At 44.2% G+C, this 576,716-nt stretch overlaps 1 protein-coding gene and 1 long non-coding RNA gene across 2 annotated transcripts; one reads left to right on the top strand and one right to left on the bottom strand.

Annotated features, from left to right (window-relative positions):
- Window positions 1–174,953: 174,953 nt before the first annotated feature.
- adamts18 (ADAM metallopeptidase with thrombospondin type 1 motif, 18) lies at window positions 174,954–458,384 on the top strand. The gene is made up of 21 exons (XM_068049080.1): window positions 174,954–175,150; window positions 262,245–262,509; window positions 265,889–266,088; window positions 270,583–270,666; window positions 274,697–274,856; window positions 277,863–277,968; window positions 287,539–287,676; window positions 303,725–303,878; window positions 318,239–318,334; window positions 319,818–319,966; window positions 333,402–333,574; window positions 342,149–342,279; window positions 343,800–343,923; window positions 346,512–346,756; window positions 368,900–369,041; window positions 375,937–376,063; window positions 433,241–433,445; window positions 447,843–448,037; window positions 450,277–450,501; window positions 451,475–451,619; window positions 455,022–458,384. Exons 1-21 carry the CDS (start codon window positions 175,037–175,039, stop codon window positions 455,135–455,137), a joined length of 3,294 nt encoding a protein of 1,097 aa, XP_067905181.1. The 5' UTR covers window positions 174,954–175,036; the 3' UTR covers window positions 455,138–458,384.
- Window positions 323,790–327,089, bottom strand: LOC137378722 (uncharacterized). The gene is made up of 3 exons (XR_010976642.1): window positions 327,014–327,089; window positions 325,746–325,920; window positions 323,790–323,853 (listed from the first exon to the last, which is right to left on the bottom strand). It is a non-coding gene; the product is annotated as an uncharacterized lncRNA (long non-coding RNA).
- Window positions 458,385–576,716: the final 118,332 nt, after the last annotated feature.

Raw genomic sequence — 576,716 nt, 5'->3', positions numbered from 1 at the left:
CTCCCCCACAAGTGGAAACATATTCTCTACATCTACATCTACCCTTCATACTTTTAAAAACTTTGATTAGGGGTCATTCCCAGCCTTCTCTTTTCTTAACTGAAAACTTTAACAAAATCTGCCACATGATAAAATAGAAAAGTGGGAGGAAATCGCTTTCTATCATAATTAAACATCATTTTTAGATCCGGTTGATATTTTTGGGACTTATAAACAGCCCTGTTGAGAATTGCAGGGTCTGGCTTGGGACCACGCAGGTGAGGACCAGAATAGTCAAGCTAGTTATCTTAATCACAGCAGCAAATTCATCAAGTTCAAACAAATAACACACTCCACCCCACTCTCCATCTCACAACACAGCCCATCCTTGTGCTTGACAACTTGCTAACCTCAAACACGTTTAACTCTTTCATGTGGGACTTAAATGACTGGTACAGTTCAGCCGTACAATACATCTATCAGCTTGGCTTTTGAAGGTTTCACAAGAGAGCAATTAATACTGGAGTAATAGCATCTCACCGCCAAGTTTTTTTTTTGTTTTTATTCCTGTTGACTGAAAGCCAATGATAATATTCCGTTTAATATTTCTTTTGAAATTAAAACTCTGTAGCATAGCAGGTGAGAAAAAGCCACAATGTGGAGTAGGAACTGTCACATTGTTTAGGGCTCTTGCTAGCATTCTCTGTGCTACTATTGCTCAAGTTGATGTTGCAGAGGAAATGTGGGCAGTTGGATTTGTCTTCCATCGTGACTGATTATAACTCCATCACCCCTGTCCTCACTGACCTACGTTGGAATTGCCTCGATTTTAAAATTCTCATTCTGATGTTCAAATCCTACTGCAGCCTTTCCCCTTCAGATCTCTCCTCTAGCCCTACAACCCTACCAGATCTCTCCACTCTTCCAAATCTGGCCTCTTGCACATTCCCTGATTTTTCATTGCCCCACCATTGGCAGCCGTGCCTTCAGTCGTCCAGGTGCTAAGCTATGGAATTCCCTCCCTAACCTCCCTAACTCTGTATTTCTCTCTCCCCCTTCAAGATGCTGCTTAAAACCTGCCTGTCTGACCAGTTCTAATATCGCCAAATGAAATTTGGTGTCAAATTTTGTCTGATATTGCTTCCATGAAGCGCCTTGGGACATTTTTACTACATTAAAGGTGCTATATAAATGCAAGTTGTTATTGGTGGTGTAGTGGTGATGTTTTTACAGATGGATTTTTATCATGAGGCCACTTGATCCATGTAGGCTCTTAGCTGCTTTTAAATGTTGAGTTACACATCTGGTTGACTAGCTTCGCGTTCTCATTAGTATTCAAACACTGCTGAATTGCCTTCATCTGATGCTCAATCAGAATTTAGACACGAAAGTCATTACCAGGGTGACCATGCATGCCAGTAAGGGACTAAATCACAATGATGTTTGCACAGTGACCAGGCATATAATACCACTTTTCAATTTACCCTTTTCTCATTAAACTATTTCTTGCTCTGGGGAGAGATACAATGGATGACATTTACATTCCAGCTGCCTAGGACGCAAGTGTTTAATGAACTACGAGGTATTAAAGTGATGAATTTACATGAACAAAGACAGGATGAGTGTAATATTCACAAAGGTGAGGACAGTGGTCGTTTTTCAAAGATTGCAAGGGAATTAACTACTGCATGACTTCCCCTTCTACGAGACCCCATCCATTTATGTGATACGTAAGACTGCTCCAGTTGTCATATCCGATGCAAGGGGGGAAACTAACTGAAATGTCTGGCCTTGGTTAAGCAACTCAAATGTTTACATCAATAAAAATAAGTCTGATAGGTTCATGCCAACATATAGCATGGCTCCAGCAGGTGAGCTGTAAAGTTTGAGACACTGTGCTGTTTCCTTTAAAGACAGCTCTGATTTTTTGGCTGTGATGTAAATACACTGGCCCCTGTTGTGTCTTTAATGTATCCAAGTGTGCTGACAATAAAATGTTAGGTGGGAATGTAAGCTGTGAGGACACACAGAGGATGCAAAGAGATATTCACAGGTTAAGTGAGTGGGCAACTCGGTGGCAGATGGAGTATAATGTGGGGAAGTGTGAGGTTATTCAGTTTAGTAATAAGAATTGAAAAGCAGAATATTTTTTTAAAAGCGTGAATCGTTTAATGTTCAGAGAGACATTGCTGTACTCGTACAAAAGACACAGAAAGTTAGCATGCAGGTACAGCAAGCAATTAGGAAGACATAAGGCATTTTGGCCTTTATTGCAAGGGGACTGGAGTACAAGAACAAGGACATCTTGCTACAATTGTATTGAGCTTTGGCTGGAGTACTGTGCATACTTTTGGTCTCCATAGCAAAGGACAGATATACTTGCCTTGGAGGTGATACAGATGATTGGTTCCTGGGATGAGAGGGCTGTCCTATGATGAGAGGCTGAGTAAATTGGGCCTATATTCTCTGGAGTTTAGAAGAATGAGAGGTGATCTCATTAAAACACAAAATTCTGAAGGGGTTTGAAAGGGTAGATGCTGAGAGGTGGTTTCCCTGGCTGGGGAATCTAATTCATCTGGGCACAACCTCAGGATAAGGGGTCGATCATTTAGGACTGATTTGAGGAGAAATTTCTACACTCACAGGGTTTGGAATTCTCTATCTCAGCAAGCTGATGCAGTGTTAGCTGTGGCTCAGTGGGTAGCACTCTTGTCTCTGTGCGTGTATGGTTCTGGGTTCAAGTCCCTCTTCAGGACTTGAGCACAGATCAAAGCTGACCTAGAGTACTGCACTCTTGGAGATGCTGTGTTTTGAATGAGATGTTAAACTGAGATCCCATCTGCCAGCGTTGGTGGATGTAAAAGATCCCATAGCAATATTTTGACGAGGAGGAGGGAAGTTATCCCCAGTAATAAAAACAAGAAATGCTGGAAATACTGAGCAGGTCTGGCAGCATCTGTGGAGAGAGAAGCAGAGTTAACATTTCAGGTCAGTGAAACTAGGTAGTTCCGAAGAAAATTCACTGACCTGAAACGTTAACTCTGCTTCTCTATCCACAGATGCTGCCAGACCTGCTGAGTATTTCCAGCATTTCTTGTTTTTATTTCAGATTTCCAGCATCCGCAGTATTTTGCTTTTATTTTAGTGTTTAATTCACTGCCACTTCTCTTCCAGGAATGCCTACCTTGAAGAAGTTCTGCTCTTCTCTCCGATGGGATTTTCGTTTGTCTCTTTCACCTTGTTCACCTTCATTGCTTTCTATTTCCCTCCTGGTGTTTGATAAAGTGCCTACCAAAACTCGTTTTCACAGCCACATCTCCTTCCTCAGGGACTGTCTCCGGCTCCGACTTATTCCACGTGGATTTCAACTGCAGTTTCACCCATCATGTTTGAATCCACCCAGGATTACAGGTATCTCCGGGAAATACAACGTTCCTCGGACTGCTACTCTCGCCGCATCCTGAGATCCACACTCAGTGCTATGCGTCGCCACATGCACACACTGAACCTCTTTCTCCAGTAGCACTGCCTCGCCTTATCTCAGAGCTGTTCTCCTCTGCAGTTTCATTTCATCCTTTGTCTCATCCGACGCATTAACAAAAAACCTTTTTTCTTCCTTTCAGGTGTTAAGGAACACAAGCTCGAGCAGCTGATGGGGACTAATGCCCCTCGAGATCCTTCTTCCCCTTCACTTCCCTCTGACCCCATCCCTTCTGATCTGACCCTTTGCCGTGTATTCACTATACCCTCTGACCTCCACCTCTCTGACCTCCACCTCTCTGACGCTGAATGTTCTGTACTCAGCAAAGGTCTCAGTTTTATCCCCTTACGCCCCCATCTCAATGAATTTCGCGCTCGGCATGACGTTTCTTCCGTCGCCTCCACCTCCGGGCTCACTTCTTTGACCAGGAGTCCTTCCCCCGATCAGTAGACCCATTCATCTGCCTCCAGCATTCTCCCTCTCCCTGGCCTCGTACCTGCTCTTGATCTTTTCATTGAAAACTGTCGGCGTGACATTGGTCATCTCAATTTCTCTGCCCCCCTCACTCACTCTAACCTGTCCCCCTCTGAACTTGAGGCACCTAGTTCTGAAGAAGGGTCACTTACCTGAAACGTTAACTCTGCTTCTCTCTCCACAGATGCTGCCAGACCTGCTGAGTATTTCCAGCATTTCTTGTTTTTATTTCAGATTTCCAGCATCCGCAGTATTTCGCTTTTATTTTCGAGTTATCCCCAGTATCTGGCCAAAATTTATCCCTCAATCAACATCACATAAACAGATTATCTTGTTATTATCACATTGCTGTTTCTGAGAGTTTGCTGTGTACAAATTGACTGCTGCACTTCTTACATTACAAAGGCTTCAAAAGTACTTCATTGGCTGTAGAGCAATTTGAGACGTCCAGTGATTGTGAAAAGTGCTTTACAAATGTGAGTCTTTTTTTTCTCCATCTCTAATGGGATCTTATTTAAACATTGAAGATCCTGAGGGGACTTGACAGGGTGGATGTTTAAAGGATATTTCCCCTTGTGGGAGAGACTAATACTAGGGGGGGGAACCGTTTAAAAATAAGGGGTCTGCCATTTGAGACAGAGATGAGGAGAAAATTTTTTTCTCAGAGGGTCATGAGTCTGTGGAACTCTCTTCCCCAGAGAGTGGTGGAGGCAGGGTCATTGAATGTTTTTAAGGCAGTGGTAGACAGATTCTTGACAGACAAGGGAGTCAAGGGTATCGGGGTTAGGCAGCAAAGTGGACTTGAGTCCACAAACAGAAAAATCATGATCTTATAGAATGGCAGAGCAGGCTCGAGGGGCCGAATAGCCTAGTCCTGCTCCTAGTTCGTACGTATGTATGGGGAGTGGGCGAGAAAGTGGAGTTGAGGCAGAAGATCAACCATGATCGCATTGAATGGCGGAGCAGGCTCGAAGGGCCAAATAATCTACTCCTGCTCCTATTTCTTATGTTCTTATGTTTAAGTCGGGATGTAAGGTGTCGGTGTTAGAATATGCAGGAGTCAGCAGATGGCTGCTTGTCTTGGGAGACAGCGAATTTTATTGATGGGGTTTGGAGGTCCAATAAGAACTAATGGGTGATTGCAACGTGTATATAAGTCATGATGTAAAGTGTGGATGTTAGAACATTCCTGGAGCAAGATTGGGCACATTCAAGTGGTAGCAAGGATCTTTGACAATGCACATTGGATAACACTTTGATCGGGTAACACTTTTCCAGGTTGTATCTCAACATTTTGTTTCCTATATTTTAATTGTATTCTTGTATTTTAACATGTAGAATCATAGAATCTTACAACAACAAGCCCATTCTGCCTGTGTTGGCTCTTTGAAAGAGTTAGCCAATTTAGTCCCACACCCCAGTTTTTCTCCCCAGACAACATCTTTACTACTTATCACCTAATGTCTTACTAAAAACATCTATACTTTGGAACATAGTACTCTCTGATCTCTTCATGCAAGGGACCAAACCTCACATAAATTACTCACAGGTGCTGCACTTCAGAGGAGTGAGGAACAAGCTCAGGAGGAGATCCAGCAGAATCAGGATTGTGGCTGTCACCAGATATAACATGAACACCAGTGGTATTGCTCCTAGTTTCTCTGGCTGCAAGCGACTGAGCACTCACTCAGTTTTATGGGTTTCTCAAGATGAGGAATGTTAGCGCCAGGCAACGGATCTCTTCCCATTTCCGTTGCCCGGTGTCAATTTCAAGCTGCGTTGTCCTGCTAGCTGTTGAGCTTCTTGAGTGTTGCAAGAGCTGCACTTACCCAGGCAAGTGGGAAGTAGTTCATCATGTTTGGACCAAGGCTGTAATAAGGTGTGGAGCCAAGTGATGTTGGCGAAACCCAAACCGAGCATTGGTGAGCAGGTTATTGCTGAGTAAGTGCTGCTTGATAGCACTGTTAATGACACCTTCCATCATATCCCTGATACTTGAAAGTAGATTGATGGGGCGGTACTTGACCAGGTTGGATTTGTCCTGCTTTTTGTGGACAGGACATACGTGGGCAATTCTTCATATTGTCGGGTAGATGCCAATGTTGCAGCGATACTGGAATAGCTTGGCTCGGGGCACGGCTAGTTCTGGAGCACAAGTCTTCAGTACAGTAGCCTGAACGTTGTCAAGACCCAAAGCCTTTTCCCTATCCAGTACCTTCAGCCGTTTCTTGATATCACTTGGAGTGAATTGAATTGGCTGAAGACTGGCACCTGTTTTACTGGGGACCTCAGGAGGAGGCTGAGATGAATCTTCCACTCGGCACTTCTGGCTGAAGATGGTGGCAAGTGTTTCAGCCATAATTTTTGCACTGACATGCTGTGTTGCCCCATCAGTGAGAGGTTGTCCTGTTGCCTATAAGGCCCTTATACTCAGCAGATAATGGAGAGTCTCATCTCATTGTTTTGGGCTGGATTTGAACCCAAAGCCCAGAGTGTTTAGTTCAGTTATGGAATGATTGCAGCAGTTCATGGTGTCCAAACAATTGCACAGGTGTCGTATAAATTGGACAGATTCTACAAATTACAGAAATACTTCTACTTGAACGTAAGATCAAGGATATATGGCTTGCTGCTTGATGGTTCTTGTTGATTGTAAATAGTTTGTCTTGGATTAGGTACTGAGTCTGGGAGAAATTTTGGGCTAGGCCCATCTTCATGACCAGCAAGTGACCAAACCGAGAGGCTTGAGAACTGATGGAAATCGCTCCTCGGGCCTCATCAATATTCTCAGCATGAGTTGCCGAAGCTAGTTAGGAACGGCCCTGGTCAGGATTAGCCCTGGTCAGGATTAGCCCTGGTCAGGAACAGCCCTGGTCAGTAACGGCCCTGGTCAGTGACGGCCCTGGTCAGGAACAGCCCTGGTCAGGATTAGCCCTGGTCAGGATTAGCCCTGGTCATGATTCTATAGGCACTGCACCCGAGCAAAGATATCAATGTTGGGCCACCTGCCTTGTTGGCAGTGGCCCTTAGATAAGTTCCAGGAGTGATGAATGGAGTGGTAAGGGGAAAGGGGAAAGTGGCGGGGGTGAGGGTTTGCGGGGAGGGTTAGGCAGAAAATGACAATCTTGCAGACCAAACCTTCTCTTTGCTCATGCGAGACAGGAACCTTAGTGCATCTGGGAGTCCTGATTAGTCTGATCTGAAACACCCTGGACTGTTTCTGCTGTCTGGTATCCTTACAATGTTGCACTTGCCACTCAGCACGTCCATTTGTCCCAGCTGCCAACTCTGGTGATGGTACTGCAGGTGAACAATGTGAGGCTATTTTCTCCGGAGAACTTGCATCTATGTCAAGGCATGATCCCACCATCATCCCTCTCCCCACCAGAATTCTCTGGAGGTGACAGAAAGCAACCCAAATGACCAACACTGTGTGTTAATCCTGCCAGTGTCGTGAGGATTATTGACTTTTCCACTTGTATCTTTAGGCGCAACAAGTACAGTAGCTTGAAATAAAACATAAAAATTACAAGTTCACATGCGTTTGCTTGTCATTTATCTTTAGCTGGAGGTCCTTTTTCATGAAAGGCAACATCTAAAACTAGAGCTAACGGTACTAAAGAAAGTAATGAGGAACACAGAAAGGACAACAGGGAGATGAAAAGATTAGAAGGGACTATGAAGAACAGCTTGCAGATAATATAAAAGGAGTCAGTAAGGGCTATCATAAGCCATATCAAAACACGAATAATTACAGAGAAGATAGGAATGCGCAGGGATGAAGGAGGAACTCTATCTGTGGAGTTTGAAGGTATGGCAGGGATATTAAATAAATGTGTCATTCTACTGCCATATGGCGAACAGATCCCTTCACTTGATCCACCCTCTAAAGCAAACTGTCTGACATGATTCCAGTGCCTTCACATACACGCGATGCTCTGCAAACATCCTTATTTTAAAGGCAAGTCCTCTAGGCTCAGAATTCTTAGGCTATTTAGTCAAGGATGGAGGGGGAAGCATCTTGATCCGAATGGTCTGCCGGCAGCTCTGCATGTCACTCAGTTCTCTTCCCTCTGCCTCACTCCACAGCTCCCCCAGGAAGGCTGACACAGAGTTACACAATTATTGATTACTGTAAGAAATCTTAGACTCATCCAGCACAGAAGGAGGCCATTCAGCTCATTACGCCTGTGACGGCTCTTTGAAGGAGCGATCCAATTAGTTACACAACCCTGCTCTTTGCCTGTAGATCTGAAAATGTTTCCTTTTCAAGTAGACATCCAATTATCTTTTGGAAGTTACTATAGAATATGCAACCTCACTTTTTCAGGCAGTGGGTTGCAGATTATAACAGCTCACTGTGTAAAACAAGATTCTTCTTGTTTCCCACTGGATATTTTTTGCCATTTATCTTAAATCTGCCAATTACCAACCCTGTTGCTGGTGAAAACAGTTTCTCCCGATCTACTTTATGAAAACTGGTCATCATTTTAAACGTCTCTATTGAATCTCTCTTTAACCTTTAGCATGAAAATTCGGTTGAGGGTGTTAAACTCCTTATTCTGCCCTTGTCCTTCTAGGTGGTAAAGGTCGTGGGTCTGGAAGGTGCTATCAAAGGAGCCTTGGTGAGTTGCTGCAGTGCATCTTGTATATGGTACACACTACTGCCACTGTGCGCTGCTGTTAGACGAGTGAAAGTTTAAGGTTGTGGATGGGGTGCCAATCAAGTGGACTGCTTTGTCCTGAATAGTGTTGAGCTTCTTGAGTGTTGTTGGAGCTGCATTCATCCAGGCAAGTGGAGAGTATTCCATCACACTCCTGACTTGTGGGTCTATTCCAAAGTGTCAGAAATAAATAATCACGAATGTAAAAGATCATTTGGGGAAAAAATATTAATGTGAGACAATATTTTCCTTCCCTGACGTTTTAAATTAGTGATGGTCAGAGAGTGTGCAATGATGTCATTAAATTCTATCCTGCCAGTGTGAATGTTTATCGAACTGACTGGCATATTCAGAGACCGATCTGGTTCAGCCTTGCTTTAACTGCTTGCTTCTTGTCTGCAGATGATGTAATTGGACAAGATTATAGATTTTTTAAATTCAGAATTTTCTTTCCAAAAAGTACTTCAATAAGATTGCTTTGAGCCAATGTGGAGCAAAGCTAAACAGTCATGAAAGGAGTTTTCCGAGAAGGTTCCAGGTTGAATCCTAATTTCTATTGGGTTAACTCATTGCAACCAATTCAACAGCAGCAGGCCCTTACAATTAACCTTAGTGTCCCCCTACTAGGAAGGAGATAAACTGACATGGACCACTGCTCCTGATTAGTATGTGTTTACACCATTCACAGGATCATGTTAGTCATAACAGAGCTATGATGTAACACACAATGTGATTCTGAGTGCTAGTCCGTCTTGAAGGAACACCTGAACAGTTACCACCTCAATGTAATTGCTGCTCTCTCAGAAAGCAATCAAGAACCCACAATATTGCGTTACTGATCCCATCTTGAGTGATCAGTCTATGTGTACAGGCTATACAATAAACAGAGGTTCAAGGAACACGCAACAATCAGTCCATGTGACTCCTCTATATGTGTAGACATCTGTAAGTCTAATCAACGATATGCATTCAAGTAACTAAAAGTTGGGCAGAGAGATTTGCCTTGCTCCCTTTGTGTCTGGGTAAACATCAGAAAGAGCATTCAGTGTTAATGGCCCTTAGAATAGATTATTCACATAGTTAAACTCATGTGTTGCTTCTGGTTGGCATCTATCGCCTTGAGGTTCAATTAAGGTTTTGGCGGAAGAGATTTGGGAAGCAAACTCCATCCAATTGTCAGTTGCTTACGTCTAGGAAAATTCCAGAACAGCATTCCAGCCAGTTATTTCAGCAATCAGCTGTTGGTTGAACCTTGGAAATCACTGGAGAAACCAAACATTGTGATTGATTGTCCTGCGATTTTGGTGGCCCCATGCATGAATCAGGGCCTGTGTTCGGGTGTTATTCATGTCGAAGACGATGGCAATTAGGACAGATCATTACAATTTTCCACGCAACATGAATTGATCCTGTGTTGTGTGTAAAGAAAATAACTTGGCAACTCAGCACAGACATCTCAATAAGCACTCAAAGCAACAAACAGCCTGGCATAAAGGTCAGTTCCCATTTTGTCACTGAGTTAATCGGGCAGCGTTTGGGAGAAGCACAATCACAATAGATAATTCACAGAACACTCAAGCGTCTTTTTAATACCTTGGAATGCTAAAGCATTTCATCTGATCCCAGATGAAGGAGCATGTATTTAGTTGATTTATTGTGTAATAAATTTTTGTTTTTTTAAACAAAGGGACCATCAGGGTTGACAGGAAAACCTTGTCTTGCTGTTTACAGAAACTTGATATGACTTTAGTGTAGAGTGCTGTCACATTCAGTAAACACTTGGCTTTAAGAATGTAAAGAAGGGTTTATGTTAGTTGGTACAGAGAAAGTGATTTTTCTGCAGTCCATTAGGCACATTCAGTCACTCCATACAAGGTAGCAGCACAGTCAGTTCGAAGACTCTGTCATCTTGTTCATTTTCTTGCTTGTAAGTGAGAAAATAAATAAAATTGAGCAGTGTTTTGCAATGAGTGCCTGCACCACACTAGGTTTTCAGTTTCAATGTACCATTCAATACCAAAATTCAATGTACCATGCATTTCCCCCAGTCAGCCAGAAAGGAGGTATCAAAGGATCATACAGTACAGAAGGAGGGCATTTGGTGCTTCATGCTTATTATTTGTTGCTATTGAATCTGCTTCCACCAACCTTCCAAGCTGTCCAATCCAGATCATTATAACTCACTTTGTTAAAAAAAATCTCATCCCTCTGATTCTTTTGCCAATTACCTTAAGTCTGTGTCCTCTGTTTATCTGCCACTGGAAACAATATCTCCTTATTTACTCTATCAAAATCCCTCAAAATTTTGAACACCGCTATTGAATTTTCCCTTCATCTTCTCTATGAAGAACAAACCCATCTTCTCCAGTTTCCTCACACAACTGAAGACCCGCATCCCTTGTACCATCCCCATAAATCCCCTCTGCAACCTCTCCAAGTCCTTGACATCTTTCCTAAAGAATGATGCTGAGAATACTCCAGATGAGGCTGATCGAATGATTTGTAAAGATTTAGCATTATTTGCATTTGTTAAGGTAAAAGGAGCAAAAAAGACTAGGAGTCATACAGTATCAGGACCTCTCAAAGCTTTACAGACAATTGAGTACTTTCTGAAGTGTAATCACTGTTCCAATGTCCCACTTTAGGGACTTGAGTGGAAAATCTCTTCTGACACTTCAGTGCAGCACTGAAGGAGTGCGGCAGTGCCAGAGGTGCGACCTTTTGGATGAGACATTAAACTGGGTCCCCATTTGCCCTTGTAAAAGATCCCAAAGCCAAACCTAGAAGAAAAATAGGGGAGCTCTCCCCCGTGCCCTGGGCCAGTACTTGGCTCCTTCAAACAATGTCACTATAAACAGATTATCTGGTCATTTATGTCATCAGTGTTTGTGGAAGCTTGCTGTCTATAAATTGACTGCTAGATTTCCCCTCATTGCAACAGTACCAACCCTTCAAAAGTATTTCATTGGCTGTGAAGCACTTCGGGACATCCTGAGTTTGTGAAAGTTCTAAAAATGCAAGTTCTTTCTGTCTGATTATTGTGGAGTAAGAACAACCAGTCTTTTAGCAGTAACTGTGGCAGAGTTTCTGAGCTGTGCGGTGAAGAGAAAATAATTGTTAAAAAATTGAGGAAGTTTGTCATTGAAGGTTATTCACACAGGTGAATGTAACAGGAGCTGCTCTTGGCCTGAGGCAGAACTAGCTGCTATAAAGGCCTGGAAACTGGGGGGCAGTGGAGTTTCACAGAACAGAGTAGGGAAACCAGTGAATATGCTTCTCATAAGCATGGGCTGGAATTTGGTCAAATCTGATCCTAAAGCAAGATTTTGTGAATAGCTGACAAGGACAGCCTTGTAAACTGGGCAGTCTCTTCTGCTGATGACATTGAATAAAGGTTTGTTATCCTTGCAAGTGTCCTCAATCAACATCACTAAAAAAAATCAGATTATCTGGTCATTATCGCATTGCTGTTTCTGGGAGCTTGTTGTGAGCAAATTGGCTGCCACGTTTTTGACATTACCACAGTGACTACACACCAAAAAAGTACTTAATTGGCTGTAAAGCGCTTTGGGATATCCTGAGGTTGTGAAGGGGGCAATATAAATGTAAGTCAGCCTTTCTTTCCCCCTTTCTTAAAGCAACTGTGTAGACTCAGTTTTGTAAAGCTAAGGCCACACTTCTGGTGAATGAAAGCTAGAGAAATGATCACCGGTAAACAAGGAATAGGAACAGGGGAAAGCAAGAGTTGCAGGGGAACAAGGTGATAAAGAGGTAAAACTGGCACTGACTGTGTGAAAAATGTTTGTCAAACTTTCTGAATAAAAGAAAGTATTTGCTGAACTATTGTGAGACTCTGCAAGCCCCCTTGAGCACTGATATCTGCAGCCATGATGGTAGCAGTCTGAGCCTGCATGGCACCAAGCTGACATCTCATGGCCTCAGTCTGAGCTTTCACTGCAGCACCCAGATGTTAGGTGGCTCTGCCTGTGCTGCAATGGAAGATGAGACATCCGCCACCAGACATTGCAAGCACTGTCAGGGAACCAATTCCACGCTAGAAACGATGGGCTGCAAGCTGTGTGTGAAGCCCTGTGATAAGTTGGAGCCAGACTCCTCCATGCTCACAGCGGGCTTTCTGGCAGGCCTGCCAATGCACCGAGCATTTTTTGCGTATACTATCAGCCTTTTTCTGTAGGCCCCATCAATATCCTCATCTGAATCACCTGCAGCAGAACCCGTGCACAACTCTGCCTGAGTGAGCTGGTGCACTTGCAGCCCTTTTCCCTGGCCTTGCTGCAGCCCACTCATGCCTGGAGGCTCAGCACATGGAGATCTCACCTCTATGCTATCCTCTAAAGTTCACGCAGTTCCTGTATCTCAGCTGGAGGCTGTGCCGTGCCAGAGCAAGCGACAGTGGTTTGTTCTTTATTACTTTCTTTTTCTTCGAGGACTTCAACCTCCTGAACTACTGTCCGGCCATGCAGAAATTCTTAGGTATCTGAAGGAATAAAGGCAGGGTTGGGATGACAGGAGGGGAGGAATGCAAGAGGTGGATGGTTACACTATCTGCAGCTTGTAAATCATAACAGGTTGCTGGATGAGGGACAAGTGGGATGTGAGGCAGGAACAAGCTGTCATTCTTCATGGATTCAGCCTTGTCACTGGTCGTGGCGACAGTCGTAGCCACACCAATGATTTCCACTGGGATGCGGAAAAGCATCCCTGTCTGCCCCCTGCTGGTGAGGTGCTGCTGCTGCCTCGGATTATGGGCCATCTTGTCCTGCAATACAAAGGAAAGTGTGCCAGTGGGTGTGATGCCATGCATTTGGATGATGTGCCTGCCACAGTTGAATAGCTGGCAGTGTGTGCAAGCTATGCGATGTGAGTATGTGGCCTGCTCACTGCTAAAGCGTGAGGGTTGTTGCTAGGTGAGTGAAGAGGGTGTGGTAAATGGAGCAGTATGTGAGGCTAGTGATTTCTTTGCAAGGAAATGGCATGTGAAGATACATTCACTGACCTGACTGATCATCTGAAGTCTTTAAACTTCTTCCTGCACTGCATCCAGGTTCTCAGGGCTAGACTGCTGGCAGTGATCATGGGGAGTGTACCCGCTCCTACTGCCTTCTTAGCATAAGCCTGGAGGGCCTCCTGGCCCCGTGAGGGAAGAGGACTTTTCTCCTCCTGTGTACTTGCTATGCCAAGGTCTTCAATAATGCATCAGAGAACCTTGGGGCACACTCTGAAGTCTGTTGTGTCATTTTTGTAGATTCTTCCTGCTCTCTAACTCCTTTTTCACCACTTCAAGCTCAGCTGCAGCCAGAATATACTTCCCCTTTAAGAGGTGCAGGCTGACTTTAAGTACCTCAGGGTAGCTTTAAGTGTTGCTAGCTTCTCATTAACTTAGGCCCACTGCTGAAGCGTGGAGCCACTCAGCAGCGTGTTCAGGGCTGGGCTGCATGCCACGATCATACTTAGCAGGCAGCACAAGTTAGCGTGTTGTCTGCATTACACTGAACGGATGCGGGTTAGTGGTGCATCACAATCCCTCAGCCTGATTTTGGGGACTATCCAATTTTGCACCCAAGGAGTTGAACTAAAGGTACAGTGGGACAGAGGCTTGTCATAAGTTAAACTGTAAGTATTTGATGTTAAAGGCCAGATTTTATCACCTTATTTCTTGTACATAATTTCTTAGGGGCCAAAATTGAATAAACACAAGTGTGGCTCTCAGAAGCCATCAGCTCATTTTAAAGATTTGGTTGTTTTGCCTGAAAATTGATCTCCATTCGGAGAAAGTAACATCTTATTGGTTCTGACAGTCTTTGGTTTCACCCTCCAACTGTTCTGATTGGTTTTGACAGGTTACGGCCCTGACATCCAACCAGTCTTATTGGTTATGATAGACTCCAGGTTTTCACCCTCCAATTGACCTGACTGTTCTGACAGTCTGCAGAAACCAGCTGCTAACTGATCTGATTTGTTGACAATGGCAACCTCTAGTCCCAATGGAAAAGGTTCACATTCAGCCCATGTGTCAGCAAACCAGCCTCTATGGGCCTATTGTACCAAGCAAATGGGGAGATGATGCAAGAAACAGGTTAAAAGAAGCTGATGTTTAGCTGTAAGGCTGTGACGCAACGGTGTTCTCTCCTTTTAGAAAGAACTCCAAGCAATATAATACCACCAATATAAAGCCACTCCCCTCCCTTCCCCTGTCAGCATTCCGAAGGAATCATTCCCTCCGCGACACCCTGGTCTACTCCTCAATTACCCCCACCACCTCGTCCCCTTCCCATGGCACCTTCCCCTGCAATCGCAGGAGGTGTAATACCTGCCCATTTACCTCCTCTCTTCTCACTATCCAAGGCCCCAAACACCCCTTTCAGGTGAAGCAGCGATTTACTTGTACTTCTTTCAATGTAGTATACTGTATTCGCTGCTCACGATGTGGTCTCCTCTACACTGGGGAGACCAAACGCAGACTGGGTGACCGCTTTGCGGAACACCTCAGCTCAGTCTGGAAGCATGACCCTGAGCTTCCGGTTGCTTGCCATTTCAACACTCCCCCTGCTCTCATGCTGACATCTCTGTCCTGGGATTGCTGCAGTGTTCCAGTGAACATCAACACAAGCTCGATGAACAGCATCTCATTTACCAATTAGGCACACTACAGCTTGCCGGACTGAACATTGAGTTCAATAATTTCAGAGCATGATGGGCCCCCATTTTACTTTTATTTTTAGTTATTTTTTCATTTAGAATTAGAATTAGAACATTACAGCGCAGTACAGGCCCTTCAGCCCTCGATGTTGCGCCAACCTGTGAAACCATCTGACCTACACGATTCCATTTTCATCCATATGTCTATCCAATGACCACTTAAATGCCCTTAAAGTTGGCGAGTCTACTACTGCTGCAGGCAGGGCGTTCCACGCCCCTACTACTCTCTGAGTAAAGAAACTACCTCTGACATCTGTCCTATATCTTTCACCCCTCAACTTAAAGCTATGTCCCCTCGTGTTTGCCATCATCATCCGAGGAAAAAGACTCTCACTATCCACCCTATCTAACCCTCTGATTATCTTATATGTCTCTATTAAGTCACCTCTCCTCCTCCTTCTCTCCAACGAAAACAACCTCAAGTCCCTCAGCCTTTCCTCGTAAGACCTTCCCTCCATACCAAGCAACATCCTAGTAAATCTCCTCTGCACCCTTTCCAAAGCTTCCACATCCTTCCTATAATGCAGTGACCAGAACTGCACGCAATACTCCAGGTGCGGTCTCACCAAAGTTTTGTACAGCTGCAGCATGACCTCGTGGCTCCGAAACTCGATCCCCCTACTAATAAAAGCTAACACACCATATGCCTTCTTAACAGCCCTATTAACCTGGGTAGCAACTTTCAGGGATTTATGTACCTGGACACCAAGATCTCTCTGTTCATCTACACTACCAAGAATCTTCCCATTAGCCCAGTACTCTGCATTCCTGTTACTCCTTCCAAAGTGAATCACCTCACACTTTTCCGCATTAAACTCCATTTGCCATCTCTCAGACCAGCTCTGCAGCCTATCTATGTCCCCCTGTACCCTACAACATCCTTCAGCACTATCCACAACTCCACCAACCTTAGTGTCATCCGCAAGTTTACTAACCCTCCCTCTACACCCTCTTCCAGGTCATTTATAAAAATGACAAACAGCAGTGGCCCCAAAACAGATCCTTGCGGTACACCACTAGTAACTAAACTCCAGGATGAACATTTGCCATCAACCACCACCCTCTGTCTTCTTTCAGCTAGCCAATTTCTGATCCAAAGCTCTAAATCACCTTCAACCCCATACTTCCGTATTTTCTGCAATAGCCTACCGTGGGGAACCTTATCAAAGGCCTTACTGAAATCCATATACACCACATCCACTGCTTTACCCTCATCCACCTGTTTGGTCACCTTCTCGAAAAACTCAATAAGGTTTGTGAGGCACGACCTACCCTTCACAAAACCGTGCTGACTATCGCTAATGAACTTATTCTTTTCAAGATGATTATAAATCCTGTCTCTTATACCCTTTTCCAACATTTTACCCACAACCGAAGTAAGGCTCACAGGTCTATAATTACCAGGGCTGTCTCTACTCCCCTTCTTGAACAAGGGGACAACATTTGCTATCCTCCAGTCTTCCGGCACTATTCCTGTCGACAATGATGACATAAAGATCAAGGACAAAGGCTCTGCAATTTCCTCCCTACCTTCCCAGAGAATCCTAGGATAAATTCCATCTGGCCCAGGGGACTTATCTATTTTCACACTTTCCAAAATTGCTAACACCTCCTCCTTGTGAACCTCAATCCCATCTAGCCTAGTAGCCTGAATCTCAGTATTCTCCTCGACAACATTTTCTTTCTCTACTGTAAATACTGACGAAAAATATTCATTTAACGCTTCCCCTATCTCCTCTGATTCCACACACAACTTCCCACTACTATCCTTGATTGGCCCTAATCTAACTCTAGTCATTCTTTTATTCCTGATATACCTATAGAAAGCCTTAGGGTTTTCCTTGATCCTATCCGCCAATGACTTCTCGTGTCCTCTCCTTGCTCTTCTTAGCTCTCCCTTTAGATCCTTCCTGGCTAGCTTGTAACTCTCAAGCGCCCTAACTGAGCAGTCACGTCTCATCCTAACAGAAGCCTTCTTCTTCCTTTTGACAAGTGCTTCAACTTCTTTAGTAAACCACAGCTCCCTCGCTCGACAACTTCCTCCCTGCCTGACAGGTACATACTTATCAAGGACACGCAGTAGCTGCTCCTTGAATAAGCTCCACATTTCGATTGTGCCCATCCCCTGCAGTTTCCTTCCCCATCCTACGCATCCTAAATCTTGCCTAATCGCATCATAATTTCCTTTCCCCCAGCTATAATTTTTGCCCTGCAGTATATACCTGTCCCTGCCCATCGCTAAGGTAAACCTAACCGAATTGTGATCACTATCACCAAAGTGCTCACCTACATCTAAATCTAACACCTGGCCGGGTTCATGACCCAGTACCAAATCCAATGTGGCATCGCCCCTGGTTGGCCTGTCTACATACTGTGTCAGAAAACCCTCCTGCACACACTGGACAAAAACTGACCCATCTAAAAGTACTCGAACTATAGTATTTCCAGTCAATATTTGGAAAGTTAAAGTCCCCCATAACAACTACCCTGTTACTCTCGCCCCTGTCGAGAATCATCTTCGCTATCCTTTCCTCTACATCTCTGGAACTATTCGGAGGTCTATAGAAGACTCCCAACAGGGTGACCTCTCCTCTCCTGTTTCTAACCTCGGCCCATACTACCTCAGTAGACGAGTCCTCAAACGTCCTTTCTGCCGCTGTAATACTCTCCTTGATTAACAATGCCACACCCCCTCCTCTTTTACCATCTTCTCTGTTCTTACTGAAACATCTAAATCCCGGAACCTGCAACATCCATTCCTGCCCCTGCTCTACCCATGTCTCCGAAATGGCCACTACATCGAGATCCCAGGTACCAACCCATGCTGCAAGCTCACCCACCTTATTCCGGATGCTCCTGGCGTTGAAGTGGACACACTTTAAACCAAGTTCTTGCTTCCCAGTTCCCTCTTGCGTCCTTGTAACCTTATCCCTGACCTCACTACTCTCAACATCCTGTACACGGGAACTACAATTTAGGTTCCCATTCACCTGCTGAATTAGTTTAAACCCTCCCGAAGAGCACTAGCAAATCTCCCCCCCAGGATATTGGTACCCCTCTGGTTCAGGTGAAGACCATCCTGTTTGTCGAGGTCCCACCTACCCCAGAAAGAGTCCCAGTTATCCAGGAAACCAAAACCCTCCCTCCTGCACCATCCCTGCAGCCACGTGTTCAACTCCTCTCTCTCCCTATTCCTCGCTTCGCTATCACGTGGCACGGGCAACAACCCAGAGATAACAACTCTGTTTGTTCTCGCTCTAAGCTTCCACCCTAGCTCCCTGAATTTCTGACTTAAATCCCCATCTCTCTTCCTACCTATGTCGTTGGTGCCAATGTGGACCACGACTTGGGGCTGCTCCCCCTCCCCCTTAAGGATCCCAAAAACACGATCCGAGACATCACGAACCCTGGCACCTGGGAGGCAACACACCAACCGTGAGTCTCTCTCGTTCCCACAGAACCTCCTATCTGTTCCCCTAACTATGGAGTCCCCAATGACTAATGCTCTGCTCCTCTTCCCCCTTCCCTTCTGAGCAACAGGGACAGACTCTGTGCCAGATACCTGTACCCCATTGCTTACCCCTGGTAAGTCATTCCCCGCAACAGTATCCAAGACGGTATACCTGTTGTTGAGGGAAACGGCCACAGTGGATCCCTGCACTGTCTGCTGGTTCCCTCTCCTTCCCCTGACGGTAACCCATCTACCTACTTCTTTTACCTGAGGTGTGACTACCTCCCCATAACTCCTCTCAATAACCCCTTCCGCCTCCCGAATGATCCGAAGTTCATCCAGCTCCAGCTCCAGTTCCCTAACGTGGTTCTCGAGGAGCTGGAGTTGGGTGCACTTCCCGCAGATGCAGTCAGCAGGGACACTCTTGGCGACCCTTACCTCCCACATTCTGCAGGAGGAACATTCAAGTGCCTTAACCTCCATTCCCTCTATTCTAAATTCCCAACAAATCTACTGAAAAACCAAAAAAAAAAAGTCAAAACTTGTTAGGTTAGCAATCCAACGGTCAGAACTTCTTAAATAAAAAGCTTAACTTATCAACACACCAGAGTCCTTTTTTTTTGGTTAGAGGAGGAGGGTGGGTGCGAGACAATACACGTGTAGTGTCTCGGGTACAGCCACCCCCCAAATATATAGTTTTTACTTACCCAGCAGTCCCCTGGTCCTCCGAAAACAAAAGGGAATTAACTTTTAACTTACACTGAAATTGACTTCCCAGCTGCAAGTTCGCTCCGCACCTCAGCTACTGTCAAAGCTGCTGCCACCAAAACTAAAAGAAAGAGATTTTAGACCCCCCAAATATATAATTTTTACTTACCCAGCAGTCCCTATCTTTTTCCTTTTTATATATTTTTTTGTGTTTATTTTATTTCATCTTAGTTTGTTCAGTTTCCATACCCACGGTTTTTTTTCATGTTTGTACTTGTGGCTGTTCAATTTTCAGTCCGTTAACACCCTATCTGCACTAATGCTTTGTCTTTCAACACGCCAGAAACATATTGTTTGCCTTTGCTCCACGACCTTCTGGTCAGCTATTCTGTAACATTGTCCTATCTACGCCTTCTCCTTTGTTATCTCTTGCCCCACCCCTGCTTTACTTGCTTATAACCTTTTACATTTCTAATATTTGCCTGTTCTGAAGAAGGGTCACTGACCTGAAACGTTAACTCTGCTCCTCTCTCCACAGATGCTGCCAGACCTGCTGAGTATTTCCAGCATTTCTTGGTTTTATTTCAGATTTCCAGCATCCGCAGTATTTTGCTTTTATAATACCACCAGTGTTTGTTAAAGCCACCATTGCACTCAATTTTTATTTGTCCATCTTTTTACAGATACCACTCTACTGTCGGCCAGTTTTCTGACCACAAAGTGATGCAAACATACGAAGAATGACAAACTGTTAAGGACCTTTTTTTTCCATCCAGCCTGCCTCACACTATTGTTTTACCTTGTGCATCACCATCCAAAACCATGCGGTCTCCTGGAGACAGGCGAGAAAAATTTGGGGGAAAAAGTCCAGGAAATTCCTCTCCATTCTATCTAGGTGGCCAAAACTATTCCAGGAGATTACAGTGGCTCTGAATTCCCTGCAGTAAGCACCAGAATCTGAAACAAAAACAAGAAATGCTGGATTCACTCAGCACCAGCACCAGAATCTGGTCTGGCTTGAAGGAATTCCATGAATTGGTGTCCACCAAACAAGCCAGCAGGCAGTTCCACAGGTCCACTATTGTCCAGGAAAAGAACAACGTAGCTCTGGCCTTAACCAACTGAAAATTGTGACTCCTGCTCCTCCCTAACCTATTTAATCAGAACAAGCAGAACACCGGCACAGTGGCACAGTGGTTAGCATTGCAGCCTCACAGCTCCAGCGACCCGGGTTCAATTCTGGGTACTGCCTGTGTGGAGTTTGCAAGTTCTCCCTGTGTCTGCGTGGGTTTCCTCCGGGTGCTCCAGTTTCCTCCCACAAGCCAAAAGACTTGCAGGTTGGTAGGTAAATTGGCCATTATAAATTGCCCCTAGTATCGGTAGGTGGTCGGGAAATATAGGGATAAGTGAGGACGTGGCAGGAATATGGGATTAGTGTAGGATTAGTATAAATGGGTGGTTGATGGTCGGCACAGACTCGGTGGGCCGAAGGGCCTGTTTCAGTGCTGTATCTCTAAACTAAACCGGTTTGGTATTTAGCAGTGCGAACATCTTCATCACTTTTGCCATAGACCTTATTTGAATCAAATAAGTCTGGCTGATGTTCTGCTCACTTTTCCAGTATCTCTACTGTTACTTGAGCCGGGCAGCTTACTGACCAATCATGTCGGCTTTGACTCAGTAATAACTGCCTGGTATCTGAGTCATGGGGTCAAGACCCACTTCAGAGACTTAAGCAGATAACCTAGGCTGATGCTCCAGTGCAATACTGAGGGAGTGTTGTACTGCCAGAGGTGCCATTTTTTGGATGTGATGCTAAACTGAGACCCTATTTGCACTCTCAGGTGGATAGAAAAGATCCCGTGGTGCTTGTGTGATGTCCTGGCCGATATTTATCCCTCAACCACCATTACTGAAATAGATTAACCAATCAATCATCTCATCGCTGTTTGTTGTACTGTTGCAATAGCAACATTTTCTTCCCCTCTTGGGGAGGTGGAAGGGAACAAAAATGTCGAAAGACTGACTCAAATAATCACCCCTTTAAAGCTGAGATTCATTGCATGAGACTTTGTGTAAATGAAAAGCTGTGATCATTAAAAGTGACCATGAAGCTATCAGATTGTTATTAAAAACCCAATTGATTCACCAAAGTCTTCCAGGCCATTCTTACCCAGTCTGGCCTAAATGTGTCTCCAGTCTCACACCAATGTGCTTGACTCTTAAATCCCTCTGAAGTGGTCTAGCAATCCACACAGTTATATGGAAACTGCTATTCAAGAAGAAGGCTTATCATCATCATCCTCGCAACTAGAGATGGGCAATAAATACCGGCCTTGTCAACGACGCCAACATTCTGAGAATGAATAAGAAAAAAATGTTGAATGTGTGCCGAATGATATGACATCAGGATGACATCATGTGAGTGTTCAATGTATTTGTTTCACTATTTCCAATCCCTCAATGATCTGACAACTACTAATTTCAAGATGGCCTCTTCGAGAGGACCCATTCAGGGGCTTCAGACCTCCTCTTGTATGGGTCTGTTTTCAGTGATCAATAGACAACTTTTCCTACAAGCAGCAGAATAATATGGAGGTGTTGAAAGCCCCTAGAGCTCTGGCAATGTCATGGATGCCCACTGAGGATTCACATTCCATGAGTGAAGCTACGCTGAAGAATTCTTGCCAAGCTCTCCCCAAGTGCAACTCCAGGACACATCCCATGTTTTAGACAAGCCATCCCTTCCTTGCTTCATTTAGTAGCCTCCCTCCATTTACTCCAAAATCCAGAATGTCAAGAATAATGCAAATCAATTCTTTGGGGGTTTTCCCATCAAGTGACACTCTCTGCCATGCACTGAATCTCACAATATCGGGGCTGATCTCACCTCAAATCCTGATCTATTAGACAGTGCACAGGATATGAAGTGGAATGGTACCATTGATTTGGGACTTCAGATATGGGAAGAGATTGGAGACACTGGGGTTGTTCTCCTTGGAGCAGAGAAGGTTCAGGGGAGATTTAATAGAGGTGTTCAAGATGATGAAGGGTTTTAATAGAGCAAATAATGAGAAACTGGTTCCAATGGTAGGAGGACAAAGGCCAAAGATTTAAGGCCATTGGCAAAAGGACCGGAGGCGAGATGAGGAAAGTTTCTTTTTAACACAGTGAGTTGTTATGGTCTGGAATGTGCTGCCGGAAAGGGTAGTGGAAGCAGATTCAATTGAAACATTTCAAAAGGAAAATAGATAAATACTTAAAGGGAGATAATTTACAGGGAGATTGGGAAAGCGCAGTAGGGAGTAGACTAATTGGATAGCTCTTCAAAGAGGCAGCACAGGCACGATGGGCTGAACAGCCTCCTTATGTGCTGTAGCACTTTTTGATTCTTTGAAGGCAGCTTTGTTGCACAGCTTCAAATATTTGCATTATTTTCGCTTACAAGGAGACACAGAGAACACACAGCAAAATGCAAGATAGGAGATTCTGAAAATTCCTGAACAAGCTCAAATAACAGTAACAAGCTGTTTGCGTGTGTTTCTTTTGCATGTAAAAGATGCCTGTGACACTACCTTCTGATAACCCCTGTATCGAGGTGCTCACAGATGTAGGCTTTTTGGATGAACAGAAGAGCCTGTCTTTAGATCAGTGTACTGAATGGCAGCAGTGCCTTGTCACCTACAACCAGACTCACGTAATTATTTCACAAGATTCTGTACGACTTAAAAGATTTACTGGCGGAGGACCGACAGTCTGCCTTGGAAGTTTTGCAGCTTTCCACTCGTGGTTAGTTTTCTCATTTTCTCTTGCAAGACTATGATTCCGTAGGTTGTGGAATCTCTATGGCATCTCAACCAGGTACCTATTCTTCAGGTGTGTGAGGCCAGACAGTACGGCTATTCAACCATGGGGGTATGCGGGAGAAAAACTGCCCTCTCACCCGATGCCCACATGGAGTCATTACCCACAAAGGAGTTGCTATATATAAAGGTCAGGAGCAAACCCCAGTAAATCCTGAGTCATATCTCCTCGAGTATAGAAGATTAAGGGGTAATCTAATTGAGATGATGAAATGGATTCAATAGGGTAGATAGAGAAAAACTAAGTCCTCTGGCAGGGGAGTACAGACAAGGAGGCGTAATATTAAAGTTAGAGCTGGGATGTCAAAGGGTGATGTCAGGAGGCACCTCTTCACACCAAGGCTAGTGGAAATCTGGAACTTACTGCACTAAAAAAAAGCTGCGAAGGCTGGGGATCAATTGAAAATTCCAAAACTGAGATTGATAGATTTTTATAGGTAAGGGTGTTAAAGGATATGGAACCAAGGTGCGGAGATGGAATGAAGGTACGGATCAGCCATGGCCTAATTGAATGGCAGAACAGGCTCGAGGGGCTGAATGGCATTTTCCTATTCCTATGTTGCCATATCTAAAGTAACCAGGGATACTGAGTCCAATCACTACCAGCCCAGTTAAGGTCAGAGATCAGATTCTGAAGTGAAAAGGACTCTTGCAGCAGAGAAAGGGGGCTATTTGGCCTGTGGTATCTGTGCCATCTCTTAGAAAGAGCTCTCCAATTTAGTCCCATAGCCCAGCTTTTTCCTCATAATGCTTCAAATATTTCTCTGCAAGTACATGTCCAATTGTCTTTTGAATTGTTCTGTGGAATCTGATTCCACCACCCTTTCAGGCAGTCTGTTTCCGATCTTAACAACCCTCTTTATGAAATAATGTCTCCTAATTTCCCCTCTAGTTCTTTTTCCAATTATTTTACATCTGAGACCTCTGGTTACCAACCCACTTACCAGAAGAAGCAGTTTCTCCCTCAGTCAATGGCAATCACCTTTGGCAACAGGAAGTGGGGGGGGTGGGGGGGGGGGGGGGGTTGGTGGGGTGGATGGTGGTCATCAGAAACACATAGAGTTGTAGAATCATAGATTAGTAGAAGACAGAAGGAGGCCATTTGGCCCATCTTGCCTGTACCCACTTTTTTGAAGAGCAATCCAGTTATTCCCATTCCCCAACCTTTCCCATATCTCTGCAATATTTTCTCCTTCCAGCATTGTAAAATAGCAGGTGAGCAGAGTAGGGCACTGGCAGGGTAAAAGTCGGGGGGGTAGGATTGTAGCATTCCCAACAATTGAAAATCTTCCTGAATATTTCAATATGAAAATGTAAGGAAGCCTGAGAACCAAACAGCATTTGGTGTAAACTATGGAGCCTTTCTCAATCCAAGAAAAACAGTACTATTGGCGAAAAGCTAACGCAAAGATTAATATAGCAAAACTAAGGAACTGCTTGTAATTTAGGTTAATTGTTCTTTAAATTGCTTTGTGGTTGTCATTTAAAAAATAATAATAATTAGAATTCCACCAGTCATCCATTAACAACCCAAAAAAATCCCATTAACATTTTCTAAACATCCTGTGGGCGTCTATCCTTTATGGAATCAAATGAATAGTTACATTTCAGACTCTTCTGTTCAGCGGGAGAGGGGAGCTGCATGGCTGCCTCTTTTTTTCTTCCTATCACCTCCCTATGATGCTCCTCTAATTGATCATCCCCTCATCACATGACACAAAAGCTTTGTCAACAAGGGACGATATTAAGAAGCAATCGCTTTCCTTTTTTCTGGCATACTCAGACTAGACCCATTGACTGTTTCACTTTGTCCCTCCTTACTCTACCAAACTGTTTGTGCTAACTACAGTAATGGGGTTGCGTTAAGGAACTGCAGTTACCATGCTGTTTTCCCCTTGCTGCTACAATCTGCATCTCAAGTGTTTTAAGATAATATTCCTTAATTTTGTCGCTCAACGTAAGGGAAGTCATTGCCAGAACATCTCCTCGCAGTGCTCAGGGTTTTTTTGGGTGATCTTTGTCACCCACGTGCTCCATTTCAACCCCTCCCCGAAGTGAATGATAAAATTAATTGTGATTGGGCCTATGCTTATTGGAGTTTAGAAGAATGAGAGGTGATCCTATTGAAAAATATAAGATTCTGAGGGGTCTTGACAGGGTAGATGCTGAGAGGATGTTTCCCCGGGTGGATGAAGCTAGAACTAGGGGGCACACTTTAAAAATAAGGGGTCTCCCATTTAAGACAGAGGTGAGGAGGAATTTCTTCTTTCAGAGGGTCATTAATCTTTGGAATTCTCTTCCCCAGGGCACTGTGGAGGCTGGGTCATTGAACATATTCAAGGCTGAGTTAGACAGATTTTTGATCGATAAGGGAGTCAAGGGCTATGGGGAGGGCAGGCAGGAAAGTGGAGTTGAGGCCACGATTAGATCAGCCATGATCTTATTAAATGGCAGAGCAGGCTCGAGCTGCTCCTATTCCTACTGGCCTACTCCTGCTCCTATTTCTTATGATCTTATGACCTTATGTCCCAGGTCTAGTCATTATTCATTTCACAGGTGGTGGTGCTCCAATGCTGTAGAACACAAAGACAAGAGACTGCAGTTTAAAGTGAAGAGAAACACAGTTTTTGCTGACTTTCCATGAATATAACACTGAAAGTGCGCTGTATAAAGTTGGATAAATTGTGTTATTAAGCAGGATTGACTATGATCTCTACAAATGCCTAGTTAGTATTGCCAACCTTCCAGAATTGCCCAGGAGTCTCCAGGGATTAAAGCCTAAGCTCCAGTACATTGCTGCGAGTAACTCAGGAGAAATATCAAAGAGGCATTCAAAAAATGTTTCTATTCTTTGAACATTTGCATTCATTAGTTATAAAAATTTTGAGGTTTGGGGTTGGGGAGGAGGTGGGGTGGAAGGATGTTGATTGACAGTCAGGAATGGGTACTGCCTGTGTGGAGTTTGCAAGTTCTCCCTGTGTCTGCGTGGGTTTTCGCCGGGTGCTCCGGTTTCCTCCCACCACCAAAGACTTGCAGGTTGATAGGTAAATTGGCCATTATAAATTGCCCCTAGTATAGGTAGGTGGTAGGGGAATATAGGGACACGTGCGGATGTGGTAGGGATATGGGATTAGTGTAGGATTAGTATAAATGGGGGTTGATGGTCGGCACAGACTCGGTGGGCCTGTTTCGGTGCTGTATCTCTAAATAAATAAATAAATACAAATCATCTAAGTGGATAATGAAGAGTCTGTTTACTTTCCAGTTGGTGTGAGGATGGATGTGTTGGTTACCAATGGTGGGAGCCTGGTGGTGGGGCATTTTGAAACTGGGCGCTCATGCAATGAAACTTCCAAGAATACATCGAACCAGAGTTGGCAACCTAGCCCTAGTTGACAGAGTTGGTGCAAAGATGCACATTGACACAAGTTGGGACCGCGAGCGGCCTTGGAATGGCATAATTGGCATATAGGTGCACAGGGCCATTGGCCGAATGAAATGCAGATGCCACAGACCTCGAAGGGGACTAGATGCTTGTTAAAGTCTGAGTTTATAGGTCTTGGGGGCGTGAGTTCCTTTGCACGACTGGTGGAGTTTTGATAATTACTGGAGGCCAATGTCTTTGTAGCTGTTTGTTGAATTGCTGTTTTTATCTGATTTAAGAAAACTGGCCCACCACCTGTCACAGTGCTGCATTGTAAAACCAGGTGTATGTGCCACATCCCTATTTTGTTCGTATGTATAAATTACAGGGGGCATGAACATATACCTGAAGGTGACATTTGCACCCACTTACCATTCTTTTATTTAGGGTCCAGTTTTCTATCTGATGAGAATATTTGGTGCATTTGTCCTGTCATTCCTGTTTTGAGGATGAAAGCAAGGTGGGGGAACTGATTGATCAGGACACCAGATCTAGTGATACCCCACAAGTGTGTTGTAATCACTGTTTTGCAATCCTGTATTATTGTTGTAGCTGGTTGAATTAAAAAAAAAATCTGCAGAAAAGCATTTGTACCAACTCATTGCGGTATTCACTGAAGAGCCAGAGGATTTGTTCTTCTGATTCCTCACATAAGTATCAGAATTAGATCCAGAAAATAGTTCTCTGTGAATAAAGTTTAAAATACCAGGCGACACAAGGTAAAAATTGGGAAGTTGGAGAGAGTTGGATGGCTGGTAGACTTTTTTTACTCATACAGATACATTCACTAATCTGCACTCGCAGCCAAAGTTCACAATCAGAGTGTGGGCTGATTTTCTGACCCAAACTCCCGACATGCACGGCTCCCCTCTAGGAACAAGGGATCAATGATTTTACTCTGTATGATTATAGAATGATGGAATGTTAAGAAGACAAGGCATTGAAGTGGACAACATAGACAGTTCAAGAAGCAGTCTTTCTAGAGGCAAGGATTGAGGGATGTGGTAAAAAGGCCAGTAGATTATTTTCTTGCATATAGAAGATTAAGGGATGATCTAATTGCGATGTTTGCTATCATTAAAGGAGTGGATAGGGTAGATAGGAGAAATTATTTCCTCTGGTGAGGGGGAGTCCAGAACAAGGGACATAAAATTAGAGCGAGGCCATTCAGGATAATGTCAGGAAGCACTTTTTCACAAAAAGGATATAGTAGAAATCTGGAACTCACTCCCCCAAAAAACTTTGAGGCTGGGGATGGTCAGAACTGAAATTGCTGATTTTGTTTTAGATAAGGGTATCAAGGTAGGTAAATGGAGTTAACATAATAATCAGTCAAGGTCTAACTGAATAGCGGAACAGTCTTGAGAAGCTGGCCACTCCAGTTTCTAATGTTTCCAGATAGGTTGGTGTATCAGAAGGGTGTTGACTTACTGGACCTTTCATGTGGAAGGGTAGGAATGCCTCACAATGCATAGATAAGCCGTGCAGAGCTGTGCAGGTGTTCCCCAGGATCTAGTGAGTGTGTGCCACACCATGTCCCAACAGGCCATGCCACAGTTAAGTTCAAGTGGCCAGTCCATGGCAAAGGAAATGCTGACATGGAATAAAAACAATCACTGGATGGTAAAGGTGACTGCAGAGCAAGCATGTGTCAACGTATGTTTATAACAACAGGATCTTCGACAGACCATGAAAGCACAATAAATCATGCTGTGTTAGTACCTCACATTTTACTCAGCATTCTCATGACTTAATTGCACACATACCAAGCTTCCCAGAGTATTGTGAGCAAGTAAGTAAGGTATTGCACCACAGCTAAAAAGAGTTGTTTTATCTGACACGGGCCAGAAGTTAAAAAGACATAGACTCAGAAATCTTGTCATCGGATACTAATCTGTGAACACTTAACGTGTGTGTCGGAAATTCCTTTCTCTGTGATATTGATGGAGACTGTAACCTCTTTAAAATAGAGTAAACTCTGGGCCAATACTTTTTTTTGAAGAGGAATTTTGCTGTGAGTTGGGAGGAGGAGGGGTACAAATGCATCATACCCCAATGCTAAAACCTCAGACAAAGGCTTAGTGCTGATGGGCCAAGCCCACAAGTCAAGACCTTGATGTACGGGTGGCTATCCCCTGATTATAGCAGCAGTGCCTTTGGATTTTCACCAGTTTTGTGAGGCCCGGCAGAGAGGGCAAACGTCAATGTGTTGCATCCTCACTTTGGGTGTCGTCTCACTCAGAGAGTCCACAGTGATGGACAAGGTAAAGGTGGCCCTGAGGTAGTGAAGGATGTAGATGGGAATGGCAAAAAGGATTACTCTGCACCTAATGTGTATAGATTTCCTTAATTTATTCTCAGGATGTTGGCCGTCCTGGCAGAATCAACCATATTAGGATTATGAAAAGAAAGACTTGCCTTTCAAGACTAATTCCCAAAACATCACTTTAAAGCCAAAAAATTACTTTGGAATTGTAGTCACGGCTGTAGTAGAAGGAAATGCAAGAGACAATTTGCACATAGCAAGATCCCACAAACAGCAACGAGATAAATGACCAGGTAGTCTGTTCTTTAGGTAATGATTGTGGGATCAATATCAGCCAGGATGCTGTGGTGAACAGCCCTGGTTTTTTTTCATTCATTCTTGGGAGGTGAATGCCATTGTCAAGGCCAGCATTTATTGCCCATCCCTAATTGCTCTTGAGAAGGTGGTGGGAAGCTGCAGTCCATGTGGTATACATACTCCCACAGTGCTGTGTGGGAGGGCGTACCAAGATTTTGACTCAGCGACAGTGAAGGAGCGGCGATATACTTCCAAGTCAGGATGGTGTGTCACTTGGAGGTGAATTTGCAGTTGGTTGTGTTCCCACGCATTTTCTGTCTTTGTCATTCGAGGTAGTAGAGGTCACAGGTTTGGAAGGTGTTGTCGAAAGGACCTTGGTGGGTTGCTGCAACACATCTTGTAGATGGTACACACTGCTGCCACTGTGTGCTGGTGGTGAAGTGAGTGAATGTTTAAGGTGGTGGATGGGGTGCCCTTCAAGTGGGCTGCTTTGTCCGGGATGGTGTTGAGTTTCTTGAGTGTTGTTGGAGTTTCACTCATCCAAGCAAGGGGAGAGTATTCCATCACACTCCTGACCTGCGCCTGGTAGATGGTGGAAAGGCTTTGGGTAGTTAGGGATGAGTTAATCACTGCAGATTTCCCAGCCTCAGCCTTACTCTTGTAGTCACAGTATTTAGTTGGCTGGTCCAGTTCAGTTTCTGGTCAATGGTAACCCCCAGGATGTTGATAGTGGGGTGGGGGGGTGGGGGTGGGGGCGGAATTGAGCAATGGTAATCTGAGGCCGTTGAAGATCAAAGGGATCTGGTTAGATTCTCTCTGGTTCAAGATGATCATTGCCTAGCATTTGTGTGGCATTAATTTTACTTGCCACTTATCGGCCCAAGCCTGAATGCGGCCCAGGTCTTTCTGCATGCGGACATGGACTGTTTCAGTATCTGAGGAATTGTGAATGGTACTGAACACTGTGCAACCATCAGGCAACATCCCCACTTCTGATCTTATGTTGGAGGGAAGCAGCTGAAGATGGTTGGGCCTAGGACACTACCCTGAGGAACTCCTGCAGTGATATCCTGGGACTGAGATGATTGGCCTCCAGCAACTACAACCATCTTCCTTTGTGCTAGGTATGGCTCCAACCTGTGGAAAGTTTTCCCCCGGATTCCCATTGACTCCAGTTTTGCTTGGGCTCCTTCATGCTACATTTGGTCAAATGCTGCCTTGATGTCAAGGGCAGTCACACTCACCTCACATCTTGAATTCAGCTCATTAGTCCATGTTTGGTCCCAGGTTGTAATAAGGTCCAGAGCTGAGTGGCCCTGGCAGAACCCAGGATCGATGAGCAGTTTATTGGTGAGTAAGCATTGGTTGATAGCACTGTTATTGACATCTTCCATCACTTTCCTAATGATTGACAGTAGACTGACGGGGCAGTAATTGGCCAAATTAGATTCGTCCTGCTTTTTTGTGGACAGGACATACTTGGGCAATTTTCAACAGTGTTGTAGCTGTACTGAATGATAGAATGATAGAATAGTTACAGCGCAGAAGGAGGCCATTAGGCCCGTCATGTCTGTGCTGGCTCTCTGAAAGAGCAACTCACCTCGTCCCACTCATCCACCTTTTCCCTGTAGGCCTACAGATTTTTTTCTCTTCAATTAATTATCTAATTCTCTTTTGAAGGCCTCAATTGAACCTGCTTCCACCGCACTCTCAGGCAGTGCATTCCGGATCCTGACCACTCGCTACATAAAAAAGTTTCTTCCCATGTCATTGTTGCTTCTTTTGCCATTCACCTTAAATCAGTGTCCTCTGGTTCTGGAGTCTTCAGCCAATGGGAACAGTTTCTCCCTTACTATGTCTAGATTCCTCATGAATTTGAACACCTCTATCAAATCTCCTCTGGAACTGGTCTTCTCGGAATAATTCCATGGGATATTTTGCATCCACCTGAGAGTTCATATGGGATCTTGCTTTAATGTTTCGTCCAAATGATAACCCCTCCGACAGTGCAGCACTCCCTCAGTACTACACTGAAGTGCTAGCCTCGATTATGTGTTCAAGTCTCCAGAGTGGGACTTAAACTGATAACCCTCTGACTCAGAGGCAAGAATGCTCCCAAAAAAACTACTGTTGACCCTTGGTGATTTTATGTGATTGGAGTCACATATAAGCCACAGCGAGTAAAACCTAAAGGCTTCCTTCCCTAAACAAAATTTGTGAACCAGTTTTTAGCAATAATCTGACAGCGCATTGTTACTTTATATTTCCTGATTCTTTTTTAGAACTGAGTTCAAATTCTCTCCAGATTACCAGTCTAGTAACAGAACCACGAGACCACTGTACACCTTAACTGATAGCACTTGATGCTGGATGCCAGCATTGCTGCATTCCCCAGCACTGACATTGCTTGCTTTTACAAGCACAAAAATTAGCTACCGCTGTGCGATTTCATGTGTCGCGCCTTGTGTATCAGTGTGTTGGAAAGTATAAAATTACAACCCCAGCAATGTTTGAAGAGGACTATAATTTGATATGCCTTCCATAAGCTGTTAGACACACTAGACCTGAGAAGAATGCGATTGTTATTTTTATACCAGTGTCATGAAGGAAGTGCCAGTGATGGACCTGTGAAAATCAGTTTCCTGGTCATTAGTCTTGTTTAAATGGTAAAAAGAACTCGGCTACACACTGCCAGGCAAATGGTGCTTTAACATTTACACAAAAATATGTTAATGGGTGGGCATTTGCTCAGAAGTGGTCAACTGCAGATTCGAAACCTAGCCCTAACTCGGCTGAATTTTCTATCCCAACCACTGTCCTAAGGAGGAAACAAACAAAACCCCCACTGGGCTCGAATGACTTGTTTGGCTCTTGTGCATTTTTTTGTTTTCTCTTTATTAAGTTTAGTCCTTCCTGCTGAAGATTTTGGGGCTGCTTCCTTCTCTTGCCCCATCACAATTTAAGTCTGAAACTTGCCTGACATGACCATGGCAGAATTAGATTTGCAGGATGGGTGCATTTCTGGAGTTTTCATGACTTGACCTCCTGCTGCCAACCACCCACCCCCACGCTTTTGCCATTGGTTTATCATCCAGGTGCCCATGGCCAATTGGAAAGGGAACAGAGTTTATGTTACCCAATCATATTGGTCTAGACCTAGTGAAACAGATATCTTTTCACCATCTTCAATATTATTGTAACCAATAAATGAAATTGTTCAGAGAAAGTGAAGTCAAGCTCCATTATTTTGTGAAATGCCCCTATAAATTTCCTCCTGGTTGCTTGAAACAGTGCGCTGCAGATTAATCTTCAATTCCTGGAGACTCCAGGACAAGCCTGGAGCCTGCTCAGCGGAGTGGGGGGAGGGGAAGTTGAGTGGAGTCATGGGCCCAACTGGCTTGCATCAGCGTGAATTCCCTCTGGGTTCTGGTTTTTGTTGGAAATAGCATCCAAGTAGTCTCCATTGCGGTAGTGGATGTTCCTTGCACTCGAAACGGAAAGAACAAAATGAAGTACCAGATTAAGGCTCATTTTAGAAATGCTCCAATCTGATAGAATCGGCTGTCAACTGTCACCATAGTGTCAGCTATGCCTCAGTAGGACAATCATGTTGACTCACAGTCTTGTGAGTTTAAGCCCCATTCCAAAAACTTGAGCATATAATCCAGGCTAACACTTGAGTGCAGTATTGATACAGCGCTGCACCTTCGGAGAGTGCTGTCTTTCAAATGAGATGTTAAACTCCAGCCCCTGTTTATCCTCTCAGGCGGGTGTGAGAGATCCCATTTTTAAGGATAACAGGGGAATTCTCTCCAGCGTCCTGGGTTAATATTTATCCCTCAACCAACATCACTAAAATTGCTTATCTGGTCATTATCACATTTCTGTTTGTGGGCTCCTGCTGTGTGAAAATTGGCTGCCGTTTTTTTTTTATTCATTCATGGGAAGTGGGCATCACTGGCTATGCCAGCATTTATTGCCCATCCCTAATTGCCCTTGAGAAGGTGGTGGTGAGCTTCCTTCTTGAACCGCTGCAGTCCATGTGAAGTAGGTCCACCCACAGTGCTGTTAGGAAGGGAGTTCCAGGATTTTGACCCAGCAACAGTGAAGGAACGGCAAAATAGTTCCAAGTCAGGATGTTGTGTGACTTGGATGGGAACTTGCAGGTGGTGATGTTCCCATGAAATCTGCTGCTCTTGTCCTTCGAGGTGGTAGAGGCCACGGGTTTTGAAGGTGCTGTCTAAGGCGCCTTGGTGCATTGCTGCAGTGCATCTTGTAGATGGTACACACTGCTGCCACTGTGCGTCGGTGGTGGAGGGAGTGAATGTTTGTAGATGAGGTGCCAAACAAGCGGGCTGCTTTATCCTGGATGGTGTCGAGCACCAAGTGTTGTTGGAGCTGCACCCATCCAGGCAAGTGGAGAGTATTCCATCACAGTCCTGACTTGTGCCTCGTAGATGGTGGACAGGCTTTGGGGAGTCAGGAGATGAGTTACTCACCGCAGGATTCCTAGCCTCTGACCTGCTCTTGTAGCCACGGTATTTATATGGCTACTCCAGTCCAGTTTCTGGTCAATGGTAGCCCCTAGGATGTTGATAGTGGGGGATTCAGCGATGGTAATGCCATTGAATGTCAAGGGGAGATGGTGAGATTTTCTCTTGTTGGAGATGGTCATTACCTGGCACTTGTGTGGTGCAAATGTTACTTGCCACTTATCAGCCCAAGCCTGGATATTGTCCAGGTCTTGCTGCATTTCTACACTGACTGCTTCAGTATTTGAGGAGTCACAAATAGTGCTGAACATTGTGCAATCATCAGTGAACATCCCCACTTCTGACCTTATGATTGAAGGAAGGTCATTGATGAAGCAGCTGAAGATGGTTGGTCCTAGTACACTACCCTGAGGAACTCCTGCAGTGATGTCCTGGAGCTGAGATAATTGACCTCCGACAACCACAGCCATCTTCCTTTGCACTCTAACCAGCAGAGAGTTTTCCCCCAGATTCTCATTGACTCCAGTTTTGCTAGGGCTCCTTGATACTCCTACATTACAACAGTTACTACATTTCAAAAGTATTTTGTGAGCTGTAAAGTGCTTTGGGACGTCCTGAGTTTGTGAAAGACACTATATAAATGCTAGCTTTTCTTTCTTTACTGTCCACTTTCCTTCTGCAAGATGCCCAGTGGAATTCCCAGAAAGTGATCTAGGTTATGCGATGATTTCTCTCCCATGCAATTTACGTTGAATTGAAAACTAGGGAAGTTGTGCTAAACCTGATCCTTGGTCAGACCACACTTAGAGTATGGCATGCAGTTCTGGTAGCCATATTATAAAAAGGATATTGAGGCACTGGAGAGGATGCAGAGGAGATTTACAATGATGATATGGGTATACATGTCAGAAAAGGATTGACAGGCTGGGTCCTTTTTCTCTTGGAAAAAGAAGGCCGAGGTTAACCTAACAGAAGTCTTAAAAATTATGAAAGGTTTTGAGAGAGTGGACACAGAGAGAATATTTTGTTTTGTGGGGAATAGCGTAACTAGAGGCCACCAATATAAGATAGTCACCAAGAAATCCAATAGGCAATTCAGAAGAAACTTCTTTACCCAAAGAACGGTGAGAATGTGGTACTCACTACCACAGGGAGTGGTTGAATCGAATAGTATCGATACATTTAAGGGGAAGCTAGGCAAGCATACTGTAATACGTTCTTTATGTTGTCTGATGCAACATAAATGAGATGTGTGAAATTCAGTTGGTTAAAGATCTCAAACAAGTTTATTACAGCTACACTATTATGTACAGTACAGAGCAAACTGTTTACAGAAACTTACTCTGGGTGTTACAGTTGCAGAGCGAGTCAGGCTTGTAGTCACATGACTGCATCCTGGTACTTAGCTCATTAGCATGCTAAGATCTTAAAGGGACATCACTCTTAAAGGCAATCATAAAACACATACAAGGGAGAAGGGAATAGAGGATTATGATGATATATTTAGATGAGGAAAGATAGGAGGATGCTTGAATGGAGCATAAACACTGGCAGGGACTGGTTGGGCTGAATGGCCTGTTTCTGTGCCTTATATCCTATGTAATCCTATGAAGTTAAATGTTCTTGCTGATTTAAAACGGGAGTTCCTTGCCCATACTGAGAATGCTCCAGAGCAATGAACATTAAACACAAAAGGGGGCAGAAACCCATTAGTAAAGGGATATTCTGCTTACTACCCCAGAATCAGGGCATCAGTCGGAGGAAAAGTAGCCTGATCCTTGCTGGTGTACAGTTTCACAACAAGACAGCATCTTTAATGCAGGAAAAGGCCCAAGGCACTCCATGAAAGCATAATTGGTCAAAAGCTGACACAATGATTGTCCGGGAAATGGGTGAAGACACAATGCTTACAAAAAGGGCTAATGGATGAAACGGCACATTGTGGAAAGGCTAAACAATCTTCAAAAATCTATTCATAAAAGAAAAGAAAGATATGCATTCATATAGCAACTTTCACAACCTCAAAACATCCTCAAGTGTGTTACAGTGATAGAGCATTTTTGAAATGGAGACAATATTGTAAATATAGGATACACAGGAGCCCATTTGCACACAGCAAGCTCCCACAACTGTTTGGTGGTATTAGGAGGGGTAATTGATAGAGGCTCCAGCTACCCTCTGGTACGCTGTCTGATTAGACGCATGCTTTCTGAATAAGGATCAGGAGTTTGACCCATTTTGGTTTCCTCCTTCCTTTGCCAGTGGTGCCGATTGTACAACTGCTACCACCGATCATTTGAGATTGGCAAACTGCGCAGAAGCCAGGAATCAACCCTGGTCTCTATATCTCAGCTGCTGACTGGAGAAATCTCCTGAGTCATTGCGGAGTTTCCCTGGGCTACTTTCACAGCAGTGTTGATGGTCGGTTAAAAGCTGCGTTCTTGGAGAATCTGGGAACAGCCCATCGACTGACATTGTTATGTGTCTTGAGGTTAGAACAGATGATTCATATTTTGAGTGGGCTGTCTAGAAATTTGTAAAATGTTAACTGGACACCAAAAGTATATATCATTTTTAAAAAACATTAATTTTCTTGCTAACCTTTGTCACTTATGATGTGGAAGCACAGTTATTAAAGTTATTAATATTTTCAGTCTTTGTGTTCACAAATCTTGGAACCTCCTGAGTGCCCTTTCCTTTTTCCAGCCAGATCCCATCTCCTGTTTGGTTTTGTATTCAGCAAAGGATGTCAATCCTTACTATCAGCCCTCAGGATGGACATGGCCAGGGAAAGGAGTGGATACACAATATTAAAAAAAAGAATTGGTAGGGGAAAGGCTAAAAAATCTTCACAAATCTAATCATAAAAGCAAGTCTTGCATTTATATCATGCCTTTTGTAACCTCAGGACAGCCTAAAGTGTTTTACAGCCAATTAAGTGCCTTTGAAATGTAGCCACTGTTGTAATGTAGGAAACACGGCAGCCTATTTGTTCACAGCAAGCTCCCACAAACAGCAGCGAGGTAATGACAAGATAAACTGTTATCGGTGTTGTTTGATAGGCAAATATTGGCCAAGACTCCAGGGAGAACGCATCTACTCTTCTTTGAAGTAGTGCTGTAGGATCTTCTACTGAGAGGCGAGACAAGGCTTTGGTTTAATGTCTCTTCTGCAAGCATTCCCTCAGCACTGCACTGGGATTGCCAGCCTGGATTTTGTGTTCAAGTCTCTGGAGTGGAGATTCACAACTTACTGACTCAAAGGTGAGAGTACCACTAACTGACTCAAAGCTGACACCTACAATGTTGAAATAGTTTTCAATTTCAATTTGTGCAGCATACAAATGTAGGATCTTTAAATGTAACGAGTCCACGTCTGCATTTTTTGGGGGGGATTTGCACATGTCTGCATGAGGTTAGCCTCTCATTTACAGTATATGGCTGTTGTGTTCAAAGTGGCCATAACATTTTGTGGTATATCATGGGCAGAACATGATGAGAAGCCGCATCTATGAATAGCTGAGAATTCTGCTTAGTCATGGTCTTTTTAATGATTGTGACCGGCAGTTGGTTCCAAATAATCTTTCATTACAACCACACATCATTGGTGCTGTTCCAATTGTCTGTGCAGCAGACTTTGTGAAAATTTATTCAATTACAATAAAACTACATATGCTTGAGTACGTGTTATGGACTGTGGTGAATTTAGCCATTAGAATTCAGATCTTTTGCTTGGTAGGGTGAGTTGAAAGCATTTGGAAATAATGTTAATTTGATGCAGTTAAAGGCCAATGATCACAGAAGTCAGGGTCTTTGGGTGCTTGTGTCATTCTTTTCCAATTTATTAGGATTTCTTCAGGCTTTGCAACCAATGGAAGACTGTTAGGTTAGTGAGAAACCTCTGCAGAGGATTCTCATCAATTTCTTTCTTCTTCTTTTGGGCCTCCTTATCTCGAGAGACAATGGATACGCGCCTGGAGGTGGTCAGTGGTTTGTGAAGCAGCGCCTGGAGTGGCTATAAAGGCCAATTCTGGAGTGACTGGCTCTTCCACAGGTGCTGCAGAGAAATTTGTTTGTCGGGGCTGTTGCACAGTTGGCTCTCCCCTTGCGCCTCTGTCTTTTTTCCTGCCAACTACTAAGTCTCTTCGACTCGCCACAATTTAGCCCTGTCTTTATGGCTGCCCGCCAGCTCTGGCGAATGCTGGCAACTGACTCCCACGACTTGTGATCAATGTCACACGATTTCATGTCGCGTTTGCAGACGTCTTTATAGCGGAGACATGGACGGCCGGTGGGTCTGATACCAGTGGCGAGCTCGCTGTACAATGTGTCTCATCAATAAGTTATGGGAATATGAGGCCATTCAGTCCATCAAGCCTGCTCCACCATTCAATTAGATCACAGCTGATTGAGGGTAGACAACATCTCTTTCCCTTTTAAAAACTTTCTGATTCTCATGCTTGCATTGTCTCAATGCACTGTATAGGCAAAGTCCCCAAGTGGATTCAAATAAATGCCTTGATGATAAGACTTTATGCTTCAGATATTAAGCTTGATCAGACTAGATTGACGTGGATTATGAACATGGGCCTGTTGGGCCTTTTCCATGCTGTAAATCCTTTGCAATACTTTGTAATTGATTCAAAGCCAGGAATAAAATATATTGTCCTGTTGAATTTCCTTCTTCCACTCCTACTATTACTTTTCTTCCACGTATATGCAGCACAGCACCTCGGGAGATGACAGAAAGGTAAGAGAATTTGGGAATCAAGAGTTAAAAGTTAATTGGAGGTAGTCAAAATTTAAGAATGCTACACTTGAATCTGCTGTACATTTAACGCTGTCATTTGGCCAGCAAGTCTGTTTGACACATGAGCAACAATCTTATCTTGGTTGAGTGCTGCACTGTCAGAGGTGTCATCTTTCAAATGAGACATTAAAGCAAGGTTCCGTCTGCCCTCTCCGGTCGATGTGAAAGATCCCATTGCACTATTTTGAAGAAGAGAAAGGGGAGTTATCCCTGGTGTTCTGGCCAATATTTATCCCTCAATGAACATCACACAAACAGATTATCTAGTCATTATCACATTGTAATTTGTGGGAGCTTGCTGTGCACACAATTGGCTAACAGTTTTCCTACATTACGACAGTGACAACACTCCAAAAGTACTTCATTGGCTGTAAAGCACTTTGAGATGTTTCCATCCTTTGGTTATCATAAAGAGGCCTTATAATAGCTCTAATCATCATCTTATGATAGTCATGAAAGGTGCTATATAAATGCAAGTCTTATGCCTCCATATTTACAATGTGGTGAGTTTCCTGCTGACTGAACATTTCGGGATTGGTTGATTGCAGAAAGGCAGGCATGATGGAAGATCTGCGGTATTGCAACCAACTTTGAATATATCAGGAAATAACATACTGAAATTCAATGAATTTTGTTTACATGTTGTCCTAACATCTTATATTAAGTTAACTGTGAGCACTGGGTGATTCTTCAAGAGGTCTTTCTACTGTATAAACATGCTTTTAGCACTTTAATGTTACAGACAGCATCACAAGTAAGGTTATTATCCTCTTGTGAAAACACCAAGACTGATAATAAGTTGCTACTCTGTTCCTAGAAATGTAGGATTTAGATGTAAGACTAGCCCTTGATTGATAGGATTAAAATCTGCTCCATCTGATGGCTGTCAAAATCCTCCATGAAACAAGTTTTTCAAAATCTAACCCTAGTTCCGAGTGGGCACAAATCCACTGCTCAATGCTGCCTGCAATTTGGAATGGCACTAATAGAACTAAATTGTTAATGTTTCTCAGAGTGAGCACAAAGTGGTTGATGTGGGACATAGAAAATCCATACTGCTGCAGTGCAGCCAGAGTTGGTCTTCCTAGTTTGGTTTAATGGCACATTGATTTATGTTGGCATAGAGCAGACAAAAGTTCAGCTCCCTGCTGCCTGATCTGGGTGTGCCGCATACTGTGTGCATAATGGTTTCAGCAAGTGGCACTCTTGCTTTGCAGTTAGAAGGTTGTGCTGCATTTCAGATGAGACGTTAAACTGAAGCCTTGCCTGTCCTCGCAAATGGATCTAAAAAAGACCTCATGGCACCATCAGAGGAGTTTTGCCATTGCACTGGCCAATGTTTATCCCTTAACCAACACATAAAAACAGATTATCTGGTCATTTTTTTCATTGGGATCTTACTGTGCATAAACTGGCTGCTGCATCTTCTGCATCGCAACAGTGACTACACTTGAAAAACTACTTTATTGCCTGTCGGAAAAGCAGGACCAGTTTTTGCACGGCAAGATCCCACCAAGGAATTCTCAGGCCGTACAAAATCTGTAAGAATTTTGCACAAGAGGAGTGTGCTTCACCACAGATGCAATAGGAGTTCTGTCAGCTGTTGTCCTGAACCCTGCAGCTAAGGTCATTTGTCTATGGCTGTGAAAATAACAACAGCAGTCAACATTTATGCCATCAGCTCATTTCAAGCATCATGGGTGATTCATGCATTATCACCCAGAGTGCTGTCTGGCATGCATTCCTCAAATAACTGACGTACTTTTCAGGAGAAGCTGATGAATTCACATTTTAGGAAACTGTAAGGCAGCATTAAGATAGAGACATCTATTTTGATCATATTGCTAGCTTCCCCAAAGTGCAAGATGCAATAGATTACTAGATAATCTGTTTTTCTGATGTTGGTTAAGGATAAATATTGGCCAGGACACTGGTGAACTCCCTTGCTTTTCTCCAGATCATACTACGGGATCTTCTATGACAACGAGATGGGACCTCGGTTTAACTTCCCATCAGAAAGACAGCACCTTCAGCAATGTGGTGCTCCCTCAGTATTGCACTGAAGTGCCAGCCGAGATGATATGATCAAATCTGGAAACCACAACCTTCTTTCTCTGAACCACAATGTCATTCTTCTTCTTTGGCCTCCTTGTCTCGAGCGACAATAGGTAAGCGCCTGGAGGTGGTCAGTAGTTTGTGAAGCAGCGCCTGGAGTGGCTATAAAGGCCAATTCTAAAGTGACAGACTCTTCCACAGGCGCTGCAGATAAAATTGGTTGTCGGGGCTGTTACACAGTTGGCTCTCTCCTTGTGCCTCTGTCTTTTTTCCTGCCAACAGCTAAGTCTCTTCGACTCGCCACTCTTTAGCCATGCCTTTAAGGCTGTCCGCCAGCTCTGGCGATCACTGGCAACTGACTCCCACGACTTGTGATCAATGTCACAAGTTACACATGTTGCGTTTGCAGACGTCTTTAAAGCGGAGACATGGACGGCCGGTGGGTCTGATCCCAGTGACAAGCTCGCTGTACAATGTGTCCTTGGGGATCCTGCCATCTTCCATGTGGCTCACATGGCCAAGCCATGAAGAAGAAGGAATTTTCCTCCACACAAGATCAGATGGCAGGTTGTTCAACCTTGCCCGTCTTAGAGCGAAGTCCAAAGTACGGAAGGTCCTCATCAGGGAACTCCTCTTTGCTAATGATGTTGCATTAACATCCCACACAGAAGAGTGTCTGCAGAGACTCATCGACAGGATTGCGGCTGCCTGCAATGAATTTGGCCTAACCATCAGCCTCAAGAAAACGAACATCATGGGACAGGACGTCAGAAATGCTCCATCCATCAATATCGGCGTCCATGCTCTGGAAGTGGTTCAAGAGTTTTTTTTTTAGAGATACAGCACTAAAACAGGCCCTTCGGCCCACCGGGTCTGTGCCGACCAACAACCACACATTTGTACTAACCCTGCAGTAATCCCATATCATCTACCTACACTAGTGACAATTTATAATGGCCAATTTACCTATCAACCTGCAAGTCTTTTGGCTGTGGGAGGAAACCGGAGCACCCGGCGAAAACCCACGCGGTCACAGGGAGAACTTGCAAACTCCGCACAGGCAGTACCCAGAATCGAACCTGGGTTCCTGGAACTGTGAGGCTGCAGTGCTAACCACTGCGCCACCTACCTAGGCTCAACTATCACCAGTAACCTGTCTCTCGATGCAGAAATCAACAAGCGCATGAGAAAGGCATCCGCTGCTATGTCCAGACTGGCCAAGAGAGTGTGGGAAAATGGCGCACTGACACAGAACTCAAAAGTCCGAGTGTATCAAGCTTGTATTCTCAGTACCTTGCTCTACGGCAGCGAGGCCTGGACAATGTATGTCAGCCAAGAGCGACGTCTCAATTCATTCCATCTTCGTTGCCTCCAGAGAATCCTTGGCAACAGGTGGCAGGACCGTATCTCCAACGCAGAAGTCCTCGAGGCGGCCAATATCCCCAGCATATACACCCTACTGAGCCAGCGGCGCTTGAGATGGCTTGGCCATGTGAGCTGCATGGAAGATGGCAGGATCCCCAAAGACAATGTCATTACAGAGACATAATTGCATGATGTCATCACTACCAAAATGCGCTGTTGCCACTGGAGCAGAATGATAAAAGGATTCGATTGGGTAGATGCAGAGAAACTATTTCCTCTGTTGAGGCCATAATCTCAAAATTACAGCTAAGTCATTTCGGAAGAAAGTCAGGAAGCATTTCTGCACACAAAGGGTTAAATAAATCTGGAATTATCAACCCTAAAATGTTATGCTTTGGGCCAATTTCAGCTTTCAAGATGAAGATTAATAGGTTTTTGTTAGGTAAGGATATCAAGGTATATAGAGCTAAGGCGGATAAATGGATTTGAGGTACATATCAGCCATGATCCAATTGAATATTGGAGCAGACACGAGGGGCTAAATGGCCTCCTTCTATTTTTTATTTATTATTTAGAGATACAGCACTGAAACAGGCCCTTTGGCCCACCGAGTCTGTGCCGACCATCAACCACCCATTTATACTAATCCTACACTAATCCCATATTCCTACCACATCCCCACCTGTCCCTATATTCCCCTACCACCTACCTGTACTAGGGGAAATTTATAATGGCCAATTTACCTATCAACCTGCAAGTCTTTGGTGGTGGGAGGAAACCGGAGTACCCGACGAAAACCCACGCAGACACAGAGAGAACTTGCAAACTCCACACAGGCAGTACCCAGAATTGAACCCGGGTCACTGGAGCTGTGAGGCTGCGGTGCTAACCACTGCGCCACTGTGCCACTGTTTCTACTGTTCCAATGTTTACTGACCCCCGGACACCCAGCGGTCATCAGGAAGATCTAAAAAAAAGGATCTCACTGGCCATGTGTCTTAAAATGTCAGGTGCACAATGATTGCTTTAATGTAGTAAAACATCCCAAGGTGTTTTGCAGGAACATAAACAGATGAATGTGACGTTGACACACATAAAGAGATATGAGGTCAGATGACCAAAAGCTTGGTTTTAGACAGAGAAGTTTAGGGACAGAATTAGAGGAGAGATGAGGAAAAACTTTTTCACCCAGAGGGTGGTGGGTGTCTGGAATTCACTGCCTGGATCTGTGGTGGAGGCACTAACCCTCAACTCATTTAATAGGTATCAGGACCTGCACCTGAAGTGCTGTAACCTGCAAGGCTACGGACCAGGCGTTGGAAGGTGCGTTAAGATTGGGTGGCTATTTTTTTCAGCTGGCACAGACATGATGGGCTGAATGGCCTCTTTCTGTGCCATAACTTTTTTATGGTTCTATGGTCCTCATTCCAAAGTCTAAGATCTAGGCAGCTGAAGGCACGGCTGCCAATCATGGAGAAAAAGAAAGCGGGAATGCACCAGAGAATTGGAAGAACATGGGTAGTCTGTTTTGATGTGGTAGATGGCTGTGTGGAATCCAAGATGTGGGCACCAGTGGCTAAATATCACCACACGAGCCACCATAGTGAGGATTCATGGAGATGTGAGAATATGTAGGACAACGTCTCTGGAGCTGAGAAAGATAAAGAGAGGGGCAATGTCATGTTATAATTAAAATTGTTAGAACGCATTTCAAAGCAACATCATAATCCATATGTTCGTATGTATGTTTTGCTCCCTTTAACCAGTTCATACTTCATCTAGCAATAAGGAGATAATCACAGTTCCATGAGGGGATGGAACTAATTATAAGTTAGATTAAGTGGTTGCACAGGGCATGGCTTTCTGTGGACATTTGGTAGATCAATGAGTATTGTTATAAGCCACACCATTAGATATATTTCTAAAGGTACATGTGTGGGTTGAATTGAGGGTTGCAGTTTTTAAATGACATAATTAGTGGGATGTTGTTGCATCATTAAGCCCAAGGTTTGTCAACAGTTAATGGGCATCGTGTTCGTACACGTATCTGTCTTATGAAGCTTGGGTGAGTCATTGATTGCAGGGAATTACTGTAGGCAAATGTTGCATTCTTTGACATTATTTTCTAAGAATTATATAGTTATACATTTGGCAACCACTCCTTAAAACAAGGAGAATCAATCCTTCGAAACTGGAATCCTACCTGTTAAAAGATTGGTTGAATCACTAATACAGAGTCTTTCAAGTTAAGTATGTTTACTTCTTTCAATTCATTCAACAGACATCTTATTATAATCAGGGCAGTGCATGTCTCTCCATTAATGAAACTATTTGTCTGCTGTTGCTTTCATCCGGTGACCAAGCGGTGAAATTCCTTCCCAACAAAAGGAGGAAAAGGATTCTTTTTCTTCACTTGAGAATTAATGATCCACGAACAAAAGTATGGAAGCAAGCAGCTTTGAAAGGTTAAATATTTGGGACGTTACTTTATTAGCAGCTTATTAATTATGGGGAAGGACTGGAATCATTTCATATTTTCTTAAAAGAAGAATGTTTGATCAGCATGCATTTGCTGGCTCTTTGAAGGACTATTCAATTACTCATACTTCTCTTTTCCCATAGCTCTGTAAATGTTTTCCCCTTCAAGTATTTATACAATTCCCTTTTGAAAGTAACTATTAAATCTGCTTCCACCACCTTTTCAGCCAGCCCATTCCAGATCACAGCAACTCATTAGTAAAAAATGTTTCCTCATGTCGCCTTCAGTTCTTTTTTTTATTCATTCATGTGATGTGGGCATCACTGGCAATGTCAGCATTTATCATTTGTTGCCCATCCCTAATTGCCCTTGAGAAGGTGGTGGTGAGCTGCTTTCTTGAACTCCAGTGTTGTTAGGTAGGGAGTTCCAGAAATTTGACCCAGTGGTGATGAAGGGAGGGTGATATATTTCCATGTCAGGATGGTGTGTGATGTGGAGGGGAACTTGCTGTCCTCGTTCTTCTAGGTGGTCAAGGTGCTGTCGAAGGAGGCTTGGTGAGTTGCTGCAGTGCATCTAGTAGATAGTACACACTGCTGCCACTTCGAGTTAACGGTGGAGGGAGTGAATGCTTAAGGTGATGTATTGGATGATGATCAAGCAAGCTGTTTTGTCCTGGATGATGTCGAGCTTCTTGAGTGCTGATGGAGTGCACTCATTCAGGCAAGTGGAGAGTATTCCATCACACTCTGGCTTGCGCCAAGCACTCTAAAACTGTGTCCCCTGGTTACTGACCCTTTTGACACTGGAAACAATTTTTCCTTATTTGATCTATCCAACCCACTCACAATTTTGAACATTTGAAATCAAATCTCCTCTTAACCATTTCTGCTCAGAGGAGAACAGTCCCATCTTCTCCAGTCTCTCCACTAACTGAAGCCCCTCATCCCTGCTACCATTCTGGTAAATATCTTCTACGCTGTCTCCAAGGTTTTGACAACCTTCCGAAAGAATTGTGCCCAGATTCTCCAGCTGAGCTAATGGGCTGAATTTTCCCACAGGTTGTGAGCTTGTTTACTGGAGCAAAGGGCCTTCTGGAGGCGCTTTCACGGAGCAAACCAATGAAGAGCCCACCTCCAGGCTCCCCGACCAATTTTGGAAGGCATGAAGGATGAGGTGGTCAATTTCTCAGAGGAAAGATTTTTATTAAAGGGGCCACGGCATGCTTCAGACAAGCTCAAAAGGCTTGGATTTTTTAGACTGCAGCAACCACAGTAATGGTGAGGGGGCCTCGGAAAGCTGGATCACCCACTCTTACTTGGAGGTTCGGTTGAGGAAGCTGAGGTGCTGCAGCAAAGTGAGCTCTCCTAAGGGCAGGAGGCAGAGGACACCTCCTTCAACCAAGCAGGCAGGCATGGATGCAAGTGCCGAGGAAGTGCACAGCAGCAGTGTGGCCCCTTTATCCAGGAGCCTGTGAAGCATGACAGGTGAGCGGCGTAACACTGTCAGGTGCCAAGCCCCACACTCTGACTTGCTCAGCATTCTCCTGCACAGCACGTCTCACCTTGCAGCTCCATTTATTCCCGTCCCTGCACACAGACAGTGAGGATGATACCAATCGACTGCAATAGGGCATAGATAGGCTAGCAGAATTGACAGACAAGTGGCAGATGGAATTTAATACAGAGTAGGGTGAGGTGATACATTTTGAAGAAGGGATAGGGCGAAGCAATATAAACTCAATGGCACAGTTCTAAAGAGTGTGCAAAAACAGAGGATCTTTAGGGTCCATTTGCACAGATCTTTGAAAGTGCTAGAACATCTTGAGAAAGTAGTTAGCAAAGCATATGAGATCTTGGGCTTCATAAATTGAGGTATTGAGTAGAAAAGCAGGGAAGTTATGCTGAAGCTTTATAAAGTTTTGGTTAGGCCACAACTGGAGCATTGTGTCCAGGTCTGGTCACCACACTTTAGGAAAGTTGTGAGGGTCCGTGAAAGGCTGCAGAGGAGATTTACCAGAATGGTTCTAGGGATGAGGTATTTTCATAAAATCATGAGAAATAGGAGCAGGAGTAGGCCATTCGGCCCCTCGAGCCTGCTCCGCCATTTAATAAGATCATGACTGATCTGATTGTGGCCTTAACTCCACTTTCCTGCCTGCCCCAGCCACCCCAACCACCCCCCCCCCCCCCGCCCCCCCATAACCTTTGACTCGTTTGTAGATCAAAAATCTGTCTAACTCAGCCTTGAATATATTCAATGACCCAGCCTCCACTGCTGTCTGGGGAAGAGAATTCCAAAGTTTCACGACCCTCTGAGAGAAGAAATTCCTCCTCATCTCTGTCTTAAATGGGAGAAACCTTATTTTTGAACTATGCCTCCTAGTTCTAGATTCCCCCACGATGGGAAACATCCTCTCAGCATCTACCCTGTCAAGACCTCTCAGAATCCTATATGTTCCAATAAGATCACCTCTCATTCTTCTAAACTTCAATGAGTATAATCCCAACCTGCTCAACCTTTCCTCGTAAGGCAACCCCTTAATCCCTGGAATGAGTCTAGTGAACCTTCTCTGAACTGCTTCCAATGCAATATCCTTAAGTAATGAGGTCAAAACTGCATGCAGTACTCCAGGTGCGGTCTCATCAATGCGCTGTACAGTTGTAGCAAGACTTCCCTACTTTTAGACTCTATCCCCTTGCAATAAATGCCAACATTCCATTTGCCTTCCTAATTACTTGCTTTTCCTGTGTGATAGCATTTTGTGATTCATGTACAAGGACACCCAGATCCCTCTGTACCGCAGCATTCTGCAGTCTCTCTCCATGTAAATAATATTCTGCTTTTCTATTATTCCTGCCAAAGTGGACAACCTCACATTTTCTCATATTATACTCCATCTGCCAAATTTTTGCCCACTCACTCTATCTGTATCTCTTTGCAGACACTTTATGTCCTCCTCACAACTTGCTTTCCTCCCTATCTTCATATCGTCCACAAATCTGGCTACAACACCCTTCATCCAACTCATTAGTAGAGATCATAACAAGGTTAGGTTGGAGAAGCTGGGGTTGTTTTCCTTGAGGCAAAGGAGATTGAGGGAAGATTTGATAGAGGTGTACAAGATTATGACAGGTTTAGATAAGGTAGACAAAGAAAAGCTGTTCCCATTCAGTGATGGTACAAGGACGAAGGGACAAACATTTAAGGTTTTGGGCAAGAGATGCAGGGGGGATGTGAAGAAGAATGTTTTTTCGCAGTGAGTGGTAAAGACCTGGAACTCGCTGCCCATGAGGGTACTGGAAGTGGAGACGATTTCAAAATGAAATTGGATGGGCCCTTGAGGGAAATAAACTTGCAGAGCAAGAGGATAGAGCAGGGGAATGGTACTGACTGGATTGCTCTGCAGAGAGCTGGCATGGAATAGATGGGCTGAATGGCCTCCTTCTGTGCTGTAATGACTCTATGACTCTATAAAAGCAGGGCAGGGTTAGGTTCAGGAACTTGAGTTCCATAGTTTGATTTGCTGCTGATATTCATTCATTGAAACTCTTAATAACTAATGCCGTCATGTCAAGCGATAAAGAAATAAGAGGCAATACTATATTATTATAAAAGGAAAAGAGAGACTTGCATTTATATAGCGTTTTTTCTTGACCACCATATGTCCCAAAGCACTTTACGGTCAATGAAGTACTTTTGAAGTTGTAGTCACTGTTGCAATATGAGAAACACAGTAGCCAACTTTCACACAGCAAGCTCTCACAAACTGCGATGTGATAATGGTCAGATGATCTGTTTATGTGAAGTTGATTGAAGGATAAATATTAGCTAGGACAGCAGTTCTGATGAAAGGTCACAGACCTGAAACATTAACTCTGCTTCTCTCTCCGTGGATGCTGCCAGACCTGCTGAGTATTTCCAGCGCTTTCTGTTTTTATTTCAGATTTCCAGCATCTGCAGTATTTTGCTTTTATCACCTTGGTTTAACATCTCATTTGAAAGACAGCACCTCTGACAGTGCTGCATTCCCTCAGTACTGCAGTGAAGTGTCACCTTAGATTTTTTGTGCTGAAATTGTGGGATGGGACTACAATTTTCTAACTCAGAGGCAAGAGTGCTACCAACTGAACCATTACCGACACCATTCTTTAAAAAACAAACTTCCTATGGGGTGAGTTCATGATCAGGCATTAGGATTACATCCTGGATTGGGCTCCTGTGTTTCCTAAGACACAGTCCTTATAAATGTCTTGACCTCTTAGGAGTGCCCAATATAACCCTGATAAAAGAATTTCCAATCTGGAATGTCAAGTTCTAAACCAAAATGGTGGCAATCCCCATTCAGCAACATAAGTGTTGCTTCTTTATTTTTGTAGGCTAAGTTTTAAATCTGCCTTTCTGTTAGAATATGCAGGACATATGCATCAGAGCATTAACATCTGGTATCATTATGGAGGGTGGAAAGGAGGAGACACAGGATCAGTTTCCCATTCCATGGGGTGGGGGAGGGGGAGGAAAGCCCGCGCAATGTTAGCCCCGAGCTTATGATCTTAATGTGAAATTGGAGAAAGTTTGGCAGAAGATCAGCCAGTTAAGGCTGCAGTTTGGGTTGCCAAATCTAGTTAGTTATGGTAACAGTGGTTTTATTACATAACCTCTCACCATGCCCCACCTCTGGTCATCTGGCATGTCTACCCTCGCAATGCACCAGCTCCCTGTGCCAATTTTAAAGCGAACTCATTATCCAATTGTATGGTACTTGACTGCCAGTCAAATAGCCATTTTTCCCAACTCCAATATTTTGATAACTAATAAAAGTGTTCAAAGATATCAAAAATAAAACAATGTTTTGAATTTTCCTGTGATTTTTTTTCCCCCTGGGTTGCTCACTACAATGTCCTGAAGATTAGTCTTTCATTCCTGGAGACTTCAGGGCAATCCAGTAAACAATCCTACTGTCACAGAGGAACAGGCATTTAAACGTTCTCTTCAGGTTGCCAACTCTGGTTGACCATATTCCTGGAGGTGTCATATCACGACTTTTTGCTTCCAACTGCCCTGCCCTCACACGCCTACCATTGCTCACATGTTAATCCTTGTGGTGCTCTGCCTTTTTGTGCTAATTGTCTTTGATATATTTTTTTACTGCCCCTATGATTTTTCTCCTGGGTTGTTTGAGTCTGGGAGATTAATCTTTAATTCCTGGAGGCTCCAGGGCAATTCTGAAGTGTTGGCAACCCTGGCTGCAGTATGTTTGTGGTTTAAAGTGGGGTAGGGTGATATACGGATGGAAATTTCAAGATGGTCTATTAACAGAAGGAGCAATTTATTCTTCTTATCCCTTTGATCCTGGTCCTGCTAGATAATTCAACAGTATGTGAGAGAAATTATTTACCGGTGCGAGCAACCCATAGGCTTGTTGGCATGTAGGGCCCATAACATGGCACCTGAGCCTGGGGAAAGTGCAGCAGTGACTTGGCTAGGGCAGGCAAAGTTTTTGATTTACATTCACTAATTGCACAGAATTGGTCAGCTAACCTCATTGACCATATCATCGAACTAGAAATTGTTAAAAATATTCTTTCTCAGAAAGTTGGTATTGCTGGTAAGGCTGATATTTATTGCCCACCCCTAGCTGGCCTGAGAAGGTGGTGCCTTCTTAAACTGAATGGCTTGATCGGCCACTTCAGAGTGCAGTTAAGAGTCAAGCTCATTGATTAGCCCAGCATTTCTTTTATTTGTTCCTGGGATGTGAGCGTCGCTGGCTAGGCCAGCATTTATTGCCCATCCCTAATTGCCCTTGAGAAGGTGGTGGTGAGCCGCCTTCTTGAACCGCTGCATTCTATGTGGTGTAGGTACACCCACAGTGTAATGCTCACTGATTTTTTTTAAATTCAGCTTTCCAGCTTCGAGCAAACCTTCATTAGGAAACCACTAACACCACACTATTTCTCAGTTGGGGGGAGGGGGGTGGGAAGGGGCAAAATGCAGAGAAAATAAGCATTTTCTACATTATAATTACTTTCAAAACCTCACCAGAATTTGAGAGCATTATACGATTTATACATATCCTTTCCCACGCTTTCCTTCATTCGCTCCTCCATTGCCTTCTCAGTGTTATTCTCCTATAATCTGTGATCAGCAGAGAGATTCAGGCCAGTCTTCCTCACTCCATCCCCCTTTCTCTCTCGTTCATGTGCACACTCTCCCCATTTCCTTCACCTCTTTGTCTCTTGTCCGCATAATCTGATTGACGAACTAATCTCGTTTTGCAAACTCCAGCCTAGCAGAACTCTTGGTGATCATTATTAAGCAGTTTAAAGCAAGTATCTGAACTATAAAAATCAGCAAGATAACTGAATCTTTTATTTTTCAGCGGGATGACTGTTGCTACCTGATTTTCCTCTAGAATGTGAAAATGTCCAATAATGTGAGACCATCAAAAGACCATTCCCAATGGATCATCGCTCAAAGGTCTACTGAGTGAAGCTACTGCCCGTTACATAGAACAACAGCACAGAACCAGGTAATTCTGCCAACAGGTCTATGCCGGTGTTTATTGTCCCGATGAGCCTCCTCCCACCTTACTTCATCTCACCCTATCAACATTTTAAAAATTCCTTTCTCGTGCTTATCTAGCCTCTCCTTTAATTCACCAATGCCATTTGCCTCAACTATTCCTTATGATGGCGAGTTCCACATCCTTTTCACTCTTTGGGTCAATAAATTTCTCCTGATTTCCTTATTAGATTTATGGCTCTAAATGTTGACTCCCTCATAGGTGGAAAATCTTCTCTATATCTACCCAGTTGAATGTCTTAATTTTAAAGACTTCTAACAGGTCGATCATCAGTCTTCTGTTTTCTCGAGAAACATGTTCAGTCTTTGCCGTGCACTAAGCTACACGGAAGATCCTAGGTTTGAGTTCCAGTCCGTGTTCAGTAATGTACTCCATGAGGGCACCAATTGTCCTTGGTGCACCTGAGCTAAGGAAGATTTCCCAGCTCCTAATCATTATTCCTGTCATAAAGTGCAAAAGTATGAACATCAAGCGAGAGTGTGATCATGCTAGGCTGCAATGTCCTTCATGGTGAATAGGTGACTAACTTTCACTGTCTGTGCTCACCACATCAAGAAGGCCACTTGGGTAAAGTGCTGATGACTTCTGAAACCCTCATGCATGTCTTTTTCACTTCCTGAATTGATCATTCTAATTCTCACCAAGCCGACTATGCATTTTCCATCTTCCCTAAATGTAAGCTCATCCAAAACTCTGTTTCCCAAATCCTATCCCACACCCACTCACACCCAAGTCCCATTGGCCCATAAGTGCTATCGTTACTGGCCTACATTAGCTCCTGGTAGTTATTATTGCATTGGAAGGTACAGCTCAGAGTTGAATCTGTGAATACTACCATTTTCTTCTTGTATTGTAAACAAGTCCAACATGTTTTTCGACATTATATAAGTGAATCATCATAATTCTTATCCTCATTAGCGATCCTTCAATGTGCCTCAAATTTAACATTCTTATCCTTATACTTAAATTCCTCCATTGACTTGCCCTCTCCCTATCACTGTAAACTTCTCTAGGGTTACAGGTCCTTCCCCAGACTTTCCAGTCCTGTGATACTGGCGTCTTCATCCCACCATTGGCTGTAATGTCTTCAACTAGGCCCCATGTTCTATTATTCCCACATTAAACTGTTCTGAAACTCCCTCCTGAAGCCCTTCTACCTCTCTAACTTCCTTTTTTCCTTTCAGAGGCCCCTTAAAACACACTTTTTGAACAAGTATTTGGCCACTTTTCCAAATATCCCCTTTGCCTGGTGCCATTTTATCCCTTTTGAGAAGCACCTTTAGGATGTTTTTCTGTGTTAAAGGTGCTATGTAAATGCAATTTGCTTGTGTGTATTATCAATAAGGTCACTGCTATATGGTAACTGAATAAGTTAATTCCATTTAATGACACAGAATTCCAGAATTTTCCTGGAATCCTAGGAAAGCTTTCTATAAGTCCATCAGTTTACGCATGAAGCCACAAACTAATGGTTTCATGGTAACCAATAAAAAGAGCAATCCAAGTTCTAAGACATGTAACTAAGTAATTGAAAATCAGAATCTTTAAACTTGACTACTTTGTCTCTCCTTGCCAATGAGCCCCATCTCTGAAGAATTTCATGATGAGAGATTGGTTGAAATGCTTGTCCACAGGCTTCCAGTAAGCAACCCAATTTAATGTCACTGAGTCACCTACTGCAATGTTCAGATGCCAAGCATGGACGCAGCACAATCATTCTGTTGTGAAATAAATAATTAAGTGACATATGGGACTACATGAAGTTGATAAGTTCTAAAATTACCAGATGCTTCTAGTTGTGGTAAATATTTTCTCTGAAGTGAACAGGATGCAATGAAATGAATATTAAAGTAATTATCTTACTTCTGACATCAGCAATCATAGGGGATTCTTCAACAGCACATAGTTTGAGTTGAAATCTAAACTCAGAAATGGTTGTTCCAGGGAGAATAGTGGTTGGTGCTTTACAGTTAATGTATGGTGGGCTAGAATATCAAAGATGTACCATTAAAAGTTGTTTCAAATATTGGACTGCTGGGTATTGTCCAACTAGATCTCTGTCTCTTCAGTCTAATACTGAGCACTTGTGCCTACTCCAATACACAAAGACATTAACAAACTTGCAGAATGGGCAAGTAAATGACACATTAACTTTAATACAAATATGGGCAAGGTGGTGCATTTTGGTAGGAGGAATAAGGAGGCCACCTACTCCTTGGAAATTAGAGTCTGATTGAGGTAGAGGCACCAAAAGGTACAGGTTCACAAATCATTAAAAGTTACAGCACAGGCTAACAAAATAATAAAAAGTGCAGACAAAGCATTAAGATTAATTTCTAGGGGAGTAGATTGCAAGAGCAGAGAAATTATGATAAACTTCCATAGAACCTTGGTTAGATTACACTTAAGAGTGCTGCACACAGTTCTGGATTACATATTACATAAAGGATATAGAGACACTGGAGAAAGTGCACAAAAGATTGATAAGGATAATACCACATTTGTCAGGAAAGACTGAATAGGCTGGGGCTCATTACTCTACAAAAGACAAGATTGAGGGATGACCTAATCGAGGTAATTAAAAGTATGTAGGGGTTTGATAGGGCAGACATGGAGAATGCTTCCATTTATGAGGGAGTCTGAAACTAGGGGCTATAAATATGGGATAGCCACTAATAAATCCAATAAGGAATTCAGTAGAAACTTCTGCATCCAGAGAGTGGTTAGAATGTGGAACTTACTACCACAGGGAGTAGCTGAGGCAATTAGCATATATGCATTTAAAGCTAGATAAGTACAGGAAGGAGAAATAGTATAGCTTGATAGGGTGAAGTGAAGTGGAAGGTAGAAGGAGGCTCGTGTGCAGCATAAACACCACCATAGACTGAATTGCCTGTTCCTATGCTGTAATATTCTGTGTAATTCTCTGTAATTACTGTCGAACCATTCTCAGCTCCTATACATTCACTGTTTGCCTACTTACATGTGGGTTTAAACAGTTTCAATGGTTTAGTGGCACACTCTGCCACAGAGTGGTAGGATTTGGGATCACAGCTACAGTTCTCCAGACTGGTAGTTCCTAATCCTAGCTATGTTGTCACGCCGAGGCATTGAATGAATGCCAGGCCAAGAAGGAGGAAACATTGGATAAGTAGTCATCCTGGACTGCTCTTAAAAACTTCCCATGTGCCAGTCACAAAGCAGCATTGAACATTGAATGGAGTACTGCCAACTGCGGATATGGGGGTCCCTCTCCCTCAGCTACATGGCACAACGTAAAGAGCCTCAGGAACTGAAGACATCAGATTCAGAAAATCATGGATTAACCACCTCTTAAGACTAAAGCTATTCCTACATTACAACAGTGACTACACTTTAAAAGTACTTCCTTTGGGACATCCTGAGGTCATGAAAAGCACTATATAAATAAATGTGAGTCTTTCTTGTTAAAGCAAAAGCCTGTTACACATATTTGTTCCTTAGGTCTACATAATAGCAACAGAGCCCAGTGTCCCTAGAAAATGCAGCTGCCAACACAGAATGTAAAAGCAGTTTCGAGGAGCCGTATGGTTTACTCCTGCTCCTGTTTCTTATGTTTCTTGTGAGAACACTTCACATTATACACCAAGTGAGAAAGAGGAGGAAATCATCAATATTCTTATAGAGCTGCACGAAAGCACAATGATTTGATGTTATGGTTTATCTTGTCATCTGAATCCTAAAATCAGTTTGCTGCCTTGGAATCTCTCCCGCTATTTCTCTATTCTGTATGAAATAGCTAGCTGTGGCATTGGCTGTGGAGCTTATTGCTCTGTATATCTTACATTCTCATGACTCACTCGCAGGCATTGTGGAGGTTTTCAGGGATCAGCACTAGAGAAAATCTCAAGATGTTTTGGACACAAGAGTAAGCAGCTTCACTTAATCATCCTGTTATCTCAATCTTTTTCCCTGCCTTGAGTATGATTCTATTGGCATCACAGCAACTCAGTACCTAGACTAAATGACCAGATGAGGTAAACCTCTGGAAGAAACACAGGGCACTACATTCTGGATTGCTGCTGCAAACCCAAACCTTTATTATCAGCTTGGAGATGCCAAATGACCAACACACTACATATCAAATGAACAATACACTACACCCGCAAATCAAATATAGAGATTAAAAACTTCAAAAATATCAATCCCGATATCAGCATATATAACCACGTTCCCTCGTGTACTATTTTAACAGAGGAATTAACACATTTCAAGCAACAGTTCTGTTAAAACTGTGTTAAAATAAATAAATGTTGTACTAACATGTGAAATAGTTGCCCACTAATATCACAAACAGCGGGATAGATTTTCCTGAGATTGTGTCTGGGACTATTAGACCACCTGGGCATAACGAGTGCAGAGAAATAGTGAGCAGTGAGGGCTCCATTAAGGAGACTGCCTGATTTTTCTGGCCATTTCAATGAATGGAGTGCACTAGTCTGCTCCCGATGTTCCTCTATTCACTGTGTCTAGATGAGAAAAATCTGCACTGATAATTTCTAAGTTTAAAAGAAAACTTACCAAAGACCTGAAATAGATTTTAGATTATTTTAAAAAATGTGGAGTTAAACGTTTAAAAAAAAATTCAGGTGAATATCTAACTGTAAAGTGTAACCATGTCCATGTCATAGCACTGATCATGTGAAATAAATAAACAGCCCTTGTATTAAACTCATCACAAACTCATTTAGTTAAACTGTGCTGTATGGATGTCCATCATTAGTGGTGAAAGAGTGATGCCAAGATTGTACTTCAAACCTTTACAATATTTCAGTGGTAGGGATCTCTATTCCTTTTGTCTAATCAGCATGCTTGTTAAAAATGTCACTGCACAAATCAGCAGCAGCTAATTTATTACCCACTGAGAGGGCTTTAACATGAGGGAAAAAGTTCCCCTAGCGAAGCTGGTTTAATGTGTGGGAATGGAAGAGTTGTGTCTCCAGCCAGCCACACTCTGATAATGGTCCAGACTTTGCAGACTGCCCTGTGCATGCGAACCATCTGCAATCAGTAGAATGTCTGAAACAATTGAGAAGTTGGGAGGGAAAGGGAAACATTGGGAAGCACTCCTCCACTGTCCAACAAAACTGTGTAAATCACTGCTCCAAAAGGCAAAAATGCTGCCCTTCACTCTTTCCAGCAAATCAAGCACCGGTTCAAAACTTGCAAGAAAATGATTCACTAAATGAAGAAGCTCCAGGCCAATATTGCAACATGAATCAGTCTCTATGGGATAAGAATGGAGGAGCTTGGAGGCAACCAGGGATGGGCAAGAGTACAGATGATTTTCCATATTGCTGTAAACTCCTCCTGTAGCCTTACAACCCACCGAGATCTCTGCACTCATCCAATTCCAGCCTCCTGTGTATCTTCCATTTTAATCGCTCCGCTATTGGTGGCTGTACCTTCAGCTGCCTGTGCCCTGAGTGCTGGAATTCCCTCCTGAATTCGCTGCATCTCTCTCCTCCTCCTTTAGATGCTCCTTAAAACCTACATCTTTCACCTATAACTAATATCACCTTATGTGTGTCGCTGTCACATTTTGGCTGATTGCGCCCTTGTGATGTGCCTCGGGATGCTTTACCACATTTAGGTGCTACATAAATACAAGTTTTTGTTCTATGCAATGCCAAACTGTTTCCAAAATCCAAAGCCCAGCAAGAAAGGGTGATGGCTATTACTGCCATAGTTGTTTGATGCGTCTTGGCCGCTATGTGCTTTCATTTCCTGGTTGTCTTTGGCTTTTATGCAGTAAGTATTAGTTAGATAAGAACCTATGTGTCAGGAACCTTTGCCAAAACATAGTGGAAACCTCAAGAACAATCAATAGTTACAGTCCACCAACTATAATTTCCATCATTAGAGTAAAATCTGCTTGACAACCATTCAGTACACTATTTCTATGTTATAATTTTCTAAAAGGCAACACAAAACTATGAGTGGCATTCTGTTAAAATGTACCAAATTGATGCTAGCCATTTAATTTGCAGCAGATGGCTCAACATGTTGTTCCTCTAATATTATTTCAGATCGAAGAGGAAGGTTTAAGAATCATTTACATTTTTGTAACAAAAAACATAAAAGAAGCATTCACGGGTCAATTTTCATTCACAGGCCTATGTCAGCCATGGCTCAGTGGGTAGCAGTCTTGCTTCTGAGTCAGAACGTTGTGTGTTTAAGCTCCACTCCAGAGACTTGAGAACAAAATCCAGGCTGTCTCTCCGGTAGAGTACTGAGGGAGTGTTGAACTGTTGGAGGCAATGACCTTCTCAAAAAAGAGCAAATCTAACCTTCTCCCCTTGATGTTCAATAACATTGCCATCACTGAATTCCCCCACTATCAACATCCTGGGGGTTACCAGAAACTGAACTGAACCAGCCATATAAGTACTGTGATGACAAGAGCAGGTCAGAGGCTGGGAATTCTGCGGTGAGTAACTTACCTTCTGACTCCCCAAAGCCTGTCCACCATGTACAAGGCACAAGTCAGGAGTGTGATGGAATACTCTCCACTTGCCTGGATGGGTGCAGTTCCAACAACACTCAAGAAGCTCGACACCAGACAGGAAAAAGCAACCCTAAAATAAAAGCAAAATACTGCGGATGCTGGAAATCTGAAATAAAAACATGAAATGCTGGAACCACTCAGCAGGTCTGGCAGCATCTGTGGAAAGAGAAGCAGAGTTAACATTTCGGGTCAGTGACCCTTCATCGGAACAAAGCAACCCATTTGATTGGCATCCCATCCACCACCTTCAACATTCACTCCTTCCACCACTGGCGCACAGTGGCAGCAGTGTGTACTATATACAAGATGCACTGCAGCAACTCACCAAGCTTCCTTCAACAGCACCTTCCAAACTCATGACCATCTACCACCGAGAAGGACACGGACAGCAGACGCATGGGAACACCACCACCTGCAAGTTCCCCTCCAAGACACACACCATGCTGACTTGGAAATATATCAACGTTCCTTCACTGCTGCTGGGTCAAAATCCTGGAACTGCCTTCCTAACAGCACTGTGGGTGTACCTACACCCCACATGGACTGCAGCGGTTCAAGAAGGCAGCTCACCACCACCTTCTCAAGGGCAATTAGGGATGGGCAATAAATGCTGGCCTAACCAGCGATGCTCACATCCCATGAACAAATAAAAAAAGGTACCATCTGATACATTAAACCAAGGGTTCACCAGCCCTCTCACATGGACATAAAAGATCCCATGGCACTATTTGTAGAAGAGTAGGGCAGTTCTCCCTGGTATCCTGGTCATTGTTTCAACCTCACCCAACCTAAAGCATATTATCTAGTCATTATCTCATAGCTGTTGCTGGAGCTTGCTGTGCGAAAATTGCCTGCTACATTTCCTACGTTACAACAGTGACTGCTTTTCAAAAGTGCTTAATCAGCTGTAAATCACTTTGGGATACTCTGCAGTCATGAGAAGTACTGTAAAACACAAACCTGTCTTGTTTTCAACTAACTGGTGTTGGGTTCAAGATGTCGTAGATTCCCTTATTGTTGTATTTGCCAAATTCAGTTGCGCTGGCAGCAGCTGCAGTACATTACAGTTGGCCTTAGCACCTTTGAGTTTAGGAGGGGAGGAATCTGGTATGTGTGTGGATGTCAGGTGAGGAGACTGTTGGACATGGCATTGATGCCTCTCATGTCAGAAAAGCCTTTCAACACCCACTGCCCATGAAGAACGGCCACTTTGATGAACTACCAAAGGGCAGCTGATGTCTGCAGAACTGAACTAAATTATAAGCCATCGTTCTCACGAAAGGTAACTAGAGAAGCTGGAATTAATGATGAAGGTGGGGGGGTAGGGAAGGGGAGGCAAGGGGTTGGAGGAGGAAGAAATTTTGACTTTGTGCCAGTAACATTTTCTTTTCCTTCCCAATTGAAATATAGGGCTTTATTTTCCCGGCCCTGTGATGGTGGGCTTGGAGGCTAGTGGACTGGGAAGATAGTGGGGAGCCACATTGGGATGGCTCCCTGATGCATTCCCGTCACCGGGGAAGATTCCCAGGGGCGGCCTGGGAAGCATATTGGCTGCCCGCTACACAGAGTTGGGCAGTCAACCTAAATACTTAATGCCACAATTAGGAACGATTTTGCGGCCTTGCCGGCATTTTACCAGTGGCGGAGTGGTGCCCCCACCATGTGTGGAGGTTGCCAGCTGAATGGAGGCATCGTCCCTGCAGCAGACTGGGGGGCCAGCGTAGCCAGAGGCTCCATCCGACAAAGAGTGGGGTGCCTATAGGAAAGGCAGTACCCACGGTACATGGATCCACCTGGAGAGGTTTCCTCTCTAATCCGAGGGGCCTGCTGTCTTCCCGCCTCTGAAACATTTAATTATTTTTACACCTCCATGGGCACATCCACGTTGAGGTGCCCTCCCGGTCCCCATCCTGCCTCAGCAGTGCCCATCTCTCCCGATGGAGCTGCCCGAGGCTCGAGAGCTGCCGTCCCTCTTATTGGGCCTACAGCATTAGAAGCCCACCTGCCGCCCTTAATAGGATAGTGAGCACGGAGGTAGCCAATTGGGAGGCCGCCCCCGGGAAATTAGCTGTGCCGTTTGGGCTTGGGACCCCCATTTTGGTCCTGACTTTGGGGTCCGGAGGCCCACGGGTAAACCCTGCCCAGGGATTTAAAGGCTGTAAGAGTTTTGAGGAAAGAAATGGTTCTTCCTCTTCATGCAAGTGTAAATTGGCTTCCCTGAGCTTCCCTGAAGCCAATTTGTGGTCTAAGCTTTATTTGATTATGTGATACAGATGCCCATTTGGCTGTACAGGCCCCATGAAGGCTTTGCAATCATTTAGTTGGACAAACAAGGTTATTAGGGGTTACCAGTCATCTTTGCAAAACCCCATCAGAGAAATGTTTGCACCAAAACACCAAAAGTTTTTGTATGGTGTGTGGCGGTGTTACGTACGCACACACGCGCTCAGTAGATGAGGCTCCATGCCAGACCTGTAAAGTGTTGTGTCGAGATGATACAGTAAGGAAGCTGATCAGTAACACATGTGTTAGTTTATGTCGCTTCTAAAGAAACAAAAGGACTTGCATTTATGTAGTGTCTTTCATGTTCCTCATACATCCCAAAATACTTCTGAGCCAATGATGACGTTTTTGAAGTTTAGTCACTGTTGTAGTGTAGAAAATGTGGCAGCCAGTTTTCGGAAGCAAAGTCCCACAGCCACTAATGTGATAATGACCACATAATCTGCTTTTGTAAGTGATGTTGATTGAGGGAGAAATATTGGTGGAGACACTTGGGAGAACTCTCCTGCTCTTCTTCGAAATTGTGCTGTGGCTTCTTTCACATCCTCTTGAAAGGGCAGATGGGGCCTCAATTTAAGGTCTCATCTGAAAAAAGGCAACGTTGACAGTTTATTTAACCTTTTCATTTCGACTGGAAGTTTTGTAATAATACTGCAGTTTAGGACATATTAAATCAGATTCAGTGTATGTTTGGAAGCAAGACCTGCATTTACATAGCGCCTTTCACAACCTCAGGACATCCCAAAGTGACTTACAGCCAATGAAGTATACTTGCATTGTCGTCACGTTTGTAATGTAAGAAACACGGCAGCCAATTTGCGCACAGCAAGCTCCCACAAAACGGCAATGTAATAATGACTAGATAATCTGTTTTGTGATGTTGATTGAGGGATAAATATTGGCCAAGACACCGGGGACTAACTCCCCTCTGATCTTCTTCAATGGGATCTTTTATGCCAACCTGAGAAGAAAGATGTGGCATTGGTTTAACGTCTCATCCAAAAGTTATGTTAGGTATATTAAACTAATACGACAGTGCCAAAGGTGATGATTTTGATATCAATGTAGTTGGTTTACATTAATGACAGCAATTATTTATATATTGTGTCTTTTATGCAGAAAAAAACATCCCAAGACACTTGGCAGAGGCAAGAGAGAAGAAAAAATGGATAGTAAACCCAAGTGGGAAAGATGGGGGGTAGGATGGGGGTGGGGGAGGGGCGGTTGGTGACCAAAAACTTGGTCAAAGAGTTGGGCTTTAAGGAGTGTCTCAAAAGAGTTTCAAAGCTGGAGGAGTTTATGAAGGGAATTTTAGAGCATGGGCAGTTGAAGGCACAGCTGTGTGTGGGATGAAGAAGGGATGCATAGGATATATCAGTGTTAGAGCAGCAAAGAGTTGTAGGGGGGTAAATTAGGGCAGGAAAAGGTTATGGAGATGGGGAAGAGTGAGGCCATGGAAGAGAGCTGAACACAGGGATGAGAAATGTAACTTATGAGGACCAGGAGCCAATGGAGGTCAACATGACAGGTGAGTGAGCAGACCTTGGTATGGGAGAATACGTGGGTAGCAGATAAAGTGACAAAAATCTATATGTTCTTGGAAAGGGGAAATATGCCATCTTTTCTGAAACTGTTGATCACTTTTTGCCAGGTTTTGAGCATAGCATGTACAAAAATGACAACATTTTCCATCAAAGTAATGGGCCCTCCCTCTACAGTAAATGTGGCAAAAAATGTTTTCATCTCTTCATTGTACTGAGAAAGAAAGACTGACTTGCATTTATATAGCAACTTCCATAACCTTAGGAACATTCCTTTACAACCAACTTCTGATTTGTTCTAATGTAGAAACCACAGCAGTCAATGTGCGCACAGCAAGCTCCCACAAGCAGCAATGGAATAAATGATCAGTCAATCTGTTCTGGGTGTTGGTTTAGGAATAAATATTGTCCAGGACGCTGGGGAGAATTTCTCTGTGCAGCACTATATGTGTTGGAGGACTGTAAAATAATGATTGTTTCAGGTAACTTATTAATGAATACTCAGTGCGGGCACACATTCAACTGAGAGCCTGCTGCAAGTTTATGATGTAATGCATTTGAAGATCAGACTAATCATTTCAATAATTTATAGCAAGTTCCATTTCTAAGATAATTGGATAACTCAACCCTAAATTAGCAAGAATCCCCCCCTTATTAAGAAACACTGAACATCCGATACTCAACATGATAGAAAATCATTGTTAATGAAAGACTAGGAAGAGTTTTCATCACAGTAATACATGCCTCCCAGATTTATTATCTAACGCCACATTTGTATACACAAAATATTTGTTACTCGGTGTAGTCTCTAGGTTTAGCCAGTGTATTATAGAAGGTAGCTTTTGCAAGATCAGGGCATCCGGACAGAGTTTTCCGACTGCACAATTGTATAAAACTAACCCTTAAAAGTCACACAGTAGCAATATGCTTTACTGTTGCTCCAATACATTTTCTGCCTGATACTCCTGTACCTTGTCAATGCTGCCTCCCAAAATAAATGGCTTAGCTGCATTCACACAGCTCATGCTCTCAGGAAGTGACTTGCATTCTTGTAATAGAGGCAAAACCGATAGCAAAGGTAAATGCCAGTCCCTGGCACTGTTTGGACCTGGGTCTGCCGCTTATACTCCCTTTGCACATCTAAAATTGTGCGGCTAAATGCTTTTCACAGTTTGCTTGGTGACAGTGCAAATCTGCTACAATTTTACTATTACTTGTGTACTGAACAAGAGACTAATTTTCAAACAACGTGTCAAGCATCACTTTGAGTTTTGGGAAGCTTGTTTTTACGGCAGGCTTCATTAAGAGGAAACATGTCTGGCTGCATTAATGATTAGCTACACTGTATTTCCATGTGCCATTTCGAAGTGTTGAAGTATAATTGAGTCACATTGACCTACCCACAAGCTAAATAAAATGTAATTTTGTTTTCAAGGACTGCAATTTCCATTTTGTTTTATAACTAAAGACCAGATTAACCTTTTGCCCGACTTTGTAGACCACTCATGAGCTGACACTACAGACATGTGTAAAGGGTGACTTTTAACATGCAGATAGAATGTATACTAAAGCTATAATTTATGTCTCCTGTTAGCAAACTTGCTTTTGTTTCTCTATTTGTCCCATCACCACCTCCTTTTGCCTTGCATCAATATACGTCATTTAAATACTTCTGCCTTCCACCCTATCATAGACCGCCCCTTTCATTCTTCCTCCCCTCCCCCTTTCTCTGTCACTGTGCTTGCTCTAAACCTGTTTCATCTTTTTTTTCAGATCTGAGGAAAGATCGTCGAGCTGAAATGTTAACTCTGTTTCTCTCGCCACAGATGCTGCCTGATCTGCTGAATATTTCCAGCATATTCTGTTCTGACTTTGCTTTATTTAAATGAGGTGCTAAGATCATCTCAGACCACCCATGGCAGTGGAATTGGGTCAAAAGGGTGAGCATATTGATAGTTGAGCATGAGCTTAATGTTTGCATGGTAACGGCTGTGCTGGGTAAACTGATAAACATGGGTACAGTAGTAGGCAATTCAGTCCCTCGAACCCACTCCCCCATTAAATGAGACCATGGCTGATCTGCACCTCAACTCCAATGACCCACTTAAGCTGGGGTAAAGTGAAGGTGCTAACCCTAGAACACTAAACTTTAAAGGCAAAACAAATCAGCCACCGTTTCTGCTCCTGATTGCAATCCACTTGATATTGCAATTCTTGTGATATAAATGCCATTGGGCATGTTAGAATCAAATCTTTCATGTCCTCATCTAGCAGCAGTTATTGCACACCCATTAGAAACAGGCTGATTTATCCTTCTAACCTATTCCAGAATCTGTGCATCTAGTTGTATTGTCTCTCCTAATTCATATACAGCACTGAAACAGGCCCTTAAGCCCACTGAGTCTGTGCCAACCAACAACCACCCATTTATACTAATCCTACATTAATCCCATATTCCCACCATTCTCCAACCACCTACCTACACTAGGGGCAATTTACCTATCAACCTGCAAGCCTTTGGCTGTGGGAGGAAACCAGAGCACCCGGTGGAAACCCACACCGTCACAGGGAGAACTTGCAAACTCCACACAGGCAGTACCCAGAATTGCTAGAGCTGTGATGCTGCAGTGCTAACCACTGCGCCACTCCTTAGTTATAAAGAAGAATGAATGATTTGCATTTCTAGGGCACCTTTCATGACTTAGAACTTCCCGAAGCACTACACTTGAAGTGTTGTCACAGTTGTCATCTTCTTCTTCTCAGGCAGTTCCTCGGGAACAAGGATGACTTTCTTCCACTCCAGAGTTGTGGGTCCTTAAATGACTGAATAGTCCAATTCTGGATCCGCACACTCTGCCACAGGTGGGGCAGGTTGTGTTTGGTGAGGTGAGTGAATGGGATGCTCAGAATTCCGAACGCTCCTTCCTCTGTTTGCACTTGGTCGCTGCCTGGGCATGTCGACATTGTTCGAACTGGCTGGCACCTTCGCGGATGCTTCTTTTCCATATTGGGCATTCTTGGGCAAGAGATTCCCATGAATCAGTGGCGATATCACATTTTTTCAGCGAGGCTTTAAGAACATCCTTGTAGAACTGTTCTGATGAAGGGTCACTGGCCTGAAACGTTAACTCTGCTTCTCTCTGCACGGATGCTGCCAGACCTGCTGAGTATTTCCAGCATTTCTTGTTTTTATAACCTACAGCTCTTGTTGGGGTTCTGTTCCATGGGTGTTGGTAGTCTGCCTAGTTACCACTCTTTCTGTGTAGCTTAGACTGATGAAGGGCTCATTGACTGTGGGAGGAATTATCACTCCCTCCATGACATCCACCTCATCCCCCACACTCTTTATTCTGTGTTGTACCAAGGCCAATTCCAAATGCTAATAATGTATTCCAGAATGGGATCAGCCAATCAGTCTAGGTTTTCCCAGGACTCCATGGTTCTGTTTGACAGCAGGCTGTGGCTTTACCAATTGGATCACCAAGGCGTCTGGGGGGAGGTAATTCCTCACATGTTTAGACAAATAAGGAACCAGATTATGTGTCAGCTGTGGCTTAGTGATTATCCTGGCCACCACGGAGTTAAGAGGTTGTGAATTCGAGTCCCACTCCAGAACTTTGGTTTGTGAACAACAATTTAGGCTGTGTTGTTGGAGGTGCTGTCTTTCTTATATGACATTAAATCGAAGCTCCATCTCAAGCGGGCATAAAAAATTCAAGTTATTCCAACAACAGCAGAGGAATCCAGAACAAGGGGGAATAACCTTACAATTAAAGCTTGGCCAGGAAACACTTCTTCACACAAAGGGTAGTGGGAATCCCCAAAAAGCTGTTGAGGCTGGAGTGGGGTGGGGGGGGGGGGGGGGGGGGGGGTGGGTGGGGGGCGGTGGTCAACAGAAAATTTCAAAACTGCTATTACTTTTTGTTTTTGATTTTGGTTTTTATTAGGCAAGGCTATCAAGGGTTAAGCAACGACGGTGGGTAAATGGAGTTAAGATGCAGATCAACCATGAATGGCAGAACAAGTTTGAGGGGTTGAATGGCATACTCCTGTTGCTGTTTTCTTTACCCCTCAGTCAACATCATTCAAAATTAGATTATCTGACCATTATCACATTGCTGTTTGTGGGAGCTTGCTATGCACAAATTGGCTGCCATGTTCCCTACATTACAGCAGTAACTACCTGTTACGACCAGGTGAGAAAGGTGTCTCGGGGTCTTTTACTGTCTTCACCTGCTCTTATTGTAGCAGGGTTTAATTTTTCAAACACACTGTGTTTTGAGCTACCCCTTGGTGAATCCTTGTTCACCACTTTCCAATTTTAAGGCAAAGAAATGAGCACAAACAGTCCTTCTTAGGTTTAAAGAAGAAAAGTGAAATTTATTAAAACTTAAATTTCAACTCTAATTCGGTTAATGCCTATGGATACACGCCGTGCCCCACACTAGCATGCATACACGATACACACATGCAAAACAATGGAGACAGAAAACAGTAGAAAAACTAAGTAAAAAAGTTTGAGGCAATCTCTGTAGAGGGGTTTTTAACTGTGCTTCAAACTCACTGTAGTCCTTGATTGTAGGTAGTCTTGTTTTTCGTTGGGGCCCAATATTATTCTTAAACCTTGTTCACTATAGGAGACTTTTCTTTCTTGGGGTTCATGTGTCTTCAATGGATTCCGAAGCTGGTGAGAAAGAGATGGGAGCAGACAGGAGAGAGATGTTCTCAGTCCAGGAGGAAAGAGCTTTCTGAGTTTCAAAACACTCTGTGGCAAGTTCAAATTCAAACAGCCAGTTAGACATGTGATTAAACTGACCTGACCAGGTCTTCTGCGTATTGGGGAAGCAGGGACTGGGTCCTTTGTTCCAACTCTGTCTGCTAGTATGCAAAAAAAGTCTATCTGGCGAGGGGCCTGGCAATTCCTTGTGATAGGCCCTCTTTTCTTTCCAGCAGCAATTTTAAGTTTTAATGTTCATGTGGTGAAATAATGCATGCCTCATTCTTGGCAGGTGAGAGCCTGTATGACACTACCCTTCAAAAGTACTTCATTGGCTGTAAAGCACTTCAAAAACATTCTGAGGTCATGAAAGGTGCTATACAAATGCAAGATCTTTCTTCCTTCTTACAATTCTCAACACAAAACATGGTCCACAAACATCACTCCATTGCAAATTGTCCGAACCTTGAAATATTTTATATTTTAAAAAGCAGACACCACAGAATGCTTTCAAGACTGTGTCCTAATCTGGTGGTTCAGACGTTGCTCGTGAACGTTCTCACGGTTTGTAAAGTCGGTCATTCCTCCGATATTGGGTTTCAGTCTCCTCAACCGCTCTTAGTATCTGCTCTTGTACATTTAAAGCTCCATTCTTCTGAAACCATGAGGGAGCTCAGTATTTCCTCTGCAGTGAAAGTAAACGCTTCTAATCAAATGATGCTTACTTTGCAAAAAAAAATAATTAAAAACAAATTTCAGAGTGCAATACAAAAAGAAAACAGAGAAAATTAATATCCTTCATGTAGCACAAATGAGCTCTAATGTAGCCCACATGAAAAATAATGACTGGTTTAGTTTAATAAGATCTGTGTCACACTAACCCCTCACGACAATACTGCACTAAACCACTGACTCCAATATAATGTGCATTGCTTATAGCTGCCACATTGATAGGGAAATGAATGGTCAGCCCTTTCAAAAGTACAAGAGGGACACAATAAAGAGTCTGGTCAGTGTGATACTAACTAATATCTACCAATAAGGTACAGGATTTGAGTCCTGGTCGACGGTGAGTTAGCCAATGTCACATCGTTTAGGTGTTAGCCTTAGTTCAGTGGGTAGCACTGTTGCCTCTTATTTCAAAGGTTTTGGGCTCAAATCCTACTCCAAAGACTTGATCACATAATCCAGGGTGACACTCCCAATGCAGTACCAAGGGAGTACTGCATTGTTGGAGGTGCTGTCTTTCAGATGAGATGTTAAACCAAGGCCCCATCTGAACCTCTTAAGTGAATGTAAAAGACACTATGGCGACTATTTGCAGAAGAGTTCTTCTGTATCCTGGCCAAAATTTATCCCTCATTCAACACCACGAAAGCAGATTACTTATTGATACTTGTGGGATCTTGCTGTGTGAAAATTGGCCACCACATTCCCCAACCTTGCAACAGTGACTTTCTTTGGCCTCCTTGTCTCGAGAAACAATGGGTAAGTGCCTGTAGGTGGTCAGTGGATTGTGAAGCAGCGCCTGGAGTGGCTATGAAGGCCAATTCCAGAGTGACAGACTCTTCCACAGGTGCTGCAGATAAAATTGGTTGTCGGGGCTGTTACACAGTTGGCTCTCCCCTTGCGCCTCTGTCTTTTTTCCTGCCAACTGCTAAGTCTCTTCGACTCGCCACTCTTTAGTCCCGCCTTTATGGCTGTCCGCCAGCTCTGGAAATCACTGGCAACTGACTCCCACGACTTGTGATCAATGTCACAGGACTTCATGTCGCGTTTGCAGATGTCTTTAAAGCGGAGACATGGATGGCCGGTGGGTCTGATACCAGTGGCGAGCTCGCTGTACAATGTGTCCTAGGGGATCCTGCCATCTTCCATGCGGCTCACATGGCCAAGCCATCTCTAGCGCCGCTGGCTCAGTAGGGTGTATATGCTGGGGATGTTGGCCGCCTCGAGGACTTCTGCGTTGGAGATGCAGTCCTGCCACCTGATGCCAAGTATTCTCCGGAGGCAGCGAAGATGGAATGAATTGAGATGTCGTTCTTGGCTGACATACGTTGTCCAGGCCTCGCTGCCGTAGAGCAAGGTACTGAGGACACAGGCTTGATACACTCGGGCATTTGTGTTCCATGTCAGTGCGCCATTTTCCCACACTCTCTTGGCTAGTCTGGACATAGCAGCGGATGCCTTTCTCATGCACTTGTTGATTTTTGCAGCGAGAGACAGGTTACTGGTGATAGTTGAGCCGAGGTAGGTGAATTCTTGAACCACTTCCAGAGCGTGGTCGCCAATATTGCTGGATGGAGCATTTCTGACATCCTGTCCCATGATGTTCATTTTCTTGAGGCTAATGGTTAGGCCAAATTCGTTGCAGGCAGCCGCAATCCTGTCGATGAGTCTCTGCAGACACTCTTCTGTGTGGGATGTTAATGCAGCATCGTCAGCAAAGAGGAGTTCCCTGATGAGGACCTTCCGTACTTTGGTCTTCACTCTTAGATGGACAAGGTTTAGCAACCTGCCCCCTGATCTTATGGTGGAGGAAAATTCCTTCTTCTGAAGACTTGAACGCATGTGAGAGCAGCAGGGAGAAGAAGATCCCAAACAGTGTAGGTGCGAGAACACATCCCTGTTTCATGCCAGTCAGGATAGGAAAGGGGTCTGATGAGGCACCGCTAAGCTGAATTGTGCCTTTCATATTCTCATGGAATGAGGTGATGATACTTAGTAGCTTTGGTGGACACCGATCTTTGATAGTAGTTCGAAGAGACCACGTCTGCTGACGAGGTCAAAGGCTTTGGTGAGATCTATGAAAGTGACCTAGAGGGGCATCTGTTGTTCACGACATTTCTCCTGTAGCTGGCGAAGTGAGAACAGCATGTCAATGGTGGATCTCTCTGCTCGAAAGCCACACTGTGCCTCAGGGTAGACATGCTCAGCCAGCTTCTGGAGCCTGTCTAAAATGACTCGAGCAAAGAATTTCCCCACTATGCTGAGCAGGGAGATTCCACAGTAGTTGTTCCACAGCAGTCACCGTGGATGCCCTTGTTCTTATCGAGGGTGATGATATTGGCATTGCGCACGTCCTGTGGTACTGCTCCCTCATCCCAGCACAGGCAAAGCAGTTCATGGAGTGCTGAGAGTATAGCAGGCTTGGCACTCTTGATTATTTCAGGGTAATGCCGTCCTTCCCAGGGGCTTTTCCACTGGCTAGAGAATCAATGGCATCACTGAGTTCCGATTTTGTTGGCTGAGACTGAGCTGCATTGAGAGCGGTCTCAGTGACAACATTTTCCCTGGAGTACAGTTCTAGGTAGTGCTCTACTCAGTGGTCCATTTGCTTGCATTGGTCAATGATTGTGTCCCCTGATTTAGACTTGAGGGGGGCAATCTTCTTGATGGTTGGCCCAAAAGCTCTCTTAATGCCATCATACATTCCTCTGATGTTTCCGGTGTTAGAGGCCAGCTGAATATGACTGCATAGGTGTTGCCAGTCGTCATTTGTGCAGCGCCTGGCTGTTCTTTGTGCAGCGCTTCTGGCTACTTTTTGTGCTACGGATGTTAACTCGCTGGGGGCTTTCTTGTAGTTCAACAGTGCAATGTGCTTGGTGGCTATGACAGGTTCCAGCTCTTCAAAGTTAGATTGAAACCAGTCTGCATTCTGCTTCTCACGTTTGCCAAAGGTGGTCATTGCTGAATCGTTGAAGGCGTCTCTGATGTGGGTCCACTTGATCTCTGCATCCCCTGTAGGAGTGTTTTGAAGGGCTTTTTCAAGTGAATTTAGAAACTTATGTAACAGCTGTGGATAAGAAATTCTGTTAGTGTTGATGCATGGGCTAACAGTGACTACACTTCAAAAAATGTGTCCTTCATTGGCAGTAAAGGCGTTTTGGGTGTCCTGAGGTTGTGAGAGGTACTTTGTAAATGCAAGTTCTCTTTTTTCACAGACGGGGAACTGAAATTAAAATAATCTTGGTATAAATGATTCCGCTCCAAAGTGGGAAGTGTATTATCCAACTGAGCCACAATAGCAAGTCACTACCAAGACCACCCAATGCCTGTCCCTCAGGTGGTCTTTAGGACAGCTTTCAATTCAAATGTCTATGACACATAGAATGCTTTACAGTATCTGTCTCTGATGCCTACATTCTTTCTCATCACAGTTGCATTCAGAGTGGAGTGCCCTGGAGCAAGTCTGTTAAAAGGCAGTTCTATTCTGTTTCAACACAGTTTTTTATCTTGTTCAAATCATGAGCCCTGGGGACTGGGTGGCACATTCCATTCAACCCGACGAGCTGAGTCCTAACGCAGCGCACCATCCCCCAAGAATGATATCGTGGTGGGAATGGGGGTGGGGGTAGGAGTCCATTTCGCTCACTTCCCTTCGACTCACCCATGTGGCTGGGGGATGTGTCCTCACAGAAAGGGATGGAAAATCTTTGGTGTTTTAAAAATGTAACATAGAGAGAAAAGGAAATGAACAGAGAACGCACCAAGGGCCGTGACCATGTTGCTCCATGTAAACATTGTAGGCATATTCCACGGCTTAGTAGTTCGAGTATATCAATATTAATCATTTAATTGGCAAAAAAAAGCTAGGGGGCTAGATAAGGAGTTTTGTTTTTACTGAGTAAGTTATGTTATGATCTGGAATGCACTGCTTGAAAAGGTGGTGAAAGCAGATTCAATAGTAATTTTTGAAAGTGAATTGGATATTTGCTTAAAGAGGGAGGAGTCGAGCTATGGCGAAAGAGCAGGCGGAGTGGGACTAATTGGATTGTTCTTTCAAAGAGCTGGCACAAGCACGATGGGTCGAATGGCTTCCTTTTATGGCATGCGATTCTATCCTAATAGGAGTTAGGACTGTGATTTGGTTATCATGTAGACCCAGAACATAGATTGTATTCTGTTACGAGCAGGTTATTTAGTTCTCTTGCAGCTCTGGGGACCCATTTGACTGGGAAATTGACAAGTCTGTAAAATAATAGCATTGTAGGTCAGATCTGTAATGGAATCTGTTGGAGATGTGCCCTATCAATGAGGTGGATGATGCCCTGCGTGTGTATTTGGTTTCAGACATTGTATGCTGCTATGGTCTCTTTACTGTGTGTGTGAGCAGTGTCCAGGACCAGGTCCTTGCTGGGCTAACATTGGTTGGAAGATCTTGTATCTGCACAATAGCTTGGCTAAATGTATGAAAAGAAGGTTTCTGTTGAGAGAAATTCCTTAGACAGGTTGGTGGTGGATGCTGCTTTACATCCTTTCACTTTACCTTAGTGCCCTGAAGGCCATAAGGCTGACACTGAAACCCTGTAATATACAAACACACCAACTAATCTTTCTCTTTCCTTTTAATTCTTTTTTGCAACGTTCCCAGAGTGTGTACAGACTCTTATCGTCTTTTTTTTTTGATAGTTTCAATTCCCGTGGCAAGCAGGAATGAAAACTCACCGGTGAGGAGTGTTTACAGTTACATGGATAGACTCTGGCAAAGCTGGGGTTATTCTCTTTCGAGCAGAGAAGCAGAAGAGGAGGTTTGAGAGATGTTTAAAATCATGAAGGGTTTACATAGAGTAGATGAACAGAAGTTGTTTCTAATGGCTGAAGGGTTGATAACCAGAGGGTGGAGATTTAAGAGGACGGGCAAAAGAACCATAGAATCAGAAAACAGTACAGGACAGAAGGAGGCCATTCAGCCCATCAAGTCTGCACCAGCTCTTTCAAAGAGCAATCCAGTTCGTCTCACACTTTTGCACTTTCCCCAAATCCCTACAACGTTTCTCCTTCATCCAATTCCCTTTGGATGGCTGCTATTTAATCTGTTTCCACCACCCTACCAGGCAGTGCATTTCAAACCCTAACCACTGTTTACATAAAAACGTTTTCTTCCTGTTGTCTCTTGGTTCTTATGCCAATCACCTTTAACATGTGCCCCCTAGTTATTGATCCTTCAGCCATTGGAAAGTTTCTCTTCATTTACTCATCTAAACCCTTCACCATTTTAAACACTTCCATCAAATCACCGTTTAGCCTTTTCTGCTCTAAGAAGGACAACTCCAGCTTCTCCAGTCTATCCAGGTAACTGTAATCCCTCATTCCTGGAACCACGCTGGAAAATCTCTTCTTTATCCTCTCCAAAGCCTTCATGTCCTTCCTAAAGTGTGGCATCCAGAATTGGACAGAATACTCCAGCTGGGGTCAAACTACCATTTGATATAGGTTTAACATGACTTCCTGTCTTTTGTATTGTATGCAATTTATAAACAACAACAGCTCATATTTATATAGCACTTTTAACATTATAAAATGTCCATGGTGCCTGACAAAGTACTATGAAACAAAGTATGACACCACGCCTCTAAAGGGGATATTAGATAGATGGCCAAAAGCTTGGTCAAAGAGGAAGGTTTTAAGGAGTGTTTTAAAGGAGGAAAGCAAGGTGGAGAGGCAGAAAGGTCGGTATTCCAGAGTGTGGGGCCTAGACAACAGAAGGCACAGACACCAATGGTGGAGTAATTAAAATCAGGGATGCACAAGAGGCCAGAGGAGCGCAGATACCTCGGAGGGTTGTGGGGGGAGAGGATTACAGAGATAGGGATTTTAAAATAAAGCCCAGGAACCCATATGCTTTTTTTTATCCTTTCATGGGATGTGGGAGCAACTGGCTAGACCAGCATTTGTTTCCAATCCCTAATTACCCATGAGAAGGTCATGGTTAGCTGCCTTCTTGACCCTCTGCAGTCCATCTGCTGTAAGTGCACCCGCAGTGCTGTTAGGAAGGGAGTTCCATGTTTGACCCAGCGACAGTGAAGCAATGGCGATATAGGTGTAATCAGGATGGTATGTGAGTTGGACAGGAACTTGCATCTGCTGCCCTTGTCCTTCTAAGTGGTTGAGGTTGCGGGTTTGGAAGGTGCTGTCAAAGGAGACTTGATGAGTTGCTGCAGTGCATCTTGTAGATGGTACACACTGCTGCCACTGTGCGTCCGTGGTGGAGGGAGTGAATGTTTAAGATGGTGGATGGGGTGATAATCTAGCCGACTGCTTTATCCTGGATGGTGTCAAGCTTCTTGAGAGTATTCCATCATGCTTCTGACTTGTGCCTAGTAGATGGTGGACAGGCTTTGGGGAATCAGGAGGTGAGTTACTCGCTGCAGAATTCCCAGCCTCAGACCTGCTCTTGTAGCCACAGTATTGATATGGCAAGTCCAGTTAAGTTTCTTGTCAATGATAACCCGCAGGATTTTGATCGTGGGGGATTCAGCAATGGTACTGCTGTTGAATGTTAGGGGGAGATGGTTAGATTCTTTCTTATTTGAGATGGTCATTACCTGGCACTTGTGTGGCATGAATGCTACTTGTCACTTATCAGCCCAAACTTGAAGGTTGTCCAGGTCTTGCTGCATCTGGACACGGGTTGTTCAGTATCTGAGGAGTTGCGAATGGTATTGAACATTGTGCAATCATCAGTGAACATCCCCGCTTATGACCTTTTCCTTATGATGGAGGGAAAGTCATTGACAAAGCAACTGAAGATGATTGGGCCTAGGACACTACCCTGAGGAATTCCTGCAGTGATGTCCTGGGCTTAGACGTTTGGCCTCCAACAACCACAACCATTTTCCTTTGTGCTGGGTATGACTCCAACCTGTAGAGAGTTTTCCCCTGACTTCCATTGACTTCAATTTTGCAAGGTCTCCTTGATGCCATACTTGGTCAAATGCTGTCTTGAGGTCATGGGCAGTTACTGTCACATCATCTCTTGAATTCAGATCTTCTGTCCATGTTTGGACCAAGGCAGTATTAAGGTCAGGAGCTGAGTGTCCCTGGCTGAACCCAAACTGAGCATTGTGAGCAGGTTATTGCTGTATAAGTGCCACTTGATAGCACTGTCAAAGACACCTTCTATCACTTTGCTGATGATCGAGAGTCGACTGATGGCATGGTAATCAGCTGGATTGGATTTGTCCTGCTTTTTGTGGACGGGAAATACTTGGGCAATTTTCCACATTGGCAGATTGAAGCCAGTGTTGTAGCTGTACTGGAGCAGTTTGGCTAGGGGCGTGGCTAGTTCTGCACCACAGGTCTTCAATACTACTGCTGGGATGTTGTCAGGGCCCATAGCCTTTGCAGTGTCCAGTACCTTCAGCCATTTCGTGATATCACGTGAAGTGAATCAAATTAGCTGAAGACTGCCCTCTGCGATGCTGGGAACCTCAGGAGGAGGCTGAGATGGATCATCTACTCGGTACTTCTGGCTGAAGATTGTTTCAAATGTTTCAGCCTTGTCTTTTGCACTGACGTGCTGGGCTCACTCATCATTGAGGATGGGGTTGTTTGTGGAGCCTCCTCCTTCAGTTAGTTTAATTGTCCACCACCATTCATGACTGGATGTGGCAAAACAGCAGAGTTTTGATCTGATCTGTTGTTTGTGAGATTGCTTAGCTCTGTCTATCACATGCTGGTTCCACTGTTCAGCATGCATGTAGTCCTGTGCTGCAGCTTCACCAGGTTGGCAGCTCATTTTTACATTTGCCTGGTGCTGCTCTTGGCATGCTGTCTTGCACTCCTCATTGAACCAGGGTTAATCCCCTGGCTTGATGGTAATGGTAGAGTGAGGGATCTGCAGGGCCATGAGGTTACAGATTGTGGTTGAATACAGTTTTGTTGCTGCTGATGGCCCACAGCACCTCACGGATGCTCAGTTTTGAGCAGATGGATTTGTTCATAATCTATTCTATTTAGCACGGTGGTAGTGCTACACAACACAATGGATGGTATCCTCAGTGTGAAGTTATGTCTTTATCTTCATAAGGACTGTGCGGTGGTCACTCCTGCCAATACTGTCATCGACAGGTCGATTGGTGATGACAAGGTCAGGTAGGTTTTTCCCTCTTGTTGTTTCCCTCACCACCTGCCGCCGACCCAGTCTCGCAGCTAAAGCCTTTAGGACTCAAATAGCTCAGTCAGTAGTGGTGCTACCGAGCCTCTCTTAGTTATGGACATTGAAGTCCCCCACCCAGAGTACATTCTGTGCCCTTCCTACCGTCAGTGCTTCTTCCAAATGGTGTTCGACATCAAGAAGCACTGATTCATCAGCTGAGGGAGGGCATAGGTGGTAATCAGCATGTTTGAACTGATGCCATGAGACTTCACGGGGTCAGAAGTCAATGTTGAGGACTTCCAAGGCAACTCCCTCCTGACTGTATTCCATTGTGCCACCATCTCTGGTGGGTCTGTCCTGCTGGTGGGACAGGACATACCCAGGGATGGTGATGGAAGAGTCTGGGGCATTGGTTGTAAGGTATGATTCAGTGAATATCACTATGTCAGGCGGTTGCTTGATTAATCTGTGGGACAGCTCTCCCAGTTTTGGCACCAGTCCCCAGATGTTCGTGAGGAGGACTTTGCAGGGTGCGCCATTGTTGTTTCCAGTGCCTAGGTCGATGCAGAGTGGTCCATCTGGTTTTATTCTTATTTGATTTTTCTGTAGTTAACTGAGTGGCTTGCTAGGCCATTTCAGAGGGTAGTTAAGAGTCAACCTTAGTGCTGTGGGACTGGAGTCACATGTAGGGCCCGACCAGGTAAGGATGGCAAATTTCCTTCCTTAAAGGACATTAGTGAACCAGATGTTTACGACAATCCGGTAGTTTCATGGTCACCATTATTGAGACTAGCTTTAAATAATTCCAGATTTATTAATAATTGAGGTTGGCTGGTGGGATTTGAACTCGTGTCGCTAAAGCATTAGTTGGGGCCTCTGAATTACTAGTTCACTAACATTATCACTACACCACCGTCCCCTGCTTTGTTAACCAGTCCTGCCACTTTCAAAGAGATGTGCAAAAATATACTAGACCTCTCTCTTCTTACATCCCTTTAAAATTGTACCATTTAACCAGAGACAACAGGAGGAAATTTTGTTTTGCATGAGTGTGTAGGATTTGGAATGCACTGCTTCACCGGGAAGTAGCTATAGATTCAATAGTAGCCTTTAGAAGGAAAATGGATAAATATTTGAAGAGAAAAAAAATTGCTGGGTCATGGAGAAAGAGTGCGGGGAGTGGAGCTAACTGGATGGATTGTTTTTTGAAAGAGCCAGTACAGATTTGAGGGGCTGAATGGCCTCCTCCTGTACTGTATTATTCTATGCTTCTATGAACAATAAAAACAGTGAAACAGCATGGTAATGCAACAATCACACTTGGTTGACATTTGCTGTATCTTATTAACCAACAAAAGGCACTTTAATAGTAGTCATTGCAGATTGAAAACTACCATTGTGGTACTGTCTTGTTGCATCCCAATCTCTTCTTTTTTCCTCTCAACCTACCCTGCTTTCTTTTTGCTCCTTCAGTATTTCGTCTCTTCTGCTATCTCATCTCTTATTTTCTATCTTTCTTCCCCTCTTCCTCTGGATCTTTTTTTTCTTTGCACTTTTCATCCTTACCTTTCTTTTCCTCTGGGTTCCTCTCTTTCCGTCTGTCCACTCTCCTGTGTTCACTTTCACCTGCCTTCTCTCTTTCTCTTTTCTTCTCTCTCTTTTCCACTTCTCAGAAAGATTACCAGACTTTACCTTATTTATTTCTGTCAACAGATCATTTTTTTCTGAAAGTTCTCACAAATATTGGAGTGCTCACATGAAGTTCAAATCTCCTGTGGAAAAAGAAGACTCCTATTTGCTGGATGTAACTGTAATCTAAGATGTTCTAGCCAGTATCTCCTCGCACAGTAAAAGCAATTGACACCCTAATATGTGTTTGTGTCTTTGCGTATCTGGGAAGACCTCATCTTGCTAAGAGCTGAATGAGGTTTTCCGGTCATATCAAGCACCCGCACTGGAAGTGTACACCAAGATGTGTTATAATCATCCAGTAATTCTGTCAGCGATTAAGTTTCTCAGATCCTCAACTGTAGTAGTCTGTACTTTTTCCTGTGTAGTTAGGTCACAGAACAGCCACAATTTCAGTGAATGTTGGAACAGGCTCGAGGGGCTAGATGACTTCCTCCTTTTCCTATGATCCTATTTTCAGATCATGAAACCTGCCATTACATCTCTCGGCTGGCACCGTGCACTTCTCTTTAGAATCCTATCTCGGCTGCAGTTGACTGCAGACCTGCATGGGCTCCCACCAGTGGCTCAGCTGGTCAATGCCAAGAGAAGCTGGATGATGTAAACCAGTGGGACAGTGTCAGGCTTTGATCGCAGGTCCATGTTGAAGGTGTGAAAGTTTGGTAAGGACAGAATTGTCATGCTCTCATAGCTGACTTTGTGTGAATGTAGAACTCACTGCCACATGGAGTGGTTGAGGTGAATAGCATCAAGGCAGTTAAGACGAATTTAGATTTTTAGCATGAGGGAGGGAAGAGTGGAATGGAATGCTGTTATGGTGAAATGCAGTAGGGTGCGAGGTAGGTTGTGTAGAGTGTAAATACTGGTATAGACAAGTTGGGCCAAATGGCCTTTTTCTGTGCTGTAGCATTCTATATAGTTCTATGTAAGCCTGCTGGGGCTCACTGGCTCATGTATGACAATGGACAGTGGACAATGTGCTGCTGTTTGTGAAACTCATCCTAGAGGAGGGGGGTGGAGGGTACTGGGGCAGGAGTGTAGGGAGGAGGAGGAGGGAAGAAATTTGGTGGAAAAAGGAAGGCAAATGAATACCTTCTCCAAGCACAAGATCTTATTTTCGCTCATTCCCATAATACAAGATTCCCAATCCAGGCACAACATAGTAATTTGATTGACCTAAAAAGCAGACTATTTTTCTCTATTATTTAGTTTCACCCCTCTGTGTAACTCTTTCTTTCTGTTTTCCTTCTTAAGTATTTACTTTTAATGTTTTCCCTGCACTTCCTTTCTGTTTCCTCTTTCTTCTTTTTCCTCTCTGTCTCCTTCTGTTCTTTAATCCCCTTGTCTTCTATCAATCTGTTTCATTTTCTTGTCCCTCTCCTCTCTCTGCTTCCTTTCTATTGCTCTCTGTTTTTGTTTATTCTTTATCTTATCAGTCTCTCCTTTGCATTTCCAACAGATTGCCATGTTCCTTCCTATAGCTGGTTGCCAGTCTTCCCTGAAAAAAATCCAGGAATTCCCATCAATATAATGTTACGATCAGGTGAGGAGGAGTCAAAAGACTCCCCTCTTGTCCCTTTCCTTGTAAGGTGGATGTGTTTACCAATTTAGTGAGTGTTTAACCAGTTTATGGCTGCCCGCCAGCGGGCAGCCATAAAGGCGGGGCTAAAGTGTGGCGAGTCGAAGAGACTTAGCAGTTGGCAGGAAAAAAGACAGAGGCGCAAGGGGAGAGCCAACTGTGTATCAGCCCCGACAAACACATTTTTCTGCAGCACCTGTGGAAGAGCCTGTCACTCTAGGATTGGCCTTTATAGCCACTCCAGGCGCTGCTCCACACACCACTGACCACCTCCAGGCACTTACCCATTGTCTCTCGAGATAAGGAGGCCAAAGAACCAGTTACATGCTATGCTCATTAAAGAACCAATTGGACAGGTATTTTGAGCTTAAACAAGAAAAATGTTAGTTTTATTGTACTTAAAAACAAAACCGATCTAAGTTAAATAATAAACTACACTCCAACTTTCTCACATACACAAACACAGACACACACACATACACACGAGAATCACACACACACAATTGGTTACAGAGTGGAGAAGAATAAATTGGTTGGATTCGAGTCCAGAACAATTTAAAAAAAAGGGTATACTGACTGTGGAGTTTGGTAACTCAGCTGTCTTCTGGCTCGGTGGTCTTGTGGGTTCTGGCTTGTAGATGTGGCCATCTGGTTCAGGGTTCTCTTGGCAACAGTGATGCAGCTGGTTTTCTTCATGGGTCTCTGTCTGCAGTAAAGATAGGCTTGGATGGTTACAGCCATCAGGCAGGGTTCGAACTTGCAAGGCCTGGAGAGAGAGAGAGAGACCCTCACTTGGATCCTTTACTAGTCAATCTCAGGTGCTTGTTTGTCTGCAGCAAGAAAGAGCAGCCGGAGGTGGATCTGTCACATGATGGCTCAGCACATTCTCTCTCTTGCAATCTAATTAGATCATGTCTACGAATTCCAGTCTCTCTTAGGGTCTCGTTGTTTCAGTGATTACCCTTTGAGTGTCCATTTCCACCAGTGTTAATATTCCGAGATTGCCTTTAATATCTTGTTAATGAAGACAGGCCAGGTAGCCCATTCAAAATTCTCAAGTTATTGTTCTGACCAGACCTTCCGTTCCCACCTCGATACATTGGAATACAGAGTATATTGATGCAAATTGTGGTGGCCATTTTAGTTGCTAGCAGTCATCTTTTATCAGTTCCTTTTTCTCCTGGTTTTAAAAATTTAATTCAGGTTTCTAACTGATGGATTAAAACATCATTATTTGGCATAGCACATATTCATGAAAATAAGAACAACATTTTCATATAAAGGACTCCATAACAATAATTCTGTCTGTTGGGTAGAGGGGCGATTGCTTGATACATATGGATGAGGACATCCATTTGACTCATCTTAACATATCCATCCAGAAGAAATCAACAGTGCTCCCGTCCCCATTACAGCATCCAAAGATTTCTTAAATCATTCCAGGTTTTCCCTGCAGTATCCTGTCCTTAGTTTGAATCTATATCTCCCTGTCTTTTTGTTATCTTGGCATATTGGTATTGTCAGCTGTGGCTCAGTTATTAACACTTTTTCTTCTGTGTTATACAGATTGTGAGTTCAAATCCCACTCTGGAATCTTGAGTACAAAATCTAGGCTGACGCTCCCTGTACTATAGGAGTGCTGCACTGTTGGGGATACTGTCTTTCAGATGAGATGTTAAACTGAGGTTCTATATGCCCTCTCAGGTGGATTATAAAAGATCCCAGGGCACTACTTTGAAAAAGAGCTCCAATGTGTTCTTGCCAAAATTTATCCTTTAACTATAACGGATTGTCTGGTCATTTTCTCATTGGAGTTTGTGAGACTTTGCTCTGCGCAAATTGGCTGCAGTATTTCCGACATTACTTCAAAAATACTTCATTGATTGCAAAAGCACTTTGGGACATCTTGAGGTTGTAAAAAATGCTATAGAAATGCAAGTCTGTCCCTCTACCCTGTTCACTTTCTTGTGTGCCTGTTTGTGGTTCTTTTTTCGCCACCTCTTTTCAAGGCTTCAGCAGCTTGAGTTTCTCCAGTCTTTTCTAATAACTGATTACTCTGGCAACGATGTGCCAGACTGTACTTTCCTCTCCCAATAAAAACAGTATAAGCCTGATTGTGTGTTTATGCATTGGCGTGTGTGGGCAATGTACACATTGCCAAGGATCAGATGCGGTTTTCCAGTCCTGTTGTGCACCCATTGTTAGTCAATGGGAGTACATGCCCCAGATGTGCTATAATCATCCTATGATTCTGGCAGTGATTAAATTGCTACCAGCTTCTCAGATCCTGAACCACAATAATCTGTATTTTTCATTTTCATATTATGAAACCCGACATTAAGACCTTCAGTTCTCACCAAGCACTTCTCCCCAAATAGCTGGTTCTACTACAGCTGATTGCAGATAAATGCATATCTGTGTTTGTTCTCCTGATAGCACAGCTGGTTAAAGCATGGAAAAAGCTGAGTGCTACAGATTGATAAAGCCCAAATTTAGCACTGGACCTATGCTGCATGTTCGAACGTTGGGTGAGGAAAGGCTCGGGCTCATCTACAAAGTCCCTTATAGTCAAACAGCTTGTTTGCACACTCTGCAAATGCTCCTGCATAGATATTCCAGCAGGTTTCTGACATTGATAGGAGGATCAGGCAGGAAAGTGGAGTTGAAGTAGAAGACCAGCCATGATATTATTGAATGGCATAGCAGCTTTGAGGGATCAAATGGCCCACTCCAGTTCCTGTTTCTTATTTTTTATATTCTTGTGTTCACCAGCTAACCCGAGGAACCAAACAACAAAAAGGAGTCAATACCTTTAGGAGACGATGGAATATTTAGAAGAAGTAAAATCAGTTTCAAAGCATTCTGGATAGCTTTAACATCCTTCTCAGCTGGACTATTTCTTTTGGATACAATTCTGTGGGAATTGTGAGTGGTCAAATTAAGATCATCAGTGAGACTGAGCTGAGGAGTTTGAGGGTGATGGATTAACACACTGACTAGATCAGTGAAGCTTTCGCAGGTTCTGTGAGTCTTCCTGGGCTGATGTTTAAATGAGCTTTTGCCCTTTCTGGGGAGTAATATCTAGCAACTAGAACTACAGCTTTCCAGACCAAAAATCAGATGGAGGTAGGGATGTGGAAAATAGTTTACAAATGTGATGGCACTGAGGCCCACTCATTGCTCTCTGCTGTACATTATTGCAGTTTCTTTAGAGAGCATGGGCAGAGGTCTTGCATTCAGGTTGAGTGAATTTAAATGCTCCGGTTTGCACGTGCACACAGCGTGTTTGTTAAACATGTTTGAAAGATATAGTTTTGTCATCTGTCTCTCAAGAATCAAAATTACCAGGCAGCTCAAAACCAGACCATCCAGCTCTAATCCAGTTAATGAATATCTTAGCTAATGTAAACTTAGCTTTATGCATTCCTAATGCTGTTAGATTCAGTAACTCCTCCAAGCCATTTCCCCAGATAATGGGACAAATGCTACACCAATATCCCTCAATTTATTTTGCGGTGTGCTCTGTACTTAAAAGGCAGATCCCACCATTTCCCCCTTTTTTCTTAATCCACAGTAGTACAGCAACATACTTTTGGTAGATTCTGTTTCCTTCTGTATAAAGTAAGCACTTGAGAACATTCAGAGAGAAGTGTCTTTAAGATTTGATTTATGTATCATTGGTAAATTTGCGTGGGAATATTGACAAGCCAAAATACAAAATGGCTGCCAACTTCGCTGACATTAAAATGGCTGCTGGCTATTTTGGGATTCGACACACTTGAGCTTAAAAGAGCACTCCACTTCCCACTTTCTCTCACACCACTCCCCCCCACCCCCCCCCCCCAACACCACCTCAGGGAACATGCCGGGAGTTCCCTCAAAGATTGGCTGCTGTAACATTTTTACATGTTTACCTGGAACTTCCACCGAAGTTATGGTTTGACATACAGATTTTGTAGGTTCAGAATTAATTAGTTTTGTGACTTATGGGATCAATTAAAAAAATGAATTTGGAAGGTTGGGTTCATACCATTGATGTCAGGTAGGTGCATTCTCCGCCCTCTGATACTGGTACATCAACCCTCTGCAGTTCATCTGGTGCAGGTGCACCCACAGTGCTGTTAGGGAGCAAGTTCCAGGATGTTGACCCAATGAAAGTGATGGAACGGCGATATCGTTCCAAGTCAGGATGGTGTGTGACTTGAAGAGGAATTTGTAGGTGGTGGTGTTCCCATGCATCTGCTGCCCTTGTCCTTCTAGGTGGTAGAGATCATGGGTTTGGAAGGCGCTGTCGAAGGAGTCTTGGCGAGTTGTTGCAGTGCATCTTGTATATGGTGCACACTGCTGCCACTGTGTGCCAGTGCTGGAGGGAGTGAATATTTGAACATAAAAAAAGAACATATGAAATGGGAGCAGGAGTAGGTCATATGCGGCCTGTCGAGCCTGCTCCACCATTCAATATGATCATGACTGATCTTGGGTTTCAACTCCACTTTCCCACCAGCTCCCCATATCCCTTGATTTCCTGACTGACCAAAAATCTGTCTATAACAGCCTTAAATATATTCAATGATGGCGCTCTGGGGTAGAAAATTCCAAAGATTCGCAATTCTTTGAATGAAGAAATTTCTCCTCATCTCAGTCCTAAATGATCAGCCCACTTATCCTGAAACAGCCAGGGGAAACAACATCTTAGTATCTCCCCTGTCCAGCCCCTTAATTTTGCATGGTTCAATGAGCTTACCTCTAGTTCTTCTAAACTCCAGAGAATAAAGACCAAATTTACTCAGACTCTCATCAGAGGACAACCCTTTCATCCCAGAGACCAATCTAGTGAGCTTTCAAGCTTCTTGAATGTTGTTGGAGCTGCACTCATCTAGTCAAGTGGAGAGTGTTCCATCACACTCCTGACTTGTGCCTTGTGGTAAATTCTGTTTCCTTTTGCATAAAATAGGCACTTGAGAACATTCAGAGAGGAGTGTCTTTAAAGATTTGATTTATGCATCATTGGTAAATTTGCGTGGGAATATTGACAAGCCAAAAGACAGGCGTTGGGGAGTCAGGAGGTGAATTACTCACCACAGAATTCCCAGCCTCTGACCTGCTCTTGTAGCCACAGTGGGAAAAATTTTATCCTGGAGGCAGGGTCTTGACATCCAGAGAAGCCGATGCCGTGATCCCTGCATCACCTCTTTTCAGAAGGCCAGCTGAATTTAGGGCAACACAGTGGCGCAGTGGTTAGCACCGCAGCCTCACAGCTCCAGTGACCTGGGCTCAATTCTGGGTACTGCCTCTGTGGAGTTTGCAAGTTCTCCCTGTGTCTGCGTGGGTTTTCACCTGGTGCTCCGGTTTCCTCCCACAGCCAAAGACTTGCAGGTTGGTATGTATATTGGCCATTATAAATTGCCCCTAGTATAGGTAGGTGGTAGGAAAATATAGGGACAGGTGGGGATGTGGTAGGCGTGTAGGATTAGTATAAATGGGTGGTTGATGGTTGGCACAGATTTGGTGGGCCGAAGGGCCTGTTTCAGTGCTGTATCTCTAAATAAATGGTGTCAATCAAGCACTTAAGTGGACAGCAGCAGGCGTTCCACAAGAACAATGAGCCCATTGCTGGAGGTCCCAGTCTTGCAGAGCTGACAGCCAATCAGAGGCTGGCAGCTACAGCACGACCACAGAGGTGGTGGCTGTTGCTGCAGGTACACCAACCCGAGGCCGAGAAGTGGAGCTGGAACCAGGCCTCGGGTCAGTCAGAGCGGGATGGCGGTGCGAGGGAGGCAGTGGGGAGGAGGGGTGTTGGCAGCAAGGGCGGGGTGGGTGCCTTTTAACAAGAGACACCCCACATCCCCAGAGCTGGGAGGCAGCTCTCATGGTTATCTGTGCCAAGCTTCCTGTGCATCGCACAGCTAATTGTGGCTGCAGCAGGAAGAGGCCCTTAATTGGACATTAATTTCCCAGTTAAAGGCCTCAACCGGTGGCGGGGCGGGAAGGCTATTCACAGGTCTTCCCATCTCGGACTAAATTTTGGCAGAGGCGGGATGGTGACGGGGTCTCCCCCCCGCCACCATCCCACCCGATTCTATGCTCTCCCCGCCTCCAAACCCGCCACCGGGGAGAGCATAAAATTCCCCCCAGTATCTATATGGCTGGTCCAGTTAGGTTTCTGACTGATGTTAACCCCAAGGATGTCAATGGTGGGGAATTCAGCAATAATAATGCTGCTGAACATCGAGGGGAGACGGTTAGATTCTCTCTTGTTGGATAAGGTCATTGCCTGGAACTTTTGTGTGGTGCGACTGTTACTTGCCATTCATCAATCCATAGTTGAATGTTGTCCAGGTCTTGCTGCATATGGGCACGGACTGCTTTGGTATCTGATGAGTTGTGAATGGTACTGAAAACTGTGCAATCATCAGCGTGCATCCCCATTTCTGACCTTATGATGAAGAGTAGGTCATTGCTGAAGTAACTGATGATGGTTGGGCATTGGACACTACACTGAGGAACTCCTGCAGTGATATCCTGGGACTGAGATGATTGCCCTCCAACAGTCGCAACCATATTTCTTTGTGATTCCCATTGACTTCAATTTTGCGAGGACTCCTTGGTACCACACTCGGTCAAATGCTGCCTTGATATCAAGGGCAGTCACTCTCACTTACCTCTGGAGTTCAGTTCTTTTATCCATGTTGGACCAAGGTTGTAATGAGATCTGGAGCCGAGTGACACTGGCAGAACCCAAATTGAGCATTTGTGAGTTGGTTATTGCTGTGTAAGTGCCGCTTGACAGCCCTGTCAATAACCCCTTCCATCACTTTGCTGATGATTGAGAATAGACTGATGGGGGTGGTAATTGGATTTGTCCTGCTTTTTGTGGCAGGACATACCTGGACAATTTTTTAACATTGTCAATTGATGGAGCTGCTACTGAGCCAACTTGATGGTGGTCATTGAAATCTCCCACCAGAGTACATTCTGTGCCCTTGCTACCCTCAGTGCTTCTTCCAAGTGGTGTTCAACATGACGGAGTACTGATTCATCAGCTGAGGCAGGGTGGTAGATGGTAATCCGCTGGAGATTTCCTTGCTCATGGGGTACAGAATCAACGATGAAGACTCCCAGGGCTACTCCCTCCTGCCTACATACCACTGTGCCGCCACCTACAGCAGATCTGTCCTGCCAGTGGGACAGGACATACCCAGGGATACCAATGGAGGAGTCTGGTTCATTGGCTGAAAGGTATGATTCTGTGAGTATTGATTATGTCAGGACATTGCTTGACTAATCTGTGGGACAGCTCTCCCAATTTTTGTTGTTCTTTTCTTTGATTCTCTTATTCTATAATAAATGCCAATCCTTTCCAGCTTTCCCTTTTGGAACAGGGGAGATTTAGTAGAAATGTTGTAAGATTTTGATCAGATGAGCAGAGAAAGGTTTTCCTCAGTTGATAACTGGGGGGAAATCGATCAATTTAAAAGTGTCCCTGAAAGTGAGGAGAGAGGTTGGGAGAAACCTCTTTACATCGAGGGTTGTCAGTGTGTGGAATGTTTTGGAGAATAAAGTGGTTAAGGCAGAGACCATCACATCTTCCAATGAAAAATTGAATAAAAGGTTGAAGCCAGAGGAGGTTGCAGTGCCATTGGGAAAGTGAAGGGCAGTGAGATTAGCTTTAGATGGTTCCACCAAAGAGCTGGCACAGACACGATGGGCTGAATAGCCCTCTTTTGTGCTAGAAACCTGTATATCAAGAGGTCAGCAAAGTGACCTGCTGCCTATAGGCAAATTCTCGGTTAGGACCATTTTCTTCTGTTTGTGAAGCAGTTCTTTAACCAGCCTCTATCTGTCTATGAGGGAGAATATAATAATGGGCCAGCTATGGGGCACTGCTGCATTAAGCAAATACCTGTTCAGCAGGCGAAATGGGCCGCAACCTAAACCTTGCTGAGGACCAAAGGACTTTTTCTTGATAATATCTGAAAACAAACATTTTTTTTTTTCCTTCTTGACTTTCCCGCCCCCCCTCCCCCCCCCTGCCCCCCCTCCTCTGCAATTAGTAAGTCTAGGGAAATAAAACATGCTGAATATCACAAAGTATAATGAGGAGAAATTACATACACATTGCACATGTCTCTGTTTATGGTCCAGTTCGAGAAAAAAAAAGAAAAGAAAATAATTTGATATTGCTTTTGGACCTGGTACAGAAGGGCTACTGCTTGCCTTTCTTGAGCTAATGAGGCTCAGCCTAATTTGACACCAAATCATACCATAATTCCACAAGAATGAACTCACTCAATTGCAACTGCTTCAACTGTTTGATTCCCAACAACAGTCGAACCTGGCCCCAATAATATTCCGTAAGGACACTTTTGTTCCTCTCTTTCACTAGCAAGAAAAGTGGGAGCACCATGAAATGGACATACGAGTTACATCCCCAAATCTTCAATCAGTTCTCCCATCAAGAAAGCAGCATAGGAACAGGAGGACACCGTATAGCCCCTTGTGCCTGTTCTGATGTTCAACAAGATCATGGTTGACTTGTCTCTTAACTCCACCCATCTTCCTTCGTTCCATATCCTTTTATACCCTTGACCAGCAAAAATCTATTGATCTCAGATTTTACATTATGTATTGAGCTAGCTTCTACTGATTTTTGTGGGAGAGTATTCTGCACTTCTCCCATCCCTTGCGTGAAGAGGTGCTGCCTAAATTCTCTCCGGAATGGCCTGGCTCTGATTTTAAGGTTATGTCCCCTTGTCCTGGACTCCCCCACCAGAGGGAAATATCTCCCTCAACCCTTTCAAAACCCTAACATCCTCAATTCTTCCTCATAATCTAATATTTGGAGCCAGGGTAACATTCTGGTGAATCTTCAATGAATTCCTTCCAAGGGCAAGACCTAAGCTCCACACCAGAACAGTTTTCTTGTTTCAGGATAAGGCCCTATACCCGATGCCTGGGGTAGTTGCTTCTCTGAGTGACACCTTTCCCTTAAGCTCCTGATGCATTATGTGATAGCTGCTACAGTCAAACGATGGGGATGAAAGCTTGGCGGTACAATTTACTTGTCAGTATTATGCTCAAAACTTGCTCTTTTCTCGTTAACTATCTCACAGCTCCAACTGTAAATTGAACTTTCTACTTTGCCCTCCCCCTACATTCTACATGGCTTTCTCCACACTGGTCTTGAATAATTTTCACAAATATCTTTTAAGGATGGAAACAAGGTATTAATTATCATCGATCATCGAAGTTCTGATGAAGTGTCACTGACCCGAAACGTTAACTCTGCTTCTCTCTCCAGATGCTGCCAGACCCGCTGAGTATTTCCAGCATTTCTTGTTTTTATTTCAGATTTCCAGCATCTGCAGTATTTTGATTTTAATATTATTATTATTAATAATTATCATTACTTCATTACTACTTCTGCCAAACTTTGAAGTTGGCCAGGCCACCAGGAGAACTAAAATAAAAGCAAAATACAGCGGATGTGGAAATCTGAAATAAAAACAAGAAATACTGGAACCACTCAGCAGGTCTGACAGCATCTGTGGAAAGAGAAGCAGAGTTAACGTTTCGGGTCAGTGACCCTTCTTCGGAACTGACAAATATTAGAAAAGTCAAGTGAGGTGGGGGTGGGGCAAGAGATAACAAAGGAGAAGGTGTAGATTGGACAAGGCCACATAGCTGACCAAAAGGTCATGGAGCAAAGGCAAACAATATGTTAATGGTGTGTTGAAAGACAAAGCATTAGTACAGATTAGGTGTTAACGGACTGAATATTGAACAGCAGCAAGTGCAAACCAAGGAGAACTCCCCTGTTCCTCTTTGAATAGCGCTGTACAACTTGTTACCTCCACATGAAAGGACAGATGGGGTCTCACTTTCACGTCTCATTCAAAAAACATCACACCTGACAGTGCAGCACTCCTCTGTACTGCACTGGGAGTGTCGGCCTAGATTTTGTGCTCAAGACTCTGGGAGGCTTGAATCCACAACCTTCTGACTCAGAGGTGAGGTTCGCGACCCATTGATGTAAGGCTCAGGAAGACACTGACAGTGGTGAGGATGAGGTAGGAGTACAACCAAGGGACTGTTTTGGAGATGGAAGGTGATGGTGTTGGTGAAGGACTGGCTGCAAGGTTTAAAGCTTAGTTCCGTGTTCAGAGTCTCAGTGGACAGCTACTGAGCTAAGGGAACTCGATCCAGAGGCGCGTAGATGCTTGGAAAAGGGAGAACGGTGGTTATGATTATACTGACATTGTCGACTTCTACCCACAGACCTCGCCTTTTATTCTTTCCTCACTGCACCCCCTTCGCCCCCTCCTCTTCCCCCATTACCCAGGTTCTGTACTTGCTTCTGAACTGATAAATCTCTAATACCCAGGTTCATTCTAGTGAAGACCACCACAGCCAGCAGAAAGAAAGGGGGAGACCGTCATCCCATCAGCTAGGCCGAGATTCAATCCCTGGTCAAGAAGTGAAAGTGCTAAGAATCACTGGCTACAGGATCCAGCTCTCTGATATTGCAGAAGTCGCTTTTTTTTTCTGTTGAGAACTTTAGACAAGGAGAAACACATTGAGATTTCAAAGCACATTTTCATGCAGGGCCCTGGGGCCATTACTAGAGAAATACAATACAATTCATTTCCAGACAGACATATTAACGGAAAAAAAAAGACTCGTAGTAGACAGCCAAGTAGCATCAACTTAAGTATCAGAACTGTGAGTCAGTCAATAAAATAAGGTGTAAGGTGTCACATTCCAGCACAAAATTGTGTGCATGTTTCAAAGTATGGATCTTACCTCTGCAAGCAGGTAGCACCATACCTCAATAATATTGTGTAAATGCCGAAGGTCTGAAATAACAAAAAATGTTGGAAACACAAAACTGATACATCAGCGTCTGAAAACTTCTCTCAAAGGGTCGTGAGTCTGTGGAATTCACTACCCCAGAGTACGGTGGATGCCGGGACATTGAGTAAATTTAAGGAGGAGATATAGTCAGATTTTTAATTAGTAACGGGTTGAAGGGTTATGGGGAACGGGCAGGAAAGTGGAGTTGAGGCCGAGATGACATCAGCCATGATCATATTGAATGGCGGAACAGGCTCGAGGGGCTGAATTGCCTACTCCTGCTCCTAATTCTTATGTTATCAAAAGAAGAACCCACTGCTTCTTTTGGCTTTTCAGCTACCGACAGATCTCCGATGCACCTCTTCCAATTTCCATTTTCATTTCAATAATCTTGTTGAGATAAAGTTTCTGCTGTGAGCACAATCAGCAATCCAGCCGCAAATTGCACCCAGAAATTTGTTAGTTTTAAGAAGTGTTTATTTTTCCTCCAAATTTCCACTCAAACTCATTGGCTTTTCACTGAACATAAAATCTGCTGTGAACCAGCACAATTGGGAAATGAATAAAAATTATTATGCTTTATAAATGCTCCTTAATATACTTGGTGCAGTTTTATTCATACAGCTGAAAATGGGTTTATCACAAAAATTAAATATTTTAATCACTGCCAATCCACCAGCTGTGAGTAACCCAATTTTAAATGACTGAAAATGACTTTAAAAAATATATAGAAGAATTGGCCAGTTATACAGTACAGTAATCAGTTCCCTAAGAAGTTTAGAATTTAGTCCAAAGGCCTTTATAACTAGTTTCCTTGTGCCATCAAGAAACATTTAATTTTTGGAGTCGCCTTGAAGGCCCGCAAACGAATGCAATTAGCAGAAATTAATTTATTCTGGGGGCGTGGCCAGTATTATGGGCAGAGACGGCTTCTATATCAATGATTTTTAAACTCACGCAGATCGCGGAAACTCAATTTGCACTGAACGTAATTTAACAAAACAGCGGAAGTGAGTGGAATTTCCAGAGCATCATCTCTGATTTGCTCTCCAGAAGCACTTCATAGTGTATAGTGGAGCTGCTGCTCCAGATTAGCCCTGTTCATACACAGGTCCGGAGCAGGCTTCAGTCTAAACCATGGGCAGTAGATGTAGAACAACATTGCCCACATTTCCACAGTTGCTCAAAAGTTGCAAATACAACTTTAAAGCAGCCGCCCAGCTGTGATCTTACATTCTCTCAAAGAAAGTTGTGCTCACTCCGGACGGGAATGTCACCCGGCATTGGGAGGTTGTCTATACAGGCTGCCCATGGCCAGAACAAAATAGTGACTGCAGTGATGAACAAAAAAAATAAATGGCATCTTGCTTGTCTTAACTGTGTTTTTTTTTTGCCTCTCCCAGGAGATTCAAAGGCTAAGATGACAGTAGGGGATTTTGAGGGGGTGGGGGGAGGACATGGGCGGCTGAATTTTACCAGCACTCTGGGGATGGGCTAGGAGGGGGTCCGGGGGTGGGGGGGGGTTGGTGGTTGGGGGCTGTAAAATGGCAAGGAAAGACATTGTGGAGCAGGGTGTGGGTTGGAGTTCTCATTGTTCTCCTGCAGCCATGCCATTTTACCAGTAGCAGGTAAGGTGGAGGATGGCTCTCCCACTCAGAAGCCAATTGACCTACTTAAGTGGCCAATTAAGGGTCTCTTCCCGCTGCTGCTGGCATTTTACCAGCAGGGGGTGAACCATCTGATGGGTGGGGAGACCGCCTGGTGAACCCTGATGGCCTCACCACAGGCTCGGGAGGGAGGCCCTCCTATTCGGGCACTCTGTGTCCCACGGAGAGGCCCTCTGCCACAGTCCCCACCCCCGCCCTCACCAACCACCCCCACCCCCACCGCTCCTAGTGGTGCTGCTGAGACTGCTGAGTTGCCGGCCCTCCAATTGGCCAGCAGCTCCTGGAGGCAGGTGCCCGTTCTTTAAAGGGACAGGACCCTAACGGCAACTAATTGGTTGCAATAGGGCTGAAAAATGCAGGCGGGGAGGGGGTGTCCCAAAAACAGCTGAGGTGGGGTTGCTGCCAACTTTCAGGCCCAACAAAATTCTGGCCAGGGAGTAGTGTTTAGTCATGATGCACCAGCCATAATGACACAGGACATGGTTGATGGACCAGCTAATTTATTATTTTATTTAGAGATACAGCACTGAAACAGGCCCTTTAGCCCACTGTGTCTGTGCCGACCAACAACCACCCATTTATACTAATCTGACATTAACCCCATATTCTCTGCCACATCCCCACCATTCTCCTACCACCTACCTACACTAGGGGCAATTTACAATGGCCAATTTACCTATCAACCTGCAAGTCTTTGTCTGTGGGAGGAAACCGGAGCATCCGGCGGAAACCCACACGGTCACAGGGAGAACTTGCAAACTCCACACAGGCAGTACCCAGAACTGAACCCAGGTCACTGGAGTTGTGAGGCTGTGGTGCTAACCACTGTGCCACTGTGCCTGTCAATTTTCTGCTGCTTCTTGCCTGTCAATTCTATATGTTCATATGTAACTGTATGAAGCACGTTGCTTCCAGACAGGCCACCTCACGAGGTGATGGTTTTTGTGTCTGGAGACAGGCCCCCTACACTATTTATAACATGGAAGGAACAAACAGCCCTCCAAACCCTCTGCATTCCTCCAATTCTGGCCTATTATGCATACTTGATGTCCTTTGCCCCACCATTGATGTCCATGCCTTCAGTTTTCTCAGCCTCAAGCTCTGTAATTCCCTCCCTAAACCTCTCCACCTCTCTACCCTCCTTTAAGAAGCCCCTTAAAACCTATCTTTTTGACAAACCTTTGGTCACCTGTAACTAAAATCTCCCTAGGTGGCTTGGTGGCAATTTTTATCCTGTCAAGTGCCTTGACATGTTTTATTATTTTAACAGCACAATGTAAATGCAATTTTTTTTGCAAAAATATACTTTATTCATAAAATTTCTATAAGTACATTCCATAACATTTTCAAATTGGTTATTTACAGAAAGTGCAATATGGTTCAAGTTCTTTCCACGCAGCCTGTGTCACTCTGAGGTGCCTCAATACAATTACAATTATGCACGATATCTACCACATACATTTCAGACGAATCATACAGCCCAAGGGGTTTCACACAGTTTCCTGCCCTTTAGTATACTATGGAAGGCAGGCCTTAGAGTGTGACCTTTCCCCATAGAGCCTTTACAGCGCTGCCTCAAGCTTTATTGCGTCCCTCAGCACGTAGTCCTGACCTTGGAATGTGCCAGCCTGCAACACTGGTCATGGACAGCTCTTTGCACTGGAAGACCAACAAGTTTCGGGCAGAACAAAGAGCATCATTCACCGAGTTGATGGGTCCTCCAGCATCAGTTGATGTTTGTCTTGGTACGCGTCCCTGGGAACAGCCCATAGAGCACAGAGTTCTGTGTCTTGGAGCTGCTTGGGAAGAACCTTGACAAAAACCACTGCATCTCTCTACAGGCCTTCTTTGCAAAGGCACATTCCAGAGGGAGATGGGTGACTGTCTCTTCCCCACCGCAGCTGCCTCGAAGGTAGCGTGCAGTAAATGCAAATTGCCATTGTTGAACATGCCTCTGAGATCAGAAGTGGAGTGGTGATCCCACCCGTGCCCTGCTTTTGTCCTGCCCATGCCCTGCCTTGGAAATGGCGATGGTGACAATTTAGCCATGGGATAGATTAAAACTCAAGGGCCCAGAGATGCAAGGCCTTTTTAGAGCCAAATTCAGATGCTGTAGACCCTCAGCTAGCACACATCCCCGAATATCTTGCAAAACTCTGGATACAAGTGCGGTGCATATAATCATTTAATGCTGCTCACCCGTTATGTCCAGGTCCAATTTAATTGACAAAATGCCGGACCTTTTTCACTCTTGGATTTATTCCGCCAGCATTTTATAATTTGATGAAACAATGCAAACAATATAGTTCATGCCAGGACTTTAAAAATGAGTCTGAAATTAAGTCTGGTGTAATTCAGGGCAACCTTAGTAATCGGAGCATATCCCAATAGCATAGAGCCTGCAATCAACATCACACATGGAATGCTCATGTTTTACATCAATTTATCCTTATACAAATATTGACAATACATTTTTTCCATTTATTGGCACCTGCGTTGAACATTATTATGGACAGAGCATGAAGTTAGTAATCTTGCAATGTTTAAAATGGAATAGCAAATTGGTTTGTTAATGGTATTAATGGTACATGCACAGAACTGACTGAAGGCTTTTCTTTGAAAGGGTTTTTAATTTTTACATTCCAGGCCATTATTTAAAACAAGATGTTTCTTTCACCTTCCCCCCTCTTCTAATCCCTGTTCTACATCCAATGCCATTACCTGCCCCCCGCCCCACCCCAATCCCTTTCTAAAGAGCGAGGTCTCAACATTTACAACATGCCCTTAATGCTGGTTCAAAAGCGGCGAAGCAGAACTGGCGGCCACCCAAAACAAAGATGTTGAGCCCATTCCGCAATGTGCACAAAGGGTCACCCACATGGTCAGGGTGGGCACATCACCCCAGTAAGGGTTCGTCCCAGTGCTCCCACTGTCAGACGGAGCAGTACCAAATCTGCTCCACCAGGAAGACCCTGAGATTTTGCTAGACTCCAGTGACAGCCACTAACATACAAAATAATTGCAGCACAGAAACAGGCTATTCATCCAAACTAGTCTGTGCTGGTATTTATACTGCACACGAGCCTCCTCCCTCCTTGAGTTCATAAAACCCTATCAGTGACTTCATAAGGTAGTTCACGAAGTCACCTTAACATGTGCAGCTGATATAATAGAGAGCAGATAGATGGATTCTCTCCAGCTCCTCACCACCTTCCCTCCCCTCCCTATCATCTCTTCTGACACCACCACTCCCCCTCCATGCCACCCCTACCGCCACCCCAAAACCAAAGAAATGCTGGAACAAAAAACATGGAATTGACTATATTCCAATGCTCTCCCCACCAGCCTTCCATCTTCCAATTTCGATAACCTTGAATTCATCCAAAACTCTGCTGCTGATATCCTAACTCACATCAAGTCCTGTTCACGCATCACTCCTATGTTGGCTAGCCTATATTGGCCCCCAGTCCAGCAACGCCTAAATTTTAAAATATTCATCATTGTTTACAAATCCCAACTTTCTGGTCAGAGAATCCATGGCTTAACAGCCCTGCACATAAAAAATATCTCTCCTTTCATTCTTTGGTGCTAATATTATTTTTTCTTATTCTTTCATGAGATGTGAGCATCGCTGGCTAGGCCAGCATTTATTGCACAACCCAAATTGCCCTTGAGAAGGTGGTGGCGAGCCGCCTTCTTGAGCTGCTGTAATCCAACTTGTGCAAGTACAACCACAGTGCTGTTAGGAAGGGAGTTGCAGGATTTTGACCTAGTGACAGTGAAGGAACAGCGATATAGTTCCAAGTCAGGATGGTGTGTGACTTGGAGGGGAACTTGGAGGTGGCAGTGTTCCCATGTTTCTGCTGCCCTTGTCCTTCTAACTGGTAAGGGTCACAGTTTTGGAAGGTGTTGTCGAAGAAGCTTTGGTGAGTTGCTGCACTGCATCTTTTAGACGGTATAAGCTGCTGCCACTGTGCATCGGTGGTGGAGGGAGTGAATGTTTAAGGGGATGGATGGGGTGCCTATCAAGCAGGCTGCTTTGTCCTGGATAGTGACGTACTTCTTGAGTGTTGTTGGAGCTTTCCTTCACACTCCTGACTTGGGCCTTGTTAATAGTGGACAGGCATCGGGGAGTCAGGAGGTGGGTTACTCGGTGCAGAATTCCCAGCCTTTGACCTACTGTTGTAGTCACAGTATTTATATGGCTACTAGTTCTGAAGAGGGGTCACTGACCTGAAATATTAACTCTGCTTCTCTCTCCACAGATGCTGCCAGACCTGCTGAGTATTTCCAGCACTTTCTGTTTTTATTTTATATGGCCACGCCAATTCAGTTTCTGGTCAATGGTGACTTCCAGGATGTTGATGGTGGGGGATTCAGCGATGGTAATACCATTGAATGTCATTGGGCGATGGTGTCCTCTAGTTACTGACTCACTGACCATAGGAAATAATATTTCATAATCGGCTCTTTATTTGTTCATTTGTGCGATGTGAGCATTGCTGGCCAGCCAGCATTTATTGCCCATCCCTAATTTGACTTGAGAAGGTGGTGCTGAGTTGTTTCTTGAACCATTGCAGCCTGTGTGATGTTAGTTTAGGGAGTTTCAGTATTTTGACCCAGCATTGATGTAGGAATAGCAATATATTTCCAAGTCAGGATGGTGTGTGACTTGGAGGGGAACTTGCCGGTGGTGGTGTTCCCATGCACCTGCTGCCCTTGTTCTTTTAGGTGGTAGAGGTTGCAGGTTTGGAAGATTTTATCAAAATCTGCTACAAATTTAAGTATCCCTGTTAACCTCTTAACTTTTGTTCTCCTGAAGAAAGCCTTCGACTTTTGAAAGTTGAGTATTTTCTTCACACGACAGGTGATTTTATAATCTACCTAGCTGTCCTGAAGAATCTGACTTATACTGGAGCAACATTGCACAAGAGCCTAGCCTGGACTGTGTGTTAGCAGGATACTGAAACATGGGGGTGGAGTGGGCGGGGTCATCACAGCCTGAACCCAATCACACCTGCAATCCATGTCCACACGTACATATTTCATAGAATCGTAGAATAGCTACAGCATTGAAGGAGGCCGGTGGCCTGTCGAGTCTGTGCCAGCTCTCTGCTAGAGCAATTTAGCTAGTCCCACGCCACTGCCTTTTCCACGTAGCCCTGCAAATCTTTTCCCTTCAGGTGCTTATTCAATTCCCTTTGGAAAGCCACGATTGAATCAGTCCCCACTGACCTTTCAGGCAGTGCACTCAGATCATAACCATTCACTGTGTTAAAAAAACTTGACTCATCTCACCTGTGATTCTTTTGCCAATCACTTTAAATCTGTCTCCTCTGGTTCTCAGCCCTTCTGCCAATGGGAACAGTTTCTCTCTATCTACTCTGTCTCCACCCCTCATGATTTTGAAAACCTCTATCAGCTCTCCTCTCAGCCTTCTCTTCTCTTAAGGTGAACAGCCCCAGTTCTCCAATCTATCCACGTAACGGAAGTCCCTCATCCCTGGAACCATTCTCGTAAATCTTTTCTTCCTAAAATCTGCTACCCAGAATGAGACACAATACTTCAGTTGAGGTTGAACCACTATTTTGTAAAGGTTCATCGTAACTTCCTTGCTTTTCTACTCTCTGCCCCTGTTTATGAAGTTCAGGATCCCTGTACGCATTTTAACCACTCTTCCAACCTGTTCTGCCACCTTCAATGATTTGTGCACATATACACCAGGTCTCTCTGCAGGTGAGACTGAACAGAGGCCCTGATTTTTTTTTTTGTTCTTTTCCCAGTCCTGGGCACTTTGACCCAGTGTAGCCCCTTTAACACCATCCCAAACGAGATCAGACAGAGAAGCTGAAACCTCAGAGGAGCCGAGAAGATGAAGCGAGAAACTGGAAGGGGGGAAGGAAATTTAAAAAGAGACAATTTCGACTCAATGTCCTGAGGAGAACAACTGGTGACTTGGCAGAACTGTTATCAACCAATCCCAGCCCAGAAATAAATTATCCTTCAATCTAGTGTCACAAAAGTGCTTCCATTTTTGTTAATTTTTTTTGAGGACTTGGGTTTTAAAACTGACAAAAGGATTCTATAGATGCTGAACTTTGTGCTTTTTTTCAAAGAAAAAAGAGGTCATCAGAAGGTCTTTTGGACTTGGTTTGTAAACAAGCCTTACTGGAAGTCACCTGTCTTCAGACAAGTACCCAGTGGCGGGGTTGGGGGTGGTGGGTGGGCTTTTTGCTTTGGGAACGATGCTTACAGAGAACTGTCAAGTCAAGATTTATAGGGGTCAGGAAGCTGGATTTTTGAGATATTGTTTCTGGTTTCACTTTGGACAGTGAGTTGGGTGTGGGAAGTGTTTTGAAAGGAGTTTAAAAATCAACCTGTCAAGGACAAAATCCCCGCTCAGCCTGTTCTGTCTCTTTGAAAAGCCTGTCAGCTTTTCCATCTCTTTGAGAAGCTCTTAGAAGTGAGTGTAAGAAATAAAGAAATTGATGCTGCATTCCTCCTGAAAGGCCTGCCCAGAAACCCCTGTTGACAAAGAAAAAGAAATAGAATCAGAAAAACTTAAGCTTGAATTTCAAAGAGAAAATGAAAGAGAAGGAAAAGAATTTGAATTAAAGAAGATGGAACGAAGACAAAGGGGTGGTCTTGACTCCAATGAAAATTTTTGTGAGGGAATATCTGACTCCAGCCCAGGACCCAGTGGAGAGCTGTTTAAATTTGTACAAGCCCTCCCAAAGTTTGAGGAAAGGGACGTTGAGGCATTTTTCATTTCTTTTGAAAAGATAGCCAAACAGATGAAGTGGCCGAAGGAAAGCTGGATTCTACTTATGCAAAGCAGGTTGATGGGCAGAGCTCATGAAGTTTATGGCATGCTTTCTGATGAGGCTTCTGCAGATTATGAGATGGCAAAAAAGGCTATTCTCGCTGCTTATGAGTTAGACCCTGAAGCGTACAGGCAGAAATTTCGGAACCTCTGGAGACAGCCTCAGCATGGATGCGGGCACTAAAGGTGGAGACCACATATGAGAACCTACAGGAACTAATTCTCCTGGAAGAATTTAAAAATTCACTCCCTCCATTAGTAAGAACCCACGTAGAGAACCCAGAAGATTTAACAGCCAGACAGGCAGTGGAAATTGCTGATGATTACAAGCTTGTTTATAAGCCCAAACCCTTTGTCCGTTACCCCCACAAACCCGAGAAGGATAGAAGGTGGGAGAGTGAAAGAAAGGCAAGTAGCCGGAGACAAGAAGCGACAGCTGGGAATGCCCTGCGATCTCCACTTTAGGCCAGAAAGGAAGATGCTGAGGATGGAAGTGAGGTTCGAAAGCCTAAGTGTTACCATTGCCACAAGGTGGGATATCTTGGAAATTCCGGAGTAAGCCCATGGGACTTATTGGGATACACAAAGCCAATGTAGAGAAAGGGGTCCTGACCGAGGGTACGACTGATCAGGCTGTAGCTCTGACTGCAGCTGTCAGGCCAAGTATAAAAACCACTGTGAGTGCGGGAGACTTGAACAGCATACTTGAGAGTAACAGGGAATTCTTGTCAAAAGGAAAAGTAACTCCTTATCCCTCAAGTGAGGCAGGTAAACCCATAGTTATACTTACGGATACAGGAGCCACCCAAATTCTTTTCCGGGGAAAGGCATGACTTTTCCACCAGAAAGCGCACCAAATGCCAAGCTTCTAGTGAATGGTATCAGCGGGTAGTGTATACTCGTACCTTTGTATCAGGTGTACCTAGAGTGCGACCTAATGTCTGGAAAAGTAACCCTAGGAGTTTTCCATAGTTTGCTGATAGACAGAGTTGACCTACTGCTGGAGAATGATTTGGCCAGAGCGAAGGTAGTGGATTCTCCAGTAGTCATGGAAAAACCAAGTGAAGTTAAAGAGATAGAACAGTTGCAGGAAAAAGTTCCAGGAATTTTTCCTTCATGTGTAGTGATCCAAGCAATAGCTACACAAGTTCCATTGTCGGACGTAAAGTTGGCACCACAGACAGATAGCCAAATATCTGAAACTTTCTTTGGGGATTTGGATAATCTGAAGGAAATGTTTAGTAAGTCTTCTCTGATCAAAGCTCAGCAAGCTGACCCAGTGTTAAATAAAGTGGCACAATCGACTCTAACTGAAACTGAAGCAAAGGGAGTTCCGGAAGGTTATTACATTAAAAGTGGGATTTTGATGAGGAAGTGGAGACCTCTTCACAGACCTGCAGATGAAGAATGAACGGTTGTTCATCAGATAGTAGTACCGCCCAAGTATCGCTGGGAACTATTAAGGATAGCCCATGAATTCCTATAGTGGGACATGTGGGGATCTGGAAAACCAAATCACCAATAAGTCGACATTTTTACTGGCCAGGTCTTTATAAGGACCCGGTGCAGTTTTGTAAAATGTGCCATATGTGCCAGATTGTGGGAAAACCGCAACCTGCCATAAAACCGGCACCTCTAATTCCCATACCCGTTTTTGGGGAACCAATTGGTCGGGTGTTGGTAGAACGTGTAGGACCTTTACCAAAAACAAAAGCAGGACACCGATATATACTCACTATCGTGGATATGGCTACTCGGTTCCCTGAGGCCATTTCCTTGAGAACAATTTCTGCTAAGGTAGACAAGTTAACCCAGTTTTTCAATAGATATGGATTACCGATTGAGAGACAGTTGGATCAGGGTTCCAATTTTATGTCTAAATTTTTTCAGGAAGATATGTGTAATTCGGGTATAACACAGTTAAAATCTTCAGCGTTTCACCCACAGACACAAGGGGCTTTAGAAAGGTACCATCAGACCCTCAAATCGATGATCAGGGCATACTGTCATGAATATCACATTATTAGGATAAAGGGCTAGAAGTGTTTTTGTTTGCCACTAGGGATTCACCTAATGAGTCCTTTTGAATTAGTTTATGGACATTAGATGAGAGGTTCTCTAAAACTGAGAACAGAGGGATGAATCTTCTGTGTTAGATTATGTATCTGTGTTCCAGAAACGGCTCACAAGAGCCTGCAAAGTAGCTCAGGAAAATCTTAAAGCTTCCCAAACAACCATGAATAAATGGGCAGACAAGCATGCCAAAACCTGAATATTTCAACCAGAGAATGAGGTGTTAGTATTACTGCCTTTACAGGTTGAACTGCTGAAATCATGGTTTTGTGGTCCATATAAAGTTGTCAAAGGGATTGGTAAAGTAAATTATTTAATTGACACCCCATTTTGCTGAAAGAAGAATCGGCTGTATCATATCAATATGTTGAAACGATATCACCGCCAGGAGAAGGATAAGGCAGCACAGGTATGTCAGGTAGTAAGGACAATGAAGGATGAAAGGGACGGTGAGGATGAGGCAGAAGGAGGCCGAGACAGTTCTCAAATTGAACGTCCTACTATCCGGTTAGCTCATACTGAATTGTTAGGGAGATTGGACACTATGCTTTCATATTTAGATGCAGAACAACGAGAAGACCTAACAAGGCTACTCACAGCATTTAAAGAAGTCTGTAGGGACAAGCCAGGATGTACAATTTTAGCCACACATGATGTAGATGTAGGGGAATCCTTTTCTATAAAACAGCATCCTTATCACTTAAGTCCAGAGAAACAGGCCCAGGTGAAAGCAGAAATCCAATACATGCTGGAAAACCACCTAATTGAACCCAGTCAAAGCAGCTGAAGTTCACCAGTGGTATTAATGCCTAAATCTGATGGTTCAACTCGATTCTGCATAGACTACAGAAAGGTTGATGCAGTAACAAAGGCAGACTCCTACCCAATTTCTTGCTTGGAAGACTGTATTGACAGAGTGGGCAATGTCACATTTCTTACAAAAATAGATTTGTTAAAGGGATACTGGCAGTTTCCTTTAACACTCCGAGCTAAAGAAATATCGGCCTTTGTCACACCAGATGGTCTTTTCCAATGCTGTGTGATGCCATTCAGGCTTAAAAATGCCCCAACAACTTTTCAGAGACTAATGAACCAAGTGGTAGCCAGTGTTCCTAACTGTATGATTTACCTTGACAATGTGCTGGTATACCGTGATACTTGGGAGCTCCACTTGAAACAACTAGAAGCTCTGTTTAGAAAATTACAATCGGCTGATTTAGTGATAAAACTTGCCAGAAGTGAATATGCAAAAGTGAGAGTAACCTACATATATAGAAGGGAAGGGACAAGTATTGCCAAGAACAGCAAAGGTACAAGCATTGGTGGAGGTCCCTACCCCTAAGACTAAGCAAGAAATCATGAGGTTTTTGGGGATGTGTGGTTTCTAACACAAGTTTGTACCAAATTTTGGTGCTAAAGCTGCTCCACTGATAGATTTACTATAATAAAGTAAACAAAGGTAATGTGGTCAGGGGAATGCCAAGCATCTTTTGAGAGGCTGAAAGCCATTTTGATTACTGAACCAGTGTTGGCTGCTCCAAGTTTCGCTGAGCCCTTCAAGGTAGCAATTGATGCTAGTGACCTGGGGGTTGGTGCAGTTCTGTTACAAGACGATGAATCAGGCATGGAAAGGCCAGTGGGATACTTTTCCAAAAAGCTAAATCGACACCAAAAAAGCTATTCAACAGTGAAAAAGGAAACCCTAGGCTTATTACTAGCTCTTAAGCATTTTGAGGTCTCTGTCTGCTGCAACTACAAAGAGAACCTGGTATATACTGATCATAACTCCCGAGCCTTTGTGGAAAAATTGAAAAACCAGAATGCCAGACTATTTCGATGGAGTTTACTATTGCAACCTTATCACTGAAACATGATCCACACTGCAGGAAAAAATAATGTGATTGTAGATGCTTTGTCTAGGATTTCACTTTGTTTTGATATATCTGCGTGCAAAGATGGTACAAAGCAGAACTGTATTAGCTATGGGTAAAGAGTGAATGAGAATGAATGTGTTAATGTGTTTTAATACTTTTCATCTTCTGGTTTTTCAATACTTTGTTCCATACTTTCATTCCTTCAAGGATGGAAGCATTACAAAAGTGCTTCCATTTTTGTTACATTTCTTTAAGAACTTGGGGTTTAAAACTGAAAAGAATTCCATAGTGCTGGACCTTGTTTTTTTTTAAAAAGAGGTAATCGGAAGGTCTTTGGGACTTGGTTTGCAAATAACCCTTACTGGAAGTCACCTGTCTTCAGATAGGTATCCAGCGGGGACTTTTTATCCTGGGCAGAATATTTACAGAGAAGTGACAGGTCAAAATTTATAGGGGGTCAGGAGGCTTGACTCTTGAGATATTGTTTGTGGTTTCACTTTGGACAGTGTGTTGGGGTGTGGGCAGTGTTCTGAAAGGAATTTAAAAATCAACCTGCCAAGGGCAAAATCCCAGCTCAGCCCGTTCCATCTCTTTGAAAAGCCTGCCAGCTTTTCCATCTCTTTGAGAAGCTCTTAGAAGTGAGTGTAAAAAATAGAGAAATTGATGCTGAATTCCTCCTGAAAGGCCTGCCCAGAAACCCCTGTTACAACATTTCTCCTGGAAAGCATGCCAAACTGATCTTCAGTGTTGCCTGAAAAGAACTGTTCTAGAAAGATCCCAGTGACAGTCAACTATGCGTATTTGGGACGCCAGAATAAAGGGACAACTGACATCTTTCTACATTTTTTTCTTCAAGAATTAGCATGTATTTGGCCAAAGTATTCTTTTTTTGGTTTTTTTTTTGCAATTGAGTTACAAAGAGAAAATCTGTTTATTTTTCTGTTAACCGGTGTGTGTCTTTGTATATGAGGGACTAAGGTAAAAAGGGAACTCTCATATTTCAATCTGTGTTTAATGCTTTGCTTCTTTACTGGTTAAATCTTGGTTTCTAATAAACTGATAATTTTGTTGCTTATTAAAGAAAGCTGGTTGCTGTACTTTATTCTGGAATAAAAATAGAGTCGATGATTGACCTTATCGGTAACTGGGTAAACATTTAAATATATGTTGTGACCTGTGGAGAAGTGGAGTTAGAAAAAACAGTGCACTCCTCCCTCCTTGGTCAAAGCACTAATCCTTAATAATAAATGGCCCAAAGCTATAAATATATATTTAATGAATAGAATTATTTTCTCGTAGCTTCCAATTAGTTAACAACATTGTGGAAAAGATTTGATGCACACATTTTTTAACTAAACATTTTGGCTTTTCTTTAACCCAAGATTTGTCTACATGCCTATCAGATGTGAGATGGTTTCTCCCCAACAATTCCTAACCAATATTTTTTCATTTATTGTGGGATTTTCCAACCAAACCGCAAAGAAATCGCAAGATTAAAAGTTAATTTTTGTCCTTAATTTTTGCGAGCCGAGAGGAGGAAAAGGGAAAAAAATTTAAAATAAACATTCTTTCTTTTCCCACATCTTCCTCTGCAGCTCAGGGAGATGGCTCATTCACATTGTTTGGTTTTTGCACGTGTAATTTAGTGCATGCTAAACATGTTTTTGGTTTACTTGTTCGGCTAAGTTCACACAATAGCGCTGAGTCCCTCTTAAAGCAGACCAATCACATAACTTTCTGCCACTCCACCATCATGGCCCCTGGCTTTACTGCATCAGGTGACACTGGTTGACATCAGCAGAGTGGACGATAGATGAAGAATTTTTCTTTCAGGACCATCTGTTTGAAGACAGACGTGCTCTTCAGTAATAGGTTACTTAACCTGTAAAAGGTTGGAACTTGTTCTTCGCCTTCACAGTGTCTTGTCTTTCTGTTTTATTGTTATTGCAATGATCATTACTGGATGTATACCATAGGCCACCAAATAGTGGGAAAGAGAGGAGCAAAGTTTCAGGCAAATTACAGAAAGGTACAATAACTATAGATTAATGATAATGGGGGACTTTAGTAATCCCAACATAAACTGGGATAGTAACAGTGTCAAGAGTAAGTAGGGGGAAAAATGCTTGAAATATGTACAAGAACTTTTGTGATCAGCATGACGAGGAAGAGAGCAGTGCTGGATCTAAATTCTGGGAATTAAATTGAAGAGATAGAGCACGCTTTGATGGGGAGCATTTTGGGAACAGTGATATAATATCATAAGGTTTACAATTGTTATGGAAAAGGAAAAGGAACGATCAAGTAAAAGTACTTAAATGGAGGAGGACTCATTTTAGTGAGTTAAAGTAGCATCTGGCCCAAGCGGATTGGAATCGAAAATTGGTAGCCAAAACAGTAATTGAATAATTGGAGACCTTAAAAGACGAGATAGTTTGTGTAAAGGTTAGATATATTCTCATGATGCGGGAAAGAAATGAGTGGGCGTGATGATGACCTGGATCAGTCACTTTCAGCATGACTGTTTAAAGGGACTCTGTGAGAATCAAACTTGAAGGATGATAGAGGTGTATTGACAAAGCCAGAATCTGAGCAATGAGGAACACAATGTGACAAGGCAACACCATGCTTCAGCAATACGTTTCTGGACATGATGCTATAGGCTGTAAGGACCCAGAGGGAGATTCTGTTCCCCGGATGGCAGGCCGAAGGCAGCCACTGAAAACAAGCTTGCAAGGCTAGAAGTGGCAGAGGAGGTCAGCAGCTGAAGTGTGGTGCCTTGCTCCTCCAGACAGTGCTGCGAGAGGTTCAATGACCTGATCAAGGTAGGAAAGATGAGTGGCATGGCATATTCAAGTACAAACCCCCTCACTCTGCCATCCTAAGCCTTCTCCTGCACATCACTCCTCAGACCAGCACCAATTCCTCTTTGTAGAGGCACCTCCTCACATCCCCATCTGACCAGCGGCCACTGACTCACTGTCATCTTATTGCAATGTTATACTCGTCCCTCACAGTCACCCTCTACAAATGTTGTCCTTCCATCCTCTTAAACCATTCCACTCCTCACATTCTCTGTCCTTGCAGGAGAAGGAAACACAACACCAGAGAGACTCAGGACTCAGAGCAACATCCCTCAGGAAGTAGTACAGGAGGAGAAAGACGACTCCTCAGAGGTCATAAGACACCTGCAAACTGTCCACCAGCTCAGATACGTACACCTGAGCGGGATCACCAAGACAGGTGGTGATATTTGTGGAATAAAAACAGAAAAAAGGTCACAGACCTGAAACGTGACCTTTGTTTCTCTCTCCATAGATGCTGCCAGACCTGCTTATTTCCTGCACTTTCTGTTTTTATCTCAGATTTCCAGCATCTGCAGTATTTTGCTTTTATTCTAGTGACATTTGTGGAATCTTGCAACCTGCTGCCCACAGTGCATTGCATGGGTGATGGCTGTCATATTTGACAGGGCCGCCACTTAATTACTCTTCGCAGTTGATGAACTGGGTGTTCAGATTTGCTGCTTTGGCTAACTCCCATGGGTCCAGGGAGTCAATACTGCATTAATGTGGCAATCAAGGCGCTCCCAGATCACCCAGAAATCTTCATCAACCAAAAGGGATTCCACTCCATCAATGTTCAGCTGGTCTTCAACCACTCTGCATGATCGGAAGGAGCAGCCACGATGTCTTCACTCTCCCTGAGATAGTCACACCACAAAGCAGAGTTCGCAGATGGCTCCTTGGAGACAAGGCCTACCCTCTGAAGACGTAGCTGATGACACCAGTGAAAAGCCTAAAAGCTAAAACGGGTCATGAAAAGTCATTGGCAAACAGAATTAAGGAAAATCCCAAGGCTTTTTATACATATATAAAGAGCAAGAGGGTAACCAGGGAAAGGGTTGGCCCACTCAAGGACAGAGATAGGAATCTATGCGTGGAGCCAGAGGAAATGGGTGAGGTGCTAAATGAGTACTTTGCATCAGTATTCACCAAGAAGAAGGACTTGGTGGATGATGAGCCTCGGGAAGGGAGTGCAGATAGTCTCAGTCATCTCATTATCAAAAAGGAGGAGGTGTTGGGTGTCTTGCAAAGCATTAAGGTAGATAAGTCCCCAGGGCCTGATGGGATCTACCCTAGAATACTGAGGGAAGCAAGGGAAGAAATTGCTGGGGCCTTGACAGAAATCTTTGCATCCTCATTGGCTACAGGTGAGGTCCCATAGGACTGGAGAATAGCCAATGTTGTTCCTTTGTTTAAGGAGGGTGGTAAGGATAATCCAGGAAATTATAGGCCGGTGAGCCTTACGTCAGTGGTAGGGAAACTATTAGAGAGGATTCTTCGGGACAGGATTTACTCCCATTTGGAAACAAACAAACTTATCAGCTTGAGACAGCAATGGTTTTGTGAAGGGGAGGTCGTGTCTTACTAATTTGATTGAGTTTTTTGAGGAAGTGGCGAAGATGAGTGATGAGGGAAGGGCGGTGGATGTTTTCTATATAGACTTTAGTAAAGCCGTTGACAAGGTCCCGCATGGCAGACTGGTACAAAAGATGAAGTCACACGGGATCAGAGGTGAGCTGGCAAGATGGATACAGAACTAGCTCAGTCACAGAAGACAGAGGGTAACAGTGGATGGGTGTTTTTCTGAATGGAGGGATGTGACTAGTGGTGTTCCACAGGGATCAGTGCTGGGACCTTTGCTGTTTGTAGTATATATCAATGATTTGGAGGAAAATGTAGCTGGTCTGATTAGTAAGTTTGCGGACGACACAAAGGTTGGTGGAGTTGCGGATAATGATGAGGATTGTCAGAGGATACAGCAGGATATAGATCGGTTGGAGACTTGGGCGGAGAAATGGCAGATGGAGTTTAATCCGGACAAATGTGAAGTAATGCATTTTGGAAGGTCTAATGCAGGTGGGAGGTATACAGTAAATGGCAGAACCCTTCGGGGTATTGACAGGCAAAGAAATCTGGGCATACAGGTCCACAGGTCACTGAAAGTGGCAACGCAGGTGGATAAGGTAGTCAAGAAGGCATACGGCATGCTTGCCTTCATCGGTCGGGGCATCGAGTATAAAAATTGGCAAGTCATGTTGCAGCTGTACAGAACCTTAGTTAGGCCACACTTAGAATATTGCGTGCAATTCTGGTCGCCACACTACCAGAAGGACGTGGAGGCTTTGGAGAGGGTACAGAGGAGGTTTACCAGGATGTTGCCTGGTCTGGAGGGCATTAGCTATGAGGAGAGGTTGGAAAAACTCAGATTGTTTTCACTGGAACGACGGAGGTGGAGGGGCGACATGATCGAGGTTTACAAAGTTATGAGCGGCATGGACAGAGTGGATGGTCAGAAGCTTTTTCCCAGGGTGGAAGGGTCAGTTACTAGGGGACATAGGTTTAAGGTGCAAGGGGCAAAGTTTAGAGGGGATGTGCGAGGCAAGTTTTTTACAGAGGGTGGTGAGTGCCTGGAACTTGCTGCCAGGGGAGGTGGTGGAAGCAGATACGATAGCGACGTTTAAGAGACATCTTGACAAATGTATGAATAGGAAGGGAATAGAGGGATATGGGCCCCGGAAGTGCAGAAGATGTTAGTTTCGGCAGGCATCAAGATCGGCGCAGGCTTGGAGGGCTGAATGGCCTGTTCCTGTGCTGTACTGTTCTTTGTTCTTTGTTCTTTGTTCTGATGGGCAGGAAAAATGCAACAGAAGCCATCAGAGCTGTTATACAGCAAGAAACCAGGATGCTGAAGATACGAATCAGGTGCCTGGGGCCACCCTTCAGTATGCACCAGCAAGGGTTTCCAGAATGCTGTGTCTCACACAACATAGCACAGCAGGAGGTATTGGAGTTCCAGGAGGCAGAAGGTGTTGAGTAACACTGCGTGTTTGGAGGAGAAGGAGCAACAAGAGGAGCAGGAGGAGGAGCCTGATGCAGCAAGAGAACCAGTAGCCGCTTGCTAAGCTGCCAGACATGGATATGATGGACCGATTCAGGCGTGGTTCAGCTGATCTGAGGCAGTACAACCTCTGACACCCCAATGCTGAACCCACTGTGCTCACCATCCCACCAGGCTCCAGCACAAAGCAGTCCCACAATCAACAATCCATCCTTTTACTGACACCCATTGCACACCTTTAGCTCTTGCCTTACCATTCGACACAAGGCAGAAGGTTACTTGGCAGGCAGTCGGCAAAAAAGGGAAGGACGGGATAAAGGAGCTGTTAAAAATATTTTATTGTTCACAAACGCAAATCAGAAATCTAACAATGTAACATTGTATTAAACACTCACGTGAATAGTCTTGAGCAACTAGAAATCCTTTACACTACAGCAAAATACTGCTGATGTTGGAAATCCAAAATAAAAACAGAAAATGATGTAATTACTCAGCAGGTTTGGCAGCATCAGTGGAGATAGAACATAAGAAAATAAGAAATAGGAGCAGGAGTAGGCCATTCAGCCCCTCGAGCCTGCCCCGCCTTTCAATAAGATCATGGCTGATCTGTCCCAGGCCTCAACTTCTCTTTCAGACCTGCTCCGCATAACCGTCGACTCCTCCAGATTTCAAAAATCTATCTACCTCCTCCTTAAATACAATTAGTGACCTAGCCTCCACAACTCTCTGGGGTCAAGAATTCCAGAGATTCACCACCCTCTGAGAGAAGAAATTCCTTCGCATCTCAGTTTTAAACGTGTGACCCCTTATTCTGTAACTATGTCCCCTAGTTTGAGATTCCCCCACCAGTGGAAACATACTCTCAACATCTACCCTGTCGAGTCCCCTTAAAATCTTATATGTTATAATATTATAATACGCTTAATAGGATATAAACAGTTAATGTTTCAGGTCGATGAGCTTTCATCAGAACAAATTATTTTTCTTCCTTTTTCAACAAATTCTATGTAGTGCAACCCCTGTGGCTTCAGCAGAGCTCAAGGCAGACTGCTCATACCACTGCTCTGACTGCTTAGGTGCTCTTGGGTGATGTTCTCTGGGTTTTGGAGCCTGTGAGGGCCCTGCCAAAGACTATCTGATTATACCCTGTGAAGCCTTGGTTAGCGGGATAGGAATCAGCAAGCGAAGTTGTGAATGACGGTGGGGAGCGGGCAAAGTGTCAGAAGTGGAAGCACTTTGAGCAAAGTCCCAACTTCCAGGCACCCTTTCTTCATATTCCATCTCATGACCCATCCACACTTCCCTGCTAGCCAAGATCTGGAGAGCACTTTGCTGCACTTCAATGAAGCGCTGAATGGCCAAAGCCAGGTTTTCCTCAAGCGGGATTCTGTGTGCAGGCCATTGGTCAGGGTCAGTGTGCACTTGGTTGACATCCTAATGCTTCATGCAGGTGACTACTTTTTCCATGGACATAGACATCAGCATGAAGGCCTGAGACACCATGGCACTCGTGCTAGTGACAGGCTCCTCCAATCTCTCTCTAATCGTGTGCAATGCGGGTGAAAAAGCTGACAGAATCTCACACATTTTCTGCTGTTGCTCCAGAATAGACCTCTTTGTTGATGCCCTCTGAAGTTCAGCATCTGCATCCAGTTGAGCAGAGCCTTGAGGCTCCTGTGCCCTCCAACAGGGACTTTCCACTGCTGCGCCTGTATCTAACATCTGTTCCTGCTCACCTTTGGTGTGTGATTCACCATGTGAAAGCACATGCTGCCTCCTGTCCCAATGGCTGAGGCTGTCTCTCTACACGTGCAGATGGGAGGGGGTCGGGGAAGGGGTGATTGCAGGTAGGGATGTGATGGAAATTATCGAGTGGGGAATAGGAGGGGCTGGGGAAGCCCATGCAAAGTGAAGTCCAAAAATTCCTCCTTGTGAGGCCCTGTCTGTATAGTTAAAGGACCCCACTTCCTTTCTGCAGGTGTTTTCCACCCGCTTGCTCAAAATAATTCCGGCGAAGATCGGGACATGGCAGGAAGACTGCAAGATCAGAGGGGGTAAGTGACTCTCTCCCCCACTCCCTGTCCTAGTTCCGCCAAGCTGGGAGGGAGGTGGAGGAGTTAAAATCAAGGCCTGTGAGGTTTTCATTTGCTTTGTACAAGGATGCTGTTAGCTCCTTTCGCAGTCTACGTAACTCTTCTTTCAAGCTGTTTTTCACACTTGTGTTGTTTTCGTTTGGATTCAAGGAAGGAGAACATTTGTGAGTTGGTCTCCAGCATTTTGCATTGTAAAATTCACATCCCTCACACCTGGGGTTGCCAATTCTGGGTGGATGTATTCCTGGAAATGTCATCACATGACCTCCCACCTCCAACCACCTGCCCAGTCAAACATCCTTTTACACCCTATCTCCAATAGTTTTATAACTAATAAACGCAAGCAATGAAAGTAAATGAAAAATATCCACTTTTAGAAAAAAAATGCCCCTGTGATTTTTCGCCCAGGTTTTCTCTCAGCAGTGTCCTGGAAGATTAATCCTCACTTCCTGGAGCAATCCTGAGCATTGGCAACCCATATCACACAACAACAACTACAACAACTTATATATATAGTATGTTCAATGGAATAAAAAGCCAAAAGGCACTTCACAGGAGCATTGTGAAGCAAAATTAAACACTGAGCCACATATGATAACATTAGGGCAAATGCCAAAGTCTTGGTCAAAGACGTAGGTTTTAAGGAATGTCTTAAAGGAGGAAAGTGAGGTGGAGAGCCAGAGAGGTATAGGGAGGGAATTCCAGAGCTTGGGGCCTAGGCAACTGAAGGCACAGCCACCAATGGTGGAGTGATTAAAATCGGGGGAGCTCAAGAGGCCAGAATTAGATGAGTGTAAATATCTCAGAGGTTTGTGGGGCTGGAGGAGATTACAGAGACAGGGAGGGGCTGTACCATGGAGGGATTTGAAAACAAGAATGGGAATATTAAAATCAAAGCGTTGTTTAACTAGGAGCCAGTGTAGGTCATTGTGTTCACGGGTGATAGGTGAATGGGATTTGGTGCAAGGTAAGACCTCAAGTTCATGGAGGGTAGGATCTGTGAGGCCAGCCAGGAGTGCATTGGAATAGCCAAGTCTAGGGGCAACAAAGGCAGAACAGCAGACCAGATTCATTTTTTAGGGGGTCTTCGATTCTGCCTCTGGGATAAGGTGGATTTTAATGGGGTAAAGGCTGGTAACCCACTCAACAGCACTGTGTCCTGGAATCCAACCTAAAACAGCACAAGTGCGAAAGAGATTGTGTGCTGGAGAATATGTGAGAAACCTCACTTAATCAAACCTGGCTCTCAAATGTTTCCCTAAGGAAATGAGTATTAGTAGCAGGAATCCCATTAAACAGGTGCTTGTGTGTCCTATGAAGGAGTAAATGACTTCTTTACACTTGGGTTAAATGTGCCTGCTGTGTGGAATTGGCATCAACACACCCACCACCCATGTGAGACAACTGTGTTAATGAACGACAAGTCCTGTTTCTCTTGGACCTATGCTGCAACAGTTTGTATATTATTTTTCCTAACAGCTCTTTTATTTATACCTGGAATTTTCCCCTCCTCCACTTCACCCACTAAATTTTGTTGTACGTGCCATTCTATTTTGGTTGGTAGGGAGGGACCGTAGAGATCGCACAACAAGATGACTTGTAATGCCACCAGTAGCCCTGAGTGCAGTGGTATTGCTGCTGTTGTATCAATAAGGAGGCAGATGGTAGTTCAGGGAACCATCAGCGCAGATGGCTTGTCAGCTACCTTTGAAGCAGCAATTCCACCGCTGGCAGCGGAAAACAACCACCTGTTGCAATCGTACACGCTGTCATCGGTGCATGTCACAATCACTGCATGCCGCATTTGGTGCATGCCATCATCAACATATGTGGCGATCAGTGTATGTCGCAACTGATGAGCATCGCCATCAGTGTACTTCGCAGTCAGTGCATATTGCCATTCATGTGCACCATCATCAGCACATGCCGCAATCGGTGCACACAGCCATCAGTGCATGTCGCAATCACCGTGTGCCATAATTGGTGCATGCCATCATTTTTTTCTGGCTGACTGCTCAGCCGACCCATACGGCTTTCATATCTCTGGCATGTACCAGCTCTTCCCACATCAATGGGGGAATGTGGGCAAGCAGTCAGAAATAAAAGAAGACATATCTACCTGAGAGGGCAGACGGGCCTTAGTTTAACAGCACCTCTGGCGGTGCAGCACTGAAATGCCAGCCCAGATTATGTACTCAGATATCTGGAGTATAGGCCTGCTAGCTGACCCAAACCCAATGGGACCCGATGACATGAGTCAGGTTCAGGTAGTGTCGGGTTGCACTTCCGGGTCCGGCATTCGGGCTCGGGTCGGGCCAGATCAAACGCGCTCTATCACAGGTAAGAGGCTCCAATATTAATTTAATTTTTGGACTAGAAAGGTGGTTTTGTTACAGTTATTTTAAGTTTGTGCAGATCGCAACAAAGTGAAAAATGGAAGCTAAGTTAACTGATTGTCGGATCGGGTCGGGTCGGGTCGGGTTGGGTCGGTCGCAGGACAAAGTGGAAGGACTCGGGCCAGATATGGTTCTGTCGGGTCGGGTCGGGTCGGTTCGGGTTATTTTTTGCAGACCCGAGCAGGCCTTTAATCTGGAGTGGGACTTGAACTCAAAACATTCTGACTCAGCAGCAATAGTGCTTCACACTGAGTCGCCGCTGACACCTAAAAGGCACGATTGTGATCTCCAACAAAAAAATAAGATTTGTATTCACGTAACACTTTTTTCATGTTGCGAGCATCTAAAAGCACATTACACATTGGATTTTTTTTAAGTGTAGTGATTGTGATGCAGTCAAACACAGCTATTGTTTTCTGCAATGTTCCACAAATAGCAAACTGGCAGCCTGGTTGTTCTATGCTTTTTTCTCCATGGTGTTGACTGAAGAAGGAATGTTAGCCAGGACACCAGGAGCACTCCCTGTTGCCTATCCAATAGCTCATGGGATTTTAAACTAAACAGACATAGATGGCTCAGCTTTATTGGTGTGGCACGTGAAGCTGTGCAGTACCTTCTCCACTATTAATGATACAAGACTTGCCATTGTCAACTCCAACACATGACGGAGCTCTTGTATTGCACGACTGTTCCCAAAGTGTGGGTCTTCCAAGCCAGATATCAAACTGTTGGAACTCACCATGGCCAATAACGCAGAAGAAAGACTCGCATTTATTTTGCAGCTTTTACAACATCAGGACATATCAAAGTGCTTGGCAGCCAATGATGTACTTTTGTGAAGTATAGTCACAGTTGTAATGGAGGAAACGGGGGAGCCAATTTGTTCACAGCAAGCTCCCACAAACAGCGATACTGACTAGATACTGATTGAGGAATAAACATTGGCCACCTGGGGGAGCAGACAGGGCCTCAGTTTAAATGCCTTACTCAACATTAAAGACAGGTTTTTTTAGAGTTCATCTTAGCAAATATCAGCCATTGTACGTTTGGCTTGCAGCTTGGCTGCATAGGAAACCTTCCTTCAGGAAGTTAATGAAAATAACATATTTCACACAGTACAAATGTGCCGATTGAAACTGTAGTGCTTACATGTACAGAGTGGTTTCAGTAGCACTCTTGTAAAATTGTCACATTTTGCGGGAAATCACCAGCTTCCCTAACAGGTGAAAAAGGTCCATAAAAAGTTTGTGGGATCGAAACTGTTTTGTGTGGGCCACCAGCGATACAGGTGTATGTTGATAATAGAGGCAGTGTTGACAACACAGGTTCAGGCCAAAACCACTAGTTTTGATGGTGCTGGCAATGGCTTTGCACATTAAGAATTTATCATTAAACAGCAATGTTGCATTTAAGCACCTGGACAGATCCAGACTGCAGAAGCAAACCACTCTGCAAGATAAGTTAGCAACGAGTTGCTCAGTGTAAACTTTTCGCTGTTGTACTGTAGGAAACAGGGCAGCCAATTTGTGCACAGCAAGCTGCCACAAACAGCAATGTGATATTGAGTAGATCATCTGCTTAATTAGTGTTTGTTGAGGGATAAATATTAGCCAGGACACCAGGGAGAACATCCCTGCTCTTGTCCTAAATAGTCGCGTGGGATCTTTTATGTCATCTGAGAGGGCAGACGACACCTTGGTTTAACGTCTCATTCGAAAGATGGCACCTCTGGTAGTGCAGTAATCGCTCAGTACGTAGTAGGGATATTTAACTGCTGTTCAGTACATGGTGAAGCATAGACCTGCCTGTAGGCTGCTTTGACCTGTTTTTAGGTTCTCAGCTATTTGGTATGTTACACCATTAATGGAGCCTCATTAATGTTCAATACCTTTTTTTAATTCCAATTTGCTCATTAACGCAGCATTTTAATGTGGTTGCCCTTACAATTTGAATTCCTAAGTTGGTACCAATCCATGATTTAATTGGCTGTGCATTATTAAAAATCCCACACATACACTGGCAAATGGAAACTCGCCACTCAGTGAACTGTAGCTGCAAACACAGCTCTTAGCAAAGCACAGTGACCAGGCTTTGTGTATGATTTGCATACATAAAATGGGCATCAGCTTCAGAGGAAGAATAAAAGCAAAATACTGCGGATGCTGGAAATCTGAAATAAAAACAAGAAATGCTGGAACCACTCAGCAGGTCTGGCAGCATCTGTGGAAAGAGAAGCAGAGCTAACGTTTCGGGTCAGTGACCCTTCTTCAGAGGAAGAATGGTTGGCACATATTTCTACATTTGAAGTGGAACAAGGCCCAAACAGTAAAATGGTGTAATATCCAATTGTTTCTTCAGTAAATTTTGGCGTGATTGATGCCATCCTGGCCAGATTTTTATCAGCCCCTTTGGGCAGCTTTGGAGGAGGTGGCAGGGGAGGAGATGGGGTGGTGTATGAAAACTAAGAAAGCAACTTGTCGGGTCACGTCCCCGAAGTACTCCCGCCTCCATGAGCTTTTCCCAGAGGTGGGCTACCAGTGGCAATGGTTACCCGCCCAGCAGTGGTGGATAACCAGTTAAGGTATTTTAAAGGGCAATTAGCCCCTATTCTAGCACTGCAGTGGAATTTTACCAAGGGTGCTCGCAGCCTCCCCGCTGTGTCAAAAGCCTGGCAAAGAATTGGCGGCGGATTCATGGCACGAGGTTGGAGAATCAACATACAGACTAGCAGATTAGTTTAAAAATAATCAGAAAGGTTCTAAGCAGCACATCCACATGCATTTGGAGACGATTTCCCTGCAAACGGATCCCAGAGATGGGGTTCTGGCCAATTAATAGGATGCCATTTGGACCTTCAGGTGAGTGCCTCCCACTTGTGGCGCCCTATCGCTCTCTGCCTACACTCACCTTTCCCAGTGGGGCTGCCAGATGTAAGCAAGTGAAGGGTATGGAGGGGGCGGTTTGGTGGGGAAGAGAGCAAAAGGGAAGGTGGGTGTGATAGGGCAGCAGACAGGAGAGATTAAATAACAAAGATGTAATGGGACAAAGGCAAAGAGAGTGTTAATGGTTGTGGTGAAAGACAAAGCATTAGTCCAGAGATACACCTTTCCTTTTATTCTCTTCCCGCACCCCACAACACCATGTACCACCCCACCGCACCCCCCCCCCCCCCCCCCCCCCAACATCCGGCCCACCACTTCACTTTCTTAAAACCTAATTCTTTTCTGACCTTTGTGTTGGATCCCATCAATTACAAAGAGAGATGAAGTCCGACCGTAACTTTTAGAAACTTTATTGCAGTATATGGTTGTTACATTGCAAGGTTACAAAAGAAACAAAAAGCAAAACAAAAGAACATGCAAAAGAACAAAACAAAAGAACAAGACAAAAGAACATGTGCTCACTACAGCAAGCCTTTCTTATAGTTATTCAAACAAAATTAGTAACGCCCCCCCCCCCCCCCACCTTGTTTCTGAGTGGTTTGCAGACTTCTATTATCAGTGCATGATTGGTTCATTTGACTCAGCATTTTATACTTGCATTTTATTTCAGTAGTTTCACATCCCCCCTCCTTGAACTGTTAGGCTGATTATTAAACAATAAGCTACTATTAAGCTATCTGCAGCTGTCCTGTTAGCTTCTGTTTGTTATTTTTTATAAAATAGCTCCACAGCTTCACAGTTAGTCTGTTAGCTGATTAGCTTACTTTTAATCTGTTCCCACAGACCCCCTTTGATTCTTCAAACTTCTTTAAGAAGCATTCCATCAATCCCACCTAGGTGCCTTTAATGGTCTCTACTTGTCTATAAACAGCCTTCAACACCCGGAGGGGTTGCGCTTAATATGTTGCCCACTTGTGCCACAAGAGGGGACGGTGGGAGCTCTGTAAGGGCATAAGCTTGGCAGGGGCTTTAGTTACTTGAGTACAACAGCACTTAATAAGCAAAAACGTAAAATACAAAATTATGAATATAACAAAAAAGATCAAACCCTGTACCATTGAGGTCCCTATTGAGCCCAACCACCCGGTCGCCCAACTCCATAAGGTGGGAGTTGGGGGTTGTTTAAGTTTTTCTATCTCCTTTTGGATGTGCTCCACTAGATTAGAGATCTCTTCGGAGCTGTCTGGAATGTAGGTGCAGCATTCAGGCCCTATCAAGGCGCAAGTACCCCCCTTTTCTGCAAGGATAAAATCTAGGGACATTCGGTTCTGAAGGGCCACTGTTCGAGTGGCTACCATTTCGGCATTTATCTTAACCAGGGCTTCGGCGGTGTAATTGGCCACCTTTTCTAGAACAGAGGCCATGTTAATAGATTCCCTGGCCAGCTTAGCTGTCCCATACCAGTGAAACAAGATCGCAAAGAATCTCTCCGTCTCCGTGAAAGCTCGCCTCATCCTTTGCCAGTGAGGTGGCACAGGCAGGGAGGTCAAGTGACGGATATAAGGTGTAACATAACCCAAATAACATGATCCTGTCCAAAGTTTCGGTAACCAGGGATAGGCCTTATGGCCGCAAATGAAGTGAGTGCCACTATAGGAGGTGAATTTGGATGGATTTAGTGCCTTGGGCAGAAACGTGAGATTCCAATGGCTTTGACCTGTGTGATTAAAAAGGGAAATGGAGACATTGTCGCCTGGGGGGGTCTATGAACACGGTATAGTTGCAAATGCTATTACCAACGGGGTCGCCATCGGTCAAATTAAGGGACATGTACACTATTCCCATTGGCCATCTCACTCCTGAGGTATTGGTCAATGCAAGATAAGGAGCTATACTCGAGCCATTAAAGGAAGGTGTATACGAGCCCCACTTGCTATCGTTATACCCGGACGATATCAGGTTTTGGCGAATCCCGAACCTATACGAAGCGGGGGGTGGGGGGGGTCGCAAACCTGCAAACTCCCTGTCCCAACATATGGGTTGTCAGCCACCATCCCATCTGGGATGTATTACGAGGTATGGGCCGTAACGGAATGCCTCCTCTGGAATGGATGGGCACGTGTGCACATACCCAACAGCTAGCGACGTTAACTGCCTTGGCATAGGTATAAAACATGTAAAGGAAAGTGTTAACGTGCAATTCCCTGGACACTCGATCAGTTCCCCAAAGTGGAAAGGTTTGGTTAGCCAAAAGTAAGCAGATACTTAAAATGCCTGCAAAGAGGATAATACAAATTCGGAACATATTGGCAAATGGTAATTGTCCTGATAGCAGGTTGGTGTTTAGTCACGGGTCGCTCGCTTGACGTGAGAGGCATGTATCCAGGCTTTCTTCCCTTCCACCTTAACTGCTGCCTGGGTGGTCAGTAGCACCTGGAAAGGTCCCTCCCACTTGGCGCCCAATGGTTCTTTATGTATTTTCTTCACGTAGACCCAGACCCCCGAGACGATGTCGTGCCCTCCTTCTGGTGGGTCACCCCAAGCTGCCGATACCTGTGAGGAAGCAGAACTGAGAGCATTTGTTAGGTTCTGACAATATTCTAGTAGAGCGTCACTCATCAGGTGACAATCAGCTTTTCGCAAATCAATTGTTCCCGGCAGAGACATGGGTCTCCCTGTTATTATTTCAAATGGACTCAGGCCCGTAGTTCTGTTCGGAGTTGCCCTAATGCTGCACAGAACTATCGGCAACGCCTGGGGCCATGGTATTCCTTCTTGGTGATACTTGGATAGTCGTTGCTTTAGGGTCTGGTTCATTTGCTCCACTTGGCCTGAGCACTGTGGATGGTGAGGACAGTGTAAATCCCCGGTGATGTTTAGTAGCCGACAGACTTCCTGACAGACTGCGCCTGTAAAATGAGTCCCTTGATCAGAATCAATGCTGACCGGTACTCCCCATCTGGGGATGTAGTCCTTACACAAGACCTTAGCGGTGTGATTGGCCGTGGCTCTTCTGGCTGGGACAGCCTCTACCCATCTGGGAAATCTGTCGACAATGACGAGAATGCCGGTGTATCCCTGGCAAGGTGGGAGAGTGATATAGTCGACTCGCAAGCACTGGAATGGGCTGGCTGGATCAGGAGCTCTTAGTTGAGGCATTATCGTGGTGGGTCCTGGATTGTTTTTCTGACAGATCACACAGCGGTCAGCCACCAGCTGGGCGTGTTTTTTGAACGCCCGACCCCACTAGCTTTTCTGGAACTGAGCCGTCATCTGTTGCGGGGCCAGGTGCCCCCAGGAGTGAATCTGTTGGGCTAAAAAGGGCATCAGCGCCTGTGGCGCGACTGATCTCTCAGTGTCCCTTTGCCTCCAGATGCCGTCTTCACATAGCTTGATCCCTGCCTCTATCCATTTCCATTTTTCGTCTCTGGAGCACTCGCCCTGCATTATTTGTAGATATTGTGCCAGACTGGGTGCATCCAGTTTACATATTTGCATCCGTGCGTCCGGGGAGTCACCCTGCAAGGCGGCTCCCTTGGCTGCCTGGTCGGCTGGGGCATTCCCCTTCGCCTCTGTAGTATTATCCTTCGTATGGGCTTTACATTTCAGAATGGACACCTCTTGTGGTAATTGCACAGCCTCTAGCAAGTCTCGAACCTCTTTCCCATTTCGGATAGGTGTACCAGCGGCAGTGAGAAATCCTCTTTTGCGCCACAGCTGACCAAAGTCGTGAGCAAATCCAAAGGCGTATTGTGAGTCCGTATAGATATTAGCCATCTTTCCTTCCGCGATCTGACATGCCTCCGACAGGGCCTGTAATTCGGCCTGTTGGGCTGACGTCCCCGAGGGCAGACATCCCGTCGCCACAACTTCGTGTAGGGTTGCCACTGCCCATCCTACTTTCCGGATACCGTTGTCAACAAAGGAGGAGCCATCTGTAAAAAGGATTAAATCCGGATTGTGCAATGCTTCCTCCACTGCCAGGATCAATTCCTCTGTCTCTCTCATAGCCTCCACGCAATCATGCTCTTCCCCCTCTTGCTCCCCAGGCAACGGGAGCATAGTTGCTGGGTTTACCGGGCTAGCTCGGACTATATGGAGGTTGGGGCCTCTAGGACCGTTGTCCATCGGGTCCATCTGGCTGCTGTCACTTGGGATACTCTATTCATGGATAGCAATGTGTGCAGACACTTGACTGTTAGCTTTTGATCCAATACCAGACCTGCAGTAGACATCACAGCTTGGCGTGTAGCTTCCATGGCCCTTAGGCAACTGCCCCACCCTAGGGCTACGGTGTCCAGTTTTCTTGAATAGTATCCAATAGGTCTCTATTGGTCCCCATGCTCCTGTGTCAATATGGCAGTCATATATCCCTCTTTTTCATGTACAAACAGGGTAAATGGTTTCCCGTTGTCGGGGATTCCCAGGGCTGGCGCCGAGCACAAGGCCCTCTTTAAGCTTTCGAAGGCCTCTTGTTGTTCTTTGGTTAGAGTAACTGATTCTTTAGAGGCCCACTTTCCCTTCAAGAGATCAGTTAATGGTTGAGCCAGCTGTGTGTAGGAGTCGATCCAATTTCTGTTGAAGTTACACAAACCCAAAAAGGACCTAATCTCCTGGATAGTGGTGGGCTGTTTGGCAGTCCAAATGGCTGTGGTCCTGTCGTGGGTGAGTTCCCTCTTTCCTTTTGAAATCTTTTGTCCCAAGTACACGACCTCTCCTTGGGCTATTTGCGCTTTGTCGATACTGGCCTTGTGTCCTCTCCGATGAAGGTGATCCAGCAGGGTACGCAGATCTTGTCCGTGTTGTCCTTCCGTTTCAGAGGCTAACAGGATGTCATCCACGTACTGGATGACCGTGGAGTGCATGGGAGGTAAGTCCCTCAAATAGTTTTGTAGGGCCATATGAAATACCGTAGGGCTGTTGTGGAAACCCTGTGGCAGCCGGGTCCAGGTGTACTGTTGTTGAACGGTAAAGACGAACCACGGTTGGACCTCGGGTGCCCGTGGCAACGACCAAAATCCATTGGCCATGTCGATAACAGAGAACCATTCATGTTCCGGCCTCAGGGCATTGAATACCATGGAGGGGTCAGCTACCAGAGGAGCCTTTAGATCAATACACTGGTTAGCCCTTCTCTAGTCAACAGTAAGCCGCCAGGTCCCGTTTGGTTTCCGTACTGGCCACACAGGGCTGTTGGAGGTACTGTGTGTCTTAACCAGCACGCCCCGCTCCTCTAGGTGTCTAATTACGGCTAAGATTCCTGCAATAGATGTTGGACTAATGGGGTATTGTTTAATACAGGGCGGAGCAGATCCCGTAAACGTTGCCGGTTCCATTTGAAGTAACCCACAATCGTTCTTATCGCGGGCCCATATTGAGTGCTCCCTCAGCTCCTCCTCCTTTAGACTTCGGATGGACCAGATTACCTGGCCGCCTTCAGAATGCAATGAGGAGTTCAGCTGAGTAAGAACATCCATACCCAGAAGGGCCTGGTCCACCGGACATATCCAGACTGATGTTATCAATTCGTGTGGGCCAAGACCAATGTGTATGGGCTGGGTTTTCCTGATTACCAACCCATGGCCACCGACTCCGTGGGCAGTCTGAACTTTACCGTACATCGGTATGGAGTTCCTGTATCGTTGAGGCAGGCACGTCAATTTGGCTCTGGTATCCAATAGGCAGTCTATGTCTTGGTCGCCCACCCTCGCAGTTATATACAATCCATCTCTTCGTTGTTCTGTTAGCGTCAGAAGGGGCGCCGAAAGGGCGAGGGGGGGGGTGCTCCCCTAGTTTTTTGTCACATCAAGTAACTCCTTCTAATATAAAAGCAAAATACTGCGGATGCTGGAAATCTGAAACAAAAACAAGAAATGCTGGAATCACTCAGCAGGTGTGGCAGCATCTGTGGAAAGAGAAGCAGAGTTAACGTTTCAGGTCAGTGACCCTTCTTCGGAACTGACAAATATTAGAAAAGTCACAGATTATAAACAAGTGAGGTGGGGGTGGGGCAAGAGATAACAAAGGAGAAGGTGCAGATTGGACCAGGCCACATAGCTGACCAAAAGGTCACGGAGCAAAGGCAAACAATATGTTAATGGTGTATTGAAAGACAAAGCATTAGTACAGATTAGGTGTGAATACACTGAATATTGAACAGCAGCAAGTGCAAAGCTGAAGAAAAACAACCTGAAAAAAACCTGAAGTAACTCCTTCTGTTGCTGGGGCGTCAACTGTTTGAACTTCTCTAGGAGGTCATTACCATCAGGGGATGGACCTGGTCTTGGTGCCGGATTGTATCCTTGCTGTCCTCTTCCCCGTCCCTTTACTCTACATATCCTAGCCCAATGGCCTTCCTTTCCGCAGTAGTGGCATGCCCCGGGTCGCTTATCAGGGCCTTTGGGCGTCCAACCCGCCTGCAGGGCTCGGAGCTTTGCTCCCATGTCCCTGTCCAGCTGACTGCATCGGTCAACCACTGTTGCGAAGGATATATCTGTGCCGTCCCAATTCGGTAGGGTTACCTTCAACCTCTTTGATAGTTCTGGTTTTAATCCCATGACAAACGCCGACTTCAGAGGTGGAAAGTGGGAGTCGTCTAGTGCCTCTGGGGCAAGGTCTGTTATCCCCGAGTATTCCACCCAAACAGATCTAAACCTCTCTTCATACTCCCGCACCTCTTCGGTACCGTGTTGGTGACAGGCTATAATTTTATTCCAATCCCTCTTTGCGGGACAGTACGCTCGCAGCCACTGTCTAATCGCAGCCCATCCAGCATCTAGCTGTTGCTCATCCTTGCCCAAAACAGTTTGGACCTCTCTGTTCAGCTTTTGCCCCACTCGCCCGGGCACCATGACGGTCAAAATCTGTACCCCATCCCACGGGTGGAGGTGGTAAATTCCCTTCAGACGTTCCAACATTTCTGGCCTCCCTTTTTAGGGTCAGGCAATTTTTCAGACCATTTGTCAATTTTCTCAGGGTCCGCCGGGACGTGTACCCAGTGTGTCTGGTGTTCAGACGTGATCACCTTGTTACCGTCTGTAGTCTTCTTTTCCTGCTTTCATAAGACAAATCCCTCATCTCTGGAATCAATCTAGTCAACCTCCTCTGAACTACCTCCAATGCAACTACATCCCTCCTCAAATAAGGGGACCAAAATTGTACACAATACTCCAGGTGCAGTCTCACTAATGCCTTGTACAGTTGCAGCAACACTTCCCTACTTTTATACTCTATTCCTTTAGCAATAAATGCCAAAATTCCATTTGCCTTCCTTATTACCTGCTGTACCTGCATACTAGTTTTCTGCGATTCATGTACGAAGACACCCAGATCCCTCAGCACTGAAGCACTCTGATGTTTCTCTCCATTTAGATAATAATTTGCCTTTCTGTTCTTCTGACCAAAATGGATAACCTCACACTTATCCACGTTAAACTCCATCTGCCGAATTTTGGCCCATTCACCTAACCTATCCATATCCATTTGTAAATGTCTTATTTCTTTATTGCAACTTACTATCCCACTTATTTTAGGGTCATCTGCAAATTTGACTACAGTACCTTCTATCCCTGCATCCAAGTCATTAATATAGATTGTAAATAGTTGGGGCCCGAGGACCGAACCCTGTGGCACCCCACTAGTTACATCTTGCCAACCAGAAAAAGACCCATTTATCCCAACTCTCTGTTTTCTGTTGGTTAGCCAATCCTCTTTCCATGCTAATAAATTGCCCCTAACCCCATATGATCTTACCTTGTGTATTAACCTTTTGTGCGACACCTTATCAAATGCCTTCTGGAAGTCCAGATATACAACATCTACAGGATCCCCATTATTCACTTTGCTTGTTACAGCTTTGAAGAATTCTAGCAAATTAGTCAAACACGATTTACCCTTCATAAAACCATGCTGACTCTGATGGATTGTGTTTTGACTTTCTAAATGTCCTGTTATTACTTTCTTAATAATGGATTCTAACAATTTCCCAATGACAGATGTTAAACTAACTGCCTCCCTCCCTTTTTGAGTAAGGGCGTTATATTGGCATTTTCCCAATCCACTGGAACCTTTCCCGCTTTGAGGGAATTTTGGAATATTATAACCAACGGATCCACTATCTCCGCTGCCACTTCCTTTAAGACCCTAGGATGCAGGCCATCAGGCTCTGGGGACTTGTCTGCCTTCAATCCCAATAGTTTGCTCATTACTTTTTCCCTAGTGATGATGATTGTTCTAAGTTCCTCCCTTTCTGTAACCTCTGCATTGCCTGTTACTATTGGGATGGTACTAGCGTCCTCCACTGTGAAAACTGAGGCAAAATACTGATTTAGTGTCTCCGCCATTTCTGTGCTCCCCTCTATTAACTCCCTCGTCACATCCCCCAAGGGACCAATATTCACTTTAGCTACTCTCTTCCATTTTAAATACTTATAGAAGCTTTTGCTATCCGTTTTTATATTTTGCGCAAGTTTTCTTTCATAATTTACCTTTTCTCTTTTTATTACTTTTTAAGTAACCCTTTGTTCATCTTTAAAAGATTCCCAATCTTCCAGCCTGCCACTGACTACAATATGGTATGCCTTAGTTTTTGTCTTTATGTTATCCTCAACTTCCTTGCTTCGCCATCGATGCTTTCTTCCCCTCTTACAATTTTTCTTCCTCTCTGGAATATATTTTAGTTGGGAGGAATTGAATATCTCCTTAAACATTTGTCACTGCTCATCAACTGTCCTACCTTTTAGTCTTCCTGCCCAGTCCACTAGGGCCAAATCTGTCCTCATGTGTATATAATTACCTTTGTTTAACTCCAGAACACTCGTGTGAGACTCTAGTTTCTCACCCTCAAACTGAATTTGAAATTCTAGCATGCTATGATCACTCTTCCTGAGAGGATCCTTAACTATGAGATCAACAATTATCCCACCTCATTCCACAATGCCACATCTTGAATAGCCTGCTCCCTGGTTGGTTCCACAATATATTGCTCCAAAAAACAATCTCTAATACATTCAATTAACTCTCCCTCGAGGCTACCCTTGCTAATTTGATTAATCCAGTCTTTATGCATATTCAAATCACCCATGATTATTGCCGTACCTTTCTTACAAGCCCCCAGTATTTCCTGGTTTATACTGTGCCCCACTGTGGAACTACTGTTTGGGGACCTATAGATTACTCCCACCACGGTCTTCTTTGCCTTGCTATTTCTTATTTCTACCCAGACTGATTCTACGTCTTGATCTCCAGTGCCTATATAATTTCTCACTACAGCTCTGATCTCTTCCTTTACTACCAAAGTTACACCACCTCCTTTTCCTTCCTGCCTATCCTTCCAAAATACTAAGTACCCTTGGATATTCAATTCCCAAACCTGGTTTCCCTGCAACCACGTCTCAGTAATCGCCACTAAGTCATACCGATTCATCTCTATTTGCCCTGTTAACTCATTTATTTTATTCAGAATGCTTCGTGCATTCAGATACAAAGCCTTTAAGTTTGTTCTATTATCAGATTTCCCTACTCTTGTACGATTCCTTGGTGCAGTATGATGTTCACACATTCGGTCCCTTCCTTTTATTTTCTGGTAACAATCAGCCTCATCACTAACCTGCACTCCTACTTTCTCCTTTAACTTTGACTTCCTAATTTTCCATGCAACTGAACCCTCCCCCCAACTATTTAGTTTAAAGCCCAATCTACAGCCCTAGTTATGCGATTCGCCAGGACTCTGGTTCCAGCATGATTCAGGCGGAGCCCATCCCATCGGAACAGCTCCCTCCTTCCCCGGTACTGGTGCCAATGTCCCATGAATTCAATCCCATTTCTCCCACACCAATCTTTGAGCCATGCATTTACCTCTTTAATCTTATTGACCCTGTGCCAATTAGCTTGTGGCTCAGGTAGTAATCTGGATATTATTACCTTTTCGGTTCTGCTTTTTAATTTAGCCCCTAGCTGCTCATGTTCCCTCAGTAGAACCTCTAACCTCGTTCTACCTATATCATTGGTACCTACGTGGACCACGACAACTGGATCTTTCCCCTCCCACTCCAAGTTGCTCTGCAACCCTGATGAGATATCCTGAACCCTGGCACCAGGATCGGGACTCGCGATCCTGGCCACAGAGAACAGTGTCTATGCCCCTAACTATACTGTCCCCAATCACAACTACATTTCTCTTTTCTCCCCCCACTTGAATGGTTCCCTGTACCACGGTGCTATGGTCAGAAGGGCATCAAGCAGGAGATGGGCAGAAATTAAGGGCAACTGAAACCAAGGACAAAGAGGAAAAGTTTTAGTAGAAATCTTCTGCAGGCAGGGAGAGACGTAGCAAGAAAAAATGTTTTTAAGAGAGTTCCACAAAGCAAAAAGGTAGTGACTGAAAGTTTGATCTCTGGTGGAGCCATAATCCAGATAGAGGAACAGAGGACACAGAATTGGGATATATGGCTGGAGGAGATTGCTGATGTTGGAGAACAATTTTGCATGAAGACAGTGTCCCTTTAAGACCCTTGCCTTTGAACACGTGCTCAAATAGGAGTCAACATTTTATTTTCTGACCTTTGAACAAATATTGCAGAGCAATCTTTATCCTATTATTACAGATTATTTGAAGCTGGATGAAAGCTCCATGAAATACATAATTAAGAATATTATTTACACTTTGTAGTATGTTTTACATTATTTTACACCTTTTAATTTGTAGCCATACAAAACCACATAAAATACAACATGTCTCACCTTGAATCAATTGCTTCTTACCCTTGAAACTAAATCTCAAGAGCCATTACAAATAAAATTTGTGTAGAGATGTCTGTCTCCGTCTAACTCTCTATCTCCTTATTTATGTATCATTCTATATCAGACTGTCTGTAGAGGTGAATTTACAACCTAGTACTTCCGACAGGTAATTGTGGGTGTGTAGTTTGTGACTCTCCAAGTATTAATAGAGTCATAGAACCATACAGTCAATGTGGCACAAAAGGAGGACATCCAGCACATCAAGTCCATGCCAGCTCTCTGTAAAGCAATCCAGTCAGTCCCATTCACCCGCTCTATTTTGTAGCCCTGCAAGTTTATTTCTCTTAAGTTCCCATCCAATTTCCTTTCAAAATCATTGATCATCTCTGCTTTCACCACCTTCTTATGTAGCGAGTTCCACGTCATTGCCACTCACTGCATTGAAAAGTTCTTCCTCACATTCCCCTGCCCCATATCTCTTGCCCAAAGCCTTAAAACTGTGTCCCTTAGTTCTTTACCATCACCTAAAGAGAACAGCTTTTCTTTGTCTATCTTATCTAAACATGTCATAATCTTGTACACCTATACCGGGTCTCCCCTCAATCTCCTTTGCTCCAAGGAGAACAATCACAGCTTCTCCAATTTAACCTTGTAGCTAAAATCCTTCATCCCTGGAAGCATCCTGGTAAATCTCCTCTGCACCCTCTCAAGGACCCTCACATCTTTCCTGAAGTGTGGTGACCAGAATTGCATGCAATAATCTAGTTATGGCCGAACCAAAGCTGATTGAAGGTTCAGGCTCACCTCCCTGCTTTTGTACACAATACCTTTATTTATGAAGCCCAATATCCCATATACTTTTTTAACTACTCTCTCAGTCTGGTCTGCCATCTTCAAATATCTAAGCACATCCTTGAAATATCTATGCAAATGAATCCGCAGGTTCCTCTGTTCCTGCACACTCTTTCGAATTGTGCCATTTAGTCTAAATTGCCTCTCCCTATCCCTTCTGCCAAAATTCATCACTTCACACTGCTCTGTATTAAATTCCATCTGTCACTTGACTGCCCATTCTGCTAACCTACCTATGTCCTGTTGCAGTCAATTGGTATCATCTTCACCGTCTGCCACACCTCCAGGTTTGATATCATTGGCAAATTTTGAAATTTTACTCTGTATTCCAATGTCCAAGAAACTATATATAAATATATATCAAAAAAGCAGTGGTCCTAGCACTGACCCCTGCGGACCACCACAGTCTACCATCCTCCAGTTTGAAAAACAACCATTTACCACAAATCGCTGTTTTCTGTCCTTAAGATAATTTTATATCCAAGTTGACACTGACCCTCCTATTCCATGAGCTTCAATTTTATTAACCAGCTTTTTATGTGGTACTTTGTCAAATACTTTCTTAAAATCCATATAGACCACATCCATTGCATTCCCTTCATCAACCTTATCTGTTACTTCATTAAACGTTCAATTAGCATACTCAAACATGATCTATCTTTTACAATTCCGTGCTGGCTCTTAATTAACTCAAAACTCTCCAAGTGCCTGTTAATTATTATTTCTGATTATTGTGTCTAAAACCTTACCTACCACTGATATTAAATTGAACAACCTGTAGTTACGAGGACTCTCCTTCCTCCCTTTCTTGAGTAAGGGTGTCACATTTGCCACTCTCCAATCCTCTAGCACCTCCTCTGTATCTAGGGAACATTAGAAGATTATACTTTCCGATATCCCACTTCCCTCAGCAACCCTGGATGCAAGCCTACCCGACCAGGCAACTTATCCACTCTGAAGCATAGCCAGCCTTTCCATTATGTCCTGCCTATCAATTTTCACCCTATCCATTACCTCCACTATCTCCGCTTGTACTGATATTTTGTCAGCATCCTCTTCCTTAGTAAACACTCATTATGTATTCTAGCTTTGCCCTGCACTTTTAAGCATATATCACCCTTTGTCCCTAATAGACACCACCTGTTTCTTACGCCTCGCTTATTATGTAGAAGATTTTTGGGTTCCCTTTTATGTTATCTGCCATTCTATTCTCATATTCTCTCTTTGCCATTCTTATTTTCCTCTACACTTCCCTCTCAACTTATTGTATTTGGTCTGGTCCTCACTTGAAGAATTCTTCCGAAATGCATCATACACCCTCTTTTTTTCTTTCATCATATTATCTCTCTCCCTCATATTCCAAGGAGCCCTGGATTAGGTTCCCCCTGCCTTTCTCTATTTTTGGAATATACCTAGCCTGTACCTGAAACAGCTCTTCCTTAAAGAACATCCATTGTTCCGTTACAATTTTTCCTGTCAAAATTTGGTACCATTTTACCTTGGCTGGATCCTCTCTCAACAGATTGACGTTTGCCCTCGTCCAATTTAAAAGTTCTACTTTAGATCATGAGCTGTATGTCCACAATTTTTCTTAACGTACTTCCACAAATTGCCATTCCCCATCTGATCTTGGAATTATCCTGATATACTTGTCTACCTGCCCAACTATCTATGAAAATATTTTATTTTTCCGACACCTTTATCCCTATTCTCATCTTGCAGCTTTGACTCCTTGGTGCCATACCATTCCAACAGTTTCCCTCAATATCTTCCCAAGTAGCCATTCATCACGCACAAGCCCTGACAGTGAATGTCAGCAGAATATTATACATAAAGGGTTTTTGCAACCATGCCCATCTTCTCTTCTACCCGATGGCCCCACACACACATGCACTCCAAGCAGGGATGGCACAATGGAGCGGGAAGCTTGCTCCGAAACCAGAGGGTGCTGAGGGCAATTGCAGAACCCTGGACATGGTTTGAACAAAAATCAACTAACGCAACTCAGAATGGGCATCAAACCCGAGACCTTCCAAGCCAATATTGCTCAGATATTCATTGTATTAACTTTCAAGGTGTTATGAAGGTGATTCTGTTCTGTTAAAAATAATTTTTTACAAAAAGGAATTTATAGTTAAGCTAAATAAATGTTGGATCAGTTTTTTTAATCAAGGGGACAGCGAGGGAGCTGGATTGGCAACAGTGTTGCTGTTTGTCACATGGCTTGGGCTAGGCTTAGAGTGGAAGCCCTGGCAACAGGGGCAGAAAAGTGACAAGCATTCCTTTGATTGGACAAACCCAGTAGCAACAGAACACCTGGGATGGGCAGAAAAGCTGACGAGTTTTCTGGTTGTGGGTCAGTCTGTGTTTTAACTTCTGGCGGAAGAGACCAGATTCTTGTTGAATGTTTTTAAAAAGTCAAATGGTGCTGAAGTATCAAAGAAGGGCAGAAGAAGGAGAGAATTCCAAGAAAGAACAGAAGACTACAACCCAGCTCGCTTTCTTGCAATTTCCTAAAAGAACTCTGTGAAGTCCACTGTGTTGAGTTGTCTTATTTCCTGTATTTCAAGAAAGCCTGCTAAATTACTTTTCAGCGCCGCCTGAAGAGAACTAATTCTGGAAGATTCTAAAGTTCCTACCTGCATGTGCTCGAAGGTGGGACTGTGTGCTAGTTTGGTGCAACATGTCTCATCTGCTCTTTTTTCAGGGGTGGGCAAATGATCGGCCCAGGTGTGATTTTTGTCTGTAATAGAGCTCACGTCTAAAAAAAATCCTTTTTTAAATTCTTTCGGTTAACCAGTATATATGCGTGTGTGTGAGTGTGAAGGGACTAAGGTAAAAATTGGTTAAGGTAGAAAAGGGGATTTAAAAAAATTTAATGTTGGATTCTTAAAAACTTGTTCTATGTGATATTGTTTTACTTCAGTACTAGTTAAGATTTGTTTTACAATAAACTGATAATTTTGTTGTTCAGTAAAGAAACCTGGCTAGTGAGTTCTATTCTGGGGAAAGATGGTGTATCTGATTGACTATTTCAACAAGTGGGAAAACTTTAAAGAATATGTGGAGAAGTAGGACTGAATTAACAGTGCATTCCTCCCACCTCAGTCGTAACAAAGTCAAAAACTTGAATTTATTTCACACCTTTCATGATCTCACAAAGTCCCAAACCACTTTGCAACCTATTAAGTACTGTTTTAATGTAGGAAACTTGACAGCCAATTTACTCACAGCAAGGTCCCACGATCAGCAATGTGATGCATGTCCAGATAATCTGTTGTCGTGATATTGATTGAGCAATAAATAATACATAGAATGTACAGCACAGAAACAGGTCATTTGGCCCAACTGGTGCATAGTTTATGCTCTACACAAGCCTCCTCCCACCCCTCTTCATCTAGCCTTATCAGCAGAGCCTTCTGTTCCTTCCTCTCTCATTTGTTTATCTAGTTTCCCCTTAAATGCATCAAATATTGACCAAAACATCAGGGGATCTCCTATGCATGCCATTGAAATTGCGCAGTAGAATCTTTTATGTCCATTATAGAGTTTAGCAGGGCTTTGGTTTAATGTCTCCTATGAAAAACAGCACCTCTGAAAGTGCAGCACCCTCCTCAGTACTGCATTGAAGTGGCAGCCTGGATTATCTGCTCTTGTCTACGGAGCAGGACTTGAATCCACAACCATCTGATGCAGAGGTAAGTATTTCATCACTGAGCCAAGGTTTACAAGTAAGAAAAGAAACTAATAGCTAAGCTATCAGGAGAGCATTGATCCATCTATCTGCCTTTTGATCTATCTATGAATTCAGAAAGAGACAGAGGCAGGAGAGAAAGAGAGAATACTTGATGATTTTAGAATAGAAATAATCCCTTAAATGAGCACTATGCAAGTTAGTTCTGTAGGTCCTGTTCATGACCAAGGTGTGGATCATCATTTAATACCAAGACTGAGTGAAGTCACTGCCTAAAAGCAGGTCAGTCTGTCAGGCAATTGCAAGGTGCCCTGCAGACAGCAGCCATTGGGATTTTCCTGTCTTATTTGCAGAGACATGTGTCCAGGACATGCCAATAAAGGCCATGATATGCATTTAGCAGGCGAGAAGGCTGGAACCCACCTTTGGTGAGTCTTTTGCCTGAGAGGAGGCTTCGAAACCAGGAGCCCAAGAATGAGCTGCTTAGCAGCATGTCCGGGAGGAAGGTCAGTTTTGATGGCATCCCATTACGTCTTCCTTTAACAGCAAGTAAAAAAACACACAGCGATTGCCAAAAAAACACCTTGGGTAAGATCGCAGATGGCAAAAGCCCTTAACTAGATTATCCATTGAGTGGCATTGCATGTCTTCTATACTGTGTGAGATCATAAGACTATTGTAGAGAGGGTGTGCTGCATCAGGAACAGGCACAGAGGCACAGTAGCAGTGGCTACTGACATGTGGGTTATTTTCCTTTTCAGTACCACCAATGATTAAAGTTATTAACTCATGACATACCTGTGGATAATCACATCTATCATCCTTACGTTAATTGTATAATAACAGCAAAAATGTGATGCCCAAAGCCTTTAATACTGCTTTTGATAACATTGACAGGAATTAGAATGCACCATATTGAATTGGAGCTCTTTAGTTAAGCACCATTATCATTCATCTGCTCATACATTTATTTTGCTTATGAAATGCCAGGTATTATTTTTACTTCCATACAACAACAACTTATATTTATACAGCACCTTTAACATAATAAAACGTCCTAACGCACTTCACAGGAAATAGAACAAAATATGATGGAGAAACACAAGGAAATAGTGGGTCAGAGTGCCTTAAAGGAAAAAAGTGAGGTAGAGAGGTGGAGAAGGGAGGAAGGGAATTCCACAGCTTGGGGTCTTATGCAACTGAAGGCCACTAATGTTGGAGCAATTAAAATTGGGATGTTAAGATGCCAGAATTAAAGAAGCACAGACATCTTAGAGAGTTGTGGGGCTGGAGGAGCTTACAGAGATAGGGAAGGGGCGAAGCCATGGAGGGATTTTGAAAACAAGGATGAGAATTTTAAAATCAAGATGTTGATTGACCGGGTGTCAATGTAGGTCAGCGAATACTGGGGTTTGAGGTGAATGGGACTTGGTGCGAGTTAAGACACAGGCAGAAGAGTTTTGGATGATCTCAGGTTTCCGGAGAGCAGAATGTGGGAGACCAGCCAGGAGTACATTCAAATAGTCAAGTCTAGAGGTCATAAGGTATGAATGAGGGTTTCAGCAGCAGATGAGCTGAGACGGGGCAAAGTCGAACAATGTTATGGAGGTGGAATTAGGCGGTCTTAGTGATGGCATAAATATGTGGTCGGAAGCTCATTTCGGGGTGAAATATGGCACTGAGGTTGTGAACAGACTGGTTTAATCTCAGATTGTTGCCGCTATAATAAAGATCCAAAGGAAACAAACTAAGACATTCCAGTTCTGATGAAGGGTCACTGACCTGAAACGTTAACTCTGCTTCTCTCTCCACAGATGCTGCCAGACCTGCTGAGTATTTCCAGCATTTCTTGTTTTAATTTCAGATTTCCAGCATCTGCAGTATTTTGCTTTTATTAAGACATCCAATCTATGGAAACACTCACCGTATAAATGAATAAATAATAAAATTATTATGGGGAGAAATTTGATCAGGCCCGTTAGCAAGTACAGGGATCGCGATGCGCGATTACCCCGCGCCTGATGGAAGTGATGAAACTTTGTGCTGCTTACTCGTCTTCATGACTGGGACATCCAGCCCAGCACTTTTTGTGCTGCTGAGTGGCTGCAGGCTCAGCTGGGGGGTCCAGGTTCATGCAACACTAGAATCAATTAAAGCCTGCCTGCACTCCTTAAAGGCAAAGTGCATTCTGGCTGAAGCAGGTGTTGGAAGTGGCTGGGAAAGATTTTATGATCAGGAAGAAACTGAAGCAATTGAGCAGCAGGCCAGGTTGTCAGATGTCATGCTGGAGTCATTAGATGGATCTAATACACAGGGCCCTGTTTTTTGCAGACAGAAAGAACATGTACACACATTGTGCCTGTTTCAGCTAAGCAAAATAAGTGACAGCCAGTCGCTGGTTCATTCCTCAGGCTAATGCATTGATCAATCAAGAGTCAAGCTGCCTGGTTTAAATTTCAAACAAAGCTTGGCAGTTAACTGTCAGTCACCATTAACTGGTGCATTCTCCATGGCAACGCCTCAACCAATCAGAGTTCACTTGCCAACCAATCAGCACTCTCTTCTCACACGGTATAAGGTTGTTGTTTTCCTTTACATTGGTATTTTTGCGGCTTGTCCTGATGAGTGCAAGATGAAAAGCTTCAACAACCTGTCTCCATTTTCAGCAATACTCAAGTTCTGTACTACCAAACGTCTATCCTTCATCTTTGTTCCTCTGCACAACATGCATTGTGGGAGCACAGTGATTATGCTACTATACTAGTTCCCTAAAGGTTTCAGCTGTGGCTCAGTGGGTACCACTCTCACCTCTGAAACAGAAGGCTGTGTGTTTAAGTTCCCTCTGACATGAGTGCAAAATCCAGTCTGCTGCTCCCAATGCAGTACTGAGGGAGTGCTGCACTGTTGGCGGTGCTGCTTTTCAGCTGAGACATTAAACTGAGGCTCTGTCTACTCTCTCAGATGGATGCAACAGATCCCACCGTACTATTTCAAAAATGAGCTGGGGAGTTCTCTCTGGTGTCCTGGCCAATATTTATCCCTCAGCAAACATCACTTAAAAAACAATATGGTCATTATCACATTTCTGTTCGTCAGAGCTTCCTTTACGCAAAGTGGCTGCTGCGTTTCACAATTACGACAGTGACTACACTTCAAAAATATTTCATTAGCTGTGAAGCACTTTGGGATGTCCTGAAGTCATGAAAGGTGCTATATAAGTGCAAGTTCTTTTTGTGTGTTGTAATAGTGGAATAAAATCTTATAATATATAACCTATTCTACTTTACGTGTGCTATGAGAACAAGGCCTAACAGCACCATCTCAGGACAACTGGGCCCAGAAAATAAATATGTCTTTCCTCCCACAGCTCGAGAGCCAATTAAAAAAAAATGCCTATTACTTTGCTTATTTTTCCTCTGGACTTTGCACTTTCAAACCTCCTAAACCGCCAAGTGTAAAGAGAATGAATGCCTTGTATTTACATAGCTCTCTTCATAAACTCAACGTTCCAAGGCACTTTGCAGCCAATGAAGTACTTTTGAATTGCTGTTGTAATGTTAGGAAATGCGGCCTGCAATTTGTGCACAAGCAGCGGAAAAAAAAATCATCTGCTTCAGTGATCTTTAGTAAATGTTGGCCGGAAGACTAGAGAGAACTCCCCTGCTCTTCTTCAAAATAGTGCCGTGGGATCTTTTATATACACCCAAGACAGCAGACAAGCCTTTGGTTTGAGATCTCATCCAATAGACAGTACTTCCAACAGTGCAGCACTCCCTCAGGACTGCACTGCACACGTCAAACTGGATTTGGCACTCAAGTCTTTGGAGTGGGACTATAAATCTACAACCTCCCAATTCCGTAAATTGTGTGATCAAAAATCCAATAAATAAAACAAGTTTCTATCCACCAAGTGGATAGCAGGAGCCCTGGTCAGGTACATCTTTAAATTCTCTTTTATAATACCACTAAAAGTTCAGAAGAACAGGAGGAGGCCATTCCGCCCCTTGAGCCTGTTCTGCCATTTGATTAGTTCATGGCTGATCTGTATCTCAACTCCATTTACCCAACTTTGATCCATTTTCCTTGATACCTTCAACTAATAGAAATTTGTCAATTTAAGTCTTGAAAATTTCAATTGACTCCTAGCATCCACAGCCATTGGAGGGGAGAGTTCCAGATTTCCACAAACTTGTGTGAAGAATTGCTCCCTGATTTCACTTGCTTGGATGAGTGCAGCTCCAACAACACTCAAGAAGCTTCATGCCATCCAGGACAAAGCAGCCCACTTGCTCAGCACCCCATCCACCATCTTAAACATTCACTTCCTCCACCACTGGCGCACAATGGCAGCAGTGTGTACCATCTACAAGATGCACCACAGCAACTCGCCAAGACTTCTTCAACAGCACCTTCAAAACCCACAACCTCTACCACCTAGAAGAACAAGGGCAGCCAAAGTATGGAAACACCACCACCTGCAAGTTCACCCCCAAGTCACACAATATCCCAAGTTGGAACTATATCGCCGTTCCTTTACATTCACTGGATCAATATTCTGGAACTCCCTCCTAACAGCTCTTTGGTAACAGCACTTTGGGTGTACCTACACCACTTGGACTGCAGAGCTACAAGAAGGCGGCTCACTACCACCTTCTCAAGGGAAATTAGGGAGGATCAACAAATGCTGGCCTTGCCAGTGATGCTCACATCCCATGAACGAATAAAAAAAATGTCCAGCTTTAATTTTCAGATTGCCAGAACTAGATCTCTCTGCACCTAATCTTATCAAATTCTTTCATAATTTTAAACGATTCCCACAAATTTTTTCTGCAGATTTCATATTAATAGAGCAGTAATGCCACACGTATGAAATTGAAATATAATTTTGATGGTCAGTGCCAGGAGCAGGGCTGCCTGTCTAAATCCAAACATGGAAATTACAAATTACCATTGGGAGCAGCAATAAAAGGGGCTTCACTGGAAGGTGTTGAGCATTCTGTTGGTCAAGCTCACTCAGTTTCTACGAGGATTAGACTTGCGTGCTGAACACAGCTCGTTGCACATTGACAGGTCTCTGGAAGCTTAGTCAATCAGGCATTCCTCCAACATATGAGCCTGGATCGTGTCAACAAGCTATTCAATCACAAGGGGATTGCAATATCTAAGCCAAATCTAGCTCATTTCCCATCTGGGGTCCACACTTGCAACAGTGATCACTGGATAATAATCAAGAGTGTGATCTCTGGCTGATTTTTTTCTCACTGCCACTTCAGCGACAGAGTACTGAAACCATTGCACTGTCTGAGATGTGCTGGCTAACACCAATCAGGGATTTACCCTAAGACCTTTATGATCTATATGTGATTTAGTACAACACTACAGGTGCATTTACACCACAGTGCTACTGTGCAGTATATGTCCGTGCCTCACTTTCAGTGAGTTTCATTCCCACCGTGACAAGTTAAGAAACTGAATTCAATATATTTAGTAATTTATGGACTGACATCAAAATATGCCCACGAAAACTGTCGGGTAGAATGAAAACCCAACTGGTTTGCTAATGTCCTTCAGGGAAGGGAACCTGCCACTTTACCTGGTCAGGCCTTTGTGGCTCTCATTTTCATATCCATCCCTATCTCTGTAACCTCCTGCAGCCCTACAACCCATCAAGATATCTACGCTCCTCCAAATCTGGCCTCTTGCACATCCCTGATTTTCGTCGCTCCACCATTGACAGCTGTGTCTTCAGCTGCCTAGGCCCTAAGCTCTGGAATTCTCTCCCTAATCCTTATCACCTCTCTGCCTTTCTGTCCTTCTTTAAGATGGTCCTGAAAACCTGCTTCTTTGACCAAGATTTCGGTCGTCGGTCTTATATGTCCCTATGTGGCTCGGTGTCACATTATGTTTGTGAAGCACCTTGGGACTTTTTACTGTGTTAAAGGTGCTATAAAAATGCAAGTTGTTGTTGTTCATCTTTTTACTCAATACCCTCAGGACAACCAGAGATGGGCGAACAAAGCAACTCTCGGAAACTTACCACGAGAGATGCAATTTCTAAGTAAAATTAAGCCTCGCTTGTGATTTTGCGATAAACCTCTGAAATCTCAGGATTTTTTAACAGGCATCCTTGTAAACCTACTCTTCGTAGGCTATTATGTCCTGCTTCTCTCCCAGATGGATCCTGCTAATGACCACATACAAACTAACAGTCCAGACTGGAGGTCTTCACTGTATCAACATGGTCTGAAACTGTTTAAACTGACAGGCTAACACTTTCCTGCAACAAAAGGCGCCAATCTTACCCACATAATAAGAGATCACTGCTCCCTGTCTCGTAACCAGGCAACAGGCGCGCCTGTTCCTTGTAGCCACCTGACTACCTCGGTGAGGTGCATGCACACCCAATCTGGGCAGCCCTACAGAGTCTTCCCCCATCATGTCTGAGCTGATTGTTTTTCAGTTTGGGGACACGGGTTACCTTAAAATAATTATATAATCTATACCGACATATAGAGCCTTGGTGAGACCGCACCTGGAGTATTGTGTGCAGTTTTGGTCTCCTGACCTAAGGAAAGATATATTTGCCGTAGAGGGAGTGCAACGAAGGTTCACCAAACGAATTCCTGGGATGGAGGGATTGCCCTGTGAGGAAAGATTAAATAGTCTGGGCCTTTATAGTCTGGAGTTTTGAAGAATGAGAGGTGATCTCATTCAAGCATACAAAATTCTTACAGGGCTTGACCCTGGCTGGGGAGTCTAGAACCAGGAGACACAGTCTCAGAATAAGGGGAAGGTCATTTAGGACTGAGATGAGGAGGAATTTCTTCACTCAGAGGGTGATGAAGCTTTGGAATTCTCTGCTCCAGAGGGCAGTGAAGGCTCAGTCGTTGAATATGTTCAAGACTGAGATCGGTAGATTTCTACATATGAAAAACGTCAAGGGTTATGGTTATTGCTCAATGTAGTAACTTTCCTTTATTTAGCAACCAGAATGCTTTACAGGGAGGAGGGAAAGAATAGGGAGCACACAGCATCAGGAAAAAATGGGAGACAAACCCAATTTTAGGAAGTTTTTGGCTACAGAGCTCTCAATCAAAATAGAATAGAAACATAGAAACATAGAAAACAGGAGCAGGAGTAGGCCATTCAGCCCTTCAAGCCTGCTCTGCCTTTCATTATGATCATGGCTGATCATCCAACTCAATAGCCTGTTCCCGCTTTCGCCCCATACCCTTTGATCCCTTTAGACCCAAGAGCTATATCTAACTCCTCCTTAAAAACATACAATGTTTTGGCCTCAACTGTTTTCTGTTACAAGACAGGAAGCAGTGATCTCTCATTATGTGGGTAAGATTGGCGCCTTTTTCTGCAGGAAAGTGTTAGCCTGTCAGTTTAAACTGTTTCAAATTCCACAGGCTCACCACTCTCTGGGTGAAGAAATTTCTCCTCATCTCAGTCCTGAAAGGTTTACCCCGTATCCTTAGACTATGACTCCTGGTTCTGGAGTCCCCCACCATCGGGAACATCCTTCCTGCATCTACTCTGTCAAGTCCTGTTAGAATTTTATAGGTTTCTATGAGATCCCCCCTCACTCTCCTGAACCCCAGCGAATATAATCCTAACCAATTTAATCTCTCCTCATACGTCAGTCCCACCATCCCAGGAATCAGTCTGGTAAACCTTCGCTGCACTCCCTCTATAGCAAGAATATCCTTCCTCGGATAAGGAGACCAAAACTGCACGCAATATTCCAGGTGTGGCCTCACCAAGGCCCTGTATAACTGCAGCAAGACATCCCTGCTCCTGTACTCGAATCCTCTTGCTATGAAGGCCAACATACCATTTGCCTTTTTTACTGCCTGTTGCACCTGCATGCTTACCTTCAGCGACTGGTGTATGAGAACACCCAGGTCTCGCTGCATATTCCCCTCTCTCAGTTTATAGCCATTCAGATAATAATCTGCCTTCCTGTTTTTGCTGCCAAAGTGGATAACCTCACATTTGTCCACATTATACTGATCTGCCATGCATTAGCCCACTCACTCAACTTGTCCAAATCACCCTGACGCCTCTCTGTATCCTCCTCACAACTCACCCTCCCACCCAGTTTTGAGTCATCTGCAAATTTGGAGATATTACATTTAGTTCCCTCATCTAAACCATTTATATATATTGTGAATAGCTAAGATCCTAGCACCGATCCCTGCGGTACCCCACTAGTCACTGCCTGCCATTCGGAAAAAGACCCATTTATCCCTACTCTTTGCTTCCTGTCTGCCAACCAATTTTCTATCCATCGCAATACACTATCCCCAATCCCATACGCTTTAATTTTACACGCTAATCTCTTATGTGGGACTTTGTCGAAAGCCTTCTGAAAATCCAAATAAACCACTGGTTTCCCCTCATCAACTCTACTAGTTACATCCTCAAAGAATTCTAGTAGATTTGTGAAACATGATTTCCCTTTCGTAAATCAATGCTGACTCTGCCCGATTCTACCACTGTTATCCAAGTGCTCTGCTATTAAATCTTTGATAATGGACTCTAGAATTTTCCCCACTACTGACGTCAGGCTGACTGGTCTATAATTCCCTGCTTTCTCTCTACCTCCCTTTTTAAATACTGGGGTTACATTAGCTACCCTCCAATCTGTCGGAACTGTTTCAAGTCTATAGAATCTTGGAAGATGACCACCAATGCATCCACTATTTCTAGGGCCACTTCCTTAAGTACTCTGGGATGCAGACCATCAGGCCCTGGGGATTTTTTGGCCTTCAATCCCATCAATTTCCCAACACCATTTCTCTACTAATACTGATTTCTTTCAGTTCCTCTCTCTCACTAAGCCCTGTGTTCCCCAACATTTCTGGTATGATATTTGTGTCCTCCTTTGTGAAGACAGAACCAAAGTATGTATTTAGTTGGTCAGCCATTTCTTTGTTCCCCATAATAAATTCCCCTGTTTCTGACTGTAAGGGACCTACATTTGTCTTCACCAATCTTTTTCTCTTCACATACCTATAGAAACTTTTACAGTCAGTTTTTATGTTCCCCACAAGCTTGCTCTCGTACTCTATTTACCCCTTCTTAATCAATCCCTTGGTCCTCCTTTGTTGAAGTCTAAACTGCTCCCAATCCTCAGGTCTGTTGTTTATCCTGGCAAATTTATATGCCTCTTCCTTGGATCTAATGCTATCTCTAATTTCCCTTGTAAGCCATGGTTTGGCTACCTTTCCCGTTTTACTTTTGTGCCAGACAGGGATAAACAATTGTTGCAGTTCATCCATACATTCTTTAAATGTTTGCCATTGCCTATCCACCGTCATCCCTTTAAGTAACGTTTCCCAATCTGTCATGGCCAACTCGCGCCTCATACCTTCGTAATTTCCTTTACTCAGATTCAGAACCCTTGTCTCAGAATCAACTATTTCACTCTCCATCTTGATGAAGAATTCTATCATATTATGGTCGCTTGTCCCCAAGGGGTCTTGCACCACTAGATTGTCAGTTATTCCTTTCTTATTACACAATACCCAGTCTAGGATGGCCTGTCCGCTGGTTAGTTCCTCAACGTATTGGTCGAGAAAACTATCCCGCATACACTCCGAGAATTCCTCCTCTCTGGTATTGTGGCTAATTTGATTTGCCCAATTTATATGCAGATTAAATTCTCCCATAATTACAGATGTTTATCGCATGCATCTCTAATTTCCTGTTTAATGCCATTCCCAACATCACCACTACAGTTTGGGGGTCTATATACAACCCCCACTAATGTTTCTTGCCCCTTAGTGTTTCTGAGCTCTACCCATACAGATTCCACATTGTCAGAGCTAATATCTTTCCTCACTATTGCGTTAATTTCCTCTTTAACCAGCATTGCAACTCCACCGCCTTTTGCTTTTTGTCTGTCCTTCCTCAATACTGAATACCCTGGATGTTCATTTCCCATCCCTGGTCACCTTGCAGCCATGTCTCCGTAATCCCAACTATATCATACCCGTTTACATCTATTTGCGCGATTAATTTATCCACTTTATTGCAAATGCTCTGCGCATTAAGGCACAAAGCCTTAAGGCCTGTCTTTTTAACATTACTTGTCCCCTTCCCACTATTTTTCACTGTGTCCCTGTTTGATTCCAGCCCTTGATTTCTCTGTCTATCACTTTTCCTATTCCCCTTACTGTCTTTTGTTCTTGTCTTTGATCCCACCCTCCTCTGACTCCTTGCAAAGGTTACCATCCCCCTGCCATTTTAGTTTAAACCCTCCCCAACCAGTCTAGCAAATACACCCGCTAGGACATCAGTCCCAGTCCTGCCCAGGTGTAACCCGTCCAGTTTGTACTGGTCCCACCTCCTCCAGAACCAGTACCAATGTCCCGGGAATCTAAAACCCTCCCCCTCACACCATCTCTTTAGCCACGTATTCATCCGATGTATCCTGCTATTTCTAGCCTGAAATATCCCCAAATTACCTGCCTCATGCACCAACTCCACAAAACAGGAATACTAAACTGGTAATTCACAACTGATAACAGGTAGAATTTTTAAACAGTTTTTTGTAAAGCATTTTCAGATGTAATAATATAAGACGGAATTTTCTCAGGAAGTAAGTAGTCACCCCACCGGGACAGAAAGCGGGACTCGACCCTGCACGGACTGGCGGCAGCAACCTGGGTGGCATTTTACTGATGCTGGCCAATTAAGAGGTCGTCACCGGGACTGCCATCTGATAGAGGAGGCAGGAGGAAGCAGAATCACCCTCAAAGCCCAGACAAGTTTTTTTTTAACCGTGCCAGGGCCAGGCCGGCAGCCCCTGGCAATCAGGGGTCTGTTTTCTAACAGTGGAGCTGGCCATTGCCGCCGGGTGGGGGGGCCCAATGTGGTAAAATCCAGCCCTAAAGAGCTCTGACCTGTTAAAGATTTAAGCCAACAATGAAGTTTAAAAAACAATTGCCAATCTATAATGGTTTATGTTTGAAAAAAAATAGCAACTCATGATTTTTCTACCAAATCTCTTGGTTTTTAAGAGTTTTTTTTGTCTTGATTTATAAGATGACGGTGTTGGCACATCTGGATGGGAAATTATTATTGACTTGCACCGTGTTCTGCCGAAAGGTCATTGGCCTGAAATATTAAGTCTGTTTTTCTCTCCGCAAATACCTGCGGAGCATTTCCAACATTTTCTGTTTTTATTGCTTTACCCAGTGTCGCTCAGAGTCCAAGAACAAATTTAAAAGTGCAGTTAAATGTACAATGGGGGGCTGATATACTGCACCACAGGATAGTAAGGCATAGGGTTTCTGTTTTGTGAGCTCCTATTCAATGGGAATTGGATTGAGGTTGCAGAGAGATGTAATAGCATTTACGTTGTGCTTTCTTACTCCCACAGAGAATCCCTGACCTCAGCTGAACCAACCTGAAGAGATGTTCAACAGAGACCAGAGAGGAAGCGAAAGTCTTGGGGCTGGATCTTGTTGTCTTCCTGATGTTGGGTTCTGTGGCAGGGGGAAGGGGGGGGAAGCTCCGTGGTGGCACCTTTGCGACGGGATCATGGTTTAAATATTTAAAATACGTCTCTGCACACATTTCAATGTCATCCGCTGCGACCTTCCTATCCATTCCTGACCTTGATCTCGACATGCGGCACTCATGCGCCTTTGCTTTCCCGTCCACGAGAAGCTGGCGCCACCGAGGAGGGTAAAGGGTCACCTCTGCATTTTGTTTGCAGGGCTGGCAGCCTTTTGAAAATGGCGCCACCATCTGCTCCTGCATCAGGTGACGCTATTCATGGCATCATTGGTGCCACCCCCGCCATGTGACTCTGTGTGTCGGAGGTGGGTGCGGTGCATGCAGCCACCATCAGTATGTTAAGTGGTCACCCACCGCAGAATCGTGGCAGCATGGCGGCATGGCTCCCGTGTGCATTGGCTGCTATTTTCTGCACCCTCTGTCACTCCCGGTGGCTGGACAACAAAATCCGGCCCTTAGTGTTGACATGATGCAGAGGGACAGATTTTCTTGACAATATTGCAGTGTCTAAATGACACATGCCATTATTAATTCACAGATTGACCAGCAACTTGTGATGAAGAAGAGATGCACCATGAATTGCAACTCGCCACAAGTCACTAGCTGATTTGTGCCACTCCACGGCAGCTCGTCCTCAACCTCCCTATGAGTTTAATTGTGTTGATGCATTTGCACATTAAACTCGCCACAGGAAGTTAAGTTTAGTAATTAACAGCATAAGAACCCTTTAAACAAGGTGATAATTGTTCGTGATTGACAATTAACCTCTTTTACCTGGAAAGTGAACAGTTCTTAGTTTGGAGTCTCATTCCTTCAGGTTGTGAATTGTGGTTGGAGATTTTTAAAAAGGTTAATTTTAGAGTTTTACTTTTCCTTTCTCTCTCTTTTTCCCTCTCTCTTAACGGAAGCCTTCTTTCCCTGTCCTTATTTCTCTTTCTGTACCTGATCTAAATTGAATTCATGCAGCCTACTTCACCCTGCTTCTCAGTCCTTCCTCTGGTTACTTCTCAATCCTTTAATCTCATTGGTGAAGGAGATACACTGTTTGTCCCGTTGTTCACTGAGGTTCCAAATGCCTCGTTGCCCTCACCATCAGATTGCAGTTCCAGCAACTTTGTGAGCAAAAGATTTTAAATCCTAAACAGGCAGGAGCAAGCTAACTAATGGGGCAAACATATTGAAATATCTGGTCCAAACATATTGAAGTTTCCTCTGCTTGCTGGTTGCAAGGATTCAACGTGATGTGAGTTTGGGCAGTGTTGAGCCAGACACCAGGCTGGATGTTGTGGCACCAGTGGGGCAACCAGCACTGGGCTGAAAAGACTGGAGGAACCCCACCTCGGCCTTTCTGAGCTCTCCCGACACGATCTGACATTGTTCTGGCACCCCACCACCAGAAATGGTGGCCACTGCCAGTACTGCAGGGGCCTTGGACCCAGACCAGCGCTGGAGACCCAGACAAGTGGTTGGTGAGGTGGGGTTGCCAGGGCTAGTCCAGAAGGCCGTGGTGAAGGAGGTGGGTGTTGTGCAGGGGAGGAAGGGTCCATCAATGTTGAATTTTGCTTAGCAGTTATTATTGGGGAGGAACACCCCTTCCCCTCACGCAAGCCTGCAGAGACGGCGCCTCATATTACTAGGCCACCTCCCCACATAACGGAGGCACCCCTTGCAGCTGATTAAATCCCAGTAGCGGGTGGAGGAGGCCCCTTAAGTGGCAGTTAATAGGATGCTTAAGGACCTCAATTGGCCTGTGGGCGGAAAGGCCGTGCCCGAGAAAATCGCTTGACGATGTGGAGATGATGGGCCATTCCTCCCCAACCCACCTCCCGTCACAATTCTATGGCACCCCCCCCCACCCCCACCCCCACCTCCGACCCTGTCTCAGAGGGGCCCATAAAAGCCAGCCCCATGGGTGAATGAAGTGCGAGCCTAGGATGCAAAACCACTCCACAATTTGGCACTAACTTGGCAGTCTCATTCAGAGAGGATGTGGAAAGTGGAAGAATGGCATACTGGAGCACTGGGGATTACTATTTTGAGGTTGGGGCTTTGGCGCATTGTTGGGTGGAGCAGAGAGAGTTCTACTTTGCTTCGGACTGCAATCTACCTGAGCTGAGAGTATCGGTGGGCCCAGAATGGAAAGTATTGCATTTTCTCACATTTGCATCTTGGAAAATTCTGAAAGAGTAGACCCAGACACTATTCTCTATAACTCCTAGTGGCAGGCTGCAGAGCTATATTGGTGGAGGCCAAAGAATAGGCCACCCTCCCTTTGCCTGTTTGTGTCAGGATGGACAGACTAAAGGAGAGAAAAATAATAGAGGAAAGTGAAATACCTTGCTCTCAGAAAATGCTTTTTTACCTAGCTTTCTCAAAAATGGCAGAATTTCACAGAAGCTTCAAAAACATAAAAGACATGTCCGGGATAGGCCGTTACACGAGTTTATACTGGAATATTCCTTTAATTCACAGCAGGTAAGAGCAGTCTCTTCAATGACCCACAGTCTAGGGTGAAGACAATAATATTCACAGTGACAGACTGCAGTAACTATGGGCTTGGCAAGTTTCCAGACTGCAGCCAGGTGGATGGGTTGGATCGAATTCAAATGGCCTGGGGCCACCAACAAGGCTTTAAGGTAGAATTTGAGGTTGGGGGAGCTGGTGATTTCCGCCTTTGCTGCTAACATACGTTACTCCTCTCTCAGGTGTCAATGAAAGTTCCTCAGACAATGCCCAAGTTTTTAAACCAACAGAGTAAAACAAAATATTAAATTGATTGAAGTCAAGAGTTAGGCCCTTGCACATTGGTAGGCAAGCAATGTTAAAATTTGCTCAGCAATCACAGTGCTTTAAAAAGAGACACCACACCAGAAATGTAACTTCATACAACATCAGCATGGAGCTGGGGGGAGGGTAGCACATGGATATTTCAGCGTTGAAATAAGACACATGTGGTGTTTTCTTTTTTTTAAAAATCAGACTTGTTTGACAGATAATTATTTTCCAGCTTTGAAGTAACCTCTCAGATGCAACATGAAAACTGTGAAAGAATGCATTTCTTTAAATTTTAAGCACATAATGATTTTAGCGACATCACCTATCTCAATCTGTTCTTAACTTTTAATTAATCATTTTTGCCTGCCAAAAGACAACACCCAGTTTTTCTAATTTTGCTCTCGCAATTACTATTATAGCAAAAAAAATCATATTTTTCCCAGCATGTTTTTTTGACAGTAATTGGTAATAATTGTACAATTTAACCAATTTACATTGATGCTTGAAAACACTCTTCAATCTTTGAGCTCATAGATTTTGAAAGGAAATAAGGTGAGGGTAAGTATGTTGTGTTAGAGTTTATGTATGAAGATGTTTACCGTTTGCTCTAGTGATAAGCTACGCAGATCAAAAGTCCCTCGCCCTCTGGTTCAATCTCTGGTCTGCATTGAACATTGAGTTCGCTGATCTTGGGTTGAGTGACAGTGGGGATGCTTTAATTTAATTGGGGGTACGATAGCATAGTGGCTATGTTGATAGACTAGTAATCCAGCTGGCCCAGGCCAACTATCTGGAAATATGATTTCAAATCCTCCATGGCAGGTGAGGAATTTAAATTCAATTAATTGAGTAAAAGGCTGGTATGAGTGATAATGACCATGAAACTGCCAGATTGTTATAAAAACCCATCCTGCTCCCTAATATCTTTCAGCGAATGGAATCTGCTGTCCTTTACCCAGTCCGATCTTTTTGTGATGACAGACCCCACAGAAGTGTGGTTGACTCTTAATTGCCCTCTGAAATGGCCCAGCAAGACACTCAGTTATATTTAAGAAGGCAGCTCACCATCACCGCTCAAGGGCAATTAGGGATCGTCAATAAATGCTGGCCTTGCCAGTGACACCCGCATCCTGCGGATGAATGAAAAAGAACTCCTGCTGCCCAGGGCTAGTAAGGAAGAGAAAAAATCAGTCAGACTTCCTGCTACTGTTTGCTATGGAGTCACCACTGCCGGATATGTAGAGAGAACAGTATCGGACTCAGCTGGGACACGCTCTGTGACCAAACGACCAGCCAAAGCGCAACCCGTCAGCCATGGTTTGGTAGGTAGCCTTTTGACCTCTTAATTCGAAAGTTGTGGATTCAAGTACCACTCCAGAGACTCAAGGTTAACATTTTAATGCAATACTGATGGAATGCTGTGCTGTTACAAGTTCTGCCTTTTGGATGAGATGTTAAACTGAGGCCCTCCCTGCCCACTCAGGCAGATGTAAGGGGATCCCATGGCACTATTTTCAGAAGAGCAGTGGAGTTCTCCACAGTGTCCTGGCCAATATTTATCCCTTAACTAACACCAAAAAAACCCCAGATGATCTGGTCATTATCACATTACTGTTGAGGGAACTTGTTGTGCTCAATTTGGCTGTCACATTTCTCTATATTACACTGTCACTCTACTTTAAAAGTACTCCATTGGTTGTAAAGTGATTTTGGACATCCTGATGTCTTGTTTAGTTTAGTTTAGTTTAGAGATACAGCACTGAAACAGGCCCTTCGGCCCACCAAGTCTGTGCCGACCATCAACCACCCATTTATACTAATCCTACACTAATCCCATATTCCTACCACATCCCCACCTGTCCCTATATTTCCCTACCACCTACCTATACTAGGGGCAATTTATAATGGCCAATTAACCTATCAACCTGCAAGTCTTTGGCATGTGGGAGGAAACCGGAGCACCCGGAGGAAACCCACGCAGACACAGGGAGAACTTGCAAACTCCACACAGGCAGTACCCAGAATTGAACCCGGGTCGCTGGAGCTGTGAGGCTGCAGTGCTAACCACTGTGCCACTGTGCCGTCTTGAAATGTGCTTTATAAATGCAAGTCTTTCATTCTTCTATTCTTGGTCTCTTTGCTTCTCTAATTCATTTTGTTTCTTACCTTCCAGGAATGTGACTCTTTATTCCTCCTTCCAAATGAGCCACCTCACACTTTGCTATATTTAAGTTCATTTTTCATGTATTCACCCACTTTGCAAGCTTGATGATGTTTGCCTGTATTTTGGGACAGCCCTCCACATTATTATCAATATGCACTCCCCCCAGTCCCCAACCTCCTCGCGCCCCCACTCTCCAGTGCCTAGCCATAGGCTGTTGGTGTCACTTAGAAAAACATAATGTAATCAAACAGAGTCAACATGGTTTTCTGAAAAGAAAATCATGTTTGACAAATTTGTTAAAGTTCTTTGAGGATATAACAAACAGAGTGGATAAAGGTGAACCGGTAGATGTAGTGTATTTGGATTTTCAGAAGGTGTTCGATAAGGTGCCACATAAAAGGTTATTACACAAAATAGGAGCTCAGGATATTGGGGGTAATGTGTTGGCATGGATTGAGGATTGGCTAACACACAGAAGGCAGAGAATCAGGATCAATGGGTCTTTTTCACGTTGGAAAGCCGTAACTAGTGGGGTGTCACAAGGATCGATCCTAGGGCCTCAACTATTTACTATCTATATTAATGACTTGGAGGAAGGGACAGAGTGTAGTGTATCCAAATTTGCTGATGATACAAAAATAGGTGGGAAGGAATGTTGTGATGAGGACACAAAGAATCTGCAAAGGGATAAAGATAGGTTAAGTGAGTGGGCAAGAACTTGGCAGATGGTGTTCAATGTGGGAAAGTGTGAGGTCATCTACTTTGGTAGGAAGAATAAAAAGGCAGATTATTATTTAGATGGAAAAAGATTACAAAATACTCCAGTGCAGAGGGATCTGGGTGTTCTTGTACATGAAACACAAAAAGTTAGCATGCAGGTGCAGCAGGAAATTAGGAAGGCAAATAGAATTTTGGCCTTTATCACTAGGGGGTTAGAGTTTAAAAATAGGGAAGTCTTATTACAACTGTACAGGGTGTTGGTGAGGCCACACCTGGAGTACTGTGGACAGTTTTGGTCTCTGTATTTAAGGAAGGATATACTAGCATTGGAGGCAGTTCAGAAAAGGTTCACTAGGCTGATTCCTGGGATGAAGGGGTTGTCTTATCAAGAACGGCTGAACAGGTTAGGTCTTTATTCATTGGAGTTTATAAGAATGAGAGGTGATCTTATTGAAACATATAAGATTCTAAAGGGGCTTGACAGGGTAGATGTTGAGAATATGTTTCCACTGGTGGGGGAATCGTGAACTACGGGACACTGTTCCAGAATAAGGGGTCACACATTTAAAACGAGATGCGAATGAATTTCTTCTCTCAGAGGGTGGTGAATTTCTGGAATTCTCTACCCCAGAGAGTTGTGAAGGCTAGGCCACTAAATATATTTAAGTAGGAGGTAGATAGATTTTTGATATCTCGGGGAGCAGGCCCGAAAGAGGAGTTGAGGCCTAGGACAGATCAGCCAGGATCTTATTGAATGGCGGGGCAGGCTCGAGGGGCTGAATGGCCTACTCCTGCTCCTATTTCTTGTGTTCTTGTGTGCCCTTTCAAATTCAAGAAGTTTGACTTAAAGATGGTAATTATGAAGAGAAAGGGAAAGCTTACTCAGAAAATATCCCATGAAGCAAAGAAAGCTACACGGAAAAAAATTCATATTTTGCACAACTTAGAGTTGAGTTGCCAGCAGTATTGGTTTCAGAGTTGCCGCCCAGTAATTTTGGCAACTGGTATTCAGATGGTTAGTCATGTTTCCAGCATTGTTTTGAAAAGAGCACTGTGTCTTTGTACAAACAGGTCCACGCATTCACGAAAATACCCTTTTGACACTTGTGGTACCATGAGTGTTAGCCCTCTCACCCATAGAATCATACAGCACAGAAGGCCATTCAGTTCATCGTGTCTGCGTTGGCTATTTGAAAGAGCTATACAATTAGTCCCACATTCTAGTTCTTTCCCCATAGCCCTGCAATTTATTTTCCTTTTCAAGTATATATCCAATTCCTTTTTTGAAAGTTACGATTGAATCTGCTTCCAGCTCCCTTTCAGACAATGCAGTGCAGATCACAACAACCCGCTGTGTAAAAGACAAATTTCCTCCTGTTCACCCCCAGCTCTTTTGCCAGGTCAGCAGTGCTTTAAATGCCATCCAGTGTTGGACTGGGCAAGAGGCGAGCTGCTCTACTGATAGTGACAATGATATTGAGCTTTGAACCATGGCCAAGAACCACAATGATGATTTTCTGGCAACAAAACGTTTTACTGAACACACCCACAAAGTAATCCCTTAACTACAAACAATGCACACAATAAAATAAACACACTTTATTTCAAACCAATTTCTTGAGTTTAACTATCCCTTTGTTCCAGCTACAATGAGGGTTCTTCCAGTAAGCATTTCTGAAACTTGGCAGATGACATTAACCTTTTGACTACTTATAGGTCTGGGGAAATTCCTGCCTTCTTGGACTCATTGGTTTGAATTGTTTTGAAAGTGTGGGTTCAAGCCCCATTCCAGAGACTTAAGGACACAATCTAGGCTGACAATCCAGTTCAGTGCAGAAGGAGTGCTGTACTCTCAGAGACCCTGTCTTTGAGATGAGATGTTAAACTGAGGGACCGTCTGTCCTCTCAGGTGGGCATAAAAGATCTTGTTGTACTATTTTAAAGACGGGCATGAGAATTATCATCCTCAGTGACCCGGCCAATATTTATAACTCAACAAATGTCTAAAAATAGATTACAAAAGCAAAATACTTTTAATGCTGGAAATCTGAAATAAAAACAGAAAATGCTGGAAATACACAGCACATCTGGCAGGATCTATGGAGAGAAAACCAGAGCTAATTTGTCAGGTCCATGATCTTTCCTCAGACTGGAAAAAGTTAGAAAGGAGGGAGTGTGAGAAGAAGAACGAAAGGGAAGGTCTGTGATAGGGTGGAGGGCAGGAGAGATTAAATGACAAAAGGTTTCATAGTGCAAGGCCAAAAGGAGTGGTAATGTAACAAGAAACAAAAGACGTATCTAGAGAAAGTGTAGAGAAAGGCAGGATAGCTGCCATCCGAAAGCAAAGGAGAGAAATAAAAGAAAAAAAAACCTGCAAAGGAACACGAAACAAAATGGGCGCAGAGGTTATGATCTAAAATTATTAAACTTAATGATGAGTCCAGAAGGCTGTAAAATATCCAATTGAAAGATGTGGTGCTGCTCGACAACAGAAGATGTTGGAGGCTGGGGGAGGGGAGCGGGGTGCTGTGGAGTGGAATTGCATCTGTGAAACTTGGAATTTAACTGAGCAGGAAATTTCTATCTGACCCCTTTCGGCGATCGACACTAGTCCAACAGATCACTCTGGCTCTGATAATTCCTTGCAGCACCTGCCTTTTGTACGAGGTGATCTCTGCCCCAGCCAGTAACAGGTCCAGCTCTCAGTTGAAGGAGTTCCTCAAGGTACTAACCGGCAGCCTGCTCCACTATTCTCTGGGGGAAAGAGCCACCTCCTGACATCTAACCTAAATGATTAAATCAAAACCAGCAACCATTCAGAGAAAATATCATTATCCATCAATTATATTTGACCACTTTAGCTATTGATCCTATCAGTCCACAAACAAGTCAATAGTGGAAACTGAGTAAAATTATTTGTGGAAGAACAGATATCTGTCCTGAGCCAATTGTTAAAAAAAATGCTTGCTCATTTTATCTTTCGATGTGAAATCTAAACTGGCCAAAATTGTCTACTTCATCCTGCTTTCTATTAACTACTATTTCTATTATTGGCTCCTTTCCCTTTGTCCTGCCACCTGCAGCTGCATGAGATGTCCATTTAGGTTCAGAAGAAGTGTGGAAGCTGCTGTTAAGAACTATCAACACTTGGAATACACTAAGTGCGTTTTGTACAAAGTGCAGCACTCAAAGTCCTGATGCTCCAGTGCAGTTCTGAGTGAGTGCTGCGCTGCCAGAGGTGCCGTCTTTCAGGTGGGACATTAAACTGAGGTCCGCATCTGCATTCTCAGGGTGGCATAAAAGATCCCATGGCACTGTTACGAATATGTCCTCCAGTTTATTGTATATCCCCTTGCTTTGTTTGCCCTACCCAAATGCATTACCTCACACTTCTCTGTATTGAATTCCATTTGCCACTTTTCCGCCCACTGAACCAAACCATTGATATCAATCTGGAGTCTACAGCTATCCTCGTCACTATCAACTACACGGCCAATTTTTGTGTTATCTGTAAATTTCCCAATCATGCCTTCCACATTTAAATCCAAATCATTAATATATCCTACAAACATTAATGCACCCAAAACTGAGCCCTGTGGAACACCACTGGAAACCGCTTTCCATTTGCAAAAACATCTGTCAACCATTACCCATTGTTTCCTGTCACTGAACCAATTTTGTATCTAACTTGCCACATTCCCCTGTATAACAAAGAACAAAGAACAGTACAGCACAGGAACAGGCCATTCGGCCCTCCAAGTCTGCGCCGATCTTGATGCCTGCCTAAACTAAAACCTTCTGCACTTCCGGGGACTGTATCCCTCTATTCCCTTCCTATTCATGTATTTGTCAAGATGCCTCTTAAACGTTGCTATCGTACCTGCTTCCACCACCTCCCCTGGCAGCAGGTTCCACCCTCTGTGTAAAGAACTTGCCTCGCACATCCCCTCTAAACTTTGCCCCTCACATCTTAAACCTATGTCCCCTCGTAACTGACTCTTCCACCCTGGGAAAAAGCTTATGACTATCCACTCTGTCCATGCAGCTCATAACTTTGTAAACCTCTATCATGTCGCCCCTCCACCTCCGTCGTTCCAGTGAAAACAACTTGAGTTTTTCCAACTTCTCCTCATAGGTAATGCCCTCCAGACCAGGCAACCTCCTGGTAAACCTCCTCTGTACCCTCTCCAAAGCCTCCACATCCTTCTGGTAGTGTGGCGACCAGAATTGCACGCAATATTCTAAGTGTGGCCTAACTAAGGTTCTGTACAGCTGCAGCATGACTTGCCAATTTTTATACTCTATGCCCCGACCGATGAAGGCAAGCATGCTGTATGCCTTCTTGACTACCTTATCCACCTGCGTTGCCACTTTCAGTGACCTGTGGACCTGTACGCCCAGATCTCTCTGCCTGTCAATACTCCTAAGGGTTCTGCCATTTACTGTATACTTCCCACCTGCATTAGACCTTCCAAAATGCATTACCTCACATTTGTCCGAATTAAACTCCATCTGCTATTTCTCCGCCCAAGTCTCCAACTGATCTATATCCTGCTGTATCCTCTGACAATCCTCATCACTATCCGCAACTCCACCAACCTTTGTGTCGTCCGCAAACTTACTAATCAGACCAACTACATTTTCCTCCAAATCATTTATATATACTACAAACAGCAAAGGTCGCAGCACTGATCCCTGTGGAACACCACTAGTCACTGCCCTCCATTCAGAAAAGCACCCTTCCACTGCTACCCTCTGTCTTCTATGACAGAGCCAGTTCTGTATCCATCTTGCCAACTCACCTCTGATCCCGTGTGACCTCACCTTTTGTATCAGTCTGCCATGAGGGACCTTGTCAAAGGCTTTACTGAAGTCCATATAGACAACATCCACTGCCCTTCCTTCATCAATCATCTTCGTCACATCCTCAAAAAATCAATTAAGTTTGTAAGACACGACCTTCCTTTACAAATCCATGCTGACTATCCCTGATCATTCTGTGCCTTTCTAAATGACAGTTTATCCTCTCCCTCAGAATTGATTCTAATAATTTGCCCACCATGGAGGTCAGACTGACCGGCCTATAATTATTTGGCCTATCCCTCGCACTCTTTTTAAACAATGGTACAAATTTGCCAGAAAAAAAACCAGATGAGGATTGGGAGCAGTTTAGAATTTAACAAAGGAGGACCAAGGGATTGATTAAAAAGGGGAAAATAGAGCACAACAGCAAGCTTGCGGGGAACATAAAACTGACTGTTAAAAGTTTCTATAGGGATGTGAAGAGAAAAAGATTGGTAAAGGCAAATGTAGGTCCCTTACAGTCAGAAACAGGGGAATTTATTATGGGGAACAAAGAAATGGCTGACCAACTAAATGCATACTTTGGTTCTGTCTTCACAAAGGAGGACACAAATATCATACCAGAAATGTTGGGGAACACAGAGAGAGGAACTGAAAGAAATCAGTATTAGTAGAGAAATGGTGTTGGGGAAATTGATGGGATTGAAGGCCGATAAATCCCCAGGGCCTGATGGTCTGCATCCCAGAGTACTTAAGGAAGTGGCCCTAGAAATAATGGATGCATTGGTGGTCATCTTCCAAGATTCTATAGACTCTGGAACAGTTCCTACAGATTGGAGGGTAGCTAATGTAACCCCAGTATTTAAAAAGGGAGGTAGAGAGAAAGCAGGGAATTATAGAACAGTCAGCCTGATGTCAGTAGTGGGGAAATTTCTAGAGTCCATTATCAAAGATTTTATAGCAGAGCACTTAGAGAACAGTGTAGAATCAGGCAGAGTCAGCATGGATTTACGAAAGGGAAATCGTGCTTGACAAATCCACTGGAATTCTTCAAGGATGTAACTAGTAGAGTTGATGAGGGGAGCCAGTGGATGTGATTTATTTGGATTTTCAGAAGGCTTTCGACAAAGTCCCACATAAGAGATTAGCATGAAAAATTAAAGCACATGGGATTGGGGGTAGTGTATTGCAATGGATAGAAAATTGGTTGGCAGACAGGAAACAAAGAGTAGGGATAAATGGGTCTTTTTCCGAATGGCAGGCAGTGACTAGTGGGGTACCAAAGGGATCCCAGGCTAGGATAGCTAGGACCCCAGCTATTCACAATATATATTGATTTAGATGAGGGAACTAAATGTAATATCTCCAAATTTGCAGATGACACAAAACTGGGTGGGAGGGTGAGTTGTGAGAAGGATGCAGAGAGGCGTCAGGGTGATTTGGACAAGTTGAGTGAGTGGACTAATGCATGGCAGATGCAGTATAATGTGGATAAATGTGAGGTTATCCACTTTGGTAGCAAAAACAGGAAGGCAGATTATTATCTGAATGGCTATAAACTGAGAAAGGGGAATATGCAGCGAGACCTGGGTGTTCTCGTACACCAGTCGCTGAAGGTAAGCATGCAGGTGCAACAGGCGGTAAAAAAGGCAAATGGTATGTTGGCCTTCATAGCGAAAGGATTCGAGTACAGGAGCAGGGATGTCTTGCTGCAACAATACAGGCCCTTGGTGAGGCCACACCTGGAATATTGTGTGCAGTTTTTGTCTCCTTATCTGAGGAAGGATGTTCTTGGTATCGAGGGAGTGCAGCAAAGGTTTACCAGACTGATTCCTGGGATGGTGGGGCTGAAGTATGAGGAGAGATTGAGTTGGTTAGGATTATATTCGCTGGAGTTCAGAAGAGTGAGGGGGGATCTCATAGAAACCTATAAAATTCTAACAGGACTTGACAAGGTAGATGCAGGAAGGATGTTCCCGATGGTGGGGGAGTACAGACCCAGGGGTCATAGTCTAAGGATATGGGGTAAACCTTTTAGGACTGAGATGAGGAGAAATTTCTTCACCCAGAGAGTGGTGAGCCTGTGGAATTCACTACCACAGAAAGCAGTTGAGGCCAAAACATTGTATGTTTTCAAGAAGCATTTGGATATAGCTTGTGGGTCTAAAGGGATCAAGGGGTATGGGGCGAAAGCAGGAACAGGTTACTGAGTTGGATGATCAGCCATGATCACAATGAATGGCGGAGCAGGCTCGCAGGGCTGAATAGCCTACTCCTGCTCCTATTTTCTATGTTTCTATGTTTTTGTGAACATAGAAACAAGTGTTTGCAGACCTCCAACCCCCTGGTACCTCGCCTGTATCTATTGAGGATTTGAAAATGATCCTCAAAGCGTCCACTATTTTCTCCCTGGCTTCCTTTAACAGCCTGGGATACAATCCATCCAGCCCTGGTGATTTATTCACTATCAAGGAGGTCAGACCCTCTAGTACTTCCTCTCTGATCATGCTTATCGTATGTAATGTTTCACACTCCTCCTCTTTAACTACAATGTCTGCATCATCCCTCTCCTTTGTGAAGACAGAGACAAAGTACTCATTAAGAACCGGACCCACATCTTCCAAATCCATACATACTTTACCTTGTACATCTCCGATGTGTATGGGAGTGACATGTATTAGTGTAGATTCAATCGGACTGAGTGTATCCCACCAAAGTAACGCTGAAACAAAAATTAATGTAAGTCTTTCCTTTTTTATAAAAAACAATTGGAAGCAATCGCAAGCCAGTAATTCCATGTCAGGGGTAAATGCGATAGATGTAGTTGTTCAAATGTTGTTTTTGTACTCTACAATGTCATGAAAATGCTCCTGAATAAGACTACAGCTGTGCAGGTTATTCTATACATCTATAATTCTCTAGATAAATCATCGGAATTTCTCAATTAGGTTGCAGGCTGTAACTCAGTCCTGAGTATGCATTATATTCTATATATAAAACTTCCGACTCCTTCGATTATTTTCCAGCCTACAACTTGCTCATGAGCTTCTATTACTGTGTAAACCATCTGATCCCCTCAATTAGAATCCAGCCTATAATTCATTCACATGTATTCATTATTATATACAATAAGTCTTTCTTTATGTCTATGTCATCACTTGTTCATTTATGTTGCTGGTAAAAAAACCTGACATTTAAAACAAAAATTATGTTTGACTGTAAATGCAAACACAGTAACTGTTCTCAAAGGTTATTACACTGAAAGAACTTGCATTTTTATATTTCCTTTCACGATCTCAGGATGTCTCGAGGTGCTTTACAGCCAATCAAGTATTTTTGAAGTTTATCACTGTTGTAATGTAGGAAACGTGGCAGCCAATTTACGCACAGCAAGATCCCACAAAGATCAATGAGATAATGGTCAGATCATCTGTTTTAGTGAGGCTGGTTGAGGGATAAATATTGATCAGGGGACCAGGGAGAACTCCCCTGCTCTTCTTCAAAATAGTGTCACTGAAGCTTTTCTGTGAGAAGGCAGATGAGGCCTTGGTTTAATGTCTCATCCAAACTGAGGATGACACGGTGCCACAGGTTATTGCACAGCACGATGGTGCAAGATGACACAGGTCAGGTTTGTCACGCTCGTGATTTATTGATCGTTGCTAGCTCATTTTATTCATAGTCTTATGAAAGTGCAGTACAAATTAACCAGCATGATCCTGAGGCTTAGAGAGTTACATTATGAGGACAGATTGCTTAAACTTGGCTTGTACCCCCTTACTCTGATCGTGGTGTTAAAACATTAAAAGGATTCAACAGAGGATTTTATATTGCCGCCGCCAATCTCGGCCATAAACAATGGCGGCCTGCTCACGCAGGCAGCACTTTGTGGAGCCGCCGCAATATTAGAAGCAGCAGCTCATTTAAATGGCCTGGGTGGACCGCCCCTCCCCCACCCCCCGATGATGTGGATGGGGCAGGTGTTCTGTCCCCGGCAATGGCATCAAGTGCCACTGCGCAGGCGTCAACGCCATTTTTAAAGGGCTTCGAGCCCTTCCATTTATTTTAAATATTTAAAGCAACAGTCATTTAAAAGTTATTAAAAATCATTAAATAAATGTTTCTAGCCCCTCTACCTCCAACCCTCAATAACCATACAATTCATTTCTTGCCCTCTCCACGCACCCCACCCCCCAAAAAGTTACCTTGGGTACCTTCCGCCCCACAAAGTTCATAAACTTTTAACTTCACCCTTCCCTCCATCCCCTACACCAATCAGATTAGTTTGACCCCGCTCCCCGCTCCCCGCACCCCCGCACTGAAACACTTACCTGCTCCCCCGTCCCCACCAGTGTCCCGCATCGGATCTCCAGATGCAGGTCTGAAGGCGTGCGATTGCCGGCCACCTGCACCAATATGGGAAGGGAGCAGATGGCAGGAGCAGTTAAGTCATTTATTCATTCATTTGCAATTTTTTAACGATGCAGATTTAGCTCCCGTCGCCAAGCAGCAGGGGTGGGGGGATCGCCACGAGGCCTCATCGCTGCCGGCAGTATCAGGGCGGGTCTTCCAAGTTCGAGGCCTGTGGCGGGCCTTTGCCAGAGGCATTTTCCAGCACCCCCCCCCCCCCCCCCCACTGCCGGGACACCCAATGTTGGGGGTGGTGGGGGCTGTAAAATCCAACCCGGAGAAACTATTTCCTTTGGTGGGGGCATTCAAAAATGAGCGACATAATTTTAAAATTAGAGCTTAGTCATTTAGGAGGAAAATCAGGAAACACTTTTCCGCACAAAGTTTAATAGAAATCTAGAATTCTCTTTCACAAAAGGCTGTGGATGCCAGGACAGTGGAAATTTCCAAAACTGAGACTGTTCGGTTGTTGTTGGGTAAGGGTATCAGGGTGAATGGAATTAAGATACAGTTCCAGCCATGATCTAATTGAACAGTGGGACAGGCTGGAGGTACCGAACAGCTTCTGTTCCTATGTTTCTACATTAAATTTGATATTTTTTGCTTGATGCTTTGTGTGGATCTGTCTGTGTAAACTCTAAGGGGGAAAAATTCAATTAGCGCCGCATCAGGCACAGGGATCACAAACTTAGTGCTGGGTGCTCACCAAGATGATTGTAGAGTGCAGCCTAGCGTGAAATATTCTGCTGACTGGCAGCACACTCAGCAGGAGGCCCAACAGCGTGAGTGATTCGCATGACATACAGAAACCCTGCACTACTTAAAGGCAGCCTGCCCTTCTTAAAGGGAAGGTGCATTCAGGCTGCAGCAGTTAGTGGAAATATTTTTGAAAGTCTTTGAGGAAAGGAATAAGACTACTAATGTAGCAGCAGGCCAGGGAGCGGGCCTCCAGGTTCTCTGATAAGACGCTGGAGGTCTTAGTCCAGGAGGTCAAGAAGAGGAGAGTGGCCATGTTTCCACAAGGCCAAGGAGACCCTCAAGGCATACCCGGCGAAGGGAATGGGAGCAGGTGGCCGTGGAGGAGAATTCCCTGAGCCTGGCCCTGAGGCCCAGGATGCAGTGCCAGAAAAATGTAAACGATCTCACACAAGTGCTCAAGGTCAGTGAATGCATCTTTAAATGACAACTCCGACCCAATGCACCACCAACTTCCCAATGCACCACAGCCCCATCACTCACCCATCAGCAATCAAGACTCATGCCCAACATTCAGATGCTCCTCACACACTTACCAAAGCAACACACTCACTGACACTCTTTCCTCTTTTGCAGGACAAGGTCACACATAACTGCATGAAGCAGCAGAGAACCAGTAAGCGATAGACATCACCTGAGCCTTTTGGAAGGGAATGCGTTTCGTATCACGGGGTCAGTAATGAGTGAGGCTGTTGCATCGGGCATCGCCAAGAACATTCAGAATGACAGTATGTTCCTGCCTTCTGCACCTTCCCAAATCCCAGTTCACCCTCGTCCTGCTATCTGGCTTAAAGTGCAACCTGCAGATGGTGTGACCATGGACCTCTTGCTTTCCATCCCACTCCCCATCCCTGACCCTAACCCTCCTGTTCTGCATTTTTGTTTTCAGATACCCAAGACCTGCCACCTGGCCAGTCAGTGCAGCCTCATCATGAAGCGGTGTGAGCAACAATAGACCTCTGATGAAGAAGCACCATCACTTGACATGACACTCATAACCACCAGCTCAGATACTGACATTGCACATACTTTAGAGGGTAGGGTAGATTTGGGATCAGCACATGGTGACTTACTGGGTATGAGTGAGCTGCAACCAGGGCAGGGAGAAAGAGTAGCGCATGTGCCAGCTCACTAGAAGGCAAGGTTGCAGATGTGTTCTGTTGCAGAGGACTCCAATGAGGACATTGGTGGGGCAGCATACAGGAGAACACTGAAGAGCACGCACACAGAGATTCTTGGTGCATTGGCAGGCCTGTTGTACTGCCAAGGAGCATGGAGGAGTCTGGCTCCAACTTGGTACATAGTTTCGCACAGAGCTTGGAGCCCATCCTTTTCAATGTGGAAATGGTGGCCAATTCCATGATGCCACTTGTGGACCCAGCCATGATGCAGCGTCTGGTGGCCGATCTCTCAGCTTCCATTTTAGCACAGGTGGAAGTCTCAAAACCATTGAGTGCTGCCGTGGAAGCTCAGACTGAGGTCATGAGATCCATGCTGCTTTCCATGCAAGTTCAGCTTGGTGCCATGCAGGCTCAGCCTACTACAATCATGGCTGCGGATCCCTGTCAATAAGCGGCATGCAGGCTCACAGGATGACAGCATTCATGCTCCCACCCCTGCCACCTCACCAGTATTCTTGCCTTTCACCTAGCCAACACATACTGCCCAGGTGCCAAGCTGGTGCAGTCCAAAGCTGGGTCCTCAAGGCCCAGGGCTGTTCGTGCCACCTGTAGTCTCCCCCACCTAAGATCACCCACCATGCTGTCCCCACCGGGGTAGCACAGTGTAAGAGCACTAGGTCAGGCAGAGGTACCTGCAAACAGGCACTAAGGGAATGCACCAGTTTTGTATGTGTTGTTGGAAGTGTTGTTGGATAAAGTTGGTATGGAATGATTTCTTTAGTAGTGTCTTTTATTTCAGCATTTTCCTCAAGAGGATGGTGTAATGATTTGTAGCAGAGGGTAAATGTGGAGCAATGGTGATGTGGGGATGAGATTTCAGGGGAAATGGAGTCTGTGTAGCCAGTCATGGACGACCCATCTGGAGCGATGGGGGTCCCTTTCTCTTCCTCTTCCTCTTCTTCATCCTCCTTCTACTGAGGTGCCCTTTGAAGGCCTTGTGGTGAGGGCTGTGCCCTCATGAGAACAACGTTGTTGAGGACACTGGTGTACCTCTATTGTATTTTAATATTTACAGTCTCTCTCTGAATTTGCACCAACAAAGCTGCAGAATAATAAGGTCAGGGACAAGCTTCCTAGGTAGAGATGTGCAGTTGGACCCTTTATAGATACCCTACTTGAACCTTTAAGTGGATGGACTTTTTATCATAGCTGTCTTGGGTCAAACAAGAAATTCTCCTAACTCAAGAATAAAGTCAGCAGTACATTGTTTCCGAGGCCGTGTTACTTGTGCAGGACAGGGAATAGGAACATCCATTCACCAGCCTAGGTGTACCACAGGATTGCCCTGACTCCATCCTAACATTCTTGTTTCGAAGTCTAGAACTTGTATGTTCAAGCCCCACTCCAGAAACTTCAGCCTAAAATCGAGGCTAGCATTCCATCATGGTACTGAGGCAGTGCTACACAGTCAGAGATGCTGTCTTTCAGATGAGGTATTAAATCAAAGCACTGTTTGTCCACTCAAGTGCATGCTAAGATCTTGTGGTACTACTTGAAGAGCATGGAAATTCATCCAAAATCTGAGGCAACAATTATCCCTCCACCAATGTCACTAAAAAGTGTCCTATTTGGTTATCTTTGTGGAACCTTGCTGTGCACAAATTGGTTGCTGTGTTGCCTGCATTACAATAGTGACTACTCTTCAAAAGTACTTTATTCACTGCAAAGCACTTTGGGACATTCTGAAGTTGTGAAAGATGCTATTCAAATGCAAGTCTCTCTTTCTTCTTTCTTTATCCATCTCTGCATATCATGAAATGGTTAATATGCTGTGATGGAAAGCAGCACTTTGAGTCACCTTCAAACTAAACCTCTGAGTAAACCTTATACTGACTTCATCAATTTGGATTTTTCTAACAAAGAGCTGGTACAGACATACTGAGTCAGATGGTGTCCCTCTGTGCTGTAACATTCTGTGGTTCTGCGGTCAATCCCTACAAGTCATATAAAACTCTGCTCAGTTTGGTCGGCCAATGCCAGTACTTTCTCCAGGGCCTCAGATGGATAATAATCCAATGCAGTGAGTGGTTAGAATCTGGAATGCACTGCCTGAGAGTGTGGTGGAGGCAGATTTAATCGAGGCATTCAAGAGGAAATTGGATTGTTATCTGAAAAGATAGAATGTGCAGGGATACGGGGCGAAGGCCAAGGAGTGGCTCTAGTTAAATGGCTCTTTTGGAGAGCTGTGCAGACACGATGGGCCGAATGGCCTCCTTCTGTGCTGTAACAATTCTTTGCCTCTGTGATTCTGGCTCTAATCAAGGAAGGTCATAGAAAAATGACAAAACCAAACTTCTATGAATAAAATCTGAAAATGCTGGAAATACTCAACAGATCTGGTAGCATCTGTGGAGAGAGAAACAGAGTTAATGTTTCAGGTTGACGACCTTTCATCAGAACTCCCTGAACTCCAGAAATCCTCGCTCTAATTCCTCTGTAAAATCAGAATTGTGGACCATTCCATCTGAATGACAAAGCTGCCAACTGATTGGTGGACTATCTATTCCTGTGATCCAGTTAGCTTCCATTGTAGCATATCACATTCCATTGCATCCTATGGAATACTCAGCAAGTCACTTAGAAGACTGGTACTTTGGGTGATCTGGTGACTGCTCACTGTCCAAAACAAAGGGCTAATTCATAAGGGGCTTGGAGCTCTTTTTTTTAAGAATAAGGAGCTACAATCTTCTATCTCCTGAGAGAGGTAGATCCAATTCAATTGAAAGACTATCAACACAGCAGTTGGCAAAAAGTCTGAATACTCCATTCCAACAGTCAGCAAGCTACTACAAATTCAAACATCACCATCAACCATTCAATGTGCATAAGTTGTTGAATTCATACAAAAATGCTGCAGATGATATTTAAAGATGCATGGAAGCAACCGAATTGTTTCTGGGAAGAACATTAGTCTTAACATTGCCCAACCCGCAAGTAGGCTAGTCACAAAAGGTTAATGTTTCAATATTTTTAAACAGAGGAAAAAGGATTCACTTCTTAGTTTGTTCACATACATCTGGAGTGTGACAAATATGCTGTAGTTTTTTTTGTCTATACCAGCAGATCTCCCATAATATCGCTCGTAAGGAGTCAGAACGTGCAGTATTCTAGAAAATAGGGCTGTTCTTGCCTCCCATAAACTATAGGATTTGAAACCCACTACTCCTTGATTTATCACATGATGTCTCTTACCCAAGGCTATGACCTGGACTCTAGATCTTCACCTTTGCTTCTCAACTAAAATTGAAAACATTTTTAATGACTTTAATTATGATTGACAACGCATTGCGTTATTGCACTATTGTGTCACTGTGTCACTTCAAATGAAAAGTGGCATGAACATTATCTTTCTCGAACAATGAGGCCCCTTTCAAAAGCAAATCTTTTGAAAGACTTTGGGCAGGACCTTCCCCAGGCTTCGTGGCCTCAACATCGGGACTGAACGGGTTGTCCCGAGCCCTCACTTGCTGTGAACCAGCCCAGCTTGGAAGCAGCCTCCGAAATGGCAGTCTACGTGCTTGCAGTACTATTAAGGACAGCAGGCAGCCTCCTGATGCTGCCGTCGGCTCTAGGGCCTCGGCAACCGCACTGGGAGACGTGGGCATTGCTGAGGCATGTTGGCACCATGAGGGTACTTCAAAATGGAGGAACATTCGAAGGCAGAAGTTCAATGAAGATTTCAGAGAGGCCAAGGTAGTAGGCCCCTCAGAGAGGAAGGGAAAACCCTCCAGCACAAGTGTTTGTCGTCTTTCCTACCGGTGGCCTCCTCCGGTTCCAATGGCCCCCAGACTGCTGCAGGGATGCTGCCTCCATGAGCCTGGCGGCCTCTACAGGCGGAGGGGCTGCTCTGCTGGTGGCAAAATGCCGGTGGTGCTGCATAATCCCCTCTAATTGGGGCCTTAAGTATTTAAATTGCCTGCCTGCCTCCGTGCAGCGAACAGGCAATCTGTTTCTGGGGCCGTCCCTTCCAAACCCGTGACCTCTACCAACTAGAAGGACAAGGGCAGCAAATGCATGGAACACCACCACCTGCAAGTTCCCCTCCACGTCACACACAACATCCTGACTTGGAACTATATCGCCGTTCCTTCACTGTCGCTGGGTCAAAAATCCTGGGCCTCCCTTCCTAACAGCACTGTGGGTGTACCTACCCCACATGGACTGCAGTGGTTCAAGAAGGCAGCTCACCACCACCTTCTCAAGGGCAATTAGGGATGGGCAATAAATGCTGGCATAGCCAGCGACGCCCACATCCTATGAATGAAAAAAAAAATTTCTCTGGTGGTGGAAATATGTCGAGCAGCCATCCCGATGTGGCTCCCTCATATTTCCCAGCCTTCCTGCCTTCAAGCCCACCACCCCAGGGGCTGGATGGTTCAGCCCTTTATTTTCCCACTGATAGGCTTCTTTAGCTCATATCTTTGTATATAAGTCTTTAATTATGGTGTGTTGTAGCTTTAAAGAGTCATGCCAAATCCAGGTTGTTTGACTGATTCCTAGCTAAAACACCTGAGAACCTTTGAGGTCTTCAAAGCTTGTGTTCTTTTTGCAGCATTGTTATATTAACTACCAAAATATACTCATATCCTTTAATTATTTCTATGCTAATTAATGTTCTGATTCGAGACTACAAATCTTTGGAACACTTTTGGTACTTGTGATGAAAGGTAGATTGCGAGTCATGGGTGTTTTTTAATAAATGGAATGCTTTTTCTTTTCAAGGGTATACACAGACTGCATTTATCTCTCAGCTCCTGGACATCACTGCAGGAGTTCCTCAGCATAGTGTCCTAGGCCCAACCATCTTCAGCAACTTCATCAATGTCCTTCCTTCAATCATAAGGTAAGAAGTGGGGATGTTCACTGATAATTGAACAATGTTCAGCACCATTCGCGACTCCTCAGATACTGAAGCAGTCCGTGTAGAATTGCAGCAAGACTTGGACAATATCCAGGCTTGGACTGATATGTGGCAAATAACATTCATGCCACACAAGTGCCAGGCAATGACTATCTCAAACAAGAGAGAATCAAACCATCTCCCCTTGACATTCAATGGCATTACGATCGCTGAATCCCCCACTATCAACATCCTAGGGGCTACCATTGACCAGAAACTGAACTGAAGTAGCCATATAAATACCGTAGCTACAAGAGCAGGTCAGAGGATAGCAGGTCCAAAGAGGAAAAATATAAAATGGCCAGAACAAGCAGCACACCTGAGGATTGGGAGCAGTTTAGAATTCAGCAAAGGAGGACAAAGGAATTGATTAAGAAGGGGAAAATAGAGTATGAGAGTAAGCTTGCAGAGAACATAAAAATTGACTGTAAAAGCTTCTATAGATATGTGAAGAGAAAAAGATTAGTGAAGACAAATGTGGGTCCCTTACAGTCAAAAATGGGGAATTTATAATGGAGAACAAAGAAATGGCAGACCAATTAAATACATACTTTGGTTCTGTCTTCAGAAAGGAGGACACAAATTACCTCCAAGAAATGTTGGGGAACATAGGGTCTCGTGAGAAGGAGGAACTGTATGAAATCAGTATTAGTAGGGAAATGGTGTTAGGGAAATTGATGGGACTGAAGGCCGATAAATCCCCAGGGCCTGATAATCTACATCCCATAGTACTTAGGAAGTGGCCCCAGAAATAGTAGATGCATTGCTGGTCATATTTCAAAAGTCTATAGACTCTGGAACAGTTCCAATGGATTGGAGAGTAGCTATTGTAACCCCACTATTTACAAAAGGAGGTAGAGAGAAAACAGGGAATTATAGACCGGCTAGCCTGATATCAGTCGTGGGGAAAATGATAGAGACCATTATAAAAGATGTGATAGCAGAGCACTTGGAAAACAATGACAAGATCGGACAAAGTCAAAATGGATTTATGGAAGGGAAATCATGCTTGACAAATCTACTGGAATTTTTTGAGGATGTAATTAGTAGAATGGATAAGGGAGAACCAGTGGATGTGGTGTTTTTGGACTTTCAGTAGGCTTTCAATAAGGTCCCACATAAGAGATTAGCATGAAAAATTAAAGCACATGGGATTGGGTGTAAGGTACTGACATGGATAGAGAACTGGTTGTCAGACAGGAAACAAAGAGTAGGAATAAACGGATCTTTTTCCGAGTGGCAGGCAGTGACTAGTGGGGTACCGCAGGGATCAGTGCTAGAACCTCAGCTATTCACAATATATATTAATGATATAGATGAGGGAATTAAATGTAATATATCCAAGTTTGCAGATGACAAAAAGCTGAGTGGGAGCGTGAGCTGTGATTTGGACATGTTGAGTGAGTGGGCAAATACATGGCAGATGCAGTATAATGTGGATAAATGTCAGGTTATCCACTTTGGTGGCAAAAACAGAGAGGCAGTTATTATCTGAACAGCGATAGATTGGGAAAGGGGGAGGTGCAGCGAGACCTGGGTGTCCTTGTGCACCAGTCACTGAAAGTAAGCATGCAGGTGCAGCAGGAAGTTAAGAAGGCAAATGGTATGTTGGCCTTCATAGCGAGAGGATTCGAGTACAGGAGCAAGGATGTCTTGCTACAATTATACAAGGCCTTGGTGAGACCACATCTGGAGTATTATGTGCAGTTTTGGTCTCCTTATCTGAGGAAAGATGTTCTTGCTATGGAGGAAGTGCAGCAAAGGTTCACCAGACTGATTCCTGGGATGGCAGGACTGACGTATGAAGAGAGATTGGGTTGATTGGGCTTGTATTCACTAGAGTTTACAAGAATGAGAGGGGATCTCATAGAAACCTACAAAATTCTAACAGGACTGAACAGACTAGATACAGGAAGGATGTTCCCGATGGCAGGGAGTCCAGGATCAGGGGTCACAGTCTAAGGATAAGGGGTAAGCCATTTAGGACTGAGATGAGGAGAGATTTCTTCACCCAGAGAATGGTGAACCTGCGGAATTCTCTACCACGGAAAGCAGTTGAGGCCAAATCATTAAATATATTCAAGAAAGAGTTAGACATTGTTCTTAGGGCTAATGGGATCAAGGGATACGGGAAGAAAGCAGGAACAAGTTACTGAGTTTGGATGATCAGCCATGATCGTATTGAATGGCGGAGCAGGCTCGATGGGCCAAATGGCCTACTCCTGCTCCTATTTTTCTATATTTCTATGAATTCTGCGGCAAGTAATTCACCTTCTGACTCCCCAAAGCCTGTCGAACATCTACAAGGCACAGCTGCATGGGAACACCACCACCTGCAAGTTCCCCTCCAAGTACTGTGGGAACTACCCCGCAAGGACTGCAGCAGTGTAAGACGGCAGCTCACCACCACCTTCTCAAGGGCAATTGGAGATGGGCAATAAATGCAGTCCTAGCCAGCAACGCCCAGATCCCATGAACAAATTTTTAAAAATTACTACCACTGAAATGCAGTTTCCATCTTACAGCAACACTTAAGGCTCCAGTCAAGCTCCAGAGTTAGATTCCAGCCCAAAATTTTAAACACCTCAATCAGATCACCTCTCAACCCTCACTTTGCCCCAACCGTATCTCTCAGCCGCAGCTTCAGAACAGTGCCCACTACGGCAACAGGATAACATTTTCTCCACTTCCCACACAAGTCCTGCTGTGGCCTCGGAGTCAAATAGCTAATAAGTGCCAAGTTAATAACATGTTTGTGCAGTCACATAGGACCCTTACAGTTACAGAAGACTTTCATTCCAGCACTCCTGGCTGACTCAAACCCATGGCACAGAAGTGAAAGCCTACTTCTAATCTAAGACAGAACAAAAAGGAAGATCTTTCATTTATATAGCACCTGTCATGGCCACATGTCAATGAAGTACTTTTGAACTGCAGTCACTGTTGTAACGTAGGAAATGCAGCAGCTAATTTGCACACAGCAAGCAGCTGTGAGGTTAATAACCAGGTGATCTTTTTTAGTGATACTGTTTAAGGGATAATTGTTGGGCAGGACACCGGGAGAACTCCTCTGATCTTCTTCAACTATTACTATTAATGAATTTACATCCATCTGATCAGGCATTTGAGCTTTGGTTTAATGTTGCATTTAATGTACCACCCAGTTCTCAGTGACTATTTCAAAAGAATTCTTCCTCTCTCCTTCAGTAAGTTACTGCTGCAGGTATGATGAATCGTGCAGGTAACATGATAGCACAATCTACATAGCCACATATGGACTTAACATACTACTAGTTTCCAATGATGTACAACACACAGGGCATGTACAAGGGGAGAAGCTGTCACCAGATAAATCCCTACAGGTACAGCACAGTACGGTAATATGAGGGTTAAGACTTTGTATTTTGAAATGGCCAGCAATGGTAGTTGTTCAGTGCATTAAGTTACAATTCTCTTATAATTATTATGTGCTTGCTGCAGTATGTAACAAGCCAGGGATACTATATTTTGTGGAACTAATGCTTAGTAGTTTTGAGATTGCATTGATGAAAAATGTATACGGTGGATCTGAAGTCACACAATCAAATTTTGGTCAAAATCAGATCAGTGGGACGAGCTAGTCGCACAAACCTTCAGCTGTGTACCGGCTCTGGTATAACTGCTGTTGGTATGAGGGCAGTTTTAAGTTCTCCAGCACTCTGTTTTTAGTGTTGGCTTAGTGCAAACTCAATTCTTCACTATCATTAAAGTGGAACTGGCATTTGGACATCAGTGAGTGGAGCACTCCGAATAGTTAAGTTTTGCCCAGTCAGAAAGTGATAGGGACCCAGCAAAATCAGCTTGGGTCTGGCAGTTTTTATGCTGCCTTAACAGTGCCCAACATTAATTAAGGCTTCCATTTGTTTGGGGCGGTGGGGAGCAGTGTTAAGCCTTGTCAGATTGCCAACCCTCCAGGATTGACCTGGAGGCTACAGAAATTAAATGATAGGTGCATTTGAAAAAAGATGTGCTTTTGTGTTTTCATTTCTCTTTGAACATTTTTGTTTTATGATTTATAACAATATTTGAAATGGTATGACAAACATCCAAGCAGGTAACAAAGAGATTGTTGTCTCTCTCCAATTGGTGTGTGAAAAGATGAGCATGTCAGGTGACCAATGGCAGGAGCATGGGGGTGGGGGGGGTGGGTGGGGCGGGTGGTTTTATGTCAGGCAAGGGAGGTCATGTGATGAAACCTCCTGGAAGATGATCAACCAGAGATGGCAAAACTAATTAAGAGGGCCTTTTTGTGATGTTTTTGTACTGATCAAGTTGAGTATTGGCTGGACCAAAAAGCCAAACACTTCACATTTACTGTAAGTGTCAAACATTCCTAGGTGAGCCAAAAGGCATGAGTGAAATTCCTCTGTTTTTCCCCAACAACTGCAGCAGTTCAAGAAAGTTGTCCATCGCCACGTAGCTGAGCCTCAACTGGATTGCACATCCCATTCCCATAACATACATGTGGCCTCACCAGCTGAAATGGCCAAAAGTGTGCCAATTACTCCCTAGCCATTGGTAACTTTGTACTGTTGACTCAATCCACTAATAACTGGTTCAGACTACAATGAATTCATTTTACCTTGGGTTCTTACAGACTGAGGAGATCTTTATCCTGGAATATTATTGTATCTGTAACTTCACTCAATCTGGGAGCAAGAGGAATTGTCTGAGTTAGGGATGCTGTAGGTCACTTCTTAAAACGGAGAACTCTCCTTAATTTTGTTTATATAGAATGTGGGTATCTCTGGCAAGACTGACATTTATTGCCCAACCCAAGTTGCCCTGAGAACGTGGCGATGGACCACTTTCTTGAACTGCTGCAATTGCAGCAGTTTTTTTGATACAACAGTGTCTTGGGTATTGCTGAAAATAGAGACATTTTGTCGAAGCTTTTCGCCTTGCACTCTTCAGGACAATTCACAAGAATACCAATGTAAGGGAAGCAACAAATTTATACTGTATGAGAAGAGAATGCTGATTGGTTGGCAAGTGGACTCTGATTGGTGGAGGCATTGCCACGAAGAATGCACCAGTTTATGGTGACTGACAGTTCACTTCCAAGCTTTGTTTGAAATTTAAACCAGGCAGCTTGATTCTGATTGATCAAGGCATTACCCTGTGGAATGAACAAGCGAATGGTTGTCACTTATTTTGTTCAGCTGAAACAGGCGCAATGTGTATACGTGCTCTTTCTGTCTGCAAAGAACAGCACCCTGTGTATGAATATATATCGCTTCCACACTGTGAGCTCGACTGACAATCTTAAATTGGTTGTCAGCGTAATTCTTAGCACACTGAGGATTATTTAACAAATGTTGTCCAATTGCGGAATCGCATTGAATGTTGGACACTGTGTTTTGAGTTTTGCAAGCACGGGCTGGTTGGGCACAGCCTGTACCTTGCCCATTGTGAACAATGGAAGGAATATGTTGGTTGATATGATCCGCCAGTCTTTGGGACATACAGCCTGTATACCTAGCATCACACTGGCATTGAAATTCATATATCACATTACTCATTTGTGTGATAGGCAGAACGTCTTTTTGGCTTGAGTGCCTTCCTACATCATGTCAGAAGACAGTGAAGAGTCAACAAAGTTGGTGTCGGACGGGAATCACGTATGCACCCAGACTTCCCCAATGGACTTTAGTGAACCAGTGCATTTTTATTACAACCCGACAGCTTCACGGTCACATTTACCGGTACCAGTTTTTTATTTCTACCTTTTGGTGGAGAGTTTCTGCTCGGTGGTGCTGTTTACTTGGTGCAATTCGCCGAAATCAGCGTAATCCTCACAAAAGATCACAGAATTTTAAACGTAAATCATATTCATCACATCTCGAGTTTTCGGAATCTTTGGGGCTGGTAAAAGAACATTGTGCTAGAAGCAGACCCCGTCCACAAAATTAGCCACACCCTCAGCGTAGATTAATCACTATTGGGAGTTTTCACTAATTGCATTGTTTGCAGGCCTTCAAGGAGGGTTTTTGTTCTTTTGGGCAAAAGGATACCAATAAACATGATTTAAAATCTTTTACTTTTTTCATTTACTCAGAAATTGATGTACCCCAATGTAATTAGCAAATGGTTCTATATAGTTTTTAAAAAGCCATTTTCAGTTATATATCGGTTACTCACAGATGTTGAATTGACCCTGTGATTAAAAATGCTTTTTTTTTTGTGATCAACCCATTTTCAGCAGTATTAATCAAACTGCACCAAAAGGAATATTTTTAAAGCATATTTAATAAAAAATGGTTTCAAACACTGCCCAAATGCGCTGGTTCATGATAGATTTTGCGTTCGGTGATTTGCAAATGAGTTAGTGCAGAAACCAGAGAGAAAAAAACACACTTCTCAAAGCTAGTGCAATTTTGGGTGCAATTTCCATCCGGAGCACTGATTGCACCCAAAGTGGAAACTCAACCCTTGTATCTTTATACTGGACTGAAATTCTGAAGCTGTCGTACAGCAGGTGACACCAAATGTGAGTTTTAAAAGTCTGCAGATTGTTGGAGGAAGGAGAAACTGAGTTAACTAAGGGGTATAGAATTTCAGAGCCCACAGTAATACTTGATGTAAAATCCTGATCCGATCCTTAACAGATAGAAAGGTGAGAGTTCCACTAAATTGCACTGATATAGCACCTTTTATGACCTCAGGATATCCTTGATCATTTTACACCCATTAAGTATTTTTGAAGTGTCATCACTGTTTTAATGTAGGAAACGCGGCAGCCAATTTGCACACAGCAAGTTCCCAGAGACACCAATGTGACATGACCAGATAATCTGTTTTTAAGGTTAGTTGAGGGATAAATATTGACCAAGGCACTGGGAGAACTCACCCGCTCTTCTTCGAAATAGTGCCACAAAATTTTTTGCGGCCACCGGAGAGGGCAGTCAGACTCTTGGATTAGCAACTTATCTGAAATAAGGTACCTTCGACAGTGCAGCACTCTCCCAGTACGGCACTGGAATTTCAGCTTGGATGGTGCACTCAAACCTCTAGATTTGAACCCACAGCCTTCTGACTGAGAGGCGAGATAAAGTCAAAATGCTACCGAGCCATACAGAGAGAGTTAGCTAATCCCAGGTGGCCTGATAACTGCATCGTTACAGTTGCTTGTGATCATGCTTCAATGATCTGCGCTGGAAGTTGAGCATATATGGGTGGCAAGCGAGAATAAATTGTGCTTGGCCACAATGCATTCTATAGTTGAATAGCTTGCTGGAGCTCACTGTGTCGGCTCACATGCAAGGAGCTGCCACTTGAGTGAGGTAACCAAATGAACTACCCACCGGTGAATCCAAAGCCCCAAAGGGTCCACAGCTTTCAGATGAGAGGACAAAAAAATGGCAGAGTGGAAAAAAACCCAGGATCATGCAGTTTCCAACGTGCCTCACCATACGAGACACACAATGAGATTTCACATAGAGGCAACTGGATGGCTGGGCAGTTCACGCACTTGTGCGCTCTGTATGTAGCGTTGTTTAGTTGGATTTGCTGAATGTGCAATCAAATGAGCTGTGGTACCAAGATTATCAGATTTGATGTTTGGAGTCACAGTTTATAGAAATCTCAATCAAGCGTCATCCTGAACCAGGCAGAATTGTTCTTGCCAGGGTTGTTATGTGGTTATCAGGATTCACTGATAATATGGTGATAAGCAAATTCAGCAATTGAGGCGATTGAGTGATTTCTGCATAATGAATAGGGATGGTGGGTGTGCTGTGAGCAGCACTCATTTATCCCTGGAATGGGAACCCCTGCATGGGGAGCCCTATATAAAATGCCTGCGTAATCACTGGCATCATGCATGACCTTTCCCATTATTTCATAGCTGTCAGCCTTGGCTCAGTGGCAGCACTCTTGCCTGTGAGTCAGAAGGTTGTGAGCTCATAGCTCCACTATAGAGACTTGAGTATAAATTCTAGGCTGATACTCCCAGTGTGCTACTGAGGGAGTGATGTACTGTTAGAGGTGCCTTGCCTTGGGTGAGATGTTAAAATGAGGCCCCCATTTGTTGTCTCAGGTGGATATAAAGGATCCCATAGCAGTAGGTTGAAGAAGAGCAGGGAAGCTCTCCCCAGTGTCCTGGGCTAATGTTTATCATTTGACCAACATCACTAAAAACAGATTATCTGGTCATTATCACATTGCTGTTTGGGGGAGCTTGCTATGTGCAAATTGGCTGCTGTGTTTCCCACATTACAATAGTGATTACCCTTCAAAAGTATGTCATTGGCTGTAAATTGCTTTGTGACATTCTGAGAGTGTGTCAGGTGCTATATAAATGCAAGTCCTTTTTGTCATAATTCCAAGCTAGCCAGAATGCCACAACCAGCTCTGAACTTGTGCAAAATGTTGTCCCATACATTAATCACTTAACATATTGGATTGCATATTGAAAACTAACTTCTGGAGAGCAGTTGAGCTCGGGCTGGCCTGACCTCAGCCTGTAGTTATATATGCTGACTTTCTTGACACCTATCAGTATATCAGTTGTAGCTCAATGGGTGTCACTTCTGTTCTCTAAGGTTGAAGGTTTAAGTCCCAGTCCAGAAACTTAAGTGTAAAATATGGGCTGACAATCCAGTCTTCTTCTTAGGCACTCCCTTGGGAACGAGGATGACTTTCTTCTGCTCCAGGATTGTGGGTCCTTAGGTGACTGAATAGTCCAATCCTGATATTCCAGGTCCCGAAGTTCATTTTGAGGGGGTGGAAGATGCCTGGGCGTGGGTCCTTTTAACGTGGGGTGGCCGTTGCACACCGACTACTACACGGCCCGAGCGAAGCAAGGTTTTTGTCCAATGGCAGGGATGGCTGAGATGATTGGAGACCAGGCTCTGTTCCAGGACGTGGACAAATGCACACACATGGCCAGCATGTCCAGCTGGCGAGCCCAGATGCAGGCCGTGTGGATCTGCATCAGGGTGTTCTTGAAGGGGTAGCTGAAAGCCTGCTCCAGGGGCTCCTGTTAAAAGGGCTCCCCGGGACCCCTCATGCAGCTGCAAGGAATAGGCAGCCAATCAACTCACAGGCTTCCTGACTCGGTGGAAATGGGAGAAGAAACCGGGAAGCGTCAGTGGCTAGGATGGGGGAGGCTCTGCACCATCGCTTTAATGGTGCCCACTCCCTCCCCCCCGGGGCCCTCGCTGCACATCCGCCAGGCCCGGCAGCTCTGGTTCGGAGCCTGCAAGCCACTGAGACTTGGTGTCATATATCCAGTATAGTCGGGAGTGTTGGAGGTGCCTCCTCAGCTGACTGCAAAAGATAGTTCTCCCTGGGGACCAATCTTAATCCCTCAATCAACATCAGGAAAACCAATTACCTGGCCATTGTCACATTGCTGTTTGTGGGAGCTTGCTGTGCACAGGTTGACATGTTTCCTATAACAGTGACACTTTAAACGTACTTCATTGGCTGTAAAGCGCTTTGGGACTTCCTGAGGTCGTGAAAGGGACTTTGTGAATCTTCTACTGGACAACGACCAGATGATGGGAGGAACAGTAACCCGGGGGGCGGGGGGAGGGCGGCACTGAGGCCAATTGCAAAGGTATCATATCCACACACCTTCGGTGTAAAAAAGTTTGCAGAAAGGAATATTAGCGAATGCAACGCAGTGAGCAAATTGCAGTTCCGCAGCAGCTTACGCTGTCAATGCCGCCTGGTGATTGGTCCCCGGGCTTTGCAAGTGAGCGCGAGTCCAAATTTTCTCCCCATTCATAGAATTGGGCAAAGACAGAGAAGAGGCGCATCGCATTCACATCCAGCATTGCACCGGCACAGCCCCTTCTCTCCCTCTCTTTTAATCAAGCTCGCACTACCTGTCCGCAACACAAACCAATGCAAAAAAGCACTTCCACCGCTGAACCCAAAGGGACATCGTTTAAAGCAAAAAACAACACGACCCAAAATGTTGAACCAACGGATTCCCAGTTTGCAAAGCTCCCTCGTGCATTCGTGTTCCAGGAGATAACAGGCTGCTGCATTTAAAACAAAAACAATTGTTTTGTGTGAAAGAAGTGCAAAAATGGATGGTCTTTTCCTGGCGATATGGAATGTACCTGCGCCGCTCAGCAACACGGCAGTGCAACTTTCTACAGCGTTCTGGCTTGGCAATGTTATGCAGGCAGGTGCTATGAATTTAACCCTCTTTTTTTTATTAAGTTCAGTGCAAACTTTAAACGTGCTTTATGTTTAACATCTCTTTCAGGAGACACCCTGATCGTAAACACTGCGATCACGTACAACAGTGCTGCTGTGAGATTTATGTGCTAATCTTTAACCTATTTTAATATTTGACTTGCTTTTCCCTCCGTTTCGCAGATTTTGCACTTCTGTTGCGCTACTCCTGAAAGTCAAAGGTCCCCACACCGTCCTGAGAGCACTGCAATAAACGATGGTTTGTAAATCTATACGTTACCCACTTTAAATACAGTTATGTTCAAGAAAGCAAGTGTGGGAATTGCAGTGTAATTCATACGCGTAACTGACACAAAGAGCCCCAGACAGACAGAGACACAGACATAGGAAGATACAGAGAGAGACAGAGACAGACATAAAAATGCACATACAATCTGACAGACACCCACATACATACAGACAATCTGAAAGAGAGAGACATACATGCAGACATAGAGAGAGGCACACACTACAGACATAAAGACACAGAGAAAGACACATACAGACACAACCAGAGACACATACATAAACACAGGCATAGACAAAGACACAGAGACACACGTCCACAGACATAGAAAGAGAGAGACACACAGAGAGCGAGAGGAAAATCCACCCCACAGGGAGAGAGAGAGATACTTGATTACCAACTGCAGGACACCAGCGTCAGCCTAGAGTTGGGGGTTCACTTTTTCAATCAGCTCCTGGTGACTGCCGGAGCTGGGAATTTATAACTATCCCAACTCTGGGGGGAGGGAGGGGGGGAAATGACCTTCTCCCTCGATGAGGGTCCAGCTGAAAAGACAGATCGCGTGGGAATTTTATTTTTAATTCGCAGCAACCGAAAAGACCTGCAATAAGATTGAGGCTGGGGAGGAAGGGGTTAATTAATTCCCTTTTTTTTAAAAAAAAGGCTTTTTTGATTCTGTCCAACTTGCAGATACCTTAGGTCTCGTATATCTCAACCGGCCACTTTAATCATCTCGCCACAAAAATCCATACATAAAAATAATTTTTTGCAGATTTAGTCTCAAACTACACAGCAGAACGTGGCAATCTCGATAATGCATCGAAAATCAAATAAAATGGACTTACAATCTGGTTTTGAGCCATTTTACACTTTTGTGGGGGGGGGGGATTTAAATATATCAACATGTACAGTGAAAGTCTTTTTTCATTGCAGATTATATATTGGTGACACCTGTTGAAGTCGATCCTGGTGGAGTTTATATCCAGGAGAGCCGACGGAAAAGATCATCGCCATTGGATTCCCTGCATTACAAACTCTCCTTTTCCGGCCAAGAATTGCACCTCGACTTAAGACCCACGAATCTGCTGGCGAAAGGCTTCACGGTGCATCTATTGGGAATGGAGGGAGCCACCGAGAAACCTCTCCCCAAGTCCCAGGCAAACTGTTTCTATCAGGGATATGTAAGGAATCACAGTGCTTCTTCAGTTGCGGTGTCCATATGCGAGGGTTTGGTGAGTCTGTTTTTCTGCCTTTTCACTTGTTACAAGTATTAACACGTCCTCCCCGCAATTCCTCTCTATTGTTCATTTCATCAAACTTCCCCTCTACTTCAGTTAAGCTCGAACTGATGTTTCTCCGACCATTTCTTCTGTATGGCGGGTAGCTGCAATTCTTTTTTTTTTAATTGTCCCCTCCAGCTTCCCGACAATAAAGCAGTGAGTGACCCATTGTTTGAGATGCGCAATGTGAACTGAGTTTGAAAAGATTTAAGACTCTCTTTGATCCTACTTTTTTTTTTAGATGATTCGGGCAGGGGTCCAATCATTCTGTTGTCTTTTGACTTGTCAATTGCACAGATATTAGTGAGTTTCTTTTAATGCTTGTCCGGGAGGGGTCCCCTGGCATTTGGCTTAGCCCTCAGCTAGATCCCATGCTGCCGAAATTCAAATCCAGGGCATTTCTCAAAGGTTGTCCAACAAGTGCAGTAGGACAGGTTACAAAGATCCTTCTAAGCCAAATCGACAGTTTATCAGACTTTAAAAAAAAAAATCATTCTTGGGATGTAGGCATTGCTGGCAAGAGGTACTTGAATGAGCAAGGCATAGAGGGATATGGAATTAATGCAGGCAGATAGGATTAGTATAGATAGGCATTATGGTTGGCATGGACGCGGTGGGCCGAAGGGCCTGTTTCTATGCTGTACGACTATGATTCTATGACTGGCAATTATTGCCCATCCTCTAGTTAGTTTGATCTGAGTGATTTCAGAGGGCAGTTATGAGTCAGTCACACAGATGTGGGGCTAGAGTCACATATAGGCCAGACTGGATAAAGACGGCAGATTTCCTTCCCTAAAGGACATTAGTGAACCAGTTGGGTCTTTTTTTTTTAATGACAATCCCATTACTTTGTGGTCACTTTTACTGATCTATCGGCTTTTTTGAACTGAGTTTGAATTCTCAAATTGCCATGGTGAGATTTGAGAACTTCAACTCTTCAACTACCTGCCACCAATAGGAGAGGGCACGATAAAAGAAGAAAAAAGATTGCATTTATATATCACCTTTCATAACCTCAGGATGCCCCAAAATATTTTACAGCCAATGAAGTACTTTTTGAAGTGTGGTCACTGTTGTAACGTAAGAAACATGGCAGCCAATTTGTGCACAGAAGAAGGTGGCGGAACATGTTGACAGAGTGGTTAGTAAAGCATATGGGATCTTGGGCTTTATAAATGGAGGCATTGAGTACAAAAGCAGCGAAGGTATGCTGAACCTTTATAAAGTTCTGGTTAGGCCCTAACTAGAATATTGCGTCCAGTTCTGGCCATTACACTTCAGGAATGATGTGAGGGTCCTTGAGAGGGTGCAGAGGAGATTTGCCAGAATGATTCCAGGGATGGGGGATTTTAGTTATCAGGTTAGGTTGGAAAAGCTGGGTTTGCTCTCCTTGGAGTAAAGGAGATTGAGGGGAGATTTAGTAGAGGTTTGCAAGAATATGAAAGGTTTTGATAATGTTAGACATGGGAAAATTGTTCCCATTAACTGATGGCACAAGGTCTAGGGGACACAGATTGAAGGTTTTGGGCAAGAGATGCAGGGGGAATATGAGGAAATGAGTGTTAATGATCTGGAACTCGCTGTTCATGAGGGCGGTGGAAGTGGAAACAATCAGTGATTTCAAAAGGAAATTGGATGGGCATCTAAAGAAAATAAACATGCAGGGCTACGGGGATCGAGCGAGGGAGTGGGGCTGAGTGGATTCCTCCCTGGAGCGCCGGCATGGACTCTGTGCTATAAATGACTCTATGGCTGGAAGTTTAAGGTGGATCAACGGGAGCCAGACTCCGACGTCAAAATTGGTGGTGAACCCGCTTCCACCTAGCCTGGGGATCAGTCCCGTATTTTAAGGGTCCCCAGGCTTTACTTGTCCTGAAGCGGGACTTCCACCCACTTGAGGGCCAATCAGCGGGCCGGCAGCTCTTAGTCCCAGCAGCGCCACCGGGAATGGTGGCCACTGCTGGGACTGCAGCCCAGCCGGCACCATGGATCGAGGAGGGAGGGTAAGTCGGGACATGCCTCACCAGGGGGATTGGTCCTTCCCTGGTGAGGCTGGAGTGGTCGTGAGGGGGGTGTCTTGGGTCCTGGGGATGGGTTGGGAGGCAGCACCCTGTGCCTGACTGCCATTCCTCTCCCCCCCCGGGGCGCGGAAAGGCTGGCAGCCATCGCTGGGTGGTCTTTCACGTCCCCAGCACATCCGTTTGCCACGGGTAAAATACCCGTGGAGGCGGGCCTTGGTTGGCCTCAGGCGGACGGGCTGTTTCCCACCCCTCGCTCGATGCTGTAAACTTGGCCAGCGGTGGAAACGGGGCGGGTAGGCCTTCCGGAGCCTGCTGCTCGATTTTACGCTGCCCCCACGCCACCATCCAACCCACTGGGGCGGCATAAAATTCCAGCCTATGACACTATCCCACACACAACAATATGATAATGACCAGATAATCTGTTTCAGTGATGTGGGTTGAGGGATAAATATTAGCCAGCACACTGGGTAGAACTTCCATGCTCCTCTTCAGACTTGAATCGTGGGACCTTATACGTCTGCCTGAGAGGACAGATGAGGCATCGATTTAACATTTCCTCTGAAGTAAGGCACCTCTGGCAGTGCAGCACACCTTTACTACATCAGTGGAAGTGCCAGCCTGGACTTTGTGCTCAAGTTTGTGGAGTGGGACTTCTACTCACAGCCTTCGACTCAGAGTCGAGAGTGCCATTGACCGAGGCTTAATATACAGAAACATTAAAAATGGGTGCAATAATTCATTTGCTTTAAACACTAAAATTACTATTTTGGAAAGAAAGGAAAACTTACACCTATATACCACTTTTCACCACTTCAGGACGTCCTAAAGTGCTTTGCTGCTAATGAAGTACTTTACAAGTGCAGACACTGTTGTAGACTAAATACAGGGAGAAGTATCACGACAAGGCTTTCAGTGAGAAGGCCCACCACCATCTTTTTGGGGCAACTTGGGATGGACAATAATCAACACCATGGCAGCACTGTTCACCCCCTGTGAACAAATTCAAAGGACAAGAAGACTTGGTACCACAAATAATTGCCATAAACTAGGAAATCATAACAATATAGAGAAAAGCCAGATGTGGATAACTTAACCAATGGAATGACACTAAATTAGCTTATTGATTTATTTTTTCTTCTTTCTCCTTTTTAGAACATAAGAAATAGGAGCAGGAGTAGACCATACAGCCCCTCGAGTCTGCTGCACCATTCAATATGATCATGGCTGATTTTCTACCTCAGCTTCACTTTCCTGCCTTATCCCCATATCCCATATATCTTCTATCAAAAGTCTCCCCCTTTCTCCCTCTTTCTTCTGAAGATTTTGACTCATTCTTAGTGTATATTGCATATATTTATGCTAACCTCCCTCTGGTGTTGCTGTGAACCAAGAGATGAGTACTGGCTCTTCAACAGGGGATAATCATCAAACCCAATCCTGTTCTCACCCAATGTTCACACACGTGCAATTTCCAGTAGCAGTCACTTGGTAGTGCTCAGGATGCGAACCTGGTAAGTTTATCCCCTCTCTAATCTGGTGGCAGCAATTTCTCTTAATTATTCGCATCCAATGCTGTCAGCGTCACCATCTTGTGATCAATCTATGCGTTGAAGGTAATGTCCTTCTGCTCTGGACAGCCCTCTAGGAGGCGCAAAAGAGCAGCCGAGGAGAATGACAGCAAGAACAATGTGCATTTATGCAGCACCTTTAACATAGTAAAATGTCTCACAGCCCTTCATTATAAAATGTCTCGCACCCTTCACAGGAATGCTATCAAACAACATTTGATACCTAGCCACAGAGGAGATATTAGGGGAAAGGATCAAACGCTCTGTCAAAGAGGTAGGTAAGGAGCATCTTAAAGAAATAGAGAGGTTTTGGGAGCTTAGGGCCTAAGCAGCTGAAGGCATGGCCACCAGGGTCAAGTGATTGAAATCAAGGATGCACAAGAGGCCAGAATTGGACAACACTTTCTCCAATTTTGCTTCCCTCATGAGATTTCTTTGCCCTCAACACCTCTCTGTGGAAGGTGTCAGAAAATCAATGGCTTGTAGGACGTAAACCTTGTGATGCTTCCCATTTGTTCTCCAGCATATTGTGTCACCATGCAGTAAAGAGTGTCTCTGGTGCAATATTTCTCCAGCTGACTGTATAGTCGGATTGGTCCATAGATTTGTCAAAAATTGTAAGCTTCATAATCTTGTAAAGAATTATTAGAGTTGAGTGATTCGAAAAGCTTTCAAATATTCAGGATATGAAATAAGAGTTCAGAAAGCTAGATGACATGATCAAGAGCTCAGGAAACCTCAAGTATAGTGTGACTTAATTTATTTTTAGTTGTGAATCTTGTGAAGGTGGATGATGTTAGTGCTGGGGAATGGAGCACTGACTGTTCCAGGTCTTCTATTAGCACAGTTAGATTCATCCACACTGTCCAGCCTTCGAGGAACACCATGTACTGCATCAATATGATCCCCGCCCGCCCCTCATTCTGCACATAAGTCATCTAGTGGCTTTAGTGAGATCATTAATTTTAGTTCCAAATTAGGGACAGATTTTAGGTGTTAACCTTGGTTTGGTGGTAGCACTGTTGCCTCCCTTGATCTTGTTGTCCACAACTCCCTGTCTGGGAGAGGGAGACTGGGAAGATTTAGTGGGAGGGAGCAAGAGGCAGTTGCGCAGATGGTCTTGATCATGGAGATAAAGTAGTCCATAAGCTTGGTCTGTTTCTGTCTTTCTACAGTTAAATAAACCCCTCAAACCTCCGCTTTCTGAGCAAGGTTTTGGACACTCCTCTTAATCTCCCACATCCCAGCTCAGCATCTGCTCTCCTTAAGCCAGTTTGTGAAGCACCTTAAGAAGTTTCTTTGTTAAAAGCACCATAATTGTCTCCATAACGAGTAACTACTTTGATTGCGGCATCTTTCCAACAGCAGCTTGCATTTATCGAGCACCTTTAACGACAACTTGTATTTATGTAATGACTTTAACATAATAAAACAACCCAAGGCAATTCACAGGAATATTATCAAACTTTCAACAACTGTCAGAATTTGGTGCTGAGCCACATAAGGAGATATTAGGGCAGGTGACCAAAAGCTTGGTCAAGGAGGTAGGTTTTGAGGAATATCTTAAAGCAGGAAAGCGAGGTGGAGAGGTTTAGGGAGGAAATTCCAGAGCTTAGGGCCTTGGCAACTGAAGGCACGGCTTCCAATGGTGAACCAACTAAAATTGGGGATGCTCGAGGTCAGGATTGGATGAGTGCAGATATCTTGGAAGGTTGTACGGCTGAAGGCAATTACAGTGATGGGGAGGGGCGAGGCCATGGAAGGATTTAAAAATGAGGTTGAGAATTTTTAAATTGAGGCATTTCTTAACCAGGTGTCAATGTAGGTCAACGAGGATAGGAGTGATGGGTGAATGAGACTTGATGCAAGTTAGGACATCGTGGGAGGCCAGCCAGGAGTGCATTGGAGTTGTCAAGGCTGGAGGTAACAAAGGCATGGATTTTAGCAACAGACGAGCTGAAGCAGGGGTGGGGTCAGGCGATATTAGGGAGGTGTTGCCATCTTTTGGATGAGGTGTTAAACCCAGGCCCTATTCTGCCCTCTCAGATGGATTTAAAGTTTCCATACCACTATTCTAAAGAAGACTCCCTGATGTCCTGGCCAATATTTATCCCCCAACCAATATCACTAAGAAAGCATATTATCTGATCATCATTGCATTGCTGTATGTTGGAGCTTGATGTGTGTAAATTGGCTGCCACATTTCCTATGTTACAAAAGTGATAAACTTCAAAAGTACTTTGTTGGCTGTAAAATGCTTTGTGATGTTCTTAGGTCACGAAAGCCACTATATCAATGCGGGTTTTTCTTTTTTAAGGGAGCTGTTTTAATGATGAGTGAGTTGCTTTTCAGAGGTCGCTTCCCTTCAGGCCCAGCTCGACAACTGGCAAATGGAACTGCATACCAGCTGTTCACTTGTAGTGTGGAGGAGGTGGTGCAGATGTTATCAATTTTGAAGGCCGCCTAGACTTTTCCAGACATCGTGCATCAACCGATATGAACCAGTGGGTCATACAGGTTTGATAGTGCTCACAGATGTTTTAGGTACATACAAGAATCCTATTTGTATAGCAATGTATTACCATGTCTCCTGAAAAAATACTCCGGACAGTTGAATGAAGAGTTCTTATCGTAAGGTATGCTTGACTGTCTAATGGAAAAATTTCTCCAATGCCCCTTTTATAGCACATCCATCACAACAGCATGCTTAATGCATTTCCTAGAGACTTTCTACGGAAGGGATCCAATATATTTCTTCAAATAGTAAACCTCACGTCTCCTTTTTGAGGTGTGATTCTGAGAGTTTGGGAATCTAGCTAGGTAAAATATTACACGTTTTGCAGTCACAACTGTTAAGTCAGTTCATGGCAAGATTCAAGTTGAGTCAAGATTGAAGTCATCATTGTTGACCTCTGTGAGAGGATGCGATTCTGTTTAAGATCAAACTTGTGTTTACTTGAGTTTACTTGAACTGAGATGAGCCTTGGGCCTGTTTACATCTGGGAAGTTAATTCAGATTCCCACTCAATTAACTGTCTTGGTGGATTAGGTGGGTGGGGGGGTGGGGGGGGGGGTGGGGGAAGGGGGAGGGGATGCCCTCATCAACGTTTTACGGTATAAATTGTTCATTAAACTGGCCGGAACCATGTTTGTTTGTTCAACTTTTTGTGTTGACTGTTTGTTTTGCTTGATAAGAGATTTGGAATGGTGATTGCCAGTGCTTGAAAGGAACCCTGTTTACCTTCAGCCAGTCCTTTCATGTTCTATTCCAATTCGAGCATCAATTCAGATTGCAGAATTAGGTGAACTGACCCTTACAAAAAGAGACGCTGCAACATGGAACATGTGAATTGTTATGCTGTTGAATTCCAACATCAAGTAGTTTAGAGATTTGAATCTTTTTTTTCTTTCTTGAATTTGGGTTTTGAAGCAATTAGAAATTTTGGGTAAGTCAGGTTTTAACGTGGCATGGAGAAGTTGTGGAAGTTTGAGCACAAATGGGCTGAATCGTTTTTGAATTTGAGCGCCTACTCAATCCATTTGGCAGGCAACCCATTAATACTTGGTATTCCAAATAATACTTTTCTATATTTGGAAAAGTAGGTGAAGGTTATCGCCAGGATGAAAGGAATGGGAAAGATGCTTGAGATAGCTTAAGTGGTTAGGTATGCATTGGATCCATTGTCGGTACCTTTCAGGTGAATAAATCTCTATCATTTTGTACAATTTTACACACAACTTTTACTGAAAGATGTGCTTCATTTTATGAATTGGGAAAATAGATACATCTTTGCAGCTCTGAATCCTCTTTAAATGAGTGTTACTGGGCAAAATCTGTAACTGACGAAACTGAATTTTGGTTGTCTGTGTTATTACATCAACAAATGTTAATTATATCAGTTGAAAGGACTATGTCATTAGTGGCTCGGGTCCTCTTGATGTATCACTTTTGAAGGGAGTTTGGGGTTAAAATTCCAAAGAGCTGTTCTTTGACGCACTCCCGCCTTGCGATTTTCCATCTATTTAAAATTAAAGGATAGAAAAGCGTGGGTAGCGAAAGTGTAATTTTGTGATTTGCAGTGTGCCAAGGAATTGTTTTGGCATTTTTTTTACCTCTTTGTTGCTTGTAGTATTGTATACAATGTGGTGAGGCATTAAATCCTAGCCTTAGATAATGACAGACACTAGCTGAAAGTTATAATGCACACCTTAACATCTTCCTCATTAGTTTGAGGAGCTTCAGAATGTAATAGCTTGTTAAAAGAGCACCATGGCACAGGCAAGTTGGAAGTTTTCCTCAGGGACTTACAGTTTAATGTAAATAAATCAACCAACATATTGATGTTAGCCTCTTCTGAGTGAACCGCCATTCTTCATACAGTGCAAAGGGCGACACACCTGAAAATCTTCCAAGCTGCAAAATGCTCCAGAGGCCTTAATTCACCCCTCTCTGCTGAATCACTGGGTGGAAGTTCTTGGCTATTCTGTCATGACTTGCATCAACAGAAATTCCTTGTAAACACAACTGCTGCAAAAATAGTTTAACCCATTTGCTGTGGAATAAACTAGAACTTTGTTTTGGCACCGTATTGCCAACTAATGCCAGAAACACCTTATTCCTCCACTCCCTTCTACCTTCTTACCACCAAGTTAATATGGATCAGCCCAGAGCTGTTGAGATATGATCCCAGCAACAGTAGCAACATGGAGACAAAATTGGCTGAGTGACAGGAAACAGAGAGTAGTGGCTAATGGATGTTCTTCGGGCTGGAGGAAGGTTTGTAGTGGAGGTCCCTATTGGTCACTATTGGGACCCTTGCTTTTCCTGATATATATTAATGACCAAGACCTTGTATAGAGGGCACAATTTCAAAATTTGCGGATGACATGAAGCTTGGAAGCATTGTGAACTGTGAGGAGGATAGTGTAGAACTTCAAAAGGACATAGTCAAGTTGGTGGAATGGGCGGACAAGTGGCAAATGAAGTTCAATGCAGAGAAATGTGAAGTGATTCGTTTTGGGATGAAGACCATGGAGAGAAAATATAACATAAAGGGTGCAATTCTAAAGGGGGTGCAGGAGCAGAGGGACCTGGTATATATCTGCATAAGTCATTGAAGGTGGCAGGACAGGTTGAGAGCACTGTTAATAAAGCATACAGTATCCTGGGCTTAGAGTACAAGAGCAAGGAGGTTATGTTAAACTTGTATAAGACAATAGTTTGGCCTCAGCTGGAATATTGTATCCAGTTCTGGGTGCCACACATTAGGAAAGATGTGGAGAGAGTGCTGTAAAGATTCACGAAAATGGTTCCTGGGATGAGGAACTTCAGGTATGAAGACAGATTGGAGAAGTTGGGACTGTTTTCCTTGGAGAAGAGAAGGCTGAGAGGAGATTTGATAGAGGTATTCAAAATCATGAGGGGTTTGACAGAGTGGATAGGGAAAAACTGTTCCCACTCGTGAAAGGATCGAGAACAAGAGGGCACAGATTTAAAGTTATTGGCAAAAGAAGCAAAAGCAACATGAGGAAAAACTTTTTCAGGCAGCGAGTGGTTAGGATCTGGAATGCACTACCTGTGGTGGAGGCAGGTTCAATCAAGGCATTCAAAAGGAAATTAGACTGTTATCTGAAAAGGAAGAATGTACAGGGTTACGGGGAGAAGACAGGGGAATGGCATTAGGTGAATTGCTCATTCGGCGAGCCGGTGCAGACACAAAGGGCTGAATGGTCTCCTCCTGTGCTGTAGCAATTCTGTGCTTCTGCTGTAGCTCAGTGGGATGCACTCTGGTCCTTACATCTGAAGGTTGTGGGTATAAGTCCCACTCCAGATACTTAAGTACAAATCTATGCTGATATTCCACTGCATTACTGAGGGGCTGCTGCACTGTCGGATAAGATGTTAAGATGAGGCCTCCTCACCTTTCATCTCAGGTGGATGTAAAAGATCCCATGACACTATTTTGAAGAAGAGCAGGGGAGTTCTCCCCAGTGTCCTGGCTAATATTTATCCCTCAATCACACATAGTGTAGTGAGAATGTGGAGCTTGTTACCATAGGATGAGTAGTATAGATGAACTTAAGGGAAGACTAAATAAGCTTCTGAGGGAGAAGTATCATGAGAGGTATAGACAGGGTGGATAGCAAGAAGCTTTTTCGCCGAGTGGGGGATTCAATTACTAGGGGTCACGAGTTCAAAGTGAGAGGGGAAAATTTTCGGGGGGGATATGCGTGGAAAGTTCTTTACGCAGAGGGTGGTGGGTGCCTGGAACGCGTTGCCAGCGGAGGTGGTAGACGCGGGCACGATAGCATCTTTTAAGATGTATCTAGACAGATACATGAATGGGCAGGAAGCAAAGAGATACAGACCCTTAGAAAATAGGCGACATGTTTAGATAGAGGATCTGGATCGGCGCAGGCTTGGAGGGCCGAAGGGCCCGTTCCTGTGCTGTAATTTTATTTGTTCTTTGTTCTTTGTATATGTCGATGGGTTAGATGAGAAAGGATGGGAGCAGGCTCAAGTAGAGCATAAACATAGGCTGGTTGGGACAAATGGCCTGTTTCTGTGCTGTATATTCTATGTAAGCCTCTGTAAGTTTACCTGGTCATTGTCTCATTTCTGTTTGTGGGAGCTTGCTGTATGCAAAATGGCTGCTGCGTTTCCAATATTGCAACAGAAACTACACTTCAAACATACTTCAGTGGTTGTAAAGCAGTTTGAGGAGTTCTGAGGTTGTGAAAGGCACTGTATAAATGAAAGTTCTTTCTCAATGCAATTTCAAGTTTATTCTTGGAGTTTGCTAGACTAATAGCGTCATCCATACAATTCTTTGTCGCCACATTATATGTATTACTCTTCAGCAACTTTGCATTATTTTAAAAAAAGGTCCATCAGCATCCCAATACAGACTGGGTCAGTCCCCATGAGTTTCGATTTTGTTTGATCGATACCGATGTTAACTTAATAATGGTTATGGATATTGCAACAAAGCATGCATTATTCCCATGTTAACCTGCCGGTGAACCCATGGTTTATACACATACAATGGCATAGTGAGGCCCAGTGTAGTCAATGTGCCCAAAGTGACAGGCCTGGCTGGTTTTGGAAGAGGGATAATGCTTGCAGAGTGAATGAAGGGATCCCCAGCGTCTTGTGTTTGTTCACAGCCCAGAGTGCCAAAACCTCTCCAGGAATCTGGTCATTCCCACACCTTTGGTCCTAATTACCAGGCAGTTGATTTGTTTGCATTACGATGTGGATATTATGTCAGAGCAATCCGGATTGTAAGTTTGGACTTGGTGGGATGTATCTGTCTTTGATTACAAGGACTGTTGATGTGAATAGAAACCATTTCAGTGATTAGGGCTCCAATTAAGAGTTATTTTGGAACTGCTAGTTACCTGTTCATTTAAATCTGTGTGAGTGTTTGCTCACAAGAGTGATTGAGGCTTTAGAGGAACCTTTTGATCGGGTAATAACACAACTCTCTTGTATACTAGCTTTAAAATCACTCATCACCAGCATTGAGTGTAAAAAGTATTTGATTTATCTAGCACCTTTCAAAACCTCAGGACATCCCAAAACACTTTGCAGCTAATATGGTACTTTTGAAGTGTAGTTACTGTGTATAAGATTATCATTTTGAACTTGACCAAACTGGAACCAAAAATGCACAGGCTTGGCAATGGTGTGTCTCTACTCTGTGCTCAGAACCCAAGTGCAATTCCTGAAATTCATGCCACAGGTAGCCACAGAAAGAAACATCTTTCATTTAAGATGCTGTCCCCTGAGTAGTTTGCAAAACAAATTCACGTACTAGAGGAGATTGTTTTTTTAAAATTGAGTTCTCAAAAGTACATCCACACACACATTCCATATGCACTCAGAATACATACCTGAGCTCATGCAGTGGTACATCTGCGTTCTTGTACATCCTTCGCACAAGTTTCCCACTACACAATTGTGCACACAGGAGCACTTTGAATGCTCAGCCTGACCGACGAGATGGTAACATCCCAAGTGCTCAGAAAGCACTCAAGTACACTGAAGTACCCTACCTCTCACTTGTCTAAGTGTTCCTGCAGTTTATCTTCTGCTTTCAACCCACATATTGAGTCTGACTATTGCAGCTGTCTCCAAGCATTTTGCCGAATATGCCACCTATAAAAGCACCACAGTGCTGTGCCTGTTTCCCATCACTTTACATCGTTGCAGATTTTTTTTAATGTAATAAATTACTGAACCTTTAGGAAGCCTTTCTGGGTGTTTTGTGGTGATAGTGATTTAAGACGGTGATCATTTTTGAATCCACAACTGAAGCAAAAGCTTAATTCAATTGTGACTCACAAGTAGAACTCAAACAAAAAGCAAAGTTTTAGCATCTCCGTGTTCTGTTTATGATACAGCTGTGTTCTGCTTTGAAATTATTTGGCCTTTTGGATTTTAATTTTCTTTGATGGGGAGGGATTTGTTTTTGTGTAGGCCTCTGGATCAAACCATGATGATTGGACACTAGGGATTCCATGAGGCAGAATTCCTGGTGTCTGTCCCTCCTTGAATTTTGTAATTATCTGTATTTTTTGATGCATGAGCAGCTGTTACCATATACTAATAAAAAACTCTTTTAGGAACATAGAAATTGCTTGACCAAACAGGACCAAGCTCCATATACTTCACCTTCTACAAGCCTGGTAGTTGCATGATGCAATGATAATGGAGTTGTTGAGTAATCTCAGCAATTAATCTCTATCAATTAGCCAACAACAGACCCAGACATGAGACTACAGGGACATATATAGGCTACCAGAATGGGCAGGTAAGTGGCAGATGTAATTTAATACAGAGAATTGTGAGATGATAGATTTTGACATAAGGGGCAGTGAGAGGCAATATAGACTAAATGGCATAGTTTTAAAGAGTGCACAGGGACAGAGGGACCTGGGGGTTCATGTGCATAGATCTTTGAAGGTGGCAGAACATATTGAGAGAGTAGTTAGCAAAGCATATGGGATCTTGGGCTTCATAAATAGAGGTGTTGAGTACAAAAGCAAGGAAGTTATGCTGAATCTATATAAAGCTCTATTAGGTCACAAACAGAGTAATCTAATAGAAACAGAAAATGCTGGAAATACTCAGCAGCTCTGGCAGCATCTGTGGAGAGAGAAACAGAGCTTTCATCAGACCTGAAACATTAACTCTGTTTCTCTCTCCACAGATGCTGCTAGACCTGCTGAGTATTCCTTTTTCTTTCAGATTTCCAGTATGTGCAGTATTTTGCTTTTGCACTCGAGTATTGTGTCCAATTCTGGTCTTCACACTTCAGGAAGGATGTGAGGGTCCTTGAGAGGGTGCGGAGGAGATTTACCAGAATGGTTCCAGGGATGAGGGATTTTAGCTGCAAGTTTAGGTTGGAGAAGTGATGCAATTGAGATGAGCCCATGCAAGAGAAGGCAAAAGATCCCTTGGCACTATTTGAAGAACGAATCCCTGGCTAACATTCTTCCCTAAACTAATGCTACTTAAATTAGATTATCTCGCCTTTGATTTGCTGTTTGTGGGGTCTTGCTCTGAGCAAAATTGGCCTACATAACCACAGTGACTGCACTTTAAAGGAAAGAGTAGTTCATTAGTTGTAGAAAGTTTTTAGGCATCCAGATTTCAATTTCAAGCTTGTTCATTCATTTGACGGTTCTTTCTTTGGCACTATTTGAAGAAGTGCACAGAGATCCCCCATTGTGCTAGCCAATATTTCTTCTTTAAGCAAAAGCATCAAAAACTGATCATTAATCACCTTTTCTAGTTATGCCTGCCATGTCAGCTGATGTAATAACTGTGACTCTATCTCAAAAGTAACTCTCCTGATTAAAAGTTTTTTACTAAGTCTTCAGGTTGTGATAGGTATAACATGAAAAAATAGCATTTCTATAGCTTATTTATGACCTCTGGACAACCCAAAGTGCTTTACAGACAATTAAGTACTTTTGAAGCGTAGTGACCATTTTAAGGTCGGAAGCGCAGCAGCTGAATTGTGCACAGCAAGCTCCCACAAGCAGCAATATAAGAATGACCAGCTAATCTGTGTTTTAGTGATATTGGTTGAGGGATAATTATTGTCCAGGATCAGTTCCCTGATCTCCTTTGAAGTATTGCCAGAGGATCTTTTCCATCCTCTTGAGAGGGCAGACAGGACCTCAGTGTAACACCTCATCTGAAAGATGGCTTGCTGATAGTGCAGCTGTCCCTCAGTACTGCACTGAAATATCCAGCCTGGATTATGTGCACAATTCTCTTGTGTGGGCCCTTCAACGCAAACCCTGCTGCCTCAGAGGCGAGAGTGCTATCAAATGCGCCACAGCTGATAAATACAAGTTCTTTCTCGTTCAGTCTTTTTTAAATGAAGATGAACTACCACATAGATTTTTATTCCTCAGAGTGACTCCCTTCTCTTGATTTCTCATCTCTGGACTCTCTTGAATTTCCCTCATCCTTAAGGTGCTGTCCTGTTCTGCAAAGTTGTGTCATGCGCTTCAGTGGTCATCTGGTGTCTTTTCCAAGTGGCAGTACTTTATATCATTACCTAGCTGGTAAAGGGCAACTTTTGCAGCCAAACCCAAGGCTGTTCTTCCTTGATGTTGACACACTTTGCAGCAAGGGGTCACTAGATGGTGCTCCTAGCGTTGGAACCCTGTTAAGAATCCATAAGTGAAGAGGCCTGTTGTAACACCCCTCCTGAGATAAGTTAACTGTGCAAGGGCCAGGGGCCTGCCAGCTGTGCAGAACAAAGGTATTTTATCCTTGCCTACACTCTCCTCTTGCCATGCACCTCCTCTGTCAAAAACACAGGCAGGAAATCTTTATTATCCTAATCTGGAAAATGTGTTCAACGTAATCTAGAAAACGTATCCAATTTTTGAGCACCCACCCAATATTTAATCATTCGAGTGTTCATGGAGTTATGATGTTTTTGGAGGGGCATGTTCAATTTCAACTTTAATTAAAAATGAAATATATATTTTTTTGGATTATTGCCAGCATCCCTGGAGATCTGAAACACCCAAATTTCAGAAATCATTTATTAGATTGATGTGATTGAAAAGGGTTGATATGAGGAATGTGAGTGTAATGTCGTAACTAGTTCTCCATAAGTCGAAGAAAATGATTTAGGGTTGTCAGTTAAAATGATTTGCATTTGGTTAGGTGAGAGGAGAAACACTCAGCGAAGGAAGGAAGAGTTTTGTTCGGCTGCGAAACTCTTCCCCTGACTCAGGTGGGCAAATGTTTATAATGTAGACGATTCTAATCCTCCTTTCAATTCTTGCCTTCAACATTCATCCTGCACCATTTATGTGTTTTATGTTATTGATACTGCCTTGGTTATTACTGCTTTAAGGGTGCGAATCTTTCTTGTCGCTATGCATAAATGCTGTTGTAAAAAATTCTTTCAGCAAAAGTGTGTTGGATATCAGCTTTACGTATTCCGCATCAACTTGGGTGTCATACAGCGGTTTCACAGATTATTATGTACATTGATTCTTCTGACCTGGAGTCATAGAGTCATTTATGGCATAGAGGGAGGCCATTTGGCGCGTCAAGTCCATGCCAGTTCTCCATGGACAATCCAGTCAGTCTCAGCTCCCCCATTCGATCCCTGTAGCTGTACAAGTTTAATTCCTTCAAGTGCCCATCCAATTTCTTTTTGAAATCATTGATTGTCTCCGTTTCCACCACCCTTGTGGGCAGTGAGTTTCTGGAATCTAAAATGTATAGGAAGTGGCCTCAGGTGTTTGCGGTTGTCAGCCATGGATCAGTTGGTAGCTCTCTTGCTCTGCGTCAGAGGTTGTGGGTTCAAGTCCTACAACGGAGACTTGATTATATAATCTAGGCTGTCGCTTCGGTGCTGTACTGAGGGAGTGCTGCACTGCCAGAGGTCCTGTCTTTGGGTGAGATGGACTACATTTCAAAAGTACTTAATTGGCTGTAAGAAGTTACAGCAGCTGATGGGTGCAAACCCCCAAGGAAATTCTCGACAGATGAGGGTGAGGGACAGGAAATCTTGTCCTTCAAGGCAGCAGGCCTGGCTTGAACAGTGGAAATAGACAAATGTTCTTGATAACCTTTGGGGGATGATGGAACATTTACATAGAACTTTCCCTCATGATTTCATGAGTGGAGTGAGGTCCATGATAGTGTAGATTTCACACAGTACATGAATAAAATGAGTGTGGTGGGCTGATTTGTTTTTTCTCGGTCCATGGTTTAAGTAGTTACCGTTTGACAATTCATAATGCAGGTCATTCTGTTACTGAATGCTGTGCCAAAGTTGACATATATTGACGTATAAGTACAATGTAAATGGTAATTTACTAGCAAACTAGTCAGTTCATATCAATTGCGAGGCTACTTCAGAGGGCAGTTAATATTCAATGACTTTGATGTCGGTGTGGAGTCGCGTATAGGGCAGTCCAGGTAAGAACAGCAGATTTCCTTCCCTAAAGTGACATTAGTGAACCAATTGGCTTTTTGCGACAATCCAACAGATTCGTGGACACTTTTACTGATAACAGATTTTTAGTTTCAGGTTTTTAAAACTGAGTTCAAATTCTCAAACTGAACCTGCGTTCTCTGGATTATTAGTCCAGTAACATTACTAGTATAACTACCCTAAGGATTATGCCATGGGTAAAAGATATTCAGGGCTATGGAGAAAGAGTAGGGGAGTGGGACTAATTGGATAGCTCTTTCAAAGAGTCAACAAAGGTATGATGGATTGAATGTCTCCTTCTGTGATATAAAATGTATTTTAAATAATCATTAATGTAGATTATATATTTTGACCATGTGTAGCTTGTTTCATGGAGATAATTAATGGACCTAAATTCCCTTTGAAAAATCTATTTGAAGACTGTGTTCAATGTGTAAAACTGGATCCCACAATGGTGTAATGATTATCATCCACTGTGCCTCCTACTGTACAGGAAGAAAATTGCAAAGGAGTCTAAAACCATGCTTTTGTACTTTTTTTTTACCCAGATTCATTTTTAATGCATGGTATACAGTACTGTTAGTAAGATTTCAGCAAAGTGCAATTCTGAGCACGTAACATTTTTGCATTTTTCCAATTGTTGGGCTTTCAAAATTGTACACAGACTTGTTTCCCAAGTTGAGTTATTTTGTACCGGGGTAAAATACTGGTGCTTGCTGGTATGTCACGAGTGGGATCAATTCAAGGTAATGAACCAGAAATTATCGAGAAGTTTATTACAAATTTTAACGTATATTAGAATCATAGAATTATAGAATGATGCAATATGGAAGGAGACCATTCGCAATATCGTGCTTGTGTCAACTCTTACAAAGGGATATCCAATTAATCCCTCACCCTGCTTTTTACCAGTAGCACTGCAAAGTTTCCCCTTCAAATATTTGTCCAATTACCTTTCGATGGTTGCTATTGAATCTTGGTCCACCGTCCTTTCAGGCAATAATTCCACATCATAACAACTTGCTGCGTAAACATTTTTTTTCCTTTTGCCAATTATCTTAAATCTGTGTCCTCTAGTTTCCAACCTGGTTGAGGATATGATGGAGCTGTATAAAACGCTAGTTAGGCCACAGCTGGAGTACTGTATACAGTTCTGGGCACCACACTATAGGAAGGATGTGATTGCACTGGAGAGGGTGAAGAGGAGATTCACCAGGATGTTGCCTGGGCTGGAGCATTTCAGCTATGAAGAGAGACTGAAAAGGCTAGGATTGATTGTCTTCCTTAGAACAGAGAAGGCTGAGGGGGGACATTGAGGTATATAAAATTATGATGGGCATTGATAGGTTAGATAGGAAGAAACTTATTCCCTTAGTGGAGGGGTCAATAACCAGGGGGTATAGATTTAAGGTAAGGGGCAGGAGGTTTAGAGGAGATTTGAGGAAAAAAATTTTCACCCAGAGGGTGGTTGGAATCTGGAACACACTGCCTGAAGAGGTGGTAGAGACAGGAACCCTCACAACATTTAAGAAGTATTTAGATGAGCACTTGAAATGCAATAGCATACAAGGCTACGGGCCAAGTGCTGGAAAATGGGATTAGAATAGTTAGCAGCTTGATGGCCGGCAGAGACACGATGGGCCGAAGGGCCTGTTTCTGTGCTGTATGACTCTAACCTTTCTGACATTGGAAAGTTTCTCCTTATTTACTCTACCAGAACCCTTCATGATTTTGAAAACCTCTATCAAATCGCCCGTTAATCTTCTATGAGAGAGGATCTTCTGCAGTGTCTCCACATACCCGAAGTCCCTCACCCCTTGTATCATTCTAACAAGTCTCTTCTGCAATAAAAACAATAAATTCTGGAACCACTCAGCAGGTCTGGCAGCATCTGTGGAAAGAGAAGTCTCTTCTGCACCCTCTCCTAGGCCTTGACACCCTTCCTAAAGTGTGGTGATCAGAATTGGACACTATACTGCAGCTGTCACTTGACCAGTGTTTTGAAAAGATTTAACATAATTTCATTGCTTTTGCCCCTTTATTTATAAAGCCAAGGTTCCCATATAATTTTTTAACAGGCTTCTCAACTTGTGCTGCCACCATCAAAGATTTGTGTACACACATCTCCAGTATGCCAGCTTTGAAATTATACGATGGATACCCAAGTTCAGGCCGCTAATATATATATATATATATATATATATCAAAAAGTATTTATTAGCTTAAATACAGTTCTTTTCATTGCATCTCCTAAAATGCTATCTACTAAGTATGACGTGTGTGTGGATGTAAAATTCCAAGATCTATCCATCTGTCCTCCAGAATTCTGCTTAAAACCAACCTCTTTGACCAAGCATTGGCCACCTGTTCTAATATCTCCTTATGTGGTTGAGTGTCGAATTTTGTCGGATAATGTTCCTGTGAAGTTCCCATAAACATCAGTGAAATAAATGAGCAGATAATATATTTTAATGATGTTAATTGAGGGATAATATTGGCCAGAACACGGAGGAAACCTCCTGTACACTTGTTTGAAATATTGCCGTAAGACCTTTTATATCTGACAGGACTTGATCAAAGAGGTAGGTTTTAAGGAGCATCTGGAGGGCAGACGGGGTCTCCGTTTAACATCTCATCTGAAAGGTGACAATGCAGCACTCCCTCAGTACTGCACTGGGGTGTGTCGACCTGGATTATGACCTCAGATTTCTGGAATGAAACTTGAACCCACAGCCTCCTAACTCTGAGGTATGAGTGTTACCCACAAAGTCACGGCTGATATTTACATTGACAGCTTCAGCGCAGGCCCTGTTATATTAATCAAAGTTATTCATTAATCTTTGTGATTGGACTGGTTGGTTGGACCTAGCTGGTTAATTGGGTGCATGAAGGATGAAGTGCGTGGTCACACACTCTAGATGCATGAGTTATGCAAAGCAAGCAACCCTGTGAATGATGAGAAACCAGTTTGGGAATCAGCAGAGGGCGCCTGAGAACGCTGATATATAAGAGGAAACCTAAAAAAAGAAAATTTGCTGATGGACAAGAGTAGAGTTCAGTCTTTCACTGTCTTTATTTTGGAATATTCTAGTGCTCTTTCCATGTGCAGGGATTATATGCTAGGATGCTGGTTCAAATATGAAGAGGGAGGGAGGGAGACAGCAACTGAAGGTGATACCTTGGCCTAAAAATTCCCAAGCATTAGGCATGTTAGGCCTCCCGGATTGACATGGAGTTTCCAGAAATTGAAAATTAATCTCCGGGACACTGCTGGGAGCAACCCAGGAGGGAAATCATAGGGTCGTCAAACATGGATACGACAGCCTATTGGCCTCCTTCTGAGTGTTACCATTTTATAATTCTATGAAAATAATATTTCAGCATTTTTGTTTATTAGGCTATTTGACCTTGGAGGGAGTCACAGCCAAGCACCATGCTGTGCTCAGCCTCACATGGAAACATATGCAGGAGTCAATGGTTAACTATCAGGTTAAACTCTGCTTCTCTTTCCACAGATGCTGCCAGACCTGCTGAGTGAATCCAGCATTTCTTGTTTTTGTTTCAGATTTCCAGCATCCGCAGTATTTTGCTTTTAGTTAACTATCAGGTGTTGGACCTCAGGTGATTCTGCCCTTCGGTCCAGATACAATGCCAGTTACAGCACACTGTAGTGGTACCATGGTTAAAATGGGGCACATCGGCACAGATTGCTGATCAGATGCAGGACCCTCCACCCCCCACCCCCCCCATCATCAGCATGACACAGTTCCACACTGGGCAATGCAGTTATCTGCTGAGCCCATAAAGGGGAGCCCACACAAAATATTTTGGTGGAGCATGACTGTGTCAGCCATGGTTCAGTGAGTAGTACTCTCACCTCAGAGTCAGAAGGTTTAAATCCCACTCCAGAAACTTGAGCATAAAATCTTGTCTGAAACTCCAATGCAGTACTGAGGGAGTGCTGCACTGTTGGAGGTGTATCCTTTGGATGAAATATTGAACTGGGCCTCATTGGATGGAGATAAAAGATCCTCTGGCAATATTCCAAAGAAGAGCAGGGGAATTCTCCCCGGTGTCCTGGCCAATCTGGTTATCCTTAGCCAGTGTAACTAAAAATAGATTATTTGGTTATTGTAGCCTTACTGTTTGTGGGAGCTTGCTGTGTGCAAATTGGCTGCTGTGTTTCCTACATTATAGCAACTTCAAAAGTACTTCATGGTCTGTAAAATGCTTTGGGACATCCTGAGGTCATGAATGACACTGTGGAAACCCAAGTTCTTTCCCTTTTCTTCTCTAAAATGCAGAGATTACAGTAAGTTTTGTTTCGATCAGGATCTTTACCGTAAGTGAGTGTTCATGATTGTATTTTAGCTCAATACTGTTAGACTGTCGCATGCCATGTCACCACTGGATGCGTGGATCAGTCCTGCATCAAAAAGAGCAAATCAGACTTCAGTAAGCAATCCCATAAAAATAAAAAAAAACCTTAAATACTCGATTGGGAATGGGGAATGCTGGTTGTATGGAAAAGTACAGAGAATAGGGTGGATCAAATATTCCTCGTCACAAATTGATTCCTGTGCAGTTGGGAAGGGGGATTGCTGCCTACAGGGTGGTAGGCTGAAGTTGATTACCTTTGGAAAAGGGAGGATTAATGCAAATCTTTCCCTCACAGTTAAACAGGTGTGGGAGGGTCCATAAATGGGTAGATTGTATATAGGATCTGTATAGGTCAGGTTCAGATCCATTCATTGGTATTGAATTTTTGAAGAAATCATATACTGTGTGGATAAAGAAAATAGGGCTGTAGCTCTCAAACCTTTTTGGTTGAAGGACTCTCTTTTCAAATGAATTAGTAATCACTGAGCCCCATCTAAATAATAATACAATATAATATCCACTGTACACTGCACATGAAATTACACTGCAGAAATCAGTCAGTAAGAAATCTAAGTACAAATAGGACCAACCTCCTGGGCTCCAGAGTGCCAGGGATTAAGGGTCAAAGGTCACCCAGATGCTGGAATTTCAACACCATTGCACAGGAAAGAAAGAAGGACTTGCATTTATATAGCACTTATCACATCCTCAGGATGTCCGAAGGCACTTTGAAAAGAAAGACTTGCATATAGATAGTGCTTTTCATGACTACCGGACATCTCGAAGCGTTTTACAGCCAATGAAGCAATTTTGAAGTGTGAGACGCTGTGGTAGTGTAGGAAATGTGGCAGCCACTTTGCTCAGATCAAACTCCCACAACCAGCAATATGATAATGACCAGATAATTTGTTTTAATGATGTTGATTGAGTGATAAGTATTAGCCAGGACACCAGGATAACACCCCGGCTGTTCTTTAAAATAATGCCATGGGATCTTTTACGTCCAACTGAGAGAGGGCAGTTTTGGCTTTGGTTTAATATATCATTTGAACTTATCGTACTGGAGTCTCTGCCTAGATTTTTGTTCTCCATACTCTGGATTGGGACTGTGAACCCACAGTGTTGTGACTCAGAGGTGAACATGGACTATTTCTGCACAAGCAGCTGTTGAATGGGGCTACAAACACTGAGGTATAGTTTCACCATGATGGGTCCCAGCAAGGAACATTTTGAGCCAGAAGCACAAATGTGGGAATTTTGTTGTTGGCTGCTTGCAGTTTTCCGAGTATTAAAATTGAAAGGATAAGCATTTGAAAAAGAACAAAATTGCAGGATATAAGGAAAATGCAGGGAAATGGGATTGTAGTAGATAGCTCAGGTTGAACAACTTGCACTAGCACAGGTGCAATAGGCTGTAATTTCTATAATTCTAGAATCAGACGTGTTGGTGCATGGTTCTCATTCCATGCTCTGTTGTGTTTCAATCTTTCAACATTGTCGACTCTCCTTCAATTAACATTCTTTCTCATACATTGAGGTGGACCCTCACTTTTTCTCTCTGTCACCAACTGGAATTATTGTAATTGACTTGAAATATACCGCCTTCTCTTGACGTTTGCAAGAGTTTAAGCTGCTGGAATTGAAACAATTAGATGGGGCTAGTCAAAAAGGGACATGTTGATAGAAGCACTGATAACATTAGAGAAATGATCGGATTGTGGTCTGTGATCAACAAGCGTGAAGCTAATTATAAACCCATTTTGCTGTACATTTCTGCCTGTGCTGTTCTTTCAAGAGTGCTTAATACCCTTGGCAATGGCATTAACCCATTTAAAACAATGCTGGTTGGAAAGTCTACCTCCTTTGGGGCTATTTTCTGTTTTTCAGAGATAGTCAGTAAATAGTTCACGTTAATTCAGAGTGAGGGAATACCATTCCAAGTGAATGGCACGTGATAGGTATGCTGTAGTGCAGAGTGTCATTTGTCACCACTGTAGGTGCCGATGAGTTGCAGATGGCACGTCTCATGGCAGGATTCACAGCAGTCTATTTTGCAGCAAACAAAATCTATTTGCTCAGCAGAGTTTGTTCAAACAGCGCATTACAGCAAACAGTCTGCAGAGCCTATTTAAAAAGAGTCTCTATGAACTGCAGCAAACAGAACTCATGACTGAAACGACAGCATTGTCTCCCAATAAAAGCAGGGCGATTTCTCCAGCAAAATGCAGTGAGTGGAGGATAGCTACATAAAACAGACTTTGTGCATAAAACCAATCCAAATCACTTACAGCAGTGCGGTCTCTGGGCGTGATTGATGAGGGAATCATGCAATCATCTCCATTCTGGCTGGGAATAGTGCTATCACTCTGTGCAGCCATTGTAGTTCCAGTTTATCAGAGCTTTGTGAGCTATGTCTCAGATATGGCTGCGCTCTGCTTTACCTGGCATCTTCCTGATCTTGACCATAGAGTCACGTTGAGGTTCTGGATCTGAATATTCCCTCTGGGGGAGTAGAAATCAATGAGAGAATCAGCATAGGGAAGACAGGCACGGCCTACCAGTGGCTGGTGATTGGACACTCCTGGTGATTGCATCACCAACTCATCCTGTTGCTGGGGTACCGGTCTGGGAGACATGAGCAAGATCAAGATGGAAAAGAAGCTTTTATGTTTCCCAAGCTTTCTCTCAGGAACTGCCCACTCATGTAGTCTGCATAAGTCCAGCTGCCCTCCGCTACCTCACTCAAATGGCCAGTCTTCGTAGAGCTGATGCCGGTCAGTGCATTGTGGGAAATTACAGGCCGCAAACCTGAAACCTCCCCACGATGCTCTTCCTGATGAGGCTTGCTTCCCTGCTGGGAGTCCAGAATCTCCTGAGTGATCCCAGCCAGTGAGAGTTAGCAAGTTATTTGTCTGTGGTGATGTCGTCTCACCTGCCATCTGCACATATACTTTGCTATCAGTAGTGGCTCAGTGGGTAGCACTCTGTGTCAGAAGGTTGTGGGTTTAAGCCCCACTCCAGGGACTTGAGCACAGATTCGATGGGGCTGACACTCCAGTCAGAGGAGACATTAAACTCTCTGGTTGATATAAAATATTCCATGGCACTATTGTGAAGAAGAGCAGGGGAGTTCACCCTGGTGTCCTGGCAAATATTTATCCCACAACCAACATCACTAAAATGAATCATCTGGTCATTATCACTCAGCTGTTTGTGGGAGCTTGCTGTGTGCAAGTTTGTTGCTGTGTTTCCTACATTACAACAGTGATTACACTTCTAAAATACTTCATTGGCTGTAAAGTGCTTTGGGATATCCTGTGATCATGAAAGGTGCTATATAAATGCAAGCCTTTTGGGGGTGGGTGGTGGGGGAGGTCTTTGGACTATGTTCAGAGTGAGGAAGTCTGGCTGATTTTTTTTTTTCATATCTCCCTTCATCAGGAGTCCAATTGTACAGTCTCTACTCTTACCTTGAATGGTAATAGCCAGCTCAGCATAGACTAGGCATTGAACTGGATTGCTGAAGGTGTCCTTTCATCCTGTGTGGCTCACTGTCATTTCACAAAGCATTTAAGAAAAAAAGGGAAAAAGAAACTTACTTATTAACCAATGTGAAAGAGGGGATATTGACCGACACATAAATGAGAAAATTAAATTCACTCTTTGGACCCTTTTGAAGTCTGGATGTTTTATACAATCTCTTTTTGAAAGAAAAAATCAAGCAACCTTCAGAAAAGACTTTCACTTTTAGAGTTTTCCCCTTTATATCATAACCAGATGTTCCTTCAAATAGAGCCATCAAACTTATGTGATTTCATTGTTTCTTTAAAACATGCAGCATTTCCTAGAGCTGGTAAGTGTTGTATTGTGGTTTATTTCATATCACAACAACAGTTTAATTGAGCAAAAGATTGTGAGACTGAGTTAATCAAAGCTGAAACGTTGGCCCGTTTTCTTGGAGATCTTTTTGTCCTCTGGCCCACAGTCTGGAGGAGTGACTGCAGTTTATGTCGTGGACAGGTCGTTTAACTTTGCTTTGCATCACTTCTTAAATGATTAATCTTCATCTGTTCTTCATCTGTATTTATTTTTTCCTCCAAATCTTTCTCTCTGCTTTGTGGTTGCCAGCCTTTTTTTTTGTTGCGTTGTAAAATCCTCGGTGTATCTCTCTTGCGTTCTGCTCTTCAAAAAGACAGCGCAAGAAGCATTCCTCTTAGTGTGTTAAGTAGATCGTAAATCTGCCCCCTACACTTGCTTTAGCTATGAAGGAGCACTTCATGCGGTATGCATTGTTGTCACTGAGATTTCAACTGCACACTGGAAATTCTAACTCCATTTCCACTCGAACTGTGAGGAGCTCAGGACTCCATCCTTTCTAACGTGGGTTGCATCTGCAGAAGGCATCTTAAACTGTGTAGCATTGGGATTAAAGTTGTAAGTATAAGATTATGAAAGGGCTTGTGAGCGAGATATAGCGAAGCCATTTGTACTTGTTGGGGGAGACCAAAATTAGGGGCCATAAATATAACCTGATACTAATAAATTCAATAGGGAATTCAGGAGAAGCTTCTTTATCCAGAGAGTGGTTAGAATGTGGAACTCTCTGTCACAAGGAGTACTGGAAGGGAATAGCATAGATATATTTCAGGAAAAGCTAGGTAAGTATATAAAGGAGAAAGGAATAGAGGGATATGTTGATAGAGTGAGATGAAGTAGAGTCGGAGGAGGCGCGTCTGGAGGATGAACACTGGCGTAGACCATTTGGGCTGTATGGCCTGTTTCTGTGCTGTATGTGCTATGTAAGAAATGCATCGCACAATGTTGAAATGTTTTGACGCCAGTACAAGAAGTTTTGTGATCAGACTTGATGCAGGAGAATAAAAGGACTAGGAGCAAATTGGTAGGTGGCAGTTTTGTTTGAGTCATTCTGATGGTAAATCCTTGAGATTGGATCACTGCCTCAAGTGCAGGGCCATATATTTCCTGGCCTTTGGGTGACGTAGCTACTGGTATTATTTTAAAGTAACAAGGTAAGTAAAATAGGTCAACATGCTATAAACTTTGAAATATGATAGAACATGACTCAATTATACCAGCCTTGGTTCTGAATGCTTTATATGCTTAGAGTTTTATAATGAAGATATATGAGCAACTATGGGAAAGTAAAGACCCTCTGGTACAAACACAACTGCAATGCCTTGTGCATCACGATTTATACACTCTGCACCCCACACGAAAGCCATGTGATCTCTCGGGAAAGGCTAATTTGGGCGAATCAAATACAGTATGTATTGATGTTTGGTAAACCGTAAAGGTGTGGTATATTATAAAATATTTCACATACAATGTAGAACCAGATTTGTTCAGTGTGATGATGCACTGGATGAGGTGAAATTATACATGCTCTAAGAGTTATAATTCATGCCCTCAAATGGCTCCCACATTGTCACCACTGTGACCGAATTGTGATGAATAACCATTCACCCTTCAATCACGTAGTCTATAGCTCAAAATGTTCAGTCCAGAAATAGCTCAGGCATGGAAGGACACAATCTGCAGCTGTGCTGTCAGCTGTTCTCAATGGGGTGATGGTGGAATAGTGGTAATGTCATGGGACCAGTAATCTAGAGGTCCAGGCTAATGCCCTGTGGACATTGATTCAAATCTGGAATTTAAATTCAATTAATTAAATAAAAATCTGGAATTAAAATATAGTCTCAGTAATGGTGCCATGAAACTATCATTGATTGTAAAGGCCCAACTCGTTCACTAATGTCCTTTAGGGAAGGAAATCTGCTGGCCTACGGGTGATTCCAGACCCACAGCAATGTGGTTGACTCTTAACTGACCTCTGAAATAGCCTAGCAAGCCACTCAGTTGTCAAGGGCAATTAGGGATAGGCAACAAATGCTGGTCTTCCCATGAAAGAACATAAAGCCCCCCACCATTTTAATCGACTCTAATCTTGGTGATAACCCTGTAATGAAGTGTTAACGATTCAAGTGGAGAGGGCCATAAGAAAGCTAATGGAATACTGGATCTTCTGGGAAGAGTCATGGAAAATAAAACTTTGAGATGTAATGGTGAATCTGTTGCATGGAAAATAAAACTTTGAGATGTAATGGTGAATCTGTTGCATGGAAAATAAAACTTTGAGATGTAATGGTGAATCTGTTGCATGGAAAATAAAACTTTGAGATGTAATGGTGAATCTGTTGCATGGAAAATAAAACTTTGAGATGTAATGGTGAATCTGTTGCATGGAAAATAAAACTTTGAGATGTAATGGTGAATCTGTTGCATACTTTAGTACGAACACGGTTGGAAGTACTGTGTGTAGTTTCGGGCTGCACGTAGGAATCTTTTTGAGGCAATGGACAGGGTGTAGCTCATGATCCTTCGGATGGTGATGTTATAAATTGAGGCAGTTTTTGTTAGACTAGAGGAGAATAAGGGGTAATTTGATAGTTGTGTTTAAAATTATATGGGATTGGAGAGCCCAGGAGAAACCTTGGCTGCAAAATTTGATTCCATAGGGGCTCAGAGACCCAGAAATAGCAGAAGATCCACTTCCAGCCACTTCAGGCGTGGACCTTGTAAGGTGCTAGAGTGAGTATGCTGTGTGTGCTCTAGAAGAATGCAAAGTGGGCAAGTGTGATGCCGCTCAGCATCAAATGCAATATGGCACCCAGCCTGCCATTTTGGACATTCAAGTCGTGTTAATGCTCTCTCTTGAACACTCTCAGCTGAACATGCATGAGGAACTCCTCGCTAGTGCTGTTTAAAGGCATCAACATGGGACTTTCAAGTGACGTGCGTTTGACTTTTGCTGCTGCAGATTGAGTGGAAATACTGTCTTGTTGGAGGAGTTCTGAAAAGTTGTTGGAGTCAGAAGGGGGTGGTGCTGAAGTTTTCCAAGGTGGTCAGAGAAATCACAAAATTTGCTGATGACACCAAACTTGGAGGTGTGGCAAACAGTGAGGATGATATGAACTGCCTGCAACAGGACATAGATAGGCTAGCAGAATCGGCAGAGAGGAAGCAGATGGAATTTACTACTGACAAGTGTGAAGTGATGCATTTTGGCAGAAGGAATAGGAAGAGGCAATATATACTTAATGATGCAGTTCTAAAGAGTGTGCAGGGTCAGAGGGACCTGGGGGTGTATCTGCATCGATCTTTGAAGGTGGCAGGACATATTAAGAGTGGTTGGGAAAGCATATGGGATCTTGGGCTTCATAAATAGAGGCATTGAGCACAAAAGCAGGGAAGCTATGCTGAACCTTTATAAAGCTCTGGTTAGGCCCCAACTGGAGTTTTGCATTCCGTTCTGGTCACCACACTTCAGGAAGGATGTAAGTGTCCTAAAGACGGTGCAGAGGAGATTTACCAGACTGGTTCCAGGATTGGAGGATTTTAGTTACAAGGTTAGGTTGAAAGAGCTGGGTTTGTTGTCCTTAACACAAAGGAGATTGAAGGGAGATTTAATAGAAGTGTGCAAGATTATGACAGGATTAGATATGTTAGGCAAGGAAAAACTCTTCTCACATTACAAATGGTACAAAAACTAGGGGACACAGATTGAGCGTTTTGGGCTAAAGATGCAGGGAGAATATGAGGAAGCACTTTTTTATGCAGCGGGTGGTAATGGCCTGGAACTCGCTGCCCACAAGGGTGATGGAAGTGGTGAAAATCACTGACTTCAAGAGGAAGTTGAATGGCCACCTGAGAGAAATAGACTTGCAGGACTACAGGGGTCGAGCCGGGGAGTGGGACTGACTGCATAGCTCCATGGAGAGCCGGCACATAGACTCGATGGACCGAATGGCCTCCTTCTGTGTTGTAAATTACTCTATGACTTGAGAGAGGGGCACAGTTTGACAGTCATCTAACAGTGCTGCACTCCCATAGTAGTGCAGCACTCCCTCATTATTGTACTGAAGTGTCAGACTGGATTATGTGCTGAACTCTCTGGACTGAAGTCTGTCTGAGTCAGAAGGTCAAGGGTCCAAGAATATCAAGGTGGACATTTAATGTATGAATGATGAGAAATACACCTTAATCCAGTTCAAAGGATATGTATCCCTGTAATAGTTATATTTACCTTTTCTTTAATATTACAAATAGCTACATGTTATAACTTCTTAATTTGTTTGCAAGAATACAGATGAAGCCTTGTGTGTTTCCTCTGTGGACTTCCAAGATAATACTTTCCTCCACTTCCTCCCCAATGTATTTTATAGATGCATACATACGTAAGCTAGTGAAGTTGGAGTTTTATTCTATTTTTTGTAGAGCTGTGAAAATATTGACACTAAGTTCAAATTCCTCAAGCATTGTTAATGATTGATTTATGTTCATCAAAATCAAAACATTCATGTTTGACTATATAAAAAAGAACTTGCGAATGGTGAAAATGTGAAAGTAAAATAGGAAGCAGACGGCAGGCTTGCAGAAACGAGAATGAGAAAAGGCAGGTTAACATTTAAAGCAGAAACTCCAGGGTAATTTTTTGTGAGTATGCAAATTCTCACCTATCATTGAATTGCGGCATGTTGGAAGGAGAGGCACTGTTCACTTGGAAAGTTTCTCAGAACTTGTGCCTGATTCCAGCAAGGTGGTCACTGCAGAGGAAATTGTTCCACAACAGATGGTGTAATTAAAACAAGATGTCAGTTGTGGCTCAGTGGATAGTTCTGTCACATCTGAGTGCAGAGGTTGTGGATTCAAGGTCAACTCCAGAGCATGGGTTCTAGGTTGGCACACTAGTGCAATACTGCAAGAGTGCAGCACCTTTGGAGGTGCTGTCTTTTGGATGAGATGTTATTTGGGATGTTTTTGGATGATCTTGGGTGGATGTAAAACTGGGCCAGTCATGGTTGTAAGAACAGGGGAGAGGCTGGGTACTCTCTGCTAAGTGACTTCTCAAAACCTCACAATTTCCACAAGCTCAAGTCAGGAGTGTGTTAAATTAATTATCACTTGTTTGAACTGGTGCAGCTCTTGAATAGCTCAACCTCATCCCTGACGAAGCAGTCTGCGTGATGCCTTGCCACTAAATCAAGTCGCTAACCACTACACCACTGGTGTATGTACTATCTCAGGATACACTGCAGCAACGCAGCTAGGATACTTTGGGCGGAATCTTGTTCCCCTTAAAAATAATCAAAGGGAGGGACCGTTTCCGGGTCCTGACCCTGCACTTGCTGTCAGTACACCCCCCTGGGAGATCTTCCAGGAGGCAGCCAATTAAGAGGCCACCTCCGTGTCCGCTGTCCAATTAAGGATGGTGGTCGGGTTCCTGAGGCTGCAGGCCCTATCAGATGGCCTTCAACCTTGGAAGGACAGCAGCCCCACCAGTAGAGGTGGGCACTGCCGCTATCGGAGGGGGAACACGAGGGCATCTCCATCTTGAGGTTCCCTCTGCAGAGGTATTTACTTTTATAACATTGAAGGTGGCCACAGTTGCCAGGCCACTCCTGTGGAGGGGAGCGGTAAGAAAAGGAGCCTCACAGGCTCCACCTCCCCCCCCCCCCCCCACCCACCCCTGACCCCAGCTATCTGCCGGCAGGCCGCCTTGAGGCACCTGCTGGACTTGGCCCTCATTGGGAGGACCTGTCCGCCATTTGGTAGGCTCCCAATCAGCTCAGTTAATTATTCAAATTGGCTACCAGCCGCTGCTGGACAGGTAGCCTCTGCCAGTGATGAACCGCCTCCAGGAAGATCTCCAGGAGGTGAGAACGCATCGGATCGCTGAGCCGATGCCAGGATATCTGAATCTCATCCCACTCCTGTCTTTAAGCCATTTGACAGCACTTCCCACCCAGGCCACCTCTACAGAGAATGACTAAAGTGGCATCTCCCAAACTGCATACCATCTGGACTTGGGACGTATACTATTCTTGCTGCTGGGTCATTATCTTGGTAATTTCCTACCTAACACCATTGGGGGTCTACAGCTGTTCCAGGAGAAGGCTCACCACCTTCTCAGGGCATTTGGGTTTGGGTGTTAAACACAACAGTAGGTTTCTGCATGTATTAGGCATCCTGCTGACCCCCTGAAATTTGAAAATGTATGATTTCATATAAAATAGATTACACTGTATACTTCAGGAAAGGATGCTTTTCCTATTCTGTGTTGAGATGTCAGCGTCACTGGCAAGACTGGAATTTATTGCCCATCTTAAGTTGCCCTGAAAAGATGATCTTCTTTGAACCGCTGCAGTCTATGAGGTAAACAAAACATGACCTAATGTATTGACACTTGCTGGCGAGATGAGAACTAGGAGTCATTAATAGAAAATGGTCATTAATAAATCCAATAGGGAATTCAGGAGACAATTATTTACCAAAGGAGTGGTTAGAATGTGGAATTTGATTCCACATGGAGTAGTTGAGGTGAATAGTATAGCTGCATTTAATGGAACTTAGATAAACACATGAGAGAGGAAGGAACAGAAGGATGCTGATATGGTTAGATGAAGAAGAGTGGCCGGATATTGTATGGAGTATAAATACCAGCATAGACCAGTTGCGTCGCATGGCTTATTTCAGTGCTGTAAATGCTTTGTAAGAGTCGTTATTGTAATAATGTAACAAAAAGGGTCATTAAACTGGCCCCTAACTAGCATTTCAAGGGTCTTAATACCTCAAGAAGCCTGCCTGAAATGCCTAAAAAAAATAAAATAATTGGGGACCCATAAATTTATCGGTGAGACTGATACCTGTGCAGATTAGGCGCAGCCTGTCCCACTGCTGAAGTGATATGCTTTACACCCATGCCACACAGACCAGTTGCTACCCCAGTGAGTACATCTCCCGTTTTGTTGTTCACAGTAATTCAGTTGGCTTATATCAACAGGAGTATTACACCACTTTTCTTTCTTTCATGGGATGTGGGCGTCACCGGCGAGGCCAGCATTTGTTGCCCATCCCTAATTGCCCTTGACAACTGAGCTGTTTGCTCGGCCATTTCAGAGGGCAGTTAAAACTCAACCACATTGCTGTGGTTCTGGCGTCACAGGTAGGCCAGACCAGGTAAGGACGGCAGATTTCCTTCCCTAAAGGACATTAGTGAACCAGATGGATTTTTGTGAGGATGATAGTTTCATGGTGCCATTACTGAAACCAGCTTTCAATTCCAGATTTTTTAAAATTAATTTATTGAACTTAAAAATTCTACCATCTGCTGTGGTGGGATTTGAACCAATGTCCCCAGGGCATTAGCCTGGACTTCTGGATTACTATTTTAGTGACATTACCACTATATCACCTTCTCCCCTTGACATCTTCAGTGGATATTCCACTGCTAAAGTGAAACTATGTGTCCCTGTAAGGCCACCAAGTGTAGTTGGAGTTAATTACTGCAGACTAATTATACTTGGACACATCTACAATTCAGTTAGAAGGTGAATCTTTTACTGGTGACCTACTTTGATGTTGCTCACCTTAGGTAAGATAAGGCACTGTTTTTAAAATGTGGTACTGTGCCAGACTCAGTGTATTATTCTGCTGCTAATTCACAGCCATGTAGAACTCGAGCTGTCTTTTTAAGGCCACAAAGACTAATCGTTGTAAGCCTGGATATCCTGAGGTCAGTCAAAGGTTAATTGCAATTGGGGAAGAAGGTTTATCATCCGTGGTTGTCTGTAACTTCGCAGCTCCAGGTCAGGAGAAACCAGTTGGAAATGACTGAGGAGGATAGAGTTTCAAAAAACTCAGCACCCCAGGAAAGGGGTGCGATGCTGGACACGTTGTTCACATAGCTAAATTACCGCAGTATTTCTGGGATCCGAGGAACAGTAACTGCTCCATTTAATGCCAAGCGAAAACAGATGATGAATCAAAGTTAAGCAGACTAATCTGAGGAATTCCATCAAGTTACAAATTTAAGTGCCCATCACTTTGACTGTAGACTCTGATTGAAGTTAATGGTGAATTCAAATGTGTTACTTCAAAGTAAGGACCCCTACTGTGGTTTTTCTTTTTCAAAAAAAATCAGCAATTGTTACATGATTAAATAAAATTATTCTTTATTACCAGCTATTTTGGTCAAATCTTAGATCTCTCTTATCAATGTTTTGGGTCGCCAGGGAATATCGCTGGTGTTTTAGAGACTGTTGCTACATTTATGTAGCTGAGCAGCTTTAGATGATGCTGAAACACATTTAGCTCCCAATGCTTTGAATATGTGTATCTGTATGACTGTGTAAGTGCACTTGTGATTAGTGTTATGAAAGTGCTTCCATTTTTTGCTTTTTTTTAAGGACTTGTGTTTGAAGATTGTGGATATGGATTCATTTAGGATTGAAGAGATTCCATGGATGTTGGACTTTGTCTTTAAAAAAAATAAAGGTCACTGGAAGGACTTGGGGAACTTTGTTTTAAAAAAAACCTTACTGGATGCCACATGCCTTAAGTTAAATAAACAGCAAGTGCCTTGGTGACTAGGAGAGTTGTTTACTGAGAAGTGATGCATCAAGATTTATGGTGGTCAAGAGTTGGTTTCATTTTGGATATTGTTTTGTGTCAGTTGGGTTTGCAGCCTGCTGAGAGAAGCACCCAGCTCATCCTTTCTCCACCTCTCTGTGAAACCCTGCAAATTAACAAGTATTTAGCCAAAGTATTTTTTTGAATTTTTCATAAGAGATCTCTGCAGAGAAAACTTCTTAATGTTTTCTTTAACCGCTGTGTGTGTATGTGCCTGTTGGGCTAATTTAAAAGGGAACTTTGATATTGCAATCTGTGTGTTACTGCTTTGCGTCTTTACTGAATAAGTTTTATTTTATAATAAATTAATAATATTGTTGTTTATTAAAGAAACCTTGTTGGTGGATTTTATTCTGAAATAAAAATAGAGTATATAATTGATTATATCGGTAACTGGGTAAACATTTAAATATATGTGACCCATGGAGAAGTGGAACTGGAGAAAGGCACCTCCTGTCTTGGTTGCAAGATATAATTGGGGTTCGTCCGGGATCACCTAAAGTCGACAATGTGCAATTGTAAGTGGGGTAATAATAATTGAAAAGGGGAAAAAGAAAACACCAGGTTTCTTGTGCATTAAAGTTTACACTACTAGAATGGCTTTGTCAGTTGTTGTGACTTTTCTGGAGAGGGAGGATTTGTCCCTGAGTGGTTTGCAAATCTTAACCAAGACAGGCCTAAAAGCATTGGCGGAAAAGTTGGAGTTAGAGTTAAAACCATGTGCTAAGAACGCAGACATAATTGAGGTAATAGCACAGCATTTGAAATTGGAAGAAGGAAAAGGCAATCCAGATGGTAGTTAAGTTAAATTAGCTTGAATTCAGTTGCAGATGAAGCAGCTTGAACAGGAAAAAGAAAAGAAAAAACTTGAACTTGAAAGAGAAAAAGAAAGGGAAAAGGAAGAAAGAGAGGAAAAGGAAAAAGCGAGAGCATTTCAAAAGGAGAGGAAAGGCAGGAGAGAGAAAGGGACCGAGAAGGAGAATTTGAATTTAAAAAAGCTGGAACTAAACCAAAAGGGTGTCCCTGATTCCAATGAAAGTTCTGAGGAGGAAGAATCTGATTTCAACCCAGGACCCAGTGGAGAGCTGTTTAAATTTGTGCAAGCCCTCCTGAAGTTTGAGGAAAGGGAGGTAGAGGCATTTTTCATTTCTTTTGAAAAGATAGCTAAACAGGTGAGGTAGCCAAAAGAAAATTGGTCCCTGCTTATGCAAAGCAGGTTGATTGGCAGAGTTCATGAAGTTTGTGCTATGCTTTCTGAGGAGGCTTCTGCAGATTATGAGATGGGAAAAAAGGCTATTCTTGCTGCTTATGAGTTATTCCCTAAAGCTGATGGGCAGAAACTTTCAAATCTCCGGAAACAGCCTGGGCAGTCTTATATAAAATTTGAGAGGGTAAAGCAAACTAACTTTGATCGTTGGATGCGGACACTAAAGGTAAAGGCCACATATGAGACCCTTGGGGAAATAATTCTCCTGGAAGAATTTAAAAATTCATTCCCTCCATTTGTAAGAACCCATGTAGGGAACCAGAAAGTTTCAACAGCCAGACAGGCAGCTGAGATTGCTGATGATTATGAGCTTGGTTACAAGCCGAAACCCTTTGACCATCAGCCCCACACACCTGAGAAGGATAGAAGGTGGGAGGGTGAAAGGAAGGCAAGTAGCTGGGAACAAGAAGGGATAGCTGGGAATGCCCGGGCTCTCCTCCTCAGCCCAGAAAGGAAGACGCTGAGGGTGGAAGTGAGGTCTGAAAGCCCAAGTGTTTCGATTTCCACAAGGTGGGACACCTTTGTGCAGAATTCTGAAAGTTGTGCGATAAACCCATGGGACTTATTGTGGTACACAAGGCCAATACAGAGAAAGGGGCCCTGATCGAGTGTACGACAGATCAGGTTGTAGCTCTGACTGCAGCTGTAAGGGCAAGTACAAAAACCACTGTGAATGCGGGGGACATGAACAAGATACCTGAGAGTTGTAGGGAATTCTTGTCAAAAGGAAAAGTAACTCCTTATCCCTCAAGTGAGGCAGGTAAACCTATAGTTATATTTAGGGATACAGGAGCCACCCAAACTCATTTACCAGGAAAAGGCATAACATTTCCACGAGAGAGCGCATTGAATGCCAAAGTTTTAGTGAATGGTATTGTCGGGGCATATATACCCATATCTTTGTATCGGGCGTACCTGGAAAGGTAATTGTAGGAGTTGCCTGTAGTTTGTCTGTAGACGGAGTTGACCTACTCCTGCGGAATGATTTGGCCAGAGCGAGGGTAGTAGCTTCTCCAGTAGCCACAAAAAGACCAAGTGAAGTCAAAGAGACAGAGCAGTTGCAGGAAAAGGTTCCAGGAATTTTTCCTTCATGTGTAGTGGCTCGAACAATGGCTAAACAAGTTCCATTGTCAGAGGTCAAATTGGCACCACAGATAGCTGAACATCTGAAACTTCCTTTGGGGGATTGGGATAATCCGAAGGAAACGTTCAGTAAGTCTTCTCTGATCAAGACTCAGCAAACCGATCCAGAGTTAAATAATGTGGCACAATCAGCTCTAACTGAAGCTGAAGCAAAGGGAGTTCCGGAAGGCTATTGTGTTAAAGATGGGACTCTGGTGAGGATGTGGAGACCTTCTCACAAACCTGTGGATGAGGAATGGACGGTAGTTCACCGGATAGTGGCGCTGCCCAATTATCGCTAGGAGATATTAAGATAGCCCATGAAATTCCTATGGCGGGACATGTGGGGATCTGGAAGACCCAATCATGAAGAAGTTGACACTTCTACTGGCCAGGTCTTTATAAGGACCCAGTGCAGTTTTGTAAAACGTGCCATATGTGTCAGATTGTGGGAAAACCGCAACCTGCCATAAAACCGGCACCTCTAATTCCCATTCCAGTTTTTGGGGAACCATTTAGTCGGGTGTTGGAAGACTGTGTGTGACCTTTACTGAAAACAAAAGCGGGACCTCAATATATATTCACTATTATAGATATGGCTACTGGGTTCCCAGAGGCCATTCCCTTGAGAGCAGTTTTTGCAAAAGTAGTGGTAGAAAAGTTAACTCAGTTCTCCACTAGATATTGTCTAGGAAACCCCATATGCCAAATGAGGAATATTAATTTAATCGGTTGGAAATTTACATTAGACTTTTAATGGAAAAAAATCCTACCGTTACTTTTAAAAAGCTAGCAGCCAAGATGGCCACAGCAATTTGCATCTGAAATACTAGGAGATTGAACTGGAGACAAAAGTGTAACAAGAAGCCCAGCCAGAACAATGCTTTGGCTAACTGAGTAGATTATGCAGATGATCCTCGTTAGCGGGACGATCAAAGCTACCTTGAGGCATTCATAAGTGGAGAGTTCCCTCCAGGGGATAAGCACTGACCATCCCAGCAAAGAGCGGTTTTGGGTTTTAGGTTTTGGACCTGATTAAAAACAAAGGGGCTTGAGAGAACCATGTGACTGTCTGTCCGTCTCTGAAAAAACTAGGAGTTTTGTTACACTCACAGAAGACAAGCAGTAACTGAGTCTGCAGCAGCAGAGAAGGCTGCGTGCTTCCGTTTCTCTCTCTCTAATCAGAAAAGATCAAGTTTGAAAACCGTCTGCGAATGTGGACACTCCCAACCTCCAGACTACTACAGCCAGTGACCAGGGGAAGAGAGCCAACTGCACTTCTGCCTCCAAGAAAGCCTCAAGCCAAGTGGGCTAACCACAAAGTGCACTTTGACCAGCTGGGGACTTCAAGAATACAGCTTCAGCTGGGAGGTGACCGGATCATCCACTTCACAGACTGTGTATTTAAGTTCCATTTATTCTGGACTTTATTCCAACCACCAAATCTATTTTTCCCTCTGAAATCTATTTGTGTGCGTGTGATTCCCGTGTGAATGTGTGCGTGAATGTGTAGCATATTTTTAAATCGGGGGTTAGAGTGTTAAGTATAATAAACTTATCTCTCTCTTGTTTAAACTCAAGAAAACCCATCCGATTGGTTCTCTCACAATCACATTAAAGGAAAAAGGTAATACAATCACTGAGGTGGTAAGCACAACCACTGTTTAAAAAAGGAATAAACTCTGTTGCGGTCAAATAAGAGGAAGGGCGAGAGGGGAATCTGAGACCCCCTCATCACCTGGCTGTAACAATATGGATTACCAATTGAGGTCCAGTCAGATCAAGGTTCCAATTTTATGTCTAAAATTTTTCAAGAAGTTATGAGTAATCTGTGTATAACACAGTTAAAGTCTTCAGCCTACCACCCACAGACACAAGGGCCTTGAGAACAGTACCACTTGATCCTCAAAACGATGATCAGCCCCTCCTGTCATGAATATCCCCATGACTGGGACAAAGGGTGAGAATTTCTTTTGTTTGCCATTAGGGATTCACCTAATGAGTACTGGTTTTAGTTCTGTTAAATTAGTTTCTGAACATGAGGTAAGAAGTCCTTTAAAACTAATCTTTGTAAAGTTTTTAGAACAGAGGGATGAATGTTCCATGTTTCATTATGTATCCATGTTCCGGGAATGACTCACGAGAGCCTGCAAAGTGGTTCAGGAACACCTAACAACTTCCCAAACAACCATGAAGTCATGGGCAGACAAGCATGCCAAGTCCCGAACATTTCAACCAGGGGATGAGGTGTTAGTCTTATTGCCCTTACAGGGTGAGCCGCTGAAAGCACAGTTCAGTGGACCATAAAGAGGAGTCAAAAGGATTGGTAAAATAAATTATTTGATTGCCGGAAAAAGAATCAGCTGTATCACATTAATTTGTTGAAACAATATCACTGCCAGGAGGTGGAAAAGCAAGAGCAGGTATGTCAGGTAGCAGGGACAGTGAAGAATGAAAGGGATAGTGAGGATGATGCAGAAGGAGGCTTAGACAATTCTCAAATTGAACCTCCTACTATCTGGTTAGCTAATACTGAATTCTTAGGACGATTAGACTTTATGCTTTCATATTTAGATGCAGAAGAACAAGAATACCAAACAAGGATACTCACAGCATTTAAAGGAATCTGTAGGGACGGACCAGGATGTACAACTTTAGCCATACATGATGTGGATGGAGGAGAATCCTCTCCAATAAAACAGTATCCTGATGGCTTAAGTCCAGAGAAACAGGCCAGGTGAATGCAGAAATCCAATACACGTTGGAAAACCACCTAATTGAACCCAGTCAAAGCGGCTGGAGTTCCCCAGTGATGTTATTGCCTAACCTTGACTAGATTTTGCATTGCTCCCTGCCCCTAAAACTAAATGAGAATTCATAAGGTTTTTGGGGATATGTGGTTTCTACCACAAGTTTGTACCAGATTTCAGCATTATAGCTGCTTCACTGACAGATTTGCTGCAAAAAAAGAAAGCCAAGGTAGTGTGGTCAGGGGAGTACCAGGCGTTTTCTGAGAGGCTGAAAGCCATTTTGATTAATGAACCAGTGTTGGCTGCTCCAAATTTCACTAAGCCCTTCAAGGTAGCAATTGATGCTCGTGACTTGGGGGTTGGTGCAGTCCTGTAACACGACGATGAATCGGGCATAGAAAGGCCAGTGGGATACAAAGCTAAATTGACACCAAAAGAGATACTTAACCATGGAAAAAGAAACCCTGAGCTTATTACTAGTTCTTAAGCATTTTGAAGTATGTGTCCACCATAACTACAGAAAGACACTGGCATATACTAATCATAAGCCTTTGTGGAAAAATTCAAAAAACAATGCCGGACTATCTCAATGGAGTTACTATTGCAGCCCTATCTCTTAAAGATTATCCACATTGCAGGGAAAAATAATGTAATTGCTGATGCTTTATCTAGCGTTTAACTTTGCGTTATCTGAGTGCAAAAATGACACAAAGCAGAACTGTATTAGTTACAGGTAAAGAGTGAGTGAGAATGAGTGTGTAAATGTGTTTTAATTTTTTATTCCATCTTCTGTTTTTCCACTCTTTGTAATGAAAGGCATTTAAAAATGGCATTTCATTCCTCCAAGGATGGAGGTGTATTGAAAGTGCTTCCATTTTAAAATATTTTTTGAGGACTCATGTTTGAAGATTGTGGATATGGATTCATTTGGGACTGAGGAGATTCCATAGATGCTGGACTTAGTTTTTTTTTAAAAAAAGGCCACTGGAAGGACTTGGGGAACTTTGTTTAAAAACAAACCCTTACCTGATGTTACATGCCTTAAGCTAAATAAACAGCAAGAGCTTTGCTAACTCAGGGAGTTGTTTACAGCGAAGTGACATGTCAAGATTTATGGTGGTTAGGAGTTGGTTTCGTTTTAGATATTGTTTAGAGTCAGCTGGGATTGTAGCCTGCTGAGAGAAGCACCCAGCTCATCCTTTCTCTAGTGCTAACATTTCAGATTTCCAGCATCCACAATATTTTGCTTTTAACATCCTTTCTCCACCTCTCTGTGAAACCCTTCGAATCCAGTGTGATAGCTGAAACCTCGGTGCCGCATTTCTCCTGGAAAGTCTGCCAGACTAGTTCTTGATGTCGCCTGAAGAGAACTGCTCCAAAAAGATCCCAGTGACAGTCGCCTATGCGTTTTATGGATGCCGGAATAAAGAGACAACCGATATCATTCCTTTCCTTTTCCTTCAAGAATTAACAAATATTTGGCGAAAGTATTTTTTGTCTTTTTTGTAAAGAGAGCTATGCCGAGAAAACTTCTTAATGTTTTCTTTAACTGTTGTGTGTGTGTGTCTGTGTGTGTGTGTCTGTCTGTGTGTATTTGTGGCGTGTATGTTTGTGTGTGTGTATATGTTGGGCTAATTTTAAAGGGAACTTTCATATATTAATCTGTGTGTTACTGCTTTGCATCTTAACTGAATAAGTCTTGTTTTATAATAAATTAATAATTTTGTTGTTTATTAAAGAAACCTTGTTGGTGGATTTTATTCTGAAATAAAATAGAGTACATAATTGGCCGTATCTGTAACTGGGTAAACATTTAAATATAAGTTGTGATCTGTGGAGAAGTGGAACTAGATAAAGACGATGCATTCCTCCCACCTCGGTTCGTAACATTTGTTAAAACAGAGTATGACCGTAAAGCCATTTGAGGGAATGATCACCTGTGTTGGGTCTCAACTTCAGAAGCTGAAGGTTAACCTTCCACTTAAAGTGGTAGACCATTGTAGCTGAGATTAAGTCTTACCAACTTAATAGAATTCTTTGAGGAAGTGACAAAGTTGATTGATGAGGGAAGGGCTGTAGATGTCATATACATGGACTTCAGTAAGGCGTTTGATAAGGTTCCCCATGGTAGGCTGATGGAGAAAGCGAAGTCGCATGGGGTCCAGGGTGTACTAGCTAGATGGATAAAGAACTGGCCGGGCAACAGGAGACAGAGAGTAGCAGTGGAAGGGAGTTTCTCAAAATGGAGACGTGTGACCAGTGGTGTTCCACAGGGATCCGTGCTGGGACCACTGTTGTTTGTGATATACATAAATGATTTGGAGGAAAGTATAGGTGGTCTGATTAGCAAGTTTGCAGACGACACTAAGATTGGTGGAGTAGCAGATAGTGAAGGGGACTGTCGGAGAATACAGCAGAATATAAATAGATTGGAGAGTTGGGCAGAGAAATGGCAGATGGAGTTCAATCAGGGCAAATGCGAGGTGATGCATTTTGGAAGATCCAATTCAAGAGTGAACTATACAGTAAATGGAAAAGTCCTGGGGAAAATTGATGTACAGAGAGATTTGGGTGTTCAGGTCCATTGTTACCTGAAGGTGGCAACGCAGGTCAATAGAGTGGTCAAGAAGGCATACGGCATGCTTTCCTTCATCGGACGGGGTATTGAGTACAAGGGTTGGCAGGTCATGTTACAGTTGTATAAGACTTTGGTTCGGCCACATTTGGAATACTGCGTGCAGTTCTGGTCGCCACATTACCAAAAGGATGTAGATGCTTTGGAGAGGGTGCAGAGGAGGTTCACCAGGATGTTGCCTGGTATGGAGGGCGCTAGCTATGAAGAGAGATTGAGTAGATTAGGATTATTTTCATTAGAAAGACGGAGGTTGAGGGGGGACCTGATTGAGGTGTACAAAATCATGAGAGGTATAGACAGGGTGGATAGCAAGAAGCTTTTTCCCAGAGTGGGGGATTCAATTACTAGGGGTCACGAGTTCAAAGTGAGAGGGGAAAAGTTTAGGGGGGATATGCGTGGAAAGTTCTTTACGCAGAGGGTGGTGGGTGCCTGGAATGCGTTGCCAGCAGAGGTGGTAGACGCGGGCACGATAGCGTCTTTTAAGATGTATCTAGACAGATACATGAATGGGCAGGAAGCAAAGAGATACAGACCCTTAGAAAATAGGCAACATGTTTAGATAGAGGATCTGGATCGGCGCAGGCTTGGAGGGCCGAAGGGCCTGTTCCTGTGCTGTCATTTTCTTTGTTTTGTTCTTTGTTCTTTGTTCTAATATAATTCATCTTTGGGATATGGACATTGCTGGCAAGACCGATATTTATTGCCCATTTCTAGTTGCTGTTGAAAAAGTAGTGGTCTGCCACCTTCTTGAACTTCTGCAGGTTAAGTGCCCAGCACTTTAACTGTAGACTCTCTGACTGAAGTTAACAATGAATTCAAATTGTTGAAAATATTGAGGTGCAGGTACTCCCACAGTGCAGTAGGCTAGGGAGTTCCAGGATTCTGATTCATTGATGGAGGAATGATAATTATATGTGCAAGTCAGCATGGTATCTGTGACTTGGAGGGGAACTTGGAGGTGATGGTATTCCCATGTACCTGCTGCCCTTGCACTGTTGTCAGCTGTTAGAACATCTAGGATCCTTTTGCATAGAGTGGGGAAATTGTAAGATAGATACCAGTCATGATTCGGAAACTGGTGTGCAGTCGCAAGCTTCCATGTGTGTAGTTGTTTCCAAGATACATTTGCAACTTTAACTTATTGGCCTTTTCCGATGTCTGTGGAAGGCCAGCAATGTAAATACATTATTGCTGGCTTGTCACAGAAGACTGACTACTCAACCTAACACTACCTTGAAGAACATTGCAGCTTACACCATATATTGACGTTGGTAGCCTCCATTCATGCGAGATACTGTGCAGGACTTCTGCCTCCATAGCAGTCTGGAAGAACCATCTCCTAAAGGAACAGTTCTTGGCTGCTCTACAATAGGGTAATTTAATTTATATTGTAGAGCTGCTGTGGGTTGTGGCACTATCAGAGGCTGGGAATTCTGTAACGAGTAACTTACTTCCTGTCTCCCCGAAGTCTGTCCACCATCTGCAAGGCACAGGTCAGGAGTGCAATGGAATTCTCTCCACTTGCCTGGATGGGTGCAGCTCCAACAATGCTCAAGAAACTCTACACCATCCAGGCCAACGCAACCTGCTTGATTGGCACCCCATCTACCACCTTCGATACTCACTCCCTTCACCACCGACGCACAGTGGCAGCAGTGTATACCATCTACAAGATGCACTGGATCAACTCACCAAGGCTCCTTCGACGACTCCTTCCAAACCCACGACCTCTACCACCTCGGCCGGGAATTTACAGGGCCCCCGACATCGGGCTCCATGGTGGCCGGGGCGGGGTGTGGGGGGGAGCGGAAGATCATTCCGGTAGAGGCCTGCCACGGAGCCCGATGCCGAGAGGGCCGTGCCCGATTTGCCGAGTGGCAGTGAGGCTCCATGGCTGCTGCCCCGCTGGTGGGCGACAGGACCCAGATTAACATATGTAAATGAATTCAGTGAATAAATTAAAATACACTCACCGGCCATCTTACGGACCTGCTGCGATCTTCAGAGCAGCTGGGGAAAGCAGGCGCCACAGTGGTGGGGAAGGTGGGGAACGTGAGATTTTCAGTGCAGGGGTGAGGAACTGGGTTAAGTTCTCTTCATTCGTGTAGGGATGGTGGGAAGGGGTAAACTGTGAACTTTATACAGTCTGCGGTGGGGAGGGGGGGAAGTCATATTGTAAGTTAAGTGTTTTGGGGGAAAGGGCAGATACTTAATTTTATTGATATTGGTGGGTGGGAAAAGGGCGTTCAATTTTGATTTGAACAGTGGCCGGGGGAGTGGGGGGTGGTGGGGGAGGTGGCTTCCTTTAAAAAATTTAATTAACTGGCAGGGCTGGCTGCCCTTTAAAAATGGTGCCAGCGCCTGCGCACAAGCAGCTAACGCACTGCCAGCGTCGGAGAACCTGTTGCGGGCCGTCTGGCCTATTTACATTATCCGCCACGCGGGAGATCGAGGCAGCAGGGCATCCACTTTTGCGGTGGGCACTTAAAATCCAGCCCCTACAAGGACAATGGCAGCAGATGCATGGGAACACCACCGCCTGCAAAGTGCCCTTCAAGCCACCCACCATCCTAACTCGGAACTATATCGCCGATCCTTCACTGTCGCTGGGTCAAAATTCTGGAACTCCCTTCCTAACCGCACTGTTGGTGTACCTACCCCCAAGGACTGTAGCAGTTTAAAAAGGCAGCTCACCACCAGCTTCTCAAGGGCAATTAGGGATGGACAATAAATGCTGGCCTTGCCAGGGATGCCCACATCCCATGAATGAATAAAAAAAAATGATAACGTATTAGAAGCTTTTCATATGAATGGTAATAGCATTGTGTTAACATTACCACTACAGACCACTTAAGTGGACAGTACAAATGGGCTACAGTAATAATTAGATCCACTTCAGGAGAGAGAAAAGGATTGAGGGACATTGAGGCTAACTTGGGAGTATCTTTGGATCTCCTTTAAAACCCATCTCAAAATTCATTTCTGACCATGCACCCCTCCTAATCTCTCCTTTTCTGGATCAGTGTCCATTTTCCTGTCCTGAGATGTATCTGTGAACTGTCTTGAATTTTAAAAAATTTTGTAGGTGCTATAGAAATGCAAATTATTGTTGTTGGACTGAAAGGCCTATATCTGTTCCTAAAAGTTCTTAACGTTACTCTAGCAATTATTAGACTGACTGAGTTTGTGATTTACATCACTGCTCACTACTAGGAGCAATCTTGAGATGTTCCAGAAACTGCAGGAACTAATTGCCAGTGAGGGTATTGTGTGGAAACATATTGGAGAGATTGAAGGGATCTCTCTTTGTTGATCAGCATGTTTTAAAAGTGAGTGAGGAAATGCTAACAGGATCCACCCACGGCTCCTAAATTTCTCTAAGTGTTGTAACATCTGCTATCAATAAATTGAACTATCTCTGCCTAGTAATGTCAACCTGCAACCTTGAATTACCATAAATATCCAATATAAATGATGACCAGGAGATGAGCATGGGAACCCCTAGTAATAGTCCAGTGTATGCCAGAGAGACATAGGCAATCTAATGTAAATCTACACAAGGTGTTTTGATTGTCAGTGAGAGAGATTGCATGAGATAGAACTGAAAATCACACTGAAAGAGGCTGACACAGAATTTTCAATGAGTGAGATGGGTAGAATTGTGTTTCACAACAGAAGACTGAGTGGAATTCAGCAAAAAGAACTATGAAGGGCTGGATTTTGTTCTCCCCCATGGGTTCCGTGGCGGGGGGCATGAAGATGGCTCCGGATGAGGCACGCCATGGACCTCGATGCCAGGAGGGCCCGGCCCGATCCTCCTGGTGGCGGCAAGTCTCTGTGGTGGCCCCCTGCCGCTGGGTGACGGGCCCACAATTAACCTATTCAAATCAGTAAAATGAATACATTTACATAGACGTACCCGTGATCTTGGGGGCCCGCCGTGAACCTCGGCGCGGTGGCCGGCCCTCCCGCACCTTCAGATCCCTGTCCGGGAAAATGCGGTGCCACACTGGTGGGGAAGGGGTAAGAAGGTAAGTTTGTCAGTGCGGAGGTGGGTGGGGGTTTGCGGGAAAAAGGGGTCAAATAAACGTAATGAGCACAGGGAATGGTGGGAAGGGTTGAACCTAAACTTTTGTGCAGTTTTGGGAGGGAAGGTCAGATGTAAAATCTAAATATTTGGAGGGGTGAGGGGAAGGGCCAATATTTAATGTGATTGGGGGTGGGAAAGGGGTGTTAGAAATGTATTTATTTAATTTTGGTGGGGGGTTACATTTTTAAAAATTTAAATGTGCCGGCTGTGCTGGCTGTCCCTTAAAATAACGCCAGACCCTGTGCACAGGCAGCTGACTGCATTGCTGGGGACAGACAGCCCACCCCCATCCACGTGATTGGGGGGCACGATGCGGGTTGCCCGGCTATTTAAATGAGCCACCGCTTGGGAGATTGCGGCGGCTCTTTGGCGTGCCACACGCGCAGATTTTTTGAGCTCGCTGCTGCTCTTAAAATCCAGCCTGAAGTGTACATAATGGCACAAAAAGCTCATCAACGAAGTGAATGACATGGGAATAAAACGTAACCAAACCAAAATGCCATTACAGTGCAGTTGCAAAGAGAAATTAAGTGTTGGGCAATGGACTATGACATTGGACCTTGCTACACATAAAACTTCTCAGCTTGTGCTCATGCCAGTGACAGTACGTGGATTTTACGCTCAAACATTCCTAGATCTTGAATTCTAAATCTTAGTCAAATCCCAAAGAACGCAAACCAAAAACTTGCCCAAGGAGAGGAACTATTGGAAGAAGAGTTGCCTGGAAGACGTCTTTGGGAGCAGTTTCAGTGTCATTGAGAGAACTTTGGGCTTATGTAGCGTGAGTGGAAATGGTGTGTGTTAAGCTGAGTTAAATAAAATATATATGTGAATTATTTTTGTGTTCCATATGGTTGGAATAACTAACAAATGGAACCCAAGGGATAAATCATCTATGTGGTAACTTTATAATGGGAAATGAAAAGCAGATAGAATTTTATAACTGATACATTGCTGTAATATGATCTGTCAAAAGTATCAGAATGACTTTAACAGATGCAGTACCTTGGCATATTTGACTGTCATGATGGCTGGCCTGTCTAATGCTTTACTGATTAATGTTCTCTGGCTGGGTTAAAATACCTGCATGATAGGAGGATGTGATCTAGTCCAGTGCAATTCTGCTTGTCATCTTTCCTTTTCTACCGTACTATATTTTAGTATCACCTCTCTTTGGTATTCATTCAGAGTGATGCTTCTGGCTTGATATCAGTTCCTTAAACATTTTTTTTTGTTGCCATACTCACTAAGGGATGTTGTGCTTGGGAAATGTAACATTTTCCATTTTGGGCATCCAGTTTCAGCATGAGGCTCTTCCCAACTTCTATACAACACATTCAGATGCAGAGTAGGGTTCTCTCTACTTAGCCCAAGCAGTCTGCCTCAGCTCCACAATCAGATAAATGCCTCTTATGACCCTATTGCTTCATTTTCGACACCAGCCAGTGTGAAGCCTCTTTGAGTGCGACTGCAGATTTTCTGTCAGTTTAATGCCAGTTTTGTACCATGGGCACCTTCACACATGTAATTCGTTTCACACAAAACCCAAAACTTGAGCTCTAAGCAAGACGTACCCCTGTCCCAGTGTAGTTCTGCCTTGTCTGGAATGTTGTCACTTGGATGTGTTGTAAAAGCCAGCTTTGTTCCACCTGTTCAGCTGATCATTTAGATGAAAGATCCAGTGGCTATATTCAAAGACGGAGAGGGAGCTTCTCCTGATGTCCCAGCTGACATTTCATCCTTGACCAACACGATCAAAGAACAATTCCTTGGTTATTCATTCCACCGGTATTTGTGGGATCACGTTTTGTGCAAATTGGAGGCTGCCAATGTAGCAGTCACTGTACTTCAAATAGAAATGATTGTGTGACGTGTCATGTGAAATGCACTGTATAAGTCCACTGATTCTTATTTATGTTGTAGCCAGCAGACAGAAAAGACTTTCATCTGATCAAATCTGGACTGAATTGAAACCCAGATCCTAGGGACAAAAGGCCTGTGTTCAATCGATCACACAACCGGTCTTAGTTTTTGGAATTACTTAAACTAGCACTTTACTCCAGTAAGTTGGACATGTGGACCATCATGGTTTGCAGAGAAGAAAAGGAACTTGTTCACTATCGAGCAACTTGCTTCTTTCGTTAACTGCTGACTGCCCCCTTCCAGCCTAGGTTTTATTGGCCCGCATTTTACCGTCGGTGGCAAATAAACAGTGCTCACCATTCATTACGTTTACAACCATTCACAGACTTTTAGTGGGCCAACTCATAGTTAATAGAGATCCGTTTTGGTGCTGTGCCCTCTCCAGGGGATTTGTGATCTGTGGTCCTGGTTATTTATTCAAGTGATAATCAAGCCCAGTGGCTCATGTCCTTCACCTCTGTGCTGTTGAGTATTGACTCAACGCTGGAATGTGGACAGATGAAAGAACAATGTTTGATGGTCTCATTGCATCTAATAGTGAATATTCTTGGTCTCTCTCCCCATTCCTCCCCATCTGCAACCATCAAAAGATGCATTTGATCTCACTACTTTCTTTCATACGCTTTGAGTTGGATCCGACCATTACCAGAGACCTGTAAACTATCTCCAAGAGTCAGAAGGAGATGTCAGTAGAGAGTTCTGTTAAAATCTGTTTCCCTTTAACATGCCACAGTTATGAGTGTCGTGCTGATATTTCCATAATTATGGCCTCCAAGGGAATTAAATTAAACCCATTGTTTATTGCAAGCTATGGTAAATATGGTTTGCAATAAAAGTACATTACACAAAACACGGAAACAATTAGATGTCACATTTATAAAACTTGACAAGAGTGAGAAACACATGCAATGGGAAAAAAGGGACTCCTTCAGATAAATTGAACACACAATAATAACTCCAAACAGAAATGGGCTTGTGTCCCTTTCATGCTGATTGTAGTATTGATTGAATATTCAGTGGGGTTGCGAATGAAATCACTGGTTATTCTGCTCACTTGTACTATGACTGAACACTGGCCTCATCCCTGCCCCCCGCCCACCCATCAGATCTGCTTTCTATGACCTCAGAACATCGCAAAGCACTTTGCAGTCAATGAAATACTTTTGAAGTGTTCCTGTTGTAATGTAGGAAATGCGGCAGCACCAGAGTCCGACAAACAGCAACATGATAATGACCAATTAACCTGTTTTTTTTAGTGCTGTTGTGTTCAACAATAAATGTTGTCAGGCCACTGGGGAGAAGTGCCTGTCGTCTTCGAACAGTGCCATGGGATCCACTGAAGAGGACAGATGGGGCCTCGGTTAAATTCAGAAGATGGCACTGCTGACGGTGCAGTACTCTCCAATACACTACTGGAGTGTCAATTTAAATTTTGAGCTCCAACAACTACTGCAACAACTACCGTGGAATCTCCCTGCTCAGCATAGTGGGGAAAGCCTTCGCCCGAGTCATTATAAACAGACTCCAGAAGCTGGCTGAGCGTGTCTACCCTGAGGTACAGTGCGGCTTTCGAGCAGAGAGATCCACCATTGACATGCTGTTCTCCCTTCGCCAGCTACAGGAGAAATGCCGCAAACAACAGATGCCCCTCTACGTTGCTTTCATTGATCTCACCAAAGCCTTTGACCTCATCAGCCGACGTGGTCTCTTCAGACTACTAGCAAAGATCGGATGTCCATCAAAGCTACGAAATATCACCACATCATTCCATGACAATATGAAAGGCACAATTCAGCATAGCAGTGCCTCATCAAACCCTTTTCCTATCCTGAGTGGTGTGAAACAGGGATGTGTTCTCGCACCTACACTGTTTGGGATTTTCTTCTCACTGCTGCTCTCACATGTGTTCAAGTCCTCAGAAGAAAGAATTTTCCTCCATACAAGATCAGATGGCAGGTTGTTCAACCTTGCCTGTCGAAAAACGAAGACCAAAGTACGAAAAGTCCTCATCAGGGAACTCCTCTTTGCTGACGATGCTGCATTAGCATCCCCCATAGGAGAGTGTCTACAGAGACTCATCGACAGGATTGCGGCTGCCTGCAACAAATTTGGCCGAACCATCAACCTCAAGAAAACAAACAGCATGGGACAGGACGTCAGAAATGCTCCATCCATCAATATCGGCAACCACACTCTGGAAGTGGTTCAAGAGTTCACCTCCCTAGGCTCAACTATCATGAGTAACCTTTCTCTCGATGCAGAAATCAACAAGCGCATGGGAAAGGCGTCCGCTGCTATGTCCAGACTGGCCAAGAGGGTCTGGGAAAATGACGCACTGACACGGAATACAAAAGTCCGACTGTTTCAAGCCTGTGTCCTCAGTACCTTGCTCAACGGCAGCGAGGCCTGGACAACATATGTCAGCTAAGAACGATGTCTCAACTCATTCCATCTTTGCTGCCTCCAGAGAATCCTTGGCATCAGGTGGCAGGACCGTATCTCCAACACAGAAGTCCTCGAGGCGGCCAACGTCCCCAGCATATACACCCTACTGAGCCAGCGGCGCTTGAGATGGCTTGGCCATGTGAGCTGCATGTTAGATGGCAGGATCCCCAAGGACACATTGCACAGCGAGCTCGTCACTGGTATCAGACCCACCGGCCGTCCATGTCTCCGCTTTAAAGACATCTGCAAACGCGACATGAAGTCCTGTGACATTGACTACAAGTCGTGGGAGTCAGTTGCCAGTGATCGCCAGAGCTGGCGGACAGCCATAACGGCGGGGTTAAAGAGTGGCGAGTCGAAGAGACTTAGCAGTTGGCAGGAAAAAAGACAGAAGCGCAAGGGGAGAGCCAACTGTGTAACAGCCCCGACAACCAATTTTATCTGCAGCGCCTGTGGACGAGTCTGTCACTTTAGAATTGGCCTTTATAGCCACTCCAGGCGCAGCTCCACAAAGCACTGACCACCTCCAGGCGCTTACTCATTGTCTCTCGAGACAAGGAGGCCAAAGAAAGAAGAAGAGTCACTGGAGTAGAGTTTGAACCCACAACTTTCTGACCAAAGGCTCTGCTACAAACTGAGCCACGACTGACACCTGAACCCGATTGTAGCACCCTTAATGTAGTGCTGGCTGAGATCAGCGAACATGACCACAGTCAACAAGAACAACATAAATTTATATAGTGCCTTTGAAAGGAATAAAACAACCCGAGGACCCGTACTGAGGCATGAGGAAAATAGATGCCGAGCCAATGATGAAGAAATTGGGAGAGGCCACCAAGATCATATTTAAAGAGGTGGATTCCAAGAGATATCATAGCAAAGGAGAGGGAGAGATAGAGGGAGAGAAGTTTAGGAAGTCTAATTCCAGAGAGCGGGGCCCAGGCTTTTGTAGATACGGCAGCCAAGGGTGGGGTAAAGTGAGGGGGATTTGCACAAGAGGCCAGAGTCAGTGGAATGTGAGTACTGGAGGGACAGTTGTAGGGCTGGACAGTGATACAGAAATAGGAAGGGGTGAGGAAATGAAGGAATTTATACACTTGCATAAGGATTTTTAAATTTGTAACAGTAGGGGTTGGGAGCCAGAGTGGGTTAATGATGATAGATGTGAAGGGCTTGGTTTGGGTTAAGATACGCGATAAGCTGAAATTTATGGAGGAAGGCAGACTGGCTGGAAGAGCAGTGGAGTAACCTCATATGGAGGAGACAACAGCATGAGTGAAGATTTCAGTGGCAGACGAGCTGAGATCGGGGCAGAGATGGATGATGTTACGGAGGAAAGAGGAGGTGATCCAGGTATTCAGTTGATCAGGACATTGAGGTTTCATACAGTCTGATTCAGCGTGAGGAATTTACTCATCAAAACAGTAAATGTTAACTTGGCAAAACTGAATGGTATTAACAGGCAGACACAGAACAGGAAAAGGATTTCGTTCATCGAGCTTGTCCAGTCCCTGCCTGATGCAATGTGCTCATACCCCCAATCCCAAATTGCACCCCTTGGATTTCAATGTACTGATGCACACAAACACTGAGGACGAGTTTAGTTCTGACAACAATTAATTGGTTTTGTTTGTTACTTTGACAGAAGCATGAACCTGTTTGAAATAAATTGGCAAAGGAACTTTGCTGCTGAGAAATACGCTGGGATGTTCTTCTTTGTTAAGGATGTTTTATAGCTGGAAGTGGAAGATTATGCATGATCCATACTTCCTGTGGTTTTACTCACTAAGCCAGAGCAAAGTGAAATTTCCTTGCACTGCACTAGTGATGCTTTTGCCTTGGAGTCAGGTGTTTGTGGATTCAAGTTACTTCAGAGATTTGAGTGTATTCATCTAAACTGACACTTCAGTGCAGTTCTACCCCACCTAATGCACTGACTTTCACATGAGACATTAAACCGAGGCCCTGTCTGCCCCTGAGCTGGATGCAGAAGATCCCTTGGCACTGTTCAGAGATGAGCAGGGAAGAACTTCTAGTGTCCTGACACAAAATTATCTCTCAACCAACACCCTTAAAAACAGATTATCTAGTTAGTTACCTTGTTGCTGTTTGTGGAACGTCGCTGAAAGTAAATTAGCTGCCAGGTTTTGTTCCATTACAACAGTGACTGTACATCAAAAGTATTTCATTGGCTTTGAAGCATTTGGAACATCATGCGGTCATGAAAATTGCCATATATATGTATGTAAGTTCTCCCTTCAGCTTTCTATTGGCAAGGGGATCTGGAACTTGTGAAGCTCCGTCTTCTGGTAGAAAGGTGCAGCTGCAGGTGTGACGGTGTGTCACAGAATGGTGATGGGCCAAATATGTGTGTGACGTATGCACTATAAGTTTAATACATTACAAAGCAGTCCCCTTGATTGGCACCCTATCCACCACCTTAAACATTCACTCCCTCCACCAACGACGCACAGTGCCAGCAGTACCATCAACAAGATGCACAGCAGCAACTCGCAAAGCTTCCTTTGACAGCACCTTTTAAACACACAATCTCTGCTACCTGGAAGAACAAGGCCAACTGTGCATGAAACACCACCTCTAAGCCACACATCATCCTGACGTGGAACTATATCGCCGTTCCTTCACTGTTGCTGGGTCAAAATCCTGGAACTCCCTTCCTAACAGCGCTGTGGTTGTACCTATCCAACATGGACTGCAGTGCTTCAAGAAGGCAGCTCACCACCACCTTCTCGAGGGCAATTAGGGATGGGCAACAAATGCTGGCCTTGCCAGCGACGCTTACATCTCATGAAAGAATTAAAAAAAATTGGAAATAAAAGCCAAGCAACAGCAAGGAAGGGATTCTTTTTATGCATACACAGCAGCGGCTTGCTCTGCCATGGCAGCTTGCCACAGCAACACGTGGCATGGAAACCACCAGAAAAACTGGCAGGAAAATGCCATTGCCATGTTGAAGTGAGTTGGGGGGAAGGCGGAGCCAACCTGCAGCCTTACTTGACATTGTAAAGGTTTCAAAGTGCCACCTTTAGCCAGTTATAGCTCAAATTTCATTCCTGCAGTCAGACAGCTTAATGGCTTGTAGTTTACCTCAAAACTCGATTTGGAATTACTGATCATTTTGAGCACCGCAAAAAAAAAAAGAAATTGCTCGAGGGTTTCTTTCTGTTTTGGAGGGGAATAATTTTTCCTATCAACTGTTGTTGAACGATATTTGAGAGGCAAGTACATCTCATGAGCATCAGCAAGATGGTGAAGATTAGCAGAGATTGCAATGCTGGTGAATCTGATCCTGAGCCATATTTAGTCTTGGTCTCCTTGACGGCTTCAGGTTCGTTCTGTTCACCCGGAGTACGGGTGTAAATCTGAACCTATTTCAGACTTCTTTTCTTAAAAGGGTTAAGTAAATATTCACATCCTTCGGTTTAAATTCACTGCTCTCCCATGGTTTCCATGGCTGGACTTATGGAGGATGAGTGGGAGAAACCCTTGTGGGAATTGGCCCCTAATGCTGCAGGCCTCCAATGTCCCGTTTAATAGTTTTGTGTCAAAGGTTAATGGTGGTTGGTGAGAGAGCTAAAGAATAAAAGAAAGGAAAGACACTGAGGGGCAGATTTTCCTCTCACATCAAGAATGCTCTGGGCTCAGCACACACAGGAAAATCGACTGGAGAGGATTCACCACCCAAGTTGGAGCCCACCCCTCTTCTGCCATCCATTCAACAGAAAATCATAGAACCATAGAACAATTACGGCACAGAAGGAGGCCATTCAGCCCACCGTGTTCGTCCTGCTGAACAAGCTAGCCGCCCAATCTAATCCCTCCTTCCAGCACCTGGTCCGTAGCCTTGCAGTTTACAGCACTTCAGGTGCATGTCCAGGTACCTTTTAAAAGAATTGAGGGTTTCTGCCTCCACCACGTTCCTGGCTGTGAATTCCAGATACCCACCACCCTGTGGGTGAAAAGGTTTTTCCTCATGTTCCCTCTAATCCTTCTACCAATCACCTTTAATTTGTGCCCCTTGGTAATTGGCCTCTCCGCTAGGCAAAACAGGTCCTTCCTGTCTACTCTATCTAGGCTCCTCATAATTTTGTACACCTCTATTAAGTCACCTCTCAGTCTCCTCTGTTCTAGGGAAAACAATCCTAGCCTATCCAATCTTTCCTCATTGCTGCAACTTTCAAGCCCTGGCAACATTTTTGTACATCTCCTCTGTACTCTCTCCAGAGCAATTATGTCCTTCCTGTAATGTGGTGACCAGAACTGTGCACAATACTCCAGCTGTGGCCTAACCAGCATTTTATACAGTTCCAGCATTACATCCCTGTTGTAATCAGGTGGGCTTCTCTATGCATTGTGCTGAACTGATTCTTTACATAGAATTACAGAGCATTTTACAGTGCAGAGTTAGGCCATTTGGCACAACAGCTGTCTGTCGGTGTTTATATTTTATGCAAATGGGGAGGTGGTGGTGTAGTGGTAATGTCACTGGATTAGTAAGCCAGAACCCAGACCAAGGCTCATGGGTTCAAATCTGACCATTGCAGATGGTGAAATTTGAATTCAATTTATAAATCTGGAATTTAAAAAAAAGCTAGACTAATGATGACCATCAAACCATTGTCGATTGCTGACCCTTACCTGGTCGGGCCTACAAGTGACTCCAGACCCACAGCAGTGTGGTTGACTCTTAACGTACCCTCTGAAATGGTCTAGCAAGCCACTCAGTTCCATAGCCCTTAGGGATGGGCAGTAAATGTTGGCCTAGCCAGTGACGCCCATATCTCACAAATGAATAAAAAAAATCTCCTCACGCCCTACTTCGTCTCACTGTCTTTTCTCGTTCATGTGTTTTATCTAGCTTCCACTCAAATGCACCTATTCTACTCACTTCAGCTACTCCTTGTGGTAGCAAGCTCCACATTCTAACTGCTCTCCTAGTAAAGAAGCTTCTCCTGAGTTACGTATTAGATTTATTAGTGACTATCTTGGTCTCTAACTTTGGACTCCCTGCACAAGTGGAAACAAAGGGCTGAATTATCCCATCCGTGTGGAATTGGATTGGAGGTCGGAGTGCGGGTGGTGCTGGGAAAATAGGGGGGAGTTATGTCGGGATGGCTCCCCAATGCATTCCCTCCTTTGGGGGAATTTCCCAGGGGTGGGCTGAGAACAGAGTCGGCTGCCTGCTCCACCGGGTGGGCAGCCAATTAGGGTAATTAAGGCCCCACTTAGGGGCCATTTTGCAATGGCGCTGGTAGCTTCCTCTCCACCCTGATGTCCCTTCTGGCTTGGGGGGTCACTTCTTTGCAGGCAACCAAGAGCACCTCCATATTGAGGTGCCCTTTCTCGATCGTCTTTCTGCCTCAGCAGCGCCTATCTCACCTGGTGGGGCTGCCTGCCAACTGTGCTGCGGGCTCTCTGATTGAGACTGAAACTTTGGGAACCCTTCTGGAAGGTTGTGCCGGTGGGCACGCTGATGACTTGTGCGGGCTGCGGATCCCCACATGGGCCCGACATAGGGACCCTGATTCCCGCTGGAAAGTTCAGCCCATAGTATCTATTGAAGCCCTTCATCATTTTAAAGACCTCTGTCAGGCTGCCCCTCAACCTTTTCTAGAGAAATGAGTCCCAATCTGTTTAGTCTTGCCTGCTACTTGTAACGTTCTCAGTTCTGGTATCAGCCAAGCCCAGTAAGAGGACAATCTTCCCCTGAATGTTGTGTGATAGGCTTCCGATGTGAGGTGCTGGATTTGATTATTCCAATGCACTCCTTGCCTGCCTCCCATGTTCATAAATTTGAGCTCATCCAAAACCCTGCAGCTTTTGTTCTACTTGCATCGTGTCCCATTCACCCATTACCCCCGTGCTCGCTGACCTACATTAGCTCCTATTTAACCAATGCCCCGATTTAAAAATTCTAGTTCTTGTTTTCAGATCCCTCCATGACTTAACCCCTCCTATTTCTGTAATCTCCTCCAGCCCCACAAACCTCCAAGATATCTGCACTTCTCTAATTCTGGTTTCTTGAGCATGCCTGATTTTAATCACTGCATCATTGGCGGCTGTGACTTCAGCTCTGGAATTTCCTCCACAAACCTCTCCAACTTTCCACCTCTCTTTCCTCCTTTAAGATGCTCCTTAGAACATACCCCTTTAAGCTTTTTGTCAAATGTCCTGATATCTCCTTATGTGGTTTGGTGTCATATTTTGTTTTATAACACTCCTGTGAAGAGCCTTGGAACATCTCACCACATTAAAGGTGCTATAAAAATGCAACTTGTTGTTGTTAACTGTTAAAATCTCCTCTTGGATGGTTCCAAGTTACCACCATCCGTGACAGACTCGTAGCCAGCATGACTTCCTCCCCATGTCTTATTGCTTAAAATGTTCCCTCTAGACGCAATCCAAATTTGGGACAACAATCCATGAATTTATGCAGCTGTGTTTTTTTACAGTTCAAGTGGATGTGGTACAAAAATCTCACACAGCCAACCATTGTCCTTTATTGAAATCTTAGTGGCAACATGACTGTTTGTTCCTTTAATTTGAGTGCACAGTCAATCCTGTCTGTAACATGACTTGTCTAATACTCCGGTTGTATCTGGACTTGCAACTTAGCTATGGATTGTGGAGTATGCTTCCAGAATGACATTTAGCACATTAACATAGCTGACAAGGGTACAAAATATTGACTTTTGTGCAGAGTCCAAAAAAAAAATTGCCTGCATTTCTCATCCATTACTAATAACATTATTACATTCAACTGTCTGAATTTAAGTGGGCTTGGATGCACTGCGGGTTTGAATGCTGTTCTTTCACAGTAAGGACCTGGTTTCATGTCAAACTCAATCTGTTGGAATGAGAATCACATTCTTTTGGTGCCTGGAATCGTCCTTTGTGAATTAAGAATCAAGCATATATTTTAACTCCTGGGTGGAGGGGAAGCAGCCGAACCCCCTATGACCCCAGAACCTGGGAGACTACACGAGGGCCTAGGCTGACTTTAACACTCCCTCGGCCACCCACTGTTACTTCATCCACTTGCCCAGCTTCATTACCAAAGATTAAATCTAGAATTGCGTCCCTTGTCATTGGGCTTGTTATGTGCTGGCTAAAAAAGTTCTCTTGAACGCATTTCAAGAATTTTGTCCCCTCTGTGCCCTTCACACTGTTTGTATCCCAGTTGATATTGGGGTAGTTGAAATCCCCAACTATTATTGCCCTACAGATTTTGTACTCAAAAATTTGCCTACGTATTTGTTCTTCTATCTCCCTCTCACTATTTGGGGGTCTATAGTACTCTCCTAGTATTGTGGCTGCCCCTCTTTTATTTCTGAGCTCAGCACATCTGGCCTCATTTGATGATTCATTTAGCATATCATCCCTCCTCAGAGTTGTTATTGATTCCTTAACTAATAATGCTGCACCCCCTCCTTTTTTATCTCCCTCTCTATCCCGCCTGAAAACTCTGTATCCAGGGATGTTGAGCTGCCATTCTTGCCCCTCTTTCAGCCAAGTTTCCGTTATAGCAACAATATTATGTTGCTATGTGTCAATCTGTGCCCTCAACTCATCGGCTTTATTTACTATACTCCTTGCATTTAAATAAATACCCTTTAACACTGCCAAATTCCTGTGCTTCACACTTTTTAACCGTTGCTTCTTCTGTCTTTCAAAGTCACTCGCTAATTTTCTGCCTCCTGTTCTCTGCCCTGAAATTGTCCTATCTGAAACTGCCCTCAGGACTAGTTTAAACCATCCCCAACAGCACCAGCAAACCTTCCTGAAAGGATATTTGTCCCAGTCCTGTTCAGGTGCAGACTGTCCAGTTTGTACAGGTCCCGTCTTTCCCAGAACTGGTCCCAATGCCCCAGAAATCTGAAATATGTTCATATCCTGGAACCACGTCTGCGACCACAGAAATGCCTATCTGTTCCCCTAACTATAGAATCCCCTACCATTATTGCTCTCTTGTCCTTTCTCCTCCCTCCCTGCACAGCTGAGCCACCCATGGTGCTCTGGTCATGACTCTTGCTGCACTCTCCAGAGGAACCCTCTTTCCCATCGGTACTCAGAACTGAATACCGGTTATAAAGCGAGATGCCCCCCTGGGGTCTCCTGCTCTACCTGCCTTGACCTTCTTGTCTGTCTGGCAGCCACCCAGTCACTCTCTGCCTGTGCTCTGTTGAGCTCCAGGGTGACTACCTCCTGAAATGTGCTATCCACGTAGTTCTCTGCCTCACGGATGCACCACAGTGACTCCAGCTGCCGCTCGAGTTCCGAAACCCGGAGCTCAAGCTTCTGCGCCGGTGATACTTCCTGCAGATGCATTTGTCAAGGACACATGGTGCATCCATGACTTCCCACATACCACAGATGGTATTTGATGGGTTAGAGGTCACCTGCTGGGCGCTGAGGCAAGTCGTGGCCTGGGGCCGGTGGTGGTGGGTTTGTCAGGGTTGCTGGGGGGTGCGGAAGGATGAAGGATCCTATGACAGAGGCCCAGAGTTTCCTTGTGGGGCATGTAGGCACAGTCCTAGTTTTTGTATTCGCATCTTGGGGCCTCCACTGGGTGTCCGATCGGTGGGGCTACACTGGTCACTGTGGTCTGTTGGTTGTTCAGATTGCCATGAGTCCTAGCTGAGTGATAGGATCCCTAATTAGCATATACTAAAGAGGCATCTGTCTGGATAGAAGATGCCCAAACTGCCTGGTGTTAGAATCACCTCAAGGTGGTATCGTAGCAGTTCAATTTTAACTCCTGTTTTACCCAGTTCCAGCCAGGTGGAAGGGGTAAATGTCTATTTCCCCTCCCCGGCTTTCAAGCTCTCATATAAACATCTCAACAATTCATGTGTAATACAGAGTAATGACAGTTATGCACTCAGGAAGATTATAGAAACAGCACTGAAATAAACAACTGTTTAACCTGTTTCTGGTGTTGGTTATGCAGGAGTCCGGGAGGAGAGCTCCCTCCTCGTCTTCAAATAATGCAATGGGAACCTTAATGTGCACCTGAGCAGGTAGCTGGGGCCCCTGTTTAATCTGACAATACAGTACTTTGTTAGTATAAATTTCAATCGATCTTAACGTTTCTACACATGTGGGTGTGTATTATATATAGAATGGTTAACACGCAGATTGAAATTTATATTAATAGAAGGCTGTGTGTGCCAAAAGTGAAACCATATTTCCATTCTTCACCTCACCTTGAACATTGTTCCTTGCATTAAAATAGCTAATTCCGTGATGGCACCTATATAATCATTCTTGCTCTGAAAGAACCATTAATAAGGCCAGCTGCTCATACTGCAGGCTCAAGCAGACTGGCAAAGTCTTGTTCATTATCAAAATTTGAGCTCTGCTACTGACTCTTAAGGGAGCTTAAAATGGGAGCAGGGGTATTGTGGAAGGTCAATAATAACAAGACTTCGGTCTAATAAAATTCAATTAGATTGCCAAGGAATTTTGCATAAAACCATTGGGATGTTTTGGTGCCAACTCAAACACATTAACAACAAAAGTTGTGGTTGGGTCTGATGGACTTATGTGATCGTGTATCCATGAAACTAATGTTAGATTAGATGCCTTTTATTTAAGCAGCACTCTGCTTTGTTCACTGGTTATATCCCTGTCAGTTTTAGTGGAGTAATTAATCAACAGGCCAATGAGTTAAAAGGGAAAAGTAGCAAGATTGGAATTCTGAAACAGAAGGAAATAATGCTGCAAAAAATGAGGGGCTGAATGGCCTCCTTCTGTATTTATCATTCTCTAATTCTATGATTCTAGGTCAGTCAGCATTTGGAATTATCAAAACTTAAAGCACAGAAGGAGCCATTCGGCCCATCGTGCTTGTGCTGGCTCTTTGAAAGAGCAGTTATGCTTAGGCCCACATGCCTGATTTTGTTTGTAATCCTGTAGTTTTCTCATCCTTAAGTACCTGTCCAGCTCCCTTTTAAAATTATTTGTGGAATCTGCGTTTCAGATAAAAGGTTTCCAATCCCGACAACTCTGAGTGGACATAAAATGAATCTGAAAGAGAAACAAAAGATAAGTGTTACAAGTGCTTCTATATTTTTAAGTATTTTGTTTTTTGAGGACTCGTGTATTTTAGAGCTGGACATTGGTTTGGGAAAACTGAAAAGACTCCATGGATGGGTTTTTATCAGGGTCATTGAGCAGTCTGACTTTGAAAACCAACAGTTACTGGAAGGCACTTGTTTCCATCTAATTACTCAGCAGAGGTTGTTTTTGACTTGAGGAAGATGTTTACAGAGAAGTGACAGATCAAGATTTATAGGGGTCAGGAGGCGTGTCTCTTGTGACATTGTTTACTGTTTTGCTTTGGACAGTGAGTTGGGATATGGACAATGGTTTGAAAAGAGAGTTGGAGAAAACTTGCCAAGAAGAACAAACCACCCCAATTCAGTCTGTTCCAGCAGTTTGGAAAAAGCCTGCCAGTTTTCCATCATTCGAAGAGCTGAAAAGCAAGTGTAAGAAGCAGACTGAAACTGTTGTTGCATTCCTCCTGTAAGGCCTGTCTGTGAATCTGTTGCTGCATTTCTCCTGGAAAACCTTCCCAAACTGATCTTCAACATCGCCTGAAAAGAACTGTTCTTGGAAGATCCCGGTGACAGCCGTCTATACGCACTTGGGACGCCAAACCAAAACAAAGGACATCTTTCCATATCTTCTCTTTTTTTCTTCAAGAATTAGCAAGTATTTAAACCAAGTGTTTTTTTTTTGTCTGTTTCTTTTGCAATAGAGCTCTAAAACGAAATTCCCTTTATTTTTCCGGTTAACCGGTGTGTGTGTGTGTGTGTGTGTGTGTGTGTGTGTGTGTGTGTGTGTGTGTGTGTGTGTGTGTGTGTGTGTGTGTGTGTGTGTGTGTGTGTGTGTGGCTAAGGTAAAATGGGAACTTTAATATTTCAATCTGTGTGTTTATGTTTTGCTACATTACTGATTAAGATTTGTTTTGTAATAAACTGATAATTTTGTTGTTTATTAAAGAAACCTGGTTGGTGTGTTTTATTCTGGGATTAGAAAATAGAGTCTATGATTGTATCAGTAAGTGGCAAAAAATTTAAATATATGTCCTGACCCACCGAGAAGTGGAGCTAGAATAAACTGTACACCACCCGCCTCGGTCATAGCATAAGTTAATACTTTAGCTGGGCACCTTTGTCATAATTAGTGAAGTGCGTTATATATGAAACATTAACCTCTTTAAATGTAAGATTGTGGACTTTGGTATTTCTTGTCCACCTAGCTGTGAATTTTCATCCTTTATTTAAATCCTTCATGGCTTGTCCTATCTCTGTAGCCTTATTACCACTGGAACCCTCTCTTGCTCTGACTCAGGCCCCTTGGACAATCCACATCTTCACTCAACATTAGTGAACATGCCTTCAACTTCCAAGACTCCATACTCTAGAATTCCATCCCAAAACCTCTTAGCCCCTCCACCCGTCTCTCTTCCATATGCCCATTCTTAAAATTCACTTCTTTTATCAAACCTTTGGCCAGCTCCTAATATCTCCTCTTTTGGCTCAGCATCCATTCCTTTGGAAAGCACCTTGGGACATTTTACCTATGTTAAAGGTGCTATATAAATACTGGTTTTGGGCACAAATATTAATTAGTATTCATAAAAATCCAATGGACAGGGAACTTTGGAATATTGTTCCTGACGAGCAATTTTTGGCCTCATTGCTAAAAGAAGATAGACCATGCATTTATATAGCACCTTTCACAAACTCAGGACTGCCCAAAATGCTTTACAGCCAGCGAAGTACTTTGGAAGTTGTAATGTAGGAAAGTCAGCAGCCAGTTTGTGAACAGCAAGATCCCACAAATGATAACATGATAATGACCAGATAATATGTTTCAGTGATTTTTGGTTCTAAGCATGGACAGAGAATCACTTGCAATGGCTTCTGTTCCTGCTCCTGCACTGTTACCTCTGGTGTCCCCCAAGGATCTATCCTTGGCCCTCTCCTATTTCTCATCTACATGCTGCCCCTCAGTGACATTATCCGAAAGCATGGCATTAGTTTTCACATGTACGCCATCAACACTCAGTTGTACCTCACCACCACTTCTCTTGACTCCTCCATTGTTGCTAAATTATCAGTCTGCTTCTCTGGCATCTAGCACTGGATAAGCAGAAATTTCTTCCAATTAAATATTGGGAAGACTGAAGCCATTCAGCCCCCACTCCATACTCTGTTCCCTAGCTACCAGCTCCACTTCTCTTCCTGGCAACAGTCTGAGATTAAGCCAGTCTGTTTGCAGCCTTGGTGTCACATTTGACCCCGAGATAAGCTTCTAACATCGTATTTGCGCCATCACTAAGACTGTCTATTTCCACCTTCGTAACATCACCCAACCTCACCCCTGTCTCAGCTCATCTGCTGCTGAAACCCTCATTCATGTCTTTGTTACCCCTGGACTTGACTACTCCAATGCACTCCTGGCTCGTCTCCCACATTCTACTCTCCATAAACTTGTGTTTATCGAAAACTCTGCTGCCTGTGTCTTAACTCGCACCACGCCCCGTTCCCCTATCACCCCTGTGCTCGCTGACCTACATTGGCTCCCGGTCAAACAATGTCTTGATTTTAAAATTCTCATCCTTGTTATCAAATCCCTCCATGGCCTTGCCCCTCCCCCTCTCTGTAATCTCCAGCCCCACAATGCACCGGTATCTGTGCTCCTCTAATTGTGCCTCTTGAGCATCCCTGATTTTAATCGCTTTGGCATTGGCAGCTGTGCCCTAAACTTCTCTGCCTCTCTATTCTCTCCTCCTTTAAGATTCTCCTTAAGACCTACCTCTTTAAGTAAGCTTTTGGCCATCTGCCTTAATATTGCCTTACGTGGCTCAGTGTCAAATTTTGCTCGAATGACATCACATTCACTCGCATTATAATGCTCCTGTGAAACACTTTGGGACATATTACTACATTAAAGATGCTATATAAATACAATTTGTTGTAGTGTCAGCCTAACCTTTATGGTCAAGTCTCTGAAGTGGGATTCAAATCCACAACTGTATTACTCAGAGGTGAGAGTGGTATCTCTGAGCTATGGCTGATAATACGTAGGCTTGAGTATATTGCTAACATCTTCCTCACTTCAGCATGGATACACACCATAACCCAGTTGGAGGTACACACCTTCGACAAGTGTTTGCCACTCTGCTACCTAAATGTGATAGGTAAAGCCCTGGATGTAGAACACGTGTTATGCCAGCTACCATCCAGGTAATGTTCCCAGTAGCTGTCATTCCAAACCTGATGACAACTACTCCAAGTGTAGTGGCAGAACGGCTTGTGATCCGCAAGGCCCCTTGATGCTTCAAGGTGTCCATCTCTGCTGCAGCATATCAGGTTTAATGTATCATCATCTGTGTAACTCGGGCCCTTGTGTGAGGGCTTTTGGCAGAGAGTGATGCCTACTGTTAGACTGACTGCTCCTACAAAATACATTGACTAGGCAACTGTTGATCTTTTTACCACAAGTCCACCTCACAGCACGATCCTGGATCTTGCATATGAAGTTCTTGCATTGCATGCTTATGAGTTCTGAACCATGCAAAACACATGTTTTCTACACGACAGGCCTATCTTATTTTGAGACTTTGTGCTTTTGCAGAGAGGCCAAAGAGCCTTTTTGTCTCTTTCTCAGTATGGCTCCAAAGGTCTTATTCCAGGCTAAAGTCACCAGTCCTCAGTCACTTGGACTTAGTCATTCTTGATTTGTGTTAACATAAACCATGTCTGGCATGACAGCTTGAATCTGTGCCTGCTGCATCCTTCAAGCACGTCTTGGAGAATGACCAATCCAATTGTGCCATCTTGTTGTTGAATCCAATCTGACCCCCTGTTGATTTATATCTTAGTAACAGGGCTGTATTCTTCAAACTAATTTGTTCCCAGTACCTCCGTTCTCCAGTACTAGTCGGAGCCTTTGCTGCAGGGCTGGCTTAAGTCTATTGAGTCCAGCTTTAAGCAATGATTACTGGTTTAAAACAGATGCTGGGAACACAAAGTTCCTTTTGTCTCACTTTATTGTAAGTACAGTTGAGTGCTGAAAAAAAGTGCAACTAGCTTGCCAAGAAATTTTCTGCTTATATCAGGATTATGCTGGGATCAGGAGTTTCGTCAAATCTTAAAAAAAATAAATTGCTCTTTTCTTTGCCTTATATTCCATTCAGCTTGACTAAAGCCCACTGAACGTTTTGAGCTGAAAGCATATATTTCATACAAAAGTATTTCATTTCCAAGATGTAATGCTGTGTCAGCAATGGTGGGGAGCAAGTTGTTTATGTATTGCATATCGAAGAGAAGGGATTTGGTATTTAAGTGCTGGGGAATTCTGTAAAATGAGAGTGAATGGGAAGCAGCTTGGACAATTGAAATTCTATATAATGGGAGTAGGTGGGAAATTGTTCAATCCAAGGGAATTCTGCATAATATAGGTGAATGAGAAGTGACTTTGGGCATTGTAAATATATGCAATGAGAGTCAATGAGGAAGGATTTAGTCCTTTGGAATTCTATTCAGTGGAATTGGAAAGAAACGGATTAGTCTATTAGACTTCTCCACAATGGGAGGCAATGGAAAAAGGATTTGCTCCTTTGTAATTATATATAATGCGAGTGATTGTGATGTCATAGAGTCATTAACAGCACAGAATGAGGCCATTTGGCCCATCGAGTCCATGCCGGCTCTCCATGGAGCTATCCAGTCAGTCCCACTCTCCCGTTTGATCCCCCTATCCCTGCTGTTACGACCGAGGCGGGAGGAGTGCACTGTTCTTTTTCTAGTTCCACTTCTCCACAGATCACAACATATATTAAAATGTTTACCCAGTTACTGATACGGTTATATGTAGACTCTGTTTTTATCACAGAATAAAATACACCAACCAGGTTTCTTTAATAAACAACAAAATGTTCAGTTTATTATAAAACAAGACTTAACTGGTAATGAAGCAAAGCATGAACACACAGATTGAAATATGAAAGTTCCCTTTTTACCATAGCCCCTCACACATACACACACATGCGCATGCGCACACACAGTGCGGTTAACCGAAAAATAGAGATTTGCTCCTTAGAGCTCTGTTATGAAAAAAAAGACAATAAAGAATACTTTGGTCAAATACTTGCTAATTCTTGAAGAAAAAAAGAGAAGATATGGAAAGATGACAGTTGTCTCTTTTTGGTTTTGTGTTCCAAATATGCGTAGAGGGCTGTCGCTGGGATCTTTCCAGAACAGTTCTTTTTAGGCAACATTGAAGATCAATTTGGTAGGCTTTCCAGGAGAAATGTAGCATTAGTTTCTCTATTTCTTACACCTGATTCTCAGGAAGTTCTCAAAAAGATGGAAGAAGGTGCTGGTGGTGACTGCTGTCTGGGCTGGTTTTCTCCAACTCCCTGCCCAAAGCAAAACCAAAAACAATATCCCAAGAGTCAAGCCTCCTGACCCCTATAAATCTTGACCTAGAACATAGAACATAGAACATAGAACAGTACAGCACAGTACAGGCCCTTCGGCCCACGATGTTGTGCTGAACCTTTAACCTACTCTAAGATCAAATTAACTACCTACCCTTCATTCTACTATCATCCATGTACCTATCCAAGAGTCGCTTAAATGCCCCTAATGTATCTGCTTCTACTACCACCACTGGCAGCGCATTCCACGCACCCACCACTCTCTGTGTAAAGAACCTACCTCTGACATCTCCCCGAAACCTTCCTCCAATCACCTTAAAATTATGCCCCCTGGTGATAGCTCTTTCCACCCTGGGAAAAAGTCTCTGACTATCCACTCTATCTATGCCTCTCATCATCTTGTACCCCTCTATCAAGTCACCTCTCATCCTTCTTCGCTCCAATGCACTTGTCACTTCTCTGTAAACATCTTCTCCACATCAAAAAGCCCAGTCTGGGTACTTAACTGTAGACAGGTGACTTCCAGTAAGGGTTGCTCACAAACCAAGCCCAAAAGACCTTCCGATGATCTCTTTTAATTACCCCAGTGTAAAAAAACATCCATGGAATCCTTTTCAGTTTTCCCAAATAAAACAATGTCCATATTCTAAAATATATGAGTCTTTAAAAAAAAACTTAACCATGAATATAGAAGTACCATCATAACACTGCAAGTTTATTGCCTTCAAGCAGCCATCCAATTTCCTTTTGAAGTTATTGATCATCTCCGCTCTCATTTGAGCAGTAGTCTCAATACTGATCCATGGGGCACCTCACTTAGTACATCCTGGCCACCTCCCGCTCCCCACACCCCACAATAATGTGATGTTTTTGGTCTGATGGTGTTTTTTGATTGTCTGTGGTTGACTACAAAATAATTAATTGCATGGTATCTTCAGCTTTTATTTATGTTTGTTTTATTTATTCACGTATAAGTTTTGACCGGAAGATTTGTTTTAATGGGACGACCTTGGGTTTGGTATTCTGCAGCAAAGAGATAAAATGGACCAAAAGCCTTTCTTTATTTATATTACTATTTGTATTTGTTTATCTATAATTGTTTGAAGGGGAAGAAATACAGGGCTACAGGAAAAGAGCAGGAGAGTGGAATTAATTGGATAACCCTACCTTAGAGCCACTACAGGCACGATGGGTTGAAAGGCCTCCTTTGGTGTGATATTATTCTAGGATTTTATCTTGCGATATCACAGTCACGCTTACCTTGTATGTTTGTGTTTCCCTCTATCTCTTACTGTGTTTTTTTAAGTAATGGTTTCCCTGTTTCTGATTGCACGGAAAGAAAATGTGAAGAAACACTGGAATTGTTGCTGTACTTTTTTTTTCCTCATCAATTTGCATGGAGGCGAATTTTGATACTCCTGACATCTATATGGTAAGCTAGCTAAGAGCATGAAGAAGAAAAAAAATGGAGCAGTATGCTGATAGAGTTAGATGAAGCAGGATGGGAGGAGGCTCATGTGGATCACAAATGGTGCTGAACCAATTGAGCCGAACGGCCTGTTTTTGTGCTGTAAATTCCTTGTCATGTGTAATTTATACCCTACCTGTAACTTAAAACAACATTTGTACTTATATAGCACCTTTACCATAGTAAAATGTACCAAGGCACTTCAGAGAATGTTTTCAAACAAAATTCGACACTGAACCACATAGGGAGATATTAGGGATGGTGCTTGATCGAACAGGTAGGTTTTAAGGAACGTCTTAATAGGAGAAAGAGAGGTAGAGAGATTTAGGGAGGAAAGTCCAGAGCTTAGTGCCTCAGTAACTGAAGTCGCGGCTGCCAATGGCGGAGCGATTAAAGTCAGCAGTGCTCAGGGCCAGAATTGGAGGAGCGCTGATATCTCAGAGGGTTACGGGTCTAGAGGAGATTACAGAGATAGGGAGGGGGTGATGCCATGGAGGGATTAGAAAACAAGGATGAGAACTTTAAAACTGAGGCATTGCTTACCTGAGAGCCAGTGCAGGTCAGCGAGCAGAGGGGAGCTGGGTGAATGGGACATGGTGAGTGTTAGGACACAAGCAGCAGAATTTTGGATGATCTCAAACTTACAGAGTCAAAAATAGGAGGCCAGCCAGGAATGTGTTGGAATAGTCAAGTCTAGAGGTAACAAAGGCATGTATAAGGCAACAGCAGAGGAGCTGAGGCAGGGTGGAGTCTGGCAATGTTATGGAGGAAGCGATAAGAGGTCCTAGCTTCTTTCTTCAGTTTCCTTTTGCTTCTGTGTTTCCCTTGTCTTCTTGCAAATATTCTTCATTCCTGAATGCATTGTTTGTTTGCAGGTGTTGATCTTAAAGTAGACAGACCTACGTGTAAAGCATGTTCACAGGAATGTGTGCTAGTTGACAGTGCGGGAACCTGACCCCGATTGAAGTTCTACTCTCAGCTGTTTGCCTCTGTGCCATTTTGTTATTTGCATCTCACCTTCTGTTATTCAGTGCAGACGAGTAGCATGCTAATAGTTGGCATGGTCAGGTGCAATGCAGGACAGTACAAAGCCTGGACCTGCAGCTCTGTACCTGTTGGAGGATGATGAAAAAGGAAAGAAAGGAAAATAAGCCACAAAAAGTGCTCAGAAGTTTGATTTTGGAAGGTGTTGTCTGGGCAGGAAAAAAACAGCATTGCAATGCAATCACATCCAGAGAGACCACAAATGTTGCCCTGGGGAGTAGAATGTAAATGCCATATGCAGAGGGGAGTGTGTTCTGAGACTAGGCCTGAAACACATTGTGCGGGAAGGGGCAGTTTAGAAGGAGCTTTACCCTGGGTCAAACTTTGCTCTTTCTTTCTTGGGAATGCTTCGTGCTAACACTGGGGGTGAAGTGGAAAATATTTAATTCCCCAACATTTTTAAGTGGAGTTGTTTAAGGGACATCTTTGACATCTCAATGTTGTCATGCATGGTGCAGCGAAGAAGGAACTCTGCACATGGGGCTGGAATGACATGTGTTTTACCAAATGAGTTTGGCGAACAGACTACAAACTAAAATATAATTTTGCTTGTAACCTGACATTCTGTGCATCATCTGTAGCTTGTAACCTAACTAGCAGCCTTGACTCAGTGGAAGCACTATTGCCTGAGTCAGAAAGTCTCACTTCAGAACTTCACATAATCCAGGCTGACACTTCAGTGTCATACTGAGGGAGTTCTCCCCAGTATCCTGACCAATATTTATCCCTTGATCAACATTACCATAACAAATAATGTCATGAATCTCATTACGCTTTGAGAAATCTCACTATGTGCAACTGTACAAAAATAATTCACTGGCTGTAAAGTGCTTTGGGTCATCCTGACATCAAGAAAGGTGCTACATAAATGCAAGTTCTCTCTTTAGCCTTGAGCTAATGCAGGTGCTGTTGGATCTTGGCTTGCTTTCATGCGTGTGTGTGTGTGTGTGTTATCTTCTACCTGAATTGTAAAACATCAGTGGGGATTGATTTCCTATGTGTTCCTAGTGCAGATTTACAGGTCTACATGAATACCTGTCTGTAGTAGTTTAACAGTTACTAAACCTTAGCCAAGTGTTAAATCTTCTGTATCGCATTGTCCTACCTTGACCAGCTGACACTTGTGATTCTGGCCTTTGAGGGCCTCAGTAACAAAGGAAGTTTGGTACGTTTAAAACTGTTGCATGCTTGGACAGTACTGTGAATGAAGGAGGGAATGAAATGTTTTACGAGGGCTGTTGGCCAAACTGCTCCCAGACCGGTGCCAATGTCGAACTTGAGCCATAGGCTAGGATTTACAGGAGAGAGCACTGAGTGAATTGCTCCCTTGATTTTCTTTAGCCTTTGTTCCATGTAGAGAAGCACCTAGCAGCCCCCACCCACCAACTTCTTAACCCATCCCACTTTCAAAACTTCCCCAACCCCTCCCAAGATTGCAGCATGAATTATACAAGCTATTCTAGATACAGTCTGATCTCTGGTGATCTCAGTTTCTTATCTTGTGTGTCTTTGCACATCTCAAAATTGAACTTTGTGATCAAGATTAGAAGCTGATGATTCAGTTCCCATCAATGACTCCAAGGTATTGCTCTCGATGTAACAGGGCTGCGCTCATCAATCTACTCTTAAACTTTGAGGAATAGAAATGTGAGCTTGAGATAAATTTGATTAAATATTAATTGTAAACTTACAAGGGGTAAGCTTTCTGACTTCGCACTGTCAATGGGAGCCATTCCTGCGAGAGGTGTTTATCAGAAATTTGGCCACACATTTGTGTTCACTATGGAGAAGGACGATGTAGTGTAGAAATCAAGGGGAGGAATTGCGATATACTTGAACAAATTAGCATCGAACGGGAGGAGGTAATAGCAGTTTGAGCAGGCTTAAAAGTGGACAAATCCCCAGGCCAAGATGAGATGTGTCCCAGGCTGCTATGTGAGGCAAGGGAGGAGATTGCAGGGGCTCTGACACAAATTTTCACATCCTCTCTGGCCACAGGAGAAGTGCCAGGGGACTGGAGGACAGTGAATCTGGTACCATTATTCAAGAAGGGTAGCAGGGATAAACCAGGTAATTACAGACCAGTGAGTCTAACATCAATGGTAGGGAAACTATTGGAAAAAATTCTGAGGGGCAGGATTAATCTCCACTTGGAGAGGCAGGGATTAATCAAGGATAGTCAGCATGGCTTTGTCAGGGGGAGATCATGTCTAACTAACTTGATTGAATTTTTCGAGGCGGTGACTAGATGTGTAGATGAGGGTAAAGCAGTTGATGTAGTCTACATGGACTTCAGTAAGGCTTTTGATAAGGGCCCGCATGGGAGATTGGTCAAGAAGGTAAGAGCCCATGGGTTTCAGGGCAATTTGGAAAATTGGATCCAAAATTGGCATAGTGGCAGGAGGCATAGGGTGATGGTTGAGGGTTGTTTTTGCAATTGGAAGCCTGTGACCAGTGGTGTACTACAGGGATTGGTGGTGGGACCCTTGCTGTTTGTAGTGTACATTAATGATTTAAATGTGTAAAAATGAAGTATGATCAGTAAGTTTGCAGATGACACGAAAATTGGTGGTGTCGTAAATAGTGAGGAGGAAAACCTTAGATTACAGGACGATATAGATGGGCTGGTAAGATGGGCGGATCAGTGGCAAATGGAATTTAATCCTGAGAAGTGTAAGGTGATGCATTTTGGGCGGACTAACAAGGCAAGGGAATATACAATGGATGGTAGGACCCTAGGAAGTACAGACGGTCAGAGGGACCTTGGTGTACTTGTCCATAGATCACTGAAGGCAGCAGCAGCACAGGTAGATAAGGTGGTGAGAAAGGCAGATGGGATACTTGCCTTTATTAGCCGAGGCATAGAATATAAGAGCAGGGAGGTTATGATGGAGCTGTATAAAATGCTAGTTAGGCCACAACTGGAATACTGTGTACAGTTCTGGTCACCACACTATAGGAAGGATGTGATTGTACTGGAGAGGGTGCCTGGGCTGGAGCATTTCAGCAATTAAGAGAGATTGGATAGGCTAGGGTTGCTTTCCTTAGAGCAGAGAAGGCTGAGGGGGGACCTAATTGAGGTATACAAAATGATGAGGGGGGTAGATAGGAAGAAACTTTTTTCCTTTGCGTAGGTGTCAATAATCAGTGGGCATAGATTTAAGGTAAGGGGCAGTAGGTTTAGAGCTGATTTGCGTAAAACTTTTTTCACCCAGAGAGTGGTTGGAATCTGGAACACACTGCCTGAAGAGGTGGTAGAGACAGAAACTCTCACAACATTTAAGAAGTATTTAGATGAGCACTTGAAACGCCATAGTATACAAGGCTACGGGCCAGGTGCTGGAAAATGGGATTAGAATAGATAGGCTTGATGGCCGGCATGGACATGATGGGCCGAAGGGCCTGTTTCTGTGCTGTATGTCTCTATGACACAATTTTCTAACTATTAATTTAAATAGCCAGAATGTCGTGCCCGACTTTCAGATACAGGATGTTGCTGAAAAATGACCTCACTTGCCAGATGCAGTTGTTAATACAATGATAACAGACCCTCACTGAGTAATAGGGTTGGAAAGTAACATAGGATCAGGAGATGAACATTTAGCCCCTCGAGCTTGCTCTGCCATTCAATGAGATCATGGCTCATCTGTGACCTAACTCCATATACTCCATAGCCTTTGCCCCATATCCCTTAATACCTTAGGCTAACAAAATTCTATCGACCTCAGTTTTAAAAATTAACAATTGATCGCGTATCAATTGCCATTTGTGGAAGGGGGTTCCAAACTTCGACCACCTTTTCGGCTGGATTATATGTGCCACCCCCGAGGCGGGGTCGGAAGTGGTGGGGGGGTCCCATAGAATTGCGGGCGGGGGGAGGTGTCGGGGGGAGGTGTTGGAGTGCCCATTGCTTCCCCATCACCAAGCAATCTTGCCGGGGGCGGAATCGGCCAATGACGGCCTTCCTGCCCGGAAGCCAATTGAGGCCCTTAAGTGGCCTATTATTAGCAATTTATGGGCCACTTCCCGCTGCCACTGGGATCTAATCAGTGGTGGGGGGTGGGGGGGTGCCTTGTAAAACGCGGCACCCTCGCTGCAGGCTTGGGGGGGGATGCGTGGGTGTCTCTCCTCCATACGCAATCTGTGGCCCCCAGAGGGCCCCAGCCCTGAAACAGTGCACCACCCAGGGGTCCCCTCCCCTTGGGCTTTACGACCACCCCCAACCTCCCTCGCTGGGGTCTTCTGGACTGGTCCCAGTGACTCCACCTCACTTACCTGAGGTCTGGGTCACCCAGCGCTGGGCCTGGGTCTGAGGCCTCTGCAATACCGGCAGTGGCTACCGCTCACAGTGGCGCTGCCGTTACTGCTGAGCTGCTGGCTCTGTGATTAGCCGCAGCTCTTGAAGGCAGGATCCGCGTCATTAAAGGGATGGGGATCCCGGCATGGGACACATAACCTTCAAAACACTGGAAGGTCGCTGCGGTTGTGGGGGGAGGGGCGCAAAAAGGCCAAGGCGGGGGTTCTACCTGCCCTTTCAGCCTGGTGCCAGGAGTCCTGCCTGCTCCACAAAATCCAGCCCATTTGGAAGTGTTTGGAAGTGTTTCCTAATTTCACTCCTGAAAAGTCGGTCTCTAATTTTTTGACTATGCCTCAGTCTTAAATTCCCCAACCAGTGGAAATAGTTTCTCCCAATCTACCCTATCAATTCCCCTTAATGTCTTGATAACAAAATCACCCCTTAATCTTCTATATTCTAGTGAATACAAGTTTGTCATTACACTCACCTGCTTACTAATCCAAAACACTCTTAGAGGACACTTTGCAAAATGATTGACCTCCTCCATCCACCTTAAACACCATAGCATTTGTGTCTTTCAGAAGAATATTTGATGTTTTGGAACTAGGAAGGACAATCAGCTTGCCACTTCCAACTAACAGCCCGATGATTTCCAGCATCTGCAGTATTTTGCTATGATTTGCACTGTTTTGGACTCTCTCCAACTTAACAAACTCCTGTAGGATGTGAATCCAAAGGGAATTCTTCCAATGGAAAACTGTGATACTTCCATCGGACCCTGAAGACAACCAGTTGTGTGGCCCTAAGCTTGGAAGGCAGACGTGTGATGTTGCAATGGACACCTGCAGGGAGGGGGTCCACTGGGAAAGTTACAAGAAACTTCAGAATCATGTTAAAACAGTGATCAGAGGCACAAGGTAGGAGCTGGCAATGAGCATCATTGCAAATGCTAAACACAACAGCAAGAGGCTGCTCAGAGAAGAGGTGAGAATTAAGATTCATGCCAATGGAGATAAGACTGAGGATGAGCAGAACATAGTTAGCACGCTCTATGAAGTACCCACTGCAGAAGTCTATAACAACATTCCTTGCCTTCAGGAAAATAATCCATAAGATTTAAGTGTCTCAGTATAAATAAGATCCAGGTTTTAGAAAGGCTTAAAGACTCAAAATTAACAAATCCCTTGGGATGTATGGTTTGTGCCCCAGGGTGTTGAGAGACTGGGGTGAAATTGGTGAATTGCTAAGAACTTTCATTAGTCAGTGAATGTTGGGGGAATAACACAGGATTGGAAGTAAGATAGCACAGTACTGATATTCAAGAATAAAGTTAAGTCTAAGCAAGATAACAATAGACTTATCAGTAAAATAAATATACCTGGTCAAATAATGGAGCAATTATGAGGAGTAGCCTTGCGAGAATAATGTAACAATTAGTAGTCAGCATGGCTTTAGGTAAGGAAGATTGTGTCCAAAAATCCTCCATGATCCTTTCTCAAGTGATACCCTCAGTTGGCAGAGGAAACTGTTACGACCTGGTGAAACAGGGGTCTAGGGGTTCCCTCTCACCCTCTGCCTGGTTTAACCATAACAGGGTTTAATTTTAAAAACACCGTGTTTTTAGCTCCCCCCTCAGTGAATCCTTGTTCACTGCTTTCCAATTGCAAGGCAAAGAAATCAAGTCAGACAAGTTTTCTTAGATTTAAGCAAGAAAGATGGAAGTTTATTAATCTTAAACTCTAATTCAGTTAACGACTACAAATACGCGACGCGACCATTATGGCATGCATACACGATAACCACACACACGCAGATAGAGACAGAAAAAGTAGAAAGAATAAAGGGGAAAAGTTTGAGGCAATAGCTGGATTTCTATTTACTGTCCTTTGAGTTCAATGTGGAGTCTTTGGTTGCCGCTAGGTCTTGCTGTTCGTTGGGGCCCAGTGCACGTTTTAACTTGTTTTGATGCAGGAGTCTTTTCTCACTTGAGGTTTCAGCAACTTCGGTGGGTCTGGCGGTTTGTGAGAAAGTGAGAGAGAGCTAGATAGGAGAGAGGCTCTCTTGCTCCAGGTTCAGGCTGGTGTGAGCCAAATGTCCTCCAGCCAAATGTCTGGTGATCTCTTTAAATGAGTCATTTCTTCACTCAAGAAACAGTTTAAAATTAATGTTCATGTGACAAAATTAATATGTCTCATTCTTGGCAGGTGGGGGTCTTCATCACAAAACCCATATGGAGTGGTGTACTTGGATGTCCAAAACATCTTTGATAAAGTCCCTTGCTAATGACTGCTGCTGGAACTGAAAATCATGGGAATTTGAGAGATAGGGTGGATGTGTAAGGAATTGGAAGAAGGGAACAAAACAGCAGGCACATGTTATGTTATGTGGTGTTATGTGGTGGTGGGGAATACTTTGTGGAGTGCTCCATGGTCCATTGTTTGGGAGCCCCTTCCTATTTTAAATCCATACTAATTACTTAGAAATCCAACATTTGCACATGATGCTGAACCGGAAGGGAGGGTGTAAAGTTGAACAAGATCAAACAGCTTGGGACCCACAATAGAAACTGAATAAAATCTGCCATTGGACAAGTGAATGGCGGATAAAATCCAATATAGTTAAGTTCAATCTATTTATAGATAAAATGGAGATACTGTGCTCAGTTTTGGTCACCAAGATGTGAAGAAAACATTGATGCAGGCAGTGCTGAGAAGAGCCATGACCTGATCCTTGGCATCAAAGAATGAGTTACAGGGAAAGATGGATTAAATGGTACTATTTAACCTGACTTGTGATCTTATGGAAGTATACAGGATACTAAATGGTTAATCCTGAGCATCACCTAAACATATGCCAGGATTCTAGAACAAACGATGTTGGTAAAAATTGGTGAGAATTTGCCAGTGCAGGATGAATGCCAGAATGTGCTGATCGCTTGGAATGCTCTTGTGGGTGTGGTGGTGATGTTGACACCATTGTTTCACTCAATTGCAAGTTGGATGAAATGACCATTTTTATTCTGAATTGATGATCTAAGATGGGCCGAATGGCTTCCCTCACTTGTATTTATATAATGAAAACCTATGACTGGTGTACAATTAATAGCCATATCTAACTGTGTAGATCAATCTTAGCTATCACAATATTGGAGTTGATGTTCCGATGTTCCAAAGTTTTCATTCTTTATCCCTCAAATCACAGTGAGCTTTAACATAAGTCAAGCCTGACACTAAATTCCTCTCTAAAATTTGATTTTGTTGGATACAACTATCCCCAGGCAAAATTCTTATTTTAGAAGTCTGATGTTAGACGTTCACAGACACATTTTGTTTAATTAAATCAGAAAATACTTTGTTTTAGTTTTTTGACCAGACATGCATTACGAAGCATATGGCGCTAAATAAAACTTTTTTGGTACTGTTTTTGTTGGCCATCAATATAAATGTTTGGAACTTGTAGTCGGCCACCCAAGATTTGGGCAAAGCATTAACTATTTGCTGTTGCAACATAGCAGAACAAGTGTAATCCTGCATCCATTGGCTCCCAATAGAAGCTAATTGCCACGGCAGCATAATTTAGTGGCATAGAAATGATGTGTGGGCAAATGATGCAGCATTGCAATGCTCAGACTCCTTATTTGATGGTGAGTAAAAGGGAGGCGCAACTGCATGAGGTGGTTGCATAGAGGGTTATCCTGTGTGGCACTCCAGTGCAGCATCCTTGGAGAACAGCAGTGAAGAATATAAGAACATGAGAAATAGGAGCAGGAGTAGGCAATTCAGCCCCTTGAGCATGCTCCACCATTGAATAGCATGGCTAATCTGATTGTGCTCTTAACTCCACTTTCCTGCCTGCTCCCCCATAACCCTTGACTCGTTTGTAGATAAAAAATCTGTCTAACTCAGCCTTGAATATATTCAATGACCCAGCATCTACTGCTCGCTGTGGTAGAGAATTCCAAAGATTAACAACCATCTGAAAGAGAAAATTCCTCCACATCTCCATCTTTAAAGGGAGACGCTTTATTCTGAAACTGTTCCCCCTAGTTCTAGATTCCCCCACGAGGGAAAACATCCTCACAGCATCTACCTTGTGAAGTCCCCTTAGAATCTTATACTTTTCAATAAGATCACCTCTCATTCCTCTAAACTCCAATAAATATATGCTCAACCTGCTCGACCTTTCCTCATAAGACAACCTCTTCATCCCAGGAATCAGCCTGGTGAACCTTCTCTGAACTGCGTCCAGTGCAAGAATATCCCTTCTTAAGTAAGGAGGCCAAAACTGAACACAGTACTCCAGGTCCACTCTCACTAATGCTCTGTACAGTTGTAGCAAGACTTCCCTACTTTGATACTCCATCCCCCTTGCAATAAATGCCAACATTCCATTTGCGTTCCTAATTACTTGCAGTACCTGCATGCTAACGTTTTGTGATTCATGTACAAGGACACCCAGATCCCTCTGTACCACAGCATTCTGCAGTCTCTCTCCATGTAAATAATATTCTGCTTTTCTATTCTTCCTTTCAAAGTGGACTACCTCACATTTTCTAGCATTATACTCCATCTACCAAATTTTTTGCCCACTCACAACTCATCTGTATCTCTGCTGATGCTCTGTGTCCTCCTCACAACTATTTTCCTCCCTATCTTTGTATCATCCGTAAATTTGGCTATTAACATTCGGTCCCTTCATCCGAGTCATCAATGTGGATTGTAAATAGTTGAGGCTCCAGCACCGATCCTTGTGGCACCCCACTAGTAACATCTACCAATATGAAAATGACCCAGTTATCATGACACAGTACATTACTGAGAGGTGCTGAATTGTTGAATGAGACCTTAAACAACAACAACAACTTATATTTATCCAGCAAACTTAATATACTAAAATGTCTCAAAGCGCTTCACAGAAACATTATAAAACAAAATATGACATGAGCCACATAAGGCGATATTAGGTCAGATGACCAAAAGTTTGGTCAAAGAGCTAAGCTTTAAGGAGTGTCTTAAAAGAGGAAAGAGAGGTGTCAAGGCAGAGAGGTACAGGGAGGGTATTCCAGAGCTTGGGGTCGAGGCAACTGAAGGCGCAGCCACCAATAGTGGCTATATGAATGCATAAGAGGCCAGAATTAGAGGAGCACAGATATCTTGGAGAGTTATGGGCTGGAGGAAGTCACAGAAATAGGGAGGGGCGAGGCCATGGAGGGGTTTGAAAACAAAGATGAGAATTTTAAAATCAAGACATTGCTTGACCGGGAGCCAATGTAGGTCAGCGAGCACAAGGGTGATGGGGCAAAGGGAATTGGTGCAAGTTAAGACACGGGCAGCAGAGCTTTGGATGACCTCAAGTTTACTGAGAGTAGAATGATGGAGATCAGCCAGGGAGTGCGTTGAAATAGTCAAGTCTAGAGGTAACAAAGGCATGAATGAGGGTTTCAGCAGCAGATGAGCTGAGATGAGGCGAAGTCTGATGTTACGAAGTTGGAAATAGGTGGTCTTAATGATGGCACGAACATGAGATCGGAAGCTTACTTTGGGGTCAAATGTGACACCAAGGTTGCAAACAGCTGGCTTAATCTCAGACTGTTGCCAGGGAAAGGGATGGCATCGGTAGCTAGGGAACGAAGGAAATCAAGGCCCTGACTGCTCTCTCAGGTGGATGTATAAGATCCCATGGCGCTATTTTGAAGAAGAGTAGGGGTATTCTCCCCAGTGTTCAGGTCAATATTTATCCTCCAAACATCACTAAAATACAGGTAGTCTGGCCGTTATCACATTGCTGTTCGTACCAGCTTGTTGTGCGCAAATTGGCTGCTGTGTTGCCTACATTGGAACAGTGACTATACTTTAAAAGTACTTCGTTGGATGTAAATTGCTTTGGAATGTCCTGAGGTTGTGAAAGGTGCTATATAAATGCAAGTCTTTATAAGATAGTCCCTAATAAATCCAATAGGGAATTCAGGAGGAACTTATTTACCTGGAAATTGGCCAGAATGTGGAATGTGCGACCACAAGTAGTTGTTGAGACGAATAACATAGATGCATTTATGGGGAAGCTGGATGAGCATATGGGTGGGGAGAAAGGAATAGAAGGATATGCTGATTGAGCTAGATGAAGAGAAGTTTGTGGAGAAAATAAATGACCAGTCAGGCTAAACATAATTTTGAAGATCTTGGAGAGCTGTAAAACATGTAATAACATAAGAAATAGGAGCATGAGTTGGTCATTCGGCCCCTCGAGCCACCTCTGGCAGTCAGATCATGGCTGATCTGATTGTGACCTTTAACTTCACTTTCTGGCCTGCCCCCAACCCTTTTACCCCCGTGTAGATCAAAAATCTGTCTAACTCAGCCTTGGATATTTTCAATGACCCAACTTCCACTGCTCGCTGTGATAGAGAATTCCAAAGGTTAACGACCCTCTGAGAGAAGAAATTCTTCCTCATCTCCATATTAAATGGGAGACCCCTTATTTTGAAACAGTGCCCCCTAGTTCTATCGTCCTCCATGAGGGGAAACATCCTCTTGGCATCTACCCTGCCAAGCCCCTCAGAATCTTATAGGTTTCAATAATATCACCTCTCATTCTTCTAAACTCCAATGAGTATAGGCCCAACCTGCCCTTCCTCATAATATAACCCTTTCATCCCACGAATCAACAGGTTGGATTTTATGGGTCCCCTTGAGGCGGGGCTGAGGCAGAGGGGCACGAAGAATCGCGACGGGGGGTGGGGTGTGGGAGGCGGGGGGGGTGGGGTGTGGGAGGTGGAGGGCCTGTTGCCTTCCCTTTGCCAAGCGATCTTACTGGGTGTGGGATAGGCCGACCACTTTGCAGTCCTGGCTGCAGTCCTTATGCACATCAAGCCAAATGATTGCTACTGTGAATCACAGCTTTAATGGATACTTATGCTCACATCCCTTTTTATCATGAAATCTGCCTGTAGCCCTTTACTGTCCAGGTGGCGCAGTGAGCTCTTTAATATCTATCATTGAAACAGAAAGAGAAAGGGAGGACAACCAGTTGATCCTTCCCTCAGAAGAGGCGCATTTATGTTGTCCCACAGAAATAGCACTGGCAGCAACCATCAAGAGGCCTGTGGCCTACTGTTTTGGAACCGGAGGTGGAATGTGCATCGTCCAAAATGAACTTTGGCAGGAACTCAAGAAACATGTGGTGTTAGTGAAGGGTAGAAGGTCCTACTTTCACGAGTGAAGCCAGGATAGGTGAGACACTTTATAGCTATATAAAATCTTCTTCTTCTTTGGCCTCCTTATCTCGAGAGACAATGGATAAGCGCCTAGAGGTGGTCAGTGGTTTGTGAAGCAGCTCCTGGAGTGGCTATAAAGGCCAATTCTAGAGTGACATATAAAATCAATGAGTGCGCGTTTATTTCAAGGTACAGCACAATCGTGTTCATTTTGGAATAAGGGCAAATCAAGTGCTACGACGAGCACAAGCACACTGAAAGCTTGATTACCTGCACCTTTTAACTCGTTGGCACTGTCAGGGGAAAGTGTATTTTGGCAGCCAATCTGGGTGTCATTTTCTTGAACAAAGTGGCTGTGATTTTTGGAGCCAATCCACTGTTAGTGTAATTCTCCGACTGTCAGAAAATTAGGAATCTGATGGCCAGCATATTACATCGATTAGAGTCATCAGGCTGAATTATTCCACTTACCTGGAAGTCCTGTCACTCGGGCTGAAAGTGGGAGGCAACTCTGCTCATGGTGGCCATTGCTGAGGCTGCAGCTCCAGGGAGAGGGTGCCTCAGTGGTGGGGCACGCATCAAGACAGATGAGTTGGATTGGGGAACACTAGGACCAGGCAGGCAGGACCTGGAGATTGGTCATGATGCATCGGCAGGCCTGTTAGCACGAGAACAGACGTTGCAACCGGGGCGCCCTCTGGGGTTATGGAGTGCCCATAAAGGAGGGCCCCCCCGCAGCCCCAGAATCCGCTGGTGGTCTCCCCATGCAGTGACGGACCCTCCCGACACAGGAAAAATGTATGTAGAGGCGGGAAGTGGCCCTTAATTTGCCACTTCAGTGGCTCAATTGGCCACCAGGCAGGTGGGCTCCCCTCCCAACACTTTCCCTTGCCATATTGCCAGCCTTCCCACATCCCAGCCTGCCTCCAATGGGCTGGGAAAATTCAGCTGATTTGAGTCATCATGGCACAGAAGAAGGCCATTCGACTCATTGAGTTCATGCCAGCTCTCTGCAGAGCAATCCAGTCAGTCCCATTCCCCAACTCTATCCCTGTAGCCCTGCAAGTTTATTTCTCTCAAGTGCCCAACCAATTTCCTTTTGAAATCATTCATCATCTCCACTTCCTACACCCTCATAGGCAACAACTTCCAGGTCATTATCACTCGCTGTGTAAAAAAGTTCTTCCTTGCAGCCCCTTGTATCTCTTGCCCAAAACTTTCAATCTGTGTCCCCTAGACCTTGTACCATCAGCTAATGGAACAGCTTTTCTTTGTCTACCCTATCTAAACCTGTCATAATCTTGTACACCTCTCTCAAATCTCCCCTCAATTTCCTTTGCTCTAAGGAGAACAATCTCAGCTTCTCCAACCTAACCTTGTGACTAAAATCCCTCATCCTTGGAACCATTCGGTCAATTTCCTCTGCACCCTCTCATCCTTCCTAAAGTGTGGTCACCAGAACTGGATGCAGTACTCTAGTTGTGGCTTAACCATAGCTTTATAAAGGTTCAGCATAACTTCCCTGCTTTCGTACTCAATACCTCTATTTATGAAGCCCAAGATCCCATATGCTTTACTAACCACTCTCTCAATATGTCCTGCCACCTTCAATGATCTATGCACACGATCCTCCAGTGATCTATGCACATGAACCTCTGTTCTTGCACACTCTTTAGAACTGTGCCATTTAGTCTATATTTCTTCTCCCTATCCCTTCTGCCAAAATGCATCACCTTACACTTCTCTGTATTAAATTCCATCTGGTATTTGTCTGCCCTTTCCGATAGTCTATCTATGACCTGTTGCAGTCAATTGATATCCTCCTCACTGTCTGCCACTCTTCCAAGTTTGGTATCATTAGCAAATTTTGAAATTTTACCCTGTATTCTAACATCCAAGACATCTATATATGTCAAAAAGCAGCGGTCCCTTGGGACAGACCACTGTCTACCATCCTCCAGTCTGAATAAAAACATTCACCACAACTTGCTGTTTTCTGTCCTTATACCAATTTTTTATCCAAGCTGATACTCACGCACCTAATTCCATGAGCCTTAATTTTGGCAGCCATCCTTTTCTGTGGTACTTTGTCAAAACGGTTTCTTAAAATCCATATAGACCGCATTCACCACATTCCCTTCATCAACCTTCTTTGTTGCGTCATCAAAAAGTTAATTGAGATTAGTCAAGCACCATCTGCCGTTTACAAATCTGTACTGACTCTCCCTAATTAACTCAAACCTTTCTAAGTGCCTGTTGATTTTTTTTCCCCTGATTATTATTTCTAAAACCTTACCACCACTGATATTAAACTGACCAGCCTGTAGTTACTAGGACTGTCCTTACACCCGTTTTTTGAATAACGGTTTCACATTTACCACTCTCCAATCCTCTGGCACTTCCCCTATATCGAGGGAAGATTGGAAGATTATGGCAAGTCCTTCCACTATCCCCATCCCCACTCTCCTTAGCAACCTGGGATGCAAACCCATCCGGACCAGACAACTTAACCACTCTAAGCATAGTCAGCATTTCCAGTACTTCCTGCCTATCAATTTTCACTACATCCATTCCCTTTACCTTCTCCAGTTCTACTGATACTTTGTCAGCGTCCTCTTAGTAAACACTGATACAAAGTGCTCATTAAATATTCTAGCCTTCCCCTGAGCCTCTGAGCCTCTTTGTCCCTAATAGGCACCACCCCATCTCTTACACTTACTATTTACATGCCGGTAGAAGGTTTGTAGGTTCCCTTTTATGTGAACTGCCATTCTATTCTCATCTTCCCTCTTTGTAGTTAATTGCCTGAGCGCCATTAAACAGAGGCGGGAAGGCTCCAAATGAGCAAGGCAGGATTCCCACCACCTTTTCGGCCCGGTGCTGGGAGCCCCACTGGTTCCACTAAATCCAGCCTGGTGTGCCGTTGGATAATTGTGCCTCTTGCCTCACCAATAATGTCCTGGCGCTAAGTCTGGGAGGTCAGAGTTGGGTGGGTGTGACTGCTGAGTCGGCTGAACACTCCTGCTCATTCTGGCTCCATAGCAACGATTACTCCATTACCAGGGCCACCTACCTTCCTCCTCAGTAATATGGCCAATTGCCAACACTGCCTCAGTTCATCAGCTGCTGAAATCCTCAACCATACCTTTGTTACCTCTAAATTTGACTATTCCAATGCTCTCCAGGCCAACTGTCTATTGTCCCCCCTATATAAATTTAACCTCATCCAAACTTCTGCTTCCCACTCTCACCAAGTCCTGTGATCACCCCTGTGCTCGCTGACCTAGATTGGTTTCCTTTCCAGCAACACCTTGATTTTAAAATTCTCATTCTTGTTTTCAAATCCCACCATGTCCTCTTCCCCCAGCCCCCCCCCCCCCCCCCCACCCCCCAATTGCTGTCCAGCCCTACAATCCTTAGAGGTGCCTGTGCTCCTCCAATTCTGGCCTCATGAGCACCCTAGATTTTAAACACCCCTCCATTGGCAGCCGTGCCTTCAGTGGCCTATGACCTAAACTCTGAAGTTTCCTCCCTAAACTTCTCCACCTTTAAGACGCTCCTTAAAACCTACCTGACTGTGCTTCTGGTCACCTGTCCTAATATTTCCTTATGTGGATAACTGATGTAGTCACAGAGCACTGAAACAGGCTGAGTCTGTGCTGACCAACAACCACCCATTTATACTAATCCTACATCAATCCAATATTCTTTACCACGTCCCCACCATCCTTCTACCACCTACCTACACTAGGGGCAATTTACAATGGGCAATTTACCTATCAACCTGCAAGTCTTTGGTTGTGGGAGGAAACCGGAGCACCCGGCGGAAACCCATGTGGTCACAGGGAGAACTTGCAAACTCCGCACAGGCAGTACCCAGAATTGAATCCGGGTCGCTGGAGCTGTGAGGCTGCGGTGCTAACCACTGCGCCACTGTGCCGCCCTATGTACAATCGTCACACATCTTTAAAAAGGGTCATTGTTACTTTAAGAGTTTGGTAATTTTCTTTCTCTATCCACCGAGTAGGCACATTAATCTTAGGCCATCTATAAGGGACAAGAGTTGATCCAAGCTCATTTACGAAGTTTAACGTCAGGCGTGGCTAGGGATTGATCAACTTCATGGTTTCTTTGTTCAGTTCTCAGAGTCAAAATTGGCTGATCCTGTGAAGTGCCTTGGAGCATGTTACTAGGTTAAAGGTGCTATATAAATACAATTGTTGTTGTTGCAAACAAAAGTGCTTAGATTTCATTGATGGCCGTAGACGCTGCTGAAGAATCCGAGGCAGAGCAGGCCCAGGACCCACTCCGCTGGTTTGCGAGCTGTTTCTTCAAGGGGGCATAAAACGTTCGTTAGGATGCTCATTTACATATATAGGGAGCCAATGCCTATTTTAGGTGACCACATAGAAAGCTTGCAAAGCTGCCTATGCCAACATGATGGTGGCACCTGTAACACAGGCACTAATGAGATGCAGGGGGTTGTCATGCTGAAGTTGTTACATTTTGACCACTTGTGGGAGCTTCTTTCAATCATCTACATGACTGGCTTTTTCAAAACTCAAGATTTCTGGAAGAAATTTTGCACGTGAGCAAGTCAGCTGGAAAATGTTTGCCGAGAATAAATTTGCCTATAATTAAGGTTGATGAAGGTAAGATATATGAAGTGTGATGTGAACACACACAAACATACTGTTTTATTTTTAATTAGATAGACACGAAACCAATAGTTTCTCAAGCAATCACTATAATTTGAAAATAGAAAGTAACAATTTACTTTTCTATCGTTGATTCTCTATCATCAATCAACCTTTTTAGAACTTCTTGATCTTGCTGCGAGTTCAGGCAATTTATTTCCCACCAAGTCTTCTCCTGTGGTGTTCTTGTGAGGTTCTAAGATATAAGATAGCGAATGACTTGGAAATAGAAAATCTGCAAAATGATCTTAAACCACATTGCAAGAGTATAACATAGGGAAGCGAGTGCAAACTAGTAAAAAGGAAATTTAGGACTGATATAAGGAAGAGCTTCACGAATATTGCTCAACATATGGAATGGACTCTTGGATAAAGTAGAGGAGGCAGAAACCTTGGAAGAATATAAGAACCAGTTGGAAGCTACAATAGAAGAAACTTTACTGTTCTTCTGGATGAATCGATGACCTACCTAATCTGTAATTAACTTCTGATCTTGTGACACTTTTGGGAAGGGGAGATTGGCCAGAGTTCATGTTTCTGACTGTTGCCCAGTGACCTCTGTTGGGGAAATAGGAACAATTACAGAGGTTAGATGAGGGCAGGACCAGGCTCAGCTGTGATATGTAACACAGTTGAATTTGTGCTGGCACTCATTGGGCAGTATTTTATGCTGTTCCCCCGTAGTGAGTTTGGAGGCAAGGAGGGCATTTAATTGGCAGGGATGGTGGCAGGTGGAGATGGCCTTCCCACCATGCCGCCAATTGAGGCACATAAGGGGCAATGAATTCCCAATTAACGGCCTCTTCCCACTGTCACTGGTGTTAACCCAGCAGTAGGAGGGCCTGTCGCCACACGGGGAACACAACAAGCAAACTGTGTGGGGTTGCTTGTGGCTTCCCAGCTGGGGGGTGTCTCTTGTTCAAAGGCATTCAGTGCCTGATTACGAGACCCCCTTGGAAAGGTGGGGGAGGCTGTCCATTGAGAGCCACCCCCCATCCTTGCTGCTGACCCCCCCCCCCCCCCCCCCCATAGCCGCCTCTCCCATGACCCCCCACCCCAGAAACCCATCCCACCATCACTTACCTGTGGCCTGGGTTGCTCTGCGATCCTGGGCCTCTGGTGGGTGTCGTTCTGGCAGCAGTCACCGCCTCCCCGGTGGCACTGCCAAGCAAAAGAGCTACCAGCCTCTGATTAGCTGACAGCTCTCGGCGGGTAGGATTCTTCATTACTGGGGTGCTGATCCCGGGAAGGGCCTGCCAGCGGCCTCTCAAGTGCCTGATTGGCTCATGATATGGCAGGCCTTCCTCAAAGGAGGCGATGCCGGTCTCTCGCTGGCTCTCCAGCTGGTGGCCGAGACCCCTCCCCATCACTTCCATAAAATTTCCCCCATTGTTTTGGCTTACTTATTAAGAAAGGTAGTGGAATACTCGTAGCATGCATGGAACATGAGATGGTGGCTTCAGAAGATGGGAGAGAAAAATATAAATATATAGCTGAGTTTTATGCTTAAATTGCACCATGGCCTCACTCTCCCTAACTCTGTAACCTCCTACAGCCCACTGACTGTCTCCAACCTCTCCATTCCTCTGACCTCTTTTGCATTTCCGTTTATTTGCTCACCATTGGATTTAGCTGCCAGGGCACAAGCTCTGAAATTCTTTCTGTAACCATCTCTGCTTCTCCTCTTTGTTCTCCTTTTAGTCAAATCCCAACTCGTGGTCAAACATTTGGTGATGTCTCCTAATTGTATTGGCTTAAACCTGTTGGCCTGGCATCTGTTTTACCATGCATCTCTGTGAAGCACCTTTCATACATGTTGAAATTGCGAGTTCTGTTTTTTAAATGACATCTGCGTCACAGCAACCTCCCCAGTTACTTTTCCACTCATATATTCTCCTCTTTCCTGAAGGCATTGACCAACTCACTTGAGCACTGGGCACCTGCTGATATCTCGCCTGAGTGACCAACCATTCATGATCTCTGGGCCTTGATGGTGGGTGCCAGGGAGGAGGACGCCTAGGCCAAACCTGTTGCTGTCCTCAGCAATTGTCCATGTGCACCCATTTCCACCAGGACCAAGAAAAACAACTTTCAATTATATAGCACCTCTGACATAGTAAACTGTCCCAAAGCACTTCACCCAGAATGTTATCAAACAAAATTTGACGCTGAGCCAGTGCCATAGATTATTAGGATAGGTGACCAAAGGTTTGGTCAAGTCGTTAGCTTTTAAAGAGCATCTTCAAGGAGAAGAGAGAAGTTGAGAGATTTAGGGAGAGAATTTCACCTCTAAGGGCCAGATAGCTGAAGGCATGGCTGCCATTGGTTGGACAAAAGAAATCGGGATACAAAAGGGACCAGAATTGGAGAAACATGAAGTTCTTGGAGGATTGTAGGGCTGAAGGAAGTTAGAGATAGGGAGGGGCAAGACCATGTCAGGATTTGAACACAGGGATGAGACATTGCTGGTCCGGGAGTAAATGTAGACCAGTGAGCACAGTGGGTGATGAGTGAGCGGCATTGGTGTGCATCCTGTCCAAGGGCAGAGAGATAGCCCTAGTGCTCCTATAACTGAGATCTACTAACTGAACGCACATCAGAGAATGAGCCAAGGACCTTTCTGCTCTGTATGGTTCATAACTTGGCAAAGTGGGGCGAAGGCAGGTAGATGGAGTTAGAAAGCAGATCAGCCACGAACTCTTGAATGGCAGAATAGGCTCAAGGGGCATATTGGCCTGCTGCTGCTCCTATTTTCCTAAAAAAAAAAGGTAATTTCACATCTGAGCAGCACTCGTTGAATGAAAAGTTGTCCCACTTTCCAGAATTAAGTGCACACTACCCAGCTTTTCTTTTCACTTTCATTGTGTGCTCTGAACACTATTTTATCCTTTATTTAAAAGGTTGCAGTACAATAGTGATATACTCCGTGTCAGCCATCCACCACCTTAAACATTCACTCCCTCCACCACTGGTGCACAGTGGCCACAGTATGTACCATCTACAGGATACACTGCAGCAACTCACCAAGGCTTCTTTGACAGCACCTTCCAAACCCACAATCTCTATCATCTAGAAGGACAGCTGGTGCATGGGAACGCCACCACCTCCACGTTATACCCCCAAGTCGCCATCCTGACTTGGACTTATATTGTCTGTTCCTTCATCGTCGTAGGGTCAAAATTGTGGGACTCCCTACCTAACAGTTGGGAGCACATTCTCCGTGTGGACTGCAGTAGTTCAGGTAGAAGCCCCACTACCTCCTTCTCAAGAGCAAGTCGCGATGGGAAATAAATGCCAGCCTTGCCAGTGATGCCCACATCCCAAGAATAACTACGTATTTTTTAAAAAAGCGTCACACAGCTCCCAAACTGTGGAAATGTTTATTGGTCTCTGTGGCCACTCACTCCTTTCCCACCACCCACCACAGCCCCTACTGAGCATTTAAACATGAGGGTTGTTTTGTTTTAAATGCCTTGAACACCTGCACTTTAGCGGACTTTATTGAGACTCTTGAGTTGACGCTGCCGACCTGCTCGAACAAGGACCTACATGAAGTCACTCAGCAGCCCCAACTGCTAATGTACGGCCCTCAGCATGTTTGAGATTTAAGGCACCACCTGGCAGCCTTCCGTGTGTTTTAACAAATGAAAAAAAAAACCCCATTTGTCTTCCAGTCAGGTTTAATACGGAGCCAAGAAAATGAATACCTTATAACTCCATTACCTCATCACCTGGCACTGAGACACAACTACACCTCACCTGCTGGCTATCGACCTCATGCACTGTTCAAGCGATCGGTGGAGCACAGAGTGCAGCAGCATCCAGTGAGTAACGGACATCATCATCTCCACCATCACCGCTCTCATCGTCACCAACATCAAACGCAGCAGCACCACAAGAGAGACCAAAAGCAACACTACTGTGGGCGGCGAAAGAAATGTATGTAAGGAACCTTTTTCAGCACTTATTACTATTGTTTAGTCAACAAAAATAAAACCGTTTAAACATAACTTTTGTACATGTGTAGACATGAAGGTCGGCACTGTTCTTGTACAAACACTTGTTCTGTCCATAAAATGGCCCAGATTTAGCTGGAGCTGGAATCTCTCAGCGTCTCCCGTTAATTAAACTTCTTCCCTCACCCTTTAACTCAAAAACACTTTTGCCCTGCAATTTGTTGGCAGTGTGAGCTGCTAATGGCACAGTGAAGCCGATGGAGCATCTGAGGCCTTTGATGAACAATTCCCAGGGTATCACTTCCTCGCCACAAGTTGCTGTCTAATTTACACTTTAATAACACAGTATTGCTAAACTGGCCATTATTTCGGTAGAAAATTCTGGGTCCGTTTTCTTCTGCATACTGTCCTCGTGTTAAAATATAACAGAAGTGAGTTGTTTGGACCTTGTTCAGTTTTGTTACCAGGACAGTGCAGACTGATTGTTATCCAGTAAACTGTCACGGGTGCAATGCCACAGCTTTTTAATCTTAGAAAATTGCTTTTTCTGCCCTTTCCTCATAGGCCTTGTTAAAATTTATCTTTTTACAGATATTTATCCACCTTCCTTTCGAAAGCTGATTATGATTCTGCTTTCCTCACTGTGTCCGGTAGGACATTCCATTGTCCCAATGGCACTCTTTGGCCTAAACATTCAGGCTCAAACTGGGTGCCTTCGCCTCTAAAATGGCAGGTGGGATGGGGAGCATATGCGTTTTCATTGGGCAGCTGGGAAATGTCACGGTGTGCTAAAGCAGCTCCAGGCATGGGGACATGTTGAGTCGAGGACACAGTGAGTCAGGGCTGCAATATCTCAGTGTGCGGCTGCCAATGAGGGAACCACTTCTACTGCCTTCAGCTGCAATGCATTCAGGTGCCTTTGGCTAATTGTCGAAGAACACACTTTGTGTTTAATGGGCATCGAGTTACAGGGGACTGCCTGTCTTTTTAACAGTGCTGTGGCTTCTTGCATGGTGGCCGCATTAGGCCTGTCAATCCCTCCTTTCCTGGATAATCAGTGCGCTGTCTGTCAGATCCTGTATCCCTGTCTCCCACACAGGTTTGCACAGATCTGATATCTCTGCTCTAGATTTTCCTCGCTCTGTTTTGCAGGTTGTAATACCTTTTCGAAGGTTTAGGGTGGGGGGTAGTGGAATGATGGGGGGCGGGTAGGATAGCGTAGGAAATTTGGTCACTGACATCCCTGTGCGTTTTAAACACACCATTCATCTTGCTGGGAAATGTAGCTTGATCTCCTGTTGTTGCTCCTGGGGCTTGATTTGCCTTTCTGTTGCCAAGAAATTTATTCCCATAAGTATTTCCTCAGGCTTTTTTTTTCTGGTGAGGCCTTATTATAGGAAGGTAGAGGTAACTCGGGGAAACCTGTCACTCAGAGAGAAGTATTTAGCACTGGATAAACAGCACTAGTGCTTAGCGTAGTCAGCAAATACCATAATCTCTCTCCTTCAAAAAAAAAATCCAGTTTCATCTCTTTTCCACTGAGCACTTTGATTTTTGCTGAACGATGGTCCCATAGATACTGTCAGTTCTCTCATACCACAAACAAGTTATTTTTCACGTGTGATTGGCAGCTGATTTTTGCCTCTCTATCTCCCTAACTTCCTCCAACCCTATAAACCACACCCCCCCACCTCAGAAACCTTGGTTCTTCTGAATCTGGTATTTTGTATATTCCCCCCACTGTCCCCAACCCCCACCTCCCTTTGCACCATGTCGGGTGGCCATCCCTTGAGCTGCCTAGGCCTCACCCTTGAAATTCCTTCCACCTCCCTCTGCTCCTCAAGATGTAGTGAGTTCTTTATATGTTGTCTGATGCAACATAAATAAGATGGAATCCAGTTGGTTGAAGATCTCAAACAGGTTTATTAACAGCTCACAAGTATATACAAGTACAGAACTAACTATTTACAGAACCTTACTCTTAGTGTTACAGTTGGACAGTGAGTCAGGCTTGTAATCACATGACTACATCCTGGTACATGGGTCATTAACATACTAAGATCTTAAAAGAACATCAATCTTAAAGGCAGTCATACAACACAAGACTCCTGCAAAACTTCCTCAACTGGTCACCTTTCCTAAAAGCTCCCTCTTTGGCTAGGTGCCCATGTTTTTTTTTTGGTCCCGCTTCTGTGAAACACTTTGAGACATTTATCTACACTAATGGTGCAACATAAATACAAGTGTTTGCAAATTTATCTGCCCCCGATAGCCGCATACAGAAGGTGTCATGGTGGGGGAGTATGTCTGGGTGGCAGCCAAAATTGACCTAGCCATTTCTTTTCCCCAAGCTCTATGACACTGAGGTCAGCTATAAATTCCATCACTACCCCAGGTCAGATTGTCTAATTCAGTACTGACCAGATGAGAGCTGGCAGCTGCGCACTTGGTCCTGAAGTTACTAGTCCCTCCTGAGTTAGTATCTGTCAAAATGACTCTGATCATCACTTGGCCATATTGAGCTGATCACTGCTGCACTTTATGGCTCCCTGGTGGGCTTGAAGCCTGGAATTGCTGGGTCACTGTGGAGATTACAAGTGGTAGATAAACTTGTGTTCATCCAAAACTTTGCTGCAAATATCTTAACACACAGCAAGTCTCAATCACCCGTCACCCCTGAACTCGCTGAACTACACTGGTTCCCCTTCTGACAATGCCTCAATTTTAAAATCCCCATCCTTGATTTCAAATCCTTTCATGACCTCTCCCCATCACTATCTCTGTATCTTTCTCCAGCCCTACAAGCCTTAGATCTCTGTGGTGCTCCAATTCTGGCCTCTTGTGCATCCCCAATTTTAATTGTTCCACCATTGGCACTCAGGCTTTCAGCTACCTTCACCCTTAATTCTGAAAGTCCCTCCCTCAACCTCTGTACCTCTCTACCTCTTGCTCATCCTTTAAAATGCTCCCCAAAAGTTACTTGTTTGATCAAGCTTTTGGTCATCTGTCCTGATGTCTTCTGTGGCTTAGTGTCAAAGTTGTTTCTATTGATAACAGGCTTGATAAGCGCTTTGGGGGGGCTTTGCTACATTAAAGGCGCTATATGAATGCAAGTTGTTGTAGATGAATACTCGGGCTTCTAATGCAAGGTGGGAGATTAAAGTTTATTTTATTCTCCTAACAGTTGATCAGTACTGTAGGTCGAAGATTGCCTCAAGGTTTTGTTTTGTTGTCCTCGTTCGTAATGTAGGAATTTTCTGTTTTTCACAAATGTGTGGTGGGGAAAGCAGTAAAATGCACTTTTGGCTTCTCTCTGGAACTGTATGTCCTCTGCTTCTTTCTCTGCCAAAATCCTGCCTTAGACATGCCTCAACCTCCGGTAGACGATATCCACATCTTGTCCGATGAATACAGCCCCAAGGGCAGATTGAAACGCTCCATCCTGGATTCCCGAAAAAGAAAGGGACTGACTGTCGAAACTCTGGTGGTGGCAGACAAGAAGATGCTGGAGAAGCACGGCAGGGAGAACATCACCACCTACATCCTCACCGTTATGAACATGGTAAGCCATGTTCCTTTATGTCTTTTTTCTTTCAGTATCAGAAATTAATGTATGATCACCTACAAGGGAATGTTGCTCCTTAACTTGTTGTCAAGGGTCACAATCCCAGCCAACGACTTTCTTGAGGGTGTTTGCAGCATGCTATGGTTTTAGAGTTTTAATGGGGTGCGGATCTGTTATTCCTCACAGGGTAAGCTCATGGTTTCGATTGTGCCATAGTGGCCAGTTCCCAACTTGAGATCTGGCACTTGGCCACTGGAAGAAATTGGGAAAAACTAGTGGGTCATTCATTCTGAAGAGCTCTATTTTTGGAGGGTCCCTTTCACCTGTGGCGGAAGATTCAATCAAGGTATTCAAAAGAGAACTGGATAATTATCTGAAGAGAAACGACTTGCAAGACTACAGGGAAAAAGTGTGGAAGCGGGACTAGGTGATTTGCTCTTGCGGAGAGCTGGCATAGACACGACAGACCAAATGGCCGCCTTTTGTTCTTTTAACCATTCTATGAAAACAGGAGGCGAGGAGCAACACTCATTTCTAGTTCAGTACAATACATCACAATGAAGCAGGTAATGAATGGAAGCACACTGAGCTGAGGTCGCACATGCAGAGGAACAGGTGAGTCATAAGTAAATTGGATATCACTGGGAAAGAGCCAGATATAGCTTGGCATGCCTTACAAGGCAGTAACACATTGAAGGCTTCAGGTGTTTTATTGCCAAGGCCTGCAGCATCCTTGAAGCAAATTGCGTTGTTCTAGATTACGTAAATGTAGAGTCTGCAGGCCGATACTGCTAGGGCACTGTTAAGGTCACTGCAAATGGCTCCAGTGTCCCTGCAGCAACCAAACACCGAGGAGCGGCACTGGAACCACGGTTTTTTTTTTATTCATTCATGGGATGTGGGCGTCCCTGGCCAGGCCAGCATTTATTGCCCATCCCTAATTGCCCTTGAGAAGGTGGTGGTGAGCTGCCTTCTTGAACCGCTGCAGTCCATTTGGGGTAGGTATACCCACAGTGCTGTTAGAAAGGGAGTTCAGCTGCCACTATGCGTCGGTGGTGGAGGGAGTGAATGCTTGTTGATGGGGCGCCAATCAAGTGGGCTGCTTTGTCCTGAATGGTGTCGAGCTTCTTGAGTGCTGTTGGAGCTGCACCCATCCAGGCAAGTGGAGAGTATCCCATCACACTCCTGACTTGTACCTTGTAGATGGTGGACTGGCTTTGGGGAGTCAGGAGGTGAGTTACTTGCCTCAGGATTCCTAGCCTCTGACCTGCTCTTGTAGCCACGGTATTTATATGGCTACTCCAGTTCAGTTTCTGGTCAATGGTAGCCCCTAGGATGTTGATAGTGGGGGATTCAGCGATGGTAATACCATTGAATGTCAAGGGAGATGGTTATATTCTCTCTTGTTGGAGATGGTCATTGCCTGGCACTTGTGTGGCACGAATGTTACTTACCACTTAAAAGCCCAAGCCTGGATATTGTCCAGGTCTTGCTGCATTTCTGCACGGACGCCTTCAGTATCTGAGTGGTAGTGAATGGTGCTGAACATTGGGCAATCATCAATGAACATCCCCACTTCTGACCTTATGATTGAAGGAAGGTCATTGATGAAGCAGCTGAAGATGGTGGGCCTAGGACATTACCCTGAGGAACTCCTGCAGTGATGTCCTGGAGCTCAGATGATTGACCTCCAACTACCACAACCATCTTCCTTTGCGCTAGGTATGACTCCAGCCATCGGAGGGTTTTCCCCCTGATTACCATTGACCTCGGTTTTGCTAGGGCTCCTTGATGCCATACTCGGTCAAATGCTGCCTTGATGTCAAGGGCAGTCACTCTCAACTCACCTCGAGTTCAGCTCTTTTGTCCATGTTTGAACCAAGGTTGTAATGAGGTCAGGAGCTGTGTGGGCCTGGCGGAACCCAAACTGAGTGTCACTGAGCAGGTTATTGCAAAGCAAGTATCGCTTGATGGCACTGTTGATGACATCTTCCATCACTTTACTGATGATTGAGAGTAGGCTGATGTGGCGGTAATTGGCCGGGTTGGCCTTGTCCTGCTTTATTGTGTACAGGACATACCTGGGCAATTTTCCACATTGCAGGGTAGATGCCAGTGTTGTAGCTGTACTGGAACAGCTTGGCTAGGGGCGCAGCAAGTTCTGGAGCACAGGTCTTCAGTACTATTGCCGGAATATTGTCAGGGCCCATAGCTTTTGCAGTATCCAGTGACTTCAGTCGCTTCTTGATATCACGCGGAGTGAATCGAATTGGCTGAAGTCTGGCATCTGTGATGCTGGGGACTTCAGGAGGAGGCCGAGATGGATCATCAACTCGGCACTTCTGGCTGAAGATTTTTGCAAATGCTTCTGCCTTATCTTTCGCACTGATGTGCTGGGCCCCCCCATTATTGAGGATGGGGATATTTTTGGAGCCACCTCCTCCAGTTAGTTGTTTAATTGTCCACCACCATTCACGGCTGGATGTGGCAGGACTGCAGAGCTTAGATCTGATCCGTTGGTTATGGGATCGCTTAGCTCTGTCTGTCGCATGCTGCTTACGCAGTTTGGCACGCAGATAGTCCTGTGTTGTAGCTTCACCAGGTTGACACCTAATTATGAGGTATGCCTGGTGCTGCTCCTGGCATGCCCTCCTGCACTCTTCATTGAACCAGGGTTGTTCTCCTGGCTTGATGGTAATGGTACAGTGGGGGATATGCTGGGCCATGAGGTTACAGATTGTGGTTGAGTACAATTCTGCTGCTGCTGATGGCCCACAGCGTCTCATGGATGCCCAGTTTTGTATTGCTAGATCTGTTCGAAATCTATCCCATTTAGCCCGGCGATAGTGTCACACAACACGATGGACGGTATCCTCAATGTGAAGGAGGGACTTCATCTCCACAAGGACTATGCGGTGGTCACGCCTACCAATACAGTCATGGACAGAAGCATCTGCGGCAGGCAGATTGGTGAGGACGAGGTCAAGTATGTTTTTCCCTCATGTTGGTTCCCCCACCATCCACCGCAGACACAGTCTAGCAGCTATGTCCTTTAGGACTCGGCCAGCTCGGTCAGTAGTGGTGCTACCGAGCTACTCTTGGTGATGGACATTGAAGTCCCCCACCCAGCGTACATTTTGTGCCCTTGCCACCCTCAGTGCTTCCTCCAAGTGCTGTTCAACATGGAGGAGTACTGACTCATCAGCTGAGGGAGGGCGGTAGGTGGTAATCAGTAGGAGGTTTCCTTGCCCATGTTTGACTTGATGCTGTGAGTCTTCATGGGGTCCAGAGTCGATGTTGAGGACTCCCAGGGCAACTCCCTCCCTACTGTGTATCACTGTGCCACCACCTCTGGTGGGTCTGTCCTGCTGGTGGGACAGCACATACCCGGGGATGGTGAGGCAGTGTCCGGGACATTGTCTGTAAGGTATGATTCCATGAGTATGACTATATCAGGCTGTTGCTTGACTAGTCTGTGGGACAGCTCTCCCAACTTTGGCACAAGCCCCCAGATGTTAGTAAGGAGGACTTTGCAGGGTCGACAGGGCTGGGTTTGCCGTTGTTGTTTCTGTTGCCTCGGTCGATGCCGGGTGGTCCGTCCGGTTTCATTCCTTTTTATTGACTTCGTAGCAGTTAGGTATAACTGAGTGGCTTGCTGGACCATTTCAGAGGGCATGTAAGAGTTAACCACCTTGCTGTGGGTCTGGAGTCACATGTAGGCCAGACCAGGTAAGGACAGCAGATTTCCTTCCCTAAAGGACATTAGTGAACCAGATGGGTTTTTACAACAATCGATAATGGTTTCATGGCCATCATTAGACAAGCTTTTAATTCCAGATTTATTAATTAATTTCAAATTCCACCTTCTGCTGTGGTGGGATTCGAACCCATGTCCCCAGAGAAATACCCTGGGTCTCTGGGTTACTAGTCCAGTGATAACACCACTGTGTTATAACTCTACCTACCCTTTAAGGTCGGTCAGGGTGGGAGGGGTATAGTGGAGTGGGGGTAGCAGGGGAGGGGGAGGTCAGCAGCAAGGACGGTGTGGGGGTAGGGGGCTCTCAGTGGCCCCCCTTCTTCCCGATGCTGGCTGCTTTGTTCAGGCACAAAGTGCCTTTGAACAAGGGACACCCCCAGTCCCAGCCCACAGCTGGGAAGCAGCCCTTAATTGGGGATTAATTACCCAGTTAAGGGCCTCAATTAGCAGCAGGGCGGGAAGGCCCTTCACAGGCCTTTCTGCCCCGGACTACATTTCGGCGCAGCAGGGATGGTGGCGGGGTCCCCCCTCCACCACCCCACCCGATTCTATGCTCTCCCCGCCTCCAAACCCACTGCAGGAGAGAGCATAAAATTCCATCCCATGTTCCTTTGTGCGAGGTATGATTCCAGCCATTGGAGAGTTTTCCCCCAACTCCCAGGCTGAATGGCCGTTTTCTGTGCTGTAATTTCTATGTAATTCTAGGCAGTGATGCACTGACTTTTTCCCAACAGGTTTCAAGCCTTTTCAAAGATGGCACCATTGGAAGTGACATAAAGATCGTGGTTGTGAGCCTGTTACTTCTGGAGCAGGATCCAGTAAGTTGTTTTCATGTTCTTACCATCTGATCTATATTTGAAGGGGTATAACTAAAACAAACTCTATATTTGAGATCATCACCAACTCTATAGGGGAGCATAAATACTGCACCTTAGGAGCGGCAATATTGATCAGCAATTCCGATTTCTCTACTTTAACCAGAAAGTGGTGGATTTATGACAAATGAATGAACTTGCACTTGTGTGGTGCCTTTCATGATCTTAGGAAGTCCCAAAGTGTTTCATAGGCATTGAAATATTTTTGAAGTCTGGTTACTGTTAGTTATGTTAGCTGAAGAATAATTATTGGGCAGGACACTGGGAGAACTCCCCTGCTTTTCTTTCAATAGCGTCGTGGGATCTTTAACACCCACCTGAGAGGGCAGTCAGGGACTCAGTTTATCCTCCCATCCAAAGGACATCACCTTTACCAGTGCAGGTTACATGTTCAAGTCTCCAGAGTGGGGCTTGAACTCACTACCTTCTGACTCAGATGCAAAAGTGCTACCCACCGAGACGCTCCTGGTACTGGAGCAGAATGCGTGGAGTGGCAGTAAGTTTTGGATGACTCAGGAGGAGCTGTGCCTTGCTATTTGATCAAGAACAAAGAACAGCACAGGAACAGGCCATTTGGCCCTCCAAGCCTGCGCCGATCTCGATGCCTGCCTAAACTAAAAGCTTCTGCGCTTCCGGGGACTGTCCCTCTATTCCCATCCTATTCATGTATTTGTCAAGATGCCTCTTAAACGTCGCTATCGTATCTGCTTCCACCGCCTCCCCCGACAACAAGTTCCAGGCACTCACCACCCTCTGTGTAAAGAACTTACCTCGCACATCCCCTCTAAACTTTGCCCCTCTCACCTTAAACCTATGTCCCCTGGTAACTGACTCTTCCACCCTGGGAAAAAGCTTCTGACTATCCACTCTGTCCATGCCGCTCATAACTTTGTAAACCTCTATCATGTCGCCCCTCCACCTCTGTCGTTCCAGTGAAAACAATCTGAGTTTATCCAACCTCTCCTCATGGCTAATGCCCTCCAGACCAGGCAACATCCTGGTAAACCTCTTCTGTACCCTCTCCAAAGCCTCCACGTCCTTCTGGTAGTGTGGCGACCAGAATTGCACGCAATATTCTAAGCGTGGCCTAACTAAAGTTCTGTACAGCTGCAGCATGACTTGCCAATTTTTGTACTCTATGCCCCGACCGATGAAGACAAGCATGCCGTATGCCTTCTTGACTACCTTATCCACCTGCGTTGCCACTTTCAGTGACCTGTGGACCTGTATGCCCAGATCTGTCTGCCTGTCAGTACTCCTAAGGGTTCTGCCATTTACTGTGTACTTCCCACCTGCATTAGACCTTCCAAAATGCATTACCTCACATTTGTCCGGATTAAACTCCATCTGCCATTTCTCCGCCCAAGTCTCCAACTGACCTATATCCTGCTGTATCCTCTGACAATCCTCATCACTATCCGCAACTCCACCAACCTTTGTGTCGTCCGCAAACTTACTAATCAGACCAGCTACATTTTCCTCCAAATCATTTATATATACTACAAAGAGCAAAGGTCCCAGCACTGATCCCTGCGGAACACCACTAGTCACAGCCCTCCATTCAGAAAAGCACCCTTCCACTGCTACCCTCTGTCTTCTATGACTGAGCCAGTTCTGTATCCATCTTGCCAGCTCACCTCTGATCCTGTGTGACTTCACCTTTTGTACCAGTTTGCCATGAGGGACCTTGTCAAAGGCTTTACTGAAGTCCATATAGATAACATCCACTGCCCTTCCTTCATCAATCATCTTTGTCACTTCCTCAGAAAACTCAAATCAACTTAGTGAGACACGACCTCCCCTTCACAATACCATGCTGCCTCTCGCTAATAAGTTTGTTTGTTTCCAAATGGGAGTAAATCCTGTCCCGAAGAATCCTCTCTAATAATTTCCCTACCACTGACGTAAGGCTCACCGGCCTTTAATTTCCTGGATTATCCTTGCTACCCTTCTTAAACAAAGGAACAACATTGGCTATTCTCCAGTCCTCTGGGACCGCACCTGTAGCCAATGAGGATGCAAAGATTTCTGTCAAGGCCCCAGCAATTTCTTCCCTTGCCTCCCTTAGTATTCTGGGGTAGATCCCATCAGGCCCTGGGGACTTCTCTACCTTAATGCTTTGCAAGACAGCCAACACCTCCTCCTTTTTGATAATGAGATGACTGAGACTATCTACACTCCCTTCCCTAGGCTCACCATCCACCAAGTTCTTCTCCTTGGTGAATACTGATGCAAAGTACTCATTTAGTACCTCGCCCATTTCCTCTGGCTCCACACATAGATTCCTTTCTCTGTCCTTGAGTGGGACAACCCTTTCCCTAGTTACCCTCTTGCTCTTTATATACGTATAAAAAGCCTTGGGATTATCCTTAATCCTGTTTGCCAATGACTTTTCATGACCCCTTTTAGCCCTTACGAATGCTTCCTTTTTCTTTTTGACTAGGCTCACAATATCCCGCGTTATCCAAGGTTCCTGAAACTTGCCAAACGTATCCTTCTTCCTCACAGGAACATGCTGGTCCTGGATTCTAATCAACTGACATTTGAAAGACTCCCACATGTCAGATGTTGATTTACCCTCAAAAAGCCGCCCCCAATCTAAATTCTTCAGTTCCTGCCTAATATTGTTATAATTAGCCTTCTCCCAATTTAGCACCTTCACCCGAGGACTACTCTTATCTTTATCCACAAGTACCTTAAAACTTATGGAATTATGGTCACTGTTCCTGAAATGCTCCCCTAATGAAACTTCGACCACCTGGCTGGGCTCATTCCCCAATACCAGGTCCAATATGGCCCCATCCCTAGTTGGACTATCTACATATTGTTTCAAGAAGCCCTCCTGGATGCTCCTTACAAATTCTGGCCCATCCAAGCCCCTAGCACTAAGTGAGTCCCAGTCAATATGGGGGAAGTTAAAATCATCCACCACTACAACCCTGTTACCTTTACATCTTTCCAAAATCTGTCTACATATCTGCTCCTCTACCTCCCGCTGGCTGTTGGGAGGCTGGTAGAAAACCCTCAACACCCTTCCTATTCCTGAGCTCCACCCATATTGCCTCGCTGCACGATCCCTCCGAGGTGTCCTCCCACAGTACAGCTGTGATATTCTCCTTAACAAGTAATGCAACTCCCCCACCCCTTTTACATCCCCCTCTATCCCGCCTGAAGCTTCTAAATCCTGGAACATTTAGCTGCCAATCCTGTCCTTCCCTCAACCAAGTCTCTGTAATAGCAACAACATCACAGTTCCAAGTACTAATCCAAGCTCTAAGTTCATCTGCCTTACCTGTTATACTTCTCGCATTAAAACAAATGCACTTCAGACCACCAGTCCCGCTGTGCTCCGCAACATCTCCCTGCCTGCTCTTCCTCTTAGTCTTACTGGCCTTATTTACTAGTTCCCCCTCATTTATTTCACTTGCTGTCCTATTGCTCTGGTTCCCACCCCCCTGCCACACTAGTTTAAACCCTCCCGAGTGACGCTAGCTAAAGAAGGAGATGGAGGAATATGAGAGATGAAGACAGGGTATTTGACGATGAGACACCGGGGATCAGCTGAGTGGATGCCAGTAAGTCCTATGCAGTCTTCCACATCCCCAAGTACATAAGTTGCATTCCTGTGGGTCGAGAGAGGAAAGAATCACCAGAGATTTGTTTCTGATTATTATTTGTTTGTCAGATTTTGTGTGTGTGTGTGTGTGTGTGAGTGTGTGTGAGATTAACTCAATTGCAATGTCCTCTCTTGGGTCAGATATTCTCCTGCACTCACTGTGTGGGCTGAAGCAGGAGAGGAAGGAGCTAATTGGACGAAGCTGTCAAAATACGTCCATCATACAGTTCTGTTCAGCTAATTACAAAGCAAATTGCCTTTGGTGTAGGGTGGAATTGTGACAATAATTAATGCTTGTCACAGTCGCAGAACTAATTGTGAAACAAAAAATTGGGTTGTGTTGGTTTCGTCTTCCAGCTGGGTTTAGTGATCAACCATCACGCAGACCAATCGTTGAACAGCTTCTGTCAATGGCAGTCTGGGCTGATGGGAAAGAATGGCAAGCGGCACGATCACGCTGTATTACTTACCGGATTGGACATCTGTTCCTGGAAAAATGAGCCCTGTGATACCTTGGGTAAGCAAACTGCATGCAGAGCTGGGTTTCTCACTGTTTGTGATGGTAATTGTGTGGAGACTGCTGAGTTCAAGCTCCCTGAAGGCTCAGAGGGTATTTTTAATTGATTCATTCATGAGATATGGGCGTCGCTGGCAAGGTCATCCTTAATTGCCCTTGAGAAGGTGATGGTGAGCCACCTTCTTGAATACAACTGGCTGGTTTGCTAGGCCATTTCAGAGGGCAGTTCAGAGTCACATACATTGCTGTCACATATAAGCTAAATCAGGTAAGGATGATGGATTTCCTTCCCTAAAGGACGTTAGTAAAAAACAATCTGACAGTTGCATGGTGTTCACTAACTGGTACTAGATTTTTCATTCCAGATTTATTTAATTAATTGAATTTAAGCTCCCAGTTGCCATGATGGGATTTGACCATACCGTCTCGAATCACTGATATGTGTTGAGTTTGTTGACTTCCACCATGATGAGAGCACAGAGTCCCACAATTGGCTTCAGCACTTATGAGCTGGTGAAGGTTGAGCGGGTGAGGAAAGAATGTGACCCTATTATGGAGTAGATTGCCAACAATGTAGAGCTGATGTTATTGGACTACTAATCCAGAGAATGTGAGTTCAGATGTCAGTGTGGCAGTTTGGGAATTTAAATTAAGCTTGAAAAAAAATCTGGAGTAAAGAAAACTGGTATCAGTGAAAAACGAAGTGAGCATAATACTATTGGATTATCATAAAAACCTCACTGGTTGACTGCTGTCCTTCAGGGAAGGAAAGCTGCTACCTTAACCGGTGTGGCTTATATGTGACTTCAGTCCCTCATCAATGTGGTTGACTCTTAGCTGTCCACTGAAGTGGGCTAGCAAGTCACGAGGCTGCAGAACACTGTAGCAGTTCAAGAACAAGGCCCTGCACCACCTTCACAGAGTAACCAGGAATGAATAACACATATTGAAAAAGGCATCCTTCCTTATCAGACCTCTAAGGCTAGATTTTGGCCTCTTTACCTTTCTGTAAATTTGAATATTTCCCTTGAGCTTCGGTGACCAGGACTGAACACAGTACTGAGGTTCTGCACTGGGGCCCTTTTATTTTCTCTGTGGAAATTGGGATGACCTCATCTCTGAATGCTGAATCCCTTTTGTGATAGGCACAGAAGAAGGGAAGGGAAGCCAGATTGCAAATAAAACCGTACAAGTAACTGACTCCTATGTAGCTTATCAGTTTGGATGTATTTGAATTAGAAATAGGAGAGGTAGAATTTAGGAAATAGTTCAGCAGTATGATGTAATTGATAAGTCTAAAGGGTGGATGAGTAATGGCCCAGAAATTGCGCTGCGACTGTTTTTAGGCTCGCAGGTTGTGTGATTTGTGCAACCCCCTGTCCCAGTGGTGAGGCCCAGTGCTCTCCAGATTTTGGACCTTGGGCCTATGTTCCTGGTGAAGTGTGAAGAGCCTGCCTCTCAAGAGGACTCCTGGTTTGGGTCACTGCTCGCATCACAGCTTCAGGGCGGAGGGACTGCTGCACTGTATGTGCTGCACTTTATGTGATGCACTGTAGAGGGGAGGTGTTGTCTCTTGGGTGAAACGTTAAACCTGTCGACGGGCTGTAAAAAAAAAATCCCATGTTACTAGTTGAAGAAGAGCAATCTCCAGCTACCTCGGCCAACATTCCTCTCAAGCAACGCCACAAAAAAAACAGCAGATTCCTTGGACATACATCCTATTTGCTGTTTCTGACATTCAACAGTTGGCTCCTTAGCCTGCTGACATAAAACAGTGATTGCACTTCAAAAACACCTCGCCATTGTGAAGCGCTCAGGGGTCCCTATGATAATTTAAATGCAAGTTTGATTATTCTTTACTTCCTATTTTATATTATGCAATATAAAAAAATACAGAATTAAATTGCCAGCACGATTATCACAGCATGGGAGAAATAGAGTGACTTCCTACTTTCTGGTTACAAATGTTTAGCTAGAAATAAATCTCAGTTCTTTATAGTCTTAATAGAAGTCTTTCAGTAGTGCTACACATCTGACATAACCTGGATTCCCACCTTTACATCTTTTTTGAGGGAGCACTTAAAAATTGCACAAGCTGGAGGGCAGTGAAATATATATAATGCCTTTGATGCCTTTAGGAAGTCCCAAAGTACTTCATGGCCAATGAGGAATGTTACGAACAATAGTTACTGTGTAATGCAGGCAGACCTGGTATACAGTTTGTACACAAGGTCTCACAAAGCACAATAAGATAAATGACCAGTTAATCTGCTTTTAGTGATGTTGGTTGAGAGCTAGATATTGACCAGGACAGCAGGGGAACTACCCTGCTTCCATGCAATCTCTTACATCCACCTGAACAGGTAGACACGGCCTTGGCTTAATGTTTCATCTGAAAGGTGGTACTTCTGACAGTGCAGCACTCTTTCAGCAATGCATTGTTAAGCCTTGATTATTTGCTTAAGTTCACGGTGGGGAGTGACCTACAACCTGGTTACTTCTACGTGAAAGTGCTACCAAATGAGGCAAGTTGACAATTGGAAAGAGCAATGCACAAAAAGAGTATAAAACATGAGTTAATTTAGCAAATGGGAGTGAAAAAGAGTGCATCGATGTTATTTGGTCACAGCCTACAGCTAATGTGATGTACAGTGTCACTTCTGGCCAACTTTATATCTTGATATGACTGAAAAATCTTGCAGATGGTCTGAGCTGAACTTCTAGCCTCAACTGATATTTTAGGTCAGTGGAGGCAGTGATTACGTGCAGTCCTCATTTATGTTGCTGGGTAGATCCTTTTAGAACAGCAGGGTAGTTCACTTCAGGAAGAACGGGCGTGGAGAGGGGACGTAGGAAAAACTGCCGGACAGTTCCCACCCTCCAGATAAAGCGAAGACTGAACTTGTTGGAACTCTATCTGGAATCAGCACTTCAGATTGGAGTACGATGTTTTGCCTGTGCCTGTTCTTTTCTGGGGAGCTGCTGAAACTTTGATTTGTTTTGTAGGTTTTGCTCCTATAAGTGGAATGTGCAGCAAGTACCGCAGCTGTACTATCAATGAAGACACAGGCCTCGGTCTGGCTTTTACCATTGCTCATGAATCTGGACATAAGTAAGTGGTTTTAGTACTCCTTTTGATTCACTTTTCGGACTTCCCACTCTGATTGTTGTTGGCTCTGGTTGCACCAGCTCTTCAGAGCCCCTCATCCAAGTTGGCATTCTTCATGAGTGAGCCCAAACAATGCACATCAGCAGCCTATTCAACCAGGGAAGGCATCATGGCCTCACACAGTGACCGTTCAAAGGTAACCTTCCAGTAAAGGTCACAGGGTAGCCATTGGGGAGGTGAGGGGTGGTGGGACAAGGACCTTGGCTTATTTTCCTCTCCTTGCGCCTGGAGCAAAGGAGATTTGTGCAGAGATCAGCATAGATCTCCTCTATCTAATCTAAATCTGTTCTCATCAATCTAAGACCAGTGTGGTCTGTATGACAACAGCTGGTACATTTGCACACCAAGGCATCATCCAGGCTTCAAAGGATTGTAATTTAACCGAGGATCACGTCACATTGGAACTTTACTGTTTGCAACAAGAGCAGAATTAATCCAAGGTTGTAGAGGTAGGGTTCAGAAAATAAGAAAGCTCAAGATATAGGGCTGGATTTTATATGCCCGCCACTGAGATTGGTAGCAAGCTTGGCGGACTGCATGTTGTAGCGACGCCACGATATTGAGCACGGTGGCTCATTTAAATGGCAGGAGCAGACTGCCCCCCCCTGCCTGATGACGTGGAGGGGGCCTGTCCCCGGCAATGGTGTCAGCAGCCTTTGCGCAGGCGCTGACGCCATTTTAAAGGGGCTTCGAGCCCTTCCATTTAATTTAAATTTTTAAAGATACAGTGTGCTCTCCCCGCCAAAGTTCATCAACTTTAAACTTTACTCCTTCCCACCACCCCCTAGACCAATGAAATTAGTTTTACCCCACTCCCCCTCCCCCCACCCCCCCCCCCACCACACTGAGAAACTTACCTCCCCGCTCCCCACCAGTGTTCCACCTTAGATCACCGGACGGAGATCCAAAGGTGCGGGAGTGCCTGCCACCGGCACCAATGTGGCACCAGAACAGATGGCGGGAGCGGGTAAGGAATTAATTCATTTACTTAAATAAATTTACCTGTGCAAATTTGGCTCACTGCCACAAGCCCTCGCCACCGCCGGCAATATCGAGCCGGGCCTTCCTGGCATTGTAGCTCGTGGCAGGCCTCTGCCGGAGGCATTTTCCGACCTCCCTCCGCCACGACCCCTGACATCGGGGGTGGGGGGGGGGGCTTGCGGGGTGCTGTAAAATCCAACCCATAGTTTATAGATGCCTGCAGGAGTCTAATATGTTGTTTCCAAGCCAAGTAAAGAAGTGCTGGACTGAACAATGCCATCGATCCAACAGGGACCCTGAACATGTTAAATTGATTACAGAGACTGTACTTTCTGGGTTGTTTTAGTTCAGTAGTTTCTGTGCAAAGTGCAGTGCATTGATAATTCCGATTACAAGGGCTCATAGCAATTAGTTACTGTACTACCAACTGATCTCCCAGGAGTAGGTACAGTGCTAATCTAATAAAGGGCATGAAAGCCCATTGGCACTTATCTGGTTCTGCGCTTCAACACGTCAGTCTGCAAATTGCACTCACATGAACTCTTTAATGTAGCAAAATACCCCGAAGAGAATGAAAATTTGAAGGGTTGGGGCAATGAAGAGGAGAAAGAAGGAAGAAGCAGGAACAACAGGAGGTGACTGAAGGGTTGGTTCTGAGAGAGGGATTTTCAGGAGATTTTTGAAGGTGGATTGGGAAGTAGTGAGGCAAAGGAGATGGAAAAGAAAGACTTATTTTGTCGAACACCCCCCCCCCCCGCACCGGGATGTCCCAAAGTGCTTTACAGCCAATGAATGTCGTCACTGTTGTAATGTAGGAAATGCAGCATCCAATTTGCATGGAGCAAGATCCCACACACAGCACAGTGATAATTCGTTATGTTGGTTGATGGATAAATATTGGCCAAGATATTGGGGAAAACTCCCCTGCATTTCTGCAAAAGACACCAAAACCGAAGTTTCAGCCTGAATTACTACTTAAAGGGATAGATGCAGGTGTGATGGTTCCCCTGGTTGGGGAGTCTAGAACCAGGGGACACAATTTCAAAATAAGGGGAAGCCACTAAGGACAGAGATGAGGAGAAATTTCTTTAGATTAGATTAGATTAGAGATACAGCACTCCGAGGGTTGTGAATCTTTGGAATTCCCTACCCCAGAGGGCTGTTCAAGCTCAGTCATTGAGTATGTTTAAAGAGAGAGTGACAGATTTCTAAAAACAAATGACATAAAGGGATATGAGGATAGTGTGGGAAAAAGGCATTGAAGTGGATGATCAGCTATGATCGTATTGAATGGTGGAGCAATCTCAATGAGCTGAATAGCCTACTCCTGCTCCTATTTTCCTAATTAAGTGCTCAAGTCTTTGGCGTGGAACTTGAACACATAACCTGCTGATGCTGGGGTGTGATGCTACCACAGCTGATATGAAGAGTTTAGAGAGAAGGAGTAAGTAGGTGTCTGGAGGAAGAAAGGGTTTCTTTTTAATATGCCCTGAACTATAAAGCGGCTGAAGTAACAATCAATATGTTTTATACCCGAAGGTATTCAACAAACTCATCAGAAGGTGACTAATGGATACCTGAGAATGAGTTACATGCTGGAATCCAGTCAAGGCTTGAGTTGATTATTCGTTAGAGCAAGAGGCATTGGGAGTGAGCCAGAGTAGGGAGGCTAATGGAGTGGCTTGGGTGGTTGAATGTATAATAATGGATGCATAGGAATTCTTGTAAAGCTGTAATCTCACTGAGGGGCTCACATAGTGTGATGAGATTGAGGGATTGAGAACTGTACCGTAAAAAGTGATCACAGCCTTGCAGTCACTCTCAGGAATGAGGGTAGCTTCAACAACACTCAAGAAGATCAGTACCATCCAAGACAAAGCAGTCCGCTTCATCAGCACCCTATCCACCACCTTAAGCATTCACTCCCTCCATCATCAACGCACAGTGGCAGCAGTGTGTGTCATATACAAGATGCATTGCAGCAACTCACCAAAGCTCTTTCGACAGCACCTTCCAAACCTGCGACCTCTGCCACCTAGAAGGGCAAAGGCAACAGACACATGGGAACACCACCACCTGCAAGTTCCCCTCCAAGCCCCACACCATCCTGCCTTGGAACTATATCATCATTTCTTCATGATCACTGGGTCAAAATCCTGGAACTCCCTTCCTAACAGCACCGTGGGTATACCTACACCAGATGGACTGCCGCAGTTCAAGAAGGCAGCTCACCGCCACCTTCTCAAGGGTAAGTACGGATGGGCAATAAATGCTCACCTTGCCAATGATGCCCGCATAATTAAAATAAAAATGAGCATGTGATATATGTTTATTTTACAATATTGTTGATTTTATTGCCATTGAGACTGCATTAATAAGCTTCTCCTGGCATTGTTGTTCCTTGACCCTAGTGAGGCTAGGGGTCAATGACAGCTCCCTCCTGATCATTGTCTGTGAAACATGCAAGGGTGTGGGTATCAACTGAACATGATGCCTCCAATAGTCTGGCAATGTCTGCACCATTACACGTGGACTGGGCACCAGTGAAGGTTCTTGGATGCCTTGGATTAGAACAAGCACCCCCACCCCCCACCCCCCAATCCGAATCACTTTGAAAGGAGGACGGGGTGGAAGGTGGAATTCAAAATTCTGCCTTTTTATTCGTGACTCAGTGGCAGATGAAATTGTGTCTGGGGTGGGTGAAAGGGAGCAGAGGTGAAAGGTTGTTGCGTAAACTAGGAGCGGTACTGGAACAGAAAACCTGTTTTGGCAATGGTTGCAAAAGGAAAGCTGATCAGAAGTCATTTATCTAAAGGGAAAAGGGTTTGGAGTTTGAGAAATAATGATCTGATCCTGGAAGCAATCCGAGGAAGCTGCTGTTTCCTCTTTTCCAGCCATTAGAATTCGCCCTGCGTGGAGAAAATGTTGTCAAGGTTTTTTTTTACTGAATGTGTCTGCTGTCCATAATTGTGCACTGCCTCAGACCAAGTGCTTCATGGATGTACTGTCGGCCACAGGGGAGTAAAGCTCTTCCTGTTTTTTGGAGCGCATATCAATTCTATGAATGCTGACCTTTTATTGGGATTGTTTCCAAAAATCACGCAGTCCTTTGAAGAGTAAAAGAACCTGATGTATTTTGTGCTTGACACCACTGCCGCCCACCTCCCCCACCGAACCCCCTGCAAGGTGGCTCAGCAAGCTTAATTGCACCAGTGAGCCAGGATGATCAGCGGTTCAGTCCCCAGGATGTACTATTAGCTAATCTCAGCCTCCCACAACCAGCCTCAATTTCCCTGCGAAAGAAAGAGCTTGCATTTATAATGATCTCAGGATGTCCCAAGCAGCTTTTCACAGCAGCCAATTTATGCACAGCAAGGTCCCACAAGCCGCAATGAACAGATAATCTGCTTTATTAATGTTTGTTGAAGGAGAAATATTGGCCAGGACACTGGTGAGAGCTCCCCTTCAGAATCATGCCACAGGATTTTTGACATCTGCTTTAAAGGGAAGACGGTGCCTTGGTTTAACGTCTCGTCCGATAGTTGGCAGCTCCAAATGCAGTGCTCCCTCAGTACTGCACTGAAGTGTCAGCTTAAATTATGTGGTCAATTCTTTGTAGTGGGACTTAAACCCACAACCTTCTGCTTTAGAGACAAGTCCGCTACCCACTGAGCCACAGTTGGCACCTAGAATAAAGCTATGTCAAGACAGCGCAGGTTCTTGCTCCTGTTAGCTGACCAGCGACTTTTGCTGGTACGTACGTGGCTATGGTTGCCACACAAAGGGAGGGTTGGGTTGGGCTGTGATCCTTTCCACAGTATGGCACTCGTTGTCTAGGCTCTAGCATTTGGTCAAATTATGAGAACTTGTGAGACAACAATAGCGGCTCTTTTGGGAGAATTAAGGGTGTTTCTGGATGGGATGGGGGAATAGAAATTGCCACCACGTCCTGTCCAGGGTGAGTGATGTTTGAGTAGGGAGTGGGCTTTTATTTGTCTTGAACTATCATCAGACACTTCCAGGACAGATGTAGCACAGGTCAAGATGCCTGTGGAGTGTCATCACTAACTGCCTGTGCCATTGTTTTTTTTTTCAGAATGTAGACCACAATCTTAGCCCTTATTGTCACTCCACGGCTGGTAAAGTAGTGCATGTTGTGGTCATACTGTCCAAGCACACAGAGCTGGCTCAGAGCGTTCCCATTGTGATATAAAGTGCTGATTTCCCTTTCCCGGCCAGGTGAAGAATGGTGCTTGCAGGAGGTGCAGTTGCTGCACTGGAGTGTCAGCCTAGATTTTGAGTTTCAAGTCCCTGGAGTGGGCCTTGACCCCACAGCTTTCGGTCTCCTGAGAATGCTATTGACTGGGTCACAGCTGACACCTCTAGCGCTGTAAACGAGGTGGTTGGTGGGGGGGGGGGGGTAACGGTGGTGGGGAATGTGTGTACGCAGCTGATGCACTGACTCCATTGTCTTGTGATCTGAGTAGCAGTTTACATCGAAGTGTACTGAGTCCTGTGCAATCTAGGACTCACACACACCTCAGACAATTGTAGTTAGCACACCTGCCAGTTTCCACTAGGCTTTGGCTACATATAAGCCACAACAATCCTTTTAAAATTAACACTTGATGGGCTTCTGGCATATGGTGTCTGAACAAGTCAAACTCCATTTTTATTGCATGGGATTTCGGGATTGTTCTTTGGAATTGCACATTCCCGATTCTACCTGTATTTTCTGCAAGAAACAAATGAAAATGATGCAGTTGACTATGTGTCCTGATGAAACAATCAGAGGGAAGATGAGGAGTGATTTTCTTCTACGCAACGAGGTGTTACAATCTGGAGTTCGCTGAACTGAAAGGAGGGTGGAAGCAGATTCAATCCTAACTTTCAAAATGGAAAAAGAAAAAGAAATTGCAGGGCTACAGGGAAAGAACAGGGATGGGTGTGATGGGACTAAGTGGACAGCCCTTTCAAAAGAGCTGGCACAGACCTGATGGGCTGAATGGACTCCTTCGGTGCTGATTGATTCTGTGATTGCTCCAGCAGTCAGCCGACACCAGCTCTGAGAGTACATGGGCTCTGTCTTCAAGTGCTATTTCTAACGTCACGATCCTATTTAATTGCTGCCAGTTGCGTTGTGTGCAAACTGACTTCAACATCAGTCTAAAATGGCAAGGCTCTGCATTCACAGTCACTCTACTGTCAGTGCTTCACGGAGCCCTGAGGTTTGTTTTATTTCCCTCCCAGGATCACATGGAAAGTGTTAACTTCTTTGAAATATAAAACAAAACTTAACTTTCCTCCAGTGGAATCATTCTGTGTGAAGTTATTTAGTAACAGACGGGGCCTTAATTCTGATTGACGGCTCGGGTTTGCTTTGATGATCCATTTCATGAAAAGGTCACAGTCTTTATGAGCTGTTGGCAAGATGGCGTTTGTAGATCCTTGCACTGTGTGGTGTAGCATGCCAGGGGGTTGCAGGGAGTGGCTTCTGCATGAGTCCGGATTTAATTTACTGCAGGAGTGTTAGGGGAACGCCAACTGAGATATCTGCATTGAATTAAAGTGAAATACAGTGTCCCAGGCAGTGATCCTCAGCTGCACAAGTTTTTTGGGGGGATTTTCTTCCAATTTGACCATTTTGAAATGATGCCAGAAATTCCCTGAACAAGCAATTTACTGAAAATAACGCCATCTCTAAAACAGTTTGCAAATCAAAATGCCTCCTGTCTTTTGAAATCAATCTTTCTGGTATTCTAGGAAAGTGTTCTGCTTCCTTGCAAGCTTGAGTGGATAATGGCACTCCCAATGTTTGTGCAAAGGCCTACAACAACAACTTTCATTCATACAGCACCTTTAATGTGGTAAATGGACCCAAGGTGTCTTAGATGAATGACAAATAAGTTGACACTCAGCCAAAGAAGGAAAGAGACTTGAGCATAGACGTCCAAAAGCTTCGTCAATGAGGTAGATTTTAAGGAACATCTTGGAGGAAGAGAGAAAGTCCAAAGTTTAATTCCTGGTGCCACTCCCTTGGACTTGATTTATTTAATAGGAGTGTTCAAACTTATGAACGGATTTGGTGGATTGAATAATGAGAAACTGTTTCAAGTCAGTAGCCAGAGGGTATAGGTTTAAGTGAATGGCAAAAGAATCAGCAGCGAAATGAGCAGAAATTAGTTTTAAGTAGCAATCTGTTATAATCTGAAATGCACCTAAGAGGGTGGTGGATGCAGATTCAATCAGACTCAAAGAGCCAGCAGAGGTTCGATGGTCCAACTGGCCTGTGTTGTATCATATTATGATCTTGGGGCAAGACATGGCCTCGGTGGTTTGCTTACTGTCCGTTGATGCCCTGCTGGAAAGTGAATGTGTGTAGATGTCAAGTGAGAGCAGAATTGCCCCGAATGCCTTTCCATCTACCCATTTCTCGTGATTGAATCTACACGGGGGTTGTTGTCAGGCTATTCACAGTCACACCTGAATCAATTCTGATTCTGTTCCTTCCCTCATCTCCATGCGCACACTTTGCTACAGTAGTCACTGGATGGCAATCAGGAGGAGAAATCTCCATCCCAGCTAAGGATGCTGAACTCAGTTGATGCCAACTCAGCATTGACCCTGCTGTTCTGCATGGCTTTATATGTTGCCTTTAGCATTGGCCATCAGACTATACGAAAAAGGCAAGCAGGAACAGACCAGCTGGTCCATCAAGCTTACCTTACGCTCGCGATGGCTGAAGCATCACAGCTAAGTACTCACTACACTCTTGCAGCCATATATTGTCCTGGGGGAGGTAAAGGAAAACAGGATCAATATAGGAAAGAATACTGTGGAAAAATCCCTTTCAGACTCCCCCCCACCCCCCCGGCGCTCAAAACCAATCTGGGAGATTGCATCGAGCGTGGACTAGAAAGGTCTTCTGTTTTTTGTTTTGTGGGCTTCTGCAAAGCAGCCAGAGTAACCTTTCAGCATGTAGGTGCTGTGCTTTGGGATCTTAACCTGACGTGTTAATGCACTAACGCGTTAACTATCGCCTCACCGGGACCTGCCCTTGAAGCAACGTCAGATGAGCTCTGTCAGCGATGAATGAATGTTGGATGGCAGGTGCAGTCACCGCAAGCAAGTTTATAAAAAAAAACATTGATTTGCAGTCCCCTAAACTACCTGGCAGCTTGGGTCTTTTCAAAGCAGTTCTCTTTGTTTTTTTAGATATATATGTTGAAAATATATAATGATAAAGATTTAAAACAAGCCTGTTCAGGCTCCAGCCAAGAAGATGTCAATGTGTCAAGGCAGCATCACTTCTCAAGTGTGCGCTGGTGTAAGTCTGTCAGCTGTTGAGGAGAAGAGGGTGGGCGTGGGGGATGTGGTGCTGGGGGGGATGGGAAACACTATGTCATGTATTTATTTTGGTCTGGAAATCAAACAAAAGGAGGATCCTCTCATTCAAGCTAAAACTGGTTTCCTGCAGACAATGATGGTTTAATTATGGTGCTTTACTGTTGGACATAACTTCGACGGCAAAGTCAGAGCCAAGCAATTTACTGAAGAGCAAACAACCCGAAGAGGTTATTTTGTTCTTTGTCTCATTGGCTGTGATGTAGGACTTTCCATTTAAAAAATATATAGATTTTTTACTGTTGTTGCTACTGTTTCGTGCAACAGCACCAGAATTTGATAATTTAGAGCGTATCCTGCCTGCCATTGAAGCATGAAAGAGGGATTGACTATGGAATGGAAGTGATATGTACAGTCCAGATGTGCTGTACCCAGCTTTGCACAGCTACAATTAACACTTCAAACTGCAGCAATGCATCAGCAGCTGAGCTTCCTCTTCCCCCTGTGCTGGAATGCCATGAATTTTCCCTCAGGTGGCTGTGAAGGGACCCATGGCACAATTTCGAAGAAGAGTAGCAGAGTTCTCCCCAGTGTCTTGCCCAAAATTTATCCCTCAACTAACATCACTAAAACTGGCCATTATCACATCAGTGTTTGTGGGAGCTTGCTGTGCACAAATTTGCTGCTGCATTTCCACCATGACAACAGTGGCTACACTTTATCAGTACTTCTTTGGCTGTAAAGCATTTTGGGACATCCTCCCGTCATGAATGACTCTGTAGGAATGCAATTTCTTTTTCGTCAGTTCCCTAGTGTCACTGAAACAAAGTGCTGTCAACACAAGAATGCCACTATTTTTGAGCTCTGGCTGAAAAACATAAATCTGCATACCTTTAACCCATTAATTAACAATTTCTGTACTAAACCAGGAACCTAATAAAACATAATTTATTTCTTAAGAAGCACACTGTTGTCACTCATAAGCTGCCAAGCCGCTTGTTTTTTGGCCTCACCATAGAGTTAGCAAATTAATTGCAGTTTCACAGGTAAATAGAACTTTCTGGTCCTAATTTGTAGGAATTCAGAATGACATTTCCAGTTTTCAAATTTCTTTTATCCTGTGTCAAAAATCTGCAATGTGCTGATAGATTTGCGTTAATATTTGTAACCCTACTCTCTTTATCAAAGCTTTGGCATGATTCATGACGGGGAAGGAAACCCCTGTCGGAAGACTGAGGGTAACATCATGTCGCCAACCCTTGCTGGGAGCAATGGAATCTTCTCATGGTCTGCGTGCAGTAGAAGGTATCTCAACAGGTTCCTCAGGTAGATCGAAGCCTTAATAATTCCATATCTGTCTAATCTTTAGTTTTAATTGCTTTCTGATTTGTTCGGCGCTAACCATGTAATATTATTGGTTTTGCAAGAGTCTGATCGTGAAAAGTTAACTGAGTTGTAACAGTAACCATTTCACAATTCAACTGTAAACTGGGAATATGGTTTGGGCCTCTCGACCAGCCTAGTAAGCCCAGTGTGAGGTGTCAATTGGTTAAGAACATTCAGATCCAGACCCATTGGAAGAGTTTTAAATTGAACTTTAACCCAAAATGAACTTGACTGGAACTATTTTGGAACTATGTGGGACTTGGAGTTGGTGTCATCTGTCCTCCAAACAGTTCCCACCTGCACATTGTTGTGTGATTGCCATTAAGAGTGATGTCCCTTTAAGATCTTAGTATGCTACTGAGATGAGTACCAGGACATAGTCATGTGACTACACTCCAGTCTCACTCTGCTACTGCAACACCTGGAGGCAAGACCTGTAAATAGATAGCTCTGCAATGTATATACTTGTTTGCTGTTCATAACCCTGTTTGAGATCTTTAATCAACTGAACTCCACGCATCTCATTTATGTAGCATCAGACAACATAAAAAGCTTCTCATTACATTGTAGCAGCGGTATCAAAGCTGGCATATAACAGCTGATGGTTGGCTCTGTTGCTTCGGGACATGAATAGGCTATTCAGCCCCTCAAGCGTGTTCCGTCATTCTGTTAAATCATGGCTGATCTGTACCTTAACTTTGTCTACCCGCTTTGGTTCTACATCCTTTAATCCCCTGTCTAACAAAAATATATAAATCTCACTTTTGAAATTTTCAATTGATCCCCTGCCTCAACAGCTTTTTTGGAAGAGGAAAGTTCCACATTTCCACTACACACTGTGTGAAGAAGTCCATCATCTTCCTGTGAAGAGATTGAGTAGACTAGGCCTATATTTCGTGGAGCTCAGAGAGGCGATCACATTGAAACTTATAAAATTCTGAAGGGGCTTGACAGGGTAGTTGCAGAAAAAGTATTTCCCCTGGCTGGGGAGTCAAGAACACAGAGTCACTGTCGCAGGATACAAAGTTGGCCATTTAGGACTGAGCGGAGCAGAAATTTCTTCAGTCCAAAGGGGTGTGAATCTTTGGAATTCTCTACCCTAGACAACTTTGAATTCTCAATCATTGGGTATATTCAGAGTCATAAGAGTTTTACAGCACAGAAACAGGTCCTTCAGCCCATCGTGTCCGTGCCGACCATCAAGCCTATCCTAATCCCATTTTCCAGCACTTGGCCCGTGGCCTTGTATGCTATGGCGTTTCAAGTGCTCACCTAAATACTTCTTAAATGTTGTGAGGATTCCTGCCTCTACCACCACTTCAGGCAGTGCATTCCAGATTCCAACCACCCTCTGGGTGAAAATATTTTTCCTCAAATCCCCTCTAAGCCTCCTGCCCCTTACCTTAAATCTGTTCCCCTGGTTATTGACACCTCCGCTAAGGGAAAAAGTTTCTTCCGATCGACCCTATCTAAGCCCCTCATAATTTTGTATACCTCTATCAGGTGTTCCCTCAGCCTTCTCTGCTGTAAGGAAAACAACCCTAGCCTATCCAGTCTCTCTTCATAGCTGAAATGCTCCAGCCCAGGCAACATCCTGGTGAATCTCCTCTGCAACCTATCCAGTGCAATCACATCCTTCCGATAGTGTGGCGACCAGAACTGTACACAGTACTCCAGCAGTGGCCTAACTAGCGTTTTATACAGCTCCAGCATAACCTCCCTGCTCTTATATTCTGTGCCTCGGCTAATAAAAGCAAGTATCCCATATGCCTTCCTAACCACCTGATCTGTCTGTGCTGCTGCCTTCAGTGATCTATGGATAAGTACATCAAGGTCCCTCTGACCATCTGTACTTCCTAGGTCCTACCATCCATTGTATATTCCCTTGCCTTGTTCTTTCTTTTGGGCCTCCTTATCTCGAGAGACAATGGATACGCGCCTGGAGGTGGTCAGTGGTTTGTGAAGCAGCGCCTGGAGTGGCTATAAAGGCCAATTCTGGAGTAACAGGCTCTTCCACAGGTGCTGCAGAGAAATTTGTTTGTTGGGGCTGTTGCACAGTTGGCTCTCCCCTTGCGCCTCTGTCTTTTTTCCTGCCAACTACTAAGTCTCTTCGACTCGCCACAATTTAGCCCTGTCTTTATGGCTGCCCGCCAGCTCTGGCGAATGCTGGCAACTGACTCCCACGACTTGTGATCAATGTCACACGATTACATGTCGCGTTTGCAGACGTCTTTATAACGGAGACATGGACGGCCGGTGGGTCTGATACCAGTGGCGAGCTCGCTGTACAATGTGTCTTTGGGGATCCTGCCATCTTCCATGCGGCTCACATGGCCAAGCCATCTCAAGCGCCGCTGACTCAGTAGTGTGTATAAGCTGGGGATGTTGGCCGCTTCAAGGACTTCTGTGTTGGAGATATAGTCCTGCCACCTGATGCCAAGTATTCTCCGAAGGCAGCGAAGATGGAATGAATTGAGACGTCGCTCTTGGCTGGCATACGTTGTCCAGGCCTCGCTGCCGTAGAGCAAGGTGCTGAGGACACAGGCCTGATACACTCGGACTTTTGTGTTCCGTGTCAGTGCGCCATTTTCCCACACTCTCTTGGCCAGTCTGAACATAGCAGTGGAAGCCTTGCCCATGCGCTTGTTGATTTCTGCATCTAGAGACAGGTTACTGGTGATAGTTGAGCCTAGGTAGGTGAACTCTTGAACCACTTCCAGAGCGTGGTCGCCAATATTGATGGATGGAGCATTTCTGACATCCTGCCCCATGATGTTCGTTTTCTTGAGGCTGATGGTTAGGCCAAATTCATTGCAGGCAGACGCAAACCTGTCGATGAGACTCTGCAGGCATTCTTCAGTGTGAGATGTTAAAGCAGCATCGTCAGCAAAGAGGAGTTCTCTGATGAGGACTTTCCGTACTTTGGACTTCGCTCTTAGACGGGCAAGGTTGAACAACCTGCCCCCTGATCTTGTGTGGAGGAAAATTCCTTCTTCAGAGGATTTGAACGCATGTGAAAGCAGCAGGGAGAAGAAAATCCCAAAAAGTGTGGGTGCGAGAACACAGCCCTGTTTCACACCACTCAGGATAGGAAAGGGCTCTGATGAGGAGCCACCATGTTGAATTGTGCCTTTCATATTGTCATGGAATGAGGTGATGATACTTAGTAGCTTTGGTGGACATCCGATCTTTTCTAGTAGTCTGAAGAGACCACGTCTGCTGACGAGGTCAAAGGCTTTGGTGAGATCAATGAAAGCAATGTAGAGGGGCATCTGTTGTTCACGGCATTTCTCCTGTATCTGACGAAGGGAGAACAGCATGTCAATAGTCGATCTCTCTGCACGAAAGCCACACTGTGCCTCAGGGTAGACGCGCTCGGCCAGCTTCTGGAGCCTGTTCAGAGCGACTCGAGCAAAGACTTTCCCCACTATGCTGAGCAGGGAGATTCCACGGTAGTTGTTGCAGTCACCGCGGTCACCTTTGTTTTTATAGAGGGTGATGATGTTGGCATCGCGCATGTCCTGGGGTACTGCTCCCTCGTCCCAGCACAGGCATAGCAGTTCATGTAGTGCTGAGAGTATAGCAGGCTTGGCACTCTTGATTATTTCAGGGGTAATGCTGTCCTTCCCAGGGGCTTTTCCGCTGGCTAGGGAATCAATGGCATCACTGAGTTCCGATTTGGTTGGCTGTATGTCCAGCTCATCCATGACTGGTAGAGGCTGGGCTGCATTGAGGGCAGTCTCAGTGACAGCATTCTCCCTGGAGTACAGTTCTAGGTAGTGCTCAACCCAGCGGTCCATCTGTTTGCGTTGGTCAGTGATTATGTCCCCCGATTTAGATTTGAGGGGGGTGATCTTCTTGATGGTTGGCCCAAGAGCTCTCTTCATGCCATCATACATTCCTCTGATGTTTCCGGTGTCTGAGGCCAGCTGAATATGACTGCATAGGTGTTGCCAGTAGTCGTTTGCGCAACGCCTAGCTGTTCTTTGTGCAGTACTTCTGGCTGCTTTAAGTGCTGCGGATGTTAAATCGCTGGGGGCTTTCTTGTAGTTCAAAAGTGCAATGCGCTTAGCGGCTATGACAGGTTCCAGCTGTTAGTTCTCCCAAAATGCATCACCTCACACTTCTCAGGATTAAATTCCATTTGCCAGTGCTCTGCCCCCATCTTACCAGCCCATCTATATCATCCTGTAATCTAAGGCTTTCCCCCTCACTATTTACGACACCACCAATTTTCATGTCATCTGAGAACTTACTGATCATTCCTCCTATATTCTCGTTGAAATCATTAATGTACGCAACAAACAGCAAGGGTCCCAGCACTGAACCCTGCAGTACACCACTGGTCACAGGCTTTCAATCACAAAAACAACCCTCGACCATCACCCACTGCCTCCTGTCACTAAGCCAATTTTGGATCCAATTTGCCAAATTGCCTGGATCCCATGGGCTCTTACCTTCTTAACCAATCTCCCATGTGGGACCTTATCAAAAGCCTTACTGAAGTCCATGTAGACGACATCAACTGCTTTACTCTCATCTACACATCTAGTCACCTTCTCGAAAAAGTCAATCTAGTTTGTAGACACGATCTCCCCCTGACAAAATCATGCTGACTATCCTTGATTAATCCCTGCCTCTCCAAATGGAGATTATTCCTGTCCCTCACAACTTTTTCCAATAGTTTCCCTACCACAGATGTTAGATTCATCGGCCTGTAATTACTTGGTTTATCCCTGCCACCCTTCTTGAATAATGGTACCACATTTGTTGTCCTCCAGTCCTTTGGCATCTCTCCTGTGGCCAGAGAGAATTTGAAAATTTGTGTCAGAGCCCCTGCTATCTCCTCCCTTGCCTTACTTAACAGCCTGGGATACATCTCATCTGGGCCTGAGGATTTATCCACTTTTAAGCCCGCTAAAACCGCTAATACATTCTCCCTTTCAATGCTAATTTGTTCAAGTATATCACAATCTCCCTCCCTGATCTCGACACCTGCATAGTCCTTCTCCATAATGGACACAGATGAAAAGTAATCATTTAAAACCTCACCTATGTCCTTCGGCGCCACATACAGATTGCCACTTTGGTCCCTAATGGGCCCTACTCTTTCCTTGGTTATCCCCTAGCTCTTAATATACCTGAAAAACGCCTGGGGGTTTTCTTTTATCTTGCTAGTGTTTTTTCATGCTCCCTCTTTGCTCTCCTAATTACTTTTTTAAGTACCCCCCTACATCTTCTATACTCCCCTCGGGCCTCTGCTGTTTTCAGTCCCTGAATCTGCCGTAAGCCTCCTTTTTTTTCCTTATCCAATCCTCTATATCACTTGACGTCCAGGGTTCCCTGGACTTGTTGGTTCTACCCTTCACCTTTCCGGGAACATACTGGCCCTGAACTCTCATTATTTCCTTTTTGAATGTCTCCCACTGGTCTGATGTACACCTTCCTACAAGTTGCTGCTCCCAGTCCACTTTGGCCAGATCCTGTTTTATCATATTGAAATCGGCCTTCCCCCAATTCCCCCCAACCTTTATTTCCAGTCCATCTTTGTCCATTTCCATAACTACCTTGAATCTTACAGAGTTATGGTCACTATCCCCAAAATGCTCCCCCACTGACATGTCTACCACTTGTCCGGCTTTATTCCCTAAGGTTAGAAACATAGAAAAATAGGAGCAGGAGTAGGCCATTCGGCCCTTCGAGCCTGCTCCGCCATTCAATACGATCATGGCTGATCATCCGAACTCAGTAACCTGTTCCCGCTTTCTCCCCTTATCCCTTGATCCCATTAGCCCTACGAACTATATCTAACTCTTTCTTGAATATGTTTAATAATTTGGCCTCAACTGCTTTCCATGGTAGAGAATTCCACAGGTTCACCAGTCTCTGGGTGAAGAACTCTCTCCTCATCTCAGTCCTAAATGGCTTACCCCTTATCCTTAGACTGTGACCTCTGGTCCTGGAATCCCCCGCCATCGGGAACATCCTTCCTGCATCTAGTCTGTCCAGTCCTGTTAGAATCCTGTTTGGGCGGCACAGTGGTGCAGTGGTTAGCACCGCAGCCTCACAACTCCAGGGACCCGGGTTCAATTCTGGGTCCTGCCTGTGCGGAGTTTGCAAGTTCTCCCTGTGACCACGTGGGTTTTCGACGGGTGCTCCGGTTTCCTCCCACAGCCAAAGACTTGCAGGTGATAGGTAAATTGGCCATTGTAAATTGCCCCTAGTGTAGGTAGGCGGTAGGGAATATGGGATTACTGTAGGGTTATTATAAATGGGTGATTGTTGGTCGGCACAGACTCGGTGGGCCGAAGGGCCTGTTTCAGTGCTGTATCTCTAAATAAATAAAAATAAAATCTTGTAGGTTTCTATGAGATCCCTTCTCATTCTTCTAGACTCTAGCGAATACAAGCCTAATTGTCCAATCTCTCTTCATACGTCAGTCCTGCCATCCCAGGAATCAGTCTGGTGAACCTTTGCTGCACTCCCTCCATAGCAAGAACATCCTTCCTCAGATAAGGAGACCAAAACTGCACGCAATACTCCAGATGTGGTCTCATCAAGGCCTTGTATAATTGCAGCAAGACATCCTTGCTCTTGTAGGCGAATCCTCTCGCTATGAAGGCCAACATATATTTGCCTTCTTAACTGCCTGCTGCACCTGCATGCTTACTTTCAGTAACTGGTGCACAAGGCCACCCAGGTCTCGCTGCACCTCCCCCTTTCCCAATCTATCGCCGTTTGCCATGTATTTGCCCACTCACCCAACCTATCCAAATCAAATTGGAGCTTCTCTGCATCCTCCTCACAGTTCACACTCCCACCTAGCTTTGTGTCATCTGCAAACTTGGATATATTGCATTTAATTCCCTCATCTATATCATTAATATATATTGTGAATAGCTGGGGTCCGAGCACTGCTCCCTGCGGTACCCGACTTGTCACTGCCTGCCACTCGGAAAAAGACCCGTTTATTCCTACTCTTTGTTTCCTGTCTGCCAACCAGTTCTCTATCCATGTCAGTACCTTACCCCCAATCCCATGTGCTTTAATTTTGCACACTAATATCTTCTCTGGGACCTTATCGAAAGCTTTCTGAAAGTCCAAATACACCACATCCACTGGTTCTCCCTTATCTATTCTACTAGTTACATCCTCAAAAAGTTCCAGTAGATTTGTTAAGCATGATTTCCCTTCCGTAAATCCATGTTTGTCCGATCCTGTCATTGTTTTCCAAGTGCTCTGCTATTACATCTTCTATAACGGACTCAGCATTTTCCCCACTACGGATGCCAGGCTAACTGGTCTATAATTCCCTGTTTTTTCTCGACCTCCTTTTTTAAATTGTGGGGTTACATTAGCTACCCTCCAATCCGTTGGAACTGTTCCAGAGTCTATAGAGTTTTGAAAATGACCAGCAATGCATCTACTATTTCTAGGGCCACTTCCTAAGTACTCTGGGATGTGGATTATAAGGCCCTGGGGATTTATTAGCCTTCAATCCCTTCAATTTCCCTAACACCATTTCCCTATTAATACTGATTTCATACAGTTCCTCCTTCTCACTAGACCCTATGTTCCCAACATTTCTGGGAGGTAATTTGTTTCCTCCTTTATGAAGACAGAACCAAAGTATGTATTTAATTGGTCGGTTATTTCTTTGTTCCCCATTATAAATTCCCCCATTTCTGACTGCAAGGGACCCACATTTGTCTTCACTAATCTTTTTCTCTTCACATATCTGTAGAAGGATTTGCAGTCAGTTTTTATGTTCAGTACCACCACTTCACTTGTAAAACTTTCTACATGTTGGCTGAAAAAGCTGTCCTTTATGCACTTTAAGAATTCCGCCCCCTTTAAGCCTTTTGCACTAAGACTATCCCAGTTAATATTGGGGAAGTTGAAATCCCCTCCTTTTATTAAACTATTATTTTTACACCTCTTTGAGATTCGCTTACATATCTTCTCCTCTATCTCTCCCTGCCTATTTGGAGGCCTGTAGTAAAAGGTCATGTGTCACCTTTGGCATGTTTCCGGCAGTTCCTGCAGTCATACCGGTGCCAAACGTCGTGCTCTGCACTCCTTTGGACCCCACCAGATAGGCCAAGAGGGGGGTTTTGATGATTGGGCAACTCTCAACCTCCACACATTTGCCCAGGCATGCGCCATGGAGAGGTCACTCCATAGTTGCCTCACAGCGACTGAAACAACACGGAAGGCAGCAGTTACGGGTTATAAGTCCAGCTAAATTGGCATAGAGATTGGGCACCATGGGTTGCCTTTGTCGGTGGGAGAGGTCATTGCACCTCACTGGACAGCTACCGCCCGCCTCAAACCGGGCAGCCCCCGGTCAATGAGGTTCTGTCCCACCACAGTCCACCTGCTTCAATGGGTGCTTGGAGCTCAGGGTCATTGCCCGAAAGGTGGACTGCAACACCGCACCAAACAACATGAAAAAAGGAAAGAAGGTACCAGCCCTTCGCTGTGCAAGCTGGAATGTCAGAACTATGTGTCCTGGCCTGTCGGAAGACCTTACACAAATCAACGATTCTCGGATAGACCGCAATCATTAACAACGAGCTCAGTAGACTCAATGTAGACATTGGGCGGCACAGTGGCGCAGTGATTAGCACAGCAGCCTCACAGCTCCAGCGACCCGGGTTCAATTCTGGGTACTGCCTGTGTGGAGTTTGCAAGTTCTCCCTGTGTCTGCGTGGGTTTCCTCCGGGTGCTCCGGTTTCCTTCCACATGCCAAAGACTTGCAGGTTGATCGGTAATTTGGCCATTATAAATTGCCCCTAGTATAGGTAGGTGGTCGGGAAATATATAGGGACAGGTGGGGATGTGGTAGGAATATGGAATTAGTGTAGGATTAGTATAAATGGGTGGTTGATGTTCGGCACAGACTTGGTGGGCCGAAGGGCCTGTTTCAGTGCTGGATCTCTAGCAGAGCAAGACTACACCCTCTTCTGGCAGGGCAGGGATCCTGAAGAACCAAGACAGCATGGAGTGGGCTTCAACATCAGAAACTCGTTGCTCAGCATGATAGAGCCTCCCTCAAATGGCTCGGAACGCATACTGTCCATCCGACTGCTCACCACCTCTGGTCCAGTACACCTACTCAGCATCTATGCTCCAACACTCTGCTCCCCACCTGAAGCTAAAGACCAGTTCTACGAGGAACTCCATAACATCATTAGCAGCATCCCCAACACCGAACACCTGCTCCTACTGGGGGACTTTAATGCCAGGGTTGGGGCCGACCATGACTCATGGCCCTCCTGCCTTGGGCGCTATGGCGTTGGAAGGATGAATGAGAATGGGTAGAGACTGCTTGAGTTGTGTACCTATCATAACCTCTGCAATACCAACTCGTTCTTTCACACTAAACCCTGTCACCAGGTTTCATGGAGGCACCCAAGATCGCGTTGTTGGCACCAGCTAGACCTCATCGTCACAAGCCGAGCCTCCTTAAACAGTGTTCAAACCACACGCAGCTTCCACAGTGTGGACTGCGACACCGACCACTCCCTGGTGTGCAGCACGGTTGGACTCAGACCAAAGAAGTTGCATCATTCCAAGCAGAAGGGCCACCCACGCATCAACACGAGCAGAAATTCTCACCCACAGCTATTACAAAAATTTATAAATTCACTTGTAACAGCCCTTCAAAACACTCCCACAGGGGATGCTGAGACCAAGTGGGCCCACATCAGAGACGCCATCTATGAGTCAGCTTTGACCACCTGCGGCAAACGTGCGAAGAGAAATGCAGACTGGTTTCAATCTCATTTTGAAGAGCTGGAACCTGTCATAGCCGCTAAGCGCACTGCACTGCTGAACTACAAGAAAGCCCCCAGCGAGTTTACATCCGTGGCACTTAAGCAGCCAGAAGCACTGCACAAAGAACAGCCAGGCGCTGCACAAATGACTACTGGCAACACCGATGCAGTCATATTCAGCTAGCCTCAGACACTGGAAACACCAGAGGAATGTATGATGGCATTAAGAGAGCTTCTGGGCCAACCATCAATAAGATTGCCCCCCTCAAATCTAAATCAGGGGACATAATCACTGACCAACGCAAACAAATGGACCGCTGGGTTGAGCACTACCTAGAACTGTAATCCAGGGAAAATATTGTCACTGAGACTGCCCTCAATGCAGCCCAGTCTCAGCCAGTCATGGATGAGCTGGGCATACAGCCAACAAAATCGGAACTCAGTGATGCCATTGATTCTCTAGCCAGCGGAAAAGCCCCTGGGAAGGACAGCATTACCCCTGAAATAATCAAGAGTGCCAAGCCTGCTATACTCTCAGCACGACACGAACTCCTTTGCCTGTGCTGGGACGAGGGAGCAGTACCTCATGACATGCGCGATGCCAATATCATCACCCTCTATAAAAACAAAGGTGACCGCGGTGACTGCAACAACTACCGTGGAATCTCCCTGCTCAGCATAGTGGGGAAAGTCTTTGCTCGAGTCGCTCGAAACAGGCTCCAGAAGCTGGCCGAGCGCGTCTACCCTGAGGCACAGTGTGGCTTTCGTGCAGAGAGATCGACCGTTGACATGCTGTTCTCCCTTCGTCAGATACAGGAGAAATGCCGCGAACAACAGATGCCCCTCTACATTGCTTTCATTGATCTCACCAAAGCTTTTGACCTCGTCAGCAGACGTGGTCTCTTCAGACTACTAGAAAAGATTGGATGCCCACCAAATCTACTAAGTATCATCACCTCATTCCATGACAATATGAAAGGCACAATTCAACATGGCGGCACCTCATCAGACCCCTTTCCTATCCTGAGTGGTGTGAAACAGGGATGTGTTCTCGCACCCACACTCTTTGGGATTTTCTTCTCCCTGCTGCTTTCACATGCGTTCAGGTCTTCTGAAGTAGGAATTTTCCTCCACACAAGATCAGGGGGCAGGTTGTTCAACCTTGCCCGTCTTCGAGCGAAGACCAAAGTACGGAAAGTCCTTATCAGGGAACTCCTCTTTGCTGACGATGCTGCTTTAACATCTCACACTGAAGAGTGCCTGCAGAGTCTCATCGACAGGTTTGCGGCTGCCTGCAATGAATTTGGCCTAACCATCAGCCTCAAGAAAATGAACATCATGGGGCAGGACGTCAGAAATGCTCCATCCATCAATATTGGCGACCACGCTCTGGAAGTGGTTCAAGAGTTCACCTACCTAGGCTCAACTATCACCAGTAACCTGTCTCTAGATGCAGAAATCAACAAGCGCATGGGAAAGGCTTCCACTGCTATGTCCAGACTGGCCAAGAGAGTGTGGGAAAATGGCGCACTGACACGGAACACAAAAGTCCGAGTGTATCAAGCCTGCGTCCTCAGTACCTTGCTCTATGGCAGCGAGGCCTGGACAACGTATGTCAGCCAAGAGCGACGTCTCAATTCATTCCATCTTTGCTGCCTCCGGAGAATCCTTGGCATCAGGTGGCAGGACCGTATCTCCAACACAGATGTCTTCGAGGCGGCCAACATCCCCAGCTTATACACACTACTGAGTCAGCGGCGCTTGAGATGGCTTGGCCATGTGAGCTGCTTGGAAGATGGCAGGATCCCCAAAGACACATTGTACAGTGAGCTCGCCACTGGTATCAGACCCATCGGCCGTCCATGTCTCCGCTTTCAAGACGTCTGCAAACACGACATGAAGTCCTGTAACATTGATCACAAGTCGTGGGAGTCAGTTACCAGCGTTCACCAGAGCTGGCGGGCAGTCATAAAGGCGGGGCTAAAGTGTGGCGAGTCGAAGAGACTTAGCAGTTGGCAGGAAAAAAGACAAAAGCTCAAGGGGAGAGCCAACTGTGTAACAGCCCCGACAAACACATTTTTCTGCAGCACCTGTGGAAGAGCCTGTCACTCTGGAATTGGCCTTTATAGCCACTCCAGGCGCTGCTCCACACACCACTGACCACCTCCAGGCGCTTACCCATTGTCTCTCGAGATAAGGAGGCCAAAGAAAGAGTAAACACCCAGCCAAGTGATTGCCCCATTTTTGTTTTTAAGTTCTACCCATATGGCCTCATTTGAGAAACCATCTAAGATATCATCCCTCCTTACTGCAGTAATTGACTCCTTGATCAATAGTGCAATGCCACCTCCTCTTTTCCACCTCCCACACCCCGTCACGCCTGAAGATTCTGTATCCTAGAATATTGAGTGGCCAGTCCTGCCCGTCCCTCAACCATGTCTGTGTGATAGCAATAATATCATAATGCCATGTGCTAAGCAACGTCCTCAATTCATCTGCCTTACTAGTAAGACTCATTGCATTAAAATAGATGTAATTCAGCCTTGCATTCTTCGCTTGTGCCTTAACAGGTCTATCTTTGCTCTGCCTTCCAGACTGACTTAATTTCTCTTCTATATTTGACTGTGCATCACCTCCTACTGTACCTCCACTCTGTATCCCACCCATCTGCCAAATTAGTTTAACCCCCCCCACCGCCCCCCCCCACAACAGCAATAGCAAACCTCCCAGCAAGGATATTGGTGCTGTTCCGGTTCAGGTGCAACCCGTCCAACTTGTACAGGTCCCACCTTCGCCAGAAACAGACCCAGTGATCCAGGAAACTAAAGCCCTCCCTCCTGCACCACCTCCTCAGCCACGCATTCATCTGCACTATCCTCCTATTCCTGTACTCACTAGCACGTGGCACCGGGAGTAATCCAGAGATGACAACCTTTGAGATCCTGCCTTTTAATCTGCTACCTAGCTCCGTAAAGTCTTGTTGCAGGATCTCATTTCTACCTATGTCATTGGTACCAATGTGTACTACGACCTCTGACTGTTCACCTTCCCCCTTCAGAATGTCCTTTTAAGATGGAAGTGGTTACATTTTGGGGTACTAAGGGAATTAAGGGATATGGGGATAGTGTGGGAATGTGGAGTTGAGGTAGAAGGTCAGCAATGATCTTATTGAATGGAGGAGCAGGCTCAAAGGACCATATGGGCTACTCCAGCTCCTATTTCTTCTGTTCTTATGTTATGAATGGCCTGACTCTAATTTTAAGCTCATGGTCCCTTGTTCTGGACTCCCCCACCAGAGGAAATAGTTTCTATGTTATCTACCCTATCAATTCCTTTAATCATCTTAAACACATCAATTAGATGCTTAAAAATTGTCATTAAAAAATAAAACTAAGTGTGTTGATTCCATACAATTGTGGCTAACAGGGAAAGGTGCCCAGTGTGTCATGGGATGGCAGTGATATAGCCTCTGCAACATGAAGAGCATTTTTAGAGAGTCCCAATGAAGTCCAAATGCTTACACACAGCCGACTGTGGGCAGGAGGAATGAAATGAGCATTTTCTACATTTTTCAAACTGCTAAAGCAGAATTAAAATTAAAATTTCTTTTCAAAAAAATATTTTCAGCTGCTCGCAACACTCTGCTGGTTTTATTTCTCAGTCTCGTATCTAGCATAATCCAATCCCAAATGATGTGTGTTTATCGGGTTATTTGTGTGGAGGTCATGAATGACAGACCTTTGGAAAGCCTGAGCTGCATTTGGACCAAGTCAGGGCTGGCTTTGTCTCTTCCAACATAAAACAGAGCCAAGAATACATTGAACGTAATTTGAGGCTGTTTCACGTGGCTGGAGAGTCTAGCACTGGAGGTCATAGTCTCAGGATAAGGGGTTGACCATTTAGGACTGAGATGAGGAGAAATTTCTTCACTCAGAGGGTTGTGAATCTTTGGAATTCTCTACCCGAGGGATCTGTGGATGCTCTGTCATTGAATACATTCAAGTCTGAGATCAGTAGATTTTTGGGCACTAAGGGAATCCTGGGATATGGGGATAGGGAGGGAAAGTGCATTTGAGCTGGAACATCAGCCATGATTTTATTGAATGGCGAAGAAGACTTGAGGGGCCATATGACCTGCTCCTGATCCTATTTCTTATGTTCTTATGAAAATCTCCCTTTCTTTCGAGTTTGAGAGTAATCATACCTTCTAATTCGATACTCAACACGTTCATTCAAGTCAATTTTTTTTTTAAATCCAAGTTTCTCCACTTGTCTTTCTCTGCCATTGTTCTCAGCCTCTCCCTCCCTACCCCCCACCCCAATCTCTCTTGAAGGCTCTGACACTTGCTGGGGCACAGTTCAATAGTGGCTACACTTCCTATCTAAGTCTTGAGAGGGGAGATGGTTGGGGGTGGGCAGCACTACATGGAAGCTATCACTACAGTCTGGTCCTGGCTCATTACAATGAATTCACACACTTGCTGTCCAGTGCAAACCACAAGAACATAGGAAAGTACAAGAGTAACAACTGCCATTGCTGGCAACATGGGCAGACCTAGGACATGGGACACTGCATCTTGTCCCGTGTTTCCCCCAACCCTGCATCTAGCGCCAAGGCCAGTGGGAGCACACCAACCGCCATCCAGTTAGCTAGGATCAACTGACCTAGTACAGACTGGGAACCAAACATGGAATATCCTGTGTAATAAAGTTGAAAAATTAACTGTTCATATTGTAATGAAAAGGGTAATAAATCACCTCCTCCCCCACCCCCCAACATCACGTTCCTACTCCAAGTCTAGTGAAAGAATTTTCCTTGAGCTTCACATACGAAGGCAGATTTAGCAGCTGAGCCAAGGTACTTAAATACGGGCAAACTGGGTAAAGAACCAGGTCTTTCACAACATCAAAGCAGTGTCTGCAAACCTTTCCATGCTTGCCTCTAAGTTCCCAAATGCAGTGACGCATGTCATCGTCAAAATATGTTACAGTGTCGCATACTATTCCACCATCTCTTCTCTATCCCCAAGGGAACACAAAAGTTGACTTGACACTTTTTTCATGAAGGGCTTTCCCACCATTTAAATATTTGAAAGGACAGATCAAAGGATGTGAATTATAACATGTCAGATGAATTGTTTAGCCTTAGATTATAGGATGAGACAATTTTCTGGGCAGTGAGATATCAATAAATATCTTGCCAAAATGTTATCACTCACCAAGAATCCACAGTTCTATGTTTACCAAGTAAAGAAAACCAGTTACAATGTCCTCTTGTTTTGTCTTTTGGCTTTATTATGACCAGGTGAAGAAGGAGTCTGAAGCTCCCCTCTAGCCTCTTTCCTGGTTTGGCCGTAACAGGGTTTAATTTTTAAAAGCACAGAGGAGGAGAAAGAATAAAGGGAGGGGTGGGTTGTTAGAATGGTAAGTGGAATTCAGTTACTGTCTTTGGTTTGGATGTAAAGACCTTAATTGGAGTTAGGTGTTGCAGTTCTCGTTGGGACCTAGTGCACACTTTCAAACTTGTTTTGCTGGTACCAGAAGGCTGAAGAAGTCCATTTAAGCTGCTTCCGTGGGTCCCTGGAACTTTGCTGAAGAGATAGACAGAGAGAGAGGGGTGCTTTCTTCTTAAAGTTCAATTGTAGTTTGCCCCCAAACCTTTCTGTGAGGCACAATTCAGTCAGTTCCCAGGTTGGCCAGCAGGTTAGTCATGTGACCAGCCCTTTGAAACAGCACCGCCTGCGAGGATTCTTAAATCTTCAAAGCTTAATAGGCACACTTTGTGGCGGCGGGGGGGGGGGGGGGGTGCGGGGTGGGGGGGGGGGGTTGTGGAGGCTTTGGTGGAGTGCTGGCTTTTACACAGACAATGGCTCTCAATGTCTTTTGATCATCACTGTTGCCCAGCCCAATCTTGCTAATTGAATCAGGGATCACTTCCATTGTCTCTCTATTCAACTGTCTCTCAGAATACAAATGTACAGCCATGTTTTCAGCCATTCAGCTCTGTGGTCTTTTTAAACAAGTTATGTTCAATGTCCAGTATAAGTTCAAATAGTGTTCCATATGATGAAATTGATATGTCTCCATTTGGCAGGTATGGTTTTGTCGCAGCTTTGTCTCCCTTTTACGTCATCCTTGGCCATTCCAGATTTGTTTATTTCTCGGCATTGCTCTTCTTTATATGTGTCTGAAATGTGTTTTGTTCACAGTACAGCTCAGGCTTCTTGCCTGGTTGATGAACCGAAGCAACTGCATGAGTACCAGTACCCTGATGGGCTGCCGGGACAGCTTTATGATGCTGACACACAGTGCAAGTGGCAGTTTGGACCAAAAGCCAAGTTGTGCTCTCTTGACTTTGTGAAGGTACATTCTTGTCCTCTATATTCTAGTTCAACTGCTTCCATGGTTTAACAGCTCTTTTTTTGGGGGGGTGGGGTCAAGTACATTAAAATGTTGATTGTAGGCAGTTTTGTCACGCAGGAATATCGGAGCAGGTGTAGCCATTGAGCCTGTTCAGCCATTCAATTAGATCATGGCTGATGTGTATCTCAACTCCACCTACACCTGCCTTGGTTCCATAACCTAACAAAAATCTATCAATCTCAATTTTGAAATTTTCAATTGACCCCCCCCCCCCCCTCCTGCCCCGCACCCTCAACAGCTTTGTGAGGAAAAGAGTTCCAGATTTCTACACTCTTCCTGACATCATCCCTGAATGTCCTAGTCCTAATTTTAAGATTATTCTCCCTTGTTCTGCACACACTCCATCAGAGGCAGTAGTTTTGCTCTCATTCATCCTCTCAAATCCTTTAATTATCTTAAACACCTCAATTAGATCACTCCTTAATCTATTATATCCAAGGAATTAAAAAATAATAGTGGGGCTGAGAATTGCGATATCCATTCGAATTGAGCAACATCCATTAAAGATTTTATTTTTCCCTTTAAAATTTCAATTAGCTGAGAACATCTTTTCCTGCAAGCAAATTACCAGCAGTGCCTATAATGGGAGCAATTTGAAGTGATGAATTCCGAGCTTCACTTCAAGCGTATTGTCACACATTAAAACATATGAAATTGATGGGCAGGAAAAGGTCAGCTGCTCCATCAAGCCTCAGTCACACTCATGATAGCCAGAGCATTGTGACTAGACACTTCCTTCACGTCCACAACCTTGTCGCTGCTGGGAGAGGCAGAAAACCCAGAGCAAAACCCAGGGTCAATAAAAGGAAACAAAACTCAGGAAAATTCCTCTCTGACTTGCTCAGGCAATCGAAATCAGTACTGAGGATCACAATAATAATGTGTATTATGTGATCTCTGCCCCAGCCAAGAAGGAGTTCAGATCCCTCTTGAGTCATAGAGGCATTTACGGCATAGAAGGAGGCCATTCGGCCTATCGGGTCCATGCCACAGAGCTACAGTCCCACTCCCCCACTCAATCCCCGTAGCCCTGCCAGTCGATTTCCTTCAGTTGGCCATCCAATTTCCATTTGAAGTCATTGATTGAATACATGCAGGGGATCAACACACACCGGACAAGATGCCAAAGCATTCGCCTTTGGCTTAATTGTGATTATCTGTCCGTTCTGATAACATATTGGTGCCAATATGCTGAATAAGTGTGCTGACTACATAGGTAGGTGTGGTCATTCAAGCAAATGAATGAACGATGCCACGTCAGAAGGATGATGCATTCAGGGTGCCCTACTTTCCTATTCAGTTGTGTTAATTGAGCAGGTTTGGCTATGTTTCGGTTGTGATTCTGCTGCTGGATTGTATGACAGAGCCAATTACTTGATATTCTTGTTAAGTTACATCATCCAGGAAGACACCAGACTCAATCTCTGGTTTTTACTGAGTTGGCTGATCTCATCTGGAGTGTTGGCGGAGGTACTACAGTTAGCTTCAGAGTACCTGGGATAGAGAAATGAAAATAAGCTGTTTGAGGTGTGTACATGTGTGCGTTTATCATACAGATTTCACACCGATGTGGTACCACTCCACATGGTAATAGAACCTGTCGGCACGCACTGTTGAGATTCACCTGTGACAGATGCCCACTCAAGGGAGATACCTGGGAGAAAGTGGCATCCTTGGAACCATACTCTGTTAAGGAGTCAACACTTTTGTGGAAATGGGAGAGGGGTGGGGGGGTGGGTGGAGTAAGAAAGATAGTGAGAAGAAAATATCTATGTTATGGCCATGAATGGAGACTCACATGCAAATAGGCTATTCCATGTTGGGTGACATTAAGTTAATGGACAGTTTCTCTGACTGATTCCAAACTTTAGATTGATCAGACATGAGTTGCCATTGTTTTACTAGTAACCAGCTTGCAATGAGAGGCTGATTTATTTCTCCAGTAACTACATTTGACTTAATGAGGATAAAATATGAACATAATGAAGCACACATCAAGAAAATCTCAATCACCCCATTAAGCTCACTCTGCCCCTGAACCATATACACTTTGTGGCTGGTTTTCCTTCTTCTTTCTTGGGTGTAGTGGATCCCTTAGGTAGGGTATCATAGAGGAAATTGAAAGACATGCATTTATACAACACCTTTTGCAATCTCAGGATGTCCCAAAGTGCTTTACAACCAATGAAGTACTTTTGAAGTGTAGTCGCTGTTGTATTGAAGTAAATCTGTTTTTTCCTCATGTCACTTCTGCAGTCAACATTGGATGGTACACCAGGTGATTTCGCTGTTGATTTTTTGAATGCTGCTTTGCATAAATGGGAGGTAGAGGGCACAGGGTGATCTTTAGGATAAAGTCTCATTTAAAAGACGGCACTGCCTGCAAAGCACCAGTCCCTCAGTACTGCATTGGAGTGTCTGGCAAGGTCCTGGAGTGGAACCCACTGGGCTCAGGAGCCAGAGCTATCCCACTGAGCCAAACTGAAGCTGCTAGAATGTGGGATAGCACCAGTAAACCTAGTGACGGTGCTGGAGATGTCCCTCAGGAAACCTTTGCATTTCCATCAAAGGTGCATACAGTTCGTGGGAACCTTGTGTCACCACGTGGCAAACTGAAAGTGCAAGGTTGGCCTTTTCATTGCTTTAACAGGACTTCAGGCAGCTCACAGATGATTAGGTTCCAGCAATGTCATATGACCACACTAAGTTTAATGAGCAGTGCAAGCATACGGGTTTCACGGTGTGAATTGAATGGATTTTTTTTTATCACTGATTGCTCAGTGAGATAGGCTTTGAAAGAATGACTTTTCAAACTGTGCCATTGTTGCCAGCTTTAATGAGGAATGCTGCCAGGCGTGGCACAGCGCCAGCTTTTAGTTTGGATCCAAACCACGGGGTTTATTAAAGCATCACTTTATCCAAAGGTTGTGAACAGATTGATTTTTTTCTTTAATAAGAGTGTTTGGATTGTAAATATGAAGACAAGGTATTGCCAGTCCCTTTTTGACTGAAAGAAAGAAAATAAAGAATTTGCTTGTACTTATCAAACACATTTCATGACCTCAGGATGTTCCAAAGCCCTTCACAGCCAATGACGTACTTTTTGAAGTGTACTCAAGGAAAGTGTAACTTGGGGAACATGGCAGTCAATTTGCACACAGCAAGATCCCACAAACAGTAATATGGTAATGACCAGATAATCCATTCTGGAGATGTTGATAGATGGATAAATATTGGCTAGACCAGGAAGAAACTCCCCTGCTCTTCTTCATAATAGCACCATGCCGACTTTTATGTCTACCTGAGAGGGCACATGGTGCTATACAAATGGAAGTCTTTTATTGTTCCCATCTTGTGTTTGGAAATGCAGACTGGAACAAATAACCTCATTGGAAACATGCTTTGCTTTAATACAGAATATTGAATGTGTTTGAGATAATTTCAACATGGAATTTTGATGATATTCTCTGAACCCTAGTTGAGATTATTTTCACTGTACTTGTCCCATTCACCCATTCTTTTGCAATATATATATATATATATATAAGTGCAATGTTATTTGGAATATTAACGTTATTGCGATATTAAAGTTTGTGAAAAGTTTCACTAAGTTTATAGGAATTTAATCTGAAAAGGATTACTGAGAAATACCATCCCATAATTCATTAACCTTTAAACAACTGGCAGATGAGGGAGACTTCAGGTTCCCTGTAACATATATTAATATTACAAATGTTATTCATGCTGCCATAAGTAAATTTGCTGCTGAAATATTAAACTGGTATTTTAATTAAGAATTTTAAATTAAAGTTAATTCCTGTTTAACCTGCCTTTCCTTTTATCTCATTTGCTCTGTTCTATTTTTAAGTTGGTCACCTCTACTTTATTTCTAACGTACCGTATTATTAATTTCATACTTACTTTTGAAAAATTTCATTATCAACCTGGACTTTGGTGTACAGGGCATGATTTCAATGTTTGCAGAGCACACATTGCTGTGAAATGCAGTAAACAGGGAAGAGGGTAGTGATAGACTTCAGGAGAACGTTGGTAAAATGTGCAGACACATGGCAGACAAAATTAACTGCAGTGAAGTGGGAAGTATTGCATTTTGGAAAGAAAAGTTACATTGGCAGACTAAACTAAGTGGTACAATTTTAAAGGGATGCAGAAATAGAGAAACCTGGGGGTTTACATACACAAATCTTTAAAGGTGGCAGGACAAGTCAATAAACCTGTTAAAGCTTGTGGGATCCTTGGCTTTATAAGTAGAAGCATAGAGTATATAGGCAAGGGGTAGTTGTGGGGATGAGACTAGTTGGTAGGGTGTGGGGAATCCAGACGTCTGGGTTTCTGGCATGCTGTGAAGTTTTAACATCTTAGCTTCAACTGTTCATTTTTGGAATCGCTAGCTTCAATTTTAACCTAACTCACTTGAGAGAGTGGGGCTGCAACTGGGTCAGGTGCTTGTTCTACACTTAATTTTAACTTTATCCGCCCGGTGTGAACAAGGCAGGGTCTGGGTCAGATGTCTGTTTTACACTCAATTTTAACCTAACCCAGTAGCAAGAGTGGGGCAGGGTCTGGTTTAGCTGCTTGAGTTACACTCAGTTTTAACCTAACATGCCCGGTGAGATTGAGCCAGAGTTTGGGTTGGCTGCCTGTTTTACCTTCGGTTTTACGGTCCACTGACTTCAATGGAAAGTAAAATGAGGCAGGTGTGAAGAGCCTGACCCAAGCATGTCCCATTCTTGGGCAGAGTTGATGGTGGGACAGGTTGAAATCACCCCCGAAATTCCTCTAATTTGCCCACTGAGTTGTGGGAACCCCAGCTGAGTTCCTCTCCCGTCCCCATTGCCACCCCTCCTGCTGCCTCATCCATGATGGAATTGAGGGTTCGAAGTATTTATGGAGATATTCAAATGCTGTGTGGCTACTGAGATGCTGGGACCATGGGAATATCGTACCAAGAAAGGCAACTGGTCAAGGCGGAGTGTTGGATGTGAGATTGGGTTCTGAAGATTTTACTTGATTTCTCCTTGTGTGGCGGGTGGGTAGGACATGGGGAAATCCTCCAGGACCAACTTTAGGACATGAAATGGGTTAGGTAGAGTCAATGATAGAATGAACTGGTAATGTAATATGGAAGCATCTGGCTTGATCGATCCACTGGATTTTTTTTGTTTGTTTTTTTTGTATTCTTAGTAACAAACGCCTTAAAGTGTCCATCTAAAGCTAACAAAAATAAAACTTCAAACTTAAGACACTTATGCTAGAGTATTATGTCCAATTCTGGGTGCCACACTTTAGGGAGAAGAGGATACAGAAGAGATTTATTGGAATGGTTCCAGGGATGAGGGATTACAGTTACTTGGATAGACTGGAGAAGATGGGCTTGTTCTCCTTGGAGCAGAGAAATCTAAGAGGAGATTTGATAGAGGCGTTTTATCTCATAAAGGGCTTACATAGAGTAAATAAAGAGAAACTGTTCCCAATGGCTGCAGGGTCAATAACCAAAGAGCACAGATTTAAGGTGATTGGCAGAAGAACCAGAGGCGACATGAGGAAAAGCTGGAGTGGTTAGGATTTGTGATGCACTGCCAGATAGGTTGATGGATACAAATTCAATTGTAGCCTTCAAAAAGGAATTGGATAAATACTTGTGTAGTCTATTCCCAGTACTGGTCCGGAGGTTTACTCTGGGTATCAACAACTCAAGACTACCAAATTATTGTTCACACATAGCATGTTCATTCAGCGTTTCAAAATATTATCTTCAACAAAGATTATACTCATGGGTCCACGTAAGCTAGGTTACTTAGGTTCATCCGAGAGTCGGAACGGAGCAGATGATCAGTCCTCCCCTTCCAATTCTCCAAGTAGTTGATTGGACTGCTTAGTCCTGAGTTAGCTAGCCAGCATTTCGGAGCACACTTTCTTATACCCTGTTTCGTGCATGCTACCTGCTTGATCAGCTCGGGATGGGCTCGACCTGACTACCCGATGTACATGATTGGTCGGTCAGCTGTTGCTAATGCCGCGGGTGCGCTATGTCAGCCACAGTCAGTCAACCTTTCACCAGTTTTGACATCTGCTTATTTCTGGTAGCCTCATCCCTTAAGTTTCGACCACATTGCATAATTAGTTCTCTGTTCTCCAGCCCTTGTCTGATAACAAGGCATTACCTCACTCCGCCCCCCCCCCCCCCCCCTCCACCCGCACCCCCCCGCCCCCCACTGGTCTCCAAGCAATCAGCCCACATGGCGCATCTGTTACAAACTTAGCAGTAGGTTCGCCATGCCTTCATCAAACCTTGCAGGTTTTAATACATTTACTTTAGTTTGTAGTGGGTAGAACAAGGCCCCTAGTATAATTAGTATTATTTAATTAGGGGAGTAATTAATTAATTTAAGGGTAAGTCATGGCAGGAAAGCTCGCACCCGCGATATGCTCCTCCTGCACTATGTGGGAAATCAGGGACGCTTCCAGTGTCCCTGACGACCATGTGTGCAGGAAGTGCATCCATCTGCAGCTACTGGCTATCGGCATTACGGAGCTGGAGCTGCGGGTGGATTCACTGTGGAGCATCCGCGATGTTGAGAACATCGTAGATAGCACGTTTAGTGAGGTGGTCACACACGGCTAGTAATGACTGCACAGGCAGAAAAGGGATGGGTGACCACCAGGCGGAGTAGTAGGCGCAGGCAGGTAGTGCAGGAGTCCCCTGTGACCACCCCGCCTCAAACAGATATAGCGCTTTGGATACTGTTGTGGTGGGGGGGGGGGGTGATGACCTCCCAGGGGAAAGCAGCAACAGCCAGGTTCATGGCACCACGGTGGGCTCTGCTGCACAGCAAGGGAGGAAAAGGCGTGGAAGAGCTATAGTGAGAGGGGATTCTATCGTAAGGGATGCAGATACACATTTCTGTGGCTGCAAAAGAGACTCCAGGATGGTATGTTGCCTCCCTGGTGCTAAGGTCAAGGATGTCACGGAGCGGCTGCAGGACGTTCTGAAGGGGGAGGGGGAGCAGTCAGAGGTCGTGTTACACATTGGTTCCAACGGCATAGGTAGAAAGAGGGATGAGGTCCTGCAACAAGCATTTAGGGAGCTAGGTAGTAGATTAAAAAGCAGGACCTCAAAGGTTGTAATCTCTGGATTACTCCCTGTGCCACATGCTAGCGAATATAGGAATAGGAGGACAGAGCAGATGAATGGAGAGATGGCTGAGGAGATGGTGCAGGAGGGAAGGCTTGAGGTTCCTGGATCACTGGGTCTGTTTCTGGCAAAGGTGGGACCTGTATAAGTTGGACGGGTTGCATCTGAACCAGAACGGGACCAACATCCTTGTTGGGAAGTTTGCTATTGCTGTTGGGGGGTGGTGGGGGGGGGTGGTTAAACTAATTTGGCAGGGAGATGGGATACAGAGTGGAGGTACAGTAGGGGTTGAGGCAAATATAGAAGAGAAATTGAGTCAGTCTGGAAGACAGAGCACATATAGACTTGCTAAGGCACAAGTGAAAAATGCAAGGCTGCATTGCATTTACTTTACTGCAAGGGGTCTTACTAATAAGGCAGATGAATTGAGGGCATTGATTAGCACATAGGATTATGATATTATTGCTATCACAGAGACATGGCTGAGGGAGGGGCAGGACCCGCAACTCAATATTCCAGGGTATAGAATCTTCTGGTGTGATAGAGGAGGGGATAAAAGAGAAGGTGGCATTGCACAATTGATCAAGGAGTCAATTACTGCAGTAAGGAGGGATGATATCTTAGAAGGTTCCTCAAATGAGGCCATATGGGTAGAACTTAAGAACAAAAGGGGGGCAATCACTTGGCTGGACATGTACTACAGGCCTCCAAACAGTCAGGGAGAGATAGAGGAACAGATATGTAGGCAAATCTCTGAGAGGTGTAAAAATGATAGGGTAATAATAGTAGGGGATTTCAATTTACCTAATATCAACTGGGATAGTCTTAGTGCAAAAGGCTTAAAGGGAGAAGAATTCTTAAAATGCATACAGGAGAAGTTTTGAACCAGTACGTAGAAAGTCCTACAAGAGAAAGGGCAGTACTGGACCTAATCCTAGGGAATGAAGCCAGGCAAGTGGTAGAAGTGTCAGTGGGGGAGCATTTCAGAGATAGTGACCATAACTCTGTAAGATTTAAAATAGTTACGGAAGAGGACAAAGACGGGCCAAAAATAAAGGCACTGAATTGAGGGAAGGCTGATTTCAATTTGATAAAACAGGATCTGGCCAAAATGGACTGGGAGCAGCTACTTGTAGGAAAGTCTACATCAGGCCAGTGGGAGTCATTCAAAGAAGAAATAGTGAGGGTTCAGGGCCAACATATACCCATTAAGGTGAAGGGTAGACCACCAAGTCCAGGGAACCCTGGATGTCAAGGGATATAGAGTATTGGATCAGGAAAACAAAGGAGGCTTATGGCAGATTCGGAGCACTGAAAACAGTGGAGACATTAGAGGAGTATAGAAAGTGTAAGGGGGTACTTAAAAAAGTAATTAGGAGAGCAAAGAGGGGACATGAAAAAACATTGGCGAGCAAGATAACGGAAACTCCCAAGGCCTTTTATAAGTATATTAAGGGCAAGAGGATAACCAGGGAAAGGGTAGGACCCATTAGGGACCAAAGTGGCAATCTGTGTGTGGAGCTGGGGGACATAGGTGAGCTTTTAAATGATTACTTTTCATCTGTTTTCACTGCGGAGAACGACGATGTAGGTGTAGAGATCAGGGAGTGGGATTGCGATATACTTGAACATATTAACATTGAAAGGGAGGAAATAGTAGATGTTTTAGCGGGCTTAAAAGTGGATAAATCCCCAGGCCCAGATGAGATGTATCCTAGGCTGTTATGTGAGGCAAGGGAGGTGATAGCAGGGGCTCTAACACAAATTTTCAGATCCTCTCTGGCCACGGGAGAGTTACCAGAGGACTGGAGGACAGCGAATGTGGTACCATTATTCAAGAAGGGTAGCAGGGATAGACCAGGTAATTACAGGCCGGTGAATCTAACATCAGTGGTTGGGAAACTATTGGAAAAAATTCTGAGGGACAGGATTAATCTCCTGTTGGAGAGGCAGGGAACAATCAGGGATAGTCAGCACGGCTCTGTCAGGGGGAGATCATGTCTAACTAACTTGATTGAATTTTTCGAGGAGGTGACTAGATGTGTAGATGAGGGTAAAGCAGTTGATGTAGACTACATGGACTTCAGTAAGGCTTTTGATAAGGTCCCGCATGGGAGAATGGTTAAGAAGGTAAGAGCCCATGGGATCCAGGGCAATTTGGCAAATTGGATCCAAAATTGGCTTAGTGGCAGGAAGCAGTGGGTGATGGTCGAGGGTTGTTTTTGCAAGTGCAAGCCTGTGACCAGTGGTGTACCGCAGGGATCGGTGCTGGGACCCTTGCTGTTTGTAGTGTACATTAATGATTTAGGTGTGAATATAGAAGGTATGATCAGTAAGTTCGCAGATGACACGAAAATTGGTGGTGTCGTAAATAGTGAGGAGGAAAACCTTAGATTACAGGACGATATAGATGGGTTGGTAAGATGGGTGGAGCTGTGGCAAATGGAATTTAATCCTGAGAAGTGTGAAGTGATGCATTTTGGGAGGACTAACAAGGCAAGGGAATATACAATGGATGGTAGAACCCTAGGAAGTACAGACGGTCAGGGGGACCTTGGTGTACTTGTCCATAGATCACTGAAGGCAGCAGCAAAGGTAGATAAGGTGGTTAGGAAGGCATATGGGGTACTTGCCATTATTAGCCGAGGCATAGAATATAAGAGCAGGGAGGTTATGATGGAGCTGTATAAAACGCTAGTTAGGCCACTGCTGGAGTACTGTGTACAGTTCTGGGCACCACACTATAGGAAGGATGTGATTGCACTCGAGAGGGTGCAGAGGAGATTCACCAGGATGTTGCCTGGGCTGCAGCATTTCAGCTATGAAGAGAGACTGAAAAGGCTAGGGTTGTTTTCCTTAGAACAGAGAAGGCTGAGGGGGGGATATGATTGAGGTTTACAAAATTATGAGGGACATTGATAGGCTAGATAGGAAGAGACTTTTTTCCTTAGCGGAGGTGTCAATATCCAGGGGGCATAGATTTAAGGTAAGGAGCAGGAAGTTTAGAGGGGATTTGAGGAAACATTTTTTCACCCAGAGGTGGTTGGGATCTGGAATACACTGCCTGAAGGGGTGGTAGAGGCAGGAACCCTCACAACATTTAAGATGTATTTAGATGAACACTTGAAATGCCATAGCATACAAGGCTACAGGCCAAGTGCTGGAAAATGGGACTAGAATAGTTGGGTGCTTGATGGCCGGCATAGACACGATGGGCTGAAGGGCCTGTTTCTGTGCTGTATCACTCTATGACTTCCCCTTTACCAGTACCGTTACACCACATTGCTGGTTCAGCACTTCCTGCTTCCCTGCTGTGGACTTTTAGCCACACATGCTACTTCCCCACGTACCAGGTTACGTACAGTTCACGGGTTGGCTGGTGGTCGCCTACACTTGAAGGGGAAAACATTGCAGGAATATGTGAAAAGAATGGTAGAGTGGGACTAACTGGATTGCTCTTTGAAAGAGCTAGTGCGGACTCCATGGGCCAAATGACCTCCTTTTGTGCTGTACTATTCTATGATTATTTTATCTTTGATTATGGAGAGCCTAAACGGAAAATAAAATCTGTCCAATCAGTCCTTTGATGATCCGAAGTAGATGAAAAACTGAACCCAAATTTGTTCAGTGATGCCCTTGGAACAGAGGCTAACTGCATCTTATCTTGTACACAATTTTCAATATAGTTCAAGTCAAAATGCAGAACACTGTACACTCAAAAGCATAATGTCAATAATATTATCACCACATGGATGGCTGTTATTGAAGAACAGATCTCCCATATCTCAGTTACAATAAAAAAGCGATTGTTTAGAATGCACTAAAGTCATTGACTTGTCCTTGTGCCTTCATTTACGGACATGATTGCTGAATCACACACTGGAATAGAAACCAGTGATTACAATTTTTTCTCTTGTCAGTTTTATCCACAGAATTCTTGAGGACATTAAATGATTCTTGAATGTGATTCCTTGGGAGCCAGTAGCCTTCCCTTGTCTCATTAAAGGGGACATTTTTTCATCTCTTTCCTTGCCAATTTTCTCCCCTTCTGTCCTCTCCTGAAGCCATTGATTACCTGCGGGTTCCCTGATACTGGCCACCCTCCAGTACCTTGTGAAATGCCCATTATTTATGCATGAGCTGTACCAGTTAGTGTTAGGATTGCTGGATAATCATCAGAAACAGGAGTCTTGGAGGATTTCCCACCTTGCTAGCCTGGAGGCACTAAGGGCCTTTTTAGTGCTTCTACTGCTGACTCGGTACTGATTCTGACTCTGTCTTCAACAGTTGGTTGTGTTGTGTGCATTCCAGTGGTTGTCAGTGCACAGGATTAGGAGCAAGGTCCCTAATTGATTTTTGACTTCCCTAGCTCAGTACCTTGCTCTATGGCAGCGAGGCCTGGACAACGTATGTCAGCCAAGAGCGACGTCTCAATTCATTCCATCTTCGCTGCCTCCGGAGAATACTTGGCATCAGGTGGCAGGACCGTATCTCCAACACAGAAGTCCTCGAGGCGGTCAACATCCCCAGCTTGTACACACTACTGAGTCAGCGGCGCTTGAGATGGCTTGGCCATGTGAGCCGCATGGAAGATGGCAGGATCCCCAAAGACACATTGTACAGCGAGCTCGCCACTGGTATCAGACCCACCGGCCGTCCATGTCTCCGCTATAAAGACGTCTGCAAACGCGACATGAAATCCTGTGACACTGATCACAAGTCGTGGGAGTCAGTTGCCAGCGTTCGCCAGAGCTGGCGGGCAGCCATAAAGACGGGGCTAAAATGTGGCGAGTCGAAGAGACTTAGTACTTGGCAGGAAAAAAGACAGAGGCGCAAGGGGAAAGCCAACTGTGCAACAGCCCCGACAAACAAATTTCTCTGCAGCACCTGTGGAAGAGCCTGTCACTCTAGAATTGGCCTTTATAGCCACCCCAAGCGCTGCTCCACAAACCACTGACCACCTCCAGGCGCTTACCCATTGTCTCTCGAGATAAGGAGGCCCAAAAGAAAGAAGAAGCCCAGGGGCACCCCTGAGCAAATTGCAGTGCCCTAAGTGTAATGAGTGAAATTGAATTAACACAGGGTGACTTTAGAGGAGGTTTCCTCATGTAGGTTTTTGGAGTGATATAGTGCCACCACCGGTGAGATTTGAGTGATCTTGAACCACTTAAATTGGGCAACTAGGACTTCTGACAATTTCACATTCTTTCAGTAAGGGCATTTTTCTCATTAACTACCCTAATTCCTCTCATTCCAATTTCCTGTCATTCTTTAAAGTAACATTCCAGGTTTACCTTATCTGTGCCTTTCCATGGTTTTCTGTAGTTCAGTGAGTGACCCTCCCTTCCTCAACATCCGTTGTTCTGGATTGTGAAACTGAATTTTCTAAAAGCTCTCTACCAGGTGTGATTGAGTTTCTGCTCTGGCTGTATGGCTCATGTAATTCATTCTGACTCACTTTCAGTTACCCTCAATCCAATGTTGATCACCCTCTTTCTCTCCCTTTCCCATCCCTGGGAGGTCCCAGTACCTGAGCCATTATAGAGAAGAACTTCACCAGGCCAACCATGTGGAAACCCCTTGAGATTGTGTGCAATCAAATCATCGAACAAATTGCACTATGGTCCCTTCACTTTACCTGGCAATGGCGTGAAGGAATTAAAAGACTGACAGAAGCGTTTTTACCCAAAGAGTGCTAGGAATATGGAACATGCTACCACAAGGAGTAGTTGATGCGAACAGCATTGATGCAGTTAAGGGGAATCTAGATAAGCACATGAGGTAGAATATAATAGAAAGATATGCTGAGAGGGTTGGATGAATAAGGTGGGAGGAGGTTCATGTGGAGTGTATGCGTCAGCATAAACCAGTTGGATTGAATGGCTTGTTGTGTACTGTAGACTTGAAATAACTTCTGTAGTACTACAACATATGGGCGGCGCAGTGGTTAGCACCGCAGCCTCACAGCTCCAGGGACCCGGGTTCGATTCTGGGTACTGCCTGTGCGGAGTTTGCAAGTTCTCCCTGTGACTGCGTGGGTTTTCGCCAGGTGCTCCGGTTTCCTCCCACAGCCAAAGACTTGCAGGTTGATCGGTAAATTGGCCATTATAAATTGCCCCTAGTGTAGGTAGGTGGTAGTGAATATGGGATTACTGTCGGGTTAGTATAAATGGGTGGTTGTTGGTCAGCACAGACTCGGTGGGCTGAAGGGCCTGTTTCAGTGTTGTATCTTAAAATTAAAAAAAATAAAAATATAATTGGAGCAGTGGAATACAAGCCATCCCTCCTTTCTCTTGTGCTCTCAACTCAGCCGTTGCCTGGACTTCAGCACCATGCAATTCCTTACCACTCAGTTTTCCTCATCTTCTTCTGTTTTCCCCATCCACCTACAATCTATAGGCTTGTATAATAGAAGTTTGGTGTCACTCAGCGACGCTGTTTGGTATATATCTTATATGCTTTTCAATCTTGATAGTGTCTTAGACTTGGACAGTGGAGTCAAAAGCCCCAGGATAATTTTTAAAGGACAATGGAAAACGTGATGGACTGAGAAAAATAAAGAGCTTGCATCTAATGACTTCCTTATCATCATCCTCAGAAAGCTTTACATCTAAAGAATTACTTTAGAGGTGTAGTAACTATTAAGTTGTTCTTGGTGGTGTTAGTTGAGGGGAAGAAAGTTGGCCAGGATACGGGGGAGTCCGATGCTTCTCTTCTGATAATGGTCTGGTATCTTTTATAGTTGCATGCGCCACAAACAGGCAGAAAGGTGGCATCTCTAACACTGCAGTATTCTGCTGAAATATCAGCCTTGGTTATGTGCTGCAGTGGGGCTTAAATCCACAAACTTCTGCCTCAGAAGGATTTTATCAACTGAACCAAACTGGCATAGTCTTCTGATATAGTTTCTTTATGAATGGTTGAGCTAGGCTAGGCTGGTGTGAATGACCTTCCTCATCCAGATCTGTCCTGTGGATCTCAATTTGGAACAAATGCCATTCCTAAACATTTGACCACTGAAGGCGGGGAGGTCAAGATTGGGGTGGGTGAGGTGGTGTGGCAAGGACATCTCTGCAGTTCTGGTGCGGGAGGGGAACGCATGCAATTTTCTTGAAGCAGTTCTTGTTTTTATGTTTCACTGTAGGACATTTGCAAAGCGCTTTGGTGCCATAAGAGTGGCCACAGATGTGAAACAAAGTTCATGCCAGCTGCAGAGGGTACAGTCTGTGGACCCAACAAGGTGAGTGGCTCATGGGCATCAGATGGTACAGTCTGCACCACCAGCATTTCTGTCTGTAATCAAGTCCAGATTAAATTCTGTTAATGGAGTGTGTTCAGATTTTCAGGTCTGTCATGACACCCTTGGCAGAGGTAAAAGAACAAAAATCAAAATGGAACCATCTCACCCATTCTAAACCATACTTCATTGTTGCTCCCCAGATGGCCCAATGACTTAATTTACCCCCACCTCCATTGTGTTACAGACCTTGAAAGTTCACTTCCTTCTCGATCTTTCATCTCCGTTGATTTGAATGATTTCCAACTGGCTTCAGTTGCCCCAGGGCTCAATCTTGAAGAGCACCAGTTGCATGTGCCAGGCAGTGTGGGCCAAGACCTCACCTGTAAGCTTTGTTTAACAGTTCATTGGCCATATTCCAGTGTGAGTCAATGCCTTCAGGAGAGGAGGGAAGAAAATTGAAGTCTATTTAAATATCTATTTAAAAGAAAAAATGTCCATATTCTTACACAAAAGATCAGATGATGCCCTTGAGACTCATATCAACATCTAAACCCCTCAATGAGATTTATAGCCTAGTGCTCGATATTTTGTGTAGAGTGTATAGATGTAGGTTTGGAGGAAATGTTAAATGATAAATTGCATGGTGCAATACACCTCTCAACTCATGGCACAAGATGATTGTTGGCACCCTGCCAAGCTCTAGCTGCAAATGTTAATTATACCATATCTCTATCTTCTGCAACAATCGGACTTCAAAATTTATCACATGATTATAATTTTGTTGCTACAGGGGGTCTCCACAGTCAGGAATAAACATTGGTCAGTGCCAATGCGATCATCTCAGCTGGTATCAATCGGTTAATGTCCCCTTATTATGTCAAGTGTTAATCCTCTTAGTAAAGGTTAGAAATGGTGGAGCGAAATGTAACTACAAAAGGAATTGTCATTCATGTGTGTTGCCGCCTCCAGCTCAGCTGGACAGTCTAGCTTGTGAACTGAAGTGCTGGCCTTACAAACCAAGGTTTAGGGATACTTAGCAAGGAGAGCTAAATTTCCTTGCTATCTGTTATTTAGAGATATGTTACTTCAATGCTATTGCTGTGAGCTACTTGGTCTTGTTGCATGGCCAAGGTGTTTGCAAACCAGGCTCGTAGCTAAGCGAAACAGAGCTTGAGCTCATGTTGCTTTGCGGTGAGCTGATTTGTTGATTTGAGAGAAGGCACCCTGGTACCCCTCACGTTCTGATCTTCAGTCCCTCCCTGTTGGGAAGTGGTAGACTCCTAGCCTGGAGAACAGATCTGGGACTCTATACAACACAGGCAAGGACAGAATCCACCTGTCCCAGATCCCTAACACAGCACCTGCCTTCTTTCCAGCTTTGCTGCTGGGAACTGTGCGTTTACGGGTATTTGCAAGCGGTTGCAAAAGATTAGCATTAGAAAGTAGTCACAGGCTCAAGCTTATAACTCCTTTATCATCACAGTGGTGTCGGCGAGGTCAGTGCTTGAAATATGGAGACGACGGGCCCAAGCCTATTAACGGTCAGTGGTCCAACTGGTCAGACTGGTCGGAATGCTCCCGGACCTGTGATGGTGGAGTAAACTACAGGGAAAGACACTGCAACAGCCCAAAGTAAGGAAAATTGGCACAATCTTCTTTTAATCCAGCTGTTTCCTCAGAGAGGGAAGTTTATATCCCATCTGTGCTTTATGTCAGGAGTGGGTGTGTCTGTTCATAAACAACAGTTGGTGCCATGATTGCTCCTCACTATTGTTGCTGTGCCTGACATTGTACTCATTCAGTTTGAACCAGCTGACCCCAGGAGCCATATCCAACTGATCGTAGAGGGGACTATTCTACCTCTCTTACAGCATTTACTGAGCGGCAGCCACCCAACATTGCATTTTGTGTTGTTATTTGCTGGCAAGCGTTTGGGAGCACAGGGTATTGGCACCAACACACAGTGCTGTTTGATTCTGTATTCAAATGTTTAGGGTGTGTGTGTGTGTGTGCGCGTGTGTTTTCATATAAACATTAATCAGTGAACATAGAAAAGACAGCTTTGATGCCAAGGTTCAAGAGTATCTGATTTAATTAAAAAGAAACGTAAAGATGTCAAATTGGCAGAAGTATAGTAATCCTTTGGGAATTCATGGGGAGAGGAACCGCACCCTTAGGTACAGTGCAGATATAATTTCTGATGATTTGAAAGCTGTGGTGTTTCCTGCGCAACTACCAGTCTGTGCAAAGCAATTGTGTAATACAAATGTTAAAAATATCATTGGCCTCTGCACCCATGGGCTAAGATAAAGGAGAAATTTGCAACATGGTACTGCAATGCCAGCTATGGTTCAGTGGGTAGCACTCTCACTGCCAGGTCAGAAGGTTGTGGATTGAAGTCTCACTCCAGAGACTTGAGTGTATAAGACAGGCTGACACTTCAGCACAGTACTGAGGGAGTGCTGCACTGTCGGAGGTGCCGTCTTTTGGATGTGATGTTAAATTGAGGCCCTGTCTGCCCTCTTGGGTATATGTAAAAGATCCCACAACCCTCTTCTGAAATAGAATAGGAGAGTTCTACCCAGTGTCCTGACCAATTTTCAACTATTCAATCATTGTCACTAAAACTGAATATCTGGTTATTATCTCATTGCAGTTTGTGGGGACTTGCTGTGCACAGTTTGGCTGCCACGTTTCCTACATGCCAAAAATATTCATTTCAAAAATGTACTTCATTGGCTGCAAGGCACTTTGGAGCCTCCTGAGGTTGTGAAAGACTTTATACAAATGAAAACTCTTTACACGCACATACAGGATTACTGTACCTTGTAACTTGGAGTGTGTTACTTATACTAGTTGATCCCGTCATGGTGTTGTCTACTGGTAATCAAGATCAAGTGTCTTCTTCAGACGACTAGGGTTTAGAAGCTGGGGTATAATTGGACCAGCCTATACAGATGTGATTCAGTCCCTGTTTTTTGCCATACATTCTGTCCTTTTTTTTTAACCTCCATTATAAATTACCAAAAGACAGAGACCATGTGCACAAACTTGTCGCATTGTAATAACACTTTCCTGCCACTCGTGACACTACAGCCCCTCTAAACGGAGGGTGTAATTACACTGTGACAATTGTATATAATCAGTTTCCAATAGAAATGTTGACATAGGAATTTATAGTGGGGAAAGTTGACAAGAAGTGGAGGCAGATGCAAGATTGTTGTTGGCATGTTAACATTAGTATTGTGATTATAGTATAGGATGAATAGTTTAATTCCCTAAACTCTGGCCCTACTAGAATAAGTATGTATTTTTAGATGTCAGGTGAGGACATGTGTAGGCTCTAATACCTTCCATGCTTGAATAGCCTGTGTTACAGGTGTATCTAGACTTGAGCATAAAGAATAGACACTTGTCGGGGGGGGTGGGGGGTGCAGCCAGCAATGGACCCAAGCAACATTCAGATTTTTCAGAAAAGGAGAGGAGAAAGTTGAGAGGAACCAAAGAAAAAACAAGAGAGATACGCATTTCTAAAATATTTATTGTTTCACCTGTTCTTCTTGTCAGTGAGAAAGACACAGGTCCTAACCTACATCAAAGGGTTGGTCTTTCACTTCATGGAGACTGTTTCCTTTAAAGAAATTGTGGTTGCCACTTGCTGCAATGTTGTCATCCTAGAAGTTGCTCTTGGTGATTAGTGAACAGACTCTTAATAAGTGTATCTATCCCTCCTTGTCCGCCATTCCAAATAATTGCGATGGAAACAGCCGTAGAATCATAGAATGGTTACAGCTTAGAAGGCCATTCAGCCCACTGTGTCCTTGCTGGCTCTTTGCAAGAGCAGCTCAACTAGTCCCATTTATCTTGCTTTCCCTTCTACTTTTAAAAGAATATTGTTTGCAAAGCATCGGGCATTGGTAGAGGGATTGGGGTCAATTAAGATCGTGTGCTGCAAATGGTGGATTTAGAAGAGAAGTTTATTAGAACCATACGTAGGAGCAGGAGAAGGCCATTCAGCCCCTCGTGCCTGCTCCACCATTCAACTAGATCATGGCTGATCTTCTACCTCAACGACATTTTCCCGCACTATCCCCATATCCCTTGAGGTCTTTAATATCCAGAAATCTATTGATCTCTGTCGTGTATATATTCAAAGACTAAGCCCATTCTGATGCCTACTTCACCCATCCAGAATAACTGAAAGGTCCTTCCATTGCAGTTGCCAGTTAAATGATTCCAGGCTCCACTCTACCTGCCATTGCAAGTGTTGATTACTCAGTCCGAAATTTGCCTTTTATTAGTTTGAGTCTGTGTCCTCTTTTCCTACTCTGACAATTTAAAGTAATGTTTCAGATTTACTTTTCTCATCCTTGTTTTCAAATCCCCCCATGGCCTTTCCCCTCCCTATCTTTGTTATCTCTTTCAGCTCCACAAACCTCTGAGATATCTGTGCTTATCTAATCCTGGCGTCGAGCATCCCCGATTTTAATTGCTGCACCATTGGTAGCCGTGCCTTCAGCTGCCTAGGCCCTAAGCTCTGGAATTCCATTCCTACATCTTTCTGCTTCTCTACCTCTTTTTCTTCCTTAAAGACACTCCTCAAAACCTCTTTGACCAAGCTTTTGGCCATCTGCCCCAATAACTCTTTATGTGGCTTGGTGTCAAATTTTGTTTTATAATGCTCCTGTGAGGCGCCTTGGGACTTTTATCATGTTAAAAGTGCTATATAAATACAAGTTGTTGTTGTTGTTCACTGTATCATTTACGGTCTTGTTTGGCTGTTCAAGATCATTTCGCAGACACACTTTTCGAGGCAGCAGAGACCACGTTGTCCTGTCTTTTTTAAATAACTTGTGCCATCCGAGTCTGGGGATCAGCATTAATTGTGACCTTTTCTTTTTGTTTGCACTGCCTCCGGTGGCTGAATGTCTCCCTTGTTTCTCAGAGGGTAGAGAGACACATTGCTGAAGCTGTGGTTTTGACTGCAACATGGTACAATTTGGTCATGACTTCTTCTGGTTTGTACCCTACTGCTCTGATTATGGAGTTCAACATTCTATTGGCTTTATTGATTACTGCTCTGCACTGTTTATACATGCTGGGGGCAGTGGGGGGGGGTGGGGGGGGAAATGTTAACCCCGAAGGATGTGGGGCATGTGGGATGGTAAAAATTGTAACATTCTCAAACCCTACCACAACCTGCCCACGCCTGGTTTAGACAGAGACTGATTGGGGGGTGGGGGGGGGGGGGGGGGATGTCTCAGGAGGTGAGATGGTCGCTAAAATCCTTTGAGGATGCTGCATGCCTTCATTTTAACTGAATTTTTATTTTTATCAGAGACCAGAATTCCCAGGCTTTGTGAATTCCAGCAAATGAAAGGAGGCAAGAATGGCTGGATCTATGAGGCAAGCGTGTTTTCAGCACTGCTTGTGGGCCAGGAGGAGTAGGAGAATTTCCCGCAGGTCCAACCAGCTTGCTCCACATGATCCGACCCCCGCAATGTCTGATTTCCCCTTCCCTGTTGAAAAAATAGAGGTTCTGTGGTTAATTTTGGCACATGGGATACAATTGTAGACACCTTGATAAATACTTTGTCTTAAACAAAATAATGCATGCTCTCTCTTGTACTCTACTTTGAGAAAAATGGCAGGATTATTATTGGAGTATCAGTCTTATTTCTGCATAATGTGTGACAGTTTGAAAGTATCCAATACAATGTACCGAGAATGGAAGATTATGGCTGATCTGCTCAAAGTGTTAATATGTTAAAGGTTGATCGGGTAAAGATGGAGAAATTATTTCCTGTGGTGGAGGAACAAAGAACATGGGGAAATCCTTACTTCCATGTTTCCAGCTGAAAGACACCACAGCACCACCCCTCCCCCACCCCACCCTCTTCCAGGCCCCGAATAAATGTCGGAGCCACTGAGTGAAATCCATCAAGACTCCAAGGTTTTTTCCAACTTCATCTTTAGTTATTTCAACACCATATATGGAATGTGTGTTGTCCATGTATCCTTCCTACTGTCATCTGCATTGTTTAATCTGCTATTATTCTGCCTACTTACATATCTTGTCCAGCTCATTCTGTGAACTCTGAGCTGTCTCTTCTAATTCCACTGCAACTCAATGTTTTGTGTTGTCTGCAAATTTGTTCCATCAAAGGCGTCAACCCATTTGAAATAAAAGCCTCTTTTTGAAACAAAAGTTCATTCTCTGGATCTGGGTGTCGCTGGCAAGGCTGGCATTTATTGCACATCCCTAGTTGCCCTAGAGAAGGTGTTGCTGGGCCTTCTTCTTGAACCACTGCTGTCCATGTGGTGGAGGTGCTACCAAAGTGCTGTTAGGTAGGGAGTCCCAGAACTTTAACCCAACACCAATAAACGAACAGCTGATATAGTTCCAAGTCAGGATCAAGTCAGGATGGTGTGTGACTTGAAGGAAATCTTGCAGATGATGGTGTTCCTGTGTGCCTGCTGCCCTTGTCCTTCTAGGTGTTTGAGTCGTGAATCTGGGAGGTGCTCATTTCAATAGCAGACAAAGGAACGTCATACGAACATGTCCACTAATGTTGCTAACAATGATTGCTAAGCTACAGTTACCAAAACTACAAAGTTGATGAACGAGAACGCAATTAGAATTAGTTTGGATGAATGACTGTGTGAGCAGTGGGTTAAAAAATGAAAATGATTATATGCTGTGTTAGGCAAGATTCAGCCAGACCTGGGATACAATTGTAGGTACCTTGATAAATACTTTGTCTTAAGTAAAATAAAGCATGCTCTATCTTGTACTCTACTTTGAGAAGAATGGCAGGATTATTATTGGAGAAGCAGTCTTAATTCTCCATAATGCCTGACAGTTTGAAAGTATTGAATACAATGTACCGAGAATGGAAGATTATGAGTGATCTGCTCAAAGCGTTAATATGTTAAAGGTTGATAGGGTAGATGAGAGGAAATGATGGGGGAATAAAGAACATGGGCACATAATCAAATTAGAGCAAGACCATTCAGGGGTGCAATCAGTAATCTGTTCTCCACACAAAGGGTATGGAAATGTGGAACTTTCTCCCCCAAATGTCTGTGGACGCTGGATCAATTTGTTTTCAAGACTGAGATTAATAGTTACCAAACAAACATCTATCAAAGGACATGGTGCAAAGGGAGGTAAATGGAGTTGAGGTCGAGACCAGCCATGATCTAATTGGATGGCAGTGCAGGCTCAATGAGCCTCCTCCTGTTCCTTATTTTCCCATGTTCCTAATACTTTAAAAACAAATTACCAAATGACACACATTTGTTTCATCAGGTGTTAAACATGCTGTTTAATAAGGAAATAAACTCTCGCCAGTTTTCAGTTCACAGCAGGGCCACTTGATAGGTTATTTACAGAGAAGGAGTGTCTCACCTGGAGGGTAGGAAGAATCTTTTAAAGGTAGTTTATCTTGGCATCCAGTGAACATTCTAGCTGTCGACCAAACTCTATCTCTACCTCTTATCTTGGGTTCTCCAATTCTGCAGATTATCACTCGTCCGATTTATGGAATGGTAGGTGTTACACTTTAAGGCTTCTGCAAATATAGCTTGAAAAGAAAGTGTTCAGAGTGACACAATAATGGCTTAGTGCTGCATTTCTCTCTCTATACATAAATATTATATATAGAAACATCGAAAATAGGAGCAGGAGTAGGCCATTCGGCCCTTCGAGCCTGCTCTGCCCATCATTATGATCATGGCTGATCATCCAACTCAGTAGTCTCTTTTGGCTTTCGCCCCATACCCTTTGATCCCTTTAGACCCAAGAGCTATATCTAACTCCTTTTTGAAAACATGCAATGTTTTGGCCTCAAATGCTTTCTGTGGTAGCGAATTCCACAGGCTCACTACTCTCTGGGTGAAGAAATTTCTCCTCATCTCAGTCCTGAAAGGTTTACCCCGTATCCTTAGATTATGACCCTTGGTTCTGGACTCCCCCACCATCGGGAACATCCTTCCTGCATCTACCCTGTCAAGTCCTGTTAGAATTTTATAGGTTTCTATGAGATTCCCCCTCACTCTTCTGAACTCCAGCAAATATAATCCTAACCGCCTCAATCTCTCCTCATACGTCAGTCCGGCCATCCCAGAAATCAGTCTGGTAAACCTTCGCTGCACTCCCTCTATAGCAAGAACATCCTTCCTCAGATAAGGAGACCAAAACTGCACACAATATTCCAAGTGTAGCCTCACCAAGTCCCTGTATAATTGCAGCAAGACATCCCTGCTCCTGTACTCGAATCCTCTCGCTATGAAGGCCAGCATACAATTTGCCTTTTTTACCGCCTGTTGCACCTGCATGCTTACCTTCAGCGACTGGTGTACGAGAACACCCAGGTCTCGCTGCATATTCCCCTCTCTCAGTTTATAGCCATTCAGATAATAATCTGCCTTCCTGTTTTTGCTCCCAAAGTGGATAACCTCACATTTATCCACATTATACTGCATCTGCCATGCATTAACCCACTCACTCAACCTGTCCAAATCACCCTGAAGCCTCTCTGCATCCACCTCACAACTCACCCTCCCACCCAGTTTTGTGTCATCTGCAAATTTGGAGATATTACATTTAGTTCCCTCATCTAAATCATTATTGTATATTGTGAATAGTTGGTGTCCTAGCACCGATCCCTGCAGTACCTGTGTTTCTTTCTGTATGTTTCTTTCTCTGTATGCAGCCTCCACTCAGCTCCTGCTCATGGCAACAAGGCTGAGATCTGCAGTAAGTCCTGGGTTTGATCCTAAGCGTGTTACAGTGCATTAGGTCACCAGCCTGCTTTGGTACTATGGAGCATTCTGCAAAGCTGGTGTTTTAAAACTTACTAGAATGGAAGTATGAGTCTGAAGAGTTAAGCTGTTTCAAATAATCATTTCACAGCAGGTTTTCTACAGAGCAAAGCATGGACGAACTGATCTGTTGCCAAGCAAAGCAGAGCAGGTTAATAAATGTTGTCAGCTGCAACTCCAGCTAACAGAGTCTTGCTGCTACTGCTTGTTAAGGAATTGTCCATCAGACCTTGTAAAATATATTCACATTTTATGTAAATTGGAGAGACTGGACCATGAAAGAGAAACCGGTTGAAAAAAGGAAATAGAACTAGAAAGACATGTGTTTATATTAGCACCTTTCACACCCTCAGGATGTCCCAAAGTAATTTGCAGCCAATGAAGCATTTTTGAAGTGTAGTTATTGATGTAGGAAATATGGCAACCAATTGGCACACAGCAAGGTCCCACAAAGAGCAATATGATGCATGAGCAGATCATCTGTTTTAGCGATTTTTGTTTTTATACTTTCATGGGATGTGGGCGGCGCTGCCTCGGACAGCATTTATTGCCCATCCCTAATTGCCCTTGAGAAGGTGGTGGTGAGGTGCCTTCTTGAACCGCTGCAATCCATGTGGTGCAGGTACACCCACAGTGCTGTTAAGAAGGGAGTTCCAGGATTTTGACTCAGTGACAGTGAAGGAATGGTGAGATAGTTCCATGTCAGGATGGTGTGTGGCTTGGAGAGGAACTTGCAGGTGGTGGGGTGCCCTTGCATCTGCTATCCTTGTCCTTCTTGGTGGTTGAGGTCCCTGTGCATCGGTGGTGGAGGGAGTGAATGTTTGTGGATGAGGTGCCAATCAAGTGAGCTGCTTTGTCCTGGATGGTGTTGAGCTTCTAGAGTGTTGTTGGAGCTGCACCCATCCAGGCAAGTGGAGAGTATTCCATCACACTCCTGACTTGTGCCTTGTAGATGGTGGACAGGCATTGGGGAGTCAGGAGGTGAGTTATTCCCCGCAGGATTCCTTGCCTCTGACCTGCTCTTGTAGCCATGGTATTTATATGGCTACTGCAGTTCAGTGTCTGGTCAATGGTAACCCCCAGGATGTTGATGTTGGGGATTCAGCGATCATAATGCCATTGAATGTCAAGGGGAGATGGTTGAATTTTCTGTTGTTGGAGATGGTCATTACCTGGCACTTGTGTGGTGCGAATGTTACTTTCCACTTATCAGCCCAAGCCTGGATGTTGTCCAGGTCTGCTTCAGTATCTGATAGTGAATGGTGCTGAACATTGTGCAATCATCACTGCACATACCCACTTCTGACCTTATAACTGAAAGAGCTGAAGATGGTTGGGCCCAGGATACTACCCTGAGGAGCTCCTGCAGTGATGTCCTGGAGTTGAGATGATTGACCTCCAATAACTACAACCATCTTCCTTTGCGCTAGGTATGACCCCAACCAGTGGAAAGTTTTCCCTTTGATTCTGGTTGACTCCAGTTTTGCTAGGGGTTTTCCTCCTGAATCCTATTCTTGGTGGAGAGACAGATATTTACCAGGACTCTGGGGAGAACTCCCCTGTCTTCTTCAATTAGTGACATGGGATCTTTTACATTCACCTAAGAGAGCAAACGGGGCCTCAGTTTAATTTCATCTCTGAAAGGCAGCACCTCCAAAATGCAGCACTCCTACAGTACTGCTCTGGGAGTGTCCAGTTGGATTATGTGCCTCAAGTCTCTGGAGTTGAATATGAACCTGTAACTTCCTGGCTAAACTAAAATGTTGTCACTGAGCCATGGCTAACCAGGAAGTGAGACAGATCAATTGGCTTGGCATTTTCACAAAGCTCATATGTTACTTACTCTGACTCATAAATATTCCATTGTTACTTAATGAATACATCTGTGGGGAAGTGTTGCATCATAGCAAGAGACGAATCTTCCCATAGCTACCAATTGTTCTTTTCAGCATATTGGATAAGTAGGATACTTGGCAGATGTGTGCTCAACTGGCTTGCTATCAATCAAGTACACTCTCCTCAATCACTGTCTTCCCCTCATTCAATCACTCTCTGTCTTTATCTCTTCCCCCAATCAATCATTCTCTCTCTCTCTCCCCCAATTACTCTCGCCACCCCCACAACGTTCTGTCTCCCCCATGCACACTTTTTCCTCTCTCTCAATCTCCTACTCCCACTCTATCACACACTCTCTCTGTCACATTCCACATATATGTTCACAATCACACTGTTTGACCCAGTTCTGCTGCTTTTGATGTTTAATAGTTTCAATCTTTTTACTTTGGTGTTCAGATTGTGGGACACTGGTGTTACTGTACCAGGTCTCTGCATTTAGATGGCAAAAAACAGCTTTGTTTCCCCAACAGCACCATTTCAAAGGGTCTACCATTCTTCCAACAGTATAAGAGGATGTAGTAATGCAAATGCTCTAACTCTGTGGGCAGGCACAGTGCTCATTAACAGTCTGAACTCAGTGAGCACTAATGTAAAACAACATTTTGCCACGTGTGTTCAGAGGAGGCTGTTGATATGCTATCCTGTGTAGCTGGTTATTAACTAGGGAGAGAGGGCCTTTCTTTGACCTCCTAACACTACCCCCTTTTGAATATCTAGCAGTTATGAAAGTTTCAAAAATAACTTCAGCAATGAGGTTTTAAAGTTTAAAAATTTGCTGTCAAACTGTGAAAAACATTTCCAGATAATGATCTCCCTATCTATCGCCCCTCCCTATCTCTGTAATCACCTTCAGCCCTCTGTAAACTCTGCATTCCTTCAATTTTTGCTTTCCTTTGCTTCACTATTAGTGGCCATGCCTTCAGCTGTTAAGACCTGAAGCTCTTGGAATTCCCTCCCTAACCCTCTCCATCTTTCTACTTTTTCTCACTTAAGACACCCCTTAAAACCTATCTCTTTGACTAAGCTTGATTACCTGTCCTAATATCTCACCCCTTGGCTCGGTATTTTTGTTTTGACTGATTACACTCCTGTGAAGTACCGTGGGATGTTTTACTATGTTAAAGATGCTATATCAATGAAAGTTGTTATTGACTCAAGAATGATGCTGATTAGAGTCATAGACTCATTACGGCACAGAAGGAAGCCATTTGGCCCATTGGGTTCATGCCAGCTCTCTGTAGAGCAATCCAGTCAGTCCTCTACCCCCACTCTATCCCTGTAACCTTGCAAGTTCTTTTCCCCTCAAGTCCCCATCCAATTTCCTTTTAAAATCATTGATCATCTCTGCTTTCATCACCCTTGTAGGCAATGAGTTCCAAGTCATTGTACAAAATTTTCACAATCTTTGTGATCAGGAAAGTGCGACTTCATGTAGTGTTCCCACTTACTCCCAAAAAAACTCTGTCTTTGTAAATAGAAAGTTATTGATATCGAAATCCAGAAAGAAAGTACAATTTCAGCTCTTCTTTGTAAAGAGGAGAATTTCTGTTCCAATTCTAACACCTCCAGGAGATGACAGAGAGAGAGAGAAATGGACCACAGCTGATTCAATCTGTCTGTCATCTTGTATTTTCACATCTCTTCTCTCATCTGAAGCCAGTGAGATCCAGCTTCACAAGCCCTATCACGCTCGGGCACCTTGCCAATGTGGCCATTTTTTCTGTGTCACACCCCCCCCTCCCGCCCCCCAACACTACACCCCACTCCCCAGTGTGAGTCTCAGAAGGCTATTAGACAGCTCAGGACCAGTCTTGCCCTTCCTTGACATCTGCATGGTCAACGAGTGCTATCAAATATGAGGTTATTTAAGTGGGTCAGAGAAAGGCTCTTTGCCTACCAGTTAGTAGGTCACACACCAAAGATAGGTAATCAGCAATCTCCTGCCAGATAGCTGTGATTCAGTGGCTCGCACTCTCACCTCAGAGCCACAAGATCTAGGGTTCAACTCTCACCCAGACACTTGAGCACAACAATGTAGGTGGATGGCCAGTGCAGTACTGAGCAAGTGTTGGAGAGTGCTATCTTTTGGGTGAGATGTTCAATTGAGGCCCTTTCTGCCTTTCAGATAGGCTGAAAGATTATATGTTGATATTTCAAAAGAAGAGCAGGGGAGTTCTCATTGGTGTCCTGGCCATTACTTATTTCTCAATCAATATCACTTGAAAGTCAGATTATGACATTATCACAGGAGCTTGCTGTGCACATTTCCGACATCATAACAGCAAGTGCTCTTCAAAAAATACTTCATTGGCTGTAAAGCGCTTTGGGACATCCTGAGGCCGTGAAAAGCGTTATATAAATGGAAGTTCTTTCTTTCTTAATAGTGATCATGAACCCCACCAAATTTTTGTTTCTCTCACGCTCCTGTTTCCCATTCATCCTCTAGTCGTGGAATTTCGAGCCCTGACTAGAGAAGCCCAGTTGCTACCTTGGCTGAGATGAATTAGCACAGGAAGATCAGGGATCAAACCTGGGATCTTGGTGATCCTTTACTGGTTCAGCAATGGAGCAGCACATTTACTTAACAAATTACATTCCTTCTAATGGAGTCTACTCCTGCAGCAACGTGAGTGTAAAGCTATGGATTGTAGTTATCTGAGGTAAAACTGGAGGAGGTGCAGCAGTTCATTACTTTAGAGTGCTTTGCTGGAGAGTGATTTCATGAACAGCACTTGTACATTTTCTCTCTCGAAATATTTATTATAAAGTGATGATGAAAATGGGTGCCTGACCATATCTTTGAATTCATCTTAGAATAGTACAGCATGCCAATATATTTAATCTCTATCTTGAGCTTTCTGAAGGTTAGCCCTTGTGTTTGAGCCCAGGTGGGAGTCTTTGGCTTCCTGCACAGCTGTATTCGGGCAACTGGAAAACTGCCAATATCGTAATAATAAAATCTGTTCAGTCAACCTTAGGGAATGATTTAAGGTTTGCCCCAGGGGTGTGTGGGCGCTGTGTGAGAGAAGCTTTAATAAGTCATGTATTTTGGAAATAGTCCTTTGTAAAGGAGAAAGTCCAAAAGGCTTCTGTAACAAATCGACTATTGTCTGATGCTAACATATTTACTTCGATGTCACATTGGGAAAGCATTTATCTTCTCCCGTGCCCCCTCCCCCACCCCCAAGATATTTCCTATCTTCTTCTTCAGTATACTGCTCCCCTTAACCCCCTCAGAGGAAAACTGTCAACAGTTCCAGCCTTACTTGGACAGTGGCTCCTGTTGGACATGTGTTTGCTGCCATCAGGTGAAAAGAACAAACTTGCATTTATATGGTGAATTAAAAGGTCTTAGGATGTCCCAAAATATTTTATAGCCAATAAAGTACGTTTGAAGAGTAGCTACTGTTGTAATGTTTGGAGGAAATTTGATAGAGGTATTCAAAATCATGAAGTGTTTTGATAGATTAAATAAAAGGCAACTGTCTCCAGTGGCAGAAGAGTTGGTAACCAGAGGACACAGATTTAAGGTGATTGGCAAAAGAACCAGAGGCGACATGGGGAAACAATTTTTTACACAGCGAATTGTTGTGATCTGAATGCACAGCCTGAAAGGATCGTGGAAACAGCTGCAATAGTAACTTTCAAAAGGGAATCCGATAAATACTTGAAAGGAACAACTGACATTGGTATGGGGGAAGAGGGATTAATTGGATAACTCTGCCAAAGTGATGGGCCAAATGGCCTCCTTCTGTGCTGTATGATTTTAGCAGGGTAGCCAGTTTGCATTCGGCAATCTCCTACAAACAGCATGTTGGTTAGGGCACTGGGGAGAAATTCCCCTGTTCTTCATTGATCTCTGCCTGGGTTCCATTCGACTCATCTGAGAGGACAAACAGGCCTTGGCACAACATTTCAACTAAAAGACAACACAGCACTCCTTCAATACAGGACTGGAACTTCAACCTAGATTTTATGCTCAAGTCCCTGGAAAGGAACCGGAACCCACAACCTTCTGATTCAGGAGGCAAGAGTGCTACCGACTGAGCCACAGCTGACAAAAATGAGATGATGAAGCTTTGTTGTGGTGCAGTCAACCATGTATACATTATCTCATTTCACACATGAGTAATGGTCCTTCGGATGAGGTACAGGAGGGTAGCTGGCACTGGGGAAACCAAATCTCCAGCCCACCAGGATAGGGTAGAGAATTGGTAACATTAAAGAAAATGACCAATTAAATATTGATGGCTATGGATGTTCAGCTTTCCTGTGTTTAACAGTTCCATTTAAAACATCGAATTACTTGAGTGTCCCTCAGGCATGTGTTTTTTCTATTCCTCAGGCCTCTGTACGGTGGAAAGTTTTGCTACGGCTCCAGTCGGATCTATCAGATGTGCAACATTCAGGCTTGTCAACTCAACAGCGTTCTGTTTCGAGCCCAGCAATGTGCCGAATACAACAGCAAGCCCTTCAGGGGATGGTACTACAAGTGGAAGCCCTATACTAAGGTCAATGGTAAATATTTGAATGTGGAAACTTAATGAGCTGCCTTGGGAAGGGGAAAGAGAGTGCAAGTGAGTTCCAAGCTTCTCCCCAATTCAAACACTGGCGCATTATGTAGAATTCCAATGCATAGAAACAGGTCATTTTACCTAGTTGATTGTGCTGGAGTGTGTGCTGCACATCAGTTTCCTCCTACTATTCCTAATCCTATCATCATAATCTGTTTTCTCCCTCGTGTACTTATTTAGTTTCCCCTTAAATGCATCTATGCTATTCGCCTCAACTAATTCTTGTGGTAGCGAGTTCCACATTCTCACCCTCTCTGGATGTCTCTCCTTAATTATTTTTGGATTTAAGAGTGACTGTCATATTTATGGCCCCTTAGTTTTGGACTCCCACACAACTGGAAATATCTTCTCTACATCTAACCTACTGAACTCCTCCATAATTTTAAAGACCTCTATCATGCCACCCCTCAGTATTCTAGAGAAAGTGGCCCAGAAAAGTGTTCTGCTAGAATTAGGATCGAGGCTGCCTGTGGTAAAATGTTTCGCCCACTTCGGCTTGTACTCAAATGCATTGTTTTTTTGATTCAATTTTCTGCTTTCAAGCCAGTTGGAGCCATTTATCTTCTAATTACATTTGCTTCCGAATTCAACATTCTCAACGCCCTGAATAATGCGCAGATGACAGGCCATTGAAGATGGACATTAACAATAGGGCATTTTACCCAGTTGGTCATTATTCTGGGTCAGGCTGTTGATATACATCTGCCTTCCTGTACTCTCAAATACTAAAAGTTGGTAAGAAGTGTCGCAGGAAGGTGGTCAGAACAATTGTCTGCAGAGAGGGTACTATGCAAACAAAAATATCCCTTGTCATAAGGTCCATTGAGACATCCTAACTGATACAATTGTTTCCTTAGAGCTTTTTAAGTTGGGGGTGATTTTGGACTTTATGATTTGCTACTTTCACTCCAGAAACCATCTCGCTATGTTTTTTTCTGTCACGCTCTTATTGACTTGCAGTTCCTGTGAACATTCTACATTATTGACTCATGGTGGCCGTTTCTGATTTGATCCTTGGTGCACCGATTCAGGACCACACTTGCTCAATAAATAGATGTAATTAATATTCTGTTGTGAACGAATGCTATCTTGCCTTCAACCCAGCAGGGCTCGAGCCCTTTGTTCCCTCGCAGCATGTAGTAATCTACTAAGTATGCCAGGGCAAGATATATCTTAGAATGGAGTGTTGTTGCAGCTTGCAGATGCTTTGCAACAGGGCGGAGATGGGGAAGAGATCATTACATCTTTTAACCTGAGAGCGAAACAGCGTTTGAGGCACAGGAATATACAGGACTATGGGAGGGAGCAGGGCATGGGGATTGCTGTCACAAAGAGCTGGCACAGATACAATGGGCAGAATGGCCTCTTCCTGTGTTGTAAAGCTCTATTTGACTGCTGAGTTGATTGTCTCATGTCAGCCCTGATTCAAGTTAACAGACTTGACCACCCAGACTGGCTGATTGCTGTGCTAGATGCTCTTGTTTTATTCTGCTATAGACCATCAAATAAGTTAACACCTGTGATGTATAAAATAGCAGGCAGCATAGTTCGAGTGTTCAGACATGGTGCTCTGAGTGAACACTCTCGCCTCTGCCTCAGAAGCTCATGGGTACAAGACCCAATCTACAGACTGGAGCATGAAATCGACGCTAATGCTTCCGTGAGGGAGTGCTGCACTGTCAGAGGTGCTGTCTTTCAGATGAGACATTAAACTGAAGCCCCTTCTTTCCATGGCACTATTTCTAGAGTTCTGCTTGGTGTCCTACCCAATGCTTATCGCTCAACCAACATCTCAAAAACAGATTATATGACCATCAAACTCATTGCTGTTTGTGGGAGCTTGCTGTGCACAACTTGTCTAATACATTTCCTACATTACAACAATGATTACACTTCAAAAATACTTTGCTTTTGGGACAACCTGAGGTTGTGGAAGGCGCTTTGTAAATGCAAGTCTTTCTTATACTGGGAATTTTGATAATGTGGCGATGTTCACACATAATGTTGATGTAGATCTTGCTGACTGATCTGACTGATGCCTCTCACCAATGCCCATTACTTGGCTGAATGCTCATGCTTGAGAAGCAGAAATCAGGAACAGACATTGTGCTGTCGAATTTGATGCCGTCTGCCTGTGTAGTGCAGGGGTAACTGTCAAGCTTGTCGGGGAGGGGTGGATGTTTTGGTGAGGGCTTGTTCAGGTTTGGTCCCTTTGAGTGGAGAGCTGTTTCTCTTTTGTTGTTTTAAGTACTTACACTGCCAACTTCACAGTGAAGTGAGTTGAATGCTCTCCAAAGGGAACTTGGCACCTCACCTTCAACATCTTAGCAATGCACCAGTGGCAACGGGGATATGCCTGCTTCTGGAATTTATTGATTGCTTTCTGACTAGTGCACACTCCCACATACGCAAGACTTCCGTGCAGGGATTGGCACAAGCTGTTCCCAGCAGACATGCAGAACACATGTGCGGTGCAATCCTTTAACTTTCCTATTTAGATAAAACCAGAGGATTAAAATTTTACAGCCATTTGGCCCCTCCTTTCCATGCCAGTTATCCTGAAGGAGCTGCCCAATTAGTCCCACTTGCCTTGCACTTTCCCCATAGCCCTTTTCAAGTACAGAACCAAATACCTTTTGAAAGTTACTATTCAATCTGCTTCCACCAATCTTTCTGACAGTGCATTCCAGATCATAGTAACCTGTTAATAAAAAAAAAAAATCCCCCTGGCTTTTTTGCCAATTATCTTAAATCTGTGTCCTCTGGTTACTGACCCTCCTGCCACGTTTACAACAGCAACTACACTTCAAAATGACGTAATTAGCTGTAAAGTGCTTTGGGACATCCTGAGGTCATGAAAGGCGCTATATAAATATAAATTCTTTCCTCTTTTTTTTCTTTTTCCTGGACTATTATCAAACATGGATCTACTGTCCTTCATTCACACTACTTTCTTAAGAATGCAGTTTGTTTGAACGTTTTTTTTAATGCATGAAGAGATGAATCCTGCAAATGTGTGTTAAATGCTCTAGAAACCTCCTTTATATGCTGCCGAATTGTCTCACTCAAGAGAAACTTCCATTGTTTACTCAGTTCTGTAGCATACACTGAGGGTAATTTTAACTTTGGGCGACAGCTAATGGCCCATTATATAACATTCCGCCCAATTTTCCTTGACTTTAATGGAAAGGAAAATCGGATGGCGTGTATAAATGAAGGGCTAATTTGATAACACCCTTATTTCACCACCACTCAAATTAAAAACGATATCCAATACTCTTCCTCTGAATGAGGCTGTTTCCTACCCCTCCTCATGATGCTCCGCAGCACCTGCTCAATGCACCTTCCTGTATGGTCAATAAGGTTCTCAGTCATGGGAACAGAAGAAGAGTTCGGCCATTGAGCCCCTTGAGCCTGTGCCAAAGAAATCATGGTTGATCTGCATCCTAACTCCATTCACACTGGGTTATTGACCTGAAAAGTTAACTCTATTTCTCTCTCCACAGATGCTGCCCAACCTGCTGAGTATTTCCAGCATTCCCTGTTTTTATTTCTTGACCCAGAAAGTGGTTAGAATGTGGTACTCACGACCACATAGTGTGATTGAGGCAAATAGCATAGATGCATTTAATGGGAAGCTAGATAAACACATGAGGGAGAATGGAATAGAAGGATATGTTGATGGGATTAGATCAGGGTTGTCCAATCTTTTCGGGCAGAGGGCTGCATTACGCGTTTTGCTCATCCCGGGGGGCAGGTGAGCAAATTTTGAAAGATAAAGGCATTAAAAATTTATCTTACCAAGAAAAAGAACAACAAATGTGCATTTTTATGAAGAAGCTTTAAATGAGAAAACTAATTTATTGACTTACTTTCTCATCACTATATTGAAAACTGGTTCAGTGACATTATTTTTGCTTGCATAAGTAGTCAATCTCTGCCCGCGCACTGGATTTTGCAATGCAGAGTATTCTGGATAGATATCCATCTGTCAGGAGTGATCTTGATCTCGCTCTCTGTCTCTCTCTGTCTCCCAGTGTTCACCCCTCTCTGTGTTGTTCCCCCACTCTCTGTATCGTTCTCGCTCTCTGTGTTCCTCACCTCCCTCCCCATGCTCCTCTCTCTCTGTTCCTCCCTCTCTCAGTTTTCCCCGCGCTCTCTGTTCCCCCCTCTTACTCTCTCTGTTCGCTCTCTCTTTGTTTCCCCCTCTCTGTTCTCCCTCTCTCTCTGTTCCCCCTCTCTCTCTGTTCCCCCTCTCTCTCAGTTCCCCCTCTCTCTCTGTTCCCCCTCTCTCTCTGTCCCCCCTCTGTTTTCCCCAGGCGCTCTGCTTTCCTCACGCTCTGTTTTCCCTGCTCTCTCTGTTTCCTCCTCTCTCTGTGGTTCCCCTCTCTCTCACTCTCTTTTTCCCCTCTCTCTGTCCCCTCTCACTCTATTTGTTGCCCCTCTCTCCGTGTTCCCCTGTCTTTGTTTCCCCCTCTCTCTCTGTTCCCCCTTCTCTCTGTTTCCCCTCTCTCTCTTTGTTTCCCTTTGATATATTGGATGATTACGTGGCTGAAGAGATGGTGTGAGGGGGAGGGTTTTAGATTCCTGGGGCATTGGGACTGGTTCTGGGGGAGGTGGGACCAATACAAACTGGACGGGTTACACCTGGGCAGGACCGGAACTGATGTCCTAGGAGGAGTATTTGCTAGAGTGGTTGGGGAGGGTTTAAACTAAAATGGCAGGAGGATGGGAACCTTAACCTTCTAAATTCTAGCGAAAGCACGCCTAATTTGTGTAATCTCTACTCGTAACTTAAACCCTGTAGTGCAGGTATCATTCTTGTAAACCTACGTTGCACTCCCTCCAAGGCCAATACATCCTTCCTAAGGTGTGGTGCCCAGAACTGCTCACAGTACTCCAAGTGGGGTCTAACCAGGGTTTTGTACAGCTACAGCATAATCTCTGTGTCTTTATACTCCAATCCTCTGGATATAAAGGCTAACATTCCATTCGCCTTTTTTGATTATTTTCTGCACTTGCTCGTGGCATTTTAAAGATCTATGCACCTGAACCCCCAAGTCTCTTTGGACATCCACTGTACTTAACCTCTTCCCATTTAGAAAGTACCCTGCTCTATCCTTTTTTGGTCCAAAATGGATAAGCTTACACTTGCCCACATTGAAATCCATCTGCCACAGTTTTGCCCACTCACCTTGTCTGTCAATATCTCTTTGCAATTTTATGCTATCATCTGGACTGTCTACAATGCCGCCTAACTTTGTATCATCAGCAAATTTGGATATATGACTTACTATGCCATCATCCAAGTTGTTAATGAATAATGTGAAAGGATTGATTAAGAAGAGGAAAATCGAGTATGAGAGCAAGCTTGCGGGGAACATAATAACTGACTGTAAAAGATTCTACAGATATGTGAAGAGAAAAAGATTGGTGAAGACAAATATAGGTCCCTTACAGTCAGAAACAGGGGAATTTATTATGGGCAACAAAGAAGTGGCTGACCAACTAAATGCATACTTTGGTTCTGTCTTCACAAAGGAGGACACAAGGGCGGCACAGTGGCGCAGTGGTTAGCACCGCAGCCTCACAGCTCCAGGGACCCGGGTTCGATTCCGGGTACTGCCTGTGTGGAGTTTGCAAGTTCTCCCTGTGTCTGCGTGGGTTTTCTCTGGGTGCTCCGGTTTCCTCCCACAAGGCAAAAGACTTGCAGGTTGATAGGTAAATTGGCCATTATAAATTGTCACTAGTATAGGTAGGTGGTAGGGAAATATAGGGACAGGTGGGGATGTTTGTTGGGAATATGGGATTAGTGTAGGATTAGTATAAAATGGGTGGTTGATGTTCGGCACAGACTCGGTGGGCCGAAGGGCCTGTTTCAGTGCTGTATCTCTAATCTAATAATCTAATCGACACAAATATCATACCAGACATGTTGTGGAACACAGAGCTTAGTGAGAGAGATGAACTGAAAGAGATCTGTATTAGTAGAGAAATGGTGTTGGGGAAATTGATGGGATTAAAGGCCAATAAATCCCCAGGGCCTGATGGTATGCATCCCAGAGTACTTAAGGAAGTGGCCCCAGAGATAGTGGATGCATTGGTGGTCATCTTCCAAGATTCTATGGACTCTGGAACAGTTCCTACAGTTTGGAGGGTAGCTAATGTAATCGGGCAGAGTCAGCATGGATTTACGAAAGGGAAATCGTGCTTGACAAATCTACTAGAATTCTTCGAGGATGTAACTCGTAGGGTTGATGAGGCGGAGCCAGTAGATCTGGTTTATTTGGTCTTTCAGAAGGCTTTCGACAAAGTCCCACATAAGAGATTAGCATGTAAAATTAAAGCGCATGGGATTGGGGGTAATGTATTGCAATGGATAGAAAATTGGTTGGCGGACAGGAAACAAAGAGTAGAGATAAATGAGTCTTTTTCCGAATGGCAGGCAGTGACTAGTGGGATACCGCAGGGATCGGTACTAGGACCCCAGCTATTCACAATATATATTAAAGATTTAGATGAGGGAACTAAATGTAATATCTCCAAATTTGCAGAGGACACAAAACTGGGTGGGAGGGTGAGTTGTGAGGAGGATGCAGAGAGGCTTCAGGGTGATTTGGACAAGTTGAGTAAATGGGCTAATGCATGGCAGATGCGGTATAATGTGGATAAATGTGAGGTTATCCACTTTGGGAGCAAAAACAGTATGGCAGATTATTATCTGAACGGCTATAAACTGAGAGAGGGGAATAAGCAGCGAGACCTAGGTGTTCTCGTACACCAGTCGCTGAAGGTAAGCATGCAGGTGCAACAGGCGGTAAAAAAGGCAAATGATATGTTGGCCTTCATAGCGAGAGGATTCGAGTACAGGAGCAGGGATGTCTTGCTGCAATTATACAGGGCCTTGGTGAGGCTGCACCTGGAATATTGTGTGCAGTTTTGGTCTCCTTATCTGAGGAAGGATGTTCTTGCTATAGAGGGAGTGCAGCGAAGGTTTACCAGACTGATTTCTGGGATGGTGGGACTGACGTATGAGGAGAGATTGAGTCGGTTAGGATTATATTCGCTGGAGTTCAGAAGAGTGAGGGGGGATCTCATAGAAACCTATAAAATTCTAACAGGACTTGACAAGGTAGATGCAGGAAGGATGTTCCCGATGGTGGGGGAGTCCAGAATCAGGGGTCATAGTCTAAGGATAAGGTGTAAACCTTTCAGGACTGAGATGAGGAGAAATTTCTTCACTCAGAGAGTGGTGAACCTCTGGAATTCGCTACCACAGAAAGCAGTTGAGGCCAAAACATTGTATGTTTTCAAGAAGGAGTTAGATATAGCTTTTGGGTCTAAAGGGATCAAAGGGTATGGGGCGAATGCAGGAACAGTCTACTGAGTTGGATGATTAGCCATGATCATAATGAATGGCGGAGCAGGATCGAAGGGCCGAATGACTTACACCTGCTCCGATTTTCTATGTTTCTGTGTTTCCCCCTCTGTTTCTCTATCTCCCTCTCTCCATCTGTTCCCCCCCTTCCCTCTCTCGCTCTGTTCCCCCATCACTTTTTGTTTCCCCCTCTCTCTGTGTTACTCTCTCTCTTTCTCCCTCTCTGTCCACCCCCCACTGTCTGACAGTTGTAGGAAGCGGAAACACAGCAGTTTTGTGGTTGGTTTGTTTGTTTAATAACATTGCACTGAGTTTCACAGTTGACAGCTGCTGAAGCAGGAACGTGCTTCCCAACATCGGACAAATTCAGGTTTTCCGACAGACTTTTCCAAATAGTTGGAAAATCCCAAATCTGTCAAAGTTGGGAAGCGCATTCCTGCATCAGCAGCTATCAGCTGTGAAACTCAGTGCGATGGTTTTATAGAGGCCGCTCTGGAAGAAGAAGACAAAGGGAAATTTCCCATCTCCAGTCACGGAGCCCTGGCGAAGATGATGAACATCCCCGGGTACAGTTTACACCCATAGGCCAGATGGAAACTTTTGACGGGCCAGTTGCTGGCCCGCGGGCCATACGTTAGACAACCTGGATTAGATAAAGAAGGGTGGGTGGAGGATTGTCTGGTCTGCTGGGAAAAATGGCCTGTTTCTGTGTTGTAAATACTATGTAATACTATGGAAATTTCAGGGAATGGAACAGTGCAAGTCCCAGAAGAGGAGTTTTCTGAAGTAGTGTCTTCATGCCTATAAAGCATCTGGTCTTAGTCAGTCCTGGTGCTTTGGATTCCATTGCTAGAGTGCTTGCACTGACGGGTTCTACCCATTGTTTACTACTGTTTAAAAATATCTTATCAGAAGTGCCTGCAGGATAAGCCTGTGGATCAAGCTGACATGGAGTCCAGAGACTAATGTATCTGTTTTGTGTCTCTTCCTGTCACTGCCTGATGAGATATAATCTGCAACGCATAAAAGCTGGTACAAATTGACCTAGCTTTAATAGTTGATGATTATATAAATACAGTCTCTGCAGACCACCCTGTGGCATGTCTTCAAGTGACATGATCCTGTATTTTGTGTTTTCAGATGAAGATGTTTGCAAGTTGTACTGCATAGCTGAAGATTTTGACTTCTTCTTTGCAATGTCCAACAAAGTGAAAGATGGAACTCGCTGTGTGGAAAATAAATTTGATGTCTGCATTGATGGCATTTGTGAGGTAAAGGACATTGCTCTTCCCTTCCTATGTAGTGTGACGTCTTTTATTTTCTCTTTTTCTGTAAGTTAACTCCTCATGATTACGTCATTTGAGTTGTGAGACACAGAACGGAATGTAGATAGATTCGTCCCAGCTTATTTTTTATCTTTCCCCCTACAAGTGACCCTGTTCAAGATCAACAAGTTCACCCCCTCAGGATATCCTGACTGTAAATTCCAGTCAAGTTGGGGGATTTAAATTTAGGATCTTCAAATTTAAGAGTTCAACTCCCTGGATTGGAACTATCAACTGTCACACACAATATATTAGGAAAAAACACAAGTAAGACATGAAATGAAGCATTGCTGCTTCAGTGAACTCTGCTATGCTCTTGTGGAACGTGAGATGCAGCTGATCTTCACTACACAAATGGTCCTCATCTGGTCTCATTATTGAGAGGATGAGCAGACTGGGAGCTACATACTTGCACACAGGGAGAGCAGATCAGCCAAATGGTCTTTCTCAACTGGTATCGTGCCTTTCTCTTCTTGAGAATCATTGCCAGGAGTCAAGAAATCATTTGGCTGCCCATACACACCACCTAACACACACAAGAGAGAATCTAACCATCTCCCCTTGACATTCAATGGCATTACCATTGCTGAATCCTCCACTATCAACATCCTAGGAGCTACCATTGACCAGAAACTGAACTGGAGTAGCCGTATAAATACCGTGGCTACAAGAGCAGGTCAGAGGTTGGGAATCCTGCGGCGAGTAACTCACCACCTGACTCCCCAAAGCCTGTCCACCATCGACAAGGCACAGGTCAGGAGTATGATTAGAATTAGAATTAGAACATTACAGCGCAGAATGATGGAATACTCTCCACTTGCCTGGATGGGTCCAGCTCCAACAAAACTCAAGAAGCTCAACATCATCCAGGACAAATCAGCCCGCTTGATTGGCACACCATCTACAAACATTCACTCCCCCCACCTCCGACGCACAGTGGCAGCAGTGTGTACCATCTACAAGATGCACTGCAGCAACGCACCAAGGCTCCTTAGACAGCACCTTCCAAACCCGCGACCTCTACCACCTCGAAGGACAAGAGCAGCAGGTGCATGGAAACATCACCACCTGCAAGTTCCCCTCCAAGTAACACGCCATCCTGACGTGGAACTCTATCGCTGTTCCTTCACTGTCACTGGGTCAAAATCCTGGAACTCCCTTCCTAACAGCACTGTGGGTGTACCTACTTCATATGGACTGCAGTGGTTCAAGAAGGGAGCTCACCACCACCTTCTCAAGGGCCATTAGGGATGGGCAATAAATGCTGGCCTGGCCAGCGATGCTTACATCCCATGAATGAATAAAAAAAAGCATTGTCATACAGCGTGGGTGTTGAAAGTTATGTGGGCAGGGCTCACTTGATTGCTTGTTAAGGCAATGATTAGCTGAGCCATACGCCTTGGGTATGATTCTCAATGTGTGCTAAGGTAGCTGATTGAAGCTTAATTGATGAAATGTTCCTTCAGGCAGTGGGATGTGACCGTGTTCTGGGGTCAAAGGCTGTCGTGGATGCTTGCGGAGTATGCAATGGAGACAATTCAACTTGCAAGTTCTTCAGAGGACAGTATCATCAGCAGCACCGGGCAAATGGCAAGTATATCAGAAACAAACAGCATTCAAGGAGTTTTCAGTTAATGATGTCTGTTGTGAAGCATAGTTTAAATTCTCCTGGCAAATTTGACTTGGTAGCTGAATTCAGAAGCCCTCTTCTGTCTTGCGGAATGCCATGGGTTTGAACAAAGATTCTGAGAGGACTTTAAGGAACAGTATCCCTTTGAATGGGAATCTGAAGACACCAACTGCTTGGGCCAAATTCTGCTGAATACAACCAGAAATCTGTACTAACAGTTTCAAAGATGCATTGCAATTTCTCCTTAGTCAAGCTCAGAAAACTCTTTTTTGCCTTCCTCGAGATTGGGTAGATAGAGAGAATTTATTTCCGCTGGTGGGGGAATCCAGATCAAGAGGGCATAATCTGATACTCGGAGCTAGGCCATTCAGCGGTAAACTCAGGAAGCAGTTCTTCACACCAAGGGTAAAATTTGGAACTCTTACCCTCCCCCCCCCCCCTCAAAAAAAAAATGGGTGTCAGTTGATGCTTTCAAGACGGAGATTGATCGAATTTTGCTAGGTATGGGTATAAAGGGGTATGGAGCAGGTTTGGGTAAATAGGGTTGTTGTTTCTATGAGAGTGCATGACCGGAGGGGTGAGTAAGTTGGTGCATGTCAGCTGCACTGTGAGACGGGCTTGACAGATGAGCCAATCTTTTCCTGTCCTTTCTCATACGTTTGTAAAAGAGGAATTGAAATCAAGTTAATCTGTTTGGAGCACAGACCTAAACCGTTGAAACTTTTTGATGGGACTGTAGTCATGTTGAGCATGTATCACGAACAGAAACTTAGTTGCTAAATACTTTTAGCTAGCTACTTTTAAACAAATATTTGTTCTTTCCAGTATTTTGTTTTTCAAACAATAAATACAGGAAATATTTTGGTAAATCACTAGGCTGGAACCACAGCAGGTTTCATAGGAAGAGAAGGAGGCCATTCTGCCCCTCAACCATGCTTAACTATTCAATTACATCATCAATTAACTGTATCACAACTCCATTTACTTGCCTTAGCTCCATATCCCTTGATATCCTTGGACCTGATAGAGTCTATTGATCTTGGTCCAGTTATCCCCTAGCTTCCACAACTGTTTGAAACCAAGAGTATTCCTGATTTCCAGTACCCTTTGTGTAAAAAAAAAAGTGCTTCCTTATTTCCCTCCTAAATGGCCGAGCTCTAATTTTAAGATTATATCCCCTAATTCTTGATTCCCTCAGTAGAGGAAATAGTTTCTCTCTATCTAGCCTCTTTAATCATCTTATTCACCTCAATTAGATCACCTCTTAATCTTTTATTATCAAGGGAATATAAGTCAGGTCTATGCAATATGTCCTCATAATTTAACCCCCGGGATCATTCTGGTATCAATCAAAAGATCCGGATTGGGCAACGGTTTTACATACAAATTCCCAGTGTTGCCTGCAACTCAGATCTATCAACCCTGACTTTGATAGGTGAGCAGCATCAAAAATAAAGTCATAAACTACAATACAAAGCACACTTCTGTGAATGGGTTTGACCTGTGCTGTTGGCATGTTGGACAGTATTATTCCTTGTCTCTGAATTACAATACCCGTGCTAGAGATAAAAAGTAAAACTGTGAGGAAAGGTGAAAATCTAAAATAATGATTTAAAAAATCAAAAGAGCAAAGCCACTAAACAGAATCAACAGTCCTAGCTGAATTGGTAACACTTGGTTCTTTCTCAAAGTTGCTGTTTGTTTCCAGCATTTAACTAGCCTGATTGACATGAATCTGGATACAGCTCACCACAATGAGCAAAGGAACAAGACTAGGCCATTCAGCTCTTTGCAGGGAGATAATCCCAGATTTCCACCACCCTTGTGTGAAGAAGTGCCTCCTGACATCACTCCTGGCTGAGATCTAATTTTAAGGTTATGCTCCATTTTTTTAGACTCCTCCACCAGACGAAATAGTTCTATCTATCCTGTCTACTCCTTTAATCATCTTAAATGCCTCAATTAGATCACTCCTATACTCAAGGAAATACGAGACTACTCTATCCAATCTGTCCTCATAATTTAAATCCTTTAGCCCAGGTATCTATCTGCTGAATCTGTGCCCTCCAAGAGCAAGTTGCACTCCACCAAGGCTCCTTCCACAGCACCTTCCAAACCCCTGGCATTTACCACCTAGAAGAACAAGGCAGCAAACACATGGGGACACCACCACCTGCAAATTCCCCTCCAAGTCACACACCATTCTGACTTCCTTCACTGTCACAGGGTCAAAATCCTGGATCTCTGTCCCTAACAGCACTGTGTGTGCACCTACACCACATAGACTGCAGTTGTTCAAGAAATCAGCACGCCATCACCTTCTGAAGGGAAATTAGTGATAGGCATTAACCTTGCCAGTGATACAGACACCCTGAGAATGAATTTAAAAAAAAAAATCTTTGCTGAGCTATGAGGCCCAGAACTGAATGTGGTATTCCAAATGGGGTCTGACCAGAGCTTTGTAAGATAACTTCCACCCTTTTGTATTCCGTGTGACAAATGCTTTTTGTTTTATCCTAATTACATTTTTTCTGATTTGGTTTCATAGAGTACTACCTTGTTGTCACAGTACCAGCTGGGGCTCGTAGCATTTCAGTGCATGAACTGGAGATCTCAACGAGTTACTTGGCAGTGCGCAATCCAAAGGGCAAATACCACCTGACGGGGGACTGGACAGTGGACTGGCCAGGGCAGTTCAACTTTGGAGGAGCTGTGTTCGACTACCGTCGCTCGTTTAACACACCAGAGAGCCTGTACTCGGCAGGACCGACTAATGAGACACTCGCCTTTGAAGTAAGCTTCTTTTCTTCTCTCTCCTTGTTCACTCCCATCACTTGTGTCTGCTGCAAAATTAGCCCTGACAGGTTGGCAGTGTGCTGGAGGGTTCCGTTGTACTGGTGACATCATGGCCTCCTACCCGTGTAGTCGCATTTAATTACAGTCCAGCTCTGAACACTGAGAAAGATTCCTCGACTATAGAATTTTCCAAATGGTAAGGCCTTAATCACTGCAGAGATGTTGGAAAGAAAACGTGATGTCAACACCACATACTACGTTTTCATCATTAGATGCTTGGCTTTGAAAAGGAACTGTTGTGGGGTTTTTTTTTTCGGAATTAAAATTAAAATCCCAGACAGTGTGATGTAATGGCTGGGTCCTCATCTTGATGGGGGAGATGAAAGGGAAGTTTAATTGGATGCAACGGGTTACAAACTATCGATGTGAGTGTTTGAAGCTTTTTTAATTGGGGGAAAAAGTCGAATCAAAATATTGGGATGGAGAACAAATAAGCATTTTTATGGGATTCTGTTAATAACATACTTATTTCTTATTTTGGGAATTGGTTTAGCAGTTTGTTTATCTTGATGCAAAAAATATCATTAGACCAATTATGCCTGTTGTCAAAAAAGTATTGCTGAAATTTCTCAACCTAGGCACAAGCAAGCAAATTATCCAGTATGAAAGAGAGGAGATCTTCATTTTCCACTGCGTTGTGACAACGCACTTGATGCACACACACTCATTCACCTTCCCTCTGTGTTTGGGCTACTTAAAACTTTGATCTGTAGGTGAAAAGAAGGTGTGTTTCTACATTCTACTGTCGGATCCTCTCTTGGAGAAATTTTGACAACTGTATGTCAAATTTGGAACCTATTGCCCATCATGAAAGGGTACCCTTCACCTTTCAATCTTCTGTCAGAGGCAGACCTTTCCTCCATTGGGGAGGTGGTGGTGCAGTGGTAATGTCACTGGGCTAGTAGTCTAGAGACCCAGACTAATGCACTGGGTTGGGGGGGTGGGGGTGCATGGGTTCAAATACTACCATCACAGCTGGTGGAATTAAAATTCTATTAATTAATTTTTAAAAATTTGGAAGTGAGAGTTATTGTCTGTAATGATGCCAACTCAATTGTCAAGGGCAATTGGGGATGAATAACGAATGCTGAAATAAAAGCAAAATACTGCAGCTGCTGGAAATCTGAAATAATTAACAGTAAGTGTTGGAAATACCCAGCAGGTCTGGCAGCATCTGTGGAGAGAGAAACAGATAACGTTTCAGGTCTGTAACCTCTCCACAGATGCTGTCCGCCCTGCTGAGTATTTCCAGCACTTTTTGCTTTTATTATATCAACAAATGCTGGCCTTGCCAGCAACACTCATGTCCCATGATTGAATATTTAAAAAAAGTGTTCTGGGCTGATTTTGGGGTTGAGATTTCAGAGGTGAAAGGATTATTTCTTGACATAATGTTAAGAGGGGGGAGTAATGCACTGTCAATTCAGTCCCATTACTCCACAGGTCACAGCAAATTATTGAAGTTTCCCACCTGCCGCAAATTAGCCAAATTAAACACTTTATTTACCCCTAGAATAAAGCACACCAAACCAGGTATCTTTAAACAACAACAAATTAACTATTAATTAATAAACTAAATCTTAATACTGAGATAAATCTATGTCTGAAAAGAGTTTCTAACTTCTTATTCCTCCTAACCTTCATGCACACACACATACATTCAAAAACCAACAGTTAACTGTTTTAAAAACTGTTTTAAAAAAAATGTTTTAAATTAGAGCTGTTTCTCAGGAGTAGATAAATAGGTGGGTTCTAAGTCCTGGTGAGTTATGTTTCTGGTTCGGTGAGGTGTCCCAGAATCAAAAAGTCAGATGTCAGTCGAAGTCTCCAGGCGAGTTTGATGAACAGTCTGTATTGGATAGGCATTCCGGCACTTCGGCAAATCTTTCAACAAGGAGTATAACAACAGGTCTGTTTAGTTTTTTGAATTAGCAGTCTATCAGTAGAAACTTCACCAAGTTTCCAGAACTCCCAGAAACGCAAAAGACAGCAGAAAGTCACTCCTGAGGAAGAGATTTCTTAGAGACGGGAGGTAAAAGGAATTTGCTACCTCTAATAATGTTGCTTAGGAAGCAGGCTTGCAGTTCACACACTGTTCCAAGAGAATATAAAAAACTGCTCTCAGTCTTAAAGGTACACAAACCCCCTTTAGTTTCTAAACAGAGGAAAGAAAACACTTCCATGACACCTCTGCCCTTAGTGAAATGAAACGCCATTCTTAAAATGCGTTTCATTACAATGCAAAACAGAAACTGAAATAAAACACTCTAAGCATATTTTCACATTCATGCCCCCATTCACTCTACTAGAAATCAACAGAATTTTTCTTTGTACCATCGTTATTTATGTAACTTAACCGGGTCAAATTTGTGACAAAGCATCAGCGATAACATTATTTTTTCGAATTCGTTTTTGCCAGATTTACCACTATGTCCACTGCTTGCAGTTTTTTAAACAGAGTTTTTAGCTGGTTTAATTGTTCTTTCCAGGTGTTACTGTATATTAGTACATCATCGAGTTACACTACACAGTTGAGAACACTGGCTACCACCTGATTCCTGAATCTGTGAAAAGTGGCTGAGGCATTATTTATCCCGGCACTGATAAAGACTGTCTGGTGTAACAAAAGCTGATATTTCTTTAGCTCGAGAAGTCAAAGGAAATTGCCAGTATCACTTTAACAAATTGACCTCTCTTAAAAAACCTAGCACTGCCCACTCTGTCAATACAGTCTTCAAAGCGAGGGATTGGGTAGGAGTCTGCCTCCGTTACTGCATTGACTTATCTGTAGTCTATGCAGTCGGGTTGACCTGTCAGGTTTAGGCACTAAGACTATGGGTGAACTCGAGCTGCTTTGACTAGGTTCAATTAAGTTGTTTTTCAGCATGTATTAGATTTCTGCTTTTACTTGGGCCTGTCTATCTGGACTTAAGTGGTAGGAATGTTGTTTTAAAGGAATGGATTCTCATATATCCACATCACGTGTGGCTAAGGTTGTACATCCTGGCTTATCCCTACAGACTCTTTTAAATGTTGTGAAATGCATGTTTAGGTCTTCACGTTGTTTTGCATCCAAATACAGAAGCATGTTGTCTAATTTTCCTAGCCATTCTGTACTCGCTAACCAGATAGTTGGAGGTTCAATCTGAGAATTGTCTAGGCCTCCTTCTGCCTCACTATCCTTTTCCTTCTCAACAGTCCGCATTTCCTGACATACCTGTACCAGCTTATCCTCTTCCCTGAGATAATATTGCTTTAACTTATTGACATATCAGAACCGATTAATCTTCTGGCGATCAGGGGTGTCAATCAAGTAATCTACCTTACCCACTCTTTTGATCACTTTATATAGGCCACTGAACCATGCTTTTAATGGTTCACCCTGTAACGGTAATAATTCTAATACTTCATCCCCTGGTTGAAAATTGTGGATCTTTGCATTCTTATCTTTGCATTTTTTCATATTGGCTTGGGACGCTTTAAGGTGTTCCTGAGCCACATTGCAAGCTTTCGTGAGCCTTTCCCAGAACACAGATACATAGTCGAGGAGCAAAGATTCATTCCTTTGTTCTAAGAATCTGTCTTTGATGAGTTTTAGAGGATCTCTTACTTCATGCCTGTAAACCAATTTGAAGGGACTGAAACCTGTAGACTCATTCGGTGACTCTCTGGTGGCAACTAAAAGAAAGTCTAGTCCTTTATCCCAGTCATGTAGATATTCGTGACAATATGCTCCAATCATTGTTTTGAAAGTTTGATGGTACCTCTCTAAAGCTCCCTGTGTCTGTGGGTGATATGCTGAAGATTTCAACTGTCTGAATTGCCCACGACTTCTTGAAATATCTTAGACATGAAATTAAAACCTTGATCCGATTGAACTTCAAGTGGTAATCCATATCCATTAAGAATTGGGTGAACTTTTTTGCTACTATTTTAGCAGTAATTGTCCTCAAAGGAATAACCTCTGGAAATCAAGTAGCCATATCCATGATATGTATTGATGTTCCGTTTTTGTTTTTGGCAAGGGTCCTACACAGTCTACCAATACCCTGCTAAATGGTTCCTCAATCACTGGTATGGGAATTAGTGGTGCCGGTTTTATGGTAGTTTGTGGTTTTCCCACCATTTGGCATATATGGCACGTCCAACAAAATTGCCTCATGTCCTTTGTAAGGCCTGGCCAGTAATGTTGATTTATAAGTCTTCCCAATATCCCATATATCCTGCAAAAGGAATATCATGTGCTAACCTTAATAATTCCTGGCGATTTTTAGGTGATACCACTATCTGTTCAACAACTGTCCAGTCTTCGTCCGCAGGTCTATGAGGCGGTCTCTATTTCCTCCTCAAAACTCTGTCTTCAATATAATAGCCTTCTGGAACTCCTTTCACCTCAGCTTCTGTCAGAGCCGACTGTGCTATTCTGTATAGCTCTGGATCAGCTTGCTGTGCTGCAATTATAGAAGATCTGTTAAACATCTCATTTGGATTATCTAAATCCCCAAGTAAAGTTTCAGATACTCGGCTATCTGTTTGTGGTGCCAATTTTGCCATCGACAATGGATCCCGTTTAGCCATTGCTCGGGAAATATTCCCGGAACTTGTTCCTGTAATTGTTCTGCTTCTTTAACTTCACTTGGTTTCTCTGTAATTATAGGAGAAACTGATACTTTAGATCGGGCCAAATCATTTCCTAAGAGTAAATCAATTCTCTCCACTGACAAACTATGGACAACTCTTACAGTTACCATCCCAGATATTAGGGAACTCTCTAGGCACACTTTATATAAAGGTACGGGTATATACGCCCCGACAGTTCCATTAACTAAAACTTTAGTGTTCAGGGTGCTCTCTGGTGGAAACGTTATACCTTTCCCCAGCATAAATATTTGGGTTGCTCCTGTATCCCTGAGGATAATAGGTTTTCCTGCCTCACTTAAAGGATATGGAGTTACTTTTCCCTTTGACAAGAATTCATTATAACTTTTGGGTATCTTATTCTTAACCTCTACACTCACTTTATTTTTTGTATCTGGTTTTACAGCTGCTGTTAAAGCTATAGCCTGGTCTGCTGTACTCCTTTCAGCTCAGTCAGAGCTCCTTTCTCTGCATTAGCTTTGCGTACCCCAACAAGTCCCATGGGTTTATCTCGCAATTCCCAGCATTCTGAATGAAGATGACCCATTATGTGGCAATGATCACTTTGGCTTGCGGACCTCACTTCTACCCTCAGTACCTTCCTTTTTGGCCTGAGGAGGTGATCATAGGGCATTCCCAGCTGTTCCTTCTTGTCCCCAGCTACTTGCCTTCCTTTCACTCCCCACTTTCTATCGTGCTCAGGTTTACGGGAGTGACGGACAAAAGGGTTTGGCTTACTCACAAGCTCAAAATCATTAGCAATTTCCGCTGCATGCCATACTTTTAAACCTTTCAGGTTATCTATATGAGTTCTCACTACTGAAGGAAGTGAACTTTTAAACTCTTCCAAGAGAATCAATTCTCTAAGGTTCTCATATGTGGTTTCCATCTTTAATACCCGTATCCAACGGTCAAAATTAATTTGCTTCACCCTCTCAAGTTCTACATACGCCTGCCTAGCCAATCTCCGTAAGTTCCAAAACTTCTGATGGTAAGCTTTAGGGACTAACTCATATGCAGCGAGAATAACCTTTTTTGCCATCTCATAATCTGCAGAAGCCTCTTCAGGAAGCATGGGTTAAACTTCATGAGCTCTGCCCATCAACCTGCTTTGCGTAAGCAGTGCCGAGCTTTCCTTTGCCCACTTCAATTGTTTGGCTATTTTTTCAAAAGATATGAAAAATGCCTCTGTGTCCCTTTCTTCAAACTTAAGGAGAGTTTGTATTAATTTAAACAGCTTTTCACTGGGTCCTGGGCTGAATTCAGATTATTCCTGACCAGAACTTTCCCTGGATTCAAGAATACTCCTTTGTCTTAGTTCCATCTCTTTTAACCTAAAATCCCTCACTTCTATTTCATTTTCTGTCTGAAATGTTCTCTCTTCCTCCCTTTCCTCGTTTTTCAATTCAAGTTTTCTTATTGCTATTTCTTTCTCCTGTTGAAGCCTAAGTTTTTCCATTTCTAACTGAATCTTAGCCACTTCCATGCATCACCCTCTAACTTGCTATCTTCTAATTTTAAATGTTGGGCTATTTTATCAATTATCTCTGCTTTTCTAGTACTTGATTTCAATTCTAACCCTAACTTTTCTGCCAAATCTTTTAGTTTATTCTTAGTTTAAGTTGTAAAGTCACTGAAGGACACATTCTTCTTTCCCAGAATCTCTGCAGCAACTGCTAATGCCATTCTGATGGTATAGCCTTTGCCGTATCACACAAGAAACCTGGCTCCTTTTTTTTTCTTTCAAATTATTCCTCCCTTTATAATCCATATAATTGGTGTTGGATTTGGATCCTGGACAATCAAGCCCGCCAATTAATATGTTCTGACCAAGGCGGAAGTAATGCACTGTCAGGTCAGTCCCATTACTCCACAGGTCACAGCATATTGTTAAAGTTTCCCACCTACCGGAAATTAGCCAAACTAAACCTTTATTAACCCCCAGAATAAAACAAACCAAACCAGGCATCTTTAGACAACAAGAAGTTAAATATTTATTAATAAACTAAATCTTAAACAATACTAAGATAAATCTATGTCTGAAAAGACTTTATAACTTCTTATTCCTCCTAACCCTCATGCACACGCACATACATTCACAAACCAATGGTTAACTGTTTTAAAAAATGATGTTTTAGCTTAGAGCTGTTTCTTAGGAATAGATAAATAACTGCGTTCTAAGTCCAGGTGGGTTATGTTCCTGGGTCGGTGCGGTGCCCCAGAGTCGAATAGTCAGATGCCACTCAAAGTCTCCAGGTGAGTTTGATGAACAGTCTGTATTGGATAGGTGTTACGGCACTTTGGCTGCAGTAGGCATCACACAAATTATTCAACAAGGAGTATAACGGGTCTGTTTAGTTTTTGAATTAGCAGTCTATCAGTAGAAACTTCACCAAGTTTCCAGAACTCCCAGAAACGCAAAAGACGGCAGGAAGTCACTCCTGAAGAAGAGACTTCTTAGAGATGGGAGATAAAAGGAATTTGCTACCTCCAATAATGCAAAGATTCCTTTCCAGGGGTCTTTTCCTCTTTGGGCGAAACACAGCCTGTAGACCAATGTAGATTTTCTGCTGAGAGAGAGACAAATCCTTCCTTGCTTCAAGGAGAGCATGCTTCGCTGGTCTGCCAGATCAAACCGGTTCTCGTTAGTCTTTACACATAGTTAAATTGATACAATATGGCATGTGACCTCACCTCTCTTGCTGTTGCTTAGGAAACAGACTTGCCGTTCACACACTGTTCCGAGAGAATATAAAAAACTGCTCTCAGTCTTAAAGGCACACAGACCCCTTTAAGTTTTTAAACCGAGAAAAAAAACACTTACATGACAATAGGGTAAATTCAATGTTCCCTCGCTACCAGTGGCATTCTCAGTCAAAAGATGGATAGGTAGGATAATCAGCGATTTGTTGTTGGAACACTCATTTGCCTTTTGAGTGAGGATCATTATTTGGAGTGCAGTAGCATTGAATGTGACATCTAGTCCTCCATTGAAACCTTATTTTTGTCCAATGGAGCAAGATTCAAAGGAGAAAAGACAGTTTTCTTGCATGGGATTTGCTGATCTGGTATGCAATTAAGTGCGCCAAAGATAAAGAGGCAACTTTGTCCCATCTACCTGTAGTGATTTTGAACCAGGTTCTAAATGTTAAAAGAATGTTTCCTAAAAGGCAGAGGGCTCAAAATTCTTGTGCCTTGGTTGAAAATCAGATAGATTGTCTGATGGGAGAGTAGAAAAATGGGGGTGTTGAACAAGGGCTATGAAATTCTGCGAAGGGATTGTGGGGGTGAGGGTAAATCATGCCACTTACACTGTCCTCTTCCTCAGTGTACTCTCAGGGTGAAGAAGGCCAGTTACTTTCTTGGTGTCCTGAGCTCAAACTTAGTTCCCACATCCTACCCATCTCCAAAACCGCTTAATTCCACCTCCACAGCATTGCCTATCTCTTTCCTTGACTCAGGGAAGAATTTTGTTTTGGCTTTGGGATCTTGACAACGGGAGCAAATGTGGCTCCCAAACCCGCACTTGCTGGGAGCCAGAATGGGGGAGCTGTTTTCCTAATTGGCCGCCTCCACGCTCCTATGAACGATGGCAGCTGTACTCCCGATGCTGCTGGCCCAATCAGAGGACTGCCAGCTCTAGAGCTTCTAGAACCGGGAGAGGTGGGGGTAAGTGAGGCAGGTAGAAGACCTCAAGGGTGCCTCAATATGTAGGCGCCTCAGTGGCATAAATTTAAACTAAACATTCAGGGGGACCAAGCCAGCAATCCTGACACAACTCCCTGCTATTTCCACAGCCCACCTGCCTCCAAGCCCACCACACACCACACCTCCCACCCAGCCAGGAAAATTCTCCCAGACCCTCCGTCACTGAAAATATTTATACATGCCTTTGTAACCTCCTGATTGACTATTCTGAATGCTGTCCTCACAAGTCTCCCATTGTTCACAAACTCCAAGTTGTTTAAAAGTGTTCTGCCCATTTCTCGTTTCATAGCAATTCCCAATGGCCCATCACCTTGTCCTCACTGACCTACACTGTTTCCCCATCCCCTAATGCATTCAACCTAAAAGCCATGTCAGTAAATCCCTCAGTGGTCTTGTTCCTTCCAACCTGTGCAATCTCCTCCAGCCCTGCTGGAGGAAATGTGAGGATCGATGATCTTTAGAAGTGTAATAAATTACAAATCCCTGACTGGAGCCAGTCAGTCAGGTCCCCCCTGCGAGTACAAAATTCAAACTCTTTCATTGCTACTACTTTTTTAGTTTGGCAAAGACAACAAACTTGCAGCGTTTATATTGCACCTGCAATGTAGTAAAACATCCAAAGGCACTTCACAGCAACATTATAGACAAAATCTGACACTGAGCCACATAAGGAGCTATTAGGGCCGGTGACAAAAAGCTTGGTCAAAGAGGCAGATTTTCGTAGGAGCATCTGAAAGGAGGAGAGAGAGGCGGAGAGGCTTAGACAAGGCATTCCAAAGCTTAGGGTCTGGACAGTTGAAGACATGGCCACTAATGGTGGACCAAAGGAAATTGGGGATGCTGGAGAGGCCAGAATTGGAATAATGCAGAGATCTCGGAGTGTTGTAGGGCTGGGCGATTTCAAATTTGATGTATTACTGTGCGGGGAGGCAATGTAGGACTGAATGGGACTTGGTGTGAGTTAGGACATGTATATTCCAAACCTTGATCCAAGTTTGATGTAACTTAATGATTGACTTAATGAGTAGTCCACTCTTCTTGACCTTGACAATGTTCTGCAGGCTTCGGCCTAACCCTTAGGATTCTAAACTGAAACACATTTCTGTTTTTGGTAGTCAGTCTGTGAATTGACTGCATGTTATCAGCAGTTTCTTGCTCTGATGGAACTAATGATGAAACAGTTACATCCAAGTTACGCAGCCACAGCAGCACAGGGTAGGGTGCTATCCGTCTTAACAGACATGACAAAAAATAAACAATTCTCTCATTTGGTTTATAGTGTAAAAAGAAAACAGAAACAGGTGGAAGACAAAGGGCTTTAGTCTGACACATCAATTATGAGGCCCGATCACCAAGTGTTCTGAATTGATGTTACAAGTTAACCCCACTGACTGCTCCCAGAATAGTGTTACATTGAGAGCGAGACATAAACATATAAATAACACTTCAGTGTCAGAACCAGATATCATTTGTCATTAATTGTGGGTAATTCAAGGATAGCACCTCCAGTAAGGGGAGTGCAGAGGGGAATATGTTTCCGAGGCAGGGCCTCTGAGCAGATACTTGATGCCAGGGGCGGCTATAACGGTACCTTTGTCAGAGCAACGGATCAGTGTCCCATTAATCTTGCCACTTTCAGCTGGAATGCTCACTCCTCCTTGTGAAAATGGAACCAAATGAAGCTCTCCCCTCAAAGACCTGGTGAGGTCCCAGCTGATGAGTTCTTCTAAAATAGAAGCATCCAGCACTGAAGGAGGCCATTCGGTCCATCATAGAGCTGAATCCTCAGTGAATTTTTAAAAACTTTAAATTGGCAGCAGCTCGTGTCCAAGGCCTGCTTGTGATGCCAACTGCCGTTGACATATGAACCTAGGGCTGTCGATGACTCCCGCACTGTGACCTCCAGGTCATCCACCTCCTCGTCGTGGGAGCTAATAATGGCAATAAAAATGAAGTTTTGCCAGCAGTGCTGCACGACCTGTGACAAATAGCTCTTTATCCTTACACCTAAAAGAAAGAACTTGCATTTATCTCGTGCTTTTCACGACCTCAGGATGCCCCAAAGCACTTTGCAGTCAATGAAGTGTAGTTATTGTCGTAATATAGGAAAATGCAGCAGCCTATTTGCGCACAGCAAGATCCCCCAAACAGTGATGTGATAATGATCAGATCATTAGTTTTAGTGGTATTGGATGAGGGCGAATATGGATTTAGCTCGCAGATCAGTCATAATCTCATTAAATGGCAGAATTGGCTCAAGGAGCTAAATGGCCTTCTCCTGTTCTTATGATAAATAATACCCTCACTCCGTCAGCAAGTTGCTATCAGAAATTGGAATTGATTCTGCCTTTACAGCTTTCAGGAGTAGTTAATTCCACAGTGTCACAGCCCAAGATCAACCATGATCATATTGAATGGCGGAGCAGGCTCGATGGGCTATATGGTCTACTTCTCCTATTTCTTGAGTTATTGTGTTCTTGTGTTTTCCCTTTATTCACTGATTGCATTCAATTGAACTTTACAATAATCTCCCAATAAAGTGTTTTGACAGAACAAGTGTTTTTGTAAACAAGGCATAGGATAGATTCTGCACGAGAAATTCCTAGTTAAAACTGAGACAAACAAGAGCTATCCTTTTGGCCTAGTTAGGAGATTGGCCGGGAGGTAAGAGGTGGAGAGTTGGATTAAAAAGTGCATTCCCAGATTAGCGGTGACAACCGGCTTCCACCAAGAATCAATGCTGCTGTGGGGGGGATTTGCAAATAGAGAAAATTATATCCACCTATATGATACAAAGCTTGGAGATTCAGTGCAGAAAAAAGCAGAGGATTGCAAAGGGACGAAGATGGATTTAGTAGGTGGGCTAAACGATGGGGCTAGAGTTGAACCTAACATGTTGGATGTAGGAAGGGCAGATGAGTGGGGGAAACATTCTAAGTAGTGAAACATGGTTTGTGGGAGGGGAGAAGATTGGTTAGATAAACAAAAGAATTTATGAGCTCTGGCATGTAAATGATTTAAAAGCTAGTTTGCAGGTGCAAAAAATGGTCAAAAAGACTAATAGGATGCTACGATTCATCAGTTGTGGGTGCCCTACCCTTGGAACAATATGCTGGACTTGGAGAATGGCTAGTAAAGGATGTGAGGGAGAATTATGGGAGATTCGGCTTCTGGCATTGAGCTTTTCTGAACTGTGTGTTTCCATGGTTCCCACTAGCCCACTGTTATCTTCATGCATGAGCCCAGAGAGTGAGTTCCAACAAGCCTCTCGCTTTCACAACCAGATCGGGTTCAGCTGTGATGTCTCCCATGGTAATCAAGAAAAGGCTGATTTTGGTCAGGATTTAATGGAACCCAGCGGGAAAGGGAATGCGGAACCAGAAGTGGATGGCGAAGGATCTCCCACACTGACTCCCGTTCCCATAGCGATCTTGCGCCAGTTGGCCAATTAACGGCAGGCAGACAGGGTGGCCAACGACAGCAGCCGGAGGTGGGCATTGAGCTGGCGGCCGCGTCATCACCTCACGTGGAAAGAAGTGCTGGTGCCATGTTTAAAGGGCCACCAGCACCTGAGCCCTGAGACAACCGTCCTTTGCTGCAACGCTCATCCCTGCAGCTATCCTCTAAACAGTCACTCTGAATAGCCCACTTACTAAATCCATCTTTGTCCCTTTGCAATCCTCTGCTTTTTTCTGCACTGAATCTCCAAGCTTTGTATCATATAGGTGGATATAATTTTCTCTATTTGCAAATTCCCCCCCTACAGTGGCATTGATTCTTGGTGGAAGCCATTTGTCACTGCCAATCTGGGAATGCAAGTTTCTCTGCACATTGAACCCTCCAGCATCCTCCGAAGAAATCCATACCTCCCTCCCTCTTTGGATCTCTTCCTCTCTGAGGGACACTCCTCCTGAATGCACAATGCCCATGGCACTTGGGCACTGCCATCTGACTGGGCCACGCTGCCAGTTGCTGTTGCAATACAGCCCACACTCCCGCCCCTTCTCAGGTAATCACTCTGCCAGGATCACAATGGCATCAATGGGGGGGGTTTCAAGCCCAGATCAATGGCTTCCAACTTTTTGCTACCGACGTATAAAAAATGCCTCACTCCACTGCTGCCAAGGGCAGCAACGGCAACTGCTGCTGCTCCATTGCCGCCCTTTAAAACCTGCTAAGGCTCTGACGTCTCCTGTCCTCCATGCACTTACCATTAAATTTGGAGGGTCCGATAAAATTGTGGTCCATTGCCTTGTTAACGATCTTAAATTGTTGTCAGTTGCACATTCTGAAAACGTGAGTGGCGTCCCCACGCAGCTTCCTGTCCGCCACTCGTAAAATTCAGGCCCAGCGTTATGGCATCGGGGGGGGGGGGGGTGGTGGGGGTCCGAGCCGACACCATTCCATGCAATTTAATAGCCCTCCCCCCTGCCACCCCAACACCACCTCCATTACTGTCCCTTTCTGTGGTGTAAAGTCCTGGCCTTTATTTTTAATGCCCTAGTCCAAGGTTGTAGCATCCCAACAAAACTCCATTAGAAATCAGCTAAGTGAGTCACCTTGGTTGAAAGTGGTTAGCTCCAGACAGCTTGGGAATCAGTTTATATGGTTCAATTTCACACGAGGTGTATCATTTAGCAAGAGAACTATTTGGGGGATCGCTTTCTTTCTCATTATGTCAGTAAGTTTGTAGTTAGGTGTTCTCGGGAAGATCATCTTTGAGTGCCACATGCGAGAGGGGTGATAGCAATGGAAGTTCTGTCAGACGCCTTCATTTAATTGGAGAGTTTTATGCGGCCGGCTGATGTTTGTACAAGTGTTCAAGATATAAGCTGCAATCAAGTGCCTTGCCTCTAAAGTACGACGCAGTGTTTGAAGTCGTTTGTCAGGCCATCTGGAGTGCAACATCCAAACACATCCCTTAATGGGTGTGCCCTGCAGGCCTGTCTCAAGTGGTTGTTACAGATTGCTATTACCAGATATAGAGGGCAAGAGTCTCAGAAGCAGCCATTCTAAAAGAGCTTGTCAGGTTCAGTGACTAAAGTGGATTTGAGAGGAAACTTGGCCTCAAAAAAACATAAAATGGAAACCGTTGAACTTTGAATTATCCCATTACATCAGCACTATATCAACAGTCTTCTCTCTCTCAAGTGCGAGGTCCTTTCCACATCCTGGTCCCCTTGGGATCTAATCCATTCTCCATCATTTCGGGAGTTTTTACAGATGAAGACGCTACTGTTGGTAATATTAGTAGAAAAGCACTTTGTGATTCAAGAGGCCATTCCTTTGTTTCTTTCTCTCCTTCTGTCTCACACTGTGTCACGTTAACCCATTTAAAGTTGATGACTTCATCACAATAGCGCACAGAAAAATACATGAAGTCTGCATCTGACAGTAATTCTAATTGGAATTTCTAGCTTAAAATACCCACTAATCAACTGGCCTATTCTGAGCAGGTTCTTGACAGTTCTCCGTTTCCCTTCTATTGTCGACCCTTTGAAACACATTAGTTGAAGCACAACAGATGCACTCTCTTGTGTGAAGAAAGATTAATACATGTTGATCATTAAAACAAATCCACTTGTTTTACTTGGGTGTACAGCGTCTGCAGTCCCCAGTCCTCTAATAGTGTTGAAAATATTCCATATAATGGGGAAAGTTAGAGAGTTTTCTTTTGATTAAACGTCAACAGAAACTAATTTTGAGGGTTGTTTTGGGCTGTGCATTCATACAGGCTCGGTAGCATAATGATAACATTACTGTAGCAGTAATCCAGAGATCTGGACTAATCTAGAGAATATGGTTTGAATCATACTCAGTGTTTGAGAATTAAAATTCAACTGAAATAAAAGAAAACTAGTATCAGCAAAAGTGACCATGAAGCTGTCAGATGGTTGTAAAATCTGAGTTTGGTTCATTAATGTCCTTTAGGGAGAAAACATGTGTCCAAACCCAGTCTGGTCACATGTGACTCCAATCCCACAGCAACATGGTCAACTTTTTAAATTTTCCTCTGAAGTCATAGAGTTGTACAGCACAGAAACAGGCCCTTCAGCCCATCGTGTCTGTGCCGGCCATCAAGCACCTGTCTATTCTAATCTCAGTTTCCAGCACTTGACCCGTAGCCTTGTATGCTATGGCGTTTCAAGTGCTCATCTAAATACTTCTTAAATGTTGTGAAGGTTCCTGCCTCTACCACCATTTCAGGCAGTGTATTCCAGATTCCAACCACCCTCTGGGTGAAAAAATCTTTCCTCAAATCCCCTCTAAACCTCCTGCCCCATACCTTAAATCCATGCCCCCTGGTTGTTGATCTCTCCGCTAAGGGAAAAAGTTTCTTCCTATCTATCCTATCAGTGCCCCTCATGAAGTTGCTTAGCTATATCAAACACATAGAGATTCAAGAAGATGGCCCACCATCAGCTTCTCAAGTCAACTGGGAGTGGTCAATAAATGCCAGCCCTGTCAGTAATGTCCATATCCAAAGAATGATTTTTTTTATGTAGCATTCTAGGTAAAGAGGATGTAAACCATAGAATGAACAGCACAGACACAAGCCATTCGGCCCAACTAGTCAGTACCAGCATGCTGTTTGCACGAGCCTCCTCCCACATGTACATAGTGAGCTTCCCCTTCATGCATCTATGCTATTCGCCTCAACTACTCCAAGTGGTAACATGTTCCATATTCTCACCGGTCTCTGAGTAAAAAAGCTTCTCCTGAATTCCTGTTCCCAAAAGCTAACCATTGGCTGTTCCATGGTTGGCAGTGGCATTACCGAACCCAAACTGCTCAGTCACCCAATGTGTGCATGTACACACTTTGCAGCAAGGATCCCTGGATAGTGCCTGGGAGCAGGAACCCTTTGCTGGCTGCTGACTTTTGGCCCACTCCCTAGCCCAAGGCCAACAGCAGAAACATCCAAATGGTGGGGAACAGAGCAATTCCAGCACAGCTGGTGATAAAGGTAATTATCCACCTTGAAGGGATAATTGAATGTGTGCAACAAATTATTTACTCTGGAGGATGCAGTTGTCTCATTGTCTTCCACTTGTGCCTTAAGCTAAACTCTCAAAGTGTAGCTTCAGCAGGAATGTACACTTGGAAAAAAAATATAGAGAGAGCTGCCTTTTTCTAATACCACAGTGTGCGTTTATCAGGATTTAGGAAGCTGTAAAATTTATTGCACTAAAATCCTGTGGTCAAGAGGGCAGCATTTCGTGTTTAATGTCAGTCATTGGCATGCAAAGTCTGACGTTAAAGACTCTTATGTGGAGATGCTGATAGAAGCTTTTTTAATGTTAACCATTAAGTTTGAAAAGAACTGATAACTGGTCAGAAGACTCTGGAATGTTTGGGCCTAGTGAGCCTGCAGGTCAGAACCTGAAAGACGTCTAGTTCTGTAAATTCTTTCAGTGGAGACTAATAATGAAGAATTTAAGCAGATAGGGAGTTGTAGTTTTCTGTTTCTGTGACATAAAAACGTGGAAGAAAGGTCAAGGAGAAGAAAAGGCTAAGTCGTTCATCAATCATAACCTTGTAGTACTCAGACTCGCTTATTTTAGCATCCAGCTAGATTTTGAAAGTCCAGTTCACAGGTTGTAATGCTATAAAGGCAACACTCCTGGGAATGAGATGTCACAGACCTCTTTTGCCTATTGGCTATAAGTGGAGTTTAGCCCTTCTCTACCCGGTTCCAAGTGGACATTTTTTTTATTCTTTCATGAGATGTGGGTATTGCTGGCAAGGCCAGAATTTGTTGCTCATCTCTAATTGTCCTTGATAACTGAGTGGCAGTTAAGAGTCAACCACATTACTGTGGGTCTGGAGTCACTAGTAGGCCAGACCAGGTAAGGATGACAGATTTCCTTCCCTAAAGGACATTAGTGAACTAAGTGATAATTATAGACCGGTGAGCCTGACGTCAGCGGTAGGGAAGCTGCTGGAGAAGATACTGAGGGATAGGATCTATTCCCATTTGGAAGAAAATGGGCTTATCAGTGATAGGCAACATGGTTTTGTGCAGGGAAGGTCATGTCTTACCAACTTAATAGAATTATTTGAGGAAGTGACAAAGTTGATTGATGAGGGAAGGGCTGTAGATGTCATATACATGGACTTCAGTAAGGCGTTTGATAAGGTTCCCCATGGTAGGCTGATGGAGAAAGTGAAGTCGCATGGGGTCCAGGGTGTACTAGCTAGATGGATAAAGAACTGGCTGGGCAACAGGAGACAGAGAGTAGCAGTGGAAGGGAGTTTCTCAAAATGGAGACGTGTGACCAGTGGTGTTCCACAGGGATCCGTGCTGGGACCACTGTTGTTTGTGATATACATAAATGATTTGGAGGAAAGTATAGGTGGTCTGATTAGCAAGTTTGCAGACGACACTAAGATTGGTGGAGTAGCAGATAGTGAAGGGGACTGTCAGAGAATACAGCAGAATATAAATAGATTGGAGAGTTGGGCAGAAAAATGGCAGATGGAGTTCAATCAGGGCAAATGCGAGGTGATGCATTTTGGAAGATCCAATTCAAGAGTGAACTATACAGTAAATGGAAAAGTCCTGGGGAAAATTGATGTACAGAGAGATTTGGGTGTTCAGGTCCATTGTTCCCTGAAGGTGGCAACGCAGGTCAATAGAGTGGTCAAGAAGGCATATGGCATGCTTTCTTTCATTGGACGGGGTATTGAGTACAAGGGTTGGCAGGTCATGTCACAGTTGTATAAGACTTTGGTTCGGCCACATTTGGAATACTGCGTGCAGTTCTGGTTGCCACATTACCAAAAGGATGTAGATGCTTTGGCGAGGGTGCAGAGGAGGTTCACCAGGATGTTGCCTGGTATGGAGGGCGCTAGCTATGAAGAGAGGTTGAGCAGATTAGGATTATTTTCATTAGAAAGACGGAGGTTGAGGGGGGACCTGATTGAGGTGTACAAAATCATGAGAGGTATAGACAGGGTGGATATCAAGAAGCTTTTTCCCAGAGTGGGGGATTCACTTACTAGGGGTCACGAGTTCAACATGAGAGGGGAAAAGTTTAGGGGGGATATGCGTGGAAAGTTCTTTACGCAGAGGGTGGTGGGTGCCTGGAACGCGTTACCAGCGGAGGTGGTAGACGCGGGCACGATAGCGTCTTTTAAGATGTATCTAGACAGATACATGAATGGCCAGGAAGCAAAGAGATACAGACCCTTAGAAAATAGGCGACATGTTTAGATAGAGGATCTGGATCGGGGCAGGCTTGGAGGGCCGAAGGGCCTGTTCCTGTGCTGTAATTTTCATTGTTCTTTGTTCTTTGATAGTTTCATGGCGCTATTACTGAAATTAGCTTTCAATTCCAGATTTTTAAAATTAATTAATTGAGTATACTAATTAATTGAATTTGCTCTTTTGCAAAGCCAGTACAGATATGACGGGTCAAATGGCCTCCTTCTGTGCTGTAACAATTCTGTGATTCTGTAAATTCCATGGTGGGATTTGAACCCGTGTTCCCAGGGCATTAACATGGGTTCACCCGAGAAAATTCTCACTCTCCCTTAACAATATGCCACAGTCCTCACTTCAGAGGACATTGTATCAACATGACATTTGTTGCACCACTCACTATGAGTGAGATTGCTAATTAGTGCTGAATTTGGGGCTGTAGGCCAGTGAGCACCAGGAGCTGGATTGGGACTGTCCAATCTCATCTCGTGTAGGACATTTGGAGACAGCTGAAACTTTCATCCCATTGATCTGAACTTGGATCCCAAAGGTGAAAAGTCAGCGTCTAATACACTGCATGCCCAAGAAAGGGAAAATAGAATATGAAAGTAAACTAGCGAGAAACATAAAAACAGACTTAAAAGCTTCTATAGGTAAGTAAAAAGGAAAAAATTAGCAAACACAAATGTGGGTCCATTACAAGTGGAGTCAGGAGAATTTATAGTGGGGAATAGGAAAACGGCAGAGAAACTAAACAAATACTTCGTGTCTGTCTTCATGGAGGCACAGTGGTTAGCACCGCAGCCTCACAGCTCCAGCGACCCGGGTTCAATTCTGGGTACTGCCTGTGTGGAGTTTGCAAGTTCTCCCTGTGTCTGCGTGGGTTTCCTCCGGGTGCTCCGGTTTCCTCCCACATGCCAAAGACTTGCAGGTTGATAGGTTAATTGGCCATTATAAATTGCCCCTAGTATAGGTAGGTGGTAGGGGAATATATAGGGACAGGTGGGGATGTGGTAGGAATATGGAATTAGTGTAGGATTAGTATAAATGGGTGGTTGATGGTCGGCACAGACTCGGTGGGCCGAAGGGCCTGTTTCAGTGCTGTATCTCTAAACTAAACTAAACTAAACCTCCCAGAAATAATGGAGAATCAAGAGACTAGTGTAAATGAGGAACTGCAAGATATTACTATTAGTTAAAAAAAGTACTAGAGAAATTAGTGGGACTTAAAGTTGATAAATCCCTTCGAGCTGATGATCTACATCACAGAGTGTGGAAAGAGGTGGATGTAGAGATAGTGGATAGTGGTCATCTTTCAAAATTCTATAGACTCTGGAATGGTTCCTGCAAATTGGATGTTGGAAAATGTAACCCCACTATTTAAGAAAGGAGGGAGAGAGAAAACAGGGGACTACAGACCTGTTAGCCTGACATCAGTTGGAGGGAAAATGCTAGGATCTATAATAAAGGATGTGATAACTGGACACTGAGAAAATAATGGTATGATTGGGCAGAGTCAACATGGATTTAGGAAAGAGAAATCATGTTTGACAAACCTGTTGGAGTTTTTTGAGGGTGTAACCAGCAGAATAGATAAAGGGCAACCGGTGAATGTGCTATAATCTTTTGATTAGGTCCCACACAAGAGGTTAGTAAACAAAGTTAGAGCACATGGGATTGGGGGAGATATACTGGCATAGATTGAGAACTGGTTAACAGGCAGAAAACAGAGTAGGAATAAATGGGTCATTTTCAGATTGGCAGGCTGTGACTAGTGGGATACCGCAAGGATCAGTGCTTAGGCCCCAGCTATTCACAATTTATATCAATGATTTGGAGGCAGGGATTAAATGTAATATTTCCAAGTTTGCAGATGACAACTAGGTGTAAGTGTGAGTTGTGAGGAGGATGCAAAGACGCTTCAAGAGTATTTCGTAAATGGTGAGAGGCTGGGATGTGTTGAATTTCAAAGGGACTTGGGTGCCCTTGTTCATGAGTCACTGGAAGCTAACATGCAGGTACAGCAAGCAATTAAGAAGGCAAATGGTATATTGGCCTTCATTATATGAGGATTTGTGTATAGGAGTAAAGATGTCTTACTGCAATTACATAGAGCCTTGGTGAGACTGCACTGGGAGTATTGTGTACAGTTTTGGTCTCCTTACCTAAAAAAAGATATACTTGTGTTTTTTTTTTATTTTAGAGATACAGCACTGAAACAGGCCCTTCGGCCCACCGAGTCTGTGCCAACCAACAACCACCCATTTATACTAATCCTACATTAATCCCATATTCTCTACCACATCCCCACCATTCTCCTACCACCTACCTACAGTAGGGACAATTTACAATGGCCAATTTACCTATCAACCTGCAAGTCTTTTGGAGGTGGGAGGAAACCGGAGCACCCGGCGAAAACCCACACGGTCACAGGGAGAACTTGCAAACTCCTCACAGGCAGTACCCAGAACCGAACCCGGGTCGCTGGAGTTGTGAGGCTGCGGTGCTAACCACTGCGCCACTGTGCCGCCCGTATTCTTGTGTGTTCAACAATTTTATATCTTCACTCTGGTGTTACAAGCAGTGGTGTTGGTGATCTGCACTGGATTAGTACCAGGATTTGGGTAAATAGTTGAAGGATAACAAATTGCAGGGATTTGGGCGAAGAGCGATGTGAGTACGACTAACTGGATTTCTCTTCAAAAGAGCCAGTGCAGACTTGATGGGCCGATTGACCTCCTCCTGTGTTGTGCTAGTCTATGATTTAACTTTCAGTAACTGTACAGCTTTCACATTGGAAAAAAAAAGCAAAAAGGCCTGCATTTATATAGCGCTTTTCACGATCACCAGCAATCTCAAAGCACTTGACAGCCAATGAAGTACTTTTTAAAGTGTAGTCACTGCTGTAATGTAGCAAATGCAGCAGCCAATCAACATCACACAATCAGCAATATGATAATGACTAGATAATCTGTTTGTGTGATGTTGATTGAGGGATAAATATCAGCCAGGAGACCAGGAATAGCTCCCCTGCTCTTCGTTGAAATAGTGCCAATGGATCTTTTATACCCATTCAAGCAGGCAGACGGGCCCTCAGTTTAACATCTGACCCGAAAGGCAGCACCTCTCAAAGTGTGAACTTGTGCTCACGTGTACCTTGCACCTGGAACTTTGTGACTCAGAGGCAAGAGTGTTACCAACTGAGCCACAGCTGACACTTAACAGTTGAGGGTTTTGAGGCCACACAGTAGAGGAATGGCTATCACCAGATTCTCAGTCCACTGGTGGCTAAAGTACAGATCCCGAGTTGAGTCATTTATCCTTAACATTTCCCTGTTGCAGCACTTTATTAATTTATTATGACCTTGAGTTCACTCGGTTGTTCGAAAGGGTTTGGAGTGTGGTCAAGTTACAGTTACCTGTAAATAGTAGCAGTGCCACAGGGACTACATAATTCCGGTGCCAGGGCGGAAGATACCAGAGCCCGGCCAAGTTGAGTTGGGACACGGTGCCCCAATTTTGACACACCATCTACTGTTCATGAATTCTCAGCACGGACCAGTGAATAAACAACGCGCCTCATCTAAGGGTGAAATTCGATAAACACATGCACAGACGCAGACGATTTTCTTTTTTCCCCATTGGCAGTAGTGCCTTCAGCTGCCTGGACTTTAAGCTCTGGAATTCACTCCCAAAACCTCTCCAGCTTTCTCCTCAAGATGATCCCTAAAACCTACTCCTTTAACCAAGACTTTGGTCAGCTGTCCTAATATTTCCTTTTGTGACTTGGTATCAAATTTTGTTTGGTAATCTCTCCTGTTTACCCCCCTTGGGATGTTAAAGGCACTATATAAATACAAAGTGTTCCAGGGGAAAAAGGAGCCTGCTGTTGCTATGGATAGAAGTACATGACAAAGTGAGGATAATGAGGATCTGTAAACCACTCATTGCCTGACCCATTTCCCACCAAATGCATCACATTTTACCTGGTGAAACTTGCTCCTTCATTGACACAGAGGTGTGATAAGGAAATGGGGATTTCGTACAATGGTACAGCACAGAAGGAGGCCATTTGATCCATTGTGCTTCTGCCAGCTCATTGAAGGAGTTATTTAATTAGTCCTGCTCTTTCCCCATAGCCCTGCAATTTTTTCCTTTCAAGTATTATTCCAACTCTGTTTTGCAACTTACTGTTGAATCTCCTTCAACGACCCTTTCAGGCAGTGCATTCCAGATCACAACAACTCGCTGTGCTTTTTAAAAATAATTCTCCTCATTACGCCTCTTCATTCTTCAGCCAATTAGCTTAAATCTGTCTTCTCTGGTTACTGACCCTACTGCTGCTGGAAACAGCTTCTCCTTATCTACTCTGTCAAAACTGTTCATGATTTTGAACACCTCTAATAAATCTCCCCTTAACTTTGGATGTTTTTTTTTGTGGTGGAGTGCAAGTGACAATAAACCTATTCAATCTCTCTTTCTTCCCAACCTCCCCTTCCCCCCCACCCCCCACAACTCTTAAACTTCAGATCCTTTTACAAGGCAAGAATCCAGGTATCGCCTGGGAGTACACATTACCGAAGGCTGTTAATGAAAGCAAGACCACTGTTCGGAGACACAACTACACCTGGGTGGTCGTGCGATCGGGTTGCTCAGTGTCATGTGCAGGAGGTGAGTAACTCTCCTATTCATCTGAAGAAGAAAGTTCTCCTTTTCTTTCCCCCCGAGAGAGTGAGAGACAACGGACAATTTTCTGTTTAAGGCACAGAGTACGTCTTTGTCCTTTTCCTAGCCCGTGGCCCACTCAGCAAAAGCAGGCCAGCAAGTGTTTCCTTTTTTTGTTGTTGTCTAAAGGCCATAGGCCTGGCTCAGTGCAACCAGACAGCAATGGTGCCGAGAAACACTGTGGTTGTCTTCTTAATTTTTTTTTGTTTTGCATGTGTTTTTTGTTTTCATCAGACAATGTATCATCTTCTACAGTTTCATTGTAAAGCATTGTAAAAAGGTTTAGAGCAAACACTGTTGCATGTCTTGGGTCACCAAATTGCAAGGCTCACAGCAAACTGGACTCAGATTAAGTGTATATATATATATAGAGCACTTCATGTTTTCAGAAAGAACCTGTGCTTCTACACCACCTTTCATAGTCTCAGGATGCTCCAAAGCCAATAAAGTGTTTTTTTGAATTGTAGTTGCTGCTATAATGTAGGAAATATGGCAGCCAATTCACACACAGCAATCTCCCACGAGCAGCAATGTGATAATGCACAGCTACAATAAATAATTTAAAAGGCCTTTAATCGCAAGGACACTGGAATACAAAGGGGTGGAAATTATATTACAGTTTCATAAAGCTCTGGATATTTATTAACATACATACATACATACGAACATAGGAATTAGGAGCAGGAGTAGGCCACATTCAGGAGACACTTATTTACCCAGAGAGTAGTCAGAATGTGGAACTTGTTACCACAAGGAGCAGTTAACCAGTAGTTAATAGCATCGATACATTTAAGAGGATGTTAGATACTTGAAAGCACTGGAAGGTTATGCTGATAGGGTGAGATGTAGCAGTCTGGGAGGAGGAGGTGGCAGAGTGGTATTGTTGCTGGCTTAGTAACCCAGACATCCAGGGTATTGCTCTGGGGACATACATTTGAATCCCACCACAGCAGAAGGTAGAATTTGAATTAACATATCTAATGATAGCCATGAAACCATTGTCGATTGTAACAACCCATGTGGTTCACTAATGCCCTTCAGGGAAGGAAATCTGCTATTCTATGTGGTTGACTCTTACATGCCCTCTGAAATGGCCTAGCAAGCCACTCAGTTGTATCTAACTGCTACGAAGTCAATAAAAAAGAATGAAACCCAACGGACCACCCGGCATTGAACTAGGCACCGGAAATGCCAATGGCAAACCCAGACCTGTGGACCCTGCAAAGTCCTCTTTACGAACATCTGGGGGCTTGTGCCAAAGTTGGGAGAGCTGTCCCACAGACTAGTCAAGCAACAGCCTGATATAGTCATACTCACGGAATCATACCTTACAGACAATGTCCCAGACACTGCCATTGTGTCCTGTTCCACCAGCAGGACAGACTCAGTAGAGGTGGCAGCACAGTGGTAGACAGTCAGGAGGGAGTTGTCCTGGGAGTCCTCAACATCGTCTCCAGACCCCATGAAGTCATACAAAGTGGCCAGAAACAGCATGAAACTAGAAGATTGGGAAAACTTTAAAGGTCAACAGAAAGCCACAAAAAGAGCTATAAAGAAAAGTAAGATAGAACATGAGAAAAAACTAGCACAGAATATAAAGACAGATAGCAAAAGTTTCTATAAATATATAAAACGAAAAAGAATGGCTAAAGTAAACGTTGGTCCTTTAGAGGATGAGAAGGGGAACTTAGTTATGGGATATGATGAAATGGCCGAGGCATTGAACAGGTATTTTGTATCGGTCTTCACAGTGGAGGACATTAATAACATGCCAGTAATTGACAAAGAGACGAACGTAGGTGAGGACCTGGAAACAATCATTATTACGGAAGAGGTAGTGTTGGGAAAGCTAATGGAGCTAAGGATTGATGAGTCTCCTGGCCCTGATGGAATGCATCCCAGGGTACTAAAAGAGATGGCGGGAGAAATAGCAGGTGCACTGGCAGTAATTTTCCAAAATTCGCTGGACTCTGGGGTAGTCCCAGCAGATTGGAAAACAGCAGATGTGACGCCACTGTTTAAAAAGGGAGGTAGACAAAAGATGGGGAGTTATAGACCAGTTAGCTTAACCTCTGTAGTGGGGAAGATGCTTGAGTCTATTATCAAGGAAGAAATAGCAGGGCATCTCGATAGAAATTGTCCCGTTGGGCAGACGCAGCATGGGTTCATGAAGGGCAGGTCATGCTTGACAAATCTTTTGGAATTCTATGATGACATTACGAGCAAGGTGGACAATGGGGACCCAGTGGATGTGGTGTACCTAGATTTCCAAAAGGCCTTCGACAAGGTGCCGCACAAGAGGCTGCTGCATAAGATAAGGATGCATGGCGTTAGGGGTAAAGTATTAGCATGGATAGAGGATTGGTTGACTAACAGGAAGCAGAGAGTGGGGATAAATGAGTGCTATTCTGGTTGGCAATCAGTCACTCGTGGTGTGCCTCAGGGATCGGTGTTGGGACCGCAATTATTTACAACTTATATAGATGATTTGGAGTTGGGGATCACGTGTAGGGTGTCAAAGTTTGCAGATGACACTAAGAGGAGTGGCAGAGCAAAGTGTGCAGATGACTGTGAAACTTTGCAGAGGAACATAGATACATTGAGTGAGTGGGCAAAGGTCTGGCAGATGGAATACAATGTTAATTTAGGCCATTCGGCCCTTCGAACCTGCTCCGCCATTCATTATGATTATGGCTGATCATCCAACTCAGTAGCCTGTTCCTGCTTTCATCCCATACCCTTTGATCCCTTTAGACCCAAGAGCTATATCTAACTCCTTCTTGAAAACATACAATGTTTTGGCCTCAACTGCTTTCTGTGGTAGCGAATTCCACAGGCTCCCCACTCTCTGGGAGAAGACATTTCTCCTCCTCTCAGTCCTGAAAAGTTTACCCCGTATCCTTAGACTATGACCCCTGGTTCTGGACTCCCCCACCATCGGGAACATCCTTCCTGCATCTACCCTGTCAAGTCCTGTTAGAATTTTATTGATTTCTATGAGATCCCCCCTCACTCTTCTGAACTCCAGCGAATGTAATGCTAATCGACTCAATCTCTCCTCATACGTCAGTCCCACCATCCCAGGAGTCAGTCTGGTAAAGCTTCGCTGCACTCCCTGTATAGCAAGAACATCCTTCCTCAGAGCACACAATATTCCAGGTGTGGCCTCACCAAGGCCCTGCATAATTGCAGCAAAACATCTGTGCTCCTGTACTCGAATCCTCTTGCTATGAAGGCCATCATACCATTTGCCTTTTTTTACCACCTGTTGCACCTTCAGCGACTGGTGTACGAGAACGCCCAGGTGTCGCTGCATATTCCCCTCTCTCAGTTTATAGCCGTTCAGATAATAATCTGCCTTCCTGTTTTTGCTACCAAAGTGGATAACTTCACATTTATCCACATTATACTGCATCTGCCATGCATTAGTCCACTCACTCAACTTGTCCAAATCACCCTGAAGCCTCTCTGCATCCTCCTCACAACTCACCCTTCCACCCAGTTTTGTGTCATCTGCAAATTTGGAGATATTACATTTAGTTCTCTCATCTAACTCATTAATGTATATTGTGAATAGCTGGGGTCCTAGCACCGATCCCTGCGGTATCCCACTAGTCACTGCCTGCCATTCGGAAAAAGACCCATTTATCTCTACTCTTTGTTTCCTGTCCGCCAACCAATTTTCTATCCATCGCAAGACACTACCCCCAATTCCATGCGCTTTAATTTTACATGCTAATCTCTTATGTGGGACTTTGTTGAAAGCCTTCTGAAAGTACAAATAAACTACATCCACTGGCTTCCCCTCATCAACTCTACTTGTCACATCCTCGAAGAATTCTCGTAGATTTATCAAGCATGATTTCCCTTTCGTAAATCCATGCTGACTCTGCACAATTCTGCCACTGTTCTATAAGTGCTCTGCTATAAAATCTTTGATAATGGACTCTAGAATTTTCACCACTACCGATGCCAGGCTGACTGGTCTATAATTCCCTGCTTTCTCTCTACCTCCCTTTTTAAATAGTGGGGTTACGTTAGCTACCCTCCAAGCTGTAGGAATTTGTTCCAGAGTCTATAGAATCTTGGAAGATGGCCATCTCCTGACTCCCCAAAGCCTCTCCACCATCTACAAGGTTCAAGTCAGGAGTGTGATGGAATACTCTCCACTTGCCTGGATGGGTGCAGCTCCAACAACCCTCAAGAAGCTCGCTACCATTCAGGACAAAGCAGCCCACTTGATTGGCACCCCATCCACAAACATTCACTCCCTCCACCAACGACGCACACTGGCAGCAGTGTGTACCATCTACAAGATGCACTGCAGCAACACACCAAGGCTCCTTAAAAAGCACCTTCCAAACCTGCGACCTCTATCAACTAGAAGGACAAAGGCAGCAACTGCATGGGAACACCACCACCTGCAAGTTCCCCTCCAAGTCACACACCAACCTGACTTGGAACTATATCGCCATTCCTTCACTGTCGCTGGGTCAAAATCCTGGAACTCCCTTCCTAACAGCACTGTGTGTGTACCTACACCACATGGACTGCAGTGGTTCAAGAAGGGAACTCGCCATCACCTTCTCAAGGGCAATTAGGGATGTGCAATAAATGCTGGCCTAGCCAGCGTTGTCCATATCCCATGATTGAATTAATAAAAAACCTTGTCGGCCAAAAGGCCTGTTTCTGTGCTGTACACTTGATGTAATTCAGTCCTGGCCACTGCATCTCAGAAAAGATATATTAGGCTTGGCGGAAGTGCAGTGCAGTGCAGATTCACTAGAATGATCGCAAGCTTGAAAGGGTTAAGTCTGAGGGTAGGTTGTATAGACTAGACTTGTATTCCCTTGAGTATTGAAGATTAAGGGGTTATCCGCGTGAGGCGTTAAAGATGAGTAAAGAAGTTGATAAAAACTCTTTCCTTTGGTGTGGATGTAGCCTTAAAATCAGAGCTCGGCTGTCAGGAGTCATGTCAGGAAGAACTTTTTAACTAAAAGGGTCTTGAAAATCTGCCAGTGAAGTACTTTTTTTGAAATGTAGTCATTGTTCTAATATCGGAAGCACAGCAAGCTCCCACGAACTGCAATGTGATAATTTTTGTGATGTTGATTGAGGGGGAAATTATTGGCCAAGATACCAAGCATTAAACCATTCTTCTAAATAGTGCCATAGGATCATTTACACCTGAGAAAGCAGACGGGACCTTGGTTTAATGCCTCATTTAGGAGATAACACCCCTGACAATGTAGCACTCCACTCAGTATTGTACTGGAGCATTTGTCTTGATTTTTGTGCTTAAGTCTCTGGAGTGGGAGTTAAACCCACAACCTTCTAATTTAGAGATAAGTGTGCTACCCACCGAGCCACCAATGTGAAAACAATCTTTAGAAACATCTCTGCCACATCTGAGCATTAACCTGGTGACAGTTTTTTTTGTGAAACGTTTCTTTATTCTCGTCTCTGCTATATTGTGGGATGGATGATTTGAACTGGCTGGGGTGGAGAAAGATTTGCGAAGCAGTTTAAAAATCTGTAAAACTACGTGGCTCCAGTCTTGGTGAGCAGTACCTCAGCAGGTTCTTATTGGGACATAGCTGGAATTTCATTCCTCTTCCTGCCCACTACAACTTTTCTGAAGATGTCCATCATGCTGGGTCCTGTTTTCACAAGCATTAACACCCTTCTGCAGTACTTCCAGTCCAGGCAATTGGCCTTCATTTGAAAGACAGTGGGTGTCAGCAAACTATTCGATGGTTGGGTCACAGCAACTGACCCAACAATGTCCTTATTGCACAGCATCACAGCAGAAATTGCTAAATAATAATCTTTGGAAGAGGAAAAGCAACAATCTCTGATCACAAGTGTGTACACTGTGTTGATGCATGTAATGTCCACAGGAATCCTTATTCCCTCTCCCTCATAGAAGCAGAGGAGTATTTTTTTTCATTTGATTAATTTATTCATTCACCGGATGTGGGCATCGCTGGCTAGGCCAGCATTTATTGCCCATCCCTAATTGCCCTTGAGAAGGTGCTGGTGAGCTGCCTTCTTGAACCGCTGCAGTCCATGTGGTGTAGGTACACCCACAGTGCTGTTAAGGAGGGAGTTCCAGGATTTTGATCTGGCGACAGCTAAGTAACAGTGATATATTTCCAAGTCAGGATGGCGTTGGAGGGGAACTTGCAGGTGGCTGTGTTTCAATGCATCTGCTACTCTCATTCGTCAAATTGGTAGTGGTTGCGGATTTGGAAGGTGGTGTCGAAGAATCCTTAGCGTGTTGCTACTGTGCATCCTGTATTCGCTGTAGCCGGGGAGTAAATGTTTAAGATGATGGATAGTAGAGACGTATTGTGTCCAATCCTGGGCAACACCCGATGGGGAGAAGGCCTTTGAGGGGATGCAAAAGAGATTTACAAGAATGGGACCAGGGATGAGAGACTTCAGTTATGTAGAGAGACTAAAGAAACTGGTATTGTTCTGCTTAGAGCAGAGAAGGTTAAGGTCTGTGGAGAAAGAGCAGGGGAGTGGGGCTAATTAGATCGCTCTTGCAAAGAGCTGGCAAAGGCACGATGGGTCAAATGGCCTTCCTTTGTGCCCTATGATTCTAGAATCTTGTGAAAAACAGGAACCTTGGATGCTTTTTTCTGTCCCTATCTATCAGTTATCAAGACAGATTGTTGGACTAAAGCTAATTCAGCATTGCCCAGAGCTGAAAGCTGTGCTGTCTTAGTACAAAGGACTCAATACCACTTTGGTTGTTTTATTAACTCCGAAGCTACCAGTGAAGCCTTTAGGTGGACATAACTCAAACATTAACAAGCATTTGCCTTTCTTGCAGGAAAAATGGTGACCACTGCCTATTGTCTACAGGACCACCTCATTCAAGTCAACTCCACCTTATGTCTCGCACACCTAAGACCTGCAACAGGATCAATTACTTGTAACACTCAGCCCTGCCCAGCAAGGTAAGTATTTCAAATAAATCCATAAGCATGTGGAGAACTCTTTTTTTTAAATTAAGGATATTGATAAGAGCTTTCAAATCGTTACTATTATAATGCAGGAAACACAGCAGCCAATTTGGACACAAGTTCTCACAAACAGCAATGAGATGATGACCAGATAATCTGTTTTAGTGATATTAGTCAAGGGATAAATATTGGTCCTGGAGAGAACTCCCCTACTCTTTCAATAGTGCCATGGGATCTTTTACACCCACCTGAGAGGACAGATGGGGTCTTGATTGAATAGCTCATCCGTAAAGCGGCACCTTTGATAGTGCAGCACTCCCTCAGTTTTGACACTGAGTTTCGGCCTAGATTATGTGCTCAAGGTTCTGGAGTGGGATTTGAATTTATAAGTTTCTGACTTAGGCAGGAGTGCTACCACTGAGCCATAGCTGACACTGTATGGCTGTAAGAATGTGGGAGCCAGGAATAGGCATGGCCGGAATTTCCGATGTGCACTTGCGATGTGTGAAGCTTTTACCTTATGGTCCAGAAAATCATGTGTTTCTGAAAGTTGTTGTATACTAATGCAGGTTCAGTTTGGAATGGCACGTCATAACATTCAAGGCTATGGGCCAAGTGCTGGCAAATGGGATTAGGTAGACAGGTCAGGTGTTTTAATGCATCGGTGCAGACTCGATGGGCCGAAGGGCCTCTTCTGCACTGTATTATTCTGTGATTCTGTGAAGTTTAGTTAAACCTACTAGTCACTGAAGATTGTAGGTGGTTTCTGTGCTATTGACATCAAGGTTGGTGGTTTTTGTATCTGTTGTGACATTGGAAGTCAAATGTATGGGGTTTCTCTCTATTGTTTTAAAATTTAATTAACTAGATTTAGTTGTCTAAATGGAGGAGAGCTGCATCATTGATGTGCTAATGCACTGTGTCAGTGATCTGCAATAAGGTACATAAACAGGAGTGCGAGTAACATTAGGAATAAACTGTCTGAACTGGAGTAGGGAAACTAGGACGAGGTAATAATGTCAGAAACCTGGCCAACCCCCGGGACTGGTAACGAATAAGTCTGCAGGCATGTAGAGTGTTCAGGAAAGGAGGTGGTGTAGCCTGAGATGTCAGGGACACCTGGGGAGGCTGAGAATGTCAATCCTGTGGGAGGTGAAATTTTACACAATGAACCTGCTCTGGTTAGACCTGCTCTGCTTAGACCTGCTCGGTGTGAAAGGACAAAGCTAACACTTAGGGTGTGCCACAGACCACCAGGGTCAAAAGGGAATGGAGTGCAACTCACCTTATAAAGAATGGGAGTATGTGAAAACAGCGAGGTTATTTTAATGGGGAAAAAGAAATGTAAGATAAATGTGAAATGTAATCTTACAGAAAGACTTGCATTAATGTAACGACTTTCACGACCATTGGACATCCCAAAGCACTTTACCGCCAATGAAATACAGTCACTATTGTTGAATACTCGCCAGGTAATTTGTGCTCAGCAAGTTCCCACAAACAGCAGTGTGATAATGATGAGATCTTGACTGAGGGACAAATATTGGCCAGGACGCTGGAGATAACTCTGCCACTCTTGTTCAAAATAGTACCCTAAGATTTTCTTACGTCCACCCGAGAAAGCAGATGGGGCCTCCGTTTAATGTCTCATCCGAAAGACAGCATCTCTGACAGTGCAGTGCACCCTCAGTATGGCACCGGAGTGTCAGCCTTGATTTTTGTGCTCAATGGCGCAGTGGTTAGCACCGCAGCCTCATAACTCCAGCGACCCGGGTTCAGTTCTGGGTACTGCCTGTGCAGAGTTTGCAAGTTCTCCCTGTGTCTGCGTGGGTTTCTGCCGGGTGCTCCGGTTTCCTCACACAGCCAAAGACTTGCAGGTTGATAGGTTAATTGGCCATTATAAATTGCCCCTAGTGTAGGTATATGGTAGGAGAATTGTGGGGATGTGGTAGAGAATATGGGGTTAATGTAGGATTAGTATAAATGGGTGGTTGTTGGTCGGCACAGACTCGGTGGGCCAAAGGGCCTGTTTCGGTGCTGTATCTCTAAATAAAATAAAATCCTGGTGTGAGAATGGAGTTGAGGGGCGAATATCAACCAGTGGTTTGGAGCACAACCTGCTGTAGTAATGTTAAAGTAATGCACAACTGAATTATGAGGAGGGATGCAAATCTTAGAATCATAAGGCTGGAATTTAGTTGCAGGGACAGAAAACTGAATTTGGGATTATTTTGGGTCCCGAATCTGCCCTGAACACCCCCCAACCCCAACACCACCCCCCCGCCCCCCTCCACGGGGGCAAACAGAAATGAGCCCTGAATTTCATAGGGGCATCCAGTTAATTGACATGGAGGCGGGTTTGGCGGACAATTAATGGCTGCTGGGCCAGGAATGGCAGTGAGCCAACTGAAGTGTGGGCCTGATTTAAACTCACCATGGCAGCCATTACTGTGACTGCCATTTCACCGTTGAAAGTGGAATTGAAGACTCACAGAAAACTTCATTGCAACAATGTCTCAGGAGATCTGGAGGCTTGGAACCTGGGGCAAGGCAGCCCCTTGCCCTCCTGGAGGTTCTGTTGGAAGCCATGAGGGAGAGGAGGGAGGTCCTCTTCCCAGAAGGTGGCAGGAGGAGGCTATCTACACAGACCAAGCAGGCACGGATGGACATTGCTGACACTGTCAGTGGCAGATGTGTCTTTATAAGAACCTGGACCCAGTGCAGGAAAGGGTTCAATGACTTTTTCCCTCTGGCAAGGTGAGTGCGACCCCCAAACCTCAGGATAGGTCTCTGGGTGTTCACCCTCCAGCAGACGCACCAGCTGTGGAGCCTGAGGCCACATGCTGCTCCTGAACATGGGAGGAATGTGATCCCGGGCACTTACTGACCCCTCAGAATGACTCAGGGCCATAGTGCTGCTGAGGATCTTCCAGCAATGAACATGCAGCTTCTAATGAATAGGAGCAGCTGACATTGGCCATAGAGGACAGCAGTGCCTTATCACGCTCTCATTTGTCTTTGCAGGAGAAATGGGCACATATGCCCAAGCAAGGGCCCAAACAGGCGAAGGAGTGCCATACTTTCAGATCATTACAGCAATGAAGGATAGAGCAATGGAAGTAGCCAGGATCCCAGACCTTGAGGAAGTCAGCCCTGGTGAAATGGGCATTCATGATGGTGATGGTGATTATAGAGGGCAGTGTGCTCATTAAGTGGGTGCATTGCACTCCACCTGTCTGGCCGCTTGTCGAACACTGAGTTCCATTGGGAAGCCTCAGCACTGCAGAGGCTTCAGCTCTCCATGTCTAGCTCTCATGATCACTTCTTGTGTCTCCCAGAGGCACAGATGTCCATGCAGGGAGAACTTTTCCCTCACCATCTCCGGCCCAGGATGACCAACAAGGATCTGAAGAAACATTGTCACACCTTACAGGCGTACCGTCCACCAGCACAGATACACTCATCTTGGTGGGTCCTCATGCGCATTTAGATCAGGTGGAACTGGGTGAGGAGTATGGCATTAGTATGCAGGAGGAGATGCCAGATGCAGCTGCAACTAGTCAGTTCCCCTTTGAGGAGGGGGGGAAGACACATCCCTGCTCCGCTTGTCAGAGCTACAGGGCCTCAGGAGTCACTGGAAAGGAGGCTCTGCCTAGACCAGCAGCAGCAGATGTGCTCCCACATGTTTGAGTTCCCTGAGGCTGCACAGGGTCATGGGCAAAGAATGGAGGAGTCCATTCAGCTCATGTGGGCCACCATAGTTCAGGGCTTTTAACATAAAAGCTCCTTCATTGAGAGTGTGGTCACCTTAATGGAGAGCCATATGTGGCAGCACTTGGAGTGCATGCAGGAACTGTGCACTGGCATCCTCAGGATGCATTCCACACTCTGTAGCCTTGACTGCTCAGTGGCACAGAGGGGATGTCAGTTGCACTGCAGCTGGTGCTCCCCTCTAGCCAAAGGCTGAGAATGTCATCAAGGAGGATGAGGGTGCCACCTTCATCATCCTGGGCCTCCTTGGCTTCTCTGATAGTGGGAGTATTTGGGCAACAAGGCCAAGTGACAGAGACTGGCCCTGTAATGATGCAGATGCAGCAGCCTCTAGAGAGGTCCCTATGGGCACCTCCACGAGGAGGACGACTACCAGGCACATTTCAACCGCAAGCTGAGACAAGAGAGAAGGCTGCCTCCACCTCTTCTGAGGCCAAAAGGGGAGCACTATGTAGAAGTGGACGAGAGCGGAAGCCATCGCATCATGCGGAATACTGAGTGATTCATTGGGATATCTTCTTGCTGTAATTGTGCACTGTTTTCCTTTTTGAGCACCATATAAATAATGACACTTGAAGCCACCTGTGTGTGACTCCTTTTATTGGTGGTGGGACAAGAAAAGAGGTATGAGGTGGCGGACGAGATCAAGGGTTTTTCAGCGGTGACGGCAAATCCTCTGGGCAGCTGTGCATCTTTCATTAGCAATAAGAGTTTAGATGTTCCAGACTATGTCTTCAATGGATGTGTTAGCACAAGGACCTCAGAGTGAGTTCCAGACCATGCCCTTCATCCTGAGTCAGAATCTCTCAAGTTGAAACGTTCCATAATAAGATGATCCCTGACATTCATGGTATCCCAACAAGACCTTTGCGCTCTGCACAGTGCCCGGCCACCTCCCTGGGCAACCGGAGCATCTCCGTGTTCTGCATCCTCCTCCTCCACTTCCACATCCTGCTCCTTCTCTTACTCCGATGAGCTGTCTCCTTCCAGGGCCTCGACGTGCACACCTTTCTGGAGGGCCATGTTCTGGAGAGGGCAGCAGTCCATGACAATGACAAAGATCCGTACAGGAATGTATTAGTGCGCCACCCGACTAGCCCAGGCATCAAAACCACATCTTCAGAAGCCCGATGGCCTGCTCAATGGTTGTCCTAGTGAGCAGGTGGCTTTGGTTGTATCGCCTGTGTGCCTTTGTCTGGAGATCTAGTAGAAGGAGTAAGTAGTCATCTCTTTGAGGCATTTCCCTTGTCCCCTAGGCTCTTTCCATAGACTTTGGAGGTGGAATTAAGAGCTGCGGCAGCCTGGATTGGTGGAGGATGAAGGAGTCATGGCAGCTTCCAGGAAAGCGAGTGCACAATAGGAGGAAGCTGTTGCTGTTGCTGTGGTCGCAGACCAGTGGGATGTTGAGGGTGGATGCTCTTCCTGTTGATGAATCTGACTGGCTGGTCACTGGGTGCCTTAATGGCCGCATGGGTGCAATTGATGATTTCCTGCACCTAGAGGAATCAAGGATGATGTTGCAGCCCTCTGCCCTCTGTGCCTACGAGGTTGTGTCTGTCATAAACTGAATGTACTGTCCTTCTCGGGCAGACAGGGCATCAGTGACCTGCAAGATGCAGTGGTGAGCTGCCGTTTGCAAGATGGAGGGAAGGTCATTGATGAAGCAGTTGAAGATGGTTGGGCCTAGGACACTAGTCTGAGGAACTCCTGCAGTGATGTCCTGGGACTGAGATAATTGTCCTCCAACAACCATAACCACCTTCCTTTGTGCTAGGTGTGACTCCAACCAGCGGAGAGTTTTCCCCTGATTCCCACTAATTCCAGTTTTGCTGGGGCTCCTTGATGCCATACTTGGTCAAATGCTGCCTTGGTGTCAAGGGCAGTCACTCTCACCTCACCCCTGAAATTCAGCTCTTTAGTCATAATGTGGTCAGCAGCTGAGTGGCCCTGGCAGAAACCAAACTGAGTGTCAGTGAGCAGGTTATTGCTGAGTAAGTGTCGCTTGATAGCACTGTCGACAACCTCTTCCATCACTTTGCTGATGATCAGGAGTAGACTGATAGGGTGGCAATTGGCCGCGTCAGAATTGGCCTGCTTTTTGTGCACAGGACATAGCTGGGCAGTTTTCCACATTGCCTGATAGATGCCAGAGTTGTAGTTATACTGGAACAGCTTGGCTAGAAGCGTGGCTAGTTCTGGAGCACAGGTCTTCAGTACTATTGCCAGAATTTTGTCAGGGCCCATAGCCTTTGCAATATCCAGTGCCTTCAGCCAAGTCTTGATATCATGTGGAGTGAATCGGATTGGCTGAAGACTGGCATCTGTGATGTTTGGAAACTCAGGAGGAGGCTGAGACGGATCATTCACTTGGCACTTCTGGCTGAAGATGGATGCAAATGCTTCAACCTTATCTTTTGCACTGATGTGCTGGGCTCCCCCATCGTTGAGGATGGGGATGTTTGTGGAGCCTGCTCCTCCTGTCAATTGTTTAATTGTCCACCACCATTCATGACTGGATGTGGCAGGACTGCAAAGCTTAGATCTGAATCTGCGGCCCTTAGTTGTACAAGGAGTCTATCTCCATGCCAGTTAAGGGGGTGCCTCCATAAAAATCCCAAAGAGTGACTGTTTCCCCCCGGAAGTGGGTTTGGGAACTGGTAACAGTCCCGACTCCTGTTTCGGCCCCACCCTCACGCCCATCACGCCGGAGGGAAAATCCAGCTAATAATGTTAAAATTAGAGTCAGGCCATTTAGGAGTGAAACCAGGAAACATTTTTTTCACATAAAGGATCCTAAATTAAAAGCAAAATTTTGCAGATGCTGGAAATCTGAAATAAAAACAAAAAGTGCTGGAAATAATCAGCAGGTCTGGCAGCACTGTGGAGAGAGAAATAAAGTTCACGTTTCAGGTCAGTGACCTTTCATCAGAAATCAGAAATTATAATAAAAATTCTGACTTCTGGATGGTGAAGATGGAAACTTTCAAGATTGAGTTGAACAGTTTGTATCTGAAGCAAAGACTGGTGAATGGAGTTGAGGTACTGTTGGAACCGTGGTGGGAGGAATGCACTGTCTTTTCTAGATCCACTTCTCCACAGGTCACAACATATATTTAAATGTTTATCCAGTTACCGATACGGTCAATCATATACTCTACTCTTTATCTAGAATAAATTACACCAACCAGGTTTCTTTAATAAACAACAAAATTAGCAGTTCATTATAAATCAAGACATAACCAGTAACGAATCAAAGCATTAACACACAGATTGAAATATGAAAGTTCCCTCTTACCTTAGCCCCTCACTTACACACACATACACACGCCTCAGTTAACTGAAAAATAAAGAGATTTTCTCTTTAGAGCTCTGTTTAAAAAAAAAAAGACAAAAAAGAAAACTTTGGCCAGCTACTTGCTAATTCTTGAAGAAAAGAGAGAAGATATGGAAAGATGTCAGTTGTCCGTTTTTGGTTTGGTAACCCAAATACACATAGACACAACTGTCACTGGGATCTTTCTAGAACAGTTCTTTTCAGGCGACATTGAAGATCAGTTTGGCAGGCTTTCCAAGAGAAATGCGGCAACAGGGGTTTCTGGCTGGCTTTTCTGGAGAAATACAGCATTAGTTTCTGTATTTCTTACATCTGATTCTCAGGACGTTCTCAAAGAGATGGAAGAGGGTACTGATGATGACTACTCTCTTGGCTGGATTTCTCCAACTGTCTTCAAAACAGTTCATACCCGAACACACTGTCCAAAGCGAAACCAAAAACAATCTCAAGAGTCAAGCCTCCTGACGCCTATAAATCTTGACCTGTCACTTCTCAGTAAACAGCTCCCCAAGTCAAAGAGCCCATGCTGGGTATTTATCTGAAGACAGGTGACTTCCAGTAAATGTTGTTTATTTATCTTAGCAGGTGATCTCCAATAAGGGTTGTTTACAAACCAAGACCTTTCAGTGTCTTTTCAATGACCCCAGTGACACAAAAATCCATGGAATCCTTTTCAGTTTTCCCAAATAAAACAATGCCCATAATTCTAAAATACATGGGTCCTCAAAAAAAATTAACAAAAAATATAGAGGCACCGTCATAACAGTACAGATCAACCAAGATTGAATTGAATGACGGAACAGGCTCGAGGGGCTGATTGTCTCTCGGTGTTTATGGTTCAACCTTTCTTCCCATTGCTCCCATGATGTTAAACCAATGACTTCAGCATACACCTGAAATCTAATCTCATTATTCTGTCACTTGTGACCTACAGATAATTGTTAATTGTAATTACAGTTAATCTGGTGTGGGTCTGTCTTTCTTGTCAATGTACAGCTGAACAAATTGATAATATTTCATTGAAGGATGAACAGAAATGCTCCTGCAGAATTCCACACGGATGTCAGGAGCTTCTTGGCTTCAATTTTTGTCAGGCCTGGACAAATCCATTTGCTGCACCACCCCCTCTCTCCCTCCCCCCCCACCCCCCCACCCCACCCCGAGCAAATTTCTGATTTTGAGCAGTATGAATGTCACTTTGTAGATTAATGTGGCGGACAAGTTGAAACCTATAGCTGACTGTGTAAGTTACACAAAAACTATACTGTACACATTTTCTGTATCTGTAGATTATGCTGTGGTTTAACACACTTCGATTAGTGTTAGAGGAGTATTCTGTTGAGTGTTAGATCAAAAGAGAGATTTGTTTTCACTTTTTCCCTCCCAACTAAATAAGCCACCTTGTGCTTGCCTTCATCCAAGATGCTGATGTTCTCCATCGTGTGGATATTGCACTAGGAGGAATCAGTTTCTGCTCATTATCATTCCACTGAGGCTGGTTTCAGTTAGGATCATGCCCTCCTAATTGGGCTCATTCCAGAAATCTTGCATCGTCCTGCCTCAGGAACTTTGATTGCGAGTGCCTGTCCAGTGTGGTTCCTAAATGCCAATCACCCATTTCATATGCTCCCCTTATCCCTATGTTCTCACAGTTTTATCAGACTGTCCCTGCTGTAACTTACTTCCCTGGATCTCAAAAACTGTGCTATTCCTTATCACACTCAGTGTTCCTTCCTCTGACAGACTGCACTTTTCAAGCTTGCAATCACTTCACATTACCTGACTCTTATAGATTTTGTCCCACTCTTCATTCTTGATTGTCTCTCCTATTGTGGACCTACGTCCTTCAGAATGGATGTTTGAACTCTCGTCTTCTGCTCAGTTCCTAAGCGCAAAGTGCTGCAGAGCAAGAGTGATTGTAGAGGCAGGTACAAAACATAATTTAGAAAGGACTCTGGATTGTTGGTCATTTTCTCAAAGGAGCTGGAATATAACTTCCGACCTTTTGTATTACATTCATATAAAACTCAGATTAGACCCCATATAGAGTTCTAGTTAGTTAGTTAGTTAGAGATACAGCACTGAAACAGGCACTTCGGCCCACCGGGTCTATGCCGACCATCAACCACCCATTTATACTAATACTACACTAATTCCATATTCCTACCACATCCCCACCTGTCCCTATATTTCCCTACCACCTACCTAAACTAGGGGCAATTTATAATGGCCAATTTACCTATCAACCTGCAAGTCTTTTGGCTTGTGGGAGGAAACTGGAGCACCCGGAGAAAACCCACGCAGACACAGGGAGAACTTGCAAACTCCACACAGGCAGTACCCAGAATCGAACCCGGGTCGCTGGAGCTGTGAGGCTGCGGTGCTAACCACTGCGCCACTGTCTAAAAAAAGATATATTGGCTTTGGATGGGTACAGCACAGTTTGACCAGATTTATATCAGGGCTAAAAGAACATGAACAAGGCTCGTGTTCCCTTGAATATCGAAGATTGAAGGGTGATTTAATTGAGGTCTTTAAGGTGATTAAAGGATTTCATAGGGTAGATAGAGGGAGAAACTATTTCCTCTGTTAGGGATATCGTGAACAAGGGGCATAGCCTTAAAGTTAGAACAAGGTGGTTCTGGGGTGATGCCAGGAAGCACTTCTGCACACAAATGGTAGTGGAAATCTGGAACTCTTTCCCCTCAAAAGATATTGAGGCTGGGGGCTCATTTCAAAAACTGAGATTAATAGATTTTTGTTAAGCAAGAGTATTAAAGGCTTTGGTACTAAGACAGGTAGATGGAGTTAAGATACAGATCTAATTGAATGGCGGATACACGTTCGAGGGGGACTGAAAGGCCTACCCATGATCCTGTGTTATACTGAGCCATGCAGATTGAGTGCAAGGATTGTTGTTAACTCACTTGTGTTACAAAAAGGGTAAAACCTATATAGCGCCTTTCATGACCTCAGGACATTCCAAAGCACTTCATAGCCAAATAAGTACTTTCGAAGTGTAGTCAATGTTGCAATGCAAGAAGAAGGGTCACTGACCCGAAACGTTAACTCTGCTTCTCTTTCCACAGATGCTGCCAGACCTGCTGAGTGATTCCAGCATTTCTTGTTTTTGTTTCAGATTTCCAGCATCTGCAGTATTTTGCTTTTATATTATTGCAATGCAGGAAATGTGGCAACCAATTTGCGCACAGCAAGCTCCCACAAACGGCACTGAAATAAAAGACCAGATCTGTTATAGTGATGTTGGTTGAAGGATAAATATTGGCCAGGACACTAGAGACACCTCCCTCGTTCTGCTTCGATTAATGCCATCGGATCTTTTGCATCCAACCGAGAGCTTGGTGTACTTATTGCACAGAAAATTTGTCTCTGAAATCCCGAGTGCATCAAGCTGGGCATTCATGCTGTATCACTCACAGGTGCCTGTACATCTGCAGTGGAGCCCACTGCCGGAAGGCAACCAGAGTAACTGGTGCGTTTAGCTCGTTTCAAGATATTACTTGGTCCATGTGCTCTGGACTGGATTTGATCCCCTGAGTAATTTTTCCCTTATTGGCCTTTGGTTCTTCCCTTTTTTTTTGCTTTGCCCAGGAGAATAAATGGTTGCAGGGAAGGTGGAAAGGGGGAAGGGTGTCTAGTCATGATGCTTCAGACGTCATTGGGGCGGAATCGTCTCCACTTTAACATTTTTCAGGCATTGGGACCATTGCGGCACGATCTTACAGTCGGAGGACAATTAACAGGACGGCTCTATGTTCACTGTCAGATTAAGGACAGTGGGCAGGACACGGATGTGGGAGGCCCAATTGTTAATTGTGGATCAATTGTGTTTAATTATATGCAGGTGGATGGCATTAATTAGGATTTTGCTTGAGCACATATAAAGAGACACTTACTGAAACTATGGTGTGGTTGTATTGGAGGTATATGCTTGTAATGTTTCACTCTGTAAACAAGTGTTAGACTGAGTAAAGATAGGCTCCAGTACTATCCTTCACCAAATGGCTTTCTGAAATATAGCATGGTAGCAGAGGATGGTTGCCTAAAGGTGAAGGCACCAAACCTAGCAGCCATTGTGAGAAATGGAAGAAAGCAAGTGTAAATTGTTGGGGTCATGGGACAACATGTTGCATCTCCGTCCCAATCACACTAAATAGCACCCCACTGGAATTGATTAGCAAATTCTGCTACCTTGGGTCCACGGTGACAGACAATCTGTCCCTTGATGCAGAGCTCGATACACACATAGGGAAAGCAGCTACCGCCTTTGGCTGACTCACAAAACATGAATGGGATAACACCAAGCTGATCCTTAGGTCCAAGCTGGTGGTTTATAAAGCCTGTGTTCTCAGCACCTTGCTGTATCACTGTGAAACATGGATGACTTTCATCTACCAGGAAAAGAAGCTCGTTAATTTCCATCATCGCTGTCTGCAGCGCATTATGGGTATATGCTGGCAGAACTAAATCATAAATGCAACAGTCCTCTCAAAGGCAATGCTCCATAGTGTATGGCGCTGATCAAACAGAGGCAGTTTCGGTGGCTCAGACACATCTGCAGGATGGAAGATGGTCACATACCCAAGGACCTTATGTATGGTGAGGTAGCCGGGGCCAGACAATCAGTGGGGCACCCAAAGCTCCGCTTCAAGGATGCTTGGAAGTGTGAAATAAAAGCCCTAAATGTCGACTATCACTCCTGGGAGTCACTAGCTGGTGAAAGAGGGAAATGGTGACATGTCCTGTGGACTGGTGTGCACTACCATGACGACCAATTTCTACAGCAGCTTGGCAACAGGCGCCAATGCTGAAAACAACAACTCTCAGCACCACTAGGCAGCTTTACGTGTGACACTTATGACAGAACCTACCTCTCAAGGATTGACCTTCACAGACATCAGCAAAGGTGCACCAAGAGAAGACACCCCACCTAAATGGATTGTCTGCTGTGTGTCCAACATCTTTCATAGATGGAAGGATGCCGACAGATTACCCTCCAATGTTCTTGGAGTCTGAACCATATGACCAGTAGAAGAATGAAGTGGATATGTGGACACTGGTTACATCCCTACCAAAGAGGAAACAAGGTATGGCCGTGGCATTGCCAGAAGTACAATCAGAAATAAAGGATATTGTGAACTGGATGACCATCAGTTGCATACTGATAAAGGTTAGAATTCTTGGATGAAATTTACAAGAAAGATGATCAATTAAATGCCAATGAAGCATGGTCAGACTTTGATAGATTTCAGACAAAATGTTATTCAATGAAGGAATATATCATGGCCTTTAACAGACTGTGTAAAAGATTGAGGAGATTCAATTTTCAGAAACCCTGGTTCAGTGCTAGCATTTAAATTGCTGGATTGTGTTCAGGTGTCACATGTGGAAAAGCTCCTGGTTCCAACTGGTGTTCAGTTCTCAGAGGGTGATTACCAGTTGGATCAGATGTCTGCTGCCTTGAAAAAGATCCCTGGGGAAACAGTTATTTCCTACAGTCTCGGTGGAACAACTGGGATATTCCGCAATGACACACAGGATAGAAGACTCTATGATGGCCGAATTTCGAAATGGTCCAGATACTGGATACAGGCTTCAGTACAATGGAATGAGGATGAAAGCACCTTCTGGCTATTACAGCAGAAGATAGAATTGGGACAGCAATAATGGGCAAATGAATCCCAGGAATGCCCAAGGAACAGTTAATAGCTGCTTCAGGGGTGACTCGAAGTATCATTATGCAATGAACTGCCCAAAGCGGAGAGGCAGGATCCTTGAAATGATACCTGAGACAGAGAATTCTGAGGCAGAAGATGAAGATAATGATGATTCTGAACAAATTGTGCTAGGCACGAGGAGTTTTAGTCCTATGATGAATGTGTTGCAGACTCATTCAACTGTGCTCTGCTAGATAGTGCTTGCACTTCTACTGTATGTGGAACAATTTGGTTAAAATGTTATCTCCATTCACCAGTAGTGAGGATCAACACAAAGTGAAGGAATATAAAAATACTGCTTGCTTTAGGTTTTGTGATAACATATTGAGGTCACCTAAAGAGAGTTGTAATTCCATTTGAAATAGTTGAATTAAGCACCTTTATCAGTATTGATGTAGTCTCTAGTGAGATACATTTGCTGCTGAGTAAACCTATGAAAAAGGTACAAATGAAACTTGACATGGAGCATGATAAGGTTTTTGGGATCTGCAGTTGACCCAATCAGGACATTAACAAGACTGCTGTTTCTCATCAGAGTGTTAGACAAGTATTAATGGCATCAAGTGATAAGAAACAGAGAGAGAAAAAAAGAAAATTGTCTTAAAGTTGCATAGACAATTTTCTCACCCTACTTGTCAAAGATTAAAAACCCAGCTATAGGATACAGGTGTGGGTGATGAAGAATATACAAGACTAATAGAAGAGATTAATGAGAAGTGTGAAATCTGTAAAAAGTATCAGAGTACTGCTTATTCTATTGTAAGCCTTCCATTGGCATGTAACTTTAACAGCGTAGTTGCCATGGATTTAAAGGTATGGGACAAAGTCAGAAATATTTTCATTCTACATTTTATAGACCTGGCAATCTGATTTAGTTTTTCTACAATAATGCGTAGTTTGGACAAAAGTGTGATTATAGGCAAAAGTATGGAGAAATGGATAGAGACTAGTCTTGAGGCACCAGCGAAGTTTCAGACTGATAATGGAAGGGAATTTGCCAATGGCGGGTTTAGAGACATGTGTGAAAACATGAGCATTATGGTCATGAATACCGATGCTGAAAGTCCTTTCAGCAATGGACTCTGTGAAAGGAATCATGTGCTGATCGATGAAATGCTGCATAAAATCTTAGTTGATCAACCAGACTGCAAGTTGACAGCTGCCCTAGCATGAGCAGTTCAGGCAAAGAATTCACTCCCAAATTGCCTTATGTGCTGTGCGATAATCCTCCTGCTCTAGAAGATACTCCAATTAGTTCTATTTTTGCTCCATTTTGAATGCTTTACATGCAGGGAGATGGGCTTTCATCAAGTCTGAGCTCTCGGAGAAAATTCTTAAAGCTCTGAGGCATTGTATAAGAATATCCAAGACAGAATTTAATTGAAGAGATTTGGTGTATTATAAAAGAGAGGTTCATAGGGAATGGGGAGGTCCTAGTGAGGTAATAGATTGTGATGGTAAGACAGTAGTTACCAGGCATAGTAATAAAAGTGTGAAGGTTCAGTCCTCATGATTATTTGGGATTGATTACAAAATCTCAGACTCTGAGCAGCTGATAGAAGTAAATAAGACATCTTGCACCTCAAGTGCTCATGCATTTCACGATGAAGGTCCTGAGGATCAGAATACAGTCGATGAAGGGCTGCACAGTGGTAATATGAGTGATCATGACATACAAAACAGAGCTATCACATCCATAGGTCAATTGCCCAGAGTGGGTACTCAGGGGACATATATTCCCGAGGGGTCTAATGAATGGAGGGAATCATCAATTGTGGGACGTGCAGGAAAAACTATTGGCAAGTTTAAATATTAGTTGAATTTTCAGGTTGATAGTTAAGAAGCAAGGAGAATAGGGTGAAAGAGTGGAGAGTAAGAAATCACAGGGAAAGTTCTAATAGTGGGTCCAAAAGTGACTCTTGCATCAGAAAATGATCACGTACTGGAGAGAGTGTCTCCCACAGTGCGAAAGGCAGATCTCACAGCAGTAGTCCTGACAGAGATCAAAGTGCAAGTAGAGGCCATAGCTTGAATAGATTTCACAATGAGAAGAAGGCGACAGAACAGTCTCGGAACAAAACTAGAAGTGTAGGTCCTCATGACTGTGAAGTTTAGGTGGCTGCCAATAAACTTGACGACAAATTAATGAGAAGCAAAACAAAAGCAGTTGGAGAGAGTTTGGAGTTTATTCTGAGATACCAAATAAGGGGCAGCCAGTCTTGTCACAAAGATGGATGTATACTGAAAAAGTCCTTGCAAATGGGACTTATAAAGTTAAAGCAAGGCTAGTTGCGAGAGGTTTTGAAGAGCGACTGGGTGATACAAATGTTAGAGTGGACTCTCGCACAGCAGGAAAAATAATCGAAAATCTTCTTAGCTCTTTTTGCCACATTTTATGGGAGTTTCAATCAATCAACATTAAAGCAGGGTGATAGTTTTCAGAGAGAAGTATTTCTGAAGCCGTCCAAAGAGACAGCAAATGCTGAAGGGAATCTACGGGAATTAAACAAATGCGTCTATGGCCTGAAAGATGCTTCCAGAGTGTGGTATTTTTCAGGAAGATCTGTTTTGCTGAAAATAGATTGTGTTCAACAAAAGCAGATCCCGCAATGCTTTATTGATATCATAAATGGAAACTTCCAGGCATCTTCATGATACATGTTGATGATTTCTTATGGATTGTACTGCAGAATTTGAAAAATGTATTATTAATAAGATTAGAGTAGAATTTAAGATTGAGAGTCAGGCTTCTGGGGCTATTAAATATATTGGTTTACACAATAAGCTGAGTAGAGTCATAGACTTATACAGCACAGAAACAGGCTCAACGCGTCTGCGCCGACCATCAAGCACCCATCCAATCTAGTCCCATTTTCCCGCACTTGGCTCGTAGCCTTGTATGCTATGGGTTTCAAGTGCTCATCTAAATACTTCTTAAATGTTGTGAAGGTTCCTGCCTCTACCACCACTTCAGGCAGTGTGTTCCAGATTCCAACCACCCTCTGGATGAAAAAATATTTCCTCAACTCCCCACTAAACCTCCTGCCCCTGACCTTAAATCTGTGCTCCCTGGTTATTGACCCCTCCGCTAAGGGACAAAATTTCTTCCTATCTCTCCTATCAATACCCCTCATAATTTTGTATACCTCAATCAGGTCCCCCCTCAGCCTTCTCTGCTCTAAGGAAAACAACCCAGCCTATCTAGTCTCTCTTCATAGCTGAAATGCTCCAGCCCAGGCAATATCCTGGTGAATCTCCTCTGCACCCTCTCCAGTGCAATCGCATCTTTCCTATAGTGTGGCGACCAGAACTGTACACAGTACTCCAGCTGTGGCCGAACCAGCATTTTATACAGCTCTAACATAACCTCCATGCTCTATGCCTCGGCTAATAAAGGCAAGTATCCCATCTGCCTTCCTAACCCCTTATCTACCTGTGCTGCTGCCTTCAGTGATCTACGGACAAGCACCCCAAGGTCCCTCTGACCCTCTGTACTCCCTAGGATCCTACCATCCATTGTATATTCCCTTGCCTTATTAGTCCTCCCAAAGTGCATCACGTCACACTTCTCAGGATTAAATTCCATCTGCCACTGCTCCGCCCATCTTACCAGCCTATCTCTATCATCCTGTAATCTAAGGCTTTCCTTCACTATTTACAGCACCATCAATTTTCATGTCATCTGCGAACTTGCTGATCATACCTCCTATATTCATGTCTAAATCATTAATGTACACTATTACACTAATGGGCGGCACAGTGGCGCAGTGGTTAGCACCGCAGCCTCACAGCTCCAGGAACCCGGGTTCAATTCTGGGTACTGCCTGTGCGGAGTTTGCAAGTTCTCCCTGTGTCTGCGTGGGTTTCCGCCCGGTGCTCCGGTTTCCTCCCACCTCCAAATGACTTGCTGGTTGATAGGTAAATTGGCCATTGTAAATTGCCCCCAGTGTAGGTAAGTGGTAGGAGAATGGTGGGGATGTGGTAGAGAATTTGGGATTAATGTAGGATTAGTATAAATGGGTGGTTGATAGTCGGCACAGACTTGGTGGGCCGAAGGGCCTGTTTCAGTGCTGTATCTATAAAAAAAAACTACAAACAGTAAGGGTCCCAGCACCAATCCCTGCAGTATCCCACTGGTCACAGGCCTCCATTCGCAAAAACAACCCCCGACCATCACCCTCTGCCCCCTGCCACTAAGCCAATTTTGGATCCAATTTGTCAAATTACCCTGGATCCCATGGGCTCTTACCTTCTTAACCAATCTCTCATGCAGGACTTTATCAAAAGCCTTACTGAAGTCCATGTAGACTGCATCAACTACTTTACCCTCATCTACACATCTAGTCACCTCCTCGCAAAATTCAATCAAATTTGTTTGACACGATCTCCCCCTGACAAAGCCATGCTGACTATCCCTGATTAATCCCTGCCTCTCCAAGTGGAGATTAAGCCTGTCTCTCAGAATCCTTTCCAATAACTTCTCTACCACTGACGTTAGACTCACAGCCTGTAATTACCTGGTTTAACCCCACTACCTTTCTTGAATAATGGTACCATATTCGCTGTCCTCCAGTCCTCTGGTACCTCTCCTGTGGCCAGCGAGGATTTGAAAATTTATGTCAGAGCCCCTGCTATCACCTCCCTTGCCTCACATAGTAGCCTGGGATACATCTCATTTGGACCTTTAAGCCCGCTAATACAGCTAATACTTCCTCCTTTTCAATGCTAATTTGTTCAAGTATATCACAATCCCCCTCCTTACATTGTCCCTCTCCGTAGTGAACACAGATGAAAAGTAATTCAAAACCTCACCTATGTCCTCTGGCTCTACACACAGATTGCCTCTTTGATCCCTAATGGGCCCTACTCTTTCACTGGTCATCCTCTTGCCCTTAATATACTTATAAAACGCCTTGGGATTTTCCTTTATCTTGCCCGCCAGTGTTTTTCATGTCCCCTCGTTGCTCTCCTAATTACTATTTTAAGTACCGCCCTCCACTTTCTGTACTCCTGAAGGGCCTCCGTTGTTTTCAGCGCTCTGAATCTGCCATAAGCCGCCTCTTTATTCCTTTTCCAATCCTCTATATCCCTTGACATCCAGGGTTCCCTTGACTTGTTGGTCCTACCCTTCACCTTTACGGGAACATGTAGGACCTGAACCTTTATTATTTCCTTTCTGAATGACTCCCACTGGTCTGATGTAGACTTTCCTACAAGAAGCTGCTCCCAGTCCACTTTGGCCAGATCCTGTTTTATCATATTGAAATCTGCCTTCCCCCAATTCAATACATTTATTTCCGGTCCCTCTATGTCCTTTTCCATAACTACCTTAAATCTTTCAGAGTTATGGTCACTATCCCTGAAGTGCTCCCCGACTGCCACTTTTTTTAGATTTAGAATTAGAACATTACAGCGCAGTACAGGCCCTTCGGCCCTCGATGTTGCGCCGACCTGTGAAACCATCTGACCTACACTATTCCATTTTCATCCATATGTCTATCCAATGACCACTGAAATGCCCTTAAAGTCGGCGAGTCTACTACTGCTGCAGGCAGGGCGTTCCACGCCCCTACTACTCTCTGAGTAAAGAAACTACCTCTGACATCTGTCCTATGTCTATCACCCCTCAACTTAAAGCTATGTCCCCTCGTGTTTGCCATCACCATCCGAGGAAAAAGACTCTCACTCTCCACCCTATCTAACCCTCTGATTATCTTATATGTCTCTATTAAGTCACCTCTCCTCCTCCTTCTCTCCAACAAAAACAACCTCAAGTCCCTCAGCCTTTCCTCGTAAGACCTTCCCTCCATACCAGGCAACATCCGAGTAAATCTCCTCTGCACCCTTTCCATAGCTTCCACATCCTTCCTATAATGCGGTGACCAGAACTGCACGCAATACTCCAGGTGCGGTCTCACCAGAGTTTTGGACAGCTGCAGCATGACCTCGTGGCTCCGAAACTCGATCCCCCTACTAATAAAAGCTAACACACCATATGCCTTCTTAACAGCCCTATCAACCTGGGTAGCAACCTTCAGGGATTTATGCACCTGGACACCAAGATCTCTCTGTTCATCTACACTACCAAGAATCTTCCCATTAGCCCAGTACTCTGCATTCCTGTTACTCCTTCCAAAGTGAATCACCTCGCACTTTTCCGCATTAAACTCCATTTGCCATCTCTCAGCCCAGCTCTGCAGCCTATCTATGTCCCTCTGTACCCTACAACATCCTTCGGCACTATCCACAACTCCACCGACCTTAGTGTCATCCGCAAATTTACTAACCCACCCTTCTACACCCTCTTCCAGGTCATTTATAAAAATGACAAACAGCAGTGGCCCCAAAACAGATCCTTGCGGTACACCACTAGTAACTAAACTCCAGGATGAACATTTGCCATCAACCACCACCCTCTGTCTTCTTTCAGCTAGCCAATTTCTGATCCAAAGCTCTAAATCACCTTCAACCCCATACTTCCGTATTTTCTGCAATAGCCTACCGCGGGGAACCTTATCAAACGCCTTACTGAAATCTATATACACCACATCCACTGCTTTACCCTCATCCACCTGTTTGGTCACCTTCTCGAAAAACTCAATAAGGTTTGTGAGGCACGACCAACCAGTCACAAAACCGTGCTGACTATCGCTAATGAACTTATTCTTTTCAAGATGATTATAAATCCTGTCTCTTATAACCTTTTCCAACATTTTACCCACAACCAAAGTAAGGCTCACAGGTCTATAATTACCAGGGCTGTCTCTACTCCCCTTCTTGAACAAGGATACAACATTTGCTATCCTCCAGTCTTCCGGCACTATTCCTGTCGACAATGACGACATAAAGATTAAGGACAAAGGCTCTGCAATCTCCTCCCTAGCTTCCCAGAGAATCCTAGGATAAATCCCATCTGGCCCAGGGGACTTAACAATTTTCACACTTTCCAAAATTAATAACACCTCCTCCTTGCGAACCTCAATCCCATCTAGCCTAGTAGCCTGAATCACAGTATTCTCCTCGACAACATTTTCTTTCTCTACTGTAAATACTGACGCAAAATATTCATTTAACACTTCCCCTATCTCCTCTGATTCCAAGCACAACTTCCCACTATTATCCTTGATTGGCCCTAATCTAACTCTAGTCATTCTTTTATTCCTGATATACCTATAGAAAGCCTTAGGGTTTTCCCTGATCCTATCCGCCAATGACTTCTCGTGTCCTCTCCTTGCTCTTCTTAGCTCTCCCTTTAGTTCCTTCCTGGCTAGCTTGTAACTCTCAAGCGCCCTAACTGAGCCTTCACATCTCATCCTAACATAAGCCTTCTTCTTCCTCTTGACAAGCGCTTCAACTTCTTTAGTAAACCACGGCTCCCTCGCTCGACAACTTCCTCCCTGCCTCACAGGTACATACTTATCAAGGACACGCAGTAGCTGCTCCTTGAATAAGCTCCACATTTCGATTGTTCCCATCCCCTGCAGTTTCCTTCCCCATCCTACGCATCCTAAATCTTGCCTAATCGCATCATAATTTCCTTTCCCCCAGCTATAATTTTTGCCCTGCGGTATATACCTGTCCCTGCCCATCGCTAAGGTAAACCTAACCGAATTGTGATCACTATCACCAAAGTGCTCACCTACATCTAAATCTAACACCTGGCCGGGTTCATTACCCAGTACCAAATCCAATATGGCATCGCCGCTGGTTGGCCTGTCTACATACTGTGTCAGAAAACCCTCCTGCACACACTGGACAAAAACTGACCCATCTAAAGTACTCGAACTATAGTATTTCCAGTCGATATTTGGAAAGTTAAAGTCCCCCATAACAACTACCCTGTTACTCTCGCCCCTGTCGAGAATCATCTTCGCTATCCTTTCCTCTACATCTCTGGAACTATTTGGAGGTCTATAAAAGACTCCCAACAGGGTGACCTCACCTCTCCTGTTTCTAACCTCGGCCCATACTACCTCAGTAGACGAGTCCTCAAACGTCCTTTCTGTCGCTGTAATACTCTCCTTGATTAACAATGCCACACACCCCCCTCTTTTACCATCTTCTCTGTTCTTACTGAAACATCTAAATCCCGGAACCTGCAACATCCATTCCTGCCCCTGCTCTACCCATGTCTCCGAAATGGCCACTACATCGAGATCCCAGGTACCAACCCATGCTGCAAGCTCACCCACCTTATTCCGGATGCTCCTGGCGTTGAAGTAGACACACTTTAAACCAGGTTCTTGCTTGCCAGTGCCCTCTTGCGTCCTTGTAACCTTATCCCTGACCTCACTACTCTCAACATCCTGTACACTGGCACTACAATTTAGGTTCCCATTCCCCTGCTGAATTAGTTTAAACCCCCCCGAAGAGCACTAGCAAATCTCCCCCCCAGGATATTGGTACCCCTCTGGTTCAGGTGAAGACCATCCTGTTTGTAGAGGTCCCACCTACCCAGAAAGAGCCCCAATTATCCAGGAAACCAAAACCCTCCCTCCTGCACCATCCCTGCAGCCACGTGTTCAACTCCTCTCTCTCCCTATTCCTCGCTTCGCTATCACATGGCACGGGCAACAACCCAGAGATAACAACTCTGTTTGTTCTCGCTCTAAGCTTCCACCCTAGCTCCCTGAATTTCTGTCTTAAATCCCCATCTCTCTTCCTACCTATGTCATTGGTGCCTATGTGGACCACGACTTGGGGCTGCTCCCCCTCCCCCTTAAGGAGCCCAAAAACACGATCCGAGACATCACGAACCCTGGCACCTGGGAGGCAACATACCAACCGTGTCTCTCTCGTTCCCACAGAACCTCCTATCTGCTCCCCTAACTATGGAGTCCCCAATGACTAATGCTCTGCTCCTCTTCCCCCTTCCCTTCTGAGCAACAGGGACAGACTCTGTGCCAGAGACCTGTACCCCATTGCTTCCCCCTGGTAAGTCGTCCCCCGCAACAGTATCCAAAACGGTATACCTGTTGTTGAGGGAAACGGCCACAGGGGATCCCTGCACTGCCTGCTGGTTCCCTCTCCTTCCCCTGACGGTAACCCATCTACCTACTTCATTTACCTGAAGTGTGACTACCTCCCCATAACTCCTCTCAATAACCCCCTCCGCCTCCCGAATGATCCGAAGTTCATCCACTTCTACCACTTGTCTGGCTACATTCTTTAGGATTAAATCCAGTACCACCCCTTCTCTTGTAGGACTTTCTACGTGCTGGCTCAAAAACCTCTCCTGGATGTACTTGAAGAATTCCACCCCCTTTAAGCCTTTTGCACTAATACTATCCCCTCTAATATAGGGAAAGTTGAAATCCCCTACTGTTATTACCCTATTATTTTTGCACCTCTCTGAGATTTTCCTACATATCTGCTCCTCTATGTCTCCCTGACTGTTTGGAGGCCTGTAGTACGCTCCCAGCCGAGTGATTGTCCCCTTTTTTGTTTTTAAGTTCTACCGATATGGCCCCATTAGAGGAACCTTCTAAGATATTATCCCTCCTTACTGCAGTAATTGACTCCTTGATCAACAGTGCAGTACCACCTCCTCTTTTACACCCTCCCCTATCATGTCTGAAGATTCTATACCCTGGAATATTGAGCTGCCAGTCCTGCCCTTCCCTCAACCATGTCTCAGTGATAGCAATAATATCATATTCTCATGTGTTAGTCAATGCCCTCAATTCATCTGCCTTACTAGTAAGACTCCTTGCCTGAAAATAGATGCAATCCAGCCTTGCATTATTTGCTTGAGCCTTAACAGGTCTATATTTACTCTGCCTTCCAGAGTGACTCAGTTTCTCTTCTATATTTGATTATACATCACCCCCTACTGTGCTTCCATCCTGTATCCCATCCCCCTGCCAAATTAGTTTAAACCCTGCCCCCAACAGCACTGGCGAACCTCCCAGAAAGGATGTTGGTCCCGTTCTGGTTCAGGTGCAACCCGTTCAACTTGTACAGATCTCACCTACACCAGAAAATAGCCCAGCGATCCAGGAAACTAAAGCCATCCCTCCTGCACCATCTCTTCAGCCATGCATTCATCTGCTCTAACCTTCTATTCCTATACTCACTCGCCCGTGGTACCAGGAGAAACCCAGAGATTGCAATGTTTGAGGTTGCAACCTTTAATCTGCTACCTAGCCCCCTAAATTCTTTTTGCAGGACCGCATCCCTCGTTCTACCTATGTCATTGGTACCAATGTGGACCACGACCTCTGGCTGGGCACTCTCACCCTCCAGAATACTCTGTAGCCGCTTGGTGATATCCATGACCCTTGCACCATCCTGGAATCACGTCTGCGACCACAAAATTACCTATCTGTTCCACTAACCATAGAATCTCTTACCACTATTGCCCTCTTGTCCCTTTTTCTCTCTCCCAGCACAGCTGAGTCACCCATGATGTACCGGTTATGACTCTCAGTGCATTCTCCAGAGGAACCCTCTTTCCCATCGGTACTCAGAGCTGAATACCAGTTAGAAAGTGGGATGTCCTCTGGGAACTCCTGCGCTATCTGCCCTGACCTCTTTGTCCAGCAGCCAACCAGTGACCCCCCCCCACCCCCGACTGTGCTTGCCTCGGCACCGGGTTGACTGCCTCCTCTACGTGCCATCCACGTAGTCCTCCACCTCGCGGATGCGCCACAGTGACTTCCACTGCCGTTCGAGCTCTGAAACCTGAAGCTCAAGCTTCTGCAACCATAGGTCTGGATTAACTTTAAATCAACAATCTTATTTAGAGTATGCTATTCCCATCCCAGTTAATCTTGCTAGGTCATCACAGAAAGGTAGTGTTATATCTAAAGAAGAGACAGAGCAATTGCGAAGTTTCATTGGTCAGTTGAACTGGTTGTGTGCTCAGACTAGACCAGATGCTAGTTTTGATGTGTTGGAGTTAAGTACATGATGAAATACCCCAAAGCCTAAATGTTTTAAGGGCAAATAAAACATTGAAAAAAATTAAATCTGGAAAAATGGGTACTTAAGTTCCCATAATTGGGTGACCCGAAGAGCATGAAACTGGTCATTTTTAGTGATGCTTCACATTCTCGTCTTGCTGATGGATATTTGAGTGCAGCTAGTTCATAATATTTCTGATGGGTGAAAATGGGAAATGTTGTCCTTTAGCTTGGAAAGCTAAGAAAATAAAAAGTTGTTAAAAGTACTTTAGTTGCTGAAACACTGGTTCTCATGGAAGGAGTGAAATCGGATTCTATTTGTCAAATATTTTAAGTTAGATTCTATACAAGGGGAATACTGAAGATAGTATATCCATTATTATGTAGATAATCTTTCGTTGTGGGATAATGTACACTCTATGAAATGTGTGGGTGAGAAAAAGTTACGGATTCACCTTGCTGACTTGAAACAAATGATGGAGGGAAAGGAGGTCTCTCAAATGAAATCGGTGAATGCAAGCCATCAACTGTCTGATTGTTTTACAAAAAGAAATGCTTGCACAATGCAATTTTAGGGGTCCTGGCAGAGGGGTGTTTTGTCACGTAATGCTTTGTACAGAATATAGAATTTTTTTGGTTTGTTTTGTGCATATTAACTCTTAAGTTTTATTGAAAGAGAAAAAATGGAATCTGTTAATTGTATATCAACTGTGTTTAATTACACGAACATACAAGTTAGGAGCAGGAGTAGGCCACTCGGCCCCTTGAGCCTGCTCCGCCATTCAATAAGTTCATAGCTGAACTGATTTCTCCACATTACCACCTACCCCCGATAACCTTTCACCTCCTTTCTTATCAAGAATCTATCTACCTCTGCCTTAAAAATATTCAAAGACTGCCTTTTGAGGAAGTGAGTTCCAAAGACTCATGACCCTCTGAGAGAAAAAATTCTCCTCATCTCTGTCTTAAATGGGCGACCCCTTATCTTTAAACAGTGACCCCTAGTTCTAGATTCTCACACAAGGGGAAACATCCTTTCCACATCCACCCTGTCAAGACCCCTCAGGATCTTATATGTTTCAATCAAGTCACCTCTTTTCTAAATTCCAGCAGATACAAGCCTAGCCTGTCCAGTCTTTCCTCATAAGATAGCGTGCCCATTCCAGGTATAAGTCTGGGAAACCTTCTTTGAACTGCTTCCAACACATTTACATCCTGCCTTCAATGAGGAGACCAATACTGTACACAGTACTCCAGATGTGGTCTCACCAATGCCCCATATAGTTGAAGCATAACCTCCCTACTTTTGTATTCAATTCCCCTTGCGATAAACGATAACATTCTATCAGTTTTCCTGCATACTAACCTTTTGTGATTCATGCACCAGGACACCCAGATCCCTCTGCATCTCCGCAATCTCTCACCATTTAGATAATATGCTTTTTTATTCTTCCTGCCAAAATTATTTGCAGTTAGAGGGCATTAATTAGGGTTTCACTTGAGCACATATAAAGAGACACTGAAACTGTGGTGTGGTTGAGTTAGGAGGTGTATGCTTGTAATGTTTCACTCTGTAAATAAATATTAGACTGAGTAAAAATTGGCTCCAGTACTATCCGTCACCCACTGGCTTTCTGAAGTGACCAATGGGTGGGCCCATAGCACTGGCCAACTGGCAGCCCCACTGGGAGAGGTGGGCACTGCTGAGGCAGATGTAAAGCTCAAGGGTGCCTCAAAATGGAAGCACTGTTCAAAGGCTTCATACCCATCTATGTTTGAAGTCAGTTATGCCATCTGATTCACTCACCCCTCCAAGTCTCTCCTTGGCTGGATTGCCAAGTTGCTATAATGGAATTTTATTTCCTCTTGTTTTACAGCACTGGTTAACATGTTCCTTTGAAATTCCTGTCTGTGCTACTTTCCCCCAGTCATTAACCATTTATTTTGAAGAGATTAATAACTGTGCTAAAATAACACAGACAACAATGGAATGTGAACCTGCTATCTTTTTTTTTTATTCATTCATGGGATGTGGGTGTCACTGGATATGCCAACATTTATTGCCCATCCCTAATTGCCCTTGAGAAGGTGGTAATGAGCTGCCTTCTTGAACCGCTGCAGTCCATGTGGGGTAGGTGCACCCACAGTGCTGTTAGGAAGGGAGTGCCAGGATTTTGACCCAGTGACATTGAAGGAACGGCGATATAGTTCCAAGTCAGTATGGTGTCTGACTTGGAGGGGAACTTGCAGGTGGTGGTGTTCCCATGTATTTGCTGCCCTTGTCCTTCCAGTTGGTAGAGGCCGCGGGTTTGGAAGGTGCTGCCTAAGGAGCCTTGGTGCATTGCTGCAGTGCATCTTGTAGATGGTACACACTGCTGCTACTGTGCGTCGGTGGTGGAGGGAGTGAATGTTTGTAGATGGTGTGCCAATCAAGCGGGCTGCTTTGTCCTGGATGGTGTCGAGCTTCTTGAGTGTTGTTGGAGCTGCACCCATCCAGGCAAGTGGAGAGTATTCCATCACACTCCTGACTTGTGCCTTGTAGATGGTGGACAGGCTTTGGGGAGTCAGAAGGTGAGTTACTCGCCTCAGGATTCCTAGCCTCTGACCTGCTCTTGTAGCCACGGTATTTATATGGCTACTCCAGTTCAGTTTCTGGTCAATGGTAGCCCCTAGGATGTTGATAGTGGGGGATTCAGCAACGATAATGCCGTTGAATGTCAAGGGGAGATGGTTAGATTCTCTCTTGTTGGAGATGGTCATTGCCTGGCACTTGTGTGGCGCGAATGTTACTTGCCACTAATCAGCCCAAGCCTGGATATTGTCCAGGTCTTGCTGCATTTCTACACTGACTGCTTCAGTATCTGAGGAGTCACGAATGGTGACTGTTGCACCAAATGTCCAGACATACCTAAACTTGTCTCCTACAGGAAAAGACCAGCTGGTCATACCAAGCTTTCTCTACACATCATGGGCGGAATCTTCCCAGCCCTGTGCACGTGGCTTTGGAGGAGGGGTGGGGCATGGAAATTCTGTCCGAGACATATCATGCCCCCTCCCCAACATGCCCCAGAGATTTTTCTGGAGGCGGGCTACCTGAGCCCGTGTCAGGCAGCCAATCAAGTTATTTAAAATGGCATTAGCCCCTAATTGTGCACAGCAATGGATTATGGCAGATGTACCTCCCCCCCCCCCCCCCCCCCCACCGCCCCACCACCCACCAGCTCCACACTGTGTCAGGAGCCTGAGCCTGGCAGGGTATCAGAAGCAGCCTCATGGAGGGAGATCATTGGGACATCAGAGGTCACTGTCCATGTCGCTACCATGGTGCCGTAAGGCTTAAACGGACACAGCCACGGCCAAAAGCATTCTTGTGCAGGGGTACCCTTTCCACACTGATTGCCCTAACAATTCTGACCCTTCATCTTTATACAGCACTCTGAATCCTTTCAACAGTGCCTCCATTTTGAGGCATCTTCGCGCTTTCCATCTGCCTCAGCAATGCTCACCTCTCCCAGTGCTGGCCAGCCAGTGCTGCGGGCCCTCCCATTGGGCCTCCAGTGTCCAGGTTGTGCCCGCCCTCCTTAACTGGATGGCAACTGTGGAGGCAGCCTGTTAATTGTCCACCTCCTGTAATATCGTGCCACAGGGCACTCCTCAGACACGGACATAGGAACAGTAGTAGGCCATTCACCCATCAAGTCTGCTCCGTTAGATTGTGGCTGATCATCTGCTTCAACGCCACCTTTCCTGCGTTATCCCCTTATCCCTTGATGTCATTCATATCCAGATATCTATCGATTTCTTTCTTGACTGTGCTCAATAATTGAGCTTCCACAGCCTTCTGGGTAGAGAATTCTAAAGATTCATCACCCTCTGAGTGAAGAAATTCCTCTTCATCTCAGTTTAAAATGGCCTGCCCCTTATTCTGAGACTTTGTCCCCTGGTTCTAGACTCACCAAGGGCAACATCCTATCCACATCTATCCTGTCACACCCTGTAAACATTTTGTAAGTTTCACCTCTCATTCTTCAAAACTTTAGAGAATACAGGCCCAATTTCCTCAGTCTCTCCTCATAACACAATTCCACCATCCCAGGGATTAGTCTGGTGTACCTCCATTGCACTCCCTCTATGGCAAGTATATCCTTCCTTAGATGAGGAGACCAGAACTGTACACAATACTCCAGGTGCGGTCTTACCAAGACTCTATACAATTGCAGCAAGACTTCTTTACTCCTGTACTCAAAACACTTTGCGTTGAAGGCCAACATACCATTTGTCTTCCTAATAGCTTACTGCACCTGCATACTAGCTTTTAGTGATGAATAAGGACATCCCGGTCCCTTTGGACATCAACACTTCCCAACCTCTCACCATTTCAGAAATACTCTGTCTTTCTGTTTTTTCTACCAAAGTGGATCACTTCACACTTGTTCACATTATATTTGATCTGCCATGTTCTTGCCCATTCACTTACCTGTTCCCCTTGAAGCCTCCTTGCATCCTCCTCACAACTTACATTCCCATCTAGTTTTGTGTCATGAGCAAATTTGGAAATATTACATTTGGACCCACATCCAAATTATTAATTTAGATTGTGAACAGCTGTGGCCCAAGCACAGATCCTTGTGGTACCCCACTAGTAACAGCCTGCCATCCTGAGAATGACCTGTTTATTCCTACTCTTCATTTTCTGTCTGGTAACCAAATCTCAATCCATACCAATATATTACCCCCAATCCCAGGTGCTCTAAATTTGCTTACTAACCTCCTGTGTGGGACCTTATCAAAAGCTTCAGTCCAATTAATTGTTTGAGTACTACCTCTTTATTGTTACTCATTTCTTTCAGTTCCTCATTTTCACAAGTCCCTTGTTTCTGTAGCATTTCTGGGAGATTTTCTGTATCTTCCTCCGTGAAGACAGACACAAAGCAATTGTTTAGTTTCTCTGCTATTTCCCTATTCTCCATTATAAATTTTCCTATCTCCGCCTGTAATGGACCCACATTTGTCTTTGCTAATCTCTCCCTTTTCACATACCTAAAGAAGCTTTTACAGTCCGCCTTTATGTTTCTCGCTAGTTTGCATTCATATTCTCTTTTCCCTTTCATTAGCAGTTTCTTGGTCATCCTTTGCTGGATTCTAAATTGCTCCCAATCCTCGGGCTTACCACATTTTCTGGCAACCATATAAGCCACTTCCTTTGATCTAATGCAGTCTTTAACTTCTTTTGTTAGCCACTCTCGGATCAGATGGAGATAAGAGAAGCCAGGGCACTATTTTGAAGACAAGCAGGGGAGTTCTCCCTGGGTTCCTGCCAATACCTAGCCCTCAATTGACAGCATTAAAACAGATTATCTTGTCATTATCACCCTGCTGTTTGTGGAACCATGCTGCGCACAAATTGGTTGCCGCATTTCTTTCATTACAACAATGACTGTGCTTCTAAAGTACTTCATGGGCTGTAAAGCTCTTTTGCGCATCCTGAGGTATGAAAGGCTCTGTATAAAAGCAGCTTTTTCACTCTTATGTTTAAGAAGGTGGCTGTTATGCAAAATCAGTCCTCTTTTTCATTGAGTTGCTCCCACCTTGACATCCAAACAGTCCAAAGAGACTGTACCATTTGTGTAAAAGTTCAAACCCGGACTTCCAATAATGTAAAATTACCCCCCAACGTTGCCCTTCCAAAGCCCAGTGTTCAATTCCATACAGTCACTGCAATCAAGTGCCACTGGTGTATTTCACGTTGTTTTCACTGTGCATGCTTGTCTGTAGTCAGAAATTATGAGCCCCGATATCTTACTAAACTTCCCTCGTTATATTTGATCACAATTTTTATAAGGGTAGTTGGCTGGGTTTCTGTCACACTGTAGATGGGAGGTAGTTATTTAATATTCTAGCTTTAATTAACATGGCTGGCTTTTTGATGTTCTCTGTTTGAATCCAGACGTATCCGTCCATCCTTCCTCCCGAACAACCTGAGGGGGGATGTCGCTTTGTTGGAACGTTGCCCTGTTTTAAATGCATACGTCTTGGAGATAGTTTCAGTTGTATTTGACATGACTGAAGGTGCCATGGAAACCAATGTCAGAGCAAATGATTCTGTGCCAGTTTCTAAAAAATATTCATTCTCAGGACATGGGCATCACTGGCCGATATTTATTGCTCATCCCTAATGCCCTTGAGATGGCGGTGGTGGGTCTTCTTGAACTGCTGCCATCCATGAATTCCAGGATTTTGACCCAGTGACGATGAAGGAACAATGATACATTTTCAAATTGGGATGGTGTGTGTCAGTTGAAAGGGAATTGGATGTGGTAGTGCACCTGTGCACCTGCTGCCCTGACATTCTAAGTGGTAGAGGTTGCAGGTTTGGGAAGGTGCTGTCGAAGTGACCTTAGTGAGCTGCTGCAGTGCAATTGCACACACTGCAATTACAGTGCATCAGTGGTGGAGGGAGTAAATGTTTAAACTAGTAGTCGGGCTGCTGATCCAACAAACTGCCTTGTCCTGGATGGTGTTGAGCTTCTTGAGTGTTGTTGCAGCTGCACTCAGCCAAGCAAGTTGACTTCATTGCTCAGTTGTCAAGGGACTTCTTTTGGAATGTTTTGTCTCTTTTGGTAAGTTCACTAACCGTGTGGTTTCTTCCTCATGGACCAATTTGACACAGCCGATAATGAGGCAAGCTCTAGAGCTTGTGAACTATTGGTACATGTGTAAATCCCTTGGGATCTAGTGTGCGATGCAAAGAGTGGAACATGGACCAAAATTGTCAGGATGGTGTGTGAGAGAGATCGTTGGCAGTCAGACCGGTGACAGTGAGTGGCCCAGTGTCTGGTCTGCTAAGAGGGCCCGTTCATCCAATTCCTAAGCACCTGAATCCCTGATCATCTTGTTTTAGGAAGACTTCATTCTCCTTCAGGGGAATGCTGTTTCTACTCAGCATGAGATAATGTGAAGTTCACAGCTTGCAAAGTTCACAGCTTGCAAACCCAAAGTCCTGAGGTAGTTGGCGAGTTTTTTTTTCAAATTCATGCTCAGCTCTAAACTCCAGTCGCAAAGCCAGCATTTATTGCACATCCCTAGTTGCCATGGATTTAACTGACCAATTGGCTTGCTTGACCAATTTAAAGGACAATTTAAGAGTCAACTACATTGGTGTGGGACTGGAGTCACATATAGGCTTGACGAGGTAAAGACAGCATGTTCCTTTCCCTAAGGAACATGAGTGAAGCAGTTAGGTTTTATGACAATCTGACAATGTTTTGGTCATTTACTGTTACCAGCTTTTGCATTCCAGATTTGTAAAAAAATACTGAATACCTTTTCCAGTCCTACAACCCTCTGCGATCGCCGCACTCCTCCAATTCCAGTCTCTTGCACATCTCCGATTTTAATTGCTCCACCGTTGGCAGCTCGGCCTTCAGCTGCTTGGACTGTAAGCTCTAGAATTCTTCCACTAAACCCACAGGGGGTGGCACATTGGTACAATGGTTAGCACCGCAGCCTCACAGCTCCAGCGACCCAGGTTCGGTTCTGGGTGCTGCCTGTGAGGAGTTTGCAAGTTCTCCCTGTGATCGTGTGGGTTTCTGCTGGGTGCTCCGGTTTCCTCCCACAGCCAAAAAGACTTGCAGGTTGATAGGTAAATTGGCCATTATAAATTGCCCCTCGTGTAGGTAGGTGATGGGAGAATTGAGGGAAGGTGGGGATATGGTAGGGAATATGGGCTTAATGTAGGATTAGTATAAATGGACAGTTGATGGTCAGCACAGACTTGGTGGGCCAAAGGGCCTGCTCAGTGCTGAAAATAAAAAAAAACTGTCTGCATTTCAACCACTCTCTTCTTTAAAACTTACCTCTTTGACCAAGCTTTTTGGTCACCTGTCTAATATCTCCTTATGCAGCTCGGTGTCAAATTTTGTTTGAAAGCAGTCCTGTCAAGCACCTAAGGATGTTTTTCTGCATTGAAGGTACTATATTAATGCAAGATGTTACCCTTAAACTTAGCATTTAATTTAAAACTATGTATCTCAGCTTCACATGGGACATTTTCAACAATGACCCCTAGAGCTTTGATTACCTGGAATCAAGAGAATGCTGAAAACTGTCACATCATTTTTATTAATTTGTTCTTGGGACATTAGCGTCACTGGCAAGGCCAGCATTTATTGCTCATTCCTAATTACCCTTGAGCAGGTGGTTGTGAGCCACTTACAACTGAGTGGCTTGCTCGGCATTTGAGAGGCAGTTAAGATCAGCCACATTGGTGTGAGTCTGGAGACGCAGGTCAGCCAGACCGGGTAAGGACAGCAGGTTTCCTCTCCTGAAAGGCAGTAGTGAACCAGATGGGTTTTTACAAAAATCCGGTAATTTAATGATCATTATTAATGAGACTAAAATTTTATTCCAGATTTAATAATTAATTGAATTTAAATTCCTCCAGCTGCCATGGCGGGATTTGAACTGATGTCTTCAGAGCATTATCCAGGCCTCTGAATTATTAGTTAAGAAACGTTAAAATTTTATGCTACTGTACCCTATGTTCGATATGTCTATGCACCATTTTCTATATTTTTTTTTAAACTGTTCAAAATTGAATGTTTCCTTGAAGGCTGAGGAGCTAATGTCTTGAAGCCTCGTGTTATGAGAATTATGGCCAATTGGAACCTCATCAAAGAATTCAGCCCAGTAAAAGTTGACTGGAATCCAAAACATCATCACAAAACTTTAGCAAAAAGTCATTTGACCATAGTATATTTATGAGATCAGGTACAGGTTTCTGAGTCTGTGCCAAGTAGCTATTATAACTGGCAATATAATGTGATATAGTTCACGTTTTTAAGGGCTTCTATAAATGCTCAACCCAATAGTAATACTATACATAGTTTAATCCATATAAAAGTTAAGCTGATGTTAGAACACTTAACGGCAACTCCCCATATCATTGAAGCTGGTGCGGAATCGCAATTTGTTCCTGACGCAAGTCGATCCTTTCCTGTTACCCGAGGATTTCAGCGAAGATGTAATAGTGGGTCTTCAAGATTTTAATGCAACTGCACTGCTCTATTTTTTACCCATACGAAGTCAGTAAAGTTGAGAACAATGGCTGTATAAGCGTTTCAGACTTTGCCCACTTTGTAGTGGTGATGGTAATGCACTAGTAACCCAGAGCTTAAATGCCACCAAGTTGTGAATTTAATTCAATGCATCTTTTTAAAAAAAAAACAATGGCAGCTGCAGAATTGTCTTTTTAAAACTTAACTTCATCTCACTGACCTGCATTGACTCCTGGTCCAGCACAGTCTCCATTTTAAAGTTCTCATCCTTATTTTCAAGTCCCTCCATGGCTTCACGCCTCACTATTTCTGTAATCTCCTCCAGCACTGCAACCCTCCAAGATCTCTGCACTCCTCCAATTCTGATTTCTTCTTTGTCCCTGATTTTCTTCACTCCTCCATTGGCGGCCACTCCTCCAGCTGCCTCGGCCCAAAGTTCTGGAATTCCCTATCTGAACTTCTCCACCTCTCTCTCTCTTCCATTAAGGCGTTCTTTAAAACCTATCTCTTTGACCATGCCTTTGTCACTTACCCTAATATGTGGCTAGGTGTCAAATTTGGTTTGACAGTAACTCTGTCAAGCAAATCGGTATGTTCTACTACCTACAAGACGCTGAACGTTCTGTACTCAGCAAAGGTCTCAGTTTTATCCCCATATGCCCCCACCTCAATGAATTTCGCGCTCGGCATGACGTTGAGCTCTCCTTCCATCGCCTCCGCCTCCAGGCTCACTTCTTTGACCAGGAGTCCTTCCCGCGATCAGTAGACCCATTCATCCGCCTCCAGCATTCTCCCTCTGCCTGGACCCCTCCCCCTGGCTTCTTACCCGCTCTTGATCTTTTCATTGAAAACTGTCGGCGAGACATTGGTCATCTCAATTTCTCTGCCCCCCTCACTCACTCTAACCTGTCCCCCTCTGAACTTGAGGCACTCCATTCTCTCAGGTCTAACCCCGACATTGTCATCAAACCTGCAGACAAGGGTGGTGCTGTTGTTGTATGGCGTACTGACCTCTGCCTTGCAGAGGCTGAGCGCCAACTCTCAGACACTTCTTCCTACCTCCCTCTGGACCATGACCTCACCACCGAACATCAAGCTACTGTCCATAGAACTGTCACTGACCTCATCTCCTCTGGAGATCTTCCCTCTACAGCTTCCAACCTCATAGTTCCACAACCCCGGACAGCCTGCTTCTACCTACTTCCCAAAATCCACAAACAGGACTGTCCCAGCAGACCCATTGTGCCAGCCTGCTCCTGCCCCACTGAGCTTATTTCTTCCTATCTTGACTCTATCTTTTCTCCGCTGGTCCAGTCTCTTCCCACCTACATCCGTGACTCTTCTGACTCCCTACGTCATTTTGACAATTTCCAGTTTCCTGGCCCCAACTGCCGCCTCTTCACTATGGACGTCCAATCTCTCTACACCTCCATCCCCCACCAGGATGGTTTGATGGCTCTCCGCTTCTTCCTTGAACAGAGGCCCAACCAGTCCCCATCCACCACCACCCTCCTCCGCCTGGCTGAACTTGTTCTCACATTGAACAACTTCTCCTTCAACTCCACTCACTTCCTTCAAGTAAAAGGTGTTGCTATGGGTACCCGCATGGGTCCTAGTTATGCCTGTCTTTTTGTGGGATATGTCGAACATTCCTTGTTCCAGTCCTACTCAGGGCCCCTCCCCCAACTCTTTTTCTGGTACATTGATGACTGTATCGGTGCCGTTTCCTGCTCCTGCTCCAAACTGGAAAACTTTATCAACTTTGTTTCCAGTTTCCACCCTTCTCTCACCTTTACATGGTCCATCTCTAACACTTCCCTTCCCTTCCTCGACTTCTCTACATCTCTGGGGATAGGCTGTTTACTAATATCTATTATAAGCCCACCGACTCCCACAGCTACCTCAACTACACGTCTTCACACCCTGGCTCCTGTAAGGACTCCATTCCATTCTCCCAGTTTCTCTGTCTCCGACGCATCTGCTCTGATGATGTTTAGTTTTTTAGTTTAGTTTAGAGATACAGCACTGAAACAGGCCCTTCGGCCCACCGAGTCTGTGCCGACCATCAACCACCCATTTATACTAATCCTACACTAATTCCATATTCCTACCACATCCCCACCTGTCCCCTATATTTCCCTACCACCTACCTATACTAGGGGCAATTTATAATGGCCAATTTACCTATCAACCTGCAAGTCTTTGGCATGTGGGAGGAAACCGGAGCACCCGGAGGAAACCCACGCAGACACAGGGAGAACTTGCAAACTCCACACAGGCAGTACCCAGAATTGAACCCGGGTCGCTGGAGCTGTGAGGCTGCGGTGCTAACCACTGCGCCACTGTGCCGCTACCTTCCATGACAGCGCTTCTGATATGTCTTCCTTTTTCCTCAACCGAGGATTCCCCCCCACTGTGGTTGACAGGGCTCTCAACCATGTCCAGTCTATCTCCCGCACCTCCACCCTCACCCCTTCCCCTCCTTCCCAGAACTGCAACAGGGTTCCCCTTGTCCTCACTTTCCACCCCATCAGCCTCCATATCCATAGGATCATCCTCCGCCATTTCCACCACCTCCAGCATGATGCCACTACCAAATGCATCTTCCCCTCCACTCCCCTGTCAGCATTCCGAAGGGATCATTCCCTCTGTGACACCCTGGTCCACTCCTCCATTACCCCCACCACCTCGTCCCCTTCCCATGGCACCTTCCCAGGCAATCCCCCTGCCCATTTACCTCCTCTCTCCTCACTATCCCAGGGCCCAAACACTCCTTTCAGGTGAAGCAGCGATTTACTTGCAATTCTTTCAATTTAGTATACTATATTCGCTGCTCACAATGTGGTCTCCTCCACACTGGGGGGACCAAACGCAGATTGGGTGACCGCTTTGCGGAACACCTCCGCTCAGTCCGCAAGCAGGACCCCGAGCTTCCGGTTGCTTGCCATTTCAACACTCCCCCCTGCTCTCATGCTCACATCTCTGTCCTGGGATTGCTGCAGTGTTCCAGTGAACATCAATGCAAGCTCGAGGAACAACATCTCATTTACCGATGAGGCACACTACAGCCTGCCGGACTGAACATTGAGTTCAATCATTTCAGAGCATGACTGGCCCCCCATTTTACTTTTATTTTTAGTTATTTTTTTCTTTTTCCTTTTTTGATATATATATTTTTGTGTTTATTTTCTTTTATTTCATCTTAGATTGTTCAGTTTGCTTACCCACTGTTTTTTCATGTTTGTACTTGCAGCTGTTCAATTTTCAGTCCGTTAACACCCCATCTGTACTAGTGCTTTGTCTTTCAGCACACTATTAACATATTGTTTGCCTTTGCTCCACGACCTTCTGGTCAGCTATTCTGTGACCTTGTCCTATCTCCAGCTCTCCTTTGTTATCTCTTGCCCCACCCCCGCTTTGCTTGCTGATAACCTTTTACATTTCTAATATTTGCCAGTTCTGAAGAAGGGTCACTGACCTGAAATGTTTAACTCTGCTTCTCTCTCCACAGATGCTGCCAGACCTGCTGAGTATTTCCAGCATTTCTTGTTTTTACTACATAACTGCGAGTTGTTGTTGCTGCTACTATCCTTTTAGAGAAGGGGACCTACCACCTCTAATTCATCAGGCTTACGCTTGATTCTAGTCCGCTCTAGGTGGTTGATGCTTGATGCCCTTCAGAAGTCACCTAGCAACCCCCTCATGGTTTATACAAACAACAAGCCCAGCTGACCACCACCAACACACCACATCCGGAAAGCTCAGGATGTGTAATAACCGCAGCTTTACTCGTATCACCCACATCTCAAGAATAAATGGAAGGAACGTGACCCATGTAAACACCCAGCCGTATAATTATCAATCCAGTCCTTCCAAAAGTATTGGATGAAAGCTAAATACTGCTGAAGCTGAAAATCCAAAATAAAAACAGAAAACGCTGTAAAATATTCAGCAGGTCTGGCACCATCTGTGGAGAGAGAAACCGAGTTAACATTTCAGGTAAATGAGCTTGCATCAGAACCTTCCAGAGTTTGTGTGTCTCTGGAGAGAGCAGTTTGAACTTCAACAAACTGGAGTGGATTTACGAAGTGGGTGGGAGCAATCCATCGTCATAGAAGCTTACAGCACAAAGGGGGAGGCCTTTCACCCATCGTGTCAGTGCTGGCTGTTTGAAAGAGCAGTTGTGACCAGTCTCACACCACCGCTTTTTGTCCGTAACCTTGCAAGTTCCTTATCCTCGAGTAACTGTCCAAACACCTTTTCACATTACTACAATCAGCTTCCACCACTTTTATCAGGTAGAACATTCCAGATCCTCACAGCTATCTGAGTGAAACAAATTCTCATCCTCTCCTTTCTCAATCTTGTGCCAGTGATTTTAAATCTCTGACCTCTAGCCATTGACCCACTCACCAGAAGGAATAGTTTTTGTATGGATTAAAGGTGACGAAGGGGATCACACACGAAAGCCGATTGGCTTAAATGAGGTTATTTTGTACTGTAAATCAGTACCAATCTGCTTCTAGCAGCATGGCATCTTTAGGTGTTGTTCCTGCTCTACACAAGGCTGGTATTACCTTTATTCTTCTTCCTTTTTGATATGCTTATATCCCTCAGCAATTCCCCGAGAGACAGCTGCATACCTTTTATTTTGATTCCGTCTTGAGGTTGGACGCGATTCTCAGATGGAGTGTTCCACTTAACTGTTTCTCCCAAGAACTAAGCACAGTCATGGAACATCTGGATGGGGTCAGGGAAAGGTGATGGTGGTGGTGGTGCTGGTGGAGGCAGGGAGGGGTGAATTGGGGTTGTGAGGGAGGGGTGGGGGGAGGTGTGAGAGAAAAGGTGAAGAGAGTGTGATAGCTATTATGCCTTCATTTCACCCATAAGAGACTGTAAAACACTCCACTCCTGGCAGTTTGACAGTGTTCAGTATTTAATCTGATGTAGCGGTGCCTCATCAGACCCCTTTCCTATCCTGAGTGGCGTGAAAAAGGGCTGTGTTCTCGCACCTACACTGTTTGGGATCATCTTCTCCGTGCTGCTCTCACATGCGTTCAGGTCTTCAGAAGAAGGAATTTTCTTCCACACAAGATCAGGTGGCAGGTTGTTCAACCTTGCCCGTCTTAGAGCGAAGACCAAAGTACGCAAGGTCCTCATCAGGGAACTCCTCTTTGCTGACGATGCTGCATTGACATCCCACACTGAAGAGTGTCTGCAGAGAGTCGTCGACAGGATTGCTGCTGCCTGCAACGAATTTGGCCTAACCATCAGCCTCAAGAAAACAAACATCATGGGACAGGACATCAGAAATGCTCCATCCATCAATATTGGCGACCACGCTCTGGAAGTGGTTCAAGTGTTCACCTACCTAGGCTCAACTATCACCAGTAACGTGTCTCTCGGTGCAGAAATCAACAAGCGCATGGATAAGTTGTCCGCTGCTATGTCCAGACTGGCCAAGAGAGTGAAGGAAAATGGCGCACTGACACTGCACACAAAAGTCCGAGTGTATGAAGCCTGTGTCCTCAGTACCTTGCTGTATGGCAGCGAGGCCTGGACAATGTATGTCAGCCAAGAGCGACGTCTCAATTTGTTCCATCTTCACTGCCTCCAGAGAATCCTTGGCATCGGGTGGCAGGACCGTATCTCCAACGCAGAAATCCTCGAGGTGGCCAACATTCCCAGCATATACACCCTACTGAGCCAGCGGCGCTTGAGATGGCTTGGCCATGTGAGCTGCATGGAAGATGGCAGGATCCCCAAAGACACATTGTACAGCAAGCTCGTCACTGGTATCAGACTCACTGGCTGTCCATGTCTCCGCTTTAAAGACGTCTGCAAACGTGACATGACATCCTGTTACATTGACCACAAGTCGTGGGAGTTAGTTGCCAGTGATCGCCAGAGCTGGCGGACAGCCATAAAGGCGGGACTAAAGTGTGGCAAGTCGAAGAGACTTAGCTGTTGGCAGAAAAAAAGACAGAAACGCAAGGAGAGAGCCAACTGTGTAACAGCCCCGACAACCAATTTTATCTGCAGCACCTGTGGAAGAGTCTGTCACTCTAGAATTGGCCTTTATAGCCACTCCAGGCACTGCTTCACAAACCACTGACCACCTCCAGGCGCTTACCCATTGTCTTTCAAGATAAGGAGGCCAAAGAAGTGACCTACATTGAGGAAGACCAGAGGTCATCTCAACCAGCTTGATGTATGGTGTGAAAAAACAGATGTCAAAAAAGTTGGAAATCCAAATTGCAGTCAACCTATTTGGTTTGCAATTGTTCGTTAGTCTAAAGCTTGAAATATCTGAAGAAAAAATAATTGAATATAATTAAGTACTTTGAACCATTGCCCCCATGCCAGCAATAGATGTCAGCCATTTGCTCAGTTGGCAGCACTCTTGCTATTGAGTCAGCAAGTCATCAGTTCGAGTCCCATTCCAGGCACTTGAACACAAAATACAGGCTGACACTCTAGTGCATTATTTGAGGGAGTGCTGCATTGTCAGAGGTGCCATCTTTTGGCTGAGACGTCAAACTAAGGCCCCGCCCGCCCTCTCAGGTGGATGCAGCAGTTTCTATGGCACTATTTCCAAGAAGCGCAGGAACATTCTCCCTGGTGTCCTGCTTTATATTAATTTCTCGACCAACAGCCAAAGCAGATTATCTGGTCGTCATCACCGTGCTGATTGTGGGAGCTTGCTGTTTGCAAATTGACTGCCATATTTCCTACATTACAGCAGTGACTACACTTCTAAAGCACTGATTGGCCGCAAAGTGCTTTGGAACCTCCTGAGGTTGTGTAAGGCACTATATAAATGCCAGTCTTTCTTATTGCTCAGGTCAACAACAGTCAAATTCTAAACCTTATTGTCGGGCTGTATATCAGAAGCCGCGACCTGAATGTTGCAGTGTAATGCACTGATTCTGATATAATAGCTATCAAAGAAATACAGCTTCAAATTGTCGACGCTTTGTGATTTATATGCTGGTTTGTATTTCTTGCAACTGATGCCAGATTGGCTTGTGTTCCTGAAATGGTTAAAACAAGCTGGCTTCTGCAATGCCGTGTGTCTCACTCAATATCTGATTACCGAAAGGCCATAACTATTTGACACTTTCCGATTGAGGTATATGTGAAAAAGGAATTTTTTTTTGTTGTTGTTGGCATCCATTCCAGTTTGCTGTGGATATTGTTTGACTTCTAGGAGTCTGTCAGCCACTGACATGTTAAGCTCTGAACTGTAGAATGATCTGCTTGTTTCAAATGAGATGTTTTATTTCTCTATCTTGATCTCTCGGCACCCATGCCACACACTGGTGTTCATAGAATTGTAGAAGCTTGCAGCACAGAAGGAGGTCATTCATTCTGTCATGCCTGTGCTGGCTGTTTGAAGAGTAGTCGGGCTTAGTCCCAAACCCTGCATTTTGTCCATAATCCTGTAAGTTCCTCAACTTCAAGTATCTGCACAACTTCCTTTGAAAATCATTTATAGAATCACTTTCCACCACCTTTATAGCATAGAGCATTCCAGATCCCAACAAGTGAAAAAAATTCTCTTTTTCTCCCCTCTAGGTCTTTGTCAATAGTTTTAAACCTATGACCTCTCGTGTTTTGTTGAGGCCCATAATCCCGACCAGCCCCATGCTCCAGGATCAGTGGCTCTAGTTCACCACACCAATGATTTCAATGATACCACTGTTGGCAGTTGTCAAGGGGGACTGAGCCCTCCCACACCAAAGAGGGGAGAATATACTCTGTTCAATAGCTCGAGTGTCATCGGGCCCTTTCACCTGCTTCATGGAAGCTGGGCTAGCTTTGCCTTTTTAATGGCATTTCCTCGCTTTTAATGAAGAGAGAAGAAAAAGGAAGGAAAATATTGCATTTATATAGTGCCTTTTGCAACCTCAGGATGTCCCAAAGTGCTTTACAGCCAATGAAATGCTTTTGAAGCGAAGTCGCAGTTGTAATTTTGAAAAGCGGCAACTAATTTAAACACAGAGAATCCTATTTATGACTGAAAACCTATTGTATGTTAACAAAATTATTTAAAAATTATCAGTGATTAAGCACTGGACAGTACACCACAGAACACCACCAAAAGAACAAATTGCATTTCTATAGTGCCTTTAAAATGTTCCAATCTGCTTGACAGGTGCATAATCAGACAAAATTAGGGGCGGCGCAGTGGTTAGCACCGGAGCCTCACAGCTCCAGCGACCTGGGTTCGGTTCTGGGTACTGTCTGTGTGGAGTTTGCAAGTTCTCTCTGTGTCTGCGTGGGTTTTCGCCGGGTGCTCCGGTTTCCTCCCACAGCCAAAGACTTGCAGGTTGATAGGTAAATGGGCCATTGTAAATTGCCCCTAGTGTAGGTAGGTGGTAGGAGAATTGAGGGAAGGTGGGGATGTGGTAGGAATATGGGATTAATGTAGGATTAGTATAAATGGGTGGTTGTTGGTCGGCACAGACTCAGTGGGCTGAAGGGCCTGTTTCTGTGCTGTATAACTCTATGACTCTATGTTCTGGCCAAGATTCCTTCCTCAGCCATCAAAAAAAACCAAGTTAACTGATCACTTGTCTCGTTGATTGTGGTGAATTACTGGCTTAGAATGGTTGCTCTGTTTGCCTACACAACAATATTCACAGCACTCCAAGATAATTTACTGTATGGGTACAAGCCCCACTTCCTTCAGCTCACCATTGGCACTCGTGCCTTCAGCTGTCCAGGCCCAAAGCTCTGGAATTCCTAAACCCTTCTGCCTCTCTCCCCTCCTTTAAGCCATTCCTTAAAACCACCTGTTATGACCAAACTTTGGGCCATCTATCCGAATGTTTCCTTCTTTGGCTCAATGTCAGTTTTAATTCCTGTCTGATTACACTCCCGTGAAGGGCCTTGGGACATTTTTACTGCCATAAAGATGCTATGTAAACCCAAATTGTATTTGATAACATGTTGTATAAATACAAGTATTATGTTTGCTGTTATTAATTGCTGGTTACTTGACTGATTGGTTTAACTACTGTTGACTGATGACAGAAAGCACCAACTTAACTGAAACCTTAGTTCCTAAGGACCTGTTGTGATTGCTCGATAGTAAGACAGTGTGCCCCCCAACTCCGACCGCAGTATCTGTTTCAAATAGAAAGCATGACAGTAATCAGAGAGATAGTCTTACCGTCATCATTCAGAACCGGCTGAGAGAAATCATTGATTCAGAGGATTCAGAATGAACAAGATGCACAATTGAAATAACAGGAGCAGTGAAGCACTACTGAGTCAATTACTGAATCTGTGCTAATGTTAATTCAACTTCTTCAGACCGTTAGACGCAGTAATTGCTTTCCGTTAACTCCCCAAATGATGGTAATCAGTTTTTGTGCTGTGGACTGATGCCCACTTAGAACTGAGACTGCTCAGATATATTTTACATCACAGCGTTACAGCGGCAGAAAGTGAGGTCTGTTATCTCATCAGTCTGGGAAGTTTTTTGAAATTATTTATAAATAATATTGCTTGCATTTATGTGGCACCTTATCACAATGAAATGCCTTGAATTGATCCATACAAGGAATAATGTTTTTGGCAGCAAAGTCAATGAAGTGCTGAATATAATTCAGGGTTGTTCAGCATACGGCCAAAGGTTTCCATCTGGCCTGCTAAGGATGAGAAATTTCAACTGGAACTCTGCCATTGGCTTCTTCCGGCCCGCCAAAACATTCTGTGCCTGACAACAGCTGCAGCTCCTTTACTGATATGGCAGCGATACCTCGCTGCACGTGCCCTCCTTTAGCAAGATGGCAGACACTCTTCAGTTCCTTATATTCTGGCTATTTTAGTAAGATGGTGGCGCCTGGGCTGAGCTGCATGTCTGCCGGTGCCTCCAGCCTGAATTCCATTACCAATGCGGCCTTCCCGGCCTTGAGCTCGGGCTTCAGGCCCAGCACTGGCTCTGCCTGCTTATGGACATGGCCTGGGCCTCGGGCCCTAGGTTCTTCATGTCCACTGCCATCACTGAGGAGGAGCCGCCAGAGGAGGTGGCAAGTCCCAAGCCTGGGCCCTGGGGGAAGGGTGCCAGGGTAACCAAGCCCTGGGAGTGGGGAGAACGGTCACACAGAAGAAGGGGAGAAAGAGAGACACACACACAGACAGAGAGAGAGACCCAGAGACAGAGACAAAGACACACAGAAACCGAGAGAGGCAGACAGAGACACACACACAGATGGAAACAGAGAGAGACAGAAACACTCAGAGACATAGACACAGAGAAAGAGACAGAGGGAGAGAGAGAGGCAGAGAGACAAACAGGGACAGACAGAGAGAGAGAAAGAAAGAGAGACAAAGAGGTGGAAAGAGAGAGAGAGAGATGAAGAAAGAGGGAGAGAGACAGAGTGGCAGGATGGAGGTTAGAGAGAGCGATCAGGATCATTCCTGACAGATGGATATCTGTCCGGAATACTGCGCAGTGCAGCAGGCAGACACTGTCTACTTCTGCAAGCAAAAACAATGCCAGGTATCTCACTGAATCAGTGGTCAACATAGTGACGAGAAAGCAAGTCAATAAATTAGTCTTCTCATTTGAAGCTTGTTCACAGCAATGCACATTTTTTGTGGTTTTGATTCATAGTAAAGTAAATTTCTAATCCCTTTTTCTTTCCAAAATTTGCTGACCAGCCCCCATGTAGGATGAAAATTATAATGCAGCCCCTCACATGAAGAATTTAGCCACCCCTGATAGAGCTGCTACGGTCAAGAAGTTCATGCTTACAATGACCTTGAGTATGACTTCCAGTTCTATTTGATCAGTGGCAGTGCAGAGAACAGCAGTGCAACTGATCATAGAATCATACGGCACGGAAGGAGGCCACTCGGCCCATTGTGCCTATGCCGGCTCTTTGAAAGAGCTATCCGATGAGCCCACCACCCCCTGGCTTTTTCCCTGTAGCCCTGCAAGCTTTTAACCCTCCAGTATTTATCGAATGATTTGATCCTTTTAATACTGCTTCATAGTCTTGAGGTCTGAGTTGTGAAAAAAGACCGGCAAAGCTTTCAGCCTTGCATGGAACTTTCTAAAAGCTGATGTTTAGAATAGTAAATGGCATCGAAAAGGTGAATCTGTAAAATTACTTTAAATTGCAGGAGTAAGTTAAGAGACAAAGGTTCAAACTGGTAAAAAGCACATGAAAGACTGATGTCAGGTAAGAAAGAAACTGAGGGAGTATTGAATTGTCAGAGGTATTCTCTTTTAGATGGAACACTAAACTGAGGCACCTTGTACGTGTTCCAGTAATTCAGGGTTTTTTAAAAATTTATTAGCATCTCTGGCAAGGTCAGTATTAATTGTCCATCCCTAATTGTCCTTGAGGCCATTTCAGAGAACAGTCAAGAGTCACATATAGACCAGAGCAGACCAGGTAAGCACAGCAGATTTCCATCCCTAAAGGATATTAGTGAACCAAATGGGTTTTTATAACACTCAGGTAGTTTTATTGTCATCATTATTAATACTAATTTTTTAATCCAGATTTATTTATTTAATTTAAATTCCCTAGCTGCTGTAGTGGGATTTGAACTCTTGTCTCTGATTATTAATACAGGCCTCCAAATTACTAGTCTAATAACATAACCACTGTCACCACACCCCATGGTAATGAGCTAACATGCTACATACAAAGAACAGTGTGGAATTCTCTTGGCATCTTGCTCAACATTTTTACCATGGCACTTCAAAAGGAAGAAAAATTTGCATTTCTAAAGCACCTTTCACAACCTCAGGATGTCTCAAAGCACTTTACAGCCAATGAAGTACTTTTGAAGTGTAGTCACTGTTGTAATGTAGGAAGCATGGCTGCCAATTTGCACACAGCCAGATCCTACAAACATCAATGAGATAATTATCAGGTAATCTGTTTTATTGTGATGTTGGTTGAGGGATAAATATTGATCGTGACAATGAGGAGAACTCCCCTACTCGTCTCCAAAATAATGCCACAGGACCTTCTGCATCCATCAGAGAGGGAAGACAGGCTATCAGTTTAATGTCTCACCCTAATGTACTGCATTGGAGTATCAGCCTAGGTTTCACGCTAAGGTCTCTGGAGCAGGACTTGACCTCACAACCTCCTGAGTCAGATGCAAGTGTAGTATTGCTGAGCTACAGCTAAGTAATTACAATAGTTTCTCTCAACAAAAACAGTGTTGAACACATGAAATTGACTCCTGGATTGAGTAATGGAAACAAAAACCCTGGAATAACCACAGATGCCACAATGGCGGAAATTTGTGGACTTTTGGGATGTTGAAATAAGATTGGCAAAGTGGCCTTCCTAATCTGTAATCATTTTGTGACCTTGTGTGGCTATGTCGCTAAATGCTGCAACCATTCCACAGCAGGACCCCATCAACCTGCGAGAGGTGAATAGCCATATTGCATAAGGGACAAATATTTGCCAGGACAGTTGGAGAACTCACTACTTCTGAATATTTCCATGGGTCAGGACTTTGGTCTGAGGTTCCGTCCAAAGTTATTTACTGCTCCGTGCATAGCAGTGGAGCAATAATCAGACAAGAGCTAAACGGTGTGACTGTTTGACCCAGCTTGACACTGCGTTTGTTCTGACTGTATCATTGCTGGGGAGGGGAAAACACCTCATATATAAATTCCCCACATCCAAAATTCATTGTAGTTGGGTTATGGTGTGACTTGCGCCAGGCGAAGCGGCTCGCAAGCATTCATCATGTGCAGACTTGGTGAAAGCACAGAGGTACGGTTCCAGGAATGCAGTCGGCACATGTGTCTAATGCTGTCAAAAGTTCACATTTTGTTTTTTAACCCTTCCTCACTCAAGACTATCTCAAGAATTTTCCTTAGTTTTGTGAAAGGAATGAATAACAACTTAGCTTGGAGAGTGGCTTTATACTCATCTTATTCACAGAATCACAGAATTGTTACAGTGCAGAAGGACCTTAACCACTCGCTACGCGAAATTTTTTTTCCTCATGTCACTTTTGCTTCTTTTTACCAATTACTTTAAATCTGTGCCCTCTCTTTTTCGATTCTTTTACGAATGGGAACAGCTTCTCCCTATGTCCAGACGCCTCATGATTTTTGAATGCCTCTATCAAATATTCTGTCAGCCTTCTCTTCAAAAAAAAAACCATGGGATCTTTTGCATCCATCAAAGAGGGAAGACAGGCCCTCGGTTTAATGTTCTCGTTTAATAACTATTTTTAATTTATAACCAGCAGATCATGTGTGGCATGCCAAAACATAAGGACAAAATCATTATTTTTAATTGATTCTCATCAGGGCATCACTGGCAAGGCCAGCATTTATTGCCCATGCCTAGTTGCCCTGAAAAAGGTAGTGTGAGCCGCCTTCTTGAACCACTGCAGTCCACAGTGCTGTTAAGTAAGGAGTTCTACAAACAATCCAATCTCTGCTGTTAAAATGGAGCTCTGGGAACCTGGTTGATCCTTTTAAAACCCTCTCCACTGCCTCCCAGGGGATGCAATTAATGCATGATAACTTTATAGATGTAATTTCTATTATAGATGGGGACATAGGGAATTCTAATAGAAAATGTTAACAGGAATTACACCTAAATATATTACTAATATGCTAGCAGGCCTCGAACACAATGAGTGAGGGAATGCGCTGTTTTATAGTGAGTGATGTGTTATTTCATGTACTGGCCAATATATTAATATCAGGATGAAGGGTCACAGACCTGAAACGTTAACTCTGTTTCTCTCTCCACAGATGCTGCCAGACCTGCTGAGTATTTCCAGCACTTTCTGTTTTTATTTCAGATTTCCAGCATCTACAGTATTTTGCATTTATATTAATATCAGGACTACCAGCTTTCAGCAACTGAATACCAATTTGGATTTTTATTACATGGTTTGCTGGAATTATTTACCAGTGTAGTGGATTTGGGTAATACTGTACAACCCTTTACTGTTATTCTCAAATTTACTTTCTCGTCATTTTAAGAGTACATAATGCACAGGAAAGTTGTAGATTAGATGTGTTAGGTTGAAATTAGGTACTTGACATGGAATATTGGGGTTGGGGAGTGGGGAACATTGGAGTATTTGGTTTCTGATAAAACTGGAGCTGAGGGCCCTGGAGTTTGGTTAGAACTGGATTGGCCACCTTCTGATTTGGCAGGATTATGTTGAAAATACTGAGGTTTAGCAGCACAGAGGATATTCCTGGAGACGAGTGGAATTGGGGTAGGTTGCCGGGGTTTGAGAGCAGTGAGGGGGACATTTCCAAGGTTTGGTCGCATTAATATCAGAGTTCCGGGATTTGGTAGCTATGGGGAGAGGATCCTGGGGTTTGGCAGCCTGTGGAAGTGGGGAATCTGATCATTGGCAGAACAGTAGGTTAGAATGTCGGGTTTGGTTCACTGAGGAATATAGTCATTGAGCGTGGCTGCTTTGTAGAATGGGAGTCCTTGGACAGGATTTTGAGGTCCCGGCGGCAAGACCGGAGGCGGATGGTGATGCAAATATTGCGCCGGCCAGTTTCCTGTTGGCGGCTTTCACCAGGGCGGGGGAAGAGTGGCCTTGAGAACCAGCTCGATCCAATTAAGGTACTTAAAGAGCTCTTTGTGAGCTCATACGAACATATGAATTTGGAGCAGGAGTAGGCCACTCGGCCCTCCGAGCCTGCTCCGCCATTCAATAAGTTCATGGCTGAACTGATTCCTCCACATTTCTGCCTACCCCCGATAACCTTTCACCCCCTTACTTATCAAGAATCTATCTACCTCTGCATTAAAAATATTCAAAGACTCTGCTTCCACTGCCTTTTCAGGAAGAGAATTCCAAAGACCCACGACCCTCTGAGGAAAAAATTCTCCTCATCTCTGTCTTAAATGGGTGACTTCTTATTTTTAAACAGTGACCCCTAGTTCTAGATTCTCCCACAAGGGGAAACATCCTTTCCACATCCGCCCTGTCAAAACCCTCAGCATCTTATATGTTTCAATCTAGTCGCCTCTTACTTTTCTAAATTCCAGCGAATATAAGCCTAGCCTGTCCAATCTTTCCTCATAAGACAGCCCACCCATTCCAGGTATTAGTCTAGTAAACCTTCTCTGTACTGCCTCCAATGCATTTACATCCTTGAGGGCCAAGTTCTGATTTTGGCGGGAGCACAAGGGCTACACACAGTTTCTGGGCAGACCAGGCGCATGGATATAGCAACACAGTGAGAACCAGCCATGGCCGCAGCAACAAATTAAGTGGACCTCATAAAAGGGAGAATGGTACAGAGGGGGATTTGACCATTGGCACAGAGGTGCTATCGGGCAGTGGAGGTTGTGGGGAGAGTGGTCATTGAGCGCACAAGCACTGCAGAGAGTCGTCACTCTCCTGGCATCACGGGAGCATAAAAGAAGGGGGCAAGCCTTCTAAATGCAATTTGGAAGTCACCTGAGTACAAGGAAGGCGGCAGATGGCAATGGGAGCACAACTCTCAGATTTCAGGTCCAGTGGTGAGGAGCAGCAACATCCTCCACAGGAAGGGCTGAGCCCTGGGCATGAGGCCAGAGGGGAGGGATGAGGGGCAGGAAGGCAATGGAGGCCATACTCTGGACATAGAATCTACTGCCAAAGAAGGAGTTACCTTGAGATGACCAAGAACCAATCCCGGAGGAGACTGCGCCTGTCCAGGCAGATGGTCGCAGAGATTTGTGCCCTCATCACAGAAGACCTCACATCTTGCAGCACTGCTCGCTATGCCCTGCCAATAGCCGTGAAAGTCACCGTGGCCTTAAACGTCTTGGCCTCTGGCTCCTTCCAAGGATCAGCTGCAGACCTTGGTGGGATCTTGCAAATGGCTGCACACCACTGCACCTCTCAGATCACTGATGCCGTCTTTGTGAAAGCTCTGGACAGTGCATATAATTCCTGGCAGATGGGGCCTTACAGGCACAGAGGGCAGTGGGTTTCCCTTCCATCAGGATTCCCCCAGGTTCAGGGCATCATTGATTGTATTCATGTGGCCATCAAGGCACCCAGTGACCAGCCAGTGAGATTCATCAACAGAAGAACTTCCACTCCCTCAACATTCAACCGGTCTGGGCCCACAACAAGAGCTTCCACCATGTGTGCGCTCACTATCCTGGCAGCTGCCATGACTCCTGCCAGCAGTCACAGATGTCACAGCTGTTTACTCCACCCCTCAAACTACGTGGATGATTATAGCAGACAAGGGATATCCCTTGAAGAGATGGCTACTCACCCCTGACCCAGAGGGACAGAGGCGTTACAGTCGCAGCCATCTGCTCGCTGGGACAACCACTGAGCAGGCCATTGGGCTTCTGAAGATGTGGTTCCGGTGCCTGCACCGCTCGGGTGGCGCACTGTAATACATTCCTGTAAGGGTCTCGCACGTGATGGTGGGTCTGCAGCGCTTTCTATAACATGGCCCTTCAGAAAGGTGTGGACCTTGTTCATCGGGTGAAGAGGAGGAGGAGGAAGATGCTGAACACAGAGGTGCCCTGGCTGCACAGGGAGGTGGCTGGGCCCGGCATGGGGCTCGAGGGTCACATCAGGATGCCATTAACCTCAAGGATCATCTGATTCAGGCTCTCGGCCACTTCTAGGTGCTGCTGCCCTTCTGGCCTTGGAGGAGAAAGAGGCAGTCTGCTCCCTTATCTCAGCCTGTGGCTGAGGCATGTGACGGCAGCCCTCGTCGTAGAGGTGCCAGTGAGGCACTTATAGTGGCTGCTGCACCAGTGTAATTGCAGGGGCAGCCTTCATCACTGGGCCCTGCTGCATTGATGATCCCTCAATCAGAGGGGCCAAGGAGGCCGATGACGATGATGGCAGTCTTGTCCACCTCGGTGACACCTTCAATCCTTGGCAGATGCTCCAGATGGCTGGAGGGGTATACCAGCTGGGGTGCAACTGGCATGTTCTCCCTGTGCCATCAAGCATTCAAAATGTGGCATGCATCCTGTGGGCATCAGTGCGCAGTTCCTGCATGCATTCTGTGTGCTGCCGCATATGGCTTTCCACGAGGTTGGCCATTATCTCAGTAGAGGAGCTCATGCACTCGAAGCCCTGAGCCATTTTGGCGCACATGGGTTGGATGGGTCCTGCATTCTCAGTTCATGACCCCACACTGCCTCAGGAAACTCCGACATGTGGGAGCACATCTGCTGCTGCTGGTCGAGGTAAAACCTCCTTTCCTGTGCCTCCTGAGGCCCTGCATTTGTGCCCAGCTGAGCAGGGCTGTGCCTATCCACCATCCTTCGAGGGGGTTTGCCCCAGCTGCCTCTGCTTCTGGCACCTCCTCCTGCACACCCGTGATGCGTTCATTGCCCAATGCCACCCTATCTAATCGTGTGCGAGGACCCACTGAGGTGACTATATCTGCACTGGTGGAGGGTGCGCTTGTAAAGTGTGATGGTGTTTGATCTGAGCTCTGCTTTGCCCAGTGATGGTGAGGGAGTTGGTCTTATTGCTTCGACATCTGCACCTGTGAGAGACACAAGAAGAGATCATCAGAATTAGCCTTGGAGAGCCGAAGCCTCTGTCTGTGCTGTGGCTTCCTAAAACAGCTCAGTCTTTGGCATGCTGTTGGACGATGTGGAAGGCAATAAATCCCCTAATGAACACATTGCAGTCTCTAATCACCATCTCCACCACGGATGCCCATCTTGCCTTGTCCGACTTCTTCGTGGTCAGTGGTCTCCCTTTGTAACAGCACTGTTGGTGTACCTACACGCGAAGAAGGCTGCGCACCAGCACCTTCTCAAGGGCAATTAGGGATGTGCAATCAATGGTGGCCTAGCCAGTGACGTCCACATCTCGCAAACGAATAAAAATAACGTACCCTGGCAATGTCCATGGCTCCCTCCCTCACTGTGATGGGGTGCAGGTATGGAACCCCTCTTCCTGTCTGGGCCCTCGCTTTGGCATTATATGCCCGTTTCTCCTGCAAGGACAAAAGACATGTGATAAGGCACTGCTGGCTTCTATGGCCAATGCCAATGCTCCTATTCATTAGAGGCTGCATGTTTCAGGGCTGGCAAGTCCTTAGCAGAACTATGGCTCTGAGGGGTCAGTAAGTGACTTAGGCACACCCCTCCCATGTTCAGGAGCAGCATGTGGCCTGAGGCTCCTCAGCTGGAGTGCCTGCTGGAGGCTGAATACCCAGAGGCCTGTCCTGAAGGTTCAGCATTGGACTCACTTTTCCAGAGCGAATAAGGCCATTGAACCTCTTCCTACATGGGACCCAGTTAATGTGCACCACACTTCATCTACTCACTGTGTCAGCTACCTCATTCCAGGCCAACTTGGCTTGACAGGGTGATCTCCTCCTGCCACCCTCTGGGAAGAGGTCCTCCCTCTTCTCCCTCACTGCCTCGAGGAGGACTTCCAGATCCACTCCATGAAACAAAAGGCTGCCCTGCCCTTTCAGGCCTCTGTCTCTTCTGAGACATCTTTCCAGCAGCAGCTAATGCAATGAAATGGCAGCCATAGTAAAATGGCAGCCACGGTAATGGCTACCGTGATCTGTTTAAATTGGGCCCACTCGCTTTCTGTCCTGCCTCTGTTCTCACCCTGGTGGCCTCTAATTGGCTGCTCAACACACCCTCTAGCCAATTTGCAGTCCGCCCCCAAGAAAATTGAGGGCTGCGACTGCTTCCCCTCCCAGGGGCGGGACCAGTAGCCGGAAACAGTCACAACATCCATTTCCAACTCCGAAAAGGAAAATCCTGCCCCTTGGGTCTGTCAGCATTAGGAAGCGATGCCTGGTGTTACATTTTGGGATGTTAAGATCATAGAATATCAGAGCATAGGAGACCATTCAGCCCTTTGAGTGTGCATCAGCTTTTTTGAAACGCAATCTAGTTAGTCCCACTCCTCTGCTCTTTCTCTATATCTCTGCAATATTTTCTCCTTCATGTATTTAGCCAATTCCCTTTTGAAGGCTACTATTAAATCAGTATCAATCGCCCTATCAGGCAGTGCTTTCTAATCCTAACCACTTGTTGTGGAAATAGTTTTCTCTCATTTCGACTCTGGTTCTTTTGTCAATGACCTTAAATCTCTACCCTCTGGTTGTCATTTTGACCATTTGTCACAGAATGTATTTGGGGATGAACTTTGTTTGTTTTTTGTGTTTGAACAAAAACATTGAATTTACATGGGTTTAAAAAGTATAGACAGAGGTAAGCACACACTGCAGAAATCTGCAGCCATTAAACAATTTGTTATCCTGCCTTTGATGTACAAATATTCTCATGGTCTACAGGGGCCACAGTGTTACCTGCCCTCCTGTATGCCTCGGAAACATGGGCACTGTACAGCAAACATCTCAAAGCCCTGGAGAGATATCACCAGTGGTGCCTCCACAAGATCCTGCAAATTGAGCAGCAGGACAGGTGCTCCAATATCAGTGTCCTCTCTCAGGCCAACATCCCAGCATTGGTCATGGCTAGTCAGTTATGTTGGATGGGCCACATCGTCCACATGCTTGACATAAGACTCCCAAAACAAGCTTTCTGCTCCGAGCTCCATCACAGCAAGAGGCTACCAGGAGGGCAGAGGGAACACTACGAGGATGTCGTTAAAGCTTCCCTGAAAAAATGTGACATCTCCACTGATTCGTGGGAATCTCTTGCCCGAAACCACCCAAGATGGAGAAGAAGCATCCGCGAAGGTGTCAGCCAGTTCAAACAATGTCGACATGCCCAGGCAGCGACCAAGTGCAAACAGCAGAAGAAGCATTTGGAAATTTGAGCATCCCATTCACTCACCTCACCAAACACCACCTGCCCCACCTGTGGCACAGTGCAGATCCAGAATTGGACTATTCAGTCACCTAAGGACCCACAATCCTGGAGTGGAAGAATGTCATCCTCGTTCCCTAGGGACTGCCTAAGAAGTGCAGATGGTTTTATTCATGTGGGCACAAAATGAGAATATACTCCTGGGACGGGGGGTGATCTGTTTGGTTGCCAGGCCTGCTTGCGAATCCCTGAATTGGCACGGAGTTAATACTCGCTCCCTCTGTTTCCTGGAGTCAGAATTAACAAAGAATAAAAGGAAAACCTAGTATTTAGAGTGCAGCAATTTGAAAATAAGAGAGTTTTAAAATCAAGGTGTTGCTGGAGCAGCAGCCAATGTAGATCAGAGAACGCTGGGATAATGGATGAATGGGAATTGGTGAGAGTTTTTTTTAATTTTTTTTTTTCATTTCGAGATACAGCACTGAAACAGGCCCTTCGGCCCACCGAGTCTGTGCCGTCCATCAACCACCCATTTTATACTAATCCTACACTAATTCCGTATTCCTACCACATCCCCACCTGTCCCTATATTTCCCTACCACCTACCTATACCTAGGGGCAATTTATAATGGCCAATTTATCTATCAACCTGCAAGTCTTTGGCATGTGGAAGGAAACCGGAGCACCCGGAGGAAACCCACGCAGACACAGGGAGAACTTGCAAACACCACACAGGCAGTACCCAGAATTGAACCCGGGTCGCTGGAGCTGTGAAGCTGCGGTGCTAACCACTGCGCCACTGTGCCACCCCTGTGCCACTGTGCCGCCCCACATGGTCATGCACAGCAGCATTTTGGATGACTTCAAGTTTACAGGGGGTAGAATGTGGGAGGCTGGCCAGAAGTGTGTTGGAATAGTTAAGGCTAGAGGTAGTAAAGGCATGGATAAGAGTTTGGAATAAAGGACACTAAGTGTTTGGCTTTCACCAACAAAATGCACAATGGGACCCAGGAGGAAAAGAAAATCAGGTGAAGTTTGAAATACATATTTCCAACAGTTAGATTAGATGAAAATGTCATGTAAATAAAAATAAAGGACTGAGTAGGGGAAAAGAGACAAATAGCAACAGGAAAGTGGAGGGATAAGAGTGCAAATAACTCCATCAATAATCTCCTCCCCCTTCAGCTTTTCCCAGCATTGTAATGTGGTCACATATCTGGAGCAGTGGAAATCGAAATGAAAGAAGTAAATAAAATAACTTTCCCTCATACTAATTTATTCATTGCATTTTGCTATTGCAGCAAATGGTCAATTTATAAAAAAGCACCTTAAGAGTCAGCATCCTTGTTCTCTCTAACTGCATCTCCCGCGCTCTCACCCCTCCCCCTCCCCTTCCCCCGCATCCCTCTCTCCCTCTCTCTATCTGTGCTAACTTTGATCTACTGGATCTTCCAATTCCATGTGACATCTCCTTTCAGCCCTTCCTAGTGTCTGCCAGCGGGACCCATTGTGTTGGCCGACTACTAATTCGACATCGTCTTTCTATCCAAGTGAATGTTGTTCCAGCCTCTTCTCCTTTGTGTCCTGCTCAGAGAAAAATGAAATGTCTGTTTGCTCAAGCTAAAGTTGTCATCCGTGCAGAAACATTCACATTGGCACTGGTGATCAGACATATTAGCCGAAGATGTAAACATGATGAATTGCCACTTTGGATGGACGAGACTGCAGATTGTTTCCAGTCCAGGAATTATTTCAGAAGGGAGTCTTGCCTTCAAAAATTAATCTTTAACAGTTAAAGAAGTAACAAAGAAGGATAGTAAATGTTCAGATTTTTTTTGTTCTGCCCTCTTCTGTTGATACATTTTATTTCAAGCTGCGAGTGCCGATGACATTATCTATTAAGATTTGTTTGAGGCTGAACCAGACTTCACAACCTTGGGGTCGTATTTAACTCAAGTACGAGCTTCTGACTACATAGTTGCCCCATTATGAAGATGCCTATTTTCACTTCTGTAACAGTGCCTGACTCCACCCCTGGGGTGACACAGCAGCACAGTGGTTAGCACCGCAGCCTCACAGCTCCAGCGACCTGGGTTCGGTTCTGGGTACTGCCTGTGTGGAGTTTGCAAGTTCTCCCTGTGACCGCATGGGTTTCTGCCGGGTGCTCTGGTTTCCTCCCACAGCCAAAGACTTGCAGGTTGATAAGTAAATTGGCCATTGTAAATTGCCTTAGTGTAGTTAGGTGGTAGGAGAATTGAGGGAAGGTGGGGATGTGGTAGGGAATATGGGGTTAATGTAAGATTAGCATAAATGGGTGGTTGTTGGTCAGCACAGACTCGGTGGGCTGAAGGGCCTGTTTCAGTGCTGTATCTCTCTATGACTCTATGACCCCTGTCTCAGCGCATCTGCTGCTGAAACCCTCATCCATGCCTTTACCACCTCTAGACTTAACTATTCCAACTTCTGGCCAGCCTCACACATTCTACCTCCTGTAAACTTGAAGTCATCCAAAACTCTGCCGTGCATGTCCTAACTAACGCCAATTCCCATTTATCCATTATCCCTGCACTCTTTTACCAACATTGGCTGCTGGTCCAGCAACACCTTGATTTTAAAATTCTCATTCTTATTTTCAAAACCCTCCATGGCCTCACCTCTCCCTATCTCTGTTATGTCCTTCAGCCTTACAAATCTCTGAGATCTCTGCACTCCTCCAATTCTAGCCTCTTGAGCATTCCTGATTTTAATCACTCCACCATTGGTGGCCATGCCTTCAGCTGCCAAGGCCCTAATCTGTAAAATTCCCTCCCTTAACCTCTCCGTCTCTCTATCTCGCTTTCCTCCTTTCAAATGCTCATTAAAACCTACCTCCGACCAAGTTTTTGGTCATCTGTCACATAAGGATGTGATTCAGTGTCAAATTTTGTTTAATAAAGTTCCTGTGAAGCATCTTGGGACACTTTGCTATGTTAAAACACTACATAAATGCATGCTATACCATGTACCAGTCTTAAATTTGTTTTTCATGCTTTTACTTTCGGACAGAGCTGTGCATGATTCTGCCATTAACTCTATCTCTGGACAAATGCTTTATCTTTTACAAAAACTGTTAATACTCCCATTGCCTTCTGTTCCATGACATCTATATCAATTAATCTCTCCTGCCTTCAAACCCATCACAGACCTTCTCTATTGTTCTTCCTCCCCGTCCCCTCTTACAATGGCTTATAATCCATCACGTTTCTACCTTCCTTCAGTTCTGAAGCAGTCATATCTGACTTGAAATGTTAACTCTGTTTCTCTCTGCACAGATGCCACCAGACCTGCTGAGTATTTCCAGCACTTTATATTTTTATTGTTTTTGTCACTGTATTAGCGCTGGCTTTGTGAAAGCTGAATTGTCATTAATCGGAAATGCTGAGCAATTCACCTCCTTTATTTCAAATTCAAATCTTCAGCAAAAAAGAGAGCTTTTCTTTCTTGCAGCTGCTTTCTGATCTGGAAGATTCCCCCACCAAGGAACAATTAAACTCTGATTGACCTTTGCCCGCTGAACAGCTATTGACTTTAAGGCATTAAAGAGACACAGCTCTGATTGACTTTAAAGTGGAATAGTATGTCATGCTTTAATTCTCTAACCTGCCTCTCCTTACGAAACATTGATCCTGAATCATGATTCTTTAAGTTCCTATGGCACTGGTTCAAAGAAGAGTAGGTGAGTTCTCCCCAGTGTCCTAGCCAATATTTATTTCTTAACAAATATCATTAAAAAAGACAATCTGGTCATTACCTCATTGTTGTTTGTGGAAACTTGCTGTGTGCTGTTGTTTTTTTTAAACTTTTTTTTAACATTACAACAGTGACTACACTTCAAGAGTACTTCATTGGCTGCAGAGCACATCCCTTCGACTGCTCACAATAAGCAGAGTACTGACCGTACTCAACTCTTGCGAAACTCAGTACACGATGTCTAACATTAGATGTGATTCTACAATTGGACAGCACTTACTGAACAATCCCGAGTGTGCTAAGAATTACACTAACAACCAATTTAAGAGTATCAGGTGGGCTTGCAATATGGTTCACTTATGTTTGCTAGAAGCTGCAAATATTCATACGCAGGGATCTGTCCTCTGAAGGTAAAAGGAACATGTCCAGGCATTGCACCTTCTTTGAATTAAACAAAAGCGTGGGGGCCAGTAGTTCCCTGGTGCATTCTCCATGGCAACACCTCAAACTATCAGAGTCGACTTGCCAACCAATCAGCACGCTTTTCTCGTGCAGTATAAATTGTTGTTCCCTTTGAGATCTGGCATTCTTGCGTCTGTCGTGATAAGTGCAAGACAAAAGCTTCGAAAGCATGTCTTTTTTCCAGCAATCTCTCTATTTTTAATTTGTCACATCCAAGCCAAACCACAAGTCCTCGTCCTATTAGAGTTGCATCTGATAATCATAGAAAACAGGAAAAAAGGAACCAAGCCTAAAAACAGATATTTGGTTCACATTTCTGGATATGCTGATATTTTGGGATCCACCACATTTGTCTCACTCTTCATCCTCTGCCAATCCTCTTCCCAGTTTTATTTTTTTCATTTTTTGTTTTAATTGCAGCTGGTCTGCTGGCAAGTGGAATGAATGCAGCAGGTCTTGCGGAGGGGGGAAGCAGACCCGACAGATCCAATGCTTCCGCAAGGCAGCTTTCCAGCGAGATGAAGCCGTACCACGCTCCATGTGTCCCCCAGTGGCACCCGCCCAGATGCAGCCCTGCAACATCCACGACTGCCCACCTGAGTGGAGTACTGGAGCATGGACACAGGTAAACGTTACTCATAGCTAGTCCACATCCCGTGGCCTCACCCGCAGGGACAAGCTTAGCCATGATCTGAAGCCGGGTTAGAGGGCGGGGAACAATTGGACTGGAATGCATAGTCTCCAGTTTAAAGTCATAACTACTGTTCTTATTTTTATATTTCCATTATAAATTCCAATCTTCACACTTCTAATGGAAACTACCTATTTGAACATGCCTCACTGTAATAACACCCACCTGCTAGTGGTGGTCCTGTAGCCACTGTGGTAATTTAAGAACTGTGACAGCCAATTTGCAGAAACTCGTACAAGCAGCAATATGATAATAAACAGATAATCTTTTTTTATAATGTTGATTGAGGGATAAATATTGACCAAGACACCAGCGATAACTCTCCTGCTCTTCAAAATAGGGCCGCAGGATCTTTTACATCCAGTTGAAAGGCTGACAGAGCCTCAATTTAACATCTCATCTGAGACATGGCACTTAACAGTGTGGCACTCCCTCAGTACTGCCCTGAGATTTTTGTGCTTTAGTCCTGCAGTGGGACTTTGAACTCATAAATATCTGACTAAGAGGTGAGAGGACTAGCAACTGAAGTAAAGTTGACACCCTCAAACATAGGAGGAATGCTACAGAAAAGTACCTATCAGTAATAATACTGGCGGAACTCTATGGGCTAGTATGAAGTTGAATTTTGTAGGTCAGTGTTTATCATGTATTTACATGTTGAGCTCCCTTATCATTTAAATAAATGCACAATACGTCCGTCTAAAGCAGCTGCAGCATATTACAGTGTTTAATGCATTTCTGGTGAAACCTGAGAGGAATTTGAGAAACTCCAGTAGGACTTGACATGAAAACCCTGGTATGCACAGATATTCTCCTATAGTAGAAGAGTTTATTGAATGTGCTCCAAGATCAATGAACTGCTTTTCATTTCCTATTTGTATTTTTAACGGAGCTGAAGGGGACTCCTGGCACTGTAGTACAAAGGGAGGTCTTCCTGAAAGTGCTTTATTGTTCTATCACATTATTTTGCTGCCCTCCAAAGGTCATGTTCAGGATTTCATTTGTTCTTCTGGTGACATCTGCAAAAGAAACCAACACACCTGCTTTGGCCTGGTGGATTGTCAGTGTGCTCCGATCTGTAACTTACTGCCCTCCAGAGATACACAGGCCCTGACTTGAGAGTGATCATGTTTCAATGACAGTGATTTCACAACCGATGAATCAGGATCTGCTTCATTTGCAAGGAAGTAATATGCCCGGACCAGGATTTATTTTAACTGCAGATAAAAGTGATCCATTTGCACATCTTTTATTCACTTGGACTGTCATGCATAGTTCTGGTCTCTGTATTACAAAAGGGGGGCTGGATTTTACGTCAGGGGTCGTGGCTGGGGTGGGGGAGGTAGGGGCGTGGAAAATGCCTCCGGGAGAGGCCCGCCACGGCCCGATATTGACTTACCCGCTCCCGCCATCCATTCCAGGGCAATATTGCTTCAGGTGGCCGGTACTCCCACGCCTTCAGATACCCGTTTGGAGATCTGATGCGGGACACTGGAGTGGGGTGGAGCAGGTAGGCATTTCAGTGCGGGAGTGGGGGGGCGTGGGGTCAAACTCATCTGATTGGTGTAGGGGATGGTGGGAAGGGGTGAAGTTAAAAGTTTGTGAACTTTGGGGGGGTTGGGGAAGGTCAAGTACACAAGGTTATCTTTTGGGGGGAGAGGGCAAGGAGTGAGTTAATGGTAATTGGGGTGATGGTAGAGGGGCTAGAAACATGTATTTAGTTTTTTAAAATAAATTGTAATGCAATATCACTTTAAAACTTTAAATTGTAATGTAGTGCTTGAAGCCCTTTAAAAAGGGCCTCGGCGCCTGCACTGTGGCACCTGACACTGTTGCTGGGGGCGGACTGCCCAGCCCCTCCACATCATCGAGGGGGGCAGTCCACTCCGGTCATTTAAATGAGCCGCCGCTCCACGACATCCGGTCCGCGCGGGCAGACTGCCAGTCATCTCGGCAGCGAGCTTGTAAAATCCAGCCCAGGATATCAAGGCATCGGAGAGGGTACCAAAATAAAAAGCTTCACAAGAATGATACCAGAACTGAGAGGTTGTAAATATCAGGAAAGGCTAAACTGGCTGGGACTTTTGTCTCTTGAATAGAGAAGACTGAGGGATTACTGAATACAGTTCTTTAACATGATGAAAGGAGTTGATATGATAGGTGTAGAGATGTCACTTGTGAGGCAATCCAAAACCAGGGGCAATTAATATAATTACTAATAAATCCAATAAGGGATTCAGAAGAAACCAGAGGGTGGTTAGAATGTGGAACTTGTTACCACATGGAATAGTTGAGGAAAATAGATATAGATGCATTTAGGAGGAGGCTGGGTAAGTACACGAGGGTGGAAGGAATAGAAGGATGAAGAAGGGTGGGAGTAGGCCCATGTGGAGCATGAACAACAGCACAAACCAGTTGGGCCAAATATCTGTTCCTGTGCTGCAATATCTATGTAAGTACTATGCAAGTCCCACAAACAGCAATGAGATAATTGGTCAAATAATCTGTGTTTTTTGAGTGGTGTTGCTTGAGGGATTGCCTACGTACCAGAAGAACTCCCTACTCTTCTGAAGAAAGATGCTATGGAATCTCTTGTATTGACCTGAACAGGCAAATAGAACCTCAGTTTAGTGTCTCATCCAAAAGATAGCACTTCTGGCAATGCAGCCCTTCCTTACTGCTGCCATGAACTGTCAGCTGCGATTATGTGCTCAAGTTCCCCAACCTTCTGACTCAGGCCAGATGATATACTGATATACTTCTATACTTAGAATTTCTATGGTTCTTTGGTTAACCTATTGTTATGAAGTGTGTTTTTGAGGATTCGTTTTTGAAAGATTGAAGAAATGTTAAACTTTGGGGTTTTCATTGGGGATCATGTGTAAAGGCCACTTGACTTTGAAAAAACAGTGCTTGGAAATGTTTTTTAAAAGGGGCACTGAGAGGTCTTGTGAGGAAAACAAGCCTTTATGGGAAACCACCTGACTTCCAGCAACAACAACAAGCCTTTCCAGGAAACCACCTGACTTCCAGCTCAACAAACAACAGAGAACTTAGGGCACCTGGATAAGTTGTTTACAGAGAAGTGACAGGTCAAGATTGAAGGAGGTCAAAAGGTTGACCTCCTGTTGTCGGTTTCGCTTTTGAATTGTTTTGAGTTAGGGTTGAATTGTATAAAAAAGAAGGGATCTTCCAAGGAGAGAAGAGAATTCCCTAAGGAAGGAGAGAAGACCACAACCCACCTCAGCTGTCCAGCACCTCTCTAAAAGACGCTGTGAAGTCCACTGTGTCAACTCATCTCGTCTCCCATCTTTTAGGAAAAGCCTGCTAAATTAATTCTCAAAGCCGCCTGAAAAGAACTGGTCTAAAAGATCCCAGTGACCTGTCTAAATGAACTCGGAGGCCAGATTGTATGCCAGTTTTGGAACACAACATATCTTTCCTGCTGTTTCTTCAAGAATGAGCAGGTATTCAGCCCAAGTGGTTTTTTTTTTTGGTCTGTAATGGAGCTCTAAAAACAAAAATCCCTTTATTTTTCCAGTTAACCAGTATATTTGTGTGAATGTGAGGGGCTAAGGAGAAAAGGGAACTTTAATATTTTAATCTGTGTGTTTATGCTTTACTTCACTTCATTACTGGTTAAGACTTGTTTTATAAAAACTGATAATTTTGTTGTTTATTGAAGAAACTTGGTGTGTTGTATTCTGGGAGAAAAATAGAGTCCATTATTGACCGTATCGGTAAGTGGGAAAAAATTTAAATATATGTTGTGGCTCGTGGAGAAGTGGAACTAGAATAAGCACTCCTCCCGCGTCAGTTGTAACAATATTCATTTTAAATGGGTTGCCATGGTGTGAAAATAATGTTGATTGGAAAATCTAAGTTCACGTGCCTTAGCCCTACGATACAGTGATGTTAACAGCTCTGCCCACCTTTCCCCCCCATCCATGTGGAGGCCCCCACTGAGATCAGGAAATACTCTATTCATAATTTGGGGCACAAGTATGCATCCTGCATCATGTTGGGTGCTAAAGGGCTGCCAATAGAGAGTATATTTGGTGATTTTTTGGAGAACTTCTGAAAATGCTGCCAGTAAGTTTGATCTCAGGAGGCCGGATCAAGCATCGTGTGGCAAGCTCTTTAAATCTCCACAGAGTTGCTATTGGATCATAGAGTTGCTACATCACAGATGGAGGCCATTCAGCCCATCGAGTTCATGCTGGCTCTCTGTTGAGCAATCCAGTGAGTCCCATTCACCCGCTATCTCCATAGCTCTGCAAGTTTATTTCCCTCAAGTGCCCATCCAGTTTCCTTTTGAAATCATTGATCGTCTCCACTTCCACCACCCTCATAGGCAGCGAGGTCCCGGTCATTACCACTTGCTGCATAAAATGTTCTTCCTCACATCTCCCCTGCATCGCTTCCCTAACCCTTAAATCTGTGTCCCCTAGTCCTTGTACCGTCAGCTAATGGGAACAGCTTTTCTTTGTCTACCCTATCTAAACGTGTCATAATCTTGTGCACCTCGATCAAATCTTCCCTCAATCTCCTTTGCTCTAAGTAGAACAATCCCAGCTTCTCCAGCCTAACCTTGGAGCTAAAATTTGCCCATCCTTGGAACCATTTACCATCCTGGTAAATCTCCTCTGCAGCTTCTCAAGGACCCTCACAACCTTCCTAAAGTGTAGTGACCAGAATTGGACACAGTGCATTAATTGTGGCCTAACCAGAGCTTTAGAAAGGTTCAGCATAACTTCCCTGTTTTTGTATTTTATTCCACTATTTATGACTCCCAAGATCCTATATGCTTTGCTAACCACTCTCTCAATATGCCTGCCTCTTTCAAAGATCAATGAACCCCCAGTCTTTCTGTTCCTGCACTCTCTTTAGAATTGTGCCATTAAGTCTATATTTTCTCTCCCTATCCCTTGCGCCAGAATATATCACCTCACACTTTTCTGTATGAAATTCCATTGACCACTTGTCTGTCCATTATGCTAGCCTGTGTCCTGCTGCAATCGAATGGTATCATCCTCACTGTCTGCCACATCTCCAGGCTTAATGATTTAAATGAGGGAACTAGATGTAATATCTCCTAATTTGCAGATGACACAAAACTGGGTGGGAGGGTGAGTTGTGAGGAGGATGCAGAGAGACGTCAGGGTGATTTAGACAAGTTGAGTGAGTGGGCTAATGCATGGCAGATGCAGTATAATGTGGATAAAAGTGAGGTTATCCACTTTGGTAGCAAAAACAGGAAGGCAGATTATTATCTGAATGGCTATAAACTGAGAGAGGGGAATATGCAGTGAGACCTGGGTATTCTCGTATACCAGTCACTGAAGGTAAGCATGCAGGTGCAACAGGCGGTAAAAAAGGCAAATGGTATGTTGGCCTTCATAGCGAGAGGATTTGAGTACAGGAGCAGGGATGTCTTGCTGCAATTATACAGGTGAGGCCACACCTGGAATATTGTGAGCAGTTTTGGTCTCCTTATCTGAGGAAGGATGTTCTTGCTATAGAGGGAGTGCAGCGAAGGTTTACCAGACTGATTCCTGGGATGGTGGGACTGACGTACGAGGAGAGATTGAGTCGGTTAGGATTATATTTGCTGGAGTTCAGAAGAGTGAGGGGGAATCTCATAGAAACCTATAAACTTCTAACAGGATTTGACAGGGTAGATGCAGGAAGGATGTTCCCGATGGTGGGGGAGTCCAGAACCAGGGGTCATAGTCTAAGGATACAGGGTAAACCTTTCAGGACTGAGATGAGGAGAAATGTCTTCGCCCAGAGAGTGGTGAACCTGTGGAATTCGCTACCACAGAAAGCAGTTGAGGCCTAAACATTGTATGTTTTCAAGAAGGAGTTAGATATAGCTCTTGGGTCTAAAGGGATCAAAGGATATGGGGTGAAAGCAGGAACAGGCTACTGAGTTGGATGATCAGCCATGATCATAATGAATTGCGGAGCAGGGCCGAATGGCCTACTGCTCCTATTTTCCAAGATCCAAGTAATTTATATTTATCAAAAAAAGCAGTGGTCCTAGCACTGCACCACTGTTTTCCATCCTCCAATCTGAAAAACAACAATTTACCACAACTCACTGTTTTCTCACTGAGTTCCGATGAAGGGTCACTGACCTGAAATGTTAACTCTGCTTCTCTCTCCACAGATGCTGCCAGACCTGCTGAGTATTTCCAGCATTTCTTGTTTTTATTTCAGATTTCCAGCATCTGCAATATTTTGCTTTTATTTCACTGCTTTCTCTCCTTAAATCATTTTTTTAATCTAAGCTGACATTCACCCCCCGAATCCATGATCCTCAGTTTTGCTAACCGGTCTTCTATGTGGTACTTTATCAAATGCTTTCTTAAATTCATATCGACAACATCCATTGCATTCCCTTCATCACCCTCCTCTGTTACTTCACCAAAAATTTCAATTCGTCAAGCACGACCTGCCTTTTACAAATCCATGCTGATTCTCCCTAATTAACTCAAGCCTTTTTTAAATTATTCGTTCATGGGATGTGGGCGTCGCTGGCTAGGCCAGCATTCATTGCCTTCCCTAATTGCCCTTGAGAAGCTTGTGTTGATCTGCCTTCATGAATCGCTGCAATTCTTGGGGTGTAGGCACACCAACAGTGCTATTAGGAAAGAAGTTCCAGGATTTTGAACCAGGAACAGTCAAGGAACGGCGATAGAGTTCCAAGTCAGGATTATGTGTGGCTTGGAGAATAACTTGCAGGTGGTGATGTTCCCATGCATCTGCTGCCCTTGACCTTATAGATGGTGGAGGGCGTGGGTTTGGAAGGTGCTGTCAAAGGAGCCTTGGTGATTTGCTGCAGTGCATCTTGTAGATAGTACACATTGCTGCCACTGTACTTCGTTGGTGGAGGGAGTGAATGTTTGTGGATGGGGTGCCAATTAAGCAGGCTGCTTTGTCCTGGATGGTGTCAAGCTTCTTGAGTGTTGTTGGAGCTGCACCCATCCAGGCAAGTGGAGAGTCTTCCATCACACTCCTGACTTGTGCCTTGTAGACAGTGGACAGGCATTGCGGAGACAAGAGGTGAGTTACTCGCCACAGAATTCCCAGGCTCTGACCTACTCTTGCAGCCACAGCATTTATGTGGCTGGTCCAATTCAGTTTCTGGTCAATGGATGTCGATGGTGGAGGATTTAGCGATGGTAATGCCATTGAATGTCAAGGGGAGATGGTTAAATTCTCTCTTTTTTGAGATGGTCATTTCCTGGCACTTGTGTGGTGCGTATGTTACTTGCCACTTATCAGCCCAAGTCTGGATGTTGTCCAGGTCTTGTTGCATCTGGACATGGGCTACTTCTGAGGAGTTGTGAATGGTGCTGAACATTGTGCAATCATCAGTGAACATCCCCACTTCTGACCTTATGATGGAGGGAAGGTCATTGATGAAGCAGCTGAAGATGGTTGGGCCTAGGACACTACCCTGAGGAACTCCTGCAATGATGTCCTGGGACTAAGATGATTGACTTCCAACAACCACAACCATCTTCCTTTGTGCTCGGTATGACTCCAACCAGCAGAGAGTTTTCCTTCTGATTCCCATTGACTCCAATTTTACTAGGGCTCCTTGATGCCATACTCGGTCAAATGTTGCTTTGATGTCAAGGGCAGTCACTATCACCTCACCTCCGGAGTTCAGCTCTTTTGTCCATGTTTGGACCAAGGCTGTGATGAGGTCAGGAGCTGAGTGACCCTGGTGGAACCCAAACTGAGCTTCAGTGAGCTGGTTATTGCTGAGTAAGTGCCGCTTGATAGCACTGTCAGTGATACCTTCCATCACTTTACTGATGATTGAGAGTAGACTGATAGGGCGGTAACTGGCCAGTCTGGATTGTTCTGCTCTTTGTGTACAGGACATACCTGGGAAACTTTCCACATTGCTGGGTAGATGCCGATGTTGTAGCTGTACTTGAACAGCTTGGCTAGGGGCACGGCTAGTTCTGGAGCACGAGTCTTCAGTACTATTGCCTCTCCAAGTGCCTGTTGATTTCTTCCCTGATATTGTTTCAAAAACCTTACTCACCAGAGATGTTAAATTGAATGGCCTGTAGTTACTAGTAAGAGTGTCACATTTGCCACTTTCCAATCCTCTGACACTTCCCCTGTGTCTAGGGAAGATTGGAAGATTATGGCAAGTAAATCCTGGCTTGGGTATAAAATTAAAACCCGACCCAGGCCCAAGTCCTTCAATTTTTTTTCCTGTCCAACCCCACCCGAAAATATCAAACACCGACCCAGGAATATCAAACATGTTATTAGTACAGAAAAAAAAGCGTCAAAATGTAGATCAAAAATAAAACAATACAAACCAAAACCCAAGCACAGCCAACCCGAACCTGAACCCGACCCGGGCCCATATGCTGGACACAGAATATAGACCTGACCCGACCTGAACCCGACATATGTGGTCGGGTTTGGTCGGGTTCGGGTCGGGTAGCCTAGATTTAATTGCAAGCCCTTCTGCAAGCTCAACTTTAACTTCCTTTATCATCCTGGATGCAAGCCATCCAGACAAGGTGACTTAATATACTCTAAGCATAACCAGACTCCAGTACATCTTTCTTATCAATTTTCACCCCATCTATTATCTCTACCATCTCCACTTCCACCAATATTTTGTCAGCGTTCTCTTTTGTAAACACCGATATAAATGAATCGTTAAGTATTCTAGCCTTGCCCTGTGCCACGAAGAATATATTACCCTTTTTGTCCTGAATAGGATCCACCTGCCTCTTACTGCCTGTTTACTATTTACATGCCAGTAGAAGATTTTTGGGTTCACTTTTATGTAAACTGCCATTCTATTCTCATATTCTCTCTTTGCCAGTCATATGACCCAAAAGCTTTTCAAATATAAGTGGAGTAATAGTTAATCCAATTCTGCTGTGTAGAGCTGGAATTCGATCAGTGAGAACCTAATGTAAAGGCATGGTCTTCACACCATAGAAATCATTGAAATTTATGGCATAGAAAGAGGCCTTTTGGCCCTTCATGTCTCTGCCGGCTGAAAAAGTGCTATCCAGTTTAATTCCACCCTCCAGTTCTTGATCTGCAGGCCTGTAGGGAGTTGTCATGTAGTAAAAGTCTCGTTCCTGAAACGTGGGTTTTAGGCAGGGAAGTAAAAATTGGTGTCCTTTGTCTCTTTTGTGCAAAGAATGTCACATAAATGTTTTAAGTGTTTGTCCATCAGTGTCACCAGTAGTCATTTATAGGCCAAGTCAACAATAACATTACATGCAATTTTCCTCCGTGTCCTGAAGAACTGTAGGTCATAGCATCATTTATGGCACAGAAGGAGGCCATGTGGCCCATCAAGTCCATACCAGCTCTCCACAGAGTACTTCTGTCAGTCCCACTCCCCTGCTCAATCTCCAAAGCCCTGCAAGTCTATTTCCTTCAAGTGGCCATCCACTTCCTTTTGAAGTCATTGATTTTGTCTGTTTCCATTGTGGGCAGCGAGTTCCAGGTCATTACCACCCGCTGCATAAAAAACGTGCTTCCTCATATTGTCCCTGCATCTCTTGCCCAAAACCTTTAATCTGTCTCCCCTAGTCCTTGTTCCATTCGTTAATGGGAACAGTTTTCCCTTGTCATAATCTGTTGCACTTTGATTAAATCTCCCCTCAATCTTCTTTGTTCTAAGGAGAACAACCCCAGCTTCTCCAACCTAACCTTGTGACTGAAATGACCCATCCCTGGAACCATCTTCTCTGCATCCTCTCAAGGACCCTCACAGCCTTCCTAAAGTGTGTTGACCAGAACTGGACACAATATTCCAGTTGAGGCCTAACCAGGGCTTTATAAAGGTTCAGCATAATTTCCCTGCTTTTGTACTCTGTGCCTCTATTTATGAAGCCCAAGATCCGATATACTTTACTGACCACTCTCTCAATATGTCCTGCCACCTTCAAAGATAAATGCACGTGCACCCCCGTGTCCCTCTGGTCCTGCACACTCTTTAGAACTGTGCCATTATGTATATGTTGCCTCTCCATATTTCTTCTGCCAAAATACATCATCTCATACTTATCAGTATTAAATTCCATCTGCCACCTCTCTGCTCATTCTGCTAGCCTATCTTTGTCCTTTTACAGGTGGTTCGTATCATCTTCACTGTTTGCCACACCTCCAAGATTGGTGTCATCGGCAAATTCTGAGATCCACTCTGTATTCCAAGATCCAAGTCATTTTTATATAGCAAAAAAAGCAGTGGTCCCAGCACTGACCCTTGGACAACACCGCTGCCCATCGCTCTCCAGTCTGAAAAAAAACATTTACTACAACTGTTTTCTGTCGTTAAGCCAATTGTTTATCCAATTGGACACTGACCTTCCTATTCCATGAGCCTCAATTTTATTAACCAGCTCTTTATGTGGTACCTTATCAAATGCTTTCTTAAAATCCCTATAAACAACATTCACTGCATTCCCTTCATCAATCTTTTCTGTTACTTCATCAAAAAATTCAATCAGATTAGTCAATCATGATCTACCTTTTACGAATCCATGCTTGCTATCCTTAATGAACTCAAACAAGATGTAGACAAGGCTGCCTTTATTGCCCATCCTTAGTGACCCTGTGAACGCAGTGGTGAGCCCCACCTCCTGTTGATGTGTGCCTGGGAAAATGTGGGCTGAGACTACCCAAACAAATTTAATTTAGGTTCCCAACAGTCATAACAACAACAACTTGTATTTATATAGCATCTTTACTGTAGTAAAATGTCCCAAGGCACTTCACAGGAGTGTAATTGGACAAATTTGAGACCGAGGCACATAAAGAGCTATTAGAAAGCCCAGAGTTTCAGGTCTAGGCGGCTGAAGGCATGGCTGCCTGTGGTGGAGCAAAGAAATCCAGGCATGTGGAGGAAGTCAGAATTGGAGGAGCTCAGAGACCTCGGCGGGTTGTAGGAAAATTCCCATCTGAACTGTTTTGAAGCCAATATTCTAGAGGAGAAAGAATAATGTGCTAACCCACTTCATGATGAAACTAGTGCTGAAACCCAGGACCTCTATGTGATACACCAAGTTAGGTGAACGGGTGGTATAAAGTTAATGGAAAATAATATTGAATGCAGTGCAGTTCTTCAATGGAAATAAAATTTGGGAGAGTTGTAAAACAGGCTGCAGACTCATCATCGCACACAATCTATCCTGTGAAGGCAAATTTCAGTTCCCGGTAAACGCAGGCCTACCTATGGAAGCTGACTTTTTCAGGGAACATAAGCTGATGATGTTGGGATGTAGTTTAGGTCAGTAATGTGATGGCAGATGGCATCAGTTGCGTTTGAAAATAATTAAGTTGAACCTTCTCCCTTTTGAAATGAGCATGCAGCCCAACCCAGGCCTTGGAATATGAGCAATGAAAACTGTGGCTGCTGAGATATCCTTAGTCTTAACTTGAGGTCCTTGAGACAAAGCAAACATCTAATTCAACAGACAGTGGAGGGCAGGCGTTTTATCGCTTTCCGTCCACCTGAGGTGATCAAAATGATTGGTATTGATCAGCAGACTCTGAGTTTGCAGTTTCTGTCCCTAGGAAGGCCTGGCCAGGTGCTTTGAGCTGTATGTCAGGCAGGTTCAGAATGTTCTTCCCAAGACTTAATCCAATGTCTTATCAAGACATTAATTGGATTAGAAAGACCTGGATGAGACGTAAACAGGTGCTCAATCAGACTGCTGTGGTCAAGGTTCTCCATTGTGTCTTTGACAGTGGTTTGAGCGACAGCTTTTGTTTGTCTTGGCATCGGGAGGCTTTGATAACTACGAGAATGCAGGAGAGTTGGCCAGGTTTACAGTTTCCATGACATATCCATTTGACTCCAGCTCTCAGCAGTGAGCTGCAACACTGTTGCTTCAACAGAGACTTGGGGGGTAATAAAAGGGGATTTTAAATATTCCCAAATGATTGTTCGGTCAATCTCAGAAAACAGTTAATGCACTGGTAAAAATTAAATACTGCTAATTGTATATCTTGATTTATCTTCCTTTTGTGTATATTCATTTACACTATAAATAACTTGTAGTTTAGTGGGAAATATATAACCAAAAGTTCACTTTCCTTCCAGTGCACTTCGATTGTATGTCTGGTGAGAATGTAGTGGAAGTAGAAGGGTCCAAGTTATCTGGGCCCTGATCAGCCCTGCTAGGTTCTGCAGAGCTGTGTTGGTGATGGAGCCTCTGTCTGCCGAAAACAAGGGGGCATATTTGGCAAGGAGCCTTCCAGACCAGAAGCTTCCTTGATCCTGCACAGTAACATGATCATACTGCAGAGCTCGACTGAACCTGCTTGATGATCATTTTGGTGGATGATGCACTTCATTAGACCTACATTGAGCTGGTGTCCTTGAATACCAGGAGGTGTCATGAGCTGTGGTTGCAGAGGTTGACCCCGATTCCCCTGGAGCTACTCTTGAGTCTTGCGCTTGTGGGTAAAGTATGGTTGAGCTGGGAGGATTGGTGGTGTGGGAAAGGTACTGCCTTAAAATGAAGCCAACTTTGGATAGAATTTATGGTATTTATACTCGACACAAAGATCTTCCCAATCTATTTACATCTTACCTTAATGACATATCCTTCTATTCCTTTCTCCCTGATCTTATCTAACTTTGCCTCACCGACTTCATCGTGACTTGTAAAATGTTTTGTTGATGGTAGTAAATAGATTGATCATACAGGGAAATCCTTTCCTATTCTCTTGATGAGTGACATTGTCTGATGGAGCATGTAGGGGCCATGTGGACGTAACTTATAAGCCTTTTGGGAGTCCTGTCACTTTGAAAAACTGTACAGCCTTCTCACTCTTTCCATCAGTTATCCATTCGGAAGGAGGTGAAATTACTTGCTTGAGCAAAGAAGATATTAGTCAATTGCTTGATACATCTATGAACAGTGGTTTCTTGTGTTGCTGATGCCTGCAATGGCTAGCCCAGAATGATTCCGATTGCATAAATGCAAAGGGAGTAGTGAGCTAGACAGTGCTGTGACCATGGAAGAGGTTGTAGCTTGGAGCATGCAGTGAAAATCTGTCTTCAAGTCCCCTGTAAATCACAGCATCTGCAGGCAGAATGTCTCTGACAAATGGAAGCAGGTACATTGGGAGGATCATTGGAAGAGGAGAAGGCCATTCAGACCCTGGAGCCTGCTCCTCCGTTTCGTTCGATCTTGGCTGATCTGTATCTTAACTCCAATTACCTGTCTTGGTTCCATATCTCTTAATATCCTTAATTAATGTAAATCTATCAATCTCAGTTTTGTGCACCTCTATATTCTTATGTTGGGCTCCCCCCAGAATTGTTCTGTTGACCCGTGTCATCCGCTATTTCCAAAAAAACACAGATGAAGGTAAATGAAATGGCCCCTTTATGAGGAAAACTCAACATGATTTACATCATTGCGTTTTACAGAATATTATTAATAATTTGGAATGAGCATAATCTGTTAATTATATCTCAGCTGCTATGTGTTTTCTCTGCCAATTAATGCTCAGGTTGTTGGGTATCAGCCCAGCTCTTAAAAGGAAGACTGAGTTCAAGCTGTATTCTAGGACATAATCCAGGCTGAACTAAGGGAGTGTTGAATTTTCAGAGGTTCTTTACTGTCCTTTTAACTGGAACACTAAACCGAGGCAACTTGTGCTTATTCCAGTTGTTTAGAGGGATGTTAAAGATCTCATGTTGCTATTCAAAGAAGAGCATGAAATTCTCCTATCCTGCTCAATAGTTTTGCCATGGCACTTCAAAAGAAAGACCTGCATTTATATAGTGCTTTTCATGACCTCAGGGCGTCCTCAAGCGCTTTACAGCCAATGAAGTACCTTTGAAATGTAGTCACTGTTGCAATGCAGGAATTGCTGCAGCCAATCCAGATAATCTGATCCAGTGATGTTGGTTAAAGGATAAATATCAGCCAGTACACTGGGGAGAAATCTCCTGCTCTTCAAAATAATGTCATAGGATCTGTTTACATCCACCTAAGAGGACAGATGGGGCCTAGGTTTAACGTTTCATCTGAAAGACAGGGCCGCCGACTGTGCAGCACTCCCTCAGTACCACATGCCGAGTTGGCCTGAATGATATGCATTTGGTTCTGGGGTGGAGTGTGAACCCAGAGCCTTCTGACTCTGAGGTGAATGTGTTCATCGCTAAACCATAGCTGGCATCAGAAAGTGTCCATTATGTGTATGAACTTCTCTGAGATTTTTCTGAGAGATATAATGAACAATTATTTACATGTAAGCCCTTGTGCTTTCCCTCAAATCAAATTAATACCGGCTTTCTTGTGTCTCCAGTGTTCAAAAACTTGTGGCAGGGGAATGAGGAAACGCGTTGTCTACTGTAGAAGCACAAACCCTACATCAAAGCCTCATGTCATACTGGAGAGTCTGTGCAACCAGGAACTGAAGCCTAAGAGTCAGGAGATTTGTGTGCTCCGGAGGTGCCCAAAGAACGACAGACTGCGGTGGATCACATCAACCTGGTCTGAGGTACTGAAAATAATTCAGAGATAAGGAGATTGCTGCTGCAATTTTGTGGGCCGTAGACTCTCGGGATATGGGAGCATCCCTGAATTAAGCCAGGGATGTTGCTGGAGGGAAGCAAATTGGCCCAGTGTTAGAGTGACATTGGGATGACTTAGCATGACGAGGAATTTACACCCAGCAACAGGCCATTTGGCCCAACCGGTCTGTGCTGGTGTTTATGCTTCGTGTCAGCTGCCACAGTGGAAAGGATGGGCTCCAAGCTCTGCGATGTCCTGTGCCACATTGGAGCCAGACTGCTCCATTCTCCTTGGCAGTGATCAGAGGCTGTCTGGCTGGCCTGCCAATGCACCAAGCATCTTGGTGTGCATGACCATCAGCATTCTCCTGTACGCCAGCCCATTGAAGTCCTCATCTGAATCCCATGTAGCAGAAGTCATGTGCAGCCTCGCCCTCCAGTGAGCTGGCACACTAGTTATCCTTTCTCCTTGACCTGGCTGCAGCCCACTCATGCTCGGTAACTCATCACATGCAGAACCCAACTCTATACTACGCTCTAAAGTATGCGCAGTACCAGTATCTGAGTCTAGTTGCTGTGAGTGTCGGATCAAGTGACAGTACTTGTCCATCAGTGCTATGGTGTTGCTGTTCCCCTTCCTCCTGAGGCTGCTGTGGCCGGGCAGGTGGCAGTTCTTGGGTGTCTGAGAGAAGAAAATCAGAAAGCGATGGTTGGGATGAGTAGAAGGCAAGAGATCTATGTTCACAGCAGTATGAGGATGAGATAGGATTTGGGAAGGGGCATAAGGCAAAAACATACCATCATCCTCAATGTTCTTGGTGACACTGATGCAACGGGCTTTGTCATATTCGGCCCCATGATGCAGAGCACCAACTCCTCCGTGTGGCTTGGATGATGCAGGCATACCTGTCCCCCATCAATTCCTCTCTGCTCCCTTCTATTGTATTCCACCTTGTCCTGCAAGAGAGAGGGCAGAATGCCAGTTATTCTGTTGCACTGCATTTGATTGATGTTCCTGCCATAGCTGAATAGCTGGAGGGGTCTGGATGTTGCAAGAAGTGGGTGTGAGGTTGTGTGAGGGTGAGGTGGAGCATCTGAATGTTCGGCCTGAGTCCCAGGGACTGCTATTGGGCGAGTGATGGGGATCTGGTGATGGAGCAGTGTGAGAGGTTGGTGGTGTGGTGAACATGAGGTGTCCTTTGAGGATGCATTCGCTGACTTGATCACCCGCGTGATATCATTGAACTTCTTGCAGCACTGCTGCCAGATCCTCAGGGTCAAACTCAGGAATTGACCACCCTGACCACCTGCTCCCATTCCCTTTGGAGATTCTTCATAGAGGGCCTTCTGCCCCCCCCCCCCCCCCGAAGAATCATGACCTCATGACCCCTGTTGACCTCCGTCACTAAGGCATCCAGGACTTGCATACATGAACCTGGGAGCCTACTCTCTTCCCTTGTGCTCCTTTATTTGCTTCCACTTGCAACCAATTCTATTTCAGGCAATCAGCAGCCACTTCCTTCTAATGGGTGCAGCTCCCCTTTACAAGGGGAAGGCTGACTTTCAGAGCTGAGGCTGGCTGGAACACATGCTAGCCAGGCACACTGCTGGGTCCCCTGCTGACTGTTCAGCCAGCCAGGTAGCTTGGGTTGCAATTGGCTAAACACTGCAATCGTGGGGAGGTAGTGGTGTCGTGGTAACATCACTGAACTTGTAATCCAGATGCTCTGGGGACATGGCAGATAGTGAAATTTGAATTCTATTAATAAAAATCTGGAATTAAAAAGATAGTCTAATGATGGCTGTGAAACCATTGTCGACTGTTGTAAAAACCCATCTGGTTCTGAGGGAAGGAAATCTGCCATCCTTACCTGATCAGGCCTACATGTGACTTCAGACCCACAGTAATGTGTTTGACTTTTAACTGTCCTCTGAAATGGCCTAACAAGCCACTCAGTGAAGGGCAATTAGGGCAATAAATGCTGGCCGAGCCAGCGATGCCCACACCCCACAAATGAAAAAAAAATGAGGAGGCAGCACACAGTTTCTCTACTGCTTGCCTCAACAGGACTGGGCACAGGCAGATCACAAAATAAGAGCCACACACCTGAAAACAGGAGCAGAGATACATTTAGTCTTACGTAACTTTGTACTTATCTTTAAAAACTCATTGTTGTTATTTTTCTAATATAAGGCATTAATGGTTAATTTTTTGACCTTGTATAGTGCTCAGTATCCTGTGGTTCTGGCATACAAAAAAGGGAGCTGAAGTGCAGTGAGAAAAGTCTGTCTGGAAAATACATTCAGTTTCCTCAGAGAAGATGTCGTCACTTGCCCAAAGCAAACATTGATCTTGAACGTGTATGTAACCTTGGAGATTGCCCCAAACCCTCCATGGATCGAGTACTCAACCATGCTGCGACAGCGTGGTATGCATCCCCGTGGCAACAGGTAAGTAGGCCAAAGCTGAATTATGGATGTGGTTATAATCCCAGTATTGCCATTAAAGTTCTTTTTCTGAATGGGGAGTTTCAGAACTTATTTTTAACTCTCATTTGTAAAATTTACAGTAATGATTTCCCCATTATTTCATAGCCTTCTGATGTGGAGATGTTAACTTTTGAAGGTTATTGATTAATTTTCATCAGCAGAAAAGCACATATCAGAACTCAAGCTCTAATCCATTCTTCCTCCAATTCTTCCCCTGCCCAGTTTTAGACCTGATGAAAGATGGCAACCTTCCTTAGCCAATTGTCAATGTGCCAGCTATGGAATGCTGTCCATTAGTGTTTTCCAGGAGATTTCAGAAGGCAGGCTTGTCCCAGCTTCCATTCAGCAAATGAAGTGGCCTTACTCAAATAGAATTATTTGCTTTGCAGTCTTTATTTTTGTTTTCTGATCCCAGTTAGGGGGAAGTATTTGGTTTAAAATTGGTAACTGATATGATTAAAATTAGGAACCTGCTTGTGTGGGGAATCACAAGCTTTTTGCTGTCATTCCATATTGCAATATTTCCGGGAGTGATAGATTAGTTGGCATTGTGACCGTCAACAAGGTGTTGTAGCAGCGGTTTATGATCGTGTTGGGCTTGTTGCATGAAATGAACTGCATCCACAGAGCTGGCTGCACCTACGTCTGATCCCATCTGAACGCTACTCTTTATCCCTCAACCAACATCAGTAAAATGACTTATCTGGTCATTATCACATTGCAGTTTGTGGGAGCTTGCTGTGTGCGAATGGGTTGCCACATTTCCTACAACAGTGCCTACGCTTCAGAAGTATTCCATTGGCTATAAAGCGCTTTGGGACATTCTATGGTCATGAAAGACGCTATATAAATGCAAGTCTTTCGTTCTTTTCATGATTCCCAGTGTAGTCCTCCTCCTGTTTTAAATAACCTTGCTTCATCTTTTCTTCTGCAGTGTACAGTAACCTGTGGGGGAGGAGTCCAGATGCGTACGGTGCATTGCCTGAGGCAGGGTCGGCCCGCTACTGGATGTCTACCACACCAGAAGCTGGCAGTGTCAAGAGCTTGTAATACCAGTTTCTGTCCGTCACCCAGGAAAGGTAACTGCTTGCAGTTATCAGTCACTCTGATGCCAGTTTCTTTTTCTTTTCTATCATAAGCTTTGACCTTATTTGCTCTGTTTCGTCCTTTCCTCTCCTGTTGCTATGTGTATTGTTTAAACCCTCATCACATAACTTGCGATAAGAACATAAACTATTTTTTAGGAGAATGTAAAGGCTGGTGGTACTAAAGAAAATGTAGCCATATAGATAGAGAGGTGATTAGATGCCTAGAAAGATGACCACAATGGTTGGAGATGTGACGTTAGGGTTCATTCTTGGGATCTGTGGTAGGACCTCATTTGCTCTGCAAGTGATTTTCACATAGGCATAAGTGGAATGATGTTGACGTTTTCTGATGATTGCTTCCTCGAAAAAGTGCCGTGGGATCTTTTACATCTGGGAGGGGAGATGGACCCCAGTTTAACATCTCAACCAAAAGACAGCACCTCTGACAGTGCAGCACTCCCTCAGTAGTGCACTGGAGCGTCAGCTTAGATTATGTGCTCAGGTTGCTGGAGTGGTCCTTGAACCCAAAACCCTCTGACTCAGACGACACTCAGACCAAGGTTGACCCTTTGTGTGAAACACTGTTCCCTTGGCTGCTGTAATATTAATGTAATGGAACACCAGATAACCAATGAAATGCTTAAAAAGCTAATTTCCTTGCAAATAAAAAATACATACTTTTGCCTCCTGCAGAATTCTTTTATCCATCCTTCCATTCTCATGCTCTTTTTAAATTTATCTGCCTAAACCTATCCAGTTTATTTGAAATCTTAATTGTATTGTTACAACCAGGTGCGAAAGGTGTCTAGGGGTCTCTTACTATCTTCACCTGGTCTTATTGTAACAGAGTTTAATTTTAAACACACTATGTTTTGAACTCCCCATTTGGGAATCCTTTTCACAACTTTCCACTTCAAGGCAAAGAAATGAGCACAAACAGGCTTTCTTTGGTTTAAAGAAGAAAGATGAAATTTATTAAACCTTAAACTTAAACTCTAATGCGGTTAATGCCTACGGATATATGGCGCACCCACGCTAGCACGCACACACGATACACACATGCAAATAGGGACAGAAAAGAGCAGAGGAAAAGATAAGGAGAACAGTTTGAGGCAATATCTTGTTACTGTTTCTCGAACTAGCTTGAGTTCTTGATTGAAGATATGGTCTTGCGTTTCGTTGGGGCCCAGTATTCATCTTAAACCTTGTTCACGTAGGAGACTGTTCTCTCTTTGAGTTTACATGTCTTCACAAGATTCAGTTCCGTGGGAAAGAGATGGAGGCAGGCAGACAGGAGAGGAGACGTTCTCAGTCCATGAGCACACGGCGTTCTGATCTCAAGTACTGTTTTCTCCAATTTAAAACTCTCAGTTCAAACCTCTGCAACAACCAGTTAGTCATGTGACTAAACTGGTCTGACCAATTCTGTGTATTGGGGAAGCAACTACTTGGTCCCCATTGTTTCAACACTGTTACTATGCGAAATGTCTTTCCAGTCAGGGGCTGACACTTTTTAAGTTTTAATGTTCATGTGGCGAAATAATGTGTGCCTCAGTCATGTCTGGTGGGGGGCGGGGGGGGGGGGGGGGGGCGTGGTTTGCTTGACAGTATTTTAAACAAAAGTTTAAGCTCTTTTTAGGTTAAATTTCTCCTGTTGATAATTTTAGCACAACTCTCCCTATACTCAAACCAAGGTTGTTGTTGTTACGATTACTAAACAGAGGTCCATTTTGAAAATAATGCCCACGGACAATGCTTTTAACCAATTGAAAGCCAGCAAATCATTTGTTGCCCGTCGATAATTGCCCTTGACAACTGAGTGGCTTGCTAGTCCATTTCAGAGGGCAGTTAAGAGTCACAGAATCGCTACAATGCAGAAGGAGGTCATTCGGCCCATCGTGTCGATGCTGGCTCTCTGAAAGAGCAATTACCTCAGTTCCATTCCCCTGCTTTCTCCCCATAACCCTGCACATTCTTCCTTTTCATATAACTGTCTAATGCCCTTTTGAATGCTTCAGTTGAACCTGCCTCCACCACGTTCCCAGGCAGTGCATTCCAGACCACCAGAGTCAACCACATTGCTGTGAGTCTGGAGTCACATGTAGGCCAGGTCAGGTAAGGACAGCAGATTTCCTTCCCTAAAGGACATTAGTGAACCAGATAGGTTTTTACAACAATCAGTGATTGTTTCATGGCACCATTACTGAGACTAGCTTTCAATTCCAGATTTTTGTTGTTGTTATTAATTAGTTGAATTAGAATTCCACCAGCTGCTGTGGTGGGATTTGGACCCATGTCCCCTGGGCATTAGACTCGGCCTCTGGATTATTAATCTAGTGATATTACCATGATGCCTCCATCCCATACCATTGAAAATGTAATCATTTCCACGTATCTCTGAATTGGATATTAAATTGGCAATGGTGAATGGGGACCCAAGGCAAAAACTAAGTGTCTTTTTTTCAGATTTAAGACCTGTTTAAGTTGTAATTGACCCTTTGAATACAATTTATTTACTTGTTGACCACAAATTCAGAGTACAATTGTATAAAAAATAACAAATTCCCAATACAAATGTTTGTTGCTGAGAGTGCAAGTTCATTTTGTTGTTTTCATCTGCTTCTCCTAATTGCTCATTTGGTCAGTGCACTGTCCAATGTTGTACTGACCTGCAAGATCCTGAGTTCAGTTCCTGAATGTTGAGTTAGCTGATCCCACTGGTAAAATTGAATAAAGTACCCACCAGAGCTCGAATGATGGAAACTATCAGCCAGGGTCTCTGTACCAGATGACGTGAGACTTGACACAGCAGTAGCCATTCCATCTTTGAGTTTCCAGACAGCCCCAGTGGCTGAAAACCAGAGGTTGGGCTCTAAATTCTGGGCTGACATCCAGGGGAATATTCACATCTGGTGGGTGTGGGGGCTCCCACCCCCGTTGTATGGTTTGCAGGAGCCCATAAAACCCTCCCATTGCATAGAACCAACTAACCTTTGGGCTGGTATAAAGACGGTTACAGCCATGGAAGGAATGTTCATGTTGTGACCTGCCAGACTGTGAATCCTTCAAGAGAACAGCTTCGAAGATACAACAATAACAGCCATTGTGATGACGATGTAGTGACAACTGTTGATAACTGCATGCACGTTAGAGGTGAAAGCGGGATCAGGTTTGGTTCTGATGCTCCCACATGAAGTAACCTGCTGGCAGGTGCACACCTGGGTGAGGTACAGATTGCCATGACTGTGAAACCAGGCACCCCACCCCCATCCACCAAGCCAAGAGTTAGCGCCTTTTGGAAATGGATAGGAAATAGGTCAACACTGTTACATGATTTATGTTGCAAGTTTTAGACTTCACAAGTTTATATTTTCTTCTCTCTTCTCTTCAAAGATCTCAACTGCGTTGACTTCTTCAGCTGGTGCCACCTGGTCCCGCAACATGGCGTCTGCGGCCACAAGTTCTATGGGAAGCAGTGCTGCAAATCCTGCGGCAAAACCAATCGATAGCAATCGCCATTTTAGCCACCACACTGATCTTGACCTTCTCCTTTAACACTGTTCCCCTTCCCACTCTCACCCTCCTTCCCCCTCCTCCCTCTAACAAGATTATTTATTGGTCCCAGTCAAGCGATATCGACCACGTCCAGCAAAAGGACAAACTCTTAACTCAGCACCCCTTTCATTCCCTCGAAAGGGTGGTTTTGGTGCTAGTCTGGGCAATGGACTTGATGGGCTGATTTCCGCCACCTCCCAGGATGCCTATATATGACTTGAAGGACTTGTGGTACAGAGGTGGCCAGTTTGTCAGCTTGGTGCTACACAGACAGTGAAATATTGCAGTGTTCACCATCCAATTCAGCTTTACTTGATGGGATTCTTAAATTTCTTTTGAGAGCCCAGTTGGATAAATTGAGTCATCTTCAGAGCTGAAAATCTGGTGATTGCCTGGGAATCTAATATATATATATATATATATATATAAAAAAAAATGTGTATGACCTTTTTTAAAAAAGTATTTAGAATTTCTTTCTGGACTGCAATTGATTGCTGTTGTATGTGTATATAAAACAAATCCTATGGCAAGAGCCTGTGGACTGGAGAACCTTTATGAGAGAGAGCAAAAAGACTATGCACTTACCAATGGAAGGAGAACGACTGTTTTTATTAACATAGCAACAGCGATATTAACTCTTCATGGTGCTAACTTCCGGCCGGAATTTCATCTGGCCAGTCAAGCTGTCACAAGCAGTATTACAAACCTCAACTGCCTTTAACGTTGGAACAGCTTCATACTGCAAATGGTGTGTATTTTTTAAAAGATGGACAGAGATACAGTTGTAGCTTAAAGAAAAGATTTTCGGGTGGGAGAGGGTGCGGGAGAGGATATGATGGGAGCACGTGGGGGAAAGGAGAAGAAATAAAACAACCCAGGTGTGCACATGGAAGTCGACCCATTTTTCAACCTGTTTTGATAGCTGGTGGATGGTCGAGACTCTGGAAAGCACAGCATTGTTGTGCTTATTTATAGAACTGAACAGCACAGAACGAGTCCATTCAGTCCATCATGTCTATGCTGGATTGCTGAAAGAGGGTTATTTCACACCTTGCTGCTGTGCCAATCCATATATTGTGGGGAAATGCGTGGTAGTAGGAATTTAATCCAGGCCCCCGAGTGAGGAGAAATGCGCACTTAACATCCCCCTGACCCGCAACTTTAAATGGAAATAAACAGAACCAATCTATTAAAGTGCTAGAGAGCTGGGTATAACATTGTCTGAAACACACGCAGGTGTTGTCATGTGATTTCGGACTTCTTGCCCATTCTGTCCCAAGAGTTGGACTGCTGTGGGACTTCCTCTGTTAAAGTGACCTGGGGCACAGGCATGGGTTCTGGTGGTGTGACAACTAACAGCTGTGCTACTGAGATGGACCTGGCAAAGACTCTGAGTGCTGGACACCCAGTCAAAATATTTTTTGAGAAACTTTTCTACTTGCCATTTTCCGTACATAGGGAGACTCCAAACACACACCCACACACACAATCATTCAGCAAAATGTCATCAGATGACTTCACTGTGCCCATTTTATCACTCATAATGGGCTCTGGAGGGTTTTCAACTCTGCTTGAATGTAGTCCTGGAGGTATCATCACATGATCATCTCCTGCCTACCCCACACCCGCCCACACCCCACCCCCACACTCCACCCCCACACTCCTGCCATTGGTCGCTCAGAATATTCACGCTTGTGAAACACCGTGCTATCACAGCCAATTGGCAAGCAAAAACACTCTTCATTATCTGATTTGTGGTCGACCTATTTTCCCCATCTATATTTTTATAAATAATAAACAGAAGTATTCAAAGAAAATAAAACTACTTTTTTAAAATCTCCTATAAATTTTCTCCGAGGTTTGTTCACAGTAGTGCCCTGGAGATTAACCTTCAATTCCTGGAGATTCTAGGCCAGTAGTGGAGGGCTGACAACTCCAGACCTCTGTCATTAGATTAACTAATCCAGTGAGCTTGCCACTAAAGGATAAGGGGATGACTTTCCCCTTGTGGAATAGGTCAGTGGATGTGTAGGATTTCCTGTTTTCACTCGAGCCAATTCTTTTTCAGTATAATTACCCACAGCGGGTGTGTCATCTTGGTCAGTCAGTCAGTAGCAGACTTTGACATTAGCTTGCAGAGCATTTTGGAATGATCTCAGGGCATGAAAGGCAGTATGTAAATACAATTTTCTTCTGAGCTAGATATCACCCTTTATATTAGAATTTCCAGCAAGCAAAAGGCCATTCAACCCAACTGGCCTTTGCCAGTGTTTCTGCTCCACATGAGCTTCCTCCAACCCCTCTTGATCTAACCCTATAAACGTAACCTTTAATTATTGATTTCTCTCTCATATACTTATGTAGCTTCTTTTTAAATGCATCTATGCTATTTTCCTCAACTGCTGAATGGGGTAATAAGTTTCACATTCTCACCACTCTTTGAGTATAGAAATCATTCCTGCATTCCTGATTTATTGGTTTATCTTATATTTATATTAGATTTATATTTCAGATCCCTAGTTTTGGTCTCCCTTCACAAATGGAAACATCTATCAATTGAATCCTTTCTCTCAGCCTTCTCTTTTCTAGAGAAAAGAGTTCCAGCCAGTTCAGTATGTTTTAGTACGACAGTGATTGCTGTTACACTTAGGCCTAACCGAACCACACATCCAGTGGTCAAATGCAGTGCAGAATCACAATTATATCCCCCCCCAAAAAATTTAGAACAGAAACAAAACCTATTTAGGGTAGAGAGACTGCCGAACTAAATACAGCTCAACCCATTCCCTTATCATGAACTTTGCAATAGGGGATGGCCTTTCTTCGTGCGTGGGGAGTGCATGGGAGGGGAGGAGAGTAAGAGTGACCCTTTCCCTCGATTTGGCCTCTGGATTCAAGTACGTTTTCTCAGCAGGAATGGCTGTGTGAGTCATGAGCGGTTTAATTCCATTGCATTCCTGGTTAACCCACTCTGAAGCTTGGAATGAATTGAAAATGCTGGTTCTTTGGAGACTGAGCAGAATCAATACTTTGGGGGAGAGGGGCTGTTTTTACACTCATCCTGGACATAAAGAGGGTTGGGGTGAAAGCCAGTTCAGTTTAGCTCTACCTGTCATATCCCTGACAATAATTTATATATTTTGTATTTGATTAGAAGGCAAAAAAAGGCTTTTTTAAACAAAATAATTTTTTTATTATTACCTGTTGTACATTTTTAATTTATTAATAAATTCATGTAGTGGGTTTCTCCATGTTTGAGTAAAACAGGAGCAAAAAATTATTGTAATGATTGCAATATGTTACTAAAAGAACGTTTTTAGTTTGCTTATGTGCATTAATACTGTAAGTAATATTTAATTTTTGTAAATTTTCTTTTGTAATAAAATGCATTCATGGATTAACTTGTTTGCAAGATTGTTTTTATATGAAGAGGATCATTTTAGAGTAGCCATGAGACCCAATAAGCCTGTTGGAGCAGAGTGGAGGGAGCTTAACTCTGCATCCTACTGTACCTTGCCTGACCTGAGAAGTGTTCAGTCGACACTGAGGGAAATGAGTAATTGGGGGACTGGGTGATGCAGTGGCTTCACAAGGTGTTTACAAATGAGGGGTGCCCATCTTAATTAATCTGCCCAAAATGGCCCAATGCTTCCCCCTCCCTCTTCCCCTCTATTGCAGGTGTCTAATTTTTTCTTAAATGATTCTAAGATTTTTGTTCCCACCAAGTTAGTGCTGTTGGGGTGGGGGGAGGGTGGTTTAAACTAATATGGCAGGGGGATGGGATACAGAGTGGAGGTACAGTAGGGGGGTGATGCATAGTCAAATATAGAAGAGAAACTGAGTCAGTCTGGAAGGCAGAGCAAATATAGACCTGTTAAAGCACAAGTGAATAATGTAAGGCTGGATTGCATCTATTTTAATGCAAGTAGTCTTACTAAAGGCAAATGAATTGAGGGCGTTGATTAACATATGATATTATTGCTATCACAGAGACATGGTTGAGGGAGGGGCAGGACTGGCAGCTCAATATTCCAGGGTATAGAATCTTCAGGCGTAACAGGGGAGGGAGTAAAAGAGGAGGTGGCATTGCACTGTTGATCAAGGAGTCAATTACTGCAGTAAGGAGGGACGATATCTTAGAAGGTTCCTCATATGGGTAGAACTTAAAAACAAAAAGGGGGCAGCCACTTGGCTGGGAGTGTACTACAGGCCTCCAAACAGTCAGGGAGAGATAGAGGAGCAGATATGTAGGCAAATCTCAGAGAGGTGGAAAAATAATAGGGTAATAATAGTAGCAGATTTCAACTTCCCCAATATCAACTTGGATAGTCTTAGTGCAAAAGGCTGAAAGGGGGTGGAATTCTTAAAGTGCATACAGGAGAGCTTTTTGAGCCAGCACTTAGAAAGTCCTACAAGAGGTAGGTACTGGACCTAATCCTCGGGAATGAAGCCAGACAAGTGGTAGAAGTGTCAGTGGGGGAGCATTTCAGAGATAGTGACCATAACTCTGTAAGATTTAAGGTAGTTATGAAAAAGGACAAAGACGGACCGGAAATAAAGGCACTGAATTGGGGGAAGGCCGATTTCAATATGATAAAACAGGATCTGGCCAAAGTGGACTGGGAGCAGCTACTTGTAGGAAAGCCTACACCTGACCAGTGGGAGTCATTCAAAATGGTAATAGAGTTCAGGGCCAACATGTTCCCATTAAGGTGAAGGGTTGGACCAACAAGTCCAGGGAACCCTGAATGTAAATGGATATAGAGGCTCGGATAAGGAAAAAAAAAGAGGCTTATGGTAGATTCAGAGTGCTGAAAACAGCGGAGGCCCTCGAGGAGTATAGAAAGTGTAAGGAGGTACTTAAAAAAGTAATTAGGAGAGCAAAGAGGGGACATGAAAAAACATTGGTAGGCAAGATAAAGGAAAATCCCAAGTCGTTTTATAAGTATATTAAGGGCAAGATGATAACCAGTCAAAGAGTAGGACCCATTAGGGACCAAAGTGGCAATCTGTGTGTGGAGCTGGAGGATATAGGTGAGGTTTTAAATGATTACTTTTCATCTGTGTTCACTATGGAGAAGGACGATGTAGGTGTAGAGATCAAGGAGGGGGATTGTGATATACTTGAACAAATTAGCATTGAAAGGGAGGAAGTATTAGCTGTTTTAGCAGGCTTAAAAGTGGATAAATCCCCAGGCCCAGATGAGGTCTATTCCAGGCTGTTATGTGAGGCAAGGGAGGAGATAACAGGGGCTCTGACACAAATTTTCAACTACTCTCTGGCCACAGGAGAGGTACCAGAGGACTGGAGGACAGAGAATGTGGTACCATTATTCAAGAAGGGTAGCAGGGATAAACCAGGTAATTACAGTGAGTCTAACATCAGTGGTGGGGAAACTATTGGAAAAAATTCTGAGGGACAGGATTAATCTCCACTTGGAGAGGCAGGGATTAATCGGGGATAGTCAGCATGGCTATCTCTCCCAGTGTCCTGGCCAACATTTATTCCTCAACCAACATCACTAAAATGCTTATCTGATTCATTTATCTCATTTCTGTTTATGGGAGCTTGCTGTGCACAAATTGCCACATTTCTCTAATACAGTGACTACACTTCAAAAGAGCTATTTGCTATGAAGCACTTTGGGACATCCTGATTTTGTGAAAGGTTCTATATAAATCCAAGTTCCAGGGCACTGGCAGTGCAGACAAAATAGAAAGGTTTAGTCCATGTCTCCCTTGACATTCCAGCTCAGGGAATCTATTGCAATTACTTTCTTGTCCCTTTAAGTTCAACCTTGTGCCTGGCAATTTTTGTGCTTGCATGCCAGTAATTCCTGTTACTGGAGGTAACTTATCCAATCTCTTTGTTTTACCTTATGGCAATTAAATGGTTAACACTGACCTCTTTTTTTTTCAGAAAGCATCATCAATAAGATAATGATTCACTATTTTTTAAGCTTTTGATTAAGTTTGTGCTGGGGGCCGACTTTACTGCACGTGTGAACTGATGCTGTGTAAGAAAAGTCTTATGTGTGCTTTCTTTTCAACAAATTAAGTGCGTTAAAATGCATTCCAATGTCTGTGGCTCCAGACAATACCTGCCTGGGCAGAATAAATCTGTCAGTCTTTTTTTGATTTAGGTGAGTTTTTACTCATGCTGTGTATGGAATATAAATTTGTGAACATTTCAAATACACTTAGACATCCGGCAATCAGCAAAAGGTATTTCTTGATGCCATAAGATTTGGCTTGAAGAGGCCAGAGCTGCAACCAGTTAGTTTTAATGAGGGGGTTTATAATAACAAGATTGCGTTGTATTTATCGAAGTATAGAGCTCATGAGTTGTTGTGCAGAGAATTGTGTTACTCAGCTTCTTTACTGAACCTTCAATCACACCTCTGCCGTTACAACAGTGACTACCCCTCAAAAGTACTTTGTAAAAGGCTTTGGGATGTCCTGAGGTGATGAAAGAGGTTATAGAAATGCAAATCTTTCCTTTATATGGATTTAGCAAAGTTACCTGGAGTAGTGAGGAGCCTAAACCACCAGCACAAGAACAACAAAGAAGTCAAGAAATGGGAGTAGAAGTAAACTATCTGGCCCATCGAACCTGCACCGCCATTCAATATGATCAAGGCTGATCTTGGGCTTCAATCCCACTTTCCTGCCCACTCCCCATATCCCTTGATTCCCTGCCAACCCAAATATCCATCTATTCCAGCCTTAAATGTATTCAATGATGGAGCATCCACAACCCTCTGGGGTAGAGAATTCCAAAGATTCACAACCCTTTGAGTGAAGTAATTTCTCTTCATTTCATGCCTGAATGATCAGCCCCTTATCCTGAGATTTAGATTCCCCGATCAGCGGAAACAATCTTTCAGCCTCTCATCATAGGACAACCCCCTTATCCTAGGGACCAATTTAGTAAATCTTTGCTGCACCGCCTCCAATGGAAGTATATGCTTTCTTAAATGTGGAGACCAAGACTGCACACAGTACTCCAGGTGCTGTCTCACCAAAGCCCTATACAATTTTAGTAAGATTTTTTTATTCCTGTACTCCTGTGATAAAGGCTAACATGCCATTTGCCTTCCTAATAGCCTGCTGCACCTGCATGTTAACTTTGTGTGCTCCTTGTATGAGTAGCCCCAAGTTTCTCTGAACATCAACACTTACTAGTTTCACACCTTTTAAAATATATTCTGCTTCTCTATTTTTACGACCAAAGTGATCAACTTCACACTTCCCTGCATTATACTCCATTTGCCATATTGTTGCCCACTCACTTAACCTGTCTATATCTCTTTGCAGCCTCTCTATGTCCTCCCCACAGCTTACCTTTCCACTGAGCTTTGTATCATCAGCAAACTTAGATACATTACCCTCTGTCTCTTCACTTAAGTCATTAATATAGAGTGCAAATAGCTGAGGCCCCAGCACTGATCCTTGCAGCATCCCACTATTCCTTGCCTGCCAATTGAAAATGCCCCATTTATGCCCGGTCTCTGCTTTCTGTCTGCTAACCAATCCTCTATCCATGCTAATATATTACCCCCAACACCATGAGCCCTTATCTTGCCTATTAATCTTTTACGTGGCACCTTATCGAATGTCTTTTGGAAATCCAGGTATACTACATCTACTAGTTCCCCTTTATCTACCCTACTAGTTACATCGTCAAAAAATTATAATAAATTTGTCAACAGGACTTCCCTTAAGTAAAACCATACTGACTTGTTTTAATAATGCTATGCTTTTCCAAGTGCATTGTTAATAATGGTTTCCAGCATCTTCCCAATGACTGATGTTAGGCTAACAGGTCTGTAGTTCCCTGTTTTCTCTCTATCTCCTTTCTTGAAAAGCAGTGTAACATTTGCCAACTTCCAATCTGATGGAACCATTCCTGAATCTAAGGAATTTTGGAAAATCAGAGCTAGCGCATCCACTACCTCTGCAGCTATCTCTTTTAGAACCCTAGGGTGTAGGCCATCTGGTCCCAGGGACTTGTCAGATTTTAGTCCCTCACATTTCTCCAACAAGGTAGGGAAACTATTGGAGAAAATTCTGAAGGAGAGAATCTATCTCCACTTGGGGAGGCAAAATTTGATTAGGAATCGTCAGCCTGGCTTTGTCAGAGGGAGGTCATGCCTAACAAATTTGATTGAATTTTTTGAGCATGTGACCAGGTTGTGTAGATGAGGGTAGTGCAGTTGATGTAGTTTACATGGATTTCAGCAAAGCCTTTGACAAGGTCCCACATGGGAGACTTATCAAGAAAGCAAATGCACATGGGATATAAGGTAACTTGATAAGGTGGATTCAAAATTGGCTTAGCTGTAGGAGACAGAGAATGATGACAGACGGCTGTTTTAGTGACTGGAAGCCAGTGTCCAGTAGCGTACCACATGGATCTATGCTGGGTCCCTATTGTTTGTCATTTATATAAACGACATAGGTCACTATGTGGGGGGTAGGATCAGTAGGTTCGTGGATGACACAACACTGGCCGAGTGATTAACAGTGAGGTGGAGTGTCTTAGGTTACAGGAAGATATAGACGGGATAATCAAATGGGCAGAAAAGTGGCAGATGGAAGTTAATGCTGAAAAGTGTGAGGTGATACACTTTGGAAGGAGTAATGTGACACGGAAGTATTCAATGAATGGCCTGACACTGGGAAGTTCCGAGGAACAAAGGGACCTTGGCGTGTTTGTCCATAGATCTCTGAAGGCAGAAGGGCAGGTTAATAGGGTGGTGAAAAAGGCATATGGGACACTTGCCTTTATCAATCGAGGCAAGATTACAAAAGCAGGGAGGTCATGTTGGAGTTGTATAGAACTTTGGTAAGGCCACAGCTGGAGTACTGTATGCAATTCTGGTTGCCACATTATAGGAAGGATGTGGTTGCATTGGAGGGGGTGCAGAGACGATTCACCAGGATGTTGCCTGGGATGGAACATTTAAGCTATGAAGAGAGGTTGGATAGGCTTGGGTTGTTTTCGCTGGAGCAGAGAAGACTGAGGGGTGACCTGATCGAGGTGTACAAGATTATGAGGGGCATGGACAGGGTAGATAGGGAGCAGCTGTTCCCCTTAGTTGAAGGGTCAGTTGCGAGGGGTCACAAGTTTAAGGTGAGGGGCGGGAGGTTTAAGGAGGATTTGAGGAAGAACTTTTTTACCCAGAGGGTGGTGACGGTCTGGAATGCCCTGCCTGGGAGGGTGGTAGAGGCAGGTTGCCTCACATCCTTTAAAAAGTACCTGGATCAGCACTTGGCACGTCATAACATTCAAGGCTATGGGCCAAGTGCTGGCAAATGGGATTAGGTAGACAGGTCAGGTGTTTTAATACATCGGTGCAGACTTGATGGGCCGAAGGGCCTCTTCTGCACTGTGTGATTCCGTGAAGACAAAGATGCAGGACCCAAACGTTAGTGACACCTTTCCCATTCAGCATCCAAAGCTGAAGCGTTTATATAGCACCTTTCACAACCTCAAGACGTCCCAAAGTGCTTTACAGCCAATAAAATAGGGTAGATGAGGAGAATTTTTTTTTTACACGGCAAGTAGTTATGATCTGGAATGCACTGCCTGAAAGGTGTTTGGATGTGGATTCTATTGACAGTTTCAAAAGGGACATGGATAAATACTTGTTAAGGAAATATTTGCAGGGCTATGGAGAACCAGGCAGGGGAGTGGGACTAATTGGATAGCATTTTCAAGAGCCACGATGGGCTGAATAGACTCCTTCTGTGTTGTGTGATTCTCAGTGGTAGTCATTGTTGTAATGTAGGAAATATTGGATCCAAATTGCATGCAGCAAGATCCCACAAACAACAACGACCAGATTCTCTGTTGTTGAGATGTTGGTTGAGGGATAAATATTGGCCAGGACACCTGGGAGAACGTTCACACCCATCTAGATCTTTATGAAACACATTGACAAATAAGTTTATCAATACCTCTTCATTGTCATTTTTATATTATACCTCATCTCCTATGCCACTGCTAGCTGTTATGATTCGCATGGAAATCAACAAACCAAAAGAACCAAATTTACCAAACAACCCCAACAAAAACCAAGTGGAAGATTTCACTTTTATAACTTTTACTTCAATAATCAAACTAAAATCAATGTAATTTAAACAAGAAATAACAGACCAATCATTGCCAATATATCTATTTTACAGATTATTTGTTAACTACTGGCAACACCCATGCAGTCATATTCAGCCAGCCTCCAACACCAGAAACATCAGAGGAATGTATGATGGCATTAAGAGAGCTTTTGGACCAACCATCAAGAAGATCACCCCCCTCAAGTCTAAATTAGGGGAAACAATCACTGACCAACGCAAACAAATGGACTGCTGGGAGGAGCACTACCTAGAACTGTACTCCAGGGAAAATGATGTCATCGATACCGCCCTCAATGCAGCCCAGTCTCTGCCAGTCATGGATGAGCTGGACGAACATGCCATCGATTCTCTAGCCAGTGGAAAAGCCCCTGGAAAGGACAGCATTACCCCTGAAATAATCATGAGTGCCAAGCCTGCTATACTCTCAGCACTCCATGAATTGCTTTGCCTGTGCTGGGATGAGGGAGCAATACCACAGGACATGGGCGATGCCAATATCATCACCCTCTATAAGAACAAGGGTGACCGCGGTGACTGCAACAACTACTGTAAAATCTCCCTGCTCAGCATACCTGGGAAAGCCTTCGCTCGAGTCGTTTTAAACACACTCCAGAAGCTGGCTGAATGTGTCTACCCTGAGGCACAGTGCGGTTTTGAGCAGAGAGATTGACCATTGACATGTTGTTCTCCCTTTGCCAGCTACAGGAGAAATGCCGCGAACAATAGATGCCCCTCTACGTTGCTTTCATAAATCTCACCAAAGCCTTTGAGGTCTCTTCAGACTACTAGCAAAGATTGGATGTCCATCAAAGCTACTAAGTATCATCACCTCATTCCATGACAATATGAAAGGCACAATTCAGCATTGCGGTGCCTCATCAGACCCCTTTCCTATCCTGAGTGTTTTGAAACAGGGCTGTGTTCTCGCACCTACACTGTTTGAGATCGTCTTCTCACTGCTGCTCTCACATGCGTTTAAGTCTTCAGAAGAAGGAATTGTCCTCCACACAAGATCAGGGGGCAGGATGTTCAACTTTACCCGTCTTAGAGCGAAGACCAAAGTACGGAAATCCATCATCAGGGAACTCCTCTTTGCTGACAATGCTGCATTAACATCTCACACAGAACAGTGTCTGCAGAGAGTCATCGACAGGATTGCGGCTGCCTGCAACAATTTTGGCCTAACCATCAGCGTCAAGAAAATGAACGTCATTGGACAGGACATCAGAAATGCTCCATCCATCAATATTGGCGACCACGTTCTGGAAGTGGTTCAAGAGTTCACCTACCTAGGCTCAACTATCACCAGTAACCTGTCTCTCGATGCAGAAATCAACAAGCGCATGGAAAAGGAGTCCACTGCTCTGTCCAGACTGGCCAAGAGGATGTGGGAAAATGGCGCACTGACACAGAACACAAAAGTCCGCGTGTTTCGAGCCTGTGTCCTCAGTACCTTGCTCTACGGCAGCGAGGCCTGGACAACGTATGTCAGCCAAGAGCGATGTCTCAACACATTCCATCTTCGCTGTCTCTGGAGAATCCTTGGCATCAAGTGACAGGACCGTGTCTCCAACGCAGAAGTCTGCAAGGCGGCCAACATCCCCAGCATATATGCCCTATTGAGCCAGCGGCGCTTGAGATGGTTTGGCCATGTGAGTCGCATGGAAGATGGCAGGATCCCCAAGGACACATTGTACAGTGAGCTTGTCACTGGCATCAGACCCACTGGCCTTCCATGTCTCTGCTTTAAAGACGTCTGCAAATGCGACATGAAGTCCTGCGACATTGATCACAAGTCGTGGGAGTCAGTTGCCAGCAATTGCCAGAGCTGGTGGACAACTATAAAAGTGGGGCTAAAGAGAGGCGAGTCGAAGAGACTTAGCAGTTGGCAGGAAAAGAGACAGAAGTGTAAGGACAGAACCAACTGTGTAACAGCCCCGCAACCAATTTTATCTGCAGCGCCTGTGGAAGAGTCTGTCACTCTAGAATTAGCCTTTATAGCCACTCCAGGCACTGTTCCACGAATCACTGACCACCTCTCAGTGCTTACCTATTGTCTCTCGAGACAAGGAGGCCAAAGAAGAAAGAGGATACGTTAACTATCAGATACAACAAAGATAGATCTCACAGATTTACTGAGCAGTCCACTTACCAGATATGGCACCAATTACAACCACAAAGTCCTTCAAAGTTCTGAAGTTCCTCAGGGAGCTCACCAAATCCTGTCTTCCAAGATGCAGTCACCAGTTCTCATCTGACAGTAGTTCCCTTTCAATCCCAAAATCCACAGGTATGGTCTTCACCAAAAGCGATACACTTCTCCGGAACCTCCCCAGCTTTGCTCACAACAGTTTTGATGGTGTGAATCCACCAGTATTTCTTTAAGTAACTGAAAACAGTTGCAGTAACTCGTATTTTCCAATGGCCAGCTCCCGGATTCAGCTCCCACAATCTGCAACCTGCCTGCACACACTGCCTGCAGCCTGCTTGAACTCTGCAATCTTGTGATTGGGGGATGACTCTGGTCATATGACTGTCTCTTACTTTGGTTCCAACCAGTTCTGTCGCCCCAGAATCCTGAAGCTTTTAGTTTCACTTTTAATTAGGGACTGTCTCAAAAAACAAGCAAGCTTTGAAACCAGAGTCAGTGCAACTTACAGAACTTTCAACAAGTCATCTGTTCAGACAACTGTCTGCACACATTCCTCCACTGAACTTGAAATGCATATTCCATCACATAGGTCACAGGCTGTGATATGAAGCTACTAAAATTGAGCTAGGTGTAACTCAGGGTATGTCCCTTTAAGACTGCAAGGTCCAATTGCTGTAATTAGATACACATAAAATGTTCTGCTTGAGGTGTGTTGAATGCATATCAAACTTTTTTACATATATACTGTGGTAAATCAGATAATACATTGTTTTATTAGGACCATATAGTTACACCATCTAAAGCATGATTTAATGTTCTGCTGTTAAACTTGACCTGCGTACCTCTAAGATTGCGTAATTGGAATGGGTCTTTGGCTCAGTTGGGAGTATGTTGGCCTTTAAGTTGGAAGGTTGTGGGTTTGAGCCAAGATTTGATTTGTAGTTTAGGCTGATCCTTCAGTACTGAGGGAGTGCTGCATTATTAAAGCCTTTGTGCTTTGGCTGAGATGTTAAAACGATGCCAAAATTAGCCTGGTAGATGTTAAAACCCCCCTGTTATTATTTGCATTATTATTTCTGGGGTGTCCTGTCTAGCTTTGCCAAAACCACCAAAGATAGACTAACTAATCATCCACTTCATTGTTGTTCTTGAGTCACTGTTGTTTGTAGAATAGTTACCTACACAACAGTAGTGACTGGACTGCAAAATAATCAATTGAGTATATGAAGTATTTATGGAATTTCTGAGCAATGTGATTGAATGCTATATTAATGCAAATCCTTAATTGTCAAGTCAGCACAGGCTCTAAGGTCACTAATGGTTAGGTGCAATGTTCTCTGTAATCTGCACATGTACATATGGTTGCTCAGCAACCTGGAAGGTACCACACAAGCCGTTCACAATTTGTCCTCTTTAAGATGCGAGTGTAGCTGTGCAAGAAAATTTAAAGGTACCACACATGCTAATGAACAGACCACACACAGCCAAAACAATTGCAGGGCCAGTGGTTAGGTGGATGTGAGATTACACAGTACTTTTTGAAGAGCAGGTGAGGTCTTCCAGTGTCCTGGATGACATTAACACTTAACCAACACCTAAATCATGATTTGCCCATTTTTTTAATTCGCTCATGGAATACGGACATCGCTGGCTAGACCAGCATTTATTGCCCATCCCTAATTGCCCTTGAGAAGGTGATGGTGAGCTGCCTTCTTGAACCACTGCAGTCCTTGGGGTGTAGGTCCACCAGGTTTCATTCCTTATTGACTTTGTAGCAGTTTGATACAACTGAGTGGCTTGCTAGGCCATTTCAGAGGGCATTTAAGTGTCAACCACATTGCTGTGGGTCTGGAGTCACATGTAGGCCAGCAGATGTAAGGACAACAGATTTCCTTCCCTAAAGGACATTAGTGACCAGATGGGTTTTTACGACAATTGACAATGGTTTCATGGCCATCATTAGAACAGCTCTTTAATTCCATATTTATTAATTGTGAACTCAAATTCCACCTTCTGATGTGGTGGGATCCGAACCCCTGTCCCCAGAGCAATACCCCGGGTCTCTGGGTTACTAAAAATAAAAAGTGCTGGAAATACTCAGCAGGTCTGGCATCACTGTTCTGATGAAAGGTCACTGACCTGAAATGTTAACTCTGCTTCTCTCTCCACAGATCTGCCAGACCTGCTGAGCATTTCCAGCACTTTTTGTTTTTGTTTCAGATTTCCAGCATCTGCAGTATTTTGCTTTTATCTCTGGGTTACTGGTTGGGTAACAATACCACTATGCCACCACCTCCCTCCAATTATCTCATTGCTGTTTGTGGGACCTTGCTGTGTACAAATTTGCTGCAGATTTTCCTACATTACAACAGTGAGTACACTTCAGGAGTGCTCCATTGACTGTGAAGCACTTTGTGAGGTCATAAAAGGAACTATACATCACAGAAACAAGCCATTCGGTCCAACCAATCCATCCCTGCATTTACACTCCACTCAAGCCTTCCTCATCTAACTATCAGCATGATACTCCATTCCTTTCTCCTTCACATGTTTATCTAGCTTCCCCTTAGATGCATTTTTGCTATTCACCTTAACCATTGCCTGTGGGAATGTGCTCCACATTCTCACAATTCTCTGGGTAAGAAAGTTGCTCCTGAACTCCCTATTTGACTCCTTAGTAACAGTATTATATTGATGACCTCTAGTTTTGCTCTTCGCCACAAGTGGAAACAAGGGACAGATTGTGCAGATTACAAAAAATAGTCAGCCAATAGATGCTTTTATACTTGTTTAGTCGCGATGATGGGAAAGCAGCATCTGAATACCAACTCTCAAGTTAACATGTCTGAAATTAGTTCCCTTATGCCAGCTGCACAAACATAGACCATCGTGATGAAATTTTACACTGATTAATGTAACGTCCTGTACACTAGTTGCCCTGGTTGTGAACTCCTATTGAAGTTGTTTTTGTTATCTCCCTGTCTATTAGCCTTACAAAAGCAATTATGACATCACCAACCAATAATGCTGCCACTCTGACAAGCTCAAAGTCTTCCTTCACAGCAAGAATTGTAATATTCTCCAACACCTGTTTTTGAACAAGATTTCACAGCATCTGTATTAGACCATGTTTGTAACTGATTTTTACTCACTGCTACATGGATATCATTTTAAGAGAATGTGTAATGTGATAGACTGTGCCAAATCCTCCAAGCATATAGAGGCTTAAATTAGCAGTGTTGTTAACTTTCTCATGTGCAAAACTGTACAAATCTGCAAACTGGTCAACCAGGTGCCAAAGTATGAAATGAATAAATGCATTGGAAAACTATTGATCCACCAGTAATAAGCAGATCCAAATGGGAGAAAGAGGAATGAATACACATGAAGGGTTTAGACGGAGTAAATATAGAGGAACTGTTTCCACTGGCTGAAGGACTGATAACCAGAATGCACAGATTAAAGGTGATTGGCAAAAAATTCAGTGGCATCATGAGGAAAAACTATTATGTAACAAGTGGTTACATTTGGAATGCACTGCCTGATAGGGTGGTGGAAATAGATTCAATAGTAGCCTTCAAAAGGGAATTAGATAAATACTTGAAGGAGTTAAAAATTGCAGAGATATAGTGAAAGAGCGAAGGAATTGAGACTAATTGGTTTTCTCTTCGAAGAACCAGCAGTGACTTAATGGGCAGAATGGCCTCCTTCTGTGCTATGCTGTTCTATGATTGTACAATTCTATGATTGCTTTGTAGCATATTTACTAGCTGTCTCTGTTTCAGACAGTGTAATATAAATCCCATAATGTTCATCTAGAGTTAACATATAACTACACACTCTGTGCTCAGAGAGGGATATCTGTCAGTGTGATTTGATTCAAGACCAATAACATTTATCTCTCCAATCAACCATTAGTAAGCTTCCTGTCCTCATTCTCTTCATGTGATGATTAATTTAAATTGGAAACATGCTACATATTTGACCATCTAGTGAAATCTTGGTGCTGACAGTTTAACGGGAGATTTTAGTGAACTAGAGTTACTGACAGGTTCTACGATGACCTGCTATCAGATCATGAACTTTAAAAGAAACATCCAGCCAGTGAGATATGAGAAAAGCAGATACACCAAAAAGGCCTACCCTAAAACCTCGGTACGATGCAAGGTGTGATAAAAGACATGGCCAGTTAGAACCTCCAGTTGTAAGTAAACTTCATGGCTCAGGAGTATGGCTTTGGTGCTGAGCTCTTGACTTTTTAAGAGGAAGGATCACACGAAACAGTTGATGTTGAGCTGGGTATAAATGTGCAGTATACCAGGTGGAATTTATAATGCAGAACATAATGGCTGAATCAAAAATTCATCCTCAGGCTTGATCATTACCTTAGTGTCCCTTACACCTTACATTCCGTTAACACCAGGCTACTCCGTCTTCCCTGCTCCTTGTACTGATTGCCACTCGATGAGTCACTGCACCCCTGACCTCTGGAACTCCCTCCCTCACACCCTACACCTTGGCAGCTCCTTCCCTCCTCTCAGAAGTCTCCTCCTAACCTTTTTTACCCAACCTTCAACACCCACCCAACCCCGCTGGTTTCCCCTTTATCCAACATCCTGTGGCTCCTCCTGCAAAAACACTTTTTTTTCTGTATGGGTGGAAAGCTGTAGAAATGCAAGACATTGCATTATGTACGACCAATATTATCCAGTAAAATGGATGCCCTCCCCATTGCTGAGTCGTTTTTGTCCATGCAATAATGATGCCTCCTGAGTTTAAAAAAAACATGTCTCCATGGTAATTACATTTTGAAAAGATGCAGCTCATTGTCTTGCCCAGGAAGTTGACATCATTTGTCCAGCCTGTAGCATGGATGACATGAATAGTATAGATGCATTTAAGAGGAGGCTAGATAAGAGTATAAGGGAGAAAGCAATAGAGGGTTATGCTCATTGAATTAGATGAGAAAGCATGAGAGGAGTCTCAAGTGGAGCATGAACAGACTAGTTGGGCAAAATGCCAGTTTTTGTGGTATATATTCTATGTAATTCTGTGATATCACCATGACTATTTTGTCCTGTTGGAACTTTCCACATCATCATGGCTCCTTCCGAAAATAGAAAAAGGTTTATTCACCAGCTGAACTCATGAGAAAGTTTACCTGGCCCTGTCACAAAGCATGAGCGGGACCTACAATAATCCTTGTTTCTTGAGATCATAGCAAGTATTTTCACAATTTCAATGAGTTTATAAACACAATGGTAGAAGAGATTTAATCAGTACTTGTTGACCAGATTGAGAAATTTGTCAAACATTTTTTTTTACGTAAGAGACTCTATTTTTGTTCAAGTTGTCCCTTCACCCTCCTCCTTCCCCAATGTCTGGTTGTCTATCTCGACTTTTCTACATTTTACCATTTGTTGGCATACCATTGCCAGATCCAATATCTAGTTACGTCAACTACTCTCTCCAAAAAAATAGATGGACTGATAAATCTACCGCCTTGAGTTCCAAACTCATCCTGTAATCCGTGAGCTCCACTTCATAAATTTAATTATAGTTATCACAGGACCTTTTGGTATGTAGTTAATATATAATGTGGGTTAATTGGAGGGCTACAGAATGATTTACTGTTCCGATCTCTGATCTCTGAAAATCCAGTAAAGGTGAGAGGAGATAACTAATAACGGCAGACAGTTCTCAAAGTGTCTGGATCGGTGACAGTGCAACACGTACCCAAGTAAAAACCATAAAATTAACTTTGTTATAAATTTACTGCTATAGGTGTTCAAGCTTTCATAGTAATAGGACATAGGTTTTCACAGAACATTAGGAACTAGATGAAGCCATTCAGCCCTTCTAGTGTGTTCCAGCATTCAATCAGATCATGGCTGATCTGTACCTCAACTACATTTACTGCCTTTGCTCCATATCGTTTGATACCCTTACCTAACAGAAATTTATGATTCTTGAAAGTTCCATTTGACCCTCATCATCCACAGCTTTTTTGGTGGGGCGAGTTCCAAATGATTACTACCCTTTGAGTGAAAACAAAGTTTGCTGATTTTGATTTTGAATGGCCTAGCTCTAATTTTAAGATTATCTCTCCTTGTTCTTGATTCCCCCATCAAAGGAAATAGTTCTCTGTCCAGAATTTTACCAGCTCCTGGAGGAGGCGGCTTTGGAGGGGAGGTGGTGGAAATTTGGAATGCAGTGTGTCTGGTTGGCTCCCTGATTTGTTCCTCCCTCCGTGTGCTTTTCCCGTAGGCAGGCTCCCAGCAGCAATGGCCACTTGCCTGGCAATGGCAGGTAGCCAATTAAGGTCATTAAAAGGGGAGGGCAATTAGCCCCTATTCTGGCATTGCAATGAAACATTCTGAATGGCATTCGGGCTCCCCACAGTATCAGGAGCCCGGCAACACATCGGAGGTGGCTTCACACATGAGGTCAGAGCACAATCATATGATCTTGCAGATTCATTTAAAAATAATCAGAAAGGTAATAAGCAGCACATTCTCAGGCATGCAGAGTTGTTTTCTCGCCAAACTGATCCCCGAGATGGGTTTCTGGCCAATTCATAGGATGCCACTTGGACCTTCAGGTGAGGTCTTCCATCTTGTGGCACCCTCTTGCTCTCTGCCTGCACTCACCTTACCCACTGGTGTTGCTGGCTGGCCCTCCCTTCGGCCCCTCCGATTGGTCCTCCCTCGTTCGTGTGCGGCCCGCCATCTCTTATTAGATGGCAAATGCAGAGGCAGCCTAGTAATTGGCTGCCTCCCGCTTTTGGGATCAGACTATTTGTATTATGCTGGTGGGCATCCAAGCCAATGCAAATGCATCTCTTTGGTCAAGTGGTTTAAAACAAGAGATGTTATTACAGGTGAAGAGTACAGTTATTAATTCACTTTTAAAATATTTAACCTCCAAATTAATGAATTAAATAGAATAGAGATGGCTGGGCAGGTGATGTGTTACAGCTGTAGTATGTGGGAGCTGGTGGACGCCGGTGCGATCCACGGTGACAACATCTGCAGCAAGTGTTGGCTGCCCGAGGAACTTCGGCTCAGAGTTGATGAGCTGGAGTCCGAGCTGCGGACACTGCGACACATCAGGGAGGGGGAGAGTTACCTGGACACTGTTTCAGGAGACAGTCACACCCCTTAGATTAATTACATCCAATTTGGACCGTGGTCAGGGACAGGAAGGTGTGACTGCAAGTGCCCTTATTCAATAGGTACGAGGTTCTTGCTCCCAGTGTGGACAAGGGCAAAAGCTGCAGGGAGGATGAGTGAACTGACCACAGCACCATGGTTCAGAGCGCCATTCAAGTGGGGGGAGAAATGAGAAATGTAGTAGTAACTGGGGATAGCATTGTTAGGGGAATAGATACTGTGCTCTGCAACAAAGACAGGGAGTCCCGAAGGCTGTGTTGCCTACCTGGTGCCAAGGTTAAGGACATCTCTTCTGGGCTGGAGAGGAACTTGGAGTGGGAGGGGAAGGTTCCAGTTGTCATGGTCCATGACATAGGTTGGACTAGGAAAGAGATTCTGCTGAGGGACTCTGAGCAGCACGGGGCTAAATCAAAAAGCAGAACCACAAAGGTAATAATCTCAGGATTACTATATGAGTCACGTGCAAATTGGCATAGGGTAAATAAGATTAGGGAGGTAAATGCGTGGCTCAAAGATTGGGGTGGGAGAATTGGGTTCCGATTGGCACCAGTACTGGGGAAGGAGAGACCTGTTCCGTGGAGACAGGCTTCATTTGAACCATGCAGGGACCAATGTCCTGGTGAATCATATAACTAGGGTTACATAGAAACATTGAAAATAGGAGCAGGAGTAGGCCATTTGGCCCTTTGAGCATGCTCTGCCATTCATTATGATCATGGCTGATTATCCAACTCAATAACCTGTTCCCGCTTTCGCCCCATATCCTTTGATCCCTTTAAACCCAAGAGCTATATCTAGATAAGAATTGTAGATAGGACTTTAAACTAATTAGTGGGAGGGAGGAGGGTTCAATTGAAGGGATGTTTAAAGAATCAAAAAGAAACAAGAGAGCAAAGGTGCAGGGTAGTGAAGAGGCAAATGGTAATCAAAGTGTGACAGGAAGGAGCAGAAAATATAAGCAGAAAAGTGCAGCAGAAATTAGAACCAGAATGAGTAAAAATGGTAAAAAGTCAAAGCTTAAGGATCTTTATCTGAATGCATGCAGCATTTATAACAAGATAGATGAGTTGACGGCACAAATAGAAATGAATGAGTATGACTTGATAGCTATTACAGAGATGTGGTTGCAGGGTGACCAAGACTGGGAACTCAATATTCAAGGGTGTTTAACGTTCCAGAAAAATAGGCAAAAAGGAAAAGGAGGTGGGATAGCTTTGTTAATAAAGAAAGGTATCAGTCCGGTGGTGAGTAGTGACATAGGTGCAATAGATCATAATGTGGAATCAGTTTGGGTGGAAATAAGGAATAGCAAGGGGAAGAAGTCATGGGTGGGAGTTGTCTATAGGATCCCGAAGAGTTGCCTCACTGTAGGACAAAGTATAAATCGGGAAATAACGGAGGCGTGTAAGAAGGGAGCTACAATTCTCATGGGTGACTTTAATCTACATATTGACTGGACAAATCAGGTTGGCAGAGGTAACATGGAAGATGAATTTGTAGAGTGCATCAGGGATTGTTACTTCGAGCAATACATTTCAGAACCTACCCAGGAACAGGCTATTTTAGATCTAGTAATGTGTAATGAGATAGGATTAATAAGAGATATCGTAGTTAAGGATTCTCTAGGGAGTAGCGATCACAACATGGTAGAATTTCAAATTCAGTTTGAGGGCGAGCAAACTTGGGTCTCAAAGCAGTGTCCTCAACTTAAGCAAGGCAATTACAGAGGTATGAAGAAAGAGTTGGCTAGAGCGGGCTTGGAAAATAGACTAAGGGGAAGGTCAGTGGATGAGCAGTGGTAGACATTTAAGCAGATATTTCATAACACTCAGCAAAAATTTATACTGGTCAAAAAGAAGGACTCGATGAGAAGGATGAACCACCCATGGTTAACAAAGGCGGTCAAGGAGAGCATCCAATCAAAAGCAGTGAAAACTGGTGGTAGGCCAGAGGATTGGGAATTTTTTAGGAACCAGCAGCAGATGATTAAAAAGTTAATAAAGAGGAAGAAAATTGATTATGAAAGTAAATTGGCAAGAAATATAAAAACAAACAGCAAGAGCTTCTACGGGATATAAAAAGAGAGTAGCTAAAGTGAGCATGGGACTCTTAGAGGATGTGACTGGAGAATTGATAATGGCAAATAGGGAAATGGCAGGTAATTTAAACCAATATTTTGCATCAGTCTTCACGGTGGAGGACACTATAAACATCCCATAGATATCAGATAAGCAAGGAGCTAATGGGAGGAAAGATCTTGCAACAGTCTCTATCATGAGGGATAAAGTATTTGACAATCTAATGGGACTAAAGGCAGACAAATCGCCAGGACCTGATGGCTTGCATCCAAGGGTTTTAAAGGAAGTGGCTGCAAAGATAGTGGAGGCATTGGTCGAAATATTCCAAAAACTCTCTGGATTCCGGGAGGGTCCCAGTGAATTGGAAAACTGCTAATGTGACGCCCCCATTCAAGAAGGTAGGGAGACAAAAAGCAGGAAATTTTAGACCAGTCAGCCTAACATCAGTTGTTGGGAAAATGCTACAGTCCATTATTAAGGAAGAAATAGCAAGGCATTTAGAAAAGCTTAATGCAATCAAACAGATTCAACATGGTTTTGTGAAAGGGAAATCATGTTTGGCAAATTTGCTAGAGTTCTTTGAGGATATAACAAGCAGAGTTGATAAAGGGGAACCGCTAGATGTAGTGTATTTGGATTTCCAAAAGGCATTCGATAAAGTGCCACATAAAAAATTATTGCACAAGATTAGATTTTTTTTTTTTAGATTAGAGATACAGCACTGAAGGAGCTTATGGTATTGGGGGTAATGTATTAGCATGGATTGAGGATTTGATAACTCACAGAAGACAGAGAGTCAGGATTGATGGGTCTTTTTCAGGTTGGAAAGACGTAACTAGTGAGGTGCCACAAGGATCAGTCCTAGGGCCTCAATTATTTACTATCTATTTTAGTGACTTGGAGGAGGGGGCAGAGTGTAATATATCCAGATTTGCTGATGACACAGAAATAGGTTGAAGGGCATGTTGTGATGAGGACATAAAGAATCTGCAAGGTGTCATAGATAGATTGAGTGAGTGAGTGGGCAAAAACTTGGCATTTGGAGTTTAATGTAGGAAAGTGTGAGGTCATGCACTTTGGTAGGAAGAATCAAAAGGCAAATTATTATTTAAACGGAGAGAGACTTCAAAAAAGTGCAGCACAGAGGGATCTGGGTGTTCTTGTGCATGAAACACAAAAAGTTAGCATGCAGGTGCAGCAAGTAATTAAGAAGGCAAATGGAATTTTGGCCTTTATTGCTACGGGGTTAGAGTTTAAAAATAGGGAAGTCTTGTTACAATTGTACAGGGTGTTGGTGAGGCCACACCTGGAGTACTGTGAAAAGTTTTGGTCCCCATATTTGAGAAAGGATATACTGGCATTGGAGGCAGTTCAAAAGAGATTCCCCAGGCTGAGTCCTGGGATGAAGGAGTTGACTTATCAAGAACGGCTAAACAGGTGAGGCCTTTAATCATCAGAGTTTAGAAGAAAGAGGGTGATCTTATTGAAACGTACACGATTCTGAGGGGGCTTAACAGGGTAGATGCTGAGAAGATGTTTCCACTAGTTGGGGAATCTCGAACTAGGGGAGATAGTTACAGAATAAGGGGACACTCATTTTAAACTGAGATGTGAAGGAATTTCTTCTCTCAAAGGATAGTGCATATATGGAATTGTTTACCCCACAGAGTTGTGGAGGCTAGATCACTGAAAGTATTTAAAGAGGTTTTTGAAATATCAGGGAGTTGAGGGCTATGAGGAGCTGGCACGAAAGAGGAGTTTGAGGGCTGGGCCAGATCAGGCATGATCTTATTGAATGGCGGGGCAGACTTGAGGGGACGAATGGCCTACTTCTGCTCCTATTTCTTATGTTCTTATAGGCACCCACCCAAATAGCAACATTTGGCACTGGCCAGATGTTTATGGTGCCAAAAGTTCGGTCTTGAAAGGGCGGTCGAAACAGATTCAATAGTAACTTTCAAAAGGGAATTGGAAAAATATTTGAAAAGGAGAAATTTGCAGGATTTTGTGGCAAGAGTAGGGGGAATTGGGATTAAATTGACAGCTCTTTCAAAGAGCCAGCACAGGTATGATGGGCTGAATGACATACTTTCTGTCATATGATACTATGCTCCTTGCCATCAATCTAGCCTGGAAATCTCTTATGAGCCCCAACTTCTGTGTTTTGCCAGCATAGAGTATATCGGAAATACATGGGGCATGGGATCTTTTATAACTGGCTGACAGGATAGACGGGGCCTTAGTTATTTTTTATTCATTCATGGGATGTGAGCATTGCTGGCCAGGCCAGCATTTATTGCCCATCCCTAATTGCCTTGGAGAAGGTGGTAGTGAGCTGCCTTCTTGAACCGCTGCAGTCCATGTGGGGTAGGTACACCCACAGTGCTGTTAGGAAGGGAGTTCCAGGATTTTGACCCAGCGACAGTGAAGGAACAGTGATATAGTTCCAAGTCAGGATGGTGTGTGACCTGGAGAGAACTTGCAGGTGGTGATGCTCCCATGCATTTGCTGCCCTTGTCCTTCTAGTTGGTAGAGGTTGCGGGTTTGGAAGGTGCTGTCTAAGGAACCTTGGTACGTTGCTGCCATGCATCTTGTAGATGGTATGGAGCAAAGGTGGGTAAATTGAGTTGAGCAACAGATCAGCCATGAACTGATGGAATGCTGGAATAGGCTGGAAGGGCTGAATGGCCAACTCCTATTCCCAAATAGCATTTCACCATGGGTTATGTTGAGAAACACAATGATGGTGGACAGGCTTTGGGGAGTCAGGAGGTGAGTTACTTGCCTCAGGATTCCTAGCCTCTGACCTGCTCTTGTAGCCACGGTATTTATATGGCTACTCCAGTTCAGTTTCTGGTCAATGGTAGCCCCTAGAATGTTGATAATGGGGGATTCAGCGATGGTAATGCCGTTGAATGTCAAGGGGAGATGGTTAGATTCTCTCTTGTTGGAGATGGTCATTGCCTGGCACTTGTGTGGCGTGAATGTTACTTGCCACTTATCAGCCCAAGCCTGGATATTGTCCAAGTCTTGCTGCATTTCTACATGGACTGCTTCAGTATCTGAGGAGTCACGAATGATGCTGAACATGGTGCAATCATTAGCGAACATCCCCACTTCTGACCTTATGATTGAAAGAAGGTCATTGATGAAGCAGCTGAAGATGGTTGGGCCTAGGACACTACCGTGAGGAACTCCTGCAGTGATGTCCTGGAGCTCAGATGATTGACCTTCAACAACCACACCCATCTTCCTTTGCGCTAGGTATGACTCCAACCAGCGGAGGGTTTTCCCCCTGATTCCATTTGACCTCAGTTTTGCGAGGGCTCCTTGATGCCATACTCGGTCAAATGCTGCCTTGATGTCAAGGGCAGTCACTCTCACCTCACCTCTTGAGTTCAGCTCTTTTGTCCATGTTTGAACCAAGGCTGTAATGAGGTCTCGAGCTGAGTGGCCCTGGCGGAACCCAAACTGAGCGTCACTGAGCAGGTTATTGCTGAGCAAGTGCCGCTTGATGGCATTGTTGATGACACCTTCCATCACTTTACTGATGATGAGAGTAGGCTGATGGGGCGGTTATTGGCCGGGTTAGACTTGTCCTGCTTTTTGTGTACAGGACATACCTGGGCAATTTTCCACATTTCCGGGTAGATGCCAGTGTTGTAGCTGTACTGGAACAGCTTGGCTAGGGGCGCGGCAAGTTTTGGAGCACAGGTCTTCAGTACTATTGCCAGAATATTGTCAGGGCCCATAGCCTTTGCAGTATCTAGTGCCTTCAGTAGTTTTTTGATATTACGTGGAGTGAATCAAATTGGCTGAAGTCTGGCATCTGTGATGCTGAGGACTTCAGGAGGTGGCTGAGATGAATCATCAACTCGGCACTTCTGCCTGAAGATTGTTGTAAGTGCTTCAGCCTTATCTTTCGCACTGATGTGCTGGGCTCCCCCATCATTGAGGATGCGGATATTTGTGGAGCTACCTCCTCCAGTTAGTTGTTTAATTGTCCACCAGCATTCATGGCTGGATGTGGCAGGACTGCAGAGCTTAGATCTGATCCGTTGGTTATGGGATCGCTTAGCTCTGTCTATCGCATGCTGCTTATGCAGTTTGGCATGCAGATAGTCCTGTGTTGTAGCTTCACCAGATTGACACCTCATTTTGAGGTATGCCTGGTGCTGCTCCTGGCATGCCCTCCTGCACTCTTCATTGAACCAGGGTTGGTCTCCTGGCTTGATGGTAATGATAGAGTGGGGGATATGACGGGCCATGAGGTTACAGATTGTGGTTGCGTACAGTTCTGCTGCTGCTGATGGCCCACAGCGCCTCATGGATGCCCAGTTTTGCATTGCGAGATTTGTTCGAAATGTATCCCATTTAGCACAGTGGTAGTGCCACACAACACGAAGCAGGGTATCCTCAATGTGAAGGCGGGACTTCGTCTCCACAATGACTGTGCGGTGGTCACTCCTACCAATACTGTCATGGACAGCTGAATCTATGGCAGGCAGATTGGTGAGGACGAGGTCAAGTATGTTTTCTCCTCTTGTTGGTTCCCTCACCACCTGCCGCATACCCAGTCTAGCAGATATGTCCTTTCGGACTCGGCCAGCTTGGTCAGTAGTGGTGCAACCAAGCCACTCTTGGCGATGGACATTGAAGTCCCCCACCCAGAGTACAGTCTGTGCCCTTGCCACCCTCAGTGCTTCCTCCAACTGCTGTTCAACATGGAAGAGTACTGACTCATCAGCTGAGGGAGTACGGTAGGTGGTAATCAGCAGGAGGTTTCCTTGTTCATGTTTGACCTGATGCCATGAGACTTCATGGGATCCAGAGTCGATGTTGAGGACTCCCAGGGCAACTCCCTCTCTACTGTATACCACTGTGCCACCACCTCTGGTGGGTCTGTCCTGCCGATGGGACAGGACATACCCGGGGATGGTGATGGCAGTGTCTGGGACATTGTTTGTCAGGTATGATTCCGTGAGTATGAATATGTCAGGCTGTTGCTTGACTAGTCTGTGGGACAGCTCTCCTAACTTTGGCACAAGCCCCCAGATATTAGTCAGGATGACTTTGAGGGTCGACAGGGCTGGGTTTGCCGTTGTCGTTTCCGGTGCCTAGGTCGATGCCGGTGCCTAGGTCGATGCCGGGTGGTCCGTCCGGTTTAATTCCTATTTGTTGACTTTGTAGCAGTTAGATACAACTGAGTGGCTGACTAGGCCATTTCAGAGGGCATGTAAGAGTCAACCACATTGTTTAAACCACAGTTTAATCTCTCCTCTAAAAGACAGCACCTCTGACACTGTCACCTTCCCTCAGTACTGCACTGGAGCATCAGCCTAGGTTTTACTGTCAAGTCTTTGGACTGGGAATTAAACTCATAACCTTCTGACTCAGAGGCGCGTGTGCTGCCCACTGAATCATGGCTGACAACTTACTGTGGAAACTTCATATCCAACTTACGTCTGTGACCTCAATGTTAACCTAACCAGACCAACAGGAGTGGGATAATAAAGAAAAATACTGCACATTCTGGAAATCTGAAATAAAAACAAAAAGTGCTGGAAATATTCAGCAGGTCTGGCAGAATCTGTGGAGAGAGAAGCAAAGTTAATGTTTCAGGTCTTTCATCAGAACTGGCAAAAGTTAGAAATGTGATAGGTTTTAAGCAAATAAAGCGAGGGTGGGGCAAAAGAAAACAAAAAGGAAGGTGTTGATAGGACAGAGGGTCACAGAGAATAACTGACAAGGAGGTCATAGGGCAAAGGCAAAGAGTGTGTTCATAGTGCAGTGAAATACAAAGTATTAGTGAAGAGAGGATGTTAAATGACAGAATGATGAACAGCCCTAGCCAAAAGCACAAACATGAAAAAAACTGTGGGCAGGCACATGGTAAAAAAAAAGTGAATGATGAAGCAAATAAAAATAAAAATAAAAAAGGGGAGCCAGCCATGCACTGAAATTATTGAAGTCAATGTTCAGTCCGGTAGGCTGTAGCATGCCTAATCGGTAAATAAGGTGCTGTTCCTCGAACTTGCGTTGATGTTCACTGGAACACTGCAGCATGGCCAGGACAGAGATGTGGGCATGAAAGCAGGGGTGTGTGTTGAAATCACAAGCGACAGGAAGCTCGGGGTCATGTTTTCGGACTGAGCGGAGGTGTCCTGCAAAGCGGTCACCCAATCTGTGTTTGGTCTTCCCAAATGTAGTGGCGATCACATTGTGAGCAACGAACACAGTATACTAAATTGAAAGAAGTACAAGTAAATCGCTGCTTCACCTGAAAGGAGTGTTTGGTGCATTGGATAGTGATGAGAGAGGAAGCATAGGTGCAGGTATTACACCTCCTGCGATTGCATGGGTAGGTGCCGTGGGAAGGGGACGAGGCTTCGGGGGTAATGGAGGAGTAGACCAGGGTGTCATGGAGGGAACAATCCCTTCAGAATGCTGACAGGGGAGGGGAAGGGAGGGGAAGATACGTTTGGTAGTGGCATCACGCTGGTGGTGGCAGAAATGGAGGAGGATGATCCTTTGGATATGGAGGCTGATGGGGTGGAAAGTGAGGACAAGGGGAACCCTATCGCAGTTCTGGGAGAAAGGGGAAGGGGTGAGGGCAGAGGTGCAGGAAATGGGCTGGACACAGTTGAGGGCCCTGTCAACCACAGTGGGTGAGAATCTTCGGTTGAGGAAAAAGGAAGACATATCAGAAGCGTTGTTGTGGAAAGTTGCATCATCAGAGCAGATGCATTGGAGATGGAGAAACTGGGAGAATGGAATGGAGTCCTTACAGGAGGCAGGGTGTGAAGAAGTGTAGCTGAGGTAGCTGTGGGAGTTGGTGGGCTTATAATGAATATTGGTAGACAGCCTACCCCCAGAGATGGAGACAGTTGAGGAAGGGAAGAGGAGTGTTGGAGCTGGACCATGTAAAGGTGAGAGAAGGGTGGAAATTAGAAGCAAAGTTGATAAAGTTTTCCAATTCGGGGTGGGAGCAGGAAACGGCACCAATACAGTCATCAATCTACTGGAAATAGAGTTGGGGGAGGGGGCCTGAGTAGACTGGAACAATGAATGTTCGACATATCCCACAAAAAGAAAGGCATGACTAGGACCCATGCGGGTACCCATAGCAACACCTTTTACTTGAAGGAAGTGAGTGGAGTTGAAGGAGAAGTTGTTCAATGTAAGAACAAGTTCATCCAGGTGGAGGGGGGCGGCGGTGGATGGGGACTGGTTGGGCCTTTGTTCAAGGAAGAAGCGGAGAGCTCTCAAACCATCCAGGTGGGGGATGGAGGTGTAGAGAGATTGGACGTCCACAGGAGTGGATGTGTTTGGATTGGAGGTCTGGTTTATAACGTACCCAATCTTACCATTGAACGCAAATTGGGCATCTGACCCAAACCCCCACCAACTACCACCCCCACCAATGCCCACCACATGTGTTCAGTTAAAATTAGTGCCAAAAGCCACCTTACGTTAAGCAGAGACATGAGATATCTAACGTGGAAAATATCAGTCTGGTGCAGCTTCATTAACTGCTGTGTGGAACTATCTAAAATTAATGCTTTAATACACTTAACAGGTTGGTTTTTTACAAATGTTCCCGTCCCACTCCCAACAAGCAGTTTGGGCTTGCCCACTGGATGCACTTATCAGCTAACCACGGGCACATTGTCTGCAAATTTGCTTCCATGTATTTTAATGGGTGTGCCCTCAATTGCTCAAAATATGCAGCTGTTGGTTGGGTCTGCCTGCCAGTCGCATGCATTAATTATGCTGGCCCTTTAATATCAGCTGGTTCAGCTGTGTTTACCATCTCTGACGTGAGGAGAATTTCTAATGAGCTATTGCCTCTCTTGAGTTGTTAGCTCTCCAGCTTGAACTGCCCTTGATGTAGCCACTGTATTTGTAAAAGATTGGATTTAATCCATGAACTGCAGCACGCTCACATTTGTATCTATCTTTGATCAATATTCATAAAGTTGTTCTTTCATACCTTTTTGCCCGATTACATGTCGTACTACTACTGTAAGCTTCACGGCAAAAATAAACTGGGCTGTCTGGTTCGGGAGACTCCTCATCACTGACCATCTCAAACCTTGATTCTTACAAGGACTGTATTATGCTCAAGCATTGCTTGAAAGGGTGGAGGAAGTAGGTTCAAAAGGTAATTAGATATCTACTTGAAAAGGAAAAATTTGCAGACTTGCAGGGAAAGAACAGGAGGGCAAAGGGACTAATTAGATAGCTCTTTCAAAGAACACAGCACAGGCACAATGGGATAAATGGCCTCCTTCTGTGCTGCAAGAGTCTATAATTGTAGTATTCCACACACCCCATCACTGGTAGAGGTGTATGAACCAATGCACAAACGCCCAGGAATGGAAGGCTCCGTGGGTTATGCAAAATTGTTCCCTATTCCAACTCAGTTGTATGATTGCCTTTAAGAGTGATGTCCCTTTAAGATCTTAGTATGCTAATGAGCCAAGTACCAGGATGCAGTCATGTGACTTGGAGCCAGAGTCACTTTGCAACTGTAACACCCAGAGTAAGGTAAGGTTCTATAAATAGTTAGCTCTGTACTGTGTATAATACTCTAGTTGTAAATAAACCTGTTTGAGATCTTCAACCAAGTGGACTCCACACATCTCATTTATGTTGCATCAGATAGCATAAAAGAGCTCATTAAAACTCTGTCTGCTGAGGAATTTTGCTGACAGCACAGTGCTGTGTGGAATTTTAAAATGCACAGATATCAGTCAAAGGACTCTGGAGTATTTCAGCAGCTGGAGTCATTTAATAGTCAATGGCATTTAAAGGAGTGCCCAGAAAATGCCAAAACCTTTACTGATTTTACATGCAAACTGTGCATGAGCAATCTGAGTGAAGAAAACAGTATTTCTTAACAATTATTTTTAGTTTAGACATAGGAACATAAATATGGGAATTGGTCATTCAGCCCCTCGAGCCTGTTTCACCATTTAATTGGATCATGGCTGATCTGTACCTCAACTCCATTAAGCCACCTTTCCTCCCTTGATACCCTTACCCAATAAAGGGCTTTCAATCATAGTCTTGAAACTTCCAATTGGCGCAGAATCCACAGATTCTGGGGGGGCGGGGGGCAGAGGGTTCTAGATTTCTATGACTGTTTGTGTGAAAAAGTGTTTTCTGATTTCACTCTAAATAACCTCGATCAAATATTAAGATTGTTCCTTGTTCTAGATTCCCGTCACCAGAGGAAATAGTTTCTCTTTATCTAGCCTATTAAATCTAGCCTATTAAACACCTCAGTTCGATCACCATGTTTTTTTAGGAGTGTCCTGGAGATTAATCTTTAATGCCAGGGGATTCCAGGGCAATCCTGGAGGATTGACAACACTCAGGAAGGTCTCAGGCTCCATTCCTCTGGACAACTACTTCATCATTCCTCTAACTTTGTCAATTTTATTTGATGCTTATGTGTCTGTATTTTCTTTTTACAATTGGTTAAGTATCTGTCTTTTTGATGCTCTCTAATTAAGAATTCTCTACTTTTCAATTCTCATCAATCACATTCCACAAAATGTACATCATACTCCCAAAGGAAAATACTTTCTCTTTTCAGTTTTCTGATTTGCCAATCAGATTTTTAAAAATGCTATAATAAAAACAAGAAATGCTGGAACCACTCAGCAGGTCTGGCAGCATCTGTGGAAAGAGAAGCAGAGTTAACGCTTCGGGTCAGTGACCCTTCACCGGAACTGACAAATATTAGAAAAGTCACAGGTTATAAGCAAGTGAGGTGGGGGTGGGGCAAGAGGTAACAAAGGAGGTCTAGATTGGACCAGGCCGCATAGCTGACCAAAAGGTCACGGAGCAAAGGCAAACAATATGTTAATGGTGTGTTGAAAGACAAAGCATTAGTACAGATTAGGTGTAAATACACTGAATATTGAACAGCAGCAAGTGCAAACCTGAAAAAAACAGTGAGTAAGCAAACTGAACAAACTAAGATCTCAGCAGGCCTGGCAGCATCTGTGGATTTGCTTTTATTAAAAAAAATGCTAAGCAGCCAATCACAATCTACAAAAAAATGAGATGTGGTGGCCATGACATCTACCCATCCTACTAAACCAAGGCCCATCCTCCTGGTCAAAAAGCCACCACATCACACTGGCTGAGCATCAGTCACCAGGGTAATGGAGCAGAAATGGGAATCCAATCCATGCAAATCTACAAGTAATGCTACAGAAGATGTACTGGAATTTTAGGAAAATGCCCAATGGTGCATGAAGTTGTGTGACTTACAAATCCTATTCCCCAGATAGCTCAGGTGGTGAAGTCAGAAAGTGTCAGAGCCTCAGGAAGGCTAGGCTTGCCAACTGTAGCTGAACATATTCCTGGAGGTTTTATCATATGACACCACCCCCCTTCCAACCTCCAATGACATTTTTTCCCATCTCCAATATTTTTAGAATTAAGAAGTGAAAGTATTGAAAGAAAATGAAGAAAAGAATATATTTTAATGTCCCTATGACTTTTCTCCCATGTTTCTTTCAGGTCTCAGGCTCAATTCCTGATCAATGCTGAATTAGCTGACCTCAATGAGGTAGGCCGTAATGCTGAAACAGCTGCCTGAAATTAGGGTGGGAAAAATGGGCTAATAATAAGAAAAACAAGCCTTTACTTTCATTTGTCTAATTCAGTTGGTAACAACTTTGGCCAGAATTTTACGGTGGATGGACGGGAGCTGGACTCCGATGTGAAAGTTGGTGGTGAACCCGCTTCCGCCTAGCCCGGGGATCCGCCCGGATTTTATGGGTCCCCGGGCTTTAATTGTCCTGAGGCGGGACTTCCACCCACTTGAGGGAGGAGGTCCTGCCTCAGTGAGCTGCCGGCCAATCTGCGGGCTGGCAGCTCTTAGTCCCAGCAGCACTGGGAGCGGTGGCCACTGCTGGGACCACAGCCCAGCCGACACCATGGATTGAGGAGGGAAGGTAAGTAGGGGCATGCCTCACCAGAGGGATCAGGCCTCCCGGAGCCTGCTGCTCAATTTTACGCTACCCCCACGCCACCATCTGACCCACTGGGGTGGCGTAAAATTCCGGCCCTTGTCTCTGTCAGAAGATTGAGAGTTCAAATCCCACCCCAGGGACTAGGTTGACATTCGAGTGCAGTAATAAGGGAGTTGTGCACTAGCAAAGGTGCTGTCTTTCAGATGAGAGGTTAAACAGAGATCCTGTCTACCCTCACAGATGGATGCAAAAGATCCCATCGCATTATTTGAGTAAGAGCAGTGGAATTCTCCCAGGTCTTCTACCCAATATTTATCCCTCAACCAACATCACAAAAAAAAATTATCCAGTCATTATCACATTTTTTAATTCATTCTTGGGATGTGGGCATTGCTGGCAAAGGAGCATTTATTGCGCATTTCTAATTGCCCTTGAGAAGGTGGTGAGCCAACTTCTTGACCGCTGCAATCCATGTGGTGTAGTGTGCTGTTAGGAAGGCAGTTCCAGGATTTGGATGCAGCGAAAGTGAAGGAACAACGATATCGTTCCAAGTTGGAATGGTGTGTGGCTTGGAGGGGATCTTGCGGGTGGTGCTGTTCACATGTGTCTGTTGAACTTGTCCTTCTAGATGGTAGAGGTCGCAGGTTTGGGAGGTGCTGTCTAAGGAGCCTTGGTGACTTGCTGCAGTGCATCTTGTAGATGGTACACACTGCTGCCACTGTGCGTTGGTGGTGCAGGGAGTGAATGTTTAAGGTGGTAGATGGGGTGCCAATCAAGTGGGCTGCTGTGTCTTGGATGTTGTCACGCTTCCTGAGTGTTGTTGCAGCCGCACTCATCCAGACAATTGGAGAATATTCCATCATGCTACTGACTTGTGCTTTGCAGATAATGGACAGGCTTTGGGGAGTCAGCAGGTGGGCTACTTGCCACAACCTTGTTGTTTATGGGTGCTTGATGTGAGCAATTAGGCTGCCATGTTTCCTACATTACTACAGTGATGATATTTCATGAGTACTTCATTGGCTCTGAAGCTGTTTGGGATGTTCTGAGGTCATAAAAGCTGCTATGTAAATGCACGTCTTAATTTTTCTTTTTTTCCTATATATTGCAACACAGTGGATGTACTTACACTTGTCCAAAACAACTTATTTAACAGATAATTTACTCAGAGAATTACTGTGTTTTTAAAAATTCATTTACAGGCTGTGGGCACCACTGGTAAGTCCAGAATTTATTACCCATCTCTAATTGCCCTTAAGAATGTGGTGGTGAGGTGTCTTTGTTATGACCAAGGTGGGAGTAATGCACTGTTAATTCTGTCCCACTACTCCACAGATCATAGCATATCCAATAAAGTTTCCCACCTACCAGAAAATAGCCAAATTAAGCACTTTTTTTAATCTCCCAGAATAAAGCATGCCAAACCAGGTTTCTTTAACTATTTATTAATAAACTAAATCTTAAACAATAATGGGATAAATCTATGTATGAAAAGATTTTATAACTTCTTATTCTTCCTAACCCTCATGCACACATACAAACATTGAAAAACCGGTTAACCGGGGAAAAAGGCTTTTCTCTTTACAACTGTTACTTAGGAAAAATAAAATAACTGGGTTTTAATGTTCTAGTAGGATATTTTTGGGTCAGTGAGGTGTCCCAGAGTTGAATAGTCAGATGCCACTTGAAGTCTCTCCAGGTGAGGTTAATGAACTGTCTGTGATGGGTAGGCATTCACAGCACTTGGTCTGCAGCAGGCATCACACAGGTCTTTCAGCAAAGGGTGTAACAACAGGTTTACTTGGGTTTTGAAATAGCAGTCTAGCAATAGAAGCTGTCAGGCATTCTCAAAACATAAGAGGCAACAGGAATCACTCCTGAGGCAGAGAGTTTTCAGAGACTGGAGGCAATAGGAATTTGCTACCTTTAAAAATGCAGGGCTTCCTCTCAGCAAAGCAGCCTTCCTCCACAGAGAGCAGTAACTTTTCTTTTTCTGGATCCTTTCCTCTCCAGGGGTCTTTTTCTCTCTTTAGACAGACCACAGCTTTCTTTTCCAGGGAAAAGTCTTTTTCTCTGGTCTGCAAAAAACAGGTTCCAGACAGTTTTTTTCTGCCTCCTGCCAATCCAGTTCACCGGTCTTCACAAAGCAAAAGTGAAACCAAAACTCTTAACAATAAGGCATGTGACCTGTCATTCCCCTTGCTGCTGTTTGGAACAGGTGTCTTGCAATCTTTCCCACTCAGTTTAAACACCAAGTTTCAGCATTCAGTGTTCACAGAAAATCCTTTTTCTCAGTTTTTGAAAACACACAGAATTCTAAGCTTTCAAACAAAAAAAAACAAAATTCTTGTAACACCTTCTTGAATACAACAAATGGCATGCTTGTCCACTTCAAAGGGCAGTTAAGAGTCAACCACATTACTGGAGTCGCAAATAGACATGACTCAGTAAGGACAGCAGATTTTCTTTCCTAAAGGGCATTAGTGAACCAGATGGGTGGTTTCATGATCACCATTTAAATTTCTCAGCTGCTATGATGGGATCTGAACTTTGCCATGAGATCATTAGTAGAGGCCTCTGGGATTATTGGTCTAGTAACATAACCACTACTATAACCTGGATCTGAAATGCATTGTCTGAAAGGGTGGTGGAAGTAGAATAAGTAGTAACATTCAAAAGGGAATTGGATATATACCTGGAAAGGAAAGATTTGAAAGGCGATGGGGATAGAACAGGGGTGGGGGCGGGGGGGGGGGGGGGGGTGGCGAGACTAATTGGATAGCTCATGCAGAGAGCTGGCTTAGGCACGATGGACTGAATGGTCTCCTTCAGTGCTCAATGATTCGATGCATTATGAAAGCCTTTGCCACATCCCTTGCCCTCCCTCAGCATGTTGCTTGAGGATGTTTTAAAGCCTGCCTATCTTCTGTTGTAAGGGAAGCAGTGTGAGATCATCACCTCCTGTAGTTTGAACAGTGTGCTGAGCACTGTACTGCGGAATAGTCTCTTGGGACAGAGAAAATGGGCTGTCAATCAATACAGATGCAGCCATATGCTGGAAGCAAGCTTGACAAAGCTCATGATTAGGCCTGTTTCAGCAGGCTCCACTCAGTGAGCAGCTGAGCGAAGCAATTTGAGTCACATAAATAGTACAATTTCATACAAGTAGCATCTTAACTTACTTGTGAGGCTTTTAACTTGTTAACAGAAGCTAGACCTCAATCAAAGCACAGCTTCCAGCCAGAAACTGCAGGATAAATGCTACAAAAGATCCTGTGCCACCAGCAAAGCCTTGCACATCACTTCAGAGAACAGTTGGCAAGTTGTCCAAAGATTTTGGCTCTGTTGAAGAATGAATGACTTTCTGCTGCCCATATCCTAAATCACACGAAGTCCCGTTCACCTATCAGCACTGTGCTCGTTGACCTACATTGACTCTCAGTCCAGTAAAACCTCAGATTTAATATTTACATTCTTGTGTTCAAATCTCAAATATCCTTAGTGTCCTGGACAATATTTATCCCAAAACCAACGCCACCAAATCAAATCATTTAAAATCCATTTGATGAGCCTTGTAAGAAAGAACTTGCATTTATTGAGTGCCTTTCACTATCTCAGGATGTCTCAAAAAGCTTTACAAACAATGAAGTACATTCACTCTAGCAATGCGGGAAACACAGCAGCCAATTTTTGTTTTTACTTGTTGGTTGAGGGGTAAATATTGTCCAGGACTCCACGGAGAACTCTCCTGCTCTTCTTTGAATAGTGCCATGAAATCTTTTATGTCCATCTGAGAGGGCATACAGGACCATGGTTTAATGTCTCATATGAAAGACAATACCTCTGACAGTGCTGCACTCCCTCAGTACAACACTGGAATGTCAACCTAGAATTTGTGCTCAAGTCTCTGAAGTTGGATTGAACTGACAAACTTGGAACTCAGAGATGAGAGTATTATGGCTGAGCCACAGTTAACACCCATTATGTTTTAGTCAACATACCTCTCAAGGGATAAAGGTGGATTATGTCACATCCAGAGAGCAATAAATAGAAAGCTTATTCCCTGATGCATCTGCATAATAAGGAAAGAAGCAAATTGTGGCCAAATGATTAAAGGGGATGGAGACTGTGGGTGGAAGTATTTTCACTCTTCTGTCCATGAAATTGTTTTTTCATAGAATCGTACAGCACGGAAGGTGGCTATTCGGCTCATCGCGCCTGTGGCGGCTCTTTGCTGGAGCTATCCAATTCGTGGCACCCCCTCTGTTCTTTCCCCAAAGCCCTGCAAATATTTCCTTTTCAAGTATTTATCCAATTCCCTTTTGAAAGTTACTATTGAATTTGCTTCCACCGCCCTTTCAAGAAGAAGTGGATTGCAAATCATAACAACTTGCTACGTAAAAGAATTCTTATCTTTTAAAACCACCAAAAATTGAATTTATGTAAAGTCTGCACATACCAAAACATTCAAAGGTGCTTTGCAAGGAATGCTGAGCAGGAAGTAGCAGAAAATTAGGGAAGATGTCTAAAGACATGATCAAAGAGTTTTTGAGGAGTCTTTTGAAGATCAGAGAGGTAGCAAGTCAAAGGAAATTTGGAATGATAATTCCAGAATGCAGGAGTGTGCAGTCTTTGCCATCAATGGTTGAGTAGAGGGAGAGAGATCCGCAGTAGACTGGAGTTGGAAGAAAGGAGGGGCTGTAGTAAGTTGCAGAGGTTGGGGAGAATAAGGCCTTAAAGAGATTTGAAGAGAATTCCAACACAGTGGAGAGAGTAGTAGATTCAAACATAGAGAGGGTACAGAGGAGAATTATGAGAATATTGCCAGGACTGGAGAATTTTAGCGATGAGGAAAGATTGGATAGGCTGGGGTCATTTTCTTTGGTACAAGCGAGGCTGAGGGGAGATTTAATTGAGGTGTATAAAATTATGAGGGACCTGGATAGAGTGGATAGGAAGAACCTATTTCTGTTAGCAGAGAAGTCAATAACCAAGGAGCATGGATTTTAAGTAATTGACAGTGGGATTAGAGAGGATTTGAGGAGTAGTTTTTTCACCCATAGTGTGGTGTGGGGTCTGGAACTCACTGCCTGAAAAGGTGGTAGAGCCAAAAACCCTCATCACATTTAAAAACACTTGGATATGCATTTGAGGTGCCGGAACCACAGGGCTACAGACCAAGAGCAGGAAGGTGGGATTAAGCTGGATAGCTCTTTTATGGTTGGCAAGGACATGATGGGCTGAATGGCCTCCTTCTGTCCTCTAAATCTCTTTATGTTTCTATGCTTCTAGCTTTAAAATGTAATCCTTTCTGTTCAATCTAACTTGACATTATTTATGGGACAGTATTCTGCTGCCATTAGATACCAGGAGGTCTACAGGGTATATTCAAAACCTAAACAATCTTGAGCAGTTACAACAGTGCATTATATTGGAATAACTTGGCAGGGACCTTCTTTAAAAAATTAAATGAAACCAAGTCGACACATGCTCTATAAACGTGTAGTTTCACAACATCCAGACTTACTTTAGCAGAAACTCGCCTACAATTGTCTTACCCTTAGTTTGAACCTTAAATGAACAGAGATGAAACGTTTGCCATTTTCTGTTTGAACCACCAGATGGCACACTGGTGAGAGTAAACTATTGTGGTACAATTAAACTACACAATGTTAGCTGACAAAGTCCTCATTCAATATTGCGAACAGCACAACTTTTAAAATGAGTGATTGCCTTTGGTTATTATTTAAATCATAATCTAGATAAAGTAGCGAGTGTGTTGCTAAAACTATTTCAATGATGAGAAAGTGGATTGGACCCAATGGGTTTGAAGATAACTGACTTGCTGATGGACATATGCTGGTATGGTCTCCCTAAGCTGCAGTTAAAAGAAGTATTTTGTAACACATCTATTTGAGATGCCTGTTTTGGATGACCTTAACAGCTGGAGTACAAGTTGTGTGTTATTATAAGAAATGTGAGAAGGATGAAGGATGTGCAGCGGCTGTTGTACTGTTGTTGATTATAATTGTTGAGAGGGTTCATTACACACTTGAGCACCTTGCTCGTACTGAGCCTGGAGTGGCAGGTTTGCATGGACATAGAGACTGTGGAGCTGGATTTTAAGAGCCCGCGGCCGATCTCAGCGGCGAGCTCAAAAAATGGCGGGCCACACGCCAAAGAGCCGCTGCAATCTGCCATGCGACTCATTTAAATAGCCGGGGCGGCCCGCCCCACTCTGTGACATGGACGGGGTGGGCCGTCTGTCGCTAGCAACAGCGTCAGCTGCCTGTGCGCAGGCGCTGGTGCCATTTTTAAAGGGCAGCCAGCCCTGCCAGCATATTTACATTTTTAAAGAAATAACCCCTTCCAAAAATTAATTCAATATATTTATAACGCCCCTTTCCCACCCACCCCCCCGCCCAATAACAATTACATTAACTATTTTCCCTTTCCCCCCTCCAAAAATACTTACCTTTTAGATCTGACCTTCCTCCCCTGACCACAAACCGCACAAAGTTTAAGGTTCCACCCTTCCCACCATCCCCAAGACCCATTATGTTTATTTGACCCCGTTCCCCCATCACCCTGCACTGGCAAACTTACCTCCTCCCCCCTCCCCACCAGTGTTGTGCTATGTTTCCCCGAATGGGAATTTGAAGGTGCGGGAGTGCCGCCCACCTTGCCAAAGATCGCCGTGGGCCCTCAAGAGTGCTGGTAAGTCTACTTAAATGCATTAATTCGCCCAGCAGCAGGGGGTCCGCCATGGAGCTTTGCTGCTGTGGGAGGTTCGGGCCGGGCCCTCCCGGCATTGAGGTCCATGGCGGGCCTCATCTGGAGCCACCTTCAGGCCCAACTGCCACGGAACCTGATGGCTGGGGGAGAAGAAATTCCAGCTCTGTAAGTCACTGGAACACACATCCTTGGGCAAGTATTTACCTCTCAACCAACATCATTAGAACAGATTATTATATGACCTGACAACATTCCGGCAATAGTACTGAAGACCTGTGCTCCAGAACTTGCCGTGCCCCGAGCCAAGCTGCTCCAGTACAGCTACAGTGCTGGCATCTACCCGGCAATGTGGAAAATTGCCTAGGTATGTCCAATATGCAAAAAGCAAGACAAGTCCAACGTGGCCAATTACCACCCCATCAGTCTACTCTCAATCATCAGTAAAGTGATAGAAGGTGTCATCGACAGTACTATCAAGCGGCACTTGCTTAGCAATAACCTGCTGAGTGACGCTCAGCTTGGGTTCCGCCAGGGCCACTCAGCTCCAGACCTCATTACAGCCTTGATTCAAACATGGACAAAAGAACTGAACTCGAGGTGAGATGAGAGTGACTGCCCTTGACAGTTCCCCATGGCAGCATTTGACTGAGTATGGCATCAAGGAGCCCTAGGAAAACTGGAGTCAATGGGAATCAGGGGGAAAACTGTCTGCTGGTTGGAGTCATACCTAGAACAAAGGCAGATGGTTGTGGTTGTTGGAAGTCAATCATCTGAGCTCCAGGACATCACTGCAGGAGTTCCTCAGGGTAGTGTCCTAGGCCCAACCATCTTCAGCTGCTTCATCAATGGCCTTCCTTCAATCATAAGGTCAGAAGTGGGGATGTTCGCTGATGATTGCACAATCTTCAGCACCATTCACGACTCGTCAGATGCAACCCATGTCCCGATGCAACAAGACCTGGACAACATCCAGGCTTGGGCTGATAACTGGCAAGTAACATATGTGCCACACAAGTGCCAGGCAATAACCATCTCAAACAAGAGAGAATCTAACCATCCCCCCATGACATTCAATGGCATTACCATCACTGAATCCCCCACTATCAACAGCCATTGACCAGAAACTGAACTGGACCAGCCACATAAATGCTGTGGCAACAAGAGCAGGTCAGAGGCTGGGAATTCTGTGGAGAGTAACTCACCACCTGTCTCCTCAATGCCTGTCCACTGTCTACAAGGCACAAGTGAGGAGTGTGATGGAATACTGTTCACTTGCCTGGCTGGGTGCTGCTCCAACAACACTCAAGAAGCTTGACACCATCCAGGACAAAGCAGCCCATTTGATTGGCACCCCATCAACAAACATCCACTCCCTCCAACATTGATGCACAGTGGCAGCAATGTGTACCATCTACAAGATGCACTGCAGCAACGCACCAAGGCTCCTTAGACAACACCTTCCAAACCTACGACCTCGACCACCTAGAAGGACAAGGGCAGCAGTTGCATGGGAACACCACCACCTGCAAGTTCCCCTCCTAACTACACACCATCCTGAATTGGAACTCTATCGCCGTTCCTTCACTGTCGCTGTGTCAAAATCCTGAAACCCTTCCCAACAGCACTGTGGATGTACCTACCCTACATGGACTGCAGCAGTTCAAGAAGGCAACTCACCACCAACATGCCAAGGGCAATTAGGGATGGGCAATAAATGCTGGCCTAGCCAAGGATGCCCACATCCCAGGAACAAATGAAAAATATTTACAGCACAGAAACAGGCCCTTCAGCCCACCTGGTCTAGGACAGTGGTTATGATCCACATGACCCTCTTCCCACTCTACTTCATCTAATCCTATCAGCACTTTGTATTCCTTTCTCACTCATGTACCTATTTAGCTTTCCTTTAAATGCATCTGGTCATTCTCACATTGCTATTTGTGGGTGCTTGCTGTGTGCAAATTGGCTTTGTGTTTCTCTCCATTACAACTGTGACTATACTTATAAAATACCTCATTGGCTGCAAAACACTTTGGGACATCCTGTGGCCATTATGATCCTAAATCAATATATGTCTTATTTTCTCCTTTAACTTATGATTTATAGATGCCATTGATTCTGGGGTATTAACATTAACTGTTCTTCTGTCTCTGCTGTATTTTCCATGCTACCTTCAATTGGAATTAAAAAGAATGACAACTCTACTTTATCCCTAGGGCTCCCAAATTTAACAACACAGCTTTGTGGTAATCAGCTCTAGTCTGGACCTCAGTGACGGTGAAGACTTGTGTAACAAATCTATCAATGGCTCAAACCTGCTTTTCAGTTGTCTAATGGCCAACCAATCTCTGGGTGAGAGAGAGGGGTCAGGTGGGCGATAAGTGGGTTGCTTTGCGATTGAGTTAGGTAGTATTTTGTTTAAACATTAATTCTCGGGATGTGGGTGTCGTTGGCAAGGCCAGCTTTTATTGACCATGCTTAGTTGTTCTGATAATGTGGCCATCTTCATGCAGTGCTCCACAGCCACTTCAGAGGGCAGTTAGGAGTCAAGCACATCGATTTGGGACTGACTCACATATAGGCCCCACTCGGTAAATATGGCACATTTCCTGTAACATGACCACAACACCACTTACTCTGTAATGCAATTCTGTGTTGCAGAATTCAGTGATGCATCATGCTAACAATGAAACAAGCTGCTCCACAACCTACCCAGTTCAAAAAGCTCATTCAAAGTGAAATAAATCATCTGCAGTTCTTTTTAAATACGTTTCTACAAATAAAAACAGAAAATTGTTGAAAGAAAACAGCAGGTGAATCAGCATCTGAAAGAGCAAGCAAGGTTTACAGTCTAAAAATTGCACAAAGCCACCAGGAGTAAGCTTTCTATTGCCTTCTGGATGTTAGGGAGCATCCTTGTCCCCTTAGAGGTATGATGAGTCAAACTGTGTGTCATCTGTGGCTCAGTGAGTAGACCTGTTGTGTCTGAGTCAGAAAGTTGCGGGCTCAAGTTTCACTCCAGAGACTTTGGCTGGAATTTTACACCCCTCCCCCCGCTTCCCCCCCGCACCACCCCCACAGGAGTGGGCTGGTGGCGGGGGGTTGGGGTCATAAAATCGAGTGGAAAGGTTAGGGTGCCTTTCCCAATAACTTCCTGCCCCCCGCTGCAATTTTACTAGGGGTGGCAGCGGCGAGAAACGACCTGCCCGCGTCAGGCCAATCAAGGCCCTTAAGTGGGCAATTAACTGCAATTTTACCAGTGGCTGGAGGGCGCCTTAGGCCCCACAGAAGGCCGCCAGGTTTCCTTGCGGGCTGAGGGGGGTGCCAACCTGATCGGGCACCCTGGTCGCCTTGGAGGGCCCGCCTTCCGAAGCCCCAACCACGTCCTCAGAAATAAAGATCCCACCCCAGCGAGGCCCCAAAACTTACCTCTCTTCAGGGACCGACGTCCATGATCCTGCTGATGGCTGGGTGCAGTCCCAGCAGTGGCCATCGTTCCTGGTGGCGCTGCTGGGACTTGGCAGCTCTTGGAGGCGGGACTTCCTGTCTCAGAGAGGTGGAAGTCCTGCCCGAGTCCAATTAAGGGCCTGGGGAGTGTAAAATCCTGGCGTGGTTCCTCAGACCCGGCGGAGGCGGGCTCGCCCCCAACATTTTGGCTGGTGGGAGAGGCCTTCTGCCCAACATAAAATTCTGAGCTTTGAGTGCAACATTCAGGCTGACAGTCTAGTGTAGTAGTGAGGGCATGCTACATTGCCAGAGGTGTTGTGTTTTGGATGAGATTAGAACAATATTCATTTTGAGTCCTTGTGAAACATTAAGTTTACTTTTTTCTCGATGTGGACTTCCCTGCTCTGTATCTCCAATACTTTGTTTTCATTTAGTATTGGCTGACTATTTAATCTCGTTATTGATGACTTGATCTGGTGCTTTTCTGCTTCTGCCTTGTTGTCATTGTTCTCTCAGAGTGGTTTAGTATTCTAACAGCTAGCAGACAGTTTAAATACCATGACATTTAAGTCATTTGTTCTCACATGGGTTCAGTTTTTTGTCTGTATCCAGAAGGAGGACAAAATGCTTTTGTTTTATTTTTGACTTCTTATTTCCAGGGCACTTACCCCACCAAAGTCCTGGAGCGTTGCAAGTGGGTGGGAGGGTTTGCAGACAACACAATCGATGCATTGACTTGATGTTTTTATTTTTGTTGGCTGCTAACAGCAGGTGGAGAAACACTAGCTTACCTGTATAAAGGAACAGCGGTGGCTGATGCAGGTGTCCTTTGTAAATGCTTTCCATTCTCTTTGGCAAATCAACTGTTGGAAACTTTGACACTTTTTACATTTGTCAAGCATGACTTCAAGAAACCTCACCACAGGGGCCTTTTAAGAAAAAAATGAAACCACCTTATCTGGGCTACTTTAGCTCCTCAGATGTTAGCACATCCTGGTCATTGAGCTTTTTGGACCAATTCCCTAGCACAGAGGCAGCGACTAGTGCAATGTTTTGACTACCAAGAGTCTCAGATGTCAGGCAGTATGATTCGGTTTTCATCTCTCCTCAGATACAAGCACATTATTTCCTCCTTCAGGGATCTTTCACCATCTCATATTTATTTCTCCTTTATTTCCTTTAATCAATTTTAGCCCCCATTCCCACTTTTCTTGACCCCCCCCCCTCTCCTGGAAGGAACAGTATTGACGGGAATTGGGGACAGGATGGCGGGAAGGGCTTCACAACTACATACAGCTGTTTTCCTTTTGGAGCTGTCCTTTAAAATATGCAATCTTATATCTACAGTTACTGTACATCTCCTTTCCCTCTTCCCAAGTTAACTGCTTCCTCCAATGTCTTGAAGTCTCAACTCCCTTTTACTGGGCAAACGCTCCCAAAGGGAACTCTTGTTCCTGCACTTGGCCCCATCTGGCCACCCTTGCCTCCAAATCCTGACCGTTAAGTTTACTGGGACATTTGCCCGCAGGATGTCACACCCTAGTTCAGCCCTGTCCCCACCTGCCCTCTATCCAGGTCCCATGCTAGGAGAGGGCCATTGTTGAATGGAGATCAGGAATAGGAACTCGGTCACTGAAGCCAACGGCAATTCAGGCGTGGGGGAAGGCCACCCGCCCCAGAGGAGCTTGGGGGCCTAATTGACATGGCAGCGCCATGTCCCGATGAAGCCATTTTAACCTTGACTATAGTCCTCATGGCATCCGACCCTTTAGCGATTGCCGACAGCAGGAACAAGGATCCAAACAATGGATAAATAATTTAAAAATTAAATTTATAAGGTTCCTTGCGGGCCAGAAAGAGTAGGAGTACTGACCACAATCACAACTTGGATGTCCCCTTCACCAGACATTCCCCCCCCCGCCCCACAGCACCCGTCTCCCCCACTACCAATCTTTTCATTTTCCTGCTCCCCCCACTCCACACCAATAAGTGTTACCGACCCTCCAGGACTGGCCTGGAGTCTCCAGGAATTGAAGATTAAACTCCAGAACACTGCTGCGTGCAAGCTCTGAAGAATAAAATCATAGGGCCATTAAAAACTAAAAATGTCTTCTTTAATTTTCTGTTTATTAGTTTAAACAATATTGAGGGTGGAGGAAGAAAGACTGACTGGCAGTCAGGAATTATCCAATCGGATAATGAGGAGACTTTTAGTTACCAATTGACTGTGGGTAGGCAGTGCACCATGAGGATTGTCATGTTGGGCAACCAATGGGAGGCAGATCATGTGATAAAACCACCTGGAATATACTCAACCAGAGCTCGTAACCCGACATTGTGGTTTGGTTCCTGACTCCCCACCACCTCACCAGTGCTGTTAGGAAGGGAGTTGCAGGAAGTTCTAGGATTTTGACCTAGCGACAGTGAAGGAATGGCAATATAGTTCCAAGTCAGAATGACGTGTGGCTTGGAGGGGAACTTGCAGGTGATGTCCTTCTAGGTGGTAGAGGTCACAGGTTTAGAAGGTGCTGTTGAGGAACACCAATTAAGAAGGAGCAAGTTAACAGTGAGAAGGGTGGAGCTTTATTCACTTTTCTTGGCCGGGTTAGTATCTAACATCTGTAGAAATTTATTGTTTAAGAGTCATTACAACCAAACTACTGAGAAATCTGCTCCAGTGGAGAACTGTGTGCCTGATTATGGAATTCATTCTCTCTTCCTATATTACCTGATCCTAGCCAACTTTGATACAGGTGTAAGATCCCATTGCCAGAACATGTTATCTTGGAGTCAACTTAACCCCAGAGACACTTGGCCTACTTTCCTCCATCCTATTTGAAAGAAAGAAATACTTGCATTTATATAGCACCGTTCATAACCTCAGGATGTCCCAAACTGCTTTACAGCCAATGAAGTATTCTTGATATTGTAATGTAGGAAATGCAGCAGCCAATTTGCACACAGCAAGCTCCCACAAGCAGCAATGTGATAAATGATTGGGTAATCTGTTTTAGTGATGTTGGTTAAGGGATAAATATTGGAAAACCACTGGCACAAGGCCTTAGCTGAGGAACCTTGGGGGCAGTGCCCTGCAATCGGGAGAGGGTTAGGCTGGAGGTCAGAGATTGGGGTGGGTGGACATGTGGGAAAGCTGGGGGGGGTGTGGCTGGAGGGAGAAAGACCAGGATCAGGGCTAGGGGAGGACAAAGACTTCCTTGAGGGGACAGGTGGGGGGTAGCTCTCCTGCTTCTCCTGATCCACAAGGAGTGCTGTAAAAGGCACTTAACTTCATGAGTCAACAGCTCCAAACTCCCTGTTACTGCCGGGTTTGCCTTGAGCCCTAGGAAATCTGTGCAGTAACTGTTAAATTTAAATCATGTTCCTAATAACACTGTGGGAGCCCAATTTAAATCAGTTCATGAAATCAGTGTGACACTAAACCGGTCATTGTGAACACGGATACGTATGGGGGTGGTTGGGTGTTGCAGACATGTTGCCCTATTTTTTCTTTTTAACAACCCCTCCTCCCCCTCCCTTGAAGCTTCTCGCACTATGAAAAGGAAAGACTTGCATTTATATAGCGCCATTCACAACTACTGCACATCCTCAAGCATTTTATAGCCAATGAGTTACTATTTGAAGTGTAGCCACTGTTGGAATGTAGGAAACATGCCAGCCAATTTATGCACAGCAAGCTCCCACAAACAGCCATGTGATCATAGCCAGATGATCTGCTTTTTGTGATGCTGATTGATGGCTAAAGATTGGCCAGGACACTGGGGAGAACTCCCCTGCACTTCTTCAAAATAGTGCCATGGGATCTTTTATATCCAACTGAAAAAGTACATGGGGTCTCAGTTTTACACCTCATCCGAGAGATGACACCTCCAACAGCGCAGCACTCCCTCAGTACCGCACTGGAGTGTCAGCTTTGATTTTTGTGTGAACGTCCTGGAGTAGGGCCACAAACCCACGACTTTCTGACTCAGAGGCAAGAGTGCTACCAACTGAACCAAGGCTGACAGACCACGTGGGTGTTGGAGGGTTAATATCACAGTGTAGAATAGCTGCAGCTCAAACAGTTATCGAATAAAGAAATGCACAGTGTACAGAGCAGGGCTCATTCACTCTGTTCTAGCACCACCTGCTGAGTTTCAGTAGATTTGTGCAAAATTGCCAAATGATGAATGACATGTGTCCCCTTCTCCTGCCTCATTTCTAAGCCTATAAGGGGAACTTGCACAAATACTCAGCTGAGCACCAAATATGTCAAAGGTCAATTGTCAGATTGCTCAACTGATTTAAGAGGAAGGATTAATTGCATTCCTTGTGCCAAATTAAATAGAAATTATTCATTTCATTAGCAGCTTGCTGCCGAAAGCATAGGCTTCATTAAATTACCAAGAATTGAAACCGGCAATTAATCTGCTTCCTTGTAGATGTCATTATGGTTTATTGCTTTACAATTAGTAATAATGGCCCTATGTTGTCATACAGCAGCGGTGAAATTGCAGGGTATTAAATGGTTTCCATTTATATTTTTCCCAAAGAACATGACTCTGAGCTCAAATTTACAGCGGCTTTAATGTGTTGGTGTCTTTGGGAGTCAAATGCAAAGTCATGTATGAATTCCTACGCTCCCTCTCAATTTCTCTTCTCTGGAATCCCTTCCTTCAACCTCTCCCTCCCTCATCCTTTTTTTCAGCTGTGGCTCAGTGGGTCGCACTTTTGCCTGTGGATTGCAACATTGAATGTTCACATCCCACTCCAGAAACTTTAGAGCTCAAAATCCAGACTGAGGCTTCCAATGTAAATCTGAGAGAGTGCTGCACTGTTTGAGGTGCCATTTTATCTTACAAAACAACAAACCAGTGCCCTGCCTGCTCTCTGGAGTGAATATGAAAGATCCAACAGCTACTATTTGGAGACAAAGCAGCGGAGTTCTCTCTGATGTTCTGGCCAATATTTATCCCACAAGTAACATCACCAAAACAGATTATCTGGGCTTTGCCACATTGCTGCTTGTGGGATCTTGCTATGTGTAAGTTGGTTGCTGTGTTTTCTACATTATTACAGTGATGACACTTCAAAAAAAAAAATCAATGGCTGTAAAATGGTTTAGGATGTGGCAGGTATTGTATAAATGCAAGCATTAGTTTCTTTTCAAATATAACAAACTTTGTACACCAGACTTGCATTAAATCAGAATGAGTGACCTGAGAATTGACACATGATGGCTCTGAGAGGATGGTGCCAGGCAGGACACAGTGGAAATATGCATTAGAGCCAAAAGGCTGTTCTTTAAAATAGTTTTGTATAGATTCAAGACAGTGGAGAACAGCAAATGTTATGCCCCCTCCCACCTGCAGAGTTACAGGTTATATACCTGAGGTCCACGGTGACGCACAGTCTGTTCCTTGATGCAGAGCTCGATACACACATAGGGAAAGCAGCTACCACCTTTGGCTCACCAAACAAGTATGGACTAATACCAAGCTGACCCTTATGACCAAGCTGATAGTTTATAAGGCCTGTGTTCTCAGCACCTTGCTGTATGGCTGTAAAACATGGACGACTTACAGCTACCAGGAAAAGAAGCTCAATAATTTCCATCTTCACTATCTGCGGCACATTATGGGTAGATCCTGGCAAAATCAGAAATGTGGCAGTCCTCTCAAAGGCAGAGCTCCCAAGTGTGTTGGCACTAATCAAACAGAGGAGGCTTTGGTGGATCAGATATATCCACAGGATGGAAGACAGTCATATACCCAAGGACCTTCTGTATGGTAAGGTAGATGGGACCAGAGGACCAGTGGGGTGCCCATCCTTTAAGGATGCCTGCAAGCATGACATGAAGGCCCTAAAACATCAACTATCCCACTTGGGAGTCACTAGTCGGCAAAAGAGTGAAATGGTGACACATCTTGTGGACTGGTGTGCACTACCACGATGACAGCAGCTTGGCAACAGGTGCCAATGCCGAAAGCAACAACCCAAAACACCACTTGGCAACTTCATGTGCAGCACTTGTGGCAGAACCTGCCTATCAAAGATTGGCCTCCACAGCCATCAACAAAGATGCAACATATGAAGACACCCCATATAAATGTATTGTTTGCTTCATTTCCATCATCTCTTGTAGATGGAAGGATGCCAACATATAGGTTATAATTCTACAGTTCATACAATATCAATATTTTAATAGTTGAAGTGGGTGATTTCATGATCACAAGGCATCCGAAAGTCTTTACTGCCAATGAAGCACATTTTTAGAACATAAGAAAGAAATAGGAGCAGGAGTAAGCTATTCGGCCCCTCAAGTCTGCTCCATCAGTCAATAAGATCATGACTGATCTGATCTTGGCCCCAACTCCACTTTCCTGCCTGTTCCCCATTACCCTTGACTCCGCTATGTTCAAGAATCTGTCTATCTCAGCCTTGAATATCTTCAATGATTCAACTTCCACAGCTCTCTGTGCTACAGAATTCCAATGATTAATGACCCTCTGAGAGAAGAAATTCCTCTTCATCTCTATCTTAAATGGGCGACCATTTATTCTGAAACTATGCCCCCTCTTATGAGGGAAAACATCCTCTCAGCTAGAGGCCTGCTACCCGACCTGAACCCGGCGGGACCCGACAACATGTGTCAGGTTCAGGTTGGGTTGGGCCCATCTTCAGGGTACAGCTTTTGGGCTTGGGTCGGGTCAGACCGAGTCCAGGTCGAGTTGGGTCGGGCGGGCCAGATACACACAGTAAGTGCTCTGCTGGTAAGTTACTGAAATTTAAAAAAACTTACCTGAGCTGGGAGTCCGGGACGAAACTGAATCTGCACAGTCAGTGAGTGGCGTAACTATGATGTCATCACGCATGCGCTGCAGCTTCTTGCAGGTTCGGTGTCAGGAAGATAAGTAAAGGGATGGTTGGGTCGGGTTCAGGTCTGGTCGGGCTCAGGGCAAAATCGGAGGGACTCGGGCCGGGTCAGGCTAGGGTCCGCGGTGGTTCGGTTGGGTTCGGGTTGGGTTCTTTTTTTTCCCGACCTGAGCAGGCCCCTACTTTCAGCATCTACTGTGACAAGCACCTCATATGTTTCAATAAGATCACCTCTCATTCTTCTAAACTCCAATGAGTATAGGCCCAACCTATTCAACCTTTCCCCATAAGACAACCCATTCATCCCAGGAATCAACCTAGTGAATCTTCTCCAAACTGCCTCCATGCAAGTATATCCCTCCTCAAATAAGGAGACTAAAACTATATGCAGTACTCTTGGTGTGGTCTCACCAATGCCACGTACAGTTGCTACAAGGCTTCCCTACTTTTATACTCCATTCACCTTGCAATAAAGGCCAACATTCCATTTGCCTTCCTAATTACTTGTAACTGCATGCTAATTTTTTTGTGTTCCTTGTACAAGGATACCCAGATCATTCTGTACCATAGCCTTCTGCAGTGTAGTGTAGTCACTGTTGTAATGTGGGAATCTACTCAAAGTCTATTGGTTTGATGGTCAAGGAGGAGAATTGTTGGGATGGAGAACGGGAGGCAACATTCAGGTTAAAGGATCAGGAGAGATTAATGGAGTGTTGTTCCATTTAAATTCCAATCAAAGCTATTTAATTGAACATATCAGTCCGAATTGGATTTATCATCTATCAATGTGATGGAAGATTCATTGCAATTTCATTGTTGTTGCAAGTTTTGACCTTCTCGTAAAGTCTCAGTTAATTTTAAATTGGATGTGTGTGAATTAAAATTATCGGTCCATGTTCATGCAGTGCCAGGAAACCATAAAAGCCGAATACTAGGTGCAGATACGAAGACTCATTCGCTGTCTCTTTTGCGATACAGAGCCCACCACTCACATCATTTGCATGTTTCTCACAGGTCATTGTCTATATCAGGTTTGACGATTTGTCAACACCATAGATATCAATGATAAAGGAGCCACTTATGACATAGAACATATTGTAGCATCTGGAATGTGTCAGCTGTGGCTCAGTTGGTAGCTCTCTTGCCTCTGAGCAGTAAGGTTCTGGGTTTAAGTTCTACTCTGGGCTTGCTCAGGAAGATCAAGGACTCTCCAGTGCAGCACTGAGGGAGTGCTGTACTATAAGAGGTGCTGTCTTTTGCATGAGATGTTAAACGAGGTCCCATCTGCTTGCTTGGGTGGATGTAAAAAATCCCATGGTACTATTTTGAAGAAGATCAGGGGCATTATCCCTGGTGTCCTGGCCAATATTTATCCTCCAATCAACATCACAAAAACAAGTTACCAGATCATTATCACATTGCTGTTTGGGGAAGCTTGCTGTGCACATACTGGAGGCTGCATTTCCTGCATTACAACAGTGACTACTGTTAAGACCAAGGTGGGAGGAGCTCACTGTCTTTTCTAGTGCCACTTCTCCGCAGGTCACAACATATATTTTTAAAATGTTTACCCAGTTACTGATTCGGTCAATCATATACTCTACTCTTTATCCCAGAATAAAATACACCAATGAAGTGTCTTTAATAAACAACAAAATTATCAATTTATTACCAAACAAGACTTATCTGGTAACAACAAAAAAGCATTGACACACAGATTGAAATATGAAAGTTCCCTTTTAAAATTCCCCCCCACACATTCACAATCCACTGAAAAAAATATAGAAATTCTCTTTGCAGAGGTCTATTACAAAAAAGACAGAAAAAGAGAATACTTTGGCCAAACACTTGCTAATTCATGAAGAAAAAAAAAGATATGGAAGGAAGTAAGTTGTCCCTTTTGGTCTGGTGTCCGGGTATAAGATCACTGGAATCTTTTCAGTAGCAATTCATTCTGGAGAAGTTGAGAAATTGTCTGGTAGGCTTTCCAGGAGACATGTGGCATCAAGAGTTTCAGCCAACACACAATTGCAGAGTTTTTCCAAAGACAGGAGGAAAGAGAAGCTGGCACACTGGACTTCTCAGGGTCTCTTAGACAGGTACAGGCAAAATGAGCTGGGGTTTCTTTTTCCTTGGCAGGCAAAAAACCAACTGTCTTCAAAACAGTTCATACCCCAACTGAACCAAAACAATATCTCAGAAGCAAAACCATAAACAGAAAGTCAACCTCCTGACCTCCATAGATCTTGACATATAACTTCTCTGTAAACATCTTCTCCAGGTCACCAAACTTTCTGTTGTGCTTTAAGCTTAAAGCACATGATTTCCAGCAAAGGTTGTTTTCAAACAACATCTCAGTGTCCTTTCAGTAGACTGTCAACAACAAAACAAAGTCTGGCATTTAAGAAATCTTCAGCCTTCCAATGAATCCATCTCCACAATTTAAATATGAGTCCTCAAAAAATACTTAACAAAAACATAGAAGCATCTTCATAACACTGCACTTCAAAAAGTACTTCATTGGCTGTAAAGCACTTGAAATGTCCGGTGGTCATGCAAGATGCTATATAAATGCAAGTCGTCTTTCGTTATTGAAAGTCGCAGCTATTTTGGGCTGTTCAATAAGTACTTATCCTCTACTCAGCCCATTTAATAAAAGCTCTGCCTATTTTCTACAAAACTCAGCCTTCTAATAATTTCAATCAGCTGTTGGTTAAGGTGTGATGACCTCAGTGATGAGCTTCTGGATGCAACTGTTAACAAGTAGGAAAGGCCTTTTGGTAAGTGAAAGATTTTGTTTTTCTTTAGAAAAAAACATGTTGGTTACTTCACCTTTTTGCTTTACTGCTCACTACACATAAAGCAGGAAAACCTCATTAACATCAACACATAAACAGTATCATGAAGATGCTTTTTTTGAGGACTCGTGTTTAAAGGATTGTGAAAATTGGTTTATTTGAAAGACTGAGAAGATGTCTGGATTCATCTTTTTTTTAAAAAGGGTTATGGGAAGGACACTTTGGATTTTTTTTTAAAAACATTCACTGAAAGAGACAATGAAGGGCTAAATAAACATAAGGAGCTTTGCTGGCTATTGGAGTTGTTTACAGAGAAGTTGCATGTCAAAGCTTATAGTTGTCAGGAGTTTTGACTTTCTGATTTGGAGCTTGGACTGTTTGAATGCTCAGTTGGTGTATAGCCTAACTCATCCTTTTCCACCTGTTTTGAAAAATCTTCTGAGAATCCAGCGTGATAGCTGAAACCATGGATGCATAATTCTCCTGAAAAGCCTGTAAGACTACTCTTCGCTGTCTTCTGAACAGAACTGCTCCATGATCATGGTTTGATATTCTACATGATGCCTCTTAATCACCAACTACTAAATTACAGTTAAATTTGTTTGAAATGATGCTCCCTTCAGAATCCAGCCATTTTTGACACAATAAACCAAGAAGGGCAAGATGATTGGCTAGGTCTTGGGCAACAACTATTTCAGTAGAATAATGTGATGGAGAACAAATAGGGGATAAGAATTGGTAATGTGTTGTTGCTGTATTTCAGATGTAAAACCGGCATAACACTGACAAATTTAGCAGTGGAACGTCCCGCACTCAATCTACATTCAGGCACTTGGGCCTCTGCTAGATTCATTGGGCCCATTTTTTAGATGTCTGTAACCGCCTACCAGGTTACTACTGGCCAGTTAGCCTAACATTGGGGAAACTTCTAGAGACAATCATCCAACACAAAATTAATTGTCACCAGGGGAACTGTACCCTGCTTCCTGCTTTTTAGTTTAAACCCTTATCTGCAGCCCTAGTTATTTGATTTACCAGGGCACTGATCTCAGCCTGGTTTTAGTGGAGCCTGTTCCAATGGTACAGTTTCCTCTTTCCCCGGTACTGGTGCCGATGTTGCATGAATCGGAACCCCTGTCTCCTACAACACCATTTGAGCCACACATTCAACTCCTTGATCTGTTTGACCCGATGCCAATTTGTGTATGGCTCAGGTAGTAATCTCGTGATGATCACCTTTCTGCTTATTAGTTGGGATTCTAGCTCCTCAAACTCCCTCAGTGAAATCTCATTCCTCGCCCTACCTCTGTCATTGGTTGCTACATGGACCCCGACAACTGGATCCTCCCTCTCTCACTACAAGTTCTTCTCCAGTCACAAGAAGATGTATTTAACCCTGGCACCAGTGCAAGCTAGTATAACTTTAATAAAATAAATTTGTTTTTCTACCATTATTCCTCTGCTTCACCTATCGTAGCCTTCAGATCTGAAATTAAACCACGTCCAGCAAACATTCCTAAAAGGCACTAAGCAGCAAACAGAACCACAAAGGAACTGATCCCTCTGATGAAACAATAAAGCTGTCATTGCAGCTAAACAATAGTCTTTCAATGTAAAACTGCACTTAATGTATATTTTACTTCTTCTGACTTTTGAGATTTCATGCATTTGTGTGACTTAATTTATAACCCAGCACAAAATAAAATGGACAATTTCCCTCATGTACAGAAAGCTTTTAGTCCAAAGAGGAAATGTATACTTAATTCCATAACCATAAATTCAGCAAGGCAAACTCAATAAAGCATTTGCATCCTGGCTAACTTAATAATTTATGAGGAGTTTCTTTTTTTTTTATTTATTCTTCATGGGAATCGAGCTTTACTGGCAAGACCAACATTTGTTGCCCATCCTTAAATGCTTGACAACTGAATGGCATGCTAGGCCATTTCAGAGTCAACCACATTGCTGTGGGTCTGGAGTCACATGTAGGCCAGACCAGGTAAGGACAGCAGATTTCCTTCCTCAAAGGACATGAATGAACCAGATGGGTTTTAATGACAATCAATGATAGTTTAACAGCACCATTACTGAGACTAGCTTTTAATTCCAGATTTATTTTAATTATTTAATTGAATTCAAATTCCACCAGCTGCCGTGGTGGGATTTGAACCCCTGTCCCCATGGCATTAGCCTGGGCTCTGGATTACTAGTCCAGTGACATTGCCATTATGCCACCGTCTTCCCCAATCGAAGTCACCTTTTCTTTTCTGCTGCCAAATGGGCAGGGCATTCTCTGCAAACTTAATTAGTGGAACCTTGGAAGAAGGTTAAGGGAACTTCTGAGACTTACACCAACTCCAATTACCTTATTGATTTTACCTTGCTTTTTCACCTAGACTTCTCTCATTCAAAATTTTATTACATTATCTTTAACTGCCTCATATTTCCTCATTTTGAACTAGAACTGAATTTCTTGTCCATTTCACCATCTTATCAATGACCCCATTTGCAGGTTGATTTGGTCCTCAGAGTTATTTATTATGCCTCCTATTTTAGTAACGCCTGCGACTTTGAGCAACACTCCCTCAATGCATGTAGCCAAAACCTTGCTGTTGTCATGCTCGGCCTCCACCTGCCAAGAATGAGGCACATTAATTTTGTCATGAACATTGATATTAAACTGTTACTGGAGTGAGGAAAGGACTTGATAAACAGATCAGCTGTGGCTGGAAAAGAGATTTGCATATTAACAGATGGTGATTGGAAGGACAAAGGACCATTCCCTGACACATTCAACCCACACTGGACCTTGATCACCTGGTATTGTGTGTAAGAGGAGCATTCCAGAGACGTCAAAGGTGATACAACTCAAGGCATGGTCAGACCAGTTAGTCACATGACTAACCTGCTTGGCAACCTGGGCTTTTCTGAATTGTCGAAACGGTTTGAACTGAGAGTGTCCATTTGCTCCTGGACTGAGAAGATCTCTCCTGTCTGCTCCCATCTCTTTCTCACAAGCCTTTGAATTCACTGAAGACACATGAACCCCAAGAGAGAAAAGTTTCCTACAGCTAACAAGGTTTAAGAAGGATACTGGGCCCCAACGAAAAGCAAGATCTACCTACAATCAAGGACTCTACAGTGAGCTCAAAGAACCAGAACAACAACTCTTCAGATATTGCCTCAAACTTTTTCACTTTATTTTTCTTCTGCTCTTTCCTGTCTCTATTTGCATGTGTGTATCGCATATGCATTCTCGTTTTGGCGCGTCATGTAATAGGCATTAACCGATTTAGAGTTTAAGTTTAAGTTTAATAAATTTCAACTTTTCTTCTTTAAACCTAAGAAAGCCTGTTTGTGCTGGTTTCTTTGCCTTATAGTTGGAAAGTGGTGAACAAGGATTCACCAAGGGGGAGCTCAAATCATGGTGTGTTTGAAAATAAAACCCTGTTTCAGTAAGACCAGGTGAAGGCTGAAGTGGAACCCTAGACCTCTTCCTCAACCGGTCATAACCGGAAATTTGGGTGCGAGCATCCAGAACTGACCCACAGACAAACGAGAAATTGGAAGTGGGAAGCTAAATTGTTCCCAAGCAAAAAAGAGCAAGATTTCAAAACAGGTTTTCTTGTGGTTGTGTGTGATTGAATACTAACATGTCTGCTACTGAAGCTAGTAGCTTCCCAAGCCAGGCTGAAGTAATCTGGGGTAAGTTAAAAGCACTGTCTATGGAAGAGTTGAGGAAAATGACTGAACAGTGTGGGATCACAGTACATGGCAAGGCGAGGAAGGCTAGTGGCCAACCATCTTTCCCTTGAATCTGAAGAAGCAGAAAAAGAAGTCTCCAACAGGGTATTGTTAGCAAAGTTATAATTGGAACAGAAAAAACTTAAATTTGAGGAAAGAGCGAAGGAGAAAGAAAGAGCCTTCCAGAAGGAACATGATGAAAGGCAGGAGAGGGAGAGAGAAAGAATATTCCGGAGGGAATGTGAAGAAAAGGAGCTGAAGCAACTCAAGTTAACTAGGGGGTGACAGAGTAACCCCAGTGAAAGCATGGCCAATATGGAGGAGCATAATTCAGGACTGGGTGCAAAACTGTTAAAATTAGCTTACTTAGTTCCAAACTTCAATGAGGAAGATATAAAAGCATTTTTTGTGTCCTTTGAGAAATGGCAAGGCAGCTAAAATGGTCAGCTGAGACCTGGCCTCTTTTGCTACAAAGCAAACTAATTCAAAAAGCCCATGAGGTTAATTCTCCTTTGCCAGATGCGAGTTCATCAAATTATGAACTGATCAAAAATGCTATCCTTGGGACATATGAATTGGTACCTGAAGCCTATCGCCAAAAGTTTAGAACCCTCAAGAAACAAGCTGATTAAACTAATCTGGAGTTTGAAGGAAGTAAGCAGCTGGCTTTTGACCAGTGACTGAGGTCTCTTAAAGTACAGCTCAGCTATGAGAATCTCAGAGAAGTAATTTTGTTAGAGGAATCTAAACACTCTGTCCCACTCTCCATAAAGACCCATGTAGAGGAACAATGGGTCCAGAGAGCACAGCAAGCGGCCGTTCTGGCCAATGAGTTTTCTTTAATTAATAAGTTGGCTTCCCAGGGGAGAACCTTTCCTAATCACCCCCATAATTCTGAAAAGAACAAAGGGTGGGAAGGTGATAGGAACCCAAGCAGTCCTGGGAGAGAAAGAAAAGCAGAAGACACAGGGCCCTCCTCCAGCAAAAAAGGAAGATGCTGTGAGCAAGATTGAGACCTGGAGACCTGTGTGCTTCCATTGTAATAAAACAGGGCATTTAAAAGCTGACTGCTGGAAACTAAAGGGGAAACCAGTAGGGTTAATCAGGGCACACTCGCTCAGTGAAGAAGTGAACCTGATGGAAAACACAGCAGAACAAGTTGTGGCTTTAACTGCAGTAAGAGTGAGACCCAGGAAGCTTACAGCTGTGTGCAGGAAAATTTAATAGGATTCCTGTAGGTTATCAGGGTTTTGTGTCTGAAGGGAAAGCAACCCCGTACCCCTCGAGAGGGGCAAACATGCCCATAGTAATTCTCTGGGACACAGGGGCCACCATATCACTCTTACTGGGAAAGGCCTGACCTTTCCCCCAGAGAGTGCAGTGAACAGCAAAATGGTGGTGAATGGTATTTGAGGGCAGTGTATGCCTGTACCGATACACCAGGTGCACCTGGAGTGCGACCTATTTTTGGGAACGGTGACTGTAAGGATTGTCTCTAGTTTTCCTGTGGACAGGGTTGACCTGCTCCTAGGTAATGATCTGGTGGGGGTGAAGGTGGTAACCTCCCCACCCCACCCCCCCCCACCCCCAGTGGTGAAAGAAAGACCGCAGGAGGTCAGAGAGACAGGGCAGTGGCAGGAGACGGACCCCTGCAGTTTCCCTGATTGTGTAGTGGATCAGGCCATGATCAAACCAGCTCTCCCAGAGGAGACTGAATTGGCACTGCAGGCAGATGACCAGGTCTGTCGTCTGAGACTTTCTTTGGAAAGTTTGGAGACCCAGGGAATGAATTAAATGGATTTTCCCTAGCTGAGGCTCAGCGAGCCGACCCAGTATTGTGAGAGTTAGCACAGGTTGCCCAGTCTGAAAGTGAAGCAGAGGGAGTCCCTGATTGCTACTATTTAAAGAATGGAGAACTGATGAGGAAATGGAGTTCTCCTCACAGACTTGAGAGCAAGGAGTGGACAGTAGTTCACCAGTTAGTGGTGCCACAGAAGTACTGGGGAGAAATATTAAGGGCCCGCAAGATTACAGTGGCTGTACATGCCAGTATATGAAAGACCAAAGCCCGTATAAGACAGCAGTTTGACTGGCCAAAACTGGTGGAGTACTGCAGGAGTTGCCACATGTGCCAGGTTGAGGGGAAACCCCAACCTACAGTGAAACCTGCACCCCTAAGTCCTGTACCAGTGTTAGGAGGACCCTCCAGAAAAGGGCTGGTGAACTGTAAGGAACCTATGCCAAGAACAAAAGGGTACAGTCAGGCACACAGCTGGCAAATGGTTAGACAGGGAAGGGGAAAAAGGGACCAAGAGGGCAGGTAAAAGGAAGTTCAGGGGGAATCCCAGATGAAAATCCCTAATGTCCGGTCAGCCAACCCCGAGAAATGTGAAAAGTTAGACCTCACATCCTCCTACGTAAATGCAGACACTAGAAGCACCCCATCAGAGTTGCTAACAGTATTTACAGGAAGCTTCAGAGACAAAGAACAACCTCCAGAGGGCAGAGAAACCATGAGGGTGATGCCTCATCTAGTCGTGGTGCCACAGGGAAGTACAGTAGAGTCTGCACAAACACCTACAAGCAAAAGTGTCCTCTGGGCCAAAGGGGAGATTAGCAAAGAATCCTCCCCCACTGTCAGAAAAAAGTGAACCACACATCCCCCTGAAGTCAAAAGCCTTTGCATGACTCAGCAAAGCACTGAAGATGAGTTCAGGATAGACATGCCCACTTTCCTGAAAAAAAAATTACCTCAGCAGGCACAAAGACCCTTGGAAGCCATGGAAATGGTCAGACAGAAGAGAAACTTCACCAAAAAAAAAACACGTTTATTGGGATGCCAAAAAAGGGGTGATTTTAATGTTTTAGGATTTGTGAATGAATGAGAAAATGAATGAGAGAAATGCATGTATTTTTTTCTCTCGATCCTTTTAATGAAATGTATTTTTCTCAAATCGCATTTCATTCCACTGGGTGTGGAGGTATCATGCTAGGCCCCAACCTGCCATGAATGAGGCACATTAATTTTGTCATGAACATTGATTTTAAACTGTTACTGGAGTGAAGAAAGGACTTGTTAAACAGATCAACCGTGGCTGGAAAAGAGCTTTGCAAATTAACAGATGGTGATTGGAAGGACAAGGGACCATTCCCTGACACATTCAACCCACAATGGACCTTGATCACCTGGTATTGTGTGTAAAAAGAGCATTCCAAAGACGTCTAAGGTGATACAATCCAAGACGTGGTCAGACCAGTTAGTCACATGACTAACCTGCTGGGCAACCTGGGCTTTTCTGAATTGTAGAAACAGTTTGAACTGAGAGTGTCCATTTGCTCCTGGACTGAGAAGATCTCTCCTGTCTGCTCCCATCTCTTTCTCACAAGCCTCTGAATCCACTGAAGACACATGAACCCCAAGAGAGAAAAGTCTCCTAGAGCTAACAAGGTTTAAGAAGAATACTGGACCCCAACGAAAAGCAAGATCTACCTACAATCAAGGACTCTACAGTGAGCTCGAAGAACCGTAACAACAACTCTTCAGATATTGCCTCAAACTTTTCCACTTTACTTTTCTTCTGCTCTTTCCTGTTTCTATTTGCATGTGTGTATCGCATATGTATGCTAGTGTGGGTGTGTCGTGTATCTGTAGGCATTAACTGAATTAGAGCTTAAGTTTAATAAATTTCAACTTTTCTTCTTTAAATCTAAGAAAGCCTGTTTGTGCTGCTTTCTTTGCCTTATAATTGGAAAGCAGTGAACAAGGATTCACCAAGGGGGAGCTAAAAACACAGTGTGTTTAAAAATAAAACCCTGTTTCAGTAAGACCAGGTGAAGGCTGAAAGGGACCCCCTAGACCTCTTTCTTACCTGGTCGTAACAATGTACGCAGTGAACTAATGGGGCCCCAGAATACAACCGAGTGAGACATCTTTTCACTTCTAATCACTCTGCTTCTGTGATGATTGACTTCTAAACCATTTTTAATTCTGAGTGTGGCCAAAATTTGGCAGATGGAGTTTAATGTGGATAAGTATGAGATTATACATTTAGGTCAGAAGAATAGAAAGGCAAATTATTATCTAAATGGAAACTTCAGAGTGTTTCGGTGCAGAGGGATCTGAGTGTCCTCATGCATGAATCGCAAAAAACTAGCATGCAGGTGCATCAGGTAATGAGGAAGGCAAATGGAACTTGGGCATTTATTGCTAAAGGAATAGAGTATAAAAGTAAGGAAGTGTTGCTGCAACTGTACAAGGCATTAGTGAGACCGCACCTGGAGTATTGTGAACAGGTTTGGTCCTCTTACTTGAGGAGGGATGTAGTTGAATTGGAGGCAGTTCAGAGGAGGTTCACTAGATTGATTCCAGAGATGAGGGGTTTGTCTTGTGAAGAGAGATTGAGCAGTTTAGACCTTTACTCTCTAGAGTTTAGAAGAATGAGAGGAGATCTAATTGAGGTATATAAGATGATTAAGGGGATTGACAAAGTAGACGTAGAGAGAATGTTTCCTCTGGTGGGGCAATCTAGAATGAGAAGTCATAGTTTTAGGATAGGCTGGATTTACTGACAATGCTACCACTAGGTGGCGCTGCAGTGGCACATGCACAAATGCAGCATGTGCCACTAAAATGTCACACAGTCTGCGACTTCAGGCAGCTGTCAGGACTAAAGATGGCGCTGCTCAAATAATCACACGAAGGCAACCTAACCTAAACACATGGCAGCACACAATGGCCAGAGGGAGAGAGCAAGCGAGCAAGTGGGCCGGGGACGGTGGGGGGAGCCGAGCGGGCCTGGGAGGGAGTGAGCGAGCGGGCTGGGAATGGGGGGAATGGAACGCAATTGAATATCTGAAGTGCAGTTGCAAAGTCGGGAAAAATATCATCAAAAACCTCAACAATTCCGTGTTTAATTATTGAGAAATTTTATTAAGTACATGAAGCATTTGAGGCACTGCTGTGCATGGATACATGAGTGTTGTGTCGCCAGCATTCCAATGAAACAGACAGGCCGAGTCTCTGCTATGTAACACTAAAGAGATTGTTCCTGGAGAGCCTTGTGGTGAATGAACGCTTGGCTCTCTATTCCACTACTGTATTGTCCATGTGAAGAAGGCAAAGTCACAAGAGTCTGAGCTCAGTCTATTGGTGAATGTTCCCCAAATGCATCCCAATGTGTGCTCCCACTTGATCCATAAATGCAAGGTTCCTTTCCACATCGTGACAAGCTCTGCAGCATGATCCAGTTGCCTTTGTTGCTAGAATGCTGACCTTAAGTCTCTAGGATTGTTTTCTCGACGGCATGTTTTACACGAAAAGAAATAAGGAAAGAACATCAGTGTCAGAGCTTCCCTCCCTCCAGTGAAATTACTGTTGAGCATGCTTTATGTTCTGCAGTAAGGACATGTACTGATAACACTGCCAATGAATCATTTAGTACCCACCTCAGCTGTAGGAGTCAGGATGATGTTACTGCCCCTATCTCGTGATGGTTCAATGCTGCTCTCAGGGAAAACATGAATGATGTGAGGGTGCTGGAAAAAGAAGCACATTTCTTTTGAACTATGAGCATAAAGCAGGTCATTTAGCCCAGCTGTTCCCTGCTAGTGGTTATGCTACTCCTGCCCCTTCCCATCCTCTCCCATTTAATCCTGCCTACGACTATCAGCATCGCCTTCCATTTCTTTCGCTATTATCTACCTTTGCCTTAAAGCAACGTTGGGGATGGAGAACTGTGTGGCTGCACTCCCACCTTACCAGTTGTGTACACAGCAAGAGCATTCACATTTGTGCTACCACTGGACACGGCATGCTTGTTTCTTTTAGTGCTCAGTCTCTTCTTGCTGAATGTTCCCCAAGTGCTTGACCCCTTTGGACGCCCTCTCTGCTTGACAGGCAGCAGCTGGCAATTGTGGAGTCTCACAAGGCTGTGCATGGTTGTTTCAAGGGCGGATGGGGAAACAGGTGGCTGTGTGTCCATGTGCACTGCTCTGATGGGTGCAGGAACAGGTGGTTGAATATCAGTGTCCATCTGTACGGTGATTGGCTCTGCCGGTGTGACTGAACAGCAAGGAGAGGGTCCCGCAGGTGGGGGAAGTGGAGCTGTGAACAGGCAGGCGTACGTATGGTCCATCAGCTCATTAGGCCAGGGGGTGAAATGTTCAGCATCCATGGACTGTGGCACGCGACTGATGTCCAGCTCGTGGCCACCTCCATCCGAAGGTGCCTCCGGGCAATTGTTGCGCAAATTAATTGGCTCCATCTCATTGGCCAATCCTTGCTGCCAGCGGAGAGTCTGTCGCCGCAGCCAGTCCAGTTTCCACATGAATGATGCTGTTCCACTCTAGAGAACGGCCTGTTGTAACTGATACAATTGATCTGAAAGCAAGTAGTATTTTTCATTGTAGCTGAAGGGCCTTGGCTGTTCCTCTGTTATCACAATGGCAGCAGCCATGCCTGTCCTCATGAGTGTCTGAGATGCACGCCAGCGTCAGTTGGGGGCAAGCCTCTCCATGGCTCCATCCAGGAGATCACAACGAAGGTAGCCCGTAGACACTTAAGAAACTGGCCCGAGGAGAGGAGGGGGCCATACGCGTGGCTTTGTGGACACAGGATCTCACTGATGAGATGTATTGATACTGCAAATCTAATCTTGATTCAATGCGCATCAAGTAACAGTATTACAGGACTGACACGCTACACAAGTGGTAATGTAATGACCGCAGCACCTACCTCTGATTCGGTCTCACCCCAGTAGAATGGATGTGTGGCTGCCCATAGTGTACACAGCACAACCTCACCGAGGCATACTCAAAGCGGCTGGGAATTTCGATTCGCCGTCTCTTGTTCTCCCTCTCAAGCGTATGGGTGCTCACTTTTTTAAATAGACTGCCTGTTGCCTGTAAGCACAACAACAAAGCGCATTTAAACAGCATTGTTAACACAGTAAAACATAACAAGGCACATCACAGGATGTGCCTGCAGACCATGCTACCTGTTGAAACATCTCCAGTTTACTGCTGAAGTCGTCATAACTCTCAAACTCCTGGGTTGTGAAGGTGGCAAGGAACTGCTCTGTGGTATCTACTGAAGTAGCCATCATCGACATTTGCAGTTCAGGAAGGCTATTAAAGGACCACACAGGAAACATGAGATGAGATAAAAAATACAGAAGGCACTCCGTAGAAACTTTACAGAAATTAAATTGACCATTTAGATGGAAAGAAGTTCGCTGGACTGGATCACATGTACTGCCTGCACACAGCCCCAGACAATGGAAAGGATTTTAGTGCAGTGCACTGGACTGGAGCATATACAGTGCCCCAGACAATGGAAATGTTTTCAGAGCAACTTCCAACAGCAGGGCAACTTACCTTGGAGCAATCTCCTCTTTCTAATAAAAACGAAGCAGACTGAAATCTCCAAAACGACTAAATAATCACGATAAAATGCCAGAAAATGCCCAACGTATCCTCTCCTCCTTCCACTTTCAGAAACTCGTGCCGAAGCTTGGCGCATGCGTAAATATCCGAATGTTGACGCATGCGTGAATACCCGTTGGCGTTGCATTGTTGTACGCGTAAAGCACATGCGCAGAGGCCGACCAGGCGCGTTGCCGAAGATGCATACATCACGCGATGAAGTCATTGGCGCATGCGCTAACTGGTCCTGGCAAGTCGGAATGCAGCGCACGCGCAGACAGCAGCAGCCCGTCTGCGCATGCGCGCACCTTGGCGCAGCCTGATGATGTCAGTGGCCGGCTGCATTGTCAGGAATCACTTTGTTTAGGATAAGGGGTAGCAGATTTAAAACAGAGATGAGGAAAAATTACTTCTCTCAAAGGGTCGTGAATCTGTGGAATTCATTACCCCAGAGTGCGGTGGATGCCAGGACGTTGAATAAATTTAAGTAGGAGATAGACAGATTTTTAATTAGTAATGAGTTGAAGGGTTATGGAGAAAGGGCAGGAAAGTGGAGTTGAGGCCGTGATGAGATCAGCCATGAGCCTATTGAATGGCGGAGCAGGCTCGAGGGGCTGAATTGCCTACTCCTGCTCCTAGTTCTTATGTTACCTTTCCCTAATTTCTATGCCCTTTAATCTTCTCCAATAGTCTCCTCTGCAATAACTTGTCTGAATGTACAGGTATACCAGATCCACTGCATTTTCCCCCTCAACCATAATCTGTCACCTCCTCAAAGAACTGGATTAAGTTTCTCAAGTGCTATCTTCCTTTCTGAGATATGTGTTGGTTGCTTCTAATTATTTTCTCTTCATCTAGATATTTAGTAATTTCATCTTTAATTAATGGTTCCAAAATTTTCCTTATCACAGATGTTGAGCTAATTGTTCAGTAATTATCTGGGTTAGATGTATCTCCCATTAGTTACCCTTCAGTCCTCTGGCATTCAGCCATCCACAGTAGAACTTTCAATTATAATCTCCACTAATTCTTCCTTCATTTCTGTCATGATGCTTGGATGTATCCAATCAGATCCCAGCACTTTGTTCTCCTTTAGCTGAACTAACTAGACTCATAATTTTCATCCTTGTCTTTCTTTGGATTCTGTTTTATTATGTTTTTCATCAATGAGACCAGTTTACATATAATGTAAATTTGGCTATTGAGCTATTTTAATATCTTTCTTGCCCGAAAAAAGAAAAGAAAGACTTGCATTGATATAGCACCTTTCATTATCTCAGGAGTTCCCAAACACCTTGCAGCCAATGAAATGCAGTCACTGTTGTTATGTAGGAAATGTGGCAGGCAATTTGCACACAGCAAGCTCCCACAAATGTACGAATGACCAAAATTATCTGTTTTCTATAAAGTGATGTAGAATGAGTGAAAAATATTGTCCAGGACACCAGGGATAACCCCCCATTCTTCTTTGAATCTTTAACAACCACCTGAGAGAGCAGACAGGGCCTCGGTTTAACATTTCACCTGAAGGTCAGCACTTGCACCAGTGCTGCACTGGGAGTGTTGGCCTAAATGTTTTGTGTTGAAGCCTCTGGAGTGGGACATGTATCCTCAGCCTTCTGATTTAGAGGTGAGAGTGCATCCCACTGAGCCAAGGCTGACACAGCATAGCCCATAAAGATGCAGCTTTCAGTTAGTAAGGATCCCTGCCTCATTATAGAAACTGTAGTCTATCAGTGAAAGGGGCTGGGGGAAGGAAAAGTAACAAGGAAGCTGAACACATAGGGCTGATTTTAGTGATCCCGTCACGGATCCCGGCAGCGGACCCAGAAATGGGCACTCACTCTGCAAGTCACGTGGGTGGCTGGCCCACCATGATCATGCGGTGTATAGGCAAATATAACAATGGTGGCGTGGGGCCCAGCCAATCACATGGTGGGGGCTGGATGCGAGATGCCAAATATGGCATCAGATGACTCCGGAGCAGGTGCTGGCAGCCTTGACTCATTTGCAGTGTTCTCTGGTGAAGCTATTGCAGTTGTGACTCCTGGACCCCCTGCCCAAACCCAGCAGCCCCCCTCACCCCAGTGAAGGACAGTGCAGGATGGCAGAGGTAAGACACGGTGGTTCCACAGTTCAGTGGTGTCTCCCTCGAGATTCTCCTCCAGGCTGCAAGGGAAATGCGGGAGGTTCTCTTCCCCAGTGATGGCAAGGAGGTCCTCCTGCCTGACCAAGCAAGTCTGGGTGGAGATCCGAGTATGAGTCAGCAGCTGTGGAGTCACTCCCCCGACCTGGGTACAGTGCCACAAGACGGTTAATGACCTCTTTCGTTCTGCTAGGTTTACTACTCCTTCCCTCTCTCCTTTCTGGGGATTGCGAGTGGGTATGTGGCAGGAAGTGGGATATGGAGAGGGAGGCACCACAAAGGCACTGGCAGAGGGGGTTAGACATCACCACATTCTAACAGATGCAAAGCTGCATCTCAGACACAGGACACTTTCTTTCACAGCCCACCCCCATTAACTCCCTGACAGCAGACAGGAACATGAGCTATATATGATACCCCAGTAGGGGACGAGGGACTTAATCTCAATCAATCAAATATAAAATAAGACTTGATCAATTCAGTATTATATAAACTAAAAACTAAAGTGCATTTCATAATTTATAATACAGTGAAAGAGAGAGACCAGCAGGTCTCTCAAATTATTTGCTCAAATTAGGACAACATAATACAATAGCTGTACTAAGTATTATTAGCGTTTATCAGTATTTGTAAGGTTTACTAATAGTAGGAAGGTTAATTAGAATTGGCAAGCTTAATTAGCATTGGTAAGGTCTATTACCAGTAGGAAGGTCTACATATCTGTGTAAAAAAGTAAAGTATAACTTTAAGTGAGTAGTTGCTGATTATTTTAAACAAGTGAGTAACTGGTGAGTTTTTTTTTGAGAAAGGTTTATTTTAACTAGTGAGCTGTATTGATTTTTAGCAGGATTTATCAGTTCTAGTAAGGTTTTATTAATAATTCTAAGGTGTTGTAGTATTGGTAAGGTTTTCTTTAGCAGTAACAAAGGGTCAACTAATAAATAAAGGAATGGCAGGGGTGCTTCAACCTCGAGAGTGCAACTCCTGTGCTATGTGGAAGCTCCAGGATACTTCCTGTATCCTGGAGAACCAGCACAGTGGCGCAGTGGTTAGCACCGCAGCCTCACAGCTCCAGCGACCCGGGTTCAATTCTGGGTACTGCCTGTGTGTAGTTTGCAAGCTCTCCCTGTGTCTGCGTGGGTTTCCTCCGGGTGCTCCGGTTTCCTCCCACATGCCAAAAGACTTGCAGGTTTATAGGTTAATTGGCCGTTATAAATTGCCCCTAGTATAGGTAGGTGGTAGGGAAATATAGTGACAGGTGGGGATGTGGTAGGAATATGGAATTAGTGTAGGATTAGTATAAATGGGTGGTTGATGGTCGGCACAGGCTCGGTGGGCTGAAGGGCCTGTTTCAGTGCTGTATCTCTAAACTAAACAAGTGTTGTCAATTTACACGATGGGTCGAAGGGCCTGTTTCTGTGCTGTATACCTCGAATTGTGTTAGCTTGAGCTCTGGGTTTTGGAACTTGAATGTCAGCTGGCAACACTGTGGTGCATTCATGAGGATGAGAGCTACGTGGATGGCACGTTCATAGATGTGGTCACCCCACAGCTTAAGAGTATGCAGGGAGAGAGGGAATGGGTGACCACCAGGCAGTCAAAAAGAATCAGGCAGGTAGTGCAGGAGACCCCTGAGTGCATCTCACTCTCCGACAGGTATTCAGTTCTGAATACTGAAGAAAGTGATGCTTTACCTGGGGAGTGCAGCCAGAGCCAAGTCCATGGCACCAAGGGTGGCTCAGCTGCACAGTGGGATACAGGGAAGACTGGAAGAACCATAGTGATAGATGATTCAATAGTCAGGGGAACACACAGGTGTTTCTGTGGCTGCAGATGTGAATCCAGGATGGTGTGTTGCCTCCCTGGTGCCAGGGTCAAGAATGCCACTTAGTGGCTGTAAAGCATCCTGAAGGGGGAAGGTGAACAGCCAGCAGTTGTGGTCCACGTTCGTACCAACGACATAGGTAGAGAGAGGGATGTGGTCCTGCAGTCAGAATTTAGGGAGCTAGGTAAGAAATTAGCAAGCAGGACCTCAAAAGTAGTAATCTTTGGATTACTCCCAGTGCCATGTGCAAGTGAGTATAGAAATAGAAGGATAGGGCAGATGAATGTGTGGCTGGACAGATGGTGCAGGAGGGAGGGCTTTAGATTCTTGGGATAAGCCGGACGGGTTGCATGTGAACAGAGCCGGGACTGAATTCCTTGTGGGATGTTTTGCTAGTGCTGTTGGGGAGGGTTTAAACTAGTTTGGCAGAGTGTTGGGGACCTGAGGGTAGACTCAGTTGGGATAAAATCAGAAATGAAAATGGAAGGCAGAAAGATAATGGATGAGTCTGGAAGACAGAGGAAACAACGGTTAGAAAATTTAAAAAAAGAGTCTGGCAGTGCTCAAGGGTATTGTCATGTAGGCCCCCACTTGCCAAGAATGAGGTGCACATTATTTCACCACATGAACATTAAAACTTAAAATTGCTGCTGGGAAGAAAAGAGGTCTTATCACAAGGAATTGACAGGCCCCTCGCCGGAAAGACCTTTTTTACATACTAGCAGCCGGTGTTGGAACAAAAGACCCAGTCGCTGCTTCCCCAATTCACAGAAGACCTGGTCAGATCTGTCCAGTCACACGACTGACTGGCGGTTGGAGTTTTTTGAATGTGAACTTGCCACAGAGTTTTAAAACTCAGAAAGCTGTTTGCTCCTGGACTGAAAAGACCTCTCTCCTGTCTGCTCCCATCTCTTTCTCACAGAGCTGAAGACCCATTGAAGACACATAAACCCCAAGAGAAAAAAGTCTAATACAGTGAACAAGGTTTAAGAAGAAAACTGGGCCTCAATGATAAACAAGATAAAAGGAATACAGTGTGTTCGAAGCACAGTAACAAGAAACTCTTCTGATATTACCTCAAACTTCTCTATTTTATTTTTTCTTCTGCTCTTTTCTGTCTCTACCTGTATGTGTATATCGTGAATGTATGCTAGCGTGCGGCGCATCGTGTATCCATAGGCATCAACCGAATTAGAGTTTATGTTTTAATAAAATTTCACCTTTCTTCTTTAAACCTAAGAAAGCCTGTTTGTGCTTGTAATTAGAAAGTGGTGAACAAGGATTCACCAAGGGGGAGCTCAAAACACAGTGTGTTTAAAAATTAAACCCTGTTACAATTAGACCAGGTGAAAAATAAAAGGGACCCCTAGACACCTTTCTCACCTGGTCGTAACAGTATCTATTTCAATACAAGGAGTATAGCAAAAAAATCAGATGAGCTGAGGGCACAGATAGACACATGGCAGTATGATATCATAGCTATTACAGAAACATGTCTTAAGGAGGGACAGGAATGGCAGCTCAATGTTCCTGGTTACAGGGTTTTCAGACTCAATAGGGAGGGGGATAAAAAGGGAGGGGGAGTGGCAATTTTGGTCAAGGAAACTATTACATTATGAGGAGGGATAATATGTTGGAAGGTTCATCAAATGAGGCCATATGGATTGAGCTAAGGAACAAAAAAAGGGGCAATCACACTGCTGGGAGTGTACTATAGACCCCCAAACAGTCAGAGGGAGATAGAAGAGCAGATATGTAGGCAAATCTCTGAGAAGTGCAAGAACAATAGGGCAGTAATAGTAGGGGAGTTTAACTATCCCAATATTAACTGGGATAGTTTTAGTTTGAAAGGAATTGAGGGAGCAGAATTCTTGAGGTGCATTCAGGAGAACTTTTTGCCCAGTATGTCGCAAGTCCAACAAGAGAGGGTGCAGTTTTAGACTTAGTTTTAGGAAATGAAGATGGACAGGTGGAAGGAGTGGCAGTGGGAGAGCATTTTGGTGGGAGTGATCATAATTCAGTCAGTTTTAACATAATTATTGAAAAGGACAGGGATAGAACAGGAGTTAGAGTTCTCAATTGGGGCAAGGCTAATTTTACTAAACCGAGGAGAGATTTAGCAAAAGTGGACTGGAAAAAGCGACTTGAAGGTAAATCAGTGTCAAAACAGTGGGAGGCATTCAAAGGGGAGATTCAAAAGGTTCAGAGTAAACATGTTCCCACAAAGAAAAAGGGTGAGATGGCCAAATCTAGAACCCCATGGGTGTCAAGGAGCCGACAGGGTAAGATAAGGCAGAAATGGAAAACTTATGTCCGACACCGAAAACTCAATACCACAGAAAGCCAAGAGAAGTATAGAAAGTGGAAGGGTGAAATCAAAAAATAAATTAGGTAAGCAAAGAGAGGGCATGAAAGAATATTGGCAAGCAAAATCAAGGTGAACCCAAAGATGTTTTATCAATACAGTAAGAGTAAGAGGTTAACTAAGGAGAGAGTAGGGCCCATAAAAGACAAAACAGGTAACCTATGTGTAGGAGCAGAAGATGCTGGTATGGTTCTTAATGAATACTTTGTGTCTGTCTTCACAAAAGAGGGAGGCGATGCAGATATTGTAGTTAAAGAGGAGGAGTGTGAAGTATTGGATGTTATAAACATAGGGAGAGAGGAGGTATTAATGGGATTAGCATCCTTGAAAGTTAGAACATAGAACATTACAGCGCAGGACAGGCACACGGCCCTCGATGTTGCGCCAACCTGTGAAACCATCTGATCTACACTATTCCATTTTCATCCATATGTCTATCCAATGACCACTTAAATGCCCTGAAAGTTGGATAGTCCACTACTGTTGCAGGCAGGGCGTGGAACGCCCCTACTACTCTCTGAGTAAAGAAACTACCTCTAACATCTGTCCTATATCTATCACCCCTCAACTTAAAGCTATGTCCCCTCGTGTTTGTCATCACCATCCGGGGAAATAGACTCTCACTATCCATCCTATCTAACCCTCTGATTATCTTATATGTCTCTATTAAGTCACCTCTCCTCCTCCTTCTCTCTAACGAAAACAACCTCAAGTCCCTCAGCCTTTCCTCGTAAGACCTTCCCTCCATACCAGGCAGCATCCTAGTAAATCTCCTCTGCACCCTTTCCAAAGCTTCCACATCCTTCCCATAATGCGGTGACCAGAACTGCACGTAATACTCCAGGTGCGGCCGCACCAGAGTTTTGTACAGCTGCAGCATGACCTCGTGACTCCGAAACTCGATCCCCCTACTAATAAAAGCTAACACACCATATGCCTTCTTAATAGCCCTATTAACCTGGGTGGCAACTTTCAGGGATTTATGTACCTGGACACCAAGATCTTTCTGCTCATCTACACAACCAAGAATCTTCCCATTAGCCCAGTACTCTGCATTCCTGTTACTCCTTCCAAAGTTAATTACCTCACACTTTTCCGCATTAAACTCCATTTGCCATCTCTCAGCCCAGCTCTGCAGCCTATCTATGTCCCTCTGTAACCTACAACATCCTTCGGCACTATCCACAACTCCACCGACCTTCGTGTCATCCGCAAATTTACTAACCCACCCTTCTACACCCTCATCCAGGTCATTTATAAAAATGACAAACAGCAGTGGCCCCAAAACAGATCCTTGCGGTACACCACTAGTAACTAAACTCCAGGATGAACATTTGCCATCAACCGCCACTCTCTGTCTTCTTTCAGCGAGCCAATTTCTGATCCAAAGCTCTAAATCACCTTCAATCCCATACTTCCGTATTTTCTGCAATAGCCTACCATGGGGAACCTTATCAAACGCCTTACTGAAATCCATATACACCACATCCATTGCTTTACCCTCATCCACCTGTTTCGTCACCTTCTCGAAAAACTCAATAAGGTTTGTGAGGCACGACCTACCCTTCACAAAACCGTGCTGACTATCGCTAATGAACTTATTCTTTTCAAGATGATTATAAATCCTATCTTTTATAACCTTTTCCAACATTTTACCCACAACCGAAGTAAGGCTCACAGGTCTAAAATTACCAGGGCTGTCTCTACTCCCCTTCTTGAACAAGGGGACAACATTTGCTATCCTCCAGTCTTCCGGCACTATTCCTGTCGACAATGACGACATAAAGATCAAGGACAAAGGCTCTGCAAGAAGGGTCACTGACCCGAAACGTTAACTCTGCTTCTCTTTCCACAGATGCTGCCAGACCTGCTGAGTGAATCCAGCATTTCTTGTTTTTGTCTCTGCAATCTCCTCCCTGGCTTCCCAGAGAATCCAAGGATAAATCCCATCTGGCCCAGGGCACTTATCTATTTTCATACTTTCCAAAATTGCTAACACCTCCTCCTTGTGAACCTCAATCCCATCTAGCCTAGTATTCTGTATCTCAGTATTCTCCTCGACAACATTTTCTTTCTCTACTGTAAATACTGACGAAAAATATTCATTTAACGCTTCCCCTATCTCCTCTGATTCCACACACAACTTCCCACGACTATCCTTGATTGGCCCTAATCTAACTCTAGTCATTCTTTTATTCCTGATATACCTATAGAAAGCCTTAGGGTTTTCTTTGATCCTATCCGCCAATGACTTCTCGTGTCCTCTCCTTGCTCTTCTTAGCTCTCCCTTTAGATCTTTCCTGGCTAGCTTGTAACTCTCAAGCACCCTAACTGAGCCTTCACGTCTCATCCGAACATAAGCCTTCTTCTTCCTCTTGACAAGTGCTTCAACTTCTTTACTAAACCACGGCTCCCTCGCTCGACAACTTCCTCCCTGCCTGACAGGTACATACTTATCAAGGACACGCAGTAGCTGCTCCTTGAATAGGCTCCACATTTCTATTGTGCCCATCCCCTGCAGTTTCCTTCCCATTCCTACGCATCCTAAATCTTGCCTAATCGCATCATAATTTCCTTTCCTCCAGCTATAATTCTTGCCCTGCGGTATATACCTGTCCCTGCCCATCGCTAAGGTAAACCTAACCGAATTGTGATCACTATCACCAAAGTGCTCACCTACATCTAAATCTAACACCTGGTCGGGTTCATTAACCAGTACCAAATCCAATGTGGCATCGCCCCTGGTTGGCCTGTCTACATACTGTGTCAGAAAACCCTCCTGCACACACTGGACAAAAACTGACCCATCTAAAGTACTCGAACTATAGTATTTCCAGTCAATATTTGGAAAGTTGAAGTCCCCCATAACAACTACCCTGTTATTTTCGCTCCTGTCGAGAATCATCTTCGCTATCCTTTCCTCTACATCTCTGGAACTATTAGGAGGTCGATAGAAAACTCCCAACAGGGTGACCTCACCTCTCCTATTTCTAACCTCGGCCCATACTACCTCAGTAGACGAGTCCTCAAACGTCCTTTCTGCCGCTGTAATACCCTCCTTGATTAACAATGCCACACCCCCCCCTCTTTTACCATCTTCTCTGTTCTTACTGAAACATCTAAATCCCGGAACATGCAACATCCATTCCTGCCCCTGCTCTACCCATGTCTCCGAAATGGCCACTACATCGAGATCCCAGGTACCAACCCATGCTGCAAGCTCACCCACCTTATTCCAGATGCTCCTGGCGTTGAAGTAGACACACTTTAAACCAAGTTCTTGCTTGCCAGTGCCCTCGCATCCTTGTAACCTTATCCCTGACCTCACTACTCTCAACATCCTGTACACTGGAACTACAATTTAGGTTCCCATTCCCCTGCTGAATTAGTTTAAACCCCCCCAAAGAGCACTAGCAAATCTCCCCCCCAGGATATTGGTACCCCTCTGGTTCAGGTGAAGACCATCCAGTTTGTAGAGGTCCCACCTACCCCAGAAAGAGCCCCAATTATCCAGGAAATCAAAACCCTCCCTCCTACACCATCCGTGCAGCCACGTGTTCAACTCCTCTCTCTCCCTATTCCTCGCTTCGCTAGCACGTGGCACGGGCAACAACCCAGAGATAACAACTCTGTTTGTTCTCGCTCTAAGCTTCCACCCTAGCTCCCTGAATTTCTGTCTTAAATCCCCATCTCTCTTCCTACCTATGTCGTTGGTGCCTATGTGGACCACGACTTGGGGCTGCTCCCCCTCCCCCTTAAGGATCCCAAAAACACGATCCGAGACATCACGAACCCTGGCACCTGGGAGGCAACACACCAACCGTGAGTCTCTCTCGTTCCCACAGAACCTCCTATCTGTTCCACTAACTATGGAGTCCCCAATGACTAATGCTCTGCTCCACTTCCCCTTTCCCTTCTGAGCAACAGGGACAGACTCTGTGCCAGAGACCTGTACCCCACTGCTTACCCCTGGTAAGTCGTCCCCCGCAACAGTATCCAAAACGGTATACCTGTTGTTGAGGGAAACGGCCACAGGGGATCCCTGCACTGCCTGCTGGTTCCCTCTCCTTCCCCTGACGGTAACCCATCTCCCTACTTCTTTTACCTGAGGTGTGACTACCTCCCTATAATTCCTCTCAATAACCCCCTCCGCCTCCCGAATGATCCGAAGTTCATCCAGCTCCAGCTCCAGTTCCCTAACGCGGTTCTCGAGGAGCTGGAGTTGGGTGCACTTCCCGCAGATGCAGGCAGCAGGGACACTCTTGGCGACCCTTACCTCCCACATTCTGCAGGAGGAACATTCAACTGCCTTAACCTCCATTCCCTCTATTCTAAATTCCCAACAAATCTACTGAAAAACCAAAAAAAAAGTCAAAACTTGTTAGCTTATCAATCCGACGGACAGAACTTTTTAAATAAAAAGCTTGCCTTATCAACACACCAGAGTCCTTTTTTTTTGGTTAGAGGAGGAGGATGGGTGGGAGACACTACCCGAGTAGTGTTTCGGGTAAAGCAACCGCCCAAATATGTAACCTCACTTACCCAGCAGTCCCCTGGTCCGCCGAAACAAAAGGTAATTAACTTTAACTTCAAACTGAAACTGACCTCTCAGCTGTTAGCTCGCTCGCAATATCAGCTCCCGAAAAAAGCCGCTGTACCAAATGGAAAATCAATTCAAACTGCCCATATATATATGTTTTTACTTACCCAGCAGTCCCCTGGTCCGCCGAAACAAAAGGTAATTAACCTTAACTTCAAACTGAAACTGACCTCTCAGCTGTTAGCTTGCTCGCACTATCAGCTCCCGAAAAAAGCCGCTGTACCAAAAGTTGATAAATCACCAGGGCCAGATGAAATGTCTCCTAGGCTGTTAAAAGAAGCAAGAGAGGAAATAGCAGAAGATCTGACCATCATTTTCCAGTCCTCACTGGATACAGGTGTGGAGCCGGAGGATTGGAGAACTGCTAATGTTGTAATTCTGTTTAAAAAGGGAGCGAAGGATAGACCAAATAATTACAGGCCAGTCAGTCTAACCTCAGTAGTGAGCAAATTATTGAAATCTATTCTGAGAGACAGGATAAACTTGAGGGAGTTGCATCAGCTGTGGATAAAGGGGAACCAGTGGATGTATTGTACTTAGATTTGCAGAAGGCATTGGATAAGGTGCCACATCAAAGGTTATTGCAGAAAATAAAGCTCATGGTTTAGGGGGTAACATTTTGGCATGGATAGAAGATTGGCTAGCTAACAGGAAACAGAGAGTAGGCATAAATGGATCATTTTCTGGTTGGCACGATGTAATGAGTGGTGTACCACAGGGATCTGTGCCTGGGCCTCAACTTTTTACAATTTATATAAATGACTTGGAAGAAGGGACAGAAGGTATGGTTGCTAAATTTGCTGATGACACAAAGATAGGTTGGAAAGTAACTTGTGAAGAGGACATAAGGAGGCTACAAAGGGATTATAGATAGGTTAAGTGAGAGGGCAAAGACCTGGCAAATGGAGTATAATGTGGGAAAGTGTAAAATTGTCCACTTTGGCAGGAAGAATAAAAAAGAAGCATATTACCTAAATGGTGAGAGATTGCAGAGCTCTGAGATGCAGAGGGATCTGGGTGTCCTAGTGCATGAATCACAAAAGGTTAGTATGCAGCTACATTATGTAATTAAGAAAGCTAATAGAATATTATTGTTTATCTCAAGGGGAATGGAATACAAAAGTAGGGAGGTTATGCTTCAACTATACAGGGCATTAGTGAGACCACATCTGGGGTACTGTGTACAGTACTGGTCTCCTTATTTAAGGAAGGATGTAAATGCATTGGAGGCAGTACAGAGAAGGTTTACTGGACTAATACCTGGAATGGGTGGGCTGTCGTATGAGGAAAGATTGGACAGGCTAGGCACGTATCCGCTGGAATTTCGGAGTAAGATGTGACTTGATTGAAACATATAAGATCCTGAGAGACCTTGACAGGGTGGATGTGGAAAGGATGTTTCCCCTTGTGGGAGAATCTTGAACTAGGGATCATTGTTTAAAAATAAGGGATTGCCCATTTAAGACAGAGATGAGGAAAAAAATTTTCTCTCAGAGGGTCGTGAATCTTTGGAATTCTCTTCCTCAAAATGCAGTGGAAGCAGAGTCTTTGAATATTTTTAAGGCAGAGGTAGATAGATTCTTGATAAGCAAGGGGGTGGAAGGTTGTCGGGGGTGGGTGGAAATGTGGAGTAATCAGTTCAGCCATGAACTTATTCAATGGCGGAGCAGGCTCGAGGGGTTGAGTGGCCTGATCCTGCTCCAAATTCGTATGCTCGTATGTTAGAAAGGCACAGGTTAATCAAGGATAGTCAGTATGGACTTGTTAAGGGAAGATGTTGTTTGATCAACTTGATTGAATTTTTTGAAGTCGTAACAAGGAAGATAGACGAGGGTAGTGTAGTTGATGTGGTCTACATGGATTTCAGCAAGGATTTGACAAGGTCCCACGTGGCAGACTGGTTAAAAAAATAAAATCTCATGGGATCCAGGGAAATGCAACAAGGTGGATACAAAATTGGCTCAGTGGCAGAAAACAAAGGGTAATTGTTGACAGGTGGTTTAGCGACTGGAGGGTTGTTTCCAGTGGTGTTCCGCAGGGTTCAGTGCTGGGTCCCCTGCTTTTTGTGGTATATATTAACGATTTGGACGTAAATGTAGGGGGCATGATCAAGAAGTTTTCAGACGACACAAAGATTGGCCATGTGGTAGGTAGCGAGGAGGATAGCTGCAAGCTGCAGGAAGATATTGATGGTCTGGTCAGATGGACAGAAAAGTGGCAAATGGAATTCAACCTGGAGAAGTGTGAGGTGATGCATTTGGGGAGGTCAAACAAGGCAAAGGAATGAACCTTCAATGGGAAAATACTGGGAAGTGTAGAGGAAGTGAGGGACCTTTGAATGAATGTCCACAGATCCCTGAAGGTAGCAGGACAGGTCGATAAGGTGGTTCAGAAGGCACATGGAATCCTTTCCTTTATTAGTTGAGGTATAGAATACAAGAGCAGGGAGGTTATGCTGGAACTGTATAAATCATTGGTTAGGCCACAACTTGAGTACTGTGTGCAGTTCTGGTCACCGCATTACAGAAGGGATGTAATTGCACTAGAGAGGGAACAGAGGAGATTTACGAGGATGTTGCCAGGACTGGAAAAATGCGGCAGTGAGGAAAGATTGGATAGGCTGGGGTTGTTCTCCTTGGAACAGAGAAGGCTGAGGGGAGATCTGATTGACATGTACAAAATTTTGAGGGGCCTGGATAGAGTGCAGGTGAAGGGCCTATTCACCTCAGCAGAGAAGTCAGTAAAGAGTGGGCATAGATTTAAAGTGATTAGTCGAAAATTTCAAGGGGAGATGAGGAAACACTTTATCACCCAGAGGCTGGTGATCGTCTGGAAATCTCTGCCTGAAAGGATAGTTGAGGCAGAAACCCTCAACCCATTCAAAAGGAGTCTGGATATGCACCTCAAGTGCCTTAATTTGCATGGCTATGGACTAAATGCTGGATGGTGGGATTCGAGTGGTGGATTGTTTTTCAGCTGACACAGACATGATGGGCCAAGTGACCTCTTTCTGTGCCTTAAACTTTCTATGATTCTATAATTCTATGAGCAGAACTGTCATGTTTCTGTCTCTGTGAAGTATGACTATCTCCCTCTTTCCACTTGCAGGACAATAACAGCAGGGAGACAGCCCAGACTCACGGAAGCATCACAGATCTTCGGCCTCTCTTGACAGCTGAGGAGGAGGTACTTGAATTAGAGGGGACCTAGTGTGGCTGCTCAATAGTTGATGGAGAGACTGGAGTCTCTGTGCAAGAGAATGAGGATTGTCTTCCATCGACATGAAATTGCCACTCAGTCATTTGGAGGTAGCTGATTCGAGTCCGCACACTCTCTGGCACAGGTGTGCCCTTCTAGGCATAGCTGGCTGCTGTTGGTCTCGTCATGGAGCTTCACAGGCAGGTGCAGCTACTTCCTGGCCCTTCCTCTGTCGGAGGCACTGCATCACTCGACAGGGCTCCTAAAAAGACAGGGTGTATGAGACCAATGCCAGGTGATCAGTGGGCTTCCAGAATGTTGTCCTTGCAGAGATGACCCTACCTTGGTAGCTGTGCCTTTGCTACTTCTCCTGGCAGACTCCCTGATAGTCCTCAGTACCCACCCTCGCTGATAGCTGAGACCCAGCATAACTGGTCCTCCCACACGAAGCCCAGCTCATCTGGTCCTCCCACACAAGACCCAGTGCACCATTTCAGACCACCCGAGGCCCAGCTTACCCGGTCCTCCCACCCGTGGCCCAGTTCACCAATGCAGCACTGTTGGCCGAGAATATCTTCCGCTGTCCCCTCTTCCCTATGCAGTGCTGGTCATGGCTGCCTACCTGTTGTGGCACTGAGGCTGGGGATCCGAAGGCATGTGGGGGCCACCCATTGTCCATTTAATTCCAAGCCCTCCATTGAATTGCCTACAGTGACATGCTAATGTATTATAACTATATATTCTGCAATTTAAATTGCACACCCATCGCGTTGGGACGGCGATGCTGTCTCGGTGTGTTCTTGCCGCTGATTAAATACGGCATCACCTCTGTTCTCCGGTCCCCCACGCCTCCATTCCCGCTCCAAATGGCCAGACTAAATTCCGCCTATACTGTGCATCGCAGTGCCAATTATAAAGTTAACTAAAATGTGAAGTGTGTCGCTACATTGTGGAAGGTGATCCTGATAATCTCTGGAACATTAATGAGATCCACACAGAGTTCTGCTCACTGTGAAAAATGATAGATGACGGAATAACTTGGGGAAGTGAAATGAAAGTGATTCCAGATTGAACTATGAGGAGAAACTCAATACAACAGAAGGTTAAGGAGTGGTGAGATCCCAAATTTTCTTTAAAATAATGAAGTTAAACTGTAGGATGTTGAGACACTATCCAGGACAAAGCAGCCTGCTTGTTTGTCACCCCAATCACCACCTTAAACATTTACTCCCTCCAACACCAGTGCACAGTGGCAGCAATGTGTAGCATGTACACGATGCACTGCAGCAACTCACTAAGCCTCCTTCGACAGCACCTTCCAAACCTGTGACCTCTTCCAGCTAGAAGGACAAAGGCAGCAGATGCACGGGAGCACCACCGCCTGCAAGTTTGCCTCCAAGTAACACCATCCCAACTTGGAACTATATCGCTGTTCCTTCACTGTCACTGAATCAAAATCTTGGAACCTACACCAGATGGAAGGCAGCTTACCACCGCCTTCTTAGGGAGGGGCAATAAATGCTGGCTTTGCCAGTCATGCTCACATCCCATGAAAAGAATAAAATAAATTTTCTGCAGATTTTCAGGTGTCAGCCCTGGGTCAGTGGGTAGCATGATTACCTCTGATTCGGAAGGTTGTCACTTGAAGGCACAAGGTCTAGACTGACACTCCAGTGCAGTACTGTGGGAGTGCTGCACTGTTGATGAAATGTCACACTAATGTGTGAGCCCAAAAAATGCCATGGCACTATTTTGAAAAAGAGGGGGGAGTTATTCCCAGTATCTTGGCCAATATTTAGTCCTCAATTAACATCACTAAAACAGGGTATTCTCATCTCATTGCTGTTTGTGGAACCTTGCTGTGTGCAAATTGGCAGCTGAAATTTCTGCATACAATAATAACTGCACTTCAAAAGAGCTTTAATTGACTGTGAAATGTTTGGGGATTTCCTGAGTTATGCAATTAACGATATAAATGCAGCTCTTTCTTTCCATGTTAAAATTTCAAGAACAGAAGAACTGACTCCAATGGGCCTACAACACACCCATTTCTAGTTTGAACAGGGAGGGCTGGATCAACATTGCTTGTGGGCCGGGAGGAGCAGGAGTGCTTCACCCTGGTCCCTCAAGAAAGCTGGCTTCCCTCCCTGCGATCAGCTTCCTTCTCTCTGCCATTCAATCTGTAGTGGGAGCATTGTTCTGTCTCCTCGGCAGCTGCTGCGAACCAATGAACAAGCATTTCCTCGGAGTTTGGAGCAGCGTCTGCTTCTTCAGACATTGTCCTCAGGTTGTGCATCGCCAGGCCAGTAGGTGGATTGGGGCAGTTTTCAGCACTCGAGACTGGAGCAGTGTCTTTGGCAGGCTCGGGGCTGGTGCCAGACAGTCATGAGCAGCAGGCAGAAGTGTGGGCAGGAGAAGAAAGAGCGGGAGGGAGCAGCCTAAGGGTGGCGATTGGGAAATGGTGTTGGCAACAGGGAATTAGGGCGTGCATCCAGCTACCAAGGGACACGGAGAACTAGCTAGGGAGCACTGAAGCTCCAGAGATCGGGAAGTCCTGAGATGCTGAAGAGGCCTCTAGTGATCTGGATATCAAGGTAATCTGTGGCTCACGGGTTAAAGTGGAACTAGCAACCAGCATACCTGCCCTCAACGTTGTTCTTGCGGTGCTTCAAGTACAGTATTTAACTCTAAAACCCGCTTGCAAAGAGTGGGGATGAAAGGTCAAGAGAGAAAAGTTCAGGATCACAAACATGGTCTCCTGCTGAAGCGAAGCATTCCTGCATCCCATTGTTTACCGAGCAAGTCTGAAACACTGCTGATTCAAAACAAAGAGTCAAAATCTCAATGGTTCTCCTGCTTTGGGGTGGCGAGCAACAGTCGTCCACAATAACGAGTTTGTATTTTTAAGATAAGTTTTTTTTTCCATGAGTGTACTTTCATCTTCGGTGTTCGTGGAATAAAGAGACACTGAGCTGGAAATGTCACCTGTTCAGTATGCTTTTTCCTGCATTTACATATCTCCCCGACTTTCCATCCACAACCTCTCCCTACGTTCCATCCATGACCTCTCCCTACCTTCCATCCCTGATCTCTCCCAACCATCCTTCCACAATCCCGCCCTCTCAATCTAGCCATCTACCAGGCAGAATTGGGAGATTTTTTTAAATTAGGTCCTGATGCTAAATTTGGCAGCACCTCTGCATTTCCAATTTGATCCCCCCCCCCGCCCCACCACTCCACCAATACCTGCTCTCTCCCTGAAAATATCATGCCCTTAGTGTGTTTATCATCTTACTACACACAAAATGTAGCAAAAGTATTCCACAATTCTAAATGCAACATGAGAAAAATCAAATTTTTAAATGTCCGCTCAATTAATTAATAATGATAAAATGTAATGTTTTGTAACTTTTCTCTAATTATAGATGAATAACCGCGGTCTTTGAAACAGCAGATCCTCAACTGGAATACTGCACCTCCAAGCTGATATAAGGACTTAACTCTCACTGTGTCCTTTTGTTTAAATTAAGCCTAAATGAAGGGCCGAGATCCAAATTAAAGGATGTCATCAAGGCCAGAAAGAATGGAGTGAAAACTAAGAAAGAACTTGCATTGAGCTTGGCAAATCCTCAGGATAATCTTCCTTCCAAACAGTCATCTTCATCCTTACCTTTGAATACAAACCCCTTCAGCCCTCCCCATTGACTGTGGACTGTGTCAAATCTTACCTTTCTGGATTTAGAGAGGAAGGGAAGATTTGGCATAGGGTAAGAATGAATGTTAAGACTTTCCTTTTCACGCCATCAGGATGTGAACCTTTATAAAGCAGTGGTTTGGCACAGCTAGCATATTGTCTCTAGTTCAGGTATTTACATTAATTTACATGTTGAAATTGGGCTCCCGTCGTTGAGTGGTTGGGGGTGGGGGGGCCGCCATGTGGCCTTGCTGCCGTTGGCACTATGGGGCCAGGCCTTCCCGGCATCAAGGTCCATGGTAGACCTCTCCCGGAGGCATTTTCCAGCCCCTTCCACCATTACCCCGATGTCGGGCGGTCTATAAAATTCAGCTCAAAGATTGGGACATACACATGATGATTAAGGTAAAAGCTTAAATATCATTAACAAACTTTAATTTTTTAATTATTTTAAAAACTTATGGAACTTTATTATCATAATGGAGAAATTTGACATTCCACAAATATAAAATTAGCTTTTCAGGGCCAGAGAAGTTGTTCATCAGTAATTATGACGGAGCACACCATTAAAAACCCATTTAAATCTCATTGAAGCAGACATAACTTTTTCAAGGGTTTTTACACTGATACTAATTAAAAGTGGAGATGCATGTTAAATCAAGAGATTTTGAGATTTTCATCTGCGAGAATATCAACAGTGGAGGAATGGGGAATCACCGACAGCAACTTCTGGATTCCCATGTTTTACTGCGTATTTGTGGGCACAAGAAGTTGCACTTGTATCCGGGGAGAATGTTGACAGTTTCACCATCATTGCAATTACAAAATCTGGGCAATTAACAAACTGAGGCCTCGTCTGCCTTCTCTGGTAGATGTTAAAGATTTCATTGCACCATTCAAAGAAGAGCAGGGTGCAGTGTACTGCCAAACACTCCTCCTTTAACTAATGCCACCAAGAATAAATTATTTGGTCATTCATGTTTGACCTTGTGTGAAAATTGGCTGCTGTGTTTGCCTACGGAACAACAGTGACTGCACTTTGGTAAGTTGTGTGCAAATTATTTTTGGATTCCCTGAGGACATGATAAAGTGTTATATAAATGTGTTCTTTAATCAGAAAACCTGCTGGATTTTTTCACTTACAGCCACCAACAAACTGGACAGAGTGCTTGTGTAGAGCAAGTGCTCACAAAGACAATGTTGGCTACTTATCTCTCAGGATATGATTAAATTCAGCCCAGTCTACTGACACAGCTGGGGCAGTGGTACAGCTGATGTTGATTAGAAATGTCTTCAAGCTCCTTAAACTAGTTACTTGCATCTGTCATATTTGCAACTGTTAGTTAAACTGTTAGCTGAAGTTTAAAAAAAAGACGGAAAAATCTGGGAAAGCATTTATTCCAATGTGAAGCTGGAGGGAAGAATTGGCCAGAAAAAATGGAGCATTTTTATCGTTGGGGAAAAGCAGCCTGTCCATTTCCTTTCTCATTAAACACTTTCTCAGTATGTTGTAATAGAGCCCACCAACCATCTGTTGCTAATACACATCCACTAAAATGTGCGAGTGCACTGTGTTGTATAAACAACTCACATATTCAGGTGTGCATGCCAGGGCTTCTTGTTGTGGCCTCACTGGCATGCTTGGGTTTACTCCTTAGATTCTCGGCACCTGTTGAGATGTTACATCTCGCACTTAATTATATCCTGTGAATTAAAAGCAGAACTGGCTCAACTAGGACTTCCTGTCAAATGATTAAAGATCAGCTCATGCTGCCTGAGGCTAGATTAGAGAGGGGAAAAAAGCAGAGCTAGATATTAATACTTAAAAGGGGCATTGCTATCTTGTACATATGCCAGATTCTTATAAAGAGCCAATTGGTGCCTTAACTTCATCATATCACTAAATGAGCTGATGTTTCAGCCTTGGCTCTGTGCTCACACTCTTGCCTCTGAATGTTGTGGGCTCAAGTCCACTCTACAGACTTGAGTGGATAATCTCGGCTGACACGCCCACTGCTGTTCTCAGGGAGTGCTGGACTGTCAGAGGCACCATCTTTTTGGACAGCATGTTAAACTGAGGTCTCAACTGCCCTTTACATTGAACCTAAAAGATCCAACTGTACAGTTCGAAGAAGAGCAGGGGTGCTCTTCCAGTAACATGTCCAGCATTTATAACTTAACCAAGATAGGTTATCTGGTCATTTATCTCATTGCTGTTTGTGGGATCTTGTGTGTAAATTGACTACCACATTTTCCCACATTACAACAGTGGCTATGCTTCAAAAAAACTTCAAGTCTGAAATGCTGGGTCATCCAGAGGTCATGAAAAGCACTATAGAAATACAAATTATCATTTTCTTTAAATAAATTATCTCACTATCTTCTTACCTCTCCCAGAGTTACTGGTGTGTATCAGGTATGGTTCCTCTTGTCCTGACAACCTTTTAGTTTCCCATTCAGCTGCCCAGCATTCATGAGCCTTGTAGGTGATGCTGCATCATGGCTGATCCTGATCCCACTGTGAATTGTTGTGCATACATAGACATTTCTAGGAGGAGACACTGGACAACAATCAGGAGTAGTAACCCTGGCTAATTGATTTTTTTCCTCCCTTCTTCAGCCCAGGAGCAGTGAAGCAAGTAAGCACCCCTTTAACATTGACCCAGCTTAGTCTGTGCAGGAGACATTGTGCGTGTGTGTGAGCGTGTTTATTGTGTGTAATATATATTGGATGCTAGATTTGATTGGGTTGATGAATTATCAAGAATTTATTTTTGAGTAAAGCTCATACTCGCTTAATATCCGATCCATCGACTCAATAGAAGAACATCCCACATCACAGATAATTGAAATACTCAATATCAAAATCCCAGCCCAGTAACCTGTGTGGAATCACACATTGTTCCTTAACTTATATCCCTTCAAGATGATTTTCTTTCTAATCTAACATTTATTCAAGATTACACTGCTGTGAAAAATCTTTATAGAGATTTCTCTGTCATACCTGTCATTGGGACTAATTGAAAGGGTAAGCCTGATTTAAAAGGAGGTGATTGTTTTCCTCAGCAATAAAGTGGTTCACCTCTCACTGCATCTGTCATTGCAGCGTCAGCAGAAGAGGCACGTCTGTTCTCGTCGATTTACCAGGAATCTCCTGTGATGCAGACCTAGTGTTGCAGAAAACCTGTTTTAAAAAATTATTAATTTCTAAAGTACACCAAAAAATAAGGTTGAGTATTTATAGTCAATCTTTTTGCCCCCAGTTTTCTCCCATCCCGACTGGAACACAGTTGTCTGCTTCTCAGATGGATTGGAGGTTGTGGGCGGTGGAGGCGGGTCGGTCCTTGGTGAGTGGATAAGCGATTGAAGGCCATGGGTCCGGGGTGGGGAGAGCGAGGTGGGTGCGGAGGGTAGAGGACTGGAGGCGGGATGGAGGAAATGGATCGGAGGCTGGGGGAAGGGGGAGAGGAACATGGGGCTTGCTGGGATTGGGGGCAGGGGGATCAGAGGCTGGGGGTAGGGCAGGCGAGGGGCACCGAAGGGGGTGTGGCGAGGATGGGATCGGAAGCTGGGGAGCAGCAGATTGGAAGTTGGGAGGGAGGAATGGGAAGCTGGTGGGAGCAGCAAGGGAGTTTGGAGGCTGGCATTGTGACGGTGGCAAGAGGGAACGGAGCTTGGGAGGATGAATAGGAGGCAGGTCGGGGCAGTAGTGTGCAAGAGAGATTGGAGGCAGGGGCAGGAAACAGAGCCCAGAGGTCGAAGAGGATCAGAGGCTGGGGCTGGAGGTGGGAGATGGAGGTGAGGGCATCAGAGCATGGGAATGTGGGCAAAGGAGATTGGAGGCTGTTGGTGGGAAATGCGAAAGGAACTAGAGGCCAGTTGTTTGGTGGGGGGGAGATAGGAGGCTGGGGGACGTGGAGATCGAGGTAGGGCGCAGGGGTGGTAGGAGGATCAGAGGCTGAGATGGGTGGATAGGGGAAGGGGATTGGAACCAGAGGGAAGAGGCCCTTAATTGGACACTTTAAGTGGTTCAATTGGCCTTTGGGCAGGAGGGCCATCCTCCACCTTCTCTGCCACTAAGACAGAAGGTTGTGTGTTCAATCTCCGTCCAGGATCTGAAGTACAAAATTTAGGCTGACATTCCAGTGCAGTACTGAAGGGTGCTGCACTGTTGGAGATGCTGTCTGTTGAAGAGATGTAAAATGGGGAGTCTATCTGCCCTTTCAGGTGCGTGTTAAAGATCCTACGGCATTATTTTGAGGAAGAACAGGGGAGTTCTCACAATGTTATTTTCAATATTTATTCCTGAACTGACATCACTAAAGCAGATTATTATCATTATTTCATTGTTGTTTCTATAAGTTTGCTGTGCGCAAATTAGCTGCCATGTTTCCTAACAGCGACTATGATATTTTAGCTTTCACCTTGTTCCTATATGTAGGACCCAATAATTTATTTTGCTAGCTGTAAAATTTTAAAATTAGAAGTGGTGTTTACTTCCTGAATTGCTGTCGGTGAGAATACTTCAGTGTGATTGGCTGCTTACCCTGCTTGATGACATCACTGTTGCTGGTGATCTCCTTTACTTGGCACTAGATTCAAACTGATGTCTGTAAAAGGGAAGTCCATGCCACAGAGATTGCTACATCTTTGTGGGCAGCTTTCTTCGAGACCTCAAAATCTAGACCAATTTGTGTTGTAATGATGGTAGATTTCCTTGGGTGTGTAGTGTAATGAGTGTCTGTGTACCTGCTGCCCTGCCGCCCTCTCCCCTGAATAATAAATTGGATGCTGTTTAGCCTATCACTAAAAGTTGTGCCACAGGTTAGCAAGGTGATAAAAAAAGCAAACCAATCACTAGGCTTTATTTTTAGAGAGATAGAATTGAAAAGTAGGGAAGTTATGCTAAACCTGTATTGAACCTTGGTTAGACCACACTTAGAGTATTGCGTGCAGTTCTGGTTACCATATTATAGAAAGGATATGGAGACACTAGAGAGGGTGTAGAGAAGATTTACAAGGATGATACCAGAAATGTGTGAGTATATATACCAGAAAGGATTGGCAGGCTGGCTCTTTTCTCTTGGAAGAAGAAGGCTGAGGAGTGACCTAATAGAGGCCTTTAAAATTATGAAAGGTTTTGGTACAGGGGAATGTTTCCACTTGTGGGGAAGAATGAAACTAGAGGTGATCAAAGACTTGCAGGTTGATAGGTAAATTGGCCATTATAAATTGCCCCTAGTATAGGTAGGTGGTAGGGAAATAGAGGGACAGGTGGGGATGTGGTAGGAATATGGAATTAGTGTAGGATTAGTATAAATAGGTGGTTGATGGTCGGCACAGACTCGGTGGGCCGGAGGGCCTGTTTCAGTGCTGTATCTCTAAATAAATAAAAATAAATAAATAAACATAAGAAAGTCACCAAGAAATACAATTGGCAATTCAGAAGAAACATCTTTACCTAAAGAGTGGTGAAAATGTATAAGTCATTACCAGAGGGAGTAGTTGAAACAAATAGCATAGCTGCATTTAAGGGGAAGCAAGACATGCATGTGAGGGAGAAGGGAATTGAGGGTTACGATGGCAGATTTAGATGAGGAAAGATGGGAGGAGTCTCGAGGGGAGCAAAAATGTTAGCATGGACTGGTTGAGATGCATGGCCTGTTTCTGTATCATATACCCTATATAACCCAATTAAATATTTTAGCACTTTTTAGTGGCCTTTTAGGGGAGAATATTTGCTCAGCGATTGGAAGGATATATAACACCTCGCCAGTGTTTGCAACAAGTATTCTCAGAACACAGATATCACAGTAAGATGTCAAGTGAATCTCCATCCATTTTACCACAACTATGCCTCAACTCCAGTTTTGGAACCCTATCTTCTACTCTGCAGTCATATGGGGCAGATTTGTGCTTTGAGCCCTTGCCCGCTGAAAATTGGATTGAGGCTACAGAGACTTATCTCACATACAACCCTCACAGTCGGAAGACAGTGGAGAGATTCAACACCCTGGGCTGGAGATGGACCAGTTTCCAGGTTAACCCTGCAGTACCTAACTGCCTCTAATTGCCCATCCCCCATTTTGCTATTCTCATTTCTGTAAATTTGCATGAAAACATTAATAATGTTGGCAAACTCAATCAAAGCTGACAGCCATGCAAAAAAAGCAAGAGCTCGTATTTATGTAGCATCTTATCGCATCCTCAGGATGTCCCAAAGTGCTTCACAGCCTATTAATTACTTTTTGACATGATAGTGCTATGTGAGTACAACACAGCAGCAAACAGCTGCTGTCTCTGTAATTCTGTGCCTCGGTAGTTCTTCGATGTTAAAAGAAATACTGCCAAATTATAGAATAGTACAAAACAGAAGGAAGCCATTCGGCCTGACAAGCCTGCGCCAGCTCTTTTGAAGAGCAATCCAGTTACTCCCACTCACTCACTCTTTCTTCATATCGCTACAATTTTTTTCTCATTCAAGTATTTAATGTGAGGTGCGAGCACTTGAGATCCATTTCTGTATCTTTGGGAGTTTTTTAAGCAGTATTTTTGAAATTGAAACTAAATTTTTACATCCCTTCTCCAGTCCCAAGTTCACGCAAATGACTTAAACAATTTATTGGTGGAGGTGCTTGAAGGAGGAATGTTGGCCAGGAGACTGTTTTTTTTTTAGTGTGGTGAATGAAGACTATTCTTCTGTTCAAAAGGCCTTGGCTATATTATGCACATTCAGTAGGACATGTTTTTCATGTGTCCTCAAACCTATCACAAAAAGGTACAGCTGTGTCTGAGAATTGGCTCCATTCGGATTATGTGTTTAACAATTTGGCTGGCCAACTTGGAGCAGCTACACAAAAACATAATGTTCTCAATTATTCAAATATTATTGCAGGTACTTCGTGGAGTCCCATTACAGGAAATGCAAGGAGCATCATTGTAGATAACATGTGGAACTTCATTACACAGAACACATGAAGCATCAGTGCGTGGAACACATGAAGGATTATTACAAATAACGCATGAAGCATCATTGCATGAAATATGTAAAGCATCACTGCATGGAATACATGAAGCAGAGTTGCAGGGAATGTGAGGAACATCGAGAGAAAGAAGGTGCGGCACAGCAAGTCTACTGAGGGCTTCATGAAAAGAACAAAAGATTATTCCATGTGTTATATTAGGAGTATTAATACAGTGTGATGTAATAGGTTTCATTTTGCCAAACGAATAGACGAGTTTATAATAAAGAAACATGGCCAGTAAAATTGTCTTATATTAATCCCTGGGGTGGGATTGCTAATGTTAACTGAATATATTTTAATGCCACTCTCCAGAGCAATATTCTTCTCTCACACACTTCAAACACATTCCTCTCACTGACACATTTACTTGAATCGTATGTCTAGTTGCTGATCTCATTTGAAGTCTCGCAATGAGCCATATCATTTAACTCCTCCACCACAAAAAGAAACTGCTTAATGTTTGTTCCTTTGTTTTTTTTTACCTTGTTTACCTGCACAGCTGTCTCATATATACAGCTGCTCCTCTCTGTAAGTCTGTATCTGAGGGCAATTGCTAAAAAAAATTAAAAGAAATATGATCTGCCAGCATCTGGTGTTGCAGCATTTGCAAACCCAGTTCTGTATCTTACTGAGTTTTTATATTTCTTCGACATTTCCGTTTGCAGTGAGCCTTGTCTCCATAAACATGAGCTTATCCAAAACTCTGCTGCCCGTATCCTAACTCACACCAAGTCCTATTCATCTATCATCCACAGTGCTCACTGACATACATTGGCTCCTGCTCTGGCAACATCATGCTTTTTAAAATTCTCATCCCTATTTGCAAATCCCTCCACTACCTCACTCCATCCCATCTCTGTAATCTCTTCCAGCCCTCTAATATCTCAGGATTCTTCCAATTTTGGCCCCTTGCTTATCCCCGATTTTCATTACTCCATTATTGGGAGCCATGCTATTAGCTGCTAACGCCCTGTACTCTGGAAACCCTCCCTACCTCTCTCTTCCTTTAAGACACTTCTTAAAATCCACCTCTTCCCTGTCCTAATATTTCCTTATGCGCCCCGTTCCTGTGAAGTGCTTTGGGACGTTATCTTATGAGAAAGGCACTATATAACTGCAAATTGTTGTTGTTGTTGATTACATTACATTTTGCAACTCAGGCAAGTCTTTCCTCTTTCAATCTTCTTTCCTCTGTTGAAAGAATTGACCTGATATTGGGTTATGGTCCCATGGTTGCTCAGCACACTCTGGTATATTTTGTGTGGGACTCTAGACAATGAGCTAGCACTACATTTACACATCATGTCACAAAGTACTCAAGCACTGTATCTGAGGGTGCTTATTTTCTGAAATAAATCTATCTAATTTGCATTTGAATGAATGAATACTAACTGCTTCTACTGTGACTATAAGGAGCCTGTTCCTCAGATTGATCAATTCCTCATTGAAATATTAGGGTTAATTTTAATCTAACTCACCCAATGGGCTTGGGTGAATCATTGGTTTTATATTTGACCCAATATTGCTCGCCATTAACTTCAATGGAGACTAAAATTGGGTGAAGTGTAAAACAAGCTTGCACCTGATTCCATCAGTTTTCCAATGGACGGTTAGTTTAAAATTACCCCATTGTTTCTGCAGTTTAGTTTTGAATTTAGCCCCCTTGAAGCATAGGCCATGCCGTCTGGTTCTGCTTTTCTGAACAAGGTGAAATAAGTGGTAAATTTGATACTTTATATGTTGTCTTGCTAAATGTGTCTAGCTACAAAGAGGGAGGGTACCTTTAAGCCAAATATAAAAGCAAAATACTGCAGATGCCGGAAATCTGAGATTTAAAAAAAAAACAGAAAATGCTGGAAATACTTAACAGGTCGGGCAGCATCAGCGGGGAGAGAAAGCGAGTTAACATTTCAGGTTGATGAACATACCAGTATCCCTCCGGGAAGTGAGGGTCCAGCGAGTTGGGATGGGTGGGAAAGGAGGGAGGAAGCCAGCATTCCAGGCACTTCACTGCCAGTATTAATTTACCAATTTTAGAATGGCCACCTTGCTTTAATCCATCCTCTTTCAATGCATGTCTCATCAAGTTTGTAGCAACAGCCACCAGCCATACAATCCCATGGAGACAGAGGTAAACATCTAACAGAATGCAAAGAAAGTCTGGTGGACTTGCTTGCCCAACCCACACTCTATCTGAACACGGATTGCCATCTTCTGAAATGGTCGTTGTATAAGTTATTAAGACTGATTTTGTGAGGTGGACAGTTGTGTGAATGGTTTCTTTCTGACATTGCCTTGGGTGATAGTTTTCATTACTGATGATCGAGTTGCTGGTTCCACCTGTGTAACTGATAATCATTATTCAATGGTGTTCTCTATATCAGGCCTCCACTTGGCATGTGAACTACCCTGTGGTGTACATTTATATTCAAGCAAAATGCACTGTGATTAACGAGCTAACTGACCTGACACCTCATAAAGCATAAAGATGGAAGCATCAAAGCTATGAGAGTGTAGCTGTGGGAATGAGATCTAACTTCATCTGTTTGAAGCAAAAGTAAGAGTGAATGTAACTGCATCGGAAATCAAGGAAATGAATTTCAAATGGAAATTGGGTTGTTCATTCCGGGAAAAGCATAAACCAACTATTTAAATCCATCTTCAGTCTCCATCGCACGGGCAGATAACAAGGAATACATTGCAGATAACAACAACGTGCAAACAATTGAAGTCCACTTAAATAATTCTCTTCAATGCAAACAAGTTCTTAGCTCAGTTCAGGGTAACGTGCATTTTTTTTTTGTGGTAGATGATACCTCAGCAATTGTCCCTTGTTGTCTTTTATTGATGTTAGCTTCATAATGTTTTTCGGATATGGTTCTACTACCCTTGGTTTCCTAACCTGGATTTTCCTTTCGACCAGATGCTTCCTCCTTAGTTTGAATTGTGAAGACAAGGATGCAGAAACAAGATCAATGTGCAGATCTCTCCGAATGTAGAAAGGAGTAGGTGAGAAGCTGACATAAATCAAGCAACTAGAGGTTTGGTGAAGTCAACTTGGATTTCAAAAACCTAAATTGTAATTGACTTTGCGATGTACATCATGTTTTAATAAAAGAATGACTTACATTTATATAGTGCCTTTCTCAACCTCAGCATGTCCCAAAGCATATTACAGCCAATAAAGTACTTTTTGAAGTGTATTTACTGTCATAATGAAGGAAATGTGACAGCTAATTTGCGCACAGCAAGCTCCCACAAACAGTGATCAGATGATGATCAGACAATCTGTCTTATGGATGTTGGTTGAGGGATAAGTATTGGCCAACATACTGGGGAGAACCTCCTTGCTCTTCTTCGTAATTATACTACAAGATGTTTTATGTCCAATTGAGAGGGCACACAAAAGCCTTTGTTTAATGTCCCATCCGGAAGATGGCACCTCTGACAGTGCAGCAATAGAGTGTCAGTCCAGAGAGGAAGGCTAAGTCATGTTGGTAACAAGGGAATGTCACTGAAGTTGCAACGCATCTGAAGATTGTAAATATTGATCTGGAACTATGGTTTAGTTTAATACCGTTTGGCTCTATTCTAACATGCCACTTCAAGTAACCAATGTAAATAATAGAATACAAGTTGATGACTAACCAATTAAAACATGTACGTCATTGGAAATCAAGACATGCATCGTACATTATCTCTCAGCACTGGTAAGGAGATAGATTTTTTTTATCAACAGGTAGTCTTGTCACAGCATCACCCAGTTCCTTATTGCTGACTGAAATAGAAACATAGAAACATAGAAAATAGGAGCAGGAGTAGGCCATTTGGCCCTTCGAGACTGGTCCGCCATTCATTATGATCATGGCTGATCATCCAACTCAGTAACCTGTTCCTGCTTTTGCCCCACACCCTTTGATCCCTTTAGACCCGAGAGCTATATCTAACTCCTTCTTGAAAACATACAATGTTTTGGCCTCAACTGCTTTCTGTGGCAGCGAATTCCACAGGCTCACCACTCTCTGGGTGAAGAAATTTCTCCTCATCTCAGTCCTGAAAGGTTTACCCCGTATCCTGAGACTATGACCCCTGGTTCTGGACTCCCCCACCATCGGGAACATCCTTCCTGCATCTACCCTGTCAAGTCCTGTTAGAATTTTATAGGTTTCTATGAGATTCCCCCTCACTCTTCTGAACTCCAGCGAATATAATCCTAACCGATTCAATCTCTCCTCATACGTCAGTCCCGCCATCCTGGGAATCAGTCTGGTAAACCTTCGCTGCACTCCCTCTATAGCAAGAACATCCTTCCTCAGATAAGGAGACCAAAACTGCACACAATATTCCAGGTGTGGCCTCACCAAGGCCCTATATAATTGCAGCAAGACATCCCTGCTCCTGTACTCAATCCTCTTGCTATGAAGGCCAACATACCTTTTGCCTTTTTTACCGCCTGTCACACCTGCATACTTCCCTTCAGCTACTGGTGTATGAGAACACCTAGGTCTCGTAGCATCTTCCCCTCTCTCAGTTTATAGCCATTCAGATAATAATTTGCCTTCCTGTTTTTGCTACCAAAGTGGATAACCTCACATTTATCCACATTATACTGCATCTGCCATGCATTAGCCCACTCACTCAACTTGTCCAAAACATCCTGAAACCTCTCTGCATCCTCCTCACAACTCACCCTCCCATCCAGTTTTGTGTCATCTGCAATTTTGGAGATATTACATTTAGTTCGCTCATCTAAATCATTAATGTATATTGTGAATAGCTGGGGTCCTAGCACCGATCCCTGCGGTACCCCACTAGTCACTGCCTGTCATTAGGATAAAGATCCATTTCTCCCTACTCTTTGTTTCCTGTCTGCCAACCAATTTTCTATCCATCGCAATACACTACCTCCAGTCCCATGCACTTTAATTTTACACGCTAATCTCTCATGTGGGACTTTGTCGAAAGCCTTCTGAAAGTCCAAATAAACCACATCCACTGGCTGTCCCTCATCAACTCTACTAGTTACATCCTCAAAGAATTCTAGTAGATTTGTCAAGCATGATTTCCCTTTTTTAAATCCATGCTGACTCTGCCCAATTCTACCACTGTTCTCTAAGTGCTCTGCTATAAAATCTTTGATAATGTACTCTAGAATTTTCCCCACTACCGACGTCAGGCTTACTGGTCAATAATTCCCTGCTTTCTCTCTACCTCCCTTTTTAAATAGTGGGGTTACATTAGCTACCCTCCAATCTGTAGGAACTGTTCCAGAGTCTATAGAATCTTGGAAGATGACCACCAATGCATCCATTATTTCTATGGCCACTTCCTTAAGTACTCTGGGATTCAATCCCATCAATTTCCCCAACACCATTTCTCTACTAATACTGATTTCCTTCAGTTCCTCTCTCTCACTAAGCCCTGTGTTCCCCAACATTTGTGTTATGATATTTGTGTCCTCCCAAGTAGACAGACCAAAGTATGCATTTAGTTGGTGAGCCATTTCTTTGTTCCCAATAATAAATTCCCCTGTTTCTGACAATCTTTTTCTCTTCACATACCTATAGAAACTTTGACAGTCAGTTTTTATGTTCCCCGCAAGCTTGCTCTCGTACTCTATTTTCCCCTTCTTAATCAATCCCTATATCTATATCTATATGAAATGAATCAAAGAACACAACCTAGAGACACAAGTCCATCCAGTTAAATCCTGACAATGATTTTTTCTGACACATGTAATTATTAGTTCAGTTTAGGGAGGAATTGTCCCTGTGAACATTGTATGGAATGTTTTTCCCAAATCTATTCCACATTCCCTCCTCCAGCTCAATCTATCAGACTTCAAAAGGGTGCAGCTCACCTAAAGTCTATTGCTTGGAGTTTATGGTCAGTGGTGAAGGTTCAGCACTCTTTCAGGTGTCCACAGACTTTAAGTGGGCTTTTTTGCAGCAACTTATGAAAATGAAAGAGTCATTTCAATGTGGCACCCTCTTCAGGGGGATCTGGGCTGAGAATGAACATATCACAGAATCACAGAATCTCAGAATCTCAAAATTGTTGTTGCACAGAAGGAAGCCATTTGGCCCATCGCGTCTGCACTAGCTCTCCAAATGAGCAATTCACAGAGTGCCATTCCACCACCTTCTCCCCAGAACCCTGCACATTCTTCCTTTTCATGTAACTATCTAATTCCCTTTTGAATGCCTCGATTGAACCTGCCTCCACCTCACTCTCAGGCAGTGCATTCCAGATCCTAAACACTCGCTTCGTGAAAAAGTTTTTCCTCATTTCACCAGTGCTTATTTTGCCAATTACTTTAAACCTGTGCCCTCTCGTTCTCGATCCTTTCACGAGTGGGAACAGTTTTCCCCTATCTACTCTGTCCTGACCCCTTATGATTTTGAATACGTCTATCAAATCTCCTCTCAGCTTTGTCTTCTCCAAGGGAAACAGTCCCAACTTCTCCAAACTATCTTCATAAATGAAGTTCCTCATCCCTGGCGTCATTCTTGTGAACCTTTTCTGAACTCTCTCCAATGCTTTCACATCTTTCCTAAAGTGCGGCACCCCGAACTGGACACAATATTCCAGCTGAGGCCGAGCTAGTGTCTTATAAAAGTTCAACGTAACCTCAATTAATTCACCACCTTGTTCCCATGCCCACATTTCTGTCCTCGGCCTGCTGCACTGTTCCAGTGACCATCAGTGCAAGCTCGAGGAACAGCATCTCATCTTCCAATTAGGCACTCTACAGCCTTCTGGACAGAATATTGGGTTCAATAATTTCAGATCCCATTATTTTTTGTTTCTTTATTATTTATAATATTTCATATATATATATATATATATGCTTCTTTTAAATTGCTAATTTTTCATGTTTTTGCTTTCGTACAGAGCTGTTCATTATTCTGCCATTAGCACACACTCTGGACTCGTGTTTTCTCCTTCGCTACAACTATTTAGCACTCCAATTGCACTCTGTTCCGTGAGATGTATCATTTAATCCCTTACCCCTACATCCTATCACAGTCCTTCCTTCTTGATCGTCTTCCCTGCTCCCCCCTTTCACTTGCTCAAAGACTGTTACATTTCTAACTTCTACCACTTCTGATGAAGGGTCACAGAACGGAAACGTTCACTCTGTTTCTCTTTACACAGATGCTGCCAGACCTACTCAGTATTTCCAGCTCTTTCTGTTCTTATTTCAGAGTTCCAGCATCCACACTATTTTTCTCTTATTCAACATAACTTCCTTGCTCTTGTACGCTATGCCCCTATTAAGAAAGCCTAGCATTCATACAACATCTTTAACATCATAAAACGTTCCAGGATGCTTCACTGGAGCAACAATTGAATGAAATTTGACACCAAGTCATACAAGAAGACCAAAAACTTGGTCAAAATGGTCAGCTTTCAGGCGCATCTTAAAAGGAGAAGAGCGAGGCAGAGATGTCTAATGAGAGAATTCCTGAGCTGAAGGCATGACTGCTAGTGGTGGAACAATGAAAATGAAAAAAAATTGACCAGCCTGAAAAGATAGGTCTATTGGTTAATATGTCCCAGTCTGCTTATACATCCCAACATTTTTCAGCCTTTTAAGCAAATTGTGTGTGCACCTATATTTTTCTATCATTTGTTCATGGGATGTGGGCGTTGCTGGCAGGCCAGCATTTATTGCCCATCCTAATTACTCTTGAGAAGGTGGTGGTGAGCTGCTTTCTTGAACCGCTGCAGTCCATGTGGCGTAGGTACACCCACAGGGCTGTTAGGAAGGGAGTTCCAGCATCTTGGCCCAGTGACAGTGAAGGAACGGCGATATAGTTCCAAGACAGGATGGTGTGTGACTTTGAGGGGAACTTGCAGGTGGTGGTGTTCCCATGCATCTGCTTCCCTTGTCCTTCGAGGTGGTAGAGGTCGCTGTTTGGAAGGTGCTATCTAAGGAGCCTTGGTGCGTTGCTGCAGTGCATCTTGTAGATGTTGCCAATATGCTTCGGTGGTGGAGGGAGTAAATGTTGAGGGTGGTTGATGGTGTGCCAATCAAGCGGTCTGCTTTGTCCTGGATGGTGTCGAGCTTCTTGAGTGCTGTTGGAGCTACACCCATCCAGGCAAGTGGAGAGTATTCCATCAGACTCCTGACTTGTGCCTTGCAGATGGTGGACAGTCTTTGGGGAGTCAGGAGGTGAGTTACTCACCGCAGGATTCCTGGCCTCTAACCTGCTCTTGTAGCCACAGGATTTATATGGCTACTCCAGTTCAGTTTCTGGTCAATGGTAACCCCTAAGATGTTGATAATGGGGGAATTCAGTGATCGTAATACCATTGAATGTCAAGGGGAGATGGTATTGTCTCTTATTGGAGATAGTCATTGCCTGGCACTTGTGTGATTCGAATGTTACTTACCACTTATCAGCCCAAGCCTTGATATTGTCCAGCTCTTGCTGCATTTCTACACGGACTGCTTCAGTATTTGAGGAGTCACGAATGGTGCTGAACATTATGCAATCATCAGTGACCATCCCCACTTCTGACCTTATGATTGAAAGAAGGTCATTGATGAAACAGCTGAAGATGGTTGGGCCTAGGACACTACCCTGAGGAACTCCTGCAGTAATGTCCTGGAGCTCAGATGATTGACCTCCAACAATCACAGCCATCTTCCTTTGCAATTGGTATGACTCTAACCAGCAGAGAGTTTCCCCGATTCCCATTGACACCAGTTTTGCTCGGGCTCCTTGTTGCCATACTCAGTCAAATGCTGCCTTGATGTCAAGGGCAGTCACTCTCACCTCACCTCTTGAGTTCAGCTCTTTTGTCAATGTTTGAACCAAGGCTGTAATAAGGTCAGGAATTGAATGGCCCTGGTGGAACCCGAACTGAGTGTCACTGAGCAGGTTATTGCTAAGCAAGTGCCGCTCGATAGCACTGTCGATGACACCTTCCATCACTTTACTTATGATTGAGAGTTGACTGATGGGGCGGTAATTGGCCGCGTTGGACTTGTCCTGCTTTTTGTATACAGGACATACCTGGGCAATTTTCCACAATGCCGGTTAGATGCCGTGTTGTAGCTGTACTGGAACAGCTTGGTTAGGGGCACGGCAAGTTCTGGAGCACAGGTCTTCAGTGCTATTGCCGGAATATTGTCAGGGCCCATAGCCTTTGCAGTATCCAGTGCCTTCAGTCGTTTCTTGATATCACACGAAGTGAATCAAATTGGCTGAAAACTGGCATCTGTGATGCTGGGGACTTCAGGAGGAGGCCGAGATGCATCAACTCTGTATCTATGTAAATACAGATTGTATCCTAACGGCAATGTAAATTTCCAGCTTTCGGAGAAAACTGTGATCCTATCCAAACTGCCTTACATTATATGGTTGACTCTTAAACAATTGCAGTAAAGCAAGCGGATGGAGCATCACCATTTTCTCAAGAAAATTAAGGATGGGTGATAAATGCGGCCTTGTAAGCATTAACCATATTCTGTGAAAAATATTTGGCCGAAATTCTAATATTATGAGGTAAAAACAGGTAATTAATTGCCCAATGTTTATAAAATCGCAAAAATCATTGCATTTTAAAAAAATTAAACAACCCAATTCTGTGGCTGAGACGTTGACTGCAGACAAGAGGAAAGCTGAAAAAAATAAGCGGTAAGAAGACAAGGTACATCAGGAAGCAATGATAACATGATGTCATCCTTCGCTCTTAAAACCTGTAGATTTTAGGAGAGAGGGTAGTCTGAGAGGTAAAGAGTTCACCTTTTTGAGGTCATAGCATCATTGAGTGACGCAGCGCAGAAGGAGGTCATTGAACTTATGTCGGATCTTGACAGCGCTATCCAATCAATCCCACTCCCCTACTCTTTCCCCACAGCCCTGTAAATCTTTCACTTCACATACTTATCCAATTCCCTTTTGCAAGTTACTATTGAATCTGCTTCCACCTTCTTTTCAGGCAGTGCATTCCAGATCGCTACAACTTGCTGTGCAAAAGGACATTTCCTCATGTTGCCTCTGGTTGTTTTTCCAATCACCTTAAATGTGTGTCCTTTGGTTTCTGAGAAGTAGTTTTTCCCTAATTGCTCTGTCAAAACTGTTCATAATTTTGAACACCTCTATTAAATCTCCTCTTGACCTTTTGTACTCTAAGGATATAACCCCAGCTTATCCAGTCCCTTGACATAATTGATGTCTCTCATTCCTGGTACCATTCTAGTAAATCTTGTCTGCACCCTATCATAAGGTGTAAACCTATCCTTCCTGAAGTGTGTCACCCAGAATTGAGCACAACATTCCAGTTGAGGCCTAACCAATGCTTTATAATGGATTAGCATAAGTTCCTTACTTTTGTACTCTATTGATAAAGCTGAGGATCCCATTTGCCTTTTTAGCCGCCTTCTCAACATGTCCTACCACCATCAAAGATTTGTATGCGTCCACGCAGGGAATGAATGAGTTTCAGTAAGTGTATCCTGATTTTTTTTTTGCTGAATTATTTTAATGCTACATGACCCAGTTATAAGATTTCCACTAGCATTTTGCCTCAGTTGCATTTTTGAGTTAGTATAGGACAGTTAACACTCTATCTCACTCCCTCATACAGAAATCACAACTTTGTTGTGGTCCTCTCAAAATGAAGTCATGGATAAATGAAAGACTAATTAAAGCGCTCGACAATGATTAACTCCGTATATTAATTCAGATTCGTGCAATGAGTTATCAACAGAATGGGTTGGTCAAGAGGTCAAGCTGTTTGCCTGGTCTTCCAATACATAATTAACATTCAGTGACAGAAGTAAAGGCAGTATGTTTCCTTTTTGCCTCGTTGTTCTAATCACCTCTTTATCAGGCGTTATGAATTTAATTGATATTTACTCTTTGGAATTTGGCTCTTCCTTATTTGGCTTCCCAGCTCATCAAACTGACAGACTGGTGTCAAGCCTCATTTGCTATGTAGACACCACTAATGCGATTGTTTGACTTTGAAGTCCAGCGTACATGTGAAGCTTTAGCTTTGGGGCAAGAAAGCAGATGAGGAGGCATTTCTGTTTTTTTATGATAAGAGCTAAATCATGAAGTGGTTCAGACAGCCATTAATACTTTCAGGGGTACATCCTTATTAGCTTGGAACAAAACTTCCATGCATTCTCACCAGAGGCTCTTTAACAGACATAAATGACTGAAAGTTGATGTCATTATATGGGAAGGGAGCAAAGGGGGGGTGGGGAGAGAGGAGTCTTCTTTAAATTAGCTTGATCTTCCATTAAAAATTCCCTGCTATTTATAGTATTTCTGCAATTCTATTTCATTGCAGTTTATTAAAATAAATCATATTTTCGAGGCTTTTTTCCTTGAAGGTAAATCAAAATGGAGGTCAATTTTAAACTGTGGGCTTGGGTGAAACCATCAGTGTTCTTAACCTCTTACTTTTTTCTGTCGATATGAAACATGTTCTTCCAAGCCCATGTTCAACTACCTCCCACTTGTCCTGGCATCATTGGGTGCAATCCTCAGCCTGCTGTCTCAGTTAGTCTAAACCACGCAGCCAACGAGGTGCTAAAATTGTCCCCAGTGCTTCAGAACGTGGGATAAACACTCGGCTCCCTGACTAAGCTGGAAATGTGGATGTTGAGTGGGCGCAGATGGAGCTTGACTAAGATGCATTCCACTATTGAATGTCTTGCTGACATGAGCTGGCTGGGTTTGCACGTGAGCAATGAATACTGGAGTGAGGTGCTGGAGCTGTGGAATATACTAGGAAACAGTCATGTGACTACATGCCAGTCTCACTCTGTAACTGTAACACCAAGAGGCAAGTCCTGTAAATATATAGCTCTGCACTATATATACTTATTAGCTGTTAATAGACTTGTTTGAGATCTTCAATCAACTGAACTCCATGCATCTCATTTATGCTGCATCAGACAACATAAAGAGCTTCTTATTACCCCAACATGTCACCATCTTTAGGAGATGATTTTGGGATGTGGAGGGATGGGGAATTTAAGGGAAATGTTAATAATTGAATATGGGGTGGGGGGCTGTAGAATCAGTACTGTTCCTAAAGGACACAAGTATAAGACAAGAAAGACTTGCATTTATCTAATGCCTTTCTCGACCTCAGGACATCTCAAAGTGTTTTACGACCAATGAAGTACTTTTGAAGTGTTGTCACTTTTGTGATGTAGGAAAAGTGGCAGCTAATTTGTGCACAGCAAGCTCCCACAAACAGCAATGTGATAATGGCCAGATAATCTGTGAAGTTGATTGAGGGATAAATATCGGCCAGGACACCAGGAAGAATTCCCATTTTTTTTTTCAAAATAGCAACATAGATATTTTACATCTAGCTGAGAGGGAAGTCAGGGCCTTCGTTTGGCATCTCATCCAAAGACATTACCCCCAACAGTGTAGCAGTCTCTCAGTACTGCACCAGAGCATCAGCCTAAATTTTTATGCTTAAGCCATGGGACCTGAACCCGCAACCTTTGAACTCAGAGGTGAGTGTAGTAACAACTGAGCCACAGCTGACAGATGATAGCAAGGTAGGTGAGCCTTCTACTTGAACGACTTCATCCCTTGTGTTGATCATACTCCCACAATGATGTTAAGTAGTGAATTCCAGGATATTGACCCAGTGATGATGAAGAAAGAGCGATATATATATTCAAAGCAGGATGGTGTGTGACCTGGAGGTGATGGTGATCCCTATAACATTGCTACTGTTGTCCTCAGCAGTTGAGGTCACAGGGAAGGGAGCTGCTGTTGAAGTATCCTAGTGAGTTGCTTTGCTAAACCCTTTAGATCGTACAAACTTTAGTCTTAAGGCAGAATCCTGTGCCCTTTAAAAATAATTTCTGCGTCCCGATCTCGCACTGGATGTCAGCACGCCTGTCTGGGTAATATTCCTGGAGGTGGCCAATTAAGAGGCTGTTTCCAGGCCCACTGGCAAATAAAGGACTGCAGGCTGGTTCCTGAGGCTGCAGTCCCAAGCAGACTGTCTGCATCCTTGAAAGGACAGCAGTCCCACCCGCAGAGGTGGGCACTGCCGCTTCAGGAGGGGGGCCATGAGGGTGTGTCTATCTTGAGGCGTCCTCTGAAGAGGTATTCACTGAGGCCCACTGATGGCTGTGGCTCCAGTGGGTTGGTTAGAACAGGAGGCCTCACTGGCCCCAGCCACCAGCAAGCTCCTGACACCAGCTGGGCTTCAGCCCCAGTGGGGGGTGGGGGGAACCCCAGTCTGCTGCCAGGAAGATCCCAGCAGCATTCCCAATCCACTCACAAATAGACGGTTAATTATTTAAACTGGTTATCCGCTGCCACCAGGCAGGTAGCCATTGCCAATGATGATCGCCTGCAGAAAGATTGACCAGAGGTGGGAACATGTCGGGCCACTGACCTGATGCCAAGTTTTGCGAATTTCCTCCCAGTCCCACCTTCAAGCCCGCTACCATGGGACTGGGAAGATTCTGCCCTTCGTGAGCTGAAAGGGGGTGGATATTGAGATTGGGTGAACATTCTTATACAGTCCATATGGAATGTCTCCCATAGAATGGTGGTAATGCAGATATATATTGAAAGTATATGTGGGTTGCATATTTTTGGAAAAGAACTGAGTGAATATCCAATATGGAATAGGATCACGTGTTACAAGGATAAATACTGATGTGAAAGTGGTTTCTTCTGTGCTGCTAAGACCATAGAGATGTCTGTGGAAGAGATACTGAGAGCTGAATAGCGTAGACTGAAATGATAGATTGACATTTTGGGTTTGAAGGGAAGTGTTGAAGAGAAGGTCCAACATTTTCTTTTCTTAGAAGTCTCTTAGGAGATCAACTAAACTGGGAATAGCAGGATGATAAATTGTGTATTACTCTCAGACCAAGATGTGAGGGTCAAGATGACCTATTTCCATTTGCATTACTCTTGTCTTATTTTCTCTCCATCTTTTACCTCCCTTGCCCTCTCAGAAGAGTATGGGCTGCCCTTCACTTTCTGTTCTCCAGTTCAATGATGTAAGGCCCAGACAGTACTCATGTTTTCTTTGAATCTTTTCCAGTGGCTTCTCATAGCCACTATACTGGGTGCGTGTGTGGTCTTGTCAGTAATTTGTAAAGTTGGCGTGCTGCTTTGTCTTCTGACTTGCCAAGGTGGAAAGCAGTTCAATCCAGACTAGCTGCCATGTGGAATTTTCCAGCTGTAATTCAGATATGTTGCCTGTTGTCGTTAAATCTGTACCATGAAGGGATTCTAACCAGTCACTGTGGCATGAGCAAGTTTTGTGTTTTCAATGTAGGTTGGAGGACATTGCTTCACGTTAACTTGCAAGCTGTTCTATATCACTAAAGTTATTTCAGGAAAGGATATTTGGCGTGCATTATAAACCCAAATCAAGGACTTATTTTGCCTCCACTATTTCCAAGTGCCATGCACCTACCAAGAATGAGGTATATCAATTTTGTCATATGAACATTGATTTTAAACTGTTGCTGGAATGACTTGTTAAAAATCACCAGACACTTGGCTAGAAGGACATTTGCATACTAAAAGACGCTGCTTGTGGAGACAAAGGACTATTCCCTGCTCCAATTAACCCAAGTGGATTTTTATCACCAGACATTGAAGGTGTAATAAAAAGCATTCCAGAGACTGCTAAGGTGATCCAATCCAAAAAGACTGGTTAAACCAGCTGGTCAGATGACTAACTGGCTGGTCCAGGGTTTTTTGAACTAGCCACAGACAGTTTGAACTCAAAGAGATTGCTTGCTCCTGGACTGAGAAGACCTCACCTGTCTGCTCCCATCTCTTTCTCATGGAACTCCAAACCCACTGATGACACGTGAAGCTCAAGAGAGAAAGGTCTCCTACATCAAACAAGGTTTAAGAAGAATACTGGGCCCTAATGAAAAGCAAGAACTATCTACAATCAAGGACTCTACAGCGAGCTCGAAGAACAGTAACCAAAACCATCTCTCTATCTGCATGTGTGCATCGCGTATGCATGCTAGCGTGGGCACGATGCCTATCTGTAGGTGTTAACCGAATTAGAATTTAAACTTAATAAAGTTCAACCTTTCTTCTTTAAACCTAAGAAAACCTGTTTCGCTGGCTTCTTCACTGGAAAGCAGTGAACAAGGATTCACCAAGGGGGAGCTAAAAACATGGTGTGTTTAAAATTAAAATTAAAATTAAACCCTGTTATGGTAAGACCAGGTGAAGGCTGAGAGGGAACCCTAAACCCCTTTCTAATCTGTTCACAACAACAAGTTTCTCCTGTCTTTGAGTGCTGGCTCATTTACATGGTTATCAGTCACCTGGGTTACCTTACATAACTCTAGACACACGGAGGAGTAAAATTGGACACTGCTAGCTGTTTCTGCAGGCTGCAAAGAATATACATCCCAGTTGCGAATCTTCTAGACCTCAGTATATGCCTTAAGGTTCCTGTGAAGCATCACAGATGATCAATCACAAAATGGAATGTTACCTACAAAAACAGTTACTGCACAAATTTAATTAAAAATCTTTTAAGTACGAAGCACATTTATAAAGTTACTATAAAACACTACAAACATTTTGACCAGATAAAAGCTCACAACTTTATGAGAAGGGGATTCTCAGCAGATAATTAATTGGGAATAAGTGGCTAATGATATTACCATATCTTCTTCTTCTTTGGCCTCCTTGTCTTGAGAGACAATGGGTAAGCGCCTAGAGGTGGTCAGTGGTTTGTGAAGCAGCGCCTGGAGTGGCTATAAAGGCCAGTTCTAGAGTGACAGACGCTTCCACAGGTGCTGCAGATAAAATTGTTTGTCGGGGCTGTTACACAGTTGGCTCTCTCCTTGCGCTTCTGTCTTTTTTCCTGCCAACTGCTAAGTCTCTTTGACTCGCCACACTTTAGCCCCGCCTTTATGGCTGCCCATCAGCTCTGGCGATCACTGGCAACTGACTCCCACGACTTGTGATCAATGTCACAGGACTTCATGTCGCGTTTGTAGACGTCTTTAAAGCGGAGACATGAACGGCCGGTGAGTCTGATACCAGTGACGAACTCGCTGTACAATGTGTCCTTGGGGATCCTGCCATCTTCCATGCGATTCACATGGCCAAGCCATCTCAAGTGCTGCTGGCTCAGTAGGGTGTATATGCTGGGGATGTTGGCCGCCTCGAGAACTTCTGTGTTGGAGATACGGTGCTGCCACCTGATGCCAAGGATTCTCCGGAGGCAGCGAAGATGGAATGAATTGAGATGTCGCTCTTGGCTGACTTATGTTGTCCAGGCCTCGCTGCCGTAGAGCAAGGTACTGAGGACACAGGCTTCATACCCTCGGACTTTTGTGTTCCGTGTTAGTGCGCCATTTTCCCACACTCTCTTGGCCAGTCTGGACATAGCAGCAGACGCCTTTCCCATGCGCTTGTTGATTTCTGCATCGAGAGACAGGTTACTGGTGATAGTTGAGCCTAGGTAGGTGAACTCTTGAACCACTTACAGAGTCTGGTCGCCGATATTGATGGATGGAGCATTTCTGACGTCCTGTCCCATGATGTCCGTTTTCTTGAGGCTGATGGTTAGGCCAAATTCGTTGCAGACAGCTGCAATCCTGTCGATGAGTCTCTGCAGACACTCTTCAGTGTGAGATGGTAATGCAGGAAAAACATGCACAGAAGGATAACACCTATTTTCCAAAAGATGAGTTAATAGATTATAAACAATATAAACATGAGAATTTTGAATCGAAATATCAAAGGTATTGAAATTCCTCATCAATGCTTCTCAACCTATGGTAAGAACGGCTGGCTGCATGACAAGAAAATTCTGCTCTGAACCGAGAGTGTTTTGTCTTGTTAAGCAGGAATTTAAGGTAACAGTTTACTTTGAATTTTGATGGAAAGTCTCAGATATTTTGCTCTGACATTGTCAAGGTTGAACTTTTGGATTCTATGTTAGAAATAAGATTATGTTCTACAAGTCTTAGTAATCTTTGATATTGTTGTATACTTATCCACTTAAAAGTATATTGCATGTTAAATTCTTTAATAAATATATAAAAGTTAATAAATTGTCTCATGTAGCATTCTGAATACAACTACAAGAACTCCCTCTCTGTGTCACTTTAAGTGGAGAGATATGTATTGAAAAACATTATTTAAAAAATTGGCTTTCCAAAAGATGATAATATTCTCTGTTAGTTTTCTTTCTTTAAGGGAAAACTAGTTCAATTCTTTGGACCCAATAAATGTCTATAAGAGTCTGTCTGGTTTGAACTTAATTAAAGGAGATTCATAGGGATGTATGCCTGATTTGGTTTAGTCCCTATAAGGGGTTAAAGTCATAAATCACTTCAAGACAAGTGTTTGTTTCTTGCAATTGAGAGTCGATCAAAGTGATTGGAGCTGATCAATGGATTCCTCAGGAAGGTGTCACGCCATTCTTTTGATTTACAAACATCTCATGGGGCTGCTTACAGTAAGATGTTTGTCAGCCGTATTTCTGTGGGAAAGTGCCATTTTGAGTCTAGTGAACTCTGTTTAAAAGTAGTTCTGGGAATACCTGTTGATAATTGCCTCTGTTCCTGGATATCTTGAAAGAAGTTTAACAATATATTTTGGTTAAATCCCAGCTGCGGGGGATAGAGATCCTTAAGGGTCCCAATTGGCCTCTGGGCGGGAAGGCTGTTGTCAGCCTATCCCACCCCTGGCAAAATCGCTTGGCAACAGGCCCCGCCGCGTCTCCGCCTCTCATCGCGATTCTATGGGTCCCCCTGCCTCCGACCCTGTCTCGGGGGCGGGGGGGAGGCCATAATATCCAGGCCTCCCCATTTTTGTCAATTACCCTGTAAGTGTCTCGTCCTCAAGTACCTGACCAACTCCTTTTTACTACTGATGGAGTCAGCTTCCCTGACCTTTTCTGATACAGCATTCCAGATCCTGACAACTCTCTGAATGAAAATGTTGTTCCTTATCTCCCCTTTACCTCTTTTACCAATGATTTTGAATCTATGACCTCTGGTTATTGACCCACTCACCAGGATAATTCTTCTCTATCTACTTTAGCAAAACCTCTTATCATCTTGAAAACCTCTATTAGGTCACCACTTAAGCTTCTCTGTATCAAGGAGAACAGTCCATAACTGTGCCAACTTCTGAAATCCCTCATCCCTGGCAACATCCAGGTAATCTTCCTCTGTACCCTTTCTAAGGCCTTTACCTGTTTGTTAAAGTGTGGTGCGCAGAAATGTCCACAATACTCCAGCTGAGGCCTAACCAGTGATAAATAAAGTTGGAACATGAATCCTTTACTTTTATACGCTATTCCCCTACCAATAAATCCAAGTAACCCATATGCTTTTTCTTTTATCCATCTTATCAAGTTGCTCTGCCACCTTTAAGGATTTGTGTATATGGACACCAACTTATCTCAGCTTATTTACACTTTCCAAAATTGTGCCATTTAAATGACATTGTCTTTCCATATTCTTCTTCTTTGGCCTCCTTGGCTCTGGAGACAATGGGTAAGCGCCTAGAGGTGGTCAGTGGTTTGTGGACTCTTCTACAGGCGCTGCAGATAAAATTGGTTGTCAGGGCTGTTACACAGTTGGCTCTCTCCTTGCGCTTCTGTCTTTTTTCCTGCCAACTGCTAAGCCTCTTCGACTCGCCACTCTTTAGTCCCTCCTTTATGCCTGCCCGCCAGCTCTGGCGATCACTGGCAACTGACTCCCACGACTTGTGATCAATGTCACAGGACTTCATGTCGCGTTTGTAGACGTCTTTAAAGCGGAGACATGAATGGCCGGTGAGTCTGATACCAGTGACGAACTCGCTGTACAATGTGTCCTTGGGGATCCTGCCATCTTCCATGCGGCTCACATGGCCAAGCCATCTCAAGCGCCGCTTGCTCAGTAGTGTGCATATGCTGGGGATGTTGGCTGCCTCGAGGACTTCTGTGTTGGAGATACGGTCCTGCCACCTGATACCAAGGATTCTCCAGAGACAACGAAGATGGAATGAATTGAGATGTCGCTCTTGGCTGACTTATGTTGTCCAGGCCTCGCTGCCGTAGAGCAAGGTTCTGAGGACACAAGCTTGAAACACTTGGACTTTTGTGTTCCCTGTCAGTCCACCATTTTCCTACACCCTCTTGGCTAGTCTGGATATAGCAGCGGACGCCTTTCCATATTACTCCTCCCAAAGTGCATCACTTCACGCTTCTCCGTATTGAACTCCATCTGCCATGCTTCTGCCCTTTCACCATCCTATGTTATCCTGAAGCCTATAACTATCCTCATTATTCTCTACTACGTTGCCAAGGTTTGTATCATCTGCAGACTTTCTAATGCTGCTCCCTACACCTGAGCCTATAGAAAACTCTCTCCTGCCCCCCAGGAAAAGTACTTCAACAGCAATATTCATACATTTGAAATCTGAATTGACACATTCTCACCACAGGAAAAAAAAACATATTATGTCTTTTGAGATCTCTGCAGCAGGGCTTCTCCTTAAGGTGAGGCCTGATAGGAATCTGGCTCCAAAATTGAGAAGCAGATGCTGTTGAGTGTGGTCTGAACTTCACACAGTGCCACAGAATTGCCTAAAGGCTTTTTAATCAGAAACCATCTGCTTTTGGCAGACCAGTAGCCTGCAGTTGCAGCACTGGCTTCCCAGCCAGATGGCAAAGAGCTTCAAATCCCAGGTATGTCTGTTACTTTGATCCACCTAGCATGGCTGCTATGAGTTGTTGTGGTCCTTTGCCAGGTTGTCTAAAGTCAAACCCTTTATGTCCCTTTCTGAAAATGGCTATGCAATTGTCACATGTGATGTGGCAGGAGAGGGGGTTTGTGAAATGGGAGAAAATTTTATTGAAGCATCATACATATTATTTTTGGTTGCTTTACAATAAAAGATGGGTTGTCTGATGCATAAGTGAAACACAAAGGAAGATAAGACTCAAAGTTTCCAACCGAGATAAATATTGATTTTTTGGCATCTCCACTACATTGAAGAGTAGTAGCAAGTGTTGAAAAAATAAAATATGTGAACAATGAGAAAGAATTTGCATTCTTATATGCCCTTCTTATGACCTCAGGATATCCCAAAGTGCTTCAGAACTAATATAGTATTATTTGAAGAGTAGTCACTGTTGTACTGTAGGAAATGCTGCAGGCGAATTGTGCAGAGCAAGATCCATTGAAAAGCAATGTGATAAGTACGAGATAATCTGTTTGTTGGTTGAGGAATAAATATTGGTCAGTGCTCTCCTCCTGTAATATGAAATAGTGCCTTGAGGTTTTTGATGCCCATCTGAGGGGGCAGACGGGACTTTGGATTAATATCTCATCTGAAACTTGATACTATGACACTGCAGCATTCCATCAGTACTGCACTGAAGTGGCTTCCTAGATAATGTGCTGAAGTTGGGCTTGAACCCATGATCTTCTACCTTTGCCTTCAGAGGCAAAAGGCTGACACCTAAATTTGAATACTTAATTGTGTAAATGAAGAATAATATGAAAGTTTGGTTTGATTACTGACTCATTCTTGGGTGATTTTACTGGACCAATCATTTGCATTGCTGTTATGGGAATTATATGTAAATTAAGTGTGATTCATTAATAATTACCAACTCATATTGGTGCTCTGATCTTGACAACGTAACTGTGTTACTGAGGGCAATTGGAAAATGCCTGTACGATTCTGCTACGAACTTTTGTTTTCTTTTGATGTTGTGGAAAGTGGTTCACATCTTGTCAGTGATAACTCCAACTGTGCCAGATAACAGTGGGAAGGGGGTAAGAGTTATGCTCCAGTTGAATGACTCTCCGATTAGATTGCATCTGGAAAACTGCATTCAGTTCTGGGCATTGCACCTCAGGATATATTGGGCTTTGGAGGAATTCGGAGTAGACTCACCAAAATGATACTGCAGTTAAAAGGGTTAAATGATGGGGACAGGTTGCATAGACTAGGAACATAAGAATACAGTAGCAGGAGCAGGCCATTTTGCCCATCAAGTCTGCTCCACCATTCAATTAGACCATGGCTGATCATCTACCTCAAGGCCACCTTCCTGCACTATCCCCGTATTCCTTGATGTCTATTGATTTCTGTCTTGAACATGTTCAATGATTGAACTTCCACAGCCCTCTGGGGTAGAGAATTTCAAAGATTCACAACCCTCTGAGTGAAGAAAATCCTTCTCATCTCAGTCTTAAATGGCCTGCCCCTTTTCTGTGACTGTCTCCTGTTTCTAGACTCACCAGCCAGAGGAAACATCCTATCTACATCTACCCTGTCACGCCCTGTAAGTGTCAATGAGATCACTTCTCATTTTTCGAAACTCTAGAGAATATAGGCCCAGTTTCCTCCATCTCTTGTCGTAAGACCATCCTGCCATCCCAGGGATTAGTCTGGTGAACTTCAGTTGCACTCCCTCCATGGCAAGTATATCCTTCCTTAAATAAGGAGACCAAAGCAGGACTAGGCTTGTATTCTCTTGGGTGTATAAGATTAAGGGATAATCTAATTGAGGTTTTTAAGATGATTAAAGTATTTGATAGGGTAGATAGAGAGAAACTATTTCCTCTGCTGGGAGATTCCAGAACAAGGGAGCATAACCTTAAAATTAGATCTAAGCCATTCAGGGGTAATATCAGGAAGCACTGCTTCACACAACAGATAGTGGAAATTAATTCTCTCTCTCAAAAAGTTGTTAGGGCTGGGTGTCAATTAAAAATTTCAAAACTATTGATAGATTTTTGCTCGGCAAGCAGATTAACAGTCATGGAACCGAGGCAGGTAAATGGAGTTATGATACAGATTAGCCATGATCTAACTGAATGGCAATCCAATTCGCGGGGTTGGATGACCTCCTCTTGTTCCTATGTTCCTAACATTGTTTGGCATTCATATTTTGCATACCTTACCGGTTTGGATGTCTTTCCACAGACATTTGCCAGTCAGCAGTACTAAAATTATTATTTCTGTTAGCTTTCGAAAAGAAAAGCTTTCATTGATATAGCACCTTGGCATTTCTCGCATAATGAATCACTTTCAAGTACTATGACTGTCATTATGCAAGGCAAGTGTGGCAGCCATATTGGACACAACAAGATGTTGCAAAGACTGATGAAATGAATGAGAAGTGAATATGTTTTTGCTGGTGTTGGCTCAGGAAGGAATGTTCCCCATGTCACTAGAAGAATTTTTAATTTTCCTACAATAGTGCCATGGGATCTTTAACGTCCACCAGAACAAGCAGATAGGAGCTTGGTTTGCTGCCATTGGTGATATAAGCACAACGTTGGAATGCCACTGTGCTGTACCTGGTTCTCAGCTCAGGTGGTAAACTTAAATGGAGGTTGAACCTATGACATTGTGACCCAAATATCTCCAGGTAGTAGATTCTGGTGTGCTATCCTCTCTGCTCCATCATTGATGGCAATGCTTTCAACTGTCTTACCACCATATCCCCTTTTTAAACCTTGGTGCACCCAACTTCAAAAGTCTCCTCCAAGTCTGTCTGTTTGGCTACCCTCAACTCCCTCTTTTTCTTCTATCCACCACTGCCAACTCCTGCTTCCTGTCTTTCTCTCTTGGAAAGCACATAAAACTACATTCAGGGCTGAAAGTTTAATATTTAGGCTATACTATCAGGAAAGACTGAACAGACTGGGGCATTTTCCTTCAAGAAAAGGGAAAGTCGAGGGATGACCTAATAGAGGCCTTTAAATTTATGTATTTAATAGAGCAGACAGAGGGAAGATATTTCCACTTGTGGGGGCCATCCAAAATCAGCGGCCATAAATATAAGTTAATCACTAATAAATCCAATAAGGAATTCAGGAGAAATCTCTTTACCCGGAGAACGATGAGAATATGGAATTTGCTATCACATAGAAAGGTTGAGTCGAGTAACGTAGATGCATTTAAGGCAAAGCTGGATAAACACATGAAGGTGAAATGAGTAGAAGCATATGCTGATAGGGTTAGATAAAGTAGGATGGGAGGAGGCCCGTGTGGAGCATAAACACCGGCATAGACCAGTTGGTCTGAATAGCCTGCTTCTATGCTATTATTTCTATGTGATTCTATGTAATGTCTACTGAGCCATGCAGACATTCAAGATGTCCAAATACCACCAGCAGGAAACTGAAACTATTAAATAAAAAACCTTCTTAGCAGAAGAGCAAAAAAGAGCACAGTTAGAGAAATAAGTCAAGGCCTTCTCCCCTAACATCATATAGTAGCTCACCTGACTACAGGATTCATGTTATAGAGTCAGAGAGTCATTATGACACAGAGGAGGCCATTTTGTCAATCAAGTCCATGCTAGCTCACTGTCGAGAAATGCAGTCAGTGCCTCTGCCCATTCCAGCCCCATAACCCAGCAAGTTTACTTCCTTCAAGTGCCTATCCAATTTCCTTTTGAAATCATTGATTGTCTCTGCTCCCATCACCCTCATAGGCAGTGAGTTCCAGGTCATTACCACTAGCTGTGTAATAAATTCTTCCTCACATCCCCGCTGTATTTCTTGCCCGATACCTTAAATCTGTCCTTGAATCATCAGCCAATGGGAACAGCTTTTCTTTGTCTACCTTATCTAAACCTGTCATAATCTTATACACCTCTATCAGATCTCCTCTCAATCTCCTTTGCTTCAAGGAGAATAACCCGAGCTTCTCCAACCTAACTTTTGTAGCTAAATACCCTCATCCCTGGAATCATTCTGGTAAATCCCTTCTGCATCTTCTCAAGGACCTTCACATCCTTCTTAAAGTGTGGTGACCAGAACTGGTTGCAATACTCTAGGTGTGGCCTAACCAGAGCTTTATAAAGGTTCAGCTTTTGTACTCTATGCCTCTATTTAAGAAGCCCAAGATCCCATATGCCTTGTTAATTACTCTCTTAAAATGGCCTGCCACCTACAAAGATCTATGCACATCAACCGCCATGTGTTTAAAATAAGTTAAGATTTTATACCACCTTTATATCAACGCACATTAATTACTTGTCTTAATGCTTGTCCCTCATTAAATTGGTCCAAGAGGATTGCAGCTTTGTCTGGGGGGCTACAGATGAGTTTGCTGCCTGGGTCATACATCACCAGCTAGAGCGGAGATTTAATGAGGAGTGAAGTCCTCAAGGTAAATTGGAGATTATTTTTAAATAGTCTCCTTTCCATTGTCTGAATGACAAAAGATAGGGATTTTCCAATATCAGCTTGCTGGATAATTATCCTGTAACATCTGGCACCCAGGTTTGAAGATAGATCAAAGAGATAGGGAAAAGAACTTCCCAATTCAAAGGCTTCTCCTATTTCCAACTGAAATGAGGGTTGGCAATGCCAGTCCAGCTTTGCAGCTGTAAATATGAATCAACATGGGCGAGAAAGGCTACGAATAATTAGAGCACAAAGTATAACAACATTTCGACAAGTAAAGACAATTTGCTCCATCAAAGAAGAAAGAATTACATTTCTATAGTGCCTTTCACAACTTTAGGATATCCCAAAGCACCTCACTTTTTTTGAAATGTCGTCACAGCTGAAATGTAGGAAATGTAACAGTTAGTTTGAGTATAGCAAAGCCCCGCAAGCAAGCATATGAAAATGACCAGATAATCTGTTTTAGCGATGTTAGTTCAGGGATAATTATTGGCCCAGGACAATTCTTTCTACACCTATACCGGCCTGTCGATATAAACTTTATGGATATTCCCTTACTCTAGTGTCCACCTTCATGTCAGCTTCAGTATTAAATTTGGAGACATCCCCTCAATAATTAATTGTTTTAGCCAAGCTCTTCCCATCCCCGAACTTGTCTACAGCCCCCTCGCCAATCCCTAGCACCCCTACCAATTATCTGACTGCCAGGGACCAATCTCACCGTTCTCCGGCTACAGCCTCCTGCTGCCCAAATTCCCGTACCCACCCACCCCGCCGATCTTAATTTCCGTGGATTCATCCCCGTTTGAGCTGACGCATAGTGTACCAGGCACTCTTCCACCGATAAAGTCAGAACCTTGGTAGCAGTTGTGGCTTTAAAGATTATTGTATCTGCACTCCTCAATCTCTCGGTTACTCTATTCTGTTAAGAATCTTGCCATATAGAGTAATGTTTCCTTTCACTGTGTTTTTATCCTCTAAGGTAATAATACTGCTCTACATATCTCTGCATTAAACTGCCTTTGCCACACATCTTTTCACCCAGTAACCTGTCCATAGCCCCTTGCTGAAATCTCATGCATTTTTCCTCAGTTTTCCATACCTGAAATATATATTAGAAAACTTTAAAAACATTCTCTTGTGCTCATGGCCTAGCTATTTAAACAAGTGGAAGTGGAAGGGATCCCAGAGCAGTTGCCTGAGGGACACGACTACTGAAAACATACCAAAGTTCGGTACGAAAGTAAGCTGTGAGGAGGATCCAAAGCAGCTGCAATGAGATAAACAGATTAGTTTTTTGAGCCATACAAGTCCTAGGTAACAACTATCTCCAGCAAAGGATAATCGAACCATCTCCCCTTGGTGTTCAATGGTGTTACCATCACTGAATCCCCCATCAACATCTTGGGAGTAACCTTTGACCAGAAACTTAACTGGAAAAACCATGTAAATACCATGGCAACAAGAACAGGTCAGAGGCTGGGAATTCTGTGGCAAATAACTCACCTCCTGACTCCCCAAAGCCTGTCCATCATCTACAAGGCACAAGTCAGGAGTGTAATGGAATACTCTCCCTTGCCTGGATGGGTGCAGCTCCAAGAACACTCAAGAAGCTCGACACCATCCAAGACAAAGCAGCGCACTTGATCGGCACCTCATTCACAACCTTAAACATTCACTTCTTCCATCACCGACGTACAGTGGCAACAGTGTGTACCCTCTACAAGATGCACTGCAGCAACTTGCCAAGCCTCCTTCGACAGCACCTTCCAAACCCGTGACCTCTAAAAGGACAAGGGTGGCAGATGCATGGGAACACCATACCCTGTAATTTTCCCTCCAAGCCCACATCATCCTGACTTGAAATTTTTTTAAAATATTCATGCAGGGATGTGGGCGTCACTGGCCAGGCCAGCATTTATTGCCCATCCCTAATTGCCCTTGAGAAGGTGGTGGTGAGCTGCCTTCTTGAACCGCAGCAGTCCATTTGGGGTAGGTATACCCACAGTGTTGTTAGGAAGGGAGGTCCAGGATATTGACCCAGCGACAGTGAAGGAACGGCGATATAGTTCCAAGTCAGGATGGTGTCTGACTTGGAGGGGAACTTGCAGGTGGTGGTGTTCCCATGCATTTGCTGCCCTTGTCATTCTAATTGGTAGAGGTCGCGGGTTTGGAAGGTGCTGTCTAAGGAGCCTTGGTACGTTGCTGTAGTGCATCTTGTAGATGGTACACACTGCTGCCACTGTGCGTCGGTGGTGGAGGGAGTGAATGTTTGTAGATGGGGTGCCAATCAAGCGGGCTGCTTTGTCCTGGTTGGTGTCGAGCTTCTTGAGTGTTGTTGGAGCTGCACCTATCCAGGCAAGTGGAGAGTATTCCATCACACTCCTGATTTGTGCCTTGTAGATGGTGGACAGGCTTTGGGGAGTCAGGAGGTGAGTTACTCGCCTCAGGATTCCTAGCCTCTGACCTGCTGTTGTAGCCACGGTATTTATATGGCTACTCCAGTTCAGTTTCTGGTCAATGGTAGCCCCTAGGATGTTGATAGTGGGGGATTCAGCGATGGTAACGCTGTTGAATTTCAAGGGGAGATGGTTAGATTCTCTCTTGTTGGAGATGGTCATTGCCTGGCACTTGTGTGGCACGAATGTTACTTGTCACTTATTAGCCCAAGCCTGGATATTGTCCAGGTCTTGCTGCATTTCTACACGGAATGCTGCAGTATCTGAGGAGTCGCGAATAGTGCTGAACATTGTGCAATCATCAGCGAACATCCCCACTTCTGACCTTATGATTGAAGGAAGGTTATTGATGAAGCAGCTAAAGATGGTTGGGCCTAGGACACTGTTCCTTCACTGTCGCTGAGTCAAAATCCTGGAACTCTTCCTAACCACACGGTGTGTATACCTACACCACTTGGACTGCAGCGGTTCTTAAGAGTAATTAGGGTGGGTAATAAATGCTGGCCTTGCCAGCAATGCTCATATCCCATAAAAATGAACCAAAAAAAAGGAAGTGAGTGGGCAAGAAGGTGGCAGATGGACTATCTTGTGGGGAAGTGAAATTATCTCCTTTAGTTGCAAGAATAGAGAAGCGTTCACTCGATCGATTCCAAGGCTGAGAGAGTTGTCCTATGAAGAATTGAGTAGAATGGGCCTATATTCTCTGGAGTTTCGATGAATGTGAGGGCCTCATTGAAACATATCATGTGTTTAGAGGGCTTGACAGGGTTGATATCGAGAGGCTGTTCCCCTGGCTGGACAGTCATCAGGCATCAACCACTTGGGAGATACACTTGTACTTTAGAAGCCTTAGAGAGATGCTGCAGTGTATCCTGTAAATAGTACAAACTGTAGCCACAGCGTGTCAGTGGTGAAGCGAGTGCACTGTTAATCATGTGAATGGAGTGTCGATTGAGAAAAGAGAATACTTGGTTGTGTTGGTTGAGAGAGGAATATTGGCAGGGAAATATAGTTCCCAGCGGACAGGAAGAAGAAGTCTGACTCAGAAAGGCATGGCTAAAAGTGGCTGAGAAGGTGAACAGCAGAAGTGTGGTCCCTTGCTCATGGATACAGTGCTGCAAGAGGTCAAATGGCCTCATCAGGGCAGGAAAGGTGAGTGGCATGCCACATTCATGTGTCAATCCCCTCACTCTGACTTCCCAAGCCTTCTTTTGCACAGCAGTGCTCAGACCAAAACAGCTTGTATGCGCATCCATTCTTCTCTTTGGAGGCACATCTTCACATCCCCATCTGACCAGCCACCACTGTTACTCACCCTCATCTTCATGCTGCCTCATACTCATCCATCACAGTCACCCTGCACAAATGTTATATTTCATCCTCTCAACACATCCTATTATTCACACTCATAATTCTTCTTTACCTCCTTGCAGGAAAAGAGTGCAGACACCAGGGAGAGGCAAAGAACTAGCGGTGGCCCTCCAGTCATCTCCACTTTGACAGCTCTCGAGGAAGAGGCACTGGAGATAAGCTGGGTCTTGGCATGTCTGACCATTGGAGATGGAGGGATGGGGTTCTCCCAGCTACCTGGTGACAGAATTAGATATCACACAAGGCACACAACACTCACTCATGTTGACTTGATGTCAGCAGCCATTGAAATATGAGCATCTGCACAATGTTGACTTTGAATCCTTTCACCCTGTCAATTCTAATTCACGTCTTTCATCTCCCACGGGTGCTTCCAGTGTCCCTCAGGAGATGAAGTAGAAGGATGCAGACTCCTCAGAGGAGGTCACTTACTGAGGAAGCATAGGCATATGACTCATGTGCACCCTTCACAAGCTCAGATACACTCACCTCCATGGGGCCTCCAGGACAGGTAGGTGCGTTATCACGTGGTGAGCCACACATCATAAGTGAGCAGGTGTTGGAGACAGGGACAGCAATGGAGAGTCTCCGTTGGAGAGCTCTGCTCAGTTGGACAGATACTGAGCCTCGGGTGTCATTGACAAAGAAGACTATTCTGGAGCAGGAGCGAAAATGTGTGAGGTTCTGTCAGCATTTTCAGAGGCAATGACGTACATTTGGAGAGATATTAGAGGAATCTGTCTCAGGCCTTTACGTAGATGTCCACCTGCATGGAAAGAGCAGTCACCTGCATGCAGCATCAGACATGCAGGCACCTGAATGCATGCTGGTCCTCACCAATGACCTGCACACTCAGTCTGCCAGCTTAAACAGGATAGAGGAAAGCCTTGCCTTGACCATTCAGTGCCTCACTGAAATGCAGCAAAGTGCTCTAGCTGTTGGCTGTTGCATATCACCGGATGTGCAGGTGGGCTGTTGTATGATTGTTTTTAAGAGTGATGTTCCTTTAAGATCTTAGTATGCTAATGAGCTAAGTACCAGGACATGGTCATGTGACTACAAGCCAGAGTCACTCTGTAACTGTAACACCAAGAGGCAGGTGCTGTAAATAGTTAGCTCTGTACTGTATATACTTGTTAGCTGTCAATAAATCTGCTTGAGATCTTCAACCAACTGGACTCCACATATCTCATTTATGTTGCTTCAGACAACATAAAAATAGCTTATTACATGGTGGTAACTGTGGTGAGAAGACAGAATCTAAGATTAAATACCACAGGGAAAACAGTTTTTAAAACTACCTGCCTACAGCTAAAAGAGAGAAAGTTTAAAAAAAAGTACTAGCCAAAACAGGGAAAACCCAATTTCTATCTCAGGCTGACTGATTGTTTTCAAAGAATCTCCCAGGTTGATCGTGGTCCACACTATCACAGGAGGCACCTGACAGCAAAAAGTGCAGGAATGTTGCAGTCACATTGCTCGCAGACAAAGCTTAAAAAAAAATCATCATCAGAGTGAAGAGCTATCATTCATTCAGCCAAAGTTTAAAAAACCATAAAACCACTCAAGTGTGAAGACTTGCATATTGAACGGTTGCATAAACAAACTCTATCAGAGAAATAAAGAACACTTGAAATGCCTATTCAAAAGTTGTGTAAACAGACAGACTAAAGTGCTGGAAACTAGATAAACAGCCAAGCACTGCTGAACACCTGCTCCTGTCAATCAAAGCAATCAAGACAGTTTTTTTAAAGGAAAAGCACTACAGAGTCACAGAACCAAGTCTTAAAGCAAGTATTAAAGCAAAAGAACAGCAAAAAGATGGATACCAAATGGTTATCCTATCCAAGTTCCAACTGTTCAAACAGAGAATGCAGTTATACTTCACAGACCAAGTAATTGTAGAACCAGAAAAACAGGCTGTAAAAATACGAATAGCAGTTGGAAATGCAGGATTACACAGAATCAATACCTCAGGCTTATCTGATGAGAACCACAAACATTCCACCTTGGAGACATGAGTGGAGCAGCAGTGGCAGCACTACCAGTGTGTAAGGACGTCAACATCATGACTATTCACGAATGCATTGTCAAGGGGACCTTTCCAAGGGTCGTAATCTGCTCGCAGACTCTGGCCAACATCAAACGGTGCAATCTGGAAATCCAGCAGCAGCACAACTATGCTGCGCCTTCATTTCTGCTCTTTAGAGAACCACCAACATCACAACCAGTAAGAATGGACTTCCTCCCCCAACAAGTCCTCAACCTTGAGCCCCAGGCCTTCATCAAAGAGGATGAGGAAAGGAGAAGGACACGTAATATCCTGAAGAGGCAGAAGAGGAATGAGTTGAAGCACTGTCTGTTGGCTCTTCAAGATGAGGTGCCGGAACTTTCCAAAAATGACAAGGCCTCAAAAGTAGTCATCTTGAGAAAAGCAACTGAGTACATTAGCAGGCTGAAGGCAGAGCAACAGAAACTGAAAGCAGACAGGGAAAAACTTCAAAGAACAAAGAACAGTACAGCACAGGAACAGGCCATTCGGCCCTCCAAGCCTGCGCCAATCTTGATGCCTGCCTAATCTAACACCTTCTGCACTTCCGGGGCCCATATCTCTCTATTCCCTTCCTAGTCATATATTTGTCAAGATGTCTCTTAAAGGTCGCTATCGTATCTGCTTCCACCACCTCCCCTGGCAGCAAGTTCCAGGCACTCACCACCCTCTGTGTAAAAAACTTGCCTCGCACATCCCCTCTAAACTTTGCCCCTCGCACCTTAAACCTATGTCCCCTAGTAACTGACTCTTCCGCCCTGGGGAAAAGCTTCTGACCATCCACTCTGTCCATGCCGCTCATAACTTTGTAAACCTCTATCATGTCGCCCCTCCACCTCCATCGTTCCAGTGAAAACAATCCGAGTTTTTCCACCCTCTCCTCATAGCTAATGCCCTCCAGACCAGGCAACATCCTGGTAAACCTCCTCTGTACCCTCTCCAAAGCCTCCACGTCCTTCTGGTAGTGTGGCGACCAGAATTGCACGCAATATTCTAAGTGTGGCCTAACTAAGGTTCTGTACAGCTGCAACATGACTTGCCAATTTTTATATTCTATGCCCCGACCGATGAAGGCAAGCATGCCGTATGCCTTCTTGACTACCTTATCCACCTGCGTTGCCACTTTCAGTGACCCGTGGACCTGTACGCCCAGATCTTTCTGCCTGTCAATACTCCTAAGGGTTCTGCCATTTACTGTATACCTCCCACCTGCATTAGACCTTCCAAAATGCATTACCTCACATTTGTCCGGATTAAACTCCATCTGTCATTTCTCCGCCCAAGTCTCCAACCGATCTATATCCTGCTGTATCCTCTGACAATCCTCATCATTATCCGCAACTCCACCAACCTTTGTGTCGTCCGCAAACTTACTAATCAGACCAGCAACATTTTCCTCCAAATCATTGATATATACTACGAATAGCAAAGGTCCCAGCACTGATCCCTGCGGAACACCACTAGTCACATCCCTCCATTCAGAAAAACACCCATCCACTGATACCCTCTGTCTTCTATGACCGAGCCAGTTCTGTATCCATCTTGCCAGCTCACCTCTGATCCCGTGTGACTTCACCTTTTGTACCACTCTGCCATGAGGGACCTTGTCAAAGGCTTTACTAAAGTCCATATAGACAACATCCACTGCCCTTCCTTCATCAATCATCTTCGTCACTTCCTCAAAAAACTCAATCAAATTAGTGAGACACGACCTCCCCTTCACAAAACCATGCTGTCAGAAAGAACAGCAACAGATGAGACACAAATACTCCGAGTTGTCAAACCACTGAAACAATATATTGACTTTTGAGCCTCTATATTTGTAAATTTCACAATATCTATACCTGTGTAAATAATTGTGCTGATGGAGGTGGCCTCCCGGCAGCAGTCTGGGGGAGCCCAGCAATCCATGATTAAAGTTACATCTCCTGGCAGCCTCAATACCACAGGGCCACAGCTAGGACTGCTGCTCACCCAGCAGGGGGGATCCCACCACCAACCCACCCCCACCCCCCCACAACGATGACGGACTGGCAACTGTGGCCTCTGTATTTAAAAATTTTTTTTAAGTCTTCTGAGTGTGCCTCCATCTTGAGGTGCCCTCTCTTTCTCCTGCCTACATCGGCCGCTCCTCCGCCCGACAATGGGGCTGCTGATCTTTCAGTGCTGGAGGGCATGCTGTTGGCCCTCCAGCCGCGGGAGCCAGCCTGCCATCCTGAAATTGATTCGGGCCGCTAGAGGCGGCCACTTAATTGGCTGCTTCCTCAAAAGGCTTCTGGCATACCGCCACCTGACCCGGAATTCAGCCTGGTGTTGTGACCTGGAATGAAAAATCCAGCCGATACCGACACTCCCACAGCACTGTGCAATTGTTCACCAGATTATGTGCTCAACTTCATTTGCACTTGAAACCAGATTTTTCCAAGGAAGAGGTGAGAGTGGTGAAAAGTGATCGATTCGAGCTAGGAGATGAAGAGCAAGGATATTGGATACACGGAACATAGCAACAACAACGACAACTTATATTTATATAGTGCCTTTAATGTAGTAAACCATCCCAAAATGCTTTATAGGAGCATTAGAAAGCGAAGTATGACACTGAGCCATAAAAGGAGATATTAGGTCACATGACCAAAGCTTGACCAAAGAGGTAGGTTTTAAGGAGTGTATGAAAGGAGGAAAGCCAGGTGGAGAGGTGTAGGGGCAGTATTCCAGAGCTTGGGGCCTCGGCAACCCAGAGGCGCAGCTACTAATAGTGGAACGATTCAAATCAGGGATGCACAAGAGGACAGAATTAGAGGAGTGCAGATATCTTGGAGGGTTGTGTGGCTGGAGGTAATTATGGAGACATGGAGGGATTTGAAAACAATGATGAGAACTTTAAAATCAAGACATTATTTGACTGGGAGCCAATGTGAGCACAGGGTGATAGGGGAATAGGACTTGGTGCGAGTTAAGACAGAGGCAGCAGAATTCTGGATGACCTTAAGTTTACGGAGAGTAGAACGTGGGAGACCAGCCAGGGCATAAAGCGTTGCCGATCCTTTTTGTTGTAAATTGTGGCAAAAAAAAAATAACCACGATA

Source organism: Heterodontus francisci, chromosome 17 (genome assembly GCF_036365525.1).
Source record: "Heterodontus francisci isolate sHetFra1 chromosome 17, sHetFra1.hap1, whole genome shotgun sequence".
Classification (NCBI taxonomy): Eukaryota; Metazoa; Chordata; class Chondrichthyes; order Heterodontiformes; family Heterodontidae; genus Heterodontus; species Heterodontus francisci.
This window is presented reverse-complemented; position numbering and strand designations above follow the sequence as displayed.

Bases quoted from the DNA above. Each gene is read 5' to 3' on its own strand.
- adamts18 (XM_068049080.1), top strand. From the start codon at position 175,037: ATGGAGGGAGCCACCGAGAAACCTCTCCCCAAGTCCCAGGCAAACTGT. The intron at 277,969-287,538 runs GTAAGTGGTTTT...TCTTTATCAAAG, and splicing joins GCTCATGAATCTGGACATAA to CTTTGGCATGATTCATGACG. The intron at 287,677-303,724 runs GTAGATCGAAGC...TTTTGTTCACAG, and splicing joins TATCTCAACAGGTTCCTCAG to TACAGCTCAGGCTTCTTGCC.